At 37.6% G+C, this 460469-nt stretch overlaps 2 protein-coding genes and 1 long non-coding RNA gene across 3 annotated transcripts; all 3 read left to right on the top strand.

Moving 5' to 3' along the window:
- Positions 1 to 10644: 10644 nt before the first annotated feature.
- LOC150087031 (uncharacterized) lies at positions 10645 to 356921 on the top strand. The gene is made up of 15 exons (XM_090371763.1): positions 10645 to 10862; positions 49936 to 50039; positions 85256 to 85354; positions 127059 to 127157; positions 147687 to 147791; positions 176072 to 176170; positions 176371 to 176469; positions 189161 to 189259; positions 212463 to 212561; positions 227791 to 227889; positions 238313 to 238411; positions 256201 to 256299; positions 294968 to 295175; positions 338083 to 338211; positions 356732 to 356921. Exons 1-15 carry the CDS (start codon positions 10730 to 10732, stop codon positions 356815 to 356817), a joined length of 1656 nt encoding a protein of 551 aa, XP_090227889.1. The 5' UTR covers positions 10645 to 10729; the 3' UTR covers positions 356818 to 356921.
- Positions 356922 to 386336: 29415 nt separating this feature from the next.
- Positions 386337 to 418327, top strand: LOC150087030 (uncharacterized). The gene is made up of 3 exons (XR_016546861.1): positions 386337 to 386430; positions 404119 to 404338; positions 418106 to 418327. It is a non-coding gene; the product is annotated as an uncharacterized LOC150087030 (long non-coding RNA).
- Positions 418328 to 418488: 161 nt separating this feature from the next.
- On the top strand, positions 418489 to 420081 carry LOC150087029 (alpha-galactosidase MYORG-like). Its single transcript, XM_090372349.1, has one exon. It carries the CDS (start codon positions 418489 to 418491, stop codon positions 420079 to 420081), a length of 1593 nt encoding a protein of 530 aa, XP_090228475.1.
- Positions 420082 to 460469: the final 40388 nt, after the last annotated feature.

Raw genomic sequence — 460469 nt, 5'->3', positions numbered from 1 at the left:
TAACGTTCACCAACCTCGTGCACATGCTTCATTGTCTGACATTCGACGTTCCATTGTAATGTTTTTTGTATATTAATGAATATTGTATATTTGTAAATAGTTTAATATTTTGTAAATTTTTTAAATATTTGTATAGTTTGTAAATATTTTAGTCCTGCTCTTTGGGATGCAACAATATTCCTCATGCATTATGAAACCCAAAGCAAAAGACCTTTTCCTAAGTGACCTATGTAAACGCAGGTAAATAATTACATAGTGATATTTATTCTACCTCGAGAATGCCGCGCACTACAAATGCCATGTAAATAATTACATAGGTCATTTTGTGATTAGATATCGATCATAGTAACATAGTGTTTTCTGTCTGGGGGCACTGGGGTCTCCCCCAACTTCGCGTTTTTACTCTGTGTAGAATACAATACTCTGCATAAGGCCAGGGTGTGTTGCGGGGGGGGGATAAAAACACTGCGATTACTATTATTTGAATTTGAACCCTACTGAGGTCTCAAACAGCCCACTCCACAAAACGCAAATCCGACTGCAATTCACAAAAAAATTCTCGATTCTAGGGTGTTTAAAGCGAATGTTAGCAGAACATTAAAGACACATTTATTTACAAAAAATTTACAAACCTTTAATGAACATTATACAGGGTGATTCACTACCAGTGCGACAAACTTGCAGGAGGTGTAGGGGGCACAAAGACGAATCGGAATCACATAGCATTGCAGGGTCCGAAACGCCTTCGTCATGCGATAGAGGACGTTGAACGGGAAGTCGCGTGAACAGCGATCCCGCCGGAAGTCAGCATTTGCGAACCGGTTCCCGAGGAAGTAGGATGGACGAGTATTCAAACGTTGAACTGGCTGACATGCACCTCGCGTATTACTTTACTTTCCTCAAATTATGTTAAATTTGTTTAATAAATGTTTCACTGAAGGTACTTTTCCAAGACCGTGGAAGATGGCACTGCTAAAGATATTGCATAAGCCTGGTAAGCCCAGGACTGATCCAAGAGCATACAGACCAATTTCTCTCTTGGCAAACATGGGTAAGGTTTATGAAAGGTTACTTGCTCCCAGAATTTCTGCGATGTTAGAGGATAAGCATCTGTGTTCTGCTGATCAGCATGGATTTAAGAAGGGGCACTCTATAGAGGACGCCATAACATCTCTTTTAAAGTACATTAAGGATTCTTCTGAGAAATATGTTCTTATGATCTTTATAGACTTCGAAGGAGCATTTGATTCGGTATGGTGGGAAAGTGCCCTTCGATCTCTAGTGCTTGCAGAGTGTAATAGTTACATATTTAACATTTTGTTACAATAACAAGATTTATTACTGTGTGTGCACGTCATCTGTGATATAGTGCCAGTGTCTCGAGAGGCTGTCCTCAAGGTTCGGTTTTGGGACCTCTCTTTTGGAATGCAGTTTTAGATCAGTGGCTTGTTAAGGAGAGTACAGAGTTTGCTAAGATAGCTTATGCTGATGACCTTGTGATTGGAGTTTCTGGGCGCTCCAGACTTATATTGGAAAGAAAAATACAGTCAGTTTTAGATGATTTAATGCAGTGGGCCAATTTGAACAAATTGAAGATCTCTGCAAGTAAGACCTGTTTTATGGTTTGTAAGAAACAATTTGATTACGGCAGACCTCCAAGAGTTCTTTTAGGTGGAGTTCAAATTCCTTATGTTGCTAAAACTAAGTATTTGGGATTAATCATAGATGACAAACTTTCCTTTTTCCCACATGTTTCACACCTAAATGTAAAAGTAAGACACTTTACAGGCTCCATTGCTAGGATTTCTCGTAAGTAGTGGGGATTGAATAAGAGGGTGTTGTCATTGTATTATAAGACTATTTTTCTCCAGATAGTGGCATATGCGGCTGTTGTTTGGTTTTCTGTGGTAACTAAAACTAGGATTCGATCGAAACTTTTATCGCTTCAGCGCTCTATGTTATTAACTTTATTGAAAGTACCTAGAACAGCGTCTACAAACGCCCTACAGGTAATTGCTGGTACCATGCCATTGGATTTATTTATTGTCTACAGAGGGTTTTTGTACAAATTGAAAAAGGGTACATCAGTAACGTTTCTGGATATTACAATTGATTTGGAGAATAATATTAAAGAAGAAAAACAACGAATATGGAACAAATTAATGGATTTATGGCAGACCAGATGGGAAAGTGGTGATGTTGGAGCTGTGACGAGGAAATATATTCCCCAGGTGAACTATGCATTGGCAAAAACCGTGGCATCTTGGTTTACGCCTTCTATGTACACTTCTTATTTGTTAACAGGACACGGCTCACTTAGGGCCAAATTATATGAGAGAGGGTTGGAGACAGATCGTTTCTGTACATGTGGCGAGCAGGAGACTTGGATGCATGTAATTTTTTTATGTCGGGAGTATGAAGACCAAAGGCGGATTTTGATGGCGCATATTCCTGACTTATCATTTGATACAGTGCATTTGCTTATTGCAAATCGTGACTGTTTTAATTTATTTCAGGAGTTTTCAGCTGCTGTTTTTGCAAGAAGAACTGTTCTCAGAGCCTTTCTTCAGAGGCAAACCTAGTGTCTTAATTGTCTTCATGGAGTTTCACTATTTGTTTCTACATCTGGCTGGCGGCTGGGGTGCTGGACCTGATTCATGGTGTTGGGTCTGGTGCTCTGGTTGGTTGTCTTTTGTGCTGCGATCATGAATACTCCATTCTGGATTCTGCCGTGCTGGATCAGATTCATTGCGTCGGGTCTGGTGGTCTAAAGGTTCTATTATCCATGGCGTACAGTTGGAGATTGCTGGATAGTACCGTTATTGGTTTTGGAGATTCCAGTGCATGTGAAACAGCAGCTGAGGAAATATTCAGTTGAACTGTGATTTTTGAAGTTTATAGTTGTGCCATCCAGACTATTGAATATTATTGTTGTTTTATTATATATATATATATTTTATTATTATTTTTTTTTTCCCTGCTGGCTCCCTGGTATGGGCAACCCGAGGCGCGGGATTGCTGGCACTCACTGGTATTGCACTACTTCCAGTGGGTGCGGGATTTCAAGTGCGAATAGCGCTACAGTAAAATCAGACTCAGGTAATTTAACATACTTTTTAAGGACTGCTTTGTAAAGACTATATATTCCCAAGTTCTCAAGGTAGATTTGGGCTTATGCCTGGGAGCTACTCTGAATAAGAACACACTTGCACACACACACACGAGAGTTTAATGTTTGTCAGAGCATATAATTATATGTAAATATATCTTGTATATAAATCATGTATATACTTTTATGTACATAATGTTGAGACTATATTGTGTGTAATAAATGAATGAAATGACCTCGCGTATGGAGCTGCGGACTGTAACGGGAGCGCCGCTCTGCGCTTGTACCAGGAACGTTTCACGCCTGTGCGGGAAACGTTCCTGCGCTTGTACCAGGAACGTTTCCCGCACAGGCGTGCTCCTCATCATACGATTTTCGCACGTGTGCACAGAAGGTTACGTGAGACTGGTTTGTTTCACGAGAGGTACAATGAATCGAGAGCGAACGACGAGGACGCCAGACAATGAGGAGAATGTCCTACGTCTTGCAGAAGGCAATCCGAGTATGAGTACTCGAGCGATAGGCCAACGATTGGGTATTTCCCAATCCACTGTATGGAGGATATTGTCAACAAACCAAATGAGTTCATACGTCAAATATGCAACGCGTCCAATCATTGGAATGCGGATTATCCACTCCGGAGGACTTTTGCTATGGTTTCTTCAACAGAAACGGTTCGCAAATGCTGACTTCCAGCAGGATCTCTGTTCACGCGACCTCCCGTTCAACGTCCTCTACCGCATGACGAAGGCATTTCGGACCCTGCAATGCTATGTGATTCCGATTCGTCTTTGTGCCCCCTACACCTCCTGCAAGTTTGTCACACTGATAGTGAATCACCCTGTATACATCATTTACATGCATACCAATTTCCATATTTTTGAACCATAGTACAGTAAAATACACGATCTCTCTCTCATCAACTATTCTAAATTTACAACTTATTAAAATCGGTTTGCATCAGTTGTGTCTTACTTATTATGAATCCTCAATGTTTACTCTATCATTCTCTCCCATTACCAAATTTTATCACACATCAGTAAAACTCATTTCAGCTCTTATTACTCTTTTTGTATATTTGTTTCTAACCTTTAACACATGAAATGTATTACATCTGGTATCCTCTTACCTCAATAATATTCACTACAGATCACCTATTCTACCTTAATTACTCTCTAGTTATCATCTGAGTCATCCACTTTACCACGCTATTTCGTAATCATTTACATTCATAACAAATTATCTCAACCTTAGTAACTAACTTGCCTAACACAACAGGAATGTTCCTTTTTTAAAAGGACTATCACTCAATTCCTTACAGAGCTAGGTTATGAGTCCATGAGTTCGGGGTTCAATAAAAAAACAGGAACAGACTTACGTTCCGGAATGGCCGCTACTTCCAACTCCCTTGCGGTCAGGCTTCCTTCGTAGCAGGCAGGCTTTCTTCCATTTCTTGGGCACTCTGCTTCCTTAGCGGCGGACAGGCTTTTTTCCATTTATTGGGCACACTGCCCAGGGATAACCACTGTGGGATAACCATGAAACCCTGAGGAGCCTCATGGTGTGAGATAACCATGAGATCCTCAGGGGGCTCATGGTTATCCCACACCATGCTAGCTAAGAAAAGCTACAGCATGGTGTCAGCTTGGATAACCATGAGGCCCCTGAGGATCTGCATAGCCATCAGTCTGTCCGGTGAAGAGGCTAAGATAGAACATGCAATTAATAACTTTCATTCACTCAACATTCACACAATTTTACTTCTTATAGTTTTTTCTTTATTTGTAAAATAATAAGAGAAGTTTACCTCAATATAATACGTAGAACACTTCCGTATGATACTCCCCAGCAATTAAAAAGAAAAAAATCGAAAATCTTACATTACAGAAAAAATAATTAAAAATCAATTGAACACAATTAAAAATCAAATGAACACAATTAAAAAGCAATCTAACCTATCGATACACACAATTATGGCGGATTTTTTGAACAGCTTGGTGCAAATTAAATTAGATTAACACTAAGATACTCGGCCCAAAGTTACCATATTTCTTTTCAAAAATATTGCCTTCAAAACAACATCGTTCCGAAGTTTGCCAGGGTCAATTTAAATCATAAAATTTCGGTTGTTAAGCAACTAGCACTTGTCACATCACATAATATAGTTAAACTTGCCTTAAGATTTCGGTATTCTAATAAACGAAAATACCTTTACCAGGTTAGGAAACTTCGCGACAAATTAAAAAATTATCTACATCCTAGCGATTGGTCTGTATTGAAGACCTCCATAGATTTGCGACGTGAAGCACAGGCCTCAGAAATAAAAAAGCAGACACGTTAACAAATTGAATATAATATCGGGAAGGTCAAAATACGTTCATGAGAATTCTAACACATTGTCGCCGGCTTGCAACCAAATACATACGAGTTGGGTGACGACCCCCCCCCCCCCACGCATACATACAACGTGCTACCACAGAATACGTCAGCTAGTTCGCGAACACCTCGTCGCCAAACATTGAACGAACAGACATATGAACAAGCTACAAATCTTTCCTCGTATACGCTATCACAGGACCAGATTTCACTTTTATCCAAAGGATTAAATTATAATTTACCACCTCGAAAACTACCTAAAAAACAGTGCGTAATTGATATTGAATTTGGACTTCGTAATGTTCCACAAAAAGATTTATTTATTTAACAAGTTAACCGAGTGGTGAATAACATAAAAGAAACGCGACTTCCTAATTTCAATACACATGACAGTTCAGCTTTATGTGAACTTCAGAAAAATAAAGACATTATTATACAGAGGGCAGATAAAGGAGATACAGTTGTAATACTCGATAAACATGATTATATTAATAAGTTAGATTCAGTTGTTTCAGATACCTCCACTTATCTTAAAGTAGACCTGGCACTGTTTACCAATTTGGTTAATCAATACAATAAAACGTTAACCACGTATCGAAAAAATTACTACATTACTATGGCTCAGTTAAAGGAATTGAAGGCGAGAACATACAATATTCCTGCACTTTTCGGTCAGGTAAAATTACATAAGACCGGATTTCCTATTCGGCCTATTGTTTCCTACAGAAACTCGGCATTTTCATCCTTGGCTACACAAGTGTACATCATTATAAAACTCTTTAGACAGGCGATACAATTTGGGATTAAGAACTACGGTACATTATTTAATAACCTTAAACTCTGTAGACTTGGCAATAATGATAATTTATTCTCACTAGATGTTACCTCGTTATATAAGAATGTAAACGTTGAATACACATTAGATATTCTTTGGGATATGTTAAATAATAATTCTATACCAATTAATTATACGAAGCTTCCTATTAAAGAAATTTTTCACTTAATTAAACTCTTAGTTGTGGCCAATTATATCACCTTTCGAGACAGTATACAAATTTTTGGTTTGCCGATGGGACCGAGCTTGAGCGGCTTAATATCAGAGGTATATCTCTCAACGTTTTGAATGATAAGTCTTTGTAGATGTGAAGGTCTGAACACCGTAAACACACAGGTATATTCAAGCTTTAGTAACATATACGAGGGTTCTTGTTATTTTTGGTTTTTAGGAGCATTAGCAACTAAGGCCATATTGCTCCGGGATATGCGGTAGTCATTGCCTGACCTTTCGGCATCCTCCGTATTTGGTGGTGACGGGCTCGAACCCCGGTCTAATCAAGAAGAGTGTGCTACGCACTGCTGCTCCTTCCCACCTGGCTACGGAGGCGCCTCATATACGAGGGAATATCAAAAAGTTCGTACCTTTACCAAGATATAATAGTCCTAGAAAGGTGAAACTTCACAGGAACTTTAATCCTTCTCTATGTACTCTCCATGTAAAGTAACACATTTCTCCCATCTATAGATCAGTTGTTTAATGCCTTGATCATAGAAGTCTGCACTTTTTGCCTAAAACCACAATTCCACTTCATTGATAACTTCCTGTGGAGGTATGCTTCCATTGCTTTGACATATCTTTAGTCTCCAGATCATGCTGCTACACCCAGCATTTGTCATTTGCCACCAACCAATCAAAAAAGTTCTCAACATCCGCATTACACAAATCCAACAGTTGGCGAAAACATTGCATTCGACATTTCTTCTACAAAGGCGTCGGCAATCTTGGAACCCATCGTGCGAAGACCTTAGACATGTGCAGATGGTCATGTAAAATGCTGTGGGCAAACCCATAACAAATTCTCACTGCATTTGCGATTAAATGAATTGTCACAAGTCTATCACTCAGCACCAGCTGCTCAACCTTTGCAACCGCCTGTGTCTGTGGACGTTGACGCCTTCCTTTTCTTGGCTCGTCAAAGACACTTGTACGACCGCACTGGAACTTCCGTTTCCACTTTTTTTACAGTGTCATAGGATGAACAATCCTGCCCATGCACAGCTTTCATTTCTTCGTCAATTTCACGAGCTTTCTTGCCCTGCAAATGCAGGAACTTGATCACTGCTCGATACTCCACGTTGTCAACCATAACGTCCTTCCTCAGATTCCGGGCTCCACCTGTGGTGTACGATCACCTATGGGAATGAAATTTCATATGTTAGTTATACGTAGACAACTTATGTTAAAAACGGCATCTTCCTACTGATGTTTTATCTAGGTCAGGTTAAAACTTTTCGATACCGCCTCGTACATAGATTTGGTATATCTCAGACATTGGAATTGGTTTGGAAAATGAAATTAATATCGGAAACAGATATTAATTAAAATGTGTTGCTTTTAGATAATCTATTGTGTTATCGGAACTGTATTTTACATGTAAGAAAATTACAAAAATTACCATAAATGATATACAGGGGCAGTCCCAGGATTTTCTAAAAGGGTGCGCTGAAGCAGTTGTGGAGAGGCTAAAGTTCCGTGGAGTCATTAAACTTTAATCAACAGTTAGCAGTAAAAAAATGCACATTATTTTGATCATAAGTTTAACCAATTTTGTTACGCAGTGGTTTAAGATAATTGTATATTGCATTCTACAGTGACTTCTCCCACAAGCCTGACGTTAAAACAGTAACTTCGGTATCTAAGTTCGGTATCTCAGTATCTCAGTTTAGAGTACTGGTTGCTTAGATGGATGAACAGGGTGGTAGGCCACCCCCTAACTATCTCCAGATCTATCCTACAAGCAAATCTAGGCACCACTCCCTGGAGACATATCATCATGACAAAAAATGTTCTCACGCTTGCACGGCTTATAACGAGGCGAATTGATGCTCCATCAGTATCCGCATTAATCTCTGGCCCGAGGAGGGCAAGAGGGAAGCACCCCGACTCCTGTCTCCCCTCTACGTCTTACTCTGTCAAACATCGATTCCCTGAGGAACATGTTTCCAGCCAATTGTCTTCGGATCTTCAATAAATTTAGGATCCACCCTGATAGGTTCTGTGAAGACAAGCCCTACAGGAAGGAAACCCTCAAGAACTGTTACCAGATTATGAACCTATAATACTCACCTGCTCCTGGACAGACTTTTTTTTTTTTTTTTTTTTAACTTGCCTATTTGTATATGACAAAGACTTTCTGTCTTCATGTAATCATGTATATTACTGTATATTTTGTACATTATTGTTTATTTAATCCTGTAAAAGTCTCGGGTCGAGCACGAATGTACCCTTGTTTATTGTACATTGTGTTCCTCGCACCTTAGTCTGTATTCACACCCTTCTGGCACAGAGCCGTCCCGGGGTGACCCAAGGTTTTTTGGGAAATAAACTGATTTTAATAATAATAATAATAATAATAACTTGGGGCACATTGATACTCCCCAGTTAATGCATATATGCCGTCCAAATATCTGTTTTGTCAGTTTTAGTGTTGATTAAGGGGGGGTACTTATATAGAAGGGGGTTTTTGGGGAGAAGTTAGCAAGAACTGGAGTAAAAGAAAGAGTTACGTTTCCAGGTGATTTGGAAAAGACAGAAACCCAATTTTTAAACAACAGAAAAAAAAAATAGTAACGTAAATGACGGGTATAAAATATGTAAGTGTGTAACTTTAACAGCAGTCCAAAAAATATCGCCACTGTCACCCCCACTCCCGTAGCTTCCACAGTGGCACTCTGGAAGGTGACGGGGGGGGGCAATATGGCAGAGCTATAGTGAAGAGAAGGTATACTTAGTGAAAATAGAATCATAGAGTTCTTTATAGGGTGATGGAGCAACTTAGGGTTTTTCACCTTCCCACCAAAAAAAACAAAAAAAAAAAAATGTAAATCAGCGTGTGTGTGATACACACTTAGATGTAATACAAGATAAATAGCGTGAATCAACGTATGACAAAAACAATGGGATATAGCAAAAATATCCAAATTATGAACAAGAATAACCGTAATAAATTTATATATATATTTTACCAGCATTGTTTCATTAAGAATAACGCAAGATAAGTTTAAAAGATAAGACCTACGGAATGTATATTTGTTTAAATATACATTCCTTGGGTCTTACGACTTGGGCCCACAGGCAGGGGTGGGATACCGGAAAATTTTCCGTATCTTGGAGGACCTATCCGTTCCTGATTCTGCAGGCAGGTTTGTAATAAACTGTGTATTTTAACCGCTTTATTTGTGTCACTGTATTTTAAGTTTCGCAGCTACCATCGTAGGTAACCAAACTAGCGAAGTAATAATGCCGACAACCAAAATAGATTTACTATTATACAAAATGCCGACTAGGTTAAAATGTAGGCGTTTTGAATAACTGTTGGTATTTTCGATGGCAGGCTTTTGGCCTCTTCGTGTGTTTTAAACGCAGTGTTTAGAAATTACATTCGTGTGTTTTCAAATCGCCTGGAAACGTAACCTTTCCTTTAATTCAATTCATGCAACCTCCCAAGAAACCCCTTTTATATAAATAACCCCTTCCTTAACTAAACCCATCATTGTACATGTAATCAAGTAAATGCAAAAGTTCCAGTTATTTGTAACTGGAAATTTTGCATTTACTGTTGTTATATTAAGTTATATACTGTATGTATAGAAAAAATTTGTCTACGTAGCAGGCTGGAATCCAGTAATGCTAATACAGTGCATGTCATATTACTATTGTTATATACGCACGTAATCTACATAGTTATATATAGACTAAAGACCATTGGAATTTACATGTATGAGGTATAAATAAATTTATATTTGAACTCAATTTATATCGATTTCTCTCAAGTAGTTCATCTTGGCACATGATTAGACATTAAAATCCCGCGTGAGTGAGTTCCTGCGTGAAAGCAACAATGAAATTAAACAAAGCAATCGTTCAAGTTGAGAATAAGCAGGACATTCTCTACACTGAATAACACGGAATGGTCTACAGACGAAATTACTCATTGTCTGCTGGCTGTTGTTATCGTATTGATTAAATTTGGTTCAGTTCTTCCTCGCCAGGGGTCGTGACACAAAGGGGAAGCCCGTTTACCATATGCAGAAAACCACCTCACTAGTACAACATAATCCATTTCAGGAACAGATGAGTCAACAGTGAGTATATCATACACACTCCTGCCTACTATATCGGCGAAAACGCCGACCTGACATTAGCTATCGATTCGCTGCAGATCGCGGCTCCTTGAGGTCCAGAGTATGACGGGAAGGGTCAATATGGAAGAGCGTGGGAGCGACTCAGTAGAGAGACGCTCAAAAAGGTCATCTCTTTCATCTAGCAGAATTCAGGAAACTGACATCGTCTCCTTACATCTGGCCCAGTCTCCTAAAGGTGAGTAAAATTTTAGGAAATATAGAAATACGGGACATCACTGCTTAATGTCAGACCAAGGCTCATTGCCCTTCTCCTTCGATCTTCTACGATGGCTTCCCAGTGATAGTGATGACTTGCAGTTTGGGAACTGAACAAGTAGAGAAAACAGATCTTATTATTCATTTTAATTTCTTTTACTCCCTGGTTTACAAGATAAACAGAAAAAAACAACAACTTGGATTTTAAGCATTATTCTTTTGTGTTTCTTCTTTATGGCTCACTATGTGAAAGGATGCTATCCAAGCATGTTTGAATAGAAAACAGAAGATATGGCTCTCTTAATGGCCACTTATCTGTTTCGTACACTTCTCTACAGATAACAGTTTTTAGCACGAAATAAAACAAAATATTGAACCTAATTATGCAAGTATGCTTAACATTCGATTCTGAATAATTTCATTTTCTGAATTAAAACAAACGATGGCTACGCCACCTGTTACCACGTCGCATGAAATCGTACTGTACTCAACTACAGCATGATGACACTTTCGGTCGCCGCTTTGTGGATGTACCCAGCGGATTCAAATAATTCTGAGGGGCTGCTCTAAATACGCGAAAATATACTTGCACTAATAGCTTAAAGTAAAAAAAAAAATAAATAAAAATATTTACTTATTTACGCTGATTGCAATAAAGATATTATATGCATAAAGATGCAAGGATACGAATAACAGCGCTTCATTAGCGTTGTTAATAAAAGTCTTTGACACTGTAAACTAATATACGAGTATGCACTAATTAACTAGTATGATTCAGTTGACTCTTAAGGAGCTTTAAACATGCTAAAAATACCTACTCAATATATGATGCACTCCATTCGATCATAAGACTCATAGTCACATGGCTGTAATCCTCAAATTAAATCGATTGCGATAAATGCAATTAAATTTATCACAATCAATTTATGCAATTAAATTTATCACAATCGATTTATGCAATTAAATTTATCACAATTGATTTATGCAATTAAATTTATCACAATCGATATATGCACTTCAATTTATTACAATTACGATTTATGCTTTAATAACAGAAATGGGTACAATGAACTATCAAACGGACTGGGAAATGAACTCAGACATTGTTAATTGACTACTGAAGAAAACTAATAGTTCTAGTCCTCATCACAGTAGCGAAACTATATATTTTGTACCCGAGATTCACGCGCGGGTTCCCAGTGCTCTTCTAAGCACCAATTCACACCAATCGTCCGGATACTGGAACTAGCGGTATGGTAGTTTTGCCAATGCCACATCATTCATTTGAAAAAGCACAAAAGTCTAAAAATAACACCAATTGGCTATTAATCTGACGTTATTTACAGGGCCGGCCCCAATATTTGAGGAGCCCTATTTGTTATTTCCTTATCTCCAGGAGTTAAAAATAATACAGATATTATTGAAAGCGAGTATAACATAAAAATTACATTTTTAAACAACGTCCTATGTTCGATATCAAACGAAATACAGTACACACAGAATGAAGTATACGCCCTACTTCTAGCAATTTTCAAGTCGGCTCACGCAAGCGCTCTTGGATTAACGATAATGTGAGTAAGACGGCGGTAGGTTGGTTGATAGAAATGCTGAAAAGACGCGGATGATATTATTATTTAGACCAGCGGTTCCCAACCGGTGGTTCCCCAATCCCTGGGGGGGGGGGGGGGTTTCGCGAACGTGTTCCAGGGGATTCGCACTAAATATTCTGTAATGACGTCTGCTTAGACTGTCATAGGTATATTATTATAAACTACAAAATATAATTAATAATAAACAATAAAGTAAAATAAAATTAAATAAAAAGTAAAGAATTGCCAAAGAAAGAAACCACATCTCCCACAGTTCCTCATAATTACTTTACTATCTTACAGTATATCATGCTAAAGAAATATCTAAAATTATTTCTTGACTAAATTTCTAAAAGTACGAAAAAGGTTGTATATGCATGGGTAATGAGAGATATAATCAAACGATGCATCCATACTACCCGAGTAGTAGAAATGATGGAAGTGCATTACCTATGCCTAAATACCTTTTTCATTTTTCATACTCTTAGACATTTAGTCAAGAAATAGTTTTAGATTAAACCATGCACAAACAAGCATCTCTCATACTGTGGAGTTATACTTAATGACCGGATTGTCACTATTGAAACAACATGGTACCTAGACCGATGAGTAAGCCAACAAGTTTCGAAACGGTGCCATCTGGGTGGCGGTATCCGCCGAGAATAAGTAACATTAGTCTTCTCCACTGCTGAAGCTACTTATTCAAGGCAGTGCAATACCTCGGCAACTCACTGTGAAGGTATTCACAATATGAGACATAATCAAACGATGCATGCATATACTACCTGGGTAGTAGAAATGATGGAAGTGCATTACCATTGCCTAAACAACCTTTGAACCTATAGTACTTAGTACCGTGCATGGGTTGAAGGTTGAAAAGATGAAAGAAGATACTTGTTGACATTAGACTTGAAGTTCTGTAGATTGTAATTTTCAGGAAATACGTATGAAGGAAGGTTGTTCCAGAAAACAGAAGTTGAATGAATAAATGAGAAAGAAGAAGAGTTGGTTCAGTGAGTTTGAAATTGGAAAGTAAAAGGATGTTGACTGGCTGCGGCACGTGTTCCGACTGCTTTGAAAGAGAGAGCGGGAATTATAGAAGCCAATTCAGAAGAACAATGCCCATGCATGTAACTAGAGAAAAAAGCATGCAACAGAAACAGAACCTCTATGAGACAGAGAGCGGAGAGAATCTCTACAGTTGGGACATTAATTAATTTAACTGCCCTCTTTTGAATTGAATTTAGACGCCTGCGAGAGGTTTTGGGTACATGGTAGGGCGGATTTGCAATTTGTACAGAGTGAACAACTGTTTGGATGAAAAGTAACGCCGAGAGCGAGAGAGAAAACCCAGTTTTTTAGATGCAAAAGAAGCAATATTTGTAATGTGCTTTATGCCAAGGGAGATTAGAAGTCAGGGTAATCCCCAAGATCTTGCCTAGAAATCGGAGTGTCACCAAAGATAAGCATAGGAGCAGAAGAATAATTTTTGCGAGATATAAGACAGGACCGAGTTTTAGAAGGATTGAAACTAAGTTTTCTTTGCCCTACTGGAGAACTGCCTGGAGTTCTCTGCCTGGAGAACTGCCTGCATTTAAGGATTTGACAATGGATACTCGAGAAGTTGAAGCTGTTTGAGCAGAGCAGGGTTTCTCAAACTGGAAGATGAAATGCAATGTGCTTTCAACAGAAAAACTATGGATAGGATTTCCAGTCAATGGAAGGCCATTAATATACAAGCGGAAAAGAGTAGGAGGAAAAAAACTGAACCTTGAGAAGTTAGAATACAGAGAGCCGTCTACCATCACCCGCAGTGAGCGGTCAGAGAGAAAACTGGATACCCAAATACAAAGAACAGTTGGCAAACCATAGGATGGAAGCTTATTTAGAAGACCTTTATGCCAAACACGAACAAAAGCCTTTGAAATGTCACGAGCAATGGCTTGAGTTTCACCAAACTTTTCCAACGAATTGTCCATAGATGGGTAACATAACCCAAAATATCACCAGTGGAACGATACTGACGGAATCCATACTGGCGATCGTTGACCAGATGAAATATTTCCAGATAGTTTAAGAGTTGGCAGTTAATTGATTTCTCCATTACTTTGGAAAGAGTAGAAGTAATCGCAATGGGACGATAATTGGATGGAAGGGATTTGTTACCGTTTTTAGGAACTGGATGGATATGAGCAAATTTCCAAGCAGAAGCACCTTTGGAATAAGAAAATGAAACAAGACGACACAAAACAGGAGTAATTTCAGGGACACAGGTTTTGAGAAGAAGTGGAGAACTACCATCACGACCTGGAGTTTTTGTAGCATCAGATTCATCAAAATCCTTCTGACATCCTTTTGACGAAAAACCACAGGATTCATTGAATGGGGTGTATTGGGAACAGTTTGAGGTAATTTACCAAGGTCATCAATACATGAATTGGAAGAAAAATAGGATGCTAGCAGGTCAGCTTTATCTTTGGCTGATATCTGGTTCTGACAGAGGTGGGCAAAAACTGCGACCAATAGCTTTGGAAAGAGACCAGAATGCTTGGCTACCATTTGGACAAGAAGCAAGTTTTCTACTCTTAGCCAGTTCGAAATCTAGTTTGGACTGATTAATAACTGCTTTAAAAAGTATAAATAATATTTAATAATAATTTTCATTATTACGCAATGTCGCTTATAAAAACGTAGTACTGGAAATATTTTATAATAAAAATTCAGTACTTTTATACGATTTCAGAGAATATAGGCTTAGGGTTTTTAGGGTTCGCGATAAAAATATTATTTTGAAAGGGATTCGCGAGTCAAAAAAGGTTGGGAACTGCTGATTTAGACGATTTGAGCGCGAGGCCCTGTTCGACAGAACTCGTTGAACATGCTTGTGGCCGGCCCTGGTTATTTAATGAGTGGTGTCGTGAAATCGCGCTGTGAAAGAGATTTCCATATAACGGGTATATCTCTGAATACGAGAGGTATACTGTATACCTCGTATTCAGTGAATTGTATTAGAGAATAACGGAAGATGCGACATTTATGCACACGGGTCTGTGAGAAAATTCTTTACGATGTAATAAAATGATGCTCAAGCCAAACTTGTGGTGAGCAACATAAGTCAACTTATTACATTACATATGTGCCGCTATGGAAATGTTTTTATTTTTATTTTTTCTTAATCTCTGTGCCTATAGCTGTCCGGAGTATGACTATCATTTTTTTTTTTTTTTTAATTTACTGTTGAAATAAAATTAAGGGAAAGATGACGGCAAATATATTTGTGCGAAAGCAACGAGATGTCAATGTTTTGTGTCGGCAAACTGCATGTATTCTGTGATCGATTATTTCAATATGGATAAGAAATTTTCTAACTAAGGAAAAGTTTAACACGTTTTGGTGGATAATATATCAAAGTTTCCGGGGGGGGGGGGCGTGCGAAACTCGCCCTTTACCAACTAAATCGGCTATGGCGAAGAAGGAAGCTTTAAATTTTCCTTTAATTGGATTCAAATATAGACCACACTTTTATGGAAAGACAGCGATCGTAACCACTGTACTACGCACAAAAGTTTACTACTATATTCGTCAGCACAATATTAATATCGGTATATATGAAACTGCACTCATATGAACATTTCATGAGAAATGTCAGATGACTAAAAAAATTGTGGAAGTTTTTATGATTAGACTAAAACATGCGTAAAAAATGAAAAACAAGATTCTATGTCCCTCTCTGATGTCCTTTGGCCACAGGGCAGAAATTCGTAATGATGATACCAGCTGTATTCCACTGTTCGTAAAGTGGGAGTTTCGACGAGCGCGACACAGGATGATGTGCGGCCAATGATTCGATAGTTGGTGTTGTTGTACGTAAGCCATTTTTTCGTTCTACGTCAACAACCGGTTCAAAAATAACTCATTATTGTAACGCGAAAGCAAACTGAGTCTCTGGAGTTTCTTGTCGGCTGTGAGTTTATGCCATTTTTCTCTTTCTTCAGCATGCACATCTTTTCCAGCAGATGCATTTACGAAGAAATGGCTTCATCTCTCTCGTTAAATCTTTGTACAAACACGTAGCATTTGGCTTGAATCCGACTTAGTGGTTTACTTCACTTTGTCTTCATAAATGGTGGTCGGTCGTCGTTCACACGTCAAGTGACTCATCACCTGATTTAAGTATTGAACTATTTTTGGGCTGTACGTTCGCTTTCTGTATCTTCTCCAAATGCTGTGCATATCTTGTGTAACATTTGTACCCAGTTTATACTCATAAAGAAAACTTGCTTGAATAACTGCAATTGGAGCAGTCATATTTTCTTTACTTTTCACTATTGTTGCTTGTACTTCCGAAAAGTGGATAATCGCCACCTATAATAGCTTCCAAATATTTTTTTACCAAAATTAACCTTGAAAAACCGCGCGAAAGTTCTGTTTCTGTTGCATGCCTTTTCTGTAGATACTGACATGGGTATTATTTGATTTGGCATCTCTATTTCCCTCACTCCGTTCAAAACAGTCAGAACAAGTGCTGCAACCAGTCAGCATCCATTTACTGTCTAACTTCAAACGTACAGACCAACATTTCTTCTACCTCATTTATTCCTTCTGCATCTGTTTCCTGGAACAACCTTCCTTCTCATGTATTTCACGAAAATCTCAGAATTTTAAGTATAATATCAACAAATATCTTCTATCTTTTCAGTCTTCAACCCAAACGTAATGGGTTGAAGTACTATAGGTTCCATTACTTTTCGTGTTTGGGTTTTTCATTACAATGAAAAAAAAAACAAAAAAAAACAACTTTGTTTTGAAAACTTTATTCTTTTTTATGCAACTTTTAAGTTCAAATCAATCACTTCCGTTGCTTAACAACTAAAAGTTCACCTTATAGATTTGCTGCACAGTGAGCCTGTTAAATTTTGGGAAAAATTCACAACCCGTGACTAAGATAAAGAGATATGATTAGCGATTACTCTCGTTTGTATCAGTTGACAATAGATTTTCCTCTAGAACAATGGACACACGGTAGCGTACACTATAGTTAATTTAGTACATGTCCTTCCAGAATTTATGGGGATCCCTTCCCACCAGATTGCAGGAAGTTTTGTCACTATAAAATATTTAAATATTTTGGCCTATATGGGCGATCAGTGGTTAGCCCGGAATTCATTTCAAATGAGCTCAACGACAAGCACAAGCAAATAGAATAAAAAAAAAAAAATAAAAAAAAAAACAGCTAATAGAGTTTCAGAGGGAGGAACGATGGTATTGATACGTGAGGAAAATGAGTGCTATATCTCAGGAATTAAACATTCCCAAGTCGAAGATGTAAAATGTGCTGAAGAAATTAATGTCGACAGGCGACAATAAGCCCAAAAAAAGACGAGGTAGACATAAAATAATGACTAACAGGTGCCAATTGTGTGCTTTGGACGGGTGGTTAGAGAGTATCACTCCAGTAAATGTCCATGACGTGTAGACAGCTGCAGACCACAAGCTTCTTTGATATAATAAAATATATAAAAAAAATAATAAAAAAACATGCACACCGCCAAATAGCTTGAGGCAAAGCATCTAAATTATGGATAAATGGAAATCAGTCCTATGCAGCGGCGAACCACGCTGTTTTCCAGTCTGATGAGAGTGTTTGGGAATAAAGGATACCTATTAACACTTACAAGCTGAGTGTATATTGACTCAACTGTGATCCTGGGAAGAGAAGTTTCTCATAGTATCGACTGGCAATGCATGGAAGCATGAATGTTGCATCTACATCAATGTTCTGGCCAATTCCATGTTCTCTACATTGTGTCACTTTAAGCGGTCCTTAAACTTTCCAAAAAACGAAAAAATTTACAATACAATGTGAATAAAAACAGATATCATTATTAAATTGAAAACTTGTAACAAGCACAATCACAGCGTGCTGCCGGAGGCTTCACGTGGATAGTAATATAATAAAATAAAATAACAAGATAAATAATGATAATGGAAAATAGCAAAATTAATAAATAAAATAAAATCCATGAACAGATACCATGTGAACCAGTTCTCCACACATCTAAATTACAGGATTCGTGGTTAATAAAGTACAGTGGCACAGATCGAGTTTTTTCATAGTTCATAGATAATTTTTTTTTTTTTTTTTTTTTTTTTTTTTACAGTTCAGATTCGTCCCCCAGAGGACTGAAGACGGGAAACAGTGAGTTCCCGAGTGGCCATAAATAATTTAAGTGTTTGGCACTGAGGCAGTTTAATACCTTTAAATTGCATCACTTCGATAATAAATTACTTAATCTACAACGTGATAAAATAGTGTAGTTGTCCATCAATTCATTAATATGATATACTGCTCGACAAAATTAACAGAACAAAATGTTTTTCATGAATATTTTATTGTAAGCAGTGTCGCAGAAGGCGAATATTTGATATAATAGGCATCCTGTCATGCAAATTCCGAATATCCAATAGAAATCGAACTACAACCTTACGGAGCCGCACATTATGCAAATTATTCATGCCTATAAAAACACCAGTTGCGAATCATTTCATTCCCGTTTTTTTGTCTTGCTCAGTGGAATAGCCACATCTCCAGTACTCAGGATGACTAGGCATCGTGGTTTCCTGTTGTTAATATTAACAATATTGTTAATCTCTCCAATTCAATTATATCGGAGGATATAAAAGTCTATAGTGTTTAATGTAACTAGATAAACCTCGTTAACTATTAAGCCATGTTCGCTTCTAAGCATGATAATCTCGTGTTGTTTAAAGCTGTTCAACTTACAATTACTATTAGCTATACAGTACTGCAGAGAATTTTCGTGTAAAATTAATGGGCACATTTTCCATGACACCGCAATTAATTTGCATCCTTGTCGTGTCTTTCTACTTCAGTTTACTGTCATTATATCTGTATGAGGATGTGTGAATGTTTATATAATTGTTTACGGAGAGTGAAATCAATATAAGTAACAAAAGCTAACGCAGGAAACTTTACAAATGTAACAGGGGCAGATCCAGGATTTTCTAAAGTGGGGAGGGGGTGGAGACTAAAGCAGTGTTCAGGGAATCATTACGCTTTAATCATTATATAGTACTTAAAAATCCACATTATTCTGATTACAGGGGCTATAGTCCCTAATCAGGCCCACCGAATGTAAATATTATTATTTATAATTAAAACAGAATAGTTATAGGTTAATTGTCTTATAAATAAATAGTCATATACTGCAAGATAATGATGATAGCAGAAAAAGAAATAGTTAAGCTAATATGAAACAGTTCATTAAAGAAATATAATAATGAAATAAAAATATATGATAAAAACAAGAGATATAAATAGATCCAATTACTTACTCTGCACATATAATAGTACATCGTCAGAGGTGGGTAACCATCAGTATGAAAATAAAATTAGAATAATATCGACATCAGTCATTGCGCTTCACGACAGCATAACGTAGGGCTAATAATGTTAATGGCATACGTAAAGGAAAGATTAATATACATTGTAATTTTCTAGTAAATATGTGAAGAATTGTATAGAATTAAACACTGGGGTTGATAGTTAATTTAATTAATCGTTTAGTAGTATAAAGGAGCAGGCCCAACGGTTAGTATAAAAATAATGAACAAAAAACAACACATACATAATCACTAATTAATTACCATTATTTGATATCGCTTATGTTTATGTCAACCACAGAATGGTTGCTCCAACGCCCTCTGTGGAATTGAACTGCCGACGTCTATCTCCGAATTTAACTTTAATTTTAGAGTTGAAAAATAAGTAGTATACGTTAAAATTTCTGATAATTAATTAATATCACTATCACCAGTTAGTATATGTAACTGCCCATGAATTCAATTAAAATTAAAGGACATTGCATTTTTCTCCTTTTTAACTGACTGTTTCATTTTTCAGCTTCAAATTTTTTTCCTAATCATCATTATTACAACCCCAGGGGCTCACCTCTGGGTGAGTATGGGCTTGGCACACCCAGGGTCCTGAGCTGGATATCATCATTCTTCTCTTTCTTGGTGATTCCCTTCTACTTTTGACTCTCTCTCTCTCTCTCTCTCTCTCTCTCTCTCTCTCTCTCTCTCTCTCTCAGGGTAACTTGGTAATTTTTTTTGGCTGGTGCAGCATAAGCCTCAGGCTTCCTTGCACCATATAGCTAATAATAATAATAATCAACCTCGGGGGCTCACATCTGGTGAGTATGGGCTTGGCACACCCCGGGTCCTGAGCTGGATATCATCATTCTTCTCTTTCTTGGTGATTCCTTTCTACTTCTCTCTCTCTCTCTCTCTCTCTCTCTCTCTCTCTCTCTCTCTCTCTCTCTCTCTCTCTCTCTCTCTCTCTCTCTCAGGGTAACTCAGGGAATTTTTTTTTTTTTTTTTTTTTTGGCTGGTGCAGCATAAGCCTCACACTTCCTTGCACCATATAGCTAATAATAATAATAATAATAATAATAATTATTATTATTATTATTATCTTGCACAGCATGCTGTGTTTATTATTTACATAAATAATTGACTGCGCTATTTTATTATTAACGATCGTGCAATGGCATTAGGAATCGCTTGCAGATTCATACACTTACATATATACATGCTAAATAGGGTGTCTTTGATATTCACAAAGGAATTTTTTTTATACTTGTCCAATTTGATATGGCGCGCCACTCTACTTCTTTTCATCGACATATTACACAGATCTGCAAATGAAAACTTTTTTGATAGGGAACTTAATTTTTTTATGTGATTTTATATAATTTCGCTATGCTTATTTCAAAAGTGGCATTAATTTCTGCGTATTGCGTAAGATTAATTTACAAATCCAGAAAAATTTATAGATTATTTAAGGATTATTTGATCCTTAAAAATTTAAGGATTATTTGATCAAATCTATTCATTTTGCCCATTTCAGTAAAATGAAAAAAAAAAAAAAAAAAAAACAGTTCGTGTTGTCAAATTTAAAAAATATATAATAAAAATACTAAAAATTATAAACAAAACGGAGGTTAAAAATATAGCAAAATTATCTTAAACATTTTTTTAGCGAAACCGATGTATTTTCCTTCCAAAAGGGAATTTAGTAGGTGTTCATTTACATTTGTCATGATGTTTCGACGGAAGTCTTCTCTTTCAGTGCCCAACAGTAGTATGCTATCATGTTGATATTCCATCTACCCTGCTAACTCCCCTCCATTTCTTTGATATCTTGGTGGAATCTTTCACTTGCCCTTTGCTGACATCTTCAAGATTTTCAGGAAAACAGTCAGGATGTCAGTGGAAGTTTCAAGCTCATGTTACATTCCAGTTTCATTAATTTATTTAACATATTTTCAACAATGATTTTGAAATCTGGTTCTTTCTTGTTTCCTAAAAATTTTCCATTACATTCTTGAAGCTAACCGATGCTGCCTTTTCATCTTTATTCATTGCAGTTTCAAACTTTCCGTCTTTAGTTAACAACCTAATTTGAGGCCCAATGAAAATTCCTTCTTCGTACATATGTGTTTAAAACAACCACCATTTTTTTTAATCTAAAGCTTCAGCAAATTGCTTCATTAATCCCAGTTTAATGTGGAGCGAAGGTAACCAAAACTTTATTCGGATCAATCAAACTTTTCCGGACAATATTTTTCGAATCAGGTATCAGATTGATTCTGTGTAGCCGCTGTTTGTTCGTTCAATGTTCTTTCCCGCTCGATTATCCCACTCATATAAAAAAAAAAAAAAAAAAAAAAAAGTGCATTTTCGTGTAACCATGTTGCTGACCTAACAGCATACAGGGTGTTTCAGTTAAACGTTTCAGAACTTCTAAGAGGGGTAGGGTACATCCTGACAACTCGAAATCATATAGCAATGTGGGGTCGGAAATGCTTTCCTGAAGCGGTGTTGTACACAGAAGCACCATAAAGAAAAGAGACCGTAAGTGAGAAATCGTTTTAATAATACATGAAAAGAAGCAAAAGGTACATGGATTAAAGTAAGTGTTCGAAGTTTCTTCCACGGGCTACAATGCACGCCTCACATCTCCGACGCATGGACATCCGAACATTCTGGAATACTCCAGGCGAATTTCGAATTTCTTCGGCAGCTACTGCGATTCTTGCAACCAGCTCCTCAGCATTGTCAACAGGGGTGTCATAAACTAGCGATTTCATATGACCCCAGAAATAAAAATCAAGACATGATAGGTCGGGTGACCGAGCAGGCCAACGCACGGGACCACCACATCCGATCCACTGTTGACCAAATGTGACATCCAGGTAGTTACGAACATCTCCGCTATAATGGGCAGGGGGCTCCATCGTGTTGGAACCACATTGTCTGTTGCGTCGATGCAGAAATCTGTTCATCTCTCAAAAGTTGTGGCAATACTTGCTGCAGAAAGATCAAGTAGATAGGTCCGGTTAGACGACACGGTAACAGGTAAGGTCCGATGAGGTGATCTCCCATAATACCGACCCATACATTGACCGAAAATCGAATCTGTGCTGCACGACGTCGTATTGCATGCGGGTTCTCGACCGCCCAGATATGGTCGTTATGCGTGTTGAAAATTCCTTCCCTTGTGAAGGAATTTTCACGGTCATATGAAATCGCTAGTTTATGACACCCCTGTTGACAATGCTGAGGAGCTGGTTGCAAGAATCGCAGTAGCTGCCGAAGAAATTCGAAATTCGCCTGGAGTATTCCAGAATGTTCGGATGTCCATGCGTCGGAGATGTGAGGCGTGCATTGTAGCCCGTGGAAGAAACTTCGAACACTTACTTTAATCCATGTACCTTTTGCTTCTTTTCATGTATTATTAAAACGATTTCTCACTTACGGTCTCTTTTCTTTATGGTGCTTCTGTGTACAACACCGCTTCAGGAAAGCATTTCCGACCCCACATTGCTATATGATTTCGAGTTGTCAGGATGTACCCTACCCCTCTTAGAAGTTCTGAAACGTTTAACTGAAACATCCTGTATACAAAATTTTCAAATCTCCACAAATAACCAAATTATGCTCAATGTATTCCACTTGGAGAAGAAGCTCTGCAATATGGTATGTTTCTTTCAAGCGAACTGAATGAGCAACTATTGGGGCAGAAGCATAAATGTTACCGTTGTGAAGAAACACTCAACTTCTTTTTAGAAGAATCGATGAACAATCTCCAATCAGTTATTTGATAAAATCTAGCTCCTAATTTCCTTGTTAATCCAGAAACATAGTTGCAATAAACAACCGATTCTTCTTGAGAACAAGACAGAAAGTCTGAAATTCTTTCATGCAGTCTGGATCTTAAAAGTTCTGGCGATTTCTTTGAAAATCCCAAATCCACAAGTAGGTCATTTAATTCGCTGAGCTAGGAAAAGTTTTGGCTGGGAACTTTCCGACTGAAATAAGTCGGAATCGTCATTTCTTATCTGTTTCCAAATCATCACAAAAAGAAATTGAACAAGTTCCTTAGCGGCGGAGATACAGGCACACCCAGTTCATGAGCTACGGAATTTATTGCAGATGAAGATTGGAATATACTTAGTGACTTAGTGATTACTGTCTGGCTGGCGGGGGTCTTCCCCAACTCCGCATGGTCCTCTGTGATGCATACAGTTCCCTTTGCAAAGGCCAGAATGTATATGTAAGTGTAGGTTGGTACAATGTAGTGTTGGGTTGTGCTTTAGACGTGGGCCCCTTGCGAGACCCCGCGTTGCCCCTCACTAACCCCGTGGAGATAGGCTGGGCAGGGCAATAGAGGGAAAGAACTCTGGCTGGGCAACCCCCCCAGAGTCATTTGAACTGTCTAAGGCTGTCTAAAAAAAAGGAGAAATTAAAGTGTGAATGCGGGAGATAGTTTGAGAATGGGGAGTAAAGCTATACGAGAAAGAAGGTATCCTTCAGATGAGTTAGGTAGGGAGGGCGGAAAGTTTGAATGTCCCTGGCTTGGGGAGTTCACCCAGGCCCATGGAAAAGGTAAAAGATTGCACAGCCAGGGTGCCGTACAAAGATGAGTGCCATAATGGTATGGGTCAACCGAAGACACACGACAATTCCACCTGTCCCACAACAAGGTATAAACGTGGAGTTCTACCGTGTGTCTTGTGTGGGTTAAATGATTATATAGTCAAGCCCATGTAGATTGCGAGTTTTGGTATTAATCTTCAGATCTAGCTGGAATCGAGTTGGCCTGGACTCTCAAGTTGTTCCTATGTTTGGTAACACTTCCTGTGCGAACTGTGAGAGCGTGATAAAACTGTCCTGGTCAGCGAGGAAAAAATGCTCTTGTCCAGATGGAAGTTTTCTCGTGGATGCAGTAAGACGCGCCCTGGAGTCTTCGTAGTTTGGACAGCGGTACAAGATATGCTCCCACGCCGGGTAGAAAAAGCCGGGTTCGAATCCTATCGATGACGCGAGGAGCTTTAATAGGCTTTTTTCACTCCGTGGCTGAGTTAGTCGGTCTCAGGCGTAGATAGCAAGGATTCCACCCCCCCAGAAACTGGGGGGTTTTCGTCCGGCAAAACAGGCAAATCGACTAGAGAACACACGCAATTTACAGACACAAATACGGGTAGATGTATTAAATTAGGGTGACCCTAATACAGTATAATAATTTGAATCATTTGAATTTGGTTCAAGATATGCTCCCAGCTTTCTGGGAGCTCACAGGAGCAGTGAAGATCTTCAATGATGCCAAGTTCAGCAAGTTTGGCATTAAGGAAGCCATGGCCAGTGAGAATAAAGGAGGTAAAGAAACAGGGGCAAACCAGCGGCTTAGGGCTGGCGAAGGTTATTTGGGGAATGATTCTCTTTGTGAGAGGACCTTTAGGAGTGGAATCCCAACGCGCTTGCCAGATCTGATAAAAGTGATTCGAGATGTTTCTTTTTTTTTTAATTTTCAGGTTAATTGCCAGGTTCACACTGTAATTTAGGACAGTGGTTGGAATACTTTTCTTAAGACAGTGGGACAGTTCGCTTCGGATGACCTCCAGATCAAGGAGAAAGAAGCCCAACAAGATCTGGAGGGCAGGAGTACTAACAGTACAGCATGCCCTATAGTTGGTGAGGAGCGTGTGATGATTTTAGCTTGTACTGAGCACGTCGTACTGATTTAGCTTCTTTGAATTCCTGACAAGTGTTGCCCTGCAAACCCAAGCATCAGCCCCATAACAAATGACAGGCAAGAAAACCACCTTACCACCTTGTAGAGCAGGGTGAGGGAACGACCACGGAGGCCCCAGTCCTTGTGCATGATCCTTTTCAGGAAGGCAGTGTATTTTCTAATTTTTGTTCCAAGATATTGGAGGTGTGGAGTAAAAGTGAGGTTGTTGTCAATAATACTTCAAAGATATTTTAATTCGGTGACTAAATGAATGGTGGTGCCACCAATCCTAATACCAGGTTTACGATTGGTAGCCTAATATCAAGTTTTCCCTTTAAGAAAATGACCTTGGTTTTGTCTACTGTAATGTAATAAAAATATTTTTTTATAGTGACATAGTATTTTTTTTCTGGCAGCACGTGGGGGTTCCCCCCAACTCTGTGTGGAATATAATACTCTGTATAAGGTCCGAGTGTGCGTTTTGTGAGGTATTAGTGTGGGTTGTGTTGTTTTCCTGGCGACTTAGCATGGGAAGACCAACATTCCTCAATTTCCGTCGCCGCCCCGAGGAGGCGGGCCGGACCGCAGGGGAGAGAATAGCTCGAGGGGCGAACCCTGGGGTAACCTAGGCCTCCAGGGAGAGCCAAAAAAAAAAAAAAAATAATAATAAAATAAAATTTTATTTGAAAGGAAATAGGGGGAGATAGACAGATGTGGGATAAAAGGGGAAAGAGGAAAAGAGAGGGCTGAAGCAAAGGAGCCCACCTGGTTGGAAAGGGGATGACAGTAAAGGGTTCCCTGGAACAGGAAGCCCATCCTGGTCTAGGGGTGGAAGTGAAAGAGGGTGATGGGGTCACTCACCAGGCGAAAAAAGGGGTAGGGGCCACCCAGAGTGGGGAAAGGGGATGGGGGAGACACAACCACTCCAGGTGGTGGGAATGAAAGAACATAGGGAAAGGGATCCCTGTGGTATGGAGTCCACATCAGATACTGTAGTCCCACACTGGGACTAACCTAAGTGGCCAGTGTCAGCATCTCACACCATGCCGACTACGAAAAGCGAACAGCATGGACGACCTTGTGGTCCATAAGGTTTCCATGCCCATCCGTCTATCTGGTGGGAGGCTGGAATAGAACATGCAATTTATATCCTTCGCTCACACGCCATTTTTTTTTTTTTTTTTTTTTTGCATTTTATACTTTTTTTTTTTTTTTTACATTTTATAGTTTTTACATTTTACAAGTTTTTTATACTTATGTTTTTGTTCCATTTATCCATCATTCTCATTCACACCAGCGGGTATGCTGTCAATTTAAAACAAAGCAATAATTAAACAAGTAAATAATTTAAAGAAATCTCACACTAATTTAAATGACATGCAAATAATCAAATTTAGGAGAATATTTATCTACATATCTAATTGAACATGTTCATGTTAGGCACTTCACTAAAATGCGCCTCCTGCAACAGAAAGCGCACTGTGTGTTGTGGTACGCTGAATTTAAATCTGTCATAACAGTACAACGTCAATACCGACATACGTCGGTATTGAAATTCAGCGTACCACAACACACACACTGCGCTTTCTGTTGCACGGCCATCTTACTGATATTGACAGAGGCGGTGCGCGTAGGCAGTAACGTAGGAACGCCTTGGCATTGGAGCAGGTGCCAAGAGCGACAGTATCAAAAGGGTGCCACTGACAGGACATATCAGTTCTGTGCCAAGCTATTTATTTATTATTTCAACACTCGAGGCTAGCTGACGAAATAGTGCCCCTAGATGATGTTGCATCAGGATGAGAGCAGAGGGCGGGGTGAAAATTAATTTTCGCCAAATGGCGTGTTTACAGAGAGGGATTCAAGTCTGTATGTCCATAAATCTGAGTACATACTGTATAGCAGTATTTGCAGTCGAGAACGTAGCTTTGAAGGACCAAAGCGACCTCTTCATCAGCGCATGCATAGCAGTTCGCAATTCATGCATTGTGTCTGCGCGTGTAGCACAGTGGTATCTTCACCGTCCTCCCCACACCGGGTGGAAAGAGCCCGGGTTCGAATCCTGTCGATGACGCAAGGAACTTTAATGGGCTTTTTTCACTCCGTGGCTGAGTTAGTTGGTCTCAGGCGTAGAGAGCAAGGTTTTTCTCCCCAGAAACTGGGGGTTTTTCGTCTAGAAAAACAGGCAAATCGATCACAGAACACACTCAATTTACAGACACAAATACTGAAAAAGTTAGAAGTTATAAATAATGTGTGTATAGTGTTTTGTGCTTAAAAACAGATTATCGTGAATATTGTGATTTATAATTTAAATAAAACAACAAAAGCCCAACAAACCAGAGCATACTGTCCGAATGTGGAATATGCCTTGATCTGCCCACTGGCTATGGATACATAGAAAGTAGTTGACCAGCTCGACTTCCTGGGATATTGAACAGGTAGTTGGATAGGTTTTACGGGTACACTAAGTTGCAGCACTGTTACCTAATTGCTTGAAGGCCAGCAGTGCGACAATGCTATCCAGTTAAGTCTCTTATATTTGTTATAGGGAAAAATTTTCTTCGTTCTACGGAGATTATTTTAAATGTAATAACTAAGGGGAATTGAAAAAAAAAAAAATTTCGCTAAATAGAAAAATTTGCTAGAAAGAAGTTCGTTAAACAGAGGTCCGACTGTGCTTATTATTATTTATTATAATTTTACCAATTATCGAAAAAAGGCGCTTAGCCATGAATTTGCCGCCAAAAGCGCCAAAAACCTAGCTACGCCTATGCGCACACTCACGGCGCAGCCAAAGTCATCGTTGAGGTGTCAAATAAAACTTAGTGAGTTACCACACTTTTGCTGCTACGATCATAGCAATCGATCAAATATTTCTGAGGATAATTAAAAGGGAAATCACGAACAACCTTTTCGATGACCCTGTATTTGGTCTATTGATTTGGTTCAGGAACTGGTTCAAAAACCTCTCTCTCTGCAAATTTCGGCGGATTTCAAAAATGTTTTGAGCATTCTTAGTGAAGGCCTTGTAAAAGGCCCCCTCTATAAAGAATTGGTGTTTTTGGCCCCTAGGAAGGGGTTCAATTTCTGTAATTAACTGTCTGCGTTGATTTTTATAGATTATACAGTCATATAGAACGTGTGTCCAATCCTCACTTTCACCACTGGTAGAGTGGGGGTCATCGGCCAGTCCCAAAGAGTGCAGTTTAGGTTTAAGGGTTCCATGACCTGTCAACAGAAATGTCGTATGGATGCCTTGGTATCTACAGATGTTTCCTTCTTTTAACAAATTCTTGGCCGAGCTCAATTATTTTCTTATGGATGGCCTGTCAATCAGATAACGTAGTAGGTCAGACGCAGAATCCAATTGCTTCTCTAATCGTTCTTTTTTTCAATAAGGGAATAAACAAATGTAATGAGGGAATTCTTAGCCCACCATCCACAATGTCAGAATATAAATATGTATTAACCACATCATTTGGTAATCTAAGTCATTTTGGTGTCCCTGGCATTCAGCCTGGAAGCCGTTATCCTCCCTAGCACTAAACAATGACAAAATCTGGGTAAAAGATATGTCCAGAGAATAAACAGCATCTGCTGGGGTTTTAACGGAGATTTTTGAACCCGCTTCAGCAGATCACCCACGGAGACAGTCGGATACGATTTACCAGAGACATTAAAGGCAATTCTCAAATATTTCCAGGTCCAATTTATATCACTCGAAGGTAATCTGGTCTCTCCAATTAGGAAGTTCTTGGACTCTACTTTGACCATCTTCTGTTTACCCGAGGCCACCCAAGATAATGTCCAACTCTTCCCAACATTGATTCTAAGACCTCTAGCACTAAAGAACTTATTTTCCCAGTATAAAAGGCACTGCAACCCGATTGTGTTGAAGCCGCCAGAATGATGTCATCAGGGAAAGCCAGAGCATTTACACTATATTGTCCTAATTTAAAACCAATATATGCAGAAATTATACAGAATAATTAGTCTAATACCAAATTAAAACTGTCACCTCTGAACCTCATCGAGGTAACACAGAAGCGGCGCAATTTAAAAATATAATTGATAAAAGTCACAGCCAAACGTCTCCTAGGAAACGCCTCAATTATAGCGTGAAAAGAGACGCTATCAAACGCTTTATATAAGTCAATAGAGGCTATATGAAGAGTCCTGAGTTCCTTTCTTGCAGCATCAATCAATGATTATAAGATAATCATATTTTCAGCAGCTCTATCAATTGGAAGAAAAGCTTTCTATCTATTGCCAAACCTAATCATAGATATAAGTCTACTTGCCAGGACCTTGTGATAAGTTCTTAAGATAACAGAAGACACAGTAATCGGTCGCAATTCGGATGGTTGTTTTGAATCGACCTTTTTTGGAATTAAAATAGTTTATACATCATATAAACACTGGAGAATAAAATCGACCCATAAAAATATGTGCATAAGGTCAATCCATAGTTTTTCCAGAATAGATCTTAGTTGCATCGGAGTTGATAATGCTGGAAAAGCTGATCTCAATTCCGTACTAGTTATTCGTTTATAAAGATTTTCTCTAATAACAGGATCTTTAGTTTCTTGTGGTCCATGTTGGAAAATGCCAATCTTAAAAAAAAAAAAAAAAAAAACCCACATAACCCACTTCCTGCAAAACAGTCAAGCGCTGTTCATCACGACACGTCTTACCTCCTCGACGACTCGCGCGCGACTCCTTGCGGAATATCCTTTTTTTTTTTTTTCAAATAATTTCTTTAGAGTCACCCAGATGTCCTTCTATATACTCTTTTATGTAATGTCTGTAAATTGCGTGTTTGATTTACTGGAGGAAAAAACCCTTGCTATCTGCATCTGAGACCGACTAACTCAGCCGAGGAGTAAAAAAAGCCATTAAAGTTCCTTGCGCCATCGACGGCGATTCGAACCCGGACCTCCCCCCCCCCCCGATGTTGGGAGGACGGTGACGGTACCACTGTGCTACTCGCGCAGTGTGGAATAGTGGTATATTTCCTTTTTTTCTTAGTGTTATAACCCTGAATGCCATAAAACACAAGGAACAATTTTTTCTGCGCTCACGCCAGACTAAGAATACCTTGGATTCGTTTCCCAATGCTCCAATCCAAGTATGACAAACTTTCTGAGGCGTCCACAGCTTATCTTTACCAGCGAATTTTATTCCAAACTAAACATAATACGCGTTTTTTTTTTTTTTTTTTCGCAAATTCTGTTACATTCTCTTGACGTTTTTAATAATGTAGGAAATAACAAATGAAATACATGTCAGCACTGTTTTCACACCGCCTTGGTGACATGTTATTTATATATTTAATGCCACAAACTCTGTTACTGATCCTCCATCTCTTCTTGAACAATAACTTTCATGTATACTGCCTAAATTCTTGTGATAACACTTAATTCTCACTGCCTGTTCCTCATACCCAACATTTACTTACTAGTCCTGTTACTTGTTCTTCAGTAATAAATAATCACCACATTGATTATACGCTTAACTCATGTATAAGAAGTACTTTTTTACTCTGTTTCGTTACTCCTAATTTTGTATAAATTTTAATGAATTATAATATGTAATTTTTACCTTTCTCTTCAGAGTTTAGGATCTGCGCATCCTGTGTGTGAGAAGTATGTAAATAAATAAGAAAATACCAAAGTGGAATCGATTAAAATAAATAAAAACATCCTCCAAATGTCAAAATGCACTTGGACGTTCTGGTTCGTTCCACAGTTTTAATTCTTTTTAATGCTTTGTAAATTGTGCAACGAACCAGAACGTCGAGGTGCACTGTGACTTTTCGGTTTTTATTTATTTTAATCGATTCCAGTTTTGCGTTTTTTTTCTGCATATTCATTTTATGCATTACCGAATACTGTACATTTATTGAACCAGTATGATAGTATTAAAAATTAAACACTATTGAATGCATTGTTGAACAGTCCCGCGCGATTTACTCAGGTGAATGTTATAAAAAGAAAAAGTAAATACGAAATCTTTAAGTACTGATTATCATCATCGACTGTAAGTTACTTACCGTTATTCGCTTTCTAATTTTCTTCTTCAGGTTAAATTTCATTGTTATGGCAGCCACACAACTACTATTTGTGCAACCATTGGATGAAACATTTTTCAGAGTGCTGCATATAGTATTTTTTATGTGCTTAAAAATTTCCACTATAGATCATCTGTTTGTTTATAAGTATTTTTTTAAACTGCCTATGGAGTTTTCTGGAAGAGTAAGATTTTTCTTGTACGGTTTGCCCATATAAGTGGTTGGAAATTCTGAAGGCAACGAATCAATACGATGGTCGCATAAAAAAATTAAATCCACAGGGAATGAGCTAGTTTTTCAAGCTTTTCAGAAATCATATTTAAAAATAACACATTGCATTTATTAAATAGTCGCTTTCATCTTCGGACGAAAATGGAAAGTATTGGAAAGTATTCCCTAAAGTTTAAGGTCTCGTAGGAACCTTAAACTTTAGGGAATACTTTCCAATTTCCAGCAACGTTCCATGAGCAGGAATGCCTTTATATTTCTCGAGTACAGGGAATACCTCGTACTCTCCAAAAAGGGCGTGTTTCTTTTTCGTCGAAGCACGTTATATCGATAGCTGTCGGAAGCAGTTGTTCGAAGAGCGATAAGAAAATAAACACTAATTAACAGCTAGTGTGGTGCTTAAGCTCAATTTTTCGTTCTTCTGGTAGTGTGTATTGTGGATTAGTTCTTTACGGTGAAATTCCCTATATTGCACTTCTCCATTACTTACATAGTGTACATTATTCTTTATAGTTTTCCTTATGAAGCATAATTTTGAGTAATATTTTAGTTAAGTGCTGCAGAACAACACAAAGACCACTTCAGCCATTTGATAGGGCTGAAATAGTTACACAGGATGGCAAGATCCGCTGCTGAACTTATGCTGTTCCGCATAAAAGGTAAAGTCTGGTAGTGTGTATATTATTGTTGTATTATATTAAGAGTGGTGGTCCTAGAGAAAAAAAAATCTATCCGTTGTAAAACTAAGGTAATAATCCGTTAGTGTTCGCTAATTTTTGTGATATATTTCGAGAATATATGAAATAGCATCAGACATTGTCTGAATAAACTATCTTATCTTCTACACAGGACTGGGTAGATTGCGTGCCACTAGCTACTTTCATAAAATCTTCGGAACTCCACAACTACGTACTAATTTTCACTTCATCTAGGCACAGATCACACTACCAGATCTGAGAATTAGCGTCGACTGATTTTTTAAGTTGGTTATAATGTGAACTAGCATTAAAGTTTCTATATGGTAGCGATATATAGCTAATATTTATTTATTTCTCAGATCGAGACAGTGGGAGGTCTCACCCCAGATCAGTAAAATGAAGAACTCTTTATTGCATACAAAATGCACATGCCGTACACAATACCCTTCACGGCTACAAGTCAATATCGTAGCAGACAAATATACAGGGCGTCTGAAGTAATGGGCTGAAAATTCTACAAAAAAAAAAAAAAAAAAAAAAAGTTCAGAAAACGAATTTAATATGAACATCATTCAAAACAGTCCCATGAGATTCTATACGTTTGTTACACATTATTATTATTAACCATATGGTGCAAAGAAGCCTAAGGCTTATGCTGCACCAGCCAAAAAAAAAAAAAAAAAAAAAAAATCTGAGTTACCCTGAACGAGAGAGAGAGAGAGAGAGAGAGAGAGAGAGAGAGAGAGAGAGAGAGAGAGAGAGAGAGAGAGAGAGAGAGAGAGAGTCAAAAGTAGCAGGAAATCACCAAGAAAGAGAAGAATGGTGATATCCAGCTCAGGATCCTGGGTGTGCTAAGCCCATACAGCCCATACTCACCAGATGTGAGCCCCTGGGGTTAATCCATTTTAATTGTTGAAAGCATTCTTAAAATTCCACCAAAGTTATCTCCTTGAGATGGCCAGTCACATTCTTTTGGATAATATGAAATCGTCTCCTTTCTTCTTCGTTTTTAAAGTACGGAAAGAGAAAGAAGTCAGTCGGCGCCAAAGGGACTAGTGAGATCAACCCCCTCATTCTTCAAATCTGATGATTTGAGAGAGGGGGGTTAATCTGAAGTCCCTTTTTGCTAAAAATCTTCGGGCAATTAAAGCGGAATGAAAGGCGCATTGTCGTGCAACAAAAACCAGTTCTTGCTTTCACTAAAATTTGGTCTGACCTATCGAATTCTTTGCAACAATCTGCACTTCTAAATAAAATTGGGCATTAAATGCCCAATATTATTTAGAAGTGAAGATTCTAATATTTGAAGGAAAGTTCGGCACAAGAAATGAGATCACCCAGAAAGGTTTGTTGTAATAGGATTTTATGTTATACTGATAAATGAATAAAAGGTCAAGAAATTCATATCACATATAATTAGTGAAAGATTGGGTTATAAATTTATTTTTTTATATAGTGTGGCCCACCTTTGGGGACTTCGCTGTGTAAAATGTGAAGATATCATATAGATAAAGGCCAGTCAGTGAAGTTGTGTTGTATTGCAATGTGGTGTTGGTTTGCGATGTTCATGAAGAGTTCTTGCCACTCAAACACTAAATGTAGACGATGTCTCTTTGACAGACGTTTCTTTTTTGCATGAATTTTGTTTCACATTTTCACTATGAAACAAAATTCTATAATATTACTGTAATTAAGATTAAGATTAAGATTAGGGTTAAGATTAAGATTTTGTAAATGCATTCTACTACTGTGAGTTGGATAAGGAAACATGGCATATGCTACACAGGCTGTTTCCTGGCCATCAGTATTCCGCAGGGGCCTTTAACTATCAATGTTAACTAACATGCTTCGTGCATGGACTCAGTTCCAAAGCTGATTTGGTTATATTAAATCTTAGTTAAAGATGTCCAAGAAAAGCCTGCGAACTTAAATGATTGTTTAATGGTTCAATAATAGGACAATGATCTCGTATGCTCTAAAATTCTGCTTAACGTAGTGATAAGGAGAACTTGCAGCTTGAATCATACATTGTGTTTTTCACTCTGAAATCTTCCTATAAGTATGCAGTAGTAGTAGTAGTGGTAGCATGTGTTGCAAGAAAGCAGTGTATGAGCTTATGCAGCATCAGCCAAAAAAAAAAAAAAAAAAAAAATTCACACAGCCATTCCCACTAAATGTTTCTCTAGTTCATCCTTAAATTCATATAACCTATCACCTTCCACAACGACAGATGGAAGTTTGTTCCAACAATTAACCACCCGCTGGCTAAAGGAAAATTTCCGCACATCTATTCTACATCTGCCTTTCCTTAATTTGAATTTATGACCCCTTAGGTTCGTAATCTGAACAAGTGGAAGATTCCATCAGAATTCAGCGTGCTCAACCCATTGAAGGCCTTATACACCTCAATCAGATCACCGCGCAGGTGCCTAGTCTCCAGCCATTGCAATTTGCAGAACTTAAGCATCACTTGATAAAAGGATCCCTCATTCCCCTCACCAATCTTGTTGCTCTTCTCTGTACACGCTCAAGCAAAGCTACATCCTTTCTAAAATGAGGCCTCCAGACCTGTACGCAGTACTCAAGGCGTGGCCTGACCATTGCCTTATACAGAGGGACAATCACCTCCTTTTCTCTGCTATATATCATTGACAAAACCCCATGACCTGTCCTGGCAGCCTGTCTAAAATTGCTGAGAAAACTTCATATCTGACTGCACAATTACTCCCAGGTCTTTTTCATTTTCTACCACCTTAAATGTAGTACCACACAGTTGGTACGTTTCTCTGGGGTTACTTCTACCCATATGCAATACTTTCCATTTGTCAAGGTTAAACTTCAGTTGCTATTTCTCAATCCATCTGCCCAAATTTTATAGATCCTGTTGCAGTAGCACACTGCCATTCCTGTCATTAACAACTTTGCCAACCTTTGTATCATCTGCAAACTTCGACACTAAGCCTGATATACCTTCATCAATATCATTGATAAATATACAAAACAACAGTGGACCCAACACCGAAATCTGTGGGACTCCACTAATAACATTAATCCACGAAGAGCAGCACCCATTGATTACCACCCTCTGTCTTCTCCCACTCAACCATCCTTTTATCCATTGTAGCAATTTACTCTTAATACCATTCTGCTCCAATTTGTACAGTAGTCTTCCATGCGCAACAGTGTCAAAAGCTTTCCTGAAATCCAAGTATACAATATCAAAATTATTTTTTTCATCCAGTTCCTTTGTAACCACATCATAATAACCAATCAAATTTGTCAGACAAGACTTTCCCTTAACAAACCCATGCTGTGTCTAAATTATTGCTGCAGTCTTGTCTAGATGATCCTGCAATGCATCTTTAACCAGTGACTCCATTATTTTACCCAGAACAGAAGTTAAACTAACTGGTCTGTAATTACTCGTGTCACCCTTCGATCCCTTTTTGTGAATTGGGGATACATTTGCACATCTCCAGTCCGTAGGGACCTCCCCTGAGTCCAAGGATGCTCTCATAATTATGGCTAAGGGTTTGCTTACTTTCTTTGCCGCCTCCTTTAATATAACTGGATAGATCCCATCCACACCAGGTGCCTTTCTTATGTTTACCTTCAACAATTTCTCCTCCAATTTGTTCTCAGTTATTACAAAATCATTAAGCACCCTGCTACAATTTGAGAACCTTCTGGGATTTTCAAACCTTAATAACTCCTCACGTGTGAATGTAGATGCAAAATACTCATTCAGTTTGATTACTATCTGAGCAGGATCATCAACAGTCGAACCATCGATATCAAGTGGACCAATCTGATTCATCCCCTTCCTTTTAGAGTTTATATAAGTAAAGAAATCCTTGCTGTTTTTCTTAGCATCCTTTTCGAAAGATTTTCTCGTAATCTGCCTTCGCCTGCCTAACCTCCTTTGTAACTTGAATACAGACTAGCTTATATCTGTCTTAGGCTTCTGTGTCGCCTGATAATTTATATGCACCCCTTTCATTTTTTCTTCTCTGTCACGAGTCTCATTAGTCCATTTGATAACCATTTAGGCATAAACCTTGAACAATATTTCTTAATAGGTATGAAACTTTTAGTAGCTTCCACGATTAATTCCTTGAATGCTTCCCACTTAGAATTTGCTGTTGGTAACATCAGCAGTTGATCCCACTGTACAGAATTTAAAAACTGTCTGAGACCACTGAGACTTGCCTTTACAGAAGTAAAAACTCTTTCCTTTGTCCCTTAGGTAATTATATCTTTAAGTAAATCCCACATCAGTACACTGTGATCACTGCCACCTAGTGGTTCCTTTATCTGCAAATTCTTAATACGCGAATGATCACTGCTGATAACCAGATCAAGAGTATTACCCTCTCTGGTTGCCTCTCGAACATGCTGCTGCTGCTGCTGCAGAAAACAATCATCCAATGAATCCACAAAAGTCTTACTAGTGTGCCAGTGACCAACGCACAAGTTCCAGTCAATATCTGGGAAGTTAAAATCCCCCATTATAAGACATTCTGATTTACTAGCCCACTCTATTTCTCTATACAATTATTCATTGTACTCATTCGAGTCATTAGGCCTATAACAGTGCATTGTTCGTCTATATCAACTAGATGCACTTCTTTTGATTTTATGTTTTTCTTAATTAACAGCATAACACCTCCTCCCTTCCCATCCTGTCTATCCTTTCTACACATTGTACTCCCAAAATTCCAATTCTGCATTTTGTGTGACACTACGTCTCTGATATCCCAACAATATCCGCCTTTGATGTCTTGATCAACACTTCAAATTTATTTACTATACTTCTGGCTTTGGTATACATGCAACCATTCTTATTCTAAGTTACCCTAACACATTCCATATACCCACCTGTTTCACGATGACTGCCATCTGTCCCTAAAACCCCCAGCACCCCTCGCTCCAGGCCGCTGCTTATTCTTTAAAGAAGTAGTGCAAGAATCACCTTCACCACTGCCTGCGGCTACTTTTAACCTTTTAGTCTGTGAATCTCCGGAAGCTAGCAGTTTTCCAACCCACCTAACACTGCCTCGATAGCATCATCAAATATTCTTGCGCCCTTTCTATTTAAGTCTATCCCATCTCTGTAGAAGCAGTCTCTCCTGTTAACAAGCACAGACCACACTGAAAAAAATTCTACCCCTTGAGCCTTGCACATTCCCTCCAGGCCCGAATTGATTGTCGAGGCTCTCATCATGTACTCCCTCCTATCGTGTCTGGGCAGAATTGCAGACACTTTCAAATTTAACCCTAACTCACGACTTTTTTGCAACATTGACCTGTACTTGTTAAGTAAATCTGCAGATCTCCTACTCTTAATGTCATTGGTGCCAACGTGTACAACAATATCACCTTTTGTGCCCTTAAAAGATGATATCTGCTTTACAACGTCATCAACTTTTTTTTTACCTGGTCCTAACAATTTATCCTTTTTTACACAATATATTCCCCGTCTCCCTGACAATAGAGTCACCGACGATAACTAACTCCTGTGAGATCAGCGCATTCTGTCTTGGAGATTGCCACTGTGTTGCCTAATGGCCAGGAGTGAGCTCTGGCATTGAGTTCGGCAGCTGAGAGCTTGAGGGGCCCCCTCATATTAATTTCTTCAAGGGCATCTACCCTACACCTCAAGCTCTCATAGACGCCCATCAGAACGCTGAGTTGACTCCTAATTTCTAGACACTCTCTGCACTTGACACACACAAAGACATCCTCCTTGGCTAGATCATGTTCTGTTCCAGAGAGTTCGGGAAACATTTCACAAGTTGCACATTTTTTTAGGCTGTGTTCCGTTGGAGAATCTCCCCCCCCCCTCAGTTCTCCCCCGAGTCACAGCCCTCCTGCCACTTTGTGCCCGTTGTTATGCTGCTCTAGTCTGGAGCATGATATTTTAAATTAATAAGATCAATAAATTTAATTAATTAAATAATTGTCAATACTACACTATCTAATAGAATCCTAAATGCAGTGATGCGTATTACGCTATATAATTTTACGTTAGAGCTAACTAGTTACCACAATTAAAAATTTAAATTCCCTACCACTCTATACAAAACAATGGCTGCAAGATTCGAACGAAACAACGGTTTTACGTATATTAAGTAGTAATCTACAAAAACTCTTATCTAAATTAAAAATAAAAATAACCAGCGTAACTAGAACTATAAGACTACGTATAAAGTACAATATAAAATAACAATTAGATAAATAAAATGACAGACAAACACTTATCGCTTTTTCGGAGCCTGTAATTTTTAAAGAGAGTCAGTGCCCTCTCAGTATTAAAGTTAGATCTCAGAATGCCGCAAAATATGGTTCCTTTACTATAAATCTTGTGGTAAGAGAATAGGTCAGAGGCAAAGATGCAAAACATAGTTTATTAATTCTAGCATATAAAAAACACATGTAAAATACCGATTATACAATGAGCTCTATTTCTTACCAGAAAGGATAAAATGATATACTATATACGTAAGGCTAATGATACACGTGTACAGTTATGTGTACAGTTATGTCGGCGTTCTTCATATGGTTTTCAGTTGGCACTGCTCGTCGTCTAAGAACTAACACTCATCCTTCAGTTCAAGTGTATACGGACTCAATTTGTCGCAGCCCAGAAAATTAGAAACAAGAAGACACCAGGCCTGGACCTTTTGGAACCGGAAATCATAAAAAGAACCATCGAATATGCCGCAGAACTACTTCTGAACCTAATCAACCACTGCCTCCGCCTGGGATGGTTCCCAACTGATTGGAGAACAGCCAGTGTACGCCTAATTCTAAAAAATCTGACGAAGAAACAGGATCTACCTGACTCCTACCGTCCCATAGCCCTATTATCTGTGTTAAGCAAAACAATGGAATACCTTCTGCGACAAAGAATTGAGAACCACCACAACATTACCAATCTCGCTTCAAACAATCAATTCGGCTTCAGACGAGGCAAGTCCACCACCGACGCCTTGAACAACGTCATCACTATTGCAAATACCTGCAACCAAAAATATCTTTTACTCATCTCCATCGACTTTGCTGGGGCATTCGACACCTTATGGTGGCTGAGCATCCTAGGCAGGCTCAGAAAGGCAAACCTGCCCATAAGCCTGTACAACTGTTTAAGGCAATATCTCTCAAATAGAAAAATCACAGTCCAAGAACCTTTCTGTCAAACGACATGCCAGGTACATAGAGGCTGTCCGCAGGGCTCTGTACTGGGCCCACTGCTCTGGAATGTAGTCATGGATGATTTCCTCCACCAAGACCTTGGATGCGTAGTCTCCCAGGCCTACGCCGACAATCTTGTCTTATTGCTGGCCGCCGACTCCAGAGCACAGCTAGAGGCATTGGGTAACCAGGCCCTCACAACCCTACAAGAGTCGGCTGCCCAAAACAACCTCCAAATATCATCGACAAAAACCTGCTCTCTCTTGCTGAGAAGTCCTCTCCACCCAAACCGACCACCGCAAATCAAGATTTATAATACCACGATCAAGTTTTCCACCCAACTGTAACACCTGGGACTTATCCTCGATGGAAATCTAACCTTCAAGCCACACCTCACCTATATCCAGCGAAAAATAAAAGGCTACTCGGCAATGGTTGCCAGAGTCGCCCGGAGGGATTGGGGCCTCAAATGGAGAACCCTCAGTCTCTCATACAAGACAGTATTCCTACCCGCCATAACCTACGCCGCTCCGGTATGGTTCAGAAAAGCCACGATGGAAACCAACCAAAGACTACTCGAGGAGCATACAATGGTCAATCCTATTGACCATCTCACGGGCTTGACGCACTGTCAGCACTCATGCCATACAGGCCCTGGTGGGCGCTGCACGCCCTACCCCTGTACCTGGAGATTGTGCAGTGTGGAATGCTCTACAACCTGACAAAAGGAAGATCGACTACCTTCATGGACCACACCACTGACCCGGAAAACAATCACTCAATGGAAAAACAGCGACTCTCCACATTCCCTCAAACAGACCTGGCAACAACGCTGGAATGACACAACCAAAGGTGCAATAACGAAGAAATTCTTACCAGAGCTTGACAAAACCCACACAGTACCACCATCCTGGTTCTCTCCAGGCCTCTTCATTACTTATCTTCTGACTGGTCATGGTACCATCAAAGGAAAACTAATTACCCTAGGCTTCACTGACAACCCGCTTTGCTCCTGTGGCCTCCTGGAATCCTGGGAACACATAATGTACCACTGTCCGCTATATGAAGACCTCCACTGCATACTGATCGCAACCATCCATTTCAACCCGAAGGACCAGGAGCACTATCGTCTGGAATCAAAGGAAACATACAACGCCTTCACAAAATTCGCCCATGACCTGTTTGAGAGATGAAGAACAAGCCTACCACCATAACATGACTGTCCCCAAGGAAAAATCACCACTCATATGCCAAAGGAACTGACCATGCCGAACTAACCGGTAGAAATCAACCACGCCATTATGACTACGAATCTTCGACAGGATTCCTCCCACAAATGATCCTAACATCTAGGAAACCAAGACTGGGATGATGTCCTAGCCACGGCTTTTCTACTGGATGTCAATCGACAGCTATTACCAATGTGCCATACAGGCGATTTGAGCCGGCTCCCTTGCCGGCCACTGTCCTTCCCCTTGCCTGGGCGGGAGGGAGTAGACGGCCTCGCTGTCCCCTCCTCCTGCCGCCGTCCCCACTTTCCTCTCTGGTAGAGCATGGGCGTGCTCCACTCTAACTGGAGCTGTCTTCCCTATCGGCTCCATATTTCTATCTATCTCCCCAGAGTCTTCAGTCCCCCCCCTACTCTACCAATTCGCAAGTGAATTCCACACACAAACTAAATTCAACAATCTAAAATCAATTTCGCCCACCATTTTTGGCTTTCTTCTAGCGCTTCCCCGCTACACTACGCGATCATTTATTATTTTATTTTTTTTAAGGACCTAGCCACTGAAATCTCAGGAAATTAGATTTCAGGACCTGCCAGAGAAAATCTTAAACTACTATGTACCTGGTCTGCCTCCACGGGGCGAAAGTGAGGCAACCTCAGGTCTTAGCAGAGGTCTGGCGGCTAAATGGCCAGAAGAACAACGGTACACGACACCACACACTTCAAGATTTAAATCTTTTTACATAACACCCCCCACAATCCAGACACGTAATACGGTATATGGAACCACTTCGTAGGAAAGATCTGGTTTCTGAGCATGAGGTGGCTCTGCGAACCGATAATTTTGAACGCTCCGCAGTTGCCAAGCATTATTGGCTTGAGCAGCACAATCTTGATCCCCAACGGGATATTGAAATCGTCGACTATTCACGTGATTACAGCCAGTGCTCATGGTTCAAAGAACTGCACATAGCCACCAATAATAGCATTATGAATCGCACTAGGGGAGTACACTTACACCCTATTATACAACGTACTGTATTGCAGTGCGATGAGCAGTGGCGATCATCACGTGTACCTAATTCTGCTTTACCGACACCAGACTCGTGATACATGATCATGCCCAGCTGAATTGTGCTATTGTAACCAACAAGATACACTGAAGTACATGATTCACAGACAAGCTGATGAAGAGTTACTTCGTTTTGAAAGCTACTATGTATTTTAACTCTTTTATTACATTATATTTTAACACTTTTATCTTATTTTATTTCTGTTTTATCTTATGTATATATCATTTTTATTTTAATAAATTTGTTTTAACCAGTTAGTCGGTCGTCAAAAGAAACTGCGATGATGGTCGTAACTTGGTGCATATGCCAAATCTCTTTGATCTCTTGTCTTAGGTTCGTTTAATTCCTGATTTTTCCCCCATGGGTTTTCTGCGGGTTGCCAGTGTTGGGTACCATTATGTCAATCAGATAGGTTGGGTACCATTATGTCAATCAGATAGGTTGGGTACCATTATGTCAATCAGATAGGTTGGGTACCATTATGTCAATCAGATAGCCTTTTCCTTCTTGTCCACAAGGGTTGTCTGGTCTGTTGTGCAGGATTGTTTTATCCGTTATTATGGTGCTGTCCCAGTACAGCTTGTGGGTTGGGATTTCTAATACTGCCTGCGGTTTTTACTTGTAATACGGTGCTGAGTGCAAGGAGGTTCTGCTTCAGTGTGAACAAGTACTGTCCTATTCTCTGGCGCCTCCGTAGCCAGGTGGGAAGGAGCAGCAGCAGTGCATAGCACACGCTTCTTGATTAGACCGGGGTTCGAGCCCGTCACCACCAAATACAGAGGATGCGGAAAGATCAGGGAATGACCACCGCATATTCCTGGAGCAATATGGCCTTAGTTGCTAATGCTCCTAAAAACCAAACAGCAACATCCTATTCTCTAATTTTGTCTCATGTTTTGCTGTGGATGCTGTCTTACTTGAGGATGCTCTTCACTTTTCCAATCGATTTCTTTCTCCTATTACCCCGTTGGTTCTGGGGCAATTGGCCTATCTTGACTCTTATTTCTTCTATCTTCCACTGAAGTCTTCTTTCCCAAGCTGGTGGTTCCTTCTGTTTTCGGTCCTTCTTCTGCTGGTCTCTCGTTTCTCTTCCATTAATCCTAGTGGATGTTATGGCAGCACAATATGGCTGTGTCGATGGTCTCCAATGTTGCACCATTGTTGTCAAGGTAATGTGGCATTATTTGCCGATTGAGGTGGTCTGTTACTCACCACAGGATTTTATTTAGCCTCTGCTTAGGTATCACGTGGGTTTTTTTGGGGTCCATTCCTTCGAATTCTGTTAGGGCCTTCTTCCACTCGGCCTCTATTCTGGATATCATGATCTTGTCCCTTTCCACTTCAGCTGCTGTGGGTTATATTTCTTCTTGCTCTTCCTCCTCTGGTTCGGTGGTGGAATGTTCTTCGTCCTCTGGTTCCGTATTCTTTATCCTTTGTAGTTGATTTTTTCCAAGATTGCAATAGCTATCAGGTTCTTCGTGATTACGATCTTTCTCTGGTCCGCTATTCGCTGTTCATTAACTTGAATATCTGGGAATCGTTCCAGTTGGTATGTATTCTCCACCTGTACGCTGTGTCCAGCTTCGTTATTTCGTAGTATGCTTGCATGATGTACGCATGCTCCACGTCATGCATTGGCATTTTCGATGCTCCACGTCATGCATTGGCATTTTCGATGCTCCACGTCATGCATTGGCATTTTCTTCCTTCCTGGGTGGTCAATAGCGCAGTTGTGTAGGAAGCACTTCCAGTTGGTGGCGCTGTATGGTCTTGCCCTTCTCTTGTGATAGCCATACAGGGTACAGTGCCAATGGCTCCATTTTCTTCCTCGGGAGACCGTCTCTAATTTTTCGAACCAACCCCTCTGCCCAAGGCCTGAACATGATTGACTTTATCCTGCGCCACACTCGATGCAGTATGATTAATATTTCTCTGCGACATCATCTGGAGGTGGACCTGTTTAGCTTCGGCTTATGTCAAGTGGTAGTTCTAGGGAGTGACGCCAGATGGTTCATTGAGAGACGAAGAACAAGCTTACCACCATAACACAACTCTCCCAAAGGAAAAATCACCACTCATATGCCAAAGGAACTGACCATGGGTAGGTAGGTCCATTGGAGCAACTTTCACGATGTTTATTTATTTATTAATTTTTATTACTATTAATTCATTTATTATTATTATTATAATTTTATTGCTATTATTATACCAGTCTCCCAGCATGATGGAGCTGCATTCGCTTCTGCCAAGGCGGTACTCAAACCCGGGTCCATCAGGCTGGTAGTCCAGTGTCGTAACCACTGCGTCATCGCGCCCATTATAATAATAATAATAATAATAATAATAGATGCCAATCAATCTCATCATCATCTCATCTGTGTTTTTGTTCTATGGTGGCCCGCAGACTCGTCCAAATCCACCTAGTACTATTGTCTAACATGCACTCTGTATAAAAGCAAGAATAATATATTCAGGCCACCTCACCACCAGGAAGCAGCCAACATTTGGGCAGCTGCTTCCTGGTGCCCGTCCCAGGCCCGTTTTTCAACCTGGGTCTGCTCTAGCTCTTATTGTGCGAATATTGTTCATACTCATGCACGACAACCAAGTCAGTAGAGTTTACAATAAATCGTCAATACAAATATTTATTGTATTTAGTGGTCACTGGCTTGAACCCCGATCCACTCAAGGAATGCGTGCTATGCACTCTCGCTCCTGACCACTGGGCAACGTCAGGCCTAATTGGCACTAATCCCACACCCACTATAAAGTGCTATACAAGTGGGTGCCAGCATCCCGTGCTCAGGTCGCCCAAACCCGAGTGCCAGCAAAAAAAAAAAAAAAAAGAAAAAAAGAAAAGAAATATATATATAATAAAATATAAATAAATAAAAAAATAAATAAATTTCCTCCCTACATAGCCAAAGTAAGCTGGGGAAAAAAAACTTGCCATTTCATTTATGGAAAAATACAGGGCAATCCCGCACCAGGTAGTCAATACTAATTATGGTGCCAGAATCCCTCAAATTCTAGTAACTCACTAGATCGCCAGCCAAAATAATAATAATAAATTATAAATAATAATAATAATAATAAATAAAAAATCCTCCCCTTCACAAGCCAAATTAAGCCAGGGAGGGAAAAAATGTACATCATTTATGAACTATAATCAACAGAAAATAGAGCTCTCCTCTTCTTAAAAACTAAACTTGCAAAATTTTGTAAGGCCTGAAAGACTTCCTTATTACTAAACATATCTGCTCTTGTCCTCTGACAAGTTCTGGCACAACAAGCATTAACTCCCTCCTGTAATCCTCATATATGGGGAAATCAAATAAAATATGATCCCACGATTCTGATAATGTACATATACAATTAGGATTAGTTTCTAACCCAACCCAAGATAAAACAACTTTTGGTTCAAAGACCCATGCCCCGTAATTAAATATGATGTTTCCATATTTGGGTAAAACCATTTCTTATTTTTGACATTGTAATTAAACTACACATTGGGAATAAATAATCTGGTAACTTCTCCTGTTAAACTATGCTACCAACGATATTGCTACATCTCTACTGATCTGCTTCTAATCTCATCCTTTTCTTTTTTTACCATCATCCATACAAATAACATTTATCCCCCAAAAGCTTGTTCTTACCCTTTTCCTCCAGAAATAACAAAACGCTCTATAAACAGCATATAAATCTAAAGGCAATATCCCTACAATTACCTGTAAAGCATTTGTTGAAACAGTCTTGCATGCTCTTATAAAAGCCAACATTATTACCCTCTGTTGGGATAACTTTTGTCTACACTTACCAATATGTATTCGCTTAAACCATACAGTGACTGCATATACTACGGTTGGGAGAAATACCGCCTTATAATATAAACTCAAAACTCTTTTCCCAAGTCCCTAATCAGTTTTTCTTACAATAATAATTGCTGATGTAAATTTTTTTGATCTTATTATTTATATAATCAAGATGTGGGAAAAATGATTAAGAATTGAACTTGAAGTTTCAAAGTTATTTGCTTTCCATTAATTATTAATTTCGGCGGACTTACATAATCACATTTGCCTTTCAGCAACATCATTACTGTATTACTATCTGAGATCTTAAGTTTATTTACACCTGCCCACATACTCAGATCTTTTACTACAACTCCCATCGTCTGCTCTAATACCAACCTGTATTTACCTTCAGTACATATAACTAAATCATCTACATATGCAACCAACTTACAATGCAGAATCTCTTTCTCCAACCATTGATTTAACACCAAATTCCAAGCACCGAACCGAGTACCGATCCTTGCGGACAGTCTCTATTAATAGCTCTACCAAATTTAAAATTTTGTGAATAAACTTGAACTCTCCTACTACTTATATAACTTCTTACTGTTTAGTACAATAACTGAGGGCAATTTATGTTTCTTAATGTGCATAAAATGCTCTCATACCACTCCTTGTCAAATGCACCTTCGAAATCTACAAATAATGCCAAAACATATTTACTTGTTGATTGTGAACTATAACTCACTAATGTATTTATAGCATCTTTGGTTCAAACACCGTTTCCGAATCCAAACTGACCAAAAACGCCATTTTAGACTTAATAAATACTCAATCTTAAAAGTAACAACTTCTCAAAAATTTTTCCCATATTCTCCAAAAACGAAATAGGTCTATACCTCTAGGATCAATAACAGGTTTACCAAGTTTATGTATAAGCTTTAGAAGGGCAATACCCTCCAACAGACACTTATTAAACATAATTACCAATATATCAGGATAACATTCATTCATCTTAGCTATACAATTATTTTCTATCATATCCATGCCTGGAGTTTTATTTTCATTTAATTTAGAACATATGATTATTAACTTCTGAGTAGTGAACAATTATATGTCATTATTTCCTACTTAGCCTAAATTATCAACCCTAATTTTCCTTTGTTCCTCAATATCATCATCCATAGTATCACACAAAAACAACTCATCTGTAATAGTTTTAATGCTTGGAAGCCAATCACAAGTTTCTCTATTATTTGAGTTAACCGTATTAATAACATTATTAATATGCAATTTGTCACTTGACAATTTAAACAAAAGTCCCCACGGATCTGTAATCTCTGTTGTTAGTACAAAATCCCTCCATGCAACTAACTTATTTTCATATATTTCTTTGTGATATTGATGCTGTCTATTTTTTATTTTTTTTTTTTTGTTGATGCTGTATAAGCTTGCTCTCTTGCATCATCTGCTGCTACAAATACTATTATTATAATAGTAGATGCCAATCAATCATTGCAGTATATATAATATAATAATAGATGCTAATCAATTATTATAATGTATGAGTGGGGGCTCTGCTCCCTGCTCGCTTTACTTGCCAACTCCCGTGCATGCGTTTCTATGTAAAATGTAGAGGTATAATGGAGTAAGTCAAATCTGTTCTTTTACTTGTCGAAACGCACTAATTGATATCTAATCAGGAAATGACCTATGTAATTATCTATCTGTGCATTTGTAGTGACGCAATTGCCCCACCCACTTGTATCACGTGACAGCTTCTCCCATTGGCTTCCCCAGCCCCACCACGCGGCATGCTGAAGGTCGAATAAATATCACTATGTAATTATTTACCTGCGTTTACATAGGTCACTCAGTAAAAGGCCCGTTCTTCGAGTTCCATAATGCATGAGGAATACTGTTGCCTCCAAAAGAGCAGGACTAAAATATTTAATTAAAATATTTACAAACTATACAAATACTTAAAATGTTTACAAAATACTAAACTATTTATCAATATACAAACTAAATCAGGATGATGGGTCCCTTCATTAGCTGACATTAATACAAAAAACGTTACAATGGAACATGAAATGATGCCGGGATTGGTCATTATTATTATTATTAGTGAGTTTTTTTGCAGATTCTAGGGTTTCCCCCATTTGCCGCTTTGTCATCTTGTGGTGAGGTAAGCGCCATCGCCGGCCGTTTGTGTGTAGTGTTGGAATATGTGAAGGTGTGATGGTCTTCTTATTTGTTGTTTTGAGTGGCCAGCGTCAGGCGGTTTAGCAACCAGGGGGCGTCAAACACGAGTTTGATTGCCCCTTTTCACATCTCCAGCTGTGCAGAGGCAGGCCAGATTCACCTTTTAGCTCCTGCTGGGCGTCCCCAGAACTGATGGTCTAGGGAAGCCCATAGAAATATAGGAAAGGAGAGTGGATGGGGAAGGAGGGACTGGGGGAATATTAATAGAAATATGGAGATTATAGTTAGAGGCATCCTTATAGAAGTAGGAAGGAGGAGTTGTTAGTGAAAGTGATAGAGTAGAGCACTGGACAATAGGTCCAGGAATGCCACCCCCTCCGTAGGGGTCAGCAGTAATGATCCCACTCCAGGTGGGCGTCAGCAACAAAGATCCTAATCTCATAAGGGGTCAGCAGGCAGCAAAGATCCACCCCCTCAGAAATGGTCATACATTAGACATTGAAGTACGTGCATGAGGTTGGTGAAGGTCATTGAGGCAGTCTTGCAAAGCAACGAACGTTCGCATACATCGCCATGTATGCGCTGTACATTGTCAACAGCAAGTGTCTGAATCTGCCCAGTAACCCATTTCTGTACCTTCCATTTAACGTTCATCAACCTCGTGCACGTGCTTCACTGTCTAATACATGACCACGCACGGCATATTTGATGTTCCATTGTAACGTTTTTTATATATTATTGTCAGCTGATGAAGGCACCCATCATCCATATAGTATAGATATGATTGTAAATAGTTTAGTATTTTGTAATTAAGTATTTGTATAGTTTTGTATTGCTTAATGTTATTATTTATATAATAATAACATTATACTAATATACTAACATTATAACGCACTGATCGAAATCTAATCAGGAAATGACCTATGTAATTATTTACCTGTGCATTTGTAATGACGTAATTTCCTCTCCCTCTTCTCCCATTGGCTCGAATAACAGACGTAATTCTCCCTCTCTTTTCCCATTGGCTCGAATAAATATCACCAAGAGGAAAACATTTTTAATGTATAGAGAGATAATCAGTGGCAGCTCATGATGCTGATGTATGGGAGTGCTGCTTCTTAAAGTTACAGAAAATTGCCTTGGTTATAAGACATGTAAACATAGATGGAAATAATAATAAGCAAATTAAAAACACTACTAAACATTAACTGGACACTTACCATTAACAGACTTAGGTAATCTCGAAATTTTATTTAAAAATGAAATTGATTCTTCGGTTTTTATTTATTGAAAACAGATTAATAACTTTTTCATTCAAGTTTGGTGAACGGTACAAATCGGCACTGCTCGCTGCGCAGTTCCTTTGACTCGTTTTATCACCTCTAAATGCCGTATTGGCAACCTGCCAACTGGGCATTGACTCAACCACCGGAGCCAAAAATGTGGAACTGTTTAGCGCACAGTTCCACCTTACGGTTAAACTTCAAAGATGAAAACGATTTCTTGTTTTTATTCGTTTATTATCGAAATGATTATTGGAAATAGAGGATGATTAGAATATATGCGGGACCTGTTAAAAAATATATTCATTGCATTGCATTGTTCATCACAATATTTCATATAACTCCGTTGACTGTATATTTAGATTTAAAAAGTTGAGGGGTGCTGCAGTTCCGTAGTGCCTATGACGATCCGCCCCTGGAGATAATACAACAATAGATGCCAATCAACCATTATATTTAATGAATTTCGTGACAAGTTACGAAGAATAATAGCTTTGTAAAACGGTCTGAAAATAATACAGGTAGTGTTTGTTTCTAATGACGTTGAAATCAACTGTTGTTCTAATGGATGTTTGATATTTTACAGGTATTAGAAGAGAACTTCTGTTACATGAAGCAGCCATCAAAAATGACGTAACCTTGGCCAAACGACTATTAGAAGGAAAAGTTGATATCAATGCTAAGAGCCACGTAAGTTTCTTAGTTATTTGGGAATTGTGAAAATATGCCTCTAATTGTTTTTTTTTTTTAACTATTTGCATTTGTAATTCCTGTACAGTTTGTAATTTAATAGGAAAACCTTTGTACCCTCATCGTTTAGTCATGAAATCTTTTAATAATTTTGGGTTTTTATTTTGGGGAGAATCCCTGGCGTCATCAGACAACTAACACACTTTAGATATTAAATATTTCTTTCGATTTAGTTTAGAGTCGAAACTCTTTATAGCGACGACCATCCAGGGTAATGAGAAAAACAGTGGCTATATGAAAAGGACGTTATATCGATAGTACATAAAATCAGCAAAAGAATAAATAAAAGTTTGAACATTTACTATAATTCTACTATTGCAATATAGCATAATGTGATTCAGACTGTGTTACAGTATTAAAAAAGAACTTGAAGATTATATATTTTCCATTGATTTTAGGTACAGTAATTACTATATACAGTAGCACATACACTCATGAGTGAAACAATTATGACTACCCCTGTCTCCAAGAGTGGACGCATCCCACAGCACCTAGGAGTGACATCACCCATCGATGCAGCATATATAGTGACGCCACGGGTAGTGCATGTCAGTTCGTCAGTAAGAAGCCCGTAGACATGTTGGACAGACAACTTGTGTGAGCGAGACCCGCTAATATATTGGCGGGCCTCGATCACACAAGTTGTCTGTCCAATGTATCCAGTATAAAGTTTCGAGACAACAGGGTTCCCGTAATGTTTTAGTCAACGTCTCTAAGAAGCCCGTCCTTTCCAAATCATTATCTGTTCCACTCTGTCCTTTGGGGAAGGGACGGAGCTGAACAGAGAATGATTTGCCACGCTAGGAAGACATGAGCAGCATCTCAGCAACAGCAGACATTGTTGGCTGTTGGAGGGTTGCCATATGGAAGGTATGGCAGGAAGGGTCTGAAGAGGGACACAGAACCACCCAACGTGCCAGGACGAGAGGGAGATCGCCACTGGTGGACAGTGGAAATGAACGGCGCGGTTGGCACGTACTGTCCGAGACAACAGTCAACTCACGATACCTAAGTTAACGACAGACGACAACCAAGGCGCAGAGAGAAACGTTTCCGAGTACATCACATTCTTGTGGATAGGACAGCAGCAGATGACCGGTTCATGTGTCATGTTGACCGACCGTCATCGACTCCCCCGCCTGCAGTGCGCACAGGAGCACCGTTCCTGGACATCGGATGACTGTCCTGGTCTGATGAATCAAGGTTCCAGTTATTATTATTATTATTATTATTATCTGTTTATTTCCATAAGGAAACCACCCCGGGACGGCAAAGTGCCAGGAGGGTGCTAAGTACATATCAGGGTACGAGATACTACGTGCAGTGGGTTACATATACTGAACACGTAGTCTCGTCCCGAAATATTATATACACATTTTATGTTTAATACATACAGTATTTACACATTTATGATTGTGTACAAACATTATACAGCTCATATATTTACAATTCATTAATAATTCCACATATAACTTACATATTAACTTAACTGTTACAGAAGGTATATTTTTACAGTCAACAGATTATTATTGTTCTTAAAGCAGAAAGCTTCACTTTTATTCACAATTCTTTAGTACTTTGCGGCCGATTCATATTTCGGTAAGTCTGTACGAATCCTGGAAGATCTCTTTCCGGTATGTTGCATCCTCACACAGTTCTATCATGCCAAGGGACCGGTGCGTTTTCGATGGCGAGCAGGTGAACAGACTGCACAGTTTGACAAAAACAGGCTGGCGACAGTGGTAGATGTAAAAATCTCCCATGGTTTGGGAGATGTTTTAATGGACATACTGGGTCCCATCATTGCCTTCTTGGGTAAGACATTTTGCAGAATCACCGTCCTCCCCACACCGGGTGAAAAAGACCTGAGTTCGAATCCCGTCAATGATGCGGAGAATTTTATGGGTCTTTTTCACAACGTGGCTGAGTTAGTCGAACTCAGGCGAGGGTAGCATGGTTTTTTTCCTGAAACTGATTTTTCATCCAGAAAAGAGCAAATCGATCACAGAACACGCAATTTACAGACATATTTTATATGGCTAAAGTTGCTAATGCGCCGCCTACAACACTTCAACAATCAATCAGTCAGTCCCCTCCTTCTTATTGAACACACCTTCATTGCTATATCCTACCGGTTGGCCGCTAGAGAGCCAGACACTTTTCACATACAACACACTAAATTTTTTCTGGCTTTTACAGAATTTTTATATACATTACAAGAGTACTAATGCGCAGATGTGGGAAACATCGATGGCTTCTTACCCAAACTCTATGCCACTAGGCTAGATCCTACCTAAACTGCTAAATTTTTCAAAAGAGATGACCCATTAGGAGACCATGGGGGCAACCTCGCGTAATTTGTCTTTGAAAGAGAAAATGTTTACACCTTACAGTCACATATCTCTCTCTTTCTCAGAAAAATAACTCCTAAACAGACTGTATAACTGCTTAGAACACTCAGCACGACACAGTTGAGAAAGAGCTGCCTCCCACCATACTGAGTCGAACGCACCTTCAGAATCTACATATATAGCAAGTTCATATTTTGAATCAGAGTTTGAAATGTATGTTTGAAAATCCAAAAAGCATCCTCGCACGATTTTCCCGGTGTAAAACCATATTTGGTATTTGGCATGTTGAGGGTCTAACGGTTCCTGGGATTTCTCCCATCTCCGCGTATGTTTTCTGTATCGGTCAAGCCAAAGATTTAAAAGTGTGTGGGATATGTACTATGTAGTATGTTGTGCCCAGTGTTCATCCGGCCCGTTAGCCGCCGGGCCCCTAGTGGGGCCCGACGTTACCAATACCAGCCACGGGGAGACCGGCCGGGTGTTACCAGTGATTGAAACAGTACTCTGGCAGGTCCTGCCACCTACTTTCCTGGGATTTCAGTGGTTAGGACCAAAATAAATAAAATAAAAATTAGAAAAATAAATAGTCGCGAGGATGTTTTATTGCGAATTTGGGTTTTTGCTTTAGGGGCACTGTTTGGGGTTTTATGCTGAAGGTCTTGATAAAGCCTAATTGGGTCGGGCAAAAATGTTGGTGTGGCTTAGAATTTTAATGTAGGGCTAATCGCTGTGTGAGATGACAGATTTGGGTGGGGAGACAAAAGGTTGGGGGTGAAATAGGAAGCAGAGGGGTCGATAGGGAAGGTGATCCCCGTTTTTCAGTGGGGCATGCCCATGCCTCACCAGAGGGAAATAGGGTTGGCAAGGGGGAAGGGAGCGTGTGTCTCCCCCCCCCACCAGGGATTAGGGTTTTAAAGAAATCTCGCAGGTGCGAGATTTGATAGCCAGATGGCACTCTAGTTCTGATGTCATTCCAGTTTTCATCATTTTCAGGTACTTCGTTGTGGCGCGTTTGTATCAAGTCAGAGATGATTGGCCGCAGGATTCTTGGTTTGGTCTCTCCCAGGAGGAGTAGCCCTGCACAGGTCTCTTGAGTTTCAAATGGCATGTCTATTTCTTCATGCTGAGATTTTATTCTTTTGCTCTTGCTTTGACTCTTCTGTGTCTCTCCTTTATTTTTAGTTCGTCCATGACATTTGGTTTGTGATATATATTTATTGGGTGTTATTGTCCTCCCGAGGATCAGATTGCATTGAGATAATTGTTTTCCTTCTTGTGAATAATTGTATTGCGAAGTTAGTTAGTGCTGTGTACTCTTCCTGAGTGTCCAATAGTCGGGACTCTTGGTGGATTGGGTTATACTGAATTCTTACAATAAGACTTGCTCTTATATCTTCATAGTTGTCGCAGTCATGCATGACGTGACTCCAAGTCTCTGGTTCTCCACATGGACAATTCCTGTCTTCTATTACGCCAATTGTGTTTAGTTTATCTCTGAACGGGCTGTGGCCTGTTAATAAATAGGTAGTGTTGAGGCCCGTGTATATCCATGCTGGTGCTTTTGGGTACATTTTTCTTACAAGGGGAAGAAATTTGTGGGTTATTGCTCCTTTGGTGGTGTCATTCCACCTTGTCTGCCAAATGTGAGTTAGATGTGCATCAATTCTTTTTTGCTCCTGCTTCCAATCATCATTGAGGGTTAAGCCGTTAGTTGTGATTGGTATTGCTTTTTTGTAATAATATATTAATCCAGTTCGTACTACCTCTAAGTCAAGGGGCAGTGCACCAGCAATGAACTGAAGTGCTGCCGTACTAGTTGCATTGCTTGCCCTAGTGATGGTTAGTAGTATGTTCCTTTGTATTGTTTCTAATATTTTCCTATTTGTTGCTGTATTGGCCTTCGTCATCCATACAGGTGAGCCGTAGATAATTGCTGGTATAAATAAGGCTTTATAATATAAGGAGAGGGTCCTCTTGTTTAGTCCGTTGTCCTTTCGCGTTATTCTTAGTATGAGTCCTGTATATTTGCATATTTTCTTCCTGAGGTAATTTAAATGGGGTTTAAATGAGAGATTGCTATCTATAATTATCCCTAGGTACTTTATCTAGTTGGTTAGTCTGACAGTGGTACCTTCTATTTTGATTTGTGGCGGCCTGTTTAATTTAAGCTTTCCTCTAAGAAGGACGGAGCTGGTCTTTTCCGGTGCTATTTTTAGATTGTTTATCTTGGCCCACTCCTGTAGGGTTTGCAGTGCTTTGTTTGCTTGCTTTTCCAGATTTGCTCTTGAGTCCGCTGCTGTGGATCAAATCATCAGCAAAGGCCTGTGCCTCCACATCGCCCAGGTCCTTGCAGAGAAAGTCATCTAGAACAATGTTCCACAGGAGTGGCCCCAGGACCGATCCCTGGGGGCAGCCCCTGCGGACAAGACGGGTGAGCTAGCATAAGGCGTGAGGATCTGCACTTCCCTGTTCGTGAGATAGGATTTTAGGCTGTCATAAAGATTTTGTGCAAAGATGCAGCACGGAGCCTTGCCAGGACGCTCGGCCACCAGAGGGTGTCGAACGCCCCAGCAAAGTCCACTGCAATCACTAGAAAATACTTCTTGGTGCATTGAGTGGCTTTGTTGAGAAGATCCAGAATTACGTCTGTGGTTGAAGAACCCCGTTTAAAGCCATATTGTTTTTGACTGCTGAGATTTGCTTCTGTGTAGTAGTGTTCAATTCTCTTGTGCAATAGCCTTTCGTAAATCTTGCTAACTGTCGATAACAGGGCTATCGGTCTATGACTCTATACGATGTTGGTAACTCCAGTGGTTTTGTTGGGCTTTTTGGTATCAATTTTAGTATAGCTCTTTTCCATTGAGTTGGGAAGTGGCCTTGTGCCAAGCAGCAGTTATAGAGTCGCAGAAGGAGTTGGGGAACATATTCTGCTGTCTTATTAATCATTTCTGGTTCAATTAGACTGAACCTGGACGTCGCTTGTTTTTTGTTCTGCTTGTAGCCTCTTGTATCTCTTCAAGAGTGAATGGTGGTTCTCTTTGGGTGTTTGCATATTGCGTGTTTGTTTGGCATATTTCTGTCTGCTCCAATGTCATATCTGTTGGCGGTTCCTGTATGATTGTTGCAAGAATATTTGTTACTGAGTCTTTCCACGTTGTGGTCATAGTGCCTTGCGGGGTTTTGGTTGCCGTTGTCACTTCGCTCTGGGCAGCCTGCTGGTTGTGATTTTGTACACCACCCCCCCAAGGGTAAGTATTTCCTGTTGTTTGGACATTGTTATGCCAACTTTCCCTTTTTGCTCTTTTTAATTTTGTCTGTGTACTGGTTTCTGAGTTAACGATATCGGTTTCTCAATTCCGCAACTTCCGCTGCCGGCCACGTTCTTCTTCTTGCCCTTTGGAATTCTTTTCGTTTCGCTTGTACCATCTTTCTCAGTCTTTGGAGCTCTGGTGTCCACAATGGTGTTGCTCTGGTGTTGAGTACTCTTATTTTCATGGCTACTTCGGCTGCAGTGGTAATCATTTCGGTCACTTCTCTTTGCAGTGTTTCGGGGTCTTCCATCTCAGATTTCCATGTAGAGTTGCTCCTGGTTACGGAGATTCTCTTTTAATATGTCCCAGTTAACTTTGTGAACATTGAATCTGCTCTGCATCTGCCTTATTATTGGTATTCTTTGTAGGTTTCTTTTATGGAGTATGTAATTGTCCTATGGTCAGATGTTGACCAATCACTTTGGACTGTCCAGTCTGTGATATAATTCTCTATATTTTTTGTTACCATAGTGACATCTATGGTTGCTAGGCGCCTCTGTAGCCAGGTGGGAAGGAGCAGCAGTGCGTAGCACATGCTTCTTGATTAGACCGGGGTTCGAGCCCGTCACTACCAAATACGGAGTATGCGGAAAGGTCAGGGAATGACCACTGCATATTTCCGGAGCAATATGGCCTTAGTTGCTAATGCTCCTAAAAACCTAAATAACTAACAAACTATGGTTGCTTTCCAAAGCGTGTTGCAGAATGTGGGAGAAAGAAGGGTTGGTTAATAACAGTGAATATCGAGTTTGTTAGAAAGTCTTCCAACTTCTGTCCATTAGCCATTCCTCTGCGGTCGGGGGTGCGGCTATGCCACAGTTGTGATCTGCAGTTCACGTCTGCCCCAATAATTATCTTGTGTTCGGCTAAGATTGATTGTACGTTCTCTAAGTACGCTGTGGCAAAGTCAATTTCTATGCCAGGTCTACAGTAGAGAGCTATGACGTAAATGGTTCCAATCGAAGTGATTAACTGGGCACAGGCTGCCCAAGGTGTGCAGAGCTGCTGGATTTTTGTAACAGATATATCCGTTCTAACAAACTCGATATTCACTGTTATTAACCAGCCCTTCTTTCTCCCACATTCTGCAACACGCTTTGGAAAGCAACCATAGTTTGTTATTTAGGTTTTTAGGAGCATTAGCAACTAAGGCCCTATTGCTCCGGAAATATGCAGTGATTATTGCCGCCCAAGGTATCCTCTGTGCAGTGCACAATTTTGTAAGATATGGGGTATCCTCTCACCTGTTTTTGGTGGGTGTACGGTTCCTGTACGATTATGAGGTCAGTGTTTTCCTCGTCTGCCTTCTTTCTGATCTTGACCACTGCCCGAGCACGCTGCGCATTAAGCTGTTGTATTTTCAGCATCCCGGTGTTGAAGGTTTGTTTAGGGAGGGAACCCATAATCAATCCTGGATTGGTATAACTCCTTGGTTCTGATGTATGTTCGACATTTTGCGTCTCTTAACGAGTGCGCATGCTCTAACTTAAGACTTTTACAGTTGGCGCAGACAGGTTCACTAGCTTTATTTGGACAGTTTCTAAACCCGTGCCCTTTTTCGGAGCAGTGGCCGCAGGTCGGTTCCTTCTGGGAGCAGGTGTGTGTAGTGTGGCCAAACTTACAGCAGCGAAAGCACTTTGGAATGGTCACGTGCTCCCTGTAGCGCAGACCGCACCAATCTATGTAGATTCTTGATTGTGCCTTGATCACTTGCCAAGCAACTGGGGCCAGCTCGACTGTCCAGTTGCTGTCAATTCCATTTCTTGCTTTTGTTTTAAATTTCGGTATTATAAGATTTTTTGGCCTCTTTGTGTGGGATCTGATGTTTTATATTATATTTGTAGATCTCTTGTGCTAGCTGTTCAGCTGTCATCTCAGAGTCAACGTCAAACACGACTATGGAGGGACTCTTTTTCTTCGGGATTTCCGCCCTTAATCCGAGCGTTGTTATTTTAGTATTTGTTAGGTCTGTTCGGCTTCTTCTTTACTTGCCGTTTCTGTTACTGTCCCCTGTTTTCTAGTGTTTCTTATTGACTTAATCCTTGTGTTTTCAAAATCTCTCTTCATGTTTTCATTTACCTTTTGCTTAATTTGTTCACTGGTGTTGTTTTCCTCCTCCGTGGGATGTATTATTACTAGATTTGGTGTTTGTAATAGCGTTTTCCTTCTCTGAGCCTGGACATTGGTCGTATTTTCTACTTCTGGCGGTGTACTCTTCAGCGCATTGGCATAGGATGGGGCGCGCTGTTGCAATTGAATGCCTCCATCAGCCTTGTATGTTTCCAGAGCTGCAATAGCTTTCTGATGTTCTACATTTGTTTGCAGAATTGTCTCGAGCTTTGTCCATTGTAGGACTAGTTTAACTTTAATCTCAGAGGAAATTCTACTGCTGTTGTCTCTCATTATGGTTTCTAGTACCGCTCCGAGTACCAGCATTTGATGGAGTACTGTTCCCCGCGAGGGAGTGTGGGGTCAAGGGAGGCCCTTTCTCCCCTTGTTTTGTTCTTCCGCTGCTCTGCTAGGTTCCTAGGCGCCTTTAGCTTCTCTGGCGCTTCTTGTTTCTCGGTCTGAATTAGCAGAAATAAGTTTTGGTTTTGTTCTTTTGCTGATTGTTCTTTGTTTTGATTCTTCTGGGTTTTCTGCCCTCTCATTAATATTTATGTCTTGATCCGTGTCTTGGGTTGTCAGTAAGGCATCTGGGTCGGTTTGATTTCAGTTGCTCATTATTTTTGTGTCTTCTGCTTCCACTTCACGTATATTTCGGATTATCGAGTTATCTGATTTAACGAGTTTATCCGTTTTGTAGGGACTTCAAGAACTTTCGAACGTCACCTTTCACAAGTCCCTGAGTAAATTTGGAGGCGCGCAATGAGATTTTGAAGATTTGGGCTATCCTCCAGTTCACGTGGTGGGGATATTCAGATGTGAGAATGCTCCTATAGAAATAGGGGTATTGAAATGGTGCAGTTTGGTTGAGATGGGGTGACGCCGATGTGGTAGTGATTCACTAATACCAACGGTCTCAATAACTGGTGTTAATGAGCATTTGCTACCAGAGTTCAAGCAGTAGCAAGTAGCCAACACACTAAGCCTAATCTCTGTGTTTACGATGTAACAACACGTGACATAACGTATTAGCATACGGTCAGCAGAATGCTAAGCCTAATGTGACAAACTTTATAATATGTAAAGGAAATACCTGATAAAATAGAGAAAAATTGCACAGGAAGTTAGATAGCGTCCACCTAGCTATAGGAAAAGGCTTCTTTCAGCTTATAATGCAAATGTTACCTTAAAATAACAACTAGAGCATAAGCATCAAAATTTCTAAAGCATCAATCAGCAGCGCCACCAAACCATACTGATTAGGTGTAATCATGTCATGGCGTTCTAACAATTCTTCTAGTAGTAGTAGTAGTAGCAGTGGCATGTGATGCAAGAGAGCAAGTGTATGAGCTTATGCAGCATCAGCCAAAGGAAAAAAAAAAAAAAAAAAATCACACCATTCCCTCCAAATGCCTGTCCAGTTCCGCCTTAAATTTATTAACCTATCAGCTTCCACAACGACAGATGGAAGTTTGTTCCAGCAAATAATCACCCGCTGGCTAAAGGAAAATTTCCGCACATCTATTCTACATCTGTCCTTTCTTAATTTGAATTTATGCCCCCGTAGGTTCGTAATCTGAACAAGTGGAAGGATCCCATCAGAATTCAGCGTGCTCAACCCATTAAAGGCCTTATACACCTCAATCAGATCACCGCGCAGGTGCCTAGTCTCCAGCCACTGCAATCTTCAGAACTTAAGCCTCTCTTGGTAAGAGTATCCCTTCATTCCCCTCACCAATCTTGTTGCTCTTCTCTGTACACGCTCAAGTAAATCTACATCCTTCCTAAAATGAGGCCTCCAGACCTGTACGCAGTACTCATGGCGTGGCCTGACCATTGCCTTATACAGAGGGACAATCACCTCCTTTTCGCTGCTAGCAAAATTCCTATATATCATTGACAAAACCCCATGACCTGCCCTGGCAGCCTGTCTGCATTGCTCAGAAAACTTCATATCTGCCTGCACAATTACTCCCAGGTCTTTTTCATTTTCTACCACCTTAAGTGTAGTACCACACAGTTGGTACGTTTCTCTGGGGTTACTTCTACCCATATGCAATACTTTGCATTTGTCAAGGTTAAACTTCAGTTGCCACTTCTTAGCCCATCTGCCCAAATTATCTAGATCATGTTGCAGTAGCACACTGCCATGACTGTCATTAACAACACTGCCAACCTTTGTATCATCTGCAAACTTCGACATTAAGCCTGATATGCCTTCATCAATATCATTGATAAATACACAAAACAACAGTGGACCCAACACCGAACCCTGTGGGACTCCACTAATAACATTAGTCCACGAAGAGCAGCACCCATTGATTACCACCCTCTGTCTTCTCCCACTCAACCATCCTTTTATCCATTGTAGCAACTTACCCATAATACCATTCTGCTCCAATTTGTACAGTAATCTTCCATGCACAACAGTGTCAAAAGCTTTCCTGAAATCCAAATATATGATATCAAAATTATTTTTGCATCCAGTTCCTTTGTGACCACATCATAATAACCAATCAAATTTGTCAGACAAGACTTTTCCTTAACAAACCCATGCTGTGTCTGAATTATTGCTGCAGTCTTGTCTAGATGATCCTGCAATGCATCTTTAACCAGTGACTCTATTATTTTACCCGGAACAGAAGTTAAACTAACTGGTCTGTAATTACTCGTGTCACCCTTCGATCCCCCTTTGTGAATTGGGGATACATTTGCACATCTCCAGTCCGTGGGAACCTCCCCTGAGTCCAAGGATGCTCTCATAATTATGGCTAAGGGTTTGCTTAGTTGCTTTGCCGCCTCCTTTAATATAACTGGATAGATCCCATCCACCCCAAGTGCCTTTCTTATGTTTAACTTCAACAATTTCTCCTGCACTTTGCTCTGAGTTATTACAAAATCATTAAGCACCCTGCTACAATTTGTAACCTCTCTAACACTTTACTCAGATTAGCCAACAAAGCAATTGGACGGTACGACTTAGGCTGAAATAAAGGTTTCCCAAGCTTCCTAATTAGCCTCAATAAAGCAATCTTCCATTTCAATGGAAACAGTCCTTCCTCTAAGCACTTATTATATAACAGAAGCAACATGTTAGGTATCAACTTGAAAAACCTCACTATAGATGCATTCTCAATCAAATCTATTCCTGGACATTTTGCAAAATTATGTTTCTTTAACACCCCTGCCAGTTCATCTATTGTAAACGCCATGGTATTGCCTCTAGCTACATAAAACTGATTTTTTCTCCGCAGTTTGGATTGGAACTGTGAGTCCAAGATGAGATCGTCATCCGCGAACAGCCTGGTCAATATTGCATCCAGTGAATCCTCCCAGCCAATAGTCTCAGTAGAATCCTCTTGAATTGTATTAAATACCTCCAAACTTCTCAGTTTATTCTTGACAACTTATATAACAAACCCCAGGGATCATTTCTCCCCGATTCTTTTACAAACAATCGCCAGGTGTCTCTATTTCGAGTTGGCATGGTTCTCTTGTAATTATTTTTAAGAGATATGTAATTGTCATGCAATCTAGCTACCTCAGAATGATCCCAATTCCGATGCCGCTGGTACTATCTCCTAACCCAATATACAGCCCGTCGTATGACAGTCAGTTCGTTTGTCCACTATGGGCAGGATTTTAGTTTAATAACCTTTTTCCTACCTGACTTGTATGCCGCTGTTTCTATTGAATCCTCTATAGTATTAGCTAAATATATTGCAGATTCACGAACTATCTTTGTTGTTTATCCGAGGGAAAGTCCCGAAGATCAGAAACTTCATACATGGACCGATCAAACGATTTCAATGAAAACCGAACAATGTGTGGTATCCGATCTTGAGTACCAGTTAAATCCGGCACGTTCTTCACGTAAAACAATATAGCTCGATGATCACTTGATGTCCAATCAGGCATTACCTGCCAGTTTAAAATACAATGTCTAATACCAGAAGTTGTTATAGTTAAATCAATATTAGATTCACCCATTGGACCACAGAATGTAGACAATTGATTTGACTTGTTCATTACAAATAAATTATTGCTCGATACAAACTCTTCCAGCAATAAACCTCTCGCGTCAGATGTTGCCCTATACCACAATGGAGACTTTGCATTAGCGCCTGTCGAAATAATCACTTGTTTAGGCAACACATACTCTAAATAATCCACGCAATTATTAAAGTCCATTGAAGGAGCACAATACAGAGATATAAGATAGAATTGAACATTTTCCGAGGCTACCATAACACATGTAGCAAACTGGTTGCATAACCTATGAAAAACCACTACGTCTAGATCTCTATTATTGACCACAATTCCAGTTTTAGGCTCTTCCTGCACCGGTTGTATTATTCGTGACGTTAAAGGATAACCAAGTATTCTAGATGTTTGCTCACCTGGGACTCTAGCCCAGTAAGGTTCCTGTATTGCCAACAAATCAATTTGAAAATCCTCACTAACCTTCCTAATCTCGTCCGCTACCAATCTCGATCGTTGTCCATTAATCTGCATTATTTTAATTCCTGTAGTATAAAAAACTTCAGTTAACTCAGGATCCTCTTCCAACCCCTGCCCCCTCTCTTCGTTCATTACAACTATTCATTAGCAGTCCGAGTTCGTACCATTTCCAGTGCTCTTTGATGTTCTGAACATCTAACGACCCTTACTGAATGGCAAAAATCCCGCTTACGGCGCTTGCAGTTAGCACAGCTTGGTTCCTGATCTTTGTTTGGGCATTCAGCGTATACATGTCTCCCCCTCTTGCACAATGACCATAAGTAGGGGAGCTGTGAGTACAATATTAAGTAACGTGTCCATAACCAAGACATAAAAAGCACCTGGAGACTACAGTAAAGGGTCGGTGCCTATGCGCACTTACTGCCAAGTATAAACGATCCAATGTGGATATAAGGTTATATAACCTTGGGGAGAGAGTAATAACCCAGTGTACAAAAGCTGTACTTTAAACCTAAAACTTACGTCTTTCTTAACTTCCTCGAACGTGATCCCGCGTTCTTCCAAATTCTTACAGTATAACTCTTCAATGATATCTTCCTGACTTAACTCCTTAGGAATTTTTTTTTTTTTATTATTATTATTATTTTAGGGTTGCCCGTAATTAAATACATTAACCCGTATTTGTGTCTGTAAATTGCGTATGTTCAATGGTTGATTTGCCTGTTTTGCTGGACGAAAAAACCCCAGTTATTGGGGAGAAAAACCTTGCTATCTACGCCTGAGACCAACTAACTCAGCCACGGAGTGAAAAAAGCCCATTAAAGTTCCTCGCGTCATCGACGGGATTTGATAACTCCTTAGGAATATCATAAATAATCACAGATGGGTTGCCCTTTTTAACTTCAATTTGGCGTCTGTTGGAATAACAACGGGTTGTTATTCCAACAGGCGCCAAAGAATCTAATGCAGCTATATTCAGAAAATCCGTCTTTATAGCTGTTTCTAATAATACACCTTTATTTCGCACCAACCGTAGAGCTCGGACTTTCACTGACTTAAATTCATTTTTTAAAGCATTTGCCACAGCATTTTTCACTTCAGAACTCGATTTAAGCTCACTACTATCAGAAGCTCAAAGAATCATAAGATTTTCCTCAGACTTAGGTATTCCTTCCTTGGGACGAGTACCACTCGCTATCTCCGCATAAGTACGCTTTACTTCCACCCCCCTGCACTTGCACTTGATCTTGACTACCTATTACACCCTCCTCTTCACTCACTACTTCTTTGTGGGCCTCAGTCTTACTATAAGGCTCAGACATTCAAGGCGACAAATCGAGCATGTTTGAAGCAGTTGGCGAACACATTTTCGTCAACCTCATCCCGTGCTGCAACAAAAGTACATGCTGTGCGGCACGCCGATTTCACATTATGTTTTGTTTTTGAGACACAGTACACTTTTGTTCAATAGAACGGGGCAGTATCTGTGGCAAGTGCCTCACTTGCGCACCCTAGCGCTGACTCTGACTTTCGGTAACGTAAAGGGTAACTTTCTAATTTTTTCCTCATGGGTTTTCTGGACATCGCTAGTGTTCGGCACCGCTATGTCAGTCAGGTAGGTAGCATTTTCCATCTTTCAACAACGGTTATGTTAGGTCTGTTGTGCGGGATAGCCTTATCCGTTATTATGGCGCGGTCCCAGTACAGCTTGTGGGTTCGGGTCTCAAGTACTGCCTGGGGTTCGTACTTGTAATATGGTACACTTTCTTTGATCAACTGGTATTTCCTCGCTAGCTTCTGATGTATTATCCTGGCTACATGGTCGTGTCTATGAGTGTACTCAGTCTGGGTGATCACCTTACACCCCGCGGTGATGTGTTGAATCGTTTCTGAGGCCAGATGGCATGGGTCATCTGACATGGGTCATCTGACATTCCGGGCTCCTTTGCGATGTATTTTCTATAGTTTCTGGTGTGGATTACCTTGTCTTGGATGGCCAGCATGAATCCTTCAGTCTCGGGGAAGACCGTCTCGCTTGTGAGCCATGCATTGGAAGCAATGGTGTCGATGTGAACTTGATGGAGGTCATTGTAGTGTCTGCCATGGGGTGTCTTCTTTGCCCATCTTTCTAACTTCGTTTCTTTTACTGTTTGGGCAGGAGGGGTTTCCTCGCTTGGGTATAGCACTTATCTATCTTCCTTATGACCTGGTGGAGTGGGGCTGTGTTGTTCTGAAAGTAATCCTTCAGGTAATTAAAAATTAACAATACCACCCTCTTTTCATTGGTACATTCTGTGGTAACCCAATCCCTTGCATTTGAAGCTGCTATGGTGTCCCTCAAGCTTAACACCTACTTGATAGACGTAGCAGCAGTATATATTCCACCAAGCCCAAACAGTGATATCATTGAAGATGTATTCCATTGGCTATTGAATCACTTCCACGCCTCTGCTAGGCACATTGTTTGTGGAGATTTCAATCTTCCACCTACTCTCGCACATCTTAGTAAGACACTCGTTAGCAGTATGGATTCACTGGGTATCAGCCTTCTCAACTGCCACCCCACAAGAGGATCCAATCTCTTAGATTTGGTATTCTCCTCAACATCATGCGACCTCGAAGACAACCCTCACAATCTCTTTCAATCCAATCACGAACCCATTGCCATACTCCTGCACCTAGCCGCACCTAAATTCGATATCCAAGGCTGTGACCTCATGACCAGGTGGATCCGGACCATTGCCAATTACGGAGCGACAAAGGCCCAAAAAAGAAAAAAGAAATAACATCCTCCAAATTCATTGATCCACCACGATGTCTCGAAGCCGAATCCCCCATCCCTTGGGAAGCTCTCGAGAATTGCGATCTCCAGCTGGCTGTGGACCTCATGACCAAGTGGATCCGGACCATTGCCAATTACGGAACGACAAAGACTGTCTACATCACTCCCCGTTCAAGAGCTTGTTGGACAAGTGCACTGAACAAAACCTTCCAAGAAAAATAAAATCTGCATAAGAGATGGAAAGAGTCAGGCGCTGTACAAGATCAGATTGCCTTCTCCAGAGCAAGGGCAGTGTTCAACCGCCAGAAATCATCTGCAATCAAAAACATCTAAAAGCAACCCTACAAAAAGGCAAACCATTTTATGACTCTCGGCACACAGGAATTCCTAAAACACTGGATCTTGAACTATGAATGGACCACATTACACGGTTCTCGAACAATGGGGCCCCGACATATCCAGGCAACTTACCTACTATATTACTATATTAGGGTTACCCGTAAATGATTACATTAACCCGTATTCGTGTCTGTAAATTGCGTATGTTCTATGGTCGATTTGACTGTGTTGCTGGACAAAACAACCCCAGTTTCTGAGGGAAAAAACCTTGCTATCTACGCCTGAGACCGACTAACTCAGCCACGGAGTGAAAAAAGCCCACTAAAGTTCCTCGCGTCATCGACGGGATTCGAACAAGGGCCTTTTCCACCCGGTGTGGGGAGGACAGTGACGATACCACTGTGCTACCCACGCAGAAAGGCAACTTACCTGTCAACAACGTCCCAACGGATGTGCTCTCTACCTTTTGCATCACCAGGAAGCAGCTTATAACTGCTATAAATGGATTGTCAGCCGCCGCAACCGCAGACCCCCAACCTTGTGCCACAATTCATGATCAAGTGTTTCAGCACGTTTATCATCGATCCACTACTCTCAATTTTTAACCAGGTCTTAACGCAGCACTACTTTCCCCCTCTCTGGAACAGACATGCTGTGAGGCCACATCCTAAATGCCAATCTGCATCCCTCATTAAACAGTTCAGGCCAATCTCTCGCTCTTCCAGCCTCCTGATACTTATGGAGAAGGCATTACTTTCAACCATCACCAATCAAATCATGCTTCACAAACCCCCACAAATTCATTATGCCCTTCCCGGAAGATCCACAGTCACCAATTTAACATCCATAACCAGCACCATTCTCAGAGCACTGGAAGCTAAAGTAGAACTTGCCGTCACGTACGTTGACCTGGAAGTTACCTTCGACTCAATCAGCATCCCTCGCTTGTTCACCTCCTAGAAAATTACTTCCATATAAAAGGTGACATGTTGTGGTTTATCACAGCCCTGCTATCAGACAGAATCATTGTTCTTACTGCGGATCAAGATATAATCTCACGAAAAATCACCGCGGGAGTTCCCCAAGGCGGAGTCCTCTTAGGACCATTATTTACTGCAATCATTATTCCGTTTGTGCAAGAGAGAGAAGACATAATCTGCTATGCTGACGATATTAAGCTACATACCCAGATTAACTCAGGCGAACATATTTCCAAAATAAATGAAAAGATCAATCGAAAGCTACACGACTTAGAATCCTATCTCCATCAATTAATCCTGCAAAATCAGCCCAAATTGTTTTTTCTTTGAAGCACCAACCCACTGAAGTCCAAGCTTTGCATTAGTATTAGTAGAGGCAACACAAGAAAGCAAGCTTATGCAGCATCATCATCATCATTATTATTATTATTATTAATATTATTATTAGCCATATGGTGCAAGGAAGTCTGAGGCTTATGCTGCACCAGCCAAAAAAAAAAAAAAAATTCTGAATTACCCTGAGAGAGAAAGAGAGAGAGAGAGAGAGAGAGAGACAGAGGGGGGGGGAGGAAATCACCAAGAAAGAGAAGAATGATGATATCCAGCTCAGCTCAGGACCTAGGTGTGCCAAGCCCATGCTCACCAGATGTGAGCCCCTGGGGTTATCATCATCAGCAGCCATTTTCAATCCACTGCAGGATGAAGGCCTCTCCAGCAACTTTCCAGTTCCTTCTGCTTTGAGCACTGGCCATCCATTTACTACCCAAAATCTCATGAATTTCATCTATCCATCTCCGCCTTTGTCTTCCAGGTTTTCTTCTAGCTCCTCTTGGATACCATTCTGTTATTGTCTTAGTCCATCTGTCATCATGTCTTCGAGCTATGTGTCCTGCCCAAGACCATTTTAGTTCTTTAGTTTTGATAAGAATGTCCTTTACTTGAGTTTGCTGCCTAATCCATGTGTTTCTCTTCTTATCTAACAGTCTGATTCCCAATATAATTCGTTCCATTCTTCGCTGTGTATTTCTCAGCTTCTCTTCCATTCTTTTGGTGAGTGCCCAAGTTTCACTTCCATAAGTCATGGTGGGGAGTATACATTGGTTCATTATTTTACGTTTCAGACAAACTGGGATATTACTCTTCAGTATGTGACTATATTTCCTGAATGCTATCCATCCAAAATTTATTCTTCTTTTGACTTCCAGCCATTTATCATTATTACAGCTAATAACTTGTCCTAGATAAGTATATGACTCCACCTTTCCAATTACTGCTCCCTCAATCATTATTTCCCTTTCTGTGGCATACTTGTTCATCATTACTTTTGGTTTAGCCATATTCATCTTTAGTCCAAAATCCTTACTAACTGTGCGTCATTGATTAAGATTTCCCTCTAATTCTTTGGGATCGTGGCTTATGACCACAATGTCATCTGCAAATCGTAAATGGTTTAGGTACTCTCTATTCACATTGACTCCTTTCCGCGACCAGTCTAATCTTCTGGAAGCTTCCTCAAGGGCAGCAGTAAACAGCTTCGGAGATATTGTGTCTCCTTGTCGAACTCCTTTCTCAATTTTAAATTTCCTACTGTCTTTGTCTAGTCTAATAAAGGAGGTAGCACTCTCATATATTTTATTCAAAGTCATAATATATGGGGTATCTATGCCTTGTCTTTCCAGTGCCCCGAAACATTGCCTTATGCTGTATGGAGTCAAATGCCTTTTCATAATCCACAAATGCCAAGCATAATGGTGTTTTATATTCATTTGCTTTCTCCATTAGCTGTGATATTACGTGAAGGTGATCCGCAGTTGAGAATCCTGTCCTAAAGCCAGCTTGCTCTTTCGGTTGATTCTCATCAAGTATTCTTTCTAATCTGTTAGTAATGACCCTTGTAAACAACTTGTAGATGTGGGATAACAAGCTAATTGGTCTATAATTTCCAATTTCTGATTTATCTCCTTTCTTATGCAGCATCAGCCAAAAGAAAAAAAAAAAAAAACTACCACTTCACCTGTCCAGCTGAGCCTTAAATTTATTTAGGCTATCAACTTCCACAACAAGGGATGGAAGTCTGTTTCACCAACCAACTACCCACTGGCTAAAGGCAAATTTCCGGACATCTATCCTACATCTATCTTTCCTCAATTTAAATTTATGCCCTCTCAGGTGAATTTTCTGAGCAAGAGGAAGAATCCCATTAGCATTGGGCATGCTCAAACCATTCAAGGCTTTATACACCTGTATTAGATCACCTCGCTGGTGCCTAGGCTCCAGATACTGTAATTTGCAGAACTTTAGCCTTTCTTCGTAAGAGTAACCCTTTGTTACATTCACAAATCTTGTTGCCCTTCTCTGTACTCGTTCCAGCAGCTCTACATCCTTCTTGAAATGAGACCTCCAGACCTGTATACAGTACTCAAGGTGTGGCCTAACCATTGCCTTATACAAGGGAATAATCACCTCCTTATCCCTGATAGAAAAATTCCTGTATATCATTGATAAGTCACCATGAGCAACTCTTGCCGCCCGTCTACACTGCTCAGAGAACCTCATCTTTGCCTGCACAATTACCCCCAGGTCCTTTTCATTCTCTACCACTGTCAGTGTAGTATCACAGAGTTGATACGTTGCTCTGGGTTGCTGTTTCCCATATGTAGCACTTTACATTTGTCAATGTTAAACTTCATTTGCCACCTCTCAGCCCATCTACTCAACCTTTCCAGATCCAGCATAGCGTCAGTAGTGTCCTTAACAACCCTGCCAACTTGGACATTAAGCTTGATATACCATCATCAATATTATTTATAAATAGAGAAAACAATAATGGACCCAACACTGAACCCTGAGGGACTCCACTGATAATATTAGTCCACGATGAGCAGTGTCTATTGATTACCACTCTCTGTCTTCTCCCTCTCAACCACCCCTTTATCCATAGCAGCAATTTGCCTCCAATGCCACACTGCTTCAATTTGTGCAGCAGTCTTCCATGTGGAACATTATCAAAAGCCTTTCTAAGATCCAAATATAACATATCAAAGTTATTCCCTGCATCAAAGTATCCAATCAAATTGGTCAGGCAAGACTTCTCCTTAACAAAACGATGCTGTGTCCGAGCTATAACTGAAGTCTTGTCTAGATGATCCTGCAGTGCTTCCTTAACCAGTGCCTCCATTAATTTCATTAATTTTCCAGGAACAGAAGTTAAACTCACAGGTCTATATTTACTTGTGTCAGCCTTTGATCCTCCTTTGTGAATTGGGGTCACATTTGCACATCTCCAGTCTATGTGTACCTCATCTCTAGCTTCTCTAGATGGCATTCTACTTCCAGTGGTAAATATACATACGGACTTGGGAGTCGTCTTCGATTGCAAACTGACCTTCAAGCCCCCACATTTACAAGCTCATAACAAAATTTTGCAAAATGCGGTGGATTACCAAACAACTACTTCACGTTAAGGATCTGGATGTGACTCGGCGGTACGTATACACCTCTGTATAATCCGTTGTGTTATACGCCTCAGAAATATGGGCATCTGCAGCCCCCATGAATATCAAGCGTGTGTACTCCTCCGAATACTGGCTTCTTTGTTGGATAACACATAAACATCATCGTCAACCCCAGTAAAGAACAACTGCGATGGCAACCGCACTGAACTTTGCCCGACTGCCAAACCTTATAAATGAAAGGCGCGTCACACTAACTGCCAAAATGACCACTGGAATAATATCGGAGCCAAACTTATGGGAACATTGCAGCTGGAAAATTCCTCAACCAGGACTGAGGTCAGCTCCAACACTTACAGCCAACCATAATAGACTAGCCCTTAGCGACCGCTTTCTCCCCAAGCAGATGCTTATCACAGTCGAAGCAATCGAAGGCGATCTCTACAAATTTGTCAAGGATCGCAAATACCGGAAAGAGAGATCCTTGATGACCTAAACTAAACCAGGAAAACTGCACAGTAATGTCGCAGTATAATAAATTTAAAAAAGGATGTCTGTATAATATTGTATATAATGTAAAAAATACTGTATAATATCTTTATGAATATATTGTGAATAATTTAACTAAAACTTATTATATTGTTGGCCCTGGGGGATGAACACGAACTTTGATGTGGGCCCCATCCTCAAGGCAATGTGAAGCCCCTGGCATTCCTGCCGTGAAGGGTACATTGTATACATCCTTTTGTTCACAATAAAGATTATATTATTATTATTATTAATAATGAAGCTTATGAAAGGTTTTCCGCCATTGAAAGATCATTGAAAATCAACCAATGAAAGATTTTCCGACAACCTCGCAGGAAAACATGAAAACGTAAAATTTCCGGCGCGCGCTAACCATGCACCACGGGAGCTAGAATTAACCTTTATAACACTCAGAAAGTCTTTCTCGATTAAATGAACCAACTGATGACGGAACTGTGAAATTCCAACGTTAGGACTCTTGGTTTCATAATCGTTAATTTTTATGTATGACGATCCAAACGGAAAAGAGTGCGCTTTTTCCCCCTCGCGGAATTTTTTCATATTTTTTAATTTTCAATTTTAATTTCTTCATTATATTTTAACCATACGGATTAGGAGGTAAGTTTCGTGATATTTATAAGCAATGCTAAAATGAACTCGTATAAAAAATCGAAGCCTGTGCTAACAAATAAGTTGCATATGGTAACACAAAAAATACTTACCCTGAGAAAAAATTAAAATACAGTATATAGAACGGGCAGTCCTCGTATAACATGTGTTTACACTACACGAATTCGATCATACACGATTTATAAACATGGGAATGATATCCTGTATAACACGAACCGAATTCGCTTATGCACGATTCGTCTTTGTGTTTATAAGAAATGACAGTCCAACTCTCAAATCACCCGAAATGAATGAAAAGAATTTTCTGAAAATCTATTTATGTTTTTCATATGATTGAAGATTTCAGTGAAGGGGAAACACATTTCACCATAATAACATAAAAACCCACAATTCCAGCTGTCGGTATTATCGCAAATGCAATTAGATCGACTTTACTACCCGTTTATAACAGATTCTACAGCAGGACACGTAACTGGAAATTGTTTTTATTGTTTTATGGTAGTGACTTCCAGAAATTGGTTTAACTGCTAGCTTGGGGGGAGACAAAGACCAATAGATTGACAGTAGCCACTGGCAGAGGTGAAAGAGATTCTTGCACTGCTTCTATTAGAATGAGCAGAAGCCTGAAAAACAAGATGCATGGTATTTCAGAGACTGCTGGGAGCCATTGCGGTACAAGTAAACACATGGGTTGTGTTAGGGTAGCTAAGAATAGAAACAGGTGCAGGTATACTTGCGTGTACACCAATGCTAGGAGATTAGTAAATAAATTTGATGAATTTGAGGTATTGCTCAAAACATCGAAGGCAGATATTGTTGGGATATCAGAGACGTGGTGTCACACAGATATAAGGGATGCAGAACTGCAATTTGGGGAGTACAACGTCTACAGAAAGGATAGACAGGATAGGAAGGGAGGAGGGGTTATGATATTAGTTAAGAAACACATAAAAACCAAGGAAGTGAAGCCAGTCGACATCGCTGGACAGTGCAGTGTGGAGTCAGTTTGGTGTGACATAAACATTGGGAGATCAAAATTGAGAGTAGGAGTGTGCTATAGGCCTAATGACTCTGATGAGTATAATAAGGAACTGTACAGGGAAATAGAGTGGGCCAGTAAATCAGAGTGTCTTATAATGGGAGATTTTAATTTCCCAGATATTGACTGGAATTTGGGGGCTGGTTACTCACACACTAGCAGGACTTTTGTGGATTTATTGGATGATTGTTTTCTATATCAGCATGTTCGGGAGGCAACTAGAGGGAGTAATACTCTTGATTTGATTATCAGCAGTGATTCTTCATGCATTAAGAATCTGCAGATAAATGAACCACTAGGTGGCAGTGATCACAGTGTGCTGAAGTGGGATTTACACAAAGAGGTAACTACCATTAGGGGTAAAGGGAAGGGTTATTGCTTCCGTAAAGGCGACTACGATGGACTGAGACAGTATTTAAATTCTATACAGTGGGACCAACTGATGATGTTACCAACAGCAAATTCAAAATGGGAAGCATTCAAAGAACTTATCTTGGAAGCTACTAGGCTTTACATACCAACTAAGAAATATTGTTCAAGGTTTAGGCCAAAATGGATGTCAGATGAACTAATGAGGCATATGGCAGAGAAGAAAAATGCATGGGATACATACAAATTAACACATGACACAGAAGCCTATGATAGATACAAGTTGATATGCAACCAAGTTACAAAGGAGGTTAGGCAGGCGAAGGCAGATTACGAGAAATCCTTGGCAAGGGATGCAAAGAAAAACAGAAAAGAGTTCTTTACTTATGTAAACTCTAGAAGGAAGGGGATGAATCAGATTGGTCCACTTGATATTGATGGGTCAAGTGTTGATGATCCTGCTCAGGTAGCTAACTAACTAAATGAATATTTTGCATCGACATTCACACATGAGGAGTTATTCAGCGAGGGGAATGCCAGAGGTGTATTCAACTCTAGCAGTAAGCTACAGAATCTTGAAATAACTGGGAGTAAAGTGGAGGAGAAACTGTTGAAGATAAACACAAGAAAGGCACCCGGGGTGGATGGGATCTATCCAGTTATATTAAAGGAGGCAGCAAAGGAAGTAAGCAAACCCTTAGCCATAATTATGAGAGCTTCCTTGGACTCAGGGGAGGTACCGATAGACTGGAAATGTGCAAATGTGACCCCAATTCACAAAGGAGGATCAAAGGCTGACACAAGTAATTATAGACGTGTGAGCTTAACTTCTGTTCCAGGAAAATTAATGGAGGCACTGGTTAAAGAAGCGCTGCAGGATCATTTAGACAAGACTTCAGTTATAGCTCAGACACAGCATGGTTTTGTTAAGGGGAAGTCTTGCCTGACCAACTTGATTGGATACTATGATGCAGTCACAAAAGAACTGGATGCAGGGAATAACTTTGATATTATATACTTGCATCTTAGAAAGGCTTTTGATACTGTTGCACATGGAAGACTGCTACACAAATTGGAGCAGTGTGACATTGGAGGCAAATTGCTGCTATGGATAAAGGGGTGGTTGAGGGGGAGAAGACAGAGAGTGGTAATCAATGGACACTGCTCATCGTGGACTGATGTTATTAGTGGAGTCCCTCAGGGCTCAGTGTTGGGTCCATTATTGTTTTCTGTATTTATAAATGATATTGATGATGGTATATCGGGCTTAATGTCCAAGTTTGCAGACGATACAAAGGTTGGCAGGGTTGTCAAGGACACTACTGACACTATGCTGCTGCAACAGGATCTGGAAAGGTTGAGCAGATGGGCTGAGAGGTGGCAAATGAAGTTTAACATTGACAAATGTAAAGTACTACACATGGGAAACAGCAACCCCAGAGCAACGTATCAACTCTGTGGTACTACACTGACAGTGGTAGAGAATGAAAGGGACTTGGGGGTTGTTGTGCAGGCAGATATGAAGTTCTCTGAGCAGTGCAGACGGGCTGCAAGAGTAGCTCATGGAGTATTGTCAATGATATACAGGAATTTTTCCAGCAGGGATAAGGAGGTGATTATTCCATTGTATAAGGTGATGGTCAGGCCATACCTAGAGTACTGTATACAGGTCTGGAGGCCTCATTTCAAGAAGGATGTAGAGCTGCTGGAACGAGTACAGAAGAAGGGCAACAAGATTAGTGAATGGAACAAAGGGGTGCTCTTACGAAGAAAGGCTTAAGTTTTGCAAATTACAGTGTCTGGAGACTAGGCACCAGCGAGGTGATCTGATAGAGGTGTATAAAGCCTTGAATGGTTTAAGCATGCTCAATGCTGATGGGATTCTTCCTCTAGCTCAGAAAAATCACCTGAGAGGGCATAAATTCAAATTGAGGAAAGACAGATGTAGGATAGACGTGCGGAAATTTGCCTTTAGCCAACGGGTGGTTGGTTGGTGGAACAGACTTCCATCCCTTGTGGTGGAGGTTGATAGCCTAAATAAGTTTAAGGCTCAGCTGGACAGGTATTTTGAACGAACAGAGGGGTGAAGTGGAAGTGGTTTTTTTTTTTTTTGGCTGATGCTGCATAAGCTTGCTCTCTTGCATCAAATGCCTCTACTAATGCTAATGCTAAAACAAAGAAAGGTGGATCTCGAGATCTTGGTACCAATGCTTTGACAAAAAGACAGGAAGAAGGAAGTGATTGACAGATGCTACTCACTACTCCCCCCCCCCCGTCTTCCTCGCCCACATGCCACACAGAAAAGTCACACGACTTCAGAATACATCGCAGCCTAAACAAAGAAAAAGGAAAATGGCAATACGGAACCAAAAGAAATACAAATTTTTACAAACAACTCCATTTTTTGCTTGAATCCATCCCGACATCACAAAAATATAACCTTTTATCACTAAACAAAAATGACTACTTCAATACAAAGAAACTCACCTCATCAGTCCTCACATGCAGGCTGGTATACTTCATAAAATCCATTGATAAAAGCCATGGTAATCCGACACTATACTACTACCAGGTAAAATGGAAGTATTAACGGAGTAGAGAAGTCTAGGAGGACTTTTTTACTCCGATTTTCAACAACCCTAAAATGCAAATTTTTGGAAAAAAGTGCGTTTTTTGCCTGAATCCCTCTTGAAGTCACGTAAAAACCTAACCTTTTTTCACTAAACAACAATGGCAACTTCAATACAAAGAAAACTCACCTCATGAGTCCTGGCCGTAGCCAGTGACTGTTTTTTGCTTGAATCCCTCATGAAAATACAGCAAAGAAAAATATCCAACAGCAACACAATGGCAATAGCAAGCAACACCCTAAGCAAAAGAATAACACCACACGGCAGCACAGAAAATATCCAACATCACAAGCACACAACCACAGACAAATATCCAGCACCACCAGCACAATGGCGACGCCTAACAAGAATGTCTTGAATGCAAATAATAATTTCGCATTTTCCCTCCAAATCAGAAGGAAATCTACATTCAATCAAAAAGACAAATTACACATTCATACTAATCACCTAATCACGCCTCTATAGTGCCGCCTCCGTAGCCAGGTGGGAAGGAGCGGCAGCGTGTAGCACACACTTCTTGATTAGACCGGGGTTTGAGCCCGTCACCACCAAATACGGAGGATGCGGAAAGGTCAGGAAATGACCACCGCATATCCCATATCCCGGAGCAATATAGCTTTGTTGCTAATGCTCCTAAAAACCAAATAACAAACAAACAACAAACCTCTACAGTACAATCACTCCATTCTATGCCCATGACACGAAGACAAGGGGTACCCAAATACTGGAGTTCAGCACAAAGAAAACACCTGATGAGTCCTGGCCGTGGCCAATGACAGGTGTTTTCTTGAATCCCTCCCGAAGTAATGTATAAACCTAACTTTTTTTTCACTAAGCAAAATGACTACTGGAATACAAGAAAACTCACCTCATCAATTCTGCCATCCCCGGGCGGTATAATTCACAAATTCCATTGATAAAAGCCATCGTTAAGTCACTGCTGCCAGAATACCTATGCCACCATACAAACTCTGTGAGGTAGGAGTCAAACTGACCATTGACTTTTCTAGATGGCAATTGCCGTTCAGTAGTACCCCATGAACCCTCTATACTGTTCACATCTGGTGAGTATGTGCTTGACACACCCAGGGTCCTGAGCTGGATATCATCATTCTTCTTTTTCTTGGTGATTCCCCTCCCCCCCCTCTCTCTTGGGGTAATTTAGAAAATTTTTTTTGGCTGGTGCAGCATAAGCCTCAGGCTTCCTTGCACTATATGGCTAATAATAATAATAAAATAATAAAAAATGTGCTATAGTAAAATGTGAGTAGCGAGAGGTGATAATAATGTTTCTGTGTTTACTGCTTTGTTTATTCAGTTGCTACAAGCGGGCAGCTTCAAGTGTATCAAGCGTGCCTTCTCATTTTTGTCCTTTTTATACTGTAATTGTGTTTCATTCCCAAAAAATGATAAAATACTTGAGAAAAGTGTGAGAAGGAAGTGTACTGGTGAAGATAATACAGATTCAAAGAGAAAAAGAAAAGCAATACCGATAGACTGTCAAAAATTCTTACCGGGGAAAACTTGTAGTGGCCTCATACAAGTGTTTATGGCCAAAATCACACCGCCCTCGGAGTTTCCCGGTAAGGCAAAATCAAATTATTTATTAAGGTCACCCGTAATTTATTACATCTACCCATGTGTTTTGTGTCTGTAAATTGCGTGTGTTCTCTGGTCGATTTGCCTGTTTTTCTGGACAAAAAAACCTCAGTTTCTTGGGAAAAAACCTTGACATCTACGCCTGAGACCGACTAACTCAGCCCCAGAGTGAAAAAAGCCCATTAAAGTTCCTCGCGTCATTGACGGGATTCAAACCCGGGCCTTTTCCACAGACAGTTGGAATTGTGGGTTTTTATGTTATTATGATGAAATGTGTTTCCCCTTCACTGTAATTACAGATTACATGTGGGGAGGATGATGATGATACCACTGTGCTACCCGTGCAGATCCCCCAGTAAGGCCAGTCCGCCTCTGTCGATAGAGAGAAAAAAAAACGAAATTACAAAACGCTTTGAGCCAAAAGAAAGAACATGTGATATTGCGCGTATCGTCAAATAGAAAATTTCGCTATAAAAAAGTTCATTAATTAAACAGAGGTCCTACTTGTATATGTCAAAAGTTTCTTTTTACGCCCTCTTGAACTGCCACCTGTAAGCGATGCTTACCTCGCCTACCCACTTGCGGCAGCCCTGATTATGGGCTCTAAAGAATTAAAAAGTGAAATAAAAAGAAAACACTTTACTTTATCTAACAAGCTCAAAGTGATAGAACAACTTGAAAATGGTGTTCCTGGGAAAAAAAAAATTGCTGAAGAATTTTGTATTGGCCAACAGGCTGTTGATGAGAGATGACAAAGGGTGTTGGTAATAATGTATTTGAAAACGAAATGCACAAGGCATAATCCTTATGGGTTTTGGTAATTAACTATATAATATCGGTGTGGATACACCATAGTTAACCCATAAATTTGAACTACGTCTCTCATATACATCTTTCATATTTTGGATATAACTTCGCAACTGTGATGGCATGTTGCACTACCAGGGTACCTGCCCGCCCACTGATGATGAAGCCCACTAGCTTCAAAACGATCGTCTGGGTGGTATTATCCTCTGAAAATAAATAACAGTAGTCTTCTCTACTAGAGAAGCGTTATTTATTTGAAGTAGTGCAATACCAGCTATCTCGTTTGAAGGCACCCACAATATGAGATACTATTAAAACAATGCCTTTTACACTACATACGTAGTTCAAATTTATGGATGAACTATGGTGTATCTACACCGATATTATATAATAAATATATGTAACATTTCTTTACATGAGCCTTATTAAAATTTGTTATTTATATAAATTTGGTGTGGTCTTTATGCTCTGCTAACTTACTGCTTTACACACACACACACACACACACACACACACACACACAACCTAAAATTTGAAATTTCCTGAAAATTGCAGTCAGAGTTGCAGTTTGTGCTTGCCCGGGACTTCAATAGGGTGGAAGTCATTCATTTTAAAGAAAAATAATAAATAAATAAAAATAAAATAAAATACATGTGGCTGAACGACCACAATTGGCATATAGTCAGTTAAAGAAAAATTATATGGACAACCACAATTATAATATATACTGAAAATAAATAATACAGTAAACTCTTTAAAATTTGACACCCTTAGGGATTAAGATGTGCTGGATTTTACACTAATATATCTAGTGGCTGAGTACTTTTAGAGTAAACATTTCAATAAATATTAAGCACAAACAACTGAATTTACTTATATTCTTCTTCTTCTTTGATTCTCTGTTTTATCAATGGTTATCCTTGACCTAACCTGTTATTTTTTTAATATATATTTTAATTTTGTTTCTCCATTCTTTTCTGGATTCCCAGTCTCCAGTCATTGATTTCCTCTTTTCCATAGTTGCCCCACCACCTCCATCCACGGGCTTCTAGGTGGTGTCCATTCCATTGCTTTTTTTACGTCGTCTATCTTCTCCCATTCTCATTAAATGTCCATACCATTCTAATCTTTTTTTGTTCTATTTTGTCAATGATGTTATTTTGAGCATCCATTGCTTTTCTTATATCTTCATTCCTAACTCTTTCCAATTTAGACCTTTGGGCTGATCTCCAAAAATCCATCTCGACAACTAGAAGTTTCTTCTTTTGCCTTTCCTTTATAGTCTAAATGACTACTTATATCTGTAAACATTTATAATGACTCTCATGTCCTTTTATCTCTTGTGGTGGCCAGCAGGATTTAAACTGCACCAATAATACACTGGTCTTAATTCCCACATGAGAACAAACTTGCCTTTTTAAAGAGTTGCTCTTATATTTCAATACTTTCAACAGATAGCTTTAGCTATATTATAACTTTAAATCAAATTGACTTTGTATATAGGCAATACATGGAACAACTGCTTTACAACTTTTTTCTGCTTAAACAAATTATAAATTAACCTTTTGGCAAAGCTATTTATTTGAAAGTAATGCAATACCAGGGCATGGTGGAAAGCCAATTAAGTATTAATATTAGTAGTGACAAATGATGAAAGAAAGGAAGCTTATCATTATTAGCCATATGGTGCAAGGAAGCCTGAGGCTTTTGCTGCATCAGGCAAAAATAATTTCTGAGTTGCCCCGAGAGAGAGGGGAGTGAGCTGCACTCTAGCGCAGCTCACTCTGTAAACAGACAGTAGGTGTTATCGGTCTGGAGCAAAGTCGAGAACAATATACTGATTGACAGGTAGGCGTGGCAAACAACGTGCTGATTGGTGCGCGAACACAACACACAATAACATCGGTTTAGTATCACTGCAGCAGCACTAATAGTAACTTGTCCTAATCGCACATGCCCTAACATTTACTGTAATGGTGAAAAAAGATCAGGTTACCTCTTCCGTAGCTGAGTGGTCAGGAGCGGGAGTGCAGTAGCACACACTCTTTGAGTAGACCGGGGTTCAAGCCCCTGACTGCTGAATACGGTCGATCTGCCAACCCGCACTGGACCAGCGTGGCAGATTATGGTCTATTTCCCTCAGCATGAATTGTTGAGGAGGCTTCCATCCTGCAGTGGGTTGATAATGGCTGCACTTTACCTCTTTTTTTTTTACCTCGACTTGAATCCCATGGGAGCTTGAACCCCTCCCGAAGTGGAGGGGTTCAAGCTCCCATGAACCTTTTTTCTTTAGAATCAGTCATATTTAGAAATACATTCATAAAAAAATAGATTTTTTATGACTGTATTTTTATTTTCTTGCTCGATAATATGCCCTAACGGTGAAAAAAGGTCAGGTTACATCCACTTGAATCCCATGGGAGCTTGAACCTCTCCCGAAATGGAGGGGGTAACCTAACCTTTTCTCTTTAGAATCATGAGTGGACTAGCACATAAATTGTTTATTAATAAAATAATAATTTTTTATTACTGTACTTTTATTTTTAATGACACTCATGCGGAAATTTCTTTCATCTTAAATGATTCATCGCTACTATTACCTGTTCACCGTTCATTGCAAAACTATTATGCACCGTTCTTTACTGGTAAATACACATCATAATGCCAACCAATGACTACATAGTAGCTTGTCATCTGTCGTGCCCACCACCAATCATTTCATCGTTTGCCACGCCTACCTGTCAATCAGTATATCCTCCAGACCGAGCAGCGCTAGAGTGCCGTATCGGGAAGCTAATTTTCCACGTAAGTTATCCGATGTTTCTCGTCGTTCTCGTACAGGCTTTCTTTACCCAAGCTGCATCAGCTAAAAAAAACCCCTTTCCGCATCACTTGTTTATCCCCTTCATTTGCCTTGTTCTTCCTTGAAAAAGTTTTGCTAGTGTGTGAGTGCTCAGTTCCATAAAATCTCATTCTGCTACCAGTGCAGACCTTAGCCCACCAAGTGACTAAGGAGTTGGCTGTCGGCATGCAACGCGATGACTAAGGGCTTCCCACACGTTTGATCGGATTTAAGTCAGATGATTATGCTGGCCACAACAGTCATTGGATATCTTCAGTTTCAAGATATTCCTCCACCACAGCTCTATGTGCAGTGGCATTGTCATACATGAAAAGAAAATCTGGGCTAACCACACCCCTAAAAAATTCACACATAGGGTTCAAGGATCTCTTCTCATATCTTGCCAGTTACGGCCCCTATCAAAAAACATGAAGAGGGGTGCAGCCATTGGTCATTGTTCTGCCCCATGTGAGAACGTCACCTCCACTGTAAGTGTCTCTTTCTCTGATGTTGGAGGAATGGTACCAAATTCCTTATTGTCTCCAGACAAAATAACATCTAGAATCTGTTTGTAGGCTAAAACAGGACTTATCAGACAACAAAACTGTACCCCATTGTCAGGACTCCAAGTCACATGTTCATGGCACCAGTTTTGATGAGCTCTGCTGTGGTTTGGGGTTAATAGGATGCAAACCATTGGCTTCCTTATGTAGAGTCCACTTCAATTAAACTTTCTTAACACTGTTGGAAATATTTTCACCGGTGGTCACAGCAACCTCAAACGACAGGTGATGACAGGACATCATAGGGTTCTGTCTTGCTGTTAGAGCCAGATAACAGTCTGTTCTGGTTGATGTAGCCCTCATGCGACCTTGGCCAGCTCTTCTTGTAATGGTTCCAGTCTCTTGAAACTGCTTTCATAGTGCCACATGTGATTGCCCGACTTCAATTTGTCCCGGCCCACCATCTCAAAGAAACATTTAAACTACGAAGACTTGCTATCCTGAGTACTGGAGATGTTTCTATCTCACTGAGCAAGCCAAAAAATGGGAATGAAGTGATGTGTTCACAACCTTTGTTTTTATAGGTGTGCAGCATCAGCCAAAAAAAAAACAAAAAAACTTCCACGTTCATTCGAAATACCTGTCCAGCTGAGCCTTAAATTTATTTAGGCTACCAACTTCCACAACCAGGGATGGAAGTCTGTTCCACCAACCAACTACCTGCTGGCTAAATGCAAATTTCCACACATCTATCCTATATCTGTCTTTCCTCAATTTGAATTTATGCCCTCTCAGGTGATTATTCTGAGTAAGAGGCAGAATCCCATCAGCATTGAGCATGCTCAAACCATTCAAGGCTTTATACACCTCTATCAGATCACCTTGCTGGTGCCTAATCTCCAGACACTGTAATTTGCGAAACTTAAGCCTTTCTTCATAAGAGCAACCCTTTGTTCCATTCACTAATCTTGTTGCCCTTCTCTGTACTCGTTCCAGCAGCTCTACATCCTTCTTGAAATGAGGCCTCCAGACCTGTACACAGTACTCAAGTTGTGGACTGACCATTGCCTTATACAAGGGAATAATCACCTCCTTATCCCTGCTAGAAAAATTCCTGTATATCATTGATAAGACACCGTGAGCTACTCTTGCAGCCCGTCTGCACTGCTCAGAGAACTTCATGTCTGCCTGCACAATTACCCCAGGTCCTTTTCATTCTCTATCACTGTCAGTGTAGTACCACAGAGTTGATATGTTGCTCTAGGGTTGCTGTTTCCCATATGTAGCACTTTACATTTGTCAATGTTAAACTTCATTTGCCACCTCTCAGCCCATCTGCTCAACCTTTCCAGATCCTGTTGCAGCAGCATAGCGTCAGTAGTGCCCTTAACAACCCTGCCAACCTTTGTATCGTCTGCAAACTTGGACATTAAGCTTGATATACCATCATCAATATTATTTATAAATACAGAAAACAATAATGAATCCAACACTGAACCCTGAGGGACTCCACTAATAACATTTGTCCACGATGAGCAGTGTCCATTGATTACCACTCTCTGTCTTCTACCCCTCAACTGCCCCTTTATCCATAGCAGCAATTTGTCTCCAATGCCACACTGCTCCAATTTGTGCAGCAGTCTTCCATTTGCAACAGTATCAAAAGCCTTTCTAAGATCCAAGTATATAATATCAAAGTTATTCCCTGCATCCAGTTCTTTTGTGACTGCATCATAGTATCCAATCAAATTGGTCAGGCAAGACTTAACAAACCATGCTGTGTCCGAGCTATAACTGAAGTCTTGTCTAGATGATCCTGCAGTGCTTCTTTAACCAGTGCCTCCATTAATTTTCCAGGAGCAGAAGTTAAACTCACAGGTCTATAATTACTTGTGTCAGCCTTTGATCCTCCTTTGTGAATTGGGGTTACATTTGCACATCTCCAGTCTATGGGTACCTCCCCTGAGTCCAAGGAAGCTCTCGTAATTATGGCTAAGGGTTTGCTTGCTTCCTTTGCTGCCTCCTTTAATATAACTGGATAGATCCCATCCACCCCAGGTGCCTTTCTTGAGTTTATCTTCAACAATTTCTCCTCCACTTTACTCTCAGTTATTACAAGATTATCTAGCTTACTGCCAGAGTTGATTACACCTATGGCATTCCCCTCGCTGAATAACTCCTCATGTGTGAATGTCGATGCAAAATATTCATTTAGTTTGTTAGCTATGTTACTATGTCATTCACATGACATAGTAACATGTGAATCATTTGTCTACAGCCGATCTGAATTAGTTGCATTGAACAGAAGAAATTTTATACGTCAGTCAGTCTAAATTAGCTGTATTAAGCAGAAGGTATTTTATGTGTTTTGTTGCTTTTAAAAATGAGTGATTTTACTAAGCAGTGAATTTGCACCATATTTTGTTTCAAATTAAGAAAATGTGCAACAGAAACCTATGAAATGTTAAAAACAGCTTTCAGAGAAGATTAAAAAGGGCTGCTTGTCCATCAAAGATGGTCCTCACTCTGGCTATCCTGCAACTTCAAAAACCAGTGATTCAGTTGTTGTGTCTGTCACCTGATTAGAAGTGATTGACTAGTGGTATTTCTTATGGGACATATCAATCTATCCCTACACAAGATTTGGATATGTAGTGCATTCCAGCCTTGCATCCTCATGGTTTATCACAGAGAGTGGTGAGTGCTCAGTAAACATTTCAGGATTATTGTCAATGTGTTGCTGCTGATCCATGCTTTCTTTCTTCCATTCATTACTGGTGATAAACTGTGGGTATTTGGCAACAACCTGGAAACAAAGGCCCAGTGGAAGGCTGCATATTCCCCATGGCCTAAAGAAAGCAAGACAGAGTCAATAAAATGTGGAGATCATATTTTTTGACTTACAAATTAATTCATTATGAATTTATCCTGCATGGTCAAACAGTGAACATTGCACAATCACTGTACAAAACAGTTCTACAGTCATTGTGCAATGGAGAAAATGGTTGGAAAAGTGGGTTTTGGGAAATTGGTGTTTGCTTGATGACAACACCCTTTCACTCACGCTTTCCATTCAAGAATTTCTTGTGAAGCACTTCATTACTGTGGTTTCCCATCTGTTATACTCACTGGATTTAGATACCGTGATTTTTTTTTTGATTTTTTTTGTTTCCAAGCTTAAAGCCTCCTGTGAAGGATCACAGATTGCATCGACTGAGTAAATTATCAGAACATGACATGGGAACTATTAGCATTTTCACAAGAAGCCTATCAGGAATGCTACTAGAAGTCACAGAAGTATTAGAATAGGTGTACGCAATGTCAATGTCAAAGCGACTTCAAAGAAGATCCTTCTGAATTTTCAGCGATTTCATCATTTTCAAAATATTAATTATTCCCTGACCTTTTTTGATCATACCACATATTATAAATATTTTTGTCCCCTATTTGGAAATATATATATATCACACTATATATATATTTTTATTATTATTTTTTTTTATTATAGTTATATATTATTTTATTTGTTTAGTTATTACATATATATGTAATAACATATATATGTATGTATGTGAAGTAGAATTTAATATATATATAAATAGATATATATTATTATTATTATTAAAAAAAAAAATAGAAATCAAATTTTGTGTACTAAAACCCTGAGAGCAAAGATTTGATATTATTGAAACCACATTAAACAAGATGTGAAGCTACTTTTATTGAAATAGCAACTGCTTTTCATAGGTTCTCAAACGGGTGTTGGGAGAAGTACTATAGCTGTAGATAGTCTCATATCAATGGAGATTAATCCATAATTGCAGAACAAGTACAAAGAAGGACAACGAGATTGGTAAGTGGAACAAGGGTTGCTGTTACCAAGAAAAGCTTAAGTTCTGCAAATTGCAGCATCTGGAGACTAGGCACCTGCGAGGTGATCTAATTGAGGTGCATAAGGCCTTGAATGGTTTGAGCAAGCCCAATGCTGATGTAATTCTTCCTTTCGCTCAAATTACTCACCTGAGGGGACATAAATTCAAATTGAGGAAAGACAATTATAGAATATATGTGCAGAAAATTGCCTTTAGCCACCCAGTGGTTGATAGTTGGAACAAACTTCCATCTGTTGTAGTGGAGGTCTACAACTTAAGTTCAAAGCAGAACTAGACAAACATTTGGAGTGAATGGATGAGTGAAATGGGAAGTTTTTTTGTTTTGGCTGGTGCTATCTTGCTTTCTTGCATCATATGCTTCTAATAATGCTAATGCTAATTACTGTGAGTGAAATATAACCAGTGTTGATACTCTGAACAGACCTTATATTCACATTTTATATAGTAAAAAAAAAAAAAAAAATCTTTTTCTTCAGAAATATACTTTATCACACCAGTAGATTTTGATTCTTTGAGTCTTATCTTTTTTTCCAGCTTGACCGAACTCCAGTTCACTGGGCATCATCAAAAGGTCACATGGAAATCTTGGCTCTCCTTTTAAGTGCCAAATGTGATATTGATGCTGCAGACAAGGTAAGACTCAAAAGCATTTGATTAAATTTTATCAGTAATAGAAATAAGTAAAAATATATACTGTAGATATCTTGTTATCCACAATGAATTGGCGGTATATGTTTATTTAATTAAAAGATATGGAATTGAGATGAAAGATATAGCAGCAATAGTATCATTGTGGATATTAAACACAAAGATATTCAGTATGCTTCTCATGTATTCAGAATTTAATATAAACACCAGTTTTGCATTCCTTGTATAGGATAGTGGTGAGCAACATTTTTTTTTTTTTGCTGATTGGCTGATTTTAGCCCACTGTTATGAAATTCTGCAACATGTATTTGGTGTAAGGAAATGGAAAGTTTTACACTAAGATCCCTATACAGGTCAGGCACAATGGCAACTTTATCTTATAAAAAGTTGAAATTTGAAAGTTGCTCTCCAAGTTTTGCTAGATTTTCCATTTAATAGAACCTAATATTTTCAAATTTATTTTTAGGATAATATCTCTACAATAAAATGAAAGTGACTTCCAAGGGTCACTTAAAGATCCATGGATCACAGGTTGCACATCACGACTTTAACCAAGTTCTTTTATCATTTAATTTTAAAAAAAAAAAAAGGTAGTTGTTACTTTATGAAAAGTAATTTTGTTGCTTTTTTACTTTTTTTTTTTGAATTTCTTATTTCTTTTTGTGTTAATATTTTTAATTTTTTGTTAATGGAATTGACTTATGGACTGCAATGAATAGGCAGATGGCCACATCTTGCTACAGGTTCCACACAACTAGTATAACCTTACTTTATGTTCCTGTGAGATATTTAGTGCTTTGTATCCATTAATATTAAAATTGAAGACAGTTTTCTCCTGTGTCTTTGTCTGCCAGCAAAAGTTTAACCATCATAAGTAATGCTGTGATTGTAATACTTGAGCAATATTGGATTTCCATAATCATCTTTAGAAGCACTACCTTAACTCACTTTTTAAAATTCACCCACTAGCTTTTAACCCACTCTCATGAAATTCTGCAACATGTATTTGACGTAAGGAAATGGGGAGTTTTATACTCATTGAAGTATTTTTTTTTCTAGTCAGTTGGTTTGGTTTGGATTTTATTGACGCAATAGCATCTGAGGCTATAATGCGCCTTCTAGTCAGTGTAATGCTTTGCTCTGTAGTTATTTTTGTCATTTTTAATTTCGTAATGTAAGTACTGATTTCCAGTTGCACATGTTGATTTTCATATACCACCTTTCAGAACTTATAATGCTGCCATGTGCCAGGCCCTAGTACATGGCATGAATGAGTTTTATAGAGTTTTACTGTTGCCTGTCACATGTGAATGTTTCTGAATGATTTTTTTTTTTAAATTGTTAATTTTTGATTACTTTAAAAATAAATTTTTGTGCTCACTATTACAATAGTTAGGTTTTTGAATAAAATTAAAAAAATAATTTTTTGGTAATTTTCTCACTCTTCTAATTGTTCTCCTAAAATAATAACTTCCAATTAAAATCAGAAACACAAATGCACAGACAGCCTTCTCTAACAAAAAATCAAAAGGAAGATTAAACTTTTCTAGTAGCAAAGTTTAGTATTTCACTAGACTTATGGCCCCGGGTGCCAAGCGAATTAGAGGTCAAGCGTTCAAAGTGCGAATATATAGCGATCTTTCCAAGTGATAAAAGTTTATTTTAAGTTATATCGTTTTTTACTGGGAGTTCATTTATAATTCAGTTCTATACTTGAAAAATCACAAGTAAGAACAAGGAAGGAAACTCACCTTTCTTTTTCATTACATATATTTACTCTATTTTACTAACCAACTAACTTATCTAACCGCTTGGCCTCCTTGCGGCACTGCTCCTGCCTCCCCGTGGCGGGGCCGGAAACTTGGGAGGGAAAGTCAACCTCCCAGGGCAAAAAGGAGCCTAACATGGACTACGACAATTACCCAGAGCTTGAGCAGCCTAGGCGCTCATCCAGTACCATCAACAATGCTGATCATGAAATTTCTCACGATGTAACAAAGTCTAAACGACTGCGTACAGACACAGACCAACAGGAATGCCCATCATTCCTTATCTTACATAGTCTGTCGGACAAATCTATGAGCACTCTCTCACCATTTCTTATACAAAAATGTTTGGAAAATGTGGCGGGCTCTCCCAAAATGGTGAGAAGACTAAGATCTGGAGACCTCTTGGTAGAAACAGTGAGTCGTGCACATTCTGAGAGACTGTTGAAACTAACAATATTTGGCGGACTACCCATCCAAGTTACCCCTCATGCAACACTAAATACTTCCAAGGGAGTAATTGCAGAGTGGGATCTGATAAATGTAACAGAAGATGAACTGGCCCAAGAACTCAAACATCAGAAAGTAATACAAGCCAAGCGCATCATGATCAGGAAAGATGGAGAACTTGTTCCCACCCGCAACATCATCCTGACATTCGGAACACCTATCTTGCCATCCAGTGTCAAAGCCGGCTATCTCAACTGCCGAGTACGACCCTTTATCCCGAATCCTATAAGATGCTATAAGTGTCAAAAATTTGGTCACGCACAAATGGCTTGTCGAGGAGATCCAGCCTGCCCAAACTGTGGGTCGAAAGAACACTCGCACACAGACTGTGACGCCAAAACACCGCACTGTCTGAATTGCAAAGGCGCGCATCCAGCCTACTCCAAGTCATGCGATCTATGGAAAACTGAAAAAAAAATCCAAAAGTACAGGGTAGAACGAAAAGTCACATATCAAGAGGCAAGAAAGCAAATTATGCTTAACGCACCTAAGAACACCTATGCAGCAGCAATGCAAAAATACCAAACAACAGCAACACAAACTGAAGTATCAGTTCCCCCAACAATGTCCATTGCAGATTGGGCCCGATCTATACTGTCACCATCAATGAAACAGACTCCAAAAGAGCAAAAGGTAGTAGATAGAGCCAACAACACCCCTGTCACAGTTCCACCAGCAACCCCACATAGACCACCAGATATTTCAAAGTCAAAATCCGACTCAGTTACAAATAGGAAGACAAACAATATCACTTCAGAAAATATGGACACTGATAACAATACTGACCCAAATGAACCTATCCTAGATCTTCATGCAGAAGATGTCTTGGATACCGGGCGCCCAACCTTTCCAAGAAAAGAGAAAATGAAACTCGATCACCACAAACAGCCTGGAAATAAAAAAGACTCAGAATCTTCCTCAAGTAACAAAACCAAATAATGCACCAAATCATACAGTGGAACTGTAGAGGAATTCGCAGTAACATTGATGATATCCACGAGTTAATTGATCGTTACCATCCCGCAGGCATCTGCCTACAAGAGACAAATTTAACACATCATGTATCACTCTCAGTTAAGAATTATGCACTTTTTAGAAAAGACAGAACTGCTACAAATAATGCTCACGGAGGGGTAGCCATACTCATAGACTCCAGAGTACCTTGCAGATTAATTCCTTTACAAACCACCATCGAAGCTGTTGCAACACGTATTGTGATTGGTATTACTTTAACAATTGTTTCTATCTACCTTTCGCCCAATCACTCCTATACCATCCATGAACTGGAAGATCTTATTCAGCAGTTGCCAACCCCTATCTGTTTATTGGGTGACTTCAATGGACACCATCCATTGTGGGGTTCTCCCAATGCAGATAGACGAGGACAACTTATCGAACAGCTTGCTGACAGACAAAATCTGATTATACTAAATACTGGCTTGCCAACTTACATCCATCTCTCTACGGGTACAACTTCTGCAATAGACCTTTCGATATGCTCTCCGATCCTCTTCCCTAGTATTGAGTGGACGGCCCTCGACAACCCGCTAAATAGTGATCACTTTCCGCTAATATGTAAAATTCAAACAGGACATTCCATAATTTCCCAAAACTATGTAAAATGGAAATTTCACAGAGCAGATTGGGCAAAATTCACTTCCCGAGTGTCCTTTGATGAACAGATCATCGAAACCTGTCCTATTGACACAGCTACCGATCACATCACGAGACAAATACTGGCTGCTGCATGCACTGCGATTCCACAATCACAGTCAACAACCCATAGAACCATAAACTATTGGTGGAACGAAGAGTGCAAAGGTGCAAAAAAAGAAAAAAACCGAGCATGGAATCTGTTTCGAAAATATCCCACCACCGCCAATCTTATAAACTACAAGAGACTCAGAGCCAAGGCCCGTCACATTAGGAAGAAAGCTAAAAGAGAATCTTGGATTCGATTTGCGAGCTCGATTAATAAGAATACTGATTCAAGAATAATATGGCGGAAAATAAAACAACTAAGTGGCAAAGTTCCCCAATTATCCTCTCCAATTCTGAACTGGAATGGACAGGATCTTTCTTCTCCTACAGATATAGCCAATGCCCTAGGGACTGTTTTTTCACAGCTATCTGCCTCAACAGCATATGATCTATCATTCCAGAAGATCAAAGCATTAGCTGAAAAGTCCAAACTGAACTTCAGATCTACGAGTAAATGTACTTTACCTTATAATCAGCCGCTTACAATGCTTGAACTTCAAGAAGCCATATCTAGCTCAAAACACAGTGCTGCAGGCCCCGACGGGATATACTACATAATGCTCCAACACTTAAATAAAGAATCGGTCTGTTCACTGCTCATTTTTTTCAATCGCATCTTTCTTGAACATTGTTTCCCCAGTTCCTGGCACCACTCCTATATAATAGCAATTCCGAAACCAGGAAAAGATCATTCCATTCCTGAAAACTATAGACCTATTTCTCTCACCAGCTGCTTAAGCAAAACCCTGGAAAAAATAATTCACCGTCGACTTACTTGGTTTCTCGACTCTAAAAATATAATTTCTGACAATCAATTTGGATTCAGGAAAAATCGATCAGCCCTGGATCTCATGGTCAAAGCGGAAACAAACATCAGGAATGCATTCATTCGAAATGAGCATCTCGTCATGGTATGCCTTGATGTAGAAAAAGCCTTCGACACCACATGGCGTTTTGGTATCCTAAGAGATCTGCATTCCCTTGACCTGAGAGGCCACTTACCGTACTTCATATTGAATTTCCTTCAGCACAGATCTTTTCAAGTCCGATACCGACAAGTTCTCTCTCAAACATATATACAAGAAGAAGGGGTCCCACAAGGCTCTGTGCTCAGTGCCACCTTATTCGCAATAAGAATAAACCATATGACTAAATATATGCCCAGCACTGTGAATTCATACCTCTATGCCGATGATCTCACTTTTTCTTGCAGTTCTCAAAACATGACTTTCATTGAGCGGCAGCTCCAAATTTCAATTAATAATATTCAGTTATGGATGGCACAGAATGGGTATAGACTCTCTTGTTCAAAATCGAAAGTAGTTCACTTTTGCAACAAAAGGAAGATGCATCCAGATCCAGAAGTACACTTAACAAATCAACCTATCTCAGTTGTGAGCAGCATTCGTCTGCTTGGTCTGACTTTTGATAGTAAGTTGAACTTCATAGAGCACGTTAAACATCTAAAGACGTCTTGCTTGAAAAAAATGAACGTACTCAGAGTCATTTCTTCTACATCATGGGGTGCAGATCGGTACACGTTACTGCATTTGTATAGAGCCCTAATCAGATCTCGCCTTGATTATGGTGCCCCGGTGTATGATTCTGCTAGAGGAAGCGTACTAGCGCGACTTGCACCAATTCAACACTCTGCCCTGAGGATTTCTACAGGCGCTTATAGAACTTCACCAGTCCAAAGTCTTTATATTGATGCTCATGAACTTCCTCTAACCCTCAGGAGAAAGATGTTAATTCTTAACTATACAACTAAAATCCAAAGTCTACCTACCCATCCCATTAGGCCGATACTTAACGACCCACAGTTCACAACATTCTATAGAAATAAACCAAGAGCAATTCAACCTTTTGCTCTCAGAGCTCAAGCACTATCAGAAACCTGGAATATAGATCCCGATAAAGTTCTACAAGATTTAAGCAGTACGGATCCCCCATGGAGGTGTATTATGCCACTCTGTGACAATTATTTTCTAAACTGGGGAAAACACTCTCTTGCAAATGTTAATATACAACAACTCCATATAGCCCATACACAAAATTATCTGCATTTTTCAAAAATATATACTGACGGATCAAAATCTGAGAGTGGAGTGGGTGCATCAGCCGTTTTCCCTTATAAAACCTTCTCTGTATCACTTCCCAATGAATGCAGCAGCTATACAGCTGAATTATACGCCATCAAAATTGCAGTGGAAAATATCCTCCATCTGACCATCCATAAAAGCATGATATATACAGACTCCCAAAGTGCGATTATAGCTTTACAGAACAATTCTCCTAAAACACATCCTTTAATAAAGCTCATAAAATCCAAACTGATGCATCTTCAAGAACTCCAACGAGTGGTCATTTTCTGTTGGATCCCAGGCCATGCTGGGATACAAGGAAACGAACGTGCAGACTATGCCGCTAAACATCCATCCGACAGTGAATTATCACAGCATTACGTCCCATATCTTGACTACAAAAGTAACATTCGAAGAATGTGTAAAGAACAATGGAGAATTCAATGGCAAGCCCAAACGCACAATAAACTCCGCCAAATAAAACCTGAACCGCAATCGTGGACCTCCAGCTTCCGTATGAACAGGAGGGAGGAAGTAATTTTAACTAGAGCGCGAATTGGCCATAGTCACCTTACCCACCTTTATCTCCTCACAGGTAATGATCCTCCACAATGCACACAGTGCAACTGTCCACTCACAATAAAGCATATTCTTATTGAGTGTACTTTATACACCACTGCCCGCCAAGTCTCTTTTAGCTTTCTGCCAAACCTTAAAGAACCTTTGACACTTTGCCACATCATAGGTAACGACGCTAATCTACTGGAGTTCTTTCATTTCACAAAAAATATCGAATTATATGATCGTTTTTGAGTAATGCCATCACAATCACCATGCATATGTAACATTTATAACGGTGATAGGTGCAATATGGCCTAAGCAGCCCTTGCACCAAAAAACAACAACAACAACAACAACAACACTAGACTTCGAAGTTTAGAAATACTAAACTGAAAATGAAATCACAGAGGGTTTCGTGTTTTTCTGTGATTTTTATGTCTTCTTACCTTGGCAAGTGATCATTTTTGCCACAGGAAGCAGTAAGCATCACTTCTGTGAATAATCTGCTGCACTGCAGGAAGTGTAGCTAAAATTGTTTGCAGAAAGTTATAATCAAAGGAATATGGAGATATCAACCACCACAAAATTATCAAAAATCTCAACAAACTGAAATGGAGTTATTGTTATTAATCGCGCCTCCGTAGCCAGGTGGGAAGGAGCAGTAGTGCATATCACATGCTTCTTGATTAGACCGGGGTTCGAGCTGGTCACCACCAGATATGGAAGATGTGGAAAGGTCAGGGAATGACCACCGCATATCCTGGAGCAATATGGCCTTAGTTGCTAATGCTCCTAAAAACCAAAACAACAACATTGTTATTAATCCATCCTTTGGAATTTCTTTGAAAGGTTTTGAAGAGTACAGCATGATCAGAATTTTTTTTATACTGTATAGGAAAAATATTTTTTGCCCCGGAGAGTGAAAACCTGATGGGGTAGTTTTCACCCTGTCACCAACTCCAGCCAATGTTGACATGTGGATGAAAATGCATAAAAAATGCATTTTCATCCACATGTTATCTGTTTAAATTATACGCATCATTTAAAACAGATAACTACAGTAACTCTGTTTTCTTATTTTTTGGAAACATGAGACAGCTTGTAACAGCTTGTGTCAAGACTTAATGGTCTCTAATCAGAGAAGATAGTAAGTAGTCTCCGTTTTTAAATATCTGATTATGTGTGATTAATAAAGCAATTCTTTGTGATTTGCCATGCAATATTGAAAGCCTCCCCCCCCCCACAGTACCCATCTGCCCTCACATCCAGAATTTCTGCCCGCACCAGGAGGCCCAAAGAATCCTAGACAGACTTTCCAGACAGTTAGCAGTCATTCAACTGAACCAAGCACATTCAATCCCCTGTTATCCTACAAAGATCACTACATATTCAAAACAGACAGGCCAGAGCCAATATAATCCAGCTTTCTTTCAGGGCCAAGATGGTGATCATAGACAGACCCTGGGAAACAATTTTTAAGAGTATATAGCTCCCACAGTCATCCAACACAGACTAATTACAATCTTCTTCCTACTTCTGTGTTTGTAGCTGCCACCATTAAATTGCTCTCTTGAGGTTAATATGTCCTATGCAGTTTTTTTTTTCTTTCACCCTTAGACTAACATCCTCATGTGACTATTGAAGGCTGTAGCACTTTGGCCATAATATACAGTAAGTAATCTCCCTCCCTCCACTTTATTTTTAATTACTCTATTTTAGTTTTACTGTTGAGCATATAGTTTGTATTATTATTATTTGGCAATTACAACTCTAAAAGAGTAGTAATTCAATAAATTTTTATTTCAAATTTAAGTAGGGTGTTGTTTTATCTTTCATACTTCCTGAATTAGACCATATCATTACTTATGGAATTTGAAATTCTGTTGACCATCAAATGTGTAGAAAGACAAAATTGTCTTTAATTTTACTAATTTATTTCATAGGGCTTATAGCTTTTGCTATATGAAATATTCATATCCAGTAATATAAGTGCAAATTCCCTTATCACAAGACTAATTTGTTGAGTGTGTCGAAATTTGAGTCATGTTCGGCAAAAAATCCACAGTCAGCTTTCATACAAAGGGAAATTGGGAATCCCTAGGTGGCCAGTCAAAGCATTGCTGTCAAAGTTCTAGAGCCTTAAAAAACCTGCTTATCTTGAAAAAGTAAAAAACATTCCTAGAAACAATAGTATAATGAACAGCTGCTCCATTTTGCTGGAATCATGCCTGGCCAAGGAAATTTTTCATTTTTAGTTGGTCCCTCAAGACAGTATAGTGAATTTGCCAACTTCTAAATTGGGGGAATTTTGGGTTTGAATAACATCTCGGTCAGGGCTATAATTAGCCATCTCAGACAGAGAGAGTAAGGTTTTCTGTGCAAGTTCTTTTTTAGGATTACTATATATAAAATTGAATCCCAGGACAGGGGAACTGAAATCTTTAGACAGATATTTGAGTTCAGACATTTAACTTGACCTTTTATTCTTGATCATACACTGAGCTTGTGTATGCAAGATTAATGATCAGTATTCGTCTTTAATCTGAGAAAAAATATAAAAACTATATACAGTATATTATATATGAGGGAGATTGATCTGGACTTTTTTTTTACCTCTTTGTTGTAGATGGTGGGAATGCTGTTCTCAATTTCTGACTCATAACTGTGCCCTCCATGCATGTGAATTATAAGCAGTACAAGGTGGTCTCTGACTCTATTGTTCCAAATATATAAAAGTGCTGTATCATAAAATTTCTATTAAAAGAGAAACTGTCACTTAACTTGCTGAAATCTTCTGCAGGTTAAGTGCACAATATGAGAAGAGACCCTAACAAGTATGAGTGCATATGACTGGTGTGCATCAACTTTTTAAAAGGCCATGAAAAAGCTGCTAATCTACTATATACTAACATGCAGTTAACAGCTCTCATAGATGTGAATATTCATCATGTTGAAGAGATTACTTTGATAAACAAGTGCACACATAGTGGATCTCAAAGATGCTGATGTGTGACCAGAAGGTGCAACATATTGCTGTTTCTCTTGAGTATCTGAACTTCTCTGAACTGGAGACAAATTCACAAAATAGTGATTTTTGGCGAGACATGGGTACGAAGAGGTCCAATGTGGAATGGAACTACCAAGGATCCCCACTACTCAAAAAATTTAAGACAACCTTCAGCTTGCAAGTGTCTTTTAGGATTCAGAAGGGCTGATCTTTGTTGATTTTCTGGCACTTTGTGCAATGTTTAATGATCAGTATTGCACTAAATTGCTTGTCAGTGATGTGCATTCAGCAGCTCACAAAGAAAGGCTTAAGAAACTGCCAAATGGAATCATTCTGCTGCAGAATACATGTCCATGTATATGATGTATATATTAGGGCTTGCATAAAACCGAGAAATTTCAAAACCGAGTTTAACCGAAGTTTACTCTTAAAACCGGTTTTAAAACCGATTTTCTCAGACTTAGGGAAACTAATTAAAAGCTTATAACAGAGGTATTTACTTTATCTTGGGTAGATTGTACAAATCGTAATCAAAATTTTTAAACAAAATCTATCACCTCTTATAGTAAAAAAAAAATTAAAATGCTCCAAAAAAGTAACCAGCTTGTGATTATACAAAATTACAAATAGTTTTTATTCAAAGGATTTGAATACTATCTTCTCGTATAGTAAACAAAAAAATAATAAGCCCTATAATAATAATAATAAATAAATAAAAATAATGTGAAAAAAAAAAGCTTCGGGAAATTACTTTACTATTTATTGCTCAGCTTTTTTCTGAAAATGATCCTTTAAAAAACACAGTATATTAAGCATTTTGATAGACTTGACCTTATTTTTGTGTTAAAGAGACTAGTGATCAAAAACACTCTCTCAGATTGGACACTTGTTGGTTTAATGGTCAGCAGTGCTCTATAAACTTCCTCCAGCTTTTCACTTCTACTGCTAGTTGCCTCCAAAATTTTAAATTCTTTGCTGATTTCCAATTCATTTGGATATTTTGAAGGCTCTTCAAGTTAATCTCTTTATTACACTATCATATTCTCGCATGAGTGTATCTCCAACATCGGAACTAGACGAGTCTTTGTTTTCTTCTAAAAGAACAGTTCGTTTATTTTCAGTTTCTTCATTCAATGCTAAGACTCCTTCGGAATGTTTCGCAAATAATCTCTGATAAATCTCTTCAGCATGCTTTTTCAAAACTTGCTTACTTGGAAAATGAAAAGTTCTTGAACCTGAATCTTCTTTTCTATACTTTTTTGGGGTTGTGTAGATAGCTCAATTGAAGACTCTGCTTTAAGTAAGTCTGTATCTTCTGAGGTTATAGCCTTCAGAATCATTTCAACTGGTCGCACAAAGTTTCACGTAGCAATTCAAGTGTTTTCCAGTCATCGTCAGACACAGCTTCAGTTGACAGTACTGCACATAGAGCATTTGGAATGCAATTTTTCAATTTCAAAAATCTCTCAATCATATAGAATGTGCTATCCCATCTAGTCTTGCAATCTAATATAAGTTTATATTCTTTCCCATTAAATTTTGCTTTAACAAAATTTTGTAATATGTCATTTTTGGTAGGCGATTTTCGAAAAAGCTTGCAAATTTTTCTGACTGTTAATAGTTTGTGCAATATTGGCCATTGGATTGAAGAAATAAATGAGCTCATCGGTAAAGTCGGTTTGATAAAGCATGCCTTGCTGTCTTTCTTCAGCTTCTTCATCATCACTACTTTCTTCATTATTTTCATTTTCTTCATTGTCTTTGGGAGACTCAGAGACTGTGGTACCATAATTGATTGCTTTTTCATGAAGTACATCTATAACTGACAGATGTATACAATAGGCTATACATCGTTGATGATTAGGCGTAATTTGCTTGCCAAACTTAATCATCGTTGCTGCTCCATCGGTGGTGCAGGCAACAATATCCTCATCCAAGTTCAAACAAAATTCCTTCAAGTCCATTCACAATTTGCTCAGTTCTTCTGCTATCAAGTGAACCATTAATCTCAATAAGGCCTAACGACCAATGATTGTCTTTTGAATGCACATTTATATTCATATACCTTTTATTTTGTATAGACGTATATTCGTCTAGAGTCAATGAATACCGTGCAGCCAAAACCAATGAATTTTTGAAATGCTGAATGAGTTCTTCTTTCTTAGTTTTATAATAATTCAGAACCATATTTTTAATTCCATTCACTGAGGCTGGTGGTAATTTATCGTATTTATTTCTCTGAAGGTGAAGGCTTGATTGCATAAACTCACTCTTGGCAATTGATTTAAAAGAAAATCCATCTAAAGCGGCTAATTTTGAAATCTCTTCTTCCATAGATTTTTTAACGATAAAGTTTTCTAATGTTCTTACCATTTTACGGGAGGCTCACTGTTATCTTGTTTAATGTCAATCTGATGCATTTTCTTTAAATGCAACATCAAAGATGATGTAGATCCTCCAGATGACTTCATTATCTTCTGACATTTCGAACATTGTGCTTCATCTTGCTTTTTCGAGCAAAATAATTCCATACATTTGATTTCATCTTAGACATATTAAGAGTAATAAATATTAATTAGTAGGAATTTATATCACCGACAATTTTAAATAAAAATATTAAAGATAACAAAGGCACAATACTATGTGTCACTCCCGCAAGCACTGAATGAAGTCTAAACGAGGCAAGTTTCAAAATTTTCACGAAAGAAATTTTTTATTTATTTACTTGCAATTTTTTTCCCCCAATTAAATCTATTGTATTTTCAAAATTACATAAAAGCTAAATTTGGTGAAGCTGCTTTTTGGAGAACATTTGTCTGCAAATTTCATGGAATAAAGAAGCAAAAAACTTTCTACGATTGAAATTTGATGCAATATTCAGCGAATCTGTTTCTAGTGGGTAACCATCAATAAGGCGCGTTCCATAACTTTTCTGGCGAACAAGATAGATGGAACGGAGAAATGTTGAACATTTTCTTTTACGCTATCGCTCCGACTCACTCAGTGGTAAATGAGTACACCTGCATCGTGCCATGATGCAGATGGGAAGATAAAAGGTACCCCTCCTAGATTTGGGCCACTTGCCCATGAGATTCGTACCTTAAAATAAAATAAAATAAAAAACATGTTTAAAACATAAAGCAGCTGAATGATCCAGACAAACGAACAAACAAAAGAAAATGTGCGTAACAAAAAACTACATTCGAGGGCTAACTAAAAAAAAAATATTTGAATCCGGTTTTAGAAGCTCGGTTTCGGTTTTAACAACTCAATATGAAAACCGGATTTAACCGGTTTATAAAACCGGTTTGCAAGCCCTAGTATATATATTGTATTTAATAACAATGGCACTGACAACCTTGGAATAGGAGAACTGGTAATCTTATGCACTGTGGAGGGGGGGGAATACATCCCCCTTGAAGGTTGGATTTACCTCCTAGTGATTATCATTTGTTTGAACCAATGAAGTTTGAACCTGGGAGGGCAAAAATTCAAGATAAATGATGAACTCAAGCACAATATTAAGAATTGGTTATAGTCAGCCTACTTCTTTCACTGCTGGAATCAATGTCTTGGCATGGAATATAGTGGGACAGTATCTGGAAAAAAGTAATGACTTTTTTTTATTGCTTTACCTATTCATTTTCAAGTTTTAACACAGTGCGTGACTTAAAACAAAGTCCTTTAAAAATTGAATTTTCTGATCATGGATTTCATTTACAAATTTTGAAACTAGAATAAGGAGGTGAGGGCAAAACTGGAAGGGAGCTTACTGTTCAAAAATATTATGAACTGCTGCCTTAAATAAATTTCTGATTCGAGTTTACAAGTTTATTTTAATATTTTATTAAAGTAGATTAAAAAAAAAAATCCTTCACAGGTATACAGTATGGGGAAGAGACGCTAACATGTATAAGTATGTATGATTAGTGCAAGTTTTCCAGAGGCCATGAAAAAGTTGCTAACCTAGTGCATGCTCACGTGCTGCTAACAGGTGTCATAGATGTGAATATTCATCATGTTGAAGAACTTAGTTTGATAGACTGAACTGCACCCATAGCGGATGTCAAAGATGCTGAATAACTATGGCACTGGATCTCAAAGTTGCTGCCAGTAAATATTTTTTTTGCATGAAAATAAATAAAATGGAAGCCTATGATAGATATAAGCTGGTCTGTAACCAAGTCACAAAGGAGATTATGCAGGCAATGGCAGATTATGAGAAATCTTTGGTAAAGGATGCAAAGAAAAACAACAAAGAGTTCTTTACCTATGTAAACTCTAGAAGGAAAGGGATGAATCAGATTGGTCCACTGGATATTGATGGTTCAGTTGATGATCCTGCTCAGGCGGCTAACAAACTAAATGCGTATTTTGCATCTACATTCACCCATGAGGAGTTATTCAGGGAGGGGAATGCCAGAGGTGAGTTAAACTCTGGCAGTGAGCTAGATGATTTTGTAATAACTGAGAGGAAAGTGGAGGAGAAATTGTTGAAGATAAGCATAAAAAAGGCACCCTGGGTGGATGGGATCTATCCAGTTATATTAAAGGAGGCAGCAAAGGAAGTAAGCAAACCCTTAGCCATAATTATGAGAGTTTCCTTGGACTCAGAGGAGGTACCCATAGACTGGAGATGTGCAAATGTGACCCCAATTCACAAAGGAGGATCAAAGGCTGATACACGTAATTATAGACCTGTGAGTTTAACTTCTGTTCCAGGAAAATTAATGGAGGCACTGGTTAAAGAAGCACTGCAGGATCATCTAGACAAGACTTCAGTTATAGCTCGGACACAGCATGGTTTTATTAAGGGGAAGTCTTGCCTGACCAATTTGATTGGATACTATGATACAGTCACAAAAGAACTGGATGCAGGGAATAACCTTGATATTATATACTTGGATCTTAGAAGGGCTTTTGATACTGTTGCACATGGAAGACAAATTGGAGCAGTATGGCATTGGAGGCAAATTGCTGCTATGGATAAAGGGTTGGTTGAGGGGGACAAGACAGAGAGTGGTAATCAGTGGACACTGCTCATTGTGAACTAATGTTATTAGTAGAGTCCCTCAGGGTTCAGTGTTGGGTCCATTGTTGTTTTCTGTATTTATAAATGATATTGATGATGGTATATAAAGCTTAATGTCCAAGTTTGCAGACGATATGAAGGTTGGCAGGGTTGTTAAGGACACTAATGACAGTATGCTGCTGCAACAGGATCTAGAAACGTTGAACAGATGGGCTGAGAGGTGGCAAATGAAGTTTAACATTGACAAATGTAAAGTACTACATATGGGAAGCAGTAATATCCAGAGTGATGTGTCAACTCTGTGGTACTACACTGACAGTGGTAGAGAACGAAAAGGAGCTGGGAGTAATTGTGCAGGCAGATATGAAGTTTTCTGAGCAGTGCAGATGGTCTGCAAGAGTAGTTCATAGTGTCTTGTCAATGATATACAGGAATTTTTCTAGCAGGGATAAGGAGGTGATTATCCCCTTGTATAAGGCAATGGTTAGGCCACACCTTGAGTGTTGTACACCGGTCTGGAGGTCTCATTTTAAGAAGGATGTAGAGCTGTTGGAACGAGTACAGAGAAGGGCAACAAGATTAGTGAATGGAATAAAGGGTTGTTCTTACGAAGAAAGGCTTAAGTTTTGCAAATTACAGTGTGATAGAGATCACCTCAATCAGATCACCTCACACCGGCGAGGTGATCTGATTGAGGTGTATAAAGCCTTGAATGGTTTGAGCATGCTCAATGCTAATGGGATTCTTCCTCTTGCTCAGAATAATCACGTGAGAGGGCATAAACTCAAATTGAGGAAAGACAGATGTAGGATAGATGTGCGAAAGTTTGCCTTTAGCCAGCAGGTAGTTGGTTGGGGGAACAGACCTCCATCCTTTGTTGTGGAAGTTGATAGCCTAAATAAATTTAAGGCTGAGCTGGACAGGTATTTGGAACCAACAGAGGGGTGAAATGGTAGCGGTTTTTTTTTTTTTTTTGGCTGAGGCTGCATAAGCTTGCTTTCATGCATCATATGCCTCTACTAATGCTAAAAAGCAAAAAGTAAACAATGTAGTGTGCACTTTGTGTGTCAACATTTGGTCTTGGTCTTATGTTGCCAGTTTTTGCCTATTACAATAGGACCACAGGCTGGATGTCAGTAATAAATGTTCTTAGAGCTATTTGAGTTTCACCTTACAGATCTAGGAAGATCCAGATGATGGAAGATCCCTCCAATGCCACACTGCTCCAAATTGGAGCAGTGTGGCATTGGAGGCAAATTGCTGCTATGGATAAAGGGGTGGTTGAGGGGGAGAAGACAGAGAGTGGTAATCAATGGACACTGCTCATCGTGGACTAATGTTATTAGTGGAGTCCCTCAGGGTTCAGTATTGGGTCCTTTATTGTTTTCTGTATTTATAAATGATATTGATGATGGTATATCAGGCTTAATGTCCAAGTTTGCAGACGATACGAAGGTTGGCAGGGTTGTCAAGGACACTACTGACACTATGCTGCTGCAACAGGATCTGGAAAGGTTGAGCAGATGGGCTGAGAGGTGGCAAATGAAGTTTAACATTGACAAATGTAAAGTGCTACATATGGGAAACAGCAACCCCAGAGCAACGTATCAATTCTGTGGTACTACACTGACAGTGGTAGAGAATGAAAGGGACCTGGGGGTGGTTGTGCAGGCAGATATGAAATTCTCTGAGCAGTGCAGACGGGCTGCAAGAGTGGCTCATGGTGTATTGTCAATGATATATAGGACTTTTTCTTGCAGGGATAAGGAGATGATTATTCCCTTGTATAAGGCAATGGTGAGGCCACACCTAGAGTACTGTATACAGGCCTGGAGGCCTCATTTCAAGAAGGATGTAGAGCTGCTGGAACAAGTACAGAGAAGGGCAACAAGATTGGTGAATGGGACAAAGGGGTGCTCTTACGAAGAAAGGCTTAAGTTTTACGAATTACAGTGTCTGGAAACTAGGCACCAGCGAGGTGATCTGATAGAAGTGTACAAAGCCTTGAATGGTTTGAGCATGCTCAATGCTGATGGGATTCTTCCTCTTGCTCAGAATAATCACCTGAGAGGGCATAAATTCAAATTGAGGAAAGACAGATGTAGGATAGATGTGCGGAAATTTGCCTTTAGCCAGCGGGTGGTTGGTAGGTGGAACAGACTTCCATCCCTTGTCGTGGAAGTTGATAGCCTAAATAAGTTTAAGGCTCAGCTGGACAGGTATTTCGAACGAACAGAGGGGTGAAGTGGAAGTGGTTATTTTTTATTTATTTATGTTACTTTTTTTTTTTTTTTTTTTTTTGGCTGATGCTGCATAAGCTTGCTTTCTTGCATCAAATGCCTCTACTAATGCTAATGCTAATGCTAATGAATGGCAACCATAGTTATTCCAACATATACACGGCCTGTTAACACACATCTGTATAAACATAATTACACAATAAATCACATTCAGTACTAAATGAACCGTTACACTAATGGCAAAGGTAAACAGTGCGCTCCCAAATTGTATAACAACCTAGACCCTCAAGATAGCTATATATGAGTTGCAGTTTATTGGTCGCATAAAAAATATGAGCCAATGACATGACTGCAAGATACTACTACTTATATAGTGAATTGCTCAGAGGGCTGTAATTGAGTTTGGTAAACTAAAGCAGAAGTTTTCTCTGTATTCTCCAGAAGCCAGGAGTTCCCCCAAAGGGATTTCAGGGGTTTCACAAATGTTTTGTTATTGATTTTTTTTTCTTTAATTTGTGCTGGTATAAATTACTATGTTTTTATTATTAGTATTAGTATTACTAGTGCCAAATGATGCAAAAAAAAACAAGCTTATACAACATCAGCTAAAAAAAAAAAAAAAAAAAAACCAACAAGTCCCAATCACTTGTCCATCCCCTCTAACAATTTCTCTAGGTCTTCATTCAATTTATTCAAACTATGCACTTTCTAGATGGAAGTATTTTACAACAATCAACTACATGCTACTGGCAGAAGGCAAATTTTTGTACATTTATCATGTAGCCATGCTTCCATGGTTTGAATTTATGTCCCCTCGCGTGTAGTCTGAGCAAGATTAAGGGTTCCATCAGCATTGAGCTTACTCAATCCATTCAAAGCCTTAAACACCTCAATCAGACCTCCTTGCAGCTACCTAGCCTCCCGGCACTGCGGTTTGCAGAACCTGAAGCCTTTCCTGTTAAGAGCATCATCCCTCTTGTTCTGCTCACTAATCTTGTTACACTTCTCTGCACTCATTCCAACAGATTCATATCTTGCCAAAAAATGAGGCTTCCAAACCTGTATGTAGTATTCAAGGTGTAGCCTGACTATTGCCTTATACAGTGGGATAATCACCATCTTATCCATGCTGGCAAAATACCCATATATCATTGACAAAACCCCATGAGCTGTCATTGCAGCCTGTCTGCACCTCAGAAAATTACACATCTGAATGCACAATTACCCCATGCTTCTTTCTCCATGGCGCCTCCGTAGCCAGGTGGGAAGGAGCAGCAGTGCATAGCACACGCTTCTTGATTAGACCGGGGTTCGAGCCCGTCACCACCAAGTACGGAGAACGAGGAAAGGTCAGGGAATGACCACCGCATATCCCGGAGCAATATGGCCTTAGTTGCTAATGCTCCTAAAAAAACCAAATAACAAACAATTCTTTCTCCATTACTCTGAGTGCAGTGCCATACTGAGTACTCTCTGCTCAGGTAAGTGCTTTGGTGTTAAAATTTTATGTGCTAAAGAAGATAATATTCGATTATCTAGTGAGGGGATCTGAAAACTTTGTTATATCTTGCGTTACTTTTTTTGTGTTTCAGTTAACTGCCGTGCAATCTTCAGATTATATCGCCTCATGTAAATCGTTAACTGCCAGTATGAAGAAGGTTATAGCTTGTAAGGCTTGCTGCACACAGACATCTCATTTGTAGTTCTTTCAGGGATGATTCTGTTTCATCTGTAGCAGAGTTGAAGAATGTGAAGAGGATGAACCATAAATCAAGAAAAATTTGCTTTTGTAAAGTTTGTGCCATATAAACCTTACTCCTCACCCTTCGTTGACAGAGAGTATTTGTCTGTGTACTGTTCATACTACTAGTTATTATTACTCTGATTTAACTTCAGATAATGATGACCTTAATGAAAATCTCATCTTTAATGTATCTTTTGTTCAACTGGATGGTAATGACGATAAGATAACTAATATAATATCATTAGCAGATTCCATACTTATAGGATTGAAGGATTTTAGGCATTGTTTTGTCAGTAATGAAGAAAAGAATAACCTTCATTTTCTTAACTTGCATACAAAGATTGATAAAACTGTGGATACGTTTACAGATCTGTGTAAATCTGTGTTGTCAAGGATACTACTGACACTATGCTGCTGCAACAGGATCTTGAAAGGTTGAGCAGATGGGCTGAGAGGTGGCTAATGAAGTTTAACATTGACAAATGTAAAGTACTACACATGGGAAACAGCAACCCCAGAGCAACGTATCAACTCTGTGGTACTACACTGACAGTGGTAGAGAATGAAAGGGACCTGGGGGTGGTTGTGCAGGCAGATATGAAGTTCTCTGAGCAGTGCAAACGGGCTGCAAGAGTAGCTCATAGTGTATTGTCAATGATATATAGGAATTTTTCTAGCAGGGATAAGGAGGTGATTATTCCCTTGTATAAGACAATGGTCAGGCCACACCTAGAGTACTGTATACAGGTCTGGAGGCCTCATTTCAAGAAGGATGTAGAGCTGCTGAAACGAGTACAGAGAAGGGCAACAAGATTAGTGAATGGAACAAAGGGGTGCTCTTACGAAGAAAGGCTTAAATTTTGCAAATTACAGTCTCTGGAGACTAGGCACCAGCGAGGTGATCTGATAGAGGTGTATAAAGCCTTGAATGGTTTGAGCATGCTCAATGCTGATGGGATTCTTCCTCTTGCTCAGAATAATCACCTGAGAGGGCATAAATTCAAATTGAGGAAAGACAGATGTAGGATAGACGTGCGGAAATTTTCCTTTAGCCAGCGGGTGGTTGGTTGGTGGAACAGACTTCCATCCCTTGTCGTGGAAGTTGATAGCCTAAATAAGTTTAAGGCTCAGCTGGACAGGTATTTTGAACGAACAGAGGGGTGAAGTGGAAGTGGGTTTTTTTTTTTTTTTTTTTTTTGGCTGATGCTGCATAAGCTTGCTTTCTTGCATCAAATGCCTCTACTAATGCTAATGCTAAATGTGATAATGACTTATCTCATAACTCACAAGTGAGATCGGTATTAAATCTCAGTTCTCTAAGTTAAATAATGTTATAGTTAACCTCAAATGCTTATTAAGGCAAAAACAATTTTGAGTAATGTTTTTGCCAAAGCATTAAATAAGGAATCCTTGGAGAGATTGATCGATCAGCCAACTTCTGCATTGCATCTCATAGATAGGTTGCTAATCTTAGATGTGAATACTTACCAACAACCTATCAAAATGCAACTTATGTTCCTTGCAATACAGACTTGCACATCTGATTCATCAGTCACTCCAGTAATCAGATGTAATGACACTGACAACAGCTGTAATGAAGAATCTGTATCTACCTGTCTACCTTGTGTTTACACTCTTGCCTACACTTTTGATGAATAATGATATTGTGACAGCTTCCGATGTGTCATCAACAAACTTCTCAGTTTCTGTTGATTGAGTATCTCAGATTAAGTCTTTGCCATAAGCTCATCAACCAGCATAACTCAGACATATGCTATATGATTAACAAAATCTATATTCAGTCAATTCTTTAAATTTCTTTTTCTTTTGGAAATAACGAACTGTACTCTAATGTTTTGAATGTTGAACTTTCTCCTGGAAGTAACACTTCTAATGCACCTGAAAGCTCAGTAGAGAATATGGCTGTAGCTACTATTCAAATGTCTACTTCATTATCAAATTTAAGAGGTCATAATTCTTCTATTACTTTAAAAATAAAGCTGCCTAAAAGGGATTTCTAGTAAATCTGCAAAAATAATATCTTTTTTTTTTTTTTTTTTTTTTTTTTTTGGATGAGTCTGAGTCTCTCTTCTGCAAAAATCAGATATGCTTGATCTTCTATCAAATTAACAAGATTGAAATCAATTCTTAGTACTCAATAAAAATGATTGCTGCTTCAAAGAATGATGCTAATATAGTTAAGCTTGCTTTTTCAGATTCTTTAAAAAAATATAACTTGACATCAGTAGCAACTAAAAATAAATTTTCTTGATTATTTTTAATCCAGCCAACAGACAAGTAGGACACATCTCCCGACTCTTCCAACATAGTCCATTGGTTATGGACTAACGCTTGAGAGAATAAAAAAACTTTGGTTATTATCATGGTAACTTAAAGGATTAGCTTTGCATAAACTTGAATTTGCATGGTTACTTAAAATCTAAAAAAAATTTTATCTCATCATTGTGTATTCAAAAAATTTAAATAATCATTGTATTCAAAAAAGAGTGAAAAGGTAAATGAAAATAGGATTCTGAAACAACTGGCACAAAATTACTTGTGTGTAATACAGTTAATAAAGGACATAATATGGGAACTTTACAAGGTTTTCTAAAAAAAAAAATTGGGGGTGACACTTTACTATGTTTATAAATTTTTAGTTTAATAGCTACTCAAGGGATGTGCATGAACTCATGCCTAGTACTCTCAACCACTAAACCTTTAGGTTACATTTTGTCTTCTGTGGGATTCGCTGGGCCAATGGCAGAATAAAATGAGAGAAATGAATATATTCTATAATTTAGAAAAGATAAAGTTATTTTTAGTACATCACATAAATAAAATAGAATAAATTTTCATTATTCTTAAATGTTAAAAAAAATTTTGACACATGACATCTGCATCGTACAGATGCAGATGTCATGTGTACAGATCTGGCCACGCCCCAAATTCTTGGGGTGTGGCCAGATCTGTAGTTGGTGAACTGACCGCACCACATTGGCTTGCGGTATACTGAGGTTTCCAGGTGTGGACCCATGCGTTTTACCAGGACATCCAAGAATGGAAGGGATCCGTCCACTTCTAACTCTAAAGTGAACTGGATGAACACTGACAAGGAATTGAGGTACTCCAGTAATGTTTTTTCAGAACCATGTGGGATGACGGTGAAGATGTCATCGACATATCTGCACCATGTTGTAATAGGTACAGGTGGGTTCAGGAATATCTGTTCTTCCAATTCTTCCATGGCGATGTTGGCCACAACAGAACTAACAGGAGCGCCCATGGCAGTGCCCTGCATCTGCTTGTATTAGGAATCTTCAAAGGTAATGATGCTGCCTGATAAACACAGGTTGAGGGCAGTACAGATGTCATCAGTGGACAGTGATGTTCTACTTGTCATCCCACGTGGTTCTGAAACAACAATTCGGTACGTCAAATCCAGAATGACATCATTTTCGTAAATGAAGATGCGGAAATTACATCATTTATGCATTGCAAAATCGGGACAAATTGGTTTTACTACAGTCCGAAATTTAGTAGGTGCTGCCAAGGATGTTTTCACATCAAAAGTCCTCAACATCCACATTGCACAAATCCAACAGTTGGTAAGAACATTGCATTCGACATTACTTCTGCAAAGGCATCAGCAATCTTGGAACCTATCATGTGAAGACCTTAGATATGTACAGATGATCATGTAAAATGCCGTGGGCAGACCCATAACTAATTCTCACTGCATTTGCGATGAAATGAATTGTCATACATCTGTCACTCATCACCAGCTGTTCAACCTTTGCAACCATTTCACTGTCTGTGGATGTTGATGGCATTCCTTTTCTTGGTTCGTCAAGGATATTTGTATGACCGCACTGGAACTCCCGTTTACACTTTTTTACAGTTCGTAGGATGGACAGTTCTGTCCGTACGCAGCTTTCATTTCTTCTTCAATTTCCTGATCTTTCTTGCTCTGCAAATGCAGGAACTTGATCACTGCTCGCTACTCCACTTTGTCAGCCATAGGATCCTTCCTCAGATTCCAGGCTCCATCTCTGGTGTACAATCACCTACAGGAATGAAATTGCACATTAATTATTGAATATGTAGACAACTTATATTAAAATCGGCATCTTCCTACTGATGTTTTATCTAGGTCAAGGTACAAACATTTTGATACTCCCTCGTATTTTTAGGGGAAAAAAAAGCAATCTTAAAAATAGAGGAAATTGTTTGTTCTTCATTATTTGAATATTATTTTAATTATTTTATTAAAAAATTCAAATGGGGTCAGTTTTGTTGAAAAAGGTTGTGAGCAGAGCATGTTGTTTTATGTACATTTTATGGTAGTACTTATTGACTTCTAAAACCAATGATGCTGATCAAAAATCAAAATTATCATGGAGGAATACTAAAATTTATATTGTAATCACTTTAGTAGAAAATTTTATTTTATTTTTTTTTGTTGCAAACACACCAGTGCACACACTTAACAATTAACAAACAAGAAACCAGTAAAGGTGCAATGTACATATTGCTTTGTGTACATGCATATACTTATAATTCTCATGCAGTTTCTAATTGAAAATTGGAGTGTACATCTAAACTGTACAAGAGGATGACAACTAGTATTTGGGGCACCTCCATAGCCAGGTGGGGAGGAGCAGCAGTGCGTAGCACACGCTTTTTGATTAGATTGGGGTTCGAGCCCGTCACCACCAAATACAGAGGATGCGGAAAGGTCAGGGAATGACCACCACATATTCCCGGAGCAATATGGCCTTAGTTGCTAATGCTCCTAAAAACCAAATAACAAACAAACAAACAAACAAACAACTAGTACTTGGGCATGTAGTTGTCAACAGATGTTACTGAATTGGAATGTTTTCTTACCTTACAAATTCCTTTGTCCTCAGACGGATGACAGCATGTGAGTTCCAATTTCCTCACCGCTTGTGTGTGTTATCCATTGAATATACTGCTATAGGATAATATGCAGTAATTTATTTAATTACATATACCAAAGAACTTTCTTATTGGAAAAACATCACACACTTTAATAAGATTGGGAACTCACACACTGATTGTTTTTTTTTTTTTTTTTTTTTTGGCTTAGAATTTGTCAGAAACAAAGGTGAAGATGAATATGTATAATTATCAGAGCACATCATGTAAATAGCTACAATCAAATATTTATGCTGACTGTGGTAAATTCAACCCTAGAGTCATAACTGTGGGCAAACTTTACAATATATAAATGACAAATGATGATTAATTTTATCATATAACAAAAAAAATTTTTTTTTTCATTTTTCTTGGTAAAATACCAAAAAAAAAAGTTCAGTACAAGTCACTGAATAAAAATTACTCTGTTATGAAAGGGAATTAGTATATGATTATAGGACTAAGGTGGTGAGCTATAATGTTGAGAGAGACAGACCATATGTTTCGACAGATATAAATAATAATTTCAAGATAAGTAAATTATTAATCGAGATATATCAGTAAATTTTTTCCTTAACTGTATAAATTATTTTTATTAGTTTCTTAATTAGTTTTTGTAACATATATTAATTTGTTTCATTTATTTATTATTATTCTTAATTAGCAAATACAGTAACCCTAGCTTTAACAGACCTCAATCTAACAGACTTCATAATAGACAGCATTCACTTGAACCAGGCCTGATGATGTAACTGCCTTGGTCTGATGGTGTTTTACCATAAGTTTAACAGACAATTAGCTTTAGCATAATAGGCCTTGCTCCCATATAGTCTGGTAAAGTGAAGTTTGACTGTCCATTTCTTATAAATTGAATTATATTTTTATAGACACCCTTTACAGATGATATCGCCACAGATTTCTAGCCATATTTCTGATTTCTAGTATACTTCTGTAAAGAAAAGTTGAATGTTGAGGTCAATCCAAGTAAAGAAATGTGTGTTGTTGTCTGGAAATCCGGTGTTGATAAAGATCAATATAGATGTAATAGACTATTTTCTTTCCTTCTAAGAAATAAGACAGGAGTAGATTTTTGAAGGATTGATTTCAAAGAAACTGCATATTTGCATTTTAGAAATGGGAATTGATAATATGATGGTGGTGCCTATTATGTTGGAGGTGATCACCAAGGTATGAACCATCATAAGCAGTGGTTGAGAGATGTAGTAGCCACCCCTACACAGAAAAACATCTAATCATATATGGTACTGAGCAGTACTAGAATGAACTCTCATCACTCAGTGAAGTACTACCACCATTTTGCCTAATGGAGATCAAATCCGAAGTGGCAAAAACCATGTTTGGTGTCCAGGGCACAGCTCTAGAATCTCTTCTCTCATGTGGTTATAAGTCATGTTTTCAGGTTAGTTATGATAGGCATTATGGTGAGATACAATAGTCATTACAGTTTGAGGGTACAGCTTTAAAGCGTTTTTTGCAGGCTTATGAAAACCATTTCTCATCACCCTGCATTTGCTCTTTTTCAATTTGTCTTCGTCTAGCAAATCTTGCAGATCTCTTGTGCCATACAAATGCATACACACACACACTTGACTTGTAGCACTGTTGACATGTATTTCTTGAAGCATATACAGAGTAACACTGGCAGTTTTATATAGTTTCTGGCAGAACTTCATGTTAGCATTCTGCTGCTCCATTATTGCTGTCTTGACTACTGTGAAGTTTTAAAAAAAAATTTGTTGCAAATAATAAGTTTGGCATCTTTTACTTAAATTTCGGTAAAGCTTTTGATACTGTCCCACATGAAGAATTATATAAATTGGAGCAATGTGTTCCATATAGGTTCAAGTTAATACTATGGATAGGGATGATTAAGTGGTGGGAGACAGAGAGGAGCTATAAATGGCTACTACTCATCATGGACAAATGTCATGAGTAGGGCTGTATGGGGTTTAGTGCCTGGCCCTAATTGTTTTTAATATTTATTAATAATGTTGATGTATTTCAAATTTAATGTCTAATTTTGTGGAGATTACAAAAGTGGGGATGGTGGTTAATAAAATAATCAGAATATGCTACAGCTACAATAAGAACTGGATATATTACTAGACTGTTCTCAAATACAGGAAGAGAAGTGATTTTTTTTTTTTTTTTTTAACTGTAGATTTTGTGTGATTGGCTGTGTGACATAGTTGGATTTTACTAATCACAATTGGGAACTGGATATCCCATTCTAGTATTAGTATTAGCAGTGGAAACTGATGCAAGAAAACCAGTTCAAAAAGCATCAGTTCAAAAAAAATAATAAATAAACCTTTCCACATTACCTGCCCATCACTCTTAGATAAAAAAAAAATTACTTTTTATATACAAGGTTGGTTTGGTAATTTTTGATAATGGATTTAATATTACTAAAATAATGCTAGGAAGCAAGCTTACATAGTAGCATCACGAGGAAAAAATAAAATAAATAAATAAAATAAGTTAATGTATGCAGTGCATTACATTTCAGGTGCATTAGCAAATAGTGATAATTAATGATATTAGTCAAAGATAATAAGGGAGATAATATCCACATCTTCAAAATAAGAAGGATAAAAATTCACATAAAAATTAAAATTATTTGTTTTTAATATGAAAAATGGAGTTATAGTCATAAAAGACTGAAAATAAAGATGGCATCAAAAAGTGAATAATTTTTACAACTTTTTACCCAATTAAGTATGTGTGGAGAACAGAAAATCACTGGTGCGACCAAAAATGGTTTAATGGAAAATTTTGAACATGTATTTTATAATTATCTCCTCTCAATTTAAATTTATGCCCATTCTGTACTTCACATGACTAAGATTAAAGATGCCCCAGCATTTAATTTACTCAACCCTTTACAGCATTAAACAGCAGATGCTTGGATTCTAAACTCACAAATTTCAACTTTCTCTCTCAGTAAGAATGCCCTTTGTGTGCCCTTAACCAATGTCGTTGTTCTTCTCTGTACCCTTTATAACAGGTCCGTACCTTTATTAAAATTGGATTTCCAAGTCTGTGGTCAAGACCACTGCTTTATATAATGGAATAATCACCTCTTTATCTCTACTTTCAAAGTTCTGTATATCACTGACAGAACACCATTAGTTGCTCTATCAGCCTATTTACACTGTTCAGAGAAGTTCATATCAGACTGTATAGTTACTCCCGAGTCCTTTACATTATCTTGAGTTAAGTGCTACCCAAGTAATACTTTAATCTAGGACAACAGTTGGCAACCTTTTACTTTATGAGTGCCATTTTTGTTCATTACAGCTATGGAAATTTTCACGCATGTCACTTTGACAAGTGTAAAGAAAATATAATGTATGGAAAATTTAGGAGGTATCATACTCTTGGAATGCTGCAGAGAATTTTTCTTGCATGCCACCAGGAGACTGTGTACATAGAGGTGCTAATTCCTAATCTAGGCGATTACTTCTACCCAGATGCAAGACCTTGCATTTTCCAGTATAAGGATAAATAAGATATGTATTTAAAAAAAAAAAAAAATTGCAAATTGAGTTGTTACATGTGAATGGATGGATGGGCAGACATCTGACAGACATCTGTCTATGTTCGACTTTATATGACAGATCCTCACTTTGTCGTTCCCATTTTCCAAAATCGATGGACTTGGGCATCTTCAATTTTCAAATTTCTCTCTCTCATAGCTGATATTGCACCCACCTTCCATGATTTTCTAGAGTGTCCTCGTCTTCTCTTCCCTTGTGGTATCTAGTCATATAAAATTTTAATCTGACAGACATGCCAAAGCTAATTGCACTTGATGCATTAGTGAATTGCCTAAAAATAAGAGTATTATTCGATGAAATGAAATATCAGAGTTCATGCCAAAGGTCAAAAAACACAAGACAATTTTGTCTTTACTATGGCTGTCATAATCACTGAAAGAAATATCTATCTCTCAGAGGATGTTTGTTTCCTCCTCTGATATGTGAACAGTCAACAAGTGCTAGCTGAAATAAATGTCAAGCCATGAAGAGAGAGAAAGAAAGAGAAAGTGCATATTTTCATATACAGTACTAACAGTATTTTCATACATTAACTATTGAGAAATCTAAACTCTATCAATTGTCAACTCTGATGAGACAAAATATGTACTTTTTCTTTCTTTAATAAATAAAAAGAATTTATTAAAGATTTAAAGTAGAATTAATAAAAATATTTCATGATACTATTTGAAAATAACATGGTTCTGTGCCAACCTGATGAACTTAGATGACATATACAGGGTGTTTTTAAGTTACAATGAAATTATAGCAGTGATTTACATAACAAAATAAACATCTGGCCTATTCTGAATGGTGCAGGAGCTAAGGCTGTTTGAATTTTAAAAAGTAGCTATGGAATTTTAAGTGGTAAAAAATAATGAAAATAATAAAAAAATAAATAAGTGTAAGCAGATATGCACCTGGTCTGAATAAATACTTACTAGGTATGTGTCTGCTTATTTTTTATTACTGATTTACTGGGTACATGCTGCTTTTCTTTAATTTATTTTTTATTATTTTTTTACTAGTTCAAAACTCTAGACATTTTTCGAAAATTCAAACAGCCATAGCTCTGTAACTGTTTAGAATCAGATACATGTTTATATGAACTTTTTTTATTTGATTTTATATGTACAACTGTACCTATTATTTTGCCTGTGTAATTTAGGAGCAATCTGCTTGTATATATTTTTCTTTTTTTCAATAGCTTGGCCTTCATCTTGTCACAATTACCAACTATTTACTAGGTTTTGATATAAGAGATAACAAAATGCATTAATATATATGAAGGTATTTCATTCACTGCTATCTACAATTATTACACACTTTATTTGTCATGGTACAGACAAAATTGACTTACCAGCTTTTGTGACTTTTGGTATACACTGAAGTGAGTGATTGCATAGTTGAGATAAATATGAATTAATAGTGTATGAATAAATCTGATTGTGACTTCAAGAAAGTCTTCTGGAAATGTGGGATCATACCAAAGTAATATGTAGATGAGCTTCTCAGGAACAGATGACAAACAAATGTAACTTTAAGGCCACACCCCATCACTCTAGTTTCTATAAAAGCTGAGAAATTTTTCTTTAATGTTTTATATAGTATTTTCAAATTCTATTACATTACTGCCAGCAATAGTGAAAATTTTATTAATTTTTAGCATGCCACAAACCTGTAAAAACATTTTTGAGAAAAATTGAATTCCAAATTCTGAAGTGAGGACTTGAGGTCAACAATATACCCAAATAATTATGGATTTCTTTTTTTTTTTTTTTTTTTTTTATATTGCATCTGATCATGTAATAGGGGGTTGGTAGCCTTTTTGTAAATGTGGGCAGCACTGTTGAGAACTGAAGTAGAAGTTGGCAATGTTGGTTTTATAGTTAACTGAAAGTAACAAAAATTAACCAAATGCATTACAATTCTATTAATTTGTTTTTTATTAAACATCAATTATTAAAAATTTTACAAAAGATTTTTTAAAAAAACCAATTACTGCTATTCAACAAAATAGCAAGCAAATAATGTAAGACACTTAGTTGTAAGAATTAGAATTTTTTAAATACTGGATTTTTGCCTCTAACTGCACAATAGCAACCAGAATAGCATAAATACATATCACTTACCTTTTTTTGTGTTATAGTTAAAACAGTGCTAAAATGTGTACACCTAAAATGGATGAATTTAGCAGCAAGAAAATAGATTTTTTTTTTTGAAAGGTGAAGGATATACACAAACAGATGTATATCCTTCACTGTGCAAAGGGTTATCATTCATTCTTGAAAATGTTCGCTCACATAGATAAATGAGCAAAACAGTCAGCATTTTTTTTTTTTTTTTTGCTACTAGTCTTTTGATATTAGGAAATTTTGAATGTGAGAGACATTTGTAATATTGTCTCTGAGTATGTGAATGTAAGGCATCTTTCAGTTCATCATTACGGTGGATGTTGATGAATTTAAGCTGATAAATTTCAAATACTTTTATTTCAAAAGTGAATAGGTGCTGAAACAAGTGAATATCTCTGGATTATTCTTCAAAATCCTGTAATCGTGCATGAACTTTCCTTCTGAAATTCCAACAGCTCTAACCTCTCACAAAATTGTCAAAATTGTGAAAGGTTGGAGCATGATTTTTTTTTTCCATTGCTACTTCATTTTTGTGAAAACACACTTGTGCTCTTGTGACAAGTGAAATAGAACAGGTTTCTTTCACTCCACTGTTTAGCAAGTCTGAGTGTCAGTTAGAAATATTTTACATTATAAAACATGTCACAAACTAGTCTTCCTTAATCTCCCCCCCTTCCGCCGCATCCTAGCGTTCAGGCCATTTAGGTGCCGGGTGATATTTACTAGATATGCACAATCCCATAACCAATCTGGGTCAGATAATTTCTTATTAAATTTTCCTTTTTCTATGAGGAAAATTTGATTTTCAGGGTAGAGTTCAATGTAGTATTTAGCAAGTAATATACCCTCTACTTAGCCACCTGATTAGTAATACAATACATTTCATTTTCATACTCTGCATCAATTTCTAACTAAAAAAAATGCTGGAATTGGCAATAGTTTAGTGCATTTTGAAATTAAATTTAGTATAAAAAATATCCATTACACATCCCAATTCTTTACTTGCTGAATAATGGTCGCTTATTCAAGTCATATATAGCAGAAAGTCGTTAAGTCCTGTTAGTATTAGTAGTGGCGAATGATGCAAGAAAGTGAGCTTATATGGCATCAATCAAAAAAAAAAAAAAAAACTTCCCATTTCACCTATTCATCCCCTCCAATAGTTTGTCTAGTTCTTCCTTGAATTTATTCAAGCTGTCTAATTCCACAACAACAGATGGAAGTTTGTTCCAGCAATCAACCACTTGCTGGCTAAAGGCAAACTTCCGCACATCTATTCTGCAACCATCCTTCCTCAATTTGAATTTATGCCCCCTTGTGTGTAGTCTGAGCAAGAGGAAGAATCCCATCAGCATTGAGCTTGTTAGTGAATAAGTTGTCAAAAACTACATTTGAATGTAATAATAACATTATAGATCTAGCTCATTGGGAGGTTGCAAGAAGAGTGAGTTATTGAAACTTTTTGAGATTAATTATATTATATTTGTATAGTATTTCCAAAAGTTTGGAAAAAAAATTAAAAATAAATTATGGGAGAGCTATTAGTCACAGAGGAATGTGGTTTTTTACAGTAATACTCTATAAGCTATGGGATTTTTTATGGAATCAAAACTTTATTGAGATCCATATATCACTAGAATGGGATGCTAATAAAGTTCAGCAACTACTCGGTACATCCACTACCACAATACTGATTATAAACATAGTATTACCCCCAAAATAACACACTATTTGGAATTGCTGCAACTTCTCAGCATATATCATCTTTAAAATGCTGAAAATTACCTTATAAAAATAAGACCTGGGAGTAATTCTGTAACTAAATATCAACTGTCAAGTCTGAGGAACTGGGTGAGTTAGGGGAACATTCATTTGGACAATGTCTGCCAAGTAAATGGTCTGCACTGAAGATTAGTGTGAGTAATTATTTTACTGAGTAATATTATTATTATTAGCTATATGGTGCAAGGAAGCCTGAGGCTTATACTGCACCAGTCAAAAAAAAAATTCCCGAGTTACCCTGAGAGAGAGAGAGAGAGAGAGAGAGAGAGAGAGAGAGAGAGAGAGAGAAGAATGATGATATCCAGTTCAGGACCCTAGGTGTGCCAAGCCCATACTCACCAGGTGTGAGCCCCTGGGGTTAATGAGGTGGTGTACCATTTTGAAAGAATATCATGGGGTCCATTGTCTTCCTTTCCTGAAGGGAAAAGGAATGCAAATGACCCCATGGTATTGGTGTAGCAGAAAAGTTCAACATATTGCCTATCTGTGACTGTGTAAGTTTTCAAACAAGTCATAACAGATGCCAGAGCATTCTCCAGAAATATGGACTAGTGATGAACACTGCTGTAAAATCACATCACATTGTTATATGTGGTGCCTACAGAGAAGATTTTATGCAAGCATGAGGGTTGTCCGTTGCCTGAATGTGGTATTTGTGGGTGCTTAGCTTATCTTAGTTTTCAACAAAATGGGAAACTTTCATCTTCTTAAACACGTTGAACAATCAGCTCTTTTCCTACTTAGTTTTCACAAAGGCTCACCTAGAATACCTCTCACTTAGGTAAATTATGTGGTTGCAATTGCTGTGTGCTGGATTTTATAAGGATATTGGTGTGATGTATTCCTTAGTGTTCACCACCCTGATCGCATTTGAAACGTCTGCTAGCTGATGAGAAACTAGTAAGTTTCAAAACAGTTGTCTTGGTTGTGCCTCACATATTTAAATGTATAGTGGATTCACTATTCTTGGTGATGCTACAGAAAGATATTAGCAACTTAAGTAGAACCATGGATAATGGTATTTGTGTCTAAGGTTCAACATAAGCCTAAGCCTGAAGGTTGATACTTGACACTTTGTCTTTGGTGGGAGCAAAGATCTCCCTGTGATTGATATCAAACATATAAATTTTATTTGTATGTTTGATTTCTGCAGCCTTAAAATGTACCCTGGAGTCCTATACCGTCACAAATTTAACATGCTATGCCAAATGGATAGACTGTTTCCCAACCGTGATCAACCACCATGGAATAGACTGTTCACTGAGCAGAAATTAGCAATCAGCTGATAAATTAGAGCATTATGGTATTAAAGGTAAGTTGCTAAAAGGGTGGTTGAGTGAGAGAAGACAGAGAGGGATAATAAATGGACGCTGCACTTCATGGACTAATGTTATTAGTGGAATGCTACAGGGTTCGGTGTTGGACACAGTGTTGTTTTGTATATTTATCAATGATATTGGTGAAAGTATGTGAGGCTTAATGTCCAAGTTTGCAGATGATATAAAGGTTGGCAGGGTTGTTAATGACAGTAATGGCAGTGTCCTACTGCAACAGGATCTAAAAAATTTGGGTAGATGAGCTGAGAAGTGGCAACTGAAGTTTAAATCGACAAATGCAAAATACTGCATATGAGTAGAAATAACCCTAGAGAAATGTACCAACTCTGTGACGCTACATCCAGGGTGGTAGAAAATGAAAAAGATCTGAGAGTAATTGTGCAGTCAGATATGAAGTTTTCTGAGCAATGCATACAGGCTGCCAGAGCAGATCATGGGTATTGTCAATGATATACAGGAATTTTGCTAGTAGGGAAAAGGAGGTGATTATCCCTTTGTATAAAGCAATGGTCAGGCCACGCCTTGAGTACTGTGTACAGGTCTGGAGGCCTCATTTTAGGAAGGATGTAGAGTTGCTTGAGCGTGTACAGAGAAGGACAACAAGATTGGTGAGGGAAACAAAGGGGTCCTCTTACCAAAAAAGGCTTAAGTTCTGCAAATTGCAGCAGCTGAAGACTAGGCACCTGCGAGGTGATCTGATTGAGGTGTATAAGGCCTTGAATGGGTTGAGCGCACTGAATTCTAATGGGATTCTTCTGCTTGCTCAGATTAGGAACCTTAAGGGGGCATAAATTCAAATTGAGGAAAGACAGTTGTAGAATAGATGTGCAGAAATTTACCATTAGCCAGTGGTGGTTAATTGCTGGAACAGACTTCCAGTCATTGTGGAAGTTGATAGCTTAAATAAATTCAAGGAGGAACAGGACAAACTTTTAGAGGGAATGGATGTGTGAAATTTTATTTTATTTTTTTTGGGCTGATGCTGAATAAGCTCGTATGCTTGCTTTCTTGCATCACATGCCTCCATTACTATTACTACAATAGCCCAGTGTACAAAATCCTTCAAGGAAAACATATTCATATCCAACTGCATTAATATTCTGTACAAATTATTATCTGGAGACAAATCATGTTCCAGTGTTTGAAAAGTTCCACAGGAACAGACTGTAGCTTTCAATACGATATGCTTTCTCAGCAAAACAAGCCCTAACTAGTTCAAATTTCTCCACTTGAATGCCAACCACTTTCAAAAGGTGATATTCCTGTTCTTTCTACAAGAAACAGGAATATCACCTTGAGGTGTTTTCTCCCTAGCATGTGAAAGGTTTCCATAAAAATGCTGTGTAAAAAAAAAAAAAAAAAACCCTCCATTTTGTTATCATTAGCATTATCAAAGGCACATGATGCAGAAAAGCAAGCTTATATAGCATCAGCCAAAAAAAACCAAAAAAAAAAAAAAAAACCCTTATTTCACCCATCCACTCACTCCAAATATTTGTCAAGTTCTACCTTGAATCTATTTAAGCTATCAACTTCTACAATGACAGATGGAAGTTTGTTTCAGCAATCAACCACTGCTGGCTAAAGGCAAACTCTGCACATCTATCCTACAACCCTTTTTCCTCAATTTGAATTTATGCCCTCTCAGGCGATTATTCTGAGCAAGAGGAAGGATCCCATCCACATTGACGTTGCTCAAACCATTGAAGGCTTTATACACCTTAATCAGATCACCTCGCAGGTGCCTAGTCTCCAGACACTGTAATTTGCAAAACTTAAGCCTTTCTTTGTAAGAAAAAGGCTTAAGTTAATTTGTTCCATTCACTAATTTGAAGTGTTGGTCAAGACATCAAAGGCGGATATTGTTGGGGTAGCAGAGACGTGGTGTCACAAAGATATAAGGAATGCAGAACTGGAATTTGGGGAGTACAATGTGTACAGAAAGGATAAACAGGACAGAAAGGGAGGGGGTGTTATGCTGTTAATTAAGAAAAACATAAAATCAAAGGAAGTGCACCCAGTTAATATAGATGAACAGTGCTCTGTTGAGTCAGTTTGGTGTGAGATAAGCACTGCGAAAGAAAAAATAAGAGTAGGAGTGTGTTATAGGCCTAATGACTTGAATGAGTACAATGAACAATTGTACAGAGAAATAGAGTGGGCCAGTAAATCAGAATGTCTTATAATGGGGGATTTTAACTTCCCAGATATTGACTGGAACTTGTGGGCGCCTCCGTAGCCAGGTGGGAAGGAGCAGCGGTGCGTAGCACACGCTTCTTGATTAGACCGGGGTTCGAGCCCGTCACCACCAAATACGGAAGATGCGGAAAGGTCAGGAAATGACCACCGCATCTCCCGGAGCAATATGGCCTTAGTTGCTAATGCTCCTAAAAACCAAATAACAACAACAGACTGGAACTTGTGGGTTGGTCACTCACACACTAGTCAGACTTTTGTGGATTTATTGGATGATTGTTTTCTGCAGCAGCATGTTCGAGAGGCAACCAGAGAAAGTAACACTATTGATCTGGTTATCAGCAGTGATCATTCGTGTATTAAGAATTTGCAGATAAAGGAACCACTAGGTGGCAGTGATCACAGTGTGCTGAAGTGGGATTTACTCAAAGAGGTAACTACCGTCAGGGGTAAAGGAAAGGGTTTTTGCTTCCGTAAAGGGGAGTACAGTGGTCTCAGACAGTTTTTAAATTCTGTACAGTGGGATCAACTGACGATGTTACCAACAGTAAATTCTAAGTGGGAAGCATTCAAGGAATTAATCGTGGAAGCTACTAGACTTTATATACCGATTAAGAAATATCGTTCAAGGTTTAGGCCTAAATGGTTATCAAATGAACTAATGAGACTCGTGACAGAGAAGAAAAATGCATGGGATGCATATAAATTATCAGGTGACGCAGAAGCCTGTGGCAGATATAAGCTAGTCTGTAATCAGGTCACAAAGGAGGTTCGGCAGGCGAAGGCGGATTACGAGAAATCTTTGGCAAAAGATGCTAAGAAAAACAGCAAGGATTTCTTTACTTATATAAACTCTAAAAGGAAGGGGATGAATATTATTGGTCCACTTGACATCGATGGTTCGACTGTTGATGATCCTGCTCAGATAGCAAACAAACTGAATGAGTATTTTGCATCTACATTCACACGTGAGGAATTATTACAATTTGAAAATGGAAGAAGGTTATCAAATTGTAGCAGTGTGCTTAATGATTTTGTAATAACTGAGAGCAAAGTGGAGGAGAAATTGTTGAAGTTAAACATAAGAAAGGCACCTGGGGTGGATGGGATCTATCCAGTTATTTTAAAGGAGGCGGCAAAGCAACTAAGCAAACCCTTAGCCATAATTATGAGAGCATCCTTGGACTCGGGAAGTTCCCACGGACTGGAGATGTGCAAATGTGTCCCCAATTCACAAAGGTGGATCAAAGGGTGACATGAGTAATTACAGACCAGTTAGTTTAACTTCTGTTCCGGGTAAAATAATGGAGTCACTGGTTAAAGATGCATTGCAGGATCATCTAGACAAGACTGCAGCAATAATTCAAACACAGCATGGGTTTGTTAAGGGAAAGTCTTGTCTGACAAATTTGATTGGTTATTATGATGTGGTCACAAAGGAACTGGATGCAAAAAATAATTTTGATATCATATACTTGGATTTCAGGAAAGCTTTTGACACTGTTGCGCATGAAAGACTATTGTACAAATTGGAGCAGAATGGTATTAAGGGTAAGTTGCTACAATGGATAAAAGGATGGTTAAGTGGGAGAAGACAGAGGGTGGTAATCAATGGGTGCTGCTCTTCGTGGACTAATGTTATTAGTGGAGTCCCACAGGGTTCGGTGTTGGGTCCACTGTTGTTTTGTGTATTTATCAATGATATTGATGAAGGTATATCAGGCTTAATGTCGAAGTTTGCAGATGACACAAAGGTTGGCAGGGTTGTTAATGACAGTGTGCTACTGCAACAGGATCTAGATAAATTGGGCAGATGGGCTAAGAAGTGGCAACTGAAGTTCAACCTTGACAAATGCAAAGTACTGCATATGGGTAGAAGTAACCCCAAACGTACCGTGTGGTACTACACTTAAGGTGGTAGAAAATGAAAAAGACCTGGGAGTAATTGTGCAGTCAGATATGAAGTTCTCTGAGCAATGCAGACAGGCTGCTAGGGCAGGTCATGGGGTTTTGTCAATGATATATAGGAATTTTGCTAGCAGGGAAAAGGAGGTGATTGTCCCTCTGTATAAGGCAATGGTCAGGCCACGCCTTGAGTACTGCGTACAGGTCTGGAGGCCTCATTTTAGGAAGGATGTAGATTTGCTTGAGCGTGTACAGAGAAGAGCAACACGATTGGTGAGGGGAATGAAGGGATACTCTTACCAAGAGAGGCTTAAGTTCTGCAAATTGCAGTGGCTGGAGACAAGGCACCTGCGCGGTGATCTGATTGAGGTCTATAAGGCCTTGAATGGGTTGAGCACGCTGAATTCTGATGGGATCCTTCCACTTGTTCAGATTACGAACCTACGGGGACATAAGTTCAAATTAAGAAAGGACAGATGTAGAATAGATGTGCGGAAATTTGCCTTTAGCCAGCAGGTGGTTAATTGCTGGAACAAACTTCCATCTCTCGTTGTGGAAGTTGATAGGTTAAATAAATTTAAGGAGGAACTGGACAGGCATTTGGAGGGAATGGTGTGATTTTTTTTTTTTTGGCTGATGCTCCATAAGCTCCTACACTTGCTTTCTTGCATCATGTGCCACTACTACTACTACTACTACTACTACGGCGCCTCCGTAGCCAGGTGGGAAGGAGCAGCAGTGCGTAGCACACGCTTCTTGATTAGATCGGGGTTCGAGCCCGTCACCACCAAATACGGAGGATGCGGAAAGGTCAGGGAATGACCACCGCATATCCCGGAGCAATATGGCCTTAGTTGCTAATGCTCCTAAAAACCAAATAACAAATAACTAACAAACAAACTACTACTACTACTACTAATCTTATTGCCCTTCTCTGTACTCATTCTAACAGCTCTACATCCTGCTTAAAATGAGGGCTCCAGACTGTATACAGTACTCAAGGTGTGGAGTGACCATTGCCTTATACAAGGGGATAATCACCTCCTTATCCCTGCTAGAAAAATTCCTGTTTATCATTGACAAAACACCATGAGCTACTCTTGCAGACCATCTGCACTGCTCAGAAAACTTCATATCTGCCTGCACAATAACCCCCAGGTCCTTTTCATTCTCTACCACTGTCAGTGTGGTACCACAGAGTTGATACGTTACTCTGGGATTACTGCTTTCCATATATAGTACTTTACATTTGTCAGTGTTAAACTTCATTTGCCACCTCTCAGCCCATCTGCTCAAATTTTCTAGATCCTGGTGCAGCAGTGTACTGTCATTAGTGTCATTAACAACCATGCCAACCTTCGTATTGTCTGCAAACTTGGACATTAAGCCTGATATACCATAGTGCATTTATAAATACAGAAAACAACAATGGACCAACACTGAACCCTGAGCGACTCCACTAATAACATTAGTCCATGAAGAGCACTGTCCATTGATTACCACTCTCTGTCTTCTCCCACTCAACCATCCCTTTATCCATAGCAGCAATTTGCTTCCAATGCCACGATGCTCCAAATTGTGCAACAGTGTTCCATGTGCAACAGTATCTAAGGCTTTTCTAAGATCCAAATATATGATATCAAAGTTATTCTTTGCATCCAGTTCCTTTATGACTACATCATAGTATCCAATCAAATTAGTCAGACAAGACGTCCCCTTAACAAACCCATGCTGTGTCCGAGCTATAACTGAAGTCTTATCTAGATGATCCTGCAATGCTCCTTTAACCAGTGCCTCCATTAATTTCCCTGGAACAGAAGTTAAACTAACAGGTCTGTAATTACCTGTGTCTCCCTTTGATCCTCCTTTCTGGATTGGGGTCACATTTTCACATTTCCAGTTCATGGGTACCTCTCCTGAGTCCTTGGAAGCTCTCATAATTATGGCTAAGGGCTTGCTTACTTCCTTTGCCACCTCCTTTAATATAACTGGATAGATTCCATCCACTCCAGGTGCCTTTCTTGAGTTTAACTTTGACAATTTCTCCACTTTATTCTCAGTTATTACAAGATTATCTAGCTTACTGCCAGAGTTGAATACACCTCTGGCATTCCCCTCCCTGAATAACTCCTCAAGTGTGAATGTCGATGCAAAATATTCATTTAGTTTGTTAGCTACCTGAGGAGGATCATCAACAGTTGAACCACCAAGATCAAGTGGACCAATCTGATTCATCCCTTTTCATCTAGAGTTTACATAAGCAAAGAACTCTGTGCTCTTTTTCTTTGCATCCTGTGCCAAGGATTTCTCGTAATCTGCCTTCGCCTGCCTAACCTCCTTTGCAACTTGGTTACAGACCAGCTTATATCTATCATAGGCTTCTGTATGACATGTTAATTTATATGTATCCCATGCATTTTTCTTCTCTGTCACATGTCTAATTAGTTCATCTGACATCCATTTAGGCCTAAATCTTGAACAATATTTCTTTGTTGGTATGAAAAGCCTAGTAGCTTCCAAGATTAATTCTTTGAATGCTTCCTATTTTGAATTTACTGTTGGTAACATCATCAGTTGGTGCCACCGTATAGAATTTAAATGCTGTCTCAGACCAGTGTAGTCACCTTTACGAAAGCAAAAACTGTTCCCTTTACCCTTGATGGTAGTTACCTCTCTGAGTAAATCCCACTTCAGCACACTGTGATCACTGCCAGCTAGTGGTTCCTTTATCTGCAGATTCTTGATGCATGAAGAATGACTACTGATAATCAGAACAAGAGTATTGATCCCTCTAGTTGCCTCCGAAACATGCTGCTGTAGAAAACAATCATCCAATAAATCCACAAAAGCCTTGCTAGTGTGTGAGTGACCAACCCACAAATTCCAGTCAATATCCGGGAAATTAAAATCCCCCATTATAAGACACTCATAATTTACTGGCCCACTCTTATTTCTCTGCACAATTGCTCATTATACTCATCAGATTCATTAGGCCTATATCACACACCTACTCTCATTTTTCTTTCCCAGTGCTTATGTCACACGAAACAGACTCAACATTGCATTGTCTACCCACATCAATTGGATGCACTTCCTTAGATTTTGTTTTTCCTTTCTGTACACATTGTACTCCCCAAATTCCAGTTCTGCACTGCTTATGTCTGTGTGACACCATGTCTCTAATATCCCAACAATATCTGCTTTTGATGTCTTGACTAGCACTTCAAGCTCATCGAATTTATTAACTATACTCCTAGCATTGGTGTATGTGCAATTATACATGCACCTGTTTCTACTCTTAGTTACCCTAACACAGCCCATGTATTTACTTGTTCGACTATGACTCCCAGCAGTCCTGGAAATTCCTATTGCCTTGCTTTCCAGGCTGCTTTGTCATCATCCTTTTCTCAACCACTTTGTACTTGTGAAAGAACAACCAAAATATTGCTTACATCAATTTTGTATCTTTCTGTATATTTTGTGTCTTCCACTGCTGTAATGTTTTACACGAGAGTATAATGGCCTTGCCACTTGTCACCTCAGTTTGGTAAAGTCTGGGTTCAAATCGAGTCAAAGACTGCAGGAATTCTTAAAAAGCCTCTTCAGCTATGCTGAGTTAGTCGATTTCTCAGATAGAGGGAATAGAGTTCCCCCATGGGTTATTCCAGTTTTTTCAGCCCATACAACATGCAATTTGGACTGCAAACATAAACTTGTACAGACATAATACATACAGTGCAGTATAGTCTGAGATGCCAATGTACTGCATAAATAATAATACCAGCCACCTTCTGCCTCCCAACCATAAGGTTTACCCTGCTATTGGTTTACCCTTCATATGTATATTAGTGTTACTGCGTAAACAGATGAAATGAAGGAACAATGTATGAATTGCCATTTATATGAAATAAAAAGATGGCTTAACTATTTAAAATGCTTTTACACAACTCTTCTTAAAATTTCAATATATGCACAGTATTTACTGTTCTAAGTTGATTTTATATGGTGTAAAAGGTTGTTTGGCAGTGCCATTTATAAGAAATTCCTTTGCATCTGAATACACTATAACAACAATAGCTAGTTATGCTTAGATATAGATGTTTTTCTTTCAGCAGTAATTTTCCTACAGGAAAATTAGAAAAGACTTAGGGAGACTTAGTATGTGTGTGATTGTGGTGTGGTGCAACAAATAATTGCAGTAAAAGTAGCATCTGAAATGGCTTGACATATCTATCAGATGAATGCAATGTGTGTGTGTATGTATGTTTACATGCTTGTTGAAGCAATGTCTGTTTTCATGCTATCCCAGCCAGTATGCAAGTGTGAAAAATGCATGCTCAATCAGTGATTTCAAAAGTGTTTTATTGAAAAATTATTGGCACTATGAATATGAGATTTTTGTATTACAAACTGAATAATACTATTTAGTTTGTAATTCTAAAATCTCTTATTCACAGTGTCATTAATTCAATGATTTTGCTGACCAGGGGTAAAAATCAATAAGAAATTCTTATTTAATTTTTTAAATGTAAAATGTTTCCAGCATTGAGCTCAGAAGGTTACATTTAATTTAGACAAGTATTGTAAATTTGAAGTTTTATTTCATATCATTCTTCATTAAAATTAGTTTTATTTAGTAATCATTTCTTGTATAATCTCCAAGAAAAGATTTATTCTCACCAATAGATTATTAATAAAGAGCTGTTTGCTAGATGCTTAGCATTTTTCTATGGGAGGCATTTACAGAATACCATAGTAGAAGAAATAAAATTGGCTTATGGGCTGATTAATATAATCAAATGAATAGTGACAATGAATGCGAGTGTTTAGCAAAGTGTTCCATCAGATGGAACCAAAATTAATGCTGAAAATGTGAAAAATTATTGATGTGATAGACATTTCTTTATTTGGAACATGCCATAATGCCATTCTTCTTGATAAGTTAATGTAACACCAAGACAATTTCTTGTGAAAGTATTCATGGAAGAATGTAAGTGGGGGGGGAAGAGAGAGATCAGTTGCAATTTGGAATGCAAACTTCAGTTAATGAATTTTATACTTTTTTCTAGGCATGAAACCTTTTAAGCTCATTTAAATTTTATAATAGGATTTAATATCTTTTATACAGTATGGCATGAGACCTGTATTGATGGCAGCTTGGTTTGGACACAAAGAGGCTGTACAGTTATTAGTTGAAAATGGAGCAAATTGTCGTGCTATAAACAGAGTAAGTTAGCCTGATTTTCTTTTCTTTTGTTGAGTATTGATCTCCATCAAAATATTTTTAACTATTTTTTTGTACAGCTTTCATTGGTCCTGAAATTTGTCACCATGATTAATTAGGAATATGCTAGAACTTGTAATCAGCAGTTTTAAAAAACTTGTTTTTGAAAAATTTAAACACTGGAACGCTTTAATTTTAAAAAGTAATTTTATCATTCTGAATGATAATTCCACTATGTCTCAGCCCAATGCATCCTCTGATTTAGAGTATCAGGGTGAGTCATACCCTGATTTAGTCTGATTTACATTCAAGGTAGTGGTATTAGAGGCATGTGATTTTTTTTTTTTTTTTTATGTGAACCCCAAACACGAGAGGTATTAGAACCTATAGTACTTAGTACCGTGCTTGGGTGCAAGAAAGCAAGCTTATGTAGCATCAGCCAAAAAAAAAAAAAAAAAAAACCACACATCCATTCCCTCTAAAAGTTTGTTTAGTTCCTCCTTGAATTTATTCCAACATTCATACAATCTGCCGTTGACCATGACTGAATTGCTTAATGCGCTCACAAAAGTGAAAAACAGTGCTCCAGGTCCTGATGGAATTTATTACTCAATGATTTCCCATTTAAGTGAAAGATCATTAAGTGGTCTCTTACTACTCTATAATAGAATTTTCTTAGAGGAATATTACCCCACCAGCTGGTGCCATTCTTATGTGCTAGCCTTCCCGAAACCAGGAAAAGACCACACAGATCCAACAAACTATCGACCTATCTCCTTAACAAGTTGCTTGGGGAAAAACAATGGAAAAAATACTTAACACCCGACTAACGTGGTATTTGGAGACTCAAAACATTCTGAGTCCAAGCCAGTATGGTTTTCGGAGAAGTAGATCGATGCTCGATCTCATTATCAAAGCAGAAGCAAATATTCGGAACGCCTTTCTAAGAAATGAACACTTTGTTATGATATGCATTGACATCGAGAAAACATTTGATATAACTTGGCGTTATGGGATTCTTCGGGACTTACATAAATCTGGTCTTCGGGGTCATCTCCCGAAATTCATTCAGAACTTCCTATCTAACAGATCCTTCCAAGTCCTCTACCACTCGTCACTTTCTGGCACATATGTTCAAGAAGAGGGAGTTCCCCAGGGCTCAGTGCTGAGTGCAACACTTTTTGCCATCAGGATCGATTCTATAACTAATAGTATACCTAACACAGTTGATGCATACCTGTATGCCGATGACCTTGCCATCTCATGTCATTCTCAAAATATGCGACTTATTGAGAGACAACTACAAGTCACCATTAATAGAATAGTCTCTTGGGCCAAAAACAATGGCTACAGAATTTCTAAACCGAAAACAACTGCAGTACACTTCTGTCGTAAACGTGCATTGCATCCTGATCCAAACCTTCAGTTAGACTCCCATTGTATTACATTTCAGCCAAGCACTCATTTTCTTGGTATAATACTTGATAAAAAATTAAACTTCCTTGAACATATAAAATATATTCGTACCAGCTGTCTTAAGAAACTAAATATTCTCAGAGTAATCTCCTCTATGTCATGGGGTGCAGATCGGTACATGTTGCTACATTTATACTGCTCATTAATTAGATCCCGCTTAGACTATGCATCTCCTGCATACGCCTCAGCCAGGCCAAGTGTACTGAAATGGCTTGATCCCATTCATCATAGTGTACTTCGAATAGCACTGGGTGCCTTTCGTACATCTCCCATTTTAAGTCTATATACGGAAGCCAATGAACCGCCGCTAGACCTTCGGCGACAAATTCGTCTCCTAAATTATGCCGCAAAAATCAGCAGCTTTCCACATCACCCTATATGGCAATATCTCTTCAGACCAAAATGGGAAAACCTCTATTGTACTAAATCACGTCTCAACAAACCATCTGGCATTAGGCTTCAAGCTCTAAACACTAGCTGGGAACTCAGCATGAATAACATAATGCAGGATACTAGCATGCAAATCCAGCCATGGCAAATACCCACGATAGATATTGAAAAATACTATCAGAAATGGGGAAAGAATAATCTTCCAGATATTAACATCAGACAATTACATCTGGCCCACTCAATTCAGTTTAGCAGTTACGTGCAGCTATATACAGATGGATCCAAGACTGCCAGTAAAGTTGGTACAGCTGTAGTCCTGCCGGATGCTATCATCGCCAAACAGCTCCCTTCAGAATGTAGTAATTATACTGCTGAGTTGTATGGTATTTTACTAGCCCTAGAGAAAATAAAAGAAGCCTCATATACTCAATCCATAATATATACAGATTCATTAAGTGCCGTGAATTGTATGCAAGGTAAACGCCCCAACAGTCATCCTCTGGTACAACAAATCTGGACTCAGTTAATGGCAATTCATGCACATGGTCACCACATAATTTTTTGTTGGATTCCTGGACACTCTGGAATCCCAGGAAATGAACAGGCAGATTTAGCTGCTAAAAATGCTTCAAATCCTATTTCTCCCAATTTCAGGACACCTTATGTTGACTTTAAATCCATTATACAGCAGACCTCTAAAGAACAGTGGAAACATATATGGGAAAAAGAAACAAACAATAAACTTTTTGAAATAAAGAAAGAACCCAAACAGTGGCGATCCAGTCTAAGGGAAAATAGAAAAGAAGAAACTGTACTAGCACTACTGCGCATTGGTCACACATACCTCACTCACAGTTATTTATTAAGAAAGGAAGATGCCCCACAATGCAGTAACTGTTCATGTCCACTCACTGTAAAGCATATCGTTATTGAATGCCCACTATATTTAAGAGAACGAAAAACTGCTTTCTCCTTACTTTTCAAAAATTGCAATCAATTAACACTACGTAATGTTCTAGAAGATCGTCAAGATATGGATGACGTTTTTGTTTTCCTAAAATTGATTAATAAATATCACCTTGTTTAAATTTTTATATAGCCACAGTTGCTGATGCACCAACAAACCTAACAACAACCTTGAATTTATTTAAGCTATCAACTTCCACAATGACAAATGGAAGTTTGTTCCAGCCAATGACTACCCTGACTAAAGGCAAATTTCTACATATCTATTCTACAACTGTCTTTCCTCAATTTGAATTTATGCCTCCTCAGGTTCATAATATAAGCAAGAGAAAGAATCCCATCAGAACTGAGCTTGCTCAACCCATTCAGGGCCTCATACACCTCAGTCAGATCACCTCACAGATGCCTAGCCTCCAGACGCTGCAGTTTTCAGAACTGCAGTTAACCCTTTCTTTTGTAAGAGGACCGCTTCATTCCCCTCACCAATCTTGTTACCCTTCTCTGTACTTGCTCAAGCAACTCTACATCCTTCCTAAAATGATGCCTCCAGATCTGTACACAGTACTCAAGGCGTGGCCTGACCAATGCCTTGTACAAAGGGATAATCACCTTCTTTTCCCTACTAGCAAAATTCCTGTAGATCATTGACAATACCCCATGAGCTGCTCTGGCAGCCAGTCTGCACTGCTCAGAAAACTTCATATCTGACTGCACAATTACTCCCAGGGCTTTTTTATTTTCTACCACCCTAAGTGTAGTACTACACAGTTGGTACATTTCACTGGGGTTACTTCTATCTACCCATATGCAGTATTTGCATTTGTCAATGTTAAACTTCAGTTGCCACTTCTCAGCCCATCTACCCACATTTTCTAGATGCTGTTGCAGTAGCACACTGCCATTACTGTCATTAACAACCCTGATATACCTTTATATCATCTTCAAACTTGGACATTAAGCCTTATATAGCTTCACCAATATCATTGATAAATATACAAAACAACACTGGGCCCAACACTGAACCCTGGGAGATTCCACTAATAACATTAGTCCTTGAAGAGCATCCATTAATTACCACTGTCTATCTTCTCTCACTCACCACTCTTATCCATTGTAGCAACTTTCCCTTAATACAATACTGCTCCAATTTGTACAGTAGACTTCCATGCGCAACACTATCAAAAGCTTTCCTGAAATCCAAGTACAGTGGATTCCAGTTATTTGGGCCACCAGTTAATCGGGGCAGCCGTTTATTTGGGGCAAATCTTAAAAAACAGAAACCAATCGAGAAAATAGTCAGGGTTTACTTCGCTTAATTGGGACAGCATGCCGTTTAATCAGGGCAGGAGGCTGCAGCACTGGAGATTACCCTACAATTGTCTCCAACGCTACCACATGGTTCGGTCAAAATTCTGGAGGTCACAACCATAAAACAATAAAAACAATTAGCAGTCACTTGTTTATTGGGCTTTTCCGTTAGTGCAATCTATCATAAACGGATAGTAAACTCGATCTTATTGAATTTGCGATAGTACCGACAGCTGGAATTCTGTGGGTTATTATGGTGAAATGTGTTTACACTTCCATGAAATCTTCAATCATATAAAAAAATTAATTTTCAGATCTTCTCTTCATTCTTATTTTTAAAGCTTTGTAATTCGTTACTCCATTCTCACTTGCACATATTGTGTTACTTGCAATTTGTGTTTGCTGTGTTCTTTGTTATTGATTGCTTATCTTTTTACTGTTTTAAATTTAAGCCCCACCCACAAATGTCAGTGAACAGAAATGTATTAATTATTCCGATTATCACGTATATTCTTCCGATTTTCACGTATCATTTAAATTTTTAATTGGTAAGGTAATAAAGGGTAAATTTGTGCTTAATATATCTTTGCTTTTATAGCCTGTGGATAATATTCCTCCTATTTTCGCTAATTAGAATCGCTGTTTAATAGAATTAAAATTCAATTCACAAATGTGATCACAATGACCGACGCTTACTTCACATCGTATAGTGAATGGTACTTTACTATGGTGAATTCATTGTAACGTGATTTGATTGTACAGTTGAACCAATTGTAAAGGGAGGATACATTGTATTTTTAACTATTTACATGAAACTTCGGATAATTGGGGCATCCGCTCGCTTAAACAGGCCAAAATGCACTAGTCCCGATGTGTCCCAAATAACCGGAATGGACTGTATATGATATCAGAATTATTTTTTGCATCCAGTTCCTTTGTAACCACATCATAGTATCCAATCAAATTAGTCAGACCATGCTGTGTCTGAATTATTACTTGCAGTCGTGTCTAGATAATCCTGCAATGCTTCTTTAATTAGTGACTCCATTATTTTTCCTGAAACAGAAGTTAAGCTAACATGTCTATAATTACCTCTTGTCACCCTTTGATCCTCCTTTGTGAATTGGGGACACATTTGCACATCTCCAGTCCATGGGGACCTCACCAGATTCCAAGGAAGCTTTCATAATTATGGCTAAAGGTTTGCTTACTTCCTTTGCTGCCTCCTTTAATATAACTGAATGGATCACATCTATCCCAGGTGCCTTTCTTACATTTAACTTCAACAATTTCTCCTCTACTTTGCCCTCAGTTATTTCAAAATTATTAAGCTCCCTGTTACAGTTTAATAAGCTTTTGTCCTCCACTTCCCTACAGAATTCCTTGTGTGAATGTAGATGCAAAATACTCATTCAGTTTGTCAGCTATCTGAGGAGGATCACCAAAATTCAAACCATCAGTATCAAGTGGACCAATCTGATTCATCCTCTTCCTTCTAGAGTTTATATAAGTAAAGAAGTCCTTGCTGTTTTTCTTAGCATCCTTTGCCGAAGATCTCTTGTAATTTACCTTCACTTGCCTGACGTCCTTTGTAACTTGATTACTTGATAAGCTAGTCAGCTTATATCTACCATAGGCTTCTGTGTTGCCTGATAATTTATATGCATCTCATGCATTTTTATTCTCTGTCACAAATCTCATTACTTCATCTGATGTCAATTTAGGCCTCAACCCTGAACAGTATTTCTTAATAGGTATGAAAAGTCTAGTAGCTGCCATGATTAATTCCTTGAATGCTTCCCATTTAGAATTTGTTGCTAGTAACATCATCAGTTGGTCCCACTATATAGAATTTAAAACTGCCCTTTACAAAAGCAAAAACATTTCCCTTTACCCCCGATGGTAGTTATATCTTTAAGTAAATCCCACATCAGTACACTATCATCATTGACACGGTTCCTTTATCTGCCAATTCTAAATGCACAAATGATGAACCAGATCAAGGGTATTACTCTCTCTGGTTGCCTCTCGAACATGATGCTGCAGAAAACAATCATCCAATAAATCCACAAATGTCTTACTGGTGTGCGAGTGACCATCCCACAAGTTCCAGTCAATATCTGGGAAATTAAAATCCCCCATTATAAGACATTCTGATTTACTAATCCACTCTATTTCTCTGTACAGTTGTTCATTGTACTCATCAGAATCATTAGGCCTATAGCACACGCCTACTGTCATTTTTGCTTTCCAGTGCCTATGACATACCAAACTGATTGAACTTTGCACTGTCCATCTATGTCAACTGAATGTGCTTCATTAGATTTTGTGTTTCTTAACTAACAGCATAAGCTCTCCTCCCTTGCTATCCTGTCTATCCTTTCTGTACACATTGTACTCCCCAAATTCCAATTCTGCACTGCTTATATCTGTATGACACCATGGCTCTGATACTCCAAGAATATCTACCTTTGATGTCTTGACTAGCACCTCAAATTCATCAAATTTATTTACTATACTCCTAGCATTGGTGTACATGCAAGTATAAATGCACCTGTTCATACTCTTTGTTACCCTATCACAGCCCATGTATTTATTTGTTCCATGATGACTCCCAGCAGTACCTGAAACCCCCAGCACCCAGCCCTCCATGCCTCTGCTCATTCTAATAGAAGCATCACTTTCACTTCTGCTTGCAGCTATAGTTAATCATTTAGTCTGTGAATCCCCTCATGCTAGCAGTTTTCTGACCCACCTAACACTGCGTCGATAGCATCAGCAAACACTCTTGCACCCCTTCTATTTAAGTGTATCCCATCCCTGTAGAAGCAATCTCCTGTTAACAAGCACAGACCACACTGAGAAAAATTCTACCTCATGAGCATTGCACAATCTCTCCAGGGCCAATTTGATTGAGAATACTCTCATCATGTTCTCCCTCCTATCGTGTCTGGCAGAATTGCAGGCACTTTTAAATTTAACTCTCAAATTTTTTTCAACATTGACCTGTGCTTGTTAAGTAAATCTGCAGATCTCCTACTCTTAATGTCACTAGTGCTAATGTGTACAACAGTATCTCCCTTTGTGCCCTTAAAAGTTGATATCTGCTCTACACCGTCATCAGCTTTTGCCTCTGGCAGACATACACTGGTCCTATTCCACCTATCCTTTTTACACAATATATTACCCGTCTCCCTGACAACTAGTTCCTGTGGGACCAATGCATTCTACCTTGGAGATTTCTGCTGTGTTGCCCGATGCACAAGAGTAAGCTCCAGCTTTGAGTTGGCCAGCTGAGAGCTTTGTAGGTCCCCCACTTTAATACATTCGAGGGCATGTATCCAACTCTTCAAACTCTCATAGGTTCTCATCAGAATGCTGAGTTGGTGCCTAATTTCTTGACACTGCACCTAATGCACACACGAAGACATGCTCCTTGACTAGATCATATCATGTTCCAGAAAGGTACACGTCAAACATTTTTTTTTAAGCTGTGATGCACTGGAGAATCGCTCCCCCCCTTGATTCTCTCCCAAGTCACAGCACTCCTGCTACTTTGTGCCTGTTGCTTTGCTGCTCTAGTCTGGGATATGATATCTGATTGAACACTATTGATTAATTATCAATAGTGTTCAATCAGATCTAATAAATTCCTAAATGCAGTGATATGTATTATGCTATCTAGTTTTATGTTTGCACTACCTAGCATTAGTAGATGCATACGTTGCCAGAAAGCAAGCCTATGCAGCATCAGCCAAAAAAAAAAAAAAACCCTACCATTTCACCCCTCCATTCATTCCAAATGCCTGTCCAGCTCAGCCTTAAATTTATTTAGGCTATCAACTTCCACAACATAAGATGGAAATCTGTTCCACCAATCAACTACCTGCTGGCTAAAGGCAAATTTCTGCACATCTATTCTACAACTGTCTTTCCTCAATTTGAATCTGTGACCCCTCAGGTTCTTAATCTGAGCAAGAGGAAGAATCCCATCAGAATTCAGCATTCCCAACCCATTCAAGGCCTTATACACCTCAATCAGATTACCTCACAGGTGCCTACTCTCCAGGTGCTGCAATTTGCAGAATTTAAGCCTTTCTTGGTAAGAGCACCCCTTTATTAGCGTAATGGTATAGCATATTACATATAATGTAAACCTGATAGCATAGTACAAATAATGTAAATTTAATAGCATAATACATATAATGAAAACTTGATAGATATTACACTGAAAAGACAGAATTCAAATAGGAGAGCAACAGTGGCACAAGTCACCACAATTTCAATGAGGGAAGTGCCAGAAACATCTCCACCAAGACCATCAGGCGATCATTAGCTGCAATAGGTTAAGAGAGCTGCCGACCCACCAGAGTCCATTGCTAACACCACGGCACAGGACTCTATGCCTCAACTGGGCAAAAGAACATCAGCTCTGGACCTTGGATGATTGGAGATGGGTCTCCTGGTCCGATCAGTCCTGCTTCCGGTTATTTCGAGCAGAGGGGAGGGTGCTTATTTGGCGGAAACAGCACGAAGCTATGCACCTGTCATGTCAACAAGGAACTGTTCAGGCAGGTGGATGGTTGGTGATGGTCTTGGGCATGTTCAACCGGCACACATTGGGACCTCTGGTACGTCTAGCTGCATCTCTGAATGGTCCAGGTTACATGTCCATCCTTGCAGACCATCTGCATCCCTTCATGGTCATAGTGCACCCAGAGGGCAATGGACTCTTCCAGCAAGACAGTGCACCTCCCCACAGAGCCACGGTGACTAGAACATGGTTCAAAGAGCATTCCGCAGATTTTACCATCATGGAATATCCCCCGCCCCGCTCACTGGACATTAACCCTGTGGAGCATCTTTGGGATGCTGTGGAAAGGTCCGTTCGAGCTTTGGATCCTCCACCTAGGAATGCAACGAAATTATGGACAGTGGTGCAGCAAGCATGGATGGAAATACCTATGGAATGTTTTCGTGAACTGGTGGACTCAATGCCTCGCCATGTGATTGCCCTTATTCAAGCGAAATGTGGGCCTACCCGTTACTAGGTAGGTATCCTGTGATTTCTGTCCACTCTACAGGCTAGTACATATTATTGCTGCATAACTTGTGAATTAGTTTAGTGTTATTATTGCATTTAAAATATTAGTTTAGTCAGTGTTTTTTTTGGAACAGTACGCAACGGTACGGCATACTGGCACCTTTACCAGGTCATTAGTTTGTGAGTCTGCTGACGAGGCTACTAGAGACGGTCGTGTTCAAAGCGGCTAAGTGGATTTTTCTTATTTATTGATTTGAAATTATTGTTTTTCTAAAACTTTTGATTTAAATTTAGTAGTATAACATTATTTAGTGATTTTCTGATTAATTTTGTGTATTTATTCTTTACTCGGCCTTGTAATTGCATAAAAGTATCAGTAAAGGTTTCCACGTGTTTCAACTCCGCTACCGTTCGTAATTTTCCCGCCTTTGTGATACGATAGTTATATACCGTACTAGATAGTGTTAGTTGAACTTCGTTAGCAGTTAAATTGTACGTTTAAATAAATACATATAACGACTTAGATTACAAACGTAATATAATTAATTATATTTAACATAATTAATAACATAACATAATTAATTAATAAATTAATAGAATCATGACTCAGACCAGAGCAGCAAAGCAAAAGGCTCAAGCTAATGGAAGTGCTGTGGCTCAGAGCAGAACTGAGGGGGGCAGTTGTCCTCTGACTCACAGCCTTATAAAATGCACTGTTTGCTTGATGTTTGCAGAGCAGTCGGGTACGGGACATGATACTGCCAAGGGGGATGTCTTTGTGTGTGCGCGATGCAAGGAGTGTATCGATATCAGGCAACAACTCGGCGTTCTTGTGGGCCTATATGAGAGCTTGAAGGACAGGGTGGATGCCCTCGAAGAAACTAAATTGAGGGCCCCATCAAGCTCTCAGCTGCCCACATCAACGCCAGAGCTGGCACTTGGGCATCGCGTGACACAGAGACAACCCCCAAGGCAGCATGCGCTGGTCCCGAAGGAACTAGTAGTTGTTGGTGACTCTATTGTCAGGGAAACGGCGAACATGCTTTGTAAAAAAGATAGGTGGAACAGGACCAGGGTATGTCTGCCAGGGGCAAAGGTTGATGACGTTGTAGAGCAAATATCATCTTTTAAGGGCACAAAAGGTGATATAGTTGTACACGTTGGCACTAATAATATTAAGAGTAGGAGACCGGCAGAATTACTTAACAAGTACAGGTCACTGTTGAACAAAAGCCGAGAATTAGGGTTGAATTTGAAAGTGTCTGCAATTCTGCCCAGACACGATAGGAGGGAGTATATGATGAGAGCCTTGTCGATCAATTCGGCCCTGGAAAGATTGTGCAAGGCTCAAGGGGTAGAATTTTTTTCAGCCTGGACTGTACTTGTTAACAGGAGAGATTGCTTCTACAGGGATGGGATACACTTAAATAGAAAGGGTGCAAGAATATTTGCTGATGCTATCGAGGCAGTGTTAGGTGGGTCGGAAAACTGCTAGCTTGGGGGGAGACAAAGACCAATAGATTGACAGTAGCCACTGGCAGAGGTGAAAGAGATTCTTGCACTGCTTCTATTAGAATGAGCAGAAGCCTGAAAAACAAGATACATGGTATTTCAGAGCCTGCTGCGAGCCATTGCGGTACAAGTAAACACATGGGTTGTGTTAGGGTAGCTAAGAATAGAAACAGGTGCAGGTATACTTGCGTGTACACCAATGCTAGGAGTTTAGTAAATAAATTTGATGAATTTGAGGTATTGCTCAAAACATCAAAGGCAGATATTGTTGGGATATCAGAGACGTGGTGTCACACAGATATAAGGGATGCAGAACTGCAATTTGGGGAGTTTTTTTTTTTTTTTTTTTGATTTGGTAGTTGTTGGCGCATCGGCTTCTGTGGCCATATTGCACCTCCCAAGGTTTTTGCAGTACTTTGATCCAAGCCCGAGGCGGGAATCGAACCCGCGACCTTTGGGTTGCCGGGCAGGTACTTTACCCACTCGGCTAGCCCGGTCGGCTAATTTGGGGAGTACAAAGTCTACAGAAAGGATAGACAGGATAGGAAGGGGGGAGGGGTTATGCTATTAGTTAAGAAACACATAAAAACCAAGGAAGTGAAGCCAGTCGACATCGCCGGACAGTGCAGTGTTGAGTCAGTTTGGTGTGACATAAGCATTGGGAGATCAAAATTGAGAGTAGGAGTGTGCTATAGGCCTAATGACTCTGATGAGTATAATAAGGAAATGTACAGGGAAATAGAGTGGGCCAGTAAATCAGAGAGTCTTATAATGGGAGATTTTAATTTCCCAGATATTGACTGGAATTTGGGGGCTGGTTACTCACACACTAGCAGGGCTTTTGTGGATTTATTGGATGATTGTTTTCTACATCAGCATGTTCGGGAGGCAACTAGAGGGAGTAATACTCTTGATTTGATTATCAGCAGTGATTCTTCATGCATTAAGAATCTGCAGATAAATGAACCACTAGGTGGCAGTGATCACAGTGTGCTGAAGTAGGATTTACTCAAAGAGGTAACTACCATTAGGGGTAAAGGGAAGGGTTATTGCTTCCGTAAAGGCGACTACGATGGACTGAGACAGTATTTAAATTCTATACAGTGGGACCAAGTGATGATGTTACCAACAGCAAATTCAAAATGGGAGGCATTCAAAGAACTTATCTTGGAAGCTACTAGGCTTTACATACCAACTAAGAAATATTGTTCAAGGTTTAGGCCAAAATGGATGTCAAATGAACTAATGAGGCATATGGCACAGAAGAAAAATGCATGGGATACTTACAAATTAACACATAACACAGAAGCCTATGATAGATACAAGTTGATATGCAACCAAGTTACAAAGGAGGTTAGGCAGGTGAAGGCAGATTACGAGAAATCCTTGGCAAGGGATGCAAAGAAAAACAGCAAAGAGTTCTTTACTTATGTAAACTCTAGAAGGAAGGGGATGAATCAGATTGGTCCACTTGATATTGATGGGTCAACTGTTGATGATCCTGCTCAGGTAGCTAACAAACTAAATGAATATTTTGCATCGACATTCACACATGAGGAGTTATTCAGCAAGGGGAATGCCAGAGGTGTATTCAACTCTAGCAGTAAGCTACAGAATCTTGAAATAACTGGGAGTAAAGTGGAGGAGAAACTGTTGAAGATAAACACAAGAAAGGCACCCGGGGTGGATGGGATCTGTCCAGTTATATTAAAGGAGGCAGCAAAGGAAGTGAGCAAATCCTTAGCCATAATTATGAGAGCTTCCTTGGACTCAGGGGAGGTACCCATAGACTGGAAATGTGCAAATGTGACCCCAATTCACAAAGGAGGATCAAAGGCTGACACAAGTAATTATAGACCTGTGAGCTTAACTTCTTTCCAGGAAAATTAATGGAGGCACTGGTTAAAGAAGCACTGCAGGATCATTTAGACCAGACTTCAGTTATAGCTCAGACACAGCATGGTTTTGTTAAGGGGAAGTCTTGCCTGACCAACTTGATTGGATACTATGATGCAGTCACAAAAGAACTGGATGCAGGGAATAACTTTGATATTATATACTTGGATCTTAGAAAGGCTTTTGATACTGTTGCACATGGAAGACTGCTACACAAATTGGAGCGGTGTGACATTGGAGGCAAATTGCTGCTATGGATAAAGGGGTGGTTGAGGGGGAGAAGACAGAGAGTGGTAATCAATGGACACTGCTCATCGTGGACTAATGTTATTAGTGGAGTCTCTCAGTGCTCAGTGTTGGGTCCATTATTGTTTTCTGTATTTATAAATGATATTGATGATGGTATATCAAGCTTAATGTCCAAGTTTGCAGATGATACAAAGGTTGGCAGGGTTGTCACGGCCACTACTGACACTATGCTGCTGCAACAGGATCTGGAAAGGTTGAGCAGATGGGCTGAGAGGTGGCAAATGAAGTTTAACATTGACAAATGTAAAGTACTACACATGGGAAACAGCAACCCCAGAGCAACGTATCAACTCTGTGGTACTACACTGACAGTGGTAGAGAATGAAAGGGACTTGGGGGTGGTTGTGCAGGCAGATATGAAGTTCTCTGAGCAGTGCAGACGGGCTGCAAGAGTAGCTCATGGAGTATTGTCAATGATATACAGGAATTTTTCCAGCAGGGATAAGGAGGTGATTATTCCATTGTATAAGGCAATGGTCAGGCCACACCTAGAGTACTGTATACAGGTCTGGAGGCCTCATTTCAAGAAGGATGTAGAGCTGCTGGAACGAGTACAGAGAAGGGCAACAAGATTAGTGAATGGAAAAAAGGGGTGCTCTTACGAAGAAAGGCTTAAGTTTTGCAAATTACAGTGTCTGGAGACTAGGCACCAGCGAGGTGATCTGATAGAGGTGTATAAAGCCTTGAATGGTTTAAGCATGCTCAATGCTGATGGGATTCTTCCTCTAGCTCAGAAAAATCACCTGAGAGGGCATAAATTCAAATTGAGGAAAGACAGATGTAGGATAGACGTGCAGAAATTTGTCTTTAGCCAGCGGGTGGTTGGTTGGTGGAACAGACTTCCATCCCTTGTGGTGGAGGTTGATAGCCTAAATAAGTTTAAGGCTCAGCTGGACAGGTATTTTGAACGAACAGAGGGGTGAAGTGGAAGTGGGTTTTTTTTTTTTTTTTTGGCTGATGCTGCATAAGCTTGCTTTCTTGCATCAAATGCCTCTACTAATGCTAATGCTAATGCTTTATTAACAGTGATGTGTGAATGCAGTGCACTTCGATAATTATTCCCTAAATTTTTTTCACGTTTGCCTGCTATTCAAATAAGCTTAAAATTATTTAACTAAATTTGCATTTTTTACTGTCTATTTTCAAGTTATTTTCTATATAAAACTGTATAACCATTTTTATAATTTTGAATTACTCAGTCGGGCCTCTGTTTAACGAAGTCCTTTTATAGCGAATTATTTTGAATTCCTCTTGGAAGTTACATTTAAAATAGTTTCCTTTGAGCGAAGAAACTTTTCACATTTCTGGCCTTTAGGCAATTCGTGCTGCTGCGTGAATTAAGAGAGCTAAAGCATTCTAGAACTTAGTGGTACCTGGTAAAACTTAAACGACCACCTGTCCCATATACAGAGGAGTCGCGCTAGTCAAGAGTGAGGAGAACAAGGTGTATTCCCAATGGCCTCTGGCCCACCTACAACTGCAGTGGTGTCCAACCTTTTCACGTACAGGGGCCATATTCAAAAAAATTCAAAGTTAGATTTCTTTAGTGTGTTACATTTTCCATATCTTGTTGCATGTAAAAGTAAAATTGAAAATATTCAAAAATTTTATTAAGTACAATACACAATTATATTTACTGAATAAAACATTTAATGAGAAAATTTTTTTGATAATTAACAAAATTTAAAATGTTGTTTTAGTTCACTTTCCGGGTGGGTCGTAAATTGACACCTTTGTGAATTACAGTTGTAAGCTCCTTGTTCGAGAATTAGCAAAGTGATTTTCTTTTTTAAACCCAGAAAATAATCATCTGTTGTTTCGCGGAAGTGCATTATCCACATTTTTACGTAAATTTTCCCTATCTCTGTTTACCTGGTCACAGTACCTGAATATCCGAATGACACCGACATTTTAAAAAAAAAAGAAAAGAAAAAATTCAATTTTAAGAAATAGCGACAATACTGATGACGAGAGAAAGAAAATGAGGACAACAACAGTATTAATCCTTCTAAACATGAATTGTTGGCATTTGGTAAAAGTGAAGTTAGAAAATTGTCAATTAGGTTACAGTTAAACAGTTAAATGAAATAACAATCGTGGATTTTGGGGATATCTAATTGATAAGAAAGTTTCAGAAGAATTGAAGTATTTGATGGACGCTCTGAGTACGATATCAGTTTCATCAAGTGAATGTGAATGAGGATTTTCACAGATGAATCTGATTGCCAGCCCAACCAGCGCTTCGCTGATGATAAAAACAGTTTCTTCACTACTGTTTCTTAAAATTGTAGGCTGACCCTCTTCGATCCAGCAAAATATGTTGCTTCATGGCTGCTTCTGAAACATCATTCAGCAACTGACACACAAAGAGGAAGAAAAGAAGTTGGCATAGGACAGGGGTTGGCAATCTGTGGCTCGCGAGCTGCATGCTGCTCTTTTAACATGTAACTGCAGCTCTTTAACTTTACAGCTCACATGAAGCAAAATTTGAAATGGAGTTAGAGGACTTAAAAATCAAGGACATGTGGAGTTGCAAGACTAAAATGCCTTAAAACTGAAATTGAGGATTTGGAGAGGCAAAAGGCTGCCCAAATTCTACACAGATGGACAGCAATAGATGAGTGAAAAAGCAAGACCAAATTGTGTTTGATTTGTGTAATTTATATATGGGTTACCGGACCCATATATAAATTTGAAAATATTTGTGTTTGGACTTCTCTCAGTTTTTGGTTTGACGTATTTCTGCGAGGAAATATTTTTGAACATGAACTATATTAAAAATAAATCAAGAAACTGTCATCTGAACAATGCGAGCATGTTTAAAGCTCAGCATGTTTAATTACGACATACTCAAATGATGTTGAGAGACTCGCTCAAGAAGTTCATCAGCAAAAGTCACATTAATTTATATACCTAATTGTATGTTTGTTACGTTTTTTCAGTATTAATAAATAATATTTCAAAAAATATATATTTTTTTAATAAACACCTTCCACTATTATATTTCTTAAAAAAACTCTCGCCTCCCCCCCTCCTCCTCCCAGCTTTTGCTGAGGTGCCACTCTTTGGATTCTCTCTTTGTTTTTTTTAATTAGATCAAAAATGGCTCTTCACTCAAAAAAGGTTGCCGACCCTGCATAGGGTGTCAGATGAGAACTTAATAAAAATTTGGAATATTCTACAAAAACTATTATGAAATTATTTTTACTTATGTTATTATTTTTTACTTATTTTACTCACATTTTGCTTATTTTTTTATATACTTGAATAATAAATTTATTCGTAATAAACTGTGTGTTAATACACTTAATTTGTTGTTCTTATGCTTAAAACATTACTACTAAGGTAGCAATATCAGGAAAAAAAAATTTTCAGAGTACTTTTGATATCCTTTTAATTTTCAAATTTTCCTTATAGCAAAGAATGAGTACCGGCGTCTATTTTTTTACAAAAAAAACACTGAGTTTAGTATAGTATTCTCAATTATATTGAATTAAAATGGAAATCATGCCTCAAACTTCCAGTTTATTTTGTATTTTTAAAGATTTTACAAATAGGTTGCTTTCATGTAAAAATGCTAGTATCAATAAAAATCATAAAATCAGAAATGTTAAAGATTGTGTCCTCCTGTCAAGCATAAGATGGCTGCAAACTGTATTTCTGTATGCTAGACTGAGTTAAAGTTGCACCTTTTTGACTTCCTTGGACAGCTAGTTTTGTTGGCTATTCATCATTTTAGCATCCAGTATATAGTGAAGTCTCCCTTGGTACCTTTTTTCCATTTCTTTTATATCCTGATGGATTCTTTCCCCCTGTTCTTCACCTAATTTTTTGGACAGTATTTGAGATGAAAGGGCAAGAAGTTACTTTAATACATATATTGCAGCGTTTTCTGAAATTCTCTAGAATGTCACTCATGATCGTCTCATAATCTGGGTGTTTATTGTTTCCAAAAAAATTGCATACTACATTTTTAAAGCTATTCAAAATGTCACTTTCAGTTTGGTTCATGGATTCTTCAAATACAGAATCTAGCAGTAGCTTACAGATTTGGGGTCCAACAAAAATTCCTGCTTTGACTTTTTATGTGTGTGAATGATGGGAATTTAAGTGCAAACATACTTGAAACAATTTCCTTCTTTATAAGAAGCCTGGATGAAGTTTCATTGAATCTAGCTTTATGTGCAGAGGAAGTAATAGTACTTTGTTTCGAACTACTAGTGGCTCATCTTTAATGTCCTTTGAACCTGGCACCACAGATTGCCTTAGTGGCCACAACTGCTTTTCCCAGTGTTCACTTCTTTCTTCACTAGCCCACTCACACAGAAAGCAAGGCATTTTTGTGTGACCAATTTGTTTTTTGAGTAGCAGACCATTAACTTCGAAATCTCCCCACACTAGCCAACCATGATCCTTATACTGATTTTTTTTTTCAAAAGAAGCTTAACATTTTCATAATTTTCTTTTTTAAGTGTGCTGAAGAGGTTACGGAATGGATGCATACTCATTTTCATTAAGGAGAACTCCTTTGAGGCTTTGCTTCTGTGAGTCAATAAATAGCCTCTTATTTGTTGGTAGAAAATTCCAAAAATGTTCATACCTGCAGGAAAGTTGTTGCAATATATCATTGAGCCTTCTTTGGAAAAATGAGGAACCAATTCTTTTTCATGATGTATACCATGAAAAAACTGTTCTTGGGACTAGCAGATTGATTCTTGAATTTAGTCTTAACCCTAAAAGCACTACAGACCCTTTTGTTAAATTTAAGTCTATTCTCTCACAAGATCATCAAATTCACTTTGTGTAAACAGATGTGGTACAGAGTCGTGAATTTCTTCATTACAGTAGTTTATATCATTTTCCAGATCACACATGTCAGATTTAAGAACAACTGGTAGAGGTGGTTCTGGTAGTTCAAGTCCATGGGGTACTAGCTTTACAGCTGAAGTAATGTTGGTGAGGTACACTGTCCTTGACTTGTATAAATTGCCTGGACACATTTATACCTGTTGGTTGCAAAGGCAGTAGTATATATATTGTATATATATGGCATATGTATCTAAGAAAACAGTTCTCACTGTTTTTAAAAAAGTTGTACATGATGCGTAAAAACATTTTGGATTTTTAGAATTTGAATTAAAAGTACACCCAGAAACTCCATAAATTTTAGAAGCATCAGAATCTATTCAGACAGTGTGATTTGCCATGTTGACTGCCCTGCTCCAAATAACCAAATAATCACCCAGGTGAACGTTAAGTTTTGGAAAGAATGACATGAATATACATCTTTGATGTTGATGACAATGATTCATATAGAATTGTTGTCATCAACATCAAAGCTGTGTTTGTAGTATAGCACTAGACAGGAATGAAATTCAAAGTCCAGCATGTACTAAATCATTGAGAAAACTTTGGCCCAATTTGACAGCACTAAAGAAAGTCCTGAACTACATGAAGATAATGAACATAGTTTATTAACTGACTTCAGGCAAATTGAAAGTTCCAAAGATTTACAGCAAGAAGACATACGACAATGGATTCAATAATGTTTTCTATTGATTTGTTGGAAAATGAAATTGTGGATGCTGCAGAAATCATATACACCATGATGGAAAACAGATGGATTTAAATGTGAAGGAAAGATTGAATCATATCCATGTCCAAAAATTTCTCATGCTGCTGTACATTATATTGAACCACAGCCTGAATCAATAATATGATGTTTATAAAAATGTGGAAGGACTATCTGCAAAATATCACAACAAATTTCAACATTTTTTTTTAGACAGTTGAAAATTACTCATTTTATGTAAATAAATGTACTTATGTTAGTTTTGAATGAAAATAAAAATTCTTACGATACTTATGTATACTTTTTTATGATTCGCTGCCTTAATAATTTTTCTATTAACCAACTGACTGCCAGTTCCAGTATGTCAGTTAAGAGGGCCTTTACTATCCTGCAAAGTGAATAGAAATAATATTTTGAAAAGAACCACTCTTACAGTGTAGCTGCTGTCTAGACGTAGAGTACCACAAGTGTTGTGCTGCCAACTAAGAAGGAAAATATTATTAAAGGCACACATGCCCAAATCTGTGTACAGCAGAACAGTATTCAATACATTTGTATACCTAAAATTATGAGCATAAACTGAAGTGTGCAATGATAGATTAAAGTCGTGTGCGTTTATTAATGCATAGTTCTTTTAGAGAAAGTGTTCCTGTATACTTCTAACCTCAATAGCAGATCTGGGAAGTTGATTAAGAGAAATATGATACAGAAGATTGATTCAGTTGAGTTCAAAGATTGCATCTTGAAAGAGGAGCGCTAATTTGGATGGAAAACTTGATTGGAGATAATGGGATTGCATCTATAATGATAATGGATGAATTTTAATTTTAGTAATTTAATTTGCTGTATCCAAGTTATGCTTTGAGGGTTCTAAATCAGAGCAGAAAACTCCAGTATTGGAAGTATGGTCACTTTAAATAGAAATACAAAGAACTGTGGATCTTTGAATCTGCTCGTCTATTGTTCAATGAAATCAATGTTTTTTGTTTTTTGTTTTTTTGTTTTTTTGCTTGGCTCAAACTATTCTGGATATGTATATCAAAATTACATCATGCAATAAATGACTTCTAGAGCTTCAGAAATTCTGGGAACTGCAATGCCATCGATGCTAATTTTCTAAAGACTTAGCTATCCTTGGTCCTGTGAAAGTAGCCGAACATTTCCCAATCAGTGAAAGAATTGACAACAGCCTGAAAGTTATTTACATCAGTTTGATTATTGATTGGAAGTAAAGTTTGACAACTGCAGTAGACATTTATTTTGGTACCACTTCTCTCTACAAAATGTGGTAGGTCATTGACTATGATTGTGAATAAAAGAGGTCAAATTCACTTTATTTCCTGTCAGTCAATTACCCTTTACTTGTTATGTGAGATATAGCTCTCCAGCCAGCAGTGTAAAGTATCTAGGATTATATACTGATTTTGTTTTACTGATATATATACACCCCCAGGGGCTCACATCTGGTGAGTATGGGCTTGGCACACCCAGGGTCCTGAGCTGGATATCATCATTCTTCTCTTTCTTGGTGATTCCTTTCTACTTCTCTCTCTCTCTCTCAGGGTAATAGGGAATTTTTTTTTGGCCGGTGCAGCATAAGCCTCAGGCTTCCTTGCACCATATGGCTATTATTAATAATAATAATAATAATAACATCTTCAAACACATAATAATGACGTTATACTCTCATAGTAAGACATGTACTTCACCCATCACCTTTTCTTGCATGCAACACGCACACACACCATTGATCAAGTGTTCATGACAAGTACTAACAGTTTCCATGTCAACAAAATATCCAGTCATATGGTGCTAGTGTTTCTGCACTGCATCAAAAAGTGAATCACTTATGTATTCATGCACTTTTTTCAAATGTACAACAATTCCTTAAAGATGGTTTCTGCAGTTTCTGCAGCAAGTGGTTTATATATAGCCTGAAACAAATATAGTTTCTTAAAAGGCGCTATTACAGTATTCTTTAATGAATTGTAAAACATATAGGTAGCAGCATTTAGATGGTTTTTTTCGTTTCACACACTATCTTTGACATCTTTTTCAGCAAGGTCAGACCATTCTCCATTGTGCAGTGCAAGGCAATCATGCAGACATTGTATCTTTTCTTCTTGAGTCAGTAGAAAACATTAAAGTGAACTGCATTGATAAAGTAAGTAAGTCATTTATGGATCTGTATAATATAAGCTTAATAATTACAAGTTTTTGAATTGATTTTATTGAATATTATTATTATTATTAGTGGCAGTAGTGGTAGTCGAGACATATGATGCAAGATAGCCAGCTTATATAGCATCAGCCAAAGGATGGGAAAAAACCTCCCACATCACTCCAATAATTTCTCTGGTTCTTCCTTGAATTTATTCAAACTGCCCACTTCCACAATAACAGATTTAAAGTGTGTTCCAACATTTAATCACCTGTTAGCTAAAGGCCAGCAGGTAGTTGATTGTTGAAACACTTTGTGTGGAGGTTGAAACCTCTACATATCCTTCCTCAATTTGAATTTATGACTCCTTAGGTGTATGTAGTCTGAGCCAAAGAGAGAATGACATCAGCATTGTGCTTACTTAATCCAATTAAAGCCCTAAACACTTCAATCAGATCAACTGGCAGATGTGAAGTCTCCAGATGCTGCAATTTGCAGAACTGAAACCTGTCTTGGTAAGACAATCCTTTCGTTCCCTTCACCAATCTCATTGCCTTCTTTGCACCCATTCCAGCAGATCCTTCCTAAAGTGAGGCCTCCAGACTTGTTTGCAGCCTAATAATTACCTTATACAATGAGATAACCACATCCTTATCCCTGCTAACAAAAGTCCTTAAATATCATAGACAAATTCCCATGAGCTGTCTTGGCAGCCTGTCTGCATTTTCAGAAAATTTTGTATCTGACTGCATAATTACATGCAAGTCTTTTTCATTTTCCACTATCCTGAGTGTAGTGCCACAGATGGTATGTTAATCTAGGATTACTGCTACCCATATGCAGTATCTTGCATTTGTCAATGTAAAAGTTGAACTGCCATTTCTCAGCCCAATTTTTTTAGGTCTTGTTGCAGTAGCTTATCCTGATTACTGTCATTACCCTGCCAACATTTGTATCATCTGCAGACTTCGACATTAAGCCTGATATACCTTCATCAATATCATTAATAAATGTAGAACACAACAATGAGCCCAGAACTCTACTAATAATATTAGTTCACAAAGACTAATGTTATCAATGATATTGATGAAGATATAACGGGCTTAATGCTCAGTTTGCAGATGATGCAAAGATTAGCAGGGTGGTTAACGACAGTCATCAGGGTGAGATACTGCAATAAGATCTAGGAAAATTGGGTTGATGGGATGAGAAATGCCAGTTGAAGTTTAACATTGACAAATGCAAGGTATTGCACATGGGTAGCAGTAACCCCAAGGTAACTTATTAACTGTGTAGTAGTACACTCAGGGTAGTGGAGAATGAAAAAGATCTGGAGGTAATTGTGCAGTCAGACATGAAATTCTATGAGCAACAGACAGGTTACCAGAGCAGCTCATAAGGTCTTGTCAATGATACACAGGAACTTTTCTAGCAGGGATAAGGAGGTGATTATCCCTTTGTATAAGGCATTGGTCAGGCCACACCTTGAGTACTGCATACAGGTCTGGAGGCCTCATTTTAAGAAGAATGTAGAGCTGCTGGAATGAGTACAGAGAAGGACAATGAGATTGGTGAGTGGAACAAAGGGGGTGCTCTTACCAAGAAAAGCTTAAATTCTGCAAATTTCAACAGCTGGAGACTAGACACCTTCAAGGTGATCTGATTGAGCGTATAAGGCTTGAATGGGTTGAACATGCTGAATTCTGATGGGATTCTTCTGCTTGCTCAGATTAGGCACTTAAGGGGACATAAATTCAAATTGAGAAAAGACAGTTGCAGAATAGATGTGTGGAAATTTACCTTTAGCCAGCGAGTGGTTGAGCGAGTGGTAAACTTCCATCTGTCGCTGTGGAAGTTGATAGCGTAAATAAATTTAAGGAAGAACAAGACTAACTTTTGGAGAGAATGGATATATGAATGGGAAGTGGGTTTTTATTTGGCTGATACTGTATAAGCTTGCTTTCTTGCATCATATGCCACTACTAATGATAATGCTAAAGATCAGTGTCCATTAACAAACATTCTCTGTCTTCTCCCACCCAAGTCCTGTGACACCATTTTATCCATTAAGCATATTTTAATTTACTGTACAGATTGTAACAATATGTATTTACTGCTTTTAACCGTCTGGCTGATCCTTATATGCTCATTCAGAATTTGTCTAACAATGACAACATATCAGTTGTTTTTAAATTTTTGCAATGTGTTAATTTCTATACATGTGTTTAAAATATTGAACATATATTTTCAATACCACTTTTTTTTTCCTTTTACATTTTAATCCTTTGATGAGGTGTCATGATTCAGAAGTTACCAGAATTTATTTTTAACCCTCCACAAATTGTCTTCATACATAATAGCTTATGTTGCCAATGCCCCAAAAAATTATAAACCTAACCTTCTCCCATTAAACCATCCCTTTATCCAGAGCAGTAATTTCCCCTTAATGCCAATTTGCTCTAATTAGTACTCTTACATATAAAAGAGTATAAAAATATTTCCTGAAATCCAAGTATATGATGTCAAAATTATTTTTTGCATCCAGTTGCTTTTTTAATTCATCCTAATAGCCAATCAGATTGGTCGGACAAGATCGCCCCTTAATAAATCCATGCTGTGATTGCAGTATAATTGCATTCCTGTCTATATGGTCCTGCATTACTTCTTTAACCATATACTCTGTTATTTTCCCTAGAACAGAGTTAGCTAACAGGTCTGTAATAACTCGTGTCCTTTTTGTTCCCCCTTTGTGAATTGGGGATACATTTGCACATATCCAGTCCGTTGGGGCCTCTCCTGAATCCAAAGATGTTCTCATAATTGTGACAAGGGTTTGCTTACCTCCTTTGCTGCCTCCTTTAATGTATTTGGATGGGGGATTATGCTCTTAGTTAATAAGCACGTAAAACCTAAGGCAGTGTATCCAGTTGACATGGGTGGGCAGTGCAATGTCAAGTGGCATAAGGTTTTGTCTGACATAAGCACTGGAAAAGCAGAAATGAGGATAAGAGTGTGTTATAGGCCTAATGACTCTGATGAGTACAATGAACAATTATATAGAGAAATAGAGTGGACCAGTAAATCAGAATGTCTCATAATGGGGAATGAATTTTAACTCTCCAAGTATTGACTGGAACTTGTGGGTTGGTCACTCACAGACTAGCAAGACTTTTGTGGATTTATTAGATGACTGTTTTCTGCAGCAGCATGTTCAAGAGGCAACAAGTAATACTCTTGATCTGATTATCAGCAGTGATAAATCATGCATTAACAGTCTGCAAATAAAAGAATCACTGGGTGACAGTGATCATAATATATTGATGTGGGATGTACTTAAAAATGTAATTACCATCAAGGGTGAAGGGAAGGGTTTTTTGCTTTCATAAAGGTGACTACAGTGGTCTCAGACAGTATTTAAATTCTATACAGTGGGACCAACTGATGATGTCACCAACATCAAATTCTAAATGGGAAGCATTCAAGGAATTAATCTTGGAAGCTACTAGGCTTTTCATACCAACTAAAAAAATACTGTTCAAGGTTTAGGCCTAAATGGATGTCAAATGAAGCAATGAGAGTCCTGGCAGAGAAGAAAAATGCATGGGATGCATATAAATTATCTTGTGACACTGAAGTCTATGGTGGATATAAGCTAGTCTGTAATCAAAAAGTCACAAGGAGATTTGGCAAGTGAATTCAGATTACAAGAAATCTTTGGCAAAGGATGTGAAGAAAAACAGTAACGGCTTCTTTACTTATGTAAACTCTAGAAGGCAGGGGATGAATCAGATCGGTCCACTTGATATTGATGGTTCGACTGGTTATGATCCTGCTCAGGTAGCTGACAAGCTGAATGAGTATTTTGCTTCTATATTCACACACACACACACATGAGAAATTCTGTAGAGAATGGAGACCAGAAGTTTATCAAACTGTAATAGAGAGCTAATATAATTTATTGTGATAACTGAGAGGAAAGTGGAAGAGAAATTTTTGAAATGAAACATAAGAATAGCACCAGGAGTGGATGGGCTCTATCCAGTTAAGCAAACTCTTATCCATAAATATGAGAGCAACTTTGTATTCTGAGGAGGCCCCTGAGGTTGGAGATGTGCAAATGTATCCCCATTTCAATTCACAAAAGGGAGGGGAGAATCAAAAGTTGACATAAGTAATTGCAGACGTTGTTAGTTTAACTTGTTCCAAGAAAAATAGTCACTGGTTAAAGAAGTGATGCAGGATCATCTAGACAAGGCTGTTGTAATTCTGACGCAGCATGTGTTTGTTAAGGGGAAATGTTATCTGACCAATTTGATTGGATAATGTGATGTAGTTACAAAGGAACTACATGCAAAAAATAATTTGGATATCATATATTTCAGTTTCAGGGAAGCTTTTGATACTGTCATACCTAAAAGCATGCTGAAAATGGAGCAGTGTGACATTAAGGGCAAGTTCTGTTATGGATAAAGGGATGGTTGAGTATGAGAAGACACTGTTTTTATTAATGGACACGGCCCCTTGTGGATTAATGTTATTAGTGGGATCCCCTGGGTTTGGTGCAGTGTTGTTTTCTGTATTTATTGATGAACATATATCAGGCTTGATATCTAAGTTTGCAGATGATATGAAGGTTAGCTGGGTGGTTAATGACAGTAATGATTGTATGCTACTGAACAAGATCCAGAAAAGTTGGCACTTGGGCTAAGGAATGGCAATTGAAGTTCAACACTGACAAAATGCAAAGCACTGCATGTGAGTAGCATAACCCCAGAGTAACATACCAACTGTGTATTACTACATTCAGAGTAGTGGAAAATGAAAAAGACCTGAGGGTAATTGTGCAGTGAAATATGAAGTTCTCTGAGCTATCGGATTTTGTGAATGTTATACAGTAATTTTACTAGCAGGGATTAGAAGGTTATTATACCTTCTACGAGGGTAATTCAAAAAATAAGTTACACTTGACCATTGTAGCCCAAGAGTCATTTATTGAGGTATGTAACATTGTGCAATAGAAAGCACATATCTTGCACTACTTTTCCACAGTCACCGAGTGGGTGTAAACATTTCTCGGAATGTGTGACTAACCGTTCAATTCCCCGATAATAGAAACCCACTCCTTGGTCATTCAGCCATTGTCGAATTGCTGTTTGCACCTGCTCATCGTTTGTAAATCGTTGTCCCCTTAAATGTTCTTTCAGCTTGCTGAAGATGTGATAGTCAGAAGGCAAAAGATCAGGACTGTACAGCAGATGTTACCATACCCCCCATCCAAAACTTTGGAGCAAGTGTCGTGTTGTGCTTGCATTGTGTGGCATGGCATTGTCCTGATTGAGAACAACACCTTTGCTTAACTTTCCAGGCCTCTTGTTTTTCATGGCTGTTCGCAAAGACTGTAATGTTTGGCTGTATGAGGCAGCATTAGTTGTTGTGCCTTTTGCCATAAATTCCTTGTAAACAACTCCTTCACAGTCAAAAAACACAGTGGCCATGACCTTTCCTGCTGATTGCAACTTTGAATTTCCTCTGCACAGGCGATGTTGTGTGTGTGTGTGTCCATTCCATAGTTAGTTAGTTAGTTATTTGGTTTTTTTTAGGAGCATTAGCAACTAAGGCCATATTGCTCCGGGATATGCAGTGGTCATTCCCTGACCTTTCCGCATCCTCCGTATTTGGTGGTGACGGGCTCGAACCTCGGTCTAATCAAGAAGCGTGTGCTACGCACTGCTGCTCCTTCCCACCTGGCTACGGAGGCCCCCAATCCATTCCATAGATGCACTCTTCGTTCTGGAGTGAAATGGTGCACCCATGTTTCATCAACTGTGATGATGTGGCATAAGAAGTCATAGCCTTCCACAGAATAGCATTGAAGGAAGGCTAAAGAAGACAAAAAATGGTTGACCTTTGTGTTTGTCTGTCAGTAAATGAGGAACCCAACGTGCACACAATTTGGGTTAGTCAAGGTGTTCACGGACGATAGAATGAACACTGCCTATCGAAATATCCAACTCCTATGCCATTTCTGCGACTGTCAGTCTTCGATTATTGCAAATCATTTCATCAACGTGCAGTGGTCGATGTTGATAGCCTTCCTTTTCGATCAGCATCCATCAATTCTGTGCAACCTCTTTCAAACTGCTGGCACCACTTCACTATGGCTGGATACGACATTGCATTTTCCCCATACACTGCCGTTCTTTAACGATGAATCTCAGAACAATTCAGACATTTCGCCCACAAAAATCGTACTGTTCCACGTACCTCAAACTTGGAGTAACATTCTAGCTGACGTGCCATTATGAACGCTTGCTCCTACACAACTGTTACTGCTTTGTCAACAAAACTCACCTACCAGGGGTGCACAATATGAACTCCATTCCGCATAGGTGCCACATTTGTTGCACAATTATACCAAGAGATGGCGGCAGGTGTAACTTATTTTTTGAATGCCCCTCGTATAAGGCAGTAGCCTGGCGACATCTTGAATACTGCTTATAGATCTGGAGGCCTCATTTTAGGCAGGATATGGAGCTGCTGGAACAAGTACAGAGATTGGTGAGGAAAACAAAGGGGGTGCACTTACCAAGAAAGGCTTCAGTTCTGCAAATTGCAGCGTTTGGAGACACGCCACCCATGAGGTGATCTGATTGAGGTGTTTAAGGCTTTGGTTGCATTGAGCAAGCTCAATGCTGATGGAACTCTTCCTCTTGCTCAGATTATGCACGAGGATGCATAAATTCAAATTGGGAAGGACTGCTACAGAATAGATGTGGAAGTTTGCCTTTTTCCAGCAATCAACCACATGCTGGCTCACACTTCCATCTTTTGTTTTGGAAGTTGATTGCTTAAATAAATTCAAGGAAGAACTAGACTAATTATTAAAGGGAATGGATAGGTGAAATGAGAAGTTCCTGACCTGTTCAAAACAAAGCTTGAAGTAGTTTTCCAATGTGTTTTAAATAGGTAACTTTATCTCTAAACTCGTGTTCCCTTGTTTTTAGCCTGTTTTTGCTTTAACAGTCCTTTGTGAAGCTCTGCTGATTTGAATATCTGCCATATATACTTAAAATAAGTATTATGGCATCTTTACTTAAAATAAACCTTACCAACCGTATTTATAAATTATGGATTACAGTGAAAAAATATCTAACATCTTTGAAGTTAAAATTTACTAACTAAAGGAAGGTAGCATTTCTGGAGAAGGACTGTCACTGATCATCCTGTGAAAAAATGGGAGTCGTTTTGTGAACTGCTTGTCAGATTTACTTACATTACCATTCTTGGGTTAAGGAAACAAAGTCAGCACAAGTGGAACAAAGGTTTTTGTGTATGTTACAACAAAAATCCTCCTAGGAATTCATCTCTGCATGAATAGCACAGAAATTTTATGCAATCTGGATGCTGTGCTATACTTTTGTAAGAAAAGCAGTATGCCTAATTGGAAATAGTGAAACTTTTTTAGAAAGTGCTACATCAGCACATGCTGCTAAAATGCTATTAAAATTGTAGGCAATCATGCAGACATTGTGGTATAAGCAGTTGTGGATAGTGACAAAGAAAAATAGAAGCATTTTGGTTTGATATGTTTTGAACATGATGAGCACATGCACTTGATTATGTTGTTTTCAATGATGAGCGTTACTTTCCATGGTAGTGAGAAAGGAAACTTTTACAGTGTGTTGCATCACAGAATATGAACAATTCAGTGAAACCCACCAAAATCACATGTCACTTGAAAAAAAACAAAAACTATGAAGAACACGTAGACAGACTGGAAATTTTTCAAGGCATTCTCAGAGAACTTAAGGAAAATTTTTTATTATTATTATTACTATTATTACTAGCCATATGGTGCAAGGAATCCTGAGGCTTATGCTGCACCAGCCAAAAAAAAATTTCCAAGTTACCCTGAGAGAGAGAGAGAGAGAGAGAGAGAGAGAGAGAGAGAGAGAGAGAGAGAGAGAGACAGAGACAGTCAGAAGTAGAAGGGAATCACCAAGAAAGAGAAAAATGATGATATCCAGCTCAGGACCCAGGGTGTGCCAAGCCCATACTCACCAGATGTGAGCCCCCGGAGTTACTCTAACTTCACTTGAGAAGTCCACATTTTTGTTGCAGAAACTTTATTTGGTATCTCACTCTTAACAAAAACAGCAGATGACTAAATATTAAGAATAATCTCATTAAGCTTTGTGCAAAAATAAGGACATATGCAATGAGTGGTGAAAAAATATCCAAGAAAATAGATCAAAGTTCTCTGTCTGACATTACTGCGTGTTGCTCTCGCAGTAATTGCAATACTTTCACCACCATTATGGTGAAAGCAGTTGATGTTTTAGCTGTTCTTTACCTTTCAGACTGAAAATTCACCAGCCATCATTGGAAGCAATACTCCTTACCTTCATGAGGTATGAAATTACTATTTAAAAGGTTCTTGAAGAATTTTTTTTTTTTTTTTAAATGTCTTTGAATACTCACTGTCAGTAACATATTTTCAAAACTTTGGATCGGATAGTTTTATTGTAGACAACTCTTTTGATTAGAAATGTATTGGAATAAGCCACCATGACAAGTAACATTAAAAGAATTGTTATTTGTGTTAAGGAAGTCTCATCACAAGAAAAATCTATATATTCCCTATTCATTTGGTGATTCTTTCTGCAAGAAAGTTTTTATTTTTGGATTGAACAGAGGCAAAAATAAGTAAAAAAAAAGAAAGCATAATATGCAGTGTCTGCCAAAAATGGAGCCTCTCACAGATGAGCAAACAAAATGGAAGAATGATTTTAACTTCCCTTTCACTCAACATTTTATATTCATTTTCAGTGAAATAATGAAGACTATTCTAAAAGAGTTTGATCTTTGATATTTCATATGTGCTCATTTTACATTACAAAAGGAGTCCAAGGATGGAACTGGACAATTTTCATTAATTGCATTATGGCAATCCTGGTCAAACTATGTCAACCTCCATTGTGTATAGCATGTAGACACTATATTAAATAAAGGCTAGTCAGCGTAGTGGTGTTTGATTATTTTGGGTGACCAGCCTCTTAGTCCATTATGGATTCAAAGATGCAGTCATCTGGTTTCTGTCCCTGGCATGTGGAGCTCATCCTAGGGATACTGTATAGCATTCTTAAATGAGCACATGTATGGTGCTCTCTCTCCCCATACAGGACAGAGTGACATATGTCCTGCAGTAATCTCTCCCTGAGGAATCAGCTAAAAAAAAAAAGGAGGGGGAGGAGAAGCCTGAGCAAACATAGAGCAACTTTGACACTCAAAACCAGAGGAACTCCAGACATTTACTAAAGAGCTCCAAGAAATAATTCCAAGTCCAAGATCAAATAATTCCAAGTCCAAGATCATATAATTCTTCTGTCAGAATCAAACAAAGTCTCCATTCCTTGGTAGACCAATTTAAACAAACCCCAGAAAATATCTGGGACATGACTGCATCCCGTAATAATATGTACTTATGGCTGAGTTGTCTCATATATTAGTTAGAACAAACTGCTTTCAGTTTGTATTTTGGCATATTCCATAGCTTTAACATAAGGACGAGTATTTTGTTGCTTCATAGTGAGGCAGTTCACACAAATAGGGTTATTGTTTTTAACTGGGTATTAATGTTAAGAATGGCCACTAGCAACACAGTACAAGCACATAATTTTCTGATTATGATAGCATTCTGCAATATGTCCTCAGTGGAGACATTTATAGTACACATTTATTAGATAGTATTGTTTGACTCCCCATTCAAAAAAAAAAGTGATATTACTGTTCTAAACCATGAAAATTTTAAAGGACACTTCCAATAGCCATTTCTGTCCTGAGCCATTATTATTAAGGCTTGAGAAATGCACTTTACAATCATTAAAAAATTCATCCTCCTCAATACCCCAGTCAAGTAAATTCTGGAAGAAAATTCGTAATCTTTCAGTAAATCATATTATTTTAAACCTTGGTTCACATCATAAACAACAATACCAGACTGTAGACAGTCTACAAGACCTAATAACAACTAGTTTAGAATCCTTAAGCTGAGGGTTGGACTTGATCATTTCAATGTCTCCTTCTTGGTGATTCCCTTCTACTTCTGACTCTTGTTTTCTCTCTCTCTCTCTCACTCTCAGGGTAGCTCAGAAAATTTTTTTTTTTTTTTTTTGGCTGGTGCAGCATAAGCTTCAGGCTTCCTTGCACCATATAGCTAATAATAATAATAATAATAATACTCATCCACCTCCATAGATGGATGATGTCGCAGAGAAATATTAATCATATTGCATCGAGTGTGGTGCAGGATAAAGTCACTCACATTCAGGCCTTAGGCAGAGGGGTTGGTTCAAAAATCAAAGACGGTCTCCCGAGGAAGACAGTGGAGCGAGTGGTGCTGTCCCCCATATGGCTAACACAAGAGAAGGGCAAGACCATCCAGTCCCACCAACTGGAAATGCTTCCTACGCAACTGCGCTAGTGACCACCCAGGAAGGGAGAAAACGCCAACTCATGAAGTGGAGCATCGAAATGAATACGTACATCATGCAAGCATACTACGAAATAATGAAGCTGGAGACCGATATGACAACTTACAGGATGAGACTACATACCAAGTGGCTGGAACGATTCCCGGATATTCAGCTTACTGAACAGCAAATAGTGGACCAGAGAAGGACCATCGTCACTAAGAACCTGACAGCTCTTGCAATCTTGGAAAAAATCAAGCAGGACGTGAGGGATCAACTACAAAGGATAAAGAATACAGAACCAGAGGAGGAAGATCAAGAAGAAATACAACCCACAACAGCTGAAGTGGAAAGAGACGAGGTCATGATATCCAGTAGAGGACAAGTAGAAGATGGCCCTAACAGAATTCAAAGGAATGGACCCCCACAAAGACTCACGTGATACCGAAGCAGAGGCCGAATAGAACTTTGTGGAGAGTCACAGACCACCTGAATCAGCACTTAATACCACATTACCTCGACAGCAAAGGTGCAACACTGGAGGCCATCCACACTGCCGTGTATTGTGCCACGGTAGCAGCCATGAGGATTAATGGAAGAGAAATGAGAGACCAGCAGTAGAAGAACCGAAAACAGGAGGAACCACCAGCTTGGGAAAGAAGACTTCAGCAAAAGATAGAAGAATTAAGGGTCAAGATAGGCCAATTGACCCAGTACCAACGGGGCAATAGGAGTAAGAAATTAATTGGAAAAGTGAAGAGCATCCTCAAGAGAGACAGCGTCTACACAAACATGAGACAAAAAATCAGAGAATAGGAGAGTACGTGGACACATTGAAGCAGAACCTCTTTGCACTCAGCCAGAGACTACGCCAATACAAAGAGAGCTCCCAGAGGAAAATAAACAACCAAATCTTCGATGAGGACCAAAGAGGCTTCTACAGGAATCTTGGAGAAGATGGGAAAGAAGGGAATGGACCACCCAAGAAGAAGATGATTGAGGAGTTCTGGGGAAACATATGGAGCAGGGAAGTAAGACATAACAGCCGAGTCACCTGGATAGAACTAGAACGCAAGAAAACCAAGGATGTACAAGAAATGAGAAGGTGGGAGATTCAGGAAGAAGAAGTAAAATAGACGATCAAGAACTCTCACAACTGGCGAACTCCAGGAATAGATAACCTCCACAACTACTGGTACAGGAGGCTCACTTGCACACACAAGCACCTGGCAGAGCAGTTCACCCGAATGATAAGGCACCCAGAGACAATCCCAAAGTTTCTCACTCAAGGAATCGCATATCTGAAGCCTAAAGACGAAGATACAAGAAATCCGGTGAAATATAGGCCAATCACCTGCCTCCCAACAATGTACAAGATCCTGACCAGCTGCATAACCAGGAAGATATCAGACCACTTGGAGAGCCAGAACATAATGGCCGAACAGCAGAAAGGATGCAAGAGGCTGAGCAAAGGATGCAAGGAGCAATTAACCATAGATGCCATGGTTATGGAGAAGCCTACAAGAAGCACCACAACATGTACACAGTTTACATCGATTACTGCAAGGCCTTCGACTCTGTGCCTCATAGCTGGCTAATAAAGTTGCGGAACATCTACAAAGTCAATCCGATAGTGACAAACGTTCTAGGCGAAATGGAGTACCACCATTAAGGTCGAAAACATCACAACCAGGCCAATCCCCATCAGGAGAGGATTCTTTCAGGGAGCTGCTCTGAACCCATTGTGGTTCTGTCTAGCACTTAATCTGCTATCTACCATGCTCAACAGTAGCAAGTACGGATATAACCTCAAAGAAGTAAGGAAGAACCTGTACACCCTCACCCACCTGATGTACATGGATGACGTCAAGCTCTACGCGGGAACCGAGAAGCACCTTCAGCAACTACTCCAGATCACCGAAGAATTCAGCAATGATATTAGGATGGAATTTGGACTAGACAAATGCAAGACCCACAGATTGCATCAGGGAAAATTAGTCAACCGAAACTACCAGCTGCAGAGTGGTAAAGAGATCGAAGGCATGGCAGAGGGAGAGACTTACAAATACTTAGGGATGGTGCAGGCTTAGCAGTTACAACACAAGGATTTTAAGGCCTGCCTGACCGAAAAATACCATCAGAGACTCAGAAGCCTGCTGAAAGCAAAACTGAATGGAATGAACACAGTTAAAGCCATAAACACCTATGCAGTCCCAGTGCTAACATACTCCTTCAGGGTCATAGATTGGACTAACACCGAGCTGGAGTATATCATGAGAAATACAAGGGCAATGATGACCAAGAGCTGCCAACACCACCCGAAATCTGCCCTGGAGAGACTGAATTGCCCGGGAAGAAGGAGGAAGGGGCCTGATAGACCTCATTGAGCAACAGAAGACAGTGATAGTTAACCTGAAGAATTACTTCCAGAAACACACAGCAGCACTCCACCAGGCCATAAGCAAGATAGACAAGTGGTATAGTCCCACTCAACCTAAATGAGGAGTACCCCCAAACCAGGAGGTACAAATGAAGCTAGAAAGATGGGCACAGAAGACACTCCATGGCAAACACTACAATGATCTCCACCAAGAGCACATAGATAAAATTGCTTCCAGTGCTTGGCTCACGAGCAGGATGTTCTTCCCAGAGATTGAAGGATTCATACTTGCCATCCAAGTCAAGGTAATCAACACTAGAAACTATAGAAAATACATCGCCAAGGAGCCCAGAGTGTCTGACGACACATGTCGACGATGCCACCTGGCCTCAGAAACGATCCAACACTGCGGGATGCAAGGAGATCACCCAGACTGAGTTCACTCATAGACACGACCAGGTAGCCAGGATAATACATCAGAAGTTAGCAAGGAAATACCAGTTGATCAAAGAAAGTTTACCGTACTACAAGTACGAACCCCAGGCAGTACTAGAGACCCCAGCCCACAAGCTGTACTGGGACCGCGCCATAATAATGGATAGGACAATCCTGCGCAACAGACCGGACATAATCCCTGTGGACAAGAAGGAAAAGGCTACCTATCTGATTGACATAGCGGTATCCAACCTGGCAACCTGCAGAAAACCCATGGGGAAAAAATCAGGAAGTACAAGAACCTAAGACAGGAGATAAAAGAGATGTGGCATATGCAACAAGTAACGACCGTCCTGATCGTCATGTCAAACACAGGTACGGTGCCAAAGACCCTACATAATAGCCTAGCAGCAATAGGTCTCCCAGCAAACACCTACAAGGAACTCCAGAAATCTGCAGTTCTGAACACCTGTAGGATAGTCAGAGAGTTCCTCGACCAACAGTAACACCAGACATAACAACAACACTCTGTGTACTTGCTAGCAATACCCATCACGAGGTGGAATCCCCAAATCAGGGAGAAATAATATAAAGAGTAATAATAATACTATCAACCTGTACTATAACTGCATTGTTTCAACTTTCTATGATACTTTTTAATTTAGCCTATGCAAATTAGAACTTACCTTTCCAATTTGTGCATTTTTAGCTTCTTGACTTCTAGGGCAGCAAGAGTTAGTGCCCACTTTAACAGCTACCCTTGGAATGGACTCATTACCTTTGGAACTTGTTCCAGGGCTACTCATCATGTCACTAAAAAGCCTTGTCAGTTTGAATGTGGCATATCTTTTATTGATAGGCCTTATCCAGTTTATCCCAGTTAGCCTAATCACACATGAAACAACCATCTATTTGATTGTTTCAGCACCTGTTTCATTCATTCATTCAAGTTGATCACCTTTTCCATAGACTTCATAATACTCTCATTTAATTTTCTAACACTGTGACTTAAAATACTCAGTTGGTCTTCATCTTTTGTTGATTTAGCCACCAAATCCAACTGAGAAACTGCAGTCATAGAAGGCATACTGCCTGGCCCCATCCACACAAGGAGAACCTTTTGTAACCAAGTTCCCAAGCAATTTCTTAACTCCTGAATTTGTTTTTCCAATTTCTTATTTGCTCCCCAATAACTAAAGGTTTTGATGAGTAAGATATCTTTGAACCTTGTCTAGTTCACTACAGTTCTTACTAATAACATCCATTGACTATAAATTGCTTCGTGTACATCGGAATCCAACTCCAGCTGTGCACCATTCATAAGCATCCCACATGTGATCAGTTATCTGATTCAAGACCTCTACAAATTTTAACTCAACAAGATCTTTTGATCCTAATCAGTCTGCTCTGTTGGGGTCTGAGCCATAATAACCCAATTTTCTATTAGTCTCATACCACTCCCTGAGAGCTCTATTTTTCCTGTCCAATAAGCATCCATTTCCCTGTTTTGCATAGTGCTTCAATTGCAAATATAAGACCCTAGCATCTTCCTGTTTATTCTTGGAATCAACATTATCCAATACAGCTCCTTTCTTAGACTGAATGCCTCCATCGATACAGATCTGTGACTTCGTCTGCATTGCCTTTTGGTAGAGGTTCCTCTACAATTCGATGTTCATGCTTGTTGTTTTTTCTTAAGATATTCATGTTTGTACTGTTTTGGCCCCTTTCAGTTTTAAAAAGGATGGATGATTCCTTTAGATTATCTTAAAAAGTCTCTCTCCCAACTCATATTTAGCCCTCTTTGTTAGTTGTAATTGTTGGTGCCCATGACTGTGTGTTAATGACAGTGAGTCTTATTCACTATTTATTTGTGATTTACTTTTTCATGATTCTTTCTTGAAAACATAGACTGTGCTGATGTAGTAATATTGTCCTGATTGTTTTATTTGAAAAGAAGCACATGCATCAAATAATTACAGACATTAAATAACAAACACACACTAAACCTAGAACAGTCTTTCTTTGGCTTTTTGTTCCCACCAAGAAATACTGTTCTAGGTTTAGGCCCAAATGGAAAAATAACTAATGAGACTCATGGCAGAGAAAAAAGTGCATGGGATGCATATAAATTATCAGCCAACACAGAAGCCTATGGTAGATATAAGCTAGCCTGTAAATCAAGTTACAAAGGAGGTTAGGCAAGCGAAGAAAACCTTTGGCAAAGGATGCAACAAAAAACATCCAAGACTTTACATATATAAACTCTACAAGGAAGGGGATGAATCAGATTAGTCCACTTCATATCAGTGGTTTGACTGTAGATGATCATTCTCAGATGATTGCCAAACTAAATGAGTATTTTGCATCTACATTCACACAAGAGGAGTTATTCGTGGAGGAGAAAGCCAGATGATTATCAAACTCTAACAGGGAGTTAAATGATTTTGTAATACCTGAGAGCAAATTGGAGGAGAAATTGTTGAAGTTAAACATAAGAAAGGCACCAAGGGTGGACGGGATCTATCCCGTTATATTAAAGAAGGCAGCAAGGGAAGTAAGCAAATCCTTAGCCATAATTATGAGAGCATCCTTGGACTCAGGGGAAGTCCCCACGGACTGGAGATGTGAAATATATCTCCAATTCAGAAAGGAGGATCAAAGGGTGACACGAGTAATTACAGACCTGTTAATTTGACTTCTATTCCAGGGAAAATAATGGAGTCACTGGTTAAAGAAGCACTGCAGGATCATCTAGACAAGACTGCAGTAATAATTCAGACACAACGTGTTTGTTAAGGGTAAGTCTTGTCTGACCAATTTGAGTTGATACTATGATGTGGTCACAAAGGAACTGGATGCAAACAGTAATTTTGATATCATATACTTGGATTTCAGGAAAGCTTTTGATACTGTTGCACATGGAAGACTACTGTATGAATTGGAGCAGTGTGGCATTAAGGGCAAGTTGCTACAATGGATAAAAGGATGATTGAATGGGAGAAGACAGAGAGTGGTAATCAATGGACATTGCTCTTCATGGAATAATGTTATTAGTGGTGTACCCCAGGGTTCAGTGTTGGGCCCATTGTTGTTTTTATATTTATCAATGATATTGATGAAGGTATATCAAGCTTAATGTCAAAGTTTGTAGATGATACAAAGGTTGGCAGGGTTGTTAATAACAGTAATGACAGCATGTTTCTGCAACAGGATCTGAAAAAGTTGGGCAGATGGGCTGAGAAGTCGGAACTGAAGTTTAACATTGACAAATGCAAAGTGCTGCATATGAATTGCCGCCATTGTTATACGATACAACGTGTACTAGTGTAAGGTTTAACGGAAAACTAGATAGCGAGTATAGTAGTATCAATTAATCAGTAAAATTTATTAATCTTATTAAATTTCATTGTCAATTGAATTGTACTTTTTTAACTAAATAAATATAGCGACATAGTTATTACAAACGAAACATCATAAATTAATATATATAAGTTGACAGGGGATAAGAAAGTCATATAACGTAACTCGGAGATAATATTCAATACATAAATATATATATAGTATTATAACTGCATTGGGATATAGGTTTAGCGTTATATTTTGTATTGTAATTTTATTCAAATTGAATAGAAATCATGACTCAGATCAGAGCAGCAAAGCAAAAGGCTCAAACTAGTGGAAGTGCTGTGGCTCAGGGGAGAACTGTGGGGGGGGGGCGGTTGTCCTCTGAATCGCAGTCTATTGAAATGCACTGCTTGTTTGATGTTTGTGGACAATCAGGACATGATATTGCCAAGGGGAATGTCTTTATGTGTGCGCGATGTAAGGAGTGCGAGGAAATCAGGCGCTAACTCGGCATTGTTATGGGCTTATATGAGAGCGTGAAGGACAGGGTGAATACCCTTGAAGGATTTAAATTATAAATTGAGGGGCCCATCAGGCTCTCAGCTGCCGAAATCAATGCCAGAGCTTGCACTTGAACATCATGCAACACAGCGGCAACCCCCAAGGCAGAATGCGCTGTTCCCAAAGGAACTAGTTGTTGTAGGTGACTCTATTGTCAGGGAAACGGGGAACAAATGGGGCAAAAAGGATACATGGAACAGGACCAGAGTATGTCTGCCAGGGGCAAAGGTTGATGACGTTTTAGGGCAGATATCATCCTTTAAGGGCGCAAAGGGTGATTTGTTGTACAAATTGGCACTAACGATATTAAGAGTAGGAAGTACCAGCAAAATTACTTAACAAGTACAAGACAATGCAGAAAAAAAGCCGTGAGTTAGGGTTGAATTTGAAAGTGTCTGCAATTCTGCCCAGACACGATAGGAGGGAGTATATGGTGAGAGCCTTGTCGATCAATTCTGCCCTGGAGAGATTGTGCAAGGCTCACGGAGTAGAATTTTTCTCAGCCTGGTCTGTGCTTGTTAACAGGAGAGACTGCTTCTACAGGGATGGGATACACTTAAATAGAAAGGGTGCAAGAATATTTGCTGATGCTATCGAGGCAGAGTTAGGTGGGTCGGAAACTGCTAGCTTCGGGGGGGTACACGGACTAATAGATTAACAGTAGCTGCTGGCAGAGGTAAAAGTGATTCTTGCACTACTTCTATTTAAATGCAATTGAGCACCAGCCTGGAAAGCAAGGCAATGGAAATTTCCAGGACTGCTGGGAGTCATAGTGGTACAAGTAAATACATGTGCTATGTAAGGGTAACTAGTAGAAACAGGTGCATATATACTTGCATGTACACCAATGCTAGAAGTATAGTTAATAAATTCGATGAGCTTGAAGTGCTAGTCAAGACATCAAAGACAGATATTGTTGTTGTTATTTTGGTTTTTAGAAGCATTAGCAACTAAGGCCATATTGCTCCGGGGATATGCGGTGGTCATTCCCTGACCTTTCCGCATCCCTTCATATTTGGTGGTCACGGGCTCGAACCCCGGTCTAATCAAGAAGCATGTGCTACGCACTGCTGCTCCTGCCCACCTGGCTATGGAGGCACCCCGACAGATATTTTTGGGATATCAGAGACATGGTGTCACACAGACAAAAGCAGTGCAGAACTGGAATTTGATGAGTACAATGTGTACAGAAAGGATAGACAGGACAGGAAGGGAGGAGGGGTTATGCTGTTAATTAAAAAACATAAAATCTAAGGAAGTGCATCCAATTGATGTGGGTGGACAATGCAATGTTGAGTATGTTTGGTGTAACATAAGCACTGGGAAAGGAAAAATGAAAGTTGGTGTTTGTTATAGGCCTAATGAATCTGATGTGTATAATGAGCAATTGTGCAGAGAAATAGTGGGTCAGTAAATTAGGGTGTCTTACAATGGGGGGATTTTAATTGACTGGAATTTGTGGGTTGGTCACTCACACACTAGCAAGGCTTTTGTAGATTTATTGCATGATTGTTTTCTACAGCAGCATGTTCGGGAGACAACTAGAGGGAGTAATACTCTTGATCTGATTATCAGTAGTGATTCTTCATGCATCAAGAATCTGCAGATAAAGGAACCACTAGGTGGCAGTGATCACAGTGTGCTGAAGTGGGATTTACTCAAAGAGGTAACTATCATCAAGGGTAAAGGGAAGAGTTTTTGCTTTCGTAAAGGTGACTATGGTGGTCTGAGACAGTATTTAAATTCTATACGGTGGAACCAACTGATGATGTAATCAACAGCAAATTCAAAATGGGAAGCGTTCAAAGAACTTATCTTGGAAGCTACTAGGCTTTACATACCAACTAAGAAATATTGTTCAAGGTTTAGGCCTAAATGGATGTCAGATGAACTAATGAGACATGTGACAGAAGAAAAATGCATGGGATACATATAAATTAACATGTCATACAGAAGCCTATGATAGATATAAGCTGGTCTGTAACCAAGTTACAAAGGAGGTTAGGCAGGCGAAGGCAGATTACGAGAAATCCTTGGCACAGGATGCAAAGAAAAAGAGCACAGAGTTCTTTGCTTATGTAAAATCTAGAAGAAAGGGGATGAATCAGATTGGTCCACTTGATCTTGGTGGTTCAACTGTTGATGATCCTCCTCAGGTAGCTAACAAACTAAATGAATATTTTGCATCGACATTCACACTTGAGGAGTTATTCAGGGAGGGGAATGCCAGAGGTGTATTCAACTCTGGCAGTAAGCTAGATAATCTTGTAATAACTGAGAATAAAGTGGAGAAATTGTCAAAGTTAAACTCAAGAAAGGCACCTGGAGTGGATGGAATCTATCCAGTTATATTAAAGGAAGTGGCAAAGGAAGTAAGCAAGCCCTTAGCCATAATTATGAGAGCTTCCCTGGACTCAGGGGAGGTACCCATGGACTGGACATGTGCAATGTGACCCCAATTCACAAAGGAGGATCAAAGGGGGACACAGGTAATTACAGACCTGTTATTTTAACTTCTCTTCCAGGGAAATTAATGGAGGCACTGATTAAAGAAGCACTGTAGGCTCATCTAGGCAAGACTTCAGTTATAGCTCGAACACAGCATGGGTTTGTAAGGGGAAGTCTTGTCTGACTAATTTGATTGGATACTATGATGTAGTCACAAAATGAACTGGATGCAAAGAATAACTTTGATATCATATATTTGGATCTTAGAAAAGCCTTTGATACTGTTGCACATGGAAAACTGCTGTGCAAATTGGAGCAGTGTGGCATTGGAAGCAAATTGCTGCTATGGATAAAGGGATGGTTGAGTGGGAGAAGACAGAGAGTGGTAATCAATGGACTAATGTTATTAATGGAGTCCCTCAAGGTTTTGTGTTGGGTCCATTATTGTTTTCTTATTTATAAATGATATTGATGATGGTATATGAGGCTTAATTTCTAAGTTTGCAGACAGTCTGAAGGTTGGCATGGTTGTTAATGACACTAATGACAGTACACTGGTGAGTCATTTACGGGTGAGTCATGATTTAATCCGTTGTGGAACCTGTGGAATGTTTTCCAAGGTCGACCTGGTGACTAATCCTACCTCACCTGGGGATTCTTTTCTTTGTGATCGATGTAAGGAGTGCACCGATCTTAAATTACAATTTGGTGCACTGATGGAACAATTTGAGTCCCTGAAAAAACGAGTGCTTGCCCTCGAAAATAATGCTTCTGGGAGCTCGTCAGGGACTCAAAACTCCAGCAATCTACCAAGTGATGCACACCCGATTCGAGCCTCAAAACAGAAAAACCAAGTGCAAACTACCCTAGTTAGAAAGGACATTGTTTTATTAGGAGACTCCATTGTCAGGGAAACGGGGAATATTTTTTGTAATAAAGATAGGTGGAGCAGAACCAGGGTATGTCTGCCGGGAGCAACTATTGATGATGTCACCAACAGACTGTCAGATTTTAAAGGGGGTAAAGAAAATATTATTATTCATGTGGGGACAAACGATATTAAACGTACACGATCTGACGATTTGTTGGAAAAATACAGGACCATGCTGAGGAAATGTCGCGAGCTAGGCCATAATGTCTATGTGTCTGCAATTCTGCCCAGACACGATAGGAGGGATTATATGTTAAGAGCCTTGTGGATTAACTCAAGACTTGAAGGAATCTGCAAGGCTTTAGGGGGTAAATTTCTATCAGCATGGCCCACACTTGTAGGTAGAAGGAATTTGTTTTGTAGAGACGGGATACACTTAAACAAAGGTGGTGCAAAAGTTTTTGCCAGTATTATTGAGGATACCTTAAAGGCTCAGGGAAACTGCTAGTTAGGGGGGATGTGGGCAATACTGACACGCGTTTATCTGATAATATTGGTCAATGTAACTCTTGCACATACCTTAAGAGTTCTTATCTGTTACCCCAACTGGACGTATTATCTAGATGTTCTAGGGGCAAAGACGTTTCACGTGAGCAGGTAGCTAATATCAGGGAAGAGAGCCTAAAAAACTTCAAGGGTTGTGTTAGGGTTGTTAAATATACAAGAACAGTAAATCTTAATTGTTTATACAGTAACGTTAGAAGTGTCGTCAATAAAATGAGCGAATTCGAACTGCTGGTTAAAACAAGTAACGCGGACATAATAGGGCTTACGGAGACGTGGTGCCACCCGGAAATTGGGGATGATGAGTTTCAGTACGGCTTGTATAATGTATTTAGGAAGGATAGAGTAGATAGAAGGGGTGGTGGGGTAATGCTTCTTATTAGAAGCAGCCTGGGTGCGACGATAGCTTTCCCAGATTCAGACATTTCACATGCTAGTATAGAGTCTGTATGGTGTGAGATAGTTGGAAACAAAGGTACAATGCGAGTAGGCGTAATCTACAGACCAGGTGATTGTGAAGACTATGACAAAAGCCTCTACATGCAAATGGAATGGGCAAGTAAGCGTCAATGCCTTATTATGGGTGATTTCAATTTGCCTCTAATTGATTGGAGTAAATGGGAAGGAAACTCGACATGGGGAACAAAATTTTTAAATCAACTAGATGACTGTTATTTGTATCAACATGTCAGGGAAAGTACTAGAGAAAAGAATATCCTAGACCTCATCATCACACATGAATCAGATGACATAACAGGGCTGACAGTAGAGGAACCAGTAGCAGGAAGTGATCACGGAGTTCTACGGTGGATGATGACGAGAGAGGTAGCAGAAGTAAAAGGCAAAGGAATGGGTTTTAATTTCAGAAAAGGAAATTACGATGCCTTAAGGTACTACATGGCCTCTATTAACTGGGTAGATATCGCGCAGAGAATGAATACAATTGAACTGTGGTACGCTTTTAAAACATTAATCACAGATGCCTTGAATGCGTATATACCATTAAAAAAATACTCCACGAGAAGGGTTCCAAGTTGGATGAATAGTGAAGTTGCCACATTGCTTGAGCAGAAAAAGGTGGCATGTAAACGTTACAGAGCAATAAAAAGTACTGAAGCCTATAACAGCTACAAGGTGGTGTGTAATAGAGCCACAGAAAAGGTTCGACAGGCAAAGGCAGTTTATGAGAAATCACTAGCAAACAGAGCAAAGAGGGGGGATAAAGAATTCTTCACATATATAAATGCCAAGAAGAGCAGGACAAACCAGATCGGACCTTTACGTAAGGGAAAGGGGATAGTAATAAATACACCAGCTGCCGTTGCAGATGAACTCAACAGTTATTTTGCATCGATATTTACAAATGAAAAACCTTTTGTGGCAATGGGAAATTGTGAGAGCGAAGTTAAAAAATATGTAATTAATGATATTGAAATTTCGCAAGATTATTTAATGAAAAAACTTTCAAGCCTACAGACTAGTAAGGCTCCTGGAGTTGATGGAATATACCCTATAATCTTGAGAGAGGCGGCAAGCGAGTGCATTGAACCACTGAGGCTGGTTATGCGAGCATCACTAGACTCTGGGGAGATTCCCTTGGATTGGAAAAGTGCAAATGTATCTCCCATACATAAGGGTGGCTCTAAAAGTGAAGTGGGAAATTATCGACCTGTCAGTCTGACTTCAGTAGTAGGGAAAATCACGGAGGCATTGATCAAGGGTGGAATTCAGGATCATTTGGATAGAATTGAAATTCTCAAGGATACTCAGCATGGTTTTGTAAAGGGAAAATCATGTTTAACAAATCTGGTTCGCTATTTCGAAAGGGTCACTCACGAGCTGGATTTAGGGAATAATTTCGACATTGTTTATTTAGATTTCAGCAAAGCTTTTGACTCAGTCCCACATGAGCGGTTGCTTTATAAGCTGGAACAGGTTGGAATCACTGGGAAAATCCTTAGATGGATAGAAGGATGGCTTCAGGGCAGGAGGCAGAGGGTTGTGATAAATGGCTATTCCTCAGATTGGGTTGATGTAAGAAGTGGGGTTCCCCAAGGATCAGTATTAGGACCACTGTTGTTTTTAATTTTCATAAACGACATTGATGAAGGGATAGAGGGCGTGATGTCTAAATTTGCAGATGATGTTAAAATTGGTAGAGTAGTTAATGATCACTGTCAAGCTGAGCTTCTTCAGAGAGACCTAGATAGACTTCAAGAATGGTCAGAAAAATGGCAGCTGTGCTTTAATCCAACAAAGTGTAAGGTATTACACCTGGGAAACAGTAATCCCAAAATAACTTATTCACTTGGTGGAGTTCAACTAAACCCAGTACTGGAGGAAAGGGACTTGGGTGTTACGATACAGTCAGACATGAAATTCTCTGAGCATTGTAAACAGGTTGCAAGGAAGGCCCATGGTGTCCTATCGATGATCTATCGAACTTTTGCAAGTAGAGATAGGGACGTGATAATCCCATTATATAAGGCCTATGTTAGACCACACTTGGAATACTGTGTTCAAGTATGGAGACCGCACCTAAAGAAAGACATCGAGCTTCTTGAAAGGGTGCAAAGAAGGGTAACTCGCCTGGTGAGATCGGCAAAAGGGCGTCCTTATGAAGAAAGACTTCGAATATGTGGGTTGCAGAGTTTGGAAACTAGACACCTTAGAGGAGATTTGATTGAGGTGTTTAAGGCTCTGAGAGGCATCAGTAAAATGAATGAGGACAAAATTTTCAAGATTATAAATGATGCTAGAACTAGGGGACATAAATTCAAGTTACGCGGGGAAATGTTTAGATTGGACTGCAGGAAGTTTTATTTTAGCCAGCGAGTTATAAATTACTGGAATAAATTGCCTTCATGGGTGGTAGAGGCCGACAGTTTGGGGAAATTCAAAGGTCATCTGGATAGTACTTTCGGGTAAGGGAAGCGCATAGGATGATAGGATTAATTTCCTTTTTATTTAATTTTTAATTTCATTTTATTATTTTTATTTATTTATTAATTATTATTATTTATTTATTTAATTTTTGTTTTTATCATTGTTTTGTTCGGATTTTTTTTGGCTGGTGCAGCATAAGCCATAGGCTTTCTTGCACCATACGGTCGTTACTAATACTAATACTAATACACTGCTGCATCAGGATCTAGAAAAGTTGAGCCAATGGGCTGAGAGGTGGCAAATGAAGTTTAACATTGACAAATGTAAATTACTACATATGGGAAGCAGTAATCCCAGAGTAACGTATCAACTCTGTGGTACCACACTGACAGTGGTAGAGAATGAAAAGGACCTGGGGGTAATTGTGCAGGCAGATATGAAGTTTTCTGAGCAGTGAAGACGGTCTGCAAGAGTAGCTCATGGTGTCTTGTCAATGAGATACAGGGATTTTTCTAGCAGGGATAAGGTTGTTGTTGTTGTTGTTTTTGGATTTTAGGAGCATTAGCAACTAAGGCCATATTGCTCCGGGGATATGCGGTAGTCATTCCCTGACCTTTCCGCATCCTCTGTATTTGGTAGGCACGGGCTCGAACCCCGGTCTAATCAAGAAGCGTGTGCTACGCACTGCTGCTCCTGCCCACTTGGCTACGGAGGCGCCGCAGGGATAAGGAGGTGATTATCCCCTTGTATAAGGCAATCGTCAGGCTACACCTTGAGTACTCTATACATGTCTGGAGGCCTCATTTTAAGAAGGATGTAGAGCTATTGGGACGAGTACAGAGAAGGGCAACAAGATTAGTGAATGGAACAAAGGTTTGCTCTTACGAAGAAAGACTTAAGTTTTGCAAATTACAGTGTCTGGAGACTAGGCACCTGTGAGGTGATTTGATTGAGGTGTATAAAGCCTTGCGGATGGGATTCTTTCTCTTGCTCAGAATAATCACCTGAGGGAGGATAAATTCAAATTGAGGAAAGACGTTTGTAAAATAGATGTGTGGAAGTTTGCCTTTAGCCAGCGTGTGGTTGATTGGTGGAACAAACTTCCATCTGTCGTAGAAGTTGATAGCTTAAATAGGTTCAAGGCAGAACTTGACAAACATTTGGAGCGAGTGGATGGGTGAAATAAGGGGTTGTTTTTTTTTGGCTGATGCTATATAAACTTGCTTTCTTGCATCATGTACCTTTGCTGATGCTAATATGGGTAGCAGTAACCCCAGAGAAATGTACAAACTGGGTTGTGGTACACTCAAGTTAGTGGAGAATGAATGAGATCTGGGAGTAATTGTGCAGTCAGATATGAAGTTTTCTGAACAGTGCAGATAGGCTGCCAGAGTAGGTAATGGGGTCTTGTCAGTGATATACAATAATTTTTGTAGCAGCAATAAGGAGGTGATTATCCCCTTGTATAAGGCAATAGTCAGGTTACACCTTGAGTATTGTGTACATGTCTGGAATCCTCATTTTAGGAAGGATGTAGAGTATGTAGATTCTAGAATGGGTACAGAGAAGGGCAAACTTGTTTTCTCTTCTCTGTACTGGCAAGGGAAACAAAGGGGTGCGCTTACGAAGAGAGGCTTAATTCCTGCAAATTGCAGCATCTGGAGACTAGGCACCTGCAGGGTGATCTGATTGAGGTGTATAAGGCCTTGAATGGATTGTGCATGCTCAATGCTGATAGGATTCTTTATCTTGCTCAGATTACAAACCTTAGGAGGCGGAAATTGAGGAAAGATAGTTGTCGAATAGATGTGTGGAAATTTGCCTTTAACCATCGGCTAGTTGATTGCTGAAACAAACTTCCATCTGTCATTGTGGAAGTTGATAGCTTGAATAAATTCAAGGAAGAATTGGACAAACATTTGGAGTAAATGGATGTGTGAAATGGGAATTTTTTTGGCTGATGCTGTATAACCTTGCTTTCTTGCATCATATGCCTCTACTAATGCTAATACTAATTATATCTATAACATGAGGTATTCTACTTTGATCTTACCATCAGGTAGTTAAGAGTTAAGTAGTAATACTATTTTCGATAGCCCCAGAGGTAGCACCACATGAAGAAGCAGTGAAATTAATAGGAGTAATCCCAACAAAGACAAGATAGCTGCCCTAATGGTTTTCTGTGGAGGATTTTAATACTATATGTATCTCTGTTTCCCGGTACAAATCTTTAAACACCATATCATCTAGATAGGGACTTAAATCTCTTTCCAATGGGCATTGTATAAATAACAAAAAAGTATTTATAACCTGGAACAGGTTGGAATCACAGAAAAAATCCTTAGATGGAAAACTGGATGGCTTCAGGTCAGGAGGCAGAGGGTTGTGATAAATGGTTATTCCTCAGATTGGAAGAAGCATGGATGTAAGAAGCGTGGTTCCCCAAGGATCTATATTAGGACCACTGCTGTTTTTGATTTTCATAAATGAAATCGATGAAGGGATAGAGGGTGTGATGTCTAAATTTGCAGAAGATGTAAAGATTGGTAGAGTAGTTAATGATCGCCATCAAGCAGAACTTCTTCAGAGTGACCTAAAGGGATGGTCAAAAAAATGGCAGCTACGCTTTAATTTGACAAAGTGTAAGGTATTATACCTGGGGAACAGTAACCCCAAAATAACTTATACACTTGGTGGAATTGAACTAAAGCCAGTAGTGGAGGAAAGAGACTTGGGTGTTACGGTATTGTCAGACATGAAGTTTTCCAAGCATTGTAGACGGATTACAAGTAAGGCCCATGGTGTCCTATCGATAATTTATCGAACAATTGCTAGTAGAGATAAGGATGTCATAATCCCATTATATAACCCATTTGTTAGACAACACTTGGAATACTGTGTTCAAGTATGGAGACTGCACCTAAAGAAAGACATTGTGCTCTTGAAAGGGTCCAAAGATGTAACTCACCTGGTGAGATCGGCAAATGGGCATCGATATGAGGAAGACTTCGCATATGTGGTTGCAGAGCTTGAAAACTAGGTGTCTTAGAGGAGACTTGATTGATGTGTTTAAGGCTCTGAGAGGCATAAGTAAAATGAATGAGGATGAAAAAATGTTCATGGTTATAAATGATTCTAGAACTAGGGACCATAATTTAAAGTTATGGGGAGATGTTTAGACTGAATTGCAGGAAGTTTTATTTTAGCCAGCAAGTTATAAATTACTGGATTAAGTTACTTACATGGGTGGTAAAGGCTGACAGTTTAGGAAAATTCAAAGTTCAGCTGGATAATTATCTACAGGAGGAGGGAAACACATAGGTTGTCTATTTCCTTTTCTCTTATTAATTATTTATTGTTTTAGCATTTTCTTATTATTATTTTATTTTTATTATTATTTTTTATTTATTTATTTATTATTATTTTATTTTTATTATTATTTTTTATTTATTTATTTATTATTATTTTATTTTTATTATTATTTTTTATTTATTTATTTATTATTATTTTATTTTTATTATTATTTTTATTTATTTATTTATTTATTATTATTATTATTTTATTTTTTTATTTATTTTTGCTGGTGCAGCATAAGCCATAGGCTTCCTTGCACCATGTGGCCATTGCTAATACTAATACTAAATGCAAAAGTTATTAATAGGTCACACACACAGTCCTGTCTGCTTCCCTCCCTTGCCAACCCTTATCCTTCTTCTGGTGGGGCACAGGCCTTCCTCACTTAACATCCTGAGGTCACCTTCTTTATCGTCCCCATACTTCTGTCTTTTCCCCCCAGTCTTCAATCTTCCCTCTGACTGCCTAATATGCCAGCGTATTAGGCACACAAACTGCAAAAACTTAATTTTGTCCAAATTAAACCACATAAACCTTATTTGGCTTTTCTAATTTCAGCACTCATCCTTACCAAGTGGGCCCTAGTCACTGAAATCTCATGTAACTAGGTGGCAGGGCCTGCCAGAATAAAAATTTCAAACTACTGGGTACCTGGTCTGCTTCCACGGGGCCAAGTGTGGGCAATGTTGGGCCTTAGCAGGGGTCCATCAGCTAAATGGCTAGATGAACAACAATACACAACACTACACGTATACAAAATCTACACACTTTTAAATCTCTGGCCTTCCCAGCAAACTGGTACACAAGCAATGTGGAGATGGGGAAAACCCCTGGTGCCGCTAAACATCAATACACACACACACACACACACACACACACACACACACACACACACACACACACACACAAAATTTATGAAAACAAGCTATTAATTCCTAATACAAAATCTTTCTTTGTCAATTAGAATGGACAAACAGCATTGCACGTGGCTGCTACCAATAATAATATGGAGATAGTGGAACGACTGGTCCAGGCTGGAGCTGATGTCAGTATTAAAGACAAGGTAAAAATTTATTTTTCATTCTATAAATTATGATGAAATGCAAAACAGAACTTTACTATTCTTATATTTGAAAGATGTTAACCAAATTATATTAGCATTTAGTGTTAAAAGTATAAAATTCAATGTAACATAAATACTTTTTTTTTTCAGTGAGATTATGCATTATCCTTTAAGGTATTTCTTTCTTTTAACTTTTCCAGAGTGGGAAAAATTCTGTCCATATTGCAGCAGTTCGAGGACATCATTTAGTTCTTGTGAGATTATTGAGGGTAGGAGTGGAAGTTGATGATCGTGATGAGGTAAGAATAAATTTTATTCATATGACTGCTACCGCACACTGAATATATTTATTTTTTTAAATTGTAATTAATTTATTTTTGTTCTTTCATTTCACAAAGGAAATTTGAATAATTTCTTGGGATAAGTGCATTCATACAAATGCAAATGTAGGATTAGATCCCAAATTACAAAGCCCCTCCCCCCCAAAAGTATAATGGGTTCATGTTGCTCATTTGGTGAAGTTCACTTTCAACTGAAAATATAAAATATTTGTTGAAGAAATAAATATATAATTATATGAAATAAAGAGACAATATACTGCTTGTATGCACTGTGTGGCCCAAAGTATTTGAACAGACACAGGTAGTTTCAAAAGGGGCTTTTAATTCAAAAAACATGTACATAATAGCCAGTTTTTCTGTACAACAGCCTCAACTATCTAGGTATACTTCTTATCAACTATCAGTATGTGATGGCCAGAATTCACCTCCATTCCTTCTGCGCAACAGCTGCCAGAACCAATTTGGAAGAAGGTTGTTTTGGTCACATCGTGATCAAGTGCTCCAGTTCATTTCACAGTATTCAGTGGGGTTGAAATCCAGAATCTGAGATAGTCAGTCAAACTTTTTGACATCATTGTTCAAAAAACTAGTTTTGTATGACTCTTGCTGTATAACATGGATCGTTATCATGCTGATAATGACAGAGCTAATTTCCTCACTACATCTGCAGTTATGCATTTTCCATGTAGATAGTACATAAATGTACAGAACATTTAAGTAGGTTATGGATTTCATGCTTTCAGGCACACTACCACAATGGACCAAGTGTGAACCTACTGAAACATGGCCATCAGACTGCTTCCACCAAAATTTATGGTCAGGGCAATAGCTCCTGCAAGAAGTGATCTCCACACAGTCTTCATCCAAAGATATTCATCAGAATGAAACTTCATGTAGAGAGATTCATACTCTAATAGTATCTTCTGACACTGTTCTGGACACCACTTAAAATGCTGTTTTGTACAATGGCTATGATATTATTATTATTGCTCTTATATTATTTCTCCCTGATTGGGGATTCCACCTCATGACGGGTATTGCTAGCAAGTACACAGGTTGGTTGTTGTTATGTCTGGTGTTACTGTTGGTCGAGGAACTCTCTGACTATCCTACAGGTGTTCAGGACTGCAGATTTCTGGAGTTTCTCGCTGGGAGACCTATTGCTGCTAGGCTGTTATGTAGGGTCTTTGGCACCATACCTGTGATTGATACGATGATCGAGATGGTCGTTTCTTGTTGCATATGCCACATCTCTTTGATCTCCTGTCTCAAGTTAGTGTACTTCCTGATTTTTTCCCCATGGGTTTTCTGCAGGTTGCCAGTGTTGGGTACCACTATACCAATCAGTTAGGTAGTCTTTTCCTTCTTGTCCCCAAGGGTTATGTCCAGTCTGTTGTGTGGGATTGTCCTATCCGTTATTATGGCACGGTCCCAGTACAGCTTGTGGGTTGGGGTCTCTAGCTGCCTGGGGTTCGTACTTGTATTATGGTACACTTTCTTCGATCAACTGGTATTTCCTTGCTAGCTTCTGATGTATTATCCTGGCTACATGGTCGTGTCTACGAGTGTACTCAGTCTGGGTGATCACCTTGCATCCCGCAGTGATGTGTTGGATCGTTTCTGAGGCCAGGTGGCACTGTCAACATGTGTCATCGAACACTCCGGGCTCCTTGGCGATGTATTTTCTATAGTTCCTGGTGTTGATTACCTGGTCTTGGATGGCGAGCACGAATCCTTCAATCTCAGAGAAGAGCATGCCGCTTGTGAGCCATGCATTGGAAGCAGTTTTATCTATGTGATCCTGATGGAGATCATTGTAGTGTCTGCCGTGGAGTGTCCTCTGTGCCCATCTTTCTACCTTTGTTTGTGCCTCCTGGTTGGGGGGGATACTTCTCGCTTAGGTTGAGTTGAGTTTACCGCTTGTCTATCTTCCTTATGGCCTGTTGGAGTGCTGCTGTGTGTTTCTGGAAGTAATCTTTCACCTTTATTATTATTATTATTATTTTAGCCAATTGGTGGAAGGAAGCCCGAGGCTTTTGCTGCACCAGCCAAAAAAAATTTCTTAGTGTGAGAGAGAGAGAGAGAGAGAGGGGGGGGGAAACAAGAGCCAGAAATAGCAGGAAATCACCAAGAAAGAGAAGAATGATGATATCTGACTCAGGTCCCTGGTTTTGGTTATTATTTACAAACCATTTGCTAAATCAATTATTTTTTGTAATACTTCATATTTCAAAATACAATAGTAATAAACTTGCGTATTAGGCATACAATTAAATTGTATGCCTAATTACACTTAATTTCGTATAAACTGTGATCATATTCAGCTGCTCTAACATCAAATTCAATGTTATGCAGTGTCTTAGATTGTTGACATACTGACTGATGATACTGTGGCCTAGTGGCCTATTGTGTGATGTTTTCTACAGAAACAGTGACGTGTAAAATAACAATAAACCTCTTATTGCCAGATGATTTCCTTGAGTTTTTGAGGCTGTCAAGATCTTTTTTTTTTTTTTTTTTTTTTTTTTGCTGCTGTCTCTTTAAATGATGTCTACCTCAGTGAATTTTGGAAGGGTGAGATGAGTTGCAGTTTTGTGCACAGAATTGGCTACTAATGTGGCATCCAAGCACCATCCCACATTAAAAGTCTGTTAGATTTGATCCACTACCCATAGTGACTAATAATATACAGTTGCTGTGCAGAAACAATAACAAGATTTTTACTGGTATGTTTGAGCTGATACATGATTCAAAAGGGACTGTATAGAATTTTTGTATTTTTGTGGAAGGATGGCTGAATACTTTTGGTTGCATAGCATATTTAATGAAAATAAAACTACAAAAGGTGCTTTATGATAAAATTGTTTTAAATAAATTCCAAAACTAAACGGTTTACATTGTGTTGAAATTTTCTCTGGAATTTTGTCCTCAGGCAAAATAAAAGGATGATAAATCACTGCTATCAGGTTAGTTATTGCACATAGCTAAAACAGATTAATAAGATTAATATAAAATAGAAATAAGATTAATACAAAGTGTCCCTTTGTATTAATCTTTTCAGCATTAAATTTTTTCATATATATATATATATATATATATATATACATAGGGATAAACATAAGGGTTTTAATAAATTTCATTGACTTTTCCTATTCCATGTACAATACTTTTAATCAGATTTAAAAACTATAAATATAGTGAAACAGAGACTTTTTTTAAATTTTTTTAATGAGAGGAGTTCAAAAAAGATTTGTATCCACCCAGAAGTAGTGATAGAAGGTTGAAACAAACTGTGTATTACACTTTTTCAGCATAGTCACCAGACAAAATCACATTTTTGCCACCTCCCAATACACTTCCGCAAGCCAGTTCTGTAAAAGCCCTTTGATTGTCCTTCACAACATGCCTTGGCAGCAGAAATCACATCATCAGTAGCAGAGTGCTTTCCATGAAGAAGGACTTTAGAGCAGGAAAGAGGAAGAAATCCAAGAGTGCAAGGTTGGGGGAATAAGCACGATGCTGTAAGATTTCAACCCCACATTCATGAGTACCTCACTCCAGCATGCGAGGAATGCACAAGGATTATTGTGGAGCAGACACACACCTTTTGACAGCTTCTCCTGTCTTTTTTCTTTTATAGCAGCACATGGCTTTATAAGGAGGTTGTAATAATACTTTGCCATCACAGTACAGCCCTTTTGAAAGTACAGTAGAGCTTCAGTTATCCAGAATAATTGATGTCAGACTGCCTCCGGATAGCCAAATTTTCCAGATAATCGAACTGGAAAATTTTTCCAGTAAGATTAAATAAATTTAATAAATTTAATTAAATAAATTTAATCTTACCTTACAATTAAATTAAATAAGATTAATTAAATTTTAAAAAATTATAAACCAATCTCGGAAAACAGAAACACCCATCCAGGCATTTTTATACAAAACAGGAAAATTAGAAAGGTTTTTAATTGCTTTCGGTTTTTTCGACTTACCAATGATGAGCACGGACAATCTGTGCATCCCAGTGGCGTTTGCACTCATAGCAATTGTAACTCTCTCTTTTCTCAACTTAAAAAACTTGGTGCGGGCATTTCTCTTTTAGTGGCTAGGGTTTTTTCTCGGTAATGCTTTCCATAATAAGCCTGTCTCATTAACATTTATAAACATTTTCTTTCTCATGATTTCTCGTAATTTGCTATAACTGAAGCAAACTTACTTTTCAAAGGAGACACCATTGCCAATTTGTCTGCAGAAAGTTTCTCGCCTTAAATATATAGTTCATGTATACCGTGAACTATATATTTAAGTGTCTCAGTTTAAAGTTTTTCAGCCAACCTGTGCTTGCCTTAAAATCTTCATTACCTATTAATTTTCGATTAAAATGCAATACTTTTTCACACAACATTGGGCCAGACACTGGTTCACCTAAACTTTGCTCTGAAGAAAACAAAAAAATAAAGTGAGTGCATTCTCTAAACTTTGCTCTGAAGAAAACAAAAAAATAAAGTGAGTGCATTCTCTAATTCCCTTAAGTCCATTATAATTTGCTCATTTCTAAAAAAATGACTATCCAGTTACACATACACACTACTTGGACTCCTTCCAGTCATTATCTGGCAGAGTGTGGAGGCAATGAGATTATACACTAGCTGATCCTGAAGTCTCCTATAGAAATACCAACCAGTAGAGTATCCTTACCATATAGTGGGCAATTTAACATGGGGAACCCAAGTTCTTCATTACTGCATTCACAGTTTATATTTTTGCTTAAGTATTAGTTAAGAGGGTTAGTTAATAACTAACTTTCTGATTAATAGGGAACTTGAAATATTACTAATGTTTTAGATTTTTGTTCCTTTTAATATTGTTTAAATGTGAGAGATGTAATTTTCAACGTCCCTTGCCTTTAAACTGAATATTTCCCACATCTAAAGTCAGGCCTGGCTTACAGGCTTGACTGTTGTTGTCGGAAATATTACATATGGAAAATGCTTTGAAAGCTCCAAATTCAGATTAATGAACACGTTCAACACACAAAGCAAAGTGTGTGGACATTGCCCAAAGTGAAGTGGCATTTTATGCCATCTTTAAGCAATGTACTTTCTTCATCCCAAAGGATCCAAAATGCTAAATGTTGCACACCAGCAAAAGAGGAACGAATTAAAGAAGTGTTTCACATCCAAAAAAATTAACAAAAAACAGTTAATAGAAAGTTTGGCATAGTCACTCCCCCCCCATCTTTCCTGGATAACTGTCTTCCATAGTGACGATGATTGATCCAGCAATAGACACCATGTCACCTGAGAAGAACCACATGTTAACTCTACACATCACAGTATTTAAGGAGGCCATCATTCTACCAAATGAACAGTATGTCACAATAAATAATTTCATATGACAGCCAGAGTGGACCAAAAGTCTGTAATCATAACATCACAGCCAGAGAAGAGAATGAGTCATGTGACTTTCCTCCCCTCCCTCTTTGATTGGCATGGATTACATCAAAGAGAACCAGTCAGCTTCTTGGTTCCCTCAGCATCCAATCAAGAACACAACCTCTAATCTCCTGACTCCTGCCTCAGGACTATTTCTTCCTTATCTCCTTATTCTCTTTAGATGCTTTGTATCCAGCAAGGTGTAACTGGAGGATTTTGCATTATGTAGATATCAAAACAAGTATTTTTTTTCTTTAATTATTTATACACAGAGGAAGGAAGGTTCCTAAATGTTTGGAGTGGTGTAACATACAGTGATTAATTAAATTTTTAAAATTATTTTCACAAAATGCAGTGTGTGTTTCATCATCACGTCCTTAATTTTTTTTAAAATGAAAATCCCAAACACAAGAGGTATTAAAGCCTATAGTACTTAGTACAGTGCATGAGTTAAAGGTTGAGAAGATAAAAGAAAATACTTGTTGACATTCAACTTCAACTTCTTTAGATTGTAATTTTTAGGAGATACGAATGAAAGAAGGTTGTTCCTGAAAACAGAAGTTGAATGAATAAATGAGGAAGAAAGTTGGAAAAAGGATGTTGACTGGTTGCTACACATGTTTGGACTGCTTTGGAAGAGCGAGCAGGAATTATAGAAGCCAATTCAGAAGAACAGTACCCATGGAAGTATCTATAGAAAAGGCATGCAGCAGAAGCAGAACTTCTGTGAGACACAGAGTGGAGAGACTCTGTTAGAGATGGGTCATTAATTAACCTAACTGGCCTCTTTTGAATGGTATCTAGAGGCCTGCGAGAGGTTTTGGGAGCATCACCCCAAATGTAGGGACAATATTCCATGGTAGAACGGATTTGCGAGTTGTACAGAGTGAACAGCTGTTTGGAAGAAAAGTAATGCTGAGAGTGAAAGAGTAAACCGGTTTCCAGTTTTTTAGATGCAGAGGAAGCAATATTTGTAATGTGCTTATGCCAAGAGAGATTAGAAGTCAGGGTAATCTTCAAAGGGATTTATGACCTTTCCTATAAATTAGGTATCATGGAAGATAAGCATAGGAGCAGCAGAATTCTTTTTGTGAGATATAAGACAGGACTGAGTTTTATAAAGATTTAAATCAACTAAGTTATCTTTATCCCACTGGAGAATTACCTGGAGATCAGCATTTAAGGAAGTTGAAACTGTTTGAACAGTGCAAGGTTTCTCAAACTGGAAGGTGGAATGCAATGTGCTATCATCAGCAAAACTATGTATAAGATTTCTGGTCAATGGAAGAAGGTCATTAATATACAAGAGGAAAAGAGTGGGAGAAAGAAAGAACTGAACTCTGGGGAACCCCAGCATTAGTGGAGAAGTTAGAAGGTAGAGAACCATCACCAGCAGTGAGTGGTCAAAGAGAAAACTGGATTCCTAATTACCAAAACACTGTTGGCAAACCATAAGATGGAAGCTTATTTAGAAGACCTTTATGCCAAAAACAATCAAAAGCCTTTGAAATGTCAAGAGCAACTTCTTGAGTTTCACCAAACCTTTCCATTGAATTTGGCCATAGATGGGTAACATAAGCCAGAATATCACAGTGGATCGACGCTGACCCAATATCGCTAGTAATCCATTATTGGCGATAGTTGGTCAGATGGAAGATTTCTAGATAGTTTAAGAGTTGGCAGTTAATTGATTTTTCCATTGCTTTGGAAAGAATAGAAGTAATCTCAATGGGACGATAATTGGATGGAAGGGATTTATCATCCCAAACCATTCCCAGTACACTCCATTCAATGGAGTGTACTGGGAATTCAATTCAATTCAAATTCAATTCCATTGAATGGAGTGTACTAGGAATGGTTTGAGATGATTTACCAAGATCATTAATATGTGAGTTAGAAGAAAAATAGGAAGCTAGCAGGTGAGCTTTATCTTTTGCTGATGTGGCAACAGAACCATCTGATTTTGACAGAGGTGAGACTAGAGATGGGCAAAAATTGTGGCCAATAGCTTCGGCAAGGGACCAGAATGCTCAGTTACCATTTGGACAAGAAGCAAGTTTTCTACTAGTTTGGACTGATTAATAACTGCTTTAAAAAATATAAATAATACTTGATAATAATTTTTATTATTAATCAATGTTGCTTATAAAAACGTAGTACTGGAAATATTGTATAATAAAAATTCAGAAATATTATACAATTTCAGAGAATATAGGCATAGTGGTTCATATTAAAAATATTATGTTGAAAGGGGCTCGCAATTCAATAAAGGTTGGGAACCACTGCTCTATGCTAACTTGAGATATCACTTTTATTTTCCTAAAATAAATGTATATCCTTTCACCCAAGGATATCAATTTTTAAGAAACACAGTTTGTTATCTAATTTTAGGAAATTCTGGATTAGTTATAAAAATAAAAAATATTATTTATAATTTTTCATCATTTACTATTTTTTATTAAATTCTGAGAACTGAGACTTTTTAGCCATATTAGCATATATGCGTAAAGAACTATTGTCTTTACCACATTTGTCTACATCAGCATTTAACATATTCAATCTATTCAAAGCCTAAACACACCTCAATCAGATCTCCTCAGAGGTATCTAGTTTCCAGATGCTACAGTTTGCAGAACTGATGCCGTTCCTTGTTAGAGTACCCTTTTGTTCCCCCCCTGATTAGTCTCATTGCCCTTCTCTGTACTTGCTCCAACAGATCAGCATCCTTCCTAAAATGAAGTTTCCAGACCTGAACAATACTCAAGATATGGCCTAACCATTGCCTTATACAATGGGATAACCACCTCCTTATCCCTGCTGGCAAAATTTCTATGCATAATTAAAAAAGAAAATAAAAAACATCACACTTTGCACAGTTCACAGAAAATTATGAGGTTTTATCAGTTATACACTGAAATCCCCCGAGGCTTTTTTTGTTCTCCCTCACCCTCAATGTTGTACCACACATTTGGTATATTATTCTGGAATTGTTGCTATCCATATGCAGTATTTTACATTTGTCAGTGTTAAACTTGAATTGACACTTCTCAGCTCACCTGGCTGATTTTTCTGGATCTTGTTGCAGTAACATATTCTGATTCTTCTTCTTCTTCTTCTTTGGTCCTTAGCTGGCAGCTGGGGGAGGCGGTTGGCCACGCAACCAGTATGCTGCTGTAGGTGCCGCAGGGTTTCGGACTTGCTCTGTGATGTTCTTCCATACCTTACGATCCATGGCTTCAGTCCTGGCCTGGTTAAGGTCGAGACGTCGGCTCTTCAAGTCATCTTCCACTTGCTTGGCCCACGTTTTCCTAGGCGCGGTCCGTTGGATGCTCCATTGGGTGGGTCGTTGTCTCCAAAGGAGTGTGGATGGTATTCTGTTCGTGCCCATTCTACATACGTGGCCAAACCATCTGAGCCTTCGCTTCTGGATTTGGTTGGCAATGGTTGGTTGCTGTTGGCATCTGGCGCGGATGGTATCATTAGTGATGCGGTCGCGAAGAGAGATGCCCAAGATCTGCCGCAGGCATCGCATTTGGAATACCTCAAGTTTGTTCAAATCTAACTTGAGACAAATCCATGTTTCCGATCCGTAAAGAAGAATGGGCAGGATCAAAGTCCGGAAGAGTCGGATTTTAGTCTTTGTGGAAATGTTGGTCCTCTTCCACAGACACCATTTGAGCGAGGCGAATGCAGTGGCCGCCTGTCCAATTCTGCTGTGGATTTCCATGGTGGATGCAACTTTCTTCTCCTGGACCAGCGACCCAAGGTATTTAAAGTCCTGCACTTGCTCGATCTGGACGCCTTCGAGATAGATGGTGGCTTGCGACCCATCTGTTGTCAGGGCCTTTGTCTTACCAGCATTGATCTTCAAACCGTATGGCCGGGCAATGCGGGCAATGTCGTAGAGGATGTCCGTGGCTTCAGCGTCGTTACCGGCAAGGATAGCACTATCATCAGCAAACATCAGGTCAGTCACATAGTGATCCTTGTCATATTGTATGCCCTGTCTGTTTCTGAATGCTTGCCTCATAATGGCGTCGACCACGATGTTGAAAAGCAACGGGGAGGCTACATCCCCTTGGCGGACTCCAGTTTGGATGGTAAATTCCTCAGATAAATCATTCTGGATGCGCACCTGGCTGGTTAAACCGTTGTATGCAGTTTGGAGGAGTGTGATGACTTTTCGAGGTACATGTTCAACCTCTAGTAGTTTCCATAAGGCAGGCCGGTGGACACAGTCGAAAGCAGACTTAAAGTCAATGAAAACAATGACGGTTCGCTGTCCACACCGGATCCTCTCCTCCATCAGCTGACGAATGGCAAAGATTTGATCACAGCATCCTCGCCCGGGTCTAAATCCTGCCTGTTCTTCAAGACTGGTTTGCTCGTGATGTTTTTGCAGTCTTGACTGGATGATCTTCATAAAGACCTTTCCGATGATGGAAAGGAGGCTGATGCCACGGTAGTTCTTGCAGTCCCGGTTATCACCTTTCTTGTGGATCGGTACGATAATAGCTTTCCTCCATGTTAACGGAATTTGTTCAGTGCACCAGATGGTTTTGAGGAGTGAGTGTAGTCGGCGAAGCAGTACATCTCCCCCGGCTTTGATCGCTTCTGTGGTGACTTGGTCCACTCCTGGTGCCCTGCCATTCTTCAGGGATTGTATGGCTGCTTTCACTTCTTCTACTGTAGGCTCAACATCGACCATGGAGACCTCAGGGGGGTCGATCGAGAGTGCTGTTGCTGGCGGTCCCTGAGGTGGGTCGTGATTATACAAAGCTTTGAAGAATTCACTCCACCGTTGCAGGCGTTCGGATGGTGATCGCACGAAGGTCCCATCAGCATTCGTGATGTTGTCACTAGTCAATTTGGTCTTTCCACTCAGACATCTGAGGGTGCGGTAGAGAGTGCGGTACTCGTTTTTGGATGCCGCCACTTCAAGATCGTCTGCCACTTGATATTCTGATTACTGCTATTCACCACCCTGCCAACTTTTGTATCATCTGCTAACTTAGACATTAAGGTTTGTATGCCTTCATCAATATCATTAATAAATTTTGAAAACAACAATGGGCCAACACTGAATTCTGGGTACTTCAGGGTTCAGTGCTGGTCTAACATTAGTCCAAGAAGAGCAGTGTCCATTGATTACCATTCTGTCTTCTTTTGCTTTACCAGCCCTTTTATCCATAACAGTAACTTGTCATAGTTCTGCAATTTGTACAGCAGTGTTTTAAATGCAACAGTGTCAAAAGCTTTTCTGAAATGTAAGTATATAATGTCAAAATTATTTTTTGCATCCAGTTTCTTTGTTACTGCATCCTAGTATCCAGTAATTATTTCTTTTTCTTTTTTTTTTTTTCATGTATATCACATAGGCTATCTATATACTGTAGCTGAAGCACGAGATATTGTTTATTGCTTTGTGCTGACTGGAGGAATATGAATAGCAACTTCTTGAGTTTATGTGGATACATACAAATGAAATGAAATGCTCTTGGTTCACATAGAAAAGTTTGGGTTTTTTTTTTATTATATATTATTATTATTATCAGTTTATTTGTCTAACACCCCTGTACAGACATTATCTAGGAGGGTGGCTAATACAGATATCATACAACAAATTAGATGGCAACATTGAAAATCAGAAAATACATAAGAATAAATAAATCAATTCCGCTTTGTTATGGCAGTATCTGTTCGGCTCGATTTTGAAGTCTCTAAAGAGCTCCAGAGTATTGGCAGGAAACATCTGTCTTAATCCCTCCGTGTGATGTAGAGCACTTCCGAGACTATGAGGGTAGTAGAGCTGAGTCCCACGGCATAGCCTGACTACAAGGTTATCAATTTGTGGGGCATCTAAACTCCCAGTCAAAAGTTGTGCAAGAGTGCTGACGTTACGCATGATGACCATCTGTATCCATGGAGCTACGTTTAAGTTTGTATACAGTATGGATTTTGAAATTGTAAAGGGCTTCCCAGCAATCCACCGGAGCACCCAGTATTCCACACTGAGAAACTTCCTAATATAGGTATTTGGGGCAGAAGACCAAATAATTGAGGCATAGAGGGAAACAGGAACAATACATCTTTGGATGTATTGGGTCACTAGTTGTTGATTCCGAATCCCAGTTATCTCCTATCTTACAGCCCAAATGGCAGCGAGAGTTTTTGTTCTGGTATTCTGAAAGTGCCTTTTAAAGGTAAGGCCCCTCATCCCACATCAATCCAAGGTCAGTGTAGGTGCTGACTTTCTTAATCTGTGCTCCATTTATAAATAACTCAGTTCTATTCTTTATCTTCTTATTTGTTATTGTCAGTTGTACTGACTTGTCAGAGTTAGCCATAAACCTATTTTACCTAAATATAAATGCAGATCATGAAGCTGAACGTTGAGGTGGGAATTGACGTCGGACACAAGGGCGAGTTCGCTAGAGACAACAAAATACTTAATATCATTGGCGTATTAAATAAAACCGATTCTGCAATAGAAAAGGTTCCAGAGCGGCTGCGAAAAGCAAAGCTGATAAAACACCTCCCTGAGGGATTCTCCAAGAGAGGGTGTATTCTGCATGGAATTCTTGATGTTGTACAATTAGGTTTGTTGGCTTCAAAATGGTCTTGATAATCTGTAATAGTTTGTCTTCAATGCGGAAGTAAACTGACAAAATATTTTCAAGAGCAGATAAGGAAACATTTTCAAAAGCTGCCTTAATATCAAGGAATATGATATCATGAATTGTTACTCTTTGTTAATGTGCATGAAAGGTAATGCACTGCGTAACTTAACTAACTTGTTTATAGATAAATACAATGTTATCTTTTCTCAATCTTTTTGCAGTAGCATATTCTGATTACTGTCATTCACTTGAGAAATCAACCAGGAAACCCAAAAATTTCTGAAACTAATAATGATTAATTTCTGAAATTAATGCTACATATTTGATTTCTTATTTAAATAATCTCAGTTAATATTCATTTTTGTCATGTGGTAATGTTGTGATATGTATATTTTATTGAAAAATTATATTACTGTGCATACTGAATCAAGATATTGAAACTTATTTTAACTTATTTTTCCAATAGGAAGGAAAATTAGAATAAGTTTTTATATCAGGGAAGAATCTTTGAACAGATGCAGCAATACTTGAATGACATTTTAAAGATTTTATATCCAGTCCATTCCTTATTATTACTTTTTTTTTCTTTTTTTATAGGAAGGAAAGACAGCACTCCATCTAGCCTCAGAAAATGGCCACCAGGCTGCAACTGAAATACTGTTAGAACATAACTGTGATCCTGGAGCAGAGGATACAGTGGGTATTGCCATTAATAATTTTCTGGCTATGATGTTTCCAATAGTTATTTAATTTTAAAAAGTGCAGAGCATTACCTAGAATATTCACTTATCTATTGAAGTGATGGAAGATCATCTGTACTTACCTGCTAAATAAAATGCATATTAAAGTATTCATATCTAAAGTAATAAAATAAAATTTTCAAGACATATTGTTTGAGTCAATATCCTATTATCTGAATTAATAAGTTAAACTTGTATAGGCACATAGCAACCTATTGCCAAAGTAAACCTAATAATGTAATAATAACCATCAAATAACTCTAGAAGAGTGATCAGAATTGGGAAAAAATTAAAAGGAGGTATGAAGCAGTTAATCGCTAATATCATTGATCACTGATAATTACTCTGATAAATGCGACTGCATTTCAGTCTTGTAAATTATTCAGTTGGTCACCACACCTACAGGTTTCATGTAGCCGAAGCAGCTTTTGCACCACAAACAACAACCACACAATTCTTAGAAAAAAAGAGACAAGAAAGAGGTCAATGAACTCACCATTTCAAGGACTAGGTTAACATAAATGTAAATTAAACACATGTGTAAGTATGCTTTAGTATAGTATGTATATATACACTGGTATCCAAAAGTTTAAGTTCCGTAAAATCTGAAGTATCAAGAATTATATGCAAGGGAAAATTACAACAGAAAGTTAGGTTTCCAGGTATCCAGTGTTTTGTCTCTAAATTTACAAAAGCTAAGTGAGATACAGAAAAGAAGTGTAGTTACAAAGAGATATATTTTCTCAATATAAATTGCCTTGAACATTCAGCAGCAATGTGTTGATGACACATAACATTATTGCTGCACTACTGATGTAACCTCATTATTACTGAGAAAATGTTTTCCTGTAAGATGCTGCAGGAACACATTCGTCACATTGTAGGTTATGAAACAGAAATAAATCTGAAGATGTAAATCAAAGCTATATGGGAGATGCTATTAAATTCTCCATCAATTCTGTCTTGACTAGGGCTTACAATACTGAGATCTGAGGATCACAAATATTGGGATCCTGGTAATTTTTTTCCGATATTCAAATACCGGTTTTGGTACAAAAATACCAGTTTTTCAGTACTAATGTAAAAAAATAATTGGGTGAAGGTAAAGAAAGCCAACACGAGGATGACGAGAAATGTCGGATAACTTACACGGAAAATTAGTTCCCCGATACGGCACTCTAGCGTTGCTCGCTCAGTAAACAGATGGTAGGTGTTATCGGTCTGGAGCAAAGTCGAGAACGATATATTGATTGTCAGGTAGGCATGGCAAACAATGTGCTGATTGGTATGCGAACACAACACATGATAACATCGGGTTAGTATCATTTTAGTAGCACTCAGAAGCACTAATGGTAACTTTCCCTAATGAACGCTTTCCATAATGGTGAAAAAAGGTCAGGTTACCTCCACTTGAATCCCATGGGAGCATGAACCCCTCCTGAAGTGGAGGGGGTAACCTAACCTTTTTTCTTTAGAATCATGTGGACTAGTGCATAAATTGTTTATTAGGAAAATATTATTTTTTTATTACTGTACTTTTATTTTTAAAGACACTCGTGCAGATACACACGTATCATAACGTCAATCAACAACTCAATCAACACCAACAGCTATTCACTATATATATATATATATATATACAGTCGATTACGGTTATTTGGGACACATCGAGACTAGTGCATTTTGGCCCGTTTAAGCGGCTGCCTCAATTATCCGAAGTTTCACATAAAAAAGTTAAAAATACAATGGACCCCACTTTACATTTGGTTCACTTGTACAATCAGATCACGTTATGATGGAGTCACCATAGTAAAGTACTGTTCACTATATGATGTGTAGTGTACGGCACCTCCGTAGCCAGGTGGGAAGGAGCAGCAGTGCATAGCACACGCTTCTTGATTAGACCGGGGTTCGAGCCCATCACCACCAAATACGGAGGATGCGGACATGTCAGAAATGACCACCGCATATCCCGGAGCAATATGGCCTTAGTTGCTAATGCTCTTAAAAACCAAATAACAAACAATAACAACAATATGATGTGTAGTAAGCACGATTTGTGATTACATTTGTGAATTGAATTTTAATTCTATTAAAAAGCAATTCTAATTAGCGAAAATAGGAGGAATATTACCCACAGGCTATAAAAGTAAAGATATATTTACCCTTTATTACCTTACCAATTAAAAAATGAAATGATACATGAAAATCAGAAGAATATACGTGATAATCGGAACAAATTAATACATACTGTAATACGTACTTACTAACTAGTTGACATTTCTGTTCACTGACATTTGTGGGTGGGGGTTAAAATTTAAAACAGTAAAAAGATAAGCAATCAATAACAAAGAACTTGGCACACACAAATTGCAAGTAACACGATACGCGCAAGTGAGAATGCAGTAACAAGTTATGAAGCTATAAAAATAGGAATGAAGAGAAGATTTTGAAAATTAATTTTTTTATATGATTGAAGATTTCAGGGAAGTGTAAACACATTTTGCCATAATAACCCACAGAATTCCAGCTGTCGGCATTATCGCAAATTCAATAAGATTGAGTTTACTATCCATTTATGATAGATTGCACTAACAGAAAAGCCCAATAAACAGGTGACTGCTAATTGTTTTTATTGTTTTATGGTTGTGACCTCCAGAAATCTGACTGAACCACATGGTTCGGTCGGAAACAATCATAGGGTGATTTCCAGTGCTGCGGTTTCCTGCCCGAATTAAACAGCATGTTGGTCTAATTAAGTGAAGTAAACCCTGGCTATTTTCTCAATTGGGTTCTGTTTTTCACTGCGTACTTGTCTGCCACCTAGTGGGTTTTTTAGATTCTGTAGATTCTTAATGCGTGAATGGTCACTGCTAATAATAAGATCAAGAATATTGCTATCTCTTGTTGCCTCTATAACATTCTAGTGTAGAAAACAGTCATTCAGTAAATCTACAAAAGTCTTGCTACTGTGTCAGTGACCAACCCACAAGTTCCAGTCAATATCTGGAAAGCTAAAATCCCTCATTATAAGACATTCCAATTTACTGGCCCACTCTATATATGTCTATACAGTTGTTTGTTATACTCATCACTAGTGCTTTTTTTTTTGTAAAAAAATAGGTGCCGATACTCATTCTTTGCTATCAGGAAAAATTGAAAATTAAAAAGATATGAAAAGTACTCTAAAAATTATTTCCTGATATTGTTACTTTAGCAGTAATTTTTTGGAATAAGAACAACAAATTAAATATACTAACACACAGTTTATTAAGCATAAATTTATTATTCAAGTATATTAAAAAATAAGTAAAAATAATTTCATAATAAATTTTTTATGGAATATTCCAATTTTTATTAAGTTCTCATCCAACACACTATGCCGACTTGTTTTCTTACTGTTTGTGGCTGTTACTGAATGACGTTTCCAAAGCGGCCACAAATCAACATATTTTGCTGGATCAAAGTGTGTTAGCAGTGGGCCTACAATTTTAAGAAATAGTAATGAAGAAATTGTTTATGTTATCAAAAAAGCTCTGTTCGGGCTGATGATTAGATTCATTTGTGAAAATCCTCGTTCACATTCACTTGATGAAACTGGTATCGTACTCAGAGCATTCATAAAATGCTCCAATTCTTCTGAAACCGTCTTGTCAATTAGGGAGGGAGGGGGGGGAGAGAGAGAGAGAGAGAGAGAGAGAGAGAGAGAGAGAGAGAGAGAGAATCTTTACTGCCCTTCATGGTAATAAGGCCAGGGGTTTCCAGCCTCCCACTATTTCTGGGATACTCGAACAATTTACAAAATAAAGAAAGGTAACTATACAAATGAAACATATTTCAATACAAAGGAGAGAACTCCTCACAAGAGGTCTGGTTGAGTTAGCTTAACATCGAGATAAGAGCACCAGCTCAATCAGACAGAAGCAAATGCAAGGTACAGATGAGTCATTGCTGACTAGTCCTGCTAGTCATAATTTTTTTTCTATTATGTCTGGTCAATGGGAAATTTTTTCAGGTTGGCGTCAGATGCCTGGGTTTGCTTGAGCATCTGCTGAGGGAGGAACCTGTTCTAGAGATGGAGTCATGCTGAATGCAAGTAGAGCTCGGGATTGGCCCTTAGGGCAGCAGGGGGAATCCTCCAGCCACAGATATCCCAGAATGAAGTTGTTGCAGTTATGTCTGTTATCATCTTGACTGTTGCTAGGAGGCGTTGGTCGTCAATTAAGGTGGGAAGCCATGGAATCCCGAGAGAATGGGCAAGCTGCATGGTGCGAATCAGAGCTGAAAGGTTGTGCTTCTTGTTCTAGCTCAGTTTAGGAGCCAGAATTCTGCTGTGAAAAGTGGTTTCTTTATTAGGTATACACGAGTTGTATCTCTTTCATTTAACTGCAACCTAATTCACAATTTTCTAACTTCATTTTCACCAAATGCTAACATAACATTTCATGCTTAGAAGGTTTAATACCTTTGTTGTCCACCTTTTCCTTCTCTTGTCATCGATATTGTCTTAAATTTTGAATTTTTTTCTTTTTTTTTTTTTTTTTTTTTGAAACTGTCCAAAATGCCGGTGTCATTTGGATATTCAGGTACTGTGAACATGTAAACAGAGATAGGGAAAATTTACGGAAAAATGTGGATAATGTACTTCTGTGAAACAACAGATGATTATTTGGCTTGGTAAAAGAAAATTACTCTCTCTCTCTCTCTCTCTCTCTCTCTCTCTCTCTCTCTCTCTCTCTCTCTCTCTCTCTCCTATTCTCGAATGGGGCATTTACAATTGATTCACAGTGGTGTCCAACCTATGGCCCACACAGAAAGTGAATTAAAAGAGCATTTAAAATTTTGTTAATTATCAAAAATAAAATTCTCATTAAATGTTTTGTTCAGTAAATGTATTGCGTATTGTACTTAATAAAATTTTCAAATATTTTCAATTTTAGATGTGTCATTACATTTATTTATTCACCTTAATATTGAAAAGCAGTGATCCTTTTCAGGTTGTAAATTTTCTAAAGTGAGCATTTAAAAACCAAAGTAAGGTGGTTTTTTTTTTTTGTTTTTTTCAAAACAAAAGTAAGTCATATTTTTATAATTTTAATAAAATCTAAAAAATAAATCACTGACTTAGATTTTTTGCACATAAAAGTGTTGGGAATTTACATTTTTTTATATATAGCCTAAAAATTAAAAAATGGTAACATGAAAACAGAAACATGTAACAAGTTATGGAAAATGTAACACTCATTTTTCTCAAATCACTCAGTGCGGCCCGCAAAACAAATCTCACTTTGAATGTGGCTCCTGTACAGGAAAAGGTTGGACACCACTGCAGTAGAAGGGGGACCAGAGCCCATCATCAGCATCGGGAATACCCCTTGATCTGTTCACTGTGTTGACTAGCATGACTTCTCCATATGTGGGACAGATGGTCGGATAGGTTTTACGAGTACCACTAAGTTGTAGAATGGTAATCCCTTTAGTTCTCTTAATTCTTGCTTAGCAGCAGCACTATTTTCCTAAATTGCCTGAAGGCCAGAAGTATGAACAGTGAATACACAGTTAAGTCTCTCCTAATCTGTTCATTATATGAAAATTTTCTTTGCTCAACGAAAAATATTTTAAATGCAATTTCCAAGGGGAATTCGAAAATATTCACTATAAAAGTAATTCGTTAAACACAGGTCCGACTGAGTAATTTAGAATTCTAAAAATGGTTATAAAGTTTTATATAGAAAATATCTTAACAACAGACAGTGAAAAATGCAAATTTAGTTAAATAACTTTAAGCTGATATATATATATATATATATATATATCCATTTCTGTTTCCTGTCATTAGATTGTCTTTTTTTGTAACACCTTTTGCCATTTGCTTGCTTCAATTTTTATTCCTTTTTCCCTACATTTTTCTCATATTACAGCTATCTTCTTTCTTTTTGGCCTTTGACTTTCTGTGTGACTGGCACTGCCATCTTTATTTTTATCTGTCATATTTATTACAATATACATATATATATATACATCTGCGGCTGCTTTGCATTTGCCATATCCAGTTTATTTTTATCTTTCCTTTTATCTTTATATTTTTTATCAATTTAAGAATTAGTTATCTGCTGCTTTGCACGATCCTATTCTTTAAATTACAGCCATTTCTGTTTCCTGTCATTAGATAGTCTTGTTTGTAACACTTTTTTGCCATTTGCTTGCGTCAATTTTTTTATTCTGTCCATTTTCTTGTGGCTTTCTGTGTAACTTGCACTGCCATCTTCATATTTACTGTTATATTATTATATATATATATATTTATATAAATATAAGCTAAAATAGGATATTTGCTAGCAGCATGGCAAACCAGTAGAGTGAAAAAGAACTCAATCAAATAAAATAACAATAACAGAAAAATATATAGGGGGGATAAAAAAGAAGAGGGTAGTGTCGAAGCAACATTCCTAAAATAATTTAGAAAATTAAGCCCTTGATGACACCCATTTCCAAATTATATGAAATCTCACTAAGGTGGAAACGTAGACTAACAACATTACATGATCAAATAAATTGAAAATAATAATTAATAAAATGAAATTAAATATTTTAGCTTATTATAAGCAACATGTAGTGGATTGTGCTTTTCTGCTGCAACTGATGTTAGCTTTTCTACTATTTTTTCTTATTTATTTTAATATATATATTTTTTCTTATTTTTAATATATATTTTGATTACTTTTTATCTCTTTATTTAATTTTGGATTAATTGGATTATATATATACAGTAATAGATAAACATGTGAAAAAAATTTACGGACTATTACAAATTTCAAAGTGTACCTGCATCCAAATGTCACACATTACTGTTAATAAATGAGCCGGTACACCATACCATTGTGTACCATCCCAAAAAAAGCACTGCTGATCACACTCATTAGGCCTATAGCACAATGCTTTTCTTGGTTTTGTTTTTCCAATGCTTATGTCATACCAAATTGACTCAACATTGCAGCGGCTACTTTAGATTTTATGTGCTTCTTATCCTTCTCCCTCTTGTCCTAGCTGCAATGTTGCCATTTGAGATTTGTAAATTGTGTTAGGATCTTCAAAAATTAACTAAAAAGGAACTAATATTGCAATAAATGACACTAAATAAAGCACTAAAAACAAATTTGTTTTCTTCCATTATTTTCATAAATTAATTACATAGATATATCAAGATTTCTCTTTAAATTAATAATAAAATTCTGTAAGAAGCTTACGTAATGCAGAATGCATTTTAATTACCATTTAAATTATTTATAATTATAATAAAGTCCTTTTTTTATATTTTGAAATAAAGTTATTTTAACAGAATGGAGTTCATGCTGAATTTTGAACACATGTCTAGTGAATTAAAGAATGCTCTTATTTTTTAAATTTCAATAAAGAAAGAAATAATTGAAAAATTAATAAAGAATACATTTAAAAATTTCTGATATTTGTCAATAGAAAATAAAAATGTACCTAAAATAGATTGTACTTAAAAATGTTGTATACCAATTATGTGACACCTTAAAAAAATGAAATCATCATCGTCATCACTATTCCTTTGCTCTTCAGTGGTTCCTGAAGTTTTTGCTTTAACATAATTTTCATACAATTGTCCAGTGTGCTGATTTTCTATGAAACATTCACAGGCAACTCATAATTGTGACAATATTTTCCCTGTTGTTGCAATCCATATTTGATGGCCAAAATTGAGTTCAAAGTTTTGACTTTCGTTTTGTTATGTAAGTTAGATTTTATAGTGTTTATGCAACTGAATAAATGTTCTGCATGAGCATTAGAATGAGGCAGTGAAAGTACTATTAAAACAAATTGAGAAAGATCTTCAAATGGGTTTTCTCCTGTAGCATCTCTGTAAATTTGTGATTTTTTCCCAAAACGACATTTGTTTCAGTGGTTTCAATCCATTTAACATGGTGTAATTTTTTCCATTGTAAATCAGTGTGTGTAATCTTTTCTGCATCCCTCTAAAACATTTTTGCTTAGTCCAGAATATCTTTCTTTACAGGATTTAGGCATTTGCATACATTATCAGCACTTAAATGTGACATTGACTCTAAGACAGTAACATTTTCTGGCAAACTGTAATGAAGTTGTTTTAAGAGTTCAACTAGGAACTTCATGCAACTAACGTGAATATCTTTTTTATCTTCATCTGAAAGTTTGCAATCACATATCACCTTTTTTTATTTCATGGCCCAAGCTAATTATTTTCAATTGCAGTACCAGTGGCAATTTTCATTCCTTAAATAACAACTTTTAAGCACATAGAATCAAGAAATGTACCAAGTCATTCAGCAACTTTGAAGAGTCATTTACTTCAACTTCAAACTTATTATTCACCATTTGCACTTCTCCAAGAATTGGCTTCAAAAATGAAGGAAACAATAAGTTTCTTTTATCACTAAACATTGAATATAATATTTTGGCTGTATAAAACTGTTCATTATTCTGACAATTTCTAAATGATGATGCTGAGTTCTCATTTGTAATTTTAGCTGACATTCATCTTGTCTGACTATACTGACTTCAAAGGAGGAACTCCACCATTCATTAAACTATAAAGCTTCTTATATTTAGTTTGTTGAACAGGTGAGAAACAATTGTACATTTCTTTAATAATAAAATCTGAGTTTCCTGGCATATGCTCATTGACATAATGGGACACGGCTAGTTGGAGTGAATTACATACATGCTTGATAAGAAGCAGATGGAGAATTTCAGCTTTTAATTTCTTATATATACATATTTATTTAATTTCTTATATACACTATTGTTAATACCAGCCGTTACAGGTGCATTATCAGCACCAAGTGCAGTAAGTCTGCACTTGGTGCTGATAATGCTTCTCTTCCTTGTGCAAATCTAATCCATTATTTCTTAGCAATATTTTCAAAGATTCACATGTTTCTTCTGCATTGCATTCATTGAGTTCAGTTGTGTCAAGAAAAGTTACTACAAATTGATTCTTAAAATTCAAATAGTACCATATTCAATAATTAAACTGAAGTTGCTATTTCCTAAATCAGATTCTAAATCTTCCACGAAATGTGGTGATATATAATTGCATATCACATCTGGTGAGTATGGGCTTGGCACACCCAGGGTCCTGAGCTGGATATCATCATTCTTCTCTTCCTTGGTGATTCCCTTTACCTCTGACTCTTGTTCTCTCTCTCTCTCTCTCTCTCTCTCTCTCTCTCTCTCTCTCTCTCTCTCTCTCTCTCTCTCTCTCTCAGAGTAACTCAGAAATTTTTTTTTGGCTGGTGCAGCAAAAGCCTCAGGCTTCCTTGCACCATATGGCTAATGATAATAATAATGGTAATAATATTAATGAAGTATATTTTGTTCTTCGCAGTTTGAAGTCCTTATATTCCTTGCTGTCTTAAAAAATGAAATTTACAAAGGTCACTCAAATGATCAATGACTTAATGCACAATGCACAGCTGTGAAAAGTGCTATGCTGCTTTCTGCCTTTGTACCTTCTCTTTTGCCAATTTTCTTGAATGGCAGTGAGATCTTCAGCTTTCTTGTGTTTCATTGCATTAAGGTGCCTCTGAATGTCACTTAATTTGGCTGTCAGTTTTCATTTACAATATTTACAAAAATATTTAAAATAATCACTATTCAATTTGCAGAGAAATTTCTGGTCTTATATTTATCATCTTTGAGCCATTGATCACAAAAGCATTGAATATATTTTTTTTGCTCATTTTCACAGCGGGGTAAATTGCACACTATTGTGTAATACTAAACTAATACTGTACTAAAATTCACAAGCAAATAAAAAAAATGGTTACATACTCAAAATAACAGAATTGTCACAAAGGAAAAGGACAAATTTTCATCAACACCCTGTTAAATGTATTCAAAACAATGGATGCCATGCAGAAACAATATGAGTTACCACATCTATGTTTTGAGTAGGATACTCCGGTAATTTTAAAAGTGAAACCTGCAGTAAGTGACCCCTCTATCCGCTATCTGTTACTTTTATCTTTTTTATCATAACAAATAATGATAGTATAAATGACAATACAGTATACACTAAAAATAAATCCTTGAATTTTGAAAGAAATTTATAGACGAGCACACTCCAGTTGAGGCAATATTTACATTTCTCAACTGGAGTGGTGTTGTGTGTTCAGTGTTATATTAGAGCAAGGGTATGTGGTTTCCTTGTAAAATTTTGGTTTTGTTATTAGCTTTAATAGAGGAATATGATGCAAGGAAGTAAGCTTATTCAGCTTAAAAAAAAAAAAAATCTTTCCATTTTCACCCATCTATTCACTCCAAAATTTTGTCCAGTTCTTCCTTGAATTTATTTAAGATATCAACTTCCACAATGACCGATGGAAGTTTGTTCCAGCAGTCAACTATTCCTGTATATCATTGACAAGACCCTCTGAGCTGCTCTGGCAGCTTGTCTGTACTGCTCAGAAAACAACATATGAAACTGCACAATTACTGCCAGTTCTTTTTAATTCTCCACTAACCTGAGTGTAGTTCCGCACAGTTGGCACATTACTTTGGGGTTACTGCTACCCATATGCAGTACTTTGCATTTGTCAATGTTAAACTTCAGTTGCCACTTCTCAGTCCATCTGCCTAACTTTTCTAGATCCTCTTACAGTAGCATACTGTTATTACTATCATTAACAAGCCTGCCAACCTTTGTATCATCTGCAAACTTGGACATGAAGCCTGATATACCTTCATCAATATCATTAATAAATATAGAAAACAACAATGGGCCCAACACCGAACACTGGGGGACTTTACTAATGACACTTGTCCACGAAGAGCGGTGCCCATAGGTTCTTAAACTCCTGTAACTATAAGATACTTTGCAATTTAGTACTGGACAGTGTTAAAAATGCCATAGCATGCAGCTGTGCTCTATGTTCAGTGTTAACAACATAACCACAGGGTTATGTCGTTTCCCTGTAAAATATCAGCATTAGTAGAGAAATATGATGCAAGGAAGCATCATTGGCATTTAGCATTAGTAGAGGAATATGATGCAAGGAAGCATCATTAGCATTTAGCATTGGTTGAGGTATATGATGCAAGAAAGCAAGCTTATAGAGCATCAGCCAAAAAAAAAAAATAAATAAAATAAATAAATAAATAAAAAAAAAAACCTTCCCATTTGACCCATCCAGTCACTCCAAATGTTTGTCTAGTTCAGTTTAAATTTATTTAAGCTATCAACTTCCACAACAACTGATGAAAGTCTGTTCCAGCAATCAACTATCCACTGGCTAAAGGCAAACTTCCTCACATCTATTCTACAACTGTCTTTTCCAAATTTGAATCTATGTTCGCTCAGCTTCTTAATCTGAGCAAGAGGAAGTATCCCATCAGCATTGAGCCTGCTCAAACCATTCAAGGCCTTGTAAACCTCAATCAGATCACCTCGCAGGTGCCTAGTGTCCAGATGCTGCAACTTACAGAATTTAAGCCTATTAAGCTAATGGGCAGCCTCTCCTGGTAAGAGAACCCTTTGTTCCTCTCACCAATCTTGTTGCCCTCCTCTGTACTTGTTATAGTAACTCTACATCCTTCCTAAAATGAGGTCTCCAGACCTCTATGCAGTACTCAAGGTGTAGCCTGACCATTGCCTTATACAAAGGGATAATCATATCCTTGTTTCTGCTAGCAAAATTCCTATATATCATTGACAAAACTCCATGACCTTCTCTGGCAGCCCATCTGCACTGTTCAGAGAACTTCATATCTAACTGCACAATTACCCCTAGATCTTTTTCATTCCCCACCTCCCTGAGTGTAGTACCACACAGTTGGTACGTTTCTCTTGGGTTACTGCTACCCATATGCAGTACTTTGCATTTGTTGATATTAAACTTCAGTTGTCACTTCTCAGCCCATCTACATAACTTTTCTAGATCCTGTTTCAGCCTGGCACACTATGGCCATAGTTGCCGATGCTCCTAATAAATCCCTAAACCAACAACAGAAACATTCTGTTGCAATAGCATACTATCTTTACTATCGTTAACAACCCTACCAACCTTTGTATCATCAGATGCAAACTTGGACATTAAGCCTGATATACCTTTATCGATATCATTAATAAATACACAAAACAACAATGGGCCCAGCACCAAACCCTGTGGGACTCCACTAATAACATTAGTCCACATAGAGCAATGTCCATTTAGTACTACTCTCTGCTGTCTCTCACTCAACCAGCCCTTTATCCATTGCAGAAACTTGTCCTTAATGCCATACCACTCCAACTTATACAGCAGTCTTCCATGTGCAACAGTATCAAAAGCTTTCCTGAAATCCAAGTATATGATATTAAAATTATTTTTTGCGTCCAGTTCCTTTGTGACCACATCGTAGTATCCAATCAAATTGGTCAGTTAACAAACCGTTAACAAACCCATGCTGTGTCTGAACTGTTACTGCAGTCTTGTCTAGATGATCCATCACTTCTTTAACCAGTGACTCCATTATTTTCCCCGGAACAGAAGTTAAACTAACAGGTCTATAATTATTTGTGTCACCCTTTAAGCCCCCATTGTGAATTGGAGATACATTTGCACATCTCCAGTCCATGGGGACCTCCCCTGAATCTGCGCATCAGCCAAAAAAAAAAAAAAAGAAAAAAAAAGCTTTCCATTTCGTCCATCAGCTTAAAAGGGCACATTTTTAGATTTTTAGAAAAAAAAAATAAAGAAATTCATCAGATATGGCACTAGAAATTCTGAAAAGTGGCAAAACAATGCCTAAGCACACAATACAATGAGAAGGCACTAGATGAACAAAAAAAGGACCAAATCTAGCATGAAAAGTGCTAAAACACTTCCTGTCTGTTCTTTCTGTACATAAATTCTAAATCCCTATGTCTGAGTGACACCATGTCTGCAATATCCTCAGAATTCCTGACACAGCCCATTTATTTTCTTCTTCTCTGAGGCCCCCTAGCGTGCCCTAAAAAAAAAAAAAATATATATATCCAATAGTTAAAAAAAATATATACACATATATATATCCAATATATATATATATATATTTAAGGTTGAAGTAATAATGTGAGAGGGAAAAAAAAAGTGCTAACAGATGGATATGTAAAGAACACGAGATGCCAAAACTAATAGGGGGAAAAAAAATTTTATATATATATATATATATATATATGTATATATATACATATATATATATATATACAATATGTGTATATTGATATGCCTATTGCTGTGGCTCCTACTGTTTTGGTTGCCGACCCTTGGATGATGCAGTTAAAGTTCTAGGATGGTACCTACAGCATTAGGTACCATTTTTATTATTTTTATGTTATTTTTAAGTTAATCTTAATTTTATTTAATTTCAGGTACTCTGCTTTTACCTTGCAGGCATTCGCAATTTATTCCATTGTAATTACACTTGACAGATCAGCAACCCTACTCAATACATTGATCAAATTTGTCTATATTTCATTATGGTTTCTGGGTATTTCTGCTATAACTAGTTATGTCCCGAATCTATAATCCGATTAAATAAATTAATAACTTTTTCGTTGTTTTTAAACGTTCAGTTTTATCAATACATCCTATTATTTTTATTTATATTATATATATATATATATATATATATATATATATATAGTATAAACCAGAGCTATAATGCTCAATACGTTCTACATTGACATCAATATTTGTAAAAGAATAAGCGAAGTTTACCGCAATATGATATGTAAAACACTTTCATATGATCGTATGATACTCTCCAGAAATTAAAATGAAAACAATTTTAAAAAATCCAAAATCTTATATACAGTAAGAAATAATTAACAATAATTAAAAGTCAAATGAACACAATTAAATATCAATTTAATGCAATTAAAAATTAAGTACAAAATTAATTTAACAAAAAAAAATTCATCCTTGGCCATACACGTATACAGTAATACCCCGAAGTTACGCGATAGGTGGGTCTGACGAAAATCGCTAAGTCGAATTCGCATAAGTCGGGGTACAATTTTGCATATAAATACATATAAATTTTGTTTAATTGGGACCAAGGACTAACAAAAACACTAGTTTAGAAGAAAAATATTTAATAAAATTGCAGTTCTTTATACATATTAATACAAAATATGTATTAAAAAAATAAATGAGTAACGTAAAAAAGTTATTTCGATGTCGATGGCTTCATAAAATCTAACAAATTCGTCTGAAGACACAGCGCCTTCTTTTTTTCACGCAGAATTTCTTCGTAGCAAGCTAATAATTTTTTTATTCCTTGCTTTGTAGCTATAACGCGTTCTTCGTTAGAGTCTGTTTTCTAAAATTTTTAAGCCGTTTTCAATTGAGCTGAGACCTGTCAAGCTTGCAATTGTCATGTGCTTTTCTGGTGGAACTGGGTCTGAAGTGTCGGATACTTTAGTGACGTTTTGCTCACGCATCTCTATGAGCTCATTCATTGTCAGCTCCTGACTATGTGAATCCAACAGCTCGTTGACATCATCACCATTTACTTCCAAATCTAATTGCCTGGCAACATTAACAACTTCTATCACATGAGTGATATGATCAGTTTCTGGCGTTGTTTTAGTCTCGTTTTTGAAAAAAAATGGACAAAGTTTCTTCCAGACACCATTCAATGTTTTTTTGTGAATTTCATCCCAAGATTCTTCAATGATTCTTAGGCATGTAAAACATTGAATTGTTTCCAAAAGTCTTTAACAAATATCTCACTGTTTTTTCTCATAGCTTCATTCAGATGTGCAAACGAATGCCTCGAGTAGTAAGCCTTGAATGTTTTGATGACTCCCTGGTCCATCGGTTGAAGCAAGCTGGTTGTGTTTGGAGGCAAAAACACAACTTTCACACGTGGGTCGAAATTAATTAGGGTGGCAGGAGGGTGACCGGGTGCATTGTCAATAAAAAGCATCACTTTAAATGGAATCTGTTTAGACTTGCAATAACGTTCGACTTCGGGTATGAAGTGGTGACCAAACCAGTCCTCAAAAACTGAAGCTGTCACCCAAGCTTTATAATTTGACTTCCAAATCACTGGTAAGCTAATTTTAGATATACATCAAACGAAAAAATCAAGAACCGCGTAACTCAGAGTTCGCGTAAGTCGGGGTAGTGTAAGTTGGGGTATTACTGTATATCATTATAAAACCCTTTAGACAGGCGATACGATTTGGGATTAAGAACTACTATACATTATTTAATAACCTTAAGGACTGTAGACTTGGCAGTAATGATAATTTATTCTCACTAGATGTTACCTCGTTATATTCAAATGTAAACGTTGAATACACATTAGATATTCTTTGGGATATGTTAAATAACTCGATACCAATTAATTATACAAAGCTTCCTATTAAAGAAATTTTTAATTTATTAAACTCTTAGTTGAAGCCAACTATATCACCTTTCGAGACAAAGTATACAAACAAATTTTTGGTTTGCCAATGGGATTAAGCCTGAGCAGCCTAATATCGGAGATCTATCTCTCAACAATTGAACATATACATTTTACGCCTTTTCTACCCCGTTTCACATATTATGGGAGGTATTTAGACGTTGTTCTAGTCATTACCGATAGTAGCACTATCCAAGACATTTTACATTCATTTAATAACATTCATTCTAGACACAAATTTACATTGGAGAGGGGGGAATACGGATACTAAGTCATTAAATTTTCTGAATTTGAAGCTTAATCGGGATGCAAATAAAATCCAATTTAACATCTGTCGCAAACCTACAAAAGATCGATTATCTTTAATCAATTTCTCAATGCTTATAAATATCCAATGACGGACGGAATCTGCTTTGGGCCCAGAAATACAAATATTAACCATATTAACCAGCAGATTCTAAAACATGGCTTACCCGCTTGCTACAATAGACAGAATTAGGGTACAAGCTGAGGATAGAATACGAACAAATACACCAACCAACAAATAGTAATATCAAAAAATACTTTATTTCTGTCCCATATGTTGAACAGTGGCACAAACAACTTAACAGATTCTTTAAAGATACTGAATTTAAAATTGTAGCCAGGCCAATATGGAAATTACATGCTATACTGAACAATCGCTCAGTCCTTTCCTCGTTCGCAACACAAATAAATGACCTAGTATACAACATTTCTTGTGGTGATTGCGACTCATCTTATCAGTGTTCTACAAGGCCTCAGTTATAACCGAATTTTCGTGTTAATCAACACGCGGCCTCAGTTCTTGCTTCTCGTTCAGCAGTGTCAGAATTAGCCTTTCATGCCATTAATGAAAAACATACTTTTTTATTTAATGAGGCCAAAATACTTAGTGTCTAACGTAATTATACGAGACTATTAATTGCAGAAATTGTCGAAATTAAATTACAGGAGAATTCTGTTAATGTTTGCCGGCCATATCTAATCTCTGACTCATGGTCTTTTATATACATGCGCGAAGACAAATAATCCCTATTTAAGTTCCATGCTCACCCCTTTTGGTAATTTTCATTCCTGTGATTACAACATATGGTTGAAAAGCATTGTCAGCTTCAGGAAGGAAAATCATTTTGCAATTATTTTCATTAAATTAATTTTTTAATTACATTAAATTGATTTTTAATTATTGTTAATTATTTCTTACTGTATGTAAAATTTTCAATTTTTTTAAAAATTGTTTTCGTTTTAATTTCTGGAGAGTATCATACAGAAGTGTTCTACGTATCATATTGAGGTAAACTTCTCTTATTCCTTTACAAATGTTATATATATATATATATATATTTAATTAATTTTTTTTTTTTTTTTAAATTCTTGTCTCTGTCTCTAAATGGTGCAAAGATGTGCTCCAGTGCTCTTAGTAAACTGGTACATTTTTGATACATATATATTTAACTGAGTGAGTTTTTGGTAAATTTTAATTATTTACAATATTTAAAAAATTATATCAATTAGTATTGTATTAAGTACAAGCAACCCCCGTATAACACGGCACTTCTACAACACAGTTTCGCTCTAACATGATTGATAAATTGCGACAATCCTCACACAACACTGTACTTATATAGCATGGTTTCGCTCAAATGAGGTTAGAGAATTCCGGTTAACCTCGCATATTAGGGTATTTTTGAAGTTTTTTGCGGGGGAAACCCTGCTGTTATGTTGGATGTAATTTTTCAACATTTCCACTTTTTTTGAATCCCCTCTGTTGATGCGCTAGTCAAAAAAAAATTATTAAGAAATCCCTATATTTTATTTTGTTGGGAAATCCCATGTTACATTCTGTGCTATTGAACTTGTGCTTGTTGAACTTGTGGAAAAATATAGATTTCAAAGTTTTATCTATTGGATAGCACAACAGGCCATCCGAAAGATTTAAGTCAAACAAAAGTTATGTTCCTATCACTACAGTTGTACTAGGTTAATACAACTTCTTTCATTCAGGCATTATAATCACCTTTAAAACTCATTACTTCAGAAAATCGTTACAATGGATTTTGGAAAAAATTGATTCCGAATCTATTAAAGTAATGGAGGCATCGAAACATTTTTCAATTGTAGACTATACCAGGATCATGGCTTTATCGCTGAAAGAAGTAAAACTATCAGCGTTAAATTTGTGTGGAAAATTTTTTTGGGAAGATTCAGTTCATTCAGGAAATATGGTCAAACTGGCAGAAAATCGATCGATGCAATAGTAGAACTTGTTATGTCGGTAGAAGGGGAAGGTTTTGATGTTATGATTACCTGAAGCCCTCGTAGATAGCACAGTTGATAGAATCGTCCTCCTTCCCACACTGGGTGGAAAAGACCTGAGTTCTAATCCCATAGGTAGTAGTAGTAGTAGCAGTGGCACGTGATGCAAGAAAGTAAGTGTAGGAGCTTATGCAGCATCAGCCAAAAAAAAAAAAAAAAAAAAAAATTACACCATTCCCTCCAAATGCCTGTCCAGTTCCTCCTTAAATTTATTCAACCTATCAACTTCCACAACGACAGATGGAAGTTTGTTCCAGCAATTAACCACCCGCTGGCTAAAGGCAAATTTCCGCACATCTATTCTACATCTGGCCTTTCTTAATTTGAATTTATGCCCCCTTAGGTTCGTAATCTGAACAAGTGGAAGGATCCCATCAGAATTCAGCGTGCTCAACCCATTCAAGGCCTTATAGACCTCAATCAGATCACCGTGCAGGTGCCTAGTCTCCAGCCACTGCAATTTGCAGAACTTAAGCCTCCATTGGTAAGAGGATCCCTTCATTCCCCTCACTAATCTTGTTGCTCTTCTCTGTACACGCTCAAGCAAATCTACATCCTTCCTAAAATGAGGCCTAAAGACCTGTATGCAGTACTCAAGGCGTGGCCTGACCATTGCCTTATACAGAGGGACAATCACCTCCTTTTCCCCTGCTAGCAAAATTGCTATATATCATTGACAAAACCCCATGACCTGCCCTGGCAGCCTGTCTGCATTGCTCAGAAAACTTCATATCTGACTGCACAATTACTATCAGGTCTTTTTCATTTTCTACCACCTTAAGTGTAGTACCACACAGTTGGTATGTTTCTCTGGGATTACTTCTACCCATATCCAGTACTTTGCATTTGTCAAGATTAAACTTCAGTTGTCACTTCTTAGCCCATCTGCCCAAATTATCTAGATCCTGTTGCAGTAGCACACTGCCATGACTGTCATTAACAACCCTGCCAACCTTTGTGTCATCTGCAAACTTCGACTTTAAGCCTGATATACCTTCATCAATATCATTGATAAATATACAAAGCAACAGTGGACTTAACACCGAACCCTGTGGGACTCCACTAATAACATTAGTCCACGAAGAGCAGCACCCATTGATTACCACCCTCTGTCTTCTCCCACTTAACCATCCTTTTATCAATTGTAGCAGCTTACCCTTAATACCATTCTGCTCCAATTTGTACAGTAGTCTTCCATGTGCAACAGTGTCAAAAGATTTCTTGAAATCCAAATATATGATATCAAAATTATTTTTTGCATCCAGTTCCTTTGTGACCACATCATAATAACCAATCAAATATGTCAGACAAGACTTTCCCTTAACAAACCCATGCTGTCTGAATTATTGCTGCAGTCTTGTCTAGATGATCCTGCAATGCATCTTTAACAAGTGACTCCATTATTTTACCCGGAACAGAAGTTAAACTAACTGGTCTGTAATTACTCCTGTCACCCTTCGATCCACCTTTGTGAATTGGGGATACATTTGTACATCTCCAGTCCGTGGGAACCTCCCCTGAGTCCAAGGATGTTCTCATAATTATGGCTAAGGGTTTGCTTAGTTGCTTTGCCGCCTCCTTTAATATAACTGGATAGTTATATTAAAGGAGGCGGCAATTTCTCCTCCACTTTGCTCTCAGTTATTACAAAATCATTAAGCACACTGCTACAATTTGATAACCTTCTGCCATTTTCAAACCTTAATAATTCCTCATGTGTGAATGTAGATGCAAAATACTCATTCAGTTTGTTTGCTATCTGAGCAGGATCATGAACAGTCGAACCATCGATGTCAAGTGGACCAATCAGATTCATCCCCTTCCTTTTAGAGTTTATATAAGTAAAGAAATCATTGCTGTTTTTCTTAGCATCTTTTGCCAAAGATTTCTCATAATCCGCCTTCGCCTGCCGAACCTCCTTTGTGACCTGATTACAGACTAGCTTATATCTGCCATAGGCTTCTGCGTCGCCTAATAATTTATATGCATCCCATGCATTTTTCTTCTCAGTCACGAGTCTCATTAGTTCATTTGATAACCATTTAGGCCTAAACCTTGAACAATATTTCTTAATAGGTATAAAACTTTTAGTAGCATCCACGATTAATTCCTTGAATGCTTTCCACTTAGAATTTACTGTTTGTAACATCGTCAGTTGATCCCACTGTACTCACCTTTGCAGAAGCAAAAACCTTTCCCCTACCCCTGATGGTAATTATATCTAAATAAATCCCACATCAGTACACTGTGATCACTGCCACCTAGTGTTTCCTTTATCTGCAAATTCTTAATACACGAATGATCACTGCTGATAACCAGATCAAGAGTATTATTTTCTCTGGTTGCCTCTCGAACATGCTGCTGCTGAAAACAATCATCCAATAAATCCACAAAAGTCTGACTAGTGTGTGAGTGACCAACCCACAAGTTCCAGTCAATATCTGGAAGTTAAAATCCCCCATTATAAGACATTCTGATTTACTGGCCCACTCTATTTCTCTGTACAATTGTTCATTGTACTCATTCGAGTCATTAGGCCTATAACACACTCCTACTCTTATTTTTGCTTTCGCAGTGCTTATCTCACACCAAACTGACTCAACAGTGCACTGTTCATCTATATTAACTGGGTGCACTTCCTTTGATTTTATGTTTTTCTTAATTAACAGCATAACACCTCCTCCTTTTCTGTCCTGTCTATCCTTTCTGTACACATTGTACTCCCCAAATTCCAGTTCTGCATTCCTTATATCTGTGTGATATAAGGAATATCTTATATCATCATATACTCCCTCCTATCGCGTCTGGGCAGAATTGCAGACACTTTCAAATTCAACCCTAATGACACCACGTCTCTGCTATCCCAACAATATCTGCCTTTGATGTCTTGACCAACACTTCAAATTCATCAAATTTATTTACTATACTTCTAGCATTGGTATACATGCAAGCATAATGCTCCTATGCCTATTCCCATATACCCACCTATTTCGTGATAACTGCCATCCATCCCTGAAACCCCCAACACCCCTTGCTCCAGATCGCTTCTTATTCTAATAGAAGTTGTGCAAGAATCACCTTCACCTCTGCCTGCGGTTACTGTTAAACTATTAGTCTTTGTATCCCCCTAAGCTAGCAGTTTTCCAACCCACCTAACACTGCCTCGATAGCATCAGCAAATATTCTTGCACCCTTTCTATTTAAGTGTATCCCATCCCTGTAGAAGCAGTCTCTCCTGTTAACAAGTACAGACCAGGCTGAAAAAAATTCTATCCCTTGAGCCTTGCACAATCTTTCCAGGGCCGAATTGATCGACAAGGCTCTCGTCATATACTCCCTCCTATCGTGTCTGGGCATAATTGCAGACACTTTCAAATTCAACCCTAATTCCCGGCTTTTTTTCTACAGTGACCTGTACTTGTTAAGTAATTCTGCCAGTCTCCTACTCTTGATATCATTAGTGCCAACATGTACAACTATATCACCTTTTGTGCCCTTAAAAGATGATATCCGCTCTACAACGTCATCAACCTTTGCCCCTGGCAGACATACCCTGGTCCTGTTCTACCTATCCTTTTAACAAAGCATATCCCCCGTTTACCTGACAATAGAGTCACCAACAACTACTAGTTCCTGTGGGACCAACGCATTCTGCCTTGGGGGTTGTCGCGATGACCAAGTGCAAGCTCTGGCGTTGATGTGGGCAGCTGAGAGCCTGATGGGCCCCTCAATTTAGATCTTTCGAGAGCATCCACCCTGTCCTTCAAACTCTCATATAGGCCCATAACAACTCTGAGTTGGCGCCTGATTTCCTTACACTCCTTACATCGCGCACACACAAAGACATCCCCCATGTTAATATCATGTTCCGTTCCAGAGAGTTCGGCAAACATTTCACAAGTTGCACAATTTTTTAGGCTGTGATGCGTTGGAGAATCGCTCCCCTCAGTTCTCCCCCAAGTCACAGCACCCCTGCCACTTTGTGCCCGTTGCTTTGCTGCTCTAGTTTGGGGCATGGTAGTTTAAATTAATAAAATCAATAAATTAAATGTCAATAGTATTTGAATAGAAACTATCTAATAGAAACAGTGAAGCATATTACTCTATATAATTATGTGTTAGAGCTACCTAGCTACGTCAATTAAAAATTTGAATTTCCTACCACTATATACAAAAACAATGGCTGCAAGATTCGAACCAAATAACGGTTTTACCTATATTAAGTAAAATCCACAAAAACGCTTTATCTAAATTAAAATAAAAATAATCAGCGTAACTATAGCTGTAAGACTACGTATTAAGTACAATATAAAATAACAATCATGTAAATAAAAAGGCAAACACTTATAATTTTTTCGGAGCCTGTAATGCACAGCTGTAATGTGTTGGGATTATCAGTAAGATTCATATATGTATTGCAGGGTAGCTGTAGTACAGAGGGCAGAAGGTTGTGATTAATGCTTACTCTTCAGATTACATTAATGTTAGAAGAGGTGTCCCTCGAGTATCAGTTATAGGCCCATTGTTGTTTCTGATTTTATTATATGATGTTGACAAAGTAATAGAAAGCATGTTGTCAAAATTTGCAGGTGATGTAAGTGGTTAATGATGAGTGCTGTATTGCTCCTTCAGAACAACTTGGATAAGCTTCAAGGAAGGTCATAAAAGTGGCAGCTATGTTTTAATATATTAAGTTGGGGAACTAGCAACCTCAAAATAATTTACACTTAGTGGGGCTAAATTATAAGAATGTAAATGAAGAAAGGGATTTGGGCGTTACAGTATGGAAGTACACAAAGTTTTCTGCATAGTGCAGACAAGTGGCAAGGACCCTTTATACCTTTTATATAAAAATTTTTTTGTGATTTAAATGTGACTTCATATGATTGGTAGAAGTTCTAGGAAGCTGGAGACAAACGGTTATGCAGGCTGTTTTTAGTTGGTCCAGTATTGCACTGTGTATGTGTGGCACCTCAATTATTAACTGAAGTCAATAACTGAGTATCGTGGATGGTTGAAAGCAGCAGTTTGCCTTAATGTTGATTCTTGGCCATGAAGGGATCTTAAATGAAGTTTGTGTGGAGAGAGTGGGGTTAGCTTAGGTAGACCATTGAGTAATTGTATGTTGTTGAGATATTATGCTTGGCTAAAATCATTGATCCAGCCGAGATCTCTGTATATGCTGCCTCATTTTCTGTTGAATGACAGGTTGTTGGTTGTTTTTGAAGTTGTTTGTTACATTGGTTAGAGCACTCCAGCTCATGTGATTTATTGTGTATTATATATGCATTATTCATTCATTTAATGCATGATATTTAATTCCATTTAATTGTAAGATCTTACAAATCTTACATCAGTGCATTATTTTTCCTCTGTGGTAGAAAGAAAGGACTGCCCTCCATATTGCAGCATCACTAGGTCATACAGAAGTCGTAACTACATTACTTAATTTTGGTGCCTGTCTCAATGTCAAAGAAAAGGTAGATTTAATATTTTATTATAGCATGCAATTAAATGAAACATATGTATAGGGCTTTGTCAAGACTTGTAAACAAGAAAAATGCTGCTCCTACTGACTACATAAAAAAAAAAGTCTCAGTAATGCTGTATTCATTGTATCATCACCCCACAACATGAAAAGTAAAATATTTACTTTGTCAGCCCTAAGAGCTGGCACCTGAATTTGGTACTATCTTAACACAGCCCTTCATATGCAATGACTTGAATTTGGGATTTAATCTTATTACTGATTCTAACTAGAAATAAACTGTGAATTAATTGAAATTTAATAATGAACACATTCTTTATAGATTTATGTAGAAAATATTTTCTTTATAGACACTTTTTTCTTCATTTTTCTTTTATGACTTTTTTGTTTCAATAATTTATATACAAATTAACCCTGAACTACTATTATGTCATGAAATAACACCTGACAGTTTTATTTTTGTTTGTTTCTCCACATGCAAGTAACTGAAAATTATGTAATTTCATGTAATCTCAATTCCAGGTAAGAATTCAAAGGATATGCATTGTTTTCTTGCTTAAGTAAAGTGTTGTAGTTACTCCTCGTTTGGGTCAGCAGTGACCCCCACTATAGTAGTTATGTTACCTTTAATATTTGCAGTATCTGTCAACAGAATCAGAGTAAATGGGAAGTGGATACCATCAGAGATAATATATGATTATGTTGTTGTTTGTTATTTGGTTTTTAGGAGCATTAGCAACTAAGGCCATATTGCTCTGGGGATATGCGGTGGTCATTCCCTGACCTTTCCGCATCCTCCGTATTTGGTGGTCACGGGCTCGAACGCCGGTCTAATCAAGAAGCGTGTGCTATGCACTGCCACTCCTGCCCACCTGGCTACGGAGGCGCCATATATGATTATGTGAAAACTCTCAGTGATGTTAAGTATTAGCATTAGCATTAGAGGCATATGATGCAAGAAAGCAAGCTTATTCAGCATCAGCCAAAAAAAAAACAAAAAAAAAAACACAACACACCACTCCCATTTCACTCCTCCATTCGTTGAAATACCTGTCCAGTTGAGCCTTAAATTTCTTTAGGCTATCAACTTCAACAACAAGTGATGGAAGTCGGTTCCACCAACCAACCACCTGTTGGCCAAAGGCAAATTTCCGCACATCTATCCGACATCTGTCCTTCCTCAATTTGAATTTATGCCTTCTGAGGTGATTATGCTGAGCAAGAGGAAGAATCCCATCGGCATTGAGCATGCTCAAACCATTCAAAGCCTTATACACCTCTATCAGATCACCTCGCCGGTGACTAGTCTCCAGACTCTGTAATTTGCAAAACTTAAGCCTTTCTTCGTAAGAGCAACCCTTTGTTCCATTCACTAATCTTGTTGCCCTTCTCTGTACTCGTTCCAGCAGCTCTACATCCTTCTTGAAATGAGGCCTCCAGACCTGTATACAGTACTCAAGGTGTGGCCTGACCATTGCCTTATATAAGGGAATAATCACCTCCTTATCCCTGCTAGAAAAATTCCTGTATATCATTGACAAGATACCATGAGCTACTCTTGCAGCTCGTCTGCACTGCTCAGAGAACTTCACATCTGCCTACACAATTACCCCCAGGTCCTTTTCATTCTCCACCACTGTCAGTGTAGTACCATGCTGCACAGAGGATGCTCTCTACCAAATAACCCAAGCTGCAGCCAACACTAATTACAAGTACTTTCTCCTTATAACCATTGACTTTGCCGGGGCCTTTGACATGCTCTGGTGGCCAAGCATTCTTCGCAGGCTAAGATTGGCGCGCATACCAGCCAACTTATACAGGTGTATAGAAAGTTACCTTAACAACAGGAAGATCACCATCTCCTCGCCATACCAGAAGCTCACCAAATCTATCTACAGAGGCTGCCCACAGGGTTCGGTCCTCGGCCCGTTCCTCTGGAACATCGTCCTTGATGAGTTACTTGGTCTGGATCTGGGCCCTGTTACTATCCAAGCATTCGCAGATGATATTACCATCGCCATCGCAGCGGACACCAGAGCAGCTCTCGAGGCCGCTGGAAATCAGGCACTACAGATCTTACAGGACTGGGCAACTCTACACAAGCTCCGGATTTCTCCACAGAAGACACAATCCATACTTCTCAAAGGCACCCTACAAATATCAAGGCCACCTCAGATCAAGGTACAAGGAAAAACCATCAAGCTGGTAACTTCCCTAAAACACCTGGGTATCATCCTGGATTCAAAGCTCTCCTTCTTCCCGCACCTCTCATACCTTCAAGTAAAAATCAGAAATTATGCAGCCTTAATCGTCCGAATAAGCAGGTGTGACTGGGGGGGTCTGAACCGGAGAACACTCAAACTCCTGTATAACGCTATATTCCTCCCTGTTATTACATACGGATCCGGGATTTGGTACCATAGTGCAATAATTGCAAACTTGAAACAATTCAGCGAAATATACTGCTTGCCATTACCAGGGCCTGTTGCACAGTAAGTACTCCGGCCCTACAGGTTCTTGCAGGTGTCCTCCCCCTTGACTTGGAGGTTATCCGTCGAGGATTGCACTACTGCCTGTCGCGGGGAATCCCAGCTACCATCTTTGGACATACCATCGACACCCGCACTGACTGCAAGCAAGAAAAGAAAAAACTAGCTGCCATGCTACTACAAATCTGGCAGACAAGATGGGAGGAGACAGACAAGGGCCTGATAACTAAGAAATTCATCCCGGATGTCAAACTAGTTTATCCAAAGTCGCCGCCTTGGTTCTCTCCTGGACTCTACTGTACATATATTATAACTGGACACGGTTCTATAAATCATAAGTTAACTACCTTGGGAATCATCAATAACCCCTACTGTACATGTGGAGAAATTGAAGATTGGGACCATCTTCTTTATAACTGCCCAATTTATAACGATCTTCGAGGAACACTGTACACCAGGCTACAACACATACCTCAAGGACAGGAGTACCTGCTAATTTCTGAAGAACAATATTATAAATCATTAACTGAGTACGCACAGAACCTCTTTTCTAGGCGCAGGACTCTACAACCAACTCAAGCCAGGGATAGAAACCTGTAAAGGACTTACTCAAACTTGAAATAAAAAATCTCTACTTGACTGTTTTACCAGCATCGACTTGCTAACCCTGGAACATCCAAAGTAGGATTACCTGCTAACTTTCCATATGGTTTGGTAGGCTCCAGTGGTCTTGACCACTCCACCACAAAATATAAGTCACACTCAGCACTCTCGCTGAGTGGTTTTTCTACCCTTCTGGAGTTATCCCCTCCCCCTTTTCTCCTGGTGGGGAATATGCACCACCGTCAATTTACGGGATGCCCTTACCTACATCCCCTTACTCTCGCTTTCATCCCCCATCTTCTTCCATACACTCTGTATTGCCGCACTCTACCTTATTTTTTATTTATTTTTATTATTTATTTACTTTTTTTTTATTATTTTTTTTATTTATTTATTTTTTTTATTTTAATTTTTTTATTTTATTTTATTTTATTATTTTTATTTTTTTTAATTTTTTTTATTTTATTTTATTTTATTTTATTTATTTTTTTTTATTTATTTTTTTATTGTTTTATTTATTTATTTATTTTTTTATTATTTTTATTTTATTATTTTTATTTTTTTTATTATTATTTTTTAATATTACTATTATCATCGGTTTTTTTTTGTTTTTTTTATTATTATTATTATTATTTTATTTATTTATTTTTTTTAATTTAATTTAATTTTATTATTATTATTTTTTTTATTTTTAATTTTATTTTTTTTAATTTTATTTATTTATTTTTTATTATTATTTATTTTATTTTTTTTTAATTGGTTTCCGTTCAGAAAGCTCAGGCGACCCTGACGGAGACCTCCCAGAGAATAATGGGCAGCCTGGCTACCTCCTAGTGGTGTGTGCGGGCAACGTGGGGTTCCACCAGGGGCCCTGTGGCCAAATGCCAGGACACACAACAGAACCCAACACAAAACTACACATTCAACACACTACACTTTTTCTGGCATTTACAGTGTTCTGTATTTCTTCACAGTGTACATATGGCGCAGATGTGGGAAACCACAGGTGGCGCCCGACCCTAACACTATGCACACTATGTCAGTGTAGTACCGCAGAGTTGATACGTTGCTCTGGGTTTACTGTTTCCCATATGTAGTACTTTACAGTTGTCAATGTTAAACTTCATTTGCCATCTCTTGGCCCATCTGCTCAACCTTTACAGATCCTGTTGCAGCAGCATAGCGTCAGTAGTGTCCTTAACAACCCTGCCAATCTTTGTATCATCTGCAAACTTGGACATTAAGCTTGATATACCATCATCAATATCATTTATAAATACAGAAAACAACAACGGACCCAACACTGAACCCTGAGGAACTCCACTAATAACATTAGACCACATTGAGCAGTGTCCATTGATTACCACTCTCTGTCTTCTGCCACTCAACCATCCCTTTATCCATAGCAGCAATTTGCCTCCAATGCCACACTGCTCCAATTTGTGCAGCAGTCTTCCATGTGCAACAGTATCAAAAGCCTTTCTAAGATCCAAATATATAATATCAAAGTTATTCCCTGCATCCAGTTCTTTTGTGACTACCTCATAGTATCCAATCAAATTGGTCAGGCAAGACCTGCCCTTAACAAAACCATGCTGTGTCTGAGCTATAACTGAATTAGCTATAACTGTATTAGGAATGAACTTGAAAATGGAGATGACTATGGAATGATGATAAAGAAAATAAACATATTAATGACAATACCAGATCTAAAATTTCAGTGAACAAGCAAATGTAATGAAAATAATGATTCCTAAAGTGGTTACTATTGTTGTTGTAATACAAGTTATTTAAAGAGACTGAGTTTGCTATGTAAGCAGTGTCCTTTATGCAGTCTCGAAATGCATTGTCCCAACATTTGGATGCCTGCCGGAAGTTGAAATATACATCAAAATATACAAATTGTTCTAGTAATAGAAGCCCCAAAGTCTCACACATTGGGACCCCAGCAATTAAAAACTTATATCAAGATTGTATATCCAAAATGAAAAAGCAGAAAGCACCTGTCAACAAATGCTAGTTTTTTTTTTTTTTTTTATGTGAACCCCAAACACGAGAGGTATTAGAACCTATAGTACTTAGTACCGTGCTTGGGTTAAAAAAGCATGGGTTGAAGGAGACGTATGGGGTGAGGGGGATGCCGGAAACTTTGCTCTAGAGACTAAACATGGGTTTCACCACTTCAAGCCTCCGTTTTTGAACAATATTGAAATTATTGTATATCAGTTTGAGATATTGCTTTTGATCAGAAGAGAAAACTAATTGCTTTGATTGAGTGTAACGTATGAGACCTCAATTAATGATTGCAAACTTTGAATTTTGAAATATTCATATTTAATTGTTATAAAACTAAATAATTAATTTGTATATGTATTTTTTCAAATATAAATATAAATTATATCAAACTTTTTTTTTTTTTTTTTTTTTTTAGAATCTCCTTTTTTTCAAATACAGTAACTTTAATTTTCATAAATAAATAATCTTTATTATAAATTTGTCCACCATGGCAGATAAGGTCAGGAGCATTATACATAAGATTGTATATAGAATAAGTTACAATTAGAATAATTTCTAATTACAAAAAAGTAACATAATATGCAGGTAACCTTATATATATATAAAAATAAAATAATATACAAGGACAAGTAACAATCATAATAGTCCTTGAAGCTGTCGCAGACATTCTCTCACATATGACAAGCTGGGCTTGCTACCTGAAACACTGATGGAACTGATATTCTGGTGACACTTGAGAAAAGTGGACTGAATTTTGGTGAAATCTGATTGTTCTGCAACAACCAGTCATCTGCATGCAACTTCACGATGGTGGGACTGTTAGTAACCTCGAGTACAAATATAACACCTGTATGCAAATCTGGAAATACAGCACCTAGTATACTTGAGGTGGCCACCCAGATGTGAACCAATGTAAGCAGGGGTCAAGGTGTGGCATCTACACTACACAGAGGAATGCCACTTGTGTATGTTAGTAGATGACTCTCATTCACTGGTGCAATACCACCACTTTGCTTATGGGAGGCTTGAAGTGTAGGAACCCATATTAATATCTAGGGCAAAGCTCTGACAATTCCCCCCCCCTCCATCAAGCAGTATGATTGTCTTTTGAGTTTATGATGAGCATCATGGCGAGATCCGATTTTCCGTATATTTTTTTGAGGGTACAGCTATAAAACGATGTTCAAAGGCTGGCTGCTAGATAGTCCACCAGACTGAACCTATTGGTAACTCTCTGAGAGGCTTCCAGATTAGCTAGTGTATAATCTTGCTGCCTCTACTCTGCCAGATGTGACTGGATTGAGTCTGAGTAGTGTGTATGGGGAGGCATTTTTGAGGCCACGTTATGTCAAGAAACTCAGTATATTCTTGCCGTGTGTATGCTATATCCAAAAATTTCATTACTTCATACATCCTCCCCACCTTTTCTTACTATTGAATACATCACGAATAGCCAAACTAATAGAACAAACTTATCTGTGAAAAGATCTAAACCTCCCAAACACTTCCTTGTTCATTTCACACATATACAAGGTTTCTGTTCCAATCTCCATTTCCACTTACAGTCTTCAAGCCCTACTTACTTTTTCTGACAGAATTCCAACTATCAGTTGATTCAACTATTGCTCATCTCAGTTACCTAATTATTCACTGTATGATTCCTTTTGCTTCAAAGGTTGTACTTTTGCATATGTACACTGTGATATTATCTGTCAGAGTTTTAGTAGTCACCAACTTAGATTCTGAACCATGCACCACAGATTTCCAGTGCTCATGGATAAGTGATCATAGATTCAGATTACAGAGTTGTTGGCTCATGACAAGTGTCTGGTCGGATTTCAGAGTTGTTCTTCAATAACCAGGTAAAATTTGATGACTATGGAAAACAACATTGACTGAGTTATTAGCAGAAACATGTTTTCATATATTCCCTATGATTATATTGTATTGATTGCCATAGCTATAGCATTGTCTTGTTGTCAAACTTTGGAGGCTCAGATAAGCTCAGTTAAATCCTATAAGTTAGGAAAAATGTGACATCATAGATAAGTGATAGCCAGAGAATTCACTGGTATACTTAGTTTTTAATTATAACAGTTTGATTGTGTGATATCTCCTAATATAAATCTTCAACTTTATGCACATTTGGAGATTTATGCAAACAACATTAACAAATGGCAGCCATGTTGGTTTGTTAATGATCAAAGCTGACTTTTTAGTTGTATTGATGTATTTTCTTGTGATTATATTGCAAATAGCTACCCCACATTTAACAGGAGCCAAGTTATATTTTTGTGTTTTGGTGATGTTTAAATAGTTTTTAAACAAGAATTGGGTTGAAATATGGCAGTCATATGGTTCTGTGCAGACCATATGAGCATTACAGAGTAATGAAACTTCACAGAGAGGAACTGTTTTGAAATATTAAATAGTAGTAGTAGTAGTAGTAGTGGCATGTGATGCAAGAAAGCATGTGTATGAGCTTATGCAGCATCCGCCAAAAAAAAAAAAAAAAAAAAAAATCACACCATTCCCTCCAAATGCCTGTCCAGTTCCTCCTTAAATTTATTCAACCTATCAACTTCCACAACGACAGATGGAAGTTTGTTCCAGCAATTAACCACCTGCTGGCTAAAGGCAAATTTCTGCACATCTATTCTACCTCTGTCTTTTCTTAATTTGAATTTATGCTCCCTTAGGTTCGTAATCTGAACAAGTGGAAGGATCCCATCAGAATTCAGCGTTGCTCAACCCATTCAAGGCCTTATACACCTCAATCAGATCACCGTGCAGGTGCCTAGTCTCCAGCCACTGCAATTTGCAGAACTTAAGCCTCTCTTGGTAAGAGGATCCCTTCATTCCCCTCACCAATCTTGTTGCCCTTCTCTGTACACGCAATAAATCTACATCAAATCAAGTAAATCTACATCCTTCCTAAAATGAGGCCTTCAGACCTGTACGGAGTACTCAAGGCGTGGCCTCACCATTGCCTTATACAGAGGGATAATCACCTCCTTTTCCCTGCTAGCAAAATTGCTATATATCATTGACAAAACCCCATGACCTGCCCTGGCAGCCTGTCTGCATTGCTCAGAAAACTTCATATCTGCCTGCACAATTACTCCCAGGTCTTTTTCATTTTCTACCACCTTAAGTGTAGTACTACACAGTTGGTACGTTTCTCTGGGATTACTTCTACCCATATGCAGTACTTTGCATTTGTCAAGGTTAAACTTCAGTTGCCACTTCTTAGCCCATCTACCCAAATTATCTAGATCCTGTTGCAGTAGCACGCTGCCATTACTGTATTAACAACCCTGCCAACCTTTGTATCATCTGCAAACTTTGACACTAAGCCTGATATACCTTCATCAATATCATTGATAAATATACAAAACAACAGTGGACCCAACACCGAACCCTGTGGGACTCCACTAATAACATTAGTCCACAAAGAGCAGCACTCATTGATTACCACCCTCTGTCTTCTCCCACATAACCATCCTTTTATCCCTTGTAGCAATTTACCCTTAATACCATTCTGCTCCAATTTGTACAATAGTCTTCCATGTGCAACAGTGACAAAAGCTTTCCTGAAATCCAAATATATGATATCAAAATTATTTTTTGCTTCCAGTTCCTTTGTAACCACATCATAATATCCTATCAAATTTGTCAGACAAGACTTTCCCTTAACAAACCCATGCTGTGTCTGATTTATTGCTGCAGTCTTGTCTAGATGATCCTGCAATGCATCTTTAACCAGTGACTCCATTATTTTACCCGGAACAGAAGTTAAACTAACTGGTCTGTAATTACTCGTGTCACCCTTTGATCCCCCTTTGTGAATTGGGGATACATTTGCACATCTCCAGTCTGTAGGAACCTCCCCTGAGTCCAAGGATGCTCTCATAATTATGGCTAAGGGTTTGCTTAGTTGCTTTGTTGCCTCCTTTAATATAACTGGATAGATCCCATCCACCCCAGGTGCTTTTCTTATGTTTAACTTCAACAATTTCTCCTCCACTTTGCTCTCAGTTATTACAAAATCATTAAGTATCCTGCTACAATTTGATAACCTTCTGCCATTTTCAAACTTTAATAATTCCTCATGTGTGAATGTAGATGCAAAATACTCATTCAGTTTGTTTGCTATCTGAGCAGGATTATCAACAGTCGAACCATTGATGTCAAGTGGACCAATGAGATTCATCCCCTTCCTTTTAGAGTTTATATAAATAAAGAAATCCTTGCTGTTTTTCTTAGCATCTTTTGCCAAGGATTTCTCATAAGCTGCCTTCGCCTGCCTAATCTCCTTTGTGACCTGATTACAGACTAGCTTATATCTGCCATAGGCTTCTGAGTCGCTCGATTATATATGTGCATCCCATGCATTTTTCTTCTCTGTCACGAGTCTCATTAGTTCATTTGATAACCATTTAGGCCTAAACCTTGTACGATATTTCTTAATAGGTATGAAACTTTTAGTAGCATCCACGATTAATTCCTTGAATGCTTCCCACTTAGAATTTACTGTTGGTAACACGTCAGTTTATCCCACTGTACAGAATTGTCTGAGACCACTGTACTCACCTTTGCGGAAGCAAAAACCTTTTCCTTTACCCCTGATGGTAATTATATCTTTAAGTAAATCCCACATCAGTACACTGTGATCACTGCCACCTAGTGGTTCTTTTATCTGCAAATGCTTAATACACGAATGATCACTGCTGATAACCAGATCAAGAGTATTACTCTCTCTGGTTGCCTCTCGAACATGAGTCAGTTTGGAAGTGCAAAGGAGGTACAAAGGAATTGCAAAGGAATTACAAAGGAAGTGCACCACTACTGTGCTCAGTGTGTTTAAAAACCTTCTTCTAGGATTTTGACTGCCATTACACCAGAAATTATGAAATTATTAATGATTTTCCAGTTTCCCCACTCCCTATGTTAAACTTATGGAGATTTTTCACATATCTTCAAATAGGCCTACAAGGCTGGGACAGTTCATATTGAACAATTAGACTTTACACCAGCTGGTATTCAAATAAACAAATTCCAATCCTGCAACTAAAACACTTTATTTACAATAAAATAAAATAAAATACAAGCGTATAAAATGAAATTAAATGAAATTAAATAAAATATATAGTAGTCTAAAACTGATGTGATTTAATTTACAATAAAATACATAAAAAAATATATATAAAAATAAAATATGATGATAAAAGCGATAAAAACAGTTAATAAAATAAAATACCGTAACAACTGTAGCTTTCGGAGATAGCGATCTCCTTTCTCAACAGCATATTTCTGCTGTGTGGCACATCCTTAAATTGCAGATCCACGGCACTCGTCACATGGTTCCTCGGGAATATGGCTGGAATTCCCATTTATGCACCGGAACTGAAAATGGCTCGGGAGCAGCGCGCTAGCTGAAACCGTTCATCTCACCCAAGAACAACGGTTTCAAAGAGGGGATGTAAGCGTACACCCTTGTCTCTATTAATGGAATTGCTAGCTGCCCCAATATGTAAGCTCTCAAGCCATTTACGGTCCCAGAACCCCTGTGCATGATCTGTGATGACAGCATCCTCCAGGGAGATTTGATGTTGCTTCTCCCAGAAGTGTTCTGCCACGGCAGACTTCCCATAGTTTGCGGACTTTATTGCATTCATATGCTCCCCCAGACGGTCTTTCAGTCATCGCCCCGTCTCACCTACATAACACACCCCACCGGATTGTGGGGTGTGTCATTTTATATGCTTGTATTTTATTTTATTTTATTGTAAATAAAGTGTTTTAGTTGCAGGATTGAAATTTGTTTATTTGAATACCTGCTGGTGTAAAGTCTAATTGTTCAATATGATTTTCCACATACATTTTACCATAACATCTCTTTAACCTCCTAAATACTCCCCCCACCAAAGAGATCTTAACGATTCTCACCTCTTTGACTCATCTAAAACTCCCTATTTACTCAAAGTTTTTGAAATGTTTCAAATTTCCAGTGCCTCACCCCTTAACCTTAACTCCATTCTGGAACTGTCCACCAGTCTGGTACAGAATCTACCCCCTTAAGGAGATACCCATGATTTACTTCCGATAATATCTGTGTTTCAGAGGAGGGTGATGACATCATTGATTAAATGCCTATAGATAAGTTCTGATAGCTTCAACAATAGTAATATCAAAAAGTACTTTATTTCTGTCCCATATCATGCATTAAGAATTTGCAGATAAAGTAACCGCTGGGTGAGAGTGATCACAATGTACTGATGTGGGAATTACTTAAGGATGTAACTACCATCAAGGCTAAAGGGAAGGGCTTTTGCTTTTGTAAAGGTGACTACAGAGGTCTTAGACAGTTTTTCAATTCTGTACAATGGGATCAACTGATGATGTTACCAAGGTTAAATTCTAAATGGGAAGCCTTTGGGGACTTAATTTTGGAGGCCATTAGGGTTTTCATTCAAACTAAGAAATACTGTTTAAGGTTTAGGCCTAAATGTATGTCAGATAAACTACTGAGGCTTGTGGCAGAGAAAAAAAATGAATGGGATGCATATAAAGTATCAGGTGACACAGAAGCCTATGGCAAATATAAACTAGTCTGTAATCAAGTCACAAAGAAGGTTAGGCAGGCAAAGGCAGATTATGAGAAATCCTGGGCAAAGGATGCAAAGAAAAGCAGCAAAGAGTTCTTTACTTATGTAAACTCTAGAAGGAAAGTGATGAATCAGATTGGACCACTTAACATAGATGGGTTGACTATTGATGATCATTCTCAAGTAGCTGATAAACTGAATGAGTATGTAGCATCTACATTCACACATGAGGAGTTATTCAATGAGGGGAGTGCAAGAAGTTTATCAAACTCTAACAGGGAGCTAAGTTGTTGTTGTTGTTATTTGGTTTTTAGGAGCATTAGCAACTAAGGCCATATTGCTCCGGGATATGCGGTGGTCATTCCCTGACCTTTCCGCATCCTCCGTATTTGGTGGTGACGGGCTCGAACCCCGGTCTAATCAAGAAGCGTGTGCTACGCACTGCTGCTCCTTCCCACCTGGCTACGGAGGCGCCTAGGGAGCTAAGTGATTTTATAATAACTGAGAGGAAAGTGGAGGAGAAATTTTTGAAGTTAAACATAAAAAAGGCACCTGGGGTGGATGGGATCTATCCAGTTATATTAAAGGAGGAAGGAAAGGAAGTAAGCAAACCCTTAGCCATAATTATGAGAGCTTCCTTGGACTCAGTGGAGGTCCCCATGGACTGGAGGTGTGCAAATGTATCACAAATTCACAAAGGGGGTTCAAAAGGTGACACAGGTAACTATAGACCTGTTAGTTTAACTTGTGTTCCGGGGAAAATAATGGAATCACTGGTTAAAGAAGCATTGCAGGATCATCTAGACAAGACTGCAGTAATAGTTAAGACACAGCATGGGTTTGTGTGTAAGACACAGCTAATGGAGAAAGCAAATTAATATAAAACACCATTATGCCTGGCATTTGTGGATTATGAAAAGGCATTTGACTCCATACAGCATAAGGCAATGTTTCAGGCACTGGAAAGACATGGCATAGATACCCCATATATTATGATTTTGAAGGAAATATATGAGAGTGCTACCTCCTTTATTAGACTAGACAAAGACAGTTGGAAATAAATTTAAAATTAAGAAAGGAGTTCGACAAGGAGACACAATATCTCCGAAGCTGTTTACTGCTGTTCTTGAGGAAGCTTTCAGAAGATTAGACTGGTCGCAGAAAGGAGTCAATGTAAACGGAGTGTACCTAAACCATTTATGATTTGCAGATGACATTGTGGTCATAAAACCACGATCCCAAAGAATTAGAGGAAAATCTTAATCAGTTATGCACAGTTAGTAAGGATTTTGGACTAAAGATGAATATGGCTAAAACAAAAGTAATGATGAACAAGTATGCCACAGAAATGGAAATAATGATTGAAGGAGCAGTAATTGAAAAGGTGGAGTCATATACTTATCTAGGACAAGTTATTAGCTGTAATAATGATAAATGGCTGGAAGTCAAGAGAAGAATAAATTTTGGATGGATAGCATTCAAGAAATATAGTCACATACTGAAGAGCAATATCCCAGTTTGTCTGAAACGTAAAATAATGAATCAATGTGTACACCCCACCATGACTTATGGAAGTGAAACTTGGGCACTCACCAAAAGAATGGAAGAGAAGCTGAGAACTACACAGCGAAGAATGGAACGAATTATATTGGGAATCAGACTGTTAGATAAGAAGAGAAACACATGGATTAGGCAGTAAACTCAAGTAAAGGAAATTCTTATCAAAACTAAAGAACTAAAATGGTCTTGGGCAGGACACATGGCTCGAAGACATGATGACAGATGGACTAAGAAAATAACAGAATGGTATTCAAGAGGAGCTAGAAGAAAACCTGGAAGACAAAGGCGGAGAGGGATAGATGAAATTCATGAGTTTGTAGGTAGTAAATGGATGGCCAGTGCTCAAAACAGAAGGAACTGGAAAGTTGCTGGAGAGGCCTTCATCCTGCAGTGGATTGAAAATGGCTAATGATGATGATGGGTTTGTTAAAGGGAGGTCTTGTCTGACCAATTTGATTGGATACTATAATGTGGTCACAAAGGAACTGAATGCCAAAAATAATTGTGATATCATATACTTGGATTAGAGGGGAACAGGCATTCTCTGTGTTATCAGACACTCAGTCTGAAATGCTGATGGATCCAATATCTTTCTATTTCAGAAGATTTAGGAGAAGTTTGGTTGGCCTGCCTTCCTAAAATCCACTCATGCACGCCTTCTCGATGGTAAGCCCTGTTACGCCACTTAGGTGGCAATGAACATGTATTGTGGTTCTCTTCAAGACACCTGGTCAGCGTGAAGAAGAAAAGACCAAACCCTCCAGCACATGACAGTAAGATGGAACAAATGGCCCTTGGTCCCCAGCGGCTCTCACTCCTCCTCTTACAGCAATGAGAGGATCAGAGTGGAAGCAGAAGGTGCTAAGAATCTCTGGGTACAACCAGGCTGCCATGCACGGAAACTGAACTTGGCCTGTTACAATGTAAGATCGCTCATCGGTGAAGACAGGATATTAGAGCTGGAAAAGGAACTATAAAATGTGAATTGGAATACCATTTAGTGGAAATCTGCTGTACACCAAAGGAAACAGTGAAAGGAGTGAAGGTGGAGTTGGCTTTCTGGTCCATAAAGATATAAAAAACATTTTGGAATTCAAAAGTACATCACCAAGGGTGTCAAGACTACTACTCAGGATTTCTAAGAGGTATAAGGTAAAGGTTATAATGATTTATGCACCAACATCGAGCCATGATGAAGAAGAGGTTGAAGAAATGTACACCGAAATTGATAGTCTTCTATATGAACAGAAAACTCACTACACTGTCATTATGGGGGACTTCAAAGAGACAAAACAGAGCAGAAAGGGGAACTATAGGAAATTTTGGAATTAGTGAAAGAAATGAAAGAGGTGAAAGATTGTGGAATTTGCAGAATCTCGAGTAATGGCAATAAGCAACACTTTTTTCAAGAAAAGGGTGAACAGAAAGTGGACATGGAGAGCCCAAATGGTTAAAACTAATGAAATCGACTTCATCCTCACTAACAGAAGATATATTGTGAATGATGTTACTGTCCTGAACAAGGTAAATGTTGGAAGTGATCACAGAATGGTAAGATGCACACTTGATATATATGTAAGAAAAGAAAGGAAAAAACTGACTTGAGTAAATAATACAAAGGTCTTTGAGATAACAGAAGAGGAGAAAAAGAAGTATGTACAGGAACTTAAGAACAAGTTTGAGCTTCTGCAGACTGCTCAGGACCAAGATATCGACGAGGAATATTACAACTTTCTGAAAGTGATAAAGCCCAAGAAACCTATAGGTAAAAAGAAATCCAAAGAAGAAAAAATTAATAAAAAAAATGAGATATGTTAACTCTTTCATCATTTGTTTAATTCTATATTTTTAATATTAGGGTTTTAAATTTTAATTCCATTAATACTGTATTAAGTTTATTTTTTATCAAATTCTGTATACTTCTCTTTTATTTTTTAATTTTCAGCATGGAAGTACACCACTGCATTTGTCTGTAATGGGGAACCGCCCTGCTATGGTGCAGCTTCTTGTCCAGAAAGGGTCTTCCGTTAATGCTACCAATGCTGTAAGTCATTACGTTCTTTTGCAGTTTGCTACAATTAGTGTTGATATCCAGAACCGGATAATCAATATTCGTTTAACTATATTGAAAACGTGGTATTTTTTTAAATATGAAGGCTATTCGAAAAATATGTGGACTGGCAATACTGCTTTGTTGCTATGGAAACAAGTGAGAGTTTGTGGTCTAGGAATGTTCTTCCACCTTTTCTGAGTTAGTTTGTGCAAGTGTATCATGTAGTATTCATTTTTGTGTTCGTTATAACAGTTTATGCGAAGTGTGTTTTATGATGGGGGATGAGAAAGATATTTCTGTTAATTATTAGACAAAGAATTGTGATTGAATTGTCAGAATACGTTTGAGAATATTCAAGAAGCATATGGTGAAGAAGCCTTGGGCAGGATGGCCGTATTTAAATGGTGGAAGCATTTTCAGGATGGAAAAAAAAGCGTATGAGATGAACAAAGAAGCAAGCATCCATCAACCTCAGTGAACAGTGAAAACATTGAAGAAGCCAAAACGTTGTTGAAAGAAAATAAACATTTATCTATTCGTGATCTGGCAGTTCAGTTGAATGTTGTTATAGCAAGAAGTCACGAAATTGTAAAGATGCACCTTAACATGTCACGTGTTTGCGCAAGATGGGTACCACGCGATCCTACCGCAGAGCAAAAAGAACATCACATTGAACTTTGTCAAGCCTTTATTGACAAGGTGGAAGAAGAGCCCGACGTTTTGAATAAAATAATCACGTGTGACGAGTCCTGGATTAAGCATTTTGATCCAGAGTCCAAAGAGCAGTCAAGCATATGGAAACACCACGATTCACCACCTCCAAAAAAATTTCGAGTTTTTGGTTCATCAAAAATATTGATGTTGATTTGGTTTTTTGATACCCGTAGAATAATACTGTAGCACTGGATTCCTGAGAAACAAACTGTAAATGGAGAGTATTATGCTAACACATTAGTTCACTTCAAAGGAGTAATTCGCAAAAAAAGATTTCTTCTTCAAGATAATGCTAGGCCACGTGTTACACAACCAGCAATGCAAGCTTTAGTGAAAATTGGTGGTCAACCACTAGACCACGTTCCATATGATCCAGACCTCACACCACACGGTTTCGGGGCTTTCCCGAGCCTCAATAAAGAGTTGAGAGGGAAAAATTTTAATGCAAATGAAGAAGTTAAATCTGCCACATCCACTATCCTGCAATGCCTTTCAGAAAATGGGCTGCAGCACATGTTTCAGAAGCTAGTGAACCACTGTAAAAGGTGTATAGAATGTAAAGGACATTCTACAGCAATGATGTCAGTCTGTGTATTAGCATTAGCATTAGTAAAGGCACATGATGCAAGAAAGCAAGCTTATATAGCATCAACAAAAAAAAAAAAAAAAAAAAAAAATCTAATTTCACTCATCCACTCACTCCAAATGTTTGTCTTGTTCTGCCTTGAATCTATTTAAGCTATCAACTTCTACAACAACAGATGGAAGTTTATTCCAGCAATCAATCACACGCTGGCTAAAGGCAAACATCCCTACATCTATCCTACAATTGTCTTTCCTCAATTTGAATATATGCCCTCTCAGGTGATTATTCTGAGCAAGAGGAAGAATCCCATCGGCATTGAGCATGCTCAAACCATTCAAGGCTTTATACACCTCTATCAGATCACCTCGCCAGTGCCCAGTCTCCAGACACTGTAATTTGCAAAACTTAAGCCTTTCTTCGTAAGAACAACCCTTTGTTCCTTTCACTAATCTCGTTGCTCTTCTCTGTACTCGTTCCAGCAGCTCTACATCCTTCTTGAAATGAGGCCTCCAGACCTGTATACAGTACTCAAGGTGTGGCCTGACCATTGCCTTATACAAGGGAATAATCACCTCCTTATCCCTGCTAGAAAAATTCCTGTATATCATTCATAAGACACCATGAGCACCTTGCATCCCGTCTGCACTGCTCAGAGAACTTCATATCTGCCTGCACAATTACCCCCAGGTCCTTTTCATTCTCTACCACTGTCAGTGTAGTACCACACAGTTGATATGTTACTCTGGGGTTACTGCTTCCCATATGCAGTACTTTACATTTGTCAATGTAAAGTACTGCATATGATTAGTGTCATTAACAACCCTGCCAACCTTTGTATCATCTGCAAACTTGGACATTAAGCCTGATATACCATCATCAATATCATTAATAAATACAGAAACCAAAAATGGACCCAACACTGAACCCTGAGGACTCCACTAATGACATTAGTCCACGAAGAGCAGTGTCCATTGATTAGCACTCTCTGTCATCTCCCACTCAACCCGTAGCCTGGTGGGCAGGAGCAGCAGTGTGTAGCACATGCTTCTTGATTAGACTGGGGTTCGAGCCCATGACCACCAAATATGGAGGATGCGGGAAGGTCAGGGAATGACCACCGCATATCCCCGGAGCAATATGGCCTTAGTTGCTAATACTCCTAAAAACCAAATAACAAACAATAACAAATAACCCACTCAACCATCCCTTTATCCATTGTAGCAACTTACCCTTAATGCCATATCTCTCCAATTTTTACAGCAGTCTTCCATGTGTAACAGTATCAAAAGCTTTCCTGAAATCCAAGTATATGATATCAAAATTATTTTTGGCATTCAGTTCCTTTGTGACCCTATCATAGTATCCAATCAAATTGGTCAGACAAGACCTCCCTTTAACAAATCCATGCTGTATCTTAACTATTACTGCAGTCTTGTCTAGATGATCCTGCAATGCTTCTTTAACCAGTAATTCCATTATTTTCCCCAGAACACAAGTTAAAACTAACAGGTTTATAGTTACCTGTGTCACCTTTTGAACCTCCTTTGTGAATTGGTGATACATTTGCACATCTTCAGTTCATGGGGACCTCTCCTGAGGCCAAGGAAGCTCTCATAATTATGGCTAAGGGTTTGCTTACTTCCTTTGCTGCCTCCTTTAATATAACTGCATAGATTCTGTCCACCCCAGATGCCTTTTTTATGTTTAACTTCTACAATTTCTCCTCCACTTTGCTCTCAGTTATTAAAAATCACTTAGCTCCCTGTTAGAGTTTGATAAACTTCTGGCACTCCCTTCCCTGAATAACTCCTCATGTGTGAATGTAGATGCAAAATACTCATTCAGTTTATCAGCTACGTGAGGATGATCATCAATAGTCAACCCATCTATGTTAAGTGGTCCAATCTGATTCATCCCTTTCCTTCTAGAGTTTACATAAGTAAAGAACTGCCTCCTTTAATATAACTGGATAGATCCCATCCACCCCAGGTGCCTTTCTTATGTTTATCTTCAACAATTTCTCCTCCACTCTGCTCTCAGTTATTACAAAATCATCTAGCTCCCTGCCAGAGTTTTATGGAACAGCCCTCGTACGTACTCTCATTGTAACACTTTTTTTTTTTTTTACTGCATTTTGCGTGTTATTCTTCATTGTTTTACAGTTATTGTTTATCAACTTTTACAACTTACAAAACTACAGTAGACTCCCTTATCCATGTAGGTTATCTGGTATTGAGAGAGAGAGAGAGAAAGAGAGAGATCTGTAGTTGATTTCTCTCTTTTTCTTTTTTTTTTTTTTTTGTCCATTTAATTTTCATTACTTAATGAAATTAAGATTTATGAAACGTCATGTTCTTTATATATTAAATTATTTTTTTATTCTGTCTCTCTCTCTCTCTCTCTCTCTCTTTCACATGCACACACCACACATATGCGTGCACACATGCACAAGTAGTATGTGTAGTAATGTAGTGCCCCCTTCTTAAGATGTCTATTTCAGTGTCAGTAATCACTAAAATGACTCTCTCCGGGTGGGGGGGATCTTAATAAGTAGCAGTATACTTTTTTCTTTTGAGAAGGGTTACCAATGAGTAATGAAATATTAGACAACTCATGATGGTTGCCTCACAAGTTGAGAGATCATTAGACCTCTCTTTTTAGAGAGGCGCCTCTGTAGCTAGGTGGGCAAGAGCAGCAGTGCGTAGCACACGCTTCTTGATTAGACCGGGGTTCGAGTCTGTGACCACCAAATACAGAGGATGCGGAAAGGTCAGGGAATGACCACCGCATATCCCCGGAGCAATATGGCCTTAGTTGCTAATGCTCCTAAAAACCAAATAACAAACAAACTCTTTTTAGAGCTATGTATTTTTTGCTTCTTATATAAAACATGGATGTAAGTAATATTGTATATATATTTTAAGCTTATTGATGGGATTAGGGCTTTAATTAGCTCACACATTTTGAAAGATTGCTATTATTAATAATTATTGATAATGGCAATTTTTCGCTTATAATTGGAAAATCAAAATAAAAAAATGTTTCAAAGGAATGGTGCAACTTCTGGTATACAGAAATGAACAAAATACTGGGATGGATATGGAAGTTTAAAGGATTGGTACATAATCATCTTTATATACAAAATTAAAAAATATCAGAAAGAATCTAGAAAGAAAGGAGAGTATTGCTGATACTAGACAGTGCTTCATCTCGTCTCATCTGTGTAAAGATTTTAAATGAGGTAGATGGAAATTTTCATGTTTTTCCTCCTAATATTCATTCCATCCTTGAACTGATAAATCAAGGAGTGGTTGAAACATTCAAACAGCTATATAGGAAGGAACCTTTACTTCTTACTATATGAGATGAGAAGAGCATCTTTCCTTTCTATGTGCTTAAATTTGTTACATTCTTCCTGTGGTGTAGCTGCTTGGTCAACTGTTGAAAGTGTTATACTTAGCTGAGCCTGGTGTAAACTGTAGCCTAAGTTATAAACTTAGGCTGCAGTTTATAACTGTAAACATGAAAGATACATGAAAGAAAGTTGGCTTTCTTCTGATGTCTAAGATTCAGGTTATAAAGTTTTGACTGAAGATGAAATTGTACTACACATTACTGACGAGAAAGAGGAAATAGTGGAGTTAGATGATGAAGAAACTGGTCCTACACAACTGAAAACTCCCCTGTTTTGAAATAGGACAGTTTTCAGTCATTTTTCAAAAGCTGAAAATGCTCTATAAAACTGGTAAGAAAAGCTGAAAATTCCTCAATGTGTGGAACCGGTAGTAAATGCAAGAAGAATGTGATTTAATCAAAGTGCTGCTGTCAAGAAGCCTTTAGGATTTTTTGCGTTGCTCTTATTCCTGTGAACATGTAGTTTCGAAAAGCCTTAGTCCAACTTAAGGAATGAAGAGGATATTGTTCTATATGCAGTTAAGCTATTTTATATTAATTTTAAATTTAGTTTTAATGATTTTGGACCCAATGTTTTCCTTACTGGCGGGGGGGGTGTGGTTGGTTGGAACCCTGGGTTGAGTTGGGTGTCCAATAGTGATACCATGGGATTGTCCCACTACTGTTCTGACAGTGGGGAAGATTTAATTAATCTTATAATTATATCGGTGTTACAAATTAATCGTTAACGCGTTAGACTACTAGGGTTGGTCGAAAGAAGCAATCCTACAGCAAAAAATAAAGATAATTCCTGTTGCATTTCATAAGTATAAATTATTGTATGTTTAAACAAATTTGTATATGTATACAAATACTGTAAATATTGAAATACTGTTAAAAAGCATGTCATGATTAAATAAAAAAATGAAAATTGAAAATACTGTATAATAAATGTAATTTTAAAATATTTTTATTGTTTGATTAATTAGAAAAATTGTTTATTTGGAAAAGCATGATATTCTACATAATCTCCACTCTGGTTGTATTAATATTATTAATCAGTAGTTGATGTGAAGGTGGCCAAAAAGTCATGCACTTTAGTCAAATTACTGTGAAAATTATTTTATTTACAATTTGAATTATGTTGTTAGCCATCACTTCAACACACACACACACACGCGCGCGCGCGCACACACACACACACACACACACACACACACACACACACACACACACACACACACACACACACACACACACACACACACACACACACACACACACTCTCTCTCTCTCTCTCTCTAATTATTAAATTCTTTGAAATGCAGATTGTGCTGCTTTTTACTTAATTATATGGTTAAACCATCATTCTCTAATGTGTATTTTATAGGTGATTTTTGTATTAATACTACAAATATTATTAACCCTGAATTAGGCATGCAAAAATTTGAAAAATCACTAAAAAATATTTTAAAATAGTTCGTTTTTTGATGCAACATATATTTCCATCTTTTCTGAACACAACTGTGAAAAATTCATCTCCTTCATTAAAAACATATATTTTTAATTAATTTTTGAAAATTAAAACTTCCTTTAGACCTGTTGGCAAGCAAATGCAAATTTAAAAACCACACACTTCAACGTATGCTGTGATTAGACTAGCTTGTCAGTAACAGGAGTGCTTGCTGTATGAATTGCTTCATCACCTGGAATCAAACTGTCAACAGTTTGATTCCAGGTGATGCATCAGTGTTATGAAGCCAGAGAAAGTTACCTATTGGACAAAAGCATGCAGCAGTAAAGCAAACGAATTTTTGATACGAATTATTGATACGAATCAATAATTATTGATATTGATACGTTATTGATACGAATCAATAACTGGAGTAAACATATGTCAGTCAACACATGCATATAATTAGATTTAACTTAATCATGGATTTTTCCTAATTGTGCAATAATTAATAGATTTCTGGAGTTATCTGCAGAAAATTCAAAGAAACATTTTAAAAAATAGCACTTAGGAGTTTCAGCTGTGTGGACAGAGTAAATGAAGCACAAATTGCTGAAATATTGTCGGGGTTGAGTTGAACCCACATGACTGATTTCAGGTTAAGGACTTGGTTATTATCTTTTTATCTGACCTCCATCCTTCCTCTCCTATTAACTGCATCATCTCTCAGGCTTACAAACTTCTGGGACTTTTCAAGCATTTGCCATCTGCTTTTAAGTAATGATAAAGTAATTATCATTCTGTACAAGTAACCATACTTCCCATATTTTTACTGCTACAATGTGAGATTTTATCACTATTACAATACTATCTTGCTCTCTCTCTCTCTCTCTCTCTCTCTCTCTCTCTCTCTCTCTCTCTCTCTCTCAGTCTTGAGCATATTTCGTTTCCACAGTTGTCTTATCTACCATTGTGTTCAAGAAGTTCATGGTACTCTTTTTGTTTATAGTACCATCATCAATTTCACAAAAATTATTTCAAAAGTAGCCTTTTACCAGCTTTTTACAGAAACAAAATAAACATCATATTGATATCACCTTTAGCTTCCCTTGGCTCGAGGAATCACTTTGTTTTTGATTATTATTAATGGCAGTAGTCATATTAGTTACATGTTATCACCATGCTTATAGGTACACTGTGTGGAAAAAAAATGGGCATGAAGTCTGTATGCAAATAAATAAATAAATGTATTTTGTATATGGTTTTTGAATATAACATGTTAATACTGGTAATGGCATACTGTGCTCATATTTTTTTCCTTTGGATTGCTCTGCACTTTAAGGTGTTGAAGTCATGCTCCACATAAAGAAGTGAAGTCATGATCCATCATTTCTTTCAGAAAAATATGAACAATGGTACTAAAATGTGGTGATGTCATACTTTTAGAATTAGATGTGTCATACTTTTAGAATTATATATACAGGTGTCCCTTGAATTATGTGAATAATGTGTCCCTGAAAATTATGACAAGGCAAAAACTTGTATATAAATAATCATTTCCCATAGAAAATAATGTAACAATGTGGCTGGGTTATGGATCACACGTGGATGTTTATGTTTCAGGTATATTTCTTTTTTATTTAATATATTATAAACATTTTTAATTGCAATACAATAGTAATAGTATTTGCCATATAGTGCAAGGAAGCCACAGGCTTTCGCTGCACTGGCAAAAAAAAAAAAAAAAATCAATCCAACCGAGTAGATAGAAAACACAAATATATGGTTCCCTCCTCACATAGAACCAATAAATTTAAACTGTCAGTCTCAACTACATGCGAGAGCAACTTGTTCCAGCAATCACCAACTCGCTAAAAGAAAACTTCTTACAATCCAGTCTAATCCTCTGCAATTTAAATTTATGGCCCCTGTACTTCAGTACTTTTCATCACTCTGTAACTGTCCCGTGCTATCTTTTTCTGCTCCATTTGACCTGCCAGCTCTGCAATCATCCATTTCGAAATTCTCCTCCTTCAATATTTTCTAAAAGTTATGAATGTGTTCATTCTTTATAACAGTGAGAATTCCACCTTCATTCATTTTACTAATCCACCTCTGAGGTGCCTGGTTGCCAAGCTCTGTAGTCCACATAATCAGAGTCTTTCCTCATACAGTTGTCCTTCTGCCGATCTCACCATTCAAGTTGCTTGTCTTTGGACCTTTCAAGAAGCTCAATGTCTTTTTTTTTCATACGAGGTCTCCATACTCTGTTACTGAGTGAGCTACCAACCCACAAGTTACAATCAATATCTGGAAAGTTAAAATCCTTCATGATAAGACATTCCGATTTGTTTTCCCAATATATTTTTCTGAATATTTGTTATACTGCTCAGTTATTTGGCTTGTAACATACTTCTGTTTTTTTCTCCACAGTGTATCACACCAGAATGACTGACTCAGTATTACATTTGCTTTCCATGTCTACTGGTTGTTATATTTTCTAATCTCTATGTTTGTTAACCAGAAGTGCAGATCCTCCCCTCCTCAATTAAATTCTCCATCCTCTATATTAGAGTTGTACCATGTTCTGATATACCTATTACATGTGATGATTTAACTAGTAATTCGAATTAATCAAATATATTTACTGTGCCTCTTGCATAGTTAATATTTGTAAAATAATAAGAGGAGTTTACCTCAATATAGTGTGTAGAACACTTCCGTATGATACTCTCCAGAAATTATATTGAGGTAAACTCCTCTTATTATTTTACAAATATTAATATCAAAATAGAACGTATTGAGTATTACAGCTCTGATTCATACTATCTAATTGCATAGTTAATATATGCTTCTGGCATTATTGTGTGGGTAAGTACATGCCCAATTATTTCTATGCTTAGGAATTCTAACACAGCCCTATAACTTTATTTCACATGAGTCCCTCTCCCAGTAGCTACTGCAAATCCAGTACTGCTTTCCATGTTCCTGTTTGTCCCAACTGAAACAATGCAGGAATCAATTGTATGTTTTCTTTCTGACTACCATTAAACCAGAGCTTTCCAAAGTGGGCATCATGGGGGGGGGGGGGCGCTCTTGCAATGTGTCTTAAATGGTATCACCAAATTTTAGTATTATATCAGTTTTTTTTTTTTTTATTCTGATTTTGCTTCACTGTTTATAGTGATGTAACTGATTCATTAAAATGCAATTAATAAGTAATACATTAGAATTTTATGACATATGATTTCTTAATATTCTTCATACTTGGTGACTGTTTAGCTCTGGATGCATTCTTTCTCTTTGAAATACAATAATTGATGTAATCAAGTTCAGATGGCCTTAGCTAAGAATTGCATATCTTCTCTCTCTCTCTCTCTCTCTCTCTGCAGATGCAAAGATACACAAATAAAATTGCCTATCTTTGCATTTAGTATTTATCACTTAAAAACAAGGAACAAAAAGAGCAAGGTGTCAGAATATTTTTAGCATGTGCATGGTTTGCCAGTTTCGAAAAAGTTTGGAATGCACGGCATCAAACTGTTAGTCTATGTATTCTCACTAAAGTAGCAGTTTTTCAAAACCACTGCTTCGATTACAACAGCAAATATTCTTGCACCCCTTTCATTCAAGTTTATTCCATCTCTATAAAAACTTCTTTCTGTTAACAGTGTAGGCCATGCTAAGAAAAATTCTACTCTGTGAACTTTGAATAGTCTCTGGGTAAAATTCCCGGCACTTGCAAATCCAGTCCTAACTGTCAGCTTTGTTAGTATATGCATTTGATTCTTCTGAGATTCAAATTAAACTTTTCAGATTGTTTTGTGGTTTTATTGCCTTGAGCATGGTCCCAAATTAATTAAGTTAAATGAATAGCTGAATAAAATGATAATGCTACCATCATCTTATTAAGCAAATAACTTATGCAGTACTGAGACTGAGTGCATTGTTTTGGAATGCTATCAAAACAGAGACTATGCAGACAACTAATTTGATATGGGCAGCCAAAATCAGTACACTTTTAAAAATATTGTGATTAAGAACAAGTCACAAGAAAAAATATGTGCTTTCATAAAAATCCAGATTTTGGTTTACTGGATAAAGTGCTACATACATAGATTGCATATATTTTATTTTTTTAATTAATGATGTGTCCATAATATTTTATTGTAATAATTAACAACATACTTTGTTTTAGAAGAAATAAAGCATTGATTTGTTTACAATGTTCATTTATTTAAGCAATATTTAAATCATTTGTTTATTAGAGGCAGCAGACTCCTCTCCACTTAGCAGCAGAACTTGGATACGTAGAAGTAGCAGAAGTGTTGTTGACTTGCGGGGCTGACCTCTCACTTGCAGAGAAGGTACAGTTTCACATCTGTTTTCATTTTATTTCATTATTTGGTATTCTACACGCACACGTGCATATTAGAAACTGTGCTTAATTTCTCATTCATGTGTTAATGTAGAACAGTGAAACAGTAAATTTACATTAAATATTATTATTATTAGCCATATGGTGCAAGGAAGCCTGTGGCTTATGCTCCACTAACCAAAAAATATATTACCCAAGGGGTTCACCAGATGTGAGCCCCTGGAGAAATATACTACATATTCACATTATTTTTATTTTATAATTTAAGTTATAAACTTCTTATAATTACCTAAAAAAGCTTTTTATCAAAATAATAAACTATCAAAGCATTAGAATTTTACTTTGTGTGTTTTACTGATAAAGATACATGTAGATTATCTTTTATATATATTTTTTTTGGAATGTAATTTATTTTTTATAGTAATGAACTATTATTCCCTATAAGATTTGCCTATCACTGGAATATGATCACTGTACGCTATTAGTAAAGAAACACATAAAATCCAAGGAAGTGAAGCCAGTCGACATTGCTGGACAGTGCAGTGTCGAGCCAATTTGGTCTGACATAAGCATTGGGAGATCAAAATTGAGAGTAAGAGTGTGTTATAGGCCTAACGACTCTGATGAGTATAATAAGAAACTGTACAGGGAAATAGAGTGGGCCAGTAAATCAGAGAGTCTTATAATGGGGGATTTTAATTTCCTGGATATTGACTGGAATTTGTGGGTTGGTCACTCACACACACAGCAAAGCTTTTGTGGATTTATTGGATGACTGTTTTCTACGGCAGCATGTTAGAGGGCAACAAGAGGGGGTAACACTCTTGATCTGATTATCAGCAGTGATTATTCATGCATTAAGAATTTACAGATAAAGGAACCATTGGTGGCAGTGATCACAGTGTGCTGAAGTGGGATTTACTCAAAGAGGTAACTACCATCAGGGGTAAAGGGAAGAGTTTTTGCTTTCATAAAGGCGACTACAGCGGTCTGAGACAGTATTTAAATTCTATATGGTGGGACCAACTGATGATGTTACCAACAGCAAATTCAAAATGGGAAGCATTCAAAGAATTTATCTTGGAAGCTACTAGGCTTTACATACCAACTAAGAAATATTGTTCAAGGTTTAGGCCGAAATGGATGTCAGATGAACTAATGAGACATATGGCAGAGATGAAAAATGCATGGGATACATATAAATTAATAGGTGACATGGAAGCCTATGATAGATATAAGCTGGTCTGTAACAAAGTCACAAAGGAGATTAGGCAGGCAAAGACAGATTATGAGAAATCTTTGGCAAAGGAAGCAAATAAAAACAGCAAAGAGTTCTTTACCTATGTAAACTCTAGAAGGAAAGGGATGAATCAGATTGGTCCACTGGATATTGATGGTTCAACTGTTGATGATTCTGCTCAGGTGACTAACAAACAAAATGAGTATTTTGCATCTACATTCACACATCAGGAGTTATTCAGGGAGGGGAATGCCAGAGGTGAATTAAACTCTGGCAGTGAGCTAGATGATTTTGTAATAACTGAGAGGAAAGTGGAGGAGAAATTGTTGAAGATAAACATAAAAAAGGCACCCGGGGTGGATGGGATCTATCCAGTTATATTAAAGGAGGCAGCAAAGGAAGGAAGCAAACACTTACCCATAATTATGAGACTTTGGACTCAGGGGAGGTACAAGTCCAAGCCTCCATTGGCTGTTAGTTGCCGGCCGAAACAGCCATGCCAGGCGGGCCACCCGGCATGCCGCGCAGCTGAGGCATTCCACAAGAAGGCCCCGACGCTGGTCCTTCTTTGGACTCAGGGGAGGTACCCATGGACTGGAGATATGCAAATGTGACCCCAATTCACAAAGGAGGATCAAAGGGCGACACAAGTAATTATAGACCTGTTAGTTATCTTCTATTCAAAGAAATTTAGTGGAGGAACTGGTTAAAGAAGCACTGCAGGATCACTACAGGAGTTTAGTAAATAAATTTGATGAATTTGAGGTATTGTTGGGATACCAGAGACGTGATGTCACACAGATATAAGGAATGCAGAACTGGTATTTGGGGAGTACAACGTCTACAGACAGGATAGACAGGATAGGAAGGGAGGAGGGGTTATGCTATTAGTTAAGAAATACATAAAATCCAAGGAAGTGAAGCCAGTCGACATCACTGGACAGTGCAGTGTCGAGTCAGATTGGTGTGACATAAGCATTGGGAGATCAAAATTGAGAGTAGGAGTGTGCTATAGGCCTAATGACTCTGATGAGTATAATAAGAAACTGTACAGGGAAATAGAGTGCACCAGTAAATCAGAGAGTCTTATAATGGGAGATTTTAATTTTCCAGATATTGACTGGAATTTGGGATCTGGTCACTCACACACTAGCAAGGCTTTTGTGGATTTATTGGATGATTGTTTTCTACAACAGCATGTTCGGGAGGCAACTAGAGGGAGGAATACTCTTGATTTGATTATCACCAGTGATTCTTCATGCATTAAGGATCTGCAGATAAATGAACCACTAGGTGGCAGTGATCACAGTGTGCTGAAGTGGGATTTTTACTCAAAGAGGTAACTACCATTTGGAGTAAAGGGAAGGGTTATTGCTTTCGTAAAGGCGACTACGATGGACTGAGACAGTATTTAAATTCTATACAGTGGGACCAACTGATGATGTTACCAACAGCAAATGCAAAATGGGAAGCATTCAAAGAACTTATCTTGGAAGCTACTAGGCTTTACATACCAACTAAGAAAGATTGTTCAAGGTCTAGGCCTAAATGGATGTCAGATGAACTAATGAGGCATATGGCAGAGAAGAAAAATGCATGGGATACATACAAATTAGCACATGACACAGAAGCCTATGATAGATACAAGTTGATCTGTAACCAAGTTACAAAGGAAGTTAGGCAGGCGAAGGCAGATTACGAGAAATCTTTGGCAAGGGATGCAAAGAAAAACAGCAAAGAGTTCTTTACTTATGTAAACTCTAGAAGGAAGGGGATGAATCAGATTGGTCCACTTGATATCGATGGGTCAACTGTTGATGATCCTGCTCAGGTAGCTAACAAACTAAATGAATATTTAGTTTGTTAGCTACCTGATATAATATCAAAGTTATTCCCTGCATTCAGTTCTTTTGTGACTGCATCATAGTATCCAATCAAATTGGTCAGGCAAGACTTCCCCTTAACAAAACCATGCTGTGTCCGAGCTATAACTGAAGTCTTGTTAGCTACCTGAGCTACCTCAGTTTGTTAGCTACCTCTTTGTTAGCTACTTGAGCTACCTCAGTTTGTTAGCTACCTCAGTGTAGTACCACACAGTTGATACGTTGCTCTGGGGTTGCTGTTTCCCATGTGTAGTACTTTACATTTGTCAATGTTAAACTTCATTTGCCACCTTTCAGCCCATCTGCTCAACCTTTCCAGATCCTGTTGCAGCAGCATAGTGTCAGTAGTGTCCTTGACAACCCTGCCTACCTTTGTATTGTCTGCAAACTTGGACATTAAGCTTGATATACCATCATCAATATCATTTATAAATACAGAGAACAATAAAGGACCCAATACTGAACCCTGAGGGACTCGACTAATAACATTAGTCCACGATGAGCAGTGTCCATTGATTACCACTCTCTGTCTTCTCGCCCTCAACCACCCCTTTATCCATAGCAGCAATTTGCCTCCAATGCCACACTGCTCCAATTTGTGCAGCAGTCTTCCATGTGCAACAGTATCAAAAGCCTTTCTAAGATCCAAGTATATAATATCAAAGTTATTCCCTGCATTCAGTTCTTTTGTGACTGCATCATAGTATCCAATCAAATTGGTCAGGCAAGACTTCCCCTTAACAAAACCATGCTGTGTCCGAGCTATAACTGAAGTCTTGTCTAAATGATCCTGCAGTGCTTCTTTAACCAGTGCCTCCATTAATTTTCCGGGAACAGAAGTTAAACTCACAGGTCTATAATTACTTGTGTCAGCCTTTGATTCTCCCTTGTGAATTGGGGTCACATTTGCACATCTCCAGTCCATGGGTACCTCCCCTGAGTCCAAAGAAGCTCTCATAATTATGGCTAAGGGTTTGCTTACTTCCTTTGCTGCCTCCTTTAATATAACTGGATAGATCCCATCCGCCCCAGGTGCCTTTCTTGTGTTTATCTTCAACAATTTTTCCTCCACTTTACTCTCAGTTATTACAAGATTCTCTAGTTTACTGCTAGAGTTGAATACACCTCTGGCATTCCCCTCGCTGAATAACTCCTCATGTGTGAATGTCAATGCAAAATACTCATTTCGTTTGTTAGTCACCTGAGCAGAATCATCAACAGTTGAACCATCAATATCCAGTGGACCAATCTGATTCATCCCCTTCCGTCTAGAGTTTACATAAGTAAAGAACTCTTTGCTGTTTTTCTTCGCATCCCTTGCAAAGGATCTCTCGTAATCTGCCTTCGCCTGCCTAACCTCCTTTGTAACTTGGTTACAGATCAACTTGTATCTATCATAGGCTTCTGTGTCACGTGTTAATTTGTATGTATCCCATGCATTTTTCTTCTCTGCCATATGCCTCATTAGTTCATCTGACATCCATTTAGGCCTAAACCTTGAGCAATATTTCTTAGTTGGTATGTAAAGCCTAGGAGCTTCCAAGATAAGTTCTTTGAATGCTTCCCATTTTGAATTTGCTGTTGGTAACATCATCAGTTGATCCCACTGTATAGAATTTAAATACTGTCTCAGTCCATCGTAGTCGCCTTTACGAAAGCAATACCCCTTCCCTTTACCCCTAATGGTAGTTACCTCTTTGAGTAACTCCCACTTCAGAACACTGTGATCACTGCCACCTAGTGGTTCATTTATCTGCAGATCCTTAATGCATGAAGAATCACTACTGATAATCAAATCAAGAGTATTACTCCCTCTAGTTGCCTCCCGAACATGCTGATGTAGAAAACAATTATCCAATAAATCCACAAAAGCCTTGCTAGTGTGTGAGTGACCAGATCCCAAATTCCAGTCAATATCTGGGAAATTAAAATCCCCCATTATAAGACTCTCTGATTTACTGGCCCACTCTATTTCTCTGTACAGTTTCTTATTATACTCATCAGAGTCATTAGGCCTATAGCACACTCCTACTCTCAATTTTGATCTCCCAATGCTTATGTCACACCAAACTGACTCGACACTGCACTGTGCAGCGATGTCGACTGGCTTCACTTCCTTGGATTTTATGTGTTTCTTTACTAATAGCATAACCCCTCCTCCCTTCCCATCCTGTCTATCCTTTCTGTAGACATTTTCTCCCCAAATTCCAGTTCTGCATTCCTTATATCTGTGTGACACCACGTCTCTGAAATCCCAACAATATCTGCCTTTGATGTTTTGAGCAATACCTCAAATTCATCAAATTTATTTACTAAACTCCTAGCATTGGTGTACACGAAAGTATACATGCATGTGCTCTTCCTCTTAGCCACCCTAACACAACCCATGTGTTTACTTGTACCCCCATGATTCCCAGCAGTCTCTGAAATATCCTGCATCTTATTTTCCAGGCTGCTGCTCATTCCAATAGAAGCAGTGCAAGAATCACTTTCTCCTCTGCCAGTGGTTACTGTTAATCTATTAGTCCTTGTATCCCCCCAATCTAGCAGTTTTCCAACGCACCTAACACTGCCTCGATAGCATCAGCAAACATTCTTGCACCCTTTCTATTTAAGTGTATCCCATTCCTGTAGAAGCAGTCTCTCCTGTTAACAAGTACAGACCAGGCTGAAAAAAATTCTACCCCTTGAGCCCTGCACAATCTTTCCAGGGCCGAATTGATCAACAGGGCTCTCATCATATACTCCCTCCTGTCGTGTCTTGGCAGAATTGCAGACACTTTCAAATTCAAAACTAATTCACGGCTTTTTTTCATCAGTGACCTGTACTTGTTAAGTAATTCCGCCGGTTTCCTACTCTTAATATCATTAGTGCCAACGTGTACAACTATATCACCTTTTGTGCCCTGTTTTTTCCTGAAGTTCACAAAAAGCTGAACTGTCATGTGTATTCAATTTAGGAAGTCGCATTTCTTTTATGTTATTCACCACTTGGTTAACTTGTTGAATAAATAAATCTTTTTGTGGAACATTACGATGTCCAAATTCAATGTCAATTATGCACTGTTTTTTAGGTAGTTTTTGAGGTGGTAAATTATAATTTACCCCTTTGGATAAAAGTGAAATCTGATCCTGCAATAGCATATACAAAGAAAGATTTGTAACCTGTTGATATGTCAGTTTGTTGAATGTTGGGCGAAGGGCTGTTTTGGAACTAGCTGAAGTATTCTGCAGTAGACCATTGTGCGTATGTGTGTGTGTGTGGGGGGGGGGGTTGTCACACAACTCGTATGCATTTGGTCACAAGCTTACGACAATGTGTTAGAATTCGTATGAACGTGTCTTGACCCTCCTGATAATGTATTCAATTTCTTAACGTGTCTGTTTTTTTATTTCTGAGGCCTGTGCTTCATGTCACAAATCTATGGGGGTCTTCAATACAGACTAATCACTAGGATGCAGATAATTTTTTAATTTGTCACGAAGTTTCCTAACTTGGGTAAGGTATTTTTGTTTATTAGAATACCGAGATCTTAAGGCAAGCTTAACTATATGATGCGATGTGGCGAGTGCTAGTTGCTTAACACCTAAAATTTTATGATTTAAATTGACCCTGGCAAACTTTGGAATGATGTTGTTTTGAAGGCAGTACTTTAGAAAAGGAATATGGTAACTTTGGGCCAGTTATCTTAGTGTTAATCTAATGTAATTTTGTACCAAGGTATTCAGAAAATCCCCCATAATTGTGTGTGTCGATAGGTTATACCTGGAGAGAAATTAAGTGAATGAAATAGTCAATGGTTATATTTTAAAGATACCGAATTTAAAATTGTAGCCATGTCAGTACGAAAATTACATACTATCCTGAACAATCACTCAGTCCTTTCCTCATTCGCAACACAAATAAATGACCTAGCATACAACATTTCTTGTGGTGATTGCAACTCGTCTTATCAGGGGGACGCCTCCGTAGCCAGGTGGGAAGGAGCAGCAGTGCGTAGCACACGCTTCTTGATTAGACCGGGGTTTGAGCCCGTCACCACGAAATACGGAGGATGCAGAAAGGTCAGGGAATGACCACCGCGTATCCCTGGAGCAATATGGTCTTAGTTGCTAATGCTCCTAAAAACCAAATAACAACAACATCTTATCAGGGTTCTATGTGGTTTCCTCTGAATTTTCGTGTTAATCAACACTTTCGTGTTGATTAACACGAAAATTCCTCAGTTTGTGCTTCTCGTTGAGCAGCGTCAGAATTAGCCCTTCATGCCGTTAATGAAAAACATACTTTTTTATTTAACGAGGCCAAAATACTTAGTGTCCAACGTAATTATACGAGACTATTAATTGCAGAAACTGTCGAAATTAAATTACATGAGAATTCTGTTAATGTTCGCTGCCCATATCTAATCTCCGACTTGTGGTCCTTTATGCACATGCTCGAAGGCAAATAATCCCTATTTATGTTCCATGCTCACCCCCATTCTGTAATTTTCATTCCTGTGATCGACATACGGTCAAAAAGCATTGTCAGCTTCAGGAAGGAAAATCGTTTTGCAAATTTTTTTCGTTAAATTAATTTTTTTACTTAATTTTTAATTGCATTAAATGGATTTTTAATTGTGTTCATTTGATTTTTAATTATTGTTAATTATTTCTTACTATAATGTAAGATTATCGATATTTTAATTGTTTTCGTTTTAATTTCTGGAGAGTATCATATGGAAGTGTTCTGTGTATCATATTGAGGTAAACTTCTCTTATTCTTTTACAAATATTGATATCAATGTAGAACATATTGAGCATTATAGCTCTAATTCATACTATTAGTACCTCTATATAAAGAATAAAATCATTATAGATATACAGGGTGTTTCAAAAGTGATGGTCAATAATTTAAATATGAACTGTACGGACTACAATATGAAAAAAAAGCCTAGTAAACATGGGTCCTTAAGTGAATCGTTTTTGAGATATTGCACATTTCTAGTTGGGATCCACCACTGACTTGTTTGTTTAGGTTAGGTTATGCTCATTCTCTCCCTTTCCCCTCTCTCAATGCTCTGAGACATAGCAAGCATACTAGTATTTGTGAAAGGATAGTCAACACGGAAAGAGGTTACCGCAACAAAGATTATGCATACATGCACTTCATGTATGGTAAAGCCAATGGCAGTGCACTCGAGACTGCAAGTTTGTACCAAGAAGCATTTCCCCACCGAAGGCAGCCCAACAGGTGCACATTCATCAGGGTACATCAATGCCTTAGAGAACATGGGCGCTTCGCACATGGAGTACAAGCAGGTAGGCCCAGAAGCATAACACCTGATGTTGAAGAAAGGGTTACATTAGAAAGAACAGGATGTTCTTTCTAATGTAACATCTGTAAAATCCTGTGCTGTTGAAGCCAAAAATTAAAAATGTATTATCTTTTGTTTAATAAAACCACCCTTAGCAAAGGATTCACAGCATTTTGCTAAACTAGTTAGTGCTCCCATGTCAGTGGCGGATCTTAACAGAAAATATGCATTATCTCAAAAACGGTTCATTTGCAGCCCAATGTTCACTGGGACTTTTTTTGCTTATTTTAGTTTGTACTTTTCACCATCATCTTTGAAACACCCTGTATATATAATTTGTATTATGAATTGTAATTTTGTTTATAGCTATATTATTGTAATAACCATCATATAAAATATTTTTTTAATATTATATATATATATATATATATACAGTGAGAGAATCGAATCTGACAGCAGAAAATTGAGTAGGGGTACCACAAAATAAAATAAATTACTTAGGGGTGCCGTTATTAAAAAAAGGCCAAAAACCACTTGGCTGGAATATAAGAGGATCACTCTCAGTGAATCATTGTCACCTGACCACATCAAAGAAAACAGTAAATTTACATTAAACCAAGAAATCTAAACTTGAACAGACTATTGATTTGCATTATTTGAATTGTAGAGGGGGGGGTGTATGGCATAAGATGATGGGACCAGTGTGCATAAGAGAACAATATAGGCTAGGAGTGACATGAAAACAGAAAATACTGTACTATCTATCTATCTGTTCTTTGGTAGCAGCTAGACTCACATCCATCTCCACTTAATGCTATTGTCTTTTAATACAAAACTGTGTAAAGGGCCTGAAATGGTCACTTAGTCACCAGGGAGCAGTTGCTGCTGCCTGGTGCCTGTCCCTAGGCACATGGAGCTAGGCCTGAGTCTACTATTCTATCAGGGCTAACTGCACTAAAATCCCACAACCACCTGAAGAAGTGCTATACAGGTGGGTGCCTGCATCCTGCACTCAGGCTGCCCAAACCTGAGTGCCAGCAAAAAAAATAAAAAATAAAATAAAAATAAAAATTTAAAATAAATAAATAAAAATAAAATAATAATAATAATAAAGAAAATCATCCCGCACCAGGCAACACCATCAAGTAGTGATGCCTGGTGCAGCAAAAAAAAAAAAAAAAAAAAAGTGTACAGCCATCAAATACAACAAATACAATGACAACAAAAACTCTAAATTAACCTGAATACTAATCCATTAGACATCTGAAATTAAGACAACCATTTGCCTTCCTTTTCTAAACACTAATCTGGCATACTCCTGTAAGTCCTGAAAATACACATTAGATTGAGTATAAACATATTCACACCCTCTTGTCAAATTAGGAATAGTCTCTCTTAATCTTAACCTATATTTGTTTTGTCTGTTTGTTTGTTTGGATTTTTTTGGCGCATTAGCAACTAAGGCTATAATGTGCCAAGACTAGATCTTAACCTATAATCCTCATACAAGGGACAATCATATAACACATGATCCCATGATCCAATCATCCTACACTGACAATAAGGCTATCCCCAAGCCCGAATTGGAACAATTTATAATTTAAAGACATGCCCTGCCATTAAATAAGAAATTTCTATGAATAAATAGAACCAATTATGTTTTTTATTATCTGTTAAATAGTACATCCTGCAAGAATAATCTAGCAACCTCACAAGTAGTACTTTAATTCCAATATTCTTGCCATATATCTAACAATTTCTTAAATATATTACTCCTCTCATTTTTGATGTTCTCTGTGCAGTTATTAGTTAAACCCGTAAATGAGATTTGCTTGCCTTTTCTCAAAAAATAACAAAATGATCTAAATACTACATAGAGATCCAAAGGCAGAGCTCCAGTAATGACTTGAGGAGCATTACACTTTGTAAATAAATTAATTTTTGGTGATATTTAATATTATCTAAATACACTGAGTGATCACTGAATTATGACCTCCTACCTAATACTTCATAGGTAGGAGGTCATAATTCAGTGATCACTTTTGCCCTCAGTACAGCAGCTATCCAACGTGGCATTGATTCAACAAGATGTCGGAAGCATTCCAGAGGTATGGCCAACCAAGCTGTGTGTAATGCGGTCAGCAATGAATGGAAATGACTGGTGTATCCAGATGCCTGATATGCCTTTTCATAGTGTCCCACAAGTGCTCTATGGAATTGATATTGGGAGGAGTTGGAGGCCAATCGATATGGTGGAAGTCAGAACTGTGTTCCTCAAACCATTCATACAATAAGTGCATTGTCATCTTGGAAGACACCATCGCCATTTGGGAAAAAGTGTAACATAGCGGGGTGTACACACCCCACCAGTTCAACCATTTGGGAAATCCAGACACCAGCTCGTCGAGCACCCACAATCTGTATTTTATTAAAGTCCGATAAATCCTTCCTTTTACCCATCACACTCGGAATTTTACTACCTACTGAACCACTAACACTTTATCTATGCCATGTAGGTTGACTAACTCCGCACTCTTGTACCTCATGTGGTCAGTGGGTTGCATTCAGTTTTCTTAGGGGTAATCATAATTCAGTGATCACTCAGTGTATTTATACTATATTGATGCAGCATAGGCAGCAGTAGGAAGAAAAATTGCCCTATAACGTAAATTAAGAACTCGTTTACGAAGCCCCCACTCTGAATTTGTAATATGGACAATAGGAGCAGTGAACTTTTTTCATTTTAGCACTTAAATGATCTAAATGTGCAAAAAATTGTAGCTTGTCATCCAGAACTGTCCCTAAGTATTTCACTGTCGACACTAACGAAATTTATTTTCTATTAATAATCAAATGGGGAGGTCTGCCATAATTCAACTTACCCTTTATCAACATCATTACTGTTTTACTTTCAGATATTTTTAGTTTATTCAAAGCTACTCATGTTACTAAATTATTAACAATCAGTTCAATTCTGACCTCTAAAATTCACCTGGATTTTCCAATAAGTGCAAAGCACTAAATCATCGGCATACTCCACTTTGTGACAGTAAGATAATTCTCTGGATAGCCACTGGTTTAGAACAAAGTTCCAAAACACTGGCCCCAAAACAGAGCCCTGAGGCCAACCTCCATTAATATGCTAGAGTGAAAAAGGTGCAAACTTTGCTCAGTATTCCAAATGTGCATTCTACAAGTCACCTTGGCACCTCTGTAGCCAGGTGGGCAGGAGCAGCAGTGCGTAACACACACTTTTTGATTAGACCGGGGTTTGAGCCCGTGACCACCAAATACGGAGGATGCGGAAAGGTCAGGGAATGACCACCATATATCCCCGGAGCAATATGGCCTTAGTTGCTAATGCTCCTAAAAACCAAATAATAAACAAACAAGTCACCTTCCTCAAGTTAATCTATAATTGAAAATTCTTTGCTCACTGCTCAAATTTTTTGATGGGTGTGGTAGTATTAAATTTTCAGTCAGTCCAAATTTGGAAGGAAGAGGTCTATTTAATGGTAAATTAAGTTGTTTCATTAACAATTCTTTCAAAATTTGAATTTTTAAAAATGTTCAAATCAAATCACCATCATTATTATTATTATTATTATTATTATTATTATTAGTCATATGGTACAAGAAAGCCTAAAGCTTATGCTGAACCAGCCAAAAAAACATTTGAGTTACCCTGAGAGAGAGAGAGAGAGAGAGAGAGTGTGTCAAAAGTAGAAGGGAATCACCAAGAAAGAGAAGAATGATAATATCCAGTTCAGGACTCTGGGTGTGCCAATCCCATACTCACCAGATGTGAGCCCTGGGGTCAAGTCCATAAGCCCTAGTGTCTATTGCAGTGAAACAGTTCTTTGTATTGATTTCCGTGTCACAGTATCAAATTTTGCGATTTTTTTCACTAATTAACATTAAAAGTTCATCAAAACTCTGTATCGACATTCTGTAAAGTAAAAAAAACTTCTCGGGAAACTTCCTATTTCAAACATAACATAAAACTGTCCTATTTTTAATCTATTTGAATTTGCTGGATGAATCCACTATCATCATTTTCTCTTTCTACTCACAATCAACTATATACATAAATATGCAGTACATCCAACTTGGACAACATCCTCTTGAAACTGAGACTAGAAAAAGTGAGTCACTGGTGGTATCCAATTCAGCATTAGAAATGCCCCTTCTAGTTTGAAATGAATCAAACATTAGAAGCGCTAAGTGTAGTTTGCTGTTTTAGAGACGTTCACAATTCCAGCTGATGCTGGCACTTTAAATGTCCATCTAGTATAGCCCTTGCACATAAAAGACTGCTACAAATTGGAGCAGTTTGGCATTAAGAGCAAGTTACTGCTATGGATAAGGGGATGGTTGAATGGGAGAAGACATAAATCAATGAATATTGTCTTTGTGGACTAATGTTATTAGTGGAGTCCCCCAGGGTGGTTCTGGGCACATTGTTTTCTATATTTATTAATAATATTGATAAAGGTATATCAGGCTTAATTTCCAAGTTGCAGATGAACAAATGGTAGCAGGGTAGCTAATAACAGTAATCAATGTATGCTACTGTAACAAGTTCTAAAAATTAGGTAGAGGGCTGAGAAATTGCAGCTGAAGTTAAACATTAACAAATGCAAGGTATTGGATTTGGGTAGTAGTAATCATAGAGTAACGTACCAGCTATGTGGTACTACAATCAGAGTGATGGAAAACGAAAAAAACCTGAGGGGGTAATAGTGCAGTGAGAGATGAAGTTCTCTGAGAGTGCAGACAGGCTGCCAGGATAGCTCATGGGGTTTGTCAGTGATATACAGGAATTTTGCTAGCAGGGATAAGGTAATTATCCTATTGTAAATGGCAATTGTTAGGCTGCATCTTGAGTACTGCATACAGGCCTTGAGGCTTCATTTTAGGGAGGGATGTAGAGCTCCTCTAACATGTGCACAGAGAGACAATGAAGTTGGTGAGGAGAACAAAAAGGTGCTCTTACTAAGAAAGACTTCAGTTCTGCAAATTGCAACATCTGGAGACTAGGCACCTGTAAGGTGATCTGATTGAGGTTTTTAAGGCTTTGAATGGCTTGAGCAGACTGAGTGCTGATAGGATTTTTCTCTTGCTCAGATTATGCATGTGAGGGAACATAAATTTAAATTGAAGAAGGATGGTTGCAGGACAGATGTGTAAAGTAGTAGTAGTAACAGTGGCATGTGATGCAAGAAAGCAAGCATATGAGCTTATGCAGCATCAGAAAAAAAAAAAATTCACACAACCATTCCCTCTAAATGTTTGTCCAGTTCCTCCTTAAATTTATTTAACCTATCGACTTCCACAATGACAGATTTCCAGCAATTAACTACCCACTGGCTAAAGGCAAATTTCTGCACATCTATTCGACATCTGTCTTTCCTCAATTTGAATTTATGCCCCCTTAGGTTCGTAATCTGAACAAGTGGAAGAATCCCATCTACCTTCTGGCTAAAGGTTTGGCTTTAGCCAGCAGGTAGTTAATTGTTGGAACAAACTTCCAGCTGTTGTTGTAAATATTAGTAATTTGAATGAATTCAAGGATGAACTAGACAAACTCTTGGAGGGGATGGACAGGTTATCTGGGATGTTTTTATTTATTTATTTATTATTATTATTATTTTTTTTTTTTTTTTTGTTGATGCACTATAAACTTGCTTTCTTTCATCATTTGAGGGTATCACTTTCTCTTATTGTCTCTCTAACATGCTGCTGTAGAAAGCAGTCATCCAATAATTTACACAGTAGTAAAACAATCATCAATTTACTCACACGATAGTGAGACTTTTTTGTCTTACTACTGTGTGAGTGAACAACCCACAAGACATTCTGATTTACAACTACAGCCTGTGTAGTTGTTCATTATACTCATCACAGTCATTTGGCCTTTAGCAGACTTCAGTTCTCATTTTAGTTTTTCCAGTCCTTATGGCACACCAAACTGACTCATACCAAACTTTTGTAGTATTCCTGGTTCACATTTGAACATGCAGGACAAATTCATCACAAACAGTCTTTTGAAACAAAAAATACTCTCATCATGATGTTCAGGTTTTACTGAGATTGCTTTGTTGTTTTTGAACTTTGGAGATAAGTCTTCCATTGTGAGTACTGGCCCATTGTTTCCTGGTCTTAGCCATACACCCACAATTCATCACTGGAAGAAACAAAGTGTAGGTCAGCAGCAGCACATTGACAAAGATCCTGACATGCAAAAACTCACCAGTCTCTCTGAGGATGCAAGCCACAACCTCTGCTGAAATGTGGCTCTTTTCCAAATTTGTGTTAAAATTGATTGACATGTCTCAAAAGTAGGGTTTTTTTTCCTACCTGAATGGCATTCTAGAAGTTATAAAGAAATAAAAAAAAAATCATATGCTTAAAGAGAAAATTTTTTTTTTTTTAAATAAAAATTATTTATTATTACTAATGCCTTTGGTGCATTGTGCGTCAGAGTTAAGCCAGATTTAAGACACTTAATTAATAATTAAAATGCTTAATAAAACCATGTCTTATTCAAGGGCCATCATGCAGCTATAGACATAAAAAGTAAAAAAAGAAATTGCAATAAGAAATATAATAACATGCTTTTACTGTAGAAATATTTATAAGAATGAAATATTAATAAATAATAACTATTAAATTAGTTTTGTCCAGTTTAGTATGCTTTTGTAATTTGAAATGTCAAATTAGTGCTTATGACATTTAAAAGCGTCAATGAGAATGTGTACTGTTTATTTTGTAAGTACAATATTATTGAATTATCAAATAAAGGAAAAGGTAGCTTTATTAACACATTGCAACAAAGAAACAAGAGTGCAGGATGAGTGGCAAAAGTAACAAGTGACCAAAATGATAAAATAATTTTTTTTCTTGATATCTCAGAAAAAAAAATCACTCAAAACTGTGTAAGACTTTGTAAAAACCCCCCCAATTTTAAAATTTGGCTCATATAGCATCATGATTTTCTAAAAAAATTTCCTGGAGGGGACCCCCAGCCCTCCCTCTTTTCTAGGGGGACTTCCTCAGCATTACAGAAGTTTATATTTTACAAAAAGCCCTGCCATAAGAAATACCAGTTTCACTAATAACTTATTAGATACTTAAACATCAATTACACCTGATCAGATCATGAGCATGAACTATGAATCTGGTCTTTAAAGTTGAAGAGCAGCCAGAGCAACCATCTTCAACAGACAAGCAGCCATCTTTAAACTTTTTGAACCACCGAAAAGTATTCAAATGACATGTGGCATCTTCTCCATAAGCTGTTTTTAAATGTTTCAGGGGTTTCTTTTGCACTTTTCCCTCATTTGAAACAAAATTTAATGCAGATTCACTGCTGAATAAAATCATTTATTTTAGTATGGATCAGCAGTAGCAACATCTTGCTTCTGACCCACACTGACTAAATATATAAACACTTTCTATTCAACTGACTGCAGATAAATGGGTGATCATATGTTGCTGTCTAGATGAATCACCAAATGTATTTAGATAAGTTTCAACTTGCTACAATGCACAATTTCAAGATATAAAGTCAGCCGCAAACTTTTTGATCCCACTTCATATATATAACAAAATTAAAATAGGCCTGCCATTCTGCTAATAATATTAGAATGGCAAAGCGAAGTAAAAGTGAATGCACAGATAACCAGTTTTGCTAGCCTATTCTGAATTTATGCATTTTAATTTTGCTACTATGCTTTTATAGTTTTTTCTTTTATTCTTTTATTGTATTAGGTATTATATTATATGACTTATTCGTGTTTATTTTTCAGTGCGCGCATGCACACACGCACACAATTCACCAACATGTATTGGCAAGTATTGTTAATTCTAGGGGTCATATGACAGGCAGATGGCAGTATCAATTAAAAGTGTGGGCAATAGGCAAGCCCATTTACCTGATACCAGAGGGAGTAGGACGTCCAAAATCAGTTGTTGGAATCATCATATGCCAGCAGAAAGTAATGCCATCTTTCATCTGAACTCCAGTAGGCCACTATTAATAATCTCATGAGTACGTAGACAGTTGAAATAAATAGCAAGAAGAAATCATTAAGGTACTCTTAATGAGCTGCCTTGGGAGACAGTTAATACAACCAAGATAAGTGACTGGAATAACTGCCATCAGAAAAATACTTCAAAGAATGGATTATTATGGTTGTATAGCTGTTCAAAAGCAAAGATGCCTATCAACAACGTAGATCACTGTCTGGTTTAGTGCAGAGAATGGAAGTATTGGACATTACAGCACTGGCAGAATGTGGAGTTATGAATCATACTACCCAGTTAGGCATCATACCTGGGTAGTAACATATTCCCAAAGAGTAGTTTCACACAGATTATATTGCACCAACAATGATGTTTGGTGGACCTGTTATTCATGATATTGTCATCAACATAACTGTGAATGCAGTTCTCTGTTGTGCTATTCTGAACAATTCTGCCTTACCTGCATCATGCCAATTCCCTGGATGGGGATGCATTTGTATCATCAGTGCTCCCTATCACAAAGCACCATCAGTACAACAGCAGTTTGAGCATAACCTGCTATTTTAAGCCCAGAGATCAGATCTAAATCCATTGAACACCTTTGGAATGTTTTAGACAGCTGAGACCAGAACAGGCCATTCTAGTTCAAGCAGAGAACTAACCACATCCTCATGGGAGAAGTAGAGAAAGATTCCCATCTTTACATATAAAAAGTTGAAATTGTCCCCCAGAAGGTTACTGATGTCATTAAAGCCCACAGGTGTCATACCTGTTATTAAAATTTATTTTTTTCTAACTGAATATTTTTTTCATTTCCTGTTCCAATACATGATGGAAAATATTATTATTCTAATTTTAATTAGAATAATACTATTATTCTAATTCTAATATTACTATTAGAATACAGCATTGATACCAAACAGTGCATATTTAACTAAAAACACATAACATTTTTAAGCTTTACTACAAGCTATCTTGGTACCCTCTGATGAATATTGTGATGCCCTTGTTTTGTAAAATATTATATGCCAGGATAAAACAATGCTGGTTGTTAGTAAATGCACAGGGTTAGGAATAAAAATATAATAGTAGTTTCCAGTCAGAAAAAATCATGTATATTAGTCTAATAATTGGAGTAATGTGTTATAAATTGTATTTGAAAATAAATTGCTTTTAATTGTATGCAAGCAACTAGATTACAAACTTAATCATTTTTGCATATTGATATCTAAATAAGTTGTCCAACAGTTTTTCTTTTTTTTTACAATATTGAATGTTTAGGATTCAGTTTATTGAATAATATCAGTAATGATGATAATATTTTTAGAGTGGAAGAAAAGCTTTGTACATTGCTGCAAGAGGTAGCTATACAGCTATTGTTGATATGTTGATAAGAGTAGAGAGAGAACAAAATCGAAAAGAGTTGGTAAATATCAAATCTTTTATTATCAGATATATATCATTTTCTAAAAACAAGCACCACGTAAAAGTCAAAAAGTGATTAAATGAGTGCAACTGCATTTAACCAACTCCAGCTTGCTTATTCTTTATCTGGGAATCTCCTCCTTTTCATAGTTCAGACACTTGATAATTATATGAATTTTAAGATTATAAGACTATTTTAAGATGTTTTTACTGAATATTAAGTCAGTAATATTAGAATTAAAATTATAACATTAGAATTTTATCACACGCCTGACCTAAACAGGGATGCTAATCTTGAGTATTTTGATAACAGTTTTTGATTTTATATGATTAACATTTTATGACAGTCATATACATTTCAAATGAAAAGATTATAATGCATGGTATAGGAACACCTTTTTGCCTAGGGAAAAAAAAAAAACTGATGTCACTGTTATCATTGCAAATAATTTTTATGGGTGAAAAAAAAAAAAAAAAAAAAAAGAGTTGTTGGATGTTGGAAGAAATTCACCAGTTGGTTTTATATGGGTTTTATCAGCATTTTAGGCCATATTTCAGCAGCATATTATGTCTGTTCATAGACCAATTTGCATGTTGTCATACTGAAAAACCCTAAATAATTGAAGAGGCCTTTAAGAATTCCTTCAGCTGTCAAGAGGATTTAAACTCAGGGCTCTTGAAATAAGTAACAAGCAGCAAAACTACTGACATGGAATATGAAAAAAGCAATTAAATACGTTGGACAAACAATAGACATGAAACACTGGAAAGTGTTCCTGATGATTTACATCCACTAAAGGCCTGATAAAAAAGTTCATTGTAATCGAGGATATAAGCCAATGTGCAATAAAGGAGATTTGTCTCCTTTTTTTTTTTTTTTTTTTTTGAATAGCAAAGTCAAAAGATTTTATTGCTGTTTGTTATTCTGAATTGCACTAAAATTTGGTTTCCACACAGGCTAAATTCCCACAGATTCTATTAAAGGGGAAAAATTCTCACATAAACACAAATCTGGGGGAAATATTGGAATCATTGGTTAAAGAAGCATTGCAGGATCATCTAGACAAGACTGCAGTAATAATTCAGACACAGCATGATTTTGTCAAGGGGACGTCTTGCCTGACCAATTTGATTGGATACTGTGATGTAGTCACAAAGGAACTGGATGTAAAAAATAATTTTGATATGTGGAATTTGTAAGTTGAATTTCAGGAAAGCTTTTGATACTGTTGCACATGGAAGACTGCTGTACAAACTGGAGCAGTATGGCATTAAGGGAAAGTTGCTACAATGGATAAAAGGATGATTGAGTTGGAGAAGACAAAGAGTGGTAATCAATGGGCACTGCTCTTTGTGGACAATGTTATTAGTGGAGTCCCCCAGGGTTTGGTGTTGGGCCCATTGTTGTTTTGTATATTTATCAGTGATATTGATGAAGGTATATCAGGCTTAATGTTGAAGTTTACAGATGATACAAAAGTTGGCAGGCTTTTTAATGACAGTATGCTACTGCAAAGGGGCACCTCCGTAGCCAGGTGGGAAGGAGCAGCAGTGCATAGCACACGCTTCTTGATTAGACCGGGGTTTGAGCCCGTCACCACCAAATATGTAGGATGCAGAAAGGTCAGGGAATAACCACCGCATATCTCGGAGCAATATAGCCTTAGTTGCTAATGCTCCTAAAAATCAAAATAACAAGCTACTGCAACAGGATCTGGAAATGTTGGGCTGAGAAGTGGCAACTGAAGTTTAACATTGACAAATGCAAAATACTGCATATGGGTAGCAGTAACCCCAGAGAAATGTGCCAACTGGGTGGTGTTACACTCAGAGTAGTAGAGAATGAAAAAGACCTGGGGGTAATTGTGCAGTCAGATATGAAGTTTTCTGATCAGTGCAGACTGGCTTCCAGAGCAGGTCGTGGGGTCTTGTCAGTGATATACAGGAATTTTGCTAGCAGGGATAAGGAGGTGATTATCTCCTTATATAAGGCAATGGTCAGGCCACAACTTGAGTACTGTGTACAGGTCTGGAGGTTTCATTTTAGGAAGGATATAGAGTTTCTAGATTGAGTACAGAGAAGGAAACAAGACTGGTGAGGGGAACAAAAGGATGTCTTATGAAGGAAGGCTTACATTCTGCAAATTGCAGCATCCAGATACTAGGCACCTGTGAGGTGATCTGATCAAGGCATTTAAGGTCTTGAATGGTTTGAACAGGCTCAATGCTGATGGAATTCTTCCTCTTGCTCAGATTACAAATCTCAGGGGGTATAAACTGAAATTTCGGAAAGGCAGTTGTAGAATAGATGTGCAGAAATTTGCTTTTAGCTAGAGAGTAGTTGATTGCTGAAACAAACTACCATCTGTCGTTGTGGAAGTTGATACCTTAAATAAATTCAAGGAAGAAGTGGAGAAACTTTTGGAGCAAATGGATGGGTGCATTGGAAATTTTTTTTTTTTTTTTTTTTTTTTCTGGCTGTTGCTGTATAAACTTGCTTTCTTGCATCATATACCTCTGCTAATGTTAATGCTAAATCTGGAACATCTGTTTTATTCTGCATAGAGCAATCTAAATTTGTATCACCACTTTTTAAAAAGCATAAATTAACTTTTAGTGAATGAAAATAAAACATATACACTAAAAATTGTCAAAGTGACCACTGTATATTGACCACCTGTCAAAAGTGACAAAATTGGCACTGTCAAAAGTGGCAGGCTCACAGCTCTCAGCACGTGGAACCACGTGCTGAGAGCCATGAGCCTGCTGATATTTAAGGATGTGCTGTATGAAGGAGGCAGATGCCTTTGAAAGCTACGGTATAATTTTAGCGCTTTTATCATCTAGTATTTTAATTTCATTGTTTTATTGTAAATATATTTTATTGTAAATAGTATCCTGCATTTTAATATTATATTTTATACATTGTAATTATTTATTCGATTAAACTTTATTTGTTCTATCTAGTCATTTCAATATTTTAAACAGTACAAAACCATAAATTTTAATACAGTTGGTGTATGACGGCATAATATGAGTATGAATTTTATGGTCCCCAGCGGACAAAATGGGATCCTTGTACGTGGAGAAACTTGTAATATCACCTACCTGTGTGTTGTGTAATGTGACCACTTTGAATTGTTGTTTTGGTTTTTTCCAACTTGTTAAAGTTGGAAATCTTAGTGGATTAAAAATATAACTTTTTTGTCTTTTTTTGATAAATTTAATCAATTTTAGTATTAGTAGTGGCAAAATGATTTAAGGAAACAAGCTTATTCAGCATGTTTAAGCAAAAAAAAAAAAAAAAAAAAATTTCACTTCATTTATCCTTCTCTTCCAATAATTTGTGATCCCTCTTTAAATTTCAAACTGCCCATCCCACAATACCAAATGGAAGGTTGTTCCAGTAATCAATTACTCTCTGACCAAAAGCAAATTTTCCATATTTACCTTGCAACCGTCCTTTTCCGATTTAAGTTTATCTTTTTATGTATGTCTGTCTGGGTGTGCGTGTGTGTGTTCTCTGAGAAAGAGTAAAAATGCCATCAGTATTTAGTTTACTCCATCCTAAAGCCTTAAACATTTTAATCAGATCTCTCATTACCTAGTTTCCGCACTTGTTCCAACAGATTCACATTGTAAAATAAGGTTCCAGATGTATGTAATACTCAAGTGCAGCCTAATGTTGCTTTATGCAATAGGAAATCACCTCTTTTTCTCTGCTTGGCAAATTCCTGAATATCATTGGCAGAGCCCTATGATCTGTCCTATCAGCCTGTCTGCACTACTCAGAGAACTTCATATCAAACTGTACAATAACCCATAGATCTTTTATCTTGAATGTCGTACTACACACATTTTTCAGATAAACTGAAGGAGAAATGGAGCAACATGATGCTTTTAAATAAATTAAAATAAGAACAGTTTTTTCATAAATTATATGGAAACATTTAATTGGAAATAATATGAAAAATCATCATTATGGAAACATTTAATTAGAGATAAAAATACAGTATAGAAAACCATATGCAATTTTAAATAGACTGAATTAGTAATAGTTACTGTTTTTAGGATACCAAATTGCATTTAAAAATATTCACGCTGAGTTATACATTATTGGTATTTTCAAGGTCACAGTAATTCTACTGAGTCAGCCATTTGGATGTTTCCAGGAGATAAAAGAACTACAGCAGTGCCACCTGCTTATTCAGTGGTGACTAGAAATTCGGCATAAATTGCGTAAAATTATTAAATTGTGACATTACGAGGCAGCTTCATCACTGAATAAGAGCTACTCCATTTATATGGCTGCGGCACGTTTAGTAGATCGGCAGCTTAAATCCCAAGCCCAGATAAATGGTGAGGGTTGACGTCAGGAAGGGCATCCGGTCGTAAAAACTATGCCAAAACCAATAGATGTGTCCTGGTTCCTGGTTAAGAAGTTAATCCAACTAGAGGAGAAGAGGAGGATGTAAAGTGTGAATTGGGAACATTGAATACTGACCCCATATAACGTGGGAAAAGGCGAAGACAAAGAAGAAGAGTAATAGTTACTGTTTTTGTTTATGAAGTGGAGTATAACACCTTGGCAATTCAGTATTATTCATGATCTTCCCTAACAGTTTCTCTCAACCATTAGTAGAAATGATAACTGCAGGTGTAGTAGTGGACATGTACAAGCAATGAGCCATATCTTTATTGTAGCAAAGCTCCCATTATGGAAGTGCATCTTTACCCACTGTTCCATTTCTTTTAATTCCTCGGTATAGCTTACTTCTCCTTTAGGAATAGTTGAATTAAAAACTGTGTGCTGAAGCAGTAGCCAAAATGCTAGGTAATTGAAAATAATTAACACTGAAAAGAAGGGTAGAAGTGACAAAACGTTTGGCAAACTATAGTGAAAGAAAAACTAAAGATGCTTTTTGGAATAAGCAAGGTCAATAATATCAAGAAAAGGAAATTAGAATATCCCAATCCCAAGCAGATTAAAAATTAAAACAATAGGTTTGTAGAAAAGCAAGAAAAACTAACAATGATGAAGTTAGAAGAGAAATTTAATATTTCAAAAAACAGTGAGGTGAATGAAATGAATTGCAACAAGTTGTAGTGAACCCCTATAAAGAAAGGTTTAGTGAAATAATTTTTGATTTTAGAAAAGCATTTTTAGTGTGACTTAGTATTATTAATATTAATAGTGGAAAATGATGCAAGAAAGAAAGATTATACAGCATTATGAAAGGGAGAAAAAAAAAAACATAACAGCACTTCCCATATCACTTGCACAACCCTTCCAATAGTTTCTCTAGTTCTTCCTTGAATTTAAACAAATTATTCACTTCCACAAAACTAGATGGAAGTTTGTTGTCTGAAAGAAAAGGTCCACACTTCTCTCCACAGTTCTCTGCTCCTCTCCTTTTACTCTTTTCTCCCTTTTTTTCCAGTTCGGGACTCTTGCTTTTCCAACTCCACAGCCAACAACCACACCTAAAAGAAAAAACTCCCCCATTCTCTGTCCTCCCCTGTACATATATAGGTCCCCCTCCTTTTTCTAACCCCCCTTTAACTGTATTGGTCCGGGTTAAAATTTTATTGAAGTGAGTTAGCACTCAGGGACTGTCACTTTCGGACACCTGACAAAACCAGAGGGTGACTTAACGTTGGGGGGGTGAGGGGAACTCCATATTTGTACGGGACTGTGTCTTCAAACTGAACAGAGGCCGTCAGACATAAAGTTCGCCCACTCCGACACTGAATCTTCAAACAACAAATACTCCGTAAATGCTTGATTCGGATTACACCACACTTGTGATTCTTACGGGCATAGCTCCCTTTTTATCGGCAAGTGTCGCATCTTTCTCGTTGTTTTCGTAAACAATGCACTCCGACACTTACTTACTTTCATCGAATAAAAGACCTCGAGCCGTCAGCCAGCTGGTACCTAACGGTGATATAGGGTTTCACAGCTGTGGCATCGATTGCGTGAGCGAAAGCAAAGGGGCTTTCACAAGAAACGGCAGTTGTATCGAGAAAACATAATCGTCACAGAGGTATAGGGCGACTGTTTTATATCTTTCTCTTTAGGGATGAATCACGATGAGTAAAAATGAATGCATTTTTACAATAGTCTGTGCAAGAAGCAGAATGCCATCAGCACTGAGCTTACTCGATGTTGCCTAGTCAGCAAATTCTGCAGTCTACAGAACTGAAGCCTTTCCTTGTAAGAGCATTCTCCATTTCTGCTCATTAATCTTGATGCTCTTCTACACCAGTTCTAATGATTCACATCCTGCTTAAAATGAGGCCTCCAGACCTGTATGCAGTACTCAAGGTGAGGCCTGGCACCTTGAGTACTGCATTACTTCTTTAACCAGTGACTCCATAATTTTCCATGGAATAGATTTCAAGCTAACAGATCTGTATTTACTTATCTCACCTTTTGATCTCCCTTTATGAATTGAGAACTCATGTAAACTGGATTCACTGTATTAGCTTTTATGTGCTTCATAAATAAGAGCATCACTCTTTCCCTCTCATGTCTTGTCTGTCCTTTTTGTACACATTGTACTCCCCATATTCAAATGCTGCTTCCCTTATTATTATTATTATTATGATTATAAGCCATACGGTGCAAGGAAGCCTAAGGCTTATGCTGCGCCAGCAAAAAAAAAAAAAAAAAATTCCCGAGTTACCCTGAGAGAGAGAGAGAGAGAGAGAGTCAGAAGTAGAAAGGAATCACCAAGAAAGAGAAGAATGATGATATCCAGCTCAGGACCCTGGGTGTGTGTCTGAGTGATGCCATGCCTCTGCTATTCCTACAAAGTTCACATTTGATGACTTAACCAGGACTTGTAAATTTATCAAATTTATTTACTATGTTCCTAGCATTAGTGTACTTGTACATATACATGCACCTGTTTTTACTCTTGGTAACTACATGAAATCTTAGACTTAGTGAGTTCGTGTTTCTAGTATTACCCAGTAAGGCATCACAACAAATGGTGACATAGAAAATTGAAAAATGTTTAAAATGTAAGGATAGGCTGAAAAGTAATGCTCTTAACATATGACATTTGAAGGAAAAAGAGAAACAAAGAAGCATACTTGTATTTAAAAAAGATTTCTTAAATTTGATGTATCATTTTTCTATATCTCAATACATTTTTCCCGATGTTTAGGCCACTCACGTAAACTTCCTTTGGCTGATAAGGCTGTTATCTCAATTGCTGCTTTAACTTCATCACTGAGTTCATATCTGTTGCCTTGGAGATGTGTTCTTTAAACCTTTGGAAACAAAAAAAATTGTTTGGGGCCAAATCTGGGCTATCAGGTGGATGCAGAACAACTTCAAATTCCAGTGATAAAAATCTTCCCAAAACTGTAATTTCAACCTGCAGTGGGGCTGTACTTTATTGCATTGAAGTATCATTGCCATATTTCAGGGTCTTACTCGTTTGATCCCTCCCCTTTTTTTCTTTTGTCAAAATGTACTGGACTGAATTGATTGTAGTTGTTTTTTCTAAAAATTGAGTAACATTTTCAGCAGGCTGAAACACAATGACTCTATGTTGTTTGAACTATATGTGCTCAAAGTGCTTCTCTCTAAAACAATGTTACTTGTAAATGAAAAACCATGCAAAAACTACTGTGCACATAGTAGCTGGAAACTGTTGGCTACATGGGAAACCTGGTTGCAACCTGCTGTGCCAACTAGGGCTGAGGTTATGAATTAAGAGGCATTATTTTTTCAGTCTACCCTTTTAACAGTTAAATATTAAAATACAGGGTGTACAAAAAAATGCTTTATCGTTAAGAAAAGTCCATAGCTTTTGATCTGATATGAAAAAAATATATATAATTTTCACCATTACAAAGATGTGTTTGTAATGGCATCAAATTGAAAACACATAAAAATACATGGAAAACTCATAAAAAAATGTGTTTTCCATGTACTCCAATAGATCATTGGTACAAGTGGTGACACAGTAGGTCATAAAGCAAAATGGCTACTGTTAAAGAAAAAGCACAATATGTTTTGTGGCTTGCTGCTATAAATTCACTGATTCAATGTAATTATTACTTCGGTCACCCTTTGATCCCCCTTTGTGAATTGGGGGTATATTTGCACGTCTCCAGTCAATGGGGCCATAATTATTAGAGCATCCAGAGATGCTCTCATAATTATTGCTAAGGGTTTGCTTACTTCCTTTGCTGCCTCCCTTAATATAACTGGATAGACATCCACCCCAGGTGCCTTTCTTATGTTTAACTTCAATAATTTCTCCTCCACTTTCCTCTCGATTATTATAAAATCATTTAGCTCCCTGTTAGGGCTTGATAAACGTCTGGCCTCCACTTCCCTACAGAATTCCTCATCTGTGAATGTAGGTGCAAAATACTCACTCAGTTTGTCAGCTGCCTGAGCTGGGTCATCAACAGTCAAACCATTGATATCAAGTGGACTAATCTGATTCATCCCATTCCTTCTAGAGTTTACACAAGTAATGAAGTCTTTGCTGTTTTTCTTTGCATCTTTTCTCAAATATTTCTTGTAATCTGCCTTCGCTTGCCTAACTTTCTTTGTGACTTGATTACAGACTAGATAATATGTACCATAGGCTTCTGTGTCACCCGATAATTTATATGCGTCCCATGCATTTTCTTCTCTGCTTTTATAGACAAGTTTAACTGTATACAGATAATTATAAATACAGCATCTACAAACAGTCATGTACAAAACAGTCAAAAAAGTCTATTCAATATCTATCAGAACATTAAGTTTTCAGAAATGTTTAATCTTCATTTCAATTATTTTTGAACATACACAGAACTCGTAGCAAGCATGCTAAAATATGTTCCTCTTTCAACCAAAATATTTTCTGCTAAGAGGAATACCATTTGAAGTACAATTTTTGGTTTGGTAATAAAATATTTAGTATCTGAAGAAACAGCAATATTTTCATAATCATCTTTAGCCATCAGGATCCACTGCAGGAGTTGGACTTATCCAACGTAATACACTTTGTGCCTTTCTCATCATGTAGATCCTCTCTTCTGTGGATTTCCTCTTGCTATTTTTTCTGGATCTTCCTCTGCCTCTTTTTAGTTCTCATGTCTGTTCTCTTGTCTTTTATGCTCACTTTTCTTCTGTTATTGCTACATGTCTAGCTTATGCCCATTTGTTTTCATATCTTTTAATATCCATTGTACAAATCTCCTTCCTTATCAATTCATTTCTCTTCCTATCCTTAATGGGCTACTTTGAGTATTATACTTTTCATTTTTTCTCATTTTTTCACTTTTTCATTTTTAATGGATTATTAAAAGCTTATTTATTGTTTTACTGTTCTATGTCCATGTCTGGGTTGTTGGTTGTTGCAGGTGGAATGCATTTGCATAACTGCCAACTTTTTTAAAAATCAGTTTTAAAAAATTCTGCAAATTTCTTCTTAATTTTGTTAGCGAATACAGCTGTAATAAACACCTGAAAATAATTTGCTGTAATTGTTCAGTTAGCCAAAAAAGAGAACTTTATTCTACAGGTTTTTTCATTTCCAACATAATGCATATGATTTGGCTCAAGAATGATGCCCAAGAATCAATAAAAATTAATAAAAGAGCTTAAAGTTTATTCAGAACTAATATCACTAAAGAAAATAAATTTATGGCATGGTATCTACTCTAACTTGCATCCCCTGTCAATAAATAGTAAAGACTACCTTCCTTGTCAATCACAGGGAAGACAGACTGATTAGTATTAGTAGCTGCCCATCCCATCCCATCCCATCCCATCCATTAGCTTATCTAGTTTTCTTTCTTAAATTTATTCATACTATTCACTTCCACAACAACAGATGGAAGTTTGTTCCAACAATCAACTACACTCTGGCAGAAGGTACACCTCGGCCCGTCTGTCCTGCAACCATACTTCCTCGGTTTGAATTTCTGTTCCTTCCCCCCCAATGTGTGTAGTCAGAGCAATAGGAAATATATATCAGAATTAAGCTTGCCCAATCCATTCAAACCTTAAACACCTCAACCAGATCACCTCTCAGGTATCTAGTTTCCAGAAACTGAAATTTGCAGCACTGCAGCCTTTCTTAGCTAACAGCCTTTTGTTTCCCTTGCCAACCTTGTTACCCTTCTCTGCATCCAGCAGATTGACATCCTTCCTAAAATGAGGTCTCCAGAACTGTATGCAGTATTCAAGATGTGACCTAACCATTGCTCTGTACACTGGGATAATCACCACTTTATTCCTGCTAACAAAATTCCTGTATATCATTGATAAAACCCCATGAGCTGTCCTGGCAGCCTGTGTGCACTGCTCAGAGAATTTCATATCTGGCTGCACAATTACCCTGGATCATTTTCATTTTCCACTACCCTGAATGCAGTACCACAGTTGGTACATTAATATGGGATTAATGCTACCCATATGCAGTACGTTGCATTTGTCAATGTTAAACTTTAAGCCATTTCTCAGCCCTGTGTGCCTAACTTTTCTAGAACTTGTTGCATCTTTCCTTGATTACTGTTATTAGAACTGCTCTGTCAAATTGTATCATCTTCATACTTAGACAATAAGGCTGATATGCCTTCATGAATATCATTAATACATATAGAAAACAACAATGGATCCAGCAATGAACCCTGGGGGACTCCATTAATAATATTAATCCAAGAAAAGCAGCAGTCTGCTCTCCATCTTCTCCTACACAATTATCCTTTTATCCATATCAGTAATTGCCCAATGCCACACCACTTCAATTTGTACAGTAATGTTTTCTGTGAAAGAATATTAAAAGCTTTAATGAAATCCAAGCATGTAATATGAAACTTATTTTCTGTATCTGGTTTCTTTGTTACTGCATCATACTATCCAATCAGATTGGTTGGACAAGATTGCCCCTTAACAAATTCATGCCATGCCATTATAGCTGCACTCGTGGTTTGATAATGATGCATTGCTTCTTTAACCAGTGATTCCATTATTTTCCCTGGAACAGAGTTAAGCTAACAGGTCTGTAATTACTCATGTCATTCTTTGATCCCCTTTGTGAATTGGGAGGTCAAAAGGTGACATGAGTGAATTATATGATCAAAGGGTGACATTTGTGAATTATGAGATCATTCAAAGATGCTATCATAATTTTAATTGCTAAGGGTTTTCTTGCCTCCTTTGCTGCTTCCCTTAATATAATTGGATAGATACCCAGGTGCCTTTTGTATGTTTAAATTCAACAATTTCTCTTTCACTTTCCTCCTGGTTATCACAAAATCATTTAGCTCCCTGTTAGAGTTTGATAAACTTCTAGCATACCTTTCAATAAAGAATTCTTCATGTGTGAATGTTAATGCAAAATATATTCAGTTTGTCAACAACCCAGAGGGATCATCAGCAGTTAAATAATTGATATCAATTGGCCTAATGTGATTCAGTCCCCTTCCTTCTACTGTTAACATAAGTGAACAAGTATTTGATGCCTTTCTGCAAAATATCTATTTTGAAATAGATAGTTTGCACTACTAGTTCTGTCAATTTTAGTATAAGAACCTATCAGCTGCTATTACAAAAAAAGAAAGAATTGGTGTACAGCCATCTTTGGTTGGAGAACTGACAAGTGCATAAGGAAGCTTGAAATATAAGAAATTATTCCAAGTCATGCTACACATTTTAAAAGTTCTTCCTTGTAGCAGTGCTGAGCATAAGGGAATATTCTGTCAGATGGAAAAAAAAAACTGAGTTCAAGTCTCTTTCTGGTTTTCTCGTGAAGCTTTGGAAATGCTCTTGATAGCCAAATCTAAACAGCAGTGCCACTGTAAACAAAACTTTGACTCAACATTTCTGAAGAAGGCAAAGCCTGAAAAATCCTAGGTAAGCATACTATACTGGTAAACAATCCTGTGCTGTATTTTAACATAAAATGTGCATGTTGTCAGTGAACTTTTAATTCTTAGTGCAGTATTGGACTTTAAAAACTCCAGGTGCCAAAAAACCTCTTTTTTCTTGTTTTGGGGGGGGGAAAAAGTCTCCTGTTTTCTTCCTCTGTATAGTTGTCCAAATTTGCTTTTCAAAAGTCAAAAGTTACACATTTGTTGAAACTTAATTCTTAGAGCAGTATGGACTTTAATTTTTCATTTTTTTCATTTTAGACTGATTGAGTGGTTCTGTCTCTGAATGTGACACTGTGCTCTCACATGATCACATGTAATGGCAAAAGGTTTACATGATCACATGTAAAACTTTTGCCATTCTGTTCTTTGTAAAGGTGAAGTAGCAACCACAGCAATCACTAATGAAGTTGTAGGATCATAGTGTGAAATATCTGATTTCCATCTGTATATAATTTCCAATTGGAAATAAACAAATATTTAGAACTCGCATATGTAAAAGTGCTTCATTCCTTCTTTTTATATATTTACATTACCTGTGCATCACCATGCTACTCAAGTAATATCTAAAATGAAAACCTCTTTTCTTAGTGTCTTTTTGATAGTTTTACTTTATTTACATTTTAAATGCATGGAATCTTGAATGAACTTTTTACATAACAATCTCCAGTTTTGAACTTCTTTACTTCATAAAACCCACCCATTTATCAAGTCTGTAACTAAGTATATGAAAATTATTAGAAAACAGCCATTTTCTGCAACTTCCATCAACCCATACTTACAATATTTATGTTTACACCTGTTTTACATTGTGATAGTTCTTTTGCATCTTTATTACCATCTTAGTACTAGCAGTGGCAAATGAACTAAGAAAGTAAGTTTATTTCACAAATTTCCATACATCTGTCCTGCAACCCCTTGTGTTGTTGTCTGAGCAAGAGGAAGGATGGCATCAGCATTTAGACTACTCAATCCATTCAAACCATTAAACATCTCAATCAGATCTCCTTGTAGGTGCCTAGTTTCTAAGTGCTGCAGCTTGCAGAACTGAAGCCTTTCTTGGCAAGAGTATCCTTTTTTTCCCTCACTAACCTTGTTGCCCTTCTCTGTAACCATTCCAGCAAAAAAAAAAAATCCTTCCTAAAATGAGGCATTTGTGACCTATATGCAGTACTTTTCCTCTTAACTCTTGCATTGATAATCTTGATAAATCTCCAACTACTTCCATCCCAACTGTTCCTTATCATTTAGATTTGGAGGTTACCTTTGACACAGAACTCAGATTCAACAAGCACGTTGACAAACTCATCAGTCATGCAGCGCACCTGAAATGGAGAGAAACAACACCTGCATTACATCTCAGACAGGGTTACAGCAACAAAATATGTCAGGACCATTATATACTCCCCACTACTTTATGCAGCTGAAATCTGGGCGTCAGCAGCACCCATGATCAGAATACCCATCTGGGCAGCAGAATATTGGCTCCTCAAATGGGTAACCTACATGCACAGGTTATCACCCCATGTTCATACAACTGAAATGGCCCAGGCCCTGGGAATCCTCAGGCTGCCCTCTCTCATTGATGAAAAAAGACTGATAATCACAGTAAAGATGTTGACTGGTCTGATCACATCTCCTTCATTCTGGATTCTCTGTGGCTGGAGGATTCCACCTGCGCAGCTCAGAGCCACCCCAATTATTTTCCCTCTTCATGCACGTCTCCACTTATCAGATCGTTTCCTACCATGCCAGATGCTCGGACGAATCCGGGACATCGACGCCGACCTTAAGAAATTTGCCATCAACTGACGATATAGACATGGGATACTCAGCCCAACACAATCCATAGACCGCGAACTGTCAGCTGCATCTGCCAATCCCCTTAACTAATACAGGGAATAGCAACCACAGAGGATGTAGCGCCACCATCTCTTGACAAAGCATTGCAACTCATCGACGGAAGTGAACCTGCCCCAGTTGCAGACCCCTGTGAATTAATTAGTGAGCATAATGGGAAACGACCCTGACAGTGCTCTTGCTGCTCTCTCCCATGAACTGTGAAGACCAATAGTCACTACTGTAAATTGTATATCCTTTTGTATTCATTATTCATTTTGTTTTATCCTTGTATAATTTAATATCATCTTGTCTTTTGTTTTCTTTAATATCTTATAGTATTTAATGTTTTTGTAACACCTCTTATTTGTAAACTCCTGACCTTTTGGCCGTGAAGGGAAAGTTGCAGTACTTAACCTTGTAACCAGTTACAATGAAACGTGCAATAAAGACACACACACACTCTCTCTCTCTCTCTCTCTCTCTCTCTCTCTCTCTCTCTCTCTCTCTCTCTCTCTCTCTCTCTCTCTCTCTACCTACCTCTACTATAATGGACATGACCATTCAATATCTCTGTTTTCTTTTCAACAGAAAGACATGTGATGAATCCTGAACATTGCAATGCCAAGGGCTCTCCTGATCCTTATGGCATTTCTCCACTTGTTCTTAAAACCTGTGACCCTCATTTTGTGTTGCCTTTTCACACTCTCATATTTCACTAGGGTTTTTCTTTAAAGCCAATCATTTCCTAAAATTGATAACAAATCCTTTTCTTCCAGTTATTGTTGCACTTATAGCAACTCTTTACAAGCGAATGGAGAAATCCCTGAAACCTTCCATTAGATTAACAATCACCAACATGACATGTATTATATCAATAGAGATCTACTGGTATTATTTATTTGTGGTAAGATCCATGAAAAGTTTGAAAAAACTCAAGCAGTTGCTCGAGTTTTTTCAAATTTTTGCTAAATTTAAGGAAAACTAGACAAATTATCAGAGGAGCTTCACGGGTGAAGTAGGAAATGTTTTTTATTTATTTATTTTTTTTTAATTTTTTGGCTAATGCTGTATAAGCTTGCTTTCCTGCATCATTTACCACTATAATACTAATACTAAATTCTTATTTTATGTATCCATTATATGAACAAAAAAATTCATTTTATTGCGTAAGGACTTTTGCTCTGAATTATACTGAGATTTAAATACATAGGAGAGTATAACTGTAGTTATATATATATCTCTGATGGTATTTATATCATATCTATAATTGGTATTGTTTTTAATACTTGATAAATGCCTAACCATGATTTTTTCACTCTGTGCATTTTTTATTAAATTTTATTGTTTCTTCAAATAAGAATTGTAACTGCAGATTCACTGTCCAACCTCTTGGTTCTTTTATGCCGATTAGTAGTTGTCCACATTTTTATGTCCTTTTTCTGACTTTTGAAACAAAAAGTGAATGTTCTGCTTAATTTAGGAATTAATTTATTTGAAACAGTTTAGAAACAAACTTGGAGATTTAGCTCATGATACATTCGATCCATTTGCTGGTAAATTGCATAGTCATCCATTTTGTGAGATGATTTGACATGATCATATATGGTAAATAAAGTAGAAGGACACTTGTCATTTTCAGTTGGTATCAGTGTTTAATTAAATTTGGTAAAAATACATCACAATAAAGTCATTAACTGCTATAGATAGTGTAGCACACTACTGTAATATTATTGGTAAACATTAAAATTGGTTAATTATTTTAAAGAGGAGGGAATGATACATGGTTCATCATTGTAAAGATTAAACTACTGAAATAAATTCTCTTTTAGCACATATCATGAATTGAGTTATTTATTGATATGTTACTGTTAAAAAATTGGGCACTTCCATACCTAAACTTATTGCAAAATTAGCTACATTTAAAGATCCTACTAAATTTTGTCTTCAGGCCTTGTAAAGGACACTTGGAACACCAAAAAGCACTGAAAACTGGAAAAAAGAGATGGCCAATTTTCTAATTGTAAGGTTTCACTAAACTTAATTCACCACATGGTATAAGAGTGTTATTTCAGTAATTTAATCTGTAAAATTTGTTAATTGAATTATAAGGTGCCAAAGAGTATTTAAAACTAAGAGTGAACTCTGAATACTGTGTCAAAGTATAGAGACCATACCTAATAAAATTCATCAATCTTCTAGAAAGTGTCCAAATACAGGCAGACTATCTGGTGAGATCTGTAAAAGTGCATCCATATGACGAGACTTTGAATATGTAGGTTAGCATTAGCATTAGTAGGGCATATGAAGGAAGAAAGCAAGCTTGTATAGCATCAACCAAAAAAAAAACACACACACACCCTTTCCATTTCACTCATCCATTCACTCCAACTGTTTGTCTAGTTCTGCCTTGAACTTATTTAAGTTGCTGACTTCCACTATGACAGATGGAAGTTTGTTCAACTATCAACCACCTGCTAGCTAAAGGTGAATTTCTGCACATCTATTCTACAATTGTCTTTCCTCAATTTGAATTTATGCCCCCTCAGGTGAGTGATCTGAGCAAGAGGAAGAATCACATTAGCATTGAGCTTGCTCAATCCATTCAATTCCTTATACACCTCAATTAAATGACCTCGCAGATGCCTAGTCTCCAGAAGCTACAATTTGTAGAACTTAAGCCTTTCTTGTGTAACACCAACCTTTTGTTCTCCTCACCAATCTCGTTTCTCTTCTCTGTACTCGTTCCAGCAGCTCTACATCTTTCCTAAAATGAGGCCTCTAGACCTGTATACAATACTTAAGGTGTGGTGTGACCATTGCCTTATACAAGGGGACAATCACTCCTTTATCTGTGCTTGCAAAATTCCTGTATATCACAGGGCTGTACGAGCAGTGTATATCAGAGGCGGGCTGTAAGAGCAGCTCATGGTGTCTTGTCAAAGACACCATGAGCTGCTCTTACAGCCCTTCTGCACTGCTCAGAAAATGTCATATATGACTGGACAATTACCCCCAGGTCCATTTCATTCTCTACCACCCTGAGTGTAATACCACCTAGTTGGTAGGTTACTCTGGGGTTACTGCTACCCATATGCAGTACTTTACATTTGTCAATGTTAAACTTCAGCTGCCACCTCTCAGCCCATCTGCTCAACTTTTCCAGATCCTTGTGCAGTAGTGTACTATCATTACTGTCATTAACAACCCTCCCAACCTTCGTATTATCTGCAAACTTAGACATTAACCCTGATATACCTTCATCAATACCATTGATAAATACCAAAAACAACAATGGGCACAACACCGAACCCCGGGGTACTCCACTAATAACATTAGCCCATCAAGAAGTGTCCATTGATAACCACTCTCTTTCTTCCACCACTTATCCATACTGCTCCAATTTGTACAGTTGTCTACCATTTCCCACGGTATCAAAAGCTTTCCTAAAATCCAATTATATGATATCAAAATTATTCTTTGCATATAATTCCTTTGTGACCAAATCATAATATCCAATCAAATTTGTTAGACAAGACTTCCCCTTAACAAACCCATGCTGTCTCTGAACTATAACTGCAGTCTTGTCTTTTTTTTTTTTTTTTTTTTTTTTTTTTATGTGAACCCCAAACACGAGAGGTATTAGAACCTACACTACTTAGTACCGTGCTTGGGTTGGAGGTTGAGAAGACGAAAGAAGATATTTGTTGACATTGGATTTGAACTTCTGTAGATTGTAATTTTCAGGAAATACGTATGAAGGAAGGTTGTTCCAGAAAACGGCAGTTGAATGAATATACGAGGAAGATGAAAAGTTGATTCTGTGGGTTTGAAGTTGGACAGTAAATGGATGTTGGCTGGTGGCGGCATGTGTTCGGACTGTTTTGAAAGAGAGAGCCGGAATTATAGAAGCCAATTCAGAAGAACAGTGCCCATGGAAGTATCTGTAGAAGAGGCATGCAGCAGAAACATCTATGAGAAAGCGAGTGGAGATACTCTGTTAGAGATGAATCATTAATTAACCTAACTGCCCTCTTCTGGATGGAATCAAGAAGCCTGAGAGAGGTTTTGGGGGCACCACCCCAGATGTGGGAACAGTATTCCATGGCAGGGCGGATTTGCGATTTATACAGAGTGAGCAGCTGTTTGGAAGAAAAGTAACGCCGAGAGCAAAAGAGAAAACCAAGTTTTTTAGATGCAGAGGAAGCAATATTTGTAATGTGCTTGTGCCAAGAGAGATTAGAAGTCAGGGTAATCCCCAAAAGAGATATATCATTTTGCCTAGAAATCGGAGTGTCACTAAAGATAAGCATAGGAGCAGAAGAATCCTTTTTGCGAGATATAAGACAAGACTGAGTTTTAGAAGGGTTGAAGTCAACTAAGTTGTTTTTGCCCCACTGGAGAATTATCTGAAGATCGGCATTTAAGGAATTCGTAGCAGATTTTCGAGAAGTTGAAGCTGATTGAGCAGGACAAGGTTTCTCAAAATGGAAAGTGGAATGCAATGCGCTATCATCGGCAAAACTATGTATAGAATTTCCAGTCAATGGAAGAAGGTCATTAATATACAAGAGGAAAAGAGTGGGGGAAAGAACTGAACCTTGTGGGACAACAGCATTAGTGGAGAAGTTAGAAGACAGCCATCTACCATCACCCTCAGTGAGCGATCAGAGAGAAAACTGGATAACCAATTACAAAAAACAGTTGGAAAACCATAATATGGAAGCTTGTTTAGAAGACCTTTATGCCAAACATGATCGAAAGCCTTTGAGATGTCAAGAGCAACTGCTCGTGTTTCACCAAACTTTTCCATTGAATTTGTCCATAAATGGGTAACATAAGCCAGAATATCACCAGTGGATCGACACTGATGGAACCCGTACTGGTGTTTGTTGATTAGACGGAAGATTTCTAGGTAGTTTAAGAGTTGGCGGTTAATTGATTTCTCCATTACTTTAGAAAGAGTAGAAGTAATTACAATGGGACGATAATTGGATGGGAGGGATTGGATAGGAACTGGCTGGATATGAGAAAATTTCCAAGCAGAAGGAAAAACACCTTTGGAATAAGAAAGTGAAAAAAGGTGGCAAAGAATAGGAGTAAGTTCAGGAGCACAGGTTTTGAGAACAAGTGGAGAAATACCATTAGGACCTGGAGCTTTCTTAGCATCAAGATTCATCAAAATCCTTCTGATATCCTTTTGCCGGAAGACCACAGGAGGCATTGAATGGAGTATGTTGGGAATGGTGGGAGGTGTTTTACCAAGATCATTAATACATGAGCTAGAAGAAAAATGGGATGCTAGCAGGTCAGCTTTATCCTTGGCTGAAGTGACAACAGAACCATCTGGTTTGGACAGAGGTGGGAGCAGAGATGGGCAAAAGTTACGGCCAATAGCTTTGGCAAGAGACCAGAATGCTCAGCTACCATTAGGGCAAGAAGCAAGTTTTCTACTCTTAGCCTGTTCAAACTCTAGTTTGGACTGGTTAATAACTGCTTTACAATTGTTGCGAGCTTTGGTGTAGGCAGAAAATGAAACTGAAGAATTAGAAACAAGCCAATTACGATATGCAACATTCTTCTCTTGAACAGCCTTAGCACATTTATTGGAAAACCAAGGTTTAGATAAAGGACAAGATTTTAAAGTGGAGTGTGGGATAAAGGATTCCATTCCTGCAAGAATAATTTCACTCACACGATCTGAGCAAACGTTGACATCAGAAGTTTTGAAACAGTAATCTGTCCAAGGAAAGGAGGAAAAGAAGTCTCGCAGGTCATCCCATTTTGCATTCTTGTAATGCCAAACAACACGAGGTTGGGAATAGCCATGAGATAAAGGTTCCATTGGAGAAGAGACAATCACCAAATTGTGATCTGAAGTGCCTAAAGGACCTCTCACTTCGACCATGTACTTAGAAGGGTTGTTTGTGAGAAAAAGATCAAGCGTATTGGCTGTATGATTAGGATTGTCCGGTATTCTTGTAGGTAAATGAACAATCTGTGCTGGGTCATTAGTAGTTGCAAAAGCCTCAGAATCTCGACCTGCTGGGTCGGTGTGACTAGAAAACGGAAGTCAGCTGGAGTTGTGAACATTAAAATCACCAAGGAAAATTACCTCACTGTTAGGAAAGTTGGACTGGAGAAAGTCAAGTTGCAAAGAGAAGAAGTCAAAGAGCTCCAAGTGATTAGTGGAGTTGGGAGAACGGTAGAGACAACAGATGAATTTGACACAATGAGGTAGAGAGATTTTAAGCCAGAGAAGATCAAAGAGAGGAGATTCCAAATTGCCAAGTCTCTGACAGGGAATATCAGAACGGACATATACACAAGTACTACCTTTGAGGCGAAAGGAATCATGCAGCCAATAATTTGGGCATCTGAGATGAGCAGTAGTTGAATCAACCAATAACTGAGATTCTGTCAGAAAAAGTACATGTGGTTTGGCAGATTGCAAGTGGAAATGGACATCGTTGAGATTAGAATTGAGCCGACGTATATTTGTGAAATGAATTAGGAAGTGCTTGGGAGGTTTAGATCTTTTTGCAGATAAGCTTGCTCTATTAGTTTGACAATTCATGGTTTATTCAATAGTAAGAAAAAGTGGGTGGGACATGCAGTATGAAGTAATGAAATTTTTGGATATGGCGTACACGTGGTAAGAATATACCCAGATCCTTGACATAACGTGGCCTCGACAATGCTCCCTGCATACACACTACTCGGACTCCCTCCAGTCACTATCTTGCAGAGTAGAGGTAGCAAGATTATATACTAGCTGATCCGGAAGCTTCCTATAGAGTTACCAATAGGTTCAGTCTGGTATACTAACTAGCGGCCGGCCTGCGAACACCATTTTAGAGCTGTACCCTCGAAATGTAAGGAATATTGGATCTCGCCACGACGTTCATCATAACCTCAAAAGTCATCAATCATACTGCATGATGGAAGAGATAGGGAAGAAGGGTTGACCGGAACTTAGCTCTAGAGACTAAACATGGATTCCACCACTTCAAGCCTCCAATAAGCAAAGTGGTGGTATTTCACTGGATGATGAGAGTCATCTACCACCTAGTACTGCCTGGTAACATAGTGGGGCGGCGTTCCTCCATGTAGTGTGGGCGCCACACCTCGACTCCTGCTTACGTTGGTTCACACCTGGGTAGTCACCCACCATGTACTTGTGCATGGAGGTTATACCCAGGATTACTAACAGTCCCACCATCGTGAAGGTGCAAGCAGAGGATTTGGCTGTCACAGACCATCCGGACTTCGCCGAAATTGGGTCCACTTGACTTGAGTGTCACCCGAATATCAGTTCCATGAGCGTTTTAGACTCCCAGGTAGCAAGTACAGCTTGTCTGACATATCTGAGAGAATGTCTGAGAATGTCTGACATATCTGTGAGAACCCAGGGGCTCACATCTGGTGAGTATGGGCTTAGCACACCCAGGGTCCTCAGCTGGATATCATCATTCTTCTCTTTCTTGGTGATTTCCTTCTACTTCTCTCTCTCTCTCTCTCTCTCTCTCTCTCTCTCTCTCTCTCTCTCTCTCTCTCTCTCTCTCTCCCTCTCTCTCTCACACACACGCACACACACACACACACACACACACACACACACACACACACACACACACACACACACACACACACACACACACACACACACACACACACACAGGGTAACTCAAATTTTTTTTTGGCTGGTGCAGCATAAGCCACAGGCTTCCTTGCACCATATGGCTAATAATAATAATAATAATAATAATGTCTGACGTATCTGAGAGAATGTCTAGATGATCCTGCATCGCTTCCTTAACCAGTGACTCCATTATTTTCCCTGGAACAGAAGTGAAACTAACAGGTCTGTAATTACTCGTGTCACCCTTCGATCCTCTGTGAATTGGAGACACATTTGCACATCTCCAGTCCATGGGGACCTGCCCAGAGTCCAAGGAAGCTTTCATAATTATGGCTAAGGGTTTGCTTACTTCCTTTGCTACCTTCCTTATGTTTAACTTCAACAGTTTCTCCTCCACTTTGCTCTCAGTATTACAAAATCACTTAGCTCCCTGAAGTTACAGAAAATAAATAAATAAAAAAAAGAATATAAATAAAAAAAGAAATAATATACAGTCGATTCCGGTTATTTGGGACACATCGGGACTAGTGCATTTTGGCCCAATTAAGCGGCTGCCCCAATTATACGAAGTTTCACGTAAATAGTTAAAAATACAATGGACCCCGCTTTACAATTGGTTCACTGTACAACCAAATAACGTTACGATGGGCTCACCATAGTAAAGTACCATTTACTATACGATGTGTAGTAAGCGCCGGTCATTGTGACCACGTTTGTAAATTGAATTTTAATTCTATTAAAAAGCGATTCTAATTAGCGAAAATAGGAGGAATATTATCCACAGGGTATAAAAGGAAAGATATAGTAAGCAAAAATTTACCCTTTATTACTTACCAATTAAAAAATTAAATGATACACAAAAATCGGAAGAATATGTGATAATCGTAATAATTAATACATACTGTAATATGTACATACTAACTAGTTGACATTTCTGTTCACTGACATTTGTGGGTGGGGTTAAAATTTAAAACAGTAAAAAGATAAGCAATCAATAACAAAGAACGCGGCACACACAAATTGAAGTAACATGATACGTGCAAGTGAGAATGGAGTAACAGTTACGAAGCTTTAAAAATAGGAATGAAGAGAAGATTCTGAAAATTAATTTTTTTATATGATTGAAGATTCCATGGAAGTGTAAACACGTTTCACCATGATAACCCACAGAATTCCAGCTGCCAGTATTATCGCAAATTCAGTAAGATCGAGTTTACTATCCGTTTATGATAGATTATCTGTATAGTTTTACTAGATAGTTTTACTATCTGTTTATAACAGAAAAGCCCAATAAACATGGTGACTGCTAATTGTTTTATAGTTGTGACCTCCAGAAATCTGACCGAACCACACAGTACGGTCGCAGACAATCATAGAGTGATCTCCAGTGCTGCAGTCTCCTGCCCCAATTAAACAGCATGTTGTCCCAATTAAGCGAAGTAAACCCTGGCTATTTTCTCGATTGGGTTCTGTTTTTTAAGATTTGCCCCAATAAATGGCTGCCCCGATTAACCAGTGGCCCAAATAACTGGAATCTGCTGTATAAGAAATAAAATTATTATATTAAATTTTCTCTGTTATTCCAGAAATAGAGGTCGTAGTTTCATATTACGAGGGAGGAGGTTTAGACTGGATTATAGGAAGTTTTCTTTTAGCCAGAAAGTTGTTAAATTACTGGTCCCTATTTTAAGAAAAGTTTGTTGATTTTTATTACTGAGGTGCCTCCATAGCCAGGTGGGCAGGAGCAGCAGTGCGTTGCACATGCTTCTTGATTAGACCGGGGTTCAAGCCCATGACCACCAAATATGGAAGATGCGGAAAGGTCAGGGAATGACCACTGCATATCTCCGGAGCAATATGGCCTTAGTTGCTAATGCTCCTAAAAAAAAAAAAACAATTTTACTACTGATAAGAAATCTGAATTACATTTTTAATGGAAATTTCAAGTTACTAGAAATTTGCTCTATCATGTCATTTTTTAAAAATAAAAAAAAACCAAAATATTGGTGGAAGTGCTTCTGGTTTATTTTGTCTTTTTACAGATATTACAAATAAGGTTTTTTTATATAAAAAAAAATAAAAACAGAAATATAAAAGGTTACATCTTCCTGTCCAGCATAAGTGGCTGAAAACTGAATTTTTTATACAATAGACTGGGTTAAACTTTTTGCAGGCAACTAGTTTTGGTGGCTGTTCCTCTTTTTAGCACCTTACAGTAGTCATATTTTAAATTATCTGGTAAATAGTTCTGACAAGAATGCAAGTGTATATTGAAGCCTAGCTGAACCAGCATGAATCAGGTCTATCATGAACCAGTTCATATTTGAATCAGCATGTCACTCATGATCATCTTATAATGTTGGTGTTTATTGTTTCCCAAAAAATTGTGTGCTACATTTTTAAAAGCAGAAAAGCATCTATTTCAGTTTGGTTCACAGATTCTTCAAATACAGAGTTTAGCAGCAGCTTTGCAGATTTGAGGTCCAACAAAAATTCTTGCTTAGAGTTTTTCATTTGTAAACATTAGGAATTTAGTGCAAACATACTTGAAACAATTTCCTTCTAGCTTTATACGTAGAAGAGGTAGCAGTACTTTGTTTTGATCTACTAGTGGCTTGTATTTAATGTTTTTTGAGCTTGGCATCAATGACTGTCCTTGTGACCACAATTTCCTTTCCCAATGTTCACTTCTTGCTTGACTATTCAGCGCCTCCATAGCCAGGTGGGAAGGAGCAGCAGTACATAGCACATGCTTCTTGATTAGACCGGGGTTCGAGCCCGTCACCACCACCAAATACGGAGGATGCGGAAAGGTCAGGGAATGACCACCGCATATCCCAGAGCAATATGGCCTTAGTTGCAAATATTCCTAAAAACCAAATAACAAACAAACAAACAACAGCTTGACTGTTCAACTTGCACAGAAAGCAGGCATTTACATGAAACTAATTTGTGGGCCACATAGCAGATCAATAAGTTTAACATCTCAACACACTAGCCAATCTTGATCCTTGTGAATTTTTTTCAAAAAGAAGCTTAACGTTTTCATAGTTTTCTTTTAAGTATGCTGAATGGAATGGATGCAAACTACAGAAATAGTTGCAAACTTCTGTCCATTGTGGAGGAGGACTCCTTTGAAGCTTTGCTTCGAGGAGTCATTAAATAACAAATTAAATTAACAAAACATTAAATTAACAAATAGAGCCTCCACTCTATTTGTTAGTAGAAAATTCTAAAAAAGTTCATAACTGCATGAATGTTGTTTCAATATAACTTTGAGCCTTCTTTGGAAAACTGGGAACCAATACCATGAAAAGACTGTTCCTGTGGCCAGCAGATTCTTGGATCTCAGTCTTGACCCTAAAAGTTCTTCAGACCCTTTGAGTAGATTTAAATCTCTCATGAGATCGCTGTGGTCCAGAGTTGTTAATTTCTTCATTACAATAGTTTATATCATCTTCTACATCACAAATTTCAGATTTGGGATCTGATGGTATATATTCAAGAATAACTGGTGGATGTGGTGGTGGTGTCGGTAGTTCAGGTCAATAGGGTACTGGCCACTGGCCTTACAGCTGAAGTAATGTTGTTGGAATAAACAATGCTCTGCTTGTTCTTTGTGCTGTTACATTTGCAGAACAAAAAAGGTAGTCATTAATATGATCCAGAGTCCTCCACATGTTGAGAATGGCAAATGTTGTGGCATTCTTTTTACCACATATCCACAATTATAAGTCCTCCGTATATGTAGAGCACACTTTACAGGGGGGGGGTGAATTTTATTTAGTCACCTAACTTAATCCTAAAATATGTAGCATATGCTTTTTTTGCAAATGATGTTATATTCTGATTTTGTTTTGCCACAAAATGGTTACCACAAATGCAGCGGCCCCGGGTGCCAAGCGTTATAGTGATCAAGCGATTTTCAGAGTGATTCATAGAGCGTTTACTCAGAGCCACAGTTCTTCTTTAGTTTAAAAAAGTTTTTTTACATTCTCTTCAATTAATAACTTAGTCTTACGAATTGTAAGCAAGTTTTAAGAAAGGAAATCCACCTTTCTTTTTTTCTCTCTTTAAACTAACGTATTAACCCTTATACCGCTTGGTCACTCTAGCGGCACTGCTCCTGCCTCCCCGTGGCGGGGCCGGTAACCTGGGAGAAGAAATCCACTCTCCCAGGGCTGAAAGGAGCAAAGATGGAAAACAGTTCATTTCCACCTTTAGAGCCATCGAGCTCAAGACAAGCAAATGACAATGAAAATGACTATTCCCAACCAAAGAGATTGAAAACAACACCTAAAGAGGAGATACCAGCCTTCCTCATCTTGCACTCTCTATCAGATCAGCCTCTGAGCAAATTATCACCTTTTCTAGTGCAGAAATGCATTGAGTCTGCTGCTGGTTCACCTAAATCAGTAAGGCGACTTCAATCAGGTGATCTTCTAATAGAAACTACTCAACCTCAACATTCTGTGAAACTATTAAAGCTCACAACATTTGGAGGGCACCAAATAAAAGCTACTCCCCATGCCACTTTAAACTATTCTAAGGGAGTAATAACAGAATGGGACTTATTACTTGTATCAGAAGAGGAAATTGTCCAAGAATTACACGATCAAAAAGTCATCCAAGCAAGGAGAATCATGACCCGAAAAGACGGTACACTCGTTCCAACAAGAAGCATAATTCTGACCTTTAGCACTCCTAACTTACCAACATCAGTGAAAGCCGGCTACCTGCATTGCCGTGTCCGTCCATACATTCCGAATCCCATCAGGTGCTACAAATGCCAAAAATATGGACACTCCCAGACTACATGTCGAGGTGAGGCAGTATGTCCGATCTGCGGATCAAAAGATCATAACCAATCTGATTGTGCCATTACCATTCCGCACTGCCCAAATTGTAAGGGTAACCACCCAGCTTTCTCAAAGACATGTGAATTATGGAAGCTTGTTGTTGTTGTTTGGTTTTTATTACTGAGGTGTTTTTATTACTTAGCAACTAAGGCCATATTGCTCCGGGATATGCGGTGGTCATTCCCTGACCTTTCCGCATCCTCCATATTTGGTGGTGACGGGCTCGAACCCCGGTCTAATCAAGAAGCGTGTGCTATGCACTGCTGCTCCTTCCCACCTGGCTACGGAGGCGCCTAATTATGGAAGCAAGGAAAACAAATTCAAAAATACAAAGTAGAGAACAAAGTGACATACTCAGAGGCAAGAAGACAGATAATCAAAACAGAGACAAAGCGAACATATGCCACAGCAGCTCAACCCTCACAGTCTGTAGGGATCCAAACTGAAGTAACAATTCCTCCGAATGTATCAATTTCGAACTGGGCACGTTCGTTGCTTTCTAGTGCAAAACAGTGTCCTACACAAAAAACAAGCGAACAGTCAAGTAATACCCCAATCACCATACCAACGGATGTTTCCTCAGCAATAAAACCAAAAGAAACAGAAACCACGAAACCGCAAACATCCACCACCGGAATGGACATCGACGAACATCATGATTCAGAAGATACCTTTTTAGAATTATATGCAACCGATGAGATAGATGTGACCCGACCCATCTTTCCTAGGAAAGACAAAGCAAAAATTGATCGATACAAGCAAGCTGCAACTAAAAAACAGTCAGAGCCGAGAACAACACAAAAAATCACATAATGGAAAAAATACTTCAGTGGAATTGCAGAGGATTTCGGAATGCAAAAGATGATTTGCAGGATCTAATCGATCGGTATGAACCAGCTGGCATAGCCTTACAGGAAACTCTTCTAAATTCACGAGTGTGTCCTTCCATCAAAAATTATAACATCTTTAGACGAGATAGGAGTATTGATACGCCAGCTCATGGAGGGGTGGCTATTCTTGTCAGAAATAACATTCCATCCAAACATGTTTCCCTTCAGACTCCTTTTGAAGTAGTGGCAGTGCGATTTGAAATTGGTATCACCATTACAATAGCTTCAATATATCTCCCTCCTAATTTCGCTTTCTCCTCAGATGATTTAGAAAAGCTAGTAGATCAGCTGCCATCTCCTTTCTGCTTACTGGGAGACTTTAATGCTCATCATCCTCTATGGGGATCTCCAAAAATTGACAAAAGGGATAAAATAATAGAATCGCTGCTTGATGCTCGTAACCTTACTCTGTTAAACACTGGTGCACCCACCTATGTCCATTTTTCTACAGGATCCATGACAGCAATAGACCTCTCAATCTGCTCTCCCTCCATTTATGCCAATATGAGGTGGTCAGTCCTTGATAACCCGCTAAACAGTGATCACCTGCCGATTCTATGCAATATTCAAACACAAGTAAACTTGTCTCCATTGCAGCGATTCACTTGGAAATTCTGTAAGGCAAACTGGCATAAATATTCTTCCCTAATCCAATTTGATGATGAGATAGTCCAGTCTCAGTCCATAGATAGTGTCACCGATTATATAACGAATCAAATATTACAAGCTGCAAATTCTGCAATACCTAAATATTTACCTGGAAAACGCAAACAGAGTCATTACTGGTGGAATCAAGAATGCACACATGCTAAACGGACAAAAAATAGAGCTTGGAATTTGTTTAGAAAATTCCCAACAACTGCTAACTTTATTAACTTTAAAAGACTCAAGGCCAAATTCCGCCAAACAAGAAGAAAAGCAAAGAAAGACGCCTGGATAAGTTTTGCTTCCACCATAAACAAGGACACGGACAGCAGGCTCATTTGAAAAAAAATTCAAGCACTTAATGGCAAATTTGTGCAGTCTCCAGCCTCAATCCTGAACTGGAAAGGGCAGGAATTGTCCGCTCCAACAGCAATAGCAAATGCATTAGCTGAGTCTTTTGCCAGTATATCAGCAGTGTCCACATACAGCCAAACTTTCCAAAAAATTAAAGCATCTGCAGAAAAACATAAAATCAATTTTTATACTAAGGCATCTCAACCGTACAATCAGCCATTCACGTTAAAGGAACTGTTTGAGGCTCTAAACAAAACATCAAGTACTGCTGCTGGCCCGGATGGAGTATGCTATATAATGTTACAAAAGTTAAGTAATAAAGCAATAATTTCCCTATTAAGATTCTACAATCGAATTTATTTAGAAAATACTTATCCGCACTCATGGCGTCACTCAATTGTACTGGCCTTTCCGAAGCCAGGTAAGGATCATACCATACCGAATAATTACAGGCCGATATTGCTGACTAGCTGTTTAGGCAAAGTCTTAGAAAAAATGGTGCACAGGCGGCTAACGTGGTTTCTGGAAACAAACAATCTGCTAAACCAAAACCAGTATGGTTTTCGGAAAAATCACTCAACTTTAGATGTGATGATAAAAGCAGAAGCAAACATCCGCACCGCTTTCATCAGGAGACAACATCTGGTTATGCTCAATCTCGATATTGAGAAAGCGTTTGATACCACTTGGAGATATGGTATCCTTCAGGATCTTCGTTCCTTTGGTCTGAGGGGGCAGTTACCCCAATTTATACAAAACTTCCTACACTACAGAACGTTTCAGGTCAGATATAGAAACAGTATGTCCAAATCATTTGAACAAGAAGAGAGTGTACCGCAGGGCTCCATCCTGAGCGCAACACTATTCGCAATAAGAATTACAAATATAACACAAGATATCCCAAAAACAGTTGAATCATACATGTTTGCTGATGACCTGATTATCTCTTGTCAGTCACAAACCATGATTTCAATTGAAAGGCAACTCCAAATGTCCATAGACAGAATAAAATTGTGGGTGCAACGGAATGGCTATTCATTAGCAGAAAATAAATCAACTGCAATTCATTTCTGTAAAATACGAAAATTGCATCCAGATCCTGAAATATATTTAAATAACAATCTGATTCCTCTTACCAACAATTTTCGTTTATTGGGTTTATACCTTGACAGTAAGCTTAACTTTTCCAATCACATAGCCTACCTTAGAACGGCCTGTCAAAAGAAATTAAACATCTTAAGAGCCGTGTCATCTAACTCCTGGGGTGCTGATAGACACTCCCTCACACATCTTTATAAAAGTTTTATCCGATCCCGCTTAGATTACGGGTCACCTGTCTTATGACTCTGCAAGAAACAATTCCTTGTTACGTCTGACTACTGTTCAACATAGTGCCCTAAGGATAGCCACAGGAGCCTTCAGAACGTCTCCAGTCAACAGCCTGTATATTGATGCAAATGAACCGCCGTTACACCTTAGACGAAAATCCTTACTATGTAGCTATGCTGCAAAAATAAAAAGTATTCCATCTCATCCTTGCTGGGAATACCTGTTTGACCCTCAGAATGAAATGCTCTATCGTAACAAACCTAATGAAAACGCCCTGCGGGTATTAGATTGCAAGAACTGATGCACAGTTGGAATATTAACTTCCAACATATCCTTGAAGATGTAGATCCTCCTGAACATCCCTGGTCTCATTACTCACATCTTTGTGATAATTTCTTTCTGAAATGGAGAAAAGGATCCCTGCCAAACAACAACTTCCAGCAGCTACATAAAGCCCACGCCTTAGAAAACGCAAAGAAATATCATGTATATACAGACGGCTCCAAAACAGATGAAGCTGTAGGTGCTGCAGCAATTTCTGCTGCTTTTTCAATAGCTGTGTCTCTTCCTACAGAATGTAGTATCTATACCGCAGAACTGTATGCAATAAAATTAGCTCTAGATAACATAACCAAACAGCAAATCAGAAAAGCTCTTATATACACCGACTCCTTAAGTGCCGTCACTGCCATTCAATCTACTTCTTTTTCCCAACATCCCATTCTGAAACAGATACGTTCTCAATTATACGAATATCAAACATCGAAACAGTTGGTTACCTTCTGCTGGATCCCTGGGCATGTCGGCATCCCAGGTAATGAAAGTGCAGATCGTGCTGCCAAACATCCTACCAATGGATCATTCTATCATTAGAAAGTTCCACACATTGATTATAAATCAACTATTAAAACAGCATGTAGACGTCAATGGACTAATCTGTGGCAAACACAAGTAAATAATAAAATATTTCAGATTAAAAAAGAACCTCAGTTGTGGACTTCTAGTTTCAGGAAAAGCAGACGTGAAGAAGTGATTTTGGCAAGACTCCGTATTGGGCACTCATACACAACTCATTTATTCTTGCTTATGGGAGAAAACCCACCTCAATGTCCATTCTGTCAGACACAGCTAACAATCAAACATATTCTAATAGAATGTCCTAATTATTCAAGTAACCGGAAATCCAGTTTTTGTTCTGCATCCAATCTGCTGGAACCTTCAAATTTACTACATGTACTTGGAATACACAACTCATTTATTCTTGCTTATGGGAGAAAACCCACCTCAATGTCCATTCTGTCAGACACAGCTAACAATCAAACATATTCTAATAGAATGCCCTAATTATTCAAGTAACCGGAAATCCAGTTTTTGTTCTGCATCCAATCTGCTGGAACCTTCAAATTTACTACATGTACTTGGAAATAATGCTAATTTTGAAGCACTTTTTAGATACTTGAAAAGCATAAATATTTATAATCGCCTCTGATAACCATTATATTAATAACTCAGTCATAAGTTAATAATGAAAAGGCACAATATGGCCCAGGAGGCCCTTGTGCCAAAAAAAAAACCCACAACAACAACAACAACAAATGCAGCAAAAATATATTTGGAATGTTCACACAACAAAATTGCCATTGTCACAGAATATGAAAATCACATTAAAAGCAGATACTAGTTAGTGCAACAGCACTAAAAAGCGACTGAATGTAGAAGAAACACTTCACAGGTTTATATAATTACCTGACTTACAGGTCTCAACATGCCTAAGCACGTTGGGCATGTCACTCCCAAAGAAAGTAGCATGGCTATCATGTGCACAGCATACATTAAGAAATAAATATTGAAATTATTTCATTCTCATTCATTTTGAATTCAGGAAATCATCTCTTGGGGAGTTCTGAAGTCGAGCAAAAGTTTGTAAGATTAAGCTTTTAGTTAAATCGAATCTAAAGTATCAAAAATTCTTGTTCACAAATTGAGACATTACCACATTTTAAAAATCAACATGAAATTACTTGCTGTCAAAAACAGACAAAAGAAGCCTTATACACTGCAGCCAGAGCACCTTAAAAAATTCAAAACATTCTAAGTTTTGAAATAAAATTAAAGGGCAGATATTCGTAGGATTACAAAAATTATTTTTTAGAAGCATTTTTGACAGTACATCAGAGCTTGCTAAAATGAACCTGACTCCTCTGCAGCAAGTATTTTCAAAGGCTGCTGGATTTCTGAACTTCTCATAAAATACAAAAGGATGTAGACAAAATGCAATTAAATAGAATAGAATAGAGAAGGATTTTGTTTGATAGGACCAATCTCATCAGGAACCACAAGACATTCACATCTAAAAAAAAAAAAAAAATTAAGAGACATAGCATTTCATTAACCCCTAAACTTGCCATACAACTAGATTTAAAAACTTAGGCTCCTGTGGTATTGCAAGCAACACAGAAACAACAATCACACAAAGTACTTACCCAGGAGACTGAAAAACCAAAGAAAGCCTTAAAAGACTTAACCAGTGAATACCACTAGACAGTGTCCCTGTTGATAAAAAATTAATCAGTGTATAAAACAGCCACAATCAGAAGGCAGAACAATTTATGAAAAAATATATATACAATAATAATAATTTGAATAAACAAATAAATAAATACTCTTTATTGTACAATGAGAAAAATTAACACTACTGTTATACAAGCCCTTCACAGTCAAGCTTGTAATAAAAAGACTAAACTAGAATATTGTGTTTGTGAGCTTAGCTAGAAAATTGGAACAAAAAAAAAAAAAAAAAAAAATGAATGTGTGGTAAATCAAAAATGAAAATGAAATCTAACCTTGTAATAGAAATGCACCTATAATCTGGTATATGGATATCTGCATTTTTTGGACAAAATATATTTTTGGACTCAATACAGGAAAAGGACAATTCTAAATCCTGCTTTAGAATGGTTTCTTTCATCCTTCACTGTACCTCTCAGTCAATACAATAAATTCAGTTAATGCAGAATAGCTCCATTCTCTATATTTATTTCAATAATAATTTCATGAATACTTTATTATTTTCCTATTTTCCCTTATCCCAGATTGGCATTAAATTGTATTTCTTAGCATTCTAGACATCAGGAAACAGACTTGAACTTCCCAACAGGTTGTGGATATTTCTTTTGCACTTTTCACATAAAATCTGTTAAAATACATATGGCTTTCTCTGTATAGCTGGCCATTTAATTTTGAACTTTTTGAGGTTCCCTAGGGGGTTAGGTATTGATAAAAGAAATAAGATATATTTCATTTAAAATACATGTTTTTTTGTTTAGTGCTATTTATACAAAATTTGCACACTTCATCTGGTGATGGCTTTAGTACAAGAGGAAATTTTGCTCATTGGAAGTTGTGGCCTTGGAATGTTACATTATTTCAACAATTATTGTTGTCATATTTTAGAGAATATCTTCTTAAGTAGAATTACTGGTGGTTACATATATAAAAAACTTGAATTTCACTATTCTTCCTTCCCTTGTTGGTTACTCCGGAATATCCAGATTGGTCACTATTACAAGGTTGTTTATTTCTATGCAGTTTTTTGATATACCACATGTGTATGTTTTTTCTGTTTCAATTTTGTGATATAATATTTATGTTTACAATATTGTAAAAAAAAAAAAAAAATTTTCATAAATTGCCCTGTCTGCTGAGATAGGATTGAGGTTCCACTCTCTAATTTTTCTTAAATAAAAATTGTAAAGTTTTGGGATTTATTTAGAACAGCATTACATTTTATTAAATCAACAGATTTGATTTCTAAAATTTTAATCTTCAGGTTGTTCCTTAATTCTTTCTCCAAATTGGCAAAATGTAATATGGACCTCAAGGACCATACTACATTTTGAAGGTTCTTAAGGGACCTTTATACCAAATTTAATATGAATAAGTTAATCCATTTCCCTGGTGCATCCATCTCCCTTTAGAAAGTACTGCTACTCATTATTTGAACATCATGTATGCAATTTTGGTAATCACTTCTTGAGAACAGTAGAGGAGCTTTTAATGCCTGAAGTATATCTGATAATCCAGACATGCCTGAAATGTAAATGCAATGGATTGCATACATTACCCAATTTGTTTTTATTTATTTATTTTATTTTAATTTTTTTGATGGTAGATTCTTCAAAGTTTTTATCACCTGTTATTTTACTGCTAATACTTTCACACAGATATATCGCCATAGTGTCTTTCTGCTTCCTTAGTAATTAGTAATGGCATTACATTTTGTTAAATCAGAAGATCTGGAATCCAAAACTTGAATCAACAAGCTATTACCTATTCCTTTTCCAGATTATCAAAATATAGTATGATCCTTGAAATATTTGTCTTTAGGTCATAAATCTAATAATTGATTTGGTTCAGACACTTACAAAGAATTGTTTAACCACCTCTGTACTGGCCTGAATATAGTTTCTAGCCACTACTAGGCTAGGGCATGCCCTGATATAGTAGCAAGTATTTGCTTGTCTAGTATTTTCTTAGTTTCTACTAGATGAGTGGTGTCCAACCTACGGCCCACAGGCCGGATATAGCCATGAATAACTTTTATATAGCCCATGCAGAAAGTGAACTAAACAGCATTTTAGAGTGTCGTGCCACTTTGTGTACAGCATGCAAGTGTCGAGCTCAACTATATCAAATGTGTATGTGTAGTCCAGTGCAGTCATATGTACAGCTTAATACAGTTATGTGCATATCAATCTTTTCATATTGTGAAATTTTACTATTTTGATGTAACTTGTTCATTGTATTGAATTTTTCTTTATTTGTATTGAAATAAAAAAATCAACCTTAAAAATGTTCCGAAAGAGGAAAGTCAGTTTGGAGTGTCGTGTCTATAATCAAAGATGAACTGAAGACTGGAGATGTGCAAATGTATCCCAATTCACAAAAAAAGGGAATCAAAGGGGGACACAAATATTACAGACCTGTTAGTTTAACTTCTGTTCTGGGGAAAGTAATGAAGTCACCAGTTAAAGCAGCATTGCAGGATCATCTAAACATGGCTGCAGTAATAATTCAGACTCAGCATGGTTTGTTAAGGGAAAGTCTTCTCTGACAAATTTGATTGAATACTATGATGTGGTCACAAAAGAACAGGATGCAATAAATAATTCTGATATCATATACTTGGATCTTAGGAAAGCTTTTGATACTGTTGCACATGGAAGACTACTGCACAGATTGGAGTAGTATGGCATTAAGGGAAAATTACTGCTATGGATAAAGGGGTGGTTGAGTGGGAGAACACAGAGAGCGGTAATCGATGCACACTGCTCTTCATGGACTATTGTTATTAGTGGAGTCTCTCAGGGTTCAGTGTGGGATCCATTGTTGTTTTCTGTATTTATTAATGATATTGATGAAGGTATATCAAGCTTAATGTCTAAGTTTGCAGATGATACAAAGGTTGGCAAGGTTGTTAATGACAATATGCTACTGCAACAGGATCTAGAAAAGTTGAGCAGATGGGCTGAGAGGTGGCAACTGAAGTTAACTTTGATAAATGCAAAGTGCTGCATATAGGTAGAAGTAACTTTATACAAGCGTACCAACTGTGCGGTAGTACACTCAGGGTAGTAGAGAATGAAAAAGAGCTGGGATAATTGTGCAGTCAGATATGAAGTTTTCTGAGCAGTGCAGACAGGCTACCAGAGCAGGTCATGGAGTCTTGTCAATGATATACAGGAATTTTGCTAGTAGGGATAAGGAGGTGATTATCCCTTTGTATAAGGCAATGGTCAGGCTGCACCTTGATTACTACGTACAGGTCGGGAGGCCTCATTTTAGGAAGAATGTAGAGTTGCTAGAATGAGTACAGAGAAGAGCAACAAGATTGGTTAGGGTAACAAAGGGGTCCTCTTACCAAGAAAGGATTAAGTTCTGCAAATTGCAGCATCTGGAGACTAGGCACCTGCGAAATGATCTGATTGAGATGTATATGGCCTTGAATGGGTTGAGCAGGCTTGATGCTGGTAGAATTCTTCCTCTTGCTCAGATTGCGAAGCTGAGGGGCATAAATTCAAATTGTGGAAAGACAGTTGTAGAATAGGTGTGCAGAAATTTTTCTTTAGCCAGCAAGTAGTTGATTGTTGGAACAAACTTCCATCTACCGTTGTGGAAGCTGATAGCTTAAATAAATTCAAGGAAGAACTGGACAAACGTTTAGAGAAAATGGATGTGTGAGGTGGGATTTTTTTGCTGATGCTGTATAAGCTTGCTTTCTTGCATCATATGCCTCTGCTAATGCTATTTCTTCATTGAGTATGACAAAAAAGTAGTGCGTTTGGTGTGTAAGTAGACTGTGTCAGTTTTTAAACAACTTTATTTAAAACTACACTATGATTTCAAGCATAAATCTTATGATGAATACAAAGGAATGTTTCAAAAAGAAATGGATTCAAAGTTATCAAATGAATTAAGCAAACAAAAGAACACACTGGAAATGTATCAGCCAAGAAATTTATTTGGTGTAAGATCTAATTATCAAGTTGCGCATTTGATTGCTTTTGAAATTAAACCATTCAGTGATGGTGAATTTCTTAAATGTTGTTTTTTAAAAGTTGTGAAAGAAATTTGTCCAGAGAAACAAACATTGATACAAGACATTAATTTATGTTGACAAACAATTATGCGAAGAGTAGAAAATATTGGAGACAATTTGTTCGAACAGTTTTTGGAAAACATAAAACAAATGAAATATTTCAGTGTGGCACTGGACGACAGTACTGATGTAAATTACATAATCCAACTCCTTATCTTCAAATGTGGAATTAATGATAATTTTTTACCAGTGGAAGTTTTAGCTGATCTACAGAATATGCCCTGAAGAGCTACAGGCGAAAATATTTTTGAAAACTTTTGCCAATCTATTGAAAAGTTAGGATTAAATATTAAAATCCTGGAAAGGAGTTGCAACTGGTGGTGCTAAAAATATGATCTGTAGAAACATTGGGCTTATGGGTAGAATAACCAAGAAAATTATAGATATTGGAGCTTGAACCTCCAATTGGAATTTATTGCATAGTGCATATACAGGTTATGAATGTGGCTATTTTAACTGTAAATTTTATAAGATCACATAGCCTTAATCACCTTTTGTTTCAACAATTTTTTTCAGAAATTGAATCTGAATATGAGGATGTAATTTTACATAGTGCAATCAGATGACTTAATCATTCCAAAGTGTTATATCATCACTTTCAGCTGTATCATGATATTGATATTTTTATGACAGAAAAAAGGAAAATCAATAAAACAACTATCAAATATGGAGTGGCTGTTTGATCTTACAATTTTTACAGTTATCTATAGTCATTTAAATGCTCTTAATTTAAAACTACAAGGGAAAGCAAAATTGGTCTCTGATTTGTATGGTGACATCAAATCATTTTAAAATAAGTTAATATTTAAATCCCAAATTGAGCAAGACAATTTAGTTCACTTTGAATGTTGTACCGAGCTAAAAGAGAATAACACATATTTCTAAAGAACTGTTGCCTCTTGTTATTACAATTACTTTTTGATGAGTTTGAAAGTCGATTTGCCAACATAACATCCATGAAAAAGACATAAGCTTGTTGGAGAATCCATATATTTCTATGGCCGAAAACTACAATCCCAGCTTGCAACTTGAAATTATTGATCTTCAAGCCAACACATGATTCAAAAATAGGTATATGGACTGTGAAATTAAGCTACTTTAATTTTACAGGGCTCTCCTATCTGAAGATTTCCCGCTAATAAAAGAAAATGGCTACTTTGTTCGGATCAACGTATGTTTGCAAGCAACTTTTTTCATGCACAAAATCAAATAAATATTTCTACCAGAATAACAGATAAGCATCTTCATTCGGTATTGAGAACTGGGCATCACAAATTTTCAACGAAATTTTTTGAACAATTATCTAAAAATATCCAGCCTCGATCACTCATTAAATGTTAAGTTTTGTTCAGTAAATGTTATTGTGTATTGTACTTAATAAAATTTTCGAATATTTTCAATTTTAGGTGTATCATTATATTTATTTATTCACCTTAATATTAAAAAGCAGTGATCCTTTTCGGGTTGTAAATTTTCTAAAGTGAGCATTTAAAAACAAAAGCAAGGCATTTAAAAAAATGTAAAGTAATTTTTAAAAAACAAAAATAAGCCATACTTTTATAATTATAATGAAATCTATAAAAATCACTGACAGATTTGTTGCAAATAAAAGTGGTTCAATTTGCAGTTTTTATATATAACCTGAAAACAGGAAATGGTAACCAGAAAATAGAGACTTCCTTTTACATGTAGCAAGATATGGAAAATGTAACGCACTAATTTTTATTGAATCACTCAGTGTGGCCTACGAAACAAATCTAACTTTGAATATGGCCCTTGTACAGGAAAGCGTTGGACACCACTGTACTAGATTAAGGCTTGCCCTGGTCTAGCAGCAACTAAGAAAATTGCTAACTGTTTATCTATCACATTAGTTAATTCTTTAATTTGCTCTTCAGCTTCTAAGAATGAGATGACAGAACTTTCACTCTCACCTGAAAACTTTTCTATTGTTATCAGATAGTGTCAGTCATAGTAAGTAATTCTACTTCTAGATTAACTATTAATCTTAAAGGTTAATCTTTAAGGCAGATGAACTATTCATGAAATGGCTAAAGAAATGAACATTTCTTGTTACATACATCAGGCATTATAACAGAAGATTTGAGGAATGGCAAAGCATTTAATGTGAACCTGCTTGTGCCACAAAGTGTCTGCAACAGTTTTTTGGTTGCTTAAAAAAAAGTGTTAAGTATTCCATGAGTAATACTGCCACAGCACTCACCAGATATGGCTCCTTGTGGCATTCTTCTGTTCTCTAAATTTCGAAAAATATTGAAGGCAAATATTATTGTATAATTATTGATTTGAAGATATGAAAACAATTAAACAAAATTTCATGGAGTAGTTTTTTGACAGTTCTGAAAACTGAGTTTGAGAGTTGTTTCCAGTAAAGGAAGAAATGTAAGTTTGTACATGCTTAAGGAGCCTACTTGCATCAGTAGCATTACCATAAGGTCCTTACGTGCCTCATGTAAAAGGTTAAGAAAATATTACAACCTAATTTTTATTCTTTTTATTAACTTATTTGAATTATGTGATATTTGTCATCATTTTTACAGCTGAGCCCAGCAACGGAATATAATGAAACTCAAGACTTTTCACCTGTGAGGCAGGTTGAGCAGCAGGCTGAAGCAAGGCATAAACATATGCAGCAGTTATTATGGACCTTGGCCAAAAGCTATTTAGAACCAAATGACTGGCGCTTGTTAGCAAGGTACTGGGGCTTTACAGAAGAACACATCAAGGCCATCGAGCACCAGTACACAGGTAGGGAAGTAAGTGGCTGAAATATCCTATGTGATTTTAAAATAAAAATTGAATTTTTAAAATAAATTGTTGACATGTAATTTTAGCATTCTAGTCATTTTGAAACAATATGTATTAACAATATGGTTTAATCCATATTGGACATATCATATAAGTAGAATATAGTCTCACTCACTGGTTACTAATCCAAACAGCCACAAGCATTCAATGGAGGATAATGAACAGTTTCTGCTGTTTAGGTAAGTTCTACTGAGTAGAGGTCAGTGCATGTCTGTTGGGATAGGAAGAAATGTTGGTGATTAGCAAAATGATTACTATCCATTTGTAGCTTATTTGTCATGTAGGTGCCTCCGTAGTCAGGTGGGAAGGAGCAGCAGTGTGTAGTACATGCTTCTTGATTAGACCGGGGTTTGAGCCCGTCACCACCAAATACGGAGGATGCGGAAAGGTCAGGGAATGACCACCGCATATCCCGGAGCAATATGGCCTTAGTTGCTAATGCTCCTAAAAACCAAATAACAAACAAACAAACAAACGAGACAAAGTATACAAACAAATTTTTGGTTTGCCAATGGGATTAAGCCTAATGCTCCTAAAAACCAAACAACATAACAACAACAACATTTGTCATGTCAAATATGGTGTGCTGCATAGAACCAGATGAAAATACATATATAAAGAGCAGATTATTTAGTCATAATATCGATAATAAAATGAACACTTAAACTATATGTTTAATATAGGGACTACAGCTAGTAGGTGGTGAATTTTTGTCGACCACATCACAACTAGGATGAGATAAAGGTTATGAGTATCCTAAGCTTTAATTGCATATTGCAAAAAAAAAAATACATCATGAAATAAATATTTATATAAATAAATTCATTACAATTAGTTTTTCAAATAAACAATTTTTTGTTTTCTAGCTTTAGCTGTAAGAAAATTATGTGATGTCATCATAATATTAATTAGTGTAGTATTTTAATTATAAAGGCTAAAGGCAGTGGGAGTGCTATGGCTTGGGGGAGAACTAAGGGGGGTTGTCCTCTGAATCACAGCCTTATGAAATCTACTGCTTGTTTGATGTTTGTGGAGTTATCAGAAATGTGACATGATATTGCCAATGGGGTGTCTTTGTATGTGCTCAGTGTAAAGAGTGGGAGGATGTTAGGCATCAACTCAGTGTTATTTTTGGCCTTTATTGAGAGCATGAAGAACAGGGTGGATGCCCTTGAAGGATTTAAATTGGGGAGTCCATCAAGCACTTAGCTGCACATCAATGCCAGAGCTTGCATTTGTTCATCAGGCAACACAGTGGCAATCCTCATGGCAGAATGAGCTGATCCCACAGGAGCTAGTTGTTATCGATGACTCTACTGTCAGGGAAATGTATTGTGCAAAAAGGATAGGTGGAATAGGACAAGGGTATGTCTGCCAGGGACAAAAGTTGATGCTGTTGTAGTGCAGATGTCATCTTTTAAGGGCATAAAAGGTGATATTGTTGTACATGTTGGCATTAATGACATTAAGAGTAGGAGATCTGTGAACTTACTTAACAAGTACAGGTCAATGTTGGAAAAAAAAGTCACGAGTTAGGGTTAAATTTAAGAGTGTTTGCAATTCTGCCCAAACATGATAGGAGGGAGTATATGATGAGAGCCTGGTCAATCAATTCGGCACTGGAGAGATGGTGCAAGGCTCGTGAGATAAAATTTTTCCCAGCATGGTCTGTGCTTAATAACAGGTGAGGCTGCATCTACAGGGATTGCGTACACTTAAATAGAAAGGGTACAAGAATATTTGCTGATGCTATCGAGGCAGTGTAGGTTGGTCAGAAAAATGCTAGCTTGGGGGGGATACACAGACTAATACATTAACAATAGTCACAAGCAGAGGCGAAAGTGATACTTTGCTTCTATTAGAATGAGCAGCAGCCTGGAAACCAAGGTGATGGGGATTTCAAGAAATGCTGGGAGTCATCTTGGAACAAGTAAATAGATGGGCTGTGTTAGGGTAACTGAGAGTAAGAACCGTTGCATATATACTTGCATGTACACCAGTGCTAGGATGTATGTTGCATATATACTTGCATGTACACCGTTGAATATATACTTGCATGTACACCGTTGCATATATACTTGCATGTCATTTCAAATTCGATGAATTTGAAATGACAGTCAAGACATCAAAGGCAGATATTGGTAGAATATCAGAAACACGGTGTCACACAGATATAAGGAATGCAGAATTTGATTTTGGGGAGTACAATTGTATACAGAAAGGACAGACAGGATACAAAAGTAGAAGGGGTTACGTTATTAGTTAAGAAACACATAAAATTAAGGCAGTGCATCCAGTTGACATGGGTGGACAGTACAATGTTGAGTCAGTTTGGTGTGTCATAGGGCTAATGACTCTAATGAGTACAATGAACATCTGTGCAGAGAAATAGAGTGGGCCAGTAAATCCGAATGGGGGATTTTAACTTTCCAGATATTGACTGAAACTTGTGGGTTGGTCACTTGCACACTAGCAAGAATTTTGTGGATTTGTTAGATGACTGTTTTCTAGAGCATCATGCTCAGGAGGTAGCCAGAGGGAGTAATATTCTTGATCCGATTATCAGCAGTGATTATTCATGCATTAAAAATCTGCATATAGAGGTACAACTAGATGGCAGTGATCACAGTATACGGATATGAGATTTACCTAAAGATGTAACTACCATCAGGGGTAAAGGGAAGGGTTTTTGCTTTTGTAAAGCTGACTATGATGGTCTGAGACACTTTGTAAATTCTGTACAGTGGGACCAACTGATGATGATGTGACCAACAGCAAATTCATGTGATAAAGAAGCCTATGGTAGATATAAGTTAGTCTGTAATAAAGTCACAAAGGAGGTTAGGCAAGCAAAGGCAGATTATGAGAAATCTTTGGCAAAAGGTGCAAAGAAAAACAGCAAAGACCTCTTTACTTATGTAAACTCTAGAAGAAATGGGATGAATCGGATTGGTCCACTTGATATCGATGGTTTTACTGCTAATGATCTTGTTCAGGTAGCTGACAAACTGTATGAGTATTTTACATGTACATTTACATGAGGAACTCTGTAGGGAAGTGGAGGCCAGAAGTTTATCAAATTCTAACAAGAAGCTAAATGATTTTGTAATAACTTTGACAGAAATGGAGGAGAAATTTTTGAAGCTAAACATAAGAATGGAACCTGGGGTGGCTGGGATCTATTCAGTTATATTACGGGAGGCAGCAAACGAAGTAAGAAAACTAAACTAAACATAATTATGAGAGCATCCTTGGAATCAGGAAGTCCCCTTTTGTGTATCCCCAATTCACAAAGGGGGATCAAAAGGTGACACAAGTAATTAAAGACCTGTTAGTTTAACTTCTGTTCCACAAATAATAATGGAGTCACTGGTTAAAAAAACAATGCAGGATCATCTAGACAGGACTGCAGTTATAGTTCAGACATAGCATGAGTTTGTTAAGGAACAGTCTTGTCTAATTAATTTAATAAAGATATTACTATCAATCTACCACATCTTACTATCAATTTGATAGTAAGATGTGGCAACGAAGGAAGTAGATGCAAGAAACAATTTTGACATCATATACTTGGATTTTGGGAAAGCTTTTAATAGTGTTGCACATAAAAGACTGCTGTACGAATTGGAACAGTATGGCATTAAGGGCAAGTTGCTGCTATGGATAAAGGGTTGGTTGAGTGAGAGTGGTAATCAATGGACACTGCTCTTCATGGACTGATGTTATTAGTGGAGTCCCCCAGAGTTCAGCGTTCGGCCCATTGTTGTTTTGTATATTTATCAATGATATTGAGTGAGAGTGGTAATCAATGGACACTGCTCTTCATGGACTGATGTTATTAGTGGAGTCCCCCAGAGTTCAGCGTTCGGCCCATTGTTGTTTTGTATATTTATCAATGATATTGATAAGGTATATCAGGCTTAATATCCAAGTTTGCAGATGATACAAAGGTTGGCAGAGTTAGTAATGACAGTATGCTACTGCAACGGGATCTAGAAAAGTTAAGTAGGTGGGCTGAGTAGTGGCAACTGAAGTTTCACAAATGAAAAGTACTGCAAAAAGTACTGTGCAGAACTACACTCAAGGTAGTGGAGAATGAAAAGGGCCTGGGGTAATTGCGAAGTCAGATATGAAGTTTTCTAAGCAGTGCAGATATGCTGCCAGAGTAGCTCATGTGGTCTTATCAATGATATACAGGAACTAGCAGGAATAAGTAAGTGATAATCCCTTTTGTATAAGGCAATGGTCAGGTCACACCTTGAGTACTGCATACAGGTCTTGGGGACTTCATTTTAGGAAGGATGTAGAGCTGCTGGAACAAGTACAGAGAAGGGCAACAAGATTGGTGCAGGGAACAAGGGGTTGCTCTTACCAAGAATGATTTAAGTTCTGCAAATTGCAACATATGGAGACTAGGCACCTTCGAAGTGATCTGATCAAGGTGTATAAGGCTTTGGATAGTTTGAGCAAGATCAGTGCCGATGTGATTCTTTCTCTTGCTCAGATTATGTGCTTGAGGGGGCACAAATTCAAATGAGGAAAGACAGTTGCAGAATATATGTGCAAAAATTTGCCTTTAGCCAGAAAATGTTGATTGCTGGAACAGATTTCCATCTGTCATTGTGGAAGTTGACAGCTTAAATAAATTCATTGAAGGACTGGACAAATGTTTGCGAGGAATGGATGGGTGAAATGAGAAGGTTTTTTTTTTTTTTTTTTTTTTTGGCTGGTGTTGTATAAGCTTGCTTTCTTGAATTGTATTGTATGTGCCACTACTAATGCTACTTTAAAGGCTATGATTTTTTACTTTTCAGTGCTTAAGAAACAAAGAGCAAAGTTTTTAATTGAAGGTCGAAAAGATTTGATTATGAATGAATTATAAGTTATTATTTGGATGATTCCAAATGAAACAAGGCCTGTCCATGTCTAAGAACTTTATGTTCTTTTAGTAAATGGTGATCCTTAAAAACAGAGACTGCACACAATTATATCTCTTTCTGATATATGTATATATATTTACTACATACGTATACATTATATTTTTTAAGAGAATGAAATTAGAAACAGTAATATAAAAAAATTCTGATTAATTATTTTGCACTGAATACAGCAGTGAGTTTCAAGTAATTGAATATCCCTCATATTGAAATAAATATAAATTGAAATAAATATTGAAATAAATAAACATTATTGAATAGCCCTCATATTGAAATAAATATGAGGGCTATTCAATAATGTTCATAATTTTGTTTTGCAACATATCTCTATTAAACATCCATATTTTGATGGTCCATCTTGGAAGCCATTTTTGGCATGTGTGTGAGAATCGTCTCTGATGGCTTTACAACTTCATCTGACGACTGGAAATACAGTAAACCCCCGCTATTCACGGGGGTTACGTTCCTGAGAAATGTCGTGAAAATGTCGTTCCGAAAACGCGAATACTGAGTTATGGCTCCCATAGTAATAAAGGGGTTCCGTTCCAAAGTATGAAATATATAAGAAAAACTAGTCTAAAATTTTGTCTATGTATGTGTTATATGTACCTTCATAATATGACTATGTACATAGACAGTAGTAAAATGCAAGCATATGGCATCGAAATGAAAATAAGAAACAATTTAATATTAAATGTAATATTTATTAGAAATTTCAAACAAATCTTTCAAACCAGCACCTTTGCTGGCTAAAAACTTATCCCGCCAGAGCTATCACCAGTTTCGCTAAAGTGTTGATAAAGGAGTTTTGCCTTTTCACGAATGATGAGTGAACTTAACGGAATTTTATTTTGAGTTTGGTCTTCTATCCACAGATTTAAAGCCTTTTCCATATCTCCTAATTTAACATCACGAGTTACAGAACAAATTTTTGAAACAATTAGCGCGTTTTCACGGACACTACGGGCGGATTTTTTCTTCCGATTGATCGTAACGTTGACTCATTGATTTTATAATGTTTTGCCACTGAGGAGACACTTTGACCATTAGAAATTTTGTCTAATAACTCAATTTTATTCGCTAATGTCATCACCTTCTTTGATATTTTCACATTTCTCTTGTTATTCGTAGCCATATTTTTGTACGGGTTAGAAAGAACTTGTCCACAATAAAGTCACTTTCGTCCGTTAACACACTCGAAAAAGTCTGTTTTACACTGCAAAATGGTAGATTTATCACTTTTGTAAGCATATCAATTTATAAATTGATAAATTTATTTAATTTATAAGCATATAAATTAAAAGCAAACGACAAAAACTTCCATTACAAGCGCATAACACATACTGAACAAGGATTAGCGAGAAACATCCACGCTCGCGATTTTGTCACCCCTCTCCCCCCACCCACTGAGCGCTGTTTTGACCGGGAAAGATAATTGTAGCCACGCCCATGTTTTTTTATGGCGGATAATATTCACGGCGCTTTAAAATTCACATTTTTTAGGTTTCATTTTATATTAAATCAGCGATCGCGAATACGCGAAACCACGAATACAGATACCGCGAATAGCGGGGGTTTACTGTATTTTCCTCGCAGCTCCTTCTTTAATTTTGAAAATAAAAAAAAATAAAAAAGGTCTAGGCTGTAGGGCATTGAGGAACACATTTGATTAATGCTGACTAAGCACATGACAGTATGAGCAATGTTAGGGCTTGCATTGTGATTGTAGCATCTTCTCACCTGCATGCAGTTGTGGTTGTTTGCAACTAATGTGATCCTGCAAAGTGTGCAGTACAGTTCTGTAACAGTCATATGATGTGACATAACATGCTGGTAAACCATTCCTTGAATGGATAAAAAAAGAGATGACCATAACCTTTCCTACAAAAACCACAACTTTTGCTATTTTTGGTGCTTGCAATGATGAGCTTTGTTGCTTACTTTGTTGCAATGATGAAACCATGTCTCATCTGCCATTAATATCTTGCTCAGAACCTGACCATTTTTGGCAATTATCCATTGCTGCTCCTGACAAACCTCCATGCGAGCTTGCTGCATTGCTCAGAGGTGAGTTTTACATTCCTATGATACATTCCTACTGATATTCTCAACCTGTTACCTTATTGTTAAAAACAACAATCTTCGCTCATAATTACAGAAGTAGCAATTTCCATGGCGACAGCAGTGGTTGGAGCTCCAAGACCACCAATTTGTGTGATTGAATCAATTTCATCTCTAAACATTCTAAACTACCTGTGTGCTCTGCTACATGGAAGCGTAGATTTACCATACGGCTCTTTTAGCATTTCATAATTTCATACACTTCACCTGATGTTTTCTTGAGATGGAAACAAAATTTGGGAGCCACACACTGTTCCTTGCACGTCACGTCCATTGTTACTTAGGCAAAATTGAACAGGCATAAACTTGACCAACCACCAGGGTCATATGCACATGAGTCAACTGTGCAGTTGCTATGTGATGCAACTTGGTTTTGTGTTAAATTCTGCAGCTCAGCTAGAAATAGCAAGTAGTCTGGTTGTTCATGAAAATTTATAGTCATTCTTTATTAATCAGTACTTGTATTAGACACTTATTGTAATAATATGTTTGGGCAGTTGGACCCAAACATAACAAGGACATTTTTTTGGCAAGGTTCTTTATTTTATTTCTAATCTTCTGTCTTCTCATAATCTTTCCATTGACTCAAATTCCATTTTAAGAACTATGTCATAGTTGAAATAAGTTAGTTAATGAATTAACCATATCAAATGAAAAAGAAGTCAAAAGTAAACTTAAATCACTTTTTATTATCTTAAAATTTTGGTAATAAGAAAAATCCTTTATGCAAATCAGAAAGAATAGATGTGTACATATTTTTTTTACATTTCATGTCCCTAAAGCATAACTTGTACAATAGTAGAGTGACAGTTCTGCTTATTATCATTTGGCTTTTAAATATAAGATGTGGCTATTAAATAACAGGACTGTTGCAATAACATAAATATAATGAAATATTTCATATAACTTACAAGTTATCCCCTTCAAAATAATTTCCTTGGGCTTGCACACACACTGTTCCATAGATTTCTTCAAAGTTGTTTGTTTGTTTGTGGTCTTTATAGCACAAGAGCAACATGGCCATAATGTGCTACTTCCAAGCACAGAAACATTTCTGTAAGTCATCTGTAAGCCCTTTTAACACTTTGGTCATTTTTTTCCTTAATGTCTTCAATTACTGAAAATGGGTTCTCTTAAGTACACTTTACAATTTAGGTAAGAGAAAAAGTCACAAGGGGCTATGTCTGGCAAGCAGGGTGCATGTTCACACACAGAGATTTTTTTTTTTTTTTTTGGCCAGACTTGGCGAACAGAGAGCGTGTTGTGTGCTGGAGCATCCAACCATCCTTCCACAATTCAGGTCTCTTCCTACAAATATTTTCACACAGCCTTGTCAGGGCTTTGATGTAGTATGTTTGATTGACAGTCTGATTTTGTGGGATATATTCAGCCATAATAATTCCTTTAATATTGAAGAAAACAAGAAGCATGGTTTTCATTTTTGATTTTCTTTTGATATTCTTTTTTTTTAGTCGGGAGGATTGTTTTGTCTTCCATTGCATTACTGTATTTTAGTTTCTGGGTCATACTGGAACAGCCAAATTTCATCACAAGTAATTACAGTACTCAGAAATTCTGGCTCTTATTCAAAAATCAAAACAACTTCACAAACTTGGAGTCTTCTGATTCTTTGATCTTTGTTCAAAACTTTTGGCACCATCTTGGCACACACTTTTTTTAATGACTAAATTTTCAGTTTAAATTTGTCTAACTGTATCTTTGTCCATGTTGAGTTCTGATGCAACCATTGTAATGCTTAAACAATAGTCACTTCTAATTAATGTTCTTACCCGGTCCTTATTTTCATTCGTTTTCATGGATACTAATTGGCCTGGTCATTCATCATTTTCCACATTCTTCCTTCTAAAAATCTTTTATGCAATTCAAACATGCAAGCCCTTGGCATAATATCTTTCTCATGAACTTGACATAACAAATCATAACTTTCAGTTGGTGTTTTCGTTAGTTTTGTTAAAAATTTGTAGTTGATTTGTTGTTTGATTCTTTTGTCTGTCATTTTTCCCATCAAACTGCAAAAACACAAAGTAATGAAACCCCATCTTGCTGCAAAAAGGAAATGAGTGTGTTGGAACATGACTTGGAAGACAACTGGGAAAAGGTTCAAGGTCAACTGCTGTGCCTTTGTTTCTCAAGTGACACTTGGTGTGTAGTGGCTGTGTGTGCAGTCTCTTTTTTAATAGTCACATCTCATAGGTATATATGTTCTATAGGGGGCACTTAAACCAAGATACATGAAAGCATCATGGTTGGATAGTTAGCTTGCCTCCATTGCATTTTCTAATGGATGGATTTAACCACTTACCATTCAACTTTTAATTAAATGTTCCCAAAACTGTAATTTTGTTTTCGTGTATTATATATTTTCCAAACACTGGTTGGCTTATGAGATTGCAATATGTCTTCCTCCTCACCCTAACAACATTTCTATTTATAGTCCAAATGATAACAAATTTCTTACTCACCTAATCCGTCCTTTAACAGGTTATTCAATTGGTCTAATCAGATTTTATCCATCATTTTGAAACAAAAAAGCCACCAGTTGATTTAAATGTGACCTTTTTGTGGGGAGGGGTGATGGTAAGAGTGTACCACAATAGGCATACTTCTATTTCAATCAGCCACTTGAAACAAGATAACCACTAGTAGTAGTGGCAAATGATGCAAAAAAGCAAGCTTATATAGCTTGCTTTCTTGCATCAGCCAAAAAAAGAAACAAAAAAAAACTACTCACTTCATGTAACCATAACCACCAAGAATTTGTCTAGTTCTTCCTTGAATTCATTCAAACCATACACTTCCACATCAACAGATGTAGGTGTTTTCCAACAATCAACAACCCACTGCCTGAAGGCAAACTTCCACACATCTATTCTGCAAATATTCTTCATCAGTTTGAATTTCTGCATGCTCATGTGTGTAGTCTCAGCAAGAGGAAGAATGCCATTAACATTTAGCTTGCTCAATCCATTCACTAGTACTACTACTACTACTACTACAATTTCAGGTAGTAGTTATCTTGTTTCAAGATGGCTGATTGAAACAGAAGTATGCCTATTGTGGTACGCTCTTACCATCAACCTCCTTATCTCTACTAACAAATTTCATTTCTAATCTTTTTTCATTTACATATTTTTTCCATATACTCAACTTTTCTTTAAAGGCAAACAGCTTGTCAGTAGAAATGAGTAAATTTTCCTCTGAGCCTTGCATACTGATACTGTATTTAATTTATTAAGCTGCGTGAATAAATCTACTAGAAAAGCTAATTTACAGCACCAAATTTCATCACTTAAATAATCACAAAATTCTGATTGCTCCAGTGAAAAAAATTAATATTTCCTCATGCATCTTGTACATACACATAAGTACATATCCTTTTGATAACCACCAAACCTCAGTATGCATTATTAAAGAAAAATGATCACACTTAGTTCTTTGCATAATTTTCCAAAAAAATACGAATTTTTTGTGGTCTAGTTTTAATATAATTGACCATTTTAACCACTTGATCAAGTACATGTTTTAAATCGGGTACGACTGTCTTCGCTACTAGAACCTCTCTGTGTATAAAACAGTGTGTTGTAATAATATTTGAATTGTGTCATTTTACTAGGTTTAGAAATCCTTTTAGTGCTCCTGTCATTGGAGGAGCACCATCAGTACAAATGCTGACACACGACTTCCATAATATACCACACTTTTGTAAATAATTATTCATTACTTCAAAAATATCTTGGCCAGTTGTTCTTTCAGTGAGTTCTTTACAAAAAAAAAAAAAAAAAAAAAAAAAAAAAAGATTAATAATTGTGTCGTTTTTGATAAACCTGACAAATGCTATTAATTGGGCTTTCCCGCTAATATCTGTAGGAAAAAACAGTCACCCAGAATTATTAATATGTTGAACAACTTGTTCTTCAATATCATCGGACATTTCTTTCATACGCCTGCTAATTGTGCTGTTCAAAAGTGGTACTGTCATTAATTTTGTTTCAGCTTCCTTTCCCAAAATACTAATCATCATATTTACGACAACATGTTTTCTTCTTTTTTGATGTTGATGGTTGCTCGTTTTTGTTTTTGTCATTTTCTCCAAACTCATTATCAAGTTGCCTCTTCTGATTTTCTTTCACTAAATATTTATTCATTGCAAATAATTTCTAAAAATAATTAAAATTACTTCTAGAAACTAATACAGTTAATTGAAAATACCTGTTCTATACAAATTAACTGAATATGACATTTTGAGATAAAAACACAAAGGAAATTTCTTACTATACTGCTTACAAGTTGCACTTAATTCGCATTCTTATGCTTTAAACATATACACCAATGAGCCAAAACATTATGAGCAGTGAGTTGTTATGCAAATCGAAGCAACTGCAGGTGAACTACGGTTCTTCAGATGGGAAAGACAGTGGACTTAAGAGAGTTTGACAAAGGCCAAAATTGTAATGGCCAGATGACTGGGTCAGAGCATATGGCATGGAAATGGCACGGCCGGTGGGGTGCTCATGGTCAGCTGTGGTTAGTACCTACCAAAAGTGGTCTGAGAAGGGAAAACCCACGAACCGCCGGCGAGGTGTTGGATGACTACTGCTCATCAATGCTTGAGGTGAGTGAAGGCTCTCCCGGATGGTATGTGGCAACAGAAGGGCAATTGTGGTGCAACTCGCCAGTAATTGGAATGCTGGTGACGGGAGTAATGTGTCACAACACACAGTACATCGAACCCTGCTGAAAATGGGCTGCGTAGCCGCAGGCTGCTCCAAGTGCCCATGCTAACCACGGTTAAGTTGCCATTTTTCAGCCCATCTGCCTAATTTTCCTAGATTCTGTTGCAGTAGCATAGTCATTCTGCTATTAATCACCTTGCCAACCTTTGTATCATCTGCAAACTTAGGCATTAAGCCTGATATACATTCATCAATATCATTAATAAATACAGGAAACAACAATGGATCCAGCAGTGAACACTAGGGGACTCCACTAATAACATTACTCCATGAAGACTTAGGGTTTATTGTCTGGTGTCACCAGGGTCTCCCTAACTTTGCATAGTAATCTGTGATGCATTCAGTTCCCTGTAAAGGCCAGAATACATATGTGTAAGTATAGAGTTGTGCAGTGTAGTGTTCGGTTGTGTTCTACATTTGGCCGTTTATCTGTGGGGGGCCCATTGTTGGACCCCAACCCACCTTGCCACATCACTAACTCCATGGAGGTAGGCCAGGCAGTGCAATAGAGGGAAAGAACCCTGGTAGGCAACCCCCAGCATCTCCTGAAAAAAAAGGGGGGGGATTAAAGTGTGAGTGCAAGAGATAGTCTGAGAGTGGGAGTAAAGGTAAGTGAGAATAGAGAATGAAGAAGAAAAGCATCCTCTGGATGAGTAAGGTGGGGGTGAAGAGTTGGGTATGTCCCTGGATTGGGAAGCCCACCCAGGCCCAGGGAAAGGGTAAAAGATTGCATGGCTAGGGTGCTGCACAAAGATGAGTGCCATAATGGTATGGGTCATCCAAAGATGACAATTCCACCTGTCCCACAACAAGGCATACAGGTGGAGTTCTATCCTGTGTGGGTTACATGATTATATAGTCAAGTCTGTGTAGATGTTGAGTTTTGGTATTAATCTTCAGATTGATCTGGAATCAAGTTGCTTTGGATTTTGAAGTTGTTCCTACATTTGGTGAATGCTTCCCTGGCGAACTGTGAGAGTGCGATGAAACTGTCCTATTCAGCAAGGAATAAGTGCTACCCTTTTCCAGATGGACGCCCTCTCGTGGATGTAGTAAGATGTACTCTGGAGTCTTCATAGTTTGGGAGGGCGCCTCCATAGCCAGGTGGGCAGGAGCAGCAGTGCGTAGCACATGCTTCTTGATTAGGCCGGGGTTCGAGCCCGTGACCACCAAATACGGAGGATGAGGAAAGGTCAGGGAATGACCACCGCATATCCCCGGAGCAATATGGCCTTAGTTGCTAATGCTCCTAAAAACCAAATAACAAACTAACAAACAATTATAGTTTGGGCAGTGGTACAATATATGCTCCTAGCTATCTGGGGGCCCACAGGAGCAGTGAGGATCCTCAGTGATGCCAAGTTCAGCACTTAGGGAGCCATGACCAGTGAGAATGAAGGAGGTGAAGAGACCAGGGGGGAGGCATATTTGGCAAATGAATCTCTTTGTGACCAGACTTTTAGGAGTGGAATCCCAACGTGCTTGCCAGATCTGATAAAAGTGATTTGAAATATTTATTTTCTCAATTTTTGGGTAAATTGCCAGGTTCACACTGTAATTTTGGATAGTGGTTGAAATATTTTCCTTAAGACAGTAGCATAGCCTGCTTCAGATGAACTCCAGACCAAGGAGAAAGAAGCCCACCAAGACCTGGAGGGCAGAAGTACTAACAATACAGCATGCCCTACAGATGGTGAGCAGCATGGTACATTGTATTGATTATAGCTTCTTTGAATTCCTGATTCAAGCACCAGCCCCATAACAAATGATAGGCAAGAAAAACTGCCTTGTAGAGCAGAGTGAGTGAATGACCACGGAGGCCCCAGTCCTTGCTCATGATCCTTTTCACCAAGGCAGCTTATTTTCTAATCTTTATAAAAGTAATTTGCAATAATAATTCCAAGATATTTTAACTCGCCGATTAAATGAATGGTGGTGCTGCCAATCTTATTACAAGGGAAATGCCTAATGTCAAGTTTTCCCTTTAACAAAATGGCTTTGGTTTTGTCTGCTGCTATGGAGAGGAGGCAATAGCAGTGTTAGCCTAATCTTCAAGGAGGCATCTAGTGCCTGCCCAAATGGTGAGGACAAGATCGTCAGCAAATGCTAAACACCCTACCTGTCCAAGATCCATGGAGAGTAATTTATTCAGAACAACCAACCAAAAGAACAGGCCCAAGAACTGAACCCTGCAGGCAACCTGGTGACAGAGATGGACCTGTTATTTAGGTAAATCTTAAGGCAGGAAAAGAGATTTCTGGGGAGTTCGGAAACAGGAGACACTTGAAAGGCAATGGAGTATAGAAAGCCACAAGAGGCTGTCAAAAGCCCTAGCATTGGCACTTGGATGAGATAATGGATTGCATTGATGGTACTGCAACCAGCCCTGAAGCCAAATTGGCTGGTGGAGCTGAGGTTTTGAGTCTCATAGTGGGTTAAGAGGCGAAGAAGTCATTCAAGGACTTTTCCAAAGACAGAGAGCAGGGTGATTGGGCTATATGATCTAGACAGGTGGGACAGTTTCTCAGGGTTCTTGAGTATCATTTTAACATTTGTATTCTTCCAGGCATCAGGGAATGTTCCTTTTGTAAGGCACCTATTGAACAAGGAGAGCATAGTGTTTGGGTGGATTTCTGTCAGTTCCTTCAGGACTCTACCTCAACAAGATCAGCCCCATGGCATCTCCTGTTTTTTGCTAAGGCAATGAAGAGCTCTTCTCTGGTAAATGGTTTTTTAGATATTGGGTTGCAGTAGTTCTGATTTGATGCAGTAGTTTCTATTTGATGGGCTGAAGAAGGCTGCATATCCTCAGGGAAAAGTTGGTCCAAGGTGTTATTGACCATGGCATCCCAGGAGCAAGTCATAGTGCTTGCAGGAGTTTGAAGCCATACCAAGGTATGGCTTCAAAGGGCATCACTTGGAGCATCACATCCAGTTTGAAGCCATACCAATGTATGGCTTCAAACTGGACATAGATAGATTATTTAGTTGATCTCAAAATAAATAAATAAATCTTTATTGTACAAAAGTATAACAACCCAGTTCCGGATTAAGTGATGCCCTAAGCACATCCCAACAATGGTGTCCCCTCAGCACCATTTCTTTCTTTTTTTTATCTTTCTTTTTTTTTTATCTTTTTAGGTTTTCTTCCAGACATCAGTCATCAAGAAACTTTTGGTTTTATAATTTTTTTTAATTTAACAAAAACACTAAATAGCAGTAAAAAATATAAGTAAATATTTACCTATAGGTTTATATTTATTTACTTTTTAAAACATTTTCTTCTAAATTTTTTAATTGCAAAATCTTTGATTAAGTACTCAAAACTAATTTGGCATAACAAATCTGCTTCTATACTTAGCAGAGACAAGGCATCCAATCTGTCTTGCCGCATAGCTGTTCTGTTGGGATTTTTAATGTGTTTTAGCTGAGAAAATGAATGCTCAGCTGTGCATAGTATTGTAATTTGTAACATGTTACAACAAATTAGTGTAACATGTAATTTGTTACATTAATTTGTAACTATTAATATTAAAAAAATACTCAAGGCAATATCTACATTTGGAAACGCACAATAAATTTTGTCTTCTACAATTATTTTATAAAGTTTAGCATGACTGAATCCGGTTTTTACACTTTTTGTTGCACTGAACTTATGGCACACATATGCATGAAACTGCTGAAGCTCAGCAGAGAGATTATTGCCCAAGTATTCTGGATAATCATCAATTAGTTTTTGAGAGCAGTGAGAGTACCTTTCAGTTTCAGCAGATGAAGTGATATTATTTAGCACATCACTTAGAAAGTAAAATCTGTCTGCTATTTCTTTTTACACCTCTGCTCTTCTTCTCATCTCAGTTTCTAGTTTGTCAATAATTGAGTAAAAGGTGGTGATATGCATTAAGATCTAATTCTGGTGCATTTCCATCATTGGGTACCTCCTTTCTGATATGTTTGCGAGTTTGAATGGCCTTGTAATCAATATCTGGTAGTATTTCCTTTACAAGTGCTTCAAATCTTTCAAAGTCATCTCTTAAAGAGCATAGTTGGTTAGCTAATGATCCATACAGATCTCCACATGTTTTTAAATTCACATCTTCACTTTGCAGAACTTGACTTGCTCTATGAAAATTTTGCAAAAACTCATCCCATATGATCAACATAAAAACAAATTCTACCTCTTGCATCTTATTTGCAATATTGTCTGCTTCTCTTCTCTCCCTTTTGTGACTGATCTTCAGCTAAACACTCTAAAATTTCCAATATCTTAGAGAAACACTTCAAAACTGCTGCTGTTGCCATTGCATATGCCTCCCATTTGATCTTAGAGAGGGATTTTAACACAGATTCATTTCCAAGACAAGCTTTAAGAATTTTCCACTGGCTGGTTGAGGCACGTTTACTAACCACACAAACACTGCATTCTCCCCTGGCCTGCAAAAAAACTTGCAGCTTGACCTGCACCACAACTGAATAATTACAGTAAGTTGAGGTGCCCAGAGAGTGTAGTGCAGAAAGCAAGAGTCGAATAAATGAAATGAAAGCTAGAAGAATGAATGAAAGTGTAAGTGTGTGAGAAAAAGAACAAACCATAAATGCTACAGTTAAGTACACACTAACCCTAGTTTTAATCATAATTTAAATTTACATTACACATCATTGCATCCCCCCCACCCAGTGTGTGAGAAAAAGATGAACGAGCGTGAGCGAAAAAAAAAAAAAATATATATATATATATATATAAAACTATATATAAAATTGGGGGGAAAAAAATTATAAAATATAAGAAAAAAAGTATAAAAAAAAAAATGAATGCAAGTAGAGTGAGAATGCAGACTATGAATAAAGTAAATGTCTCTCTCTCCCACCCCTTCCTGGTGCCTGGTGATTTCCCGCTGCCAGCTAACGTATCCCACCCCCAGAGCGGGATAGGCAACTCGACCTTCTTACTGGATTCGACACTACATGGTCATGACAACCATCACCGATGAAGACATACTGTGGCTTTGCTGCCGACACGCCATTTGGCGATCTGAACTGGGTACTCTAACCCGGTTTCCTTTAAAACCCCATCCCCAGGCAGAGACCTGTCTCCTCCCTCCCCTGCCTCCCCCCATACTTTGCTTGGTGGGGCTCATCTCCACTGACCTCTTTGGGGATGCCTACTCTATCATCCCAATTCTTCTCTCTGTTTTCCCCCAGTCTTCAGTCTCCCCCCCCTCTCTCATTAAACCGACTGAGTACATCCCTTAACAATGCCGCCAAATTCTAATTAACGTCGAAATTCTACCTCTTTCATGTAAATCTCTTTCGGCCAAATTCTAGTGTACCCCCCCCCCTTTTTTTTTCTACTGGGTGCTTGACCTGCCTCCTTGTGGCAGGGTATGGGCAATGGTGGGTCCCAATAGGGGACAACTAACACTATTATCTTTCATCTAGCGTATAGCCTCACATCAAATTTAATAACATCAAAATTTTGCCCGACCTATTAGGCCTTTTAACACATCTCTCTAGCGTTCAACCCCAACCAGTGATTTCCTAACAGCAATCCCATTAAGCATTAATGACAAATGCGTGGGTTTTTTTTAGATCCTACCACTGAAATCCCAGGAAACTAGGTGGCAGGACCTGCCAGAGCAACTTGTTGTGATACTGGACACATCCTGCTAGACTCCATGTGGCGAGGTATGGGCAATGTCTCGGCCCACTAGGGGCCTGGCGGCCAATAAGCCGGACAAACAAGGGGCACAACACATCACACTGCACAGACATGGCCCACACACTTTCAAGTCTCTGGCTTGACAGTGTACTGTCCTCGATACAGCGAACACACACGGAGATGGGAGAAATCCCAGGTGCCGTCTGACACGAACATACCTGCATACCTATCTGGCTTGTTGAGGCTGAGAAATATATAGAGCAAATGCACTGTAGAGAAAAAATTAAACGCCACTTTTAGTGAATGGGTTGCACATGGCAAATATATGTCAAACTTATTTTCTTCTAAAATATTTTGTTGCATCCCCTTATAATGACCAGACATGTTAGCAGCATTATCGTAGGAGTAGCCTCTACATTTTTAAAAATTTAGTTTGCAAACCTCACGTAAGTACTGCAATACCTGGTTTTCCATTTCCTCACCAGTATAGTTTTTCGGTTCCAAAAAGGCTAAAAAGCATTCAATAGGTTGCTCATCTTTTAAGTATCAAAGTACAACATTTAACTGATCTATATATGATAGATCTGGTGCTGAATCAACTCACATGGTAAAATAACCAGAAGAATTTACTTTGTCAACAATGAATGCGTGAACCTTCTGAGCCATTAGTACAATGAACTCCTCACAGGTGGTTTTCGACAGATAGAAGGATTTCCTTTTCCAGAATTTCCATATTTTGAAATGTGCCCTGCTAAAAATGGATCAAACTGACTTATGAGCTCAAACAGCACTAAAAAATTCCCATTCTGCAGTGAGCCAATATGTTCATCTGTTCCTCGAAAAGCTAGGCCACGTTCAGCTAATGTACGAATAACTATTACATGCTCTAAGACATTTTCCCAGTAATTGCACTCTTTAATTTGTTTTTCCAACTCTTGTCGCAAGCCCAAACTTTGTTTGCATAGAGTCTCGGTGAATAGTACTTCTTTCACGATGGGGAATTACACTAGTATTTTGCCAGTCACCGAACCCTTCTCTTTCAATAAAATACGAGGACTATTTAGGAGCAGAAAGTTTACAAACAAAGCAGTAAACTGATCCTGTTAATGGTGAATACAATAACCTCTCTCTCTTGTATTGCTCATCATTGGCTTTTACCCCAAAGAAATGTTTTTGTGAACAGTATCTTGTTTGTTTGTCACTTTTGAAAGTTCAGTGAAATTTGTCATGTGGCCTATGTGGTGTTGACAGTCATTGGGTCTGCTAGCAATCCAATAAGCCACATCATCAGCAGAAAAATCTCGCCACAACCCTGGATCTTTTGCAGACTGAATCATTTCATCTTGGTCCAGTAGATTTTCATTTTCAGCAATCTTTTCAACTTCAGATAGTCTTGTAGAGCAACTTGCCTCATCATTTACACTGAATGGACAGAAGTCCATTCAGTGTAAATGATGAGATTTGGATACCTATTGGATACCTATTTAGTAACGGGTAGGCTCAGCTTTCACCTAGATAAGGGCAGTCACATAGCGAGGTATTGAGTTTACTAGTTCATGAAAGCATTCCACAGGTATTTCCATTCATGCTTGCTGCATCACTGTCCATAATTCCATCGCATTCCTGGGTGGAGGATCCAAAGCTCAAACGGACCTTTCCACAGGGTTCATGTCCAGTGAATGGGAGGCCATTCCATGGTGGGAAAATCTGTGGAATGCTCTTCAAACCATGTTCTAGTCACTGGAATCCCAGGAAACTAGGTGGCAGGACCTGCCAGAGCAACTTGTTGTGATACTGGACACACCCGGCTAGCCACATGGAGGACTCACCACAGCTCTGTGGGGAGGAGCGTTGTCTTATCCTGGAAGAGTCCATTGCCCTGTGTGGGTGCATGATGACCATGAAAGGATGCAGATGGTCTGCAAGGATGGACACATAACCTGGACCATTCTGAGATGCATCTAGATATACCAGAGGTCAGTCCCAACGTGCACCAATTGAACACGCCCCAGACCAACCATCAACCTGCCTGAACAGTTCTTTGTTGACATGACTTTAGCTCAGGGGTGGGCAACAGCCGGCCCGCGGGCCACATCCAGCCCGCGACGATGTTGAATCCAGCCCCCTCCGTAAATGCATAAATATAGAAAATCCATACCTGACTACACTTGCCGTAAACGTTCGGTCCAATCGGGAATCGCGGCCAGTGCAGCGTACAGCAGTAAGCAGTGCGCAGTTAACCAGGTGATTCTACACAGCATCAAAGAGTATTATTTCCTAATTATTATTGTAGCATCGATTGAACGAAGTTCCTTTGGGTTTGACTTCTTATTGAAAAAAATAATATTGGTGCAAGATATTTTATAAGTCAGCTTATGCCTTTTCTAATTATTACAATTTTTAATTTAATATAATTTATAGCCCATAAAATGAGCCAATTAAAAAAAAGAAAAATTGATGCCGCATTTTCAATGATAATTGGACATTCAAATATTTAATCGTAAATATAGACGATAAACCTGTTTGTTTGGTTTGTAATGAAACTATTTCCGTTTTTAAAGAATATAATCTAAAAAGGCATTTTTCGACAAAACATTTCGTAAAATATAAGCTATTTTCATCGGAACAAATGAAAATTGAAACAGAAAATTTAAAATGTGGTTTGCGTAAGCAAAAAAATACTTTGAAAATTTTGTCAAATACAGATAGAGCTTTGACAAATGCTAGTTACATTGTTGCACATAAGGTTGCAAAACAATGTAAATCATTTTCTGACGGGGAATTTGTGAAGGAATGTTTGATAGATATTGCTGAATTATTATGCCCTGATAAAAAAAAACTGACGTTTGAAAAAATTTTTCTGTCACGAAAAACTCTTGTGAAACGAATTGATAATATTTCAAGTAATTTATGTGATCAATTAAGATTAAAATTGGGAGATTGTACTTACTATGCACTGGCTTTAGATGAGTCATGTGACATTACCGATATGAGTCAACTTTTAATCTTTATTCGAGGTATAAATCATAGATTTGAAATTACGGAGGAATTACTTTCTGCATATCCTATGAAAGACAATGACTGGCGAAGATTTTTTTATAGCTCTTCAAGAAGTTTGCAAAAACATAATATAAAGCGGGACAAAATTGTCAACATCACAACCGATGGGTGTCCTAGTTTGACAGGAAAAAACATTGGATTATTAAAAAGAATAAGCGACGAAATAAAGCGTATTCCAGGAAAAGAAATAATTTTCATACATTGTATAATTCATCAAGAAACCCTTTGCAAAAGAGTTTTAAAACTGAAGCATGTTATATCAGTTGTAACGAAAGTAGTTAATTTTATTTGTGGAAGAGCTTTAAACCACCAGCAATTCATAACATTTTTGAAAGAAATTGAATGTGATTTTACTGATATTCCTTACCATACGGACATAAGATGGCTTAGTCTTGCAAAAGTGTTAAAACGATTTCATGATTTCTTGGATGAAATTGTAAACTTCTTAAATGCTAAGGACAAGCTGAATGAATTTTGTGAATTAAAAGATGAACAATGGCTGAACGACTTTTTCTTCTCCGTTGATATGTTTTCGCATCAAAATGAATTAAATTTATTATTACAAGGGAAAGGACTATTTATTTTTGATATGTATACAAATGTCACATCGTTTACGAGAAAGCTCAAGTTATTTTCGCAACAATTCCCAAATAAACAGCTAACTCACCCTCCAATCTTACAAAAAAGAGAAAAAAACTTGAAATGTGCTGATTTTAAGAAATATGAGGCTATAATAAGTGACTTATTTAATGAATTTACAAGAAGATTTGATGATATTCCGAAAATTTCTAAAGATCTATCTTTAGTAAGCCTACCATTTTATTTTAATGTCAATGATGCACCACCTTGTATCCAGTTGGAACTGATAAATTACAATCAAATTTAATATTAAAGAATCAATTTGCTGAAAAAACAATAACGGACTTTTATGCCTCGTTAAATCCAGAAATGTTTAAAAATATTCTGGATAATGCACAGAAATATTTGGCATTCTTTGGATCGACATACCTATGCGAAACTACATTTTCTTTAATGAAAAATACAAAGAGTAAAATTAGATCAAGAATAACGGATGAAAATTTAGGAGCAGTTCTACGAATAGCCACTAGTGAATTGAATCGCAATTTTGATGAAATCATAAATCAGGACCATTCCAAATGTAATCCCTCACATTAAAGTTTTTGTTTTCTGCATTTACTTTGTTATCATAACAATAAAAATGTTTATTCCAAATTGTAGTTCTTACCTGTACCTATCTATAATCAACTCCTATTTAAATATTGTATTTACTTTTTTTAAAAATACATTAATAATTTGGTAATTCAAGTAATATAACATATTTTAGGTTCTGATTTTTGTTTGTTAAATCGTTCAATCTATTCCGGCCCGCGTCATGATACAAAAATTTCATTCGGCCTGCTGACGAAAAAAGTTGCCCACCCCTGCTTTAGCTTCTTGTGATTTCCACCAAATATGCATCCTCCCATCCACTCGAAATAACTGGAAACAGGACTCATCAGACCAGGAGACCTGTCTCTAATCATCCAAGGTCCAGTGCCAATGTTCTTTCACCCAGTTGAGGTGTAGAGTCCTGTGTCATGGTGTTAGCAATGGGACTCTGGTGGGTCGGTGACTCCCATAACCTATTGTGGCTAATGATCACTTGATGGTCTTGGTGGAGACGTTTCTAGCACCTCCCTCATTGAAGTTGGCGGTGATTTGTGCCACTTTTACTCTCCGGTTGGCTGAAACAATGAGAGACAGATGTCAATGGCCATGTTCATCCACCCTCAGCACTGTCCATGATGAGATGTTATTCCAGAAATGACATATTCCTGATACACTCTTGATGCTGTCAAACAAGAATAATGCAATTTCTGTACCACCTTCGTGATAGAGTGGCTCATGCGTTGGCCACCCATCATTCCTCTTTCAAAGTCGATTAACTCATGACATTTATCCATACTGACATTGAATTACCGTCTATGTGAATGCAGTGATTCAGTTTACCTATATACCTGCCAAGCATTGGGTTTGTCCACTAGTGAGAGGGATGACAGCGTCACATTGCCCAGGAACCAGGTGTCCCATGAATTCTGTCCTTTCAGTATACACTAGACATATCAAGAGAATTTATGTGCGAAGCGTGATTAGGAGTGAGACTTTGCCAGTTGAGCCATCCTGTGACACCTCAGCATTGTCATGATGTTCTGATCTTGAAGTTGACCGAACAGCACCGATAGGTGTAGAGCTTTGTTCATCTTCAATATTGTCATAGTCAGATACAGTACAAGTAGCTTTTGATGGCAGAGATCCGTCTTGATTTGGAAGATCAGGTTGCGTAACTTTTGTGAAGAAATTAGTCAGCTTTCCAGTCTTGGCCACTAAATCCAAAGCCTTTTGTTGATTCTTTTTTAGCCAGTTTTCTCTTTTTTGCACCACTTAATTGAACACATTTCATCTTGGGTCTGAAAATTACAGAAGAATAAATGTTAAAAAATACACATTAAACTCAAAAGCTACTATTTTAAATTTGTAATAAATACACTATGGTATTTGTTTAACCATCAGTATCACGACGAGCGATTTTTTTGGAAGAAAACTTTTTTTTTAACAATGTGGAGAAAATCGAACACAGCAGATAAGAACAATTACATAAAATTAACTAAAGTAGCATGTGGCAGTGAAAGAGTTAAAGTTGGCATGATAGCTTGGGAAAAAATGGTGATGCCCCCCTTTCCCTTGGTGCCCTAAGCATGTGCTTATTTTGCTTAATGATTAATCCAGCACTGTAACAACCCTTCACAGCAAGATGCCAGAGATTTTAAATAATGTGATGTAAATAAGATTATAATAAGATAAAATAATAATAAATAATATAATATAATAAGATGATAATAAGATGTAAAATGGCAGTTATTAATGAAAGTATAAATATTTTATTAATAACTGTCCTCAACAGTTATTAATGAAAGTAGAAATGTATTTAAAAATGTAAGGATCTACATTTGGGTAATAAATAAATAAATACTCTTTATTGTACAATGAGAAAATGAACACTACTGTTAATAATCCCAAATTATTGTATTACTTGAGAATAGCAAACTCATGGTGGTTAACAGTGAAAACAATTTAGAAGAAATTGGGCAATGTGACATGGCATGCTCTCGATGTGTTGATGGGTATGTGGTTTTTATCTATGATGTACAGGAATTTCGTTAGTAGGGACAAAGGGGTAATTATTCCATTGTACAAAGTCTTGCTTAAGCCATTTACCTTAGGTATTATATACAGGTTTGGAGTATTTCTGATGTTCTCAAAAATGTATAAGAAAACTGAAGGTAAAATTTTCCACATGTAAGGATTGTTTCAATTTAAATTAAGGATTGATGAGACTGCATTTGGTATATTATGTTCCAAACTCTTGCAGCTGCATTTAAAGAGACATTAAGCTTTTTGACTTGCCCAAAGACAGATAACTCATCTGTTGAAAATAGCAAGACATCTGTGTATGGAGTGACTGCAAAGTGTGTGTTACACAGCAGGGAAACCTGTAGGGTACAATTTGGGTGTGGAGGAATTATCTGGCTTAAGTTGTATAAGTTGAGCCCGTGACCACCAAATACGGAGGATGCGGAAAGGTCAGGGAATAACCACCGCATATCCCCCCCCCCCGGAGCAATATGGCCTTAGTTGCTAATGCTTCTAAAAAAAAAAAAACCAACAAACCAAGTTGTATAAGACACTGGGCAGGGAATGTAGCAAAATAAACAACTATGAAATTATCACAATGAAATGGAATAAAGAATCCTGGAAACCTAAATACAATTTTATTGAGGTGTTGATGGGGGGGAGAAGGACTAATAGACTGAACCTATAGAAGTTTACATTTGGCCAGCATGTTTCTACCATTCGAATAATCTACCTTACCTTCCAGGATGGTTGAGGTTAGCAGTCTTATGATATTTAAGAGGCAGTTTGGTCAGTACTGGAGTTTGGAAGGGTATGATAAAAGTGAACACAGTTATGCAGACTTTTTTTTTTTTTTTTGCTAGTACAGCAAAAGCCTGAAATCATCGTTGTCTTTTTATTTTGTTCCTAATTCATTTAGTTTGTTGAGTTAGTAAGTGCTAATATCCAATCACAGGAAGATCAGGAAGTTTGCACAATTTGTGGGGCTTGGTCCTGAACAAGTCTTCAACATCAGTGAAACAAAGCTGTTTGGAAGACGTTCAACAGAACTTTCATCCCAAAGGAAGAGCTTGTCAAGTCATCTAAGAATCAACATACTTCTCCCAGAAGACAATGCTGCTTGGGATTTTAAGTTGAAACCAATGCTCATTTACCCCTACACGAACCCAAGAACTTTGACAGAATTTAGTTTCCTGTGGTTTGGAAGTCAAGCAAGTAAATTAAGTTACTAGAGCCTTTATCCAAGAGTGGTTCTGCCCTGCCCTGCCCTGCAGAGAACATTTACCTAAGTAATAATAACTTGGAAGTGAAGGCAGTGTTGATCATTAACAGTGCCCCAAGCTATCTAGACAACCTTTATAGGATGATTTAGTCATCAAATGGTGGGGATGGACTTTTTTTTTTTTTTTTTTTTATTGACTTCACCTGGTAGTGCCATTAGGTTCGAAGCCCATATGCACTGATGGGGATGGATGAAGAAGTCCATTATCTTTTCTCCCAGTGAAGTCAGTCTTACAGCCCATAGGCCAAAATGTGATTGCTGATTTCGAGCAATATTGCCATATGATCACTTCCACTAAATGCTTGGAGCCCACTTTAGGAAATTTTGGAAAAGCTTCAATGTCAAGAATGAAATTGATAACATTGCAGTCACCTATGACAAAGTATGTTCCTACTCTATAAGTGCTGCATGAAGGAATGGCCTAAATGTGTTACTTATTTCCCTGAATTCCAACAGGAGACACTTGAAAAAATGCAAGAAAGGGTTATTGATCAATTAAAATGCAGGAATTAAAACTCTGTGATGATGGCACATATTGAATGTCTCAGCAACTGAAGATATTCAATGTGTGCCATTGTGAATTGAATCTCTCAGCAAGTTAATTTTATAGTGATAGCTTAATTTTATCAGTACTCACCTCATTATCCATATATTATCTTTTGAAGTTCATTGGAAAGATGAAAGCATGAATAAAAACTAAATTAAAAGTTAAACTCTGCCTTCGCTTTCACCTTTCAGCCAACTAATGATGAATACTTCAAAAGTCCTTCGATTAGACTTTTGGCGTTACAATTTTTAGGATTAGGTTTTACGTTTACATAGTGATTTTATGGATGACAACCGGGGGAATGGGTGGTGCACTTCTTCTTCCTCCAGGCTCAACTTTAATTACTAATGTAGTTAAATTCTATTTTTAACTTTTAATTTAGTTTTTATTCATGCTTTCATCTTTCCAATGAACTTCAAAAGATAATATATGGATAATGAGGTGAGCACTGATAAAATTAAGCTATTGCTATATAATTAACTTCAGTAAATTCAAAATAAATGCCATTTTCTCATTACAACAAATTTTGGAGAAAAGAAGAGAATTCAACCTAATAATATTTCTGCTGTTTATTGATTATGCAAAAGCATATGACAATGTAAACTGGGAAAAACTTTGGCAGATTCTATATGAAGAAAATATCCCAACCCAACTCCATAAAGTGATGCAAAGCCTATATAAAAACTCAAGTCTGCATAAAATATTCTAATGGCCAACTATCAGACCCAATTAACACCAATAAAGGAGTCAAACAAATTAATACCAATAAAGGAGTCAAACAAGGATGTGGACTAAAATATTAAATATTTATTAAATTAAATAAATAAATATTTATTTAATATCTACATCAATAAAATTATCAAAGAATGGAAACAAACAATTAACAATGGAATACAGTTGAACAACAGGAATAAAATCCAAACTATATTATATGCTGATGATCAAGTTATAATTGCAAAACCCAAAGTTGAACTACAGATAGCAGCAAATGAACTGAATAAAATAGGTAAAAAGTACGAGATGAAAATCTCCACCTCAAAAACAAAATCAATGGGATTATATGGAAAACACACACAAAGAGTAAAAATTGTTGTTAATGACAAAATAATAGAAAAAATATCTGTTTCACTTATTTGGGAAATTTAATATCAAATGAAGGGAAAGAAATCCACACTAAACTACAAAAATATAATAAAATGAACGGAATGATTAAACACCACTTCGGAAAATAAATATTTGCTGATGCTATCGAGGCAGTGTTAGGTGGGTCGGAAAACTGCTAGCTTGGGGGGATACAAAGACAAATAGTTTAACAGTAACCGCAGGCAGAGGTGAAGGTGATTCTTGCACAACTTCTATTAGAATAAGAAGTGATCTGGAGCGAGGGGTGTTGGGGGTTTCAGGGATGGATGGCAGTCATCATGAAATAGGTGGATATATGGGATGTGTTAGGGTAACTAGGAATAGGCATAGGAGCATGTATGCTTGCATGTATACCAGTGCTAGAAGTACAGTAAATAAATTTGATGAATTTGAAGTGTTGGTCAAGACATCAAAGGAGGATATTGTTGGGATAGCAGAGACGTGGTGTCACACATATATAAGAAATGCAGAACTGGAATTTGGGGAGTACAATGTGTACAGAAAGGATAGACAGGACAGAAAGGGAGGAGGTGTTATGCTGTTAATTAAGAAAAACATAAAATCAAAGGAAGTGCACCCAGTTAATATAGACGAACAGTGCACTGTTGAGTCAGTTTGGTGTGAGATAAGCACTGCGAAAGCAAAAATAACAGTAGGAGTGTGTTATAGGCCTAATGACTCGAATGAGTACAATGAACAATTGTACAGAGAAATAGAGTGGGCCAGTAAATCAGAATGTCTTATAATGGGGAATTTTAACTTCCCAGATATTGACTGGAACTTGTGGGTTGATCACTCACACACTAGTAAGACTTTTGTGGATTTATTGGATGATTGTTTTCTGCAGCAGCATGTTTGAGAGGCAACCAGAGAAAGTAATACTCTTGATCTGGTTATCAGCAGTGATCATTCGTGTATTAAGAATTTGCAGATAAAGGAACCACTAGGTGGCAGTGATCACAGTGTACTGATGTGGGATTTACTTTTTTTTTTTTTTTTTTAATGAAAACCCCAAACACGAAAGGTATCAAAAACCTATAGTACTTAGTACCGTGCATGGGTTGAAGGAGAAGTATGGGGAGAGGGGATGCCGGAAACTTTGCTCTAGAGACTAAACATGGGTTTCACCACTTCAAGCCTCCAATAAGCAAAGTGGTGGTATTTCACCGGTTGACTTAAAGATAAAATTACCATCAGGGGTAAAGGAAAAGGTTTTTGCTTCCGCAAAGGTGAGTACAGTGGTCTCAGACAGTTTTTAAATTCTGTACAGTGTGATCAACTGACGATGTTACAAACAGTAAATTCTAAGTGGGAAGCATTCAAGGAATTAATCGTGGATGCTACTAAAAGTTTCATACCTATTAAAAAATATTATTCAAGGTTTAGGCCTAAATGGTTATCAAATGAACTAATGAGACTCGTGACTGAGATGCATGGGATGTATCTCAGTCACCGCAGAAGCCTATGGCAGATATAAGCTAGTCTGTAATCAGGTCACAAAGGAGGTTCGGCAGGCGAAGGCAGATTACGAGAAATCTTTGGCAAAAGATGCTAAGAAAAACAGCAAGGATTTCTTTACTTATATAAACTCTAAAAGGAAGGGGATGAATCTCATTGGTCCACTTGACATCGATGGTTCGACTGTTGATGATCTTGCTCAGATAGCAAACAAACTGAATGAGTATTTTGCATCTACATTCACACATGAGGAATTATTAAGGTTTGAAAATGCCACAAGGTTATCAAATTGTAGCAGTGTGCTTAATGATTTTGTAATAACTGAGAGCAAAGTGGAGGAGAAATTGTTGAAGTTAAACATAAGAAAGATACCTGGGGTGGATGGGATCTATCCAGTTATATTAAAGGAGGCGGCAAAGCAACTAAGCAAACCCTTAGCCATAATTATGAGAGCATCCTTGGACTCAGGGGAGGTTCCCACAGACTGGAGATGTGCAAATGTATCCCCAATTCCCAAAGGTGGATCGAAGGGTGACACGAGTAATTACAGACCAGTTAGTTTAACTTCTGTTCCGGGTAAAATGATGGAGTCACTGGTTAAAGATGCATTGCAGGATCATCTAGACAAGACTGCAGCAATAATTCAGACACAGCATGGGTTTGTTAAGGGAAAGTCTTGTCTGACAAATTTGATTGGTTATTATGATGTGGTCACAAAGGAACTGGATGCAAAAAATAATTTTGATATCATATATTTGGATTTCAGGAAAGCTTTTGACACTGTTGCGCATGGAAGACTATTGTACAAATTGGAGCAGAGTGGTATTAAGGGTAAGTTGCTACAATGGATAAAAGGATGGTTAACTGGGAGAAGACAGAGGGTGGTAATCAATGGGTGCTACTCTTCGTGGACTAATGTTATTAGTGGAGTCCCACAGGGTTCGGTGTTATGTCCACTGTTGTTTTGTATATTTATCAATGATATTGAGAAGGTATATCAGGCCTAATGTCGAAGTTTGTAGATGACACAAAGGTTGGCAGGGTTGTTAATGACAGTCATGGCAGTGTGCTACTGCAACAGGATCTAGATAATTTGGGCAGATGGGCTAAGAAGTGGCAACTGAAGTTTAACCTTGACAAATGCAAAATACTGCATATGGGTAGAAGTAACCCCAGAGAAACGTACCAACTGTGTGGTACTACACTTAAGGTGGAAGAAAATGAAAAAGACCTGGGAGTAATTGTGCACTCAGATATGAAGTTTTCTGAGCAATGCAGACAGGCTGCCAGGGCAGGTCATGGGGTTTTGTCAATGATATATAGGAATTTTGCTAGCAGGGAAAAGGAGGTGATTGTCCCTCTGTATAAGGCAATGGTCAGGCCACGCCTTGAGTACTGCGTACAGGTCTGGAGGCCTCATTTTAGGAAGGATGTAGATTTGCTTGAGCATGTACAGAGAAGGGCAACAAGATTGGTGAGGGGAATGAAGGGATCTTCTTAGCAAGAGAGGCTTAAGTTCTGCAAATTGCAGTGGCTGGAGACTAGGCACCTGCACGGTGATCTCATTGAGCTGTATAAGGCCTTGAATGGGTTGAGCACGCTGAATTCTGATGGGATCCTTCCACTTGTTCAGATTACGAACCTATGGGGGCATAAATTCAAATTAAGAAAGGACAGATGTAGAATAGATGTTCGGAAATTTGCCTTTAGCCAACGGGTGGTTAATTGCTGTAACAAACTTCCATCTGTCATTGTGGAAGTTGATAGGTTAAATAAATTTAAGGAGGAACTGGACAGGCATTTGGAGGGAATGGTGTGTTTTTTTTTTTTTTTTTTTGGCTGATGCTGCATAAGCTCCTACACTTGCTTTCTTGCATCACATGCCACTGCTACTACCACTACCAGCAGCTAATTAAGCCATATTGAGAAGAAAGCCCAAAAATGTCTCTGCTCTCACCAGTCTAGATTGACACTATCCTGTGATTTTTGAATTCAATTTGTTAAGGTCAAGCCAGCAGTGAACTGTTCATCTGAAAAAATTCATTCGTGAAAATGATATTATTTGTTCACGTTATATTTTATCCAGTTTTCACCACATGAAATTACCAGTAAGTGCAATGCATAATTTTCTTAAATTAATTTTAGAAAACTCTGTGATGCTGTTCAGGCTTAACAGCATCCAGTGCACTCTTACATTTAGCAGTAGAAGGAAATTAATAATGCTACTTGCTAGATCTTGAATAAACTAATGCTAATTTTTTTTTAGTTCTCAGAATAAAGTTGGGGAGAGGGAGAAGAGATAAAACGTTAGGGTATGATATGTGTGAGAGAGGAGAGGTTGCATTAATGTTATGCGAATAAGTAATATGATCTTAATTGAATTATTTCATTGCATAATAATTGGAAAGAGAGTTAAAGCTGTTATTTTGGATTATTAGAAGGGAGGAGGTATGTTTAAAAAGTTAAAAAATCACATGACATAATGGGGGAATGGCCCCAAATTCTATGAAACAGTTACTATTAATTTTTAGTAATTAATAGTAACCTACTATTGTTTATTGAGATCAAAATGAGGGAAGGAAGGATCATGTAAAATTTTATTATGAATTATGGGTCGAGGGCAGAGGTTATGGTGCAGAAAATGTTATGCTTTAATGGGAAAGGGGTCAAAGCTGTTGTTACCAAGTTGCTGCCCATTAGTTGAGGCATATGATGCAAGAAAGCAAACTTATACAGCATCAGCCAAAAAAACCCTTCCCATTTCACCCATCTGGTCACTCCAAATGTTTGTCTAGTTCAGCCTTAAATTTATTTAAGCTATCAACTTCCACAACAACAGATGTAAATTTGTTCCAGCAATCACCCACCTGCTGGCTAAAGGCAAATTTCCGCACATCTATTCTACAACTGACTTTCCTTGATTGAATTTATGCCTCCTCAAGCGTGTAAATTGAGCAAAAGAAAGAATCCCCTCAGCACTGAATTGCTCTCAAACCATTCAAAGCCGTATACTCCTCAATCAGATCACCTTGCGGGTGCATAGTCTCCAGACAAACTTAAGCCTTTCTTGGTAAGAGAAACCCTCTGTTCCCCTCACTAACCTCGTTGTCCTTCTCTGTACTTGTTCCAGCAGGTCTACATCCTTCCTAAAATGAGGCCCCCTAGACCTGTATGCAGTACTCAAGGTGTGGCCTGACCATTGCCTTATACAAAGGGATAATCAGTTTCTTGTCTCTGCTAGGAAAATTCCTATATATCATTGACAAAACTCCATGACTTGCTCTGGCAGCTCATCTGCACTGCTCAGAGAACTTCATATCTGACTGCACAATTACCCCCAGGTCCTTTTTATTCTCCACTTCCCTGAGTGTGGTACCACTCAGTTGGTACGTTTCTCTTGGGCTACTGCTACCCATATGGATTACTTTGCATTTGTCCACGTTAAACTTCAGTTGCCACTTTTCAGCCCGTCTGCCTAACTTTGGCAACCTTTGTATTGTCTGCAAACTTGGACATTAAGCATAGTATACCTTCATTGATATCATTTCAGGAGAATGTTTCAAAAAGTTAAAATATGACATTGTGTAATGTGTGAATGAACCCCTGAAGTATACTGTACTGTATACGAAATGTTATAAAATATGAGCTAGAATAAATTTTAAACAATAATTTTATTATTATTATTTTTTTTTTTTTCATTTATAGTTTTTTTCTGGCATTATATGACATGTTACATGCTAGTCTTTTAATAGTAGATATATATTATTATTAGTAGTTTTATTAATAGTAGTCTAAAACTACTAAAAAGACTTTTTTGATAATTATTTTCTTGTATAGATTTCTGATTTCTTATTTAGGACCGTATCAATGCTATAGTTTAAAACATGAGTCAGCAAATGATTGATTGTACTGCATAGAAATAAAAATATATTATAATTTTCTGGATAACAGCAATGCCAAAAATCTCATCAATTATTTGCCTGATTTAATTTTTATATTTAATTCAAATTCAAATATTATTTTATATACTTTATACTAAAAATATATAATTATAGAAATAGAATGTATTTTATTAATATTTAATACTTGTATTATTAGTGTAATATAAGTATGACAATAGTGAAATTATAGTAGGCTTATAATACCGTGACAAAACTGACAAAAAAATGAATGGCAAATGCCTAAAAAAACGGTACTCACCTTGTATAAATCTGCAATAAATTTATTGGTAGATGGCGGCTAAATTTAGGTTGGAAGAAGCATTAAAAAGAACTAAGGCAGAGAATGGGGTAAAGGTATTTTAAACAGATTTAAAATGAGCGCAAGGAAGTAGAAGTGCAGATCTCCAATCCTTGGTTGTCATAAAAAGGTTGAAGGACACGAATGAAAGAATGAAATAAAAGAGAAGACCGGTGGTGCCAATAGTCATTGCAAGGGACTTTCGTTAAATGAACCGTCATCAGTTGGCAAATGGAAGAGAAGTGATCGCATGTTGTATTTAAAGTTTATCTATACTCTCGTGATGCTCTTTTTGACACGTGGGAACTTTAGCTGCGAGAGGTTCCAAGCCGGTGAGAGGTTGAAGGGAAGTTTAGCGTTAATAATGTTGAGATCGGAATGGTGTCGGTACCATTCGATGGTGAGGGCTTCATATTGAAGAATTCTGTAGCTCGATCTAAGTAATATAAGTATTAAATAGTTTCTTAAGTTATATACATTATATAAAAAAGCATGTAATAACATACAATAAGATCACATTTTGCCTGAAAATGGAATGGAATTTTATTTTTTTCTCTATCATTCTTATGATTCAGAAAAATTACAACAAAATCTGAAGCCAAAATATACCATACACTCAAACTCAGAGATGTGGCACCTCTAATTATATGAGCTAAAATTGAGATAAGATAGGGTTACCATCTTCTGCGCTCATAAAAAGAGGACATTTACATGTTTTGGGGCGAATAAAAGAGGACAAAAAGTTCATCTTGGATTAAAAAAGAGGACAAATATATTATGCAAATAATAAAATAAAGACAATGTAAACCACATTTACTGATGTTTAGGATTAGTACATTCATATTTGTCTTGAGAAATTATTTCTTTCAATAGCTGGATTGCCTCTCAAATATGTGTAAAAATCAAAGCATGACATGTGTTTGAAATTGTACTGCAAAAACAAAATACCTTTTACAGAATTGACATTTAACCTATTCCTTTTTTTCATCCACTGACTTTGCATTAGAGAGAATACTCTCTCTACATTTGCATTGTGAGGAGGAATTGCAAAGAAAAACTGGACAATTTTCAACAATTCTGAATGGAATTCAATATTTTTTGAATTACTAAAATATTTGGCCCACTTTTCATGTATAAGCATGTTTTTAAAATCTTTGTTATTCATTTAATCCTCAAAAAATTTCTTCAAATTGTTAAATTGGTCAAAACACTTAACATCATCAATTGTTACCCCTTTGTCAATCAAGTAGGAAATAGAACATTCTACATCGTTCCAGCTTGGTACTGCATCCATTTTCATCCACATAAAACAGGAAATGGATTCCATATGGTGAAGCCACTTATCTAAATATTCCATGCAATTTCTATACAGATTTTTTGTATCACTAGAAAATTTTTCACATTCAAGTACAAGTCCTTCATCATGTTTTTTGTATAGCATTTCCTTTACTCTTAATGGCATGAAGTTGTGATCCATTCGTTTCGAGATATTTTCTTTCATTGAGACTAACACATCTAGCACTTCTGCAGCTGAGTTACTTTCCCTTTCAATTCATTGTATATGTGTATGGAATACACTCCTAAGTGATTCCATGAACCAAAGATGAATCTCACTAAATCCATTTTCAAAGAACCTTTTAATCACAATGGGAGGTTTTTCTTGGGATAGAAAATAAGCCTGTAAAGCTGGAAACATATCTATGAGCCTTGTGATGCTTGGAAATAATGAAAGCCATCTTGTCTTGCTGTGAGAAAGGAGCTGTCTATATTCAATCTCAACAAACTCACAGTATTCCTTAAGCTCTTCAGTCCGGACTGTATAATTATGAAAATACTGGTAAATTTTAAAAACAATGTTCTCTATATCAACTTCCCAAAGTTCTGCGGCATTCTGAAGACAATTGTTTAAAATATGTGCAGGGCAGCCCACTCCAATCAAAGTCTTGTTATGCAACAATTTCTTTAATTTTGCAAAGACATTATTCCCTTCTTCATTTCGTCTCAATCCTCCAAACATTGTATTGCTTGATTTGATTTTATTGATGCATTAGCAACTAAGGCTATAAACATTGTATTGCAATTGTCCCCAGTGAATGCAATACATGTTTCACACAAACCATTTTTTTTTTTCAAGAGTTTCTTTATCATACATAGAAATGGTATCTGCAGTCTTATTAGACATCTTCTGTAATTCAATTAATTTTGTTTGTAACCCTCCTTCATTTACATCAAAATACTGAATAATTAATGGGAAGATTTTTTCAGAACCATGATTACTTCCATCAGTTGAGACCCCGCAGTATGCAATTTTATTTTATTTTAAAGTTTTTACAGTAACATAAAGAGAATGATTTGCAAGTACAAAGTTTACAATTTCTTCTGTCTTGGTTCTAGCGCAGGAAAATCTTTTTGCTATCTCAGAATCACAAAATACATTTTTTAACATGACAGTTGTGCAATCCATTAATTTGTAACTACTATGATGTTTAACAGTGTGAAAAGCAAAGGTACCCTCTGCAGCAGCCAGATCATATTCTATTTTACCGACAGCTTTGATAAAAAAATCTGTAACCTTTCCCGAAGAATTGATGAAACTATCATATTGAAACTGAGAAGCACTTTCTTGTGCTTCTCAGTTTCAATATGATACTTCAAATCACCAACCCCTTTATTGGCTACTGAAACATATGTCCCCATTCCGCAAACTTTACATTCAGCTTCCCATTACTCTCTCAGCCAGATACAAAACATGGAAATTTGTTTTTCATCTCTTCTGTAAACATGCACTTCCATTTAGGCATTTTAGGGGATGTATAGTCTTTATAATATTAATTTTTATAATTGAAATAATAATAAATATTTTTTATTGTAAGTAGTGAAGCATAAATTTTATTAAGGTTAGGTTATGTTTTACATTCAACTAAACTAACCTAATTGCAGAAAAGTACCTACAGGTATAAAGATGGATAATAAATATTTTTGTTATTAAAGTGAAAAAAAACCTTTGTATCGTCTGCAAACTTGGACATTAAACTTGATATACCATCATCAATATATTCATAAACACCGAAAACAACAACGGACCCAACACTGAACCTTGAGGAACTCCACTAATAACATTAGTCCACGTTGAGCAGTGTCCATTGATTACCACTCTCTGTCTTCTGCCACTCAACCATCCCCTTATCCATAGCAGCAATTTGCCTCCAATGCCACACTGCTGCACAAATTGGAGCAGTGTGGCATTGGAGGCAAATTGCTGCTATGGATAAGGGGATGGTTGAGTGGCAGAAGACAGAGAGTGGTAATCAATGGACACTGCTCAACGTGGACTAATGTTATTAGTGGAGTTCCTCAAGGTTCAGTGTTGGGTCCGTTGTTGTTTTTGGTGTTTATGAATGATATTGATGATGGTATATCAAGTTTAATGTCCAAGTTTGCAGATGATACAAAGGTTGGCAGGGTCGTTAAGGACACTACTGACGCTATGCTGCTGCAACAGGATCTGGAAAAGTTGAACAGATGGGCTGAGAGGTGGCAAATGAAGTTTAACATTGACAAATGTAAAGTACTACATATGGGAAACAGTAACCCCAGAGCAACTTATCAACTCTGCGGTACTACACTGACAGTGGTGGAGAATGAAAAGGACCTGGGGGTAATTGTGCAGGCAGATATGAAGTTCTCTGAGCAGTGCAGACGAGCTACAAGAGTAGCTCATGGTGTCTTGTCAATGATATACAGGAATTTTTCTAGCAGGGATAAGGAGGTGATTATTCCCTTGTATAAGGCAATGGTTAGGCCACATCTTGAGTACTGTATACAGGTCTGGAGGCCTCATTTCAAGAAGGATGTAGAGCTGCTGGAACGGGTACAGAGAAGGGCAACAAGATTAGTGAATGGAACAAAGGATTGCTCTTACGAAGAAAGGCTTAAATTTTGCAAATTACAGAGTCTGGAGACTAGGCACCGGCGAGGTGATCTGATAGAGGTGTATAAGGCTTTGAATGGTTTGAGCATGCTCAATGCCAATGGGATTCTTCATCTTGCTCAGAATAATCACCTCAGAGGGCATAAATTCAAATGGAAGGACGGATGTCGGATAGATGTGCGGAAATTTGCCTTTGGCCAGCGGGTGGTTGGTTGGTGGAACCGACTTCCATCACTTGTTGTTGAAGTTGATAGCCTAAACAAATTTAAAGCTCAACTGGACAGGTATTTCGAACGAACGGAGGGGTAAAATTGGATTGGGGTTTTTTTTTTTTTTTTTTTTGGCTGATGCTGAATAAGCTTGCTTTCTTGCATCATATGCCTCTGCTAATGCTAAAAACAGTATTTTAAAAAAAAGTAAACTTTGGTATTAAATAAACTAGTATCTGCCTCTTGATTGGATTGTTGATAAGTATACCAAATTTAGTCGACAGTACGCAACTTTCGATCAATTTGGTATGCACACAACTCAAATCCACGTTTTCATATGCTGCAATCAATTTCTAGAGAAAACAGTCCCTCTAACTGTCAATATTTATTTGACATGCTGGAATTCCTGTAATTTATATATCTTTTTCTAGCACACCATCTGATCTTCATCATCATCATCAGCCATTTTCAATCCACTGCAGGATGAAGGCCTCTCCAGCAACTTTCCAGTTCCTTCTGTTTTGAGCACTGGCCATCCATTTACTACCCAAAAACTCATGAATTTCAACTATCCATCTCCGCCTTTGTCTTCCAGGTTTTCTTCTAGCTCCTCTTGGGTACCATTCTGTTATTTTCTTAGTCCATCTGTCATCATGTCTTCGAGCTATATGTCCTGCCCAAGACCATTTTAGTTCTTTAGTTTTGATAAGAATGTCCTTTACTTGAGCTTGCTGCCTAATCCATGTGTTTCTCTTCTTATCTAACAGTCTGATTCCCAATGTAATTCTTTCCATTCTTCGCTGTGTAGTTCTCAGCTTCTCTTCCATTCTTTTGGTGAGTGCCCAAGTTTCACTTCCATAAGTCATGGTGGGGAGTATACATTGGTTCATTATTTTATGTTTCAGACAAACTGGGATATTGCTCTTCAGTATGTGACTATATTTCCTGAATGCTATCCATCCAAAATTTATTCTTCTCTTGACTTCCAGCCATTTATCATTATTACAGCTAATAACTTGTCCCAGATAAGTATATGACTTCACCTTTTCAATTACTGCTCCTTCAATCATTATTTTCCTTTCTGTAGCATACTTGTTCATCATTACTTTTGTTTTAGCCATATTCATCTTTAGTCCAAAATCCTTACTAACTGTGCATAACCGATTAAGATTTTCCTCTAATTCTTTGGGATCGTGGCTTATGACCACAATGTCATCTGCAAATCGTAAATGGTTTAGGTACTCTCCATTCACATTGACTCCTTTCTAATCTTCTGAAAGCTTCCTCAAGGGCAGCAGTAAACAGCTTTGAAGATATTGTGTCTCCTTGTCAAACTCCTTTCTCGATTTTAAATTTCCTACTGTCTTTGTCTAGTCTAATAAAGGAGATAGCACTCTCATAATATATGGGGTATCTATGCCTTGTCTTTCCAGTGCCCGAAACATCGCCTTATGCTGTATGGAGTCAAATGCCTTTTCATAATCCACAAATGCCAGGCATAATGGTGTTTTATATTCATTTGCTTTCTCCATTAGCTGTGATATTACATGAAGGTGATCCATAGTTGAGAATCCTGTCCTAAAGCCAGCTTGCTCTTTCGGTTGATTCTCATCAAGTATTCTTTCTAATCTGTTAGTAATGACCCTTGTGAATGACTTGTAGATGTGGGATAACAAGCTAATTGGTCTATAATTTCCAATTTCTGATTTATCTCCTTTCTTATGCAGCAAAACTATGATTGCATTATTCCACTGCTTAGGCATCACACCTTTTCTAATGCACTTTGTGAAGAGCCTTGCCAGTTTTTGTGCTATGTCTCTTCCTCCCAATTTTAACAACTCTACAGTAACTTCATCTTCCCCCGGGGCTTTCTGATTCTTAATTTTCTTAAATGCATGTTCTACCTCATCAGGAAGAATATCGAGTATGTCATATGTGTTGCTACTTTGCAAACCATCTTCCCCACTGCTGGCATCATTCCCTTGCTCCTTGTATAATTCTCTATAGTAGTCTTCTGCTATTTGAATTATGCCTTCTCTGCTGTTTTTAAGTACACCATCGCTATTCTTCAGTTTCAGTATCATTTGTCTTTCTGTATTACTGCTCATGGCTGCTGATTTAAATCCTTTGTTTTCCTTCAATGTTTGTTCTACTTTTCTTGTGTTAAATCTTCTTATGTCCTCTCTGAGTCTCTTTCTAATGGCTTTGCATAACTCAGTATACTCAATTTTCTCCCTGTCAGTGTTTTTCTTCCTCTTCATTTGTCGTCTTCAGTTCATCATGACAAGTGTTTCTTGACTAATTTTTTCTTCTTTGGATTTCTTTTTCCCTATAGGTTTCTTGGGCTTTATCTTCTGATCTTCACGCATTATCTACTCTCTAAACCAGGTGTCGGCAAACTTTTTTTTGGAAAGGGCGAGATCATAAAATTTTTAGGCTCGGCGGGCCAGGTAGCAAGCTCGAAGATATTTACATGGGTAATTCTACTCATAGAGCAACAAAAAAAAAAAACAGGTTCAAAATCTTTTTATTAGGAAGTGATATTTTACATAATATTTATACACATGCTGACACTTACAAAAAATTAATAAAATATTTCCATTTATTAATAAACGTATTATAGAACTGGTTTAATTTTGTACTAATGCGATGAATGTAATTGTTTTTTCTGAGATAATATTTCATCATACTGGAGTTCGAAGTTAGTACTTCTTATCATTAAAGTTGTTTGCAAATGGTCATCCGTTAATAATGATCTGTATTGCGATTTTACATATTTCATTTTCGAAAATGTCTTTTCACATTGGTAAGTACTCCCAAATACAGGTATAAATCCCCGTGCATATGATTTTAATTGACCGTATTTATCTTCCGAAAGATGTTTATAGAATTGGGTTAGATCCATTTCTTTAAACCTAACCTTTAGCATATCATCATTTTGCAGATCAGTCACTTCCAATTGAAGGTCTGATGGAAGCTCCTCAATTGTACAGCCAAATGGATTTTGAAATATGGAAATGTCTTTTGCACTTGCATCAAGATCCGAAAAATGATGTTATAATTGTAGTTTAAGTTCAGAAAATATATCCGCCGTGAATTTTTTTGGGAATGGGGATTTCGCTAATTGAAATTTTTTACAGCATGGAAAATGGTCAAACTTGGTTAATGTGATTTGTATTTCAAACAATTCAAATTTTTGACGATGTGACTTTACGATAGAATACGTTTCACATATGAGCACCCCTGTTTTCCCCTGTAATTAAGTTAAATTTGTTAAGATATCCCACGATGTCTGTAACAAATGCTAATTTCCATAGCCATTCATTGTTAGATAATAGTGGTTGTGGGCAGTTTTTCTCATTTAGAAAAATTTCTGTTGCTTCTCTGCATTCAAAAAATCTCAATAAAACTTTTCCATTGCTGAGCCATCGAACTGCTGTATGGTAGGGCAAATCAGGATATTCGGCTTCAATCTCTAATAAAAAATCACGAAACTGATGATGATTAAGTCCACCAGAGCGAATAAAGTTAACTGCTGACGCAACTGATTCAATAACACATGACAGATTGAGGTGTTTCCCACAAAGAGCCTGCTGGTGAATAATACAGTGATATACCAGAGGTTTTGAACATTTAGCTTCTTCACAAGCCTTAAAAATTTGTCCAACTAAACCTTTCTCCGTTCCACATATATTTCTACCACCATCAGTTGTGACACATTTTAACTGATTCCATTGCAAATTGTACTGTGTTAGCGTTTTCTCAACTTCCTTGAAGATATCTTCTCCTGTAGTTGTTCCATGCAGACTATTCATAGAAGCTAATTCTTCAGTAACCTCAAACTCAGTATTGACTCCTCGAATAAAGAGCAACAATTGGGCAGTATCAGTAATGTCTGTAGACTCATCAAGAGCCAACGAAAACCACTTGAAATTTTTTGCCTTGTCTTTTAATTGACTCTTGATGTGGCTCCCGATGTCCTCAAGTCTTCTAACAGTTGTTCCCGCCGAAAGACTGACAGATCGAAACAAATCCATTTTCTCTGGACCCATTTCTTCGGCTGCCACAAGAAAACATGATTTAATTAATTCACCATTGCTAAATAGTTTTCCTTTCTTGGCTAATAAATGAGTTATTCATAAGCTTATTTTAGTTACTGCTTCATTATAATTTTTTTATTTTAACAAATAAATTGCATTGTGATGATGCATTACGTTTTAAACTTTCCAATTTTAGCTTCCGTTGATTTTCTGTGAGTTTTGAATATTGTGCCGTATGCTTAGTTTGGTAATGACGACGTATATTGTACTCTTTTTCGCACAGCTATTGTGTCATTACATAATAAACATGATACTTTGTCATTTATTTCTATAACAAAATAATTCGCACTCCATTCAGCTTTAAAAGCACGACATTCGAAGTCCACTTTTCTCTTCATATTTGGTCTTGAGGGTGACATGACATGGAAACAGTGGGTAATAAATAAAAGGGAAAAAAAAGATCGCAGAGCACCGTGACAGACAATACCACGTGCGTCGCTAAAGCAAAACTGAGAGAAATGCTGGCAACACTTGTTCTACGGTAGACGACAGAATGCGAATATGCGACGCCAGTAGTGCCACGTGCGGTCGTTATTTTCAACTTGACTATCAGCTATTGCACGCGTAATTTGATTTTTAATTTTTTTCATGTAAAAAACAATATTAACCCGCGGGCCGGATTAAAAAGAGGGTGGGGGCCATAGTTTGCCGACCCCTGCTCCAAACCAAAATACAGGTGGGCCTCGATTAACGCGATTAATTCGTCCCGCAAGCGCATCGCGCAAAATGGAAACACATTAATCGAATATCATAACCAATAGGAAAAATTATAATTGGTCCTTGACCTTCTGGAATGTCCATAAAGAATTTTAAAAATACCTTTTAAATAACTTTTTAACTGTATATAATGTAAAAGATAATGAAAATAATTATGGAACTAAATGTTTATTGCATAAAACAGCAGTTCTTAAACTGTGTGCCGTGGAATATTTTAAATTTTTGAGATGCCGCGCGAACTACTAGCTCGAGGTAGTTCAGTTTCATCATTTCTTATTAAGTTGTTTGGACCTAACTACTAAACGAAACTGTTAGGTATTTCTTTTGGTCTGGGTGCGCCTTGAAGAATATTACTGAGACATTAAAGGCGCCGTGAACCAAGAAATTTTGGGAACCTCTGACATAAAATACACAATGAAGAAATTACTGTTGCGGAAATATTTGAACAGTGTTGACTTTCTCTTTTCATCAATCAATTTCCGATAGCTGACAACAATCTTCTCTGGGCCCTGGCGAAATAAATATCGCAGAGACCATAAAACCTTTTGTTTGAGGTTCTATGCGATACGAAAGATTTCATCTAATTCTTTTTCCGTTATCTCCTTCGCGGTAACATTTTCATCTGGCTCATTTAAAAATTTGAATTTTTAAATGCCAGTCTGCATTGACTTTATTAGCAGGAGACAAAACGTCTTCTTCCGATGGTTGATGGAACACACCAAGGCAGGCAGCAGGCAAACGTTTGTTTATTGACCGTACGACTCGCAGTAAGCTTAATGCACAATTCAAATCTTTTTCAACTATCGCATAAAAAAAAAAAAAAAAGATCGCGTTAACTGGAAATTTGCATCGTGTAAAGTGAAAAGTGGTATCATTTTTCAAATAGCGTTAACTGAATATCGCGTTAATTGAACTCGCGTTATGCGAGGCCTAGCTGTATTGTATTGCTAGACTATATAAAATTTATATGTGCGTAAATTCTGAAGCAGGCGTGGGTTGGTAACAATCTCAATGCACTAAACAGCGTTGTCGGGGTCTTCCGCCTAATTGTCAACACAGAAATTCGAATTGAAGAATCGTCTCCTATTCCGAAAAAGATTCTGTATAACGTAACTCGGTAGTTTTCATCGAGCTTGCATAAAAAAATGGCATATAATATAAAAATCTGGACATTTAGACAAATTTATAAAAATCCACCCGGACAAAAATTTTAGACATAAAATCCGGTTAAAGGTGAAGGACTAAATTCATTGGAAGTGACTCTTGTTTTATTTCATTACTATCAAACAGTATTTTTTATTTTTTTTAAAGAGTACATATGTCCCCTTAATATAGCCAAAACCAAGTAGTGAGTCATGTTATTTCAGAGTTGCACTGTACAAAGATTCTTCTGGGGGAAATGAAATAAATGAGAATTTAAATATTTCATTACTATTTTTACACACTTATTTATTTCTGTAAATTCTAGCAGATTAGATTATTAATAATTTTTTTAAAGGAAAATCCAGTTATAAAGAACATGGCTATCGAATGTTGTTAATTTGGTTGCATGGTCTACCGTCCTCTCGAAACCCACTTAAAGATCTGTTTGAAGCTCTTACAGACATAGATAAAAGAGATATAGCAGGTGATTCTGAATATCATTTTTATGAAACTATGAAATTTTTATTAATTTTGTTTTATTTTTATCTTGATAAATCTGTAATATTACTTTTTTTTTTTTTTTAAAGACTGTTTTTAATGTGTTTATTTTAATAAAAGTTTATATTATTGTTTTATAATTCATTCAATAGCAGTAAAGAGGGTATGGTCCTCAATAATTATTTGATCATTTTATATTGTGCATTAAGAATTGCCTTTATGTAAGAAGAAATTGAGCAACTTGAAAATATATGGAAAAGGCAGTTGAGCATCGAGTTTTAATCATACTTTGCAAAGAAAATATATATAACCTACAGATTGAAATTTATGGAAAGGCATTTCTGCTCTGATACCTTCTCTAAATTTAACATATTAACTTCAAAGTTGACATTTTTTTTGTATCACATAAGGATTTTCCACAAATTGAGAACTTTGTACTTTTTTTTATAATAATATGGGAAAAAAACTCAAAGTGAATAAAATAAAAAAATATCAATACAAAAGGGAACATTTATGCCGATTCATCAAATTTTTTGAAAAAAGTCTATCCTTTGGTCTCAGAGGTAGTTATTGTCTTGGCTGTTGTTAGGGAAATATATTGTACATAAAAGGATAGGTGGAATAGGACCAGGATATGTCTGCCAGGGCAGAAGTAGAATATTGTTATAGTGCAGAGATTATCTTTTAAGGGCACACAGGGTGATATTCTTGTAGTGCAGATTCTTCATTCTTTAAGAACTTGCACTAATGATATTAAGAGTAGGAAACCTGAAGATTTAATTAACAAGTACAGGGCAATGTTGGGGAAAAGTTGCTCTTTAAGATTAAATATCAAAGTGTCTGCAATTCTGCACAAAAAACATATGCGAGAGTATTAGTTGAGGCCTTATCAATCATTACAGCCCTGTAGAGACTGTCCAAGGTTCATGGGGTAGCATTTTTCTTATGGTGGTCTGTACTTGTTAACAGGAGAGATTGCTTCTACAGAGGTGGGAAGGAGAGCAAGAATATTTGTTGATGCTATCAAGGTAGAGTTAGGTGGGTCAGAAAACTGTTAGCTTGGAGGAATATGGAGACTAATAGATTAACAACAGCCACAGAGAGAGGTGAAAGAGATTCTTGCATTGCTTCTATTGGAGAATGCAACAACCTAGAAAGCATGGTATCGGGGATTTCAAGCTCTACCACGGGTTCTCATGGAATAAGTAAATATATGGGCTGATTTTGGGTAACTAAGAGTAAGAACAGATGCATGTATGCTAATGCTAGGAGCATAGTAAATAAATTTGAGTAACTGGAACTATTGATTAAGTCATCAAATGTAGATATATTGTAGGGGTATTGAAGATGTGGTGTCACTCAGATATAAAGGATGCAGAATTTGAACATGGGGAGTACAATGTGTACAGAAGGGACAGACATGAGGGGGGAGGAGTTATTCTCTTCATTTTTTTAATGAAACCCTAAATATGAAAGATATTAGAATCTACAGTACTTAGTACCATGCCTGGGTTGAGAAGATGAAAGACAATAATTGTTGACATTAGATTTGAATTTCTGTAGATCGTAATTTTCTACAAAATTACAATATGTGTGAGAAAAAGGATCCTGGCTGGTTGTGGCAGGGAGAATAATAGAAGCCAGTTTGGAGTCCCACAGGGTTTGGTGTTGGGTCCACTGTTGTTTTTGTATATTTATCAATGATATTGATGAAGGTATATCAGGCTTAATGTCGAAGTTTGCAGTGATACAAAGGTTAGCAGGGTTGTTAATGACAGTAATGGCAGTGTGCTACTGCAACAGGAGCTAGATAATTTGGGCAGATGGGCTAAGAAGCGGCAACTGAAGTTTAACCTTGACAAATGCAAAGTACTGCATATGGGTAGAACTAACCTCAGAGTAACGTACCAACTGTGTGGTACTACACTTAAGGTGGTAGAAAATGAAAAAGACCTGGGAGTAATTGTCCAATCAGATATGAAGTTTTCTGAGCAATGCAAACAGGCTGCCAGGGCAGGTCATGGGGTTTTGTCAATGATATATAGGAATTTTGCTATCAGGGAAAAGGAGGTGATTGTCCCTCTGTATAAGGCAATGGTCAGGCCACGCCTTGAGTACTGCGTACAGGTCTGGAGGCCTCATTTTAGGAAGAATGTAGATTTGCTTGAGCGTGTACAGAGAAGAGCAACAAGATTGGTGAGGGGAATGAAGGGATCCTCTTACCAAGAGAGGCTTAAGTTCTGCAGATTGCAGTGGCTGGAGACTAGGCACCTGCGCGGTGATCTCATTGAGGTGTATAAGGCCTTGAATGGGTTGAGCACGCTGAATTCTGATGGGATCCTTCCACTTGTTCAGATTACGAACCTAAGGGGGCATAAATTCAAATTAAGAAAGGCCAGATGTAGAATAGATGTGCGGAAATTTGCCTTTAGCCAGCGGGTGGTTAATTGCTGGAACAAACTTCCATCTGTCATTGTGGAAGTTGATAGGCTGAATAAATTTAAGGAGGAACTGGACAGGCATTTGGAGGGAATGGTGTGATTTTTTTTTTTTTTTTTTGTTTTGGGTGATGCATGATTTCTTGCATCACATGCCACTACTACTACTACTACTACTACTAGAATTCAGTAGAAGAGTGCCCATGGAAGTATCTATTAGAAACAACATTCAGCAGAAACAGAATCTCTATGAGCCAGAGAGTGAAGAGACTTTGCAAGAGGTGGGTCATTAATTAACCTCTTTTGAATGGAGTCTAGAAGCCTGAGATAGGTTAAGGGGCACCACACCAGATGTGGGAACAATATTCCATGGTAGGGGGATTTGAGATTTGTACAGATTAAGAAGGTCATTAATATACAAGAGGAAAAGAGTGAGAAAAAGAACAGAAACTTGGGGAACACGAGCATTAGTGGAGAAGTTAGAAGACAGAGAGCTATCTACAATCACCTCCTCATTGAGGAGCTGGAAGGAAAACTGGATACCTGGTTATAAAAAACAGAAAACCATAAAATGAAAGTTTATTTAGAAGACCTTTATGACAAACACGATCAAAAGCCTTTGAAATGCAAGAGCAATGTTTGAGTTTCACCAAAAGTTTCCATTGAATTTGTCTGTAGATGGGTAACATAAGCCAGTATATCACCAGTGTGTAAACATTGAACAAAATCCATACTGGCAGTCATTGATCAGATGGAAGGCTTCAAGATAGTTTAGCAATTGGCAGTTTTCTCAATTACTTTGGAAATAGTAGAAGTAAATGAGATGGGATGATAATTTGATGGGAAGGATTTGTCACACTTTTTAGGAACTGTCTTTAACTCAGGAGCAAAGGTTTTGAGAATGGAGAAATACAATCAGCACCTGGGGCTGTCCTGGCATGAAGACTGTTCAAAATTCTATTGATATCCTTTTGATAGAAGATCATAGGAGGCATTCAATGAGTGTACTAGGAATGGCAGGGGGTGATTTACCAAGATCATTAATGCACGAGTTAGAAGAAAAGTAGGATGCTAGCAGGTTGCCTTTATCTATAGCTGAAGTGGCTATAAAACCATCGGGTTTTAAAAGAGGAGGGAATAGAGATGGAAAAAGTTTCAGCCAATAGTTCTCGGAAGATGCCAGAATGCTCAACTGACATTTGGAAGTTTACTACAAGAAGCAAGTTTTCTGCTCTTAAACTTAAAAATCTAGTTTGGACTGATTAATAACTGCTTTACATTTGTTGCAAGTTTTGGTGTTGGCAGAAAACTGAACCTGGAGATTTGAATGCAAGCCAATTGCTATATGCAACATTCTTATCTTGAATAGCCTCAGTTTATTTAACGGAAAAACCAAGGTTTAGATAAAGGACAGAATTTAAGGAATGGGGAATAAAGGATTTCATCCATAGAAGAATAATTTCACTGATACATTCTAAGCAAATTTACATTAGAAGATTTAAAACAGTAATCCAACCAAGGAAAAGAAGAATATAAATCTTGCAAATCATCCCATTTTGCATCCTAACCAGCTCGGTCCATGTGACTAGAAAATGGAAGACAGGTGGAGTTGTGAACATTAAAATCATCAGGGGAAAACTACCTCACTGTTAGGAAAGTTCTACTATGTAAAGTCAAGTTTCAAAGAAAGGAAGTCAAAAAGTTCTAAGTGATTAGTGGAATTAAGAGAATGATAGAGGCAACAGATGAATTTAACAGCATGGGGTAGAGAGATTTTAAGCCAGAGAAGATCAAAAAGAGGAGATTCCAAATTACCTTGACAGGGAATATCAAAGTGGTCATATGCACAAGTATCACCTTTCAAGCGAAAGAAATTGAATAGCAAATAACACTAGTCAACACAATTTTTACCTCCAAGAATTAAATGCTGTTTTTAACCAATTTTTATGTGTATATTTCGAAAATCACATCACAGTTATTAAATATAGAGGGAGTTACATTTTACCGAAATATGCCAATTTGGCATAATCTAGCCAATAATGTATGACATACCGATTTATTTTAAAGATATAAGTGTATTCCGATGCAACAATTTACAATTTGAAGAGAGCACACTTAGCATTTGTGGTGGGGATTTTTGTAGGCTGTGTCAAGGTTTTCCAAGTACTAACTGATCGTGACATGTTCTCAGGGTTGTAAATCTATCCTCCAAACATATAATAGAACGTGTAATATTTTTTAAAACTTGTATTATAAACTTGGATTATACGTATATATCCCTTTATTTTGATATTAAACATTGGTACCTCTATTGGTGTAGACATAATAGAGACTTTTTATGGTGATTTTCGGAATCAGCATGTTTATTTCCTCCAGAATCACATATTTTCATTGCGGAGGTATGACAAAAATTATTTTTTGTTGGCTAGTGTAATTAGGACAACTGAGATGAACAGTGGTTGAATCAATCAATATTTGAGATTCTGTCAGAAAAATTTCTTGGGGCTTGCAGACTGTAAGTGGAAATAGACATCTTTGAGATTGGAACTAAGATCACATATTTGTGAAATGAATGAGGAAGTGTTTGGGAGGTTTAGATCTTTTCACATATAGCTTTGTTCTATTAGTTTGACTATTCATGATGTATTCAGTAGTAAGAAAAGTTGTGGAAGATGTATGAAATTTTTGGATATGGCATACACACACAAGAATATACTCAGCTCCTTGACATAATGTGTCTTCAACAATGCTTTCCGCATACACACTACTTGGACTCCCTCCAGTTTATATCTGGCAGAGTAGAGGCAGTGAGATTATACACTAGCTGATTTGCAAGCTTACTATAGAATTACCAATAGGTTCAGTCCAGAAGATGGACTATCTAATGAACAGTCTGCAACACCATTTTAGAGCTGTACCTTAAAATGTAAGAAAGATTGGATCTTGCTGTGATGCCCAACATAACCTCAAAAACATCAGTCATGCTGCATGATGGAACAGATGGGGGTTGGGGTGGCAGAACTTTACTCTGGAGATTAAATGTGGGTTTCACCACTTCAAGCCTCCAGTAAGCAAATGTTAGTATCACACCAGTTGATGAGAGTCATCTACCACTTAGTATAGTCTGGTAACACAGAGGAGTGGCACACAGATGCACACCTTGACACCTGCTTTCATTGGTTCACACCTGGTTGGTCACCACCAGTGTAGTAGGTGCTGTATTTCAGGACTTGCACATGGGGGACTATACCCAGGTGAACTAACAGTCCCACCATTGTGAAGGTGCAAGCAGAGAATTTGGTTGTCACAGAATGTGCGAACTTCATTGAAATTAAATTCACTTGACTCAAATGTCACCTAAATATCGGTTCCATCAGCATTTTAGACTCCCAGATAGCAAACCGAGCTTGTCATATATGGAGAGATTGTCTGTGATTGACACAAGGACTAAGTTAAGAAGTATATTAAATCTAGGGCATTTCATCCAGTTTAAATGGTGCAATGTTGAGTGGTTTGGTGTGACATACACACCAAACTGGGAAAACAAAAATGAGAGTAAGAGTGTATTATAGGACTAATGACTGTGCTGAGTATAATAAACAACCACACAGGAAATAAGAGTGGACCGGTAAATCAGAATATCTTATAATGGTGATTTTAACTTTCCAGAAGGCTTAGACCTGAATGGATGTCAGATGAACTAAAGAGACTGTAGTGGTAGAGAATAAAAATGCATGTGATGCATATAAATTAACAAGTGATTCAGAAGCCTATGGTAGGTATAACTTAGTCTGAAATCAGTTCACAAAGAAGGTTAGGCAAGTTAAGACTGATTATTAGAAGTCTCTGGCAAAGAATGTGAAGAAAAGTAGCAAATACGTCTTTAAATGTGTTAACAGTAGAAGGAAAGGATTGAATCACATTCGTTCATTTAATGTTGATTGGTTAATTGTTGATGATCCTGCTCAGGTTGCTAAAAAATTGAATAGGTATTTTGCCTCTACATTTAAGCATGAGGAATTCTTTAGGGAAGAGGATTCCAGGCCCTTTTCAAACTTTAACAGGCAGCTAAATGATTTTGTGATAGCTGAGAGGGAAGTGGAAAAGAAATTGTTGAAGATAAACATAAAAAGACACCTGGGATGGATTGGATCTATCTAATTATATTAAGGGAGGCAGCAAAGGAGGTAAGGAAACCTTTAGCCATAATTATGAGAGCATCTTTGGATTCAGGGGAGGTCCCTGTGGACTAGAGATGTGCAGATGTATCCTCAGTTCATAAATGAGAATTGAAAGTTGACATGAGTAACTACAGACTTGATAGCCAACTTCTGTTCCTGAATATCACAGTATCACTGGTGAAAGAAGTAATGCAGGACCATATAGAATTATTCTTATTATTAATATTATTCAGTCATAGAATGGGTTCATTAAGGGGAGATCTTGTCTGACCAATTTGATTGGATGCTATGATACAGTGAAAGGAATGGGATGCAAAATATAATTATATTGTATATAATTGTATATATATTGTATATTATTATATTGTATATATATTATATATTATTATATATTACATTATATAATTATAATAAAGAATTGGAATTTGGGGAGTACAATGTGTACAGAAAGGATAGATGGGACAGAAAGGGAGGAGGGGTTATGCTGTTTGTTAAGAAACACATAAAAATCTAAGGAAGTCCATCCAGTTGATGTTGGTGGACAATGCAGCGTTGAGTCTTGTTGGTGTGAAATAAGCACTGGGAAAGGAAAAATGAGAGTAGGTGTGTGTTATGGGCCTAATGAATCTGATGAGTATAATGAGCAATTGTGCAGAGAAATAAGAGTGGGCCAGTAAATCAGAATGTATTATAATGGGGGATTTTAACTTTCCAGATATTGACTGGAACTTGTGGGTTGGTCACTCACACACTAGCAATACTTTTGTGGATTTATTGGATGACTGTTTTCTACAGCAACATATGTTCGAGGGGCAACCAGAGGGACTAATATTCTTATTCTGATTATCAGCAGTGATTATTCATGCATTAAGAATTTGCAGATAAATGAACCACTGGGTAATAGTGATCACAATGTACTGGTGTGGGAATTACTTAAATATGTAACTACCATCAAGGCACCTCCGTAGCCAGGTGGGCAGAAGCAGCAGTGCGTAGCACACGATTTTTGATTAGACCAGGGTTCGGGCCCATGACCATCAAATACAGAGGAATAACCACCACATATCCCCGGAGCATTATGGCCTTAGTTGCTAATGCTCTTAAAAATAGTTTTTAAATTCTGTACAATGGGATCAACTGATGATGTTACTGCCGATGTTGAATTCTAAATTGGAAGCCTTCAGGGACTTAATTTTGGAGGGTACTAGGCTTTTCATTCCAACTAAGAAATACTGTTCAACGTTTAGGCCTAAATGAATTAATGAGGCTCATGGAAGAGAAGAAAAATGTATGGGATGCATATAAAGTATCAGGTGACACAGAAGCCGGCATAAACTAGTCTGTAATCAAGTCACAAAGGAGGTTAGGCAGGCGAAGGCAGATTACGAGAAATCTTTGGCAAAGGATGCAAAGAAAAACAGCAAAGAGTTCTTTACTTATGTAAACTCTAGAAGGAAAAGGATGAATCAGATTGGACCACTTAACGCAGATGGGTTGACTATTGATGATCATGCTCACGTAGCTAATAAACTGAATGAGTATTTTGCATCTACATTCACATGAGGAGTTATTCAATGAGGAGAGTGCCAGAAGTTTATCAAACGCTAGCAGGGAGTTAATTGATTTTGTAATAACTCAGAGAAAAGTGGAGGAGAAATTGTTGAAGTTAAACGTAAGGAAGGCACCTGGGGATGGACAGAATCTATACAATTATATTAAAGGAAGCAGCAAAGGAAGTAAGCAAACCCTTAGCCATAATTATGAAAGCTTCCTTGGACTCAGGGGAGGTCCCCATGGACTGGAGGTGTGCAAATATATCACCAATTCACAAAGTGGGTTGAAAAGGTGACACAAATATCTACAGACCTGTTAGTTTAACTTGTGTTCCGAGAAAAATAATGGAATCACTGGTTAAAGAAACATTGCAGGATCATCTAGACAAGACTGCAGTAATAGTTAAAGGGAGTTATTAAACAGCATGGGTTTGTTAAAGGGAGGTCTTGTCTGACCAATTTGATTGGATACTATGATGTGGTCACAAAGGAACTGAATGCAAAAAATAATTTTGATATCATATACTTGGATTTCAGGAAAGCTTTTGATACTGTTGCACATGGAAGACTGCTGTACAAATTGGAGAGGTATGGCATTAAGGGTAAGTTGCTACAATTGATAAAGGGATGGTTGAGTGGGAGACGACAGAGAGTGGTAATCAGTGAGCACTGCTCTTCATGGACAAATGTTATTAGTGGAGTTCCCCATGGTTCGGCTTTGGGCCCATTGTTGTTTTGTATATTCATCAATGATATTGATGAAGGTATAGTAGTAGTAGTAGAAGTGGCATGTGATGCAAGAAAGGAAGTGTATGAGCTTATGCAATATCAGCCAAAAAAAAAAAAAATCACACCATTCCCTCCAAATGCCTGTCCAGTTCCTCCTTAAATTTATTTAATCTATCAGCTTCCACAACGACAGATGGAAGTTTGTTCCAGCAATTAACCACCTGCTGGCTAAAGGCAAATTTCCACACATCTGTTCTATATGTATTGAATTTATGCCTCCTTAGGTTCGTAATCTGAACAAGTAGAAGGATCCCATCAGAATTCAGCGTGCTCAACTCATTCAAGGCCTTATACACCTCAATCAGATCACCGTGCAGGTGCCTAGTCTCCAGCCACTGCAATTTGCAGAACTTAAGCCTCTCTTGGTAAGAGGATCCCTTCATTCGCCTCACCAATCTTGTTGCCCTTCTCTGTACACGCTCAAGCAAATCTACATCCTTCCTAAAATGAGGCCTCCAGACCTGTACACAGTACTCAAGGTGTGGCCTGACCATTGCCTTATAAAGAGGGACAATCACCTCCTTTTCCCTGCTAGAAAAATTCCTATATATCAATGACAAAACCTCATGACCTGCCCTGGCAGCCTGTTTGCATTGCTCAGAAAACTTCATATCTGACTGCAAAATTACTCCCAGATCTTTTTCATTTTCTACCACCTTAAGTGTAGTACCACACAGTTGGTACCTTTCTCTGGGGTTACTTCTACCCATATGCAGTACTTTGCATTTGTCAAGGTTAAACTTCAGTTGCCACTTCTTAGCCGATCTGCCCAAATTATCTAGATCCTGTTGCAGTAGCACACTGCCATTACTGTCATTAACAACCCTGCCAACCTTTGTATCATCTGCAAACTTCGACACTAAGCCTGATATACCTTCATCAATATCATTGATAAATATACAAAACAACAGAGGACCCTACACGAACCCTGTGGGACTCCACTAATAACATTATTCCACAAAGAGCAGCACCCATTGATTACCCACTCTGTCTTCTCCCACTCAACCATCCTTTTATCCATTGTAGCAACTTAACCTTAATACCATTCTGCTCCAATTTGTACAATAGTCTTCCATGCGCAACAGTGTCAAAAGCTTTCCTGAAATCCAAATATATGATATCAAAATTATTTTTTGCATCCAGTTCCTTTATAACCACATCATAATATCCTATCAAATTTGTCAGACAAGACTTTCCCTTAACAAACCCATGCTGTGTTTGAATTATTGCTCCAATCTTGTCTAGATGATCCTGCAATACATCTTTAACCAGTGACTCCATTATTTTACCCGGAACAGAAGTTAAACTAACTGGTCTGTAATTACTCGTGTCACCTTTCGATCCCCCTTTGTGAATTGGGGATACATTTGCACATCTCCAGTCCGTGTGGACCTCCTCTGAGTCCAAGGATGCTCTCATAATTATGGCTAAGGGTTTGCTTAGTTACTCTGCCACCTCCTTTAATATAACTGGATAGATCCCATCCACCCTAGGTGCCTTTCTTATGTCTAACTTCAACAATTTCTCCTCCACTTTTCTCTCAGTTATTACAAAATCATTAAGCACCCTGTTTAATGATTTTGTAATATTAGGACTAATGTCCAAATATATACTTGTGTATATTTGGACTAATGTCGAAGTTTGCAGATGATACAAAGGCTAGCAGGGTTGTTAACGATAGTAAAGACAGTATGCTACTCCAAATGGATCTAGATAAGTTGGGCAAATGGGAAGAGAAATGGAAACTGAAGTTTAACATTGACAAATGCAAAGTACTGTATGTGAGTAACAGTAACCCAAGAGAAACATACCAACTGTGTGGTACTATACTTAGGGAAGTAGAAAGTGAAAAACACCTGAGGGGTAATTGTGCAGTCAAATATGAAGTTCGCTGAACAGTGCAGATGGGCTACCAGGGCAGGTCATGGAGTCTTGTCAATGATGTATAGGAATTTTGGTAGCAGGGACAGGGAGGTAATTATCCCGTTATACAAGGAAATGGTCAGGCCACACCTAAAGTACTGTGTGCAGGTCTTGAGGCCTCATTTTAGGAACGATGTAGAGTTTGCAAAAGGCAGCTTGGTATTTGCTTCACCACCCAATGTCCAAGGCTAGTAGAGAAGTTGTTCATTCCAGCTACTTGGCCTCACGAGCATCAGAAATGTAAGAAGAGCAAGAAGCGAATGGCTGAAGAAAATCTCGATGTTTCTACCGACATATGGAATGAAAATATATTAAATAGAAATATGAGAAAAGACCAAAAGTTTGAGAGCTCAGTCAGCTATGCTTGGGTGATTTTGCAGCAAAATACAATGTTGTGAAGGGACAATGTAAACCTAGAAAACAGAGTTATAAGGTATCGCCACTATGAATTGGCAGAGAATAAACATGAGATGGTTTTACTTTACTGTCCTTTCGAAAATGAAATGGTTGATATCTTAGATTCAAAAAGTTCCTTCAGATATACAATGAAAATGAAGAGTACTTTATGAATTTCCACAAAAGGTACAAGTCGGACATCAATATTGACAAAACATTAGATTATTGTAGAAAACTTTGCATTGAAATGGACGATAAAGAGGATGCTTGAGCAAAATGCGAGGAGTATGTTCAAAGTCGAATCACAGAGGATGCTAGTAACAGACTTCAAGAGAATAATGATAATATTGAAATGATTTCAGCAAACTCAGCTATCCGCTGTGGTACGTCGGTGAGACAATTACTGAAAGTTGGTTTGAATGATGAATAGAGAACAACGCGAGTTGATTCTTGAAGTTATACATTGAATAACAGATCGAGCTAACACAACACTGCTTCAAATATTCTTTTCTGGTCCAGCAGGCTGTGACAAGACATTTACCTTGAAAATTATGATGGAAACTTACAATTGCTTAAGTCAGGTGGACAACTTGCCTAACAATGCATTCATTGCCTGCACGTCGACGGGGAAGGCGGCTGTAGCAATCAACAGTACTACAGTTCATTCGGCTTTCAAAGTTGATATGACGTGAATACATGGTGGTTCTTGCTCAATAAACTTTGCACCTCTATCGTAACACATTTCAAAACGTTCAAACAGTATTCATCTATGAAGTTAGCATAATTGGAGCTGACATTTTGCATACGATCAATGCCAGTCTGCAAGAGATACCGGAGAATTCAATCAAGAGTTTGGTGGTTTAGTTATTATATTTTGCGGAGATTTGCCTCAGTTGCCACCAGTGAATACAAGGCAAATATTCAAGCCTCATAAGAATTCCTTTGGTGGTGCAATTTTGTGCCAGTCTCTCAGTTTCTTTCCATTGGTTCAGGTGATGAGACAGAGTGATGTTGTATTTCTCCGGCATATTAACTAAAATTGGAAATGGCAAAACATTGGAGACGTTGAAGAAAAGAAGTTAATCGAAAGTCAATTTAGAACACGAGACTTTGTCATGGAACAAGTACCAAATGCTGTTCATTATTTAGTCAGTGCAGTAGTATGGTGGTATCATCACCGTCTTCCCCTACACCGAGTAGAAAAGGCCCAGGTTCAAATCCCATCGATGATGCAAGGAACCTTAGTGGGCTTTTTTCACTCTGTGGCGGAGTTAGTCGGTCTCAGGCATAGATAGCAAGGTTTTTTTGTCCAGCAAATTGACCAGAGAACACACACAATTTACAGATAAAATAAATTTTTATATTTTATTAGATGTAATCATTTACGGGGGATCCTAATATCATAATTTTTTTTTTTTTGTTTGTTTGTTTCATCATAACAACGATGTTGTTCAATATAACGCTCAAGTGTTGGAAGGAAACACCTCCATCGATTGTACAGCCGACAATCACTTTACCAGTTACAAGTGTCATGAACAGTTGACTAGTATGCAAACAAAACTCCATCAAATGAGCATAGCAGAGACTTGAGGTTTCCCATACATATTGCATCTATCAACTGGAAAACCTTATATGATCATTACAAACATCGATGTTGAAGATGGTTTGGTCAATGGAGCGATCGGAACTTTACAGCATGCCGATGGAAGAAACATAAATCAAAAGATTGTGTTTATATTTCGAAAACAAGTATTTTGGAACTAAGAGTCATCTCAAGTCTCGCCCCCACACACATATTGTCGCATCGTGGCATTAGCATTAGTAGAGGCATTTGATGCAAGAAAGCAAGCTTATGCAGCATCAGCCAAAAAAAAAAAAAAAAAAAAAAAACCACTTCCACTTCACCCCTCTGTTCGTTCAAAATACCTGTCCAGCTGAGCCTTAAACTTATTTAGGCTATCAACCTCCACTACAAGGGATGGAAGTCTGTTCCACCAACCAACCACCCGCTGGCTAAAGGCAAATTTCCGTACGTCTATGCTACATCTGTCTTTCCTCAATTTGAATTTATGCCCTCTCAGGTGATTATTCTGAGCTAGAGGAAGAATCCCATCAGCATTGAGCATGCTCAAACCATTCAAGGCTTTATACAACTCTATCAGATCACCTCGCTGGTGCCTAGTCTCCAGACACTGTAATTTGCAAAACTTAAGCCTTTCTTTGTAAGAGCACCCCTTTGTTCCATTCACTAATCTTGTTGCCCTTCTCTGTACTCGTTCCAGCAGCTCTACATCCTTCTTGAAATGAGGCCTCCAGACCTGTATACAGTACTCTAGGTGTGGCCTGACCATTGCCTTATACAAGGGAATAATCACCTCCTTATCCCTGCTGGAAAAATTCCTGTATATCATTGACAATACTCCATGAGCTACTCTTGCAGCCTGTCTGCACTGCTCAGAGAACTTCATATCTGCCTGCACAACCACCCCCAAGTCCCTTTCATTCTCTACCACTGTCAGTGTAGTACCACAGAGTTGATACGTTGCTCTGGGGTTGCTGTTTCCCATGTGTAGTACTTTACATTTGTCAATGTTAAACTTCATTTGCCACCTCTCAGCTCATCTGCTCAACCTTTCCAGATCCTGTTGCAGCAGCATAGTGTCAGTAGTGTCCTTGACAACCCTGCCAACCTTTGTATCGCTGCAAACTTGGACATTAAGCTTGATATACCATCATCAATATCATTTATAAATACAGAAAACAATAATGGACCCAACACTGAGCCCTGAGGGACTCCACTAATAACATTAGTCCATGATGAGCAGTGTCCATTGATTACCACTCTGTCTTCTCCCCCTCAACCACCCCTTTATCCATAGTAGCAATTTGCCTCCAATGTCACACTGCTCCAATTTGTGCAGCAGTCTTCCATGTGCAACAGTATCAAAAGCCTTTCTAAGATCCAAGTATATAATATCAAAGTTATTCCCTGCATCCAGTTCCTTTGTGACTGCCTCATAGTATCCAATCAAATTGGTCAGGCAAGACTTCCCCTTAACAAAATCATGCTGTGTCCGAGCTATAACTGAAGTCTTGTCCAAATGATCCTGCAGTGCTTCATTAACTAGTGCCTCCATTAATTTTCCTGGAGCAGAAGTTAACCTCATGAGCAATACCTCAAATTCATCAAATTTATTTACTAAACTCCTAGCATTGGTGTACACACAAGTATACCCGCACCTGTTTCTATTCTTAGCCACCCTAACACAACCCATGTGTTTACTTGTACCGCAATGGCTCCCAGCAGTCTCTGAAATATCATGCATCTTGTTTTTCAGGCTTCTGCTCATTCTAATAGAAGCAGTGCAAGAATCTCTTTCACCTCTGCCAGTGGCTACTGTCAATCTATTGGTCTTTGTCTCCCCCCAAGCTAGCAGTTTTCCGACCCACCTAACACTGCCTCGATAGCATCAGCAAATATTCTTGCACCCTTTCTATTTAAGTGTATCCCATATTAAAATCTGGCTGGACTCTGATTACGAGACATTCCGCCACAGTATCTTTCAAATGCAAAAGAATCCAATTTCCTTTGGGTGAAACTTGTGTGTAGGTTCATAACTCTCAGGGTGAAACTTTCAAAGAAATCGTATTCGATTACGATAAGAGTCTCGAACAAAAACTGGTATTCGTTGTCGAGAGTTAGATGGTCTGTACATCAGAAATCAGAAAGACCACTTTACATTTGACCATGCTCACAGTTGTAACGCACCTAAGATGCAAGTTGTAACGCACCTAAGATCTTCGAACTGAATTGAAATGTTTGAATAGCCATTGTTTGGAAACACTCTCTACAACCGCATTACAATTTTGGATCAAATTGCTTCATTGAGTTTCAGAATGCTATTGTTGAATACACAGAGTTTGAAACTTCATTGCGACCGATCCAATTCTCGTGGAATCGAATATCTTGCCATTAAATGAAACATGGCTTAAAAATGTTGATGTTCGAGGATATAAACATATCACACAATTCAAAAGACCTTCTGTGCGATCTGGTGGTGTTGCGATATACAATAAAGTCGAATTGACAATATGTACACCACATATTCTCATTACTGTGGATACAGACTTGCTACAGCAAATGACTGGTACAGATAATTGTGGCGACATTTGTGCAGCTGAAGTTGAAATAAATGGACAGAGGACTTTGCTTGTAACATTCTACATCTCACCTAATTCAACATTGGAGCAGATTAAAGTTTTCTTAATATCCAATCTAGTGATTTATATGCCAAAGTTTGGAGACATAACCTAAAGTTGTAAGGAAATTCAACTTTCAAAAGATCCCAATAATTTTAGTGGGTGATTTCAACATTGACGTTAAGAAACCTGAAAATGCTCCATTCCTCAACTTCATGGAATCAACATTCGATCTTAAACTCGCATCAGACCCTTCAAAATCTACTACGCGTGGTCAATCATGTATCGACTTGGTCTTCAATCGCAATGTTAATAGTTTGAATTGTTTCAACTATGTATCCTACTTTAGTTACCACAAACCTTTATTGTTGATTGTAAATGAAAATACCAAATAAAATAAAATTGTATTTTTTCATTTCACATGATGTTATTCACGGATCCACCTTTGGCTCCATGGAGCCAAAGGTTTTTTTATTCATATAATAAACTAGGTTCATAGATTAATACAGTAATACCCCGACTTATGTGAACTCGTAGTTACACAGTTCTTGATTTTTTCGTTTGGCAACACTGCCGCCCACTATCTTCAAGGTCGTTTTTCATATGCTATCGATATACAGTGTGATGGCGGAGAGTGAGAGCGAACCCACGTGTGAAAATTGTGTTTTTGCCTCCAAACACAACCAGCTTGCTTCAACCGATGGACCAGGGAGTCATCAAAACATTCAAGGCTTACTACATGAGGCGTTCGTTTGCACGTCTGAATGAAGCTATGAGACAAAATAGTGAGATACCTGTTAAAGACTTTAGGAAACAATTCAATGTTTTAGATGCCGTAAGAATCATTGAAGAATCTTGGGATGAAATTCACAAAAAAACATTGAATGGTGTCTGGAAGAAACTTTGTCCATTTTTTTTCAAAAATGAGACGAAAACAACACCAGAAACTGATCATGTCGCTCATGTGATAGAAGAAGGAGAAGTTGTTAATCTTGCCAAGCAATTAGATTTGGAAGTCAATGGTGATGATGTCAACAAGCTGTTGGATTCACATAGTCAGGAGCTGACAATGAATGAGCTTGTAGAGATGCATGAGCAAAACGTCACTGAAGTATCCGACACTTCAGACCCAGTTCCACAGAAAAGCACATGACAATTGCAAGCTTGACAGAAGGTCTCAACTCAATTGAAAAGGGCTTAAAAATTTTAGAACACATAGACTCCAACGAAGAATGCTTTATAGCTACAAAGCAAGGAATAAAAAAATTATTAGCTTGCTATGAAGAAATTCTGCTTGAAAAAAAAAGGCGCTGTGTCATCAGATGAATTTGTTAGATTTTATGAAGCCATCGACATTGAAATAACTTAAATATAAATATAACTCATTTATATTTTTAATACATATTTTGTATTAATATGTATAAAGAACTGCAATTTTATTAAATATTTTTCTTCTAAACTAGTGTTTTTTTTTTAGTCCTTGGTCCCAATTAAACAAAATTTATATGTATTTATATGCAAAGTTGTAACCCGACTTACGCGAATTTGACTTAAGCAATTTTCGTCGGACCCACCTATCGCATAACTTCGGGGTATTACTGTAATTAAAAAGATTCATTTAGTTATAGCATATAAGACACTGTAGTTTATTTAATTCATTGCCAATCAAGGTGTAATGCTTATTACATTGCATCACCACTGCAAAATATCTGAATCAAAGGGGTGGTGTTTGGTGGCAAGAACATAACTTTGACAAAGGGATGCTTCAAGGTTAAAATGTTTGCAAGCTCAGGATCATGAGGAGATACATTTTCTAACAACAAGATGGCTTTTAATGCAATTTTGTTTCTGATCAGATAGGCTCTGGCTAAATGACAGAAGGGCATTGGTAACCCATTCTGCTCGACTTCCAATAGATGCTCCAATGAGTCCTGTTAGGATGCTACTGCTTAAAATCATTGGGTGTATTTAAATGATAGACCCTTATGGGTTTCAGTTTGAAGTCACTGAGAGCAGGAGCATTGGTCCCTAACAACAAAGTTAGCAGCTTGTGCTTCATGGGCTTATTCTAATGTAGAAATTTTTTCCTCAGTGATATAGGTCCTATTAGGCAGCTTCTTCCAAAAGAGACCAGTCTCATCACAGTTGAACACCGGTTGTGGAAGATAGTCTTCTTCCATAAACTCAGAAAATTCAGAATTAAAGTTTGCTGCATCCTCCTTGTCTAAATTTGCATTGTGAATTCCACAGTGTGATTAGCATAAAAAGCTTAAGCTAGAAAAATTACAGCAATGTTCCCCCATGACTTCCTGAGGTAGTGCCTGTAAATTTCATAGATAATTCAGAGCCTTACATTTAAGATCCTCATAAATGTTTGGCTCTGTCATACACAAAACTGGCACTAACAGACTCACTTCACATTTGTCTTTCCTTAATCTCCTTGATCCAAAACATTAGCATGCTTTTACAAAACTCTGTAATTAGTATCCTACCTTTTTATTGCTTGTTTGGAAGAATTTTTTTCCCCTAGGCCTCTGAGTTTTGTTTTATTCTATAGAAGAAGAAGGTGAAACTCACTACAGAATACATCAGACCATGTTCCATATTCATTTGTTTTACTACCCTTGTCATGCCTTTCAATAATTTCTAATTTAGTTTTCAATTCTATTCCTTTTATACAACTTTTTTTTTGCTTTTAAAGGCCTGATCGATACAATTTACTGCTCAGATCACTTTCAAGCACTCCAGTTAGTAGCTTTGTGCTCATTCTAAGTCACTCACTGTGCAAGGTTGTGGTTGTTATGCAAACACGTGCTCCTTATGCAAAATCACACTAGCTAGTCATTATGCAGGGGTCTGCTGTACTTGTTTATTACTTTTTGAATAATCCCTGTAGTAAGAAAAAAACAGTTTTTATATTACACATTTTAATTCTTTTACTATTATATCTTTTTCTTCCATTTGTGACTGTAAAAAATTAAAATAACTGTATGATTTAAAGATCCTTAAATACTATTTTTCTGTAGAAAAAGTAAGAAGGAAAGCTGATCAGGAGCATGTGCCACGAACTTGTCCACCAGGAAGAATATGTACTCTGTGCACGGTGATGTAATGCCACTTCCACTGTCCATTTTTCTTGCTCATGCCTGCCAACTGTAATGCCATCTTGTGCCTTACTTCTGCATGCAGATGGAAAGTTGCCATTATGGACAGTATTCTTAATTCTACAGAAAAACTGCTCTTCTGATATATGCTATAGTGATGATGCCAGATGATATTATTCCTATATAAAATTAATGTGTAAATATACTCAGGGCTCAAAATAAGTCTAATAATACAAAATGTTCATTATATATGAAATGTTCAAACATATGTGAGAAGGATCAAGGTGTATGGATGCTATAATTATTGTAGTGCTCCAGAATTTCTGTTATACTGTATGTTATATATAAATAAATCTGTACATAATTTTAAACTTGGAAAAAACTTCAGATTGGAATAAATACAGTGGCAAAATTACCATACTGACAGGTCCACCACTTGGGGAAAGAGGAGCTGACAATTGGTTTAGTATAATTATTAAAGAGCAGAGGGGGCTTCATTCAAGTATCTTACAAGGAAGAGGCAAATTTTGTAATTTTGCCTCTGAATAAATAATTAAGACTGCCACTTATACTCACAAAAAGAAAAAAAAGTTTGTTATCATCTGAAATTCCATATACAGTGGTACCTCGGTATACGTCCGCTTTGGAATAAGTCCAACTTGATATATGTCCTGTTTGGACGCGAAAAATTTTGTTTGGTATACGACCTTTGTTTGGAATACAACTCGTGTGCATCAAAATGAGTCACGACATCCCGCGTTACCCTTGTTTACCTCTCTCGAGACAAAGTCACGACTCAGAGATGCCAGATCTTACCCCCTCTCCAAAAATCGAATAAAAGCTGACCAAGGATGTATGCACGCACTTACGTCCTCGATTGACTGAATTCGGTTTTTGGAGAGGGGGGTAAGATCTGGCATCTCTGACACGACTGCCCACGAGCGTCAGTATGACAGTTTCTACCATTCAGTGATCAACCCGTGCTATAACTCTGTGAATTTTCACGTGATTTTGTGTTTTTTTGCGTAAATGTTTTGTAAATTCATTAACCATGAGTTCTAAGAAAGTTAATGAGAAGAGCCAAACAACGAATAAAATGGTTAGGATCACCATGGAGGTGAAAAAAGAGATTGTTGAAAAGTATGAAGGTGGCATGCGTATCCGGGACTTGGCTGCTGCATACCATATGACGAGAACGACAGTATCTACGATTGTGAAAAACAAAGACATTATTAAATCTGCTAACATTGCGAAGGGGTGAAATCGATTGCCAAACAAAGATCAGGGACATTAGAGCATGTTGAGAAATTGCTTTTGATCTGGATAACAGAAAAACAGTGTGCTGGCGATAGCGTATCGGAAGCGATGATTTGCAAAAAGGCAAAACTGATGCATACCGATCTTTTGAAAAACAAGGCAGGAACCAGCCAAGAAAGTGAAGTGTTTAAAACCAGCCATGGCTGGTTTGATAATTTTAAGAAGAGGACTGGCATTCACAGTGTTGTGAGGCATGGAGAGGGAGCCAGTGCGATAAAGATGCCGCCAATGATTTTGTTACAGAGTTTGGGGAATTTGTGGAGGCTGAGGGTTTTGTTCCTCAACAAGTTTTTAATTGTGACAAAACAGGCCTGTTTTGGAAGAAAATGCCTAACAGGACCTATATTACACAAGAGGAGAAGGCATTGCCAGGGCACAAGCCAATGAAGGACAGGCTAACTCTCTTGTTCTGTGGCAATGCAAGTGGGGATTGCAAACTGAAGCCTCTACTGATCTACCACTCTGAAAACCCGAGGGCCTTTAAGAAACATAACGTGCAGAAAACTCAGTTACCTGTGATGTGGGGTCAAACAGCAAGGCTTGGGTAACCAGAGAATATTTCAGCAAGTGGTTTAATGTTATGTTTGGGCCAAGTGTAAAAAGTTATTTAGAGGAGAAAAACCTGCCTCTTAAGGGCCCTCCTCATAATGGACAATGCTCCAGCTCACCCTCCAAGCTTGCAGGACTATGTGCTGCCGGAGTTTGACTTCATCACTGTAAAGTTCTTCCCCCCTAACAAGACTCCTCTCATTCAGCCCATGGACCAGCAGGTTGTCAACAATTTCAAGAAACTCCACACTAAAGCACTATTCCAGAGGTGCTTTGAAGTGACCTCTGACACAGAATTAACCGTGAGAGAGTTTTGGAAAGATCACTTTACTATCGTCCATTGCATATCTCTCATTGACAAAGCCTGGCAGGAAGTTTCCTACAGAACAATGAACTCTGCTTGGAGGAATTTGTGGCTAGAAGCAGTGACTGAAAGGGACTTTGAGGCTGTTCCTATAGTGGAGGATATTGTCTCTCTGGGCAGGTCCATGGGTCTGGATGTGAGTGATGGAGGGGCACAGGGAAGAGCTGACCACTGAGGAGCTGCAGGAACTTGAGAAGGAGGAGCACAAGACTAAGATTGATACACTCTCTTCAGGCTCGGAGGAGGAGGAGATAGAGGAAGCCCCTACTTCATTAATCAAGGAAATCTTTGCCAAATAGATGGATGTCAAAAACTTTGCAGAGAAGTACCACCCAACAAAGCCCAAACAAGCCGTAATAGCATTGTCTGGAATGACCAGACAATGTCACATTTCCGAAACATCCTGAGGAGAAGGCAGAAGCAAAGTTCTTTGGACAGATTTTTAGTAAATGTCAAACCTGGTGATCCTCAACCAGGTCCAAGTAGGGAAAAGAGACAGAAAAGAGAAAATTAAAGTTTGTTAAATTTTCATTTATTTCATCTAATTGCTTTTGTATTTATGTACTGTATTTTAGTATTAAGCAGTGTTTCAATTATTTTATACAACCCCATCAATGTATAATATGCCAATAACAATAGGATTTTTTTTCATGGTAACTGATTAATCATTTTCCCTTTATTTCTTATGGGAAAAATTTGTTTGGTATATGTCCTGTTTGGTATAAATCCAAGGATCTGGAACGGATTAAGGACGTATACCGAGGTACCACTGTATTATATTAATATAGTTAAAAAGGTTATTTTGAAATTTTAAAAGATTATTTCAAAATGCACCCAGAGAGACAGACTTTTTAAAATTCTTTTTTTTTTTTTTATATATAAATACTACTGTTATGCATTATACTTGTGCTTTATTATTTTTATTATTATTATCTATTTCTTCTCCTAATGGTTTTTGTTTTATTTTTTTCCATTCTGCAGTGTCTACGGTTACCAGGTGTGTGAGGTGGTTGTTACATCTGGTTATTATTGCTCTCTGACTATCCCACAGTGTTTGGGATTGTGGCTTTTTGGAATTCCATATAAGTATTCTCTGTGAGGTTGATTGCTTCAAGCTTTTTGTGAAAGCCCTTTGGCACCATGGCGGTGGTTGACACAAGGTTTTGTCAATGATATGCAGGAATTTTGCCAGCAGGGATAGGGAGGTGATTATCCTTTTGTACAAGGTGTGGCTATTAAATAACAAGACTGTGTGCACAGTCACTACACACCAAGTGCCACATGTGAAGCAAAGGTACAGCAGTTGACCTTGAACACTTCCCTAATTGTCTGCTAAGTCAATTTCCAACATGCTCATTCTCTTCGCAGTGAGACAGGTTTTCGTTACATTAGGTTTTTGCAGTATGCCAGAAAAATGACAGACAAAAGAATTGAAAAACAAATCAACCTCAGACCTTTAACAAAACTAAAGAAAACACCAGTTGAAAGTTGAGTTGTTGCATCAAGTTTATGGGGAAGATACTATGTCAAGAGCTTGCGTGTTTGAATGGCATAAAAGATTTTTAAAAGAAAGAGAGAATGTAGAAGATGATGATCGACCACGCCATCCAGTATCCATGGAACTGATAAAGATGTGGATCAGGTAAGGATGTTGATTAGAACAATTGTCATTTAAGCATTAAAACTGTTTCATCAGAACTCAATATGGACAAAGAAACAGATATATTTTAACTGAAAATGTATGCATGTGAAAAGTGTGTGCCAAAAAAGTGCCAGAAATTTTGAATGAAGATCAAAGAATGAAAAGACTCCAAGTTTCTGATTCAATTTTGAAAAACATTGAATAAGATCCAGAATTTCTGATTACTGTAATTACTTGCGATGAAAGTTGGCTGTTTCAGTATGACCAAGAAACTAAAAGACTAAGCAATGGAAGACAAAACAATCCTCCAGAAAAAAGCAAGAATATCAAAATCAAAAATGAAAACCATGCTTCTTGTTTTCTTCAATATTAAAGGAATTATTATGGTTGAATACATCCCACAAAATCAAGATCAAGTGTACTATGTTGAAGTTCTGACAAGGCTGTGCAAAAAAATTCAAAGGAAGAGACCTGAATTGTGGAAGGATGGTTGGATGCTCCAGCACAACATGCTCTCTGTTTGCCAAGTCTGGCCAAAAAACAAATCCCTGTGTGTGAATATGCACCCTGCTTGCCAGACATAGCCCCTTGTTACTTTTTTCTCTTCCTTAAACTGAAAAGTGTACTTAAGGTAACCTATTTTCAGTCCATTGAAGATATTAAGAAAAAAATGACCAAAGTGTTAAAAGGGCTTCCATAAGATGACTTCTAGAAATGTTTCTGTGCTTAGAAGAAATGTATGGAGTAGTGCGTACAAGCCCAAGTGAAGGGGATAACTCGTAAGGTATGAAATATTTCATTATATTTATGTTATTGTAATAGTCATTGTTTAATAGCCACACCTCATATAAGGCCATGGTTAGGCCACATCTTGAATACTGCATACAGATCTGAAAGCTTCAGTTTAGGAAGGATGTTGATCTGTTGGAACAGGTGCAGAGAAGAGCCACAAGATCGAGGAAGGGAGCAAATGGGTGCTCTTATCAAGAGTGATGAAAGTTGGCTTCAGTTTTTCAAATTGCACCAAAGAAATCTGATTGAGGTCGTTAAGACTTAGAATGGATAGAGTAAACTCAGTGCTGATGAAATCCTTCCTCTTGCTCAGAGTACACACGAGGAAACATAAATTCAAATTGAGGAAGGTTGGTCGTAGGTCAGATTGTGTGGAAATTTTGTTGGAACAAATTCCCATCTGGTGTTGTGGTGATGGGTGGTTTGTATAAATTCCAGGAAGGACTGGTAAACTGTTAGAGGGGATGGACGGATGAAATGGGGTGGGATTTTTTATTTTTTTTTTTGGTTGATGCTCCATAATCTTGCATTCTTATATCATTTGCCACTATTACTATTAATAATCTTTCTATACATTAAAATAATTTTCTTCCTAGTTATATTTATTCAGCCAATGGGAGAAGAGGGATGCAGGTTATGTGGTAATATGTAACAAATACTAAAATACATAACAGAAGCTTGTTTTACTGTGGTAAAACAAGCTTCTGTTTTAGCGTGATCATGCTAGATTTTATTTATTTTATTTTTTATTTTATTTTCTTTATTTTATCAAAAGAAAGCGAGCTTGCCGAGCAGGGGGTGAAGTCCCCTAGTAATTATTATAGTCTTTTTTAATGTGATATGCTTCAAGTAAAGTACCCCCTTTTCTGGCATGCTGTATTTCGGACTTTGGTACAGAAATGCAGAATCCATGATCTTCTGTAATAATATGGTATACTATATTGCTCTGGTGGATGTTTGCGCATTTGGTACAGTTGATGTATTCATCAATTCTTGTTTAAGAGTAATCCTTGTAAGGGCTTCCAGAGTGTCTGCCCAACATAGTATTCGTTAGACTACATCTCTCATTGGCTTGGTGGGAGGGGGTCAGAACAAAGCTGTAGTTTCTGATTTTTATTTACTTTGAAACAAACATTAACATTGCATTTTCTAGTTATTCTCTTTGCAACTGAAAAGAATTTCGATTAAAGGTCATTCCCAGTTAAAATAGTTTGTTAAATTTTATCAAAGTAAGTTTTTTAACAAGAGGCTCAGATAATCCCCAAAAATTTTAATTTAAATTCATGCAGTCTCCTTGAGCCCTACTCTAGCACAATCATGCATTTATGCCTTCTTTATTAGCTTCTCTGGGTATTGGTTATTGTTAAGGATGATCCTAAGGATAAGTTCCAGTTCCAAGATGTTGGCTGAATAAATTGTTAGAGCCCTTTAGGGTCTACAGATATCACTTAGTGATATCTATTTTGACAAGTGATGGATAGTTGGAATGAAATTGTGGTGGTCAGTAGGATTCCATTGATTTTCTGAATACCATGGTATTTATTAGAAATGCTAACTCTGACATCTAGAAAGGGATATGTTTTCTGGTACTTTTGTATTGAAAAATTTATATCAGAATCACAGTTATTGATGGATCATTTTTAGCTCACTCTTGCTGTGGTTCCATGTCACAAAAATGTCATCTAAAAATCTTAACTATAGCTTGGGTGATGGGGGGAGTAAAGCTATTATTATATGTTCTAGTTAGTATTAGCCATATGGTGCAAGGATACCCATGGCTTTTGCTATAAAAGACAAAAATAAAATTAATTTTAAAAAAAATAATAATAATAAATAAATAATAAAATAAACTACTATTTGACTCCCTCCAGACATAGATACCTATCCAGCTGACCTTTGAAATTTCTCCGCACTGTTAAGACAACTTCCTGCAATTTAGTCTAAACCTCCTTCCCCGTAATTTGAACTTATTGCTTCTAGTTCTGTAATCATTTATAACTGAAGATATCACCCTTGTTCATTTTACTTTCTGTTCTTGCAGCCTTATACACCTCAATTAGGTCTCCTCTAAGGTGCTAAGTTAACAAGCTCAGTAGATCCAAAGTTTTTCCTCATATGGGTGCCCTTTTACCAGTCTCACCAGATACCAATCTGACCATCACTGGACCCTTTCAAGAAACTCAATGTTTTTTTTTTCAGCTGCAGTCTCCATACTTGAACTAGTTCAGACACATATACATCTCTTAGTAATGGGAGAGGGCATTGCCCATTATGAGGCAGGCCACTTTATTACTTTATTTATTTTTGAAAAAGTATCAGTTGTAGAATGAAATGTACGTGTGTCAAATTGCAATGTCCAAAGCATTTTTAATGTTATTAAATATCCAAGGATGGGTTGGCTTGGCCATGATGAAAATGTTGGTCATCTTCAATGGTGACTCTACATTGAAGCTGACCAGCATGTCCTCTTGTTGAACATAGAGTTGGATTTTATTTAAACAAAAAAAATGTGTTTTTAATAGTTGCAAGGAATGGGGGTGGGGGAGAATTGCTGGAGCAAAGTGGCCTCCTAACTAATTGACAGGTTTTCTCTGACCGACAAAGCTGGTTTTGATGCTTTGTGGCCTTGATGCTAGCAAAAATGTTGGTGCTCCTGAATAGTTGAAGTTAGTTATCTTTTGATAACTTCACTGGATAATATTTTGGTGAATATTTAGGTTTTTCCCTAAAACTTTGTAGGCCCACTTTTTTTTAAGTGTGTTCTGCATATGTTCATGTCGGAAAGGCAAGCTGATAGCTTGCCAATATATAGCATTATATATATATATATGGTATATGTGATGCTGTATGTACTATTTCTACAGCACCAAAAAGTCATCTTCCTTGTTTTCTTTGTTAACATGAAAATTGAAGGTTGCCAACCCTGTTGTATTTATTGAAAACACTCTTGTACCATTCCTAGAGTGAGGGCTTTCCTCTGATTCAGTATGGTCTAAACAAAGGAAACTAAGTACAGGGTGATGCAAAATAAGCTGAACAGTTTATCTCTCTAACTTTAGAACAAAATGTAATAAATGAACTATCTAAACAGTGAATGAAAGCTTTATTCGTGGAAATTTTTTACATCATATGTGAAAAATAATATCAACCAAATGACCACCCTCTTATTGCTCACAAACATGTGCTCTTCTCACCGTTTTCCATGGCATTTCTGAGTTTCAGGAGATATTGCGGCTATCTCATGCTCGATGTTCTCTTTTAGGGCCTCTATGGTTTGAGGGTTATTGGTATACATTTTATCCTTGAGATAGCCCCAAAGAAAAAAGTCTGGGGCAGCCAAATTTGGTGAGCACGGTGGCCATCTCACATCACCATTTTTTGAAATAATGCGATTGGGAAAATGCTGCCTTAGGAGGTCCATTGTGGCTCGAGTAGTGTTAGCCATGACGGCAATCATGTTGGAACCACATATTGTGGTCTTCTGGTAGCTGTGGCATCAAAACTTTTTTAACCATTGTTCTATAGCGCTCTCCATTTACTGTCTGAACAACACCATCATCATCCTCAAAGAAATAAGGTCCACTGATGAATTTGCTGTTATGGTACACCAAACCGTTACCTTAGCTGGATGCAGTGGTCTCTAGTGAGTTATTCTTGGGTTCGCACTGCCCCAAAATCGACAGTTTTGTTTATTAACAAAGCCACTGAAAATGTGCTTCATCGCTCATCATCAAATTTGAAATGAAATTTGCATACATTTTTGCGAGGTTTATGAAGGCACGGGTGTATTCCCGGTGCACCTGTTTGTCTTCAGGATGAAGGGCTTGGACTAATTGAATCTTGTATGGAAAGTGATGCAAGTCCTTATGCAAAAATTCGCTGCAGCAAGCGATGAGAGATCGTGAATTGAGCATAGCATCTTCTGGTCAATGTTTGGGATTGATCTGCAACACTCTCCTGTACACGTGCAATGTTTTCCATTGATCTACCACTACGAGGTCTTCCAGTGTGTCTGGCATCAGCAACAGTTCCCATTTCTTCAAATTTTCAAATTGCAGTGTAAATTGTGTTCCTACTCGGTGTCTAGTGAACGTTATAAAATTGTCTATATGCTCGTAGCATTAGAACTACTGACCGAATGTTTTCCAAGAATATTGTGACTATTTTGGTCCACTAAACAATTGTGTACCTCTCCATAATTAATTTCTCCAAGGGCTAGCTGTAAGATAAACACAAAAAATTACAAACCTAAAAAGAACTAAAAAAACTGATGATTTTTTTAATGGTCAGCTTATTTTGCACCACCATAAGAGCATCTCAAGTTTTTTTGTTTTTTTTGTGGGGGCGGGAATTAGGGCAATTATACTCTAATCTTATAATGGGAAATTTTAACTTCCCAGATATTGAAGACTAGCAAGATTTTTGTGGCTTTATTGGATGATTGTTTTCTGCAGCAGCATGTTCAAGAAGCAACCAGGAGTAATACTCTTGATCTGATTATCAGCAGTGATCATTCATGCATTGAGAATCTGCAGATAAAGGAACCACTAGGTGGCAGTGATCACAGTATACTAATGCGGCATTTACTCAAAGATGTAACTACTATCAGGGGTAAAGAGAAGAGTTTTTGCTTTTGTAAAGGTGATTACAGTGGTCTCAGACAGTTTTTAAATTCGATACTGTGGGACCAACTGATAGTACCAACAGCAAATTCTAAATGGGAAGGAATTAATCTTGGAAGCTAATAGCCGTTTCATACCAACTAAGAAATACTGTTCAAGGTTTAGGCCTTGAACAGTGTTATTAGGATGTCAGATGAACGAATGAGACTCGTGGCAGGGAAGAAGAATGCATGGAATGCATATAAATTATCGGAAGACACAGAAGCCTATGGTAGATATAAGCTAGTCTATAATCAAGTCACAAAGGAGGTTAGGCAGGCAAAGACAGATTACGAGAAATCTTTGGCAAAGGATGCAAAGAAAAACAGCACAGAGTTCTTTACTTATAAATTCTAGAAGAAAGCGCATGAATCAGATTGTTCCTCTTGATATCGATGATTCGACTGTTGAGGACCCAGCTCAGGTAGCTAACAAACTGAATTAGTATTTTGCATTCACACATGAGGAATTATTCAGGAAGGGAATTCCAGTAGTTTATGAAACACTGGCAGGGAGCTAAATGATTTTGTAATAACTCAGAGCAAAGTGGAGAATAAATTGTTGAAGTTAAATATAAGAAAGGTACCTGGGGTGGATGGGATCTATCCAGTTATATTAAAGGAGGCAGAAAAGGAAGTAAGCAAACCCTTAGCCATAATTATGAGAGCTTCCTTGGACTCAGGGGAGGTCCCCGTGACTGGAGATGTGCAACTGTGACACCAATTCACAAAGGGTGACACAGGTAATTACAGACCTGTTAGTTTAACTTGTGTTCTGGGGAAAATAATGGAATCACTGGTTAAAGAAGCATTGCAGGATCATCTAGACAAGACTTCAGTTATAGTTCAGACACAGCATAGAGTTTTAAAGGGAAGTCTTGTCTGACACATTTGATTGGATATTATGATGTGGTCACAAAAGAATCAGATGCATAAAATAATTTTGACATCATATACTTCGATCTTAGGAAAGCTTTTAATACTGTTGCACATGGAAGACTACTGTACAAATTGGACCAGTATGGCATTAAGGGAAAGTTGCTACTATGGATAAAAAGATGGTTCAGTGGGAGAAGACAGTGGAAGAGTGGTAATCAGTGGACACTGCTTTTCGTGGACCAATGTTATTAGTGGAGTTCCCCCAGGTTCAGTGTTGGAACGATTGTTGTTTTCTACATTTATCAATGATATTGTATCAATGAGTTTTGTAATTACAATGGACAATATATCGAATCACTGATTATTAGTATGAGATCTTCACAATTATTATTCCAAAAAAAAAAAAAAAAAAAAAACACTATGATATATGGAAGAATAGTGAAATATAAACATAAGTAAAGATTTCGGCAAGTTTATATTAATCATTATGATAGGCATGTAGTAATGTAGAACAAAGATGTTTTCTCCTTCTTCAATTGAAATGTTTCTGTTTTCAGCCCTGCCTTTTTTTCTTTTTACCCCCTTTTTTCTCCCTTCTTATACTTTAAATTCATTTCTTCAGCATAATATGGTAATTTACTTACATTTTCACATATATATAATAATTTAATAAGTAATATTTTGAATGGTTTTTATAGTATAATGGCAGACATTGGCTAAAATGTAGCCTAGAATAGGTTAAGATGACAGTCATGTGTGCCAGTTGCAATAAACATTAATAAATAAAGAATTTTATATACACACTACTGGGGTCAGGTGGGTAATTATAGCATATTTCAGTACAGTGAGACCAGTGTACCTGTCTCACTGTACAGAAACCTTTTATCACCCACCTGAACCCAGTAGTGTGTATTTATTAATGTTTATTGCAATTGGCACACATGACTGTCATCTTAATCTCCTGCTAGGCAGCATTTTAGCCAATTTCTGGCCATTATATTTTAAAATATTACTTATTTGACCTTAACTCCATAAATCTACATGTGATCACTTTGACTAATCTCAACTCTTATTTTAGGTTTCGATTTAATGAACTGAACTCCTTTTGACTTTGGTTTTAATTTTTATTTAATTCTTTTCCTTTATTTATTTACCCTCCTATTAAATGAACACAGCATCATTTAGCTGCTAACCAGAGCCACTAATAATTTTTTTTTTTTTTTTTTTGTATAATTCACAAAAATACAAAGAATCTGGAATCAACAAAAAATTTGGAAGAAAATTCTCTATGACTAAATTTGGACTTTTTTATAGCTGAATTAGTTATTTTCTTTAACAAAAGTAATTTAACATTCTTTCATTTAGGTCACTATATTTTGAGTTAGCAATAAAACAAACAAACAAAAAAAAAAAAAAAAAAAGACAAATATCACAATTTATAACTCAAATTCTTTTAATTTATAAAGTTTCTCATTACATATGAAAGATATTTGAATTACATGTAGTCTTCTGTAAATTAAAATAGTAATATTATCACATATCCTGTAATATATAAAAAACATGTTGATTTAAGTCATAAAATTAAAAGCGAGATTAAAGACTTATGCCCAGTAAAAGCAACAAAAATAAATAAATTAATAATAATAATAATAAAGCACTGTGTAATAGTCTTTAATACAATCCTTGATTTCATAAACTGTAAAGATGCTGTGATATATATTCCATGCTGAGGGATAAATAAGGTTTGCTTCCTTTGCAAATACAAATATCGGTATCTTTCTTACAACTTCAGCGTTAAAATTCAGATAATTTTGATACTGGAGTTGTAAGAAAGATACTGATACAGATAAAGACTCTGAAACATGCATAATTTATTAAGACTTTCTTATGGACAGTTCACTAGACTAAAGCAAGTGGCAGCTGTCATCTTCAAGAAATATCAGAACTTTTTTTTAAAACTACGATGCCAATTCTGAACCTTTTATTTTTATAAAAAAGAGACAGGTATCTTTCATATTTACAATAATCTTCAGAATTTCTCTTAAAGCCAGAAGAAGACATTTCAGTGACTTGGAGTTCATCACACAATAGAATTCCATCCATATTATGGAGTTGTATCTTATTTGTTGATTTGTTATGTTTTATGTAGTTCAGAATGGTCAGTTCATCAATTATTTATCAGTTGATATTGCTTTGATACAAATGATCTCTAATAAAAAATCATAACACAGTTTTCTCCTCTAGATTTCAGAGCATGTGTTTAACATTTCACAGTTACATGTGTTTAATATGTTTCAATTTTTTTTTTTTTTTTTTTTTGAACCAAATTTTCATGTTTTCCACTTTTTGTTTTAACATAATTTTCAAGAAAGACTGAATAAGCACTTTTTGCATATCATCTTTGTGCGTGTTGTTCCCAATCCACTCAAATTCAATAAAACATGTTTATCATAAAGTTTTTTCCACAAAGGTTTCTTTAGGAAATACTAAATCAACTTCAGAAAATATGATATTTGATACACATATCATTGTATTGAACAATTACTTTGATGGCCATTTCAATCCATACCAACTCACAATAAAATTTTTAAAATACAACAACAATTTGTCAGTATCAAGATCTTTTGGGCCTAATAGTAAATCTTTATATGTTTTACAATTGTTGCTCTTTAAAATATTTCTGTCTAGGTAACCTAAGACCTATGCCAATACATTTTCATCATAAATATCGATATCGTCACTGTACCTGGTCGATTCTAACTCTTTCACTTTGTCAACTAGACCTACTGGATCATTATCATCCTCGTGAAAGTGATCCAAGCAAACTATCAGGAGTATCGTTCAAGAGGTCAAGAAGAAGAACAGCAGCAGCATCATATCTTCACAATTAGATAATGCACTTTTTTTATTTGTATGCACAGTTTGTCTTTTTCCTGCATAACTGTTATTTTCTTCCTTAAACAATTCAGCAAAACAGGGCAGAATCCAGGCCTATTAGCAATGTTCAATATTGAATGCCTCAGGGGTTTTCTGCTTGGTAAATCCAGCTTCCTTCTCAATAATTATATACCGGTAAGTACTTGGGCTATAAAGGTAACTATAAAAACCAGAAGCCTTGTCTATGGCTGTCCACCTCCTTTTTAAACTAAATGCAGATGACCAAATTTTGGATAACAGGAATCCATTTTTTTTTTTTTTTTTTTTTATTTCCAACCAATTTTATTTCCGGATCAGAAAACTGCTAGCTTGGGGAAATACATGGACTAATAGATTAACAATAGCCGCTGCCAGAGGTGAAAGTGATTCTTGCACTGCTTCTATTGGAAAGAGCAGCAGCCTGGAAAACAAGTTCCTGGGTATTTCAGAGACTGCTGAGAGTCATTGCGGAACAAGTAAATACATGGGCTGTGTTAGGGTAGCTAAGAATAGAAACAGGTGCATGTATATTCATGTGTACACCAATGCTAGGAGTTTGGTAAATAAATTTGATGAAATTGAGTTGTTGGTCAAAACATCAAAGGCAGATATTGTTGGGAAATCAGAGACGTGGTGTCACACAGATATAAGGAATGCAGAAATGGAATTTGGAAAGTACAATGTGTACAGGAAGGATAGACAGGATAGGAAAGGAGGAGGAGGGCTTATACTATTAGTTAAGAAACACATAAAATCCAAAGAAGTACAGCCAGTCGACACGGCTGGACAGTGCAGTGTCGAGTCAGTTTAGTGTGGGAAAGCAAAATTCAGAGTAGGAATGTGTTATATGCCTAATGACTCTCATGAGTACAGTAAACAGCTGTACAGAGAAATTGAGTGGGCCAGTAAATCAGAGTGTCTTATAATGGGGGAATTTAATTTCCTGGATATTGACTGGAATTTGTGGGTTGGTCACTCACACACTTGCAAGGCTTTCTGGATTTATTGGATAATTGTTTACTACAGCAGCATGTTCAGGAGGCACTAGAGGGAGTAATACTCTTGATCTGATTATCAGTAGTGATTCTTCATCCATTAAGAATCTGCAGATAAGGGAACCACTAGGTGGCAGTGATCACAGTGTGCTGAAGTGGGATTTACTCAAAGAGGTAACTACCATCAGGGGTAAAGGGAAGGGTTTTTGCTTTTGTAAAGGTGACTATGGTGGTCTGACACAGTATTTAAATTCTATACAGTGGGATCAACTGATGATGTTACCAACAGCAAATTCAAAATGGGAAATATTCAAAGAACTAATCTTGGAAGCTACTTGGCTTTTCATACCAACTAAGAAATATTGTTCAAGGTTTAGGCCTAAATGGATGTCAGATGAACTAATGAGACATGTGGCAGAGAAGAAAAATGCATGGGATACATACAAATTAACACGTGACACAGAAGCCTATGATAGAGACAAGTTGATCTGCAACCAAGTTGCAAATTAGGTTAGGCAGGCAAAGGCAGATTACGAGAAATCTCTGGCAAAGAATGCAGAGAAAAACAAAATTCTTTCCTTATGTAAACTCTAAAAGGAAGGGGATGAATCAGATTGGTCCACTTGATATCGATTGTTCAACTGTTGATGATCCTGCTCAGGTAGCTAACAAACTAAATGAGTACTTTGCATCTATATTCACACATGGAGGGGAATGCCAGAGGTGAATTAAACTCTGGCAGTGAGCTAGATGATTTTGTAATAACTCAGAGCAAAGTGGAGGAGAAATTGTTGAAGATAAACATAAGAAAGGCACCTGGGGTGGATGGGATCTATCCAGTTATATTAAAAGAGGCAGCAAAGGAAGTAAGCAAACCCTTAGCCATAATTACGAGAGCTTCTTTGGACTCAGGGGAGGTACCTATGGACTTGAGATGTGCAAATGTGAACCTAATTCACAAAGCTGGATCAAAAGGCGATACAAATAATTACAGCCTGTTAGTTTAACTTCTGTTCCAGAAAAATTAATGGAGGCACTGGTTAAAGAAGCGCTGCAGGATCATCTAGACAAGACTTCACGTATAGCTCAGACACAGCATGGGTTTGTTTGTTAAGGGGAAGTCTTGTCTGACTAATTTGATTGGATACTATGGTGCGGTCACAAAGGAACTGGATGCAAAGAATAATTTTGATATCATATATTTGGATCTTAGAAAGGCTTTTGATACTGTTGCACATGGAAGACTGCTGCACAAATTGGAGCAATGTGGCATTGGAGGCAAATTGCTGCTATGGATAAAGGGATGGTTGAGTGGGAGAAGACAGAGGGTGGTAGTCAATGGACACTGCTCTTCATGGACTAATGTTATTAGTCCCCCAGGGTTCAGTGCTGGGTCCATTGTTTTCTGTATTTATTAATGATATTGATGGTGGTATATCAGAGTTAATGTCGAAGTTTGCAGACAATACGAAGTCAGCAGGGTTGTTAATGACTAGGATCTAGAAAAGTTGATCAGATTGGCTGAGAGGAGGCAACTGAAGTTTAACATTGACATCAGTTGAAATGTAATGTACTGCATATGGGAAGCAATAACCCCAGAGTAACGTATCAGCAGCTGAGGGATCAAGATTGAAAAATAGTGATGAGGTGCGTTTAGCAGTAACTAAAGAGCTTAAAAGCAGCTTAAAGAAAATTAGGATAAGGAGGCTTCGGAAAATTAGGGATGGAGATGCAAACAGAAAAGGAGCTGCAAGAGGTAAAGGAACGCAAGTGCACTTAACGATTTGGCGCGATTCTCTCGACTCCAAAAGAGCCAGGGTGAAAATTAATATTGTATGATGTGGAAAAAATGATCAACAAGGAAGACCTGTTAGAGAACTTATACAGCAAAAATTTACTAAATATGAACATCTCTAGGGAGGAAGTGAAGATGTAGATATTTGTCCATTTTTGTAGTATGAATAAAGCAAAAACAGGAAATAATTGGGACCTCTAGTATAAGTTCAATGACTTTCATTTAGTTACTTTATGCTACAATTGTCAGGGATTTGGTCATACAGCCAGAACATGTTATCGCACAGATTCTGTCTGCAGCCGCTGTGCAGGTATAGGACACTCTTATGCATTCTGTACTGATCAGCGAGAACAACAGATCTGTTCCAATTGTAAGGCAAAAAATCGAGCTGCAAATCATTCTGTAAGGAGTAAACAGTGTCCAGAATACTTGAACACTTAAGTTGGTCAAAGAAAGTGCACGGCAATTTGATAACGTTAATGGCAGATATTGATAATCACTTAATTCTTAATCAGTGCAATGCAAAATCGAATGGTAACCTATGTATACTACAGATTAATGCTCAGAGATAAAAATTGGCTGATAAAGTTAGACTAGTGTGCAGCAGAGAGAATATTGATATAGCCTGCATACAAGAACCATACTTAGTTAAAGGTCGGCCTACAGGATATCCACTTTCAGCACGTGTACTCTGTGCAGATGAACCAGACTTAAGAGCTGCAATTGTAGTGTTTAATAAGGACATAGTTATTACTGTTATAAATTCGTTGGTGTGCATTGGGGTAGAGTCAGATCTTGCATCATTCTATGTTGTATGTATTTTCATCATTCAGCAGACATTAATTTCTACGTCAGGTACATGGAACTGGTTCAAAATCGCTTGGGTAGTAATTCAGTAATATTTGCGATGGATTCTAACGCAAGATCAGCATCGTGGTTTGATAGAATTACAAATGATCGTGGTCGTCAACTAGATGAATTCTTGGCTTGTTGTGGATTGTTTATACAAAATCTACCAAGTTCAGATAGTACTTTCTTCACTGTTAATGGAGAATCAAATATCGACTTGACAATCTGTAACGTCAGGGCAGCTGGTATCGTGGACGATTGGCGATTAAGAGTAGACTGGGTATGCTCTGATCTGGCCATTGTATTTTCTGTAAGGGACATAACAAAATTTGCTCCGTCTCGGGAACAGTTATGATGATTTGCTGTCGAAAATGCAAAGTGGAATAGGTTTGATGAATATATTCATGTCCAACTTGGGAATCTGGGTATTTGGGCATTCGGTCAGATGTCTGGCGAGAATGCAGTGGAGTTACTTCAACACTCTCTCTTTGAGGCTTCCAGCACATTTATAAAGCAAAAGAACTGTAATAGGATTCCAGTTAAATGGTGGTCTGGTGAGTTAAGCCAACTTCAGGTTCATAAAGCACGAAAAAGGAATCCAAGAAGTAAGCGTAGCAATGGGGAGGAGGAAGTTAATGTACTTAGGGTATCAGAGGATATGGAGTGCATACGTGTGTATGATATCTAACTCAAAATTAACTGCCTGGAGAACGTTGGTTAGAACAGTGGGCAATGAGAACCCATGGGGAATTGTATATAAGCTATGTACTGGCAAGACTAAAATATATAAAGGAGATGCAGCATACTCTATTGGAGGTGTTCACCGGGAAAGTACAAGTTGGAGAGAAAGTATATCTGAGATTTTGGATCATCTGATTGGAGATACTATCTCTGAGCAAGATGATGAGGAACAGCTGTTGATGAAAAGGCTTAATCATGCTTACTCTGGTGTACATGATGGGGATCCCTTTAGCCTGATTGAACTCTGTGATGCAGTACAATGCATAAGGAACAATAAATGCCCAGGGATGGACCTCATTGAAGGAGAGGTTATTGAACGGGCTCATCGACTGATACCAGGGATCCTTCTTGAAGCATTTAATAGCTGCCTGCGTGACGGGGCCTTTCCATCACCGTGGGAGGATGCCCTATTAAAGCTGATACTGAAGGGACCATCTAGGCCAAAGAATGATCCACGATCTTATCGACCTATTGCCTCCCTCCTTGGATTAGGAAAGGTGTTTGAAAGGATGCTGGCGAGACGGATTACTGACTAAACTGAAAAAAACTTAGGCTGGTCTGGCAGACAATATGGTTTTACTCCAGGTCGTGGAACAGATGTGCTTCAGACATTGCGAAACTATATATTAGGCTCGAACAATAAGTATGTCCTTGGAATCTTTATTGACTTTGAGGGAGCTTTTGACTCCATTCAATGGAGCAGCGTTCTTATGATGATGAGACTTGCAGGCTGTTCATCTAAGATCTTTAGGGTGGTAAAGGACTACTGCATGCACCATACAGTGACTGTTAAATCGTCGGTTTATTCTATTGCACGAGAGGTGACCAGGGGATGCCCACAAGGATCGGTTTTTGGCCCACTAATGGAACCAAGTTTTGGAGGACTGGTTGCGTAGGGACTTTGAGCATACAGAGATGGTGGCATATGCCAATGACCTTGTGTTCCCTACTGAAGGAAATACACGGATGCAACTAGAAACCAGGTCACAGCAGGTTTTGTTTTAACTTAATAACTGGTTACATAAACTGACTGAATCAGGAACCAAAACAAGGACAATGGTCTTTAAGGATCAATTTTTGAGTAGAAGACCCCCGGTTGTTAGAATGAATGGGTCGAGCCTAAAATCGGCAAGGCAATTAAAATATCTAGTCATTATGTTTGACGGATCCTTGACTTTCAACTCACATGTTACTTATCAGAAAAGGTGAGGAAATTTATTGGGATGATTGCTCGAATCACTAGAGTTGGCTGAGGAATAAAAGGGCACTGAACTTGCTATATGAATGTATATTTATCCCCATGGTAACATGGAACACCAATTTGGTTTGGACGTGTAAGTGGAAAAGTATTTACTAGAAAGCTCAGTTCCATTCAAAGAGTAATGCTCCTTAGGATGTGCATGGCATGCAGAACTGTATTGACCCCAGCTTTGAAGATTGTGACTGGAAAATTGCCTATTGATCTCCATTTATTGTATTTGATACAAATTGTATTTGTATTTGATCTGTATTTATATGTCTGCCAGGGGCAAAGGTTGATGATCATCTTTTAAGGGCAAAAAAGGTGATATAGTTGTACACGTTGGCACTAATGATATTAAGAGTAGGAGACCAGCGGAATTACTTAACAGGTACATGTCACTGTTGAAAAAAAACAACCATGAATTTGAAAGTGTCTGCAATTCTGCCCAGCCACGATAGGAGGGAGTATATGATGAGAGCCCTGTCGATCAATTCGGCCCTGGAAGGATTGTGCAAGGCTCAAGGGGTAGACTTTTTTTTCAGCCTGGTCTGTACTTGTTAACAGGAGAGACTGCTTCTACAGGGATGGGATACACTTAAATATAAAGGGTGCAAGAATGTTTGCTGATGCTATCGAGGCAGTGTTAGGTGGGTCGGAAAACTGCTAGATTGGGGGGTTACAAGGACTAATAGATTAACAGTAGCCACTGGCAGAGGTGAAAGTGATTCTTGCGCTGCTTCTATTGGAATGAGCCGCAGCCTGGAAAATAAGTTGCAGGATATTTCAGAGACTGCTGGGAATCATTGGGGTACAAATAAACACATAGGTTGTGTTAGGGTAGCTAAGAAAAAGAACAGGTGCATGTATACTTGCGTGTACACCAATGTTAGGAGTTTAGTAAATAAATTTGATGAATTTGAGGTATTGCTCAAAACATCAAAGGCAGATATTGTGGGGATTTCAGAGACGTGGTGTCACACGGATATAAGGAATGCAGAACTGGAATTTGGGGAGTACAATGCCTACAGAAAGGATAGGAAGGGAGGAGGGGTTATGCTATTAGTGAAGAAATACATAAAATCCAAGGAAGTGAAGCCAGTCGACATTGCTGGACAGTGCAGTGTCAAGTCAGTTTGGTGTGACATAAGCATTGGGAGATCAAAATTAAGAGTAGGCGTGTGCTATAGGCCTAATGACTCTGATGAGTATAATAAGAAACTGTACGGGGAAATAGAGTGGGCCAGTAAATCAGAGAGTCTTATAATGGGGGATTTTAATTTCCCAGATGTTGACTGGATTTGTGGGATGGTCACTCACACACTAGGAAGGCTTTTGTGGATTTATTGGATGATTGTTTTCTACATCAGCATGTTCTGGAGGCAACCAGAGGGAGTAATACTCTTGATTTGATTATCAGTAGTGATTCTTCATGCATTAAGAATCTGCAGATAAATGAACCACTAGGTGGCAGTGATCACAGTGTGCTGAAGTGGGATTTACTCAAAGAGGTAACTACCATTAGGGGTAAAGGGAAGGGTTATTGCTTTCGTAAAGGCGACTACGATGGACTGAGACAGTATTTAAATTCTATACAGTGGGACCAACTGATGATGTTACCAACAGCAAATTCAAAATGGGAAGCATTCAAAGAACTTATCTTGGAAGCTACTAGGCTTTACATACCAACTAAGAAATATTGTTCAAGGTTTAGGCCTAAGTGGATGTCAGATGAACTAATGAGACATGGCAGAGAAGAAAAATGCATGGGATACATACAAATTAACACGTGACACAGAAGCCTATGATAGAGACAAGTTGATCTGCAACCAAGTTACAAAGGAAGTTAGGCAGGCAAAGGCAGATTACGAGAAATCTTTGGCAAGGGATGCAAAGAAAAACAGCAAAGAGTTCTTTACTTATGTAAACTCTAGAAGGAAGGGGATGAATCAGATTGGTCCACTTGATATCGATGGGTCAACTGTTGATGATCCTGCTCAGGTAGCGGACAAACTGAATGAATATTTTGCATCGACATTCACACATGAATTATTCAGCGAGGGGAATGCCAGAGGTGTATTCAACTGTGGCAGTAAGCTAGAGAATCTTGTAATAACTGAGAGTAAAGTGGAGGAGAAATTGTTGAAGATAAATACAAGAAAGGCACCGGGGGTGGATGGGATCTATCCAGTTATATTAAAAGAAGCAGCAAAAGAAGTAAGCAAACCCTTAGTCATAATTATGAGAGCTTCCTTGGACTCAGGGGAAGTACCCATGGACTGGAGATGTGTAAATGTGACCCCAATTCACAGAGGAGGATCAAAGGGGGACACAAGTAATTATAGACCTGTTAGTTTAACTTCTGTTCCTGGAAAATTAATGGAGGCACTGGTTAAAGAAGCACTGCAGGATCATCTAGACAAGACTTCAGTTATAGCTCAGACACAGCATGGTTTTGTTAAGGGGAAGTCTTGCCTGACCAATTTGATTGGGTACTATGATGCAGTCACAAAAGAACTGGATGCAGGGAATAACTTTGATATTATATACTTGGATCTTAGAAAGGCTTTTGATACTGTTGCACATGGAAGACTGCTGCACAAATTGGAGCAGTGTGGCATTGGAGGCAAATTGCTGCTATGAATAAAGGGGTGGTTGAGGGGGGAAAAAGACAGAAAGTGGTAATCAATGGACACTGCTCATCGTGGACTAATGTCATTAGTTGAGTCCCTCAGGGTTCAGTATTCGGTCCATTATTGTTTTCTGTATTTATAAATGATATTGATGATGGTATGTCAAGCTTAATGTCTAAGTTTGCAGACGATACGAAGGTTGGCAGGGTTGTCAAGGGCACTACTGACACTATGCTACTGCAACAGGATCTGGAAAGGTTGAGCAGATGGGCTGAGAGATGGCAAATGAAGTTTAACATTGACAAATGTAAAGTACAGTACTACATATGGGAAACAGTAACCCCAGAGCAACGTATCAACTCTGTGGTACTACACTGACAGTGGTAGAGAATGAAAGGGACCTGGGGGTGGTTGTGCAGGCAGATATGAAGTTTTCTGAACAGTGCAGACGGGCTGCAAGAGTAGCTCATGGTGTATTATCGATGATATATAGGAATTTTTCTAGCAGGGAAAAGGAGATGATTATTCCCTTCTATAAGGCAATGGTCAGACCGCACCTAGAGTACTGTATACAAGTCTGGAGGCCTCATTTCAAGAAGGATGTAGAGATGCTGGAACGAGTACAGAGAAGGGCAACAAGATTAGTGAATGGAACAAAGGGGGCTCTTACGAAGAAAGGCTTACGTTTTGCAAATTACAGTGTCTGGAGACTAGGCACCAGCGAGGTGATCTGATAGAGGTGATCTGATAGAGGTGATATAAAGCCTTGAATGGTTTGAGCATGCTCAATGCTGATGGGATTCTTCCTCTTGCTCAGAATAATCACCTGAGAGGGCATAAATTCAAATTGAGGATAGACGTGAGGAAATTTGCCTTTAGCCAGTGGGTGGTTGGTTGCTTTAATAGACTTCCATCCCTTGTCGTGGAAGTTGATAGCGTAAATAAGTTTAAGGCTCAGCTGGACAGGTATTTCGACGAACAGAGGGGTGAAGTGGAAGTGGTTATTTTTTATTTATTTGTTTTTTTTTTTTTTTTTTGGCTGATGCTGCATAAGCTTGCTTTCTTGCATCAAATGCCTCTACTAATGCTAATGCTAATGCTATTGTGCATTGGCTTTCTTCATCCGCTTCATGGCATTTCCTGTTCATTTCTGGATATAGAGGTGGACATTTTGGCAGATCCCAGGAAGGAAAGGACAAGTATCTGGGATGCTTTGGTAAAGGTCTGGGAAGAGCGTTGGAGTGTTTGTGATAAAGGGCAGATTACACAAAAAGTTTTCCCAGATTTAAGAAATGCAGCCTCGATAAAAATCAAATGGTTTGCCCCAAACCTACAAGCTATGTTCTTATTAATTGGTCATGGTTCGATTAATGCAAAGTTACATGATTTAGGAATTAATGAAAGATCTAGTTGCCATTGTGGCGAAAGAAAATAATGGGAACATATTATATACATATTATCACGCGCAAAGTCTGATTGAGGTGTTCAACGATTTGAATGGGTTGAGTCAACTCAATGCTAGAGACAGTTTTCCTCTTATTCACACTACATACGAGGGGACATAAATTCAAATTGAGGAAGGATGGTTGCAGAATAATTATGCGGAAGTTTAGGACAGATTGAATAAATTCAATGAAGAACTAGATAAAACTATTGGAAGAGATGGATAAGTGACATGCGAACATTTTTTTTTCCATGCATGATGCTGTGTAATCTTTCTTTCTTTCATCATTTGCCACTATTTTTGACATTATGTTGCAAAAGTATTCAGACACCTATAGAATTTGGTAAACAATGAACTTGATATCCATGCGTTAAAATAAAGTTATATTCGGGTTGAATCCTCATCCACCCATAGGTGTTTTGTATTCTCTGGCCGTTTATTCTCTGGTGTTTTGTATTCTTTTGCTGGAAAAAAAAATCTCGAGTTGCATGGAGAAAAACCTTGCTTACTACCCTGCGACCGACTAATTCAGCCACGTAATGAAAAAAAAAAAAAAAAAAAAAATAGCATCAGCCAAAAAAAAAAAAAAAAAAACTACCCATTTCACCCATCCATTCTTTCCAAATGCTGATCTAGGTCTGCCTTGAACTTATTTAAATTTTACACCTCCACTACGACAGATGGAAGTTCGTTTCAACTATCAACCACCTGCTTGCTAAAGGCAAATTTCTGGACATCTATTCTACAATTGTCTTTCCTCAATTTGAATTTATGTCCCCCCCCTCAACCTCTGGTGTGTAAATGCCATAAAAAGTTCCTTGTGCGTGATATCCGTGTTAGGAATACATACGAAAGCAGCTGAGTTCGTGATGGATGTAGGCAGATCAGTGGAATCTAACTCCAGGGGCTCACATCTGGTGAGTATGGGCTTGGCACACCCAGGGTCCTGAGCTGGATATCATCGTTCTTCTCTCTCTCTCTCTCAGGGTACTCAAATTTCTTTTTGGCTAGTGCAGCATAAGCCTCAGGCTTCCTTGAACCGTATGGCTAATAATAATAATAATAATAATAAAAGATGGTCCAAAGCAATGATCTTAGATTTGACTTTCAAAGAGACACATCATGGGCTGCCATATTAGTAAAGAATTTGTTCGCCATGATACACGGTTTTCCGATCTGATAGCCGTATTTAGATCTGTTGGATGTTTGGAGAATGATATTACCAGAGTGTGCTTTCCGAACAATAAGGCAGCTGTGGGGCAGTGGTCAAGTGTGAGGGTGCATAAATATGTGCACTTTGAATGACCGTGGTACAAGTCCTTACTGCAAAAAACAGTGCTGCGTCTTGTATTCTCTCTATCATGGGGAAGTCCTCTCACTGTGTGGTGGCCCCAAGTATAATCAGAATATTTAATTATTAGTATGTAACGAGAAACAAAACCACAGTATTTGGACTCGTTACAATGTGGTTACTCGGGATTTGGACTAGGACTGTTGATCGTGGAAATACGGGTACTATGCAGTACATTTACATTCTGTCTTAGGGGGTTACATAGTAGTTATAATCACTGTCCTTCTCACAATGGGTGGAAATGCCCAGTTTCAAATGTCATCAGTGACGCGAGGAACGTTTTATGGGCTTTTTCCACTTTGCTGCTGAATTAGTCGGGCTCAGGCAAGGTTAGCAAGTTTTTTTCCCCATCTGAAACTCGGGTTTTTCATATAGCAAAACAGGTAAGCTGACCAGAGAGCACACAATTTATGAGCAATGAGGTTGTTATTGGGCGGACCTAATACATTGGCATTAGTTATTTATTTATCACATGGCCTCTATAGTACACAAGAATCAAATTACATGACTCAAGAATGATAGATATAAGATTGAATAATTATCTCTTACATATACAGTGAAACTTCTCTTTAACGGACAGCCATGGGGAACGAAAATGTGTCCGTTAGAGAGAAGTGTCCGCTAACAAGAAGTCTGAGGGAAAAAAAAAAAAAAAAAAGAAAGAAAGAAAAATCGTTAAACTTTTAATGTAAAATTAAATTAAAATATATACAGATTTTGAACAATATTTTTGTAAATAATATACAATTACATACACAAGAGATAAAGAAAAATCGTTAAACGTTTAATGTAAAATTAAATTAAATTATATACAGATTTTGCACAATATTTTTGTAAATAATATACATACAATTGTGTTATGCATATTATGACTTTATCTTAAGAAAAATGCATACAGTAATCACTTATTTTCTTCTGCACCTTCTTCCGGCTGATAATTTTGTTTTCAACATTTGTTTGGAGTGAAGAAACCATCGAAAGTCCTTCAGTATCTTCTCCAGCGGCGAAAAACATTTTTAAACGATTGATTCGTATGAGCGCTTCTTCTATTTTCATCGGTGGTTCGTCGTTAATATGTTCTTCGACAGAATGACCTCCTTCCATTTCTTTATCCTCATGAGGAACTTCTTGAAAAATATCGATGATAATGTCGTTGATATTTTAGCCAGGGTCACTTGTAGCTGAAGTATCGTACATTATCAATAGATGTTGAAGTTCTTGTTCTTCTTGGTGCTCCACATTGCTGTTCACAACTTCAATTTTTGCGTTTGAGAAGCCAGACTTTACAAAACAGTTCACGACAGTTTGTTTTCTAATTGCGTTTACTGAAGAGGAAATCCATTGAATCGCATCTAGGATGCTGATTTTCTTTGCAAGGTCACTCGCACATTTTACATCGTTCGTGTTTGCAATGAGATGTCTTAAAACACGTTTTCTGTAGTGAAGTTTAAAATTTTTTATTATCCCTTGATCCAAGGGCTGACACTCTGCAGATGTGTTTGGTGGCAGAAAAACGATTTGAATGTTGGACAATTCAATGTGCGGGTGAGATGCAGCATTATCCATGAGAAGAATAATTTTTCTGTTTTGACGAATCATATTTTGGTTAAAGTGACTTATCTATTCACTCATGATATCTCGTGTCATCCACGCTTTTTTATTAGACTTCCAGTCAACATCCAAAAGATTCAACTTTATGCCCTTGAAACAACGAGGATTTTGTGGGTTTCCCATAACAAGTGGTTGTTCAAAGTCTCCCAGCATATTTGTACACAATTGTACAGTCAAGCGTTCCTTAGAAATTTTTCCGCCCTGGCACTTTTCGTTTTTTAGACTCATTGTTTTTTCAGGAAGAGCTTTAAAAAAACAACCCTGTTTCGTCACAGTTGTAAATATCCTTAGCTTCAAAATCACGACATAAATCTTCCAATTTGATGGTCCACTCTGTTACAACCCCAGTATCAACAGATCCACCTTCACCACTTACGGTTTTCCAAGAAATTTTATGCCGAGTTTTGAACTTGTCTAGCCATCCCACAGAAGCTTTGAACTCATTTACTCCCATAGATTTCGCAACCTCCAAAGCCTTTGCCCTAATAATAAGCCCATTAATGGGAATTTTTTTAGCACGTTCGCGACAAAACCACTCATACGTAACATTGTCAATTTGAAGTCCAACAGTTTTCGGAAATGGTTTTTGAACCTGATCATTTCCGTGTTGCCAAAATTGTTTGAGCAGTTCATTTTTTTTCTTTAGGATGTCGCTTACCTGCGTCTTCCCGATTTTGAATTTTGCAGCGAGATTGCGAACACTATTTTTTTGCCGATCATACGCATTAATGAGTTGGACTTTATCTTTTAAAGTTAAATGTTTACGAGAAGACATTGTGCACTTCACACGACACTGAAAAAAACTGAAAACTGAAAAGACGAAAGGCCGACAAAATCCCCCCCCCCCCCATCTGCACACACTGAATTCATCAGAAGTTTTACGCGTGCCTTAAAATTCTTGAAAAAGGGTTTAGAACAGCGACGTAAACCTTGATAAAATTCAGAGAATCGGAAATAGAAAATAAGCACACGATTGAGGCAATACATAGAAGAAAAGTTCCTAGAAAAGGACCGTGAGCTCTCCCGCAGTCCGTTGTGGGGAGATCAAATTAAGTGCTAATCTAAACGAAACAGTGCAGATTGCCTGTCCGCGTCCGTTACAGAGAATGTCCGCTAGACAGAAGCTGCAAACACGTTAAAACCAATGGAGGTGAGTTGGGGAATTTGAAAATGTCCGTTGTAGAGAGATGTCCGTTAACGAGAGGTGTCCGTTAGGAGAAGTTTCACTGTACCCATATATGTATTATGACTGTAAATTTTTTTAAACCTTTATTTTAATTCACGTCAGTGAAAAGTACGACTGAAAATATGATAATAACTGGTGTTGTTTAATTTTATTATTTTAATAATTATTATGACATGCAAATACATCATTTCTGCACGCAGCTAATTACTAAGTAACTAGAAATCGGCACCATTTAAAATTTAAGTGATGTTAACATAGATATTATTAATATGATTATAAGAATTGGCATTATTTAAAATTTAAATTCAGCCAATTCCTAGTTACTCAGTAGTTAGCTGCGTGCAGAAATGATGATTTGAACTAATTTGCATGTCACAACAATCATTAAAATAAAATTAAATAACACCAATAATTATCATATTTAAATTTTAAATGATGCCAATTCCTAATTACTTATTATTATCTACATGGTGCAAATAAGCCTGAGGCTTATGTTTCAAAAAAAAAAAAAAAAAAAATCCCCAAGTTATCGTGAGAGAGAGAGAGAGAGAGAGTGAAAAGTAGAAAGTAATCACCAAGAAAGAAAAGCTCAGGACTCTAGGTGTGCCAAGTCCATACTTATCAGATGTGAGCCCCTGGGGTTGATTTAGTAGTTGGCTGCGTGCAGAAATGATGCATTTGCTCTAATTTGCATGTCACTTAACTATTTCGTAACATGAGGCTTATAGCCCTGAAGTGCTCTAGAATTGTTATGATTGTATGCAACAGTGTTAATAAACAGTTTAAACTGTACGTTTCTTTTTTTTAGTTTCAATTGTCCCGCTTTAACATATAAAATATCTGGTCACTTTACTTATCTAGACAACTAATGTAAACGCGTACAATATAATCAAGATTATGTACTAGTAATATCTTGTTTAATTGAAAGCAGCGACAAGCCTATTAGTAGTGACTAATGGAAGACCTGTTTTTTTTTTTTTTTTTTTACTTCAATTTTGAGAAACTTCTTTCAGCTGTTGCTTCAGTCACAGGCACAATTAAAAAAACAATTCTTGGCAATGGTGACAAATATCTTGCAAATAATTTTTATAGATAAAATTTAATGGTCAAACTTGTAAAATCGGGAAACATATGTTTTTAATCATCATAAGTCCCTCAATATTATTATTATTAGCCATATAGTGCAAGGAAGCCTGAGGCTTAAGCCACACCGGGCGTCTTTGGCTGTCTCCCCATTTGCAATTTTCATTAATTAGTAAGTAGGGGCCCAAACATGTTATTTATCTGCTGGCCCGAAAAAGGGTAGCTACGCTACTGAGTAGAAGGGAATCACCAAGAAAGAGAAGAATGATGATATCCAGCTGAGGACCCTGGTTATGCCAAGCCCATACTCACTAGATGTGAGCCCGTGGGGTTGTATAATCGATAATCATCAATATTATAGTTCATGCCAACTGCGTCTGCAATGGACCAGAGAACACCGGAATGTGGTTCTAGTTTGTCACATGTATACACACTTGTTATTTTAAGAATAAAATATTTTATCATTCTGTTTCGTAAACTTTTCCATTTCGACAAACGTGTTTCCAACTAAACTTTAAAGTTGAGTTCTGAATTTGATTAGAAATGAAACCAAAAGCAGCATCTGCGACTGACCTTTGATTTTTAGTTGAATTTGAAGAGTAGTCATAAAACCAAAGTGAATGTGGTATTTTAATTGATTTATAGCCCGGGTAATTTGAATTCACCCACAACTGAAATACCACAGGCTGAGTTTACTTTTCACTAACCACGCAAAGATGTATACAGAATTACACTACACTGGTGTTATTTTGGAAAAAAATGTTTTAATGAATAGTTTCCACTGGTAAAACTAGATTGCCACTTCCATCTAAAACGCTGCATTTTTACGCTATCACTAGCTGGCGGATGTGCCTTGTTTGTGTTTAGGATTTTAGGCGTATCAGCAATTTAGGCCATATTGAACCGTATATGTCTGTAAATTGCACGTTCTCTGCGGGTCGATTTGCTGGATGAAAAACGAGATTTTCCAGTTGGAAAACCCTTGCTACCATCGCCTGAAACCGACTAACTCAGTCATGTTGTGAAAAAGACCCATAAGGATTCCTTTCCTCGTTGATGGGATTTCGAATTCAGGTCTTTTTCCCCCCGGTGTGGGGAAGGATTATTATACGAAAACTGTGCAATCCACGAGGGCTGGAACGTGCCGTAGTTTCTATATTAACTTAATTGATTTATAGCCCGGGAGGCTATAAATTAAATAAAAATCTGTTTATTTTTGGTGAAGTTAGTTCACAAAAATTCCAGTGAGAAACTGCTTGCTCCCTAATAATTTTATCGTAGAAGAGTTTTAAGATTTAGGTCACACATGCAGTTGCGACCTAAAATCGTTGTCGACTTCAATATAGTAAGAAAACAATAAACTTCTCATTTACGCCATAACTTTTGTGTACGAATATGTATGTGACTTCTTACTGTAAAAAATATCCCCCCCTTTTTTTTTGCAGTAAAACATACTATTAATAGAATGTCGGTTATATAAGAAACGAATGGAGAATGTCGAGCATTATCTAGTTTGTTACGGTTAGAACTAGCTTTCTAGTGCAATCATAAATCGTACCTTAATGTGTATATCGGTACGTAGCATGAGTTGTGTATAAATTTTGCTTTATATTTCTGATAAGTTTGATACTGACTTTTATTTTAATAAAATAAAAAAAAAATCATAAATTGATTTGAATTAGAAATTGCTATCTTATGTTGCGAACTAAATCGTAGGTGTGTAATCCCTAAGTTATACTCAGGACTTTCCTCACTAATCGGAAACAGGAGTAATTCAGAGGTTATGTGTAAGGCTTCGACAACTCATGTGTGGTCGTGGAAGACCAACGTAGTCGAATGCACTACTCTGTGCATTGTTCAGAGTAGTAATGCATACTACTCTGCTACTACACTACTCTGGTCAAGTTCCACAGTGCAGTATATGCACACGCACACAGTAGTAACATACAGAGTGTCCACTCCCATAGGCGTTAATGTTAATTGCGGTTACACGTTAAAACGCATAGAAAGTGGAGCCACCAGTTTCGGACCTACGAAACAGGCCGGAACATTGCAAAGAGTTCGTGGAGACTATGGAAAATATATCGATTCACCGATTATAGTATGAAATATTCATAATTAATTATTGTCCCAATACAAAAAAATACACTATAAAAGACGAAAGGAAAATGAAATATAAACATAAGTAAAGATATCGGCAAACTTAAATTAACGGTTATTATAACCGTGTGGTAACGAAATTTTATTCCTCAGTTCAAACCCGTTTTTTTTCCCCTACCTTTTTCTTTTCTCCCTTCTCATATTTTAAATTCATTTCCCAAATATACATATGGTAATTTACTTATGTTTTCACATATTTAATTTTAATCCTTTTTTATTTTTGGCATGGCATCCTATGAAGTGAAACACTGCACCATTTGCTGCTAACCATAGCCACTAATAAATTTTATTTTTTTTGTATACTACACAAAAATACGAAGAATCTGGAATCAATGAAAAATTTGGAAGACAATTATCTCTGACAAAATTTTGAATGTTTTATCGCTGAATTATTAGTTATTTTCTTTAACAAAAGTAGTTTAGCATTCTTTCATTTAGATCACTATTTATTTGAGTTAACTTTACAACAAAAAAAGGCCAAACATTACTTTATAATTCAAATTATTTATGAAGTTTCTCATTACATATGAAAGATATTTGAATTATATATACTCTTCTGTAAATTGAAATAGTAATATCACATGAACTGTCCTGTAATATATAAAAAAAGGCATGTTTATTAACCCCATGGGGCTCACATCTGGTGAGTATGGGCTTGGCACACCCAGGGTCTTGAGCTGAATATCATCATTCTTCTCTTTCTTGGCGATTCTCTTTCTTTCTTTCTTAGTGTAACTCGGGAATTTTTTTTTTTTTTGGCTTGTGCAGAATAAGCCTCAGGCTTCCTTGTACCATATAGCTAATAATAATTTTATGACTTATTATAATAATAATAAGTCATAAAATTAAAAGCAAGACTAAAGACTTGTATGCCCAGTACAAGCAGCAAAAATAAATTTATAATAATAAAGCACCGTGTTCCAGTCTTTAATACAATCATTGATTTCATAAACTGTAAAGATGCTATGACATGCTGCTACTGAGAGATAAGCTTTGCTTCCTTTGCAAATACAAATCTCAGTATCTTACTTACAACTCCAGCATAATTTTCAGATAATTTTGATACTGGAGTTGTAAGAAACATACTGATACAAATAAAGACTTTGAAACATGATAAAGACTTTCTTGTGGATAGTTCACTAGACTTAACCCCAGGGGCTCACATCTGGTAAGTATGGGCTTGGCACACCCATGGTCGTGAGCTGGATATCATCATCATTCTCATTCTTGGTGATTCCCTTCTACTTCTGATTCTTGTTCTCTCTCTCTCAGGGTAATTCAGGAATTTTTTTTTTTTTTTTTTTTTTTGGCTGGTGCAGCATAAGCCTTAGGCTTCCTTGCACCATATGCTAATAATAATAAAACAAATGGGAGCTGTAATCTTCAAGAAATATCAGAACCTTTTTTTTTTTTTTTTTTTAAACTATGATGCCAATTCTGAACCTTTTTTTTTTTCTTTTTATAAAAAGGAAACAGGTATTTTTTATATTTACAATGTTCTTCAGGTCTCTGGCTTTCAGAGACATTCTGAAGATTACTTTGGAATGTCTCTGAAAGCTAGAAGAAGACAGTTCAGTGATTTGGAGTTCACGAGACAATAGAATTCCATCCAAATTATTCAGTTGTACAGTATCTTATTTGTGGATTTGTTATGTTTTATGTAGTTCAGAATGGTCATTTAATCAATTATTTATCAGTTGATATTGCTTTGATACAACTGATCTCTAATAAAAAATCAGGACACAATTTTTCCCTCTAGCTTTAACAGCACAAGTTTAACATTTCCCAGTTACATGTGTTTAACATATTTGAATTTTTTGAAAGGATTTTGATGCTTGACTAGACCGGTAAGCCAAGTTCACATTTTCCACTTTTTGTTTTAACATAATTTTAAAAAAGACTAAATAAGCACTTTTTGCATATTATCTTTGTGCTTGTAGTTCCCAATCCACTGAAAGTCAATAAAACAGGTTTATCATAAAGTTTTTTCACAAAGTTTTCTTTATGAAATACCAAATCAACTTCAGAAAATATGATATTTGATACACATATCATTGTATTCAACAATTCCTTTGATGGCCATTTCAGTCCATACCCACTCACAATAAAATTTTTAAAATACAACAACAATTTGTCAATATCAAGATCTTTTGGGCCTAATAGTAAATCTTTATATGTTTCACAATTGTTGCTCTTTCAAATATTTCTGGCTAGGTAACCTGAGACCTATGCCAATGCATTTTCATCATAAATATCCATATCGTCACTGTACCTGTTCGATTCTGACTCTTTCACTTTGTCAGCTTGACCTACTGGATCATTATCATCCTCGTGAAAGTGATCCAAGCAAAGTATCAGGAGTATCGTTCGAGAAGTCAAGAAGAAGAACAGCAGCAGCATCATATCTTCACAATTAGATAATGCACTTTTTTTATTTGTATGCACAGTTTGTCTTTTTTCTGCATAGCTGTTATTTGCTTCCTTAAACAGGCAGAATCCAGGTGTATTAGCAGCATTCAATTTTGAATGCTTCAGGGGTTTTCTGCTTGGTAAATTCAGCTTCCTTCTGAATATTAGTACTTGGGCTATGAAGATAAATATTAAGACCAAAAGCCTTGTCTGTGGTTGTCCACCTTCTGTCTTTCAAACTACATGCAGATGACCAAATTTGGGATAAAAGGAATGCATATTGTGCTGCAGTAAGGCTATCCTTAACCCTGTTGAGCAATAAATTTTATTCTGCTGAAATTCCAGAACTTTCTTTTTAAGCCTGGATGAAACTGATCTCAATGTTAAGGTTTTTGGGATTTTGCATGTTGACTCTGCACTTAACCCAGGTACTTCACGCAAAGACACTGAGCACAGTTGTTTCTGTGTCGGACATGAAAAACATGGACTGAACCATCTCGCAATCAGTTGAAGGAGAAACAGTATTTGGCCAAGAAATTTTGATAAAGTTTTCCTTTTCAGTGCTTGTAAAACACCAATCATAAAAAGGAGATCCACACAGTCTAGCATTATTATATTATTATTATTATTATTATTTTCCTTTTCAGTGCTTGTAAAACACCAATCATAAAAAGGAGATCCACACAGTCTAGCATTATTATATTATTATTATTATTATCCATATGATGCAAGGAAGCCTGAGGCTTATGCTGCACCAGGAAAAAAAAAAAAAGTTCCCGAGTAACCCTGAGAGAGAGAGAGAGAGAGAGAGTCAAAAGTAGAAGGGAATCACCAAGAAAGAGAAGAATGATGATATCCAGCTCAGGACCCTGGGTGTGCCCAACCCATACTCACCAGATGTGAGCCCCCGGAGTTAATAATAATGATGCATAATTATCTTGATGTCAAATACTATCGTACTTACCTCTGTGATACTTACCAACTGCTTTCAGCCAGTCAGTAACCCACAAAAAAAAAAAATGTCAAAACCAGGGATGATAATTAAAAAAAATAGATTAATATGAGAAGGAATAGCATATTTAGAGAACTGCACATTTTAGCAGGGAAGAGTAAACTTCTCAACCCAATCAACTATATAGTGTAATACACAGCACTGTATTAGGAATCTGTTAGCTTAGTATAGTATTATCTATTAATCAATAAAATTTATTAATCTTATTAAATTTCATTGTTAATTAAACTGTATTTAAACGTAAATCATGACTCAGACTAGAGCTGAGAAGCAAATATCACAGAGTAGCAGGAATGCTGTGGCTCAGGGAAGAAACAAAGGGGCGATTCTTCAACACATCACACTCTCAAAAGATATGCGAAATGTGAAATTTTTGCAGCCATTTCAGGAAGAGGACATGATCTAGCCAACAAATAACATCACTGAAAGATTAGTCTGCTATTTATTTAGAACAATTTTAAATAAACGGCAGACTAGATTAACTTTTGGATGCCATTTGTCTGAAAGTAGTATGCTATGAGTTTGCTTTATTGTGAGTGTTATTATTATTAGCCATATGGCGCAAGGAAGCCTGAGTTTTATGCTGTACCAACCAAAAAAAAAAAAATCCCGAGTTACCCTGAGAGAGAGAGAGAGAAGTAGAAAGGAATCGCAAAGAAGAGAAGAATGATGATATCCAGCTCAGGACACCCTGGGTTTGCCAAGCCCATACTCACCAGATGTGAGCCCCAAGGCTACTGCAATATTTGCTGTAGTTTGAAATCTACTTGCTGAAACAATATACATGGCCAAAATAGTCAGAGTTTTTGTTTATATACACAACTGAAGTTATGTTAAGAATGCTTTGTGCTGAAAATGCATATTTTAAATATTATTTGCATTCATTTCTTTTAGATTATTTATTAAAAACATCTTAATAAAGATTTATTAGGGTATAATATAATTTTTAAATAAATGGCACATTAAAATTATTATTTATGTTTTCATAAATAATTCACAACAGAAGCCTATCTTTCCAAAAAAAAAAAAAAAAAAAAACTTTGTTATTGATCTTGCCATATTTTCATACAAAATTTCATTTTCATAATTTCTAATCCATTGCTAATCAACAGATTATGCATTTCATAATGTAATCCATTGCTGTATATCTTCTTGCTGTAAATGAATTATTCTTCAGAAATCAGTTAATAAACTATGTTCTTATCTTTTTGTAGTTCAGGACTTTCATTAGCATTATCAACCTCAGGCCAAATTTTATTCAAGAGTTAGTAAATACCAAATTCAAAATTTAGTTCCATGCTAATGCTAAACAATAAACATATCTTTGATGTTGATAACAGCAACATCAAATTTTGAGGTAGGACCAAGGATGTTACATTTGATAGTAAAAATATGGCCTTATATACTCTTCTTTAAGTTACTCACAATTGGGATATGAAAGAGTATTATTCAGAAAGAGTGTGGCTTTTTCAGTGTTTTTTAATTTCTTTACAGAAATGTACAAATTCATGGGGAACCATTCTTTGAATATTGCAGAGTGGATCTGTGCCAATTTTTGTGAGTGGAAATATATATATTTTTAAAAGCTCTAGGATTATTTGATTTATCAACAATTTTTGAGTTCCACTTGCATTGCCATAGGTGGTCACCATGATTCTCTCTTTGAATTTCTCATATCCTTTGTTGTTGCAGCTTCTGCTTTTTTTGTCATTACTTTTGTGGGCAGTCTTATAAGGTAGGCTGTTTTATCCATATAGTTGAGTGGGAGACAACAGAGAGTGGTAATCAATGGACACTGCTCTTCGTGGACTAATGTTATTAGTGGAGTTCCCTAGGGTTCGGTGCTGGGCCCATTGTTGTTTTGTGTATTCATCAGTGATAGTGATGAGGGTATATCAGGCCCAGTGTCCAAGTTTGTAGATGATACAAAGGTTGGCAGGATTGTTAATGACAGTAAAGACAGTATACTACTGCAATATCTAGATAAGTTGGGAAAATGGGCTGAGAAATGGCAACTGAAGTTTAACATTGACAAATGGAAGCCTATGGTAGATATAAGCTGGTCTGTAACCAAGTCACAAAGGAGATTAGGCAGGCAAAGGCAGATTATGAGAAATCCTTGGCAAAGGATGCAAAGAAAAACAGAAAAGAGTTCTTTATCTATGTAAACTCTAGAAGGAAAGGGATGAATCAGATTGGTCCACCGGATATTGAAAGTTCAACAGTTCAGGATCCTGCTCAGGTGACTAACAAACTAAACAAGTATTTTGCATCTACATTCACGCATGAGGAGTTATTCAGGAAGGGGAATGCCAGAGGTGAAGTAAACTCTGGCAGTGAGCTAGATGATTTTGTAATAACTGAGAGGAAAGTGGAGGAGAAATTGTTGAGGATAAACATAAAAAAGGCACCCGGGGTGGAGGGGATCTATCCAGTTAAATTAAAGGAGGCAGCAAAGGAAGTAAGCAAACCCTTAGCCCTAATTATGAGAGCTTCTTTGGACTCAGGGTTCATAAACTACAGATGTGGAAATATAACCCCAATTCACAAAGGAGGATGAAAGGCTGACACTAGTAATTATAGACCTGTGAGTTTAACTTCTGTTCCAGAAAAATTAATGGAGGCACTAGAGAAGCATTGCAGGATCATCTAGACAAGCCTTCAGTTATAGCTCGGACACAGCATGGTTTTGTTAAGGGGAAGTGTTTTGGCTAAAGGCAATTTTCCACACATCTATCCTACATCTGTCTTTCCTCAATTTGAATTTATGCCCTGAAGTCTTGCCTGAACAATTTGATTGGATACTATGATGCAGTCACAAAAGAACTGGATGCAGGGAATAACTTTGATATTATATGTTTGGATCTTAGAAAGGCTTTTGATACTGTTGCACATGGAAAACTGCTGCACAAATTGGAGCAGTGTGGCATTGGAGGCAAATTACTGCTATGGATAAAGAAAGGGATGGTTGAGGGGGAGAAGACAGAGAGTGGTAATCAATGGACACTGCTCATCGTGGACTAATGTTATTAGTGGAGCCCCTCAGGGTTCAGTGTTGGGTCTATTGTTGTTTTCTGTATTTATAAATGATATTGATGATGGTATATCAAGCTTAATGTACAAGTTTGCAGACGATACAAATGTTGGCAGGGTTGTTAAGGACACTACTGATGCTATGCTGCTGCAACAGGATCTGGAAAGGTTGAGCAGATGGGCTGAGAGGTGGCAAATGAAATTTAACATTGACAAAGGTAAAGTACTACATATGGGAAACAGTAACCCCAGAGCAACATATCAATTCTGTGGTACTACACTGACAGTGGTAGAGAATGAAAAGGACCTGGGTATAATTGTGCAGGCAGATATGAAGTTTTCTGAGCAGTGCAGACGGGCTGCCAGAGTAGCTCATGGTGTCTTGTCAATGATATACAGGAATTTTTCTAGCAGGGATAAGGAGGTGATTATTCCCTTGTATAAGGCAATGGTCAGCCCACACCTTGAGTACTGTATACAGGTCTGGAGGCCTCATTTCAAGAAGGATGTAGAGCTGATGGAATGAGTACAGAGAAGGGCAACAGAATTAGTGAATGGAACAAAGGGTTGCTCTTACAAAGAAAGGCTTAAGTTTTGCAAATTACAGTGTCTGGAGACTAGGCACTGGCGAGGTGATCTGATATAGGTGTATAAAGCCTTGAATGGTTTGAGTATGCTCAATGCTGATGGGATTCTTCCTCTTGGTCAGAATAATCACCTGAGAGGGCATAAATTCAAATTGAGGAAAGACAGATGTAGGATAGATGTGTGGAAAATTGCCTTTAGCCAGCGGGTAGTTGGTTGGTGGAACAGACCTCCATCCCTTGTTGTGGAAGTTGATAGCCTAAATAAATTTAAGGCTCAGCTGGACAGGTATTTCGAACAAACGGAGGGGTGAAATGGGAGTGTTTTTTTTTTTTTTTTTTTTGGCTGATGCTGCATAAGCTTGCTTTCTTGCATCATATGCCTCTACTAATGCTAATGCAAAGTACTGCATATGAGTAACAATAACTCAAGAGAAATGTACCAACTGTGTGGTACTACACTCAGGGAAGTGCAGTGCAGAGTGAAAAATACCTGTGGTTGGGAGTAATTGTGCAGTCAGATGTGAAGTTTGCTGAGCAGTGCAGACAGGCTTCCAGAGCAGGTCATGGAGTTTTGTCAATGATATACAGGAATTTTGTTAGCAGGGACAAGGAGGTGATTATCCCGTTGACAAGGCAGTGGTCAGGCCACACCTTGAATACTGTGTACAGATCTGGAGGCCTCATTTTAGGAAGGATGTAGAGTTGCTAGAATGAGTACAAGGAAGAGCAACAAGATTAGTGATGGGGAACAAAGGGGTGCTCTTACCAAGATAGGCTTAAGGTCTGCAAATTGCAGCACCTGGAGAGTAGGCACCTGCAAGGTGATCTAATTGAGGTGTACAAGGCCTTGATGGGTTGAGCAAGCTGAATGCTGATGGGATTCTTCCTCTTGTTCAGATTAAGAACCTGAGAAGGCATAAATTCAAACTGAGGAAAGACAGTTGTAGAATAGATGTGCGGAAGTTTGCCTTTAGTCAGAAGGTAGTTGATTGCTGGAAGGAACAGACTTCCATCTCTTGTTGTGAAAGTAAATTTAAATTTAAGGCTGAGCTGGACAAGCATTTGGAGTGAATTGATGAGTGAAATGGAAGGAGTTTTGACTGATGCTGCATAATCTTGCTTTCTTGCATTGTATGCTAATGCTAATATTGTAGAGTTATTCTCCAATCAGTTTTTCTCTTTTCTCTGTTGATAAATGACCTTAAATCTTCAGTAAATTATTGAAATGCAAGCTGATCAATAGATAATCTCTCCCTGCTAACTTGATACATGAATACTACATTTTTTCTAATGTCTGAGCCATCTGTCACTTGCCATAAGATTTTCTGCACCATCATCCTTATGAAGTAGGACCAAGGCCTTTTTTTTTATGCTGGTGATATGTGCTGTCTTTCTTGTATAAACCACAACTATAATGCATTGTCTAATATCTCTAATTTTGGTTCCTTTAAAATGGAGTGAGAACTTAACTACTCTTGTGAAACAAATGGAGTTTGTTTCACAATTTAAGTTAATTTATGTAATATTTAATTAAATTAAATACTTGTAATTATAGTAGCAAAAAATTTTGTTATTGTAGTTACAAACACAATTTGGAACAAACAACAACTGACCTCTCAGGAAACATACAACCCAACAGGCAGGTGTGGTATACTACACTGGCCTATATAACTGCAAGCATATTGGACTATGACCATGGTAGTATGCTTGAAGTTGGCCAGTAAGTCAGTTAAGTGGCTTCAACTACAATTTATGAAGACAAGTATTTGAAATAACTGAAGTACTATTATGAATCTAAATGATATGTTAAATTTTAAAGGATGCCAAGCTAAAAAAAAAATAATAAAGAATATTAAGAAAGCCAAAACAGCTCAGCTGGGAGAGTTGTTAGACTGAATATTAAGAAGAAATAAGAGAGTCAAAAATTAATAGATGGCAAAAAATTAAAATTTTATACCATGTACAATAGAATAATAAAGAAACAAAATAGATAAGACAAATGCAAAAGATTATAAATACCAGTAATGATTACTAAAATAAAATATTTTATCCAAACACACAAACTCAGTAATCACTGAATTATGACCAGCCCATCAGTAATGGACAGTGCCACATAGCTCGCAGTTTAAAAAGCTGAACAGCTTCCTGTGCTAGAGCAGTGGTAATTTGCATCTGGTCATGTAAGTCAAAGTGATAAAGTAGCAGTTATGGAACATAGTAAACATATCGTGGAGTTTCAAAATGGCATGATTGTGGGAGCTCTTGTGTTGAGTGCTTCCATATCAGAAATGGCATGTCTTGTTGGTTGCTCACGGCTCACTGTAGTTAAGGTGTACAAAGAATGGGTCACACCACCTCCTGCTGACAGAACTGTAAAGGATTATGCAAGGTGCAGTGCATTGTACAGACTCAGCAGTAGGTTATGGTGCAACAGGTAACATCCCAGTACATATGGAGAATGCAAGAACAATATCCCAAATGATGATGCATTGCACACTCAGACATGTGGGGTTACACAGCAGATGACCGAAGAGACACCCTTTCCTTACTGCTGATCACTGTCATCAGCAAATGCTGTGGTGTCAACAACACATGGGTTGGACACTGGAAGACTGGAAATGAGTCCAAATACCTGGTGCAACATGCTGAAAAATGCCTTAGTGTGTGGTGCAAGCAACACCAGTCCATGAATTCATCATGCATGGTGCTCACTATTCAGGCAGATGGCAGTGGTTGCTTGATATGGGGCATGTTTGCTGGCAAGAACTAGGACCCCTGATGTGTATAGACCAACATTTCACTGGTAAGGACTACCGACAGCTCTTACGAGACCATGTGCACCCTGCCGCATTGTATTTGTTCCCAGACAGAAACTGGATCTTCCAAGATGATAGTGTGGCTTGTCATTGGGCATGCATGAGTGGTTCAAGGAACACAGTGAAGATATCATCCATCTTCATTGGTCTCCAAATTCACCTGACCTTAATTCAATTGAACACCTGTGGAATGTTTTGGAATGAGGAGTGAAGCATATGGACACACAACTATCATTTATTCTGACACTGTGGAAAGGCTTACAGGCAGCATGACTGTAGATCCCATGGATACCTTCAGACATCTAGTGGAGCAAATGCCTAGGCAAATAGTGGTTGTTATCACAGATAATAGCCTCTCTCTCTCTCTCTCTCTATATATATATATATATATATATGTGCGTGTGTATACACACAAATACACACATATATATACAGGGTGTCTCAAAAATATTGGTAAAAATGTTTAGGGGAAGTAGGTAACATCTAAAGGAATGTGAATTGCATAGGAATCCATAACCGGAAACGTCATGGGAAAGTATTAGCAGAGGCACAAGAAGCAGAAATGACACAAGACAGTAATTAGTGGCAAACATTTATTTGACATAATATTACCAATGGAGTACGAGATAGATGCATTTCATGATGTTACAACAGATGCTTGAATGTTCCACCATGAGACGCGATGCATGGGTGACACTGACGCAGCATGGATTGGCTGACACGGTCAAATACACCTGGAGTTTCTTTGACAGTAGCAGCAGCACAGACGAGTCTCGCCACGAGATCCATTTCTGTCTCCACAGGCGATTCATACACAATATATTTGAGGGCCCCCACAGAAAGAAATCAAGGCTCGATAAATCAGGTGAGCGTGGGGGCCAGGCAACGGGTCCACCATGGCCAATCCATCGACACCCAAAACACCTGTTCAAATGGTCACAAATACACCTTCCATAATGGGCAGGCACCCTGTCGTTGTTGAAACCAAATGTTGCATCTCACATTTGCTGGAACATTGTCAAGTAACACTGGTAGGACTTGTTCAAGAAAGATCCGATATTTAGCAGAGTTCATGCGGGATGGTAACAGGTATGGGCCGACTAAGCAGTCACCGACCATACCTGCCCACACATTTATTGCAAAGTGATGTTGTGCCGCATGGGGACGCACACCGTGTGGGTTGTCGTGAGCCCACACATGAGCATTGTGCTGATTGAATAAGCCTCATCCGTGAACAAAACATAGGCTGGAAAATTCAAGTCTTGAACACTTTCTTGGAGAAATTACTGCGCAAAAGCCACATGTGCAGGATGATCTTGGGGTAGCAGTAACTGAACCCTTTGGAGATGAAAGGGGTGTAAGGAATCGTCGTGGCAGACATGCTGTACACTGCAACGAGACACTACTGAGGCAATGGCACAAGTGCTGGTAGTAGGATTATTCTGGACGGCATTCAACACACTTTCTTTCGTGGTGGGAGTTCGTGTCGAACATGGTCTGCCTGCACTACTCCTGTTACCTATAAATAACCCATAATTGCACAAATTTTGATGCGCGCACACACACAAACAAACGGTGGTCCAGTACATGTCTGTCCGGGAAGCATTCTCCATAAATTCGTTGAGTGGCTCGTCCATTGCCCTCTGCTAATCCATACACTAGGTGCATGTCTGCCAGCTCACAGTTTGTATATCGATGCATGCTCTTCGTGCGGCGAGTACTGCTTGAATGAGTAACTGATGAACAGTGCCGTCTACCGACTTACGGTGACGTTTCCGGTTATGGGTTCCTATGCGATTCACATTCCTTTATTATTATTATTTATTATTATTATTAGCCGTACGGTGCAAGGAAGCCTGAGGCTTATGCTGCACCAGCCAAAAAAAAAAATTTCTGAATTACCCGAGAGAGAGAGAGAGAGAGAGAGAGAGAGAGAGAGAGTAGAAGGGAATCACCAAGAAAGAGAAGAATGATGATATCCAGCTCAGGACCCTGGGTGTGCCAAGCCCATACTCACCAGATGTGAGCCCCTGAGGCTTTAGATGTCACCTATCTTCCCTAAACATTTGTACCAATATTTTTGAGACACCCTGTATATATATATAGAGAGAGAGAGAGTTTCACAAAACAAATGGAGGATATTCTATGGCTAAAAAGAATAAAAAAAAAAAAACTATGAACATATCTCAAGTCTTTTTTTCTGAGATATTAATCATAAATTAAAAAAATGTAAAATGGCAAGACATTTTTATATTCAAATTTATATCATAAAAATGTGACTGCACTTATTCCATGAATGTACAGGGAATAAACTTTTGATATACTTCAATTTTGTTTTGATTTGCAGATCAGCCCAAAAGTAAGTGACCACTTTTAGCTACAAATTCCAAACTTTTACTTTTCAGCCATTATTTATGAATTTTCAGAATGTTATTTCTCAAAATTCTGAAAATTACTGCACATTGAATGCACTCTTTCAAATATAGGCAGAAGTGAAGAACATGTTAAAATCTTTTGATCCTCTTTTTGCTTTTTTTTTTTTTTAATTGCCTTTTTATGAAAATATGCAATTTAGATGTTTTACTTAGCATATGAAGACAGCCACTGGCAGAGGTGAAAGAGATTCTTGCACTGCTTCTATTGGAATGAGCAGAAGCCTGAAAAACAAGATGCAGGATATTTCAGAGACTGCTGGGGGTCATTGCGGTACAAGTAAACACATGGGTTATGTTAGGGTAGCTAAGAATAGAAATAGGTGCATGTATACTTGCGTGTACACCAATGCTAGGAGTTTAGTAAATAAATTTGATGAATTTGAGGTATTGCTCAAAACATCAAAGGCAGATATTGTTGGGATATCGGAGACGTGGTGTCACACAGATATAAGGAATGCAGAACTGGAATTTGGGGAGTACAACGTCTACAGAAAGGATAGGCTGGATAGGAAGGGAGGAGGGGTTATGCTATTAGTTAAGAAATACATAAAATCCAAGGAAGTGAAGCCAGTGGACAGTGCAGTGTCGAGTCACTTTGGTGTGACATAAGCATTGGGAGATCAAAATTGAGAGTAGGAGTGTGCTATAGGCCTAATGACTCTGATGAGTATAATAAGAAACTGTACGGGGAAATAGAGTGGGCCAGTAAATCAGAGAGTCTTATAATGGGAGATTTTAATTTCCCAGATATTGACTGGAATTTGGGGGCTGGTCACTCACACACTAGCAAGGCTTTTGTGGATTTATTGGATGATTGTTTTCTACATCAGCATGTTCGGGAGGCAACTAGAGGGAGTAATACTCTTGATTTGATTATCAGCAGTGATTCTTCATGCATTAAGAATCTGCAGATAAATGAACCACTAGGTGGCAGCAATCACAGTGGGCTGAAGTGGGATTTACTCAAAGAGGTAACTACCATTAGGAGTAAAGGGAAGGGTTATTGCTTTCGTAAAGGCGACTACGATGGACTGAGACAGTATTTAAATTCTATACAGTGGGACCAACTGATGATGTTACCAACAGCAAATGCAAAATGGGAAGCATTCAAAGAACTTATCTTGGAAACTACTAGGCTTTACATACCAACTAAGAAATATTGTTCAAGGTTTAGGCCTAAGTGGATGTCAGATGAACTGATGAGGCATATGGCAGAGAAGAAACATGCATGGGATACATACAAATTAACACATGACACAGAAGCCTATGATAGATACAAGTTGATCTGTAACCAAGTTACAAAGGAGGTTAGGCAGGCGAAGGCAGAGTACGAGAAATCTTTGGCAAGGGATGCAAAGAAAAACAGCAAAGAGTTCTTTACTTATGTAAACTCTAGAAGGAAGGGGATGAATCAGATTGGTCCACTTGATATCGATGGGTCAACTGTTGATGATCCTGCTCAGGTAACTAACAAACTAAATGAATATTTTGCATCGACATTCACACATGAGGAGTTATTTAGCGAGGGGAAAGCCAGAGGTATATTCAACTCTAGCAGTAAGCTAGAGAACCTTGTAATAACTGAGAGTAAAGTGGAGGAGAAATTGTTGAAGATAAACACAAGAAAGGCACCCAGGGTGGATGGGATCTATCCAGTTATATTAAAGGAGGCAGCAGAGGAAGTAAGCAAACCCTTAGCCATAATTATGAGAGCTTCCTTGGACTCGGGGGAGGTACCCACAGACTGGAGATGTGCAAATGTGACCTCAATTCACAAAGGAGGATCAAAGGCTGACACAAGTAATTATAGACCTGTGAGTTTAACTTCTGTTCCAGGAAAATTAATGGAAGCACTAGTTAAAGAAGCACTGCAGGATCATGTAGACAAGACTTCAGTTATAGCTCGGACACAGCATGGTTTTGTTAAGGGGAAGTCTTGCCTGACCAGTTTGATTGGATACTATGATGCAGTCACAAAGGAACTGGATGCAGGAAATAACTTTGATATTATATACTTGGATCTTAGAAAGGCTTTTGATACTGTTGCACATGGAAGACTGCTGCACAAATTGGAGCAGTGTGGCATTGGAGGCAAATTGCTGCTGTGGATAAAGGGGTGGCTGAGGGGGAGAAGACAGAGAGTGGTGGTCAATGGACACCGCTCGTTGTGGACTAATGTTATTAGTGGAGTCCCTCAGGGCTCAGTGTTGGGTCCATTATTGTTTTCTGTATTTATAAATGATATTGATGATGGTATATCAAGCTTAATGTCCAAGTTTGCAGCGATACAAAGGTTGGCAGGGTTGTCAAGGACACTACTGACACTATGCTGCTGCAACAGGATCTGGAAAGGTTGAGCAGATGAGCTGAGAGGTGGCAAATGAAGTTTAACATTGACAAATGTAAAGTACTACACATGGGAAACAGCAACCCCAGAGCAACGTATCAACTCTGTGGTACTACACTGACAGTGGTAGAGAATGAAAGGGACCTGGGGGTGGTTGTGCAGGAAGATATGAAGTTCTCTGAGCAGTGCAAATGGGCTGCAAGAGTAGCTCATGGTGTATTGTCAATGATATGTAGGAATTTTTCTAGCAGGGATAAGGAGGTGATTATTCCCTTGTATAAGGCAATGGTCAGGCCACACCTAGAGTACTGTATACAGGTCTGGAGGCCTCATTTCAAGGATGTAGAGCTGCTGGAACGAGTACAGAGAAGGGCAACAAGATTAGTGAATGGAACAAAGGGGTGCTCTTACGAAGAAAGGCTTAAGTTTTGCAAATTACAGTGTCTGGAGACTAGTCACGAGCGAGGTGATCTGATAGAGGTGTATAAAGCCTTGAATGGTTTTTAGCATGCTCAATGCTGATGGGATTCTTCCTCTCTCTCAGAATAATCACCTGAGAGGGCATAAATGCAAATTGAGGAAAGACAGATGTAGGATAGACGTGCAGAAATTTGCCTTTAGCCAGCGGGTGGTTGGTTGGTGGAACAGACTTCTATCCCTTGTCGTGGAAGTTGATAGCCTAAATAAGTTTAAGGCTCAGCTGGACAGCTATTTTGAACGAACAGAGGGGTGAAGTGGAAGTGGTTTTTTTTTTTTTTTTTTTTGGCTGATGCTGCATAAGCTTGCTTTCTTGCATCAAATGCCTCTACTAATGCTAATGCTAATTGACTCTAAGGGCTCACAACTGGTGAGTATAGGCTTGGCTCACCCAGGGTCCTGACGAGCTGGATATCATCATTCTTCCCTTTCTTGGTGATTCCCTTTTGATTCTCTCTCACTCTCTTTCACAGGGTAACTCGGGAATTTTTTTTTTTTTTTTGGCTGGTGCAGCATAAGCCTCAGGCTTCCTTGCACCATATAGCTAATAATAATAATAATAATAATCCCTTGATCAGAGCCCTTTTAAATGAAGAGTAGTATATTAAGGCTGAGTATTATATGAAGTTACACTTCTGAATTGATAGTGAATTTATATATTACTGATGTTCTAGTTTCTACAATTGATGTGTAAGTTGGCCTAATCTTGTATAACAGTTAAAGCTTACTTAACAAAAAGAAATTCTTGTCTTTCTTTCCTCTCTGGCTCCCTCTTCCCTAACAAATATATGACTATTATTGCATTGTCATCATACTGCCTCTGTTTACTAATTGATAAGCTTTGTTAGTACATCTGTGGTGGTACATACGCATCCATCCATTTGTTAGGAAAAGGCCTGAGGTCTAATTCCATTTCAGACTGTAAGAATTATCAAAAAATTATTTTTTTCACTTGGGGATTTAGGGTTCCATGAAAAATATATGCAATTTAAAGACAGCATACTGACTTTGTGGTCTTAGTTGCTTAGTGCTCAACAGTGCAAACCTATATCATTAGTTTGTTTACTGCTCTGTGCTAATGTTTTTTATCATATGTAATATCTATCATTTTTAGACTACAGTGTAAACATTAACTTTCCTATTATTTTTCTGTTGTAGAGTAGGAATGATTCTTGTAATCTGATATAATTGAATTCATATAAACTTTAATGGCAATATTGTGTTATCTTGAACAATAATCAAACATTTAATAATGTGCCCGAGAATCATTTAATCTACTAGTAAGTGCATAAGGGTCATTTTTACATTCCTACTTTCCCTTTGGCGCCTCCATAGCCAGGTGGGAAGGAGCACACGCTTCTTGATTAGACCGGGGTTCGAACCGGTCACCACCAAATAAGGAGGATGCGGAAAGGTCAAGGGAATGACCACCGCATATTTCCGGAGCAATATGGCCTTAGTTGCTAATGCTCCTAAAAACCAAATAACAAACAAACAAACAAACTTTCCCTTTTTTAAACTTTTGCACTTAAAAGAAAAGCACACTTGAATGTTCATTTAGCCTTTCAGGAGGGGAAAGTTTTCCTTTGGTTTCCTCTTGAAAAATTCAAGCACTCTACATTGGTAAGGTTAAAAATGACCCTATGTGTCTCCAAGTTCTTTATTCCATTCAGAGGATAAAGTAATTGTGATTAATGGCATGTGAATTCTGAACAGGAAATACAAAATTATATGTGTAAGCAGGATTTAAAAAAGTATATTCCTTTAATCCATCAGCAGGTGCACAAAGGATTGCTCTTCCTCTAAGCACATAGGGTCACTTAAGAACCCACATGCCCAATTTGAAAAATTAAAAAATAATTCAAAATTGTTTATTTTGTTGACGACACTATATTTTCATCCTTTTCTGAACACAACTGTGAAAAATCCATTTTTTATATTAAAACATATTTTTAATTAATTTTTTAAAATTAAAACTCCCTTTAGACCTGTCTGCAAGCAAAATGTAAATTTAAAAACTGCATGATTCGATGAATGCCTTCAGTTGGATGCCAGCCTGTCAGTAACAGGAGCACCCACTGCATGAAACATGAAGCACATGCATCAACAGCTAGATCCCAGATGATGATTCAATGTGACAAAACTTAAGAGTGCTGTCAATTAGAGGAAAGTGTGCAGCAGTAAAGCAGGCTTACTATCAATAACTGTAAGTGACAGATGCCAATCAACATGTGCATATAATTATGTTTAACTTAATTGATGAATTTTTCTAACTGTGCAATAATTAACAGAGATTTTTTGTAATTTTCAGTAATTTTGTAATTTTCAATCAAAGAAAACATTTCAAAAAAGTTTTTGTTCTCTTCATCTACTCTGTCCACACAGAGTAGATGAAGATCATGAATTGCTGAAATATTGGGGTCTCATCGACCCCACATGCCTGACTCAGGGTTAATGATACCTCATTTGGGAATAAAAAAAGCTAATATAAAGTTAGTATTTTTCAATCTTATTGTTTCCCTAATTGTTAATTTAGATCAGGTAGATCCAACATGTGGGTCACATGCAGTCTGTTCCTTCACATTGTGCAGCCCATAGCAGTCCTAGGTGTTACATATTCTCCTGAGTTTAAAGCTAGCTTGTTACAAAACATAGTTTTGCAATAACTTTAAAAGGTCTGTTTTCAGTAATACACCTTGTTCTGCTTATAAGAATCATTGGTTAATCAAATTGGCCTTTTTCTAAAATCAAAACATGAAAATTTGAATCTTTCTTTCACCTGTTGCATTGTGTGAAATTCTTTTCTTAATTAGAATCATAATTTTGGTTTATTGAATCACAAAAGATAAGCCAATTAATAATCAGGGATTTTTTGGGTTTTTTCCCTCCCTTTTTGACTTTATTGGATAAAGCGATCTGGGTACGTAAAATGTAATGCTGAAAGTAACTGTTCATCCTTGGGATTTGGGAAAAGTATGTATATACCTATGTGACAAAATCACATAGGTATATACATACTTTTCATACTTTGTCAGGAACAGGTATAAAAGAAACTATATTCATGCTAGATTAAGCCAATTGCCAAAATTCAATAGATAGGTGTTGTGTGTAGGATTCATCCTAAACACAACACCTTTAGGACTTCCAAAACGATTCATCATAAATTGCTGTATTAGTAATCATTCTGTGCCATTGCAGCAAAACTGCAACACCCTAGGCCAATGGTGGCTTGCATAATCACTAAATGGCACCAACATGTTGCTACTATTGTAGGAAACTTGAGTAGAAGGCAGAACTTGACAGAAAGAGACTGGAATGTTATCAGGAGTATGATATGTAGATCTTCACTCCTCATTATTCTGTACTGTTAACCAGGAGTTTGGGGAAGCCACAGGAATTGATATTAGTATGGCATAAATAGCACTGGATTTTATAGAAGGACCATGGACCACAAACCAAACATTGATAGCAAGCAATGCACATTATTGATTGTCTGGTGCACAACCCATCATAATTAGTTCCTAGAACATTGGAAACTATTATGGAGTAAAAAAATAACAGTACACAGTATTTTCAGATCTGATGGGCATGTTTGGGTCTAGCAGATGCCTAGACAATGTTATTTACAAGAGTATGTCATCCCAACTGGTATTGAAGTGTTGCTCACTATGCAGGGTACTTTTCCCTGCCAACAGGGAAAAGTACCCTGCATAGTGAGCTATCATAGCGGTCAATCCTGTGCTTGGGGAACCCATCACCAGCAGATCCTCCCACTGCAGGTGAGGGCAATTGGCTCCACCTGAAGATAGTAGGAATCAATCCTACACATGGCCAGCTGGCCAATGTCAGCAGCAGAAGGGGTGCACACAGGCCTAGAGGCCAGGACTTCCATCCCACACCGAAAACAGCATCAACAAACATCCCACACTAGAGGGGATCTAATGTTAGCAGAATCTATCCCATGGGGGGGGGCTAGCCTCACTCATGCCAGTGTCCATCGTATCCATCGCCATCAGGGTTATATAAACAGAATCTGCAGTAGATGGGGATGGAGAAGTTCCTGTATGCACATTAAGGCAGCCCGAGAAAGGTCAAAGAGGCACTTGAAGGTCACAGGAGCTTCAAGGAAGTAGTATGCTTCATCTTAGTGGGGGGAGGCTCCTAAGTTATCAGCAAGGTAGATTGAAATTGACGATAATTAGGGAATTGGTAGAGAATACTGTCCCACCAAATGGAGTCGAACACTCCTTTGAAGCTGACGGAGATGACCAGCAAGTACTTGGACTACATGTGCTCAAGAGTGTTAAGAATGTGGAAGATGTTATCCTCAGTACAGAGGCCTTGCTTTAATATGAACTGGCAATCAGAGCGGAGGTTGGTATAGTGAATGGAAGCACAGAACAAGATGAGACACTCCAAGATTTTGCCCAGCACTAGAAGGAAGGCATTGGGTTGAGAGGCTTTAGGCAAGTTAGAGGCTTGTCAAGGTTCTTGGGAATGTAGCATGGCTTTCCAAACATCCGGGAAAGTGCTGGAGGCTAAACAACAGTTATACAGATGTAGTTTCCAATACTTCTTGGAGACTTCAGCCTCAATGAGGTTCCCACCTGGGCTCTTTCCCACCCTCAGCCTAGAGATGGCAACCTATAACTCCTCAGCAATAAAAGGGGGTTTCAAGAATCAAATTTGAATAATTGAGTGAATTTGGATTAGTGGGGTACAGCCATCACAGTCTGAAAGGGGAGCATGTGAGAGGAATATTGGCAGTGAAAGCATCTCAGTCTGTTGAGTAAGGGCTGAGCAGCAAGCCAGTGAAGATATGGGGTATTCTATGAGGGGATGACAGTGGGGGAAAAGGAACTGGATGAAAATGGTCCTAAGAATCCCGGGAAACTAACACTTGGGGGTTTCCAGGGCTGCAGTTGTCCAAATCATTGTTCGAGTCCAGGTTTTCAAGATGGGGATAACCTATGATAAATATATGGGAGAAGAAGGGGGAAGCACCAATTCACATTTTCTGCAAATGTGGCACAGAAGCACAGTACTGTTCATCCGAACAGGTGTCCTGTTTGAAGTCACTCAGGGGAGGGGAAGCCCTCCCTAGTAAAATGGATACTAGAATGCAGTGGACAGGTAGTAACGTCCATGCCCTCCGGTAGGACAGGAGGTGGGGGGGATAATTCTCTTGGTTAAGCTTATAGAATTTGAGGCAGCACACCCAGATGATGTAGGTGGCCAGTGTAATGTCGAGTCAGTTTACTGTGACATAAAGCAATGGTAAAACTAAAACGAGAATAGAAGTCTGCTATATGCAAAACAATCATAATGAGTATAATGAAAAACCGAGCTACTGTTAAAACAGGGAGAGTGGGGTTGTAGATCAGAATGTTGGTCACTCACACAGTAGCAGAAAATTTCTGGATTTATTGGATGACTGTCTTCTATAGCAGCACAGTAAAGAGGCAACAAGAGAAAACAATATTCTTGGGCGCCTCCGTAGCCAGGTGGGAAGGAGCAGCAGTGCATAGCACACGCTTCTTGATTAGACCGGGGTTCGAGCCCGTCACCACCAAATACGGAGAATGCGGAAAGGTCAGGGAATGACCACCGCATATCCCGGAGCAATATGGCCTTAGTTGCTAATGCTCCTAAAAACCAAATAACAAACAAACAATATTCTTGATTTGATTATTAGCAGACTCTTCATGTATTAAGAATATACAGAACAAGGAACCACTAGGTTGCAGTGACAATAATACAGAGTTGGCTTTGCATTAGAATCCCCCCCCCCACCTTGTGTAGGAATGGACTGGTCTGTGATGCTGGTGAAGGCTCAAAGTCAGGAGCGGTTGATATAAGATTGTAGTTCACACATGTGGAAGTCAGTTTATGAGTGTCTGCAAGGAAGAATGGCTCGGATTGAGATCTTTCTGACCTTGAATGTGGAATGATTGTGGGCAAGACATGCAGGTGCCAGAACCTTGACAACAGTCAACATGTTTAAGTACTCCCATTCTGTGGTGTCATTCGTGGTAGACTTGTGACACCACAGAATGGCTCAACAATGGGAGAACAACCAGCTAAAGGTCACACATGGGACAACTGCATGTGGTTAATGCCCATGGTGAGAATTGTGTGTTTGAACTAACCACCCAGTACAGTGTAGGAATAGCAAGGCCAGTATCTGTAACACTGGACCACCAACATGTAGAAATTTGTCGATTGGTTTGATGAATCCTATTTGCATCTCTGTCGTGCTGAATGGATGTATCTGCATTTGGAGAAAGTAACATGAAGCCATGGCATCTGGATGCACTCTTTCGGCAGGATGGATGTGGTGGTGGTGGTGGTATGGTTTGGGGACTGTTTTCGTGCACACCCCGGGTCATCTGATCACTGTTAACCATGGCTTGATGGGAACACCTACCATTTTATCATCAGCCTTCATGGTGACAGTGTATCCAGACAACTCCAGTGTCTATCAACAAGATAACAAACTATGGCACAAGGTCCACCAGGTTTCTAACTGGTTTCAGGGACATTACAGCGAATTCTTCAACCTTCTATTGCCACCCAACTTACCCAATCGAGCATGTTTGGGATCTACTGGAAAATAATGTTTAATGCTGCTATGACCATCCACCTAACAATGTGCAGGCATTACGAGACACATTGTGCAACACATGGGTATCATTACCACAGGGGTGCTTTCGTAGCCAGGTGGGAAGGAGCAGCAGTGCGTAGCACACGCTTCTTGATTAGACCGGGGTTCGAGCCCGTCACCACCAAATACGGAAGATGCAGAAAGGTCAGGGAATGACCACCGCATATCCCGGAGCAATATGGTCTTAGTTGCTAATGCTCCTAAAAATCAAATAACAAACAAACAAATAACATTACCACAGGACACTGCATCATCTTGTGGAATCCATAGTCTCAGACAGTTTTTAAATTCTATTTAGCGGGACCAACTGATGATGTTACCAACAACAAATTTTAAATGGGAGACATTCAGGGAAGTAATCTAAAAGCTCTTAAGCTTTTTATATCAGCCAAGAGATAGTTCAGCATTTAGACTAAATAAATGTCAAATGAACTGATGAAACTATTGGCAGAGAAGACAAATCATGGGATGATTATAATTTAGCACACCACATGAAGGAAATCTGTAGTAAGTGCAAACTAGCCTGCAAGCAGGTCACTAAAGAGGTTAGGCAAGCTAAGGAAGATTAGTAAAAGGTGTTAATGTGTGCAAAGAATTCTTTACCTAAAAATGCAAAGAATTCTTTGCACGTGTTAACAGCAGAAGGAAAGGGATGAAAAATATTTGCCCAACTAGATATGAATGCCATAACTATTGATGATTCAGAGAAGAAACTTCTGAATCCAGCCAAGCTGGATAAAGAAGGTGCATAAATGTGTTTCCTAATCATAAAGGAGGATCAAAGGACAATGTGCAATTATTGAACTGTAAGCAGAGAAAATAATGGAGTCTGTGGTTAAAGAAGTATTGCACGATCATTCTATCAGGAATGGAATTATATAGGAATCATGAATTTGTTAAGTGGAGATCTTGTCTGATTAGTGACTGTGATGCAAACAATAATTTGACAACATATATTTAGATTTAAACAAAGCTTTTGAAACTTCCACATGAAAGAATACAGTGTAATTGGAGTATTGTGGCATTAGGGGCAAGTTACTGCTATGGACAAAGGGTAGTTATAAATGGGCACTGCTTTTGGACTAATATTATTAGTGGAGTCCCTCAGGGTTCAGTGCAGGGCCTCTTACTATTTGCAATATTTATTAATGAAGGCATATCAAGCTTATGTCTAAGTTTTCAGATGATACAAAGGTTGGCAGGGCAGTTAATACATGAATCAAGGCATACTATTGCCACAAGACCTAAAAAAATTAGGTCTTGTGGCAATAGTATGGACTGAGAAGGGGTAGTTGAGGTTTGGCATTTTTAAATGCAAGGTACTACATATGGGCAACAGTATTCCCAGAATAACATACCAATTAAGTGGTACCACATGCAGGATGTTGGAGAACAAAAGAGACCTGGGGGTAATTGTACAGTTTGACATGTTCTTTGAGCAGACAGCTGCTAGAAAAGCTCTTGGGGTTTTTGTCAATGATATATATAGGAACTTTGCTAGCAGGGACAAGGAGGTAATTATCCCATTGTATAAGGCAATGGTTAGGCTGCACCCTTAAGTGCTGCATACAGATCTGGAAGCCTCATTTTAATAAAACTTTTGAACCCCGTGGAATGGGTGTAGAGAAAAGCAATCAGATTAGTCAAGAACACAAAGTGGTGCCCTTATCACAAAAATATTTCAGTTTTGAAAATTGCAATGCTTGGAAACTAGACATTTGTGTGGTGATTTAATGATGATGATATTCTTACTCTTTCTTGGACAGCACACACAAGGAAACATAAATTGAAAAAGAATGGCTGCAGGACAGATTGCACAAATTTGCACTCAGTCAGAGAGTAACTGATTGTTGGAACAGGCTACCATCTGGTGTTGTGGAAATTAAATTTATTCAAACTTCTCATGGATAGTTTGAATAAATTTAAGGAAGGATTAGACATATTATTTTTTGACTGATGTTGTATATAAGCTTGCTTCCTTGCATAATTTTCCATTACTACTACAAATAATAATCAAAAGCATAGATGCCATTATCATCATCTGGGGTTGTTTCTTGAGTTTTAACTTGAATTTGACTCGAACCATTGGGTAGACCATGTGGTGCATCGACATTCTGAACAGTTATGAGCTTCCTACACTGTGACAGCGGTATGGGGAGGATCCTTTTTTGTTGTGTTGTGATAACACTCGATGTAATACTGCAACCTTTTTTCACTTGGTTTTGAAGACATGTACCTGCAAAGGTTTGTTCATTTCTTTAAACCAGAGCTCCAACCTTAGCCTCTATCAAACATCTTTGGGATGAGTTGGAACATTAGTGTCAGATCAGCTTACAATCAGTAGGTAACTGAATTGAGCAGTCTGTTGAAGGAGGAATGGTCTAAAATGTTAGCTTCCTGTTAAATAAAATTGATTGTCTGTAACAATGATAACTGCATAATTTTTATTATCCATGTTAATAAATATTTTATCAAAAGGTTCTTTGAAACACATAGATATGAAGTTGCTTTTGGCAATATAGTGTATGTGTGTAATCATGTTTGCTCCCACTGCCTGAATGCAATGTCTTACTCTATCTGTAAGAAGTGATCACATGATAACCATCCGGTGTTTCTTTACCATCTGCTGCCTTTGTTCTATAAATGGAATTTATAGAATGTAATTAAATTAATTCTAGATTGCAAATGATAACAGTCGCTTTTCTTAAAATGACCTTTCTATTCACAATTTGACTTTCACCTGCCTTTATACAGGGTGTTTCAAAAATGATGGTCAATAATTTAAAGGTGAAAAGTACAAACTAAAATAAGCAAAAAAGTCCCATTGAACATTAGGCTGCAAATGAACCGTTTTCGAGATAATGCACATTTTCTGTTAAGATCCACCACTGGCTATGGGAGCACTAATTTAGCAAAAAGCTGTGAATCCTTTGCTAAGGGTGGTTTCATTAAACATAAGATAATACATTTTTAATTTTTGGTTTCAACACCACAGAATTTTACAGATGTTACATGTTATAGGACGTTAGCATTAGAATTAGCATTAGTAGAGGCATTTGATGCAAGAAAGCAAGCTTATGCAGCATCAGCCAAAAAAAAAAAAAAAAAAAACCCACTTCCACTTCACCCTTCTGTTCGTTCAAAATACCTGTCCAGCTGAGCCTTAAACTTATTTAGGCTATCAACCTCCACCACAAGGGATGGAAGTCTGTTCCACCAACCAACCACCCACTGGCTAAAGCAAATTTCCGCACGTCTATCCTACATCTGTCTTTCCTCAATTTGAATTTATGCCCTCTCAGGTGATTTTTCTGAGCTAGAGGAAGAATCCCATCAGCATTGAGCATGCTTAAACCATTCAAGGCTTTATACACCTCTATCAGATCACCTCGCTGGTGCCTAGTCTCCAGACACTGTAATTTGCAAAACTTAAGCCTTTCTTCGTAAGAGCACCCCTTTGTTCCATTCACTAATCTTGTTGCCATTCTCTGTACTCGTTCCAGCAGCTCTACATCCTTCTTGAAATGAGGCCTCCAGACCTGTATACAGTACTCTAGGTGTGGCCTGACCATTGCCTTATACAATGGAATAATCACCTCGTTATCCCTGCTGGAAAAATTCCTGTATATCATTGATAATACTCCATGAGCTACTCTTGCAGCCCGTCTGCACTGCTCAGAGAACTTCATATCTGCCTGCACAACCACCCCCAAGTCCCTTTCATTCTCTACCACTGTCAGTGTAGTACCACAGATACATTGTTGTTACATTGCTCTGGGGTTGCTGTTTCCCATGTGTAGTACTTTACATTTGTCAATGTTAAACTTCATTTGCCACCTCTCAGCCCATCTGCTCAACCTTTCCAGATCCTGTTGCAGCAGCATAGTGTCAGTGGTGTCCTTGACAACCCTGCCAACCTTTGTATCGTCTGCAAACTTGGACATTAAGCCCGATATACCATCATCAATATCATTTATAAATACAGAAAACAATAATGGACCCAACACTGAGCCCTGAGGGACTCCACTAATAACATCAGTCCACGATGAGCAGTGTCCATTGATTACCACTCTCTGTCTTCTCCCCCTCAACCACCCCTTTATCCATAGCAGCAATTTGCCTCCAATGTCACACTGCTCCAATTTGTGTAGCAGTCTTCCATGTGCAACAGTATCAAAAGCCTTTCTAAGATCCAAGTATATAATATCAAAGTTACAAAACCTTTTACGTTACAAAAGGTGAACACCTTTTACGTTACAAAAGGTGTTCAAAATGCTGTCCTTGCATCCGTATGCAGCTTTTAGTCTTCTCTGCATTGAGTTGTGAATCCTCTCAGACATTTCTGATTTGCTGAAAGGCTTCTTCAACCCAACACTGCAATTCCTCGACTGTGTTAATGTCAGAAGTGTATACCAAGCTTTTTACATGACCCCAGATACAAAAATCCATAGGATTTAAGTCTGGTGATTTGGGAGGCCATATTACAGTCCCACCTCTACCTATCCATCATTGACTATACCTTCTAGTTAGATACCGAGTCACAACTCGAGAAAAATGTGCCGGTGTACTATCGTGCATAAACCACATGTTTTGGCGTTGCTGAAGTGAAACCATGTGAACTTTATCATCATCAAGGCAGTCTGGAAGAACATTCTGCAGCAACTGAAGATACAGCTCTCCTGTTATCCTGTTTGGCAAAAAATGTAGTCCAATTAGACGGTCTCCTAGTAGTCCTGCACAGACATTCAACGAGAAACGTTGCTGATGTCGTGACTCGTGAATTGTATTAGGATTTTCGTCGGACCAAACGTGACAGTTATGAAAATTAAAAATACTATCACAAGTAAACCCAGCTTCATCAATGAACAAAATGTTGTTTAAAAATTGGGGGTTCAGGACACACAGTTGTTGCATCCACTGGCAGAAGTTCGCTCTGGGAGGGTAGTCTGTATTGCTGAGACCTTGTACACGCTGGATATGGTAGGAGTACAGTAATTGGCTATATAAAATTCGCCACACACTGCAATGACTCAGTACATGCTCTTGCAGAGCAACCCTCCTTGTCGAAATTCCTGGGTTTTGTTCTATTCTTTCTAACACCCTTTTCTCAACATCAGGTGTTATGCTTCTGAGCCTACCTGCTCGTACTCCATGTGCGAAGTGCCCATGTTCTCTAAGGCGTCGATGTACCCTGATGAATGTGTGCCTGTTGGGCTGCCTTCTGAGGGAAAATGCATCTTGGTACAAATGTGCAGCCTCCAGTTAGCTTTGCCATACATGGAATGCATGTATTCATACACTTCGTTGCTGTAACCTCTTTCCATGTTGGCTATCCTTTAACAAGTACTAGTATACCTGCTAAATCTTAGAGCATTGAGAGAGGGGAAAGGGAGAGAATGAGCATAACCTAACCTAAACAAACAAGTCAGTGGTGGATCCCAACTCTGTACAGTTCACCTTATCAGTGGTGGATCCCAACTAGAAATGTGCAATATCTCAAAAACGATTCACTTAAGGACCCATATTGTAGTCTGTACAGTTCACCTTTAAATTATTGACTATCACTTTTGAAACATCCTTTATATGTTATACTTTATTATTCAGTTGAGTATTGTAAGTTGTGACACATATGATATTAGTTTTGGATAACTACATCCTCTGTTACATTTTGGTGGTGTGTGTGTGTTAAGCAGCACAGCAACTAAGGCCATGAGGCATCAGTATATCATGTTTCTGAATTGTGCTTATTCTTCACAGGGATTGCTTGTTTGGTGGATGAAAAAACCAGAGCTTCCTGGAGATAAAACCATAACTCTCAGCCGAGACAGATTAACAAAGTAACGTTATTACAAAAAGCAAATAAAAGTTTCTCCCTGTTAAGTCAGGATTTTAACTTAGGCTTTTTCCATGTGGTGTGGAAGGATGATGATTGCAAATACCATGTTAACTGCAATGGCTGCAGCATAATTGGCATAGTACATCATTTGCCATTTGTTTGGAGAGATCTGGGTTCAAGTCCCATTAAAGACCAGTGGAATTTCTAACACACTGCTTCAGTTAAGGTTGAGTTAGAAAATATCAGGCAGAGTAGCCCCCCCCCCCCTGTTTTTATTATTTTTTTCCAGTCCACACAACATGCAAATTGGCCGGTGAACATATTATGGAATAGGCAAAAGAGACACAGGTACAGAAGGTTCACAGGTTGTAAATGTTGAAGCAGAACAAAAAGGATTTAGCTGTGACTGACAAACATGAAATTAAAAAATTATGTATCATTTCATCCATGTTCTCAGCAAGATACCGTACCTATTTTTTTTCTTTAACTGTTATTGGCTTGTATTATTTTATTATACATATTTGTATTCTTTCAAATGAATTTACTACATGTGATTTGTAAAATTTATAATTACAATAAATAAAAAATAATTTTTTTTTAATAAAAAAAAATTCCAGATAATTGAATTATCCATTTAATGGAATCAATTTTTGGCTTCCTGTTGTGATTATAAATAACCAGAATTCAGTGTACAGGTGGTGCCTCGCAATTCGACAGTCGGATTTCGCGGGCTGGCGAAAACGCTACATGATATTGCACGATAGAATTCTTTACTGGACTACTTAACTGCGTTTAACGTTATTAAAAAGCACTAAATAGTGACGGCTGCTTCATACATTTTAACCAATGGTATTAAGAGCGGGAGTAACATTTAACCAATGATAGATAAAGCGAGAATAGATCCCTCAATCGTTCAGCTATGTTAGCCGCCCTCACAGGTATGCCATCAGTTATGAGACAACATTATCTCGTTAATAATCGTAGTCTGAGTTCACGTTTGCTCTAGTTGTTTGTGCTAATTTATAATTTTGCATTTCTCATAAAGTAAAAAATTTTGTGCTTTGGCAGTTATTTATTTTTTGAGTGAAATTTGATAATGGGTCCAAAGAGAAGTGAACAGCGGAATAATTCAGGAACGAAACACACTTGGTTGAGCATAGAAAAGAGGAAAGAAATTATAGAAAAAGTGCAGAAAGGTAGAACAATTACAGATGTAGCTCAAGAGTATGGCGTCCCTAGGTCAACCGTGGCAACTTTTTGGCAACAAAGAGACAAGATTATAGGTGCTAGGGTGTTCGCTGGAGCAATGAAAATTTCTGACAGAAACATATCTTTAATCAATGAAGAAATGGAAAAGCTGCTTCTTACCTGGATTAGAGAAAGACAGATGAAAGGAGATCCAGTAACTCAGGCAATGATCTGTGAGAAGGCTAATTTAATTTTTGATGAATTGCAGAAGGCTAATTTTTGATGAATTGCAGAAGAAAATTCCAGGACGTATCTCAGATCAAACCGATGAGTTCAAGGCAAGTCGTGGGTGGTTTCACAGATTCAAAGGTAGAACAGGTATCCATAGTGTTCTCAGACATGGGGAAGCAGCTAGTGCAGATAAAAAGGCTGCAGAAGAGTTTGTGAAAAAATTTGAAGATTTAATCATGAAGGAAGGCTACTTGCCGCAGCAAATTTTTAACGGGGATGAAACTGGGTTATTTTGGAAGCGCTTACCAAATCGAACATACATCATGCAAGAAGTGACGCTCCCAAGACATAAGCCTATGAAAGATAGGCTTACCTTGTTATTGGCAGCAAATGCAAGCGGAGACTTTAAAGTAAAGCCACTTCTCGATCCTCGCTGCTTTGGGAAGAAAATCATCAAGTCCAAACTGCAGTGATGTGGAGATCCAATGCAAAAGCCTGGGTAGACCAGAAAGTCTTCAAAGATTGGATTTTTGAGGAGTTTGCCCCGAGCGTAAAAAAAATCCTCATTGACAACAATTTACCTTTGAAAGCACTACTGATTCTTGACAATGCTAGTGCCCACCCCCAAGACTTGGCAAACATTCTTGAAATTGACTTTGATTTCATCAAAGTCCAGTTTTTGCCTCCAAACACCACATCACTGATCCAACCCATGGATCAAGAAGTAATTGCCTGTTTTAATAAACTTTACACCAAGGCTTTGTTTTCACAGCTTTTTGACGTGACTCATTCTTCTGATAAGACACTGAAGGAGTTATGGAAGACAGTTCAATATTCTTTATGCCATTTCCTTTATTAAAACTGCCTGGGAGGGAGTGACACAGAGGACCCTTTGCGCATCATGGAAGAAACTCGTTCCTTCCTTTTTTCGGGATGACAACAATGTAGTCCAAGCCGCTGAAGAATCAGAAGCAACTGCGGCCATGCGAGAAATCATTTCGACGGCGGAGAACCTCGACATAGGAGAAGTTGATGAGGCTGATGTGGAAGAGCTTGTGGAGGATCACGATGACGAACCAACCGTGGAAGAACTCAAAACACTCAGCGAACAGGAAGCAAAAGAGAGAGAAAAGGAAATTTCACTTGAAGAAGAAGAAGACAGGGAAAAAGGGCCGATGCCAACAGCTGCCATTAACGAAATTTTATTCCACTGGGAGAAGGTGCAGTCTGCTTGTTTAAAATGGCACCCCAACACTGCTGTTGTAACTAGAATGACAGACTTGTTTAACAACGCTACTATGCATCACTTCAAGGCTATCTTGAAAAAGAGGGAGAGACAGTCCACCCTTGATCAATTCCTCATCCCCATTCAAGCCAAGAGGAGAAGAGAAAGGGTAGAACAAGATAAATAAAACATCCTTCCAACATCTAAGGCTCAATGAAATGTATGTACTCATTATGTATTTTGTAATTTCGTTTGTTATATGGTAGAAGTAAAGTCAATAATACTGTGTATTTCTCTCCGACAACGAATTAATCAATTTTCCATAAACTTATATGGAAAATATTGACCCGCAATTCGACTCTAATTCGGCGACAGATTTTAGTCGAATTGCGAGGCACCGCTGTATTTGATTTTTGTGTACTGTATTCTCATGATGCTTTATATATCTCCTCAATATTTACGAATATTATTACAATAATGACACTTTTCCAACAATTATTATACATACTAATGTCACCTAATAATTGTTGGATTTTTGTATTTAACAGTAAATATAAATGTTGATCATTTAAAAATTAAAATATATAATTGAACCATTTACATGGCCACTGTTTTTGCCCACCCTTTAACATTTTATCTGTTTTGGCCCCTACCCAAAAAAGGTTGAGTACCTTACTTTAGATCTTATGTATATTTAATTAATATTTGAAAAATATTTACAGTGAAAGTGAGTGCATTGCTCTACCTTCTTTATAAATATTTATATTCTTTGTTACTATATTCTCTATACTGTATATTATATTATAACTTATTTTGTGTATGATTACAGGAATGCCTTTCCTGGAGTTTTTGATATATGAATTACTGCTGTTAGCTGGAATCCACGGAAATCATCATGAGAAATGCCATCCAGAATTCAGCAATAATTGTATTTTTCACCTACCAAAAACTTTGAATTTGGGTAGTCTGGAACTAACCTTGTCTCAGAAATTGCTACTAGATGTGAAGGCTCCTTCTCGATCTATACTTCGAGGTTATTTAGGTTCACCTCCACCAAGACAGCCAGTTAAATATAAAGAATGTGATAATAGTAAAGATGAAATCTGTATTCAATATGCCTCAAAAGAAAGGCTGAGTATTTCATTGAAAAAATCAGTAGATGACTCAGTCACATGCTATGATATAAACTGGGATAATTACTCCTCAGAATTTATGGATTGTTTCATACTTGGAGATGAAAACTGGTTTGGAGGTGGAGAAATGAATGGACAACGCTGGCCTTTACAAAATCAATCTTATCCAATGTCTGCTTATGTTACTGGTGATTTTTATCACCATAATTTTGGTGGTGTAATTGATCATTTTTGGCTAACATCAGGTGGCTTTGCTATTATTGTTAATGAAACTAGTCCACTGTTTATAAGCTTCAACAGTAGTGGCAGTGAAAATTTGTGTTTTGCTGCAGTTACTGGTCACTTTCCATATGTTATGAAACTTGTTCAGACATCTTTGAAATATACTATATGTGTTGGTCACAGTATTAAAGAAGTCTATCAGCATATTATGAACTCCATATTGCAAAAACCTCGTGATATACCAAATGAACAGATGTTTGAATATCCCATATGGTCAACATGGGCCAGATATAAAAGAGATATTAATCAATCAAAAGTCCTGGAGTATGCTAAAGAAATTGTGTATCAAGAATTTCCAAATAGTCAAATTGAGATAGATGATTATTGGGAAACATGTTATGGTGAATTAGATTTCGATAATGAAAAGTTTCCTAATCCTGCTGATTTAATTAAGCATCTAAAATTGTTAGGTTTTAGAGTAACCCTTTGGGTTCATCCATTTGGTAATATTGAATGTGATATTTTTAAAGAAGGTGAAAAACATGGCTTCTGGATAAAAAATTCTTCTGGTGAACCATTACTTGTTTACTGGTGGAATGGTGTTGGTGGCTATCTTGATGTTACCAATCCAGCTGCAAGAAACTGGTTTATCCTAAGATTAAAGAACTTGCAGGAAAAATATGGTATAGACTCCTTTAAATTTGATGCTGGAGAAGTAGCCTGGCTCTCTGAAGGCTTTGTTTTTCATGATGTTGCTGTACATCATATGCCTAATAAATTTTCACAGTTGTATGCTGAAACAGCCCACAGTTTGGGTACAATGGTTGAAGTCAGAGTGGGACACAAAACACAAAATTTGCCAATTTTTGTAAGAATGCTAGATAGAATGTCCTCATGGAATTATGATAATGGGCTCAAAACTGTTATTTCTACTGCATTGTACTTTTCACTATTTGGATATCCATTCATACTTCCAGACATGATAGGAGGAAACAACTGGGATTCAGCGGTCCTTCCAGACAAAGAACTGTTTATACGGTGGATGCAAGCAACGGTTTTTTTACCATCAATGCAGTTTTCTATTTGCCCTTGGGATTATGACGAAAATGTAACTGAGATAGCTAGAAATATTGTGAAGCTACATAAAAAGTATTCAGGTACAATAGTAAAACTTGCCAAGGAAAGTATCACTAATGGTATTCCTATAATCAGGCCACTCTGGTGGCTTATGCCAGATGATCCTAGTGCACTGTCCACTGATTCAGAATTTCTTGTTGGTAATAATATTCTGGTGGCCCCAGTATTGGAAAAAGCAGCTCGATCTAGACATATCTATATTCCTGAAGGACAATGGCTGGATACACTTCATGGAACATCTCTTTCAGGACCACAGTGGTTATACAGTTATCAAGTGAACCTGAATGAACTTCCATATTTTATAAAATTGTAATCTTTTCTAATACATCACTATTTATGTTATTTCCATTTGATAATTTTTTTTTTTTCAGGTTAATCAAGTCTTGAGAGAACCGAAATCTCTTCATGTACAAAACAAATTCATCTCCAAAGATTTTTTTTCCTTTCATTGAGAAGTTTTGTATAGCTGAGGTGTTTATGAATAAAATGTATAAGACAAACGTAATTTATGATTAAAAATTGAAAATATATACAGTAATTAAGTATTATTATACCACTTGTAAGAAATTAAGCACTAGCAACTAGATTAAGCTATAAATACCTAACTATATTTATATTTCAAGCTAACTTACTGATCTTTTTTTTATTATTTATTTATTTATTTTTTTTTTTTTCAGCATTAGAATTAGTAAAGGCACATGATGCAAAAAGCAAGCTTATATAGTATCTGCCAAAAAAAAAGAAAAAAGCACCCTTCTCATTTCACCCATCCACTCCCTCCAAATGTCTGTCTAGTTCTGCCTTGAACCTATTTAAGCTATCAACTTCTACAAAGAATGGATGGAATGGAAAATAAATTAAAAATATTTTACTTTTTATTTGTTTATTTCCCATTCATCAGTGAGTTAGCTTGGAATATTGGCTGCAGTAGTAGTAGTGTCCTTACAAAGTATGGTTTGTAAGGACACTAGTTGCTAGTAACGACCTAGTTGCTGGTGCATCACATCTTACAAGTGGTATGATGTGTTTATTTTTATAATTTCAATATTTATGAATAATTATTGCTGCTATTGTATATACTGATAGTTTATGATAAGTAATGACTGGCAGTAAATCATTTTTCTTAAAATAATTTGGAAAGCAAACAAGTTACTTCTTTACTGTAGAATAGATCTTATTTTAGAACTTTGGTTTCATGACTCGAATTGTGCCTATTGGTGCATAATTGGAGTCATGAAATACTTTATAAGCCAGATGGAAAAAAAATAATTCTTCTGTACCTTTTGAGGTGGTTGAATACTTTTATCTATCTATATATTAGTCACATCAATTATCTATCTATATGTGTATATAATTTCTTATTTTCTTCTTTTTAATTTTCAAAACCACTTAGGATGTAATTTCTAGGTGTAGAAACATCCTCAAACTGATTTTTTTGATAATGACGTAGTGAGTATCTGTAATAAAAATAAAACTTCTGAAACTGTGACACTCATTGATTTTTTTGGGCTTGATTTTGTACACACTGCTGCCAAAAGTGTACTCTGTCACATTTATTATATGAGGTTCTTACATTTATAGTAACAGGGACCTTATCTCATACCAAGTTTGGGTCTCTTTTGGCTCAAAAACTGTCTGGTATAGTTATCCTGAATAGCCTGACATTCTTTGAAACAGCACTCAGCTCAACAATGGCAAACCACTTTACTGAGTTTTGGCTGGCAGTAGTAAATGTACTTTGTAACAAATGAAAAATACTAATTGGATGCTGCTAAATTAAAATGTATGGTGAAATACAAAAAATCACCTTGCAAATAAAGCAAGTGCTGTATATGTTGCTGTGAAAACAACCAGTTATAATCTAATAGTACAAAATACTCGAGTAAATTTAAAACAAAGGCCTCATTCTATACAAAGCAACAAGCAAATTAGGTTTGCTATTTAGTAGCTATTGGCCTCCGTAGCCGAGTGGTCAGGAGTGGGAGTGCAGTAGCACACACTCTTTGAGTAGACCGGAGGTTCAAGCCCCTGACTGCTAAATACAGTCGATCTGCCAACCTCCCACTGGACCAGCGTGGCAGATTATGGTCCATTTCCCTCAACATGAATCATTGAGGAGGCTTCCATCCTGCAGTGGATTGATAATGGCTGCAGTTTACCTTTTTACCTTGATCTTATATTGTGGAGGCACTTTTGCCAAGTGTTGCCTTGGTATTGCACAGGTCCAGTGGGGAAGAATATTGCTGTTTATTTAAAGTGTGTGTCACTACTGCAGTTTTAATTTTGTGATAAAAAAAAACAAACAGGTTGAAGCCAGGAAAGAGAGAGAATGTGAGAAGAGAAAATACAACGTAAAACAGAAGAAGCGAACCATATCAATCTCAGCTTATCTCTGTTATGATAAGTCTATCATGTTTTGACTTTGTTTGTGATCTCATTAGTGGACAGGTAGACACTGTGAAGATCAGAACATCCCAGTGATGAGATGTATCCAGTATGTGAGATCTGAGATGGTGCAGTAGGTAAAATAAATAAACTCAAGTAAATTTAGGGCACAACTGTGTGCTATGAGAACGGCAAAGCAGTATCATACAGATAATGCATCAGTCACATGTGAAAGTGCTTTGACACAAGTTATCTTGGTATTCAACTGCTTCAATGCAGAAGTATATTGCCATTTATTTAAGAAATTGATGATTGAGATTGATGCACTGAGTAGCAAACCTAGTTTGCCTGTGTACAGAATGAGACTATGACCTACTTGTACAATAATTAATGCCCTACTATTGTAATAAATATTGATTTTTTATGCATTTGCATTTGAAGAACATTTGTGAAATAATGTGGAAATGAGTGCCACTCTCCAAGAAAATTTTCCTAATGTACCAATGATACAACTTTTGTTAAGACTAGGTGTTAGTATTATTAGGGGGGAAGGTATTAGTATTATTAGGGGGGGGAAGGTATTAGCTATATAGTGCAAGGAAGCCACAGGATTCTGCTATACCAGCCAAAGAAATATATAATAAAATAAATAATAAATATATATAAAAAAAAGAAAATAAGCAAACTTATGTTTTCCACCACGAATATGTAATCCAGCCGACCTTTGAATTTCTCCAAGCTGTCAGCCTCAACTAGCCATGGAAGTAACTTACAGTAGAACGTTGGTTATCCGGAATAATTTGAAAGGCTTGATTTTTCTTCTTTTTTTATTAATGGTAGTATTTGAGACAAATGTTTATTATGTTATGAGAGTATTTCTATCTGTTTTTTACTTTGTGCTGCTGGATTAGGTGAAATGCTGGATTAGGAAACCACAAGTGATAGAGTTTAGTCAATCGCTTCCGTGAACCCAATTTTCCATGGCATATTTTGTTCTCTTCATTTCATATTGTTTTGTTTAGTTCCTGATTCAATAAGTATAATATCAGCCCGAGACTGTGCAATTTATTATTTTTCTCGGTCTTTTTACAGTCAACGAAAAGAAACAGCACTAAAATGGGCAGTAAAACAGGAAGAATGCAATATAATCAAAGTGATATCATTAAGGACTTGAAATTTAGTATCAAAAAATTAAGTCACAACAAACGAAACCGAAAATGATCAAACATTATTTTTAAAAATTACTTTAAATTTTTTTATACATAAAATTTGCAGTAAAATACCTATCCAAATATACTGGGTGGTTATAAAATAAGTTTCCCTATTCAGGAGACCCTAGTGTCAAAACAGTTAGTGCTGAGAAAATCGGTGGGTATGCCATTTAGGGTATGGGGAAGAGATTTGTAGAAGAAAAAAAATTAGTTCAAATTTTCACCATCAGGGAAAAAATGCCGCTGCATATATGTAAAAGTTGTCATTTACTTCAAGACACACTGCTTATGAAAATTACATCCTGTTAGACAAAAGCAGAAAGGCTCTTACAAAAAAGAAACATGCTCTTTTAGTAAAACTGTTATACCAGAATAATAGTAATGCTAATGCAGCACTACGTGAATATTGGAAACTTAAAGGACCTTTGACATCAGTGGACTTCGAAAACTAATAAAGAAATCTGAAGTGACCGGGGAGTTAGGTGTAATTCCAGGCAGAAGACGATCACATATCGGAATGGAGGTAGTCAATGAAGTGGTGATTGCAGTGGTCAGAATGTGAGACACTACCAGTCAGTAGTGCCAGAGGTGTGTCAAGAGACTTGAACCTTCCTTGGTCTACTGTACATAAAATTATCTTGCTAATCACAAGACCTTGTACAGGTCTTGTGATCAGCAACAACGAATAGCTTTTTCTCTGTGATTTTTGGGTCGTATGGAACTTGACGATACATAGGCTAGAATGATCTTGTGGTCTGATGAGGCACATTTCACTCTTCGTGAGGCTGTAAATGCACAAAACTCAGAATATGGGGAACTTCTTGTCTGTCTGCTGTGTATAAAAGGCCACTACAAAGTCCATACGTTACAGTATGGTGTGGATTCACAGCAGAGTTTATAATTGGACCATTTTTCTTTGAAGAGTCTACACCTCACGGCCCTATAAGGTGTACGGTAAATAGTGCACAGGACTGTGCGCTCTTCTAAAAGATCACATTATTCCCACTCTGCAAGAAAGGCAATGCTTGGAGTTGTTCATGATACCCCTCCCCACATTGGTCCACAAGTGAAGGAACTGCTCTGTTCAATATTCAGAAATGATCGCATAATTTCTAGAGACTTTTCGCAATTCTGGCCAGCCCGATCTCAATCCCTGTGATTTCTGACTATGGGGATACCTGAAAGACAGTTTACCGTGGTGGCATGCAGATGCTTGTCCATTTGAAAGCAAGCATTAAACAGCATGTAGCCAACATCCCCAATGAGTTGCTAAGCAAAACTCTGTTGCATGCAGTCCTCCGTTTTCAGAATGTCATCTCAAGTGAAGGAAAGCACATAGAACAATATCTGTAGATTTCTAAGTTCTGATATTAAAATCTAATCCTAAGTTAAGTATTCCATCTTATGTTTACAGTGCCAATTTTTCACCTGGTGGCAGAAATTTGAACATTTTTTTTTTTTTTTTTTTTTTCTTCTACAAATCGCTTCCCCATAACCTAAATGACATACTCACCGATTTTTACAGCGCTATCTCTCTATCTGTTTTGACACTACGGTCTCTTGAATAGGGAAACTTATTTTATAACCATCTGGTACATACATATGTAAATATGTGCATTTCTATGTATAAGTTATTATTATTTTTTTAATTAAATAAATTTGGTTTTATTTCACGATGTTTAAGTCTTTTTACCTTGATACATTATAACAGAATTTATTTAATCTTACCTTAGGTTTGATTATCCAGAAAATTTGGCTATCCAAAAGTCTGACATTAATTATTCCGGATAACTGAAGCTCTACTATATTTCAATAATTAACAACTCACTTGCTAAAAGTAAACTTCCTACAATCCAGTCTAAATCTTTCTCTGTAATTTGAATTTATGGCCTCTAGTTTTGGAATCATAACTGAAAATTTTGCCTTCATTCATTTTACTTTGCCCCTCCTCAATGCATTATAGACCTCAACAAGGTCTCCCTTCCTCTGAGGTGCCTTGCTGCAGCGCACATATTCAGTCTTTCCTCATATGGGTGTCTTTTTGTTAGGTGAAATCTCCATACTTGGACCATGTTATATGAGTTCAAAAAATAAGTGCACATATATATATATTTTCTCCTCACCTAACTTATATTAATGAAATTGTTATGTTGGTTAGTTTAGGAAAATGGGGATCACTTAATAAAATTTTTATTTCTAATTTGCAGTTAAAAGAAGACACTGGGCTTGCTTGGCTGCACAATATTTCATGAAATTAGCATATGCATTTGTAGTTGGTGCCTGCCTGCATTGTACTGTTTGGAGTTACTGAGTGAAAATTCTGGTGAGTGCTGCACCACTTTATCAGAGTACAGTCTGTAAAAAACTTCAATGTATTTGGATGGCTGGCATTAAATTTAGATAGCAATCTGACTGAAATGCCCCAGCCCACATTACAGCTTTGTACCAGCTGTTGTTCTTTATTGCTTAATGTAATTAAAGCTTTATAAGTAGCAGCATATTTAAGATAACATAAATTGTGATGCTTAAGAAGATGTAATGATCATAACAGTGATGCTTCCAGTGATTCAAGGTCTTTTTGTACAGTTCAAGGATGTTTAGTATTTTATGTATTTATATCCTCTGGACTTCAATGCTTTGTAACTAGTGAGCCATCCTTTTTCAAAGTCAAATTAGTTACCTGTCAGTTTTAACATTATAAAATGATAATGTTAAAAAATATATTTTTTAACATCATTTTGTATATATTGTTTTTTAAAAAAAGCCATCACTTTTGCATTGATGGATAATATACACTTTTGGCAGCAATCTGTATTAGTGCTTAACCCATTAAGAAGATTTGTATGGTAAGTCTCAATCCCACAAACTGTTCTAGGAATTTTACATTCATAAATCACTTTTCCCAACAATAGCTTACTAGTACCTTTCAAGAAAAGTTTTGGCCTAATTTCTCCTTTTAAAAATTTTGGTTAAACTGCAGGGTATGCATTCTTATGAATTAAAAGCCTTTTCTAAGAATCTAAGTTTACAACAGCTTTTATTCTCCCTCCCTTATTTTCCAAAATGTAGGTCCTCCTAAAGGTAAGGGAAAGAAGGAAAGAGAAATTGCTGTTCTAAAAATAAATAAAAGTAAAGAAATAATTACAGTATTTCATTTGTAGTTCCTCCATCCATACTCAATTTGTATGCATTTAAATCTATTTAAAATTAAGATAAGAAAATTAATAATATTATAAATAAACTTATTTTGTATAATTAATATCTGGGACTCTGAAGGAATTGTGTTCCATTCCTTCACAGATTCAGGATTCAATAGTGGATTAAGGTCAGTTGAGGCCCCGGGCGCAGAAGAAAATATTGGGCCCCTTAAAAAAAGAGAGAGAGAGAGAGACAGGGAAAATAAAAACACATGTTAACCATTTTTTTAAATAAATAAAAAATATTATGTACTATTAATGTTTTATTTCCAATAAAATTTGAATATAATATATGTATAATATAATTAATAATAGCATAATAATAATCACAAAATTTTGAACTAATAGTTGAACATATTAGTTCAACTAATTTGTTGGGGTTTTGCGTGGGCCCTTCAGAAGTCGGGGCCCAGGGGGTGCGCCCACCGTTAAATCCGCCTCTGTCAGGATTGAATAAGAATTTTAAAGTTTAGGAAAGGTCAGTAAATTTTTTGAAACCTTAATATGAACTGTTTTGCGAGGTCAATAAATTGTAATTATTTATTATAAATAATTGCTTATTATTATTTATTTTATGGTATACTTAGTTATTGTGGGTTCCTTAGTTGGAGTGCAGTATTTTTTATGTTAATATAACATTACATGCAGGGATTGGCAATGCTTTTTTATCAGATGGATCTCACTATTGAGAAATGAAGGGACATATGGGTTTTACACTTAACTGAACGCAGCAAAATTTTATCAAATATATAGTGCTCCATTTCTGTTCATTTTTTGTTAAACAACAAAATAGGAACTAAACAGTGTAAGACAGATCTAGCTGTAAGATATGTTAAGTCTGTGCAGTACAGAATTTTTGTCTCTAACTGCACATACATAAATACATACAACAGCTTAAGTTTTTTTTTTGTGTTATCGTTTGCACTAAAATGTTTACAGCTTATATAGCAAAAAACTCAAAGAAACATCTTGAATAAATTAAAAACCTTGATGTTCCATTGTATTTGAGAGAATTGCTGCTAAAATTTATCAGCAAGAAAATAGACATCTTTTGAAAAGTTGGCAATGTGTGTGTGTATTTTTGATTACAAAAATTTGTAATCAAACTTTTGTATTAAACAAAAGTTCGATTTCAAATTTCATTCTTGAAAATTTGCTCACCATATGTCAATATTTTTTGCATTATCTTTTGATATTAGCATGTTTGGAATCTGAGAGAAATTTGTAAAACTTTTCCCAAGTATTTTGAGTGGAAGGCTTCTTTCAGTTCATTTTTAGTTTACACATCAAACACTTCAAGCTGATAAATTTCGGATGCTTCTATTTCAAAAGTCAAATGGTTCTGAAAAGCAAATTTCTTTGGAAGTTTCTTCAAAATCCTGAAATCCTATATGAAATTCCTTCTGTAACTACTCTAAAATCTATGGTGAGGAGCTGTGCTACTTCTTTCTTGTGATATACTTTTGCAACAAGGAAACAGAACAGATTTCCTTCACTCAACTGTTTAACAGAGTTCCAATTTCAGTTCAAAAGGTCTGAAAGGTTATATGTGAAAGAATGTCACAAACTAGTTTTCCTTTCATCTAGTTTGGAGTTCAGGTTATTTTGATGCTGGGTTATATTTTCTAGAAAGACTACATCCCAAAACATCTGCACCAGATAGCTTCCAATTAAACTTTCCTTTTTCTGTGAGGAAAATTTGAATTTCATGGAGGAGTTAAAAAAAAAAAAAACTATTGTAATTTCCCTTCACTTGACACCTTATTTCAGTTTCTAATAAAAATGTTGGGATTGGTTTAGTGCATATTTTCTAATTAAATTTACATTTAGCACAACAGTATCCATTACAGATTTCCAATTCATAGCTTTGCTGCATAATACTTGCTGGTGTATGAAGTAGCAAACTTTGCATTGGACAGAATTTGAATTAGAATACTCCATTGCAGTCTTGATGTGCACAGTTGAATTTCTTCCAACCATGTTTTATACACCACCAGTCATTAGGAAATAGACTTAAATAGGAAAGAAGTCTTCCTATTTAAGTGAAGACTGTTGTGTTTCATTAAGTTTAAGAAAATATTATATTGTAAAAAATATTTTTACAATATTTTTTGTAAATATAAAAAATTATTGAAAACACCCCTTTAACCTCTGAAGTCCAACTATTCTTCTGCAGTGTAAAATTCTGCATTGATTCCCTGCATGAATACGAATAACTGAGCAGTGTTACTGCCTTCATCAAGAGCAAGCAAAATTTAGTATAAGATTGACATGTTTTTAAGCATGAAAATGACTTCATTTTCATTTTACCAATGACTTCAGTTCTTCTCCTGTTTGTACAGAGATAATGTGGAATTAGTTGTTGTTGTTTGGTTTTTAGGAGCATTAGCAACTAAGGCCATATTTCTCCGGGGATATGCAGTGGTCATTCCCTGACCTTTCCGCATCCTCCGTATTTGGTGGTCACGGGCTCGAACCCCAGTCTAATCAAGAAGCGTGTGCTACGCACTGCTGCTCCTGCCCACCTGGCTACGGAAGCGCCTGTGGAATTAGACATGCCCACTGCAGCAGGAAGGATGGTGCATCTGGAAGTCTATTATAGCAGGTTGTTTTTTTTTTTTTAGTTATAATTGTTAGTGAATAAGTTGTCAAAGCTACATTTAAATCTAATACTTGCATGACAGATGCTAATTCACTGTGAGACTGCAAGAAGGGGAAATCATTGAAATATATATTTTTCTTACAAGATGGACTGGTGGGCCAGGTGAAACCACATTGTAGACCTTGTTGGCAACCTATGCCTGCACACCATAGGTTGCCAATGCCCTGCTTTAGGCAATCACAAAAAAAAAAACTCAGTGTATTTCATATTTGGACCAAAACTTAGTCATCAGTATATATTTTAATAAAAAAGGAAATTAACATTTTTACATTTGTGATGCATTTTATTCCAAATATTTGAAAATAATGAAAGCAGAATGCTTCAAAGCAAATGAATTCAGATTCACCCTCAATTTGAATGCACGCAATCCTTGACAGATGTGCATTTATGGATTCTATGTGACAATATGGTGGTTTTGTCACGTTTTTAGATTAAACTCCCATCAGAAACTAAGAATGCTTAAAGGCTTCTTTTTTGTTGTAGTTAACTGATCTCTGGCAGGAGTGGTGTGTGTGTGTGTGTGTGTGTGTGTGTGTGTGTGTGTGTGTGTGTGTGTGTGTGTGTGTCAACAATATATTCTTGGTAATAAATATAATGTCCCTGTATAAATTGACCAGCACAACAGATTCATTTAATATGTTAGTTTTAAGCTTTTAGTATTTGGTAGAATTACACAAGGATGAAGTGGTCTTGCATTTTCAAGAAACCTAATATTTAGGTTCCTCTTGTGTGATTAAAAAAATTTTATCATCTAATTCTCTAAGATATTTTACATACTTTTTTCCCTCTTTTTCTAGATAGCATTTTAGTATTTTGTACTGTTAGAACATGTGGTAAAAATTTGAGAAGAAATGTCTTTTGAACTGCTGCTCAACTTTTCGATAACAAAACATAGAAGCATACCTCGTGTTACTATTTCATTTCATTAACAAGTGCTGGAAGTTAATCCTCAGGTTTATTTTCTTTCTTTTTTTCATTTGTAGAGGATGTACAGACATGATTTATTGAAACTTAGAGACAGTCACCATTGAATGAAAACAAAAAATCACAGCATTTCATATTATTTATGCAGGGATGTTGATGTGAATGTAAGTTGCATTGATTATAAATAATGAAATTTACAAATAAAGAATGGCTATATGACATAAGCATCTAGAAGTTAATAAAATTTCATGGCACAATGGCTAATAAGGAAGAGATATATCTGTCAGAGAATAATTTTGTATATAAACAAATATAAATATGCAGCCATTATCAATCCATTGCATGATGGAGGTCTCCTCAACATGTCATGTTGAGAGAAATGGACCATAATTTGCCACATTGGTCCAGTGTGGATTGGCAGATCAATCATATTTAGTAGTCAGGGGCTTGAACCCTGGTCTACTCAAGGAGGATGTGCTATTGCACTCCTCCTGACCACTCGGCTGTGGAGGCCCAATTTCTATATATATTTTAATTAATGATGGTTAAATCATCAAAGAGAATCTATCAATCATTTGAAGAAATTTAAGATATGCAGCAAGTTTGCCTAACTTTGCAGGTTTGCCAATGATTAGGTGATAGCTTGGATGGCTAATAATGATGGATGATCTATCGGAATGTAAGTTTTACCTGACTTGCAAAGTAAAGAGGAGTAACTCTCCCTAGGAGCAAGCGTTGTGCATAAGAAAGGTGTACCTAGAAAACAGTCTTGCCAATATGACTTCTCGCTGATTTTAATGAAAATTAGACCATAAAACATCTTTTTAATTCTATGGAGTTTATTTTACACTTGATCTCTAGAAAGATATGCCCAAATGGAAGTATACTCGCTACGAAAATTGTAGCAAGTATATACTTCCTACAAATTATAGCTATATATATTATATATAGCTATAATTTGTATAGGGCACAAACTGAAAGTTATCACACTTATCTTGATATAGATTTTTTTGAAGCTCAATCTGTGAGATTTCAACGTGGGTAGTAATCCAACAGTTAGCAACTTATTTTTTCCCTTTTTTTAAAATCGAGTTGAATCTTAAGGTGCAGTATCAGTGAGTGTGAGGAAGGATTATTGTTCTAAAAGAGTCGGTATAGATGAGGGTAGAAAAATGATAGTTGCTAATACCATCTAATGCTAGTTTAAAAGCATATAGTTCTGCTGTATCCGTTTCCTCACCTTTACCTTCTGATGACTGTTTCTATTTTGAGGAATGCATGTAACATCTGAATAGCGACTGGGTATATTATTTTTTCCCAATTTTGTAAGATTGGAGACAAAGTACAGTGGATAGCCAGGGAGGTTCTGAATCTGTTTAGAGTAGAACTGTGATTGAGATTTATTTTCCAATTTTTTTTTTATAGTAACTATTGTTTTTTTTTATTTATTTTATTTTTATTTTTTATAAATTGCAAAAATGATGGGCAGACTCAAAAGTTGTGCTTTCAGTTAAACAAAAACTTGAAATTATTCAAAAGTTTGAAAACGGTGCATCCGTAAAATCTCTAATGAACCATTATAACGTTGGTGACCAAACCATACACCATGTGTAAAATAAAGGGAAGTTTAATTATTAGATTTAAAATCAACATCGTAAAGACTAAATGCGTATCCAATACACACTACTCGCATATTGGACACACGAGTAGTGCGTGGTAAGTTTTTTTTCGTTTTTATCTATCGCTAGGTTGCTGAACACTTTTCGATACAGTAAGTCCCCAACTTATAGCTCAGAACTTATGTTACTTATTATTATTAGCCATATGGTGCAAGGAAGCCTGAGGCTTATACTGCACCAGCCAAAAAAAAAAAAATTTCTGATTTACCCAGAGAGAGAGAGAGAGAGAGAGAGAGAGAGAAAGTAGAAGGGAATCACCAAGAAAGAGAAGAATGATGATATCCAGCTCAGGACCCCCCTGGGTGTGCCAAGCCCATGCTCATCAGATGTGAGCCCCTGGGAATATGTTATTTATATTTTTTTTATATGACTGAAGATTTCACCATAATAACGTAAAAACCCACAGAATTCCAGCTATCGATATCGCAAATGCAGTAAGATCAAGTTTACTACCCGTTTATAATTAATTGCACTAACAGAAAAGCCCAGTAACCCGGAAACTGCAAATTGTTTTACGGCAGTGACCTACAGAAATCTGCTTTAATAAAATGTGAGCTTGCGTGGGGTGATAATAGCGAGTTTTCGCCTTAACCCTGTGAAGTTCTTTTCAGAAGATTTAATTTTGACTGTTATCATGGTGCCGACTAAGAGAATAAGTGACAGCACTACTAGTAAATCTACCAAGAAAAGGAAAGCGATCTATTTGGATTATAAAATTAAAATAATAAGGCTGTATGAAAATGGCCAAACATTAACAAGTGTCGTGCAGAATTCAGATTTATCAGTGAACACAATAATAAAGTAGAAAGACAATACGAGAAGCGGTCGGCACCAAAAACTATAATAACTAAGGTTACGAAGTACAAATCAGTTTTTATTGTACAATAACATGTGTTTTTTTCTTCCTTCCTTCCTTTTACCCATCACGCTAGGAATTTCACTACCTGCTGAACCACTGAACCTTATCTATGCTATTAAGTTGACTAATTCTGCACTCTCGTACCTCATGTGGTCAACGGGTCGCATTCGGTTTTCATAGGGGTGGTCATAATTCAGTGATCACTCAGTGTATATATGTCTCCCCCCATCAGGATACTTATATCTATGAGTGGCATTCATCATGTTTTGAGATGGCAGCTGCTCAATAAACATTCAATCTGTTTAAAACTCTAAAATCCAGTTGAAACAAAATGACAATATTTTAAATCAAACTTTAATTTAAAATATTGTCAGCTTCTGAAATTGAAGTACAGGTTAAGTCTTCAAATGGCAGGTTGAGAGATATCGGAAACATGATGTGACAGACATAAAGGATGCAGAACTTGAATATGGTGACCACAACATAATACAGAGAGGATACACCGGACAGGATGGGGCATTTATGCTCTCAGCTAAGAAGCATATTAAATCTAAGGCAGTATATACAGTTGACATGAGTGGCCAGTGCAACGTTTTATCATTTTGGTGTGACATAGGTCTAAGCCTTGTAAATTATTTCTTAGTTGGTACAAAAAAGTCAAGTAACTTCTATGATTATTTCCCTGAATGCTTCCCATTTAGAATTTGCTGATGGTAACATCAGTTGGTCCCACTGTATAGAATTTAATAACTGCCTGAGACCACTATAGTCTCCATTATGAAAGCAAAAACCCTTTTCTTTACCCTTGATGTAGTTACATCATTATAAGTAAATCCCATCAATACTGTGATCACTGCCACCTAGTGGTTCATTTATCTGCAGATTCTTAATGCATGAAGAATCACTGCTGATAATCAGATCAAGAGTATTGCTCTCTGCTCTTGCTTCTCTAACACACTGCTGTAGAAAACAGTCATTCAATAAATCCACAGAAGCCTTGCTAGTCTGTGACTGACTAACCCACAAGTTCCAGTTGATATCTGGAAAGTTAAAATTCTCCTTTATAAGACATTCTAATTTTCTGGCCCACTCTATTTTTCTGTACAGCTGTTGGTTGTACTCTACCACAGTCATTTGGCCTATAACACACTCCTCATTGTTTTCCCACTGCTTATTGCTACACCAAACTGAGTCAACATTGCACTGGCCACCCATGTCAATTGGATGCACTACCTTAGATTTTATGTGCTTCTTAACTAAGAGCATAACCACTCCCTGTCCTTTAGCATTAGTAGTGGCATGTGATGCAATAAAGCAAGATTATACAGCATCAGCCAAAAAAAAACACACTTCCCATAATTTGAATTTATGCCCACTCTCAAGTGCATAATTTGAGCAAGAGGAAGAATACCAACAGCACTGAGCTTGCTTAAATCATTCCAAGCACCTTAAACACCTCAATCAGATCACCTCACATGTGGCTAGTCTCCAGACACTACAATTTACATAACTTAAGCCTTTTTTGGTGAGAGCACCCCTTTGTTCCCATCATCAATCTTGCCCTTCTCTCCACTCGTTCCAGCAGCTCTACATCCTTCCTTAAATCAGGCCTCCAGACCTGTATGCAGTACTCAAGGTGTGGCCTGACTGTTGCCTTATACAAAGCAGTAATAACTTCTTTATCCCTACTAGCAAAGCTCTTATATATCATTGACAAGGCCACATGAGCTGCTCTGGAATCCTGTCTGCACTGCTCTGAAGACTTCATACCTGATGGCACAATTACTCCCAGGTCTTTTTAATTCTCCACTACCCTTAGTGTAGTACTGCACAGTTGGTACGTTACTCTAGGGTTACTCATATTCAGTACTTTGCATTTGTCAATGTTAACCTTCACAGCTGGCACCTCTCAGCCCATCTGCCCAACTTTTCTAGATTCTGTCTCAGCCAAAATACCATTGTTAGTGTCATTAACAACCCTGCCAACCTTTGTATTGTCTGCAAACTTGGGCATTAAGCCTGTTATACTTTCATCAATATCATTGATAAATGTAGAAAACAACAATGGTCCCAACACCGAATCCTGGGGGACACAACTAATAACATTAGTTCACGAAGAGCAGTGTCCATTGATTACCACTCTGTCTTCTCACACTCAACCATCCCTTTATCCATAGCAGAAATTTTCCCTTAATGCCATACTGCTCCAGTTTGTACAGCAGCCTTCAAATGCAACAGTATCAAAAACTTTCCTGAAATCCAATATTTGGCCTATAACACACTCCTACTCCTATGATATCAAAATTATTTTTTGCATCCGGTTCCTTTGTGACATCATAGTATCCAATCAAATTGGTCAGGCAAGATTTCCCCTTAACAAATCCATGCTGTGTTTGAACTATAACTGCAGTCTTGTCTAGATGATCATGCAGTGCTTTAACCAGCGATTCCATTACTTTCTCCAGAAAATATGTTAAACTAACAGGTGAGTCACCCTGTGATCCCCCTTTGTGAATTGGGATACATTTGCACTTCTCCAGTCCATGGGAACCTCCCCTGAATCCAAGGATATTCTCATAATTAAGGCTAAGGATTTGCTTACTTCCTTTATTATAACTGGATAGACCTCATCCCTCTCCAGGTGCCTTTCTTATGTTTAACTTTAACAATTTCTTCTCCACTTTCTTCTCAGTTATTACAAAGTCATTTCTCACTACAAAGTTTGATAAACTTCTGGCCTCCACTTCTCTACAGAATTCCTAATGTGTATGAATGTAGATGCAAAATACCCATTCAGTTTGTCACCTACCTGAGCAGGATCATCAACAGTCGAACCATCGATATGAAATGGACCAATCTGATTCATCCCCTTCCTTCTAGAGTTTACACAAGAAGCCTTTGCTGTTTTTCTTTGCATCCGTTGCCAAAGATTTCTCGTAATCTGCTGTTGCCTGTCTAACTTCCTTTGTGACTTGATTACAAATGTTTATATCTACAATAGGCTTCTGTGTCTCCTGATAATTTATATGAACCTTGAACAGTATCTCCTAGTTGGTATGAAAAGTCTAGTGGCTTCCAAGATTAATTTCTTGAATGTTTTCCAATTATAATTTGCTGTTAGTAACATCATCAGTTGGTCCCACTGTATATAATTTAAAACTGTCTGAGGCCACCATAATCACTTTTAGAAAAGCAAAAACCCTTATCCCTGATGTTAATTTATCTTTAAGTAAATCCCACATCAGTACATTGTGATCACTGCCACCTAGTGGTTCTTTTTTCATGCAGATTCTTAATGCATGAATAATCACTACTGATAATCAGATCAAGAGTATTACTCCCTCTGGTTGCCTCTTGCACATGCTGCTGTTGAAACAGCCATCTGGTTAATCCACAAAAGTTTTGCTAGTGTGCAAGTGACCAACCCACAAATTCCAGTCAATATCTGGAAAGTTAAAATCCTCCATTATAAGACATTCTGATTTACTGGCCCACTATCTCTCTGTACAGTTGTTTGTTGTATTCATCAGAGTCATTAGGCCTGTAACACACTCCTCCTCTCATTTTTACTTTTCTAGTTCTTATGACACACCAAACTGACTCAACATTGTGCTGGCCACCCATGTCAACTGGATGCACTGCCTTAGATTTTGTGTTTCTTCCCTTCCTATCCTGTCTGTACACATTGTACTCTTTCAAATTCTGCATTTTTTATATGCTTGGGGTTTGTTCATTCTTTATTGGGGTTTGTTCATGAAATTTATTTAGTATACTCCTAGCATTGGTGTATCTGTCCTTTCTGTATACATGTACTTTCCATATTGAAATTCTGCATCCATTATGTCTGAATGACACATCGCTGATATTCCCAAAATGTCTGCATTTGATGACTTGGCCTGCATTCAAGTATACATACATCTATTCATACTCTTAGTTACCCTAACACAGCCCATGTATTTCCTTTTCCATGATGACCCACAGCAGGTCTTGAAATCACTGGTACCTTGTTGGCTGGGCCACTGCATGTTGCAATTGAAGCAGAGCAAGAATCATTTTCAATTTTGCCTGCAACTCTTTTTAATCTATTAGTCTGTGTATTCCCCCAAGAGAGGCTAGCAATTTTCCAACCCACCTAATCCTGCCTCTCACATCATCTAAGAAATATCCTTGCACCCTTTTCATTTAAGTATATCTCATCCCTGTAGAAGCATTCTCTCTTAACAAGCACAGACCACGCTGAGAAAAATTCTTCCCCACGAGCCTTGCACAATCTCTCCAGGGCCAAATTGATTGACAAGTCTCTCCCTGTGTACTCCCTCCTATTTGTCTCTGGCCAGAATTGCAGAGGCTTTCAAATTTAACCCTAACTCAAGATTTTTCTCAACATTGCCACGTATTTGTTAAATAATTTCTCAAATCTCCTACTCTTAATGTTGGCTACTTTTAACTAGAGACATCATATACAACAATACCACCTTTTGTGCCATTAAAAGATGATATCTACTATATGTCATCAACCTTTGCCTCCGGCAGACATACCCTGGTCCTATTCCATTCATCCTTTTTGCACATGTATTTCCTATTTCTCTGACAACAGCTATAATAGAAGAGTAACATACCAGCTACGTGGTACTACATTTAGGGTAGTGGAAAATGAAAAAGATCTGAGAGCAATTGTGCTGTGTCGGATATGAAGTTCTCTGAGCAGTGCAGAGAGGCTTCCAGGATGGCTCATGCGATTTTTCAATGACATATGGAGGAACTTTGGTAGCAGTAGCAGGGATAAGGAGGTGGTTATCCTATTGTATAAGGCAATGATCAGGCTATATCTTGAGTACTGCAATACAGGCGTGGAGTCCTCATTTTAGGAAGGATGTTAGGTTACTGGAATGGGTACAAAGAAGGCCAACGAGATTGGTGAGGGGAACAGTAGAGTTCTCTTTCCAAGAAAATCCAAAGTTCTGCAAATTTTAGTGTCTGGAAACTATACACCTGCACGGCGATTGGATTGAAATTAGACTATACACACGTGGGGCAGCATAAATTCAAATTGAGGAAGGATGATTGATTGTAGGAATAAACTTCCATCTGTTGTTGCAGGAGTTGATAGCTTGAATAAATTCAAGGAAGAACTAGACAAACTATTGCAGTGGGAGATGAATAGGTGAAATGAGAATTCTTTTTTCTTTTTTTTTTTTGGTTGATGCTAAAAAAAAAAAAAAAAAGTCCAAAAAATAAAAAAATAGCGATGTGCTATCATCATCAATAGGATTTCTGGTCAATGGAAGAAGGTCATTAATATACAAGAGGAAAAGAGTGGGAGAAAAAACTGAACCTCGGGGAACACCAGCATTACTGGAGAAGTTAGAAGACGTGCAATCTACCATCATCCGTGAGTAGCCAGAGAGAAAACTGGATATCCAATTACAAAAAACAGTTGGCAAACCATGTGACGGAAGCTTATTTAGAAGAGTTTTATGCCAAAGATGATCTTTGAAATGTCGAGCAAGTGTAAGTTTCACAAAACGTTTCCTCTGAATTTGTCGACAGATGGGTAACAGCAATGTCAGGAGGAGTGTTGTCACTAAAATGTATTTTAATTTCTGTTTATGATAACTAATGCCAACATAACTGGATTAATAGAAATGCTTTTGAAATAGGGGACTATGAGTTTTGTTATGTTGCAATGGGATGAAGGGCTCATCATGTTACTTGTTAAATGTAGCAATACACGATAACCACATTCCCAGATTCAGAACTAACGCATGCATATTAAGTCTGTGTGGTGTGAGTAGTGATGGACAATTCATTGCCGATCGCGCTAGCCGGGTGGGTAAAGTGCCCGCCTGTCAACCCAAAGGTCGCGGGTTCGATTCCCGCCTCGGGCTTGGATCAAAGTACTGCAAAAACCTTGGGAGGTGCATTATGGCCACAGAAGCCTATGCGCCAACAACTACCAAAAAAAAAAAAAAAGACAATTCATTTGATTATGAAAAATCATTCAGTTGCATAATATGAATAGTAGTTATAATCACTTTGATGAAAGTAAGATTGAAAGGTTTGCCTAATGCCTATGATTGCAGATCAGTTAAATTATAAAATATATGAAATATAATGTTATCATTAAATACCTCTATTAGACCTGATATATATATATATATATATTACTAAAATAAATAGTAGAAAGTTTTTTTTATTATTATTATAAAATGGTTAATATTATTTTGGCCTTTTCAAAATTATGCAGATAAGGCTTTCTTGACCCCTCGTATTTTTTTTGGCCAGCAGATTTTTAAACTGTCAAGTAAATGCAACTAATACTTTCAAGTTTTAAAAAGAAAATGGGTCTGTGTCATTGAATAATATACTGATTTGCAAACAATATCTCATATAACATGAGATACTACCATATACCAATGCCACGAATTTTAATTGTTTTGTGATAGAATGAACCTCACCTTAACTGCAAATTGTCTTAGTAAATATATTACTGTACCATTAAACAAATGCATTACCATTTGTGTTTATAGTATAGTAGTATAAAATTAAGAGGCCAATTTGCCATAAATTGGGGACCTAATTTGAAGTGTATAAGCAAACTAAATGCTGATGACACCTTTACTCTTTCTCAGATGGGGCACAAATTGGAAAAGGAAGTTCATATAAATTTGCATTTCACCAAAGTGCAGTTGATTGTTGTAATAAACTTCTGCTGAGTGGTATGGGAATGAATATTTTATTTATTTGGCTGGTATTGTATTAAGTTTTGCTTCTCTGCATTATGTTGCCAATACTAAACATTGGATATTTTTGATTATCACAAAAATGATCCGTGACACAAAATTGTAGGTATGAATTCTTAGGCTTTCACACCTTTTATTTATCCATCCATTAGTATCACAGCTGTCCTTTTTACGGTTCACTGAAACACACATGGAATGAAAAATTCCTTTCCAGGCTGTTCCAAATTCATCAAAATGGATCTTCCTATATTTGAGTGTACATGGAACAAATTGTTTAATGCTTGTTTAGAAAAAATGTTTGCCTAATGCATATGTTGAAAAAAGCTGCCAAAATAGCTGTTGGTGATTTTTATATTTTATTCATTGATCAAATAAGTAATATGCTAAGTGGTATGTTTACAAGTTGACTAACCCTAGGGAAAGCATGTTATCTGCATTCCAAAACAAGAGTAAGTACAAAATGGCCTTCTTGTGAATTTCTGCTGAAAATCAATAAATTTATTTGGTAAAATAACATATCCACAAAATGATGAGAAATCATAGGGTACGAATTATTTAAATAACTATTAACACAGTCTTTGTTTTAATCAATTATATAAAGTGATTTTTGCATAAATGCACTGGTGTTATTGGATTCAACTCATGCAAGCAAGTTGTTAAATATTGTGAGAATGTCAGTGGTGAAGTTGTCACACAGGCAAAAGGTGGTCTGTGTATAGTTTAACCTCCCAATTCCAGCAACCTCAGACTTGATCCAGATATTGGAATTTTCCAGATTTCAGGTGGTAACGTAACAGGAAGGGGCGGAGGAGTGTGTGTGCAATAGAACCCAGATGAAAAGTTTTTCAAGGGACCAGAGGTTTAGAACTCCTTAGAAGGGAAAATGACCTAAAGGTCGTCATCATCATCAGCCATTTTCAATCCACTGCAGGATGAAGGCCTCTTCCAACAACTTTCCAGTTCCTTCTGTTTTGTGCAATGGCCATCCATTTACTACCCACGAACTCATGAATTTCATCTGCCCATCTCCATCATTCTCTTCCAGGTTTTCTTCTAGTTCCTCTTGGGTACCATTCTGTTATTTTCTTAGTCCATCTGTCATCACGTCTTCGAGCTATGTGTCCTGCCCAAGACCATTTCAGCTCTGTAGTTTTGATAAGAATGTCCTTTACTTAAGTTTGCTGCCTAATCCATGTGTTTCTCTTCTTATCCAACAGTCTGATTCCTAATATAATTCGTTCCATTCTTCGCTGTGTAGTTCTCAGCTTCTCTTCCATTCTTTTGGTGTGTCGAAGTTGTACTTCCATAAATCATGGTGGGGAGTATACATTGGTTCATTATTTTATGTTTCGGACAAATTGGGATATTGCTCCTCAGTGTATGACTATACTTCCTGAATTCTATCCATCCAAAATTTATTCTTCTCTTGACTTCCAGCCATTTATCATTATTACAGCTCAGATAAGTATATGAATCCACCTTTTCAATTACTGCTTCTTCAATGGATTATATCCTTTTCTGTGGCATACTTGTTCATCATTACTTTTGTTTGAGCCATATTCAACTTTAGTCCGAAATCCTTGCTTCTGCATAACTGATTAAGATTTTCCTCTAATTCTTTCGGATCATGGCTTATGATCACATTGTCATCTGTAAATCGTAGATGGTTTAGGTACTCTCCATTCACATAGACTCCTTTCTGCGACCAGTCTAATCTGAAAGCTTCCTCAAGGGCAGCAGTAAACAACTTCGGAAATATTGTGTTTCCTTGTCTTGTCGAACTCCTTTCTCAATTTTATATTTGCTACTGTCTTTGTCTAGTCTAATAAAGGAGATAGCATTTTCATATATTTTCTTCAAAATCATAATATATGGGGTATCTATGCCTTGTCTTTCCAGTGCCCGAAACATTGCCTTATGCTGTATTATATTTGATAATAGAGAGCTATTAAGTGCTCGATAATTCCTATATTCTATTATATTATGAAACAACAGGGATTACCTTTATTTTAGATATAGGAAGCTTCTTTTCCAACCAACTCTCTTAGTCCAACGCACTAATAATTCTTTGGGAAGGCGATATCAATTTTACAAAACATGGGACATCTTCCCCACTGTCAGAACCGTAGTGTTCAGACCCCTCGGTCTCAACATTGAGCGCTCAAGACTTCTGTCTTCAAACACCATGCCTCTGGCAGCAAGGAAACCATTATGTGGATTGACATAAAATTAAATTTTGAAGGTCTAAACCGCTTAATAAATATGGACTGATTATTTTCTTCGGTCCTGTAGCTTGACATTAGAGTTAAATTTAGGGGTCTAAAAAGTTTAATGGATATGGGGGGGGGGATTATTTTCTACATTCCTTAAGGAACTAGAACTTTTCGGGGCGTCATGTTCACAGGAATAGAGCAACTCACAATTAATCCGAAACTTTTGTCTTATGTTGTAGTGTTTGTTCTTCACTCATGCATATAAGTGACCAATCATCAGACAATACGAAAGGTCTATGGATATTGATTGAAGTTTCATCTCCAAGGTTTCTGCGATAAGTAGGTTGTGGTAGTTATGTTGAATATTTATAATTTTTGTTTCATTAAAGCCGAATGAATGTCGTTCATTTATTGCGTGGAACGAAAGTTCCGATGCATTTGAACAACCCACCCGCACAGAAGCTTCGTGTTGTTTTGCTCAAAGCTGTGCCACTCCCATGGTAGATCCTACATAAACAGCGTCGCAATTTTTGCATGGAATGCTGTATACCAGGTCATGCTGTGATTGGAATGTGGTGTTTGAAGGTCGATTTCTGAAGAATGTGTATAATTTGTTCATGGGTTTTGCTATGATTTTCATGTCGGTTCCCTTGCATATTTGTTTAAGTTTATTGTACCAGTACTCGACATATGGAATGGTGATGAAACATATTTTGGTCTTGTTGGATTTTTGTGCAATGTTTTTGCGAGGTTGTTGTTTATTTTTTCACAGGCTATTGTTTTAACTTTGTTTATATAGGTTAGCGGGTAACCCCTATTTGAGAATCTTCTAGTAATTCTTTTATTTCTGTTAGAGAAATCTGGGTGGAAGAATATTTAAAGGCGTTAAGAAATTGATTCAGCATGACCGATTTTTTGTATGGTTGGGGATGATAACTGTGGAACTGCAAAAGCATCCCCTTATTAGTGGGTTTTCTATATATGCTGAAATTTAGTTTTTGGTCTAATCTGTTTATGGTAAAATTAAGGAAATTTATGGGGTGGGTTTCTGCTTAAATTTCTAATTCAAATTTTAATCTCTGATGGATGTTATTAAAAACCTGTAGAATATTGTTTATGGTCAAATGATCGGTGATAATTAGGATGTCATCCAGATATCTTCCGTAATATATGATCTGTGGTATAAATGGATCAAGATGGATCTTTTCTAATTTGTCTAAGTATAGTTCAGCAATGAGTCCACTGATGTTTAGGCCCATTGGGAGGCCGAAAATCTGTCTGTATATTTTTTCTTGAAAGAGAATGTAATTAGCATTTACTAATAGTTTTGTTAGTTCGAAGATTCTGGTGTTATTAATTTTTATGTTATCATCGTTTAAGTAGGCCCAGACTATGTCTAAGGCGTAAGGTACATTTTTTTTTTTTTTTTTTTTTTTTTTTTGATTTGGTAGTTGTTGGCGCATCGGCTTCTGTGGCCATATTGCACCTCCCAAGGTTTTTGCAATACTTTGATCCAAGCCCGAGGCGGGAATCGAACCCGCGACCTTTGGGTTGCCGGGCAGGTACTTTACCCACTCGGCTAGCCCGGTCGACGTAAGGTACATTTACGTTAGTGTATAGTGAAGTCACATTCAGTAAATATAACTTCATATCCTCCTTGATATGGAGATCTTTAAGATTCATGAATAAAGCATCGTAGTTTTTTATGTTATATGTTAGGAGTTCTCGAAGTGGTTTTAGAATTGGGTAGATGAACATGGCTAAGGAAGCAAAAGCTGAATTCTTATATGACACGATTGGACGTATTGGGTATCCTGCTTTGTGTAATTTTACTTGGCCGAATCAGGTTGGGATATTGTATGTGTGGGCTTTAATTTGTTTAAGTTGGGCCATAGCGATGTGGTCATCTTTCCTATAGGTGGTGAGCATTTTGTTATATTTGTTAACTAGGCTGTTAAACTCTGATGGTGCAACCTCTTCATATGTCGTTGTGTCTGAAATGGCTTATAATTTATTTATATGGTCTCCTTTATTGAAAATAACTACTGTATCGCCTTTGTCGGCCTTTTGAATAATGATATCACGGTTTTGTCTAAGTGTGTAAAGCTTTAGCTTCTTCTCTATGTCGTTTTGATATTGAGGGGATAGTTTGGTTTATGAGTCGATTAGTCTGTTGGATTAATACGTTTTTTTGAGGAAAATCTCTAAGAGCGAACTCAAGATCAGTAATCATTTGTTTCTTGGGGGAGGGGAATCTGTGTGGTAAATTATAATTTAAACCTTTATTTAATAGGGCTATTTGCTGAGAAGTTAGCATAACAGATGATAAGTTCTTTACATTATCTGATAGATTAGGGTCGTTATGGGAACCAGTGTGTAAATAGACATTGTCTGTTTGTTTGTTCATCCGGAAGTCATTAATATGTGGTAGATTTCTATTGGGAAAGGTGTGGGAATTTTTATCTGCATTTTTGGTGTTTCGGTATGCACTCTGATTCTCAAAACGATTACGTGTCGAATAATGACCTCTGTTATGAGGAAAACCCCTAAGGGCTTGTAATTTTAGGTTATGTCTATTCCCTAATGTGGTGGATTGGGTGTCAATTTTTAATTGAATGGCTTGCTTTAGATTATTCCAATCAATACTGTTTAGGTGTTTTCTAAAAATATTGCGATAACGTTGAATCTATTTAAAATATATCTTTTTCAGATTAAATTGAGATTTTAAAGCTAGTTTTACTATGTTGCTTGACGGAGTAAGGACTAATTGTTTTATTCCTTGGACTTTCAAACTTAGCCGAAATTTAGCAAATTTCGGTATTAAATTTTCAGAAAGACATTGTTTTAAAAACTGGATAATCTGGTGAAGATTACTTTTTGTCAGTGGTGTGGCTTTGCATTGGAGTGCTTGTATCTGTCCTATTTTTAATTTTCGCTGCATCAGGACCACCGCTATTCACATCCTCTGCATTTGCGGTTCGATCTTGGTATCGGGTGGCGGACTAATCTTTCGATTGACTCGCCTTTGCGGCAGTTTGTCTAGCGATCGACATGCAGTGATTCCCTGACCATTATTGGCCTTGTGGTCTTCTGTTGAGATGGGGCATAATGGTCAGTCTATTTTTGGTTTATTTTTGTTTTATTTTATTGTAGTTGGTTTACATCTCTGCTGGTGATATTTCACATAAATTTGGACTTGGTGCCCGTCAGAGGGAGCGCGCCATTAAATTTCTGTTTAATTGGCATTCAAAATTTAATTGATTATTATTTAATTTAGAAAATCTATCTTGGAGTTTCCACTGCAATATTTTTATTCTTGTTACCCTTCTCTTCCCTCCCTGTTGGTTCAATCATTATGTTTAATTTTGATAATTTTCACTCTTCTTTCTGTCTTGCCATGCTGCTGGCATTATTTTTATTTTTTTAATCATCATTCTAATATATTTTTTATATATAGAATTTTTATACTGCAAACTATTGTGCATAGTACCGTATATGAGAGAGAGAACGTGAACATGCAAAATACAGTAAATATGCTTTACATACTCTATTGTACAGGCAGATCTTGCTTTACGAGTTCCCGGGTTTACGAGTTTTTTTTCCCCCCAAGTATCAACAAAATCGAAAATATGAACATTAATTGCAAAAAATGAATGTTAAACATTCATAAATACCGCATTCCAAACCACGTGCGTAGCTATACAATACAGTGTACCCTGCTTTACGATATTAATCAATTCCAGAGACACCATCCTAACGTTAAAATATCGTAATGTGAACCCAATAACACTGTGTTTTTTTGTAATTCGTTTCAAGATCTCGGAAGTTGAAATTTTCGCTATATAATTAAACTATTTATCTCTCTTAAATGTCATTTTTAGGTCACGAGCATGACCTTAAGGCCATATAAAAGGTCGTGAGCATGGTTTGTAAATTGTATTAGTTACCAATTCAAATCATTAAAATGATGCACTACACTTTCATTGTTATCATATGTTCTGTTATAAGAATCAATTTTAAACGCCTTTGTGATATTTTTCTAAAGCACATTTCTGGAGGTCACGACCATAAAACAATAAAAACAATTTGCACTTTCCGGTTTATTGGGCTTTTCTATTACTGCAAGCAATTATAAACTGATAGTAAACTCCATCTTCTTGCATTTGCAAAAATACCGATAGCTTGAATTGTGTGGTTTTTTACGTTATTTTGGTGAAATGTGTTTCCCCTGTACTGAAATCTTAAATCATATAAAGAACATAAATAAATTTTCAGAATCTTCCCTTCATTCCTTTTTTTAAGCTTTGTAAACTTGTTACTCCATGCGAATCGTGTTAGTTAAAATGCTTATGCACGCTATTGAAATTTATAAAGAAAAGAGAAGATTATCTTGGAAATAAACGCCTCGTGAAGCATTTCTGAAGAAGACCTTGCGCAACAAACTAACGAGTGCCGAGCCAATAATGAGTGATCAACGAGTGTGCATTAGTCGATGATGATGAAGAATAAACATTCTTTAACATTTTTATAAGTTTACTAACATTTTTGTAAGTCGTAAATAATTTCTCTATTATTATAATTTGCTTGATTTTTACAGGCTATGTTTTCATTTCTTTTGATAAATCAATCATTGTTTAAACAAACTAATTAGCTAACTAATTTCATTGTTGAGAACGTAACTCCCGGTTAAATATGTCTATGGGAAATAAATTCCTGCTTTACGAGCGCATGCTAGGAATGAATTATCTCACAAAGCCGAGAACTACCTGTAGAGTACATTAAAGCTAAAATTATTTCCTCTTCCAAAATATACTGTACTGGGTATGGTATACTCACTTTTCCCTTCCAACCTATACTGTATCTTAAGGCTAGTCAAACTAAGGGGCGCCTCCTTAGCCAGGTGGGAAGGAGCAGCAGTGCGTAGCACACACTTCTTGATTAAACCGGGGTTCGAGCCCGTCACCACCAAATACGGAGGATGCGGAAAGGTCAGGGAATGACCACCGCATAACCCGGAGCAATATGGCCTTAGTTGCTAATGCTCCTTAAAAAAAAAAACCAAACAAACACAATCAAACTAAGGTTTCTGAAATTGACTGGAAAGCAAAAACAGAACTTGGGACAGATTACAATTTCAAGGATATTTATTTCAGTGACTTTTTTTTTTTCTTTTTTTTTTTGGCAGTTGTTGGCGCATCGGCTTCTGTGCCCATTTGGGTTGCCAGGCAGGCACTTTACCCACCCTGCTAGCCCGGTCGGCCAGTGACTTTTAAAATTAACTTTTCTCATGTTGGGAGCTTTAATAGCAAAGAGTGTAATGCACCAATAACTTTTCTTAAAAAGTTGTGTCCGAAGAGCTGAGCATTAGAAAAGCAATAAATTGCTGCTTATTATTCTACACTTTCTAAAAGTTAGTCTTTGAAATACTATGAGCATTTATGGTACCATTTCCTAGTTTAAATATTTTCCATTCAAATGAAGGTGCTATTTCGGCAATTCTAATTAAACATTCTATCTGATGTAAAATCATAAGTATTATCCTTTTTACGTTTTTTTTTTATTCAGTGGCAAACACGTGATCATGGACTAGCCTCTGTGATTGACTATACATGAAGGAATGCATTCTTTGATGAGCTGTGTGTGTGAAATATCTGTCTCCATCCTGTCCCCCAGAAATAGTCTTAACTTTTATCACTAATATTTCTGAAAGCTGTAGCTTGCAGTACATAAAAAAATATATATTTTTATATATATATAAGCAAATAAATTTGCACATTGTTCAGGATTAAATTTAATCTACCATTACACATGCACCTGAATAAAATAGCCACTTAGGCAACATCTACTTGCAGCTACTAATGCAGATGTCATTTTTATTATAAAATTTAATTTTTGGATCTCTTTTATTGTTGTTGAATTGGAAGCAGTTTTTATTTATTAGGATTTGAATAATTTACCTCCCCCTTCTCACTTCAGACTTTATGCTTTTTCTCTCTCTTCCCCCCCCCCCCCAGTCATTCTTTTATTATATCTTAACCTTGGTCTATTATCTAATTTTTGACCTCAGAAACAGGGAATTCTGGTTTGCAGGATGAAAATTCCGGAACAGTATATATGATTGATATGAGTACAATTTTCAAAGCCCTTTCTTCGGGTAACTTTCTACCCATCAGGGTGGATGATCAAATAAAGGCAGGCTTATTTACTTTTTCTTTGCATCTAAATATACTTTCAACATTAATCTCTTATAATTTGCAGTAAATCACAATAAAAATATTGCATCATTTAAAGAAAATTAGCAAGAAAAGATATTTGGGACATGTACACAGAAGGTTCAGGTTAAAAAAAAAAAAAAATTAAACTGATATCACTCTTATCAAAAATAAACTAGCTTTACATCAATGGTCTGAGTACAGTACATCCACATCGGTATATCTGGCCATGTGTCAATGAGAACGGTTCTTCCATATTCTGTTTGCCACTAATATATATGTATGAGGAAATTTCTTAGCAATACCTGCCATAAAGAAAGTAGAAAAGCATTCATATAATCTGGATATATGAATGTTTGCAGATGAAGCTCCAAAATCTAGCAATCCATTATCTAGTAGTACCCATTTTGTAGGTAAATTTTTTAGGCTGGGAAAATGAAAATTATCTGAAGAATTGACAAATTTAGGTCTCCATCTAGCCATTTGCAAAAGCAGCATATTGTTTCTGGTTATGTAAGGTGGATAGGAAAAAAAAATTAATTGCTATTCATGAAGCAGTCAACTTATTGATAATAAGTGATGTATTACTCACTTTCGCAATTTGTACATGTAGTATTACGCTCAGGTAACCATTTACTGAACATTTACTATTCTGTGAATGTTTTCAGAGCTTTCAGATCCCCATAGCAACTTTCACCCATTCATATTTTCCCATATGCTGCCTAAAAAAAAGTGGGCCAGAGGATTGTAGCCTTTCAAAATGCATGCACAGATTTAAGATAATGGGGTGTTGAATGATTCATTTTATATTAATATGGGTATTAATTTGGCCATGTAATTCAGGCTTTCTCAGAAACAACTGCATTCAAAAGCTGTAGAATTCATGCCCAAGATTGAAGACAATTACAGTTTGGGATTAATCAAAGGAGGAATGCACTTTTTCATCACAGGATTCAAGGGAGGTCCATGTGGACTAGAGATGTGCGAATGTATTCCCAATTCACAAAGAGGAGGGGAATTAAAACATGACATGAGTAATTACAGATCTTTTGGCTCAACTTCTGTTCCACTGAAAATGATATAGCCAAGAGTTTATATGATGTAGTCAAGCACAAGAGTGCAGTAATGCACACACATTGCAGTGGACCATGGCTCAAGTCCACTATGGCTGCTAAAAATGGTTAACAACTGTATTCATATCAAAATAATTATGAACTCCTCTGACCTAGCAGTTATGCCACAGTATAAATAAGAACATTTTTGGCCCGAGTGGTCAAGAGCGAGAGTGCAGTACTGCACAGGCATTTAAGTGGACCATGGTTTAAGCTGCATGACTGCTAAATGCAGTTAATAACAATATTCTTTTGTTAGAATAATTAATTGTAATTCCTCTGACCTTGTGATCATGCTGGAGTAGAAACAACTATTTGAAGGCCTGATGGAGCTGAGTAGTCAAGCATGAGAGTGAAGTAATACATGTGTGGTTGAGTGGATTATGGTTCATGACTTGCATGACTGATAATTACAGTTAGTGATTGTATTCATTGTCAAAATAAATGTAAACTTCTCTGACATAGTATAGTATTCATGCTAGAGTATAAACAAGAACATCTGTGGTATATTTGGCAATACCAAAGAACTCTATAACTGTTAGTTTGGTAAGATTTGTTTTTTTTTTTTTTTTAGGAGCATTAGCAACTAAGGCCATATTGCTCCGGGAATATGCGGTGGTCATTCCATGACCTTTCCACATCCTCCGTATTTGGTGGTGACAGGCTCGAACACCGGTCTAATCAAGAAGCGTGTGCTACGCACTGCTGCTCCTTCCCACCTGGCTACGGAGGCGCCTAGTTTGGTAAGAAGGTTGCTTGCTACTCATCTGATGGTTATAGTGTAGGCTAGTACACAAATAGCTAGTAGTTGTTTTATATATCTATCTATTTAAATCATTTGAAGGTTACTGTTGATTGCTTACATACGAGAAAATTATGATAGAATGAACGAGCAGATACTATACGCAAACAATTTTTAGTTTTCTTAGTTGACAAATAATGAAGGAGAGCAGTAGAGTATGTATATATATATATATATATATATATATATATATATATATATATATATATATATATATATACACACATACATACATACGCACACACACTAGTGATTGCAATAAAAAAAAAAAAAAAACGGAATTTCGTTTTTTTTTTTTTTTTTTTTTTTGCAACTGGTATTTTTCATAACAAAAATCGAATTCAAAATAGAAAAGGTATGTGAAACGAAATATTTATTTTGGGTAAAAAATATATAAACAAGTAAAGTTATATGACATAACATAAAAAACAAATTTTCGTTCTGATAGAAATTAACATGTTTACTGATATAATCATATATAATTATTTTGAAAAATACAAACGTTATTTGATACCTTTGTTTAAAAAATGAGATCTTAGAAAACAAAGTGCACTGATAGGTTCACCCATGAGCAAATTTTTGTGCAAATATTACTTGCAGCAGAGAAAGTTCGTTCCAAATCAACACTTGTTGAAGAATGATGAAGAGTTATCGATATGCCAATTACAAATATTTCCCTCTAATTTCTGCCTCCTCAAATAATCTCATCTCTTGTTTGGTAATTTTGAGATCTTTTTGGACTAGTTTTTTTGTAGACTTTTTTATTAATGACAAATTCTAGTTTTTGTTTCATCAAAAGCAATTCTGGTTCATCTTCTTTCACCATCTTTAGTTTGATACATGAAGATGCAATTAGTAATTTCAACCTCAATAGTATCTTCTTGATATCCCACTATTTTAGAAAATCTTTGAACTAGTGTAAATAATTTTTTTATTTACTATCAGTTTATTAACACAAGGTTCACCCCCTGTACAGCAAGTGGTTAGAAGGGTATACAGAAATTATAAAATATACATTATACACTTATGTACAAATTTTCAGCTCTTTACTTTATAATTATTGTATAATAAAAACTATTAAATAGATATATACATTTACTAAATGTATTCCCTTTGAATTAACATAGATCTTGATAATTGAAGAGTTAAATACATAGGTTGACTTCTTTATCAGTAACTAACATAACAGATTTATTTATTCATTACATTATTGCATTTTATTTGGTCATATCAAATTTCTAATAAAAACTGCTCAATTTTCACAGCAATCCTGGTGATTTAGTCCAGATTTGGTCTATAATTTCTGTAGGTTTTGTTGACTTCAAACTTTACCGGATTCAATGGTGTTACATGGGAACATTCCTTTTAGGGAGCCCAAGTTTGATAGCTTCATCCTAAGTGGGGGATGGCTTCTATTTCTTCCTCTTGTTGGTGCAATGATATCTTTTATTGATGGGGCATCAATATGGCGAGTTAGCAGCTTGGTAAGCGTTGACAGATTTTTTTTGAGGACAATGAGCTTCCAGGAGGTCATGCCTAGGTTGACTAGGAGAATGGATTTCGAGATTGTGAAGGGGTTCCCTCCCAGATGGTTCAGCCACCGCAGAATCCAATATTCCATTGATAGAAATTTATTACATCGAGAGGTAGATGCAGAGGACCAGATTTCTGGGGCATATAGTGGCATGGGTGTGAGACATCTATTAATGTATTGTCCAATCAGTTTGGTGTCGTGACGGCCTGCGAACTCTTCGCGGATAGCCCAGAAAGCAGCATAGGTCTTCTTCTTTGCCTTTAGGAAGTGTTTCTCAAAATTTAAGTCTTCATCCCACGTTAGTCCCAGGTCAGTATGAAATGAAACTTTGGGGACTGACTCACCAATAACCATAACTCGGATGTCATTCTTGACCTTCCTCTTTGTGATTGTAATGTGCGCTGACTTGGCATTGTTGAGTTGGAGTCCAGCTCGCTGTAAAAAGTCAATTAACTGTTGAATTTGCTTGGAGGTTTCATTGTTAATGTCATGTATCTGTTTGGGTTAATAATGATAAATGGCTGGAAGTCAAGAGAAGAATAAATTTTGGATGGATAGCATTCAGGAAATATAGTCACATACTGAAGAGCAATATCCCAGTTTACCTGAAATGTAAAATAATGAATCAATGTATACTCCCCACCATGACTTATGGAAGTGAAACTTGGGCACTCACCAAAAGAATGGAAGAGAAGCTGAGAACTACACAGCGAAGAATGGAACGAATTATATTGGGAATCAGACTGTTAGATAAGAAGAGAAACACATGGATTAGGCAGCAAACTCAAGTAAAGGACATTCTTATCAAAACTAAAGAACTAAAATGGTCTTGGGCAGGACACATAGCTCAAAGACATGATGACAGATGGACTAAGAAAATAACAGAATGGTACCCAAGAGGAGCTAGAAGAAAACCTGGAAGACAAAGGCGGAGATGGATAGATGAAATTCATGAGTTTTTGGGTAGTAAATGGATGGCCAGTGCTCAAAACAGAAGGAACTGGAAAGTTGCTGGAGAAGCCTTCATCCTGCAGTGGATTGAAAATGGCTGATGATGATGATGATCTGTTTGGGGTCTTTTGAATTGATAAAGAATTTTAGATCATCAGCGAAGGAACTAAAATTTGGATTTTTTGCGAGGAATGGTTCAAGTAGGATTGCAAAGAGGGTTGTCGACATCACCCCACCTTGAGGTACACCCCTCGTTGCATAAGTTGTTTTCTGGTGAGTTCCGTTGGTTATAATTAAGTGTCTCCGCTGTAGTAAGGACTTCAGAATGCTGACAATTTGGTTAGATACTTTGAAATATTCTATTAAGATGCGTATAAGTAGGAATGGAGACAGTATTGAAGGCAGATTTCATATCGAAGAAGATTATGTCTAGTTGGGCTCTCTGTCATTCAAGGCTTTTTGTGCTCTGAAGAGAGTATCGAGGAGATTAGAGGTCGTGGACCTATGGTGCAGGACTGTGTGGAGGTAGGGTGGTCCATGAGCAAAACAGTGTTGAATAATTACTGGGTGTATGAGTTTTTCAAATATCTTTAATAATGTGCATCCTATGGAGATTGGACGGAAGTCCTTAGGCATCTTGGGATTTCCAATTTTAGGGACAGGTTTGACATAATAAGATTTCCAGATTTCCGGTATGGTGCCTGTCTTTAGAATCTTCTGGAAAATGTTTAAGAGAAGATCCACTATGTACACAGAGCACACCTTAACTATAAACAGCGGTATACCGTCAGAGCCTTTAGTAGCTTTGTTGGGCAGGCCATTTATGGCGTCAGTGAGCTGCTGCTTAGTGATAATAACATCATCCATGGCAGAAAGAGTGTTCTGGTTTACACTAGGTAGGGGCGAAAATTCAGTGGTCGCATCTTGATGATCGAAAGAAATGCGAGTCCACTCCTCAAATAGCTTTTCATCCATGTTGAGATGGTTGTTGCGCTTTGGAAAAATTCTCCTGGTTTTTGTAATTTGGGATAATATATACTGTTGATGTGCTCCTCTCTTGAAGCGAAGGAAACGAGCTCTCTCTCTCTTTTAAAGGTTTCGTGGTCTGTACTGCTTCTCGATTTTAACCATTTTCTATGTGCCCTCTGCTTACTTCTAAAGGCAATTTTCATATCCGAATGGAACCACCGCTGGGTTCTCTCAGTAATTCTGACTTGTTTAGACGCTCCAATCGTGGCGATATGTCTCAATTGCTCAACTAGGGTCTGGATTGCTTCTTCAACAGATAGCGACGATAAATTATCCCAATTAATGGTTGAGAGATGGTTGATAACTATATCAGGTTTCAGGAATTTTGGAGAAAAAATCAGATCAGAGTGAGTATCCGAATAGTAATTTCTAATTTTCTTTTCCGATAACGGTATAGAGAAGGTACAGGTGATAGGTGAGTGATCTGATGAGAATGTGAAGGGGTTGGGTATGTTATTACAGTTGGGGAAGTTGTGGAATACTAGGTCTAAAGCTTGGCCTTTTCTCGTTGATATGTCTCCTAAGGTCTAAAGAATTCAAGGTTAACGTTAAGTGTTGTAGAGCTTTTACATGTCTTGGGCCTGGCATATTGAAGTCTCCACCTACAACAGTTTGTTGAGTAGAGGCTAAGCTTGTTACTAACCAGGTCTGAAGTTCAATCCGTGTAACTTCAGAATGGTCAGGAGGGAGGTAAACCAAACAGAGTTGTATTTTCATTTGTCGGTTCATCAGCGTTACACACAAAGCTTCAAAGTTGTTAGACTGGCTTATTTTAACTCTAGTCGCCTGCCACTGGATTGGAAAGAATATTTGGACGCCCCCTCCTCTTCCCATACCTCTACTGTTTCCGATACCTTTGTAAGGGGTAGTTTTAAGAAGTATATCAATTTGTCGCTCATTTGTCAGCCAGGTCTCCGTTAAACAGATGAGATCAGTTTCTCTTAGAGTTAAAAGCGTTTGGAGGGAGTGGAGCTTATTAGATAAACTCCTGACATTTTGTAGGAAATATCGCCATTGCATAGTTTTTGATTCAGTCTCCAAACTAGTCATTAGTTGCTACGTTGGATTAGATTGTGAGTTTTGTCTGTGCGCCCTCACGTGGCGTCTTTCTTTAAAAGGCTTTACCAGTGTTCCTGGAGGCCAGTTCTTCTGGTTCATGACAGTATTAGTCGCGTCAGATGTGCATATCACTAGGAAGGAGGCATAGCATGGGTGTTTCGTTCTTAATTTCTTTACGTCCACTTCAAACCCATATTCCATCAAAAAGAGACTTTTGATACTCTCTGTTCTTGTCTTGGGGCCCAGTCTGGATACGAAGATCCTTTCTCTGGTGCGAACAGCTGATATATGGTATATGTCCGCCAGTCTTCTTTCCTGAGTAATCAATGGGAGGTTCGTATCAACTGATACATTAGTAGTTCGCCGAGAGAGATTAGCTTTAGATGGGACATGCTTAAATTTTTTACTTTGGTTTTCGACTACGGGAATTTGGACTGTCTCCGCACATGTGGGATACTCAATTAAAGTCGAATCCGTTATGCTTGTTTTAGGGCTTTCAGAGGTCTGGGTGCAGACTATGATTCCTCTTGCACATGATGCTTCAGTTGGGGAACCTGGTGTATCACGTCTTCGCTGACATGGTAGCCTAGTGGAGTAGGAATTTTGTTTAGCGAGTTGTTGTTGGCATGTTTTTGTTTTTTTCTGAAGTTCGTTACATTCGTTTGCATTCTCTCCTACATTCACATGGAGCGGAAATTCAGTGGTAGCAGGCATACTATCCAGAGTGGGCATACTATCCTCTTGAGGCTTGTTGGGGTAAGGATGGTTTAATATTGGTTTTAGTGAATGTTGACTTGTTGGAATTGCCATTTCACTAACAAATTGTTTGAAGTCATGCAGTTGTGTTTCTACGTCATTTAGTTTGTCTAAAATTACTTGGTTTTGGAATCTTAAATGTTGGTTTTCTTTAGTTAGATTACTAAAGTTGGTTTGCAGGGGTAAGGTCAGCTCCCTAAGCACTCGTTCCGACCGGCTAAGGTGCCCTGAGAGTTGTGCTAGGTGGTCAGGACAGGCAATTGTATATGTATAGAGGTAGGGTGTTCTTTTCTGGAAGAAGTATTGTGTAGTCGATCATTAACTTTCGATAGGCTCACTTGTCCTTTCTCATTTTTGAGATGATGCTGGCTCTCTCTTTGTGACACGTCATTAGTCTCAGCCATTTGAATGAAGTGCTTCGGATTTGCCAATCGCTCCTGTTCAAGGTTGTGGTTAGACTTATATAGGTCAAAGAGGTCTGTTATCATATGCTTGACGGTTTTATTTTGTTCACGCATAGCGAAAACTTCATCCCTGAGATCTTCAGTTTGCGCCCCTAGACGTTTTATCAGGAAGGTTATATGCCCAATACTCTCAGGGAAGAGACATGTTTCCTCCAGTGGGTGACCTTCAAAGTTTGGAAGGGCTAAACATAAGGTGTCACGTTCTGAATTATGCTCAGTTTCGGCTTGATTTCGTGGTTGTAGATGCCTTATTTCATTCACGATTAGATCTAGATTTTTGGCAACTGCTTGTCGATGGTCAGATTTTTTCTTGGTTTCTAGGCAAGCTTCCACAACCGAGTTCGGTGTTTCACTTGGGACATCTAGACTCGCACTGTTGTTTATTTGGGACTGCCTTATTGAATATTGAAATTCATTTAAGTTTACAATACTCTTTTCACTGTTAAGACCAACATCAGCCAGGTTTACATCATGACGGCTGGCATATACAATAGTATCACTATTATGCCGTCGTCTACATCGATTTCTGTGGAGTTGTGTTCTGGAGACAACTGGCTTAGTGTGGGTTGTAAGATTGCCATTAGCATTAACAACATAACTCTTATTTACGGGAGATTGTATTCCAGTATTAAAATTCATTGCAGTTTGGTGTAGAAATGGCAGGTGTACTGTGTTCGCCAGCTTTTTTGTCGTTAGTATAAACCCTGGGTGTTTTCTCCAATATCAAACTATCTGTTTTCTGCCCAATTAGTACGTCTCCATGCATAGAATCTTCACTGATGGTTGGCTCCTCACATGGAGTTTCGTTTTCATTTACATAGTTCTCTGAGATTAACACGACAGCAGGACTGACATTACTGTTCCCATCGTTTGTTATTGACAGCAGCTTCGCTTTATCTATATTAGCGGAGTTATTGTGTTGGGTCTCAATTCCTTTCGATTTCGTCTTTTTATTTGCTTGTACTTTTTTACGTACAGGTGTTTTACAAGCTTGGCACAAGTAGGATTTTCGCTTAGTTAATGATAATTTTGAAAGATTATAAACACAACAAGCCCCTAAGCTGAGTAAGCAGCTGACACATTGCACGGTGAACGCCACAGGCTTTTGGCACTGGCTGCACGTGCTTTTTGCGGCGCATATGGTATTCTTCTGAATAGGACTTGGCATGTTAAATTCCACAAATTTTCTACAGTATAGTCAACGTAGAATATCTTGCTTTCAAATGACTTAAGTTTAAGCTACGAATAGTAGTTACTTTAAGACGATTTTCCAAGGCGACACTCAGTGGGCTTATTTGAACTTCCAGGCCGTTAGATGTTAGGGAGGAGGCCACTAGGGAATTTACCCCACTTACTGATTGAGGGATTAAAACGGCGCTATTGTGTGGCAACCTTGACCTCGTGAAGTTTCTACATACACAGTTTAGCCTTACTCGGAGAATGGCTTACTGTGGTTATGATAAGCCTTTTGTGATGTCTGCAATACATTCAACAGAAAAATGACAATAAAATTTTACCTGTAATATAGAGTTGGACGAAAGTTCTATCATTGGATCGCTGATATTAAACGGAATCTTCTGGTAGTTAATTCATCATGGTGCACTGTTACGAACACTATATTTTTGGCTTTTAGCGTGGAGCTTCAAAACGCGTGACCTCCTCGAATGCGAAAGATAACGTAATTCTTGCGATAGAATCTTTGCTTTGTTGAATCTGATTTTCTTTGTTCTCTCGAGGATTATGGAGATATAGAAGAACACTTTATAAATCAGTGCATCTTTGTTTTACTTGAAATTTTAATGCAGCATAACTCTTTGGACAGAAGAGTTTTGTTTGCAATTGATTTCATCATAAACCATATAGTAGCACTTGCACTTAGCAAATTGGTGTCTTGGCAACATAATGCTTCAATGGAGAGCTTCACAGGAAGAACTAAAATTGCCATTAAAAAAGTATTGAATTCATTCTCAGTGAAATTAATTTTAGAATCAGTCAATACTTTTTTGAACCAAATTTCTCAATTCATAAAACTGCTCCATTATGCCGAGCAAATCATTCTAACGAGTTTTTGAATCTGATGTTAGCTTGAGATCTTTACCATATTCAGGATATACATATTTTGTAAGATTGCATTTTTAGGAGGTGAACATCGAAATATCTTAACGACTTTTTGAATTTTTGCTATTACTGTATGTAGTCCCAATGTAGTCCCATACAAGTTAGATTATTAGGATGTCACTGCTGTCCTCAAAATTTATTGCAACTAAACTATTCCCACCAAGGTCACCATTTTCTTCATCTTCACTACAGTTGAGAGAGAATCACTGTCACTAGTCTCCATACTTTCCATTTCATCATTACTCTGCTTCTGTTGATTTTTTTTTTTGGTAGTTGTTGGCACATCGGCTTCTGTGGCCATAATGCACCTCCAAAGGTTTTCAGTACTTTGATCCAAGCCCGAGGTGGGATTCGAACCCGCGACCTTTGGGTTGCCAGGCAGGCACTTTACCCACCCTGCTAGCCTGGTCGGCGCTTCTGTTGATAAAGAACACTAATTACACCCAAGTGGGTTTGCTATCTGCATAGCAAAGTTGCTGGCTTGCATCAATTAATTTGCCAATGTTTGTCATTACTGATGCACCATTAGTAATGGAGACTACATATCTTTCTTAAGAGAAGGTCCATAATCTTTCAGCTTATTTCCAATTATTTCTACACATTTTTCTACCAGAAAAGTTCCTAGCACACAAGTTGAACTAAGGTTCCAACAATTTTGGCTACTGTGAGCATTAATGTTCAAATAACGCCTAGTTTTAATGCTTGTCCACTCATCAAAAGTTAAACTTAGTCTTTTGCCATTCAATTTCAGCACACTTAAATCTTTTATTAAAATGCCACATATTTTTGTGCTATAGTCAACAATTTCTTAATAGTGTTGGGAGATTTAAGTATTTCATTAAAGCCTTGCAGTATTAATGCTATTCTCAGATCATTTGAAGTACAGACTACACTAAAAGTTAACCCATTAAGGGCAGTCATTTGTGGTAAAGTTGCAGGAAGAGTCATTGTTGATACTGGGAAAAAAATTGTAATTTTAGATTTGTGTTTTACAAGCAGGTGGATCAGTATGCATTGAACTTGAATCAGCATCTACTTCTAGTTTTTTATTTTTAATAAATTTATGTTGTGTTCTGAGATGCACATGAAGCCCACTTGTTGATCCTCCAGCACGTTTAATAATTTTGGGACACTGCTTGCTAACATTTCCTTTTCTGCATATAAATAATAGAACCATACTAAGTTCTTTTCATTCATTTTTTTGTGGTTTTTAAATGTAATGTTATTCATTCTGGATAACATTAATCTGTAAAATATATACATTAATACAATAACTAATTATTAGTAAATATAATAATTGATAAGCATAACTTGTGTACTTTTATTACTTATTGTTAATATTGGCAGTGTATTAGAATAATCAATCAATCAATTCTTAAAGAAAATGTCCAAAAATGAGAAAACCTTGTCTATTCAATTATAATGCATTACACTCTGCAGGAGACAGTGCTTAATGCTATACCGACTATTATGTCTGTCATATGTGTCACCAAAACATCTCACAGACAACTTTCGAACTCGAATTTGAGAAACTATTCGTTAATTGGCTGCGAGGCATCACTGGCCCTGATTGTTGTAAATCCCATTGCTAAGAGCCATTCAGATAGATATAGGCAAAACATAAAGCAATGTTCAGTTTGTGTTTATGCATATTTAAATTGAAAAATCAACTTTTAGTTCTAGAATCTAAGACCAGAAAGCCAAAATACAATATTTTACAAACAAATATACCTGTATTACAATCCCTAATATATATCCCCACCTATTCTTGTTTAAAAATTGGGAAAGGTGAATGACCCATTAAATGGGCATGCTCATAACTAGTATAGGTAGAGCGTCCAAAATCCAGAAGTTTTTTTTGTTTTTTTTTTTGTGAAATTGGGCCATTTTATTTTGACACAAAACGTGTTCCCCAAATAGCACCAATGAATTGGTTCTCCAAATTAGACTATATTAAAAGTAAAGTCAAATATTATTTAACTTCATTTATTCTTCATTGGAGCAGTGTGTCCACAATATGTGATCGACGCACTGAGTAACAAAACCTGGTTTGCTCAAAGCCATGTACAGAAAAAGGCCATGCCTGACATGTACAATGACTTTTTACAAGCTTTCATGGCTTGAGGCTTTTGCCCTGAACTTAATATTTATCTTAACACTTTCAAAAACTCTTTGGTGGCTTTGTATCTATGCATATTCGTTCAGCGACTAGCATTTTCTACTGCTGTAAACGAAACATGCTACGATCTTACCCTTGATAGTCTAAGTCTGCTTGCCATCAAAAAATTCCACAATGTACCAAATTAATTTCAAAATATTGCATATAAAAAAGGCCATACCCTCACTGTATGTAAAAATGCTTAGAATAAAATTTGATGTGAAATGTACCAAGATCAGTTCATCTAGCAACATATGTGACAGTCAAGCATAGCTCATCTCTCTCTTGCTAGTCATGAATAACTGTGTTGTTGATTAGAAGGCAGCCTTTATTAATTTGTTAACAAGGGAGGCAGTATATTTGTTCATATTTTTAAACTTCTGACTATCTTAGAGTTGCCATTCCATGCATATTTATTTGCTTTAAAAATAAATATTGATATTTTTATTAATTTCTATATTAGCCAAATCTTTACTGATTTCTAAAGTGAGGGAGAGTAAGAATATCAATCTCTGGACTGCACTGTTTGTGTTAAATAAATAAATAAATCCACAGAACAAAATTTTCTTGATGACTCAGTAAGGCTTTTCCCAAATGTTTATTACAGCTGTATTATTACTCTTGCTTTTTAAT

Source organism: Mastigoproctus giganteus, chromosome 4, assembly GCF_048544385.1.
Source record: "Mastigoproctus giganteus isolate SK-2022 chromosome 4, ASM4854438v1, whole genome shotgun sequence".
In the NCBI taxonomy this organism is placed as follows: Eukaryota; Metazoa; Arthropoda; class Arachnida; order Uropygi; family Thelyphonidae; genus Mastigoproctus; species Mastigoproctus giganteus.
This window is presented reverse-complemented; position numbering and strand designations above follow the sequence as displayed.

Coding starts and splice junctions, on each gene's coding strand:
- LOC150087031 (XM_090371763.1), top strand. CDS start 10,730: ATGACGGGAAGGGTCAATATGGAAGAGCGTGGGAGCGACTCAGTAGAG. Junction 189,260..212,462: donor ATCCTGGAGCAGAGGATACA/GTGGGTATTGCC, acceptor CCTCTGTGGTAG/AAAGAAAGGACTGCCCTCCA. Junction 256,300..294,967: donor AACAAAATCGAAAAGAGTTG/GTAAATATCAAA, acceptor TCATTTTTACAG/CTGAGCCCAGCAACGGAATA.
- LOC150087029 (XM_090372349.1), top strand. CDS start 418,489: ATGGATTGTTTCATACTTGGAGATGAAAACTGGTTTGGAGGTGGAGAA.